At 44.0% G+C, this 474,142-nt stretch overlaps 3 protein-coding genes across 6 annotated transcripts; 2 read left to right on the top strand and 1 right to left on the bottom strand.

The window, feature by feature from the left end:
* The first annotated feature begins 326 nt into the window (after window positions 1–326).
* On the top strand, window positions 327–59,036 carry ITM2B (integral membrane protein 2B). The gene is made up of 6 exons (XM_040425457.1): window positions 327–554; window positions 27,125–27,253; window positions 39,568–39,768; window positions 43,327–43,437; window positions 47,313–47,463; window positions 56,965–59,036. The coding sequence occupies exons 1-6, from the start codon at window positions 462–464 to the stop codon at window positions 57,051–57,053; spliced, it is 774 nt and encodes a 257-aa protein (XP_040281391.1). The 5' UTR covers window positions 327–461; the 3' UTR covers window positions 57,054–59,036.
* A 55,098-nt stretch (window positions 59,037–114,134) lies between these two features.
* Window positions 114,135–465,001, top strand: RB1 (RB transcriptional corepressor 1). Of its 4 annotated transcripts, none has more exons than XM_040425458.1 (27): window positions 114,135–114,370; window positions 132,320–132,434; window positions 147,179–147,291; window positions 151,742–151,876; window positions 175,552–175,590; window positions 179,670–179,737; window positions 192,506–192,616; window positions 199,483–199,631; window positions 235,254–235,331; window positions 263,235–263,344; window positions 265,873–265,947; window positions 271,887–271,974; window positions 277,784–277,900; window positions 293,581–293,637; window positions 294,379–294,410; window positions 309,273–309,349; window positions 315,260–315,459; window positions 439,557–439,672; window positions 442,409–442,545; window positions 442,965–443,110; window positions 450,399–450,503; window positions 451,633–451,746; window positions 451,903–452,069; window positions 453,527–453,557; window positions 455,591–455,724; window positions 456,155–456,204; window positions 462,904–465,001. In XM_040425458.1, the coding sequence occupies exons 1-27, from the start codon at window positions 114,303–114,305 to the stop codon at window positions 462,987–462,989; spliced, it is 2,718 nt and encodes a 905-aa protein (XP_040281392.1). In that variant the 5' UTR covers window positions 114,135–114,302; the 3' UTR covers window positions 462,990–465,001. The 4 variants fall into 4 exon arrangements, with proteins under 4 accessions (XP_040281392.1, XP_040281394.1, XP_040281393.1 ...); XM_040425460.1 differs by having other exon boundaries at window positions 309,276–309,349; XM_040425459.1 differs by having other exon boundaries at window positions 147,182–147,291.
* On the bottom strand, window positions 343,253–345,482 carry LPAR6 (lysophosphatidic acid receptor 6). The gene has a single exon (XM_040425463.1). The coding sequence runs from the start codon at window positions 345,050–345,052 to the stop codon at window positions 344,009–344,011; it is 1,044 nt and encodes a 347-aa protein (XP_040281397.1). The 5' UTR covers window positions 345,053–345,482; the 3' UTR covers window positions 343,253–344,008.
* Window positions 465,002–474,142: the final 9,141 nt, after the last annotated feature.

Genomic DNA, 474,142 nt, shown 5'->3' on the forward strand with positions numbered 1-474,142 from the left:
CCACTGGGGGAATATTTAGGCAGGTTATAGGTGTGCGCTCCTGTGGCACTGGGGGAATATTTAGGCAGGTTATAGGTGTGCGCTCCTGCGGCACTGGGGGTATATTTAGGCAGGTTATAGGTGTGCACTCCTGTGGCACTGGGGGTATATTTAGGCAGGTTATAGGTGTGCACTCCTGTGGCACTGGGGGTATATTTAGGCAGGTTATAGATACTTAGGGTCTTGGGGCACTGGGCACATTAGGCAGGCCGCAGGTTATAGGTGTGCGCGCTCCTGAGGCACTGGCAGGCGCGCTCCCGGTATTATTGTTGTGGTGCGTCACTCCGGCCCGTCCTCCGCCGCTGCCTCCTCCTCCACTTCTCTCCGCGGAGACTCAGTCTTGTGCTCACAACAAAGAGAAAGCCCCGTCTGCCTTACCTGTTCCTGAACACCCGCAGCCGCCACTGCGGCCCTCAGACACCATGGTGAAATTAGCCTTTAATTCATCCCTGGCGCAGAAAGACGCCAAGAAGGAAGATGAGAACAGCGAGGTTCTGATCAACCCGGAGGGCAAGGTGAGCGGCAGCACCGGGACGCGGTCGGGGTAGTGTCCACCTGTCATGGCCGGTCACTGTGGGACACCTATGGCGGCTGCCCCCCGGCTCGTTGTGTACTCCGCTGCGCCGTCTTTCTCGCACCGCCATTGTATAGGTGTCCTCTGCACCTGGGCGCCACGTTTCATTACCTACACGGGGACATGACGCATCTAGACTGATGTGTGTGGAGGGGGCTGTATGTGGAGTCAGCGAGAGGGGAAGAAAATGGAGTCAGCCGCTTGTAACTATGAGCCGTGGGGAGATAAGCTCTGTAAAATGGCTGACAGGGAGCAGCAGCCAGAGCCAGGTCTGCATGTGTAATGCTTCCCTGACCTGCGGTGGTCTCTGGCTGTCCTGTCAGGGCTCCTCACACTGCAGATGACCTCCTTTTTAGGAAAGTGGGCATATGCTGAGTCCTGCATCAATATGGCTGCCTGTGTGGGTGACAGTTGTCAGCCTGTGCTCTGTCCTCTTCTTCAGGAACAACCTATGGCCGCCCGCTCTGTCGCATAATGTATAGCTTTCTGAGTAACCCTGTCCTAGCCTCCGTAGGGGAGAGCCATTCTGAGTGCCAGGCCCATATACATGGAGAGCCAGCTTCCCTGCGCGTGGCAGCTTCAATTCCTGTAGTGAGCTTTGCCCGGATCGCCGGCATTGTAATGATTTCTAAGGCTGTGTGTCTCTGCCTGACCTAATCTGTAATGATTTGTACTCACATAATGCCGTACTTACAGGTGAGATCAGGCAGAGACACACAGCATTATAAATCATTACAATGCCGGTGGTCCGGTCAGAGGAGCACAGTTCACTAGCGGAATTCACGCTCGTCTGAAATTGGCTTTATGCCAACATATTTCTGTCCAGGAAAGGGGTACCTACCAAGTATTACTGTTGAGGCTGCTTCCACAGGGCACTGTTCTATATCCGTATTAGTAAGCCGGGTATGAACAAGGTACAAACCTTTTACTTTTCTCATTTTTGGTTTTCACTTACAATTATGAGGTAAAATACTGACCATGTGATATTGGCCTTAGGGGGAGTTCACATCACACGTTTCTTTTCATTCTTCTGACCCTGTGAAAAATGGATCCTGTGCATCCGTTATACACATTTGGCATACATTTTAGCCATTTCCGTCACAGATCCGTTATTTGAAACGGAAAAAAAAAGTCCTGCAGACAAGACGTTTGTTTCTATTATAAATAATGGATCCGTGACGGAAAGGGCTCTAACGGAAACAAACGGACACTTTTTGGCCACCATTGAAATGAATAGCATTTGAGATTAATCCGTTCTTTTCCATTAACTTAAAAAAAAATATATCCTGAACAGTGTAAAGCAGCGCATGCTGAGAGGCCGCCGGGATAAAAGTATGACATGCCGCCGGGATAAAAGTATGACATGCCGCCGGAACTTCACCCCGCCTCCATTATAGTCAATGGGGCTGGAGCGGTAGTCCAGGGGCACACGTTCACTAGCGGCAGGACGGATCCGACAGGCTGTTCACCCGCCGTAAAATCCTGCTGGAGGTCCGTGCCGCTAGTGTGAAAATAGCCTAACAGAACACAAAACGTTGAAGTGGACTCCCCCCTTATTCAAGTTCCACTGAATATAGTGTATATCCTTGTGGGGAGGACCCAATCGGCGTAAGAAGTCTTATAGGCCATAAATGCTCCTCTGGAATTCTGGGAAGATTCATGCAAATGAGCGAGCCCTTAACATTAACAAGCTCTGCCTCTAATGCCACCAGATGTGAGGCAGCTATCCTATAAGTCAGGGATGCTCAACCTGCGGCCCTCCAGCTGTTGTAAAACAAAAACTCCCATCATACCCTGCTGTGGGCTGATAGCTGTACACTGTCCGGGCATGCTGGGGGTTGTAGTTTTGTAGCTGGAGGACCACAGGTTGGGCATCCCTGCTATAAGTCAATGTTCCACCTTTTGAAAGTCCTTGAGACATGACTTTGATATTAAATAAGCCAGCGTCTCATCTGCAGACAGCTGTTCCGGGGTGATTGCCCCTCATCAGTGCAGAGCAGACAGTACTGGGTGAGGGGCCTGTTCGGCTACTTTCACACTCACGTTTTGGGCGGTTCCGCTTTCTATTGTGCCAGAGAAAACTGGATCCGTCTCCATTGACTTACATTTTGTGCCAGGACGGATCAGTTTGGCTCAGTTTCGTCAAGCGGTCAACAAAACGCTGCAGGCAGTTTCCGCCTCCAGAGCGGAATGGAGATGGATCGGAGGCAAACTGATGCATTCTGAGCGGATTCTTTTCCATTCAGAATGCATTAGGGCAAACTGATCTGTTTTGGACCGCTTGTGAGAGCCCTGAACGGATCTCGCAAACAGAAAGCCAAAACGCGAGTGTAAAAGTAGCCTTAAAAAAAAAAAGTTGAACACTGACTTACTGTCAGTGTGAGGTCCCCTTCTAAACTCTGCTTTTCTGACAGGATCACACAGCATAATAATGCTGTGTGTGCACCTGCGAGACCTGGAATCTGTTGAATTACACTGACATAATTCTGTCAGTGTAAGGCTACATGCACACCACCGTATGTGTTTTGCAGTGTGCAAATTGCGGATCCGCCCCAAAAAAAGTATGACATCCTTTTTTTTTTTTTTTTTTGTGGATCCATTGTAACAATGCCTAAAACGGACTAGAATAGGACATGTTCTATTTTTTTGTTTGTTTGCGGGGCTACGGAACGGACATGCGGATAGCACACTGTGTGCTGTCCACGTTTTTTGCGGACCCATTGAAATGAATGGGTCCGAATCCTATCTGCAAAAAAAAATAAATGGAACGGAAACAAAATATGTTGGTGTGCATGAGGCCTTTTGCGGACCGCAAAACATATACGGTGGTATGCATGTAGCCTTATGCTGTGCAATCCGGTCACCCTTTTGTTCACTGCTATTGGAGTTCGGCTATTTCTGGCGGTCCTATAGTGGTGAATGTACAGGTGGTTGCGCTTGCGTGGTGTGCTCACCATTCACTGTTATGGGACTTCCGAAACAGCTGAGAGCGCTCGCTTGGAAACTTTTGGAACTCGCATAGTGATGAACAGAAAACATGCCGCGCATGCTCTTCTTAACTACGGGGCCTCTTCTGGAGATAGGTCAGGTCCCAGAGGTGGAACCTGCACCTATCTGACATTGATCGCATATCTTAGCGATCAATGTCTCAGATGGGCCACCCCTTTAAAGTCAACTAGTACACCAGAATGACATTTTTCTGTAGCGTGCCCCCATTTATAATCCTGCAGGATGGGTGATAAATGCCTGATCGGGGGTGGGCAGCTGGGGTCCCTCCTCGCTGCTCAACTGAAGTCTGTGATATTGGCTGAGGCATTCTGCAGTAGACGTCATCTTGCCAGCTCTGTATTAATGACCATGATTACCTGGTTTTTTGGGGGGTTAATCCTTAGGTTAGTTGCTTTTTTCCCCCTGAACATTATGTGCTTGTGTCCTGCATGAGATTTCAACCTCATAAATCAAAAAACAAGTAGTGCAAGTGGACACTTCAGAGTTAGTCATCAATTCCGGTGATTCCACTTGCCGTGTCTTGCAGACATACATGTGTGATGTGTCATTTTCGCTGCTGTATAGGCGCACATGTTCCTTGCGTGCTCCTTGATGTATGAGGACACATCGAAGCATTCGAGCGGAGTCTTTCTGGTTCACTTCCTCCATGTCTGGTTGTTGGCACAGGCTGGGATTCTCCATTGAGCCGGTTGTGTTCTGAAATTCCACGGCGTACTGGCATTCTTAAGACTGGCAATATTCCCATGTTGGCATGTTAACTATGTTATTGTTGAAGCCTGTCCCGTGAAGCAGACATGGTTGTAAGGCTTGCCTGAGCTGACAAAGTTAAAGGGAACCTGTCACTGGGATTTTGTGTATAGAGCTGAGGACATGGGTTGCTAGATGGCCGCTAGCACATCCGCAATACCCAGTCCCCATAGCTCTGTGTGCTTTTATTGTGTAAAAAAACAAAAAACTATTTTATGCATATGCAAATTAACCTGAGAGGAGTCCTGTCCCTGACTCATCTCACGTACAGGACTCAGGTTACTTTGCATATGTATCAAATTGGTTTTTTGACAAAAGCACACAGAGCTATGGGGACTGGGTATTGTAGATGTGCTAGCGGCCATCTAGCAACCCATGTCCTCAGCTCTATACCCAAAATCCAGGTGACAGGTTCCCTTTAAGGAAGCACTCAACCATTTGTAGTTGTGCTATGTAAATGTTAGGGTTGGTATTCTGCTTCCTGGTTGCTTTATTCAGGAGAACCTCATGATCGACAGTCAGTCTCAATAAAACGTAAAGGGGGTAATGTACAAATATACAGCCTTCTGCCTTTTTTATTTATTTTTTAGGCCTGCTTGGTTTGAAGCCAGTTTTTTTATTTTTTTTTAAATATGTCACAAAATGCATATGGAGTTTTCAGTCCAAAGTCTAACCCCATTTATTATAGAGGTTTACAACAGTCTGCATAGCACTAGGAGACTGGAGTACACTTGAGACTTTATAGGGTCACTTGCAAGTTTTTTTTTTTTTTTTGTCAGTCTGTGATAAACCTGGCTAAGAATCAAGCCCACACCCACAAAACTGTCTGACCCGTAGGTTCCATTTACAAGACCATAGGGCCACCGTTCCCATGTTGCGGACAGCGGGTCTGTAAAAGTCTGGCACCGGCCGCGTGAGCTGAGCATTGTGGTGCGGACCCATTGACTTGAGTGGGACCATGATCAGCAAGATATAGGACATGTCCAGACTGCTGTGTCATGTCCTATCTTTTGCAGGGAAAAGGCACGGACCTGGAAACACATGGAAGCCCTTCCATGGACTTCCGGGTCCGTGCATCCGCTCCGCAAAAGATAGGACATGACACAGCAGTCCGGACATGTCCTATCTTTTGCCGTATTTTGCTGATTGTGGACCCATTTAAGTCAGTGGGTCCGCACCACAATGCTCAGTTCACACGGCTGGTGCTAGTGTTTTGGGGAACCGTGGTTTGCAGTCCGTAACATGGGCATGGCGGCCCTACGATCGTGTGAGTGGGGCCTTAGTAAATGCCATTTGCCAGGCATGGCACAAATGCTTATTCCACCGATAAAACTGTTGTTTTTTTTTGGGGGGGGGGGGGGGCGTAGCGCACTTTATACATTACCACTGCGCTGTTCTAATGTGTAGGACCAGAATCTGAATCTCATAGAAATCCGTAGAGAGACTGACTTTGGTCAACACAAAACTGCTGTAAGGCCTCATTCACACGTCAGTGATTTTGAGCCCAAACCAGGTGCTCCTCTTAACACAGAACAGGTTTTGGCCCAAAATCACTGATGGGAAAACACTGACCAAACACTGATGTGTAAATGAGGCTTAAGGCCTCATGCACACGAGCGTTGTTTGGGTCCGCATCCGAGCCGCCGTTTTGGCGTCTCGTATGCGGACCCATTCACTTCAATGGGGCCGCAAATGATGCGGACAGCACTCCGTGTGCTGTCCGCATCCGTTGCTCCATTCCGCTGTCCCACTAAAAAAATATAACATGTCCTATTCTTGTCCGCGCTTTGCAGACAAGAATAGGCATTTATATTGCCAGCGCCCGTTCCGTTCCGCAAATTGCGGAAGGCAACACGGGCGGCTTCCGTTTTTTGCGGATCTGAGGTTTGCGTACCGCAAAAAACGGCACGCCCGTGTGCATGAGGCTTAAGAGTCAAAAGTGCCACTCACATGGTTCAGTGGAGGACGGAAACAGGGCTCCCATCTCCAGAATGAAGCGCTTCTTTTAAATTGAATCTGAGGTTATACATGAGTAGTACTGTAGATCAGGAATCCAGAGCACTGCCCTCTATTCCCTGTGAGCATTTAAATCTGCATTGAAATACATTGTCAGGACTGCTGTGCATGCGCGCAGGAGTCTTCTCCATTATGTCGACATGGCACACCAGTCCTAGCTGTGTATTTCAGTGCCCCAACTTTAAATTCCCAATTTTAGTCCTTATCTGGAATAATATTTCAGAATTGTGGTGGCAGATTCCCTTTTTGTGACCGTGTGTTATCCGAGTTTTTTGCTTACAGCAGACACATGGAGACATGTGCACATCCGTGTTTCTTTTGCCTCTCTGTGTAGCCGTTCCTCAAATTTATAGAATAGTTATGTATTGATAGGAGTGAGAATATGATGTACTGGTACTCACAAGGTATCCGCATTTTGCTTAATTTATCGGGTTGTTAGAGTTGTCTAGAGCGAGAGGAGCTATTGGTATCCCATATCCACTCTACATAATACATGAGGGTCCTGAACAGGCAGCTGCCTTCTATTAACATTGAATTTATCAGTAGGGTATTTAAGAACAGGTTTTTCAGACAAACCATTTAAGCTACGACGACATGTGGGTGATGTGCTGCGGATTTTCTAGAAAATCCACATAGTATACCGTAGCAGCAAGCAGTATTTCAGCTATTTACCACCATGTGGATATGCCCTTAGGTTACCTGCGCAGGGGTGTGGCTTTAGGCTACTTTCACACTGCCGTTTGGTGCGGATCCGTCATGGATCTTCACAGACGGATCTGCACCTATAATACAACCGCATGCATCCGTTCAGAACGGATCCATTTGTATTATCTGTAACATAGCCAAGACGGATCAGTCCTGAACACCATTGAAAGTCAATGGGGAAACGAATCCGTTTTCTATTGTCAGAGAAAACGTTTGGCTCAGTTTCGTCATATGGACACCAAAACACTGCAAGCGGAGATGGAGACACGGAACGGAGGCAAATTGATGCATTCTGAGCGGATCCTTGTCCATTCAGAATGCATTAGGGCAAAACTGATCCGTTTTGGACCGCTTGTGAGAGCCCTGAACGGATCTCACAAACGGAAACCAAAACTCCAGTGTGAAAGTAGCCTAGGACGTTCTAAGAAATGTTTAATTAGAAGACCCATTGTTGTTGTTATTATTAGGGATGTCCCGATACTGATACCAGTATCAGTACCGATACCGGACATTTGCACGAGTACTTGTACTCGTGCAAATGTCGCCGATACCTGATGGCCGTGCAGCGGTGGATCCCGTGTCCCAGATGATCATCCCAGATGACATCTTACCATGATTCCGGCTCCCTCACTCACCGCCTTCATTTTGCAGACTGTGCATGCACTGTTCAGTTCCATCGCGCTCGCGCCTGGCCGTCGCTTCTCGTCTTTAGTGTGGGCGTGATAACTGGCTTCAGGAGCTGGAGAACGCAAGCCAGTGATCACCCTCACGTTAAAGACGAGAAGCGATGGCCGGGCACGAGCGCGATGAAAGTGAACGGCGCAAGCGCAGTCTGCAAAATTAAGGCGGTGAGGGATTTGGGATCGCGCTGTAACAGGCAGCGTACGGCGCATGCGCGAGAAGAGCGCGGTCCCGGCATCACTGCAATATGTCCATCACAATGTAGAGAGGAGGGGTGAGGGGCAGGCTTATCGTGCCTTAAAGCAAGGAGGCCGCTGCCCCCTTGACTTCAAGCCTGACTTGGAGAAGGTGCCAACAGACATTAAAATTGCGATTTTAACAAATATGAGGAGACAGAATGAGGAAAGAAAATCATGATTAGCAACACACTGGGGGATACTTTAAGGTATTGCGGTCGGTTTAATATGTGTTTTCCAGGTGACAGGTTCCCTTTAAAGCCACTTCCTCCCAGTATCTGGTGCATCCCCATGGGAAGGATTACAGCTGGCCAGGTGGGTATGGTGCATGAAATGGAGGAGAAATTCAGTTACTTTCTCTACATTTCATGTTCAAACAGTGAATATATAATAAGGTGGGGCGGGGGATGGGCATATAATAGTGATTCCCAACCAGTCTGCCTCCAGCTGTTGCAAAACTACACCTCCCAACTGTCGGGGCATGCTGGGAGTTGTAGCTTTGCAACAGCTGGAGGCACGCTGGCTGGGAAACACTGTATATGCCCATTCCCCTCCATATATGCCAGCGTTTCCCAACCAGCCAAATGCTGTCCGGGCATGCTGGGAGTTGTAGTTTTGCAACAGCTGGAGACACATTGGTTGGTAAACACTGCTATATGCCCATTTATTAATTTATTAACCCTTGTACAAAGGAAAAGTAAAGCAGTTGTCCAGAGCAACCAAATTCCAGCTTTAATTTTTTTCATTGCTATCAGCAACTGCGCCGCTGCTATAATTGGTATCGGTGAGTACTTGAATAAAAGTATCGGTTCTCGTACTCGGGGACATCCCTAATTATTATTATTATTCCAAAAGGCAGTATTCTCTTGGATATTCCTTATGTTAGATCATCAGATCACCGGACCCACAACAATCTACTGTAATCGGTAGAGGAATCCAGTGGTAGCCACCACAGGAGAAATGAAGCATTACATGGTGCCCATTGAATGCAGTAGGCTGTCCGTGTACCACATGATCATGCTGGGTCCTCCAGAATTAAAGCTACCATAAAATAATTTTTTAGCCGAAGCAGACCACCCTTTTAAGAACTCTGATCCCACTGTCCTCTTCCATTTCCATGTGTTTAGGTCTAGAGATTGTGAAGAGATCTGTCCAACTTGCTGCTGGGCTGTTCCTGGCAGTACTTGCTTATCTTCTCATTTGCACTGAACACTTGGCTTCAGAGAAGTTTGGCATGCCTCAGCAGAATCTTAGAAATCTGGCTTCAGTTTCACTTTAGCCCACGCCTTCTACGCTTTCTCTTTAGTTTTAGTACAGAACAGCACTTTATTAGTAAGCTTTTGTCAAAATAATGGCTGTTTTGTTCAGTCCGTTTGTATTGGGCTCCATTCACACGTCCGCAATTCCGTTCCACATTTTGCGGAACGGAATTGTGGACCCATTCACTTCTATGGGGTCGCACGTTGTGCGGCCCAGATCCGGAAATGCAGACGCGCACTTCTGGGTCTGCAATTCCGATCCCGAAAAAAATACAACATGTCCAATTCTTGTCCGCAAGTGCGGACAAGAATAGGCATTTTCTATTAAGTGCCGGCGATGTGCGGTCCGCAAAATGCGAAACGCACATTGCCGTTGTCTGTGTTTTGCGGATCCGTGGATCTTCAAAACACACACGGATGTGTGAATGGACCCTAAAAGTGGTTTTCCAGGAGGACAATAATGATGTCCCATCATTAGAATAGATCATCAAAATCGGTGAGGACCCCCACTGACCAGCTGACTCCTGGCATTGTTCAGTTTGGGCTCTGGCTTTCGTTTTTATTAGGCTACATTTATATGACCATAACCGTTTTAGGGTCCATTCATACATCCGTAGTATATTGCAGATCCGCAATACACCCGGCCGGCACCCCCCTAGAACTACCTATTCTTATCAGTTGCGGACAGGAATAGGACATGTTCTATTTTTTTTCCGGAGCCGCGGACCGGAAGATTGGGGGGGGGGGGGGGGGCAGGATTGCGGAACGGGTGCAGACACATTCACGGACGTGTGAATGGACCCTTACAGTCCGCAAGTCGCTGATCCACAAGGGGTTTGTATGGAGAATTAGACCAAACATTGGTGACAAAGCTCTTCATTAGTAGGCACGTAGATTTTGTAGACCTCAATATCTGTTCTTAGGTTCTCCTCCTGCGTACTCGGCGACATTGAGATCTTAGGGCCCGCATTCCTACATTTTGTAAGTTTCATTTTGGAAGGCCAGGTATGCTACTGCAGGTAGATGTAACAGGCTTTTTGTGGTGATACAACAGTACATAAGCAACATTTTCTTTTAAAGGGGCTGTTCAAGTTATGCAAGAAATCTGACCAGAGGGCAGGACTGTAATTCCAACAAAAACCTAGTATTGACCAGTTTAACTTTCAGCTCTGCCGCTCCTTTTACTCTCTCTGACCTTAATTTACTTTGCTGCAGCAATTATGTGCCTGTACACATGTGACTGCTACAGCCAATTACTGGCCTCAGTGGTCTCGTGCCAGTGATTGGCTGCAGTAGTCATATGTGTATGGACGTGTCGCTTCTGGAGCCAAGTAAACAAATATGGGATGGTGGCAGAGTGGTAGCGGGTGCATAAAACTGGTTAAAAAAATAAAACATTGTTGCGTGCTGTCAGGAATGGTGACCGGTCCTCCATACACACATAGTCAGCCAATCCAGAGTAGAAACATTCCACAGTGTCATCACGTGTTTTTATTTTTTTCTCCTCTTCTTCCAAAAATTCTCTGCTTTTAGGACAGAATAGTCCTGTAATATGGCATTGAATTGTTAGATTTATATGGAAAGGACTTCTGCGTGACTCTGAGATTGGTGGTATAGGGTGACTTTGTGGCAGACCGGTTTTGTTTTAACCTACATTTCTATTTTCTCTTCTTTAATAGTTTATTTTCTCCCATTCTTTTCATCTTTTTCATCTAAGTTTCCAGAGCGTTGAACACAACACTTGTTATAGAAATGTCAGCTTCATTGTCAAGTCATTCAAGCTTGAAGAGCATCTTCTAAGGCTTCTGAAGTCTCGTTCTTTCCCTTTCCCTCTCATCACAATGCACCTTCAGTAACCTTCACAAACCGTATTACTTTCACTTACTGAAACATGTGAATATTTCATTTATTAGATATTCTGTCTGGAGCATTTCTTATGAAACCTTTGTGTATTTTTGCTCTAAAGTACTTTTTAGGTACTGTATTATTTTATCTTGAATCAGATTGACATTTGTAGTATGAGACTTTTACCTTCACCCATGACAGCACCATAGAGAGAGATGGCTCTGCCCCCACAATTGGACAGGAAGCCTCAGAGCAATCAAAAAGGGAACACCCACTTCCTCCCTCAGTGAGGTTTCCTGTCCTCCGGACAGAGGAGCCTGGAGCTTGCAGCCTCCAGGTCTGTGAAACAAGGAACACTTTATGATGGATTGAACTTGGGTTATACAGCTAATATTTGTGTTATGTGGTTGGTATGAATCTGGTTGGCTGCCTCGTGGTTTCGGGGCCTGGATGACTGACTTCAGGCCTTCCTGGCTGCATGCCTTGATTTCCACGGCGTCTCAAGACTCTGTCACGTCTGTCACATGTGCTCAGTGTGAACCTGCTTTCATCTGTGAAGAGCACAGGGCGCCAGTGGCGAATTTGCCAATATTGGTGATCTCTGGAAAATGCCAAACATCCTGCACGGTGTTGGGCTGTAAGCACAACCCCCACCTGTGGACGTCGGGCCCTCATATCACCCTCATGGAGTCTGTTTCTGACCTTTTGAGCAGACACATGCACATTTGTGGCCTGCTGGAGGTCATTTTGCAGGGCTCTGGCAGTGCTCCTCCTGTTCCTCCTTGCACTAAGGCGGAGGTAACGGTCCTGCTGCTGGGTTGTTGCCCTCCTACGGCCTCCTCCACGTCTCCTGATGTACTGGCCTGTCTCCTGGTAGCGCCTCCATGCACTGGACACTACGCTGACAGACACAGCAAACCTTCTTACCACAGCTCGCATTGATGTGCCATCCTGGATAAGCTGCACTACCTGAGCCACTTGTGTGGGTTGTAGACTCCGTCTCATGCTACCACTAGAGTGAAAGCACCGCCAGCATTCAAAAGTGACCAAAACATCAGCCAGGAAGCATAGGAACTGAGAAGTGGTCTGTGGTCACCACCTGCAGAACCACTCCTTTATTGGGGGTGTCTTGCTAATTGCCTATAATTTCCACCTGTTGTCTATCCCATTTGCACAACAGCATGTGAAATTGATGGTCACTCAGTGTTGCTTCCTAAGTGGACAGTTTGATTTCACAGAAGTGTGATTGACTTGGAGTTACATTGTGTTGTTTAAGTGTTCCCTTTATTTTTTTGAGCAGTGTATAATAATCTGTTAAGAATAAGAAGAAATAGAGAAAAAAAGGAAAAGGGGGGAAAAAAATTGAAGAAAGGAATGTCCCATCAGTAGCTTGAAAAAAAGGGGCTCACAGAATGGTTATTATGAAGCGAGAAGCAATTTTTTTGGTGATATAGGACAAGGAGTATAATGAGTATGCTAATAAGAGCCTAGAGTTGGTAACATGAAGAGTAAATAGATAAACATGGAATATTCAAGGTTCTGGAGAGAGCGCTCAGCAATATATAGAATTACCTTAGTGGCAGGGCAGTAGGTCTGACGCTGGATGTGGCGTGCACGTGTGCCAATGCACTATAAATGCTATCGGTGGCTAATGAATCGTCAGGGCGCATGAGGATGACATCAGTGTTTCTGGAGCCACGCGAGCGGTATGCGCATTGGGCTGCAGGGTAGGGTATCGGCGGCTAGTGAAGGTCAGTATGCAAAGTAAAACGTCATTACGTTTAAGGCCGTGCGTGCAGTGTGCGCATGTGTACTTAGTTCTAAGGTAGAGTATGGGCAATAGGCGATCCTCAGAATTAGAAGGAGAAAAGACAGATGAACTAATAAGCGAAGGAACCATATATGTGGTGCATGTGCTGTTCGCAGATTATAGTATTGATAAGGGAGGATGTCAGCCTGCCAGATCAAAGAGTGGAGTTGGCGCATGCGCATAAGTTATGTGTAGATTTGGAGAGATCCAAGTAAAATATCCAAATAGATTATCGACCTAGATGGGTTACTCGACAATACAACACTGTCACACAATGTCATTTGTAAAGGGGCCAAATGACATAATAAAAGGCAACATTATGGTATAATTTAAAGTATCCAGTAGCATAATACGATCTTTAAGGGTGTATATATAAGAAATAAGAAGTTAGACATCAATAATCAATGAACAAGAATCAGGGAAAACTGCTAGCATGAGATGAGAAGGGAAGGAGGGGGGGGGGGGGTAGAGGAAAGAGGTTGGGAGGGGAGAAGGGGGGGGGGGGAATTCTCACCCATGTTCGCCTAGTCCCCATCAACGAGCCTAAGAAAAGAGAGAGGAGGCAAGTTATAATCAAGATAATACACGAAAATCACAATCTCTATTTAAACCTCTTGGTTCCAATGTGTCCGATGTATGGATCCAATGATTCTCGTTGCTGTAATTGGGAAATCCTATTGCCTCCACGTCTTGATTGTAAAACCTGTTCGATAACTTGGAATCGAAGTTGAGAGATTTGATGTCTGCATTTCTCAAAATGTGCTGGTAATGGTAGAAGAAGCCGTTTTGTCCGTATAGTCTATTTTGTGTTTACAGATTAGATCGCGGTTATGTTGTGTCGTTTCGCCGACGTAAGCTAAGCCGCACGGACATTTGAACAAGTAAACGACAAACAGATGAATCACATGTAAAGAAATCCTTAATAGGAAACCGTTTACCCGTATGTGGGTGTGTTTATAAAGTCACCTTTGGTGATGTTGGAGCATTGGGCGCAATGTAGGCATGGAAAGGTTCCATATTTGGGGTTTGTCAGAAAACATTGTTTAGGGACTTTTTGGATCTCTCCAAAGTCCGCACGGATAAGTTTGTCTTTTATATTGGGACCTCGTTTATAACAGGTGCGTGGAGGATTTGCAAATTCCTTCACTGATGGGTAGGCACGTTGTAGGATGGACCAGTTTTGTCACACTAAATTGTGTATTTTGGGCATAAGAGGGTGGTATGTGGTTATGCATGGAATGTGGGGAGCGTCCATCTTAGATCTTATTGGTGTCCCCTTATTTGTATTCTGTCTTGTCAGTTGAGACAGATATCCCCTATTGATGAATTTTACACTCATTTTGGATAATCTCATGGTACGTGTTACAGGGTCTGTGACGATCCGTTCTACCCTAGTAATTTGTGATTGTGAAAGTGCTCTTTTGCCGGTGTTAGGATGACAGCTAGAATAATGCAGTAGGCTATTTCTATCCGTTGGTATGAAGATCGAATTGAAGGAGGCCTTGGGTATCTTCTTGTACTAGCGTTTTAAGAAAGCTGACTTCTTTACTGTCGATATGTATAGTGAAGCCTAATTCGGGATATGTACTGTTGAGATCATTATAGAAGGTTTCTAAGAGCGATTTTGGCCCTTCCCATACAAGGAAAATATCTATAAATCGTAGCCAAGCTTTCGCATGGTGTTGGTATAATGGATGGGTGTATATGTGTTTGATTTCAAAGTCAGTCATATATGAATTGGCGTAGGGCGGTGCCATATTGGCCCCGATCGCGGTCCCGCGTTTCTAAACGTAGTATTGGTCGCCAAATAAGAAATAATTCTCATGGAGAACAAGTGAAAGGAGCTGAATGCAGAATTCCTGCTCCAGTACAGACAGTTTACAATGTGACGCTAAAAGTGTTTTTTGGCTGCTTCAATACCTTTTCATCATGTGAGATTGAGGAATTCTGCATTCAGCTCCTTTCACTTGTTCTCCATGAGAATTATTTCTTATTTGGCGACCAATACTACGTCCAGAAACGTGGGACCGCGATGGGGGCCAATATGGCACCGCCCTACGCTAATTCATATATGACTGACTTTGAAATCAAACACGTATACACCCATCCATTATACCAACACCATGCGAAAACTTGGCTACGATTTACTTGATCAAATGTCCGTGCGGCTTAGCTTACGTCGGCGAAACGACACAACATATCCGGGATCTAATCTGTAAACACAAATCGACTATACGGACAAAACGGCTTCTTCTACCATTACCAGCACATTTTGAGAAATGCAGACATCAAATCTCTCAACTTCGATTCCAAGTTATCGAACAGGTTTTACAATCAAGACGTGGAGGCAATAGGAATTCCCAATTACAGCAACGAGAATCATATTGGATCCATAAATTGGACACATTGGGACCAAGAGGTTTAAATAGAGATTGTGATCTGCTCTCCCTTTCTTTTCTTAGGCTCGTTGATGGGGACTAGGCGAACATGGGTGAGAATTCCCCCCCCCCCCTTCTCCCCTCCCAACCTCTTTCCTCTACCCCCCCCCCCCCCCCCCATCTCCTTCCCTTCTCACCTCATGCTAGCAGTTTTCCCTAATTCTTGTTAATTGATTATTGATGTTTAACTTCTTATTTCTTATATATACACCCTTAAAGATCGTATTATGCTACTGGATACTTTAAATTATACCATAATGTTGCCTTTTATTATGTCATTTTGGCCCCTTTACAAATGACATTGTGTGACAGTGTTGTATTGTCGAGTAACCCATCTATGTCGATAATCTATTTGGATATTTTACTTAGATCTCTCCAAATCTACACATAACTTATGCGCATGTGCCAACTCCACTCTTTTATCTGGCAGGCTGACATCCTCCCTTATCAATACTATCTGCGAACAGCACATGCACCACATATATGGTTCCTTCGCTTATTAGTTCTATCTGTCTTTTCTCCTTCTAATTCTGAGGATCGCCTATTGCCCATACTCTACCTTAGAACTAAGTACGCATGCGCACACTGCACGCATGGCCTTAAACGTAATGACGTTTTACTTTGCATACTGACCTTCACTAGCCGCCGATACCCTACCCTGCAGCCCAATGCGCATGCGCGCGCCGCTCGCGTGGCTGTAGAAACACTGATGTCATCCTCATGCGCCCTGACGATTCATTAGCCACCGATAGCATTTATAGCGCATTGGCACACGTGCACGCCACATCCAGCGTCAGACCTACTGCCCTGCCACTAAGGTAATTCTATATATTGCTGAGCGCTCTCTGCAGAACCTTGAATATTCCATGTTTATCTATTTACTCTTCATGTTACCAACTCTAGGCTCTTATTAGCATACTCATTATACTCCTTGTCCTATATCACCAAAAAAATTGCTTCTCGCTTTGTAAAGGGGGTATATTAATCACCAATATTTATGCAAATATCGATAATTAATATTCATAAATGGGAGGAGCCATCTAGTGATAACTCCGCCCATCTATGCCTTTATATAATAACAACACACAATACTTTCGCTATGCTCTACACTGATCACTTATGCTAACTGCATGCGCCTTACTAACTCGCTACCGCTAACAAGTACACGCTACACAAAAGGGTACAAATATAACAGTATTTATTACACCAAGCAATACACTAACAATACACTACGCACGCAGTACACTACAATACACTACGCACGCAGTACACTACAATACAGCACTAAATATACAATCCTAAACTACACTACACATTCCCAATTCCACCCATAAACTAACTAGACAGTTCACACATACAAGTATATTAATAATCCACCCCACCTGACTATACACTGTCCCTACGGGGTATGACGAAGGGTTATATTTGTTTGCAGAGCAGAAGCATGCTCTACAGAGGAACAAAGGCAGGGAACCAGGGGTTACCAAGGGAGATCAGGGGTCTAAGGAAAGGACACAATGACAGGCAAGGGACCAGGGGTGTCCAGGGGTAATCCACCCCACCTGACTATACACTGTCCCTACGGGGTATGACGAAGGGTTATATTTGTTTGCAGAGCAGAAGCATGCTCTACAGAGGAACAAAGGCAGGGAACCAGGGGTTACCAAGGGAGATCAGGGGATCAGGGGTCTAAGGAAAGGACACAATGACAGGCAAGGGACCAGGGGTGTCCAGGGGTAACAGGAACAAGGGGTGTATCAGGGGGTTAACCAGGATGCAGGGGTTGCAGGCATGGGATTAACCAGGGGTACAACCAGGGGACAGGGTATCACAGTGGGGTTTAGAAATAAGGGGTGATACTTATGCGCTCTCTCCTCATGGTGGCTTTAAGGGCTGCAGGGGTCGGGTCCGGTCCGGTGGAGCGCAGGATGCGCTGCCCTTAGCGATCCGGTCGGTCCTTGAGCCGGAGGGAAGGGGGGGGGGGGGGTCCCGATGTCCTGAGCGCCGATGCGCTCTCCAGTGGGGGCCCCGATCCCAACTTCTGGAGCGCAGGACGCGCTCCTCCTCTTTCAGGGGGGGTCCCGATCCTCACTGCGGCCTCTCCTAAAGGGGAAGGGGGGTCCGGTCAGCTGCCACGTGGGAGGCCGACTCCCGGAGCGCAGGACGCGCTCCTCTTCCAGGTGGGGGCCCAGGTCAAGACTCCGGAGTGCCGGGGCCGCCGGATATTTATCCCCCGGCGGCCCGCACTCCCGCGCCACCAGGGGGCGCGCGCGCGCCCCCATCATCCACGTGGGCCGGCGCAGTGATATGACGTCACTGCGCCGGCCAGCACATCGGGGACGCGCTGCAGACAGGCGGGAGAAGCCTTTGATCTCCCGCCTGCTGCACCTCGCATTCCGGACAGTGCGATAGTAATCGCACTGTCGGAATGCACATAATAGAAGGAGGAGAGGCTTCTCCCCTTCTTCTATCATGTGTAATTATCTCCAGCAGCGCTGAGGATAATTACAACAAAGGGCTCAGATTCTGTTGAATCTGAGCTCTTTGTATCCATCAGGATGACCGGACCCTTGTCTGGTCATTCTGATGTAATTAGCCAGATTGCATCGGTGTGAATGCTTGGGGCACATTCACACCGATGCACCTGGTTTCAGTTGTAGGAGGGGGGGGGATATATATAATATACATGCGTATTGATGCTTGGGGCACATCCATACACATGTATACATTAATCATATCTAAGGGGGATTATATAAGGGGATATATAAGGTGGCACAGATAAGGGGACACAAGCCCCTACATTATCAGGGGACACAAGCCCCTACATTATCAGGGGACACAAGCCCCTACATTATCAGGGGACACAAGCCCCTACATTATCAGGGGACACAAGCCCCTACATTATCAGGGGACACAAGCCCCTACATTATCAGGGGACACAAGCCCCTACATTATCAGGGGACACAAGCCCCTACATTATCAGGGGACACAAGCCCCTACGTTATCAGGGGACACAAGCCCCTACATTATCAGGGGACACAAGCCCCTACATTATCAGGGGACACATATTTCCCACAGGGGCCAGCATGAGCCCCTGGGGATCACCATGGGCAGACGTGCACAGATGCTGGGCACATCTGTGCACATCGTCCCATGATGCTATGTCTCATGTATGCACATATATACCATACATGCCCGCACGTGTTTGCAGGCATGCATGAATATATGCATACATCTCAACCGTTCCTCAACACGCTTCATAATAACCATTCTGTGATACCCCTTTTTTACAAGCTACTGATGGGACATTCCTTTCTTCAATATTTTTTTTCCCCTTTTCCTTTTTTTTCTCTATTTCTTCTTATTCTTAACAGATTAACCACCTCAGCCCCCTAGCTTAAACACCCTTAATGACCAGGCCACTTTTTACACTTCTTACCTACACTACTTTCACTGTTTATTGCTCGGTCATGCAACTTACCACCCAAATGAATTTTACCTCCTTTTCTTCTCACTAATAGAGCTTTCATTTGGTGGTATTTCATTGCTGCTGACATTTTTACTTTTTTTGTTATTAATCGAAATTTAATGATTTTTTTGTAAAAAAAAAATGTAATTTTTCACTTTCAGTTGTAAAATTTTGCAAAAAAAACGAGATCCATATATACATTTTTAAGGTATTCGCTGATGGGCATAGTGAGTTCATAGAAGTTTTTATTTTTTGTCACAAGTTAGCGGAAAATGATTTTATTTATTTTTTATTTTTATTTTTTTCTTACAAAGTCTCATATTCCACTAACTTGTGACAAAAAATAAAAACTTCTATGAACTCACTATGCCCATCAGCGAATACCTTGGGGTGTCTTCTTTCCAAAATGGGGTCACTTGTGGGGTAGTTATACTGCCCTGGCATTCTAGGGGCCCTAATGTGTGGTAAGTAGTTTGAAATCAAAATCTGTAAAAAATGGCCGGTGAAATCCGAAAGGTGCTCTTTGGAATGTGGGCCCCTTTGCCCACCTAGGCTGCAAAAAAGTGTCACACATGTGGTATCTCCGTACTCAGGAGAAGTTGGGCAATGTGTTTTGGGGTGTCATTTTACATATACCCATGCTGGGTGAGAGAAATATCTCGGCAAAAGACAACTTTGTATAAAAAAATGGGAAAAGTTGTTTTTTGCCAAGATATTTCTCTCACCCAGCATGGGTATATGTAAAAAGACACCCCAAAACACATTGCCCAACTTCTCCTGAGTACGGGGATACCAGATGTGTGACACTTTTTTGCAGCCTAGGTGGGCAAAGGGGCCCACATTCCAAAGAGCACCTTTCGGATTTCACCGGCCATTTTTTACAGATTTTGATTTCAAACCACTTCTCACGCATTCGGCCCCTAAAATGCCAGGGCAGTATAACTACCCCACAAGTGACCCCATTTTGGAAAGAAGACACCCCAAGGTATTTTGTGATGGGCATAGTGAGTTCATGGAAGTTTTTATTTTTTGTCACAAGTTAGTGGAATATGAGACTTTGTAAGGAGAAAAAAATAAAATATAAAATCATCATTTTCCGCTAACTTGTGACAAAAAATAAAAAATTCTAGGAACTCGCCATGCCCCTCACGGAATACCTTGGGGTGTCTTCTTTCCAAAATGGGGTCACTTGTGGGGTAGTTATACTGCCCTGGCATTCTAGGGGCCCTAATGTGTGGTAAGTACGTAAATGACCTGTGAAATACTAAAGGTGCTCTTTGGAATGTGGGCCCCTTTGCCCACCTAGGCTGCAAAAAAGTGTCACGTGGTATCGCCGTATTCAGGAGAAGTTGGGCAATGTGTTTTGGGGTGTCTTTTTACATATACTCATGCTGGGTGAGAGAAATATCTCGGCAAAAGACAACTTTTCCCATTTTTTTTATACAAAGTTGGCATTTGACCAAGATATTTATCTCACCAGCATGGGTATATGTAAAATGACACCCCAAAACACATTGCCCAACTTCTCCCGAGTACGGCGATACCAGATGTGTGACACTTTTTTGCAGCCTAGATGCGCAAAGGGGCCCACATTCCTTTTATGAGGGCATTTTTAGACATTTGGATCCCAGACTTCTTCTCACGCTTTAGGGCCCCTAAAAAGCCAGGGCAGTATAAAATACCCCACATGTGACCCCATTTTGGAAAGAAGACACCCCAAGGTATTCAATGAGGGGCATGGCGAGTTCATAGAATTTTTTATTTTTTTTTGGCACAAGTTAGCGGAAATTGATTTTTTATTTTTCTTTTCTCACAAAGTCTCCCTTTCCGCTAACTTGGGACAAAAATTTCAATCTTTCATGGACTCAATATGCCCCTCAGCGAATACCTTGGGGTGTCTTCTTTCCGAAATGGGGTCACATGTGGGGTATTTATACTGCCCTGGCATTCTAGGGGCCCTAAAGCATGAGAAGAGGTCTGGAATATAAATGTCTAAAAAAAATTTACGCATTTGGATTCCGTGAGGGGTATGGTGAGTTCATGTGAGATTTTATTTTTTGACACAAGTTAGTGGAATATGAGACTTTGTAAGAAAAAATATATATATTTCCGCTAACTTGGGCCAAAAAAATGTCTGAATGGAGCCTTACAGGGGGGTGATCACCCCCCTATAAGGCTTCATTCAGACGCCTGTATGTGTTTTGCGGATCCGATCCATGTATCAGTGGATCCGTAAAAATCATACGGACATCTGAATGGAGCCTTACAGGGGAGTGATCAATGACAGGGGGTGATCAGGGAGTCTATATGGGGTGATCAGGGGTTCATAAGGGGTTAATAAGTGACAGGGGGGGGGTGTAGTGTATTGTAGTGGTGTTTGGTGCTACTTTACTGAGCTACCTGTGTCCTCTGGTGGTCGATCCAAACAAAAGGGACCACCAGAGGACCGGGTAGCAGGTATATTAGACGCTGTTATCAAAACAGCGTCTAATATACCTGTTAGGGGTTAAAAAAATCGCATCTCCAGCCTGCCAGTGATCGATCCGATCCTGTGAACACGCACGCCTGTGTGCGCGCGTTCACAGGAAATCTCGCGTCTCGCGAGATGACGCATATATGCGTGACTCTGCGCAGGGCTGCCGCCTCCGGAATGCGATCCTGCGTTAGGCGGTCCGGAGGCGGTTAATATATACCGTATACTCGAATTCTCTATGACCGCATTGTATATTATGTTTCTTTAGACCCTGCTGAGGAAGGTCGTACCAGACCGAAACGTCCGGGAATTATGTTTTATGTGGCTACATACTAATGATTTACTCTGGATGTATATAATGATAATCTGCAAACAAAATAAAATGTCAAAAAAAATTTACATGAAAATTTGGAGTGCCGTGGATTAACCTTTTATACTTGTTCCACTACTCTCGGGGGCACCCATACTGGATTCAAGGTGTATGGAGTACATATTTTTTCAGCTAGTGTGAAAGTAGCCTAAGGCTACTTTCACACTAGCGTTCGGGGCTCCGCTTGTGAGTTCCGTTTGAAGGCTCTCACAAGCGGCCCCGAACTGATCCGTCCAGCCCTAATGCATTCTGAGTGGATGCGGATCCGCTCAGAATGCATCAGTCTGGCTCAGTTTGTCCTCCGCTCCACTCAGCAGGCGGACACCTGAACGCAGCTTGCAGCGTTCGGGTGTCCGCCTGGCCGTGCGGAGGCAAACGGATCCGTCCAGACTTACAATGTAAGTCAATGGGGACGGATCCGTTTGAAGTTGACACAGTATGGCTCAATTTTCAAACGGATCCGTCCCCCATTGACTTTCAATGTAAAGTCAAACGGATCCGTTTGCATTATAATGAAAAAAAAAAAAAAAAAGTGTTTATTTTTTTTTGTTCATGGTAATGCAAACGGATCCGTTCTGAACGGATCTAAGCGTTTGCATTATAGGTGCGGATCCGTCTGTGCAGATACCAGACGGATCCGACCTAAACGCAGGTGTGAAAGTAGCCTAAGATGAGTTGTAAAGGTTGTCCGTTTTTCTGGTGTTTTTTAATACTGAATTAAACACCATATTCTGACCCCCATAATTTTATTTATATTTACATCTACAGAGCTGTGTGAGGGTTTTTTTTTTTTTTTTTGCAAGACGATCTGTTGTTTTTACTGATACCATTTTGAGGTGTTCACAATATTTTTCACAAGTGAAGTGACAAAAAATTGGCAAATCGGTTGTTTTAAATTTTTTCCGCTCTCTGACATTCGCCATATGGAATAAATATGTTTATATTTTAATAGTACAAGCGTTTTTGGATGCAGCGATGCCATGATTTATAAATTTTTGGGAAAAGGGGGAATTTAAATTTTTATTTTCTTTTCTTTATCTTTTTAAAACCTTTTTTTAGGCCCCTAAGGGGACCTTAATATCATCAGATTGCCGTTTCTGTTAATTTAATTCATTACTGAATTGAAAGTTCTTTATATTCCAGAGCAATGCTGCCACCTGCAGGCCTGCATTGGAATATACCATTAAAAGGCATGGGAGCCTTCTACAGGCTCAGGCCTATTACTACTAAGAAATGCCTTAACTGATCTAATCGAGGGGAAGGCGATGCAGTGCCGGGAGTGCGTGCTTCTGGGTTTTTTAGCTCTCCGATGCCTTGGTCACATTTGACCATGGCATTTGAGTGATTAGATGTCTGCGATCGGCGTTATTGCCTATCACAGACATTAGCACTTGGTCTCTGCTGTTTAAAACAGCAGAAGCCTAGTGGCTTTGTCGCCTGCTCGGTGGATGTCGTCAAGAGGATAAAAGTGTGGCTCAGTTTAAAAAAAATTACTGTGACACGCTATTTTCCCTCCTTGGTCTATTCAAAAATTGGGAGGAGTACTATAAAAGTCTATGGGTCCATGAAAATCATGGACAGAACACAGATGACATCTGTGTTGAGTCCATATTTCATGGACTGTAAGGCTCCATTCACACGTCCTCAATTGTGGTCCGCATCGGTTTCGCAATTGTGTGGAATGGGTGCGGACCACTTCATTGTCTATGGGGGCGGAATGGATTCGGACAGCACACAGTGTGCTAGCCGCATTTCCGGAGTGCGCCTCCGATCTTCTGGTCCTCGGCTCTGGAAAAAAATAGAGCTTGTCGGCAATTGCGGACAAGAATAGGTATTTCTATGGGGGTGCAGGCTAGGTGTATTGCGGATCCGCAATGCACTACAGACGTGTGAATGGACCTTTTACTAAGAAAATACTTGAAATCCCCTTTTCAAGCTAGTACTGCTTGTGGAATACAGATGCAACATGGAGGACACAAACAGACACACGGACCCCTCAACCTTCACAAATGGATCACTGAGCGCTTTTTCTTACTGCTGTCAAACAGACACGAAATAGTGCTATTTAGTGCCTGCTTTTTTGGATGTGCAGCAGTCCCCTGCACAGGAGTCTGAAGTACACTCGCTGACAAAAATAATACACCAAGAAGGAGTTATTGGAATCAAATGAGACTTTCTATGTGTGACTGTAATGATCATATATGTAAGTGATTGCAATATTAGAGTGAGGATAATTAAAGATAAGTATATTGGGGGGAAAACTGTACAACTGAAAGGAGGCTGTAGGACCCCTTTCAGTTATACTGGATAGAAGATATGGTGGGGCATGGAGGCATACAGGTTCTGTATGGTATCCTGTGGCACATTTGCCCACAGACGTTGCAACTGGGCCTGTAGATCCTGCACACTCGTAGGTTGCCAAAGCTGGCGTCCCAGCTGGTTCCGTAAGTGCCTGATTGGTGATAAATCTGGTGACCAGCCAGGCCAAGGAAGTGCTGGAATCTGGCGGAGACATTCCTGGGAAACCCTTACAGTGTGTGGGCGAGCATTATACTGCTGAAAAATGCCAGATGGAAGCCCTGCCATGAGAGGCAACACGTGACCGTAGTGTATATACTGCACATAACACTGAGCTGTTAGTGTTCCCCGAATCACTACTAGGGGTGACCGGCTGTGATAGGAAATGGCTCCCCAGATAGTCTTATCAGCAGTCGGGATAGTGTGTCGCTCCAAAAGAAAGGCAGGGTTGATGCATTCACCGCCATTCCATACTCAGACCCCACCGTCATGGTGTCCTAAGCAGAACCTGAATTAGTTGCTAATGACAATACAGTTACAGTCCGGTGCAGTCCAGGTTTCCTGTTCACAACACCACTGCAGACTGGAAATAGTGTGGGTAGAGACAGGGATGGTAATAAAGGTGCCATCTGTGTCCGGATGATGGGCAACAAAACTATGGGATCTGTTTGTTCCTCTCTACTGGTGGTCTGTCTCTGCTGGCCGTGTGTGTGCCCTCCTGTAACCGCTACTCGCAACACCTCCTAACAGCTAGGTCAGAAAGGCCTAGATTTTGGACTGTTCTTTGAAAGTACCATCCTGCTTATCTCAGTCCAATGATGCGCCCCCTCTCAAAGTCTGTCAACCGAGCATCCTGGAGGCATATCTAATAGTGAACGCTCACCATCTGATGCTTGCTTTGCTCATCACTAGCAGTTACACTTATGAGCCCAGATTTACTTTCAGGAGCAATCGTTTTTCAGTCCTGTGCCGCTCCTTACTTTTACTTATTATTGCGGGATCCGTGCGACCTGTGTTGGGACACTCCCTAGTTTAATGACCTCCATAGTTAGATTGTTCCACCCTTATGTGTCATGTACTGTTTGTAAGCACTGCAGCTTTTGCTCTGCCTATGATCAAACCGAGTAGTTGAGGTGAATTCAGGAAGATAAGTGCATACGTTATTCATTGATGTAAGTTCAAGTTTCCAAAACAATTTGTGCAGACTGAAAAAGGAAAACTGTCCAGCAGTCCTTCAAGGGATGTCTACTGAGGCATTTCTGCACCTGCTTTTATATTAAAGTGCTGGTATATCGGTAAGCTATGCCATCCATCTCTATGATCGGTGGGGACCCCGCCGATCCTCAGTGCAGGGACCAGCAGCCGCCCTCATTCTCTGTACTGCAAAGCCAGCTACCTGCCTTCTTATTGTCTAGGAAAAAAACTCCACATGTTCTGGACGGATACAGAATTGGCAGGTTAGGCTTGGGTATAGGAGTATGGAAAACTGCATGTTTGTGCATACAGCTGTGCAGTGGAGTGTCGTACTGTACTCTGCAGAAAGTAAAGAAACGTTGTTTTCCAGCAACAATGCCTCAAAATAGAATACGCATTGTCATGGCTGGAACAATATAAAATAATATAGTTCTTTGTTAACTTCAAATGGGTGGTTCACTTCCAAATACATTATTGGATGTTCCATTATAACCATTATCCCCTATCCACAGGATGAATGACTGACAGGGGTCCCTACCAGTCATGATAATGGGGGCCCATGTTCCCCTGTTAGTGATGCAGTAAATCATGATCCTCTATAACAGAGGGTCCATCTGCCTCATCCAATGTACAGTGGTCCCTCAAGATGCAATATTAATTGGTTCCAGGAGGACCATTGTAACTTGATTGGTTTCAAAGCTCCAAAATGTCATCCAAGATTAGAAAAAATGAAGATTTAAGAAAAATAAGCAGATAACTAAGACAGATAAAGCAAGTCCTTACATAGAACAGTCAGGAATAGCTGCTAACTGTCCTGAGGGATCACTGTATTTAATAAAGGGTATTCCCGTCTCATAAAGGGATGGCACATTGCTCTATGCAAACACCTCCTCACTGGGATGGAGCTGTTTAGAGATTAGCAAATTTCATATTTTGAAATTCGTTTGCGATTGGTTTACTTGTAAAAGCAGAATTGCGTTATGGATTCTGTTACCACGGACCATAACGCAATTCTATAACAGAATGCATAACGGAATGCCTTTAAAAGGCATTTCGTTATTTATTCCGTCATAATAGAAGTTTATGGGCTGCATAACGGTTCCGTCCCGTTTCCGTTATGCAGGGGAGTCCTGTAACGGGACGGATCCGTTATGCAGCCCATAGACTTCTATTATGACGGAATGAATAACGGAATGCCTCTAAAGGCATTCCGTTATGCATTCTGTTATAGAATTGCGTTATGGTCCGTGGTAACAGAATCCATAACGCAATTCTGCTTTTACAAGTAAACCAATCGCAAACGAATTTCAAAATATGAAATTTGCTAATCTCTAGATATGTTAAAGGGGTATTCCTATCTTAGACAATGGGGGCATATCGCTAGGATATGTCCCACCACTAGAACCTGCACCTATATCGAGAACGGAGCGGGGAGTGCTGTGGCTGGAGGACCCCAGATTTCCCGGGGTCCGTCCACCACCAAGAGCTAATCCCCGCCTCCCCCATAGAAGTGAATGGGAGCGTGTGCCGCACATGCGCCCCATGCTCCCATTCATTTCTATGGGCCAGACGGCAATAGCCGAGCCAGTGCTCGGCTATTTTCGGTGGCCCCATAGAAATGAATTGAGGGCGGCTGCGCGTACGCTGTGCGCTCTTCCTTCACTTTCTGGGCTCCGTTCTCGATATAGGTACGGGTCCCAGCGGTGGGACCCGCACCTATAAGACAATTGTCTGAGATGAGAAAACCCCTTTAAGAGGGTTCAGGTCCCCTATACTAGCGACCAGTGGGATTTCCAGCAGTTGGACCCCCACTGATCTTACATTTATCACCTATCTACTATGTTGAAACATCTGGAAAGGTTGATTGTAGCTGAACACCCCAAGTCATGAGGACAAATGTTTGGCAGCTTTCCTATCAATTTAATAGTCTGACAGATGCCATTTGTCTCTTTATATTGCAGGAGGTGGAAGAAGTTGTACCACTTGGACAGAGACGGGCCTGGTGCTGGTGCATGTGCTTTGGATTGGCCTTTATGCTGGCTGGCATCGTGTTAGGTGGAGCTTACCTTTACAGATATTTTGTTTCACAGGTAATTTTTTTTTCTCCTCAAAGAATATTACCCAAAGCTCTTGGATCTATTTCTACAGAGCAGTTATACCTAAAAAAGTGAACTCATTTGCCTCCAGTGTGTTTCAGGACTGAAGCTAAGGTTCATTTACACTGTGCCGATCTTCAGACTATTATCGGGAAGGAAGCATTCCTTCATGACAATTGCCTGTTCGTCAGTGGAGGTGAAGCGATATATTTACATGCAGAGATCTCCTCCAAAGTATGAGGACGAGCCATCGGTACTGCAATTGCTCTTCCTCATACAGCTGCATACTTTCTGGCTAGCAGAGTTCTGTTCAGACCGCACAATCTTCTGCCCATAAAAGATGATTGAGGTGTCTGCGGCACCTTTACACCGGAAGATTATTAGGCCCCAAGTGCGGTCTGCGCATGTGCAACCCTTTAAAGGGAGTCTGTCACCTCCATATGGCCATATACAGTGCTTACATGGCTCTGTAGCACACCTATACAGGATTGTAACAGTACCTTTGTTCTTTTCTTTAGACTTGCACAAGCAGGAAAAGTTTAATTCATATGCAAATGAGCACTCACAAGTGCCCAGGGGCGGCGTTCAGTGTGTAAGTGCCCAGGCTGCTCTGCCTTCTTTTCACTTTACTCCTCCCCAGTCTCTGCCTTTGTCCACCCTCCAAGTCTCTTGCCTCATCGATAGGTCCGGACTTGGAGGGCGGGCAAAGGAAGAGGCTGGGCAGGAGTAAAGTGAAAAGAAGGCAGAGCAGCCTGGGCACCTACACACTGAACACCGCCCCTGGGCACTTGCGAGTGCTCATTTGCTTATGAATTAAACTTCGTTTTTCCTGCTTGTGCAAGTCTAAAGAAAAGAACAAAGGTACCGTTACAATCCTGTATAGGTGTGCTACAGAGCCATGTAAGCACTGTATATGGCCATATAGAGGTGACAGACTCCCTTTAAAAATGCAAAAAAAAAAAATCATACTGAATCATCAGTTTTTCCGGATGACACCGGAGAGACGGATCCGTCATTTCAATGCATTTGTCAGACGGATCCGCATCCGGATCCGTCTGACACATGCCATCAGTTGGCACACGTTTTGTCATTTTGTGACGGAACTGCCTGCTGGAATCCTCTGCCGCAAGTGTGAAGGTACCCTGAAATAGGCCGTAAGGTTTTGTTTTTCTTTATGGCCAGGTTACTGTATGGATATAATAAAGGTCTGCAAGAAAGATTTTAAATAGATTTTTAGTAGAAACTTGTTCAATATCTTATTCTCTAAATAAATAAATAAATGTACCGGTAATCATTAAACCGGAATGCCTCTTTCATACGTGAAAATGAGCTCACAGATTCCCTTTAAATGTCTCACAATCTTGAACAGAAGTGCAGCATTTCTAAAGCCGCCCATGCAGATATGACAATCTGACGAGTGTGGGGACAATCTCCTGTCAGATGAAAGCAGGATCAGGCTTGTTGAGTCTTTGGAAAGTGCTTTTTCTCATTGAAAAAAGCATGCATATTCAGGTGGTTTTTTTTTATTTTTTTTGTTCTTTTCTTGTGGTCTGGGGGATGTATTACGTGTTCCAGGAATCCTTTATTTGAAAGGGCTCACCTTTTTTTATTAATTTTAGAGAAGTCTGTGATTGGTTATTTCCCGACATCATCTGCTTTGATGCTGGCATTAGGGACTCCTATATCCTTATTGAGTGCTGCTACAGGTTAGATAATGAGCTACATGAATGAGATGATGGACCAATATCCTGAACCTACATGCTTTCGAACGTGTCTACCAAGTATGGTGCTTATCACCCGGCTCAGCACAAAGGGTGCAACCTAAAACTGCATAGGGAAGCACAGATTGGTACTAGGTAACATCTAAGCAGTACCCAATCTAAGAGTGCTCATGAAGCTTCAAGATGTGCTTGCTAAGATTTGGTTCCACTGGGGGGCTGTAAAGGTCATTTTTCATGGGCAGATGAATTTACTGTATGAGCTCAGAACATCGGTATAGGAAGTCAGTCAGAGCTCATTCTTCTTTCATTTTGACTGGTTGCACAGAGAAATGTGCTGCCGACAAACTCCTCATCTTGACATCTGCGACCAGAAATCGGAAACTAGCATTCACTCGTGTGTTGGCTGATTACCGGGCATGTTTATACGGGGCAGTGATCGGGAGACATGAGGGTTGGACCTACATTTAAATTGAAATATTCTGAAGGACATGTTCAGTGAGAGTAGATATAGGTCAGGTTAAAAAAGAATGTACCCAAATACAAATAGGAGGGCGGGGGTTGATATTATTCTACAGTCTAAAGTAATGACCAATAATAAGGTCTACCACTTCCAATGAGAGCCCGAGGGGTGTCCGGTGGTAGCCTGGTATTTCACCAAGAGGGCTAGCTGGGCAGAAGAGTATAATTTAGTGACATCTGTGATGCCAAAGCCATCCTTAAAGGGGTTCTGCACTTTGTTTTAACTGATGATCTATCCTCTGGATAGATCATCAGCTTCTGATCGGCGGGGGTCCGACACCCGGGACCCCTGCCGATCAGCTGTTTGAGAAGGCAGCGGCGCTCCAGTAGCGCCGCGGCCTTCTCACTGTTTACCGCCGGCCCACTGACGTCAGGAATAGAATCAACTAGTGTGGGCGGGGCTAAGCTCCATTCAAGTGAACAAAGCTTAGCCCCGCCCATGCTAGTTGATACTAGTCGTGACGTCACTGGGCCGGCGGTAAACAGTGAGAAGGCCGTGGCGCTACTGGAGCGCCGCTGCCTTCTCAAACAGCTGATCGGCGGGTGTCCCGGGTGTCGGACCCCCGCCGATCAGAAGCTTATGATCTATCCAGAGGAGAGATCATCAGTTAAAACAAAGTACAGAACCCCTTTAAACTGGTGCCTACACAAAGTTGTCGTTTAGTGTAGTACTATTCCTTATTTGATTCTCATGTGTTGCACTGTTCACGTAAAATGTCCAGGAACTGGGATGAAAAGTGCTGTAATGTAAGATTAAAGATTTAGAAGGAAGTCCATTATGACTGCAGAGGTAGTTTCTGAAGAGGAGTAAGAACTTAAAGTAAATGATTGTGTAGATTGTGTATTCCTGACCAGAGGAATCGGAAAGCAGATTTAAGAAGATCAACCATTATAACTTGCTAGAGCAGGGATGGCCAAACTTTGGCTCTCCAGCTGTTGCAAAACTACAACTCCCAGCATGCCCAGACTGCCTTCAACTATCAGCCTACAGCATGGCATGGTGGGAGTTGTAGTTTTACAGCAGCTGGAGAGCCGCAGGTTGGCCATCCCTGTGCTAAAGTAAGGGCTCATGCACAATGCCGTAGCCGGTTTTGCAGTCCGCAAGACGGATATCGTCCGCGTGTGTTCCGCATTTTGCAGAATAGAACATCTTGCCATCTATAGAACTGTCCTATCCTTGTCTGTAAAACAGTATAGGACATGTTGTATTTTTAGCGTGTGCCGTGGAATCGGACACATGGATGCACACGGCGTACTGTCTGCGTCTTTTGAGACCCCATTGAAGTGAATAGGTGCACATCCAAGCCGCAAAAAATGATGATCGGATGCGGACAAAAACGGTCGTGTGCATGAGCCCGAAGACTGAAGGCTCAAAATGTAGCTTGGTTAAAGAGAGCTTGTCACCACAAAGTGCAGTGTAATGTGCAGGCAGCATGTCCTAGAGCAGCAGGAGCTGAGCAGATTCATATATAGTTTTGTGGGGAAAAGATTCAGTAAATATTGTAATTTATACATTTAAATCTTTCTTCATTCTATACTTAAGACCGCTCCTTGTACAGCTATGTATACACACTAGGGCTGCAGCTAACTATTTGAATAATCGATTAATCGGGGAAAAACGCCAAAATTACAAAACAAAGAGGTTTAGATGATTTTACTTGAAAAATTATGTTCAAAGGCCATATTAAAACAAATTGTGGATGACACTGTTATGGGGGGGATCTGTGGATGGCACTGTTGTGGGGAGGGGGATCTGTGGATGGCACTGTTGTGGGGAGGGGGATCTGTGGATGGCACTGTTGTGGGGAGGGGGATCTGTGGATGGCACTGTTGTGGGGAGGGGGATCTGTGGATGGCACTGTTGTGGGGAGGGGGATCTGTGGATGGCACTGTTGTGGGGAGGGGGATCTGTGGATGGCACTGTTGTGGGGAGGGGGATCTGTGGATGGCACTGTTGTGGGGAGGGGGATCTGTGGATGGCACTATATAGCATCTTATGCTATATGTGTCATCCACGGATCCCCCTCCCCATAACAGCGCCATACACGGATCCCCCTCCCCATAACAGCGCCATACACGGATCCCCCTCCCCATAACAGCGCCATACACGGATCCCCCTCCCCATAACAGCGCCATACACGGATCCCCCTCCCCATAACAGCCCCGGCCCCGCTGCTCACAGCAGACTATTCCGGCAGTAACTTTTACTCAGCGTCAGCGCATCTTTATTACCTTACAATGAAGCTCCAGTAACAGGCAGAGCGGGCGGCGGCGTAAAACGTCACTCACTCACTTTATGAATGAAGGAGGCTGAGCAGGCGCGTCACGTGAGTAAGTGACGTTACGCCGCCGTCCGCTCTGCCTGTTACTGGAGCTTCATTGTAAGGTAAAATAAAGATGCAGTGATTTAAAGTAAACCGCCCGCCCACATAGCAACGAATCGGCGATTATTCGATAACTGGATTCGAACGACAACGAATCCAGTTATCGAATATTATCGATAGTCGATTAATCGTTGCAGCCTTAATACACACTTACACACCTTCCCTGTGTACAACTGAGATCAGAGAGAGCAGAGTTTTTAAATGTATAAGGCTACATGCACACAACCGTATGTGTTTTGCGGTCCGCAAATTGTGGATCCGCCATCAAAAACGTATGGTATCCGTTTTTTTTGCAGATTCATTGTAACAATGCCTAAAACAGAACGGACATACTGATGCGGACATTGAAATTAATGGGTCCGCATCCTTTCCGCAAAAAAAAACGGAACGGACACTGAAACAAACAACGTTTGTGTAGTCTAAATTACAGGTTTTACTGAATCTATACCCACAAGACTATATATCAGTCTGCTCAGCTCCTCCTGCTCTATAACCTGCTGTCTGTAGATTACACTGCATTTTTTTAGTGACTGCATGAACAGCACCACACCTTTCCATAGGTTGTGTTATTGTGCTCCAGTGATTACAACTTGATTTGCAACACTACACACAACCGGTGGACAGGTGTGATGCTGTATTGGGGAAGAAAGCAGCTGTATTTCTCCTTCCCCCCCCCCCCCCCCTTTTTTTTTTTTTCTTAACCCCTTTACAGAGGACCTGTCACTGGGGATGAGCGAACTTGAGTTTCAAGTTCGGCGTACAAGGTTCGGGTAATCTAACAATTCTGTTATAGATTCCGCTACCACAGACCACAACCTATGGTCCGTGGTAGCGGAATCCATAACTGAATTCCTAGATAACCCGAACCCTGTACGCCGAAGTTGAAACTCCATTTGGTCATCGCTACTTGTAACCTCTCCTGACGTGTCTAAGTAACTACTTGCATCCCCTGTGTAATAATTCTGGAGCATCTATTCTTATGACTATAGTGTACTATTCCTTCTACAAGTTATGAATTCTAGCAATTTGCAGTGGGCGTTACCAGTTGGAGTTGTGTCCCTGCAGTCGGACACTATCCAGTCAGTGCTGCCAGTGTGCAGAGCAATACCTCCAACTGGAAACACGTCACTGGATGGACCTATTGCAGAATTATTCATAACTTTTATCGGGAATGACCCAACATAGAGCCATAAGAACAGATGCTCCAGAATTATTATTACATGAGAGGATGTAAGTAGTTACTAAAACAGACATGTCAGGAGCGGTGATAAATATTGAAGGGGTTTTAGTATTGATGATCTATCCTCAGGATAGGTTGTCAATATTAGATCAACAGGGTTTCGACACCCGACACTAGGACTGCAGTAAACGAATATTTTAGTAATCGAGTATTCTGTCGATTTTTATTTTTTTACAATTAATTGAGTACTCTAATAAGAAAAACCTTCTTAAAATAACGTATTCCTTTATAAAAACTATATTTTTATTTCTTACGGGGTTATAGCTAATAATTGCACACATAAGGCTTCTTTCACAGCAGCAATATACATTCTGTGAGAAGAACAGATGGCCAGAATGTACCGTATCGACTGTAATGGGGTCCGGCCTTGTTACAGCATTCAAAAAAAATAAAAAAGCTTTGGATAATACCCAGCATGTATGCCGGGACATGGCCAGATGGCCCTGGACCACATTATAGTCACTGAGAGCATATAGCTGGTTGTGTCCGGCTATACCCAATAATGTATACTCCAGCAGGCTGCTCTTCTGCCGGAATGTGTATATAAGGCTATGTTGTGGACTCCGTCCGGTGGAGGAACAGACTGCCGGAGTTCACTGGCTGCCATGCTGTCCCCCTTTCCTCAGTGCCTCCATGCCATCCACCATGTCCCCCCTCCCCCAGATCAACCCCTCCATGCCAAATCACAGGTGCCCCCATTCATCCCCCTTGCTGCTGCCGCTAGTGCTGGTAACTTTATACTTGCCTTTCCTGGCAGTGCGGCGTGCCCTGACACATGGAGTCTGCAGGAGACACATCTTCATCCCAGCATGCACTGGGACCTGACGTCACACACAGCGTCAGCCAGAGTGCTGACCATATGCGAACGCAAGGCCCTGCAGCGCGGTGCCGAGTCGGCAGGCCACAGAGCAGTGAGTGAGAAGCTGCATTTCACTCATGCTCTGTGGTGATGTGATGTAAAAGGATTTTTTTGCCTCGATTTAAATCGATGAATGGTTTCATCCCTACCCGGCACCTCAGCTGATCAGCTGCTTGCTGTCGACGTCACAGCGGTGAGCAGGTGTAATTACAAGCTGTACAATTCACTTCAATAGGACGGCTCGTTCCTATATGAATGTATACTACAGAGCCATCCCATAGAAGTGAATGGGACGGCTTCTTGTAATTACACCTGCTCAGCACTGCGCTTCAACTATGAAGGGAAGGCGGCCTTCCTTGTAACCAGCTGATCGACGGGGGTGCCAGGTCCTAAAGGGAGGCAACCCTAGACTGGCCTTCAAGCAGGTTAGGGAGAGAGAAGTGACCGTGAGAATTATGCCATCTTAAATGCAAATAATTAGAGCACTTTGTACTCCACTAATGTTGAGATTCAAATGGAGTTGTATGGAGGCGCAGGGTTCAGCTCATCACATAGAGAGTAGTCCGGAAGCCTCAGCAGTGGAGAGGAAGTGGTGAGTTACCGAAATATCAGCTGCCAAGAAAGAGTAGTGCCTTGCTGAAGAACAATCACTGAGGCGTTATTCTGGACTAACATGCCATTGTACCTGCCGATAACCCACCACCACCTCGCCATGAAAATAATCTGCTTCTGATAGCTTGTACAGCTATATACATAATGGAGAGAATGCAAAGAAAAATCCTAGTCTAAACCTTCAACAGCTGTTGGCCAAACTCTCTCTCCAACTGCCTGATATCAGCCCTTTACTTATGTAACTGCTTTCCTGTAATCCAGGTCCCCACCATCTGCTGGTATTAAGGCCAGTAATCTTAGGATCCTGATTTTAAGAGTAAGTGACACAGGCAGGTGTTTAGAAACCCAGTTATTCCCAAGAGTCTTGTTTGCATAATACCCAGACCTTGAACACGACTAAGAAGTGAGAGAGAGAGAGAGAGTGGGTGAAAGGAATTATTCATTTCTTTGACATGGTGTACATACCTTATACAGAGAGCACTTAGTGGTGGTTGGACAAAGATTTTAGTCACACTTCGTGATACTAGACAGTATGTAGCGGTGCGTTACCCAGCCAGGTGTCTGTCCTAACAGCTTCTACGCAAATGTCTCTCTGGTTACAAACCAATCCTGTGTGTAACCTGAGAATTGTGCTGTGTGCTACCCAGCTCTCCGCCCCGGTGCTTTCTACCCTGCAGGAGAGGGTTAGATGGACGGTGTAAGATCAGACTACACACGCATTGTGTTTGTAGTCTGTAACCACGGAGACACTTAATTGAAAAAGACCCTAGTGAGCTCCATATGTGGTGGTGTATGTTCTGTAATTGTTCGGTCGGAAGCTGCTGGTGAACATTTTCTTCATGTTCGATGTTACCTGCATCTAGAATGATTGTCCATAACATGAAGGGACCCATAGGTGTGCATGGGATGATGGGACACAACAAAAGGTATGTGTAATGTTTGCAAGGGTGCTTCCTTTATACTAACTTATTTTACTTGTATCAATGAATTAAGATCCAACTCTTTGCACGGTGAAACGGGGACATTTTGGAAAAAATGTCTTTGTTGCTCATAGAATTGTGGCACAACTTTTAATTTTTCAGAAGCCTTGTAAGACATGCAAGCTGCACTGTGATTGGATTTTTACATCAGTAGTCCTAAATCTCCTGATTTGAGTCTTATTTATTAGAGTGCAGGGCTGGGCAGCTAATCAAGTTAAATAGATGCTATTTCTATGAAGTTTTGTTCAGAATCTAGAAATCTATATCCGCCCCAGCACAGTGACCTGTCGTCATAGTGGATTCATAGGAGATGGTACTGCTGGAACACAAGGCCTCGTCAAGGAGTGAGAGTGCCGGGAGCACGGAAACAGCCAGCTCGTTTCCGATAATCTGCCAGTCTGAAGGCGCAACAGATCACACGATGAAAGAGCGAAGCATTACCGTAATTTATCTGGTGAAATTATCTGAGGTGCGGACCCCTCAATCTTCATATCTGGGCAGCAGATCATGGTTTCTAAACGGTACTCTGCTGCCCAGGAACATTGCAGCTGTATGAGGACCAGCGCTTGCTCTTCCTTATAATAATCATCTTTTATATAGCGCCAACATATTCTGCAGTGCTTTATAATTCAGGGGTTCATGTGCAGTCATAAATAACATGGCAATAGACATGTCAATAATTACAACAAGAGGAATGTGGGCCCTGCTCGCAAGAGCTTACAATCTGCTGTGGAGGAGACTGCTTCATGTAAATGCACCTCTTCACCTCCACTTATGATCCGCCAGTTGTCAGGAAGGAAGGTTTGCTCATCTGCACAGTGTAAATGTGCCCATACTCATGATGTCACAATGAGGCGGTGAATTCTGCAAGCTCTCCACACTCTTCTATCCTTTAGACTGTCCAGCATTTCACCTTAAAATAGTCGTTAAGAAAACAACAAAAACCTTTTTGAGGCCACATCATCCAGCTGTAGTACAATGTTCTGCTCTAACAATTAGCTTTTACACTTTGTGTCCTGGACTAGCTCGAAATATAGGGGGTCGTTTATTAAACGGTATTGGTGGCGCAGATTGCGGCTCAAAGTTCCTTTGCGCCGCAATCTGTGACTTTTTTCCACTGACGCCAGGGCTGAAAAAGTGGGCGGGGAAGGGGAGGGGCCAGCAGGCCCATCTCATTTACCATTTTCTACACCTGTTTTAGGCTTAGAAAATGGTCTAAATGTAAGACAGCAAGGAAGCAGCAGTGGATCTGCCGATGTTATGTAGAGGCCGGCGCCTCTACATAAGTTCGGCGCATCTAGCGCAGGGCCTTAAGACCGGAGTCTAAAACACCAGTCTTAATAAATGTGTCCCATAGAGTGCTATAACTATTGGTGGTCCATGGGCTGTTTACTGACTAGTAGCCGAATCGACTTTTAATGATGGTCATAGCAAGTTATCCCTTATACAGTGGGTAGGTGGTGGTAACTGCTAGATTGGTGGGACTATTACTGATACCCCTTTATAGTTTATTACACAACAGAAAGAAAATATTGCACTAAAGATAAGGAGAAAATGATGTGCTGCTTTCTGGGAAAGTGTTCCATTGTGTGTACTTCCTAGAAGCGGTCATTGTTCTAGCAGGCTATTATTCCTGTAAAGCTCTAGCGCTTTTACCTGATTAATTCCCCATTTGCTTATTGTCTGCAGCTGTTTCCTACACACATTTCCCTGGTGCTCAGGCAAAGAATAACAGGATACTGTGGAGCAGTAATGAAGCCGGGTGTTTTATCTTTTTCTTTTTATTGGTTTTGTATGTAGCTTAACACCATTTAAATTTGGGGAGAAAGTTGATCACATGCAAAGGTTGACCGACCAATCTTGGCAAGATTGACCAACTATCTAAGGCTACTTTCACACTGGCATTTCTGGGTCCGCCTGGGAGATCCGTTTCAAGGCTCTCGCAAGCGGCCCCAAATGGATAAGTGTAGCCCCAATGCATTCTGAATGGATGCGGATCCGTTCAGAATGCATCAGTTTGGCTCCGTTCCGCCTCCATTCCGCTCTGGAGGCGGACACCAAAATGCTGCTTGCAGCGTTTTGGTGTCCGCTTGGCAGTGCGGAGCCAAACTGATCCGTCCTGACTTACAATGTAAGTCAATGGGGACGGATCCGTTTACATTGACACAAATATGGTGCAATTGTAAACGGATCCGTTCCCCATTGACTTTCAATGTAAAGTCAGGACGGATCCGTTTGACTTACACTTAGACTTAGATTTTTTTTGACGAAGTTATGCAGACGGATCCTTTCTGAACGGATACCAGCATTTGCATTTATAGGTGCGGATCAGTCTGTGCAGATACCAGACGGATCCGCACCTAACGCAGGTGTGAAAGTAGGCTAATGAGTTTATATCCATGGGACTAAACAACATCTGGGTCTTACCAGAAGAGAGTGATATTGTCCAGTCGGTGCAGACAGTTGGCACCCAGTTCATAAATATTCAGGGGGAATAACAGAGGAATAATACAATGCAGAGCGAAGAAGAAATATGTTCCAGAACTGCAGTTTCTTAGGAAATGCAGCATTTACTGAAAGAGATGTGCCCGACCTGACCAGTCCCCTTTAAAGCAGTTTATGGGAATTACAGAAAGCCTTTTTAATGACTACAGTGTAATGGCACATGTATGAGGGACTATCACAGATAACACTAACAAGGTTTTCCTCTACCCAGCAATCACAATAGGACACAGCATACCTCCCATTCAGGTTTCCCTCAGCAGTCATAGCAAGCCCTTCTCTAGGACACTCTCCGTTAAGACATAGTTACATAGATATTAGTGTTGAAAAAAGACATTAACATCAAGCAGAACCAAGGGAATGGACGGGACAACCCCTCCTTGTACCAGTGGCGCAGTTGTCTTCTGTCTTCACCTGGAAGAGTGTCCTGTAACAGGGTCTGGATGTAGAGACAGCCCAGGTCCTGTACATGACCACTGTGCACAGAGAACAAGACCACCAGAGCCAGTATTTTTATATGACCTGATGACGTGTCCGGTGTTCACACTCATTGTGTTGCTGCTTTTATAAAGCTGTAGGGGCACGTTTATTAAGACCGGCGTTTTAGACGTCGGTCTTAATAAAGCCCCACAGCTGGCGTTGGATCCGCCGAAGTTATGAAGAGGTGCTGGTCTCTCCATAACTTTGGTGCATCCAGTGCCAGTTCTAAATGTAAGACCGCTTCTGAGCTGTCTTAGGCTACTTTCACACTGGCGTTTTGGCTTTCCGTTAGTGAAATTCGTTCAGGGCTCTCCCAAGCGGTCCAAAACGGTTCAGTTTTGCCCTAATGCATTCTGAATGGAAAAGGATCCACTCAAAATGCATCAGTTTGCCTCCATTCCGCTTTGGAGGCGGACAACAAAACGCTGCTTGCAGCGTATATGGGGCCGTCTGACGAAACTGAGCCAAACGCATCCGTTCTGACACAATGTCAGTCAATGGGGACGTATCAGTTTTCTTTGACACAATAGAAAACTGATCCTTCCTCCATTGACTTTCAATGGTGTTCAAGACTGATCAGTCTTGGCTATGGTAAAGATAATACAAACGGATCCGTTCTGAACGGATGCAGACGTTTGTATTATCTGAACGGATTAATCTGTGCAGAACCATGACTGATCCGCACCAAACACGAGTGTGAAAGTAGCCTTACATGTAGACCATTTTCTACGCCTAGGCGTAGAAAATGATGAATGAGACTGGTCTGCCGGCCCGTCCCCACCCATGCCACGCCCACAATTTTAGACCTGGCGTGAGTGAGGAAAAGTCGCAGATAGAACAGTTAGTTGCACCATCTGCTCCTGAAATGCACCTAATTTTGGCGTATTTTAGATTAGTAAATGACCCCCCATAATGCTTACTTTTTAAATGTGTTTTTATCACATGGATGGTTACAATGTTCCAGATCTGTATACCTGGTAATATCTTATTTTCTTCCATTTTCTCTTGTAGCGTGGTGTATACTTTTGTGGAATAAGGTACACCGAGGATGACGTGTCACTCACTGAGCCTTATGCAGAATCCCATGTCCGCTACCACTCATTTAAGGAGAGAATTCAGATCCTGGAAGAAGAAGAAGTTGAATTGATCAATGTACCCGTCCCTGAATTTGCTGACAGTGATCCTGCTGACATTGTTCATGACTTTCACAGGGTAAGGTATATTGGATAATCTCTCAGAGGTTTGATGCTTGTAATATTGATGGAGTTGCATATAATTTGGTGATGCTTTAGAACAGAGGTGGGCAAACTTTTTGACTCGTGGGCCACAATGGGTTCATATATTGGACCCAGGGGCCAGACAAAGAGTAGATGGATGGGGCGTTTGTGTGAATTGATATAAATTAAATTTCGTAACATTAAAGGTTTAGTTTAATTCAAGGTAGAAAAGCATAAAAAGATTTATTGTACAAAACTTTTATGCAATGTATTTCTTTCATAACATAGTACCTTTAATTTTAGTGGGAACAGTGTTGTTGGTATCCTTTTTTTGCTAAGGCATCAAAGTTTGGAGTTAGGCCTCTTTCACACTGGCGTTGCAGGTGACGTGCGGGAAGAGATGCGGGTGCATTGTGGGAAAATGCACAGCTAAGCGTTTTAATGCGTTTTGCACGCGCGTGAGAAAAATATGCATGTTTGGTACCCAGACCCGTACCCGGACTTCTTCACAGAAGTTCGGGTTTGGGATCGGTGTGGTGTAAATTTTATTATTTTCCCTTATAACATGGTTATAAGGGAAAATAATAGCATTCTTAATACAGAATGCTAAGTAAATTAGGGATGGAGGGGTTAAAAATTTAACTCACCTCATCCACTTGTTCGTGCAGCTCGTCTCGTCTTTATTCTTCTTCTTCTTTGAGGACCTGGGAGAATAAAGACCTTTGGCGATGTCACTGCGCTCATCACATGGTCCATCACCATGGTGATGGACCATGTGATGAGCGCAGTGACGTCACCAAAGGTCTTTATTCTCCCAGGTCCTCAAAGAAGAAGAATAAAGACGAGACAGGCTGCGCGAACAAGCGGATGAGGTGAGTAAAAAATTGTTGTTTTTTTTTAACTCCTCAATCTATGTTATAAGGGAAAATAATAATGATTGGGTCCCCATCCCGATCGTCACCTAGCAACCATGCGTGAAAATCGCACCGCATCCGCACTTGCTTGCAGATGCTTGCGATTTTCACGCAGCCCCATTCATTTCTAAGGGGCCTGCGTTGCGTGAAAAACATGTACACAGCCCCATAGAAATGAACGGGTCCGGATGCCGTGCGGGTGCAATGCGTTCACCTCACACATTGCAGCCGCACGGAAAACTCGCCCATGTGAAGGGGGCCTTAGCTTTGTTGTTGCAATTTGCAGAATAGATACTGTGCCAGTATATAGGGCCCCTATAGTGCTTCCCCTCTTCTCCATAATGCCCCCGTATATAGGGCCCCCATAGTGCTTCCCCTCTTCTCCATAGTGCTTCCCCTCTTCTCCATAGTACCAATGCATATTGTGCCAGTATATGGGGCCCCCACCCCCCTTCTTGCCACAGTATACTGTAAATAATAAAAACAAACACATATACTTACCTTATGCTGCTGTCAGTGATGTGATGCAGGCCTCTTCCGGCCTGTGTCTCGCTCAGGCGGCGCCATCGACATCATCGCGCCGCCTGCACCGGCTTCTGATAGGCTACAGGCCTAGTTCCATCAGAGGAACGGGTAAGGGAGACGCCTCTCCCCTGCTCCTCCGCACCATTCATCTTTATCGCTGTCCTGAGGACGGCAATACAGATGAATATGGAGATGAGCGCTTCCACAATGGAAGCGCTCATCTCCTCTCCTGCTGCCTCCGGACAGAAAGGGCCGGATTAAAAGGTCCGCCGGACCGTAGTTTGCCCATCACTGCTTTTAGAACAATTGCAAAAGTGATTAAAACCCTGCAGGGGCCGCAAAACGCAGGTGTGAACAGAGCTTTTGTTTCTGTTTATTTCCACTGCTATTATGTGTTTGCTGTTAATAGAATTGAAGATTTTCCTATTTTATCTAAATGAAGCTCAATTACTGTAAAAATTAAACGTACAACTACAATAATCATTGCATAGCTGTGCCTCACCATTTTTAAGATATGTGTTTGCTGTCAATGAATGAGAACATTCTTTTTTACATTCCCAAGCTACAAATCCCGTACATAGCTAGTCCGACTCTTATTTTGGATGTGCATACAACTCTATCCAGTGTAAATGCATCAACAGATGCACAAATCTCATTTGCTACAATCACAGACCATATAACTTGTGTAAGTAAGTAACTGAAATACAAAGTACAATAGAAATCTGTGTATCCTTTAATGCGTATGGTTATTGAGCTTTAATTACGTAAAACATGAAACCCTCTTTCACACAGTAATTGTTCAGCTCTTTGCATCCGTGTTAGGGGCTGTTCGTTTTTGATGTACGTCAAGCAGATACATTTAGACATACAGTAAAAAAAAAAGTACAGAAACATACGCAATTTTGTTTTTTGTTTTTTTTTATCCTTTTTTTTAGCCTTATACGTTTTTGTGATACCTTACTTTTTTTAAAATAAAGATTAAGGGTGCATTCACACGACCGTATAAATGGATCTGCATCCGTTCCGAAAATTTGCTGAACGGGTGCGGACCCATTCATTTCAATGGGGCCGCAAAAGATACAGACAGCACACCGTGTGCTGTCCGCATCCATTGTTCCGTGGCCCCACAAAAAAGATAGAGCATGTCCTATTCTTGTCCGCAACCGCGGACAAGCTTAAGCATTCTTCATATAGCGCTGGCCATGTGCGGTCCACAAGTTGCTGAACGCACACAGCTGGTATCAGTGTTTTGTGGATCTCAAATTTGCGGACCGCAAAACACTTACGGTCGTGTGAATGCACCCTTAAAGTCTATCGAAGGAAATAGGATAAAAACGGATACGTTTAACAGATGATAAACATATTCTCTTATGTGTCCATCTGTCTCCCATTCACTGCAATGTAAAAAAAATATATATATATATATATATATAGAAAAAGAAAAAAAGAAATCCGCAGCACATCCAATTGATCAAGAAGTAAAAAGAAGCTTTATTCACCAAGCATGCGACGTTTCAATCCTCTCAAAGGGATTTTTCTCAAGCAGTGACTGCTTGAGAAAAATCCCATTGAGAGGATTGAAACGTCGCATGCTTGGTGAATAAAGCTTCTTTTTACTTCTTGATCAATTGGATGTGCTGCGGATTTCTTTTTTTCTATATTATTTGGAGGTGGATCGCCTACTCAGCCGCTGGCACTCCGTTTGTACTATTTTGACAGTGGTGCTGCCCACATTTTCTCTATTCCCTATATATATATATATATATATATATATATATATATATATATATATATATACACACATACACACACACACTTCTATACATCTTTATACATCTTTTTGCAGGACAGAAAAGCGTGGTATGCTACATTATTCTGTCTTGCAAAAAAAAAAATTATAAAGGATGATGGTTTTCTGCATTGGTAACTTGCAGAATGCATGACCCTAATTTTACAGACAGGAGCTCTGCAATTCTTTGACCTCGCCATTGGCATACGGCTATGTACTATTATGCTGTACAATGCAATTTACCTTATAAACATTGTAGTAATTGACTGGATTCAGCTGTTTTTCATGAATATCTGTTTCCATCATAACCTCTTGTTCTCATCAGAAACTCACTGCATACCTGGATCTCAGCCTGAACAAATGCTATGTTATTCCACTGAACACGTCGGTGGTTATGCCACCAAAGAACTTCCTGGAGCTTCTTATCAATATTAAGGTACTAATACATCCACATGGAAGGCGATTTCGGCTACTTGGCTCAGTATCTGTTTGTTGGCATCTGTTGACGCTTGCGTTATGGACGCTGTTTTTCCATGACCGATCTGGTTTGTAGTGGATTGACTGCCTTCTTTCCCTGCTGATTATAATGTCCTGCTATTCAAAGCACTACAGAAATTACAAGCCAGTGTACAAATGGCCTAACTCAAGCAGTACTAGCAGGAGAACGTGCATGGATCAGTTTGGCTATGGACATAACGTTTAGCTGCCTGTCCTAGAAATCACTACATTTTCTGCATAAGAAGCACTAATGCACTCTACTGAAGATTAATGAGCAGTATGCCTATTATGTTACTACTTAATATGGTTTTCCTGGATTTTTTAAATGATGATGGATAGGTCATCAATATCTGATCGGTGGGGTCTGACATTCGGGACCCCCACCAATCAACTGTTTTGAGAAGGCAGTGGTGCTCCTATGAGCGCCGCTGTCTTAGCACCGTACATTGTATAACTGCTGTCCTTGGTATCGCCAGCTGCTAGGCCAAGAGATTTATCATAAGGGGAATTTCCAATTTTACATGTGTCTGCGTTGTCAAATGTGTGATTCTTGATAGATTTTATGGCTACACTTCTGCTTGGAGATGTTACTCTTTCTACACCACTGCTTAAGGCTACTTTAACACTCGCGTTTGGTGCGGATCCGTCATGGATCTGCACAAACGCATCCGTTCAGATAATACGACCGTCTGCATCCGTTCAGAACGGATCAGTTTGTATTATCTTTAACATAGCCAAAACGGATCCGTTTTCTGTTGTGCCATATTGTGTCAGTGAAAACAGATCTGTCCCCATTGACTTACATTGTGTGTCAGGACGGAGCAGTGTTTTGGTGTCCGCTTCCAAAGCGGAACTGAGCCAATCTGAGCCAAACTGATGCATTCGGGGTGGATCCTTATCCATTCAGAATGCATTAAGGGCAAAACTGATCCGTTTTGGACCGCTTGTGAGATCCCTGAATGGATCTCGCAAACGGAAACCAAAACGCCAGTCTGAAAGTAGCCTTACTGGAATAGAATTGTGACAATTTTTGCAACTTTTTAAAAAGGGAGGCGTTTCATCAGAAAATGGCCTATTGTTTGAAGTTTTTATGTTAAACATATTTTAAAGACTCTTTGGTATTATTTTTAATTTTGCATGTCACTATATTTATTTAAAATAAATCCTAAAATCCTGCAGTTCTTCTTTGGCACGAAGCCTAATAGGTGCTACATACTTGTCTGTGGAGTTGACATTTCAGCAGTCATCTCATTCTTTTGCGGCCCCATTGAAATGAATTGGTCCGCACCCGTTCCGCAATATCGCTGTCTGAATGAGCCCTAATACCATACGGGGGTCTGTCTCTGTACAGTATTAATCCAAAGTTATGAAAGAAGTGACTTCGGATGTAACATCCGAAGTTCGCTTTGCTCATCTCTAATTACAATGACAGATATCCGCTATATATAGATAACACAAGATCCACCACTCACAGTAGTAACATAGTATGCATGCTGCTCATTAATCTTCAGCAAAGTGCACTAGTGCTTCTTATGCAGAAAATTTAGTGATTTCTATGACAGGCAGCTTATCTACTCCTCCCTGACCACCACACAGGTCACAAAGCTTTCATAGAAAACTCTACCATAGAAGTCAATATGCCAAATTTATCATTAAAATACGCCACTTTTGTGACGTGACAAAGTGCAAGTGCTGTTACTCCGCCGTCACCTTCACATTATCTTCTATGCCAGTTTTCTGGAGTAGGACACTGCAATCTACGCCAGCCATGGGCGCAGCATCCTCCAGACTATGATAAATAGTCTCCTCCTCTCTATTGTGTCAATGGGCCATGGCTGTTGCTGCAGAGTTTTATCAAAAATGGTGTAAAGAAAAGCTGGCTTAGTCTACTTTCACATTAGCGTTTTCAATTCTGCTATTGATATATCCGTCATAGGATCTCAATAGCGGAAGAAAACTCTGCAGTTTTGTCCCTATTCATTGTCAATGGGGACAAAACTGAATGAAACGGAATGCACCAAGATGCATTCCATTCTGTTTGGTTGTGTCCCCATTGCGGACAGAATAACGCTGCAAGCAGCATTTTTCTGTCCGATGTGGTGCGGAGCAAGACAGATCCATCCTGACACACAATGTAAGTCAATGGGGACGGATCCGTTTCCTCTGACACAATAGAAAACTGATTCGTCCCCCATTGACTTTCAATTGGGTTCATGACTGATCCGTCTTGGATATATAGAACATAATACAACCGGATCCGTTCATGACTGATGCATGCAGTTGTATTATTGTAACGGAATCATTTTTGCAAATCCATGGCGGATCCGCAAAAAACCCTAGTGTGAAAGCAGCCTTAGTTGTCCATAGCAACCTAGCAAGTCATCTGTTTTATCAGTAAATCTTGAATTAGAGATTTGATTTAATCTGCATTCCAGTATTCTTATGCATAGCTGCACCTTTGATTAAACAATGTAATTGTAGTGTTAAGAAAAATTTATCTGTTCCAACCAATGTCATTTTAGTACCATAGGCAAGAATCTCTAACAATAGTCTTTCAAAGGTTGAATTACTAACGGTTATTATGAGAGCATCTGGCAGATCTTCCAGAAGAGATGTCCATGAATGCAAAATATGAAAGATTTTTATGCAAACTGTTGTATTTTGGCTTAAAGACCATCTCTCAGCATATTTGTACCTATGAAACTGTCTGACCTGTTGCAATTGGCAGTTGAAGGCATTTGTGTTGGTCCCATGTTCATATGTGCCCGCATTGCTGAGAAAAATGATGTTTTATTATATATGCAAATGAGCCTCTAGGAGCAACAGGGACATTGGCATTACACCTAGAGGCTCTGCTCTCTCTGCAACTGCTGCACCCTCTGCACTTTGACAGGGCCAGGCATGATGATTTCATTGCTTGGCCCTATCAATCAAATGGAGAGGGCACGGCAGTTACAGAGAGAGCAGAGCCTTTAGGACTAAGGGCAACGTCCCTGTTGCATATATTAAAACATCATTTTTCTCAGCAATGCGGGCACATATGAAAATGGGGCCAACACAGATGTCTTCAGCTGCCAAGCGCACATGCAACAGGTGAACCAGTTACATAGGTCCAAATCTGCTGACAGATACCCTTTAAAAAGGCTCTGTCACCAGGATCAACTCTATACAACCAGGCATATAGCCTGGTAGGGTTGATGAAGCCAAGTAAAACCATACCTTTTCTTTGCAGGGTAGATGCCGATGTTCAGGAGAAATGAGCACTTCTAGTTTTATGCAGATGAGCTATTGGAGCACCAGGAGACGGGCTTATGCGGTTTGAGTAGAGAAGATGATTAGTGCGCACATGCTGGTGACGTCACTAAACTCGGTAAGTAGAGGTGACTGCAGATGAAGCAGAAGGCGCCTTCACTTCCGAGTTCAGTGACTTCAACGGCGCATGCGCACTAATCATCACTGCTTGGCATGCTAGAGAACCAGTGTGCAGGTGCTAGAGATCAGCGTTTGAATCACTGTCAATCTTGGGGGATGGGGCATTGTTTATAATAATGGAGGCATCAGTATGGAGCACCAGGAGCGTCGCTGAAGCGGTGCTTAAGCCGCATAAGCCCGCCTCCTGGTGCTCCAAAAATAAAAGTTTAATTTCTCCTGAATGCCAGCACCTACACTGCTAAGAAAGGAATTGTTTTACTCTGCTTCATCGTCCCTACCAGGATATACGCCTGGTTGTATAGGGTTGATCCTGGTGACAGATGCTCTTTAAATTGGCTTAATTTTCCCAAATTTTTTTTTTTTCCCTTTCTTTTTCTACAGGCTGGAACATATCTCCCTCAGTCTTATTTAATTCATGAGCAGATGGTAGTTACTGATCGCATTGAAAATGTGGACCAACTGGGTGTCTTTATCCGCCGCCTTTGTCAGGACAAGGAGACCTACAAACTCCAGCGTAGAAACGTTATTCATGGTACTGACCATATTGAAAATGATAATAGTGGAGGTCTGCAATTCTATATTGTACTTGTCTAATCGGCCTAGACACAGGTTAATTACACTACTCACAAAAAGATAGGGATATTTGGCTTTCGGGGGAAATTTAAAACGTTCACGCTACAGTGATATTATATCAAAGTAGGACATTTTAAGTAGAAGCATGCAATAGTGATTTCCTCATATCAAACAATTTAATGAAACAAAAACGAACACCAGAGGTGGGTATACCAAGCTGTAACAAGACCACATGATAAGTTATTGAGACATTGACAATAACTTGTCATGTGGTCTTACAGCTTGGCTAACGTCTCATGCTGTTCACAAGTTCACTTATTGTCTGCTGAGGCATAGAATCCCGCTCTTCTTGAAGTGCGGTCCGCAGGTCATTGAGGTTCAGGGGTACAGAGTTACAAGCCTCTACACGGCGACTCAGCTGATCCCATAGGTTTTCAATGGGGTTCAGGTCTGGAGAAAGTGCAGGCCACTCCATTTGAGGTACCCCAGTCTCCAGCAGCCGTTCCCTAATGATATGACCTTGATGAGCTGGCGCATTGTTGTCCATGAAGATGAAATTAGTCCTGTGTTCATGCAGAGGCACAATGACACGATTAATGATGTTATTTAAATAGTATGGGCTTGTCACTGTACCATTCACAAAGTGTAGGGCAGTTCTGTATTGACTAGACACACTGTAACACCACCACCATCAAAGTCTTGTCTGATGACAACAGTGGCTGATGCATAGCGCTCTTCTTTACGTCTCCAACATCGTTGGCGGCCATCATTTCTGCTCAGTGTGAATTGAATTTAATCAGTGAACAGCACTGAGGCCCACTGGTCCCTTGTAGAGTTGAGCGAACACCTGGATGTTCGGGTTCGAGAAGTTCGGCCAAACTTCCCGTAAATGTTCAGGTTCGGGATCCGAACCCAAACCCCATTGAAGTCAATGGGGACCCGAACTTTTGGGCACTAAAAAGGCTGTAAAACAGCCCAGGAAAGAGCTAGAGGGCTGCAAAAGGCAGCAACATATAGGTAAATCCCCTGCAAACAAATGTGGATAGGGAAATGAATTAAAATAAAAAAAATAAAAATGAACCAATATCAATTGGACAGTGGTCCCATAGCAGAGAATCTGGCTTCACGTCAGCAGAGAATCAGTCTCTTCATGCCATAGCAGAGAATCTGGCTTCATGTCAGCGCAGAATCAGTCTTCATGTCATAGCAGAGAATCAGGCTTCACGTCACCCACCACTGGAACAGGCCACTGTCACACATTTAGGCCCCGGCACCCAGACAGAGGAGAGAGGTCCCGTAACAGAGAATCTGGCCTTATGTCAGCGCAGAATCTGTCTTCATGTCATAGCAGAGAATCAGGCTTCACGTCACCCACCACTGGAACAGGCCACTGTCACACATTTAGGCCCCGGCACCCAGACAGAGGAGAGAGGTCCCGTAACAGAGAATCTGGCCTTATGTCAGCGCAGAATCTGTCTTCATGTCATAGCAGAGAATCAGGCTTCACGTCAGCCACCACTGGAACAGGCCACTGTCACACATTTAGGCCCAGGCAGAGGAGAGCGGTCCCGTAACAGAGAATCTGGCCTTATGTCAGCGCAGAATCTGTATTCATGTCATAGCAGAGAATCAAGCTTCACGTCACCCACCACTGGAACAGGCCACTGTCACACATTTAGGCCCTGGCACCCAGACAGAGGAGAGGTTCATTCAACTTTGGGTTGCCCCGCAATATAATGGTAAAATGAAATTAAAAATAGTATTGAATGAGGAAGTGCCCTGGAGTAGAATAATATATGGTTAAGGGGAGGTAGTTAATATCTAATCTGCACAAGGGATGGACAGGTCCTGTGGGATCCATGCCTGGTTCATTTTTATGAACGTCAGCTTGTCCACATTGGCTGTAGACAGGCGGCTGCGTTTGTCTGTAATGACGCCCCCTGCCGTGCTGAATACACGTTCAGACAAAACGCTGGCCGCCGGGCAGGCCAGCACCTCCAAGGCATAAAAGGCTAGCTCTGGCCACGTGGACAATTTGGAGACCCAGAAGTTGAATGGGGCCGAACCATCAGTCAGTACGTGGAGGGGTGTGCACAGGTACTGTTCCACCATGTTAGTGAAATGTTGCCTCCTGCTAACACGTTCCGTATCAGGTGGTGGTGCACTTAGCTGTGGCGTGTTGACAAAACTTTTCCACATCTCTGCCATGCTAACCCTGCCCTCAGAGGAGCTGCGTTGGCGACCTCTTGCTCCTCCTCTGCCTTCGCCTTGGGCTTCCACTGGTTCCCCTGTGACATTTGGGAATGCTCTCAGTAGCGCGTCTACCAACGTGCGCTTGTACTCGCGCATCTTCCTATCACGCTCCAGTGTAGGAAGTAAGGTGGGCACATTGTCTTTGTACCGGGGATCCAGCAGGGTGGCAACCCAGTAGTCCGCACACGTTAAAATGTGGGCAACTCTGCTGTCGTTGCGCAGGCACTGCAGCATGTAGTCGCTCATGTGTGTCAGGCTGCCCAGAGGTAAGGACAAGCTGTCCTCTGTGGGAGGCGTATCGTCATCGTCCTGTGTTTCCCCCCAGCCACGCACCAGTGATGGGCCCGAGCTGCTTTGGGTGCCACCCCGCTGTGAACATGCTTCATCCTCGTCCTCCAGTAGTGGGCCCTGTCTGGCCACATTTGTACCTGGCCTCTGGTGTTGCAAAAAACCTCCCTCTGAGTCACTTCGAAGAGACTGGCCTGAAAGTGCTAAAAATGACCCCTCTTCCTCCTGGGCCACCTCCTCTTCCATCATCGCCCTAAGTGTTTTCTCAAGGAGACATAGAAGTGGTATTGTAACGCTGATAACGGCGTCATCGCCACTGGCCATGTTGGTGGAGTACTCGAAACAGCGCAACAGGGCACACAGGTCTCGCATGGAGGCCCAGTCATTGGTGGTGAAGTGGGTCTGATCCGCAGTGCGTCTGACCCGTGCGTGCTGCAGCTGAAACTCCACTATGGCCTGCTGCTGCTCGCACAGTCTGTCCAGCATATGCAAGGTGGAGTTCCACCTGGTGGGCACGTCGCATATGAGGCGGTGAGCGGGAAGGCTGAAGTTACGCTGTAGCGCAGACAGGCGAGCAGCGTCAGGGTGTGAACGCCGGAAGCGCGAACAGACGGCCCGCACTTTATGCAGCAGCTCTGACATGTCGAGGTAGTTGCGAATGAACTTCTGCACCACCAAATTCAGCACATGCGCCAGGCAAGGGATGTGCGTCAAACCGGCTAGTCCCAGAGCTGCAACGAGATTTCGCCCATTATCGCACACCACCAGGCCGGGCTTGAGGCTCACCGGCAGCAACCACTCGTCGGTCTGTTGTTCTATACCCCGCCACAACTCCTGTGCGGTGTGGGGCCTGTCCCCCAAACATATGAGTTTCAGAATGGCCTGCTGACGTTTACCCCGTGCTGTGCTGAAGTTGGTGGTGAAGGTGTGTGGCTGACTGGATGAGCAGGTGGAAGAAGAGGAGGAGGAAGCTGAGTAGGAGGAGGAGGAGACAGGAGGCAAAGAATGTTGCCCTGCGATCCTTGGCGGCGGAAGGACGTGCGCCAAATAGCTCTCCGCCTGGGGCCCAGCCGCCACTACATTTACCCAGTGTGCAGTTAGGGAGATATAGCGTCCCTAGCCGTGCTTACTGGTCCACGTATCTGTGGTTAGGTGGACCTTGCCACAGATGGCGTTGCGCAGTGCACACTTGATTTTATCGGACACTTGTTTGTGCAGGGAAGGCACGGCTCTCTTGGAGAAGTAGTGGCGGCTGGGAGCAACATACTGTGGGACAGCAAGTGACATGAGCTGTTTGAAGCTGTGTGTGTCCACCAGCCTAAATGACAGCATTTCATAGGCCAGTAGTTTAGAAATGCTGGCATTCAGGGCCAGGGATCGAGGGTGGCTAGGTGAGAATTTACGCTTTCTCTCAAATGTTTGTGAGATGGAGAGCTAAACGCTGCCGTGTGACATGGTTGAGATGCTTGGTGACGCAGGTGGTGGTGTTGGTGGTACATCCCATGTTTGCTGGGCGGCAGGTGCCAACGTTCCTCCAGAGGCGGAGGAAGATGCCGAGGCGGCAGCAGCAGCAGAAGAGGCCGAGGCGGCAGCAGCAGAAGAGGTAGCAGGGGGAGCCTGAGTGACTTCCTTGTTTTTAAGGTGTTTACTCCACTGCAGTTCATGCTTTGCATGCAGGTGCCTGGTCATGCAGGTTGTGCTAAGGTTCAGAACGTTAATGCCTCGCTTCAGGCTCTGATGGCACAGCGTGCAAACCACTCTGGTCTTGTCGTCAGCACATTGTTTGAAGAAGTGCCATGCCAGGGAACTCCTTGAAGCTGCCTTTGGGGTGCTCGGTCCCAGATGGCGGCAGTCAGTAGCAGGCGGAGTCTCTTGGCGGCGGGTGTTCTGATTTTGCCCACTGCTCCCTCTTTTGCTACGCTGTTGGCTCGGTCTCACCACTGCCTCTTCCTCCGAACTGTGAAAGTCAGTGGCACGACCTTCATTCCATGTGGGGTCTAGGACCTCATCGTCCCCTGCATCGTCTTCCACCCAGTCTTGATCCCTGACCTCCTGTTCAGTCTGCACACTGCAGAAAGACGCAGCAGTTGGCACCTGTGTTTCGTCATCATCAGAGACGTGCTGAGGTGGTATTACCATGTCCTCATCATCAGGAAACATAAGTGGTTGTGCGTTAGTGCATTCTATCTCTTCCACCCCTGGGGAAGGGCTAGGTGGATGCCCTTGGGAAACCCTGGCAGCAGAGTCTTCAAACAGCATAAGAGACTGCTGCATAACTTGAGGCTCAGACAGTTTCCCTGATATGCATGGGGGTGATGTGACAGACTGATGGGCTTGGTTTTCATGCGCCATCTGTGCGCTTTCTGCAGAAGACTGGGTGGGAGATAATGTGAACGTGCTGGATCCACTGTCGGCCACCCAATTGACTAATGCCTGTACCTGCTCAGGCCTTACCATCCTTAGAACGGCATTGGGCCCCACCAAATATCGCTGTAAATTCTGCTGGCTACTGGGACCTGAGGTAGTTGGTTCACTAGGACGTGTGGCTGTGGCAGAACGGCCACGTCCTCTCCCAGCACCAGAGGGTCCACTAACACCACCACGACCATGTCCACGTCCGCGTCCCTTATTAGATGTTTTCCTCATTGTTCCCGTTCACCACAATTTTGAGAATGGCAAATTTGGGAATGCTTTTTCAACCCAGAACAAAAAGTCTGCTTTTACGGTCACTACAAATAACTTGACCAGCTAAAACTGTGCAGATTTGGTTGAATAGAGATGTGAGACCTGTTTTTTTTTTTTTGCGCTGTGTGACAGTTATAGGTTTAATCACAGAATCACACTTCTATCAGCACGCTAGCGTGTGTCTTAGGTTTTTCTGAATGACACTATCAATACCTTCAATGTAAGATTTTCTTTTTGGGATAGATTTCAAGTAGGCCTCAAATACCACAAACTAGTTATTTTGAGAATGGCAAATTTGGGAATGCTTTTTCAACCCAGAACAAAAAGTCTGCTTTTACGGTCACTACAAATAACTTGACCAGCTAAAACTGTGCAGATTTGGTTGAATAGAAATGTCAGGTCTATTTTTTAGGCGCTGGGTGACAGGCTCAACTTGCCCCTGATGTAATATATGGCCAAAAAATAACCACACTGTTGATAGTTAAATGCACTTGGGTGACACAGGCTCAGCCTGCAGCTGATGTAGGATATAGCACAAAATAACCACACTATCGATGGTTAAATACACTTGGTGATAGCTCGTGCTGGCGCACCACAAGTCACAAAATGGCCGCCGATCACCCCAGAAAAAAGTGATCTAAAAACGCTCTGGGCAGCCTCAAAAAAGTGAGCAAGTCAATAATAGCACTTCAATGATCCACAGCTGCAGATCGATCACAGAATGAAGTCTTTTGGAGGAGTTAATCTGCCTAATCTCGCCCTAACGTCGCAGCTGCAACCTCTCCCTATACTGATCATAGCAGAGTGACGTGCGGCGCTACGTGACTCCAGCTTAAATAGAGGCTGGGTCACATGGTGCACTGGCCAATCACAGCCATGCCAATAGTAGGCATGGCTGTGATGGCCTCTTGAGCCAAGTAGTATGACGCTTACAAAAAGCGCCAAGAAAGCGCCGAACACCGAACTCTAACCCGGACTTCTACGAAAATGTTCGGGTCCGTGTCACGGACACCCCAAAATTCGGTACGAACCCGAACTATACAGTTCGGGTTCGCTCATCCCTAGTCCCTTGTCCAGCATAGATGCTCCCTGGCTCATGCAAGACAATGACATCTGTGCCTGGTGGTGTGGTCAGGTACCCTTGCAGATTGTCTAGCATGCAGACCATGCTGATGTAAACGGTTTTCGAATGGTCTGACGTGACACTTGGGTGCCTCTCATCTCCCTTTAATGTACCTGCAGTTGTGTGGCATTAAGCATCCGGTTCCACAGGGCATTGTTCACAATGAAGCGGTCGTCAGTGTGGGATGTGGCCAAAGGACGTCCACTTCTATGCCTTTCTGTGACACTCTAAGCTCAGTGGCCGCTTCCTTCTTAGAACATCCTGCTTGAAGCCTCGCAATGGCGAAGTACTGTTGATCAATTGTTAGGTGTCATCTTGCTTTCATGAAGTCAAAATGTGAACCGCATGATGAGGAGGACTTTTTTAATACCAATTTTAATTGAAACAGGGAATTTATTGGGCGATTTCATGGATCAAACACCTGTTGTGTATTTTGCCAATAAGCTCCTTGTCAGAGAACAGCAAGTTGTGCAGAAAGTACTGAAACATTGAACAGTTGGACATGTGCATAAGGTCACATTAAGTTCACCTGTAAAGGTTAGAGCGCATTTTAGGCTCATCCTGAAATTTCACCCACAAGCCAAATATCCCTAACTTTTAGTGAGTAGTATATATAGTTATTACCATAAAGCACAGCTAAAGCAGCATGTAACTTAAAACCAAAGATTTTCCTAATTGGTAAGGTCGATGCTCTAGAGCAGGGATCATCAACCTTTCGCACTCCAGCTGCTGTAAAACTACAAATCCCAGCATTCACACTTACTCCATTTTTGTAGCTCTCACAGAAGTAAATGGAGCATTCTAGGAGTTGTCGTTTGAGAACAGCTGGAGTGCCTGAGGTTGCTGATCTCAATTCTAGGGTCATCATTCTTTCACCCTGGTTCATCAAATAATTGTTTCAAAGCTGCTTTACAAACTGTAGGAAATAATTTGATGCATCTTACTGGGCTTCCTGCTCTCTGCACATGTACTGATCCATTTAACCGCTTCACCCTGCTTTTGGACCGTAAAGTAGAGGGAATTATCTGAAATGGAGGTAATTATGTAAAGAGCACATGTAGGTGGCGGGCAGAACAGGAAGTTTGTAAGGTGAAGCTTCAAGCCAATAGCCGAGTGGTGTGAGAAGATATTATTTTGAGAGCTTTTTCTGTACAGATCAGACACATGCAGGAATTTTGTGATTGCCTATGGTCTTAACCTTTAAAGATACACAGCACCTTGGAAACTTGTATTTGAGGGATCAGACTAAATGATTTAAAGTGTAACTGTCATGTTTTCTTAACAAAATCAATTTTTAGCATATGTTACTTATGCAGCAGCATTATGCATAAACCAATTTTTAGTTTCTTCACATACCACTGTTTTCCTTGAGTTTTTCCCTTAGTTACGGCTGGTTAAACATTTACAATATGAGGACTTTTTAAAGATGGCTCCTCTGCCAGTTCTCGGAGGCCAAGACTGCTTTCCCTCACTTCACATACACACTTGCTGTAGCCAGCAGCTCCCTGTCAGCCAATCAGATTGGATTATTGAGACCCGCCTCCTCACTCTGAAGCCTAATGCAGGCATGCAGTGTGAAGGACCGCCCCTTCGTCTTCCTGTCTTCTTAGTGTACTTTCACACTTGCGTTGTGAAGATCCGGCAGGCAGGTCCGTCGCCGAAACTGCCTGCCGGATCCGGAAATCCATGTGCAAACGGATAGCATTTGTAGACGGATCTGGATGCGGATCAGTCTATCAAATGCATTGAAACACCGGATCAGTCTCTCCGGAAAAACGGATGCAGTATTTTTATATATTTTTTTGCATTTTTAAAGGTCTGAGCATGCACAGACCTGAAATCCGGCAAAACTGATCCGGAACACTTGGTGCCGGATCCGGCATTAATGCGTTTCAATGGATGCAGTGTTTTCTCCAGCCAAATACCATAAGAGTGACTGAACTGAAGCGTACTGAACGGATTGCTTTCCGTTCAGAATGCATTAGGATAAAACTGATCAGTTTTTTTCCGGTATTGAGCCGCTAGGACAGAACTGAATACCGGAAAAGAATAATGCTAGTGTGAAAGTACACTAAGTCAGAGACAAGCCATAGCAACTGTCTTTTAAGGGAGCAATGGAAAGGGACAGGGGACATTAATGACAGCTGTTATTAGGTAATTACAGATCTTTTGACAATCATTGACAGACTAACTCAGGTATAATAAACTAGCAAATAAAAAAAAATGAGTTACAATTCAAAGGTATCTACCGGGAGTGCAGTATTGATGAACTATCTTATGGATAGGTCATCAATATTAGATTGGCGAGGGTCCAACTCCTGTTTGGAAAGACTGTAGCACTCATATGAGAGCTGTGGCCTCTCACAGCTTGCCAAACACAGCTCTGGCATCCTCAAACTGCGGCCCTCCAGCTGTTGTAAAACTCCCACAATGCCCTGCTGTAGGCGGATACCTGTAGGCTGTTCGGACATGCTGGGAGTTGTAGTTTTGCAACAGCTGGAGGGCCGCAGTTTGAGGATGCCTGACTTAGGCCATGTGACCGATTCTCATGATGTCGCTGGCTTACGAAGAGGCTGCAGCGATCTATGGAGCACCTTGGCCTCTTCAAACAGCTGATAGGGGTGAAGGTGCTGGGAGTTGGACACTCATCAATCAGATATCCTGAGGTTAGATCATCAGTAGTCCAGAAAACCCCTTTAAAAGGGTTTCCAAGAATAGAAATACAGTACATGGCTGCGTTCTTCCAATAAACAGCTCCATACGTCTCCGACGTATTAACCTTAGTGGATCTGATCTGCAATATCGGGCACAATCCGTAGGCAGGTGTGGAGCTGTTTATTGAAAAGAAAGCAGGCATGTTTTTGTAGTGCTGGACAACCCCTTTAACTGCTGTTGTATATTTGCCAAGCATTTCAGGAGCTGTGGCAAACTATACATTAAAAAAAAAAAAAAAAATACCCTCCGCAGCAGTAATCTGTTGTAGTTTCCCAATAGCTGGACAGCCACATGTTGCAGATCTCTGCTTTATGCTACATACGCTTCTGAAAGTGTAAAATGTTGTATTGGTAAAAAGCCCCTCCGTGGTGTTAACAAGTCTTTATTTTCTTACAGGGAAGCAAAAACGGGAGGCTGAAAAATGCACAAAGATCATTCACTTTGAGAACAGGTTTGCGGTGGAGACATCAATTTGCCACCTTTAAAAGGAGTCTTGTGAAGACCTAGTCAGCCATTTCTCAACAGTATAGCCCTGCCCTTTTGTTGTGTGTAGTCTTTATTTTAAGGAAGGGTTTTGTTCTTAGTGGCCAGACTTTTGCACATCAGATTCACTTTCATCTCGTCTGATCGGTTTTAAATCTCATTTATTTCTGGGTTCTTTCCATATTCCCTCTAAGTGTGGTATTTTATATTCAGATATATAGAATAAGTCATTCAATAAGACCATGTAGACCAACGTTCATTCCTGCTGATTTAGTGGATTACTTTAAGACTTTTAAATGGAAATGTCACAGCATTTATCCGCTGCACTCTTATGCTACTTTAAAAAGCTGCACATATCGTCAGCCTGTTTAATATTGCATGTTCATACACTTAAAATATCTGATTTTCTTCATAAGATATAAGTCAAATGTTTTCAGAAGAGCTCAGGACTCGATATAGAAAGTCTTGCTTCATATAATACGGCTAAGGAATGCGTTTTATTAAAACGATGGCACTAAAGCAGTTGCGGACTCCCAGCTGAAGAGTTTATCGAACTCCCTCTGTGTCGAGTCATAGGGCACCTACTTATGTTCTTTATGAGCATTTTGATTGTTTAGATTAAACTACAGTCAGTAACACTGAATGATTTGTATGTGGAGCTTTAAGAGCTTTTTTACATAGTAATGATATCGGCTATGCAGAAAATGTAAAGGGAGTCTGTCACCTCCCAGATCGGTTTCAAAGTAAGCAGTCCTCCATGTAGGGTAGGTGACCCTAAACACAACTATAACTTTCATTTGAAAATCCAGTCCTCTGATTCTGAGAAATGCTTCTTTTTATGCAAAAGGATTTCTAGGCACTGTGGGTGTGGGCAAGACTCTGTTTAGTGCACATTTGCTCTGCCAGACCTTCCCGGTAGCAATGATGCAGAGAAGTCGGGGTGCACCGAATGCAGCCGCCCCACTCGCGGTGCACTGAAAAACCAAATTTGCATAAAAAGAAGCATTGCTTGGGTTTAGGAGACTGGATCTTCACAAGAAAGGTATGGTAATGTTTTGGGGCACCTACCCTACATGGTGGCCTGCTTCCTTTTATACTGATTTTGGAGGTGACAGACGCCCCTTTAAAATGGCACCCAAAACAAGATAGTAACAAGGCACTTTAGAAGGGATTGCAGCCAGCGTAGTCTCTGTGAATTCTCTGTATACATAGGTTGGTTAGATCCCGTTCCCAATGCCAGGCTACTTGGCACTGACATCTTGTTTTTCCTGCTAAGCTGTGTATTTGTGAAAGAGTCAATATAAACTTTAAGCAAGCTGTCCATGATGCAGGGCAAATACTACAGAATCCAGCCCTGTCGTAGTTGTCTTTTTAAGCTTTTGGTGTGCAGAAGATGCACGTTAGATGGATTGTGGCGGCCATCCTGCTTATCATAAACCAGTGATATAGTTATTCAGCATATTTCACTTATAGTAAGAGAACTTGAAGTGCTTAGTTCAGATATATTCAAGATGGTGGTATGAAATCCATAAATCAGAAATGACTTGTATGTAAATATTCAGGACGCTGTCTGTGCAAATGGGCACAATAAGTACTTATAGAAGCCTCTTTGTACATACATATATTCATGCTTGCATTATGGAGTGTGTTAGGGGTTTGGCATTTACCAATATAAAAAAAAAAAAAAACTATGGAGGAGAGTTGTCATGCTGGTAAGTAACTTGTTTCTGTGAAGACATATATCTACAGCTGTGCATTTCCACCTACTAAACATTCAGTTTTTTGTGTCACTATTCTTTCTTCTTTTTTTTTTTTTTTTTTTTTTTTTAAGCTTTTCTTAAATCTGTTTTTAACTCTAGTTAATGGTTTGGTATGCCCACGTAATATAAAACCAGGAGTGTCAATAAAAGAGTTCGGTGGTAACGTGTTACAAATTTGTATATAATCGTACTTGTAAAAGAATAAAACTTACACCACCTGTTTAATTTTTGCCTGTGCGTTTTTATTTCTGTTTGCTTTGGCGAATGGGGCAATCTGAGCACTGTAGTATGTTAAGCTGCAATATCAGGGTGCCAGTACATGGTGTGGTCCGATCACAGGATCCGCATGCGTATTATAGCTAAATTCCAGAAAAACATAAATGCATTGGGAACACTACACATTCTATTCAAAATCCAAAACATGAAGAAAAATATAAAAAAAAATATTGTTCCTCTAATATAATTCAAGTCAAGAAAAGTGAATATTAGACTGTTTTAAAAAAAAAAAAAAGCAGTGTTTGTATTCTTCTTTACAAACTCAAACATTCACTATATAAACTGAAAAATGTTTGAAGATTTTGCTTTTCTTTGAATCACTTAACTAATATTTAGTTGTATAACCACTGTTTCTGAGAACTGCTGTACATCTGTGTTGCATGGAGTCAACCAACTTCTGGCACCTGTGAACAGGTATTCCAGGCCAGGATGATTGGACTACATTCCACAGTTCTTCTCTATTTCTTGGTTTTGCCTCAAACTGCATTTTTGATGTCGCCCCACAAGTTTTCTATTGGATTAAGATCCGGGGATTGGGCTGGCCACTCCATAACGTCAATCTTGTTGGTCTGGAACAAAGATGTTGCACGTTTACTGGTGTGTTTGGGGTCGCGGTCTTGTTGGAACACCCATTTCAAGGGCATTTCCTCTTCAGCATAAGGCAGCATGACCTCTTCAAGTATTCTGATGTATTTAAACTGATCCATGATCCCTGGTATGCGATAAATAGGCCCAACACCTTAGTATGAGAAACATCCCCATATCATGATGCTTGTGCCACCATGCTTCACTGTCTTCACAGTGCACTGTGGCTTCAATTCAGTGTTTGGGGGTCATCTGACAAACTGTCTCCGGCCACTAGACCCAAAAAGAACAATCTTACTTTCATCAGTCCACAAAATGTTGCACCATATATCTTTAGGCCAGTCAATGTGCTCTTTGACAAATTGTAACCTCTTCAGCACATGTGTTTTTTTTTTATTTTTTTTTTCAACAGTGGGGCTTTGCAGGGGCTTCTTGCAGATAGGTGTCTTCTTTTTTTTAAATCTGATACATTTTTATTATTTTGTAAAAATAAACAATATCATTTTACAAAATTCTTGTGTCCTATATTATGTTCAACACAGTGCAAAAATACTCATTGTACAAAACAGAATAGTCAATAAACAGGATCCTTAACGTAAAGATCCAACAACCAAACTCCCCCACCCACTGTAAGACCTTGTTGTGAGTAGATGAACATAAACATGTGTAAGACCTATTTGCTTTAGTAACAGACCATGACATCACCTATGCACTATAAAACTTCAGCACACTAGGATTAAAGAGGACCTTTCACTAGAATAAAACATCTAAACTAACTATACAGACATGTAGAGCGGCGCCCAGGGATCTCCCTGCACTTACTGTTATACCTGGGTGCCGCTCTGTTCGCCCGGTATAGGCTCCGGTATCTTCATAGTTAGGCTCCACCCAGGGGAACCTGACGGCATCTCATTCTCCCATGCTGTAGCGCTGGCCAATCGCAGCGCTCAGCTCATAGCCTGAGAGGCTTTTTTTTCTCTCAGGCTATGAGCGGAGCGCTGCAATTGGCCAGCACTACAGCATGGGAGAAGGAGACTCCGGCAGGTTCCCCTGGGTGGAGCCTAACTATGAAGATACCGGAGGCTATAACGGGAGAACGGAGCTGCGCCCAGGTATAACAGTAAGTGTAGGGGGATCCCTGGGCGCCGCTCTACACGTCTGTATAGTTAGTTTAGATGTTTTATTCTAGTGAAAGGTCCTCTTTAACCACCTCAGCCCCTATAGCTTAAACACCCTGAAAGACCACGCCACTTTTTACACTTCTGACCTACACTACTTTCACTGTTTATTGCTCGGTCATGCAACTTACCACTCAAATGAATTTTACCTCCTTTTCTTCTCACTAATAGAGCTTTCATTTGGTGGTATTTCATTGCTGCTGACATTTTTACTTTTTTTGTTATTAATCGAAATTTAACGATTTTTTTTGCAAAAAAATGACTTTTCACTTTCAGTTGTCAAATTTTGCAAAAAAAAACGTCATCCATATATAAATTTTGCTCTAAGTTTATTGTTATACATGTCTTTGATTAAAAAAAAAAATGTTTGGGTAAAAAAAAAAATGGTTTGGGTAAAAGTTATAGCGTTTACAAACTATGGTACAAAAATGTGAATTTCCGCTTTTTGAAGCAGCTCTGACTTTCTGAGCACCTGTCATGTTTCCTGAGGTTCTACAATGGCCAGACAGTAGAAACACCCCACAAATGACCCCATTTCGGAAAGTAGACACCCTAAGGTATTCGCTGATGGGCATAGTGAGTTCATAGAACTTTTTATTTTTTGTCACAAGTTAGCGGAAAATTATGATTTTTTTTTTTTTTTTTTCTTACAAAGTCTCATATTCCACTAACTTGTGACAAAAAATAAAAAGTTCTATGAACTCACTATGCCCATCAGCGAATACCTTTGGGTGTCTTCTTTCCAAAATGGGGTGACTTGTGGGGTAGTTATACAGCCCTGGCATTCTAGGGGCCCAAATGTGTGGTAAGGAGTTTGAAATCAAATTCTGTAAAAAATGACCGGTGAAATCTGAAAGGTGCTCTTTGGAATGTGGGCCCCTTTGCCCACCTAGGCTGCAAAAAAGTGTCACACATCTGGTATCCCCGTACTCAGGAGAAGTTGGGCAATGTGTTTTGGGGTGTCATTTTACATATACCCATGCTGGGTGAGATAAATATCTTGGTCAAATGCCAACTTTGTATAAAAAAATGGGAAAAGTTGTCTTTTGCCAAGATATTTCTCTCACCCAGCATGGGTATATGTAAAATGACACCCCAAAACACATTCCCCAACTTCTCCTGAATACGGAGATACCAGATGTGTGACACTTTTTTGCAGCCTAGGTGGGGCAAAGGGGCCCACATTCCAAAGAGCACCTTTTGGATTTCACCGGTCATTTTTTACAGAATTTGATTTCAAACTCCTTACCACACATTTAGGCCCCTAGAATGCCAGGGCAGTATAACTACCCCACAAGTGACCCCATTTTGGAAAGAAGACACCCCAAGATATTCGCTGATGGGCATAGTGAGTTCATGGAAGTTTTTATTTTTTGTCACAAGTTAGTGGAATATGAGACTTTGTAAGGGGGGAAAAAAAAAATCATCATTTTCCACTAACTTGTGACAAAAAATATAAAATTCTAGGAACTCGCCATGCTCCTCACGGAATACCTTGGGGTGTCTTCTTTCCAAAATGGGGTCACTTGTGGGGTAGTTATACTGCCCTGGCATTTTCCAGGGGCCCTAATGTGTGGTAAGTAGGTAAATGACCTGTGAAATACTAAAGGTGCTCTTTGGAATGTGGGCCCCTTTGCCCACCTAGGCTGCAAAAAAGTGTCACACATGTGGTATCGCCATATTCAGGAGAAGTTGGCCAATGTGTTTTGGGGTGTCTTTTTACATATACTCATGCTGGGTGAGAGAAATATCTCGGCAAAAGACAACTTTTCCCATTTTTTTTATACAAAGTTGGCATTTGACCAAGATATTTATCTCACCCAGCATGGGTATATGTAAAATGACACCCCAAAACACATTGCCCAACTTCTTCTGAGTACGGCGATACCAGATGTGTGACACTTTTTTGCAGCCTAGATGCGTAAAGGGGCCCACATTCCTTTTTATGAGGGCATTTTTAGACATTTGGATCCCAGACTTCTTCTCACGCTTTAGGGCCCCTAAAATGCCAGGGCAGTATAAATACCCCACATGTGACCCCATTTTGGAAAGAAGACACCCCAAGGTATTCAATGAGGGGCATGGCGAGTTCATAGAATTTTTTTTTTTTTGGCTCAAGTTAGCGGAAATTGATTTTTATTTATTTTTTTCTCACAAAGTCTCCCTTTCCGCTAACTTGGGACAAAAATTTCAATCTTTCATGGACTCAATATGCCCCTCACGGAATACCTGGGGGTGTCTTCTTTCCGAAATGGGGTCACTTGTGGGGTATTTATACTGCCCTGGCATTCTAGGGGCCCTAAAGCGTGAGAAGAAGTCTGGAATGTAAATGTCTAAAAAAATTTACGCATTTGGATTCAGTGAGGGGTATGGTGAGTTCATGTGAGATTTTATTTTTTGACACAAGTTAGTGGAATATGAGACTTTGTAAGAAAAAAAAAAATAATTTCTGCTAACTTGGGCCAAAAAAATGTCTGAATGGAGCCTTACAGAGGAGTGATCAATGACAGGGGGGTGATCACGGAGTCTATATGGGGTGATCACCCCCCTGTCATTGATCACCCCCCTATAAGGCTCCATTCAGATGTCCGTATGTGTTTTGCGGATCCGATCCGTGGATCCGTAAAAATCATACGTACATCTGAATGCAGCCTGACAGGGGGGTGATCAGGGAGTCTATATGGGGTGATCACCACAGTCATTGATCACGCCCCTGTAAGGCTCCATTCAGACGTCCGTATGCGTTTTGCGGATCCGATCCATCTATCAGTGGATCCGTAAAAATCATGCGGACATCTGAATGGAGCTTTACCCCCCTGTCATTGATCACCCCCCTGTAATCAATGACAGGGGGGTGATCAGGGAGTCTATATGGGGTGATCAGTGGTTGATAAGGGGTTAATAAGTGACGGGGGGGGGGGGTGTAGTGTAGTGGTGTTTGGTGCTACTTTACTGAGCTACCTGTGTCCTCTGGTGGTCGATCCAAACAAAGGGGACCACCAGAGGACCAGGTAGCAGGTATATTAGACGCTGTTATCAAAACAGCGTCTAATATACCTGTTAGGGGTTAAAAAAAATCACATCTCCAGCCTGCCAGCGAACGATCGCCGCTGGCAGGCTGGAGATCCACTCTCTTACCTTCCAATCCTGTGAACGCGCGCGCCTGTGTGCGCGCGCGTTCACAGGAAATCTCGCGTCTTGCGAGAGGACACGCCGGCGCGTCCACCCAGAAGAGCAGGGCCGCTGCAAAGACGCAATCCTGCGTACAGCGGTCCTGAGGAGGTTTAACAAACACAATCGGCCCCATCTCTCCCCTCCCGGGCTAGCCCGAGAAGATCCTCAGAATAGATAGCCAGATCTGTCAATCCAGGGGCCCCAAACAGTATCAAATTTTGACATGCTATTACGCTTCATGTATACTTCTCTTTCCAATCTTATGACTGTATTCATTCTGGTAATGAATTCCGATATGCTTGGGGGAAGCGCCTGTATGCTTTTAGCAGCTAGGGTTTTGCGTGCCTGATATAAGATTCTGTTGATTCCGATTGTAACATTTGGTGACAAGTTATCCGAATCTAACATACCAAGCAAGCAAAACCTAGGATCCAGTTTATAATTAGCGCTATAAATTTTGTTTAATAAATTGATTATATCTGTCCAATAGCCCTGTAGCGCACTGCAATTCTACAGCATATGGAGCAATCCGACCCCTTCTTCCTCACATTTCGGACACTTGGAGTCAGATCTATATCCCACCTTCCATAAGATTGGAGTTCTATATACCCTGTGTATCATATAGAGTTGAGACAGTCTAGCTTCTTCGCTAGGGGTTAGAGTAGGAATCTGTGCAAGGACTTCTTCCCATTGGCTGTCTGAGATGGGGCCCACATCCCTCTCCCACTTCAACTTAACTTTAAGCCGATATTTTTTCAGCTGCACCTATAGCAAAGTATTATAAGCATCTGAAATAGAACCAGGTCCTGTAAAAGGAGCGATCTGTTTTTTAAGTATGAGATGTGATACAAATTGTAGGGGGCGCACTTTATCCTGCGAACTAATAGCGTGCCTTAACTGAAGGTATTTATAGAAATGGGTAGACACTAGGCCATATTCAGTGCAAAGTTGTGCAAATTGTTTTAGGATACCTTATGAATATAGTTGACCTAAATTCCATAGTCCTTTATGTTCCCAATCAGAAAATCCCTGCAGTTTGGACAATTCTATTAAATGAGGGTTATTCCAAACAGGAGACAGGTCCAATAGTTCCCGAACACCTAGAATTTCCCTAACTTTCCCCCAGACCCTCCTCATTAATCCTACTACTGGGAGGGGTTTAAAAGAGTCAGGTAAATCTTTCTCCATAATCGAAATAGGCTGGCAGACCCCAGATGCCCACTTCACCAATTCTCCACATCTTCCCATCTCTCTCAGGGACCCCCAGTCCTTAAAGTGTTGCAACTGAGCTGCTAAGAAATATATAAAGGGGTTAGATAACGCCAGTCCTGTCTTCCCCCCCCCCCCCCCCCCCCCCCCTCCCCCCCCCCCTTTACCACGCTGTAATGTTTCATATTGGATTCTACTATTTTTATTTTTTCCATAACAAGGATCTAAATATTCTCTGTAACTTATAATAATAATGCATGGGAATCCATACTGGTGAGTTATGCAGTATGTAGAGCAATTGCGGCATCCATATCATCTTAAGAAGATTACCTCTACCTATCATTGACAATGGAAGCTTATGCCAGGTGACCGCATTCTGTTTAAATCTGTCCATTAGTGGTACTAGGTTATTCGCTACATAAGATCGGGCTGTACTGAAATAGTGACTCCCAAGATATAAAGGAGGAGACCACTTTCAGGTTAACATGATCTAAGCAAAGAGATTCCGGAAGAGGGGACAGCGGAAGAATGACTGACTTATTCTAATTGATTAATAAACCAGACTGTTTTCCCAAGTCTGAGATTAATGATATAATTGGGATCTATTGATGATGTCAGATCACCAACATATAATAACATATCGTCCGCATATAGCGAGACTCTGTCCCCCTCTCCAGACCTCGAATCAGTGGCATAGAACGCAAAATACAAGCCAGGGGCTCTATAGCAATGGCAAACAGGAGGGGTGACAAAGGGCATCCCTGCCTGGTGCCTCTCTCCAGTGTCATCATTGGGGATAGCTTACTATTTATTCGCAGCCTAGCTCTCTGTTGACTATAGAGCAATTTTACCCAATTAATGTATCCAGGGCCGAATCCTAGTTTTGCCATAACCGCCCATAAGTATTCCCATTCAACACTATCAAAGGCCTTTGCAGCGTCTAAGGAGACCACTGCAGGGCATCTCGCATCCCATTCTGTTCCCCTCATCTGAATATTGAGGAACAGACGCCTAAGATTTAATGACGTGGATTTTCCTGGCATAAACCCGCACTGATCTTCATCTATAATGTGGGAGATAACATTCAGGAGCCTATTAGCAAGTACCTTGGCCAACACTTTTATATCTACTGTTAAGAGTGAGATGGGTCTATATGAATCTACCATATTAGGATCCTTATCTGGTTTAGGGATCACCACCACCAATGCTTCTCTCAGGGAGCTAGGTAAAATACCTGTCCTATAAGATTCATTAAACACCTGTAGGAGATGCGGGAGCAAAACTTCTTTATGTTTTTTGTAGAATTCCCCAGGCAGACCATCTCCCCCAGGTGCTTTTCCGTTAGGAAGCGACTGCTCTGCCAATACCATCTCTTCCAATTGAATGTCCCCATCAAGTAATAACCTCTGATCATCAGACAGGCTGGGCATCTGGATATTATGCAGGTATTGCTCTCAGTCACTACAGTCAATCCCTAGTCTGGACTTAAAGACTTCTGCATAGTGCTCATGGAATATGTTCATTATGTGATAATCTCCCGATACCTGTATGCCCATTTTATTAGTGATTCCCAAATTCCCAATACACAAGATGGGCCCGATTGGGTCTTAATAATAGTAGCTAGTAGGTGGCCCATACATTCCCCTTCCATCAAATAATGTTGAGTCTTAAAAAATTGTTTGTCCCCAGCCCTACTAATCAAATGTTCCTTCAGTAGATCTTGCGCCTCCGTCCAGTGCGAAGAATTTTCTAGGGAGGGGTCAGAGATGTACTTAGCTTCCGTAGTCCGAACTCTATCCAGCAGTTCTGTCTTAAGTGCCCTGCTTTTAGTTTTATGAGAACTAATCCGTTTAATGTATGTCCCTCTAATATAAGCTTTCATTGTATCACAGATAATGGAGTGACTAATATGAGATAGCAAACAAGGGGAACGTTAAATAAAAACTAGCAAGTGGCATACATTCCCGGCTGTGCTAGCATATATCAGATCTCCCCCTTATAGTATAACACGCCTAACTGATGAAAAGGACATAGTGCAAACATTAATAAAGTTCGTCTCCGGTACTGGGCAAGTCATTGACTCAAGCACTCAGTCTGCCCCCCCCACACCATTATGTGCAGGCATCTAACCAACATGACCCCGCATTTATCAACTGTCCATATAGACAAAAGGTAGAAGGTGATAGCATAATAACTTGTGGCAATCGGCAGATTAAGTGCCCTCCCTTAAATCCTTTTCAGTGGAGTCCAACCACTGACATGCCGCATGCGGATCCTCAAATAAGTGTGTTTTATCTTTCGCCACGACTCGCAGTTTCGCAGGATATAGCATAAAATATGGAAGCTGTAATAGTCGCAGTCTGCGTTTAACATCAATAAAACGTGCACGCTTCTTTAGGACGTCAGATGAGAAATCAGGAAACAAAGAGAACCGGTTCCCATCAATAGACAAATCAGTGCAGTCTCTTGCTCCTCTCAAAATGGCATCCCAGTCACGAAAATGGAGGACTCTAAGCAATAATGGGCGCGGTGGTGCACCTGGTGGTGGGGGGGGCGAAACGGCACCCTGTGTGCTCGTTCCACAGCAAACAGAGGAGACTGCTTTTCCTTTCCTATTTTTTCTGTTAGCCACTTTCCACAAATGTAACCGCATCTATTTGTCACGGCTGAGGATGGGGGAAACCCTCAGCCGTGTGCCGAAGGATGATGGTCGCTGCTTGACCAGGACAAACAGGATTAGGGAGCAGGTCACCTCCTACAGCGTCCCTAACCTGACCCTAACTCCTACCTGCATGGGCCGACCTTGAAGGTAGGAGGACCCATGCGCAGGAACCTCAGAGCCCTAACTTACCCTCCGACCGGTCCCTGGGCTAGGAGTCAGAGTAAGATATCCTGTTCCTTCTGGATACGGAGGAACAGGAGTCTCACTGGCCAAGCTGCAAGCAAGGGGAAACAAATGCAACCTATGGCAGTGGCAGGTACTTGCCACAATCATAACAGAGACCTACCACAGACAACAAAGCCTAGAACCCATGTGGATGTACTGCCCACAGACAGCAGGACTCAGCACACAAACACACAACACACGGGAACCCAGGACCACAGGTGCAATAAAGAAACATAAAACCAAACACATCTTCCAGACACCAAAGGACATATATATTTGCTTATGACCAGAAGGTTGACCCCCACTGGCAGTTGGTAAGTAACCAGGAGGATGTCTACAGCCAGCATGGCTGAAACACCCTCCCTGGCTACTGCCTACAACTGAGGCTTTATAGGGCCAAGAGGCCACACCCAACAATCAGACACACCCCGTGACTCACACACACTGAAAGGGAGTTAACCCTTCCAAAACCACAGAAGGGAAAACATAACTTAAAGGTGAAGTGTCCAAACAATAAACACACTGTGGCTGTTGCCGCAGGCAACGACATGGGTGGCAAGCGTGTCCTGGGAGTCAGCCCGAAGGCCGGGACACTGCCACCACATGTACATCATACCACCAAACGTTGCCACGGACAGCCACAGTGCAGGGAAAATGTCAGTGCACACCAAACATAAACAAAGTGCACACAGACATACAAAAGTGCTTACAAACGCGCACACAACTCCGAGGGAACCGCACACATATCTGTTGTCCGCGGCAACCGCACCTGAGGCTAAAAACCTTATGCCTCAAGCTGCGGTTGACACTACAACCCAAAACCGCGGGCAACAGTATGCGGCTCCCAAGGAGTCACGGCCAAAACCGTGGCCGTGACACTATTCCTTCGGTACGTTCTGGCACACCAATCATGCACACATTATTTTGCCGCAGCCTGTTTTCCAGGTCGTCCGTTTTGGAGATAAGCATGGTAACATTGTGAATCACCCGCTGCATGTCCCTTTTAACTGGCGGTATTTGATCTTCCAAATCACTTAAGCGGCCCTCCATTTCACTCACACGCTCTTTGACATGCCTCATGTCTTGCCTTAGTAGCCCTATTTCCTCTTTCAGGCCACCCACATTGGGAGTAAGCGCAGTGATTGCATTATTGCATTGTAGCACTGCTGAAAAGACATCCTTGATAGTAGGCTCAAGCGCTGAGGCGGCCATCCTGCCATTAAGATCACTGACCTCAGAGTCCTCTGAAATGTTGTCATCTTGCGATGGAGGTACTGGAGGATTCCCTCTTAACAGCGGCAGCGTATGCGTTCAGGGCCGGCGCAGGATGAACAGATTCAGTGGTGTGAGCAAACTTTTCCAGTCGCGCTGCCACATCCAGCAGCTTCACTGACTGTCCGGCGCCATCTTGCCTTGCTGGGGTGGCTCTTTCATCGTCCTTTCCCTCCTTCTTTTTGGCCTTTTGACGGCGCATGGCGGAGCGGTACGGTAGCAGGACCCCTGGGGAAGCACTTCGTTGTATCGGTGAGCCGTTACATCCCCAGATGGACGGGGTGAAGAATGGATTACAGGATGTTAAGCCGGGAGCTCAGCTCTGCACGTCCACTCACATCCCCAGTCAGTCCACGCCCCCCCACATAGGTGTCTTCTAATTGTAACAGTACTCACAGGTAACTTTAGACCTTCTTTGAGCTTCCAGGAGATGATTGTTGGCTGAGTCCTTGCCATTTTGGCTATTCTTCTATTCATTTGAATGGTAGTTTTTCGCTTTCTTCCACGTCTTTCAGGTTTTGGTTGCTATTTCAAAGCATTTGCGATCATTTTAGCTGAGCAGCCTATCATTTTCTGTACTTCTTTATATGTTTTCCCCTCTCCAATAAACTTTTTTTTTTAAATATATCTTTGTGTTTCATATCTGATAAGACATTTATAAACCCGTATACATAATAAACATACATTGCGTGTAACAATGAGTAGAGAAATAATGAACAGTGTTGTAGGAAATAAGGTCCGTTCTTACAATGCAAAAGACAAAGATTAAGAGCCAAAGCATAGGGCAAGTATGACTTTGTAATAGACATATATTTTTGTCTGATGGAAAATGCATATATGAGTGGCGTTTTTTAAACATAATATTAAAAGCAAGGAGAAAGGGAAAAGGGGTTTTGTGTTTTCCATTTATAATCACAGTGAAGTTAGAACCCGGGTAACCAGCGAGACTACCAGGGAGGTAAGAGGATCATCGGGAATAAATTGAGTACCTCTTCCTCCATAGTTTCCACAGAGCCAGAAATCTATCGTGCGTTAAGGTTATCCAACTACTGAGTTCCTCCATCCTATAAATGTCTTGTATTTTTTCAACCCAATCACCTAAAGTGGGGGTGTATTCACTAAGCCAGTGCCTGAGTATTAATAGCTTAGCAGCCATTATGAGAATCGTCAGGAGGTGTGCTTTTTTAACTAGGCCGTCTTGTTTGGGCAAGTTAAGCAAAACTAGAGTGGGGGTTAGTGTTATAAAAGAAGAGCATATTTGATTGATGGTTTCATTAACTTTTCTCCAATATGGAGTAAAAGGTGGCCAATCCCACCAAATATGGAGTAGTGAACCTTGTGCTCCATGACATCTCCAACATTCTACAGGGACAGATGGGTTTATTTTGTGTATTATCTCAGGGTTGCGATCCCATCTGGTCACTATTTCGTATGAGTTCTCCTGAATTCTTATACATTTTGATATGCCATGCGAGTTTTGAAGGATTTGTTTGTTTTCTGAGTCTGAAAAGGATATACCCAAATCTTTCTCCCATTGTGAGAGGTAGTTAGGCTTTGTTGTAGCGTTTCCCTCCAAGAGTTTTCTTTATAGTAATGAAATGAGCCTTTTGCATTGTGATGTAGATTCTAACAGTGTTTCATACCACGTGAGGGCCAAAGGTATTTTCTTGGCCTTTAAAAATTGGGAGCATATGTTATAGAAATGTTTATAATGACTAATACACCATATTTTGGTACTATAAACCTAATTTATGGTTTTCAGGGAGGGTATTGCATTATTCGCTGATAAGTCTCTTATTAGTGCGTTGCCTAGTGTGGGCCAGATGCCTAAGTCATCTGTATAATTATGCTTTAATAGGTAGGGAAGCAATTTGGCAGGAGTGAGGGAGGAAGGGGTATCCATTAGTTGCAAAGGAGCAGCCATGTTCTGCCATGTATAAAGCATCCCTTTAAATAGAGGGTGAATTGCCAAACCCGGTTGAGGTTGGCTAGAAGTCTTCCAGAGATTAGACACATCAGAGGGAGAAAATAGCAGCACAGCTATATTCATTCCAAGCTTACCGATGTGTGGATTTAGCAATTCAGTGTGTAGATGTAGTTAAATTGCCCTGTAATAAGTTGTAATATCCGGAAGTCCAAAGCCGCCTAAACTTTTAGGCAAAATTAGGGTTTTGTAAGAAAGATGAGGCCGTGAGTTTTTCCTGACAAATGAAGTAAACCGTCTCTGAGCTGAAGCTGGGAAGTTAGGTGGTACATATATTGGGGCAGATTGCATAGTTTTGGGGCAATAAATGTTTTAAATAAGTTTTTAGGACCCATCCAGGACATATAAGGGATATCTAAGCTAGTTAGTTGTTGTTTAATCTCCTTTAGCAAAGGGGGATAATTTAATTGGAACAAGGATTATGATTTAGTTGCTATATTAATCCCGAAGTAAGACATATGGGAGGGGGGCCACTGAAAGGGGTATGTCTGTGATAGAAAAGTCTTAATGGTATGTGGTATTTTAATCACTAGAGCTGAACACTTTGGAAGATTGATTTTAAAATTTGACAGTGACCCGGTCCTGTCAAATAAGTCCAGCAGGGCTGGAAAAGCTGTAACCGGATCAGTAAGAAATAAAACCATGTCATCCGCAAAGGCAGCCATCGTATGGGTGTGGTTCTTGATAACTAGTCCTTGAATAAAGATGTCTTGTCTAATAGCTTGGATTAGGGTCTCGAGGCATAAAATGAATAAGGAGGGAGATGAGGGACACCCCTGCCTAGTGCCATTTTGGATATCAAAAGCAGGAGACAATATGCCATTTACTCTAACCTTAGCATAAGGGGAAGAATATAAAGACACGACAGCCGTTATGAATGGTGCTGGGAAGCCAAATTTTATTAATGTTAGGTCCATGAATCTCCAATCTACTGTCGAATGCCTTTTCGGCATCTGTACTGAGTAGCGTTAAGCCAGAACCCATACGGTTAGCATATTCTATCCTGTATAACCCTAAAAGTACTATCTCTTCCTTTCCTTCCCTTAACAAAACCTGTTTGTTCGGGGGAAATCATTTTATGAAGTAGTGGTGCTATACGTGAGGCTAATACTTTAGCCCAAAGTTTAGTATCAGCGTTTAAAAGTGAAATAGGCCTATAGCTTGTTGTTAACTCTGGATCCTTACTCTGTTTAGGTAAAACAACTAAATGAGCCTCCAATGATTGTTTGGCTGGAGGAGATCCATCCCACAGAGAGCTAAAATATTGTACAAGGTGCGGTCCCAATATAGGGAAGAATTTTTTATAATATGCGACAGGAAGCCCGTTTGGGCCAGGGCTTTTACCAGAAGGGGTGGAATACAATGCAGATTTTATTTCTCCCAATTGAATCGGGGACATAAGGACTTTAGCGTCTCCATTTCCTAAGGTAGGAAGGTTTAGAGACTTTAGAAACGTTTTAATTTGAGAGGATCTTTCTGACAGATCCGCCTGTGTTTCCTCCTTCCTCAGATTATAAAGAGTGTGGTAGTATGTGGAGAAAGCTGATGCAATATCAGTTGTCTGTTAGTAATCTGTTATTCGACGTTCTCATAGCTTTAATGTGAGTTTGCTCCATTCTTTTCTTTGAGGGCTGACATAATCTTATTTCCCTTCTCGCCATGTGCGTAGTTGTCACGACCATGGTTATGGTCGTGACTCCTTATCCGCATGCAGTTGCCTGCGGTTTTGGTTTGGTTGTCAACCACATGGTGAGGGCTGCTTGTATGTTGCCTCACGTGTGGTTGCCGCTGGCAACATGTTTTTTACTTGGCAGTATAGCAGCCTGAGCTGTTGCTAGGTAGCTTGCTGTCGGGTGCATGCGGGTACACCTGGCAACCTGTCTTTATAGGGTTGCCTTTTGTACGTGTGGTGTGGTACTTTCCCGGTGTTTTGTGCACAAGGTTATGTTTGTATGCACTGTGACACCTCCCTTCACTTGCGGTTGTCCGCGGCAACGTCTGGTGTTGTGTGCATGTGGTGGCAGTGTCTCGGCCTGCCGGCTGTTCCTCAGGACATGGTTGCCACGCCTGCCGTTGCCGGCGGTAACAGGTGAGTGTGTTTATGTGCTTTTCCCTTTAAGTGGCTTCACTACCCTGCCTGGTGTAGGAAGGGTTAACTCCCTTCTTTCTGTGTGAACACTGGGTGTGTCTGAGTGTGGGTGTGGCTACTTTGGACTATAAAGCCTTTCTGGAGACCAGATGCTGAGGGGTACTTCAGCCATGGTTGCTGGAGGCATCCTCCTGGTTATTTACCATCTGCCAGTGTGGGCCACCCTTGTGGTCATAAGTTTACACATGATGTTATGAAGGTGTGTGTTTGGTATGGTTCCGGAGTATGAGCCCTCCCACCATCAGGGTCGGCTCATACGGCTAGGAGACAGGGTCAGAATTAGGGATTGATAGGAGGTGACCTGCTCCCTGATTCCTGTCCTGGCCTTGCATCGACCATCCATCTTCTGGCATCGCACGGCTGAGGGTTTTCCCCATCCTCAGCCGTGACAGTAGTGTTTTTGTGTTTTATACGCATATAGGCTTTGGCTGCTCTAACATTCAGTAGGTCCCTGAGGGAATTGCATAGTTTGACTAATTCTTTGTGATCTCTCACCGCTAGGGATCTTTTTGTGTGCTTTCTCCAAAATGGCTATAAACTTGCCTCGTATTACAGCCTATTGCTATAAACTTGCCTCGTATTACAGCTTTATGAGCTTCCCATATAGATGAATGTTGTATTGAAGGGGATGAATTTTCTGTGAAGTATTTATGCAGTTTCTCAGAAAATGTTTGAACTGTGTCAGTAGATTCTAATGGGGTAGGATTAAGCTTCCATGTCCACGTCCTATTAGGCGAGTCTGGAAATTCCAGAGTAAGCATAATAGGAGCATGATCTGAAATTGTGATGCAGTGTATATCAGCTTTCACCACCTGGGGGAGACATCCACGGCTAGCCAAAAAATAATCCAATCTTTGGTAAGATCTATGGGCATTAGAATAAAAAGCATAGTCTCTGACATTAGCATTGAGAGTCCGCCATATATCACATAAGTGAAGGTCTTGTAATTGGCGATGGAACCCTCTCAGGGCCTTATAAGAGACTGCAGATTTTTGAGAAGAAGAGTCCACAATGGGTTTAGTGTCAGATTGAGATCTCCGCCCCAAATAATAGGACCTGTGGCAAAGAGAGACACAACATGCAATGTCTCCCTTAGCCATTTCACAGTACCTTCATTAGGGGCATATACGTTGCATATAGTGACTTCCTTATTGCCTATTTGACCTTTGAGCTTCAGGGAGTAATTGGTAAGTATGGTGAGCCACATCACCTCAGGTGCGACCGAGGAGAGTCGCATTAAGGTATCGGGACTGTATCCCTTGGTGGGTTTCTTGTGGTTTTCGCCGATTTCAGCTTCTTAGCCATATCCCAGGTACAGGTCGGTGGAAGTTGTGGAAGGGTATGGTCTTCATATAATGGCATCCAAGAGGGGATCTCTATTGGTGATATTTGGAGAGAGTCCCAAGCAGATGGAAGGTCTTCAGGTGACCTGATCCTTATTCTTTTATTGCCCTGAACAATAAGAATTCCAAAAGCAAATGGCCACCTGTACGGAATTTTTGCAATTTTGAGCTTGTCCGTTTCTCCTCTTATGCAATGTAGATGACGCGAGGTCCTGGAAGATTTGTACATTTATTCCATCCAGCTGGATTTCGCCAAGCTCCCTTGCTTTAGCTAGTATATCTGCCGTGTCACAGAAAGATAAAAGGCCACATATTATGTCCCTGGGCTTCTCAGGAGGTGTTGGCTTGGAGCGCAGGGCTCTATGGGCCCTTTCAATAACAATGGCGTCCGCTCTTTCTACTCCCAACATCTCAGCGAACAAGCGCCGTGCTGCTGCCGGGACGTCCTTTTTTATCTGGGGCCTCAGGTAAGCCACGTATACAGACATTTTTCCTGCGGCTTCTGTTTTCCTGATCTTCTAACAGGAGCATAGATTCGTTAATGCGATTTACTTGAGCTGCCAGATTCTTTTTAACAGCAGCGTTAAAATCTACAAGCACATGGTGCGAATTTTCCAGAGTTGCGGACATCTGCTTTTATATCTGCCAAGTCTGAGGCAATCGGGGCTAGTGCACATTTGAGGGCTCTTTGTAGGAATCCCGTAGTGATTATGAGAGACTCACCAGTCTCCGGTAGCTCTGGGACACTGTCCACATCCGAGGTTTTGCTGTGCTGTTCCACCTCATGCTGTGTCGGCACCATCTTGGAAAACTGAGCTGAAGATCTGACCGCTGGCTTCTGGAGGTATTTCTCCATGTCAGATTGCGAGCGCTGCCCCTTTGGAGTGCTGTGTGAGTCCTGATGTCTGTCTCTGCTGTTTGTTCTCACCCTTGTGTGGGAAATCCCTGTTATTTGGGCTTAATGAGAGTCTGTTGGCGGGAGAGCTCTCCCCAAGCAGCCACCATCGAGCTTGGTCAGGCTCCGCCCCCCCTCCAATCAACTTTTTAATCCAGGTACGCTGTTCTTCTGAACAATGTCTGGAACGACCAATATTCCTAAGAATTTCTGAAAGAAATGCACTGTAACCAGCATGTATAGCATTTGCTGCCTTCCTTCCTTTAATAAGGGCAATAATTGCCACCTGTTTTTCAAAGAATGAATGACCTCACTCATTGAACTCCACACTGCTATTATTTTTGAACATGCCCCTTTCAATTACACAGAATCAGCAGCATGCATGTCATGACTGTTATTATTTGCCATGTAGAAATCATTTCTACCAAAAACAGTGATTGATCAGGTTAGTGATGTCTGACTGCTATTATTTTGAACACAGCTGTATATGTGTGTGTATTATATGTATATAATTTTTATTTTTATTTTTTTACAGTGTATCATATCGCATGCTAGGCTCACTTACTGCTGTAAGGCTATATGCATAAGACGATATGTAGTTTGTTGTCTGCAAACCTCGGATCGTTAAACTACGAATCTGCAGATGACATTTGCGGAAAGCAAAACCGATATGATCGTGTGCATGAGGCCTAAGTATAATTCTGGCCATACTAAAGCTTACCCTGATGCTCCGCATAAAGGCTTATGCACGACCATATAGCTCTTTTTTCTACTGTTTAGTAATAGGACGTCCATGCAGGTGCATTAGCCCATACGGATGTTTTTTGTTTTTTTCCTGTGGTGAGCTCTCTGTTCGAGGGGTGTTCAATAAGTTATCTATCTGAATATAAAAACCCAAATTTTCTGAGAACATTGAACTTACTACTTTTCAGTGTAATCCTCCTTGACTTCAACACACTTATTCTACTTTGCCTCCAGTGATCGGATGCCCTCAGAATAGGAGACTTCTTGCTACTGCAGGAACCCTGTTTCCGCCTCTTTGACTGCATTATCATCAAGAAGTCATTGCAGAAATTTCTTCAGGTTCCGAAACGGAAAGTAATCACTGGGAGCCAGGTCTGACCTGTAGAATGGATGGTTAAAGGGAACCTGTCATCAACTTTATTCTGCCATATGGGCAGCATAAAGTAGATACAGGTGACTTGATTTCAGCGGTCATTTAAAAGTTAAAAGTAAGTATGATGTTGGTTCTCGGCAACCAATCATTGCAGACTGGGCCTTGAAAAGAGTCCCGGCCACCTGAGAAGAGTCATGGTTATATATGAATTCTTGCTCTCCCTGCTCACCTGCTGATGACTGACAGTCTTCTACCTAGTTTTCTCCCTTTCTCTCTAGGAGAGAACTTCGTATCATCAGGCCTGGGCTGCAATGATTATGATGCCGATTCTCGGCAACCACTTACTTTTAGCTCATGAGTGACATACTGCTGAAATCAGCATTTCTGTTACTAATTTATGCTGCTCCCAGTGAGGTTAGCATAAAGTTGATGACATGTTTCCCATGAAGCCGCATTCCATGATAGCAGCTTGTGATTTGGGAGACTTAAGAGCTGGTGCATTGTCGTGAAGCAGCAACACACCCACTGACAACTTCCCACAGAGTTTCTCTTTGCCCCATGTAATGCCTTCATTGTTGAAGCGAAGCATAGGTGTCTCCAGTAATTGTTGTCTTGTGTGGCATGAGTTCTAGGAATAAAACACCTTCTGTATCCCAAAAAAACTTTTGTTGTGATCTTTCCATCCGACTGCTGCACATTAAATTTCTTTGGAGTTGGTGATCCCTTGTACTTCCATTGCATGGACTCTTGTTTAGTGTCGGGATCATGGTGGTAATAATTCAAGAATAAAAGTCTCCTGGATTTTCTCTAAGCATGTCTAAATTCATTTTTTGGCGATTTGCTCAGGTGTCAACATTTGTGGCACCCACCGGGAACTGACCTTTGACATCATCAAAACATCATGAAAGATACTGGAAACTGTGCCAACTGAAATGCCTAATTCATGAGCTCTAACACTGACTTTGACCTGAAGATCTTCCAAAATCATGGCCTCCACTTTGTGGCACATTTCCTCTGAAGAAGGAACAATACTGTGGGATAGTGCTCAAGTCCTTGTAATAAACATACATTAAACTTGAAGGAAATGAGACCCTTAAAATATAACTTTTAATGTTGATCAAGCTAAAAATGTGCCCCAAAATATTGGTGACAGATAATAACAACCCATGGGCGAGCGGATGCAGCACAACTATTACTGCATATATAACATCCACCACAAATTGGGTAATGAATGTAAATATAATACATCCAGAGGAGGAAAGAGGATCGTTGACCAGATGTTGAGGTAAAAATGAAATGCTACTAAGGGAATCTTTCCCTAGTCAGATCCTGATCTATCCTCAGCCCACGGACCACCCCTAATGATGGGGTTTCCCTGTCCTCGTACCTCCCTTAGACAGCCCTATACGGCCCTGAAAATGATGAAAAATTGTGAATTAACAATGATAATACCCTAGAATATAAAAGCTGGTGTATTAGGTTGGTGAGAAAGTACCCCAGAAATGGTTGAAACAACTCGTACAATAAGCAACATTGATATTTCCCTAAAAATAGTGACCGAATGTATTTCAAAATAGAGGGAAACCACTCGCACTGTGGAGAGCAGTTTGCTTTACTACGTATGCAGTGACCAAGTGGGTTTCATCCAATACATGACATCGTTATGGATAAGTTTGTATCCGGATAATACTATAAACATCATGTAAAAGACACAATGAGACAGACCTTAAGAAGGGGTATATAAATGCATCACCAGTTCCTGCTGTATGTAAGAGATGCTGCCTGTAACCAAAAATGACAAAAACAGCAGAGGAACAAGACCCTCTCAAGATAACTCATAAATAACAAACGGGGGATACATTGTAGAATAGCAAAAACGTACTAGTGAAAGATCCCCATTTCAATCCAGACTGCCTCCTCCCAGGTGCTCGATGTGGCAGTAGAGCGGCAGGGGGAATTGCGATTTTAAATATGCACGCACCACGGGCACTTCCGGTCCGTGGAATGCACGCCGCATCACCGCTTCTGGTGTGCTGGAACGCACGCGTCACTTCCTGTATTCGTAGCGCTTCCATACTGGCCTGCAGTGATACAGACCGGAGGAGGGAGTAAGTATGCAAAGCTACCTCACACTAGGAAGCCGCCGCGCTTGGAAAGTTAACCCCCTGCATGCCTTGCAACTTAGGAGGGGGTGAAAATATATTTTGCAATAATAGATACCCTGACACATACTAAATAAATGCATAGGGTCAAGGTAAAGAACAGTAAGGTAAGGGTTGCCCAGATGACGTCACCCTGACATTAAATTTGAATGCTCCCTGCATTCATGACCAGTTAGGACTGTACTAGTTGACGGAAAGAGATGCCAAAATTGAAGAGATGCCACAATTCACAAAAGGAGGGGGGGACCCCAGACATATCAATTAATTGAGAAGACAGACCACGTGAATCAACACCATGAACAGGAGAAAAATATTATTTTCCCCAAAAGGCTAGATGAAGCAAGTGAAGGATAATCTCTCGTTTAGGCCGACAGGTGATTGTGACCTACATCTATAAATCCATTTTTTTGTTCCAATCTCCCTTTCTGGGGGACATAGGGACCAATTCTAAGGCAAAAAATTTAAGGACTTTAGAATTCCCTGCATGGTGTTCATTGATGTGACACGCGACTGGCGTGATATTTTTATTCACTACATCATTAAGATGTTCACAAATTATTTTTCTTCGCTCCCTAAAGGTCTTCCCAATGTAGTCTTTGGGGCAGGGGCACTGACAGATGTAAATCACCCCTTTCGTTCTACAATTAATGAAATCGTGAAAGTATAGTGAAAATCCTACCAGTCGCTGAGCACGTGACTGATTTGGATACAGAGATGGACGAGCATGCCTTGCATGCCCCACATCTAAAACACCCAGGGGTCGGCGATCCAGCCAAGTACCAGGTGGTGCCAGGGGTACATAGTGGCTACGTACCAGCCTATCTCTGAGATTCCTACCTCTGCGATAGGTGATGCTTGATGTTGCTAGCTACATTTGGATCCATACAGAGGATGGGTCAGTATCTATTTAGAATTTCTCTCACCTCATCATTAGCAATGTCATAAGTAGAGATGAGACGGATCTGAGCCTGTCCACTTACTAATTGTTGTTTTGGAGTAAGTAAAGTCTCCCTCTTGGTAGCTACAGCATGTTGGAATGCCTTCCTCAGAGTGGCCTTGGGGTATCCTCTATCTAACAGTCTATGGTATAACTTTTTCGATTCCAGATGGCAGGAACTGCCCTCTCAGGATACCCCTCTATTGTGAAGGCGGATGGTGGCTCTCCCATCGCAGAATCGCGTTAGTTGCCGTGGACTTTCTGAAGATATTCGTGGTGAGTCCCCTTGCTTACAAACTTTCACATCCAAGAAGCTAATACACATTGTCTAAATCTCGTAAGTGAATTTAAGGCCTATTTTATTGATGAGCGCACCCAACCCCCCTTTTTTCTAGAACATACTGGTACTGCACTGTACTGAAGAGCCGGGATAAGCAACTTTCAGCACTCCGGTTGTTGTGAAACTACAATTCCCAGCATGCACACTCACTTAGTTGTTCTCTAAAACTACTATAGAAGTGAATGGAGCATCCTGGGAATTGTAGTTTAACAACAGCTGGAGTGCCGAGGTTGCTGATCCATGCTGTAGAGAAACATTACTAGACAGTCAGGTAGGGCACGCACTTCACGTGTTTTACCAGAGAAATGCCAGTGTTGATAATCTGGATATAATAACCAATCGCACGTGTTCAATGTGGTTTGAAGCTACAGTGCCCAAGGAAAGACCAATAAATGTTAAAAATATCGTAACGTGAGGGACAACTGTGTGGAAATTGTCCTCATTTCATGCTGTGTGTGTGTGTGTGTGTGTGTGTGTGTGTATATATATATACAGTTGCAAGAAAAAGTATGTGAACCCTTTGGAATGATAAGGATTTCTGCACAAATTGGTCATAAAATGTGATCTGATCTTCATCTAAGTCACAACAATAGACAATCACAGTCTGCTTAAACTAATAACACACAAAGAATTAAATGTTACCATGTTTTTATTGAACACACCATGTAAACATTCACAGTGCAGGTGGAAAAAGTATGTGAACCCTTGGATTTAATAACTGGTTGAACCTCCTTTGGCAGCAATAACTTCAACCAAACGTTTCCTGTAGTTGCAGATCAGACGTGCACAACGGTCAGGAGTAATTCTTGACCATTTCTCTTTACAGAACCGTTTCAGTTCAGCAATATTCTTGGGATGTCTGGTGTGAATCGCTTTCTTGAGGTCATGCCACAGCATCTCAATCGGGTTGAGGTCAGGACTCTGACTGGGCCACTCCAGAAGGCGTATTTTCTTCTGTTTAAGCCATTCTGTTGTTGATTTACTTCTATACTTTGGGTCGTTGTCCTGTTGCAACACCCATCTTCTGTTGAGCTTCAGCTGGTGGATAGATGGCCTTAAGTTCTCCTGCAAAATGTCTTGATAAACTTGGGAATTCATTTTTCCTTCGATGATAGCAATCTGTCCAGGCCCTGACGCAGCAAAGCAGCCCCAAACCATGATGCCCCCACCACCATACTTCACAGTTGGGATGAGGTTTTGATGTTGGTGTGCTGTGCCTATTTTTCTCCACTATAGTGTTGTGTGTTTCTTCCAAACAACTCAACTTTGGTTTCATCTGTCCACAGAATATTTTGCTAGTACTGCTGTGGAACATCCAGGTGCTCTTGTGCAAACTGTAAACATGCAGCAATGTTTTTTTTGGACAGCAGTGGCTTCCTCTGTGGTATCCTCCCATGAAATCCATTCTTGTTTAGTGTTTTACGTATCGTAGATTCGCTAACAGGGATGTTAGCATATGCCAGAGACTTTTGTAAGTCTTTAGCTGACACTCTAGGATTCTTCTTCACCTCATTGAGCAGTCTGCGCTGTGCTCTTGTAGTCATCTTTACAGGACGGCCACTCCTAGGGAGAGTAGCAGCAGTGCTGAGCTTTCTCCATTTATGGACAATTTGTCTTACCGTGGACTGATGAACAGCAAGGCTTTTGGAGATACTTTTATAACCCTTTCCAGCTTTATGCAAGTCAACAATTCTTAATCGTAGGTCTTCTGAGAGCTCTTTTGTGCGAGGCATCATTCACATCAGGCAATGCTTCTTGTGAAAAGCAAACCCAGAAATGGTGTGTGTTTTTTATAGGGTAGGGCAGCTGTAACCAACACCTCCAATCTCATCTTATTGATTGGACTCCAGTTGGCTGACACCTCACTCCAATTAGCTCTTGGAGATGTCATTAGTGTAGGGGTTCACATACTTTTTCCACCTGCACTGTGAATGTTTACATGGTGTGTTTAATAAAAACATGGTAACATTTAATTCTTTGTGTGTTATTAGTTTAAGCAGACTGTGATTGTCTATTGTTGTGACTTAGATGACCAATTTCTGCAGAAATCCATATCATTCCAAAGGGTTTACATACTTTTTCTTGCAACTGTGTATATATAGCCGCTGTACGTTTTACGTTTTTTTCAATATATATATATATATATTTTTTTTTTTGTAGGGATTCGCTCTGGTAGGCAGGGTAAGCGGACGCAGTACAGAGGCAAAAACCAGTTTGTAAAGCAAAACTTCAGTGTTTATTCACACATAAGGTATAGCACAAAACGCAAGTCACTTTGCAGTCTGGGTGTTTGTTCACACACACAAAAAGTTCATAAAGCAAGAAAGTCACCTTATCTCCTGGGTGTTAGTTCACACCCTGCTGGCAGTTCTGCCTTGTCAAGTCCATAAGCAGGCTTTAGGAGGCCTGTTTCCCCTACACCCGGGTCTCAGCCCTCCAACTTGGCACAAGCCTCAGATCCCAAAACAGAGATCCCCTCTGCTGATCCCAGCTGTCTTTTAAAGGCAGCTAGGTGTTGCCAAAACCCCGAACCGGCTCCTGAGATCCAGTCCGGTGTTTGACCCCACCTGGCCGCCAATCAGTCCAGCAGCACACATGGAGGAAAATACCTGTTTTCCCAGACAATACCTTTCACTGTGTCACTATTATATTGGGAATTAGCTCTGGTAGAGGCAGGTTTGACCAGCTTGCGGACAATCAGAGACAGTGACACACAGGATGAAGTCCAAACAAAGTTCCTCTTTATTGTGGTTTCAACAACAAAAATAAAGGGCCTTTACATTTCAGACAAAACACAAAACAAATCCTGCCCGTCTGAGTACTACCTAAACAGTGTTTCACAACTATCCTATACACGGTACTATCAGCCCTGAAGTTCCTCTCACAGCAAGTTACTCACAAGCACCAGCATATCAGTTCCAGCTCTCAGCCCAGACTCTTTTATGAAAGTACTGCAGGTGCAGCTAATCAGAGACAGCAGGCTAGAACTCTTACCAGAAGTGGACTGCGGATTGGGGAACCCGCCCAACTCTTCCCCAATCCAAAACTCCAGCAGGCCCTATGTTGGTTTTTTACAAAGCCACCTCAGGAAAGCTTGGGCTTTCCACTACTACATACTCCCTGGAGCTTAAGCTGCATATGAAAGAATTCTGGGGGAAAAATACCTGCCATCAATCACTCTACCTGTCACTGTCTCACTAATATATATATATATATATATATATATACAGTACAGTCGTGGTCAAAAGTTTTGAGAATTACATAAATATTGGAAAAGTTGCTGCTTAAGTTTTTATAATAGCAATTTGCATATACTCCAGAATGTTATGAAGAGTGATCAGATGAATTGCATAGTCCTTCTTTGCCATGAAAATTAACTTAATCCCAAAAAAACCTTTCCACTGCATTTCATTGCTGTCATTAAAGGACCTGCTGAGATCATTTCAGTAATCGTCTTGTTAACTCAGGTGAGAATGTTGACGAGCACAAGGCTGGAGATCATTATGTCAGGCTGATTGGGTTAAAATGGCAGACTTGACATGTTAAAAGGAGGGTGATGCTTGAAATCATTGTTCTTCCATTGTTAACCATGGTGACCTGCAAAGAAACGCGTGCAGCCATCATTGCGTTGCATAAAAATGGCTTCACAGGCAAGGATATTGTGACTACTAAGATTGCACCTCAATCAACAATTTATAGGATCATCAAGAACTTCAAGGAAAGAGGTTCAATTCTTGTTAAGAAGGCTTCAGGGCGTCCAAGAAAGTCCAGCAAGCGCCAGGATCATCTCCTAAAGAGGATTGAGCTGCGGGATCGGAGTGCCACCAGTGCAGAGCTTGCTCAGGAATGGCAGCAGGCAGGTGTGAACGCATCTGCACGCACAGTGAGGCGAAGACTTTTGGAAGATGGCCTGGTGTCAAGAAGGGCAGCAAATAAGCCACTTCTCCCCCCAAAAAAAATCAGGGACAGATTTATCTTCTGCAGAAAGTATGGTGAATGGACTGCTGAGGACTGGGGCAAAGTCATATTCTCCGATGAAGCCTCTTTCCGATTGTTTGGGGCATCTGGAAAAAGGCTTGTCTGGAGAAGAAAAGGTGAGCGCTACCATCAGTTCCGTGTCATGCCAACAGTAAAGCATCCTGAGACCATTCATGTGTGGGGTTGCTTCTCATCCAAGAGAGTGGGCTCACTCACAATTTTGCCCAAAAACACAGCCATGAATAAAGAATGGTACCAAAACACCCTCCAACAGCAACTTCTTCCAACAATCCAACAACAGTTTGGTGAAGAACAATGCATTTCCCAGCACGATGGAGCACTGTGCCATAAGGCAAAAGTGATAACTAAGTGGCTCGGGGACCAAAACGTTGACATTTTGGGTCCATGGCCTGGAAACTCCCCAGATCTTAATCCCATTGAGAACTTGTGGTCAATCCTCAAGAGGCTGGTGGACAAACAAAAACCCACTAATTCTGACAAACTCCAAGAAGTGATTATGAAATAATGGATTGCTATCAGTCAGGAATTGGCCCAGAAGTTGATTGAGAGCATGCCCAGTCGAATTGCAGAGGTCCTGAAAAAGAAGGGCCAACACTGCAAATACTGACTCTTTGCATAAATGTCATGTAATTGTCGATAAAAGCCTTTGAAACGTATGAAGTGCGTGTAATTATATTTCACTACATCACAGAAACAACTGAAACAAAGATCTAAAAGTAGTTTAGCAGCAAACTTTGTGAAAACTAATATTTTTGTCATTCTCAAAACTTTTGGCCACGACTGTATATAAAAGTTTGGACACACCTTCTCATTCAAAGAGTTTTCTTTATTTTCATGACTATGAAAATTGTAGATTCACACTGAAGGCATCAAAACTATGAATTAACACATGTGGAATTATATACATAACAAACAAGTGTGAAACAACTGAAAATATGTCATATTCTAGGTTCTTCAAAGTAGCCACCTTTTGCTTTGATTACTGCTTTGCACACTCTTGGCATTCTCTTGATGAGCTTCAAGAGGTAGTCCTCTGAAATGGTTTTCACTTCACAGGTGTGCCCTGTCAGGTTTAATAAGTGGGATTTCTTGCCTTATAAATGGGGTTGGGACCATCAGTGGCGTTGAGGAGAAGTCAGGTGGATACACAGCTGATAGTCCTACTGAATAGACTGTTAGAATTTGTATTATGGCAAGAAAAAAGCAGCTAAGTAAAGAAAAACTAGTGGCCATCATTACTTTAAGAAATGAAGGTCAGTCAGTCAGCCGAAAAATTGGGAAAACTTTGAAAGTAAGGGCTATTTGACCATGAAGGAGAGTGATGGGGTGCTGCGCCAGATGACCTGGCCTCCACAGTCACCGGACCTGAACCCAATCGAGATAGTTTGGGGTGAGCTGGACCGCAGAGTGAAGGCAAAAGGGCCAACAAGTGCTAAGCATCTCTGGGAACTCCTTCAAGACTGTTGGAATACCATTTCAGGGGACTACCTCTTGAAGCTCATCAAGAGAATGCCAAGAGTGTGCAAAGCAGTAATCAAAGCAAAAGGTGGCTACTTTGAAGAACCTAGAATATGACATATTTTCAGTTGTTTCACACTTGTTTGTTATGTATATAATTCCACATGTGTTAATTCATAGTTTTGATGCCTTCATAGTCATGAAAATAAAGAAAACTCTTTGAATGAGAAGGTGTGTCCAAACTTTTGGTCTGTACTGTATATATCCACTACTGAGGAGAATTAGCATTATACAGCACTAGGGAAGAGCTTCCTTTGGCAGAATTACGACTGGCAACGTTCTGGTTAATAAGCGGGAAGTCAAGACCAGCAATTACATAGCACTGATAGTTTAGCAAGGAAACATAGAAGGGGGAGGAAACCCTATGGCTCATCACATCCATGATTCTTCAAGTGGAAATTTGATGTGAACATAACCTAAGAATAGAAATAGCCTAAACTGCTTTCACAATTTTTTTTTTTTGACATTTTTCTGCACATTTGCATATTAAAAAAAAAAAAAAGTTTTTGTGGTATGAACGCTAGCTTTAGATGTTAGCTGAAGGCCTCTGGGAAATATGATGCTTAGGGCACAGAAGTTCCTGGTGTTGTTGTAGATTAGGTGGGATTTTTTGTCTTTCTGCCTTCTTTTCAAAAACTCAGCATGCTGTAGATCTTGCCATTTCTTCAGGTGTTTTGACAGCACCTCTACAGGCAAAAAATGGAAGCAAAAATTTTTGTAAAAATCTCTTAAAGTGCTTATTCTGGTGTTTGTTTGCTTTTTACAGGTAAAAAAAAGCCAGAGCTAAATTCATGTTTAACCAATCACGGAAAAAAATATATAAAACATCCTTCACGATATGATAATGAATGTTGCGGATGTACATGGCTACATTTATACAGTCACAGAAAATAATGCACTATAATAATAGATGCAAGCATAACATATGGACTAAGCCCTCACTCTATTGATAAAAATCTGAGACATTTGGTCAATATATTTTGATCAAAACACATTTAAGCCCACCTACCAAGCGACAAGGTGGTCTCAGTTCAGGCGGGTCCTACGCTAAACCTGCCTTTTTCCGTGATTTGTTTAACTTGTCTGGAAGGAGTGGCACCTTCATTTGTGAATACGCCCCTATCTTGGGAGTAGTGATCATGTGCCCCACCTATCTAATAGGCGACCTTGATTAAGGTAGTACATATAGGTGTGTGTGCGCCTCCTCCCACCGGTTGCTGCTGCTGCACAATGGAGGTAACTAGGAGCAACACACTATATGTGCGGGGTCTGCGCTCCCAAATTCATGTTTACCCTAAAACCTCAATTTTAAAGGGAATCTGTCAGTGATTTTGACCATGTTGACAGGGGCTGTGGAGAGCAGCGGAAACAGCTGGATTAAAGGAAGGGCATTCACCACTACATAGAATGTAGTGGCCTCCACCAGATCTGCAGGTTTAGGGCTCATGCACACATATGATATTATGAGTGCGGGACAATAGCCCCGCGGGTGGCCCGATGCACACAGTATCATAGTAACCTATGATGCTGTGTGCTCCCGTGCGCACGATGTATGCCACTCCGGGACATATGGCCCGCTCACATACCGTATGTCTCGGAGGGCATACGGCCGTGTGCATGAGCCATTAGACTGATGTCTCTGCCAAACCTACTGATATCAGTGGAGGCTAAGCTAAGAATGAAATAGGAGAGGCTGCTGTACATGCCATTTTCTCATTCCTAGAGCTGTACAGGCCCAGAGTGAACAGAGGCAAGCACTGGGCTCTGAACTCTATAATTATCTCTCCTGTTTTAGAGGAGAGATAATTACTGTGGCCAGTAGGTGGCAGCACTATATAACAATGCTGCCTTCTTCTAGTCCTGAAGTATAGCTCTTGCTACTTTCAGGTATGTAGTCAAAAGAAAATGGAAGTCTGGTACCGTGTTAGCCAATAGAAAACTAGTTTAGTGTTCTTATTAAGAGAAACAAAATAACAGTATTGCAAGTTTGATACCTTTTAATGGCTAACAAAAATAAAAGTAGTGATGTTACATAGCGAGCCTTCGAGACATCACCAGTCCCTTCATCAGGCGTATTACAAGAATATATGAAGAAAAAGCAGTATATATACACAATAAGAACAGAGACATGGGGGAATGAATGGACATTTGAAAAATAACAGAACAACATATCAAAGATCTTGAGAATGAGTCCTTAAAGGGAACCTGTCACCTCTACTATGCTACCCTCACTGAGAGTTTCTAAATGTTCATTGTGTTATCCTAAACATATAAATTACACTTTTAATTTAATTTGCAGACGAATTCTATAAGTATTATGCAATTTTGTACTTCCCGACTTTTATGCAAATTAACATAAAAGAGTCATATCTTACTTGTGTGACCAGAGAAGAGTTATATTTTCAAGCTCTGACTCATCTCAGGTTAATTTGCATATGTATCAGATCGTTTTTTTTACACAATAAAAGCACACAGAGCTATGGGGACTGGGTATTGTGGATGTGTTAGCGGCCATCTAGCAACCCATGTCCTCAGTCCTATACCCAAAATCCAGGTGACAGGTTCCCTTTAATTATCTTACAGATAAGGAGTGTGGAAGTTCTATGGTGTCTAAATTGATGTTATCTCAGAGACCTGGTGCCCCGACTATGTCTATAGAAGACTCTTTAGATCTTGTAGTGTGTCATAAATCCCGGGGACAAATTCAGTCCAGTATTCAAAGTGTCAAGCAGTGTTATAAATTTGTATTCCCCAAATTACTCTAGCTCTTTGGGATTTGAAGTTACCTTTTAATATGAGAACTTTCATGTGTTCTTCATTGTGTCCTGGGATACAGAAATGCTTAGCCACAGGAAAGCGTAGCTTCTTCTCTTTAACTGTGTGGCGGTGGGACCTCATCCTTGCATTGAGTTTCTGTCCTGTTTCTCTGTTCAACGTAGAGGCCTCCAACAGGGCATTTAGTGCAGAGAATCAGATGTAGAACATGTGAGTGTCCCAGGGATAATTAAAGAGAAGAAGCTACACTTTCCTGTGGCTAAGCATTTCTGTAGCCCAGGACACAATGAAGAACACATGAAAGTTCTCATATTAAAAGGTAACTTCAAATCCCAAAGAGCTAGAAGAATTTGGGAATACAAATTTATAACAGCGATACAGTTGAAAATGCAGAGATGAGTGCTTCTATTGCCCATGGCCCTTTTGCTGCCCCCCACTTGTCCCTACTTGGCGCTGCCTGAAGCAGTCACCTCACCTCGCCTCATTGGTAGTGCACCCTGCACATGACTGTATGTAGTTTGCGATCCACAAATTGGCACCTGCAATATACAGATGCCGTCCGTGTTGTATCCGCATTTTTTCTGGACCTATTGACTATAATAGGTCCATGGTCCGCATTTTGCGCCCAAGTATAGGACATGTTCAAACCTTTTGGGGAACAGACATGCATATGTGGAAATCATACAGATCATCCATGTGCTTTCCACATCTATATGTCTGTTCCGCAAAAAGATAGAATATGCCTGCAAAATGTAGACCATGGACCCATTGAAGTTAATGGGTCTGCAAAAAATAAACTGGACGGCACACGGACCGCAACTGTATTTTGCGGATCTGTGATTTGCAGACGCCAAAACAGATAGAATTGTGTGCATGAGGCCTAATGCAGCTCTAAAAACAGAACAGGTGCAGATCTTTCTCTTACACCTTATGCCTGTGGAGGCTTCACTCCTGGTTTTGGCTCCCTGATGGAAATCACTGACCTTAAGGCCTCATGCACACGACAGTGTTTTTTCACTGTCAGTGATTTGGCTTCAGTGGTCCGTGTCCGATTTTGCTTCAGTTGTGTTTCCTTGTGTCTTCCTTTTTTTTTGTCTGACGGGGGGGGGGGGGGGGGGGGGAAGGAAGGTTAATAAAAAGTGTAATTTTATTGCACCAAGGTCTTGAAGAAAAAAGCAGACACTGATGACATACCAGTTGTGCATCCGTTTGTTTGGATGGACCCATTGACTTGAATGGGTCTGTCCTCCGTTTTCCACTGACAAGAATAGGACAGGTTATATTTTTTTGACGGACTGGAATTACGGTACAGGGACACGGAGGACTATCAGTTTTTTTTCACAACTCCATAGAAATGAATGGGACCTCCGCTAAACTGTGAAAAATGACGTAACGGACGCGGATGCATACAACGGTCGTTTGCATGAGGCCTAACACTGATAGATCATACGAGTGTATTACTGTACAGCAGTGGCGACACAAAGCGCATGGCGTCATAACAACCAATGACGCCATGCGCTCCTGCTCTCAGCAGGATGCTAGGCCGGGATACCACGGACCGCTCATGTCCGTGTTCCACGGTCGTGTGCATTCGGCCTAAGACTGAAAAAAACTGTTATTTCGTGTTTTTAAAGTTTTTGTAGTAAAATTCTATGGGATATATGAAATGCAGAGCAGACCAAAAAAATTTGCGTAGGGTTTTTTTTCTAATTGGTCGCGTTATTTTGTGTGTTTCTGACAGTTTTTGCTCTATAGAGAAAGAAATGGAAAAACGCCAATATAAAAACTCCATTTGAACACTGGTTTGCAAAAAAAATCACAAAAAAATACCTTAAGAATTACATGTTTTATGGGGGGAAAAAATGCAAGCAGTGACAAAAAAAAGAAGTAAATTCATGTTTTAAGGGGCCTTTTTGTTTACCTTTGCATTTTTAGTGCTGTTTTTTCTACCAAAGCCAAAAGTGAATCCAGCTGGAAGGAAAAGTATATGTCCTTCCTTTATATATATGATTCATACGTTTTTACACTAGGATCCGACAGCCAGTTTCCAGATAAATACCAGTTGTCGGCTGGACAAAAACCTATTTGTGTGGCTGAAACCCGGCATTTATGCTGGGTGAATAATGCCAGGAACCACTGGATCCTATTGACTATAACGCTGGGTTCACACCAGAGCGTACTGAACGTACGCTCTGTATGCGCGATTGTATGGGCGTTTGCAATCGCGCATACAGAGACAAGCGAACGCCCAGTGTCGTGCGTTCCCGGAAGTCTATGTACGGGAACGCGCGACACTACGCCCCAAAGAAGCTCCTGAACTTCTTGGGGCATCGGGCGTTTTACAGCGCGATCGTACGTGCTGTAAAACGCCCAGGTGAGAACCATGCCGATAGGGAAGCATTGGTTTCTCCTTGTTGAGCGTTTTACAGCGCGTAGGAACGCGCTGTAAAACGCTCAGGTCTGAACCGGCTGTAATGGTATCCAGCAACTTATGCCAGATACGGTGAACTCCCACGCTAATTGGGACATACTCTTAGTAGTGTTTTTTGGACTTGCAGTTTTAGCATGATGTGTTTTTCAAAGATACCTGAGCATAGGCGTGCGCAGCCTATTGCATTAGGGTGTGCACCCTAAAGCACAAACACACACACACCACGCTCTTGTGTATATATGTGTATGTATGTGTGTATATATATATATATATATATATATATATATATATATAGCCTTTATGCCATTAGCCCCCATTATCAGCCCTTTTGCCTCATTAGCCCCCATTATGCCTCTTATTAGCCCCCATTATACCTCATTAGCCCCCATTATACCTCATTAGCCCCATATGCCTCATTAGCCCCCATATGCCTCATTAGCCCCCATATGCCTCATTAGCCCCCATATGCCTCTCATTAGCCCCCATATGCCTCTCATAATGCCTATTATTAGCTTCCATTATGCCCCAGCAGCCTAATTTTTTATAAACAAAAAAAACACTTACCTCTCTGCTCCTGGACGCCGCGGCCCGCGATCCTCTTCCTCCTGCTGTCGGCTGTGCTCTGAACGTCACAAAGCGCCTCACGCTGTGCGCAGCCCTGCACAGCCGACAGCCGAGGGCCAGGAAGCAGTAAGTACATAGTGTTCACCGCTTCCTAGTCCTCCGATACTAATGAGCGCTTGCAAAACGGAAGCGCTCATTAGTATTCGCCGGTCAGCAGGCTTGATTAGGATGTGCCCAGGCACACCCTGTGCGCACGCCTATGTACCTGAGACCTAATTAACAAAAATGGCAATAGAAAAAAAAATGCTGCTGTTCCTTATTTCCAATAGATTTTCACCTACCATCTGGAGCCAGTGTTTTTGCAGAAAACACACCAAAAAACACCACTAAAGCTGCAAAAGTGCAGAAATGCCAATAAAACCATATGTGTGAACTCCCTTTTATGCATCATGCACATGACAGTAGATAGCAGATGTGCAAAATATGGATACCGACTCATTGATTTCAGTGGGTCCATGTTCCACATACATACGGATGCGGAAAGCACAAGGATGATCCGTGTGCTTTCCCCATCCGTATGTCCGTTCCATAAAAAGATAGAATATGTCCTATACCTGTCTGCAAAATGCGGACCACAGACCCACTGAAGTCAATGGTTCCGGAAGAAATACAACATGGATCACATCAGTATTTTGCAGATCAGTGTAACGCACCTAGTTGATCAGTTAGGATCTCAACTGCGGAAGCAATGGACATCCACTATTATCCCACCGCCCTTGTTTTTGGCTGTCGGATTCGCGGTTACTCAGTATGTACCCCAGGCGTCTCTCTCAGTCTTGGGCGGAGAGTTTGGGGTAACAAAATCATTTACCGCTATCCATCTAATTAGTTACTGCTGGAAAGGAAGGTCCCCCAGTATTACAGGAGTCACAAGTTAGTATAAGCTTGTGCACAGTTCAGAGTTAGTATATAGTATGCCCTCAGTTTAGTCTATAGTATGCCATAGGTTCAGGGTTAGTATATAGCATGTCCTCAGTTTTAGTATATAATATGCAGTAGGTTCAGAGTTAGTATAGCATGTCCTCAGTTTTAGTATATAATATGCAGTAGGTTCAGAGTTAGTATAGCATGTCCTCAGTTTAGTATATAATATGCAGCAGGTTCAGAGTTAGTATAGCATGTCCTCAGTTTAGTATATAATATGCAGCAGTTTCAGAGTTAGTATAGCATGTCCACAGTTTAGTATATAATATGCAGCAGGTTCAGAGTTAGTATAGCATGTCCACAGTTTAGTATATAATATGCAGCAGGTTCAGAGTTAGTATAGCATGTCCTCAGTTTAGTATATAATATGCAGTAGGTTCAGAGTTTGTATAGCATGTCCTGAGTTCAGAGTTGGTTTGGGAATATCGCCTCACACCAGCAGGAACCACCCCACTCTGAGTTCCAGGACCTTAATCAGAGCAGGTAACAGGCATATACTTGCGGTTACTTGGTCCTGGCTAGGAAGCCAGCAGTGGGGAAGCCAGTGGCAAGAAGGTAGGCAGACCTTCACAATGTTGTTAGGGATCCAGGTCTGGATATGTGGACAGAGTCCTCAGATGCAATGGAGCTAGCAGGGTGCGCACTCCATTAGTGGAACACCCTGCTTAGCACCTGTCTTCTATTTAAGGCCCGGAGGTAAGTGGGCGGAGTCACAGGGAGCCGCTGCGATCCAGGCTGTACTGTTACAATCAGTTGTTGTCACCACCGGTTCTGTGAGAAGATCTGGCAGACGTTCTTCTCTACCTCTTGTATGATGTTCTTTGTTTTGGTTTAACTTTCTCATCTCCTTTCCTTCTGCCAGGTGTCACTTATTTTGACTAATTGTCTTCCTTTAAAATCCCTCCCATACTGCCTCACTTTGCGGTTTATACTACTTCCTGGATGAGGTGTTAACTGCTGGAGGCTGCTTCTGCTGTTTGTTCAGATAAGTCATTTACTTTATTGTGTTTCCTTGCTGGCTTGATTCTAGGTGACCCTGACTCCGTCCGTATCAAGTGCAGTGAGCCGGTGGTCGTGTCCCCTCACTATTATAGGGTTTTCAGGTGTCACACAGTATTAGGTACGCGGGCATGCAATCGTCTACCATACAGACCCTTGCATGTGCATAGCAGTCAGGGAGAGCTCTTAAGGTTTTATAGGGCTCACCTATAAGCTCCTTAGTTTGGGATCAAGCCAGTCGCTCGTTTATTTATATGTTCCAGCTATCTGCTAACTTCATCCGTGTGTCACAGCTGACGGTGGGGGAAACCCTCAGCCGTGCGGTAATAAAGATAAGGGTAGCTGCTAGGCCAGGACGACAGGATCAGGGAGCAGGTCACCTCCTAACGCGTCCCTAATTCTGACCCTGACTCCTAACTGTATGAGCCGACCCTGATGGTAGGAGGGCTCATACTCCGTAACCTAGGGTCCCTACTAGCCCTCAGGATAGCCCTGTGCTAGAAGCAGGGTAAGACAACCTGTTCCTCCTAGGCACAGACGAACAGGAGTCTCACTGGCCAAGCTGCACAGGAAAGGGGAAACATAAACAGCATATGGCAATGGCAGGTAGTCAAACTAGTACCACAGCTACCTGCCACAGACACACAGCCTGGAATCCATGCATAAGTGCTGCAGTGCACAACAACATAAACGGACACAGCACACACCACACATCACACAGGACCATAAGCTGCAATAAACATAAAGACACCACAAGACATAGCATAACATCAGAACATCTATGCCTAGACATACTTATGACCACAAGGGTGGCCCTCACTGGACAGGTGGAATAATACCAGGAGGATGACTCCAGCAAACAGCATGGCTGGAGTACCCCTCAGCTACTGGCATCCAGCAGGAGCTAAATAGCTCCAAGTAGCCACACCCACACACAGACACACCCAGTGTTCACACACAAAGAAGGGAGTTAACCCTTCCTACACCAGGCAAGGAACAGAAAGCACTTAAAGGGAAAAACACCCATAAACCACACAGACAAAAGGCACACCTACATAGACAGGTTGCCAGGAGCAACCGCATGCACTTCACAGCAAACTGCCGAGCAACAGCTCAGGCTGCTATGCTGGGAATAAAATCATGTTGCCAGCGGCAACCACTTGTGAGGCAAGATACTAGCAGCCCTCACCATGTGGTTGACAAGAAAACCAAAACCGCAGGCAAATGCATGCGGGTCCAGGAGTCACGACCATGACCATGGTCGTGACACCGTGACAGTTGTATGCACGGAGCCTTAAGGCCCTATTACACGGAGCGAATATCGTACAGATTCTCATGCATGCGAGGAAAAATTAACGAGAATCATGTGATGTAATAAGTATGAACGATTCAAAGACGAGCGACAAATCGCTTGTTTCTCGTCCATTGTGGACTTTCAGTATGCTAAAAAATTATCTCTCCTTGTTAATAGATCTGTTCGTATATGGAGCCATCTACTCGCTGACACCCTTTTGACTAAGCATCTGTCCCCCACCTTTACATGTTAGGCTACTTTCACACTTGTGTTTTGGGCGGATCTGTCATGGATCTGCAAAAACGGATCCATTACAATAATACAACCGCATGCATCCTTCATGAACGGATCCGTTTGTATTATCTGTAACATAGCCAAGACGGATCTGTCATGAACTCCATTGAACTCCATTGAAAATTGATCTGTCCCCATTGACTTTGACATTTTGACATTTTGTGTCAGGACGGTTCCGTTTGGCTCAGTTTCGTCAAGCGGACAGCAAAACGCTGCAGGCAGTGTTTTGGTGTCCGCCTCCAGAGCGGAATGGAGACTGATCGGAGGCAATCTGATGCATTCTGAGCGGATCATTTTCCATTCAGAATGCATTAAGGCAAAACTGATCCGTTTTGGACCGCTTGTGAGAGCTTTGAAACGGATCTCCGAAACGGAAAGCCAAAACGCAAGTGTGAAAATAGCCTTATAACAAGGAACGATTTAAAAGCGAGCGAGTAATGATTGTGTGTATAAGAGGTGAAATTTTCGTTGTTAACGAGTCGCTACATCTTCGATCATTTATCGTGATCTGTATGACACCTATTGGTGTAATAGTACCTTTAGAATGACTGAACAGGTGAGTCGGGGATACAGTAACAAAGTCCAGTTAATTAGGTAATTATCATGTAACAATGCCCTCTTATTCACCCACTTCCTGCTACTGATGGTATAGTGTTCTTTGCAGCTGTTAAAGCAGTTGCCTGGGATTTTTATATTAATGGTCTAATCCCTAGGGGTCCGACACCCCACACCCTTGCTGATCAGCTGTTCTGAAGTAGCTCGGCACAGTTCTTTCCACTGTGTAGCGGATGTTGCTGGTTACTACAGTGCTGCTCCCATTCACTTCTACATTCTTCTGGAACGGCCATGCGGACAAACGGAAACGGAATGCACACGGAGTAACTTCTGTATTTTCTACAGCCCCATTGAAGTGAATGGTCTGCAAAAAAAACGGAACGGAAGCGGAAAGAAAATACTTTTGTGTGCATGAGCCCTAACTCATAGTATGTGAATGTTTTTGTATTAAAATTATGGTTTAGGACTTAATTACATGCATTTTTCTTACACTGGTCCCATACTGAAGAAGCTGCAGTGAAAACATGCTAGAATCAATCAGCAGTACAGGGACAATTAGCGCTCACACAGCTATGTCTGATGTGGGTTGTACTCCTCCTATGAACAGATGGTGTAAGAGATCAACAGTGTCATTCTGATCAATTAGTGAGAGCAGAGAGCACTGTAAACATCAGAGACTGTACCTTTAAATGTTATTTTTTTTTTATATAGAGGAATCTGTGGCAATAAAATTGAAGCTGGAGGCCTAAAGATAGCGATACCCCAGCCAGATGAGTATCCTGTGTTACTGGCTTTGGATGCAGAAAAAGCCTTTGATAATGTAAAGTAGGGATGGCAGGGGATTGTGTTGGAAAAGATGGGGATAACAGGAAACTTTAGACTGTTACTAGTTAGACTATATATATATAAAGGAGAAAATCCAGCGGGAGCACCAGCCAAGGTGTGGGTGCAACGTCCAGCACGGGGCAGCGGCAATACCCCAAGTATTGTAGAGACGGAAGAAGTCGGACTGCACTCCAAAATGATAGTGAAATAAACAATTTATTCACCCATAATATGGCAAACTTGCGACGTTTCGGCTCACAAGAGCCTTCCTCAAGCATAGAGACAGTGAAAGTGAGAGCATATAAAAGACATTTCTTAAGTGTAGGACCAATCAGATTGAAGTTACAATTAGGATCCAATTACATACATCTGTTACAAAAAACATAAAGTGACATGTGCCATGTAGTCTATATTCTCGGGAATAAATCCCTTTATGTGAAAATAATGCCAATAAAGATCATAATAAAAACAGTGATGTAATAATGAATACGGATCGTAGAAATAGAACCTTAGGAAGTTATAGCGCCCACATAGACCATCGCGTTCGTTGAGCGTCTCTGTCTCTTCAATGCGCATGTCCAGACAAGCGTCATCCTATGAGTCATGGTGCAGAGAATGTGGCGCATGCGTTCTATAATATCAAACAAACATCGCCATCTTGTTTAAGGGCAGATTGCCCTATACGTTTGTATAAACATTAAAGATCATTTAGTGAGGGCAGATGTCGGCCCTAAGAAGGTCAGTATACAGCGGACATTGGCGCCGTTGGGGCTTGGATGTTATCCGTGCCTCAGCTGCGTCAATTGCCTCTATATCTGTAAATCTAGATCCTTCATACATCCATCTACAAATAAAGAATATCCCATTAAATTCCATCTGACCTGCTCTTCATCATACGTAATTTATGTTGGAGAAACATCAACAGAATTAATGTTGAGGTTAAATAACCATAGAAATTCCATTAGGAAAAAACGTACCGATCTACCAGTTGCCAGGCACTTTGGATCCCTACAACACACTGAACGGGATCTAAGATGCTGGATTGTTGATCAGATTGCACTTCCTAGGAGAGGAGGTGATCGTTCAGCAATCCTTAAGAAAAGAGAATTGCGATGGATCTATGATCTGGATAGCTTGTACCCTAGAGGCCTTAACGTTGAGTTTAGGTGAGAGTCTTGAGTTCTGTGGTTCGCTCCCCCTTTCCCCTTTGTGCGGTATACCTTCCTCTTAAAAGTATAATAGTGCAGGAGAATTGTGAAAGATCAATATGTAATTGTAATATTATATATATAAATATTGACATATGTACTTTCTCTTTGCCTTTTAGAACATTTTAATACACATAATATTGGATACGGATCCGTGAACTATATCCTTTTGGAAGCAACGGAGACCTGAGCGGATATCATCGTTCTCTCTTCTGTGCGCAAACCCAGATTTGTAATCCTTTTTATTTGCAGATTTAGATCTTTGATTATTCCTTTGGTGTGATGCTGCTCCATTTTATTAAGGGATGATCTCCCTGCGGCCGCATTATTGTTAGCGGTCAGGCTATTGGTGTCGATATGGTCCATGGAAATGTTCCCCTCCGACACCTACGGCCCTTTGGTTCGGTGTCCCTCTCGGCAGGGTGGGATCCCGATCCATCTGCTGACACATGTAGGAGACCCCTACTATGGCTATTTACCTTATTCTGGTGATATTTGGTACAGCTCACATCGGTGTATTGTACAAACGTATAGGGCAATCTGCCCTTAAACAAGATGTTTGTTTGATATTATAGAACGCATGCGCCACATTCTCTGCACCATGACTCATAGGATGACGCTTGTCTGGACATGCGCATTGAAGAGACAGAGACGTTCAACGAACGCGATGGTCTATGTGGGCGCTATAACTTCCTAAGGTTCTATTTCTACGATCCGTATTCATTATTACATCACTGTTTTTATTATGATCTTTATTGGCATTATTTTCACATAAAGGGATTTATTTCCGAGAATATACACTGCGTGCAGAATTATTAGGCAAATGAGTATTTTGACCACATCATCCTCTTTATGCATGTTGTCTTACTCCAAGCTGTATAGGCTTGAAAGCCTACTACTAATTAAGCATATTAGGTGATGTGCATCTCTGTAATGAGAAGGGGTGTGGTCTAATGACATCAACACCCTATATTAGGTGTGCATAATTATTAGGCAACTTCCTTTCCTTTGGCAAAATGGGTCAAAAGAAGGACTTGACAGGCTCAGAAAAGTCAAAAATAGTGAGATATCTTGCAGAGGGATGCAGCACTCTTAAAATTGCAAAGCTTCTGAAGCGTGATCATCGAACAATCAAGCGTTTCATTCAAAATAGTCAACAGGGTCGCAAGAAGCGTGTGGAAAAACCAAGGCGCAAAATAACTGCCCATGAACTGAGAAAAGTCAAGCGTGCAGCTGCCAAGATGCCACTTGACACCAGTTTGGCCATATTTCAGAGCTGCAACATCACTGGAGTGCCCAAAAGCACAAGGTGTGCAATACTCAGAGACATGGCCAAGGTAAGAAAGGCTGAAAGACGACCACCACTGAACAAGACACACAAGCTGAAACGTCAAGACTGGGCCAAGAAATATCGCAAGACTGATTTTTCTAAGGTTTTATGGACTGATGAAATGAGAGTGAGTCTTGATGGGCCAGATGGATGGGCCCGTGGCTGGATTGGTAAAGGGCAGAGAGCTCCAGTCCGACTCAGACGCCAGCAAGGTGGAGGTGGAGTACTTGTTTGGGCTGGTATCATCAAAGATGAGCTTGTGGGGCCTTTTCGGGTTGAGGATGGAGTCAAGCTCAACTCCCAGTCCTACTGCCAGTTTCTGGAAGACACCTTCTTCAAGCAGTGGTACAGGAAGAAGTCTGCATCCTTCAAGAAAAACATGATTTTCATGCAGGACAATGCTCCATCACACGCGTCCAAGTACTCCACAGCGTGGCTGGCAAGAAAGGGTATAAAAGAAGAAAATCTAATGACATGGCCTCCTTGTTCACCTGATCTGAACCCCATTGAGAACCTGTGGTCCATCATCAAATGTGAGATTTACAAGGAGGGAAAACAGTACACCTCTCTGAACAGTGTCTAGGAGGCTGTGGTTGCTGCTGCACGCAATGTTGATGGTGAACAGATCAAAACACTGACAGAATCCATGGATGGCAGGCTTTTGAGTGTCCTTGCAAAGAAAGGTGGCTATATTGGTCACTGATTTGTTTTTGTTTTGTTTTTGAATGTCAGAAATGTATATTTGTGAATGTTGAGATGTTATATTGGTTTCACTGGTAAAAATAAATAATTGAAATGGGTATATATTTGTTTTTTGTTAAGTTGCCTAATAATTATGCACAGTAATAGTCACCTGCACACACAGATATCCCCCTAAAATATCTAAAACTAAAAACAAACTAAAAACTACTTCCAAAAATATTCAGCTTTGATATTAATGAGTTTTTTGGGTTCATTGAGAACATGGTTGTTGTTCAATAATAAAATTAATCCTCAAAAATACAACTTGCCTAATAATTCTGCACTCCCTGTAGACTACATGGCACATGTCACTTTATGCACATGCACTTTGTGTTTTTTTGTAACAGATGTATGTAATTGGATCCTAATTGTAACTTCAATCTGATTGGTCCTACACTTATGAAATATCTTTTATATGCTCTCACTTTCACTGTCTCTATGCGTGAGGAAGGCTCTTGTGAGCCGAAACGTCGCAAGTTTCCCATATTATGGGTGAATAAATTGTTTATTTCACTATCATTTTGGAGTGCAGTCCGACTTCTTCCGTCTCTCTCTATATATATATATATATATATATATATATATATATATATAAAAAGTCTTCAGTCCGTATCCACACTTAGGCCTCTTTCACACGGGCGTCATGGATTTGGGCCGGATAAGATGCGGGTGCGTCGTGGGAAAATGAGCGATTTTTCTGCGCGAGTGCAAAACATTTTAATGCGTTTTGCACGTGCGTGAGAAAAATCGGCATGTTTGGTACCCGAACCCGAACTTCTTTACAGATGTTCGGGTTTAGGTTAGGTGTTGTGTAGATTGTATTATTTTCCCTTATAACATGGTTATAAGGAAAAATAATAGCATTCTTAATACAGAATGCTTAGTAAGATAGGGCTGGAGGGGTTAGAAAAAAATATAATTTAACTCACCTTAATCCACTTGTTCGCACAGCCCGGCTTCTCTTCTTTCTTCTTTCTTCAGGACCTGGGTAAAGGACCTTTGATGACATCACTGCGCTCATCACACAGTCCATCACCATGGTGGTGGATCATGTGACGGACCATGTGATGCGCACAGTGACGTCACCACAGGTCCCTTTCCTCCTGCACAGCAAAGAAGAAGAAAGAAGAGAAGCGCTGCGCGAACAAGTGGATTAAGGTTAGTTAAATTTTTTTATTTTATTTTTTAACCCCTCCAGCCCTATTTTACTAAGCATTCTGTATTAAGAATGCTATTATTTTCCCGTATAACCATGTTATAAGGGAAAATTCTAATGATCGATTTTCACGCAGCCCCATTCGCTTCTATAGAGACTGCGTTGTGTGAAAAACGCACAATATAGAGCATGCTGCGATTTTCATGCAACGCACAAGTGATGCGTGAAAATCACTGCTCATGTGCACAGCCCAATAGAAATTAATGGGTCCGGATTCAGTGCGGGTGCAGTGCGTTCACCTCACGCATTGCACCCGCATGGAAATCTCGCCCGTGTGAAAGAGGCCTAAGAGTGGCTCTGGAAAAAAGGTAAAAGTGGCCCTATGTTGCAAATGGGTCCAAATTGACAGAAGACAGGGCAACATAAGTAGGCAGCGCCAGCAATACCATAGTACAGAGCAATATACCACCCCAGAAGAACCAAATACCACAGCGCAGCAAAAAAATACTGCCACCTGCGCCACAGTATTCAACTGTATCCCTGTCCTGAGGATTTCAATACAGTTGAATCCAGAAGGACACCTGCGGCAGCTGAGCAGGTGCAAAAGAGAGAATTTGTTCGTTATGAACCGGGCTGGTGGCTGTGAGAAGGGCTTGGGTGGCCCTCCTAGGCATTGGCCCACCGGGAAATTACGCTGTTGGGTCTATGGCCAATCCTCCCCTGCCAACTATGTGCTTTTATTTATTGAGTAATCTACAGGTTCAACTATTCAAGGTTCTCATGGCCATAGACCAATTTGGAGCTTTTGCATCAGATTAAAGTGTCAAAAAGTGAAGTACTGAAAATAGGCTGTCCAAATCCACCCTTTTTATCCTTGCTAGGCAGATGTAATTTGGTCAAAATGGTTGCTTTCCGTAAAATGTTATACCTCTTGCAGCTCTTATCTTTTTTACTTAAACATAAAGACATATGGTTATGGAATGCCATAGTGATTAAATTTAGCCAGAGTACTACATGTAACAAGGGAGCAGCCCATAGTTCTGAGTTCTGTAAATCCTCCGTCTTGATTGAGTGGACTAACAAAAAAATGTATAAAGTGATGTTCCAGAAGAAAGATCCATATGGTATCATTATATCCCAATAACCATCAACCTGTGGGCATTGCCAAATCCCATGCCATAAATCTGTTGTGGGAGTTTTACATTTCTGGCAATAAACCAGAGTTCTTGGAAAGTACACCACCATCCATCTTCTGGGTAGAGAATCTGCAGTGGGGTATGTATCCCCCTGTCCTCCCATTCCCTTAGAAACTCCAGGCCGGAAACTCTAAGGGCCAGATTTATCATTAGCTCAGGTCAGAATAATGGAGTGAAAAAGTCCCAAAAAAAGTCCCAAACGCTAAAACTGCACACAAATTTGCGACTTTTTTCTGCTCTGCACCATGCTCGCCAGTTTCCTGAAAGTGGGCGTGTTTTCTTATGTAAATGAATCTCTAGACAGATTTACTATTGGGACTATTTAAAAAGTCGCAAAAAAGTCCCAAAAAAAGTCCCAAACGCTAAAACTGCGCACAAATTTGCAACTTTTTTCTGCTCTGCACTATGCTCGCCAGTTTCCTGAAAGTGGGCGTGTTTTCTTATGTAAATGAATCTCTAGACAGATTTACTATTGGGACTATTTAAAAAGTCGCAAAAAAGTCGCAAAAAAAGTCGCAAAAAAGTCGCAGTTTCACTCCAGTGAGGACCATGCTTATCTTATGAGACTTTTTAATAGAACATGCGACTTCTTCATAAAAACGTGCGACTTTTTCATAAAGATGTGCGACTTTTGTAAAGCTGCTTACTGACGGATAAACTGCTACCGTCAAACCACATTTATTACAATCTTAAAGGGCCGATCATAAATCTGACTTGGCTAAAACTGACTTTAGCCATATGTTAAAGTGGAGTGAGCTGTCAGAGTAATGATAAATCTGGCCCTATATGTATAAATTATATTGCTGAACCAGAGATTACTGCAGAGAAAGTACTCTGCAGTATATGATCAGTTCTGATACCTCCTCTGCTGAGCCTCACCAACAACTAGTTGTTGCCTTAGAGTGAATGGAGCAACATCACCACTGACGCTCCATTCTTCCAGGGCACTCAGGACCCAGGTTCTCATGTTCAGTGGGGGTCCCAGTGGTTAGACCCCCACTGATTGATCGAATGTTTAGCCCCTATTCTGTGGATACTGTATAAGTTCAAGTTGTGACAGGAGTTACTGCAATGTTGCCCCAAATATAGTTTTTCACAAGGAATAATTGAAGGAATGATTCTGTCTGGGGTTTAAACATTGTGCCCACCCGGAGGCGGAGTGGGTCCCTGTAATGACCGACGACACGCACAGGGAGGAAAACAGGGAAAGCCCTGCCCAAGGGAGAGGGAAAGGTGGTGACCCCTAACTCACCTTGCGGCTGGCACCTGACTGCCCTGACGTCCCTAGACGGGTTCCTCACCCGTGCGGCGATCGCGTGCCTAAACCCTGGCTTTCCCTAATATGAGCCCTGGATAGTGAACAGGCCGGTGGGATCGCTAGTCCACACCACTATCACTAAGAGGGAAACACCAGGGAGAGGACAGACAAAACATACAAACACATACACCCAGGTGGGCGACCACAATAAACCAAAAAGGTCCAACAGGGATCTGGAGGGTAGCGTACTGGACCAACTACCAGCGAACGCAGCAACACAGCTCCAGAAGGTCAGAATAGATGTCCAGGCAGGAAGCTCTATCTCTGGCAACCAGAGAAGTGTGAGAGAGAAATATAAGGAGGTCTGGGAGTGCTGGACAAGGAACAGCTGAGGAGAAGGAGCTACGGATCCCTGAGTGAGCCAAAAGGGTTTGCTAAGCAAACCCAGAAAGCTACCATAAGGAAAACAGCCCTATCTTAAATAGAGCGTGCAGCCAACCGCTGCGACTTCCTGACCCCGGGTATAACGGAGTCAGGCGTGGTCCTCGACACCCTCGTGACAGTACCCCCCTCTCTACGAGGGGCCTCCGGACACTCAGGACCAGGTCTCCCAGGATGAGAGGCATGAAAAACCCGAACTAACCTGTCGGCGTTTACCTCAGACGCAGGAACCCACATTCTTTCCTCGGGACCGTAACCTCTCCAATGCACCAGATATTGAAGAGAGCGGCGGACCCGACGAGAATTAACAATTTTGGATATCTGAAATTCTAGGTTACCATCCACGACAACAGGAGGGGGTGGCAGCGGTGATGGTTCTAGAGGTGGAACATATTTTTTGAGTAACGACTTATGAAAAACATTATGAATTTTAAAAGTCTGAGGTAACTCCAGGCGAAAAGCCACGGGGTTGATGATGGCTACAATTTTGTAAGGGCCAATAAACCTAGGACCCAGTTTCCAAGAGGGAACCTTCAATTTAATATTCCTAGTAGACAACCACACATAGTCATTCACTCCTAGGTCCGGACCTGGCGACCGTCTCTTATCAGCCATGCATTTGTATTTACCTCCCATATTTTTCAAGTTAGCTTGCACCTTCTGCCATACCGATGAAAGAGATGACGAAAACCGTTCCTCTTCGGGAACCCCAGAAGACCCCCCCTCTTTGAAAGTACAGAATTGGGGATGAAAACCATATGCACCAAGAAATGGTGACTTGCCAGTGGATTCCTGACGACGATTATTTATGGCAAACTCAGCTAACGGTAAATATGATGACCACAACTCTTGGTTTTCAGACACAAAACATCTTAGATATGTCTCAAGGTTTTGGTTGGTACGCTCAGTCTGTCCATTCGACTGAGGATGGAAAGCAGAGGAAAAGGACAAGTGTACCCCCAAACGAGAACAAAAAGCTTTCCAAAATTTAGAAATAAACTGGGTACCCCGATCCGAAACAACATCGGAGGGGACCCCGTGAAGCTTCACGATTTCACTGACGAATACCTGAGCAAGAGTCTTAGCATTAGGTAGTGCGGGTAACGCAATGAAGTGTACCATTTTGCTAAACCTGTCCACAACTACCAAAATAACTGTTTTACCCGCAGACAAAGGTAAGTCAGTGATAAAATCCATTGACAGATGTGTCCACGGTCTATTGGGAATGACGAGTGGTAATAGAGACCCTGCAGGACGTGTATGTGAAACTTTTGCGCGCGCACAGGTAGAACAAGAAGACACAAAATCCAATACATCCTGACCCAACCTTGGCCACCAAAAACGACGAGACAATAGTTCCAAGGTTGCTTTACTACCCGGGTGCCCAGCAAGTGCCGAATTATGATGTTCCTTTAATAATTCGAAACGTAAGTTCAACGGTACAAACAATTTCTCTGAGGGGCAAGAGACCGGGGCGTCCCCCTGGGCCTCTAACACCTTCCCCTCCAAAACAGAGTGTACCGCAGAAACAACCACTCCTCTTTGAAGAATGGGTACCAGATCACTCACATTACCCCCTCCAGGGAAACAACGAGATAGTGCATCAGCCTTGGTGTTCTTTGCCCCAGGACGATAGGTAATCACAAAGTTAAACCTGGTAAAAAATAGCGACCACCTAGCCTGTCTAGGGGTGAGACGCTTAGCTGATTCGAGGTACAGAAGATTTTTGTGGTCCGTAATTACAGTGACGGGGTGGACTGCCCCCTCTAAGAAATGACGCCACTCCTCAAACGCAAGTTTAATAGCTAATAGTTCCCTATTGCCAATATCGTAGTTCTTTTCTGCTGCAGATAGTCTTTTAGAAAAGAAAGCACAAGGACGCCATTTGCCAGGAGACGGACCCTGAGACAGCACCGCCCCCACTCCCACCTCTGACGCATCGACTTCAACAATAAAAGGCTGAGAGACATCAGGTTGGACCAGTACAGGTGCTGAGGTAAACCTCTCTTTTAGAGAGGAAAAAGCAACTTTAGCGGCGTCAGACCATTTAGAAAAATCAGTCCCCTTCCTAGTCATGTCAGTAAGCGGTTTTACAATAAGTGAATAATTTTTAATGAATTTCCTATAGAAATTCGCGAAGCCCAAGAACCGTTGTAGTGCTTTGAGGTTCTCAGGAAGATCCCAATCTAAAATTGCCTGGACCTTCCTAGGATCCATACGGAAACCTGACGCAGATAAAAAATAACCCAGGAATTGTATCTCCTGAACGGCGAAGACACATTTTTCAATTTTAGAATATAATTCATTCGTCCGTAGGACCTGCAGTACTTGTCTGACATGCACCTCATGTGTTTTCAGATCGGACGAATAAATTAAAATATCATCTAGGTATATTACCACAAACCTGCCGATTAGATGACTAAAAATGTCATTAACGAAATGTTGAAAGACGGCAGGAGCATTGGTCAGACCGAAAGGCATAACTAGATTTTCATAATGCCCCTCAGGGGTGTTAAACGCTGTCTTCCACTCATCCCCCTCCTTAATACGAATCAGATTGTAGGCACCCCTAAGATCAAGTTTGGAGAACCACCTAGCACCCGCAATCTGATTAAACAGGTCAGGAATGAGAGGAAGAGGGTATGGGTCTCGGATGGTTATCTGATTTAATTCGCGAAAATCTAAGCAAGGACGCAGGCCCCCATCTTTCTTTTTAACGAAGAAAAACCCTGCAGCCACGGGTGAAGAAGAGGGTCTGATGTGTCCCTTAGCCAAGCTCTCGGAGATATAATCTTTCATGGCTTGTCTCTCTGGACCCGAAAGATTATATAACCTGGTCTTGGGTAATTTTGCGCCGGGAATAAGGTTAACCGGGCAATCATAAGGACGATGAGGTGGTAACTTCTGACAACCCTTTTCAGAAAAAACATCCTCAAAGTCTGAAATAAATGTAGGTAGGGTAGTTATGGAGGCGACTAAGCAATTGCTATTTAAGCAATTTTCTCTGCACTGCTCACTCCACTCCAATATCTCCCTGGCCTGCCAATCCACCACTGGATTGTGCGCTACCAACCATGGAAGACCCAGCACTACCGGAGTGGGAAGCCCCTCCAGAACATAACCTGAAAGCATCTCGTTATGTTGTTCCCCTACCCGAAGGTGTAAATTATGAACCATGTGCTTGAGGTTTCTCTGAGACAGGGGAGCAGAATCAATAGCGAATATGGGAATGGGTCTCTGTAAAGTACAGAGAGACAAACCCAAAGTGCGGGCAAAATGGGCATCTATCAAATTTACCCCTGCTCCACTGTCTAGAAAGAAAGAAATAGTCTCCGTCTTATCACCAAAAATAATAACCGCTGGCAACACAAATTGCGATGTACGTATGGAGGAAACGTATACCCCCCGGCTGACATCCTCCACACAGCCTGGGGTTAGTAGTTTTTCCGACGGTCTTTTGTTTCTGAGGAAAGAAGGACAGACATTAATGAAATGACCCCTCTCCCCACAAAAAAAACAAACCCCACGCCTACGGCGAGCCTCAGGAGGACGGACCTGACGAGTAGTTCCTCCTAGCTGCATAGGCTCGTCTAAGTCCGTACAGACTAACTGCTGCTTGGGAGGGGTTACCAATTGCTCCGGTTTTTTCAACCTGACCCTAAGGCGTCTATCTATTCGGATAGAAAGGGACATAACCGCATCAAGGGAAAAGGGGGTCTCATATAATGCAAGCGCATCCTTAACCCTTTCGGATAACCCAGAGCAGAACTGACTCCTGAGAGCCGGGTCGTTCCATTGGGTATCCGTAGCCCACCTACGGAATTCAGAGCAATACTCCTCTACCGGCCGCTCTCCTTGTAAGAGTCTCCGTAATCTTGATTCAGCCAGGGCGACTCGGTCAGGGTCATCATATATGAGACCCAAGGCCCCAAAAAACTCATCCACTGACCGAAGAGCCTGGGAATCAGTAGGTAAAGAGAATGCCCAGGACTGCGGATCCCCCTGCAGCAGGGAAATAACAACCCCCACCCGCTGATCTTCATTACCAGAGGAGTAAGGGCGCAGTTTAAAATATAACTTACAGGCCTCACGGAATGTCAAAAACTTGTCCCTTCCCCCAGAAAATCTGTCAGGGAGAGGGACCTTGGGTTCCGCAACAACCTGGTTACCAGTAGCAACCGCTAGGCTTGCAGTCAGTTGTAATTGCTGCTGTTGCTGGAGGACCGACGCCTTCAATCCTACCACCTCCAAAGACAGGCCATGAAATTTTTTGGACAGAGCAGCAATTTGATCCATACTGGATTCTAAGTAGGTAAAAAAATTTTTTTTTTACCTACACAAAATAATGGCCAGAGATAATGTAATGACCGACGACACGCACAGGGAGGAAAACAGGGAAAGCCCTGCCCAAGGGAGAGGGAAAGGTGGTGACCCCTAACTCACCTTGCGGCTGGCACCTGACTGCCCTGACATCCCTAGACGGGTTCCTCACCCGTGCGGCGATCACGTGCCTAAACCCTGGCTTTCCCTAATATGAGCCCTGGATAGTGAACAGGCCGGTGGGATCGCTAGTCCACACCACTATCACTAAGAGGGAAACACCAGGGAGAGGACAGACAAAACATACAAACACATACACCCAGGTGGGCGACCACAATAAACCAAAAAGGTCCAACAGGGATCTGGAGGGTAGCGTACTGGACCAACTACCAGCGAACGCAGCAACACAGCTCCAGAAGGTCAGAATAGATGTCCAGGCAGGAAGCTCTATCTCTGGCAACCAGAGAAGTGTGAGAGAGAAATATAAGGAGGTCTGGGAGTGCTGGACAAGGAACAGCTGAGGAGAAGGAGCTACGGATCCCTGAGTGAGCCAAAAGGGTTTGCTAAGCAAACCCAGAAAGCTACCATAAGTAAAACAGCCCTATCTTAAATAGAGCGTGCAGCCAACCGCTGCGACTTCCTGACCCCGGGTATAACGGAGTCAGGCGTGGTCCTCGACACCCTCGTGACAGTCCCATAGCCGCCGAGTACCTGCTGTTTTAAGAAGCAGACGCCCGGAGGCAATATCTGTGATTGTCAGTAAAGTTGATCACTGACGTTTAACCCTTCAGATGCAGTGGTCAATTGCGACCTTGGCAGCTGAGTGGTGAAACGCCAGGGGCGCTGTGCTCCTGGGGCCTGACGGCTCCAGGGCTGAGATCGAGAGAGCTGTTCGGTTGCTCTGGCAGCCTCAGGCCCTCTGAAGGATCCAAGGCCTGCAAAGGCAATGTTCCTATGGGAAGGACCCCATAGGAACATGATGAATCTCCCATAGGCTCGGTTAGTTCAAACAGTTCATTGTATTTAACTGACTCCACCATCCACCATCCACTACACCTGCTCTCCTGTCTTGCACCCAAATACCTAACATCAATGGCACCCCAACTCTAGGGAATGCCCTGATGGAAGAAAGGGTGTGCTCTCCTCTACAGCGGATGTTGGGTTGTTAAAGTTGGCACTTGCTCCACAGCGAGCACCATAGCTGCCGGGTGTTTGCTGGTTTACACAGCAGACACTCTGGGCTAATGTTTGCTATCGGTGATAACTCCGATCGCATAACCCCTCAGATGTGACCACGGCATCTGAGAGCTAAAAAACCCAGGCTGGAACATCTATTCCTTGCTGAGATTAGAAGTAATAGGCCTGAATCTGTATAGGGCTTTCAGGCATATTACTTGTATATTCCAATACAGGCCTGCAGCTGACCGCACAGCATTGGAATATACAGAATTTTCTATTTAGACCTTAGGCATTGCCACGTCCAAAACTATCCATGCTAAATATTTATCCCATATGGCGAATTGTGTAATGGAAAAAATGGCTGATTTGCCGGTTTTTCACTTTACAGCCACAAAATAACTGAAAATAAAAAGTCATGCACATTCCAAAATGTTATCAATAAATACTACAGATCGCCCTGCAAAAATTGAGCCCACACACAGTTCCATAGATGTAACAATAAAAAATGTATAGGGGTCAGAATATCGCGATGAAAAGAACAAAATAAATTTTTCCTAAGTTTTAATTTTTTTAAGTATTAAAGGGAATCTGTCACCTATTTTGAGCCTATAAAACTGCTAACATAGCAATGTTCAGTAAAGTTCCTTCATTCCAGTATGTGTCTTCTTTCTTTTATTCAACTTTTCATTTAGATCAAAAAGCGATTTTTCGGATATGCTAATTAAGCTTCAAGGTGCCCAGAGGGGCGTTATTCCTCTTCTCTAGTGCCCAGTAATGCCCCCCTGCAGTGCCCAGCCTGCCTTTCTTCCAAGCCCAGCACGCCTCATCAGAAATAAATTTACTCCCACATCCTTGCCGAACGGCGCCGCCCCCTCCACTAAGTCATGTAAATTATTCACATCCTTGCATCCTCCTTTCTTTCCCCAGAAATCTCACGCAGCCGCAGTATCGCTGACTGCCTGCGCCTGTACGATACTCTGGCTCCTGAGGGCAACAGCCTCAATAGTGTCACTGGGCATGCGCCGAGCCCAGTGACGTAATCAGGGCACTGTTGCCTCAGGAGCCGGAGTATCGTACAGGCGCAGGCACTCAGCGATACTGCGGCTGTGCGAGATTTTGGAGGCCAAGAAAGGAGGACGCAAGGATGGTGGGGTGAATAATTTACATGACTTAGTGGAGGGGGGCGACGCCGTTCGGCAAGGATATGGGAGTACATTTATTTATGAGGAGGCGTGCTGGGCTTGGAAGAAAGGCGGGCTGGGCACTGGAGGGGGGCGTTACCGGGCACTAGAGGAGAGTAATAACGCCCCTCTGGGCACCTTGAAGCTTAATTAGCATATCCAAAAAATTGCTTTTTGATCTAAATGAAAAGTTGAATAAAAGAAAGAAGACACATACTGGAATGAAGGAACTTTACTGAACATTGCTATGTTAGCAGTTTTATATGCTCAAAATAGGTGACAGATTCCCTTTAAAACACAAGAAAAACTATAAAAATGTGGTATTACTGTAATCGTACTAAGGTTACAGGTTTAGTATATACGTGCACTTTTTTTTGTATAATGGGAGTCATTTATGAAGTTTTACGGATCTTTTTTGCACAACCCTTTTTCTGTGACTTTAAATACCCAGGCGACCATATTTGTTGCTCACACATTTTTATGCTGCATTCGACACAAAGGAGTGTAGTGGGAATGGTAGGGGCCCTGGCGTTTTTACATGAGGAAAAAAGCTTAAAAAAATGTTGGCAGACGCAAGGGCTACCAAAGATGGGCCTATTCTATGACATGGTGCACGCTCTGTCATAAATTAGGCGCATCTTCTGGCAGCAACGCCAGTGTAAATGGTACTAAAAAGACCACCAAAAAATGACTGTGTTAATAAATGACCCCCAGTAGCTTTCCTTTTAATGGCGTCCATGTAATAAACAGGCGTAAGTCTTTGTCCCATCAAAAATATATATATTTTTATTTTGCTGCTGGAAAGCCTGGTGCTCCAGGAAGGGACGGACAAAGGACCAAGAGAGGACATAAGTGGCACAGGAATAAGGTACAGTTCACACACAGGATACCCATATCTGCTACAAAAATACAAATGTTGGCGTACGTCCTAGGATTGTCTCCATCATGTGTCCGTGTCTAAGGGCTCAAGCACACCAATGTATTTTTCTTCTGTTTCCGTAACGGAAATTACTTCATGGTCATTTCATGTCCATATAATAGACGGTGGAGGTGCAGTAGACATCGCATATCTAGATTTTAGTAAGGCTTTTGACACTGTCCCACATAGAAGACTTATCAATAAACTGCAGTCATTGAGCATGGACTGCCATATTGTTGAGTGGATTAGGCAGTGGCTGAGTGACAGACAGCAGAGGGTTGTAGTCAATGGAGAACATTCAAAACAAGGTCATGTTACCAGTGGGGTTCCACAGGGATCTGTACTGGGACCAATTTTGTTTAATATCTTCATAAGTGATATTGCAAAAGGCCTCGATGGTAAGGTTTGTCTTTTTGCTGATGACACAAAGATATGTAACAGGGTTGATGTTCCTGGAGGGAAACGCCAAATGGAAAAGGATTTAGGAAAACTAGAAGAATGGTCAGAACTCTGGAAACTGAAATTTAATGTGGATAAGTGCAAGATAATGCACCTGGGGCGTAAAAACCCAAGGGCAGAATATAGAATATTTGACACAGTCCTGACCTCAGTATCTGAGGAAAGGGATTTAGGAGTAATTATTTCAGAAGACTTAAAGGTGGGAAGACAATGTAATAGAGCAGCACGAAATGCCAGCAGAATGCTTGGATGTATAGGGAGAGGTATAAGCAGTAGAAAGAGTGAAGTGCTTATACCGCTGTACAGAACACTGGTGAGACCTCACTTGGAGTATTGTGCGCAGTACTGGAGGCCATATCTCCAGAAGGATATAGATACTCTAGAGAGAGTTCAGAGAAGAGCTACTAAACTAGTACATGGATTGCAGGATAAAACTTACCAGGAAAGGTTAAAGGACCTTAATATGTATAGCTTGGAAGAAAGAAGAGACAGAGGGGATATGATAGAAACTTTTAAATACATAAAGGGAATCAACTCGGTAAAGGAGGAGAGCATATTTAAAAGAAGAAAAACTACCACAAGAGGACACAGTTTTAAATTAGAGGGGCAAAGGTTTAAAAGTAATATAAGGAAGTATTACTTTACTGAGAGAGTAGTGGATGCATGGAATAGCCTTCCTGCAGAAGTGGTAGCTGCAAATACAGTGAAGGGGTTTAAGCATGCATGGGATAGGCATAAGGCTATCCTTCATATAAGATAGGGCCAGGGGCTATCCATAGTATTCAGTATATTGGGCAGACTGGATGGGCCAAATGGTTCTTATCTGCCGACACATTCTATGTTTCTATGTTTCTATATGAACATGTTCTTTTCTAGTCCATTTTGCGGACAAGGACAGACGTTGTTACAATAGATCCACACAAAAAAAAGATGCAACACAGAGGTCACCTGTTTTTTTTTTTTTTTTTTTGCAGATCCGTGTTTTGCGGACCACAAAATGCATACGGTTGTATGCATAAGCCCTAAGACTGGGTTCACACTTCAGTTATTTGATCAGTTATTGTGAGCCAGAACAGGAGGAAATCTTCCATTATATCTTATCTCTGAGTAGTCTTCACTACTGGTTTTGGCTCACAACAAGGCTACATTCACACGACCATATGTGTTGCGGTCCGCAAAACATGGATACCAGCCGCGTGCGTTACGCATTTTGTGGAACGCACATGGCTGGCCCTATAATAGAAATGTCTATTCTTGTCCGGACATGCTGTATCTTTTTTGCAGGGCTCCGTAACGGAGCACTGTGTGCTGGCCGCATCTTTTGTGGCCCCATTGAAATGAATGGGTTCACACGCGTTTGTGGAACAGGTGCCGACCCAGAACTACGGTCGTGTGAATGAACCCTAACTGATGGAAATAACTGACCAAATAACTGAAGTGTGAACTTAGCCTTAGGCCTAGTTCACGCAAACGTTTTTTTTGCGAGTGTACGGGCCGTTTTTTTGGGTTCCGTATACGGAACCATTCATTTCAATGGTTCCGCATTAAAAACAGAATGTGTTCCATAAGCATTCCGTTTTTCCGTTCCGTTGAAAGATAGAACATGTCCTATTATTGCCCGCAAATCACGTTCCGTGGCTCCATTCAAGTCAATGGGTCCACAAAAAACGGAACACATACAGAAATGCATCCGTGTGTCTTCCGTATCCGTTCCGTTTTTGCTGAACCATCTATTGAAAATGTTATGCCCAGCCCATTTTTTTCTATGTAATTACTGTATACTGTACATGGCATACAGAAAAACGGAAAGGAAACGAAAACACAACGGAACTTAAAGACGGAACAACGGATCCGTGAAAAACGGACCGCAAAAAACTATAATAGCCATACGTTCGTGTGAACTAGGACTTAGCCCTGCAGCCTCCAGGCTTAGTGTATGCCTGATACCTCTTCAGATACACTGTTGCAGCCTTGTTCCTATTGAACCAATTAATTCTCGGTAGAATAACGTCTGCGTTTAATTTCCAAGTCACAACATAAGCAATAACTAGTACACAGCGCAACATTGCCCGACTCAAATATGGCCACCGCAGTCCAGTCCTTCCGCTCGCAGCTGTCGAATCGCCGTGGTTGCTTGGTTACAGTGGCCGGAAGTGTTTTTTTTTTATCATTATTCATTTTCCCGCGGTTCCAGTGTAAACTGTGTCTGTGTGAAGGAAGCGGCATAGAGCGGGGTTACTGCGCCGTGTGACTTCACTCCTCCAGGCTGACAGTACCACAGGTGGGCACAGGGCATAGTGTACCCCGCGGTGTGTGCCGTGCTGCCCGCTCCTTCACTCTTCTTCCTCACAGCTGACATGCCACCCAAGAGCCCCCGGAGAGGAGCCCCCAGCCGCCCCCAGGAGCAGCAGCGCAGCAGTGGAGGGTGAGTGCAGACATGTCGTCCGTGCTTCATCTGCAGCACATGAGGCTTGTCCTAATGCCATAGACCAGCCTGTGCCAGTCAGTCCACTGCCTCCAGCACAGGCACCACTCGCTGGTCTTTATTTACTAGCTGCCAGCCATGACCTACCATGGCCAGTAAGTGGCCTCGCCTGTCACATGACAGTCACCAGTGCTCACATGTCAGTGTGGCGCATTGTGCCTGCCAGTGTATGGTGGAGAGATTATTATTATTATTATTATTATGATATTTTATTATATTTGCATTTATTTATTTTTAACACCCAGACAGCCCCTTTAAAGGTGTTTGCTGTATATGGCCATCAATATTACATTAGGGGCACTGACTCTTGCCTTTTTGCTGATCTGTCATCGATTGCCTATCCTTAGGCTAGACCATTGATAAGCTGTACCTAGAACGCCCCCATTAAAGGGATTGTCCGGGTTCAGCTCTTCTTCACCCGGGCAGCTCCGATGTGGGCAAGGGCTGTTTTGTTTACAGCCCTTGCTCGGAGAGACCTCATAAGTGACAGGAGATGTCACGCAACAGCATAAAGTGGCAATAAAAGCTCTGAACCCGGACAATCCCCTTTCCCCCCATTCAGTCTCTCCGAGATGAGGATCAGAGCATTTCATGCTCCAATGCTCTCCCTTGCCATGCGCTGAATCGCGCAGGGCAAAGGCTTTTTTTTCTGCAGATCCAGTGACGTACGGGGTCTCTGCTAGGAGCCCGCCCAATAGTGCTGGTGACATCACCGGGCACACTGCTAGGAGGAAGCAGATCCGTTTGCATTATTCTTTCAAAAAAAAGTCTAAGGCCCCTTTCACACGGGTGAGTATTCCGCGCGGAATAACATGGTTATAAGGGAAAATAATAGCATTCTGAATACAGAATGCATAGTAAAATAGCGCTGGAGGGGTTAAAAAGAAATAATTTAACTCGCCTAATCCACTAGATCGCGGAGTCGGCATCTCCTTCTGTCTTCATCTTAGCTGCGTGGAGCAACAGGACCTGTGGTGACGTCACTCCAGTCATCACATGGTCCATCACCATGGTAAAAGATCATGTGATGACCGGAGTGACGTTACCACAGGTCCTGTTGCTCCACACAGCTAAAATGAAGACAGAAGGAGATGCCGGCTCCGCGATCAAGTGGATTAAGGTGAGTTAAATTATTTTTTATTTTATTTTTAACCCCTCCAGCGCTATTTTACTATGCATTCTGTATTCAGAATGCTATTATTTTTTCTTATAACCATGTTATAAGGGAAAATAATACAATCTACAGAACACCGATTGGGTACCAAACATGCACGATTTTTCTCACGCGAGTGCAAAACGCATTACAATGTTTTGCACTCGCGCAGAAAAATCGCGCGTGTTCCCGCAACGCACCCGCACCTTTTCCTGCAACGCCCGTCTGAAAGAGGCATAAGTCAAAATGGATCTGTCCTGACTTACATTGAAAGTCAATGGGGGACGGATCCGTTTTCAATTGAACCATATTGTGTCAGTGAAAACGGATCCGTCCCCATTGACTTACATTGTGTGTCAGGACGGATCCGTTTGGCTCCGCATCGTCAGCCGGACACCAAATCGCTGCAAGCAGTGTTTTGGTGTCTGCCTCAAAAGCGCAACGGAGACCAAACGCAGCCAAACTGATGCATTCTGAGCAGATCCTTATCCATTCAGAATGCATTGGGGCTGAACTGATCAGTTTTGGGCTGCTTGTGAGATCCGTTTCAGGGCTCAGAAACGCCAGTGTGAAATTAGCCTAACAAATACTGACCATGTGACAGAGGCCATGGGGAGAGTGGGATAATTTGGTGCCCAGCGTCTCTGGTGCTACTTATTTCCTAGAAGTCCAGAGATTGTACAGGTTTGCATCATCATTGCCATTGTCCTGCCTCTGTAGACACTAGATGGCCAGCTATTATATTAGCCGTTATCTTGTATCAGTAGTCTGTGTATTTATTTATTTATTTTTAAGTTGTGCTACTTGATCCTCACAACACAAGGAAAATTAGATTTTTGTTGTTTTTTCCTTTCCTTGAGTTGCAGACTAATAGACGGCAGATTTACTAATCCTATAGTTCAGGGGTCAGCAACCTCCGGCACTCCAGCTGTGGTAAAACTACAACTCCCAGCATGCACACTTGGTTGGTTTTTCTCGGGACTCCCATAGAAGCAAATGGAGCATGCTGGGAGCTGTAGTTTCACCACAGCTGGAGTGCCGGAGGTTGCTGATCCCTGCTATAGGTGGTGTAAGCTTAGACTGGCACCAGATTCATCACAGGGGCTCAGGGTGGATGATGCATCTGGTGCGGGGACAGACACTTTTCTCTGTCGCCATACCAGCTTTTTCCTCGCTAAAAGAGAACCTTTCACCAAAAAACGCAATACAATCTGACAGCACCATTCTATAGTATTGAAGAAGATGGGTCAGCAATGCGATTTGCACGTGGTGCATGCGTCCAGGGAAGGCGTCCCACGAGTGTATAGCAGAGAATGGCCGTCACTCACTTTTTTGACAATACGTAGAGACTTTTATTCAAAGCATAATAGCGTCATCAGTGACTAGTTCCGGACTTCAATACTTCATTAGTGAGCAAGACAGGGTTTAGGCTACTTTAACACTAGCGTTCGGGGCTCCGCTTGTGAGCTCCGTTTGAAGGGGCTCACAAGCGGCCCCGAACGGATCCGTCCAGCCCTAATGCATTCTGAGTGGACACGAATCCGCTCAGAATGCTTCAGTCTGGCACCGTTTGTCCTCCGCTCAGCAGGCGGACACCTGAACGCTGCTTGCAGCGTTCAGGTGTCCGCCTGGCCGTGCGGAGGCAAACGGATCCGTCCAGACTTACAATGTAAGTCAATGGGGACGGATCCATTTGAAGATGACACAGTATGGCTCCATTTTCAAACGGATCCGTCCCCCATTGACTTTCAATGTAAAGTCAAAACGGATCCATTTGCATTATCATGAAAAAAAAAAAAAAAAAATTTTTTTTTTTTTTTTTGTTCATGGTAATGCAAACGGATCCGTTCTGAACGGATCTAAGCGTTTGCATTATAGGTGCGGATCCGCACCTAACGCAAGTGTGAAAGTAGCCTTAAACGCATACACTCCTCCCACATACGTCTCCTCATATCGTCAAGAAAGTGAGTGCCGGTCCTTCTTCGTTATATAGCACCGTTTTATAGAGCAGGAGGAGCAGATTGATATGTAGTTTTGTGGGAAAAGATTCAGATTTGTGAGTCAAAACCACGGAAAAGGTGCAGATCTCTCCATTATACCTTACATCTGGGTAGGCTTCACTTCTGGTTTTGGCTCACAATCACTGATGGAAATCACTGACCAAAGACTGAAGTGTGAATAAGGCCTCATGCACACGACCGTATTTTTTTGCGGTCCGCAAAAACGGGTCCCGTTTTGCCGTGATCCGTGACCGTTTTTTCGTACGTGGGTCTTCCTTGATTTTTGGAGGATCCACGGACATGAAAAAAAAGTCGTTTTTGTGTCCGCCAGGCCGTGCGGAGCCAAACGGATCCGTCCTGAATTACAATGCAAGTCAATGGGGACGGATCCGTTTGACGTTGACACAATATGGTGCAATTTCAAACGGATCCGTCCCCCATTGACTTTCAATGTAAAGTCAGGAGTTAATATACCATCGGATCGGAGTTTTCTCCAATCCGATGGTATATTTTAACTTGAAGCATCCCCATCACCATGGGAACGCCTCTATGTTAGAATATACCGTCGGATTTGAGTTACATCGTGAAACTCAAATCCGACAGTATATTCTAACACAGAGGCGTTCCCATGGTGATGGGGACGCTTCAGGTTAGAATATACTAAAAGAACTGTGTACATGACTGCCCCCTGCTGCCTGGCAGGTGCTGCCAGGCAGCAGGGGGCAGCCCCCCCCCCCTGTAGTTAACTCATTGGTGGCCAGTGCGGCCGGCCCCCCTCCCTCCCCTGTAGTTAACTCGTTGGTGGCCAGTGGCCCCCCCCCCCTCCCTCCCCCCCTGTAGTTAACTCGTTGGTGGCCAGTGGCCCCCCCCCCCTCCCTCCCCCCTGTAGTTAACTCGTTGGTGGCCAGTGGGGCCCCCCCTCCCTCCCCCCCTGTAGTTAACTCGTTGGTGGCCAGTGGGCCCCCCCCTCCCTCCCCCCTGTAGTTAACTCGTTGGTGGCCAGTGGGCCTTCTCCCCTCCCTCCCCCTCCTAATTAAAATCTCCCCCCTATCATTGGTGGCAGCGGAGTGTACCGATCGGAGTCCCAGTTTAATCGCTGGGGCTCCGATCGGTAACCATCGCAACCAGGACGCTACTGCAGTCCCGGTTGCCATGGTTACTTAGCAATTTGTAGAACCATTATACTTACCTGCGAGCTGCGATGGTCTGCGTCTGGTCGGGAGCTCCTCCTACTGGTAAGTGACAGGTCCGGCCGGGAGCTCCTCCTACTGGTAAGTGACAGGTCATGTCACTTACCAGTAGGAGGAGCTCCCGGCCGGACCTGTCACTTACCAGTAGGAGGAGCTCCCGACCGGACGCAGACCATCGCAGCTCGCAGGTAAGTATAATGGTTCTACAAATTGCTAAGTAACCATGGCAACCGGGACAGCAGTAGCGTCCTGGTTGCCATGGTTACCGATCGGAGCCCCAGCGATTAAACTGGGACTCCGATCGGTACACTCCGCTGCCACCAATGATAGGGGGGAGATTTTAATTTGGAGGGGGAGGGAGGGGAGAAGGCCCACTGGCCACCAACGAGTTAACTACAGGGGAGGGAGGGGGGCCGGCCGCACTGGCCACCAATGAGTTAACTACAGGGGGGAGGGAGGGGGGGCCCACTGGCCACCAATGTGTTAACTACAGGGGGGGGGCGGCTGCCCCCTGCTGCCTGGCAGCACTTTCCAGGCAGCAGGGGGCAGTCATGTACACAGTTCTGTTAGTATATTCTAACCTGAAGCGTCCCCATCACCATGGGAACGCCTCTGTGTTAGAATATACTGTCGGTTCTGAGTTTTCACGAAGTGAAAACTCAGCTTTGAAAAAGCTTTTATGCAGACGGATCTTCGGATCCGTCTGTATAAAAACTAACCTACTGCCACGGATCACGGACACGGATGCCAATCTTGTGTGCATCCGTGTTCTTTCACGGACCCATTGACTTGAATGGGTCCGTGAACCGTTGGCCGTGAAAAAAATAGGACAGGTCATATTTTTTTCACGGCCAGGAAACACGGATCACGGATGCGGCTGCAAAACGGTGCATTTTCCGATTTTTCCACGGACACATTGAAAGTCAATGGGTCCGTGAAAAAAAACGGAAAATGGCACAACGGCCACGGGTGCACACAACGGTCGTGTGCATGAGGCCTAAGGGTTTAGTTTGAAGCAGATTTTTATGCCAGAATTGTGGCACTAAACGGTGCATCTTAGACTCGCCCCTTTACGCCAGAAACAACCTTTCTGCTAAGTTCCATCTTCTTGGCAGGTATGTCGGGTAAAACCTAGGTGCGCCAAATTGCACTACTTTGTGAGCGAATGTGTGATTACTTCCTGCAGAGTATGTTCCTGAATGTTGCATTTTGCAGCATTAGGCTACATGCACACGACCGTATGTGTTTTGGGGTCCGCAAATTGCGGATCTGCGAATAAAACGGATAAAGTCCGTATGGCATCCGTTTTTTTATTTTTATTTGATGAACCATTGTAACAATGCCTAAGACGGACAAAAATAGGTCATGTTCTATTTTTTTTGCGTGGCTACGGAACGGACATACACGGATGCAGATAGCACACGGTGTGCTGTCCGCATTTTTTGCGGACTCGTTGAAATGAATGGGTCCGCATCCTATCCGCAAATATAACTGAGTGGACACGGAAACAAAATAAGTTTGTGTGCATGAGGCCTTGGATAAATCTCTCCTTTGGGACTCTTGAAAGGCTGTGCATCTACTGCACCTACAATGATAAAACTATTGGCCAGACTGAATAGACAAGTATTGTACATCATCGACGTCTATGTGGTTGTATTTATAAGACCCATCTGTGATCAGTGTCCTTTGGGCAAACCTGGTTGTTGGAGCCGCTTTGGTCTCGCCGATTTCCTCGTCGGTGTGGTGCTGGACTGGAAATGCTGGTGTCGCATATTACATGCAGTGACTGGCAGTATTCAGACCCCTGCAAGGTCAGCGAGATCCATGTGTTTTCTGCAGCTGGCACCTTTAGTGGCAATGACATAAATTTATCTTGGCTGCTGCTTACAAAGTATGGGCTCCAGACAATTATTAAAGGGGTTATCCTAGAAAATGATAATGACCTATCCTCAACACGGGTCACCATAATCAAATCATGGGGGTCCACTGTAGCTCAGCAGCCTCTTCAAACAACTCATCTTGCTGGAAGTTACACCCCCATGGATCAGATATAGATGACCTATCCTGGGGAAAGAACATCAATATAGAAGACCGGGGCTGCAAAAACTGCAGACAGCACAAAGATGTCCTCCGTGTTCTGTCCGCGTCTGTGCGGCTGTTCTGCAAATTATACAGCGTTTATTTTTGTTTGTTTTGCAGACAAGAATAGGTGTTTCTATAATGGGGACAGGGTGCACATTGCCGGTACCACAAAATACATACGATCATGTGCATGAGGCCTGATGCTAAGGGACCTTTTGCACGGGCTGAGGATTGGGCTGTATTTGTGCTGTAATTTCTCAAAAAATAGCTGTTTTGTTAGCGGCGTCACCTGGTCCTCCTGTCACCTTGTATGCGGTCAATGTGACATTGGGTTCAAGGGAATCTGTCACCTATTTTGAGCCAATAATACTGTTTACATAGCAATGTGCAATAAAGTACCTTCATTCCAGCATGTGTCTTGTTTCTTTTATTAATCTTTTCATTCAGATGAAAAAGCGATTTTTCTGATATGCAAATTAAGTCTCAAGGTGCCCAGAGGGGCGTTATTACTCTGCTCTAGTGCCCAGTAACGCCCCCCTGCAGTGCCCAGCCTGCCTTTCTTCCAAGCCCAGCACGCCTCCTAAGAAATAAATGGCCCCTGAAATCCCGCGCAGGCGCAGTATCGCTGAGTGCCTGCGCCTGTACGATACTCCTGCTCCTGAGGGCAACAGCCTCTATAGTGTCACTGGGCATGCGCCGAGCCCAGTGACGTAATCAGAGCGCTGTTGCCTCAGGAGCCGGAGTATCATACAGGCGCAGGCACTCAGCGATACTGCGCCTGCGCGGGATTTCAGGGGCCAAGAGAGGAGGAAGCAAGTGCAGGGAATAAATTAAATGACGTAGTGGAGGGGGCGGCGCCGTTCGGCAAGGATGTAGGAGTACATTTATTTCTTAGGAGGCGTGCTGGGCTTGGAAGAAAGGCAGGCTGGGCACTGCAGGGGGGCGTTACTGGGCACTAGAGCAGAGTAATAACGCCCCTCTGGGCACCTTGAGACTTAATTTGCATATCAGAAAAATCGCTTTTTCATCTGAATGAAAAGATGAATAAAAGAAAGAAGACACATGCAGGAATCAAGGTACTTTATTGCACATTGCTATGTTAGCAGTATTATAGGCTCAAAATAGGTGACAGATTCCCTTTAAATCCGCCCCAGAGTAACGAGGGCAGTAAAAGGATAAGTGGCATGATAGGTGGATACTTAGACAAGCTGCCTGGCAAACGATGCCTAGAGGATATATATATATATATATATATATATATATATATATATATATATATATATATATCATATTCAGCTGTACACTGCGTGCAGAATTATTAGGCAAATGAGTATTTTGACCACATCATCCTCTTTATGCATGTTGTCTTACTCCAAGCTGTATAGGCTCGAAAGCCTACTACCAATTAAGCATATTAGGTGATGTGCATCTCTGTAATGAGAAGGGGTGTGGTCTAATGACATCAACACCCTATATTAGGTGTGCATAATTATTAGGCAACTTCCTTTCCTTTGGCAAAATGGGTCAAAAGAAGGACTTGACAGGCTCAGAAAAGTCAAAAATAGTGAGATATCTTGCAGAGGGATGCAGCACTCTTAAAATTGCAAAGCTTCTAAAGCGTGACCATCGAACAATCAAGCGTTTCATTCAAAATAGTCAACAGGGTCGCAAGAAGCGTGTGAAAAAACCAAGGCGCAAAATAACTGCCCATGAACTGAGAAAAGTCAAGCGTGCAGCTGCCAAGATGCCACTTGCCACCAGTTTGGCCATATTTCAGAGCTGCAACATCACTGGAGTGCCTAAAAGCACAAGGTGTGCAATACTCAGAGACATGGCCAAGGTAAGAAAGGCTGAAAGACGACCACCACTGAACAAGACACACAAGCTGAAACGTCAAGACTGGGCCAAGAAATATCTCAAGACTGATTTTTCTAAGGTTTTATGGACTGATGAAATGAGAGTGAGTCTTGATGGGCCAGATGGATGGTCCCGTAGCTGGATTGGTAAAGGGCAGAGAGCTCCAGTCCGACTCAGACGCCAGCAAGGTGGAGGTGGAGTACTGGTTTGGGCTGGTATCATCAAAGATGAGCTTGTGGGGCCTTTTCGGGTTGAGGATGGAGTCAAGCTCAACTCCCAGTCCTACTGCCAGTTTCTGGAAGACACCTTCTTCAAGCAGTGGTACAGGAAGAAGTCTGCATCCTTCAAGAAAAACATGATTTTCATGCAGGACAATGCTCCATCACACGCGTCCAAGTACTGCACAGCGTGGCTGGCAAGAAAGGGTATAAAAGAAGAAAATCTAATGACATGGCCTCCTTGTTCACCTGATCTGAACCCCATTGAGAACCTGTGGTCCATCATCAAATGTGAGATTTACAAGGAGGGAAAACAGTACACCTCTCTGAACAGTGTCTGGGAGGCTGTGGTTGCTGCTGCACGCAATGTTGATGGTGAACAGATCAAAACACTGACAGAATCCATGGATGGAAGGCTTTTGAGTGTCCTTGCAAAGAAAGGTGGCTATATTGGTCACTGATTTGTTTTTGTTTTGTTTTTGAATGTCAGAAATGTATATTTGTGAATGTTGAGATGTTATATTGGTTTCACTGGTAAAAATAAATAATTGAAATGGGTATATATTTGTTTTTTGTTAAGTTGCCTAATAATTATGCACAGTAATAGTCACCTGCACACACAGATATCCCCCTAAAATAGCTAAAACTAAAAACAAACTAAAAACTACTTCCAAAAATATTCAGCTTTGATATTAATGAGTTTTTTGGGTTCATTGAGAACATGGTGGTTGTTCAATAATAAAATTAATCCTCAAAAATACAACTTGCCTAATAATTCTGCACTCCCTGTATATGCCACATTTGCATAGTTTGGTGATGCTCTTAAAGCATGCATGAAAACCAGGATATGAACACGGCCTAATATTTGCATAAACTGTAGGGACTGCTTTTCAGAAATGTAAAAAATTATTATTATTATTTTTCTGCAGAAAATCTACAGTGGGAAGGGGTAAAGATCTCCGTTTCTGGTCCATGTACACTTTCAGTGTGGTTGTCTGGGCTGAGACAATGAGACATTTCTTCCTTGTCTGAACTAGGTCTTGGGGGCTTCTGCTTGTGTCATGAAGCAGCTCTTGCCTCCAGCCTTGCAAAATCACAGCTCTGGTCCTTGCGGTAGACATATCTCATTTGCTTCATGTCACTCCCTATTCACAAACTGACATTTGAAGGTCTTCAGGTGCAGGTAGTTAGCAGAGGCTGTGGTATACTATGTTATATATACTATATATTCATCTTGTATTCCAGCACAGGAGCTGCAGCTCTTCAGGGCTGTCTTCTCTGCACAGTATTACTTACTCCTGGTACTGTCCTCACAGCTGTGTCATTGTCACCTGAGTGACAAGTAACAGAAGAATGGTGTACCAGAGACAGCTGTGTGGGGACTGAGCTGAATTTTATTGACCCTTTGACCACCTGGTGCTACATTAAGGTCCTTTTATACTGGCCGATCATCACCACAATTATTATGGATGAGCGTTTGTAGACATGCTAGTCCCTGATAATTGTTCATTGGCAGGGTACTTTTTTTGCAGCAACACATCTGCGTTTATACTGCCACCAGCCACACCAGAAAGGCAGCGGGAGATTAACAAGTGGCTCAAGAAATTGTGTAGGAAAGAGAGGTTTGGGTTCCTGGAGAACTGGGCCGACTTCTCTGTCAGCTATAGGCTCTATCGTAGGAATGGGCTGCACCTCAATGGGGAAGGGGCAGCTGTGTTGGGGGAGAAGATGGCTAGAAGGTTGGAGGAGTGTTTAAACTAGGGACTGGGGGGGAGGTAATTACATTATAAGAGGGGAAGATAGTGCAGATAGAGACCTGAGACTATTACACTACCCAGTGGAGTAGATGATTGTCGGGGAAGAAACGTTCCTTCCCAGCAATCGCCTACTCGTCAGTGGAGGAGACTGCTCCATAGTATAGCGAGAAGTGATCGCTAATGCCCTAGTTCATCCCCATACAGAATCATTGTTTGGGTGGCAGAGTGCTTCCCAAAATGATACTTTAGGTGACCACACCAACAATCTATTACCCGATGAACGAGTGTTTTGACACCTTTTAGGCTACTTTCACACTTGCGCTTGATCGGATCCGTTCTGAACGGATCCGATCATATTAATGCAGACGGAGGCTCCGTTCAGTACGGATCCGTCTGCATTAATAACTTAGAAAAATTTCTAAGTGCGAAAGTAGCCTGAGCGGATCCGTTCAGACTTTCAATGTAAAGTCAATGGGGGACGGATCCGCTTGAAGATTGAGCCATATGGTGTCATCTTCAAGCGGATCCGTTCCCATTGACTTACATTGTAAGTCTGGACGGATCCGCACGCCTCCGCACGGCCAGGCGGACACCCGAACGCTGCAAGCAGCGTTCAGCTGTCCGCCTGGCCGTGCGGAGGCGAGCGGAGCGGAGGCTGAACGCCGCCAGACTGATGCAGTCTGAGCGGATCCGCATCCATTCAGACTGCATCAGGGCTGGACGGAAGCGTTCTGCTCCGCTCGTGAGCCCCTTCAAACGGAGCTCACGAGCGGACAGCAGAACACTAGTGTGAAAGTAGCCTTATAAGGTCTGATTATTGCTAATGAGCATTGGTACAAACGCTCATTGGCGATAATCTGACCGACTATTGGGCAGTGTAAAGGGGCTCAAGGGTTGGAACTGGGGGTTAAATGGTGGGAGTGACTAGAACAGTTGATAAGGAAAGGTGTAAGGTAAAAATACCCAAAAACCTCTGAAGTGTATGTATACTAATGCCAGAAGCCTGACTAATAAAACTGGGGAACTGGAATTAGTTATGTGTGAGGAGGACTATGACATAGTGGGAATAACTGAGACATGGCTGATGATAGCTATGACTGGGCGGTTAATGTACAGTCATGGCCAAAAGTTTTGAGAATTACATAAATATTGGAAAAGTTGCTGCTTAAGTTTTTATAATAGCAATTTGCATATACTCCAGAATGTTATGAAGAGTGATCAGATGAATTGCATAGTCCTTCTTTGCCATGAAAATTAACTTAATCCCAAAAAAACCTTTCCACTGCATTTCATTGCTGTCATTAAAGGACCTGAGATCATTTCAGTAATCGTCTTTTTAACTGAGGTGAGAATGTTGACGAGCACAAGGCTGGAGATCATTATGTCAGGCTGATTGGGTTAAAATGGCAGACTTGACATGTTAAAAGGAGGGTGATGCTTGAAATCATTGTTCTTCCATTGTTAACCATGTGACCTGCAAAGAAACGCGTGCAGCCATCATTGCGTTGCATAAAAATGGCTTCACAGGCAAGGATATTGTGGCTACTAAGATTGCACCTCAATCAACAATTTATAGGATCTTCAAGAACTTCAATTTATAAGATCATCAAGAGGTTCAGTTCTTGTTAAGAAGGCTTCAGGGCGTCCAAGAAAGTCCAGGAAGCGCCAGGATCGTCTCCTAAAAAGGATTCAGCTGCGGGATCGGAGTGCCACCAGTGCAGAGCTTGCTCAGGAATGGCAGCAGGCAGGTGTGAGCGCATCTGCACGCACAGTGAGGCGAAGACTTTTGGAAGATGGCCTGGTGTCAAGAAGAGCAGCAAAGAAGCCACTTCTCTCCAAAAAAAACACCAGGGACAGATTGATCTTCTGCAGAAAGTATGGTGAATGGACTGCTGAGGACTGGGGCAAAGTCATATTCTCCGATGAAGCCTCTTTCCGATTGTTTGGGGCATCTGGAAAAAGGCTTGTCCGGAGAAGAAAAGGTGAGCGCTACCATCAGTCCTGTGTCATGCCAACAGTAAAGCATCCTGAGACCATTCATGTGTGGAGTTGCTTCTCATCCAAGGGAGTGGGCTCACTCACAATTTTGCCCAAAAACACAGCCATGAATAAAGAATGGTACCAAAACACCGTCCAACAGCAACTTCTTCCAACAATCCAACAACAGTTTGGTGAAGAACAATGCATTTTCCAGCACGATGGAGCACGGTGCCATAAGGCAAAAGTGATAACTAAGTGGCTCGGGGACCAAAACGTTGACATTTTGGGTCCATGGCCTGGAAACTCCCCAGATCTTAATCCCATTGAGAACTTGTGGTCAATCCTCAAGAGGCGGGTGGACAAACAAAAACACACTAATTCTGACAAACTCCAAGAAGTGATTATGAAAGAATGGGTTGCTATCAGTCAGGAATTGCCCCAGAAGTTGATTGAGATCATGCCCAGTCGAATTGCAGAGGTCCTGAAAAAGAAGGGCCAACACTGCAAATACTGACTCTTTGCATAAATGTCATGTAATTGTCGATTAAAAGCCTTTGAAACGTATGAAGTGCGTGTAATTATATTTCACTACATCACAGAAACAACTGAAACAAAGATCTAAAAGCAGTTTAGCAGCAAACTTTGTGAAAACTAATATTTGTGTCATTCTCAAAACTTTTGGCCATGACTGTACAGGGTTACAGTCTGTTTAGAAAGGATCGTCAAAACCGGAGAGGGGGAGGGGTCTGCCTTTATGTAAAGTCCTATCTAAAGCCCACAGTCTGAGAAGACATAAGTGAGGGACATTAACACGTGGAGTCACTGTGGGTAGAAATACATGAAGGCAAAAACAATAATAAAATACTGATAGGACTTGTCCTATTTACAGAAAAGGATAGGACTGTTCTATAGAGGGCAGAAAGTTCTGTTCGTCAAAATGTGTAACTCATCCGTAAATCATAATGAGGTCTGTAATTATGGGGGACTTCAACTACCCAGATATAGACTAGGAAACTAATACCTGTGGATCTCATAAAGCAAAGCCTAGGTTTGCGGCCCCCGTCTTGTGCTGGATTACAGCTACTGCTCCTTCAGTTTAGCAGGAGCATCTCTGATCCCCAGCAGTCAGTGAAAAGAAGACAGAAACGGTTTGGACCTGGCAATCACGTAATCATCAGGTCTCTCGTGGGCAGAGGAGTGCAGAGCTGCTGGGTTAGTAGACCCTTATCAGCTCTGCCTTCTACAAGGCCCCAACAAAAGGCTGGTTTCCCCCTGTAACTGGGGCTTCTGTGGATGCCCCAGTTACAGTGGAAATAGCGACAGATGAAAAATAAAGTGTCTCTGTGAAAAAAAAAAAGTGTCAGTGTCCTGTAAAGATATTTTTATGACATCTTGGGGGACATATAATGTAGTAGAAATATATAAAAGACAAGTTTAAAAAACTCCTCCACACCCAAAACCATTGCCATTATCACCCTATTCACGTGAAACTATACACATTGTATAACAAAACAACTGACACAAAATAGGGAACTAATTGCATATTTAAAGAGCCACAGTTTGGAAAAAATAACTTTTAAAAAATTGTTTTCTTCATTTCCCTGCAAATAAAACAAAAAAATATCTTGAAAAGCCCTATGTTTCAGGTAAAAAAAATAAAAAATTATTATGGTAGTCAAACACATAGTTACAACCGATTGAACCACTTGCGCTAAATAAGAAAAAAAGTGCCTGGTCATTAAGGCGTTTTCATTAACGGGTTAACCAGTAAGTGCTTTACACGCTAGTGAGGGAAACTGGTTACTGGCAGGACATAACTCGAGGGGGGGGGCGGGGGGGGCGGCAGAGGGAGCTAGTAACCAGTGAGCGCCGTCCTCTGTAGTGAAGCTCTCATTGATGAATCCGAGGCAGAATGGAAGGAAATGTAAGCAGGTAAGCATGAATCATCTCTTTCAGGGGCCATGCTGCAGGAGCTTGTTAAATTTTTTTTTTTACCGGGAAATCTCTTTAACCCCTTAAAGACACAGCCTTATTTCACCTTAAGGACCAGGCCATTTTTTGCAAATCTGACCACTTTAAGTGGTGATAACTTTAAAACGCTTTGACTTATCCAGGCCATTCTGAGATTGTTTTTTCGTCACATATTGTACTTCATGACACTGGTAAAATGAAGTAAAAAAATTATTTTTTTTTTGCATAAAAAAATACCAAATTTACCAAAAATTTGGAAAAATTAGCAAATTTCAAAGTTTGTTTCTCTACTTCTGTAATACCCCTAAAAATTGTGATGACTTTACATTCCCCATATGTCTACTTCATGTTTGAATTATTTTGGGAAAGATATTATATTTTTTGGGGATGTTACAAGGCTTAGAAGTTTAGAAGCAAATCTTGAAATTTTTCAGAAATTTTCAAAAACCCAATTTTTAGTGACCACTACAGCTCTGAAGTCACTTTGCGAGGCTTACATAATAGAAACCACCCAAAAATGACCCCATTCTATAAACTACACCCCTCAAGGTATTCAAAACAGATTTTACAAACTTTGTTAACCCTTTAGGTATTGCACAAGATTTAATGGAAATAAAGATACAATTTCAAAATTTCACTCTTTTGGCAGATTTTCTATTTTAATATTTTTTTTTTCCAGTTACAAAGCAAGGGTTAACAGCCAAACAAAACTCATTATTTATAGCCCTGATTCTGTAGTTTACAGAAACACCCCATATGTGGTCGTAAACTGCTGTACGGGCACACGGCAGGGCGCAGAAGGAAAGGAATGCCATACGGTTTTTGGAAGGCAGATTTTGCTGGACTGGTTTTTTGACACCATGTCCCATTTGAAGCCCCTCTGATGCACCCCTAGAGTAGAAACTCCAAAAAAGTGACCCCATTTTAGAAACTACGGGGTAGGGTGGCAGTTTTGTTGGTACTAGTTTAGGGTACCTTTGATTATTGGTTGCTCTATATTACAATTTTTGTGCGGCAAGGTAACATAGCTTTTTTGGCACTTTTTTTTTTTGTTATTTTCAACATTCATCTGACAGGTTAGATCATGTGGTAATTTTATAGAGCAGGTTGTCACGGACGCGTCGATACCTAATATGTATACAATTTTTTTTTTATTTATGTAAGTTTTACACAATGATTTAATTTTTAAAACAAAAAAAGTTTGTCTCCAAGAGCCATAGTTTTTTCAGTTTTTGGGCGATTATCTTAAGTAGGGTCTCATTTTTTGCGGGATGAGATGACTGTTTGGCACTATTTTGGGGTGCATATGACTTTTTGATCGCTTGCTATTACATTTTTTGTGACGTAAGATGACAAAAAATTGCTTTTTTTACACAGTTTTTATTTTTATTTTTTTACGGTGGTCATCTGAGGGGTTAGGTCATGTGATATATTTATAGAGCTGGTCGATACGGACGCGGCGATACCTAATATGTTTACTTTTTTTTTATTTATGTAAGTTTTACACAATGATTTCATTTTTGAAACAAAAAAAAATCATGTTTTAGTGTTTCCATAGTCTAAGAGCCATAGTTTTTTTTTCAGTTTTTGGGCGATTATCTTGGGTAGGGTATGATTTTTGCGGGATGAGATGACTGTTACAATTTTGGCGTACAAGCGACTTTTTTGATCACTTTTATTACTTTTTTTGTGATGTAAGGTGGGCAAAATTTCAATTTCATCATAGTTTTTTATTTTTATGGCGTTCACCGTTCGGGTAAAGTAACATGACCGTTTTATAGAGGTCGTTACGGACGCGGCGATACCAAACATGTGTAGGGAATTTTTATTTTTTTCAATTTTAATCAGTGATGAAAGTGTTTTTTGACTTTTCCTTTTTTTTTTTTTTCCTTTTTTTTTACTCAGACACACTTGGTTCTTGAAGATCCAGTGGGTCTGATGTCTGTATAATACAGTACAGTACAATATATAGTGTACTGTATTTTACTTACACTTTGTCTGAACAGATCTATGCCTTTAGCACAGATCTGTTCAGCACCATGGACAGCAGGATGCCTGAGAACTCGTCCTGTTGCCATGGGAACCTTCCCCGTCTGCTCAGTAGTGGCCAGAACTGCGCAGACTGGGGAAGGGTAAGGAGGGGGGCTGTCTGGGGGCTCTCTTCCTCTCCATCAGGGGGCTGCAAAGGCACAGCAGGGAGCTCCCTGAGCTGTTAACCTTTTCCATACAGCGATCCGTACGGACCGCGGTATGGAAAGGGTTAAACGGCTGACATCGCATCACAGATGTCAGCCGTTTATACCAGGGGATCAGCAATGTGCTGTCACCCTGGTATACCCACTGTACACCAACGATTATTCAAGGGGAGGCGGGGGATCACGATCCCGCCTGCCGCACCGCCCGCAACCCTCCCCCTGCACTTCCCGCCGCCATAAAATCATTCGGGGGTGAAGGGGGGGGGGGGGGTTGAATAAAACTATATTTTAGGCATATAAAGTTTCTGATCCCCCGCGATCAGAAACTGCTGAAAGCGCAACAAACTGCAGGTCTGAATTGACCTGCGGTTTGTTGCGATCGCCGACATGGGGGGGGGGGGTGTGTCACGGGACCCCCCCGCGCATTTAGCCGAGGTGCCTGCTCAATGATTTGTGCAGGCACCTTGTTCCGATCACATCCGGCCGGGCGGCAGTGATCGGAACAACACATGACGTACCGGTACGTCATGTGTCCTTAAGTACCAGGACATCATGACGTACCGGTACGTCATGTGTCCTGAAGAGGTTAAGCCCCTATTACATTGCACAACGTTCGGGCCAATTACTGGGAACAGTTCAGCTGTCTCTGGGACTCCCGTATAAATGAATGAAGCGGCTGCGCATATGTGCGACCGGCTGCTCTGCTCATTTCAGGGGAGCTGCAGGGGCCTGTAGTGGGGTACCCCACCCATCTGATAGTTATCCCCACATCCTGTGGATAGGGGATAAATTTTACCTACCAGAATACCCCTTTAATCCTGGAAGTGTTGGCCCTTTTAAAGGAGTTGTCCCATGAAAAATATTCTAGTTTTCATACCAGCACCTGGATCTGAATACTTGTGTAATTGCATGTAATTAAAAATTATAGTATAACCACTGAGTTATTTAATAAAATGTATCTGTATAGTGCCCCCTGCTGTCTGTTATACCTCTTTAAGGTTACGGCCACACACTCAGGTTTTTGCATGCAGTTTTGATAACCAAAATCGGGAGTGGATCATAAAAGGAGAGAACGTATGAAGGACAGATACAACTTCTCTCTTTTTTTTTTTTTTTTATATTCACTACTGGTTTTGGCTTCCAAAACTGCATGAGAAAACCTGAACGTTCGGCCTTACCCTTACTAAGGAGGAGATTGTGGCTGATCTCATACAATGTATAAGTACATTCCGAATTTTGATTGCTAAGTCCTTGATCCCCCAAACCACTATTAACTAGAATGCAGTTTGAATGAGGAGGTGGTCACACATGCTTACTACTATTCCTGACAGTCATTGCCATACACTGTGTGCAGCTAGCCTCACCAGCCCCATAGACCTTGAATGGAGCAGTGGTGAGTGACTACTGATATTTTTCTTTATACCGCTTCCTGCTCATAAAATCCTGGACTTTCCCTTTTAAACATGATTTTTATCTTTTATACTAGGGAAGAAATTGGTGACCAAGATTTTGCTGCGTTATGTGAGAAACTAAAAATATCTTCTCCTGTGAGATTGCGGGCCTGGCAGACATATGAGAAGATGTCTTCAGATAGGGCGCTGGTAAGTCTCAAATAATTTGGTGATTATTTGGTAATTGTTTTAGGACTGTTAGAAGTTTTACACCTGGTTTCACTTGTTGTAAATGTGGTTTACACTGGTAAATATGTTCCACATCCCGGACCAAACTCTCTTTTAAAAGTTTTAAGTTGACTTGTAAATAAGTGTCTTTGTATTGGCCATAACAACAGATCATTGGTTTCATTTTCAAATCTGCTTTGAAAGAATGAAATCTGAATTCTGATTACTTGTTCTGAGTAGTACTGACATTTTTAAAAAATAAAAAATACCCACATATTAACCCCATTTTGCTGGGCAACAAGGTCCTCTTTAAACGGCAGTGTTAGTACTACAGCATACAAGGGCATTTTAGACAATTGTGCATTCCCACCTTTTAGGCTGGATTCACAGCAACGGTTGTAAATGGCAGGTTTAACCGTCAGTATAAATTGACACGCTGCCAATAGAAAATCTGCAGTGGAAGTCGGTTTGTGCAGCTTTTTGAAGTCTCATCCACTTTGCTGGTACTGTAAATGCTTCGTATGTTCCTCTCACAATTCCACTGCAGACAGTCTACTGGCTTTACACCATGTGTATCTGGACCCTAAGGGCTGTTTGACACGAGCGGATGCCGTGCGTGACATCCGCTCCGTGAATGACAGCCAAGACCCGATGCAGACAGCAGAAGCACGGAGCAGTAACATGACTGATAATGCTCCGTGCCTCTCTGTGATCTCTTTACTACGAAATCACAGTGAGATAAAGTTGTCATTGTGATTTCGTAGTAAAGAAATCACAGAGAGGCACGGAGCATTATCAATCATGTTACTGCTCCGTGCTTCTGCAGTCTGCATCGGGTCTTGGCTGTCATTCACGGAGCGGATGTCACGCACGGCATCCGCTCGTGTGAAACAGCCGTAAGGCTGAGTTCACACTGGCGGTGTGGGTGCGTTGCGGGAACATGCACAATTTTTCCGCGCGAGTGCAAAACATTGTAATGCTTTCTGCACTCGCGTGAGAAAAATCACGCATGTTTGGTACCTGAACTTCTTCACAAGTTCTGGCTTGGGATCGGTGTTCTGTAGATTGTATTATTTTCCCTTATAACATGGTTATAAGGGAAAATAATAGCATTCTGAATACAGAATGCATAGTAAAATAGTGCTGGAGGGGTTAAAAAAAATAAAAAATAATTAAACTCTCCTTAATCCACATTATCGCGGAGCCCGGCTTCTATTCTGTCTCCTTCTTTGCTGATTGCAGGAAAAAGACCTGTGGTCATCACATGGTCCATCACATGATCCATCACCATGGTAAAAGATCATGTGATGACCGGAGTGACGTCACCACAGGTCCTGTTCCTACAATCAGCAAAGAAGGAGACAGAAGGAGATGCCGGTCTCCGCGATCAAGTGGACTAAGATGAGTTTAATTTATTTTTAATTTATTTTTTTTAACCCCTCCACTCCTATTTTACTATGCATTCTGTATTCAGAATGCTATTATTTTCCCTTATAACTATGTTATAAGGGAAAATAATAATGATCGGGTCTCCATCCCGATCGTCTCCTAGCAACCGTGCGTGAAAATCGCACCGCATCCGCACTTGCTTGCGGATGCTTGCGATTTTCACGCAGCCCCATTCACTTCTATGGGGCCTGCGTTGCGTGGAAAACGCACAATATAGAGCATTCTGCGATTTTCACGCAACGCATAAGTGATGCGTGAAAATAACAGCTCATGTGCCCAGCCCCATAGAAATGAATGGGTCCAGATTCAGTGCGGGTGCAGTGCGTTCACCTCCCGCACTGCACCCGCGCGGAATACTCGCCCGTGTGAACTCAGCCTAACACTTCTTAAGAACTCTAGTCATGTCCATGTTCTTCTATGGAGATTTTTCATTTATGTGCATTTATTCACTTCTGTTTGTACAGATTTTGTCTTGTTGAGAATACTTTTGCTTCAGATAGATTGAAATAAAATATGAAATCACAAGTGGAAAAACAGCTCAGCACCAGCACTGGGGAAATACTGGGATCGGATCATTCAGTGGATGTCAATAAAATCTTCTGTTTTATTTAAAGGGTTTATTCGATTTATTAAATATTCCCTCCATGTGCCGGGCCCCTCATAGGTAATATACTTGCGCCGCTCCTGGTCCCCTTCACCACCGCTGCTGCTTCTCCCTGCACGAGGGGGGGGGGGGTTCGGGGGAAGCAGCCAATGGCAGGTGGGGACGGGGACGAGCCACCCTAGCATCGCGGGTGCGGATCAGGAGCAGCATCGGGAGCTGGATAAGTATATTACCTCTGAGGGGCCCGGCACAAGGGAGGGATGTTTCAGAAATCGGATAACCCCTTTAATGGCACAGAAGAGTGCCCCTAGTCGTAGCACATAAACCCGAAAGTGGAGTTTTCACTGTATTGCGTTATCCTGTTTGGAGGATTTGATTGCATCCACTGATGCGTTAAAGGAAATCTGTCACCAGGATAATTGATATTGAAGTAAAGCTATGACCTAATAGCACTTAGTACCTTATTTCTAGATGTGCCTTTGTTTCAGCAATAGATATTTTCTATCTTCTGAAAATTCAGTTTATTTGGTATGCAAATGAGCCGGTAAGGTGCCCAGAGGGGCGTCACTCTTGCAGGAAACTTTCAAAGTGACCCACTTAGTAGGTGATGGGCATATCAATTAATAACTTTATTAAGTGTTTTTGCATGGCAAGACCACACTGTTATCTCGCATATATGTTCTTTATTATAGCCAAATTTCCCACCCTAACTCCTCCCACAGTTTTTACACTACATAGACAGTAATATACCGAAACATGCGGATTGTTCCCGATTGGTGTGCTATTACTTTGTGGAACGTTTCGCCGAATGGTTAATGAAATATCAGCGTTTTTGTGGCGAAATTGGTCCCATAGGAATGAATGGCGGAATGTTCAAAACTAGAGTGGGAGCTGACAAATCAGGACATGATTTCTAAACTGCCACCACTCCCTCATTTTCAAGCCCACCTACACAAATCGGCTGCTAATGTTTTTATAAATGTATGTTTTAACGTAACTGTGAAGCACTTTGGGCAACAACATTGCAATTAAATGTTCTATATAAATAAATAAAAGTTGAAATGCATATCTCACTCTATCAAGCTTGCCATGTGCACTTTTTAAATTTGATTCAATCAATTGGTTAGTGTAATGTTTACTATCTTTACTCACTCCAAACACTCCACACAGTTACTCTGCCCACTCCATAAAGTTACTCTGCCCAGTCAGGGCCGGTGCAAGGATTTTTGCCGCCCTAGGCAAGATAAAAATTGCCCCCCCCCCCCCCCCACACGGCTTCACGGAGATCTGTGGATGACGCACTGTTATGGGGCGATCTGTGGATGACGCACTGTTAAGGGGGGGGGGGGGATCTGTGGGTGACGCACCGTTAAGTGGGGGATCTGTGGGTGACGCACTGTTATGGGAGGATCTGTGGATGACGCACTGTTATGGGAGGATCTGTGGATGACGCACTGTTATGGGGGGGATCTGTGGGTGACGCACTGTTATGGGGGGGATCTGTGGGTGACGCACTGTTATGGGGGGGATCTGTGGGTGACGCACTGTTATGGGGGGGATCTGTGGGTGACGCACTGTTATGGGGGGGATCTGTGGGTGACGCACTGTTATGGGGGGGATCTGTGGGTGACGCACTGTTATGGGGGGGATCTGTGGGTGACGCACTGTTATGGGGGGGATCTGTGGGTGACGCACTGTTATGGGGGGGATCTGTGGGTGACGCACTGTTATGGGGGGGATCTGTGGGTGACGCACTGTTATGGGGGGGATCTGTGGGTGACGCACTGTTATGGGGGGGGAATCTGTGGGTGACGCACTGTTTTGGGGGGGATCTGTGGATGATGCACTGTTATGGGGGGGGGATCTGTGGGTGACGCACTGATGTCATCCACAGATCCCCCATCAGATGCATCAGTGTGGAGGGAGGAGGCGGAGACGCTCATGGTGGGGCCCGATGCAGTGTTTCTACTCTAATACACCGGGCCCCACCGCAGCTGTTAAGTACATTCAATCCGAATGGGTCCGCAATTACTGTAGTAACTTATGTATAGCATTAAGACGGCGCAGACCGGCAGCACCCTCAGCTGCGGGGCCCGGTGTATTAGAGTAGAGTCACTGCACCGGGCCCCGCCATAAGTGTCCCCGCCTCCTCCCTCCACACTGATACTTCGCTGGCCGCGCTGTGCAGCATAGCGGCCAGCGAAGTATCCGCAATCCGCTTTATAAGACGCACGGCCATTTTCCCCCCACTTTTTTTGGGGGGGGGGGGGGGGGGGGGGGGAGTGCGACTTATAAGGCAAAAATACTGTAAATAATAAACATATTGCATTGTCTACTGACTACTTACCAGTCCAGGACAATAAGATGAGCTGGTCTCGCCTGCAGTCTGGCTCTGGGGACTGGTCCTCCTGGAGACAAACACACGGTAGGTAGTAATTCACCAATGCCGCCCTGGGGTCCATCCGTCCGTCCTGGGGAAGAAGAAAGCAGCTGCACCTGTCCTGCTGCACTCCAATCCAGGGAGGATGGTCTGGACTGGAGCCCACTTCTGTTCTGTTCTGTCCCAGAAGAACTGTCTAGGACTTTAGGCACCGCCGCTGCTGCCGCACTGGGGGTCGGGGAGGCAAATTGCTGGTGGCTGCTGGGCTGCTGCTCAGTGTGCAGCCTTCTCTCCCTCCTTCGCTCCGCCTCCACCCCTCTCATTCTCTGTGTCACGTGATGTGCTCAAGGGTGGGAGGGGTCAGGGTTGTTCAGACAGTTCAGATCGATTCAAGATCATTCAGGGAGCATGGGAGGGCGGCAGAGTTCCGCCTCCGTTCCACCCTCAGCAGCCAGCCAGAGCCCGGTAAGGTAAGCTAGCACTGTGCACAGCAGGCGCAGCCTCGCAGATGCAGACTGCAGTTAGTCACTGACTCACTAGTAGGAGTCAAACTCAGACGACAGCAGTGACTGTGAGCCGCCCGGCCGGAGATTCTTTAGAGCTGCAAAGCGCTCACCCTCAGGCGGCGCAGCGCAGCATGAGGGGCGCCGCCGGCCGCCCGAACTTAAATTATAACCCCTGCTAAATGGCGCCCTAGGCGACTGCCTAGTTCGCCTTACTGGTAGCGCCGGCCCTGTGCCCAGTCCAACCTTTCCACAGTTACTCCAGCCACTCCAACCACACAACAGTTACCGTATTTTTCGACCCATAAGACGCACTCCCCCCCCCCCCCCCCCCCCCCCAAAAAAAAAGGGGGGGGAAATGCCCCTGCGTCTTATGGGGCGAATGCTGACAGTTTAACATCGCAGTTTGCGATGTACGAGCGAGCGGGGGAGGGACTGGGAGGAGGAGCTGGGGGTCGGCAATTGTGGCGGGGCGGTGCAGTCACTGTACTATAGCCCCGCCCCGCTGCTCCAGTGCTGCACAAATATAAAATGTCTTATTCAATTAAGTTATTAAACATGCCCCCCAACTCCTAATAGTACCGTACATCCTAATAGCTTCTGTACAATGCCGGCAGGCAGGCCGGGCGGCAGCGTAACTCCCTGATGTCACGTGCCTGCGCCACCTACTTTATGAATGAAGCAGGCGGCGCAGGCAAGTGATGTCAGTGAGTGACGCGCCGGCCTGCCTGCCGGCATTGTACAGAAGCTCTTAGGATGTACGGTACTATTAGGAGTGAGGGGGCATGTGTAATCATTTTTAATTTAATAAGACATTTTATATTTGTATACTGGGGGGGGGGGGGGAGGAATCTGTGGATGGCACAGTTAAGGGGTGGTGGTCTGTGGATGGCACTGTTATGGGCTGGGGGGGTTCTGTGGATGGCATTGTGATGGGGTTGGCGGTCTGTGGATGGCACTGTGATGGGGTGGGCGGTCTGTGGATGGCACATATAGAACAGTGCCAGCCACAGATCCCCCCCCCCCTCCCCCGTAACAGTGTCCATCATCCACAGATCCCCCCCCCCGTAACAGTGTCCGTCATCCACAGATCCCCCCCCCCATAACAGTGTCTGTCATCCACAGACCACCATTATTTCCAAACCCACCAAAAGCACACCTTTTGGTTAAAAATATATTTTTTCTTATTTTCCTCCCCAAAAACCTAGGTGCGTCTTATAGGGCGAAAAATACGGTACTGAAGCCACTCTGGTTGTAGACTACTGGTAAAGGCAAGAAGACTTCACACAATTTCCCCAGAAATTGTAGCTTTTCTAGTTTTCATATAGTCATAACCTATCAATTATAAAATGTAACTTTTATTTTATTTATTAACATCCTAATAGAAATATATTGGTAATGTTTAAAACACTACAGTGGGCGGAGCCTAGCGGCGCATGGAGTAGGACGCACGCCGCACTAGCTCCGGCGATTATCCTGTCTTTAATACTGCAAACGGTGGCGAAATACTATTTAAACTTCTGAAGGAGCGGGGGACACAGTTAGGAAGCGGTCCGGTACAAGTGACAACAATATGCCTGTGAAAAGAGGCAAAACGCAGAGCCGGCAGGACAGGGAGGCAAGATCCCAAGATGGCGCTGAGGAGGAAGAGTGGCCTGACCTGAGAGCGGCGGTGAGTCAGGGAGCGGCAGCGCGGCTAGAGAGCTTCGCTCATAAATCGCACCAGTCCCCCAGCCATGTATGGGGAGAAGAAGAGGGCACCCTGGCACAAGTGGAGGAAGGAGTAAGGGAGCAAGACGGCCCCTGTAATGATGACCAGCATTCCCCAGTCCAGCATGAGGGGGGGGGGCGAGTTCTAGCCTGCAAGTGATTAATGCCCCTGAGCCCACCTTGAAAGATGTGATGGCAGCTATTGCCAGCTGTAACGTCACTCTCCAGAATATGAATATTAACATTGGAAGCCTAAAAGCGGACATATCCATTATCCGGCATGACCTGCCTAAGGTGGCTGAGCGCACCTCAGAGGTGGAGAGGAGGGTCTCAGATCTGGAACATGGGGCTGCTACCCTACAGAGAGAGAGCAGGGCTGCGTCAAAGGATATAGCGGCGCTCTATGCGAAAACTGACGACCTTGAAAACCGCTCTCGCCGCAATAATGTTAGGCTGGTGGGCATTCCTGAGAAGTCTGAGGGCCCAGAGGCCACTGATTTTATTGAGAAATGGCTTGCGGAAAAATTCCGTGATAAAGGACTCTCTGCACTGTATGCTGTTGAACGAGCGCATAGGGTCCCCACCAGGCCATTGCCGCCAGGACGTCCGCCACGTCCAATACTGGCTAAAATCCTGCATTATCGAGACAGAGACACTATACTGAGGGCCGCAAGGTCACATCCTGATTTAAAAATCAATGGGGTTCAGGTGTCCCTGTTCCCTGACTATTCGTCAGATGTACAGAAAAAGAGGGCTCGCTTTGTGGAGATTAAACGGAGGCTGAGAGATTTGCAAGTACAGTACTCCATGATGTTCCCGGCCAGGCTCAGGGTGGTGGCGTTTGGATCCGCTGTATTCTTTGAAGACTCGGACTCTGCGGTCAAGTGGCTGGATCAAAATGAGCGTCGCCTTAGGATTCCATCAACAGACACCTGAGACTGATGGACATTCCTGCTCCTGAGTGAAGCTTTGATGTCCCCTGGACTGTCCACCCACCGTTGTGGACATTTTCTTTTGTCTTTAGCTGGTTGCTGGAGACATTTTGTGGGTAGAGCATACGCCCGAGGTTGCTCCCCACCTTCTCAATGTGCCTGCGTATGGTATCTTGTTGGGTGCTGTGCTGCTCCAGGCGCTGTTGGGCCAGGTTCACAATGTTGGCCCCGAGTTCATTACTGAATCTAATTATACTACATATGTTTATTGTCTGGGGGGGGATGGTTGGGTGGGGGGAGGGAGGGGGGAAGGGTTTAGCGGGGGTTAATACTGTCAAAGGTGCTATTGATGGCAATTCTAAAATGCTGAAACGTACAGTCCTTGTATATTTTGTCGTGGGCAATAGAGAAGAGATGGGAGTCTGCAATCTGGTGATTAACATTATTTTTCCTCGCAGCTGTTGGGAGGTGGAGAGGTGTAAATATCAAATGTACTTTTATGTATGTATGCACTCTTATGGGACCTGTCACGAGAATACTTAGCTGAAATGTGAGGGGAATGGCGGATGCTACGAAGAGACACGGTCTGTTCCGTTACCTATCTAGATATCAGCCGGCAATAATATGCTTGCAAGAAACGCATATGACCAAACAATCTATACATGTCATGCAAAAGCCGTGGCTGGGGTATTCGGTGCATTCCGTCTTCTCCTCGCATTCCAGGGGGGTTAGTATCCTAGTTCATAAGAATATCATATTTGAATGTCTCAGGGAATGTGTGGATGAAGAGGGAAGGTTTATAGGAGTGCATTGTGTGGTCCAAGGGATGAGAATGGTGTTGGCGACAATCTATATACCCCCACCATTTTCCTCGGTACCTTTAGGGAGGCTCATAGAGTTTATGGCAGAATTTTCTGAACTTCCAATGTTGATAGTGGGAGATTTCAATAATGTACTTGACAGTTCGCTTGATAGATGCCAGATCACACCTAGCGGTAGCAATACGGGTGAAACCTCGTTTGCAAGAATACTGAGGGAGGTAGGTCTGATGGATGTATGGAGAGAGACCAACCCCCTGGACAGGAAGTACTCGTGTTGCTCCTCGACATATGGCTCCCTGTCGTGTATAGATCTGGGTCTGGTAAATGCTCATATGTTCCCGTTTGTAAAGACCTCAGAATATCTTTCTAGGACCCTATCTGACCAGTCCTTATTTAGCATCGCCCTTGATATCTCTGTGACAGCCAGGCCGGGGGTTAGATACTGGCGACTTAATGCCTTTTGGTTAAAACTGATGGGTGACCCGTCCGATATGCTTCAATCCCTTAGGGAATATTTTTGTATAAACGAAGGGACTGCGTCTCCTTTAGTCGTTTGGGAAGCGATGAAGGCCTTCCTTAGGGGATCCTTTATTAAAACAGTCAGTCGGATTAAATCTAAATCTAGAGAGCTTGATCGGCAGAAACATGATAACATGAAGCTAGCGGAGGAGGCTTTTGTGTTAAATCCTTCTAGCATAACAAGCAATACCTTGAAGACTAGGCAGGAGGAGTTGAGGTGTCACCTCTTGGAGGTAGCAGAGAGGAAACGACTGTTTTATAAGCAGCAATTTTTTACTGAAGGTGAGAGTGTAGGCCATATGCTCTCGGTTATCGCAAAAGCGCAGCAAGGATCACAATGTATATCTGGCCTGTTAGATGCTGGCGGCGTACTCAGGCGCGATACTGATAGCATTTTGAATATACTGAATAATTTTTATTCCTCTCTGTATGCTTCCAAGGTGACATGCTCGGATGAAGAGATTGACGCCTTTTTGGCCACATTAGATCTTCCTAAGCTTTCCAGGGAAGACAGTATGCGGTTAGAGGAGCCGATTGAGCTAGAAGAATTAAGGGCGGCATTGGCTGCTATGGCTAATGACAAGGCTCCGGGTTTGGATGGGCTTCCGGCGGAAGTATATAAGTCCTTCGCGGAAGTGTTGCTCCCGGAACTTCTGAAGGTATTAAATTATTCCAAGGAGAGGGGGGAGCTACCTCCGTCTATGCAGGAGGCGGTAATAGTAGTCATTCCTAAGCCGGACAAGGATCACTCTCTCCCTGACTCATATAGACCGATATCGTTACTCTCCACCGATGTTAAGTTGCTTGCAAAGGTCTTGGCCATGCATCTGTCTAAAGTGATTCTGTCTATCATACACTCTGACCAGACTGGCTTCATGCCTCAGAAATCAACGTCAATTAATATTAGAAGAGTGTTTGCCAGTATTCAACTTCCAGCTGACAATGTTGGAGATAGGGCTATTCTTTCTTTAGACGCGGCCAAGGCCTTTGACAGCATTGAGTGGCGATTCCTGTGGAGAGTTATGAAGTATATGGGATTTGGAGATGAGTATATATCCTGGGTTCGGGTGCTATACTCTAAACCCAAAGCATGTGTCAGGGCGAATGGAGGGGTGTCCCCCAAGTTCTGTCTGGGCCGGGGTACTAGACAGGGGTGCCCGTTGTCGCCTCTGCTATTTGCAGTTGCGATTGAGCCATTAGCTGCAGCGATTCGTAAGTCAACCGACATTAAGGGGTTTCAATACGGGACAGTTAATAATAAAGTGGCGATGTATGCAGATGACACTTTGCTTTTTCTGGGGGATATTGGTCCATCCTTGGAAGCGGCTATGAAAATCATTGATTGCTTCAGGGACCTGTCGGGTCTGACTATTAACTGGAGTAAGTCGGCGATTATGCTGCTTGACGGGCAAGTACAATCACAGACAGTGCGAGACAGAAGTATTCCATGTGTAGCGACCTTTAAGTATTTGGGTATCCATATATCCCCGAGAATCCGAGACTTTGGGCGCCTTAACTTTGACCCGCTGGTTATTAAATTTCGTAATAAAACTAAGGCATGGTGTAAACTATACCTGTCAGTGGCGGGAAGAGCTAACCTCATTAAAATGGTGTTGATGCCTCAGCTACTTTATGTTCTACATAACTCCCCGGTCTGGCTGTCAAAGTCCAAATTTGTTCCAATCAATGCTATCTTCAGGGAGCTCATATGGCGTAAGGGGCAACCGAGAATTAAGCTTGAAACGTTACAATATCCTAAAACAGAAGGGGGCCTTGCAGTGCCAAACCCCTGGGTGTACTTCCTGCCTGCACAATGCCTACATTTTAAGGGGTGGATGGAACTGGAGTCGAGTGAGATGTCGTGTCAGTTGTTTAAACATTGCTTGTCCTCTAATGACTTACTGCTGATCCTTGAGACTAAGGGGGCTGGAAAGAGTGGTCCGATGGGCGATTTGGGACACTTGATGCAGTCCGTATGGAATAAGGTCAAGCTCCTGAGGGGGGTTTTCGGCAATACTGAATACACTCCACTGTGGGACAACCCCGTGCTGCCGGAATTCCTCTCCTTGTCTGAGTTTGGGGCATGGAAAAGAAAGGGTATTCTAAGGTTGAGCCACCTTTTGGAGGAAAGGAAGTTCATGTCATTTATCAGATTTCAGGAGAAGTATGAACTGCCTAGAACTCACTTTTATAAGTACCTTCAGGTGAGACATGCATACAATGCCACATTTAAAGGTACGAATGAGGTGGCAGGGAGAGATGCTGCACTGCACCAGATTTTGTCTAGAGGGGCGAGGAGAGGTATGATATCCTGTATATATAAGCTATTGCTTGATAAGTTCCTAGTGTCCCATCCACTGGTGGCTAAAAGTAAATGGGAAAAAGATGTTGGCAAATTAACTGATGACCAATGGTCTGATATACTGGGGGCGATACCTCTCTCTTCCCTGAGTGAAGGACGTAAACTCTCGCAGCTGTTTATTGTCCATAGAGTCTACAAAACTCCGTTTTTTTTTGTTCCGTATAGGGTTCAGGCCCACGGATGAATGTCCAAGATGCTCTGTGGTTTCTGCAGATTTGTTGCATATGATGTGGACGTGCGAGAGGTTAGGGAGATACTGGGAGTTGGTACGTCAGACAATACAGGACGTTTACAAGGTTCGAGTACCCTCTGACCCTAAAGTGTGTGTGTTGGGATATGTCTCTGAACTGGCTACAGGTCAGGTACATAAAATAGCTATAGGTAGAATGTTATATGTTGCTAGAAAGTTAATCGCTCTGCATTGGATACAGACAGCGCCGCCAATCCTAGGCGAATTCCTAAGCGCGGTTGACACGATGCTGAGTTATGAACGGATGGTATATCAGAAGCGTGGATCCCCAGTGAAATTTGGAAAATTATGGGATTTATGGCGTTTCGACGTCTGAATGGAAATGTTTAAAAATGTGCCTTTGTACTTTGCAGGTTAGGGAGGGAGGGAGGGGGGGGGGGGTCGGTTGGGTACTTAATTACTACACATAGGCTGATATCCTTTTTGTTTTTAGCCTTATGGACAGTATATTTCTATGTCATCCTTGTTTACAATGTGTTAAAATGTGTATTTACACTGTAAAATGTTTAATAAAAAAGATCTGATTAAAAAAATAAAATAAAACACTACAGTGGGGCACACAGTATTATCGGTGCAAATGCAGGAATTGAATATGTCTACTGCTTAGCTTCTCAGCGGTGACACCAGATCTTCCTATTAATGGTTGGGCTGGTGTGTTGCGCGCACACACACCAGCTCTACTCGTCAAAGTTTTGGAAGTACGTACTAGCTATTTTCTACCTAACTGTGTTCCCACTGTTAAACGCTAAAAACTTGCTAAACACTGCCCCCCGACATGTTTCACCGGAAAACCGGCATCCTCAGGTGAACCGGGTTATACACCAGGTTGTGATGTAGGAGGAGTTGGTGGACACATTGTGGCAGGAGGTGTGCCTGGGCGCCTTCTTGCAAGAAGTTACTTTGCCCAAAACCCCTGAGGACGCCAGGTTAGCTGTTGAAACATGTCAGGGGGCAGTGTTTTAAATTTTAGACAGCTAGAGCCTCTGGTTACAAAGTATCAGTTGATATTAGATTCAGCAGAAGCGAAGTGATCCTGCAGCAGTGCGCTAAAATGACTCACTAAATCCCTGTGTTTGCTACACTGTGAACGCAACAGTGTTGGAAACGGATAACTACAAAGTATCCACAGATCCATATCCATCTGATATTTTTAAACAATTTTATTTAGTTAGTAGACATTTAATAGTGAGCAAATAAAGGTTATGTTTTAAGATTGATTAAGTGGCACATGGTATAAGAGAGGCTTTGTTGGTCTTATGAACCATTTGTAAATAAACTAAGCTGAATCAGTGCTATGCCATGTGCTTTGGGGCAGTAATAGATTAACATTCCTGAAAGAATGACGCCCCTCTGGGCACCTTACTGGCTCATTTGCATACCAAATAAACTGGATTTTCGGAGGATAAAAAACATCTATTGCTGGAGCAAAGGCACATCTGGAAATAAGGTACTAAGTGCTATTAGGCTATGGCTTTACTTCAATAGCGATTATCCTGGTGACAGATTCCCTTTAATTTTCTCTTTAGAAACAAAATGTGAGTTTGGCCACTAAGTGGCGCTGTTTTGTTTGTAGATGAGATGGTTGCTTGTAAGAGACGGAATGACCATGAGTCTGCTATTAATTCTAATTTATTTGCAAACTATCATAAATCTAATCCGGTCTTAAAACTAAAATATAAGCAACTATGGTGAGTCCTCTGTCCATTTTTGATTACATTCCTCTGACCATAAATAAGCACATCTTGTAGAAAACCGTGAAAGTCGCACAATTTGTTCATCTTGTTATCCCATCATAGTTGCAGGTTATCATGCATGCGTGCGCCCAAGTATCCGCAGCTCAATGTCGCAGTCAGTAAAACTCCCTCTTCTTACTTATTACAGTTTGAGGTAGTAAGTACCTTTTGTGGGGAATTCATATAAGGTTGCAATATATTGGAGCAGATTTACTGATCCCATAGATGCCGTACACTTAAAGGCAGAATACACTTCTGTATTCGGCGCGGCTTCCTCACTGTGACGTAGTCGGCGCAGACGCAGTGAGGAAGCCGGCACTAGGAGCCCCGGATTTCCTCAACGATGCATGGAACTTGGACATCAATCAAGAGTATTGGGGCGGGTAGAACGGAGGACCTGGGCGGGATAAAGGGTGAGTAGACGGAGCCTCTAGGTGCTGAATCTACGCCCACATAGCACCTAGAGGCTCATTGGCATATTATAAATGTGTATTTTAGCAAAACGGCTGCAGGGAGAAATGCAAAAAACACACTGTTATGTAGTGCTGACATTAGCACATCGCTAATTTCAGTCAGCTACATAACAGTAATTCTGATGGTAGAAACCCTTTAAGCAATTATTCCAGCACTGATGTTTTTTTTTTTTTTTTTTCGATCTCTGTATTGAGAATGGAATCCCTTGTGAATCTGTGATGTCATGCAAAGAAGTTGTTGCACTGCATTTGCCTTGGCTGGTTCATGTGTGATATTGTGCAGAATAAATTCTAGTGGAGTGCTAGCCTAAAGAGAGAGCGTCAAGAATGAGAGAGAACAAAGAGGGAAAAAAATATAATTTCAATATTGGGACTTGCACAGAAAAAAAGCACAATTTATAGGCCAGAGTTATGTCAGTAGGACATTTTATTCTTCTGGGCACAACTCCCAGGCCCTGTAGCAGTTGTCACTCAGAGGTGAGGGGAAGGGTTGTGAATCAGCACTTTAGAGTGTGGGGGATCACGTTTAGGGCCATTGCGGGATCATTGTCCAGGATTAAAGTTCCTATTCACACTGCTGCTCATAATAAGGGCTGATAAAGGTATTTAGCTCTGATCTCCATGGCCCCTAAACTAGTGTCGTCAGCATTTTTTCAGGAAAAAAAAAACTTCTGAAGGATTCCTTTTTAAAGAAAGAAATTAAGAAAAGGTTTCCCTAGCAATCTCCATGAATTCTCATGAGCGATAGTGAATGGAGTAACCAAAATCACTGTGTAGGCCTAGCTCAATATGCTGGTACACATTTGTTCATAGAAGGTATGTAATAGGGGTATTTAGAGGGATCTTTTACATACCAAATGTATGTTTTTGATTAAATAGCCGGGTTTATGCATCCTGTTCAGTTTTAAAGGCTTTGTGTGTGCTTATTGGATGGCTCTTAAATCAAAAAGCTGCCAACCTGTTATAACAAAGCTCATTTGTGCTCATCAGCAGGACACACTACAGAAGACCGAAGCTTTGGGACTTTGCCTGTTTATTGCCTCTGTCAACTCTGATGACATGACCTTCACGTTTACTGAACTTCTAAGGGCTTTAAATATAAGGTAAACATTCATTTTCTTGTTTCTTATATTTATCACATTTCTGTTATTGTAGTATTGATATATATGAGTGCAGTAGACACAAAATAAAATGGGAACCTGCTGGACGTATGTTGGCATTGCAGTATACCTAGTGTCCTGATACTCGGCAGTTCACTCATGAATTAGAGCAACAAATCCACTGTTTCAAATACAGCGGTCCCTCAAGTTACAAACAACCATTGCATGTTGAGTAATTCGTTCCAAAGCCCCAAAATGTCATCAAAGATTAGGAAAAAAATGAGGATTTAAGAAAAATAAGCAGATAACTAAGGCTACTTTCACACTAGCGTTTTTTGCAGATCCGTCATGGATCTGCAAAAACGCTTCTGTTACAACAATACAACCGCATGCATCCGTCATGAACGAATCCGGTTGTATTATGTCTTCTATAGCTATGACTTATCCGTCTTGAACATTATCGAAAGTCAATGGGGGACGGATCCGTTTTTTTGTGTCTGAGAAAACGGATCCGTACCCATTGACTTACATTGTGTGTCAGGACGGATCAGTTTTGCTCAATTTTGTCAAGCGGCAGCAAAACGCTGCAAGCAGCGTTTTGCTGTCCGCCTCCAGAGCGGAATGGAGACTGATCGGAAGCAAACTGATGCATTCTGAGCGGATCCTTTTCCATTCAGAATGCGTTAGGGCAAAACTGATCTGTTTTGGACCGCTTGTGAGAGCCCTGAACGGATCTCGCAAACGGAAAGCCAAAACGCCAGTGTGAAAGTAGACTGAGACAGCTAAGGCTACTTTCACACTAGCGTTCTGCTGTCCGCTCGTGAGCTCCGTTTGAAGGGGCTCACGAGCGGAGCAGAACGCTTCCGTCCAGCCCTGATGCAGTCTGAATGGATGCGGATCCGCTCAGACTGCATCAGTCTGGCGGCGTTCAGCCTCCGCTCCGCTCGCCTCCGCATGGCCAGGCGGACAGCTGAACGCTGCTTGCAGCGTTCGGGTGTCCGCCTGGCCGTGCGGAGGCGAGCGGATCCGTCCACACTTACAATGTAAGTCAATGGGGACGGATCCGCTTGAAGATGACACAATGTGGCTCAATCTTCAAGCGGATCCGTTCCCCATTGACTTTCAATGTAAAGTCTGAACGGATCCGCTCAGGCTACTTTCACACTTAGAAAATTTTCTAAGTTTTAATGCAGACGGATCCGTTCTGAACGGATGCGAACGTCTGCATTATCGGAGCGGATCCGTCTGATGAAACATCAGACGGATCCGCTCCGAACGCTAGTGTGAAAGTAGCCTAAAGCGAGTCCTTTTAAATATAACAGTAACTAGCAACTAAGGGCTCTTTCACACTTGCGTTGTCCGGATCCGGCATGTACTCCACTTGCCGGAATTACACTCCGGATCCGGAAAAACGCAAGTGTACTGAAAGCATTTGAAGACGGAACCGTCTTCCAAATGCTTTCAGTGTTACTATGGCACCCAGGACGCTATTAAAGTCCTGGTTGCCATAGTAGGAGCGGGGAGCGGGGGAGCGGTATACTTACAGTCCGTGCAGCTCCCGGGGCGCTCCAGAATGACGTCAGAGCGCCCCATGCGCATGGATGACGTGTCCATGTGATCACATGATCCATGCGCTTGGGGCGCCCTGACGTCACTCTGGAGCGCCCGGGGAGCCGCACGGACGGTAAGTACACTGCTCCCCCGCTCCCCGCTACACTTACCATGGCTGTCAGGACTTTAGCGTCCCGGCAGCCATGGTAACCACTCTGAAAAAGCTAAATGTCGGCTCCGGCAATGCGCCGAAACGACGTTTAGCTTAAGGCCGGATCCGGATCAATGCCTTCCAATGGGCATTAATTCCGGATCCGGCCTTGCGGCAAGTGTTCCGGATTTTTGGCCGGAGCAAAAAGCGCAGCATGCTGCGGTATTTTCTCCGGCTAACAAACGTTCCGTACCGGAACTGAAGACATCCTGATGCATCCTGAACGGATTACTCTCCATTCAGAATGCATTAGGATAATCCTGATCAGGATTCTTCCGGCATAGAGCCCCGACGACGGAACTCTATGCCGGAAGACAATAACGCAGGTGTGAAAGAGCCCTAATCCAGCTATTTACCAGAGAAGTGGACTTGATTGGGTGGATCTGAGGCATTGTATGTTGAGTCTGGTTTCAGCTTTTGATGGGTCAGAAAAGACCATTGTATGTTGAAAATATTGTATCCTGCGGCCTTTGTATCCTGAGGGATCACTGTACAGGAAACCGGATTGTTAAAATAGTACATATATTGCTGATTTTTGAGTTAACAATGATAAAGTGCTTGGTGTTGGAGTTAACAGCACGGTTAATTTTGTGGAGCGGTTTGTAAGGCAGTATTCCAACTTTAGCAAATGTTATTTAAAGGTTTTACCCCATGAAAAAGTATTGTTATAATATGCATGCGATCATAATATTGTTAGGCTTATGTACATTCCATTTTAATCTTTAGTAGCGCCCCCTGTGGTCCACCTTCTCAGTTCAATAGCTTACCTGCTCACTCCCTCCTCTCAGTGCTAACATAGTGATCTTAGTCAGGGCTGATTCACATGACCGTAAAACACGGATCCACAAAAAAAACTAATGACATCTGTGTTGCATCTGTTTTTTTTCGCATTCATTGTAACAATGCCTGTCCTTGTCTGCAAAATGGACAAGAATAGGACATGTTCTATTTTTTTGCAGAACGGATATGCAAACATACAGACAGTCATTTAGCTTTTTTTTTTTTTTTTTTATAATAATTCCGTATACGGACATGTTAAAAAAAACAAAAAACGGAAGAAAAATAAGTTTGTTTGCATGAGCCCTAAAGCAGGTTTAGTAACCCAGACTTCCTTCTCCTACTGCCTTCTCTCCCTTCAAATGGGGAAGAAAATTTGGAAAGGGTGGAGTGGAGGAGGCATTACTTAATATACTGCTATGGTGAAATCTCTAGTGCAGTGAATGAGGGATCATTTTCTATGAAGGGGTAATTCCTCCAAGTAAAGAGAGAGGGTGAAAATTACACTGGAAAGCAGAACAGATTTGTATGACGGCAAGCAGAGATGTTGAAAAACATTGGAATTGATACAGAAACTAACTGTTTGAAACTTTGTTGAGTGTCTTGCTCTGTAAGTATCCTGTATGGGAGACTTGGGCCTCTTTTTTCCATTTGCGTTCCGTATACGGACCGTATATGAAACCATTCATTTCAATGGATCCGCAAAAAAAAAAAAAAACTGAATCGAATTCGTATGCCTTCCATTTTCGTATTTCCATTTGTCCGTTCCGTTCAAAGATAGAACATGTCCTATTATTGTCCGCTTAACTGACAAGGATAGTACAGTTCTATCAGCGCCCAGCTGTTCCGTTTCGCAAAAAACGGAATGCACACGGACGTCATCCGTATTTTTTGCAGATCCGTTTTTTGTGGACCGCAAAATACTGAAAAAGCCATACGGTCGTGTGCAAGAGGCCTTATTTTCAGCTCCCATTGGTTTTATCTACTAGTTATGTCAGCCCTGTTGTCTGTGTCTTGCAATTATGGTGCCAGGAAGGGAGAACTATGCAGCAATGAACAGTCACACAATTCTCTTTCTGATCAGAGAGCTTGACATTGATGGAATATCTTAGTGATATGTCATCAGTGTCCCAGATGGGAATACTCCTTTAATAGTCAAACCAGAGAGTGTGGATTCTGTGCTTCAACTAAGGGATGGCAGACAACTAACCCCTAGGGTGTTATTCAGCATTCTCACAGGAGACAGGACAGAAGAGACAAGCCAGAGGTCAGAAGCCGGTATCAGATAGTAACGTGCTACAGAGGATCAGACTGGCTCAGGCTCAGACAGGTCCAGTAGTTGATGCAGGTGGCAGGCAAACAGCATGTTCTGTCAGGCTGGGTCAAACACAGAGTATCAGAACAGAACACCTTTGCTATTACTGATGGTAACTATCCGCTCAGGCAACTTCCTGGAAGAGGAAGCTGCTATTTGACCTTATAACCCTGCCCAGGGGCTGTGCTGGGAAGCAGAAAGCGCACGCCCCGGGAAACATAAATGACAGGAAGCGGTGAGTGCGCCCCTATGGAACCCCAGCATGGGATGGAGCTTGGAGGCAGTGTGGTCGGAGGATGCGTTTGGCATACACGCGCCTGCCACATCTGGGGGAGACAGCAGCGAGGCAGGGGATGCTGGAGATGATAGATGAGACAGCGGGAGTTATGGCAGAAGGCCCAGGCCTAACACCAAGTTGTGCTCTAACTATATTTGAGACAACAATTCAGAATCTAGAATAAAATTGGGACATTTGCAGGAGGACTTTTTTCAATATTTATATTTTTTTTTGCTAAAAAGTGTTTTATAATAGCTTTATAACAAAAACAAACGCTGCATTACTTGCAGACATTACTCTGACGTTCAGTTTCTACTTGCAGTGTCAGCAAATGTTTTGGCCTTCTGAATCAAATTGATATGAACATGGATAATCTGAGCACCAAAGTTGACAATGCAGTCTCAAAGCTTAAGAAAAAATTTGAAACAACATGCCACTTGTATCAAAAGTTCCAGAGGTAAATGTTACACTAAATTATGTTAAATTTTACTTAGAAATGGGAAAATATTTTGCCCTAATTTTGTTTCAATGTCTTTAGGTTTCTAAATCACATTTTCTCGTGCATGGCATTGGGGGACACAGCACCATGGGTATATGTCCAACTACCACTAGGAGGCACTAGACACAAAAAGTGTTGGCTCCTCCCCGTTGGGCTATACCCTCTCCACAGGCACAAGGCTATTCAGTTTTTGTCTAGTGTCCGTAGGAGGCAGACCTGTCCTGCTTTTTTGCAGGTCCTGCTGTTTATTTTTTATTTTATTTTTTATTCTTTTTTTCTCTCTTCTGCAGGTCTCTGTGATCTCCACCGTTATACCTGCTGCAGGCTGGGGCTCCATCGTGTTCCACCTTAGTTGCCCCCCCCCTGCGGGCGCGTACTTCTGTACCATCGCCGGTCACCCAGTCCCCACAGACTGCATCCGCAGTGGCTTGCCGGCATTCCCACGGTTCCCGTGTTGAGTCTGCCGAAGGGGTGACCCTGCGGCGCCCGAAGACATCAGATGGTGAGTATAGTGAGTATATTCCCCTGTCCCTGCCCCAGGGTTAGGTTCCCTCCTGTGGCCAGGGGGGTGGGATCCACCTTAGCTGGGGGTCCTGGGAAGCTTCCATATTCCTCCACCTTTCTCTTCCCCCTTGGTTGGTCTTTTCTCTCCTCCCTGGCCACACAGTCCAGGCGTCGCTTCTCCTGGGCCTTCCCCGCTACTTTATCATAGTGTGCACCAAACGGCCATCTTACTCCCTTCATAGGTAGAGTTCCTGCACCGTCTCTGATGCTGCAGCCGTTACACCTGTCTGGCTCTATGGTGTACTATGCGGCCCTGTTTCCCTTTTTTTCAGGCGAAATAGAGGGCCTCCTTCAGTTGCCATTTCACCTACCTGATTGTAGTGTGCACCTGTCTTGTTCTTTGTGGTACCGTGCGGCCCTATTTTCCCCTTCCCGGGCGGAATATAGGTACCATTGCTAACGCGGTAGCTGTTGCACCTCTCTGGTTCTAGGGTGCACCTTGTGGCCACATTGCTCCGATCTTAAAGGTAGCACCTCTACCATCTCCAGATGCTGTACCCATTACACCTTTCTGGTCGTTTTCTGCACTACGCAGCCATATTTCTACTTTACAGGTTGAGTACCTGTACCCTCCAAATGCAGTAGCATTCCCAGATTCTGTGGCTATGTTTCCACTCTCCTTAGACATGCAGCCACTTTCCCTATATTTTAGGCGTGTGGTTGTATTACTCAAGGTGCTGGGCCCTATGGTGCAATCTGTGGCCCATACAGTTTCTGTATTACTGGGTGCTTTCTGCCCCCAGGTTCTAATCTGTGCTGCGGATGTTGGTTTCACCCTTTTGGTTCTTCCATACATCTCCACTCCGTTTCTGTCGTGCTCAATGGTCTCCTTGTACTTCTCAGGGCACTGTCTACAACAGGCCATCCTGGTTCTGCATGTGCATGGTTTCCATATCTGGCAGGGGTGGGCCAGCCCAACCCCCACCTTGTCGGTCTAGTGCTACTTATTGTAGCTCCAGTATATGGCTGATCTGTTCTGATCTGGCGGGTGGTCCACATACAACCATGCTCCCTACACCATGGCCAGGTGGTTGTTGGCCTTTATGCTAGGGTTGCTCTTGCCATCTCTATAAGGTACTACGGTTTGCTGCGCTTCGCGTTACCCCATGTTATAGAGGAGTACTCGCGTTGTTTCCTATTACAGAGTGGCCTATTCCTGGTGGAGTACAGGGATCTCCACTGGATCTTCTACCTTGTTGGGGCACGTAGCTGGTGAGCATCGGCCGCTGCAGCAGTTTTCGGTCATCGCTGGATGTCCTCTGCCACATGGAATCCTTCTGGGGTCATCAGCATTTTTCATCGCTGGACGTCCTCCCTGACGGGTCAGGGACAGGACCACTGAGCGCCACACACCTGCCTGGTAGGTAATTTTTCAGCTGGTTGCTCTGGCATCGGACAGGGTCCCGTAGTTCCTTCTGGGTCCAGGTGTTCTCGGTATTCCCTTATATTCTCTGCTTAGTTGTAATTCATGACAGAGGGGCAGTCCCCTTGGACCTTGCCGTCGTTTGCACCTGTCAGGTACTTTCTCCCCCCTGGGAGTTTTCAGTACGCCGGTCGCGGCTGGTTTCTACATTTCTGTGTAGTCTCACCCGGCTTTTTCATGGCGACTTCTGCATTCCTTATGCATATGGATGTCTGTCAATTTAGTGGTACATCCCGAGCTGCTGTACTTGTCCTCTCTGGGACAATGTATACAGTTTGCTAGTCACTGTTCTTGGAATGGGTAGTTGTCCATGGCCAATGTCCCTTCCCCTATGGTAGTTTCATCTCTCCTTTCCTGGATATTCTGGCTTGCGTTGTCTTCTGGTGGTTCAGCTCCTGGTTCCTTGTGAGCCCATCCCGGGTACTCCTTCTGGAGTCCCTGGTCCCCGTTTATTTGACCACTCAGGTTCTGCATGGCAATCGTTTTTTTGGGGGGATCGGGGCCTGGGTTGATTGTTCCCTTTATGGGTTCCAATAACCTTGTGGTCTTCTTGGGATTCGTGTCTCTTTTCCCATCCTCCCACGTCAAGTACCTGGTATTGAGTGGCTTAGCACAACGGTTTGCAATTCCGCCGTATGGTCTCCTTCGGGAGGGACCTCCTCCTGTTGTAGAACCTTTCCTCCTTAGGCGGTTGGAGTACTCTCCTTCTACTTCCATGTCTTTCAGTCCAGTGTGTCCTGCTGAGATTTCCTGGGCCTGTATCTGGTTCCTTTTTTCCCTGGTGCTTCACATGCCCAGAGTTTCCTCTGGTCTTACGCTTCACAGTGATATCTTGTTTTCCGAGGCTCGGGCCTCATCTCCTGTTTTTGGGACGCAGGTCTTACTCTTTTTTCCTGGCTTTTACCTACAACCCCCTCCTTCTCCAAGGGTTGGCGGTTTCCTCTAGCAGCCTTGGGTTTTCGCCTTTTAAATAGGGCGCATAACTTCATCATCTGCCTTGCGGTGAGGGGAGACCTGCTCCCTTCACATGTGAGCCTTGCTACGGCTTCACTCACTCGTTTGGCTTCCAGTACTTGTTTCCTTTCTCCCCTGGCCTGTCAGGGGTTGGCCACAGGTTTTTTTCGCTCTTTGGGTCTGAGACAATTTAGAGCGTTAGGTAGTCCCAACACGCGGTGCTGTCCTAATTTTTTCTCCAGCCCTTGGCTGAGCTCGGTGTTCCCTTTTGCCGCCTTCTTGCATTTGGGATTTTCTTCCAGGCATTTTTCCTGGGGTGCTGACAGTCTTCTCTGATTCTTCCTTGAGGTTTCTTCCTTGTTATGGAACCTCTTGCCCATTCCGTGTTTTCTACTGTTGGGTCACATGGTTCTCCTGCACCTGTATACCCAACCGGTGGCATGGCTGTTCTTTTCCCACCCTCGGGGACTGCTTTGGGACGTCCCATGGTGCTGTGTCCCCCAATGCCATGCACGAGAAAATTGGATTTTTTGTACTCACCGTAAAATCCTTTTCTCGTAGTAGGCATCGGGGGACACAGATCCCACCCTATGTTTTTACTTCCGATTTTCCGGGCTGGTCTCTTGATCTTTCCCGGTACGGGAGTTGTTGGTTCCTTGCTTTTTTTCTCTCTCCTACTGCTTTTTGTACAAACTGAATAGCCTTGTGCCTGTGGAGAGGGTATAGCCCAACGGGGAGGAGCCAACACTTTTTGTGTCTAGTGCCTCCTAGTGGTAGTTGGACATATACCCATGGTGCTGTGTCCCCCAATGCCTACTACGAGAAAAGGATTTTACGGTGAGTACAAAAAATCCAATTATTGCCTTGTTGCATTTTCTCACTACATGACTACAGTTGATTATTATACTATGCCAAAGATTCAAATGTCTGTATAATGTGTGTGTTGGTTTGTAATTAAATGGATAAGATTGGGGCATAAAAAGAAAATTTTAGCAAAATCATTCTGCCAATAGCTTTGGCAGCATCATTTTGTGAAAGGTAATATTAGGGTACTTTCACACTCGCGTTAAACTTTTCCGGTATTGAGTTCCTTCCTAGGGGCTCAATACTGAAAAAAAACTGATATGTTTTATCCTAATGCATTCTGAATTGAGAGCAGCCATTCAGTATGCATCAGGATAGAAACATAGAATGTGTCGGCAGATAAGAACCATTTGGCCCATCTAGTCTGCCCAATAGGATGTCTTCAGTTCAGTCACTGTACGGTTTTTCGACCGTCCAAAATTACGGAACACTTGCGGAATGCCGGATCCGTCATTATTTTCCATTGAAATGCATTAATGCCGGATCCGGCCCCAGGTGTTCTGGAAAAACGGAGTCGGTTTTGCGGTCTGCGCATGCACAGACCTTTTAAATATGTGAAAAAGATAAATACTGGATCCTTTTTTTCGGATGACAACCGGAAAGACGGATCCGGTATTGCAATGCATTTGTGAGACGGATCCAGATCAGTCTACAAATGGTATCTGCTTGCATACAGATTGCTGGATCCGACAGGCAGTTCCAGCGACGGAAGTGTGAAAGTACCATTAGGCTTCATTCACATGGCAGATTTTGTGCAAAGATTTCTGCATCAAAAACAAGGTAGTATTTCCACACTGTTTTCCGAACCGTGGCAAAAAAGGGTATCTCCTTTCTTAATGCAGTTATTGCTTGCAGATTTCCCCTATTGAATGGGGCCAGATCCATGGGCAGACCTGCTACATTCAAAGTGTTAGGGCTGTTTCACACGAGCGGATGCCGTGCGTGGCATCCGCTCCGTGAAAGAGTGCCAAGACCCGATGCAGACTGCAGAGGCACGGAGCATTAACATGACTGATAATGCTCCGTGCCTCTCTGTGATCTCTTTACTACGAAATCACAGTGACAACTGTGATTTCTTAGTAAAGAGATCACAGAGAGGCACGGAGCATTATCAGTCATGTTAATGCCCCGTGCCTCTGCAGTCTGCATCGGGTCTTGGCACTCTTTCACGGAGCGGATGCCACGCACGGCATCCGCTCGTGTGAAACAGCCCTTAACCACCTCCGGACCGCCTAACGCAGATTCGCGTTCCGGAGGTGGCAGCGCTGCGCACAGTCACGCATATACGCGTCATCTCGCGAGACGCGAGATTTCCTGTGAACGCGCGCACACAGGCGCGCGCGTTCACAGGATCGGAAGGTAAGCGAGTGGATCTCCAGCCTGCCAGCGGCGATCGTTCGCTGGCAGGCTGGAGATGCGATTTTTTTTTAACCCCTAACAGGTATATTAGATGCTGTTTTGATAACAGCGTCTAATATACCTGCTACCTGGTCCTCTGGTGGTCCCCTTTGTTTGGATCGACCACCAGAGGACACAGGTAGCTCAGTAATATGTTGCACCAAGCACCACTACACTACACCCCCCCCCCCCCCGTCACTTATTAACCCCTTATTCACCCTTGATCACCCTTGATCACACCTGATCACCCCATATAGACTCCCTGATCACCCCCCTGTCATTGATTACCCCCCTGTCATTGATTACCCCCCCTGTAAAGCTCTATTCAGACGTCCGCATGATTTTTACGGATCCACTGATAGATGGATCGGATCCGCAAAACGCATACGGACGTCTGAATGGAGCCTTACAGGGGCGTGATCAATGACTGTGGTGATCACCCCATATAGACTCCCTGATCACCCCCCTGTCATTGATTACCCCCCTGTAAAGCTCCATTCAGATGTCCGCATGATTTTTACGGATCCACTGATAGATGGATCGGATCCGCAAAACGCATACGGACGTCTGAATGGAGCCTTACAGGGGCGTGATAAATGACAGGGGGGTGATCACCCCATATAGACTCCCTGATCACCCCCCTGTCATTGATTACCCCCCCCCCCTGTCATTGATTACCCCCCTGTAAAGCTCCATTCAGACGTCCGCATGATTTTTACGGATCCACTGATAGATGGATCGGATCCGCAAAACACATACAGGCGTCTCCCTGGAGCCTTCCAGGGGGGGTGATCACCCCATATAGACTCCCTGATCACCCCCCTGTCATTGATCACCCCCCCTGTCAGGCTGCATTCAGATGTCCGTATGATTTTTACGGATCCACGGATACATGGATCGGATCCGCAAAACACATACGGACATCTGAATGGAGCCTTATAGGGGGGTGATCAATGACAGGGGGGTGATCACCCCATATAGACTCCCTGATCACCCCCCTGTCATTGATCACCCCCCTGTCATTGATCACCCCCCTGTCATTGATCACCCCTCTGTAAGGCTCCATTCAGCCATTTTTTTTGGCCCAAGTTAGCGGAAATTATTATTTTTTTTTCTTACAAAGTCTCATATTCCACTAACTTGTGTCAAAAAATAAAATCTCACATGAACTCACCATACCCCTCACGGAATCCAAATGCGTAAAATTTTTTAGAGATTTATATTCCAGACTTCTTCTCACGCTTTAGGGCCCCTAGAATGCCAGGGCAGTATAAATACCCCACATGTGACCCCATTTCGGAAAGAAGACACCCCAAGGTATTCCGTGAGGGGCATATTGAGTCCATGAAAGATTGAAATTTTTGTCCCATGTTAGCGGAAAGGGAGACTTTGTGAGAAAAAAATAAATAAAATCAATTTCCGCTAACTTGTGCCAAAAAAATAATAATTCTATGAACTCGCCATGCCCCTCATTGAATACCTTGGGGTGTCTTCTTTCCAAAATGGGGTCACATGTGGGGTATTTATACTGCCCTGGCATTCTAGGGGCCCTAAAGCGTGAAAAGAAGTCTGGTATCCAAATGTCTAAAAATGCCCTCCTAAAAGGAATTTGGGCACCTTTGCCCACCTAGGCTGCAAAAAAGTCACACATCTGGTATCTCCGTATTCAGGAGAAGTTGGGGAATGTGTTTTGGGGTGTCATTTTACATATACCCATGCTGGGTGAGATAAATATCTTGGCCAAATGCCAACTTTGTATAAAAAAATGGGAAAAGTTGTCTTTTGCCAAGATATTTCTCTCACCCAGCATGGGTATATGTAAAATGACACCCCAAAACACATTCCCCAACTTCTCCTGAATACGGAGATACCACATGTGTGACACTTTTTTGCAGCCTAGGTGGGCAAAGGGGCCCACATTCCAAAGAGCACCTTTCGGATTTCACAGGTCATTTACCTACTTACCACACATTAGGGCCGCTGGAAAATGCCAGGGCAGTATAACTACCCCACAAGTGACCCCATTTTGGAAAGAAGACACCCCAAGGTATTCCGTGAGGGGCATGGCAAGTTCCTAGAATTTTTTATTTTTTGTCACAAGTTAGTGGAAAATGATGATTTTTTTAAAATTTATTTTTTACATAGAAACATAGAATGTGTCGGCAGATAAGAACCATTTGGCCCATCTAGTCTGCCCAATATACTAAATACTATGGATAGCCCCTGGCTTTATCTTATATGAAGGATGGCCTTATGCCTATCCCATGCATGCTTAAACTCCTCCACTGTATTTGCAGCTGCCACTTCTGCAGGAAGGCTATTCCATGCATCCACTACTCTCTCAGTAAAGTAATACTTCCTGATATTACTTTTAAACCTTTGCCCCTCTAATTTAAAACTATGTCCTCTTGTAGCAGTTTTTCTTCTTTTAAATATTCTTTCCTCTTTTACCTTGTTGATTCCCTTTATGTATTTAAAAGTTTCTATCATATCCCCTCTGTCTCGTCTTTCTTCCAAGCTATACATGTTAAGGTCCTTTTAATCTTTCCTGGTAAGTTTTATCCTGCAATCCATGTACCAGTTTAGTAGCTCTTCTCTGAACTCTCTCCAAAGTATCAATATCCTTCTGGAGATATGGTCTCCAGTACTGAGCACAATACTCCAAATGAGGTCTTACTAGTGCTCTGTAGAGCGGCATGAGCACCTCCCTCTTTCTACTGGTAATTCCTCTTGCTATACACCCAAGCATTCTGCTAGCATTTCCTGCTGCTCTATGACATTGTCTGCCTACCTTTAAGTCTTCTGAAATAATGATCCCTAAATCCCTTTCCTCAGATACTGAGGTTAGGACTGTATCACTGATTTTATATTCTGCTCTTGGGTTTTTACGTCCCAGGTGCATTATCTTGCACTTATCAACATTTAAATTTTAGTTGCCAGATTTTTGACCATTCCTCTAGTTTTCCTAAGTCCTTTTCCATTTGGTGTATTCCTTCAGTAACATCAACCCTGTTACAAATCTTTGTGTCATCAGCAAAAAGACACACCTTACCATTTAGGCCTTCTGCAATTTCGCTGACAAAGATATTAAACAATATGGGTCCCAGAACAGATCCCTGAGGTACTCCACTGGTAACAAGACCTTGGTCTGAATATACTCCATTGACTACAACACTCTGTTGCCTGTCCCTCAGCCACTGCCTAATCCATTCAACAATATGGGAGTCCAAGCCCAATGACTGCACTTTATTGATAAGCCTTCTATGTGGGACAGTATCAAAAGCCTTACTAAAGTCTAGATAAGCGATGTCTACTGCACCTCCTCCATCTATTATTTTAGTCACCCAATCAAAAAAATCAATAAGATTAGTTTGACATGATCTCCCTGAAGTAAACCCATGCTGTTTTTCATCTTTCAATCCATGGGATTTTAGATGTTCCACAATCCTCTCCTTAAGTATGGTTTCCATTAATTTCCCCACTATTGATGTCAGGCTTACTGGCCAATAGTTGCCCGATTCCTCCCTACCACCTTTCTTGTGAATGGGCACAACATTTGCTAATTTCCAATCTTCTGGGACGACTCCTGTTGCCAGTGATTGGTTAAATAAATCTGTTAATGGTTTTGCTAGTTCACCGCTGAGCTCTTTTAATAGCTTTGGGTGTATCCCATCAGGCCCCTGTGACTTATTTGTATTAATTTTAGACAGTTGACTTAGAACCTCTTCCTCTGTAAAGACACATGCGTCAAAAGATTCATTAGTCTTCTTTCCCAACTGAGGTCCTTCTCCTTCATTTTCCTTTGTAAAAACTGAACAGAAGTATTCATTGAGGCAGTCAGCTAGTTCTTTATCATCTTCCATATACCTTCCTTCTTTAGTTTTTTAATTTGGTAATTCCTTGTTTTAGTTTCCTTTTTTCATTTATGTATCTGAAGAATGCCTTATCGCCTTTTTTCCCTGAAGTGACCCCATTTTGGAAAGAAGACACCCCAAGGTATTCCATGAGGGGCATGGCGAGTTCCTAGAATTTTTTATTTTTTGTCACAAGTTAGTGGAAAATTATGATTTTTTTTTTTTTTTTCTTACAAAGTCTCATATTCCACTAACTTGTGACAAAAAATAAAAACTTCCATGAACTCACTATGCCCATCAGCGAATACCTTGGGGTGTCTTCTTTCCAAAATGGGGTCACTTGTGGGGTAGTTATACTGCCCTGGCATTCTAGGGGCCCAAATGTGTGGTAAGGAGTTTGAAATCAAATTCTGTAAAAAATGACCAGTGAAATCCGAAAGGTGCTCTTTGGAATATGGGCCCCTTTGTCCACCTAGGCTGCAAAAAAGTGTCACACATCTGGTATCTCCGTATTCAGGAGAAGTTGGGGAATGTGTTTTGGGTGTCATTTTACATATACCCATGCTGGGTGAGAGAAATATCTTGGTCAAATGCCAACTTTGTATAAAAAAATGGGAAAAGTTGTCTTTTGCCAAGATATTTCTCTCACCCAGCATGGGTATATGTAAAATGACACCCCAAAACACATTCCCCAACTTCTCTTGAATACGGAGATACCACATGTGTGACACTTTTTTGCAGCCTAGGTGGGCAAAGGGGCCCATATTCCAAAGAGCACCTTTCGGATTTCACTGGTCATTTTTTACAGAATTTGATTTCAAACTCCTTACCACACATTTGGGCCCCTAGAATGCCAGGGCAGTATAACTACCCAACAAGTGACCCCATTTTGGAAAGAAGACACCCCAAGGTATTCGCTGATGGGCATAGTGAGTTCATGGAAGTTTTTTATTTTTTGTCACAAGTTAGTGGAATATGAGACTTTGTAAGAAAAAAAAAAAAAAAAAAATCATCATTTTCCGCTAACTTGTGACAAAAAATAAAAAGTTCTATGAACTCACTATGCCCATCAGCGAATACCTTAGGGTGTCTACTTTCCGAAATGGGGTAATTTGTGGGGGGTTTGTACTGTCTGGGCATTGTAGAACCTCAGGAAACATGACAGGTGCTCAGAAAGTCAGAGCTGCTTCAAAATGCGGAAATTCACATTTTTGTACCATAGTTTGTAAACGCTATAACTTTTACCCAAACCATTTTTTTTTTTTTTACCCAAACCTTTTTTTTTTATCAAAGACATGTAGAACAATAAATTTAGAGCAAAATTTATATATGGATGTCGTTTTTTTTGCAAAATTTTACAACTGAAAGTGAAAAATGTCATTTTTTTGCAAAAAAATCGTTAAATTTCAATTAATAACAAAAAAAGTAAAAATGTCAGCAGCAATGAAATGCCACCAAATGAAAGCTCTATTAGTGAGAAGAAAAGGAGGTAAAATCATTTGGGTGGTAAGTTGCATGACCGAGCAATAAACGGTGAAAGTAGTGTAGGTCAGAAGTGTAAAAAGTGGCCTGGTCTTTCAGAGTGTTTAAGCCATGGGGGCTGAGGTGGTTAAAGTACGTTGTATTTTTCCAGGGAAAAATTCTGCCATGTGAAGCTAAACTTATTCTGTTAAAGGGAGTCTGTCGCCTCTTTTTCACCAATATATCTAAGTGCACTGTACCACAGAAGATTGCAGACACATTCCAAGCATACTCCACGTCCAGTAAAAGCACTTTTATTCTTCTGGAAAACAGCTCCCAAATGCCCAGCTCTGCTGTTCCAGGTGCCCAAAGCAAACCAGACTGAAGAAGGGAGGGCTGCTTTAGCTGCTCATATCTTAAGATTGGTGCCAGCTAGAAATATGGGCCTGGAAAGATGGCATTCTAACCTTTCAAACTATACCAGAACCACACCATTATATCCACTATATCAGAAGATATAGCCGTTAGAAATAGTCAGGAGTGAAAGCTGTTTTTACTTTCACTTTCAGCTGGTCACTTGGGAGCTGTTTTTCAGCAGAATAAAAGTGCTTTTCCTGGAACATGGAATACAGACGCCTAGTACACACAGGTATGCTTGGAAAGCGTTTGCAATTTTCTGTGGGGCGTTGTTGTTAGTTATATTGGTGAAAATGAGTTGACAGACTCCCTTTAACCCCTTCCGGACATATGACATATGGCGGCAGGTGCGTTCCCGCATTTTGACGTACTATTACGTCATGATGATCGGGCGGGCACCGAAGCAGTGCGCGCCCGATCACTGCAGGGGCTGCTATCAGCGCTGACCGTGGCATAGAAGGGATTTGCGGCGGGTGAGGGAGCCCATCAGGTCCCCGTGCTGCTGTGGCGGGGACCCGATGGGTGAAAAGGCATCCCGATGCCTTGCACGTCATCGGGACCTGCCTTATAAGGGTGCCCACTAACAGGCAATGCATTACAATACAGTTGTATTGTAATGCATTGCAGAGGGCATCAGACCCCCAAAATTAAAGTCCTAGAGTCGGACAGAAATAAAGTTACAAAAAAAATTATGTTTAAAGTAAAAGAAAAAAAACGCCCCTTTCTTCTGATTTTCTATTTAAAAAAAAAAGAAAACCCACATATAATGGGTATTGCCACGTCCGTAACGACCGGCTCTATAAATATATCACACAATCCACCCGTCCGATAAATACCGAAAAAAAAAAAACTGTTTAAAGAGGACCTTTCACTTGTAAAAACAATGTGAACTAAGTATGCTGACATATAGAGCGGCGCCGGGGGATCTCACTGCACTTACTATTATCCCCGGCCGCCGCTCCGTTCTCTCAGTATGCCCTCCGGTACCTTTGCTCTGTAAGTTATAGTAGGCGGTGTCTTCCCTTGTCCTGTGGGCGTCTCCTTCTCCTAGGCTGCAGCGCTGGCCAATCGCAGCGCACAGCTCACAGCCTGGGAGGTTTTTACAAGTGAAAGGTCCTCTTTAAAAGAAAAAAAAAAAAGCCTTTTTTGTCACCTTACATCACAAAAATTGCAACACTAAGCGATCCCCCCCCCCAAAATGGTACCAATAAAACCGTCACCTCATCCCGCAAAAAAAGTGCCCCTACATAAGACAATCGCCCAAAAAAATAAAAAAAACTATAGCTCTCAGAACATGGAGACACTAAAACATAATTTAGTTTTGTTTCAAAAATGCAATTATTGTGTTAAAGAGAAATAAATAAAAAGTAGATATGTTACATATCGCTGTGTCTGTAACAACCTTCTCTATAAAAATATCACATGACCTAACACTTCAGGTGAACACCGTAAAAAATTAAAATAAAAACTTAAATAAGAAAAAGTACACATATTGGGTATTGCCACGTCCGTAACGACCTGCTCTATAAAAATATCACATGATCTAACCCCTCAATTGAAAAAATAAAATAAAAACTGTGCCAAAACAACCAATTTTTTTTGGTGATCTTGCCTCATAAAGTGTTATGATTTTTTTGACCAATCATTATATGTACCCAAAAATGGTACCAATAAAAAAGTCAACTCTTCCTGAAAAAATGAGCCCCTGCACACAAAAACATATATATATTTTTTTTAAATGCTCTATTATGTAAAACTGAAACAAACAAAGAAAGTAGACATACTTGATATCATTGCGTCCGTAACAACAACCTGCTCTATACAAATAGTGCATGATCTACCCTGTCAGATGAACGTTGTACAGTGCCAAAACAGCATTTTTTGGGTTACCTTCTCTCACAAAAAAACGTAATGTAGAGCGATTAAAAATCATATGTACCCCAAAATAATACCAATAAAACTGTCAACTTATCCCCTAGTTTCCAAAATGGGGTCACTTTTTGGAGTTTCTACTGTAGGGGTGCATCAGGGGTGCTTCAAATGGAACATGGTGTCTAAAAACCAGTCCAGCAAAATCTGCCTTCCAAAAACCATGCGGCAATCCTTTACTTCTGCGCCCTGCCGTGCGCCCTTACATCAGTTTACGACCAAATGTGGGATGTTTCTGTAAACCGCAGAATCAGGGTAATAAATGTTAAGGTTTTTTTGGCTGTTATCCCTCAATGTGTTGAAGAAAAAAATTGATTAAAATGGAAAATCTGCCAAAAAAGTAAAATTTTGAAATTTCATCTCCATTTTCCTTTAATTCTTGTGGAACACCTAATGGGTTAACAAAGTTTGTAAAATCAGTTTTGAGTAACTTGAGGGGTGTTGTTTCTACAATGGGGTCATTTATGGGGGGTTTCCACTATGTAAGCCCCACAAAGTGACTTCAGAACTTAACTGGTCCTTTTAAAAAGTGGGTTTTGCAAATTTTCTTAAACATTTTAAGAATTAATTCTGAAATTCTAAGCCTTCTAACGTCCCCAAAAAATAAAATGACATTTACAAAATTATGCAAACATAAAGTAGACATATGAGGAACGTAAAGTAATAAATATTTTGAGGTATTACTTTGTTTTAACCTCTTAAGGACTCTATTTCACCTTAACCCCTTAAGGACCGGGCTCATTTTCACCTTAAGGACCAGGCTCATTTTCACCTTAAGGACCAGGCCATTTTTTGCAAATCTGACCAGTGTCACTTTAAGTGCTCATAACTTTAAAACGCTTTGACTTACCCAGGCCGTTCTGAGATTGTTTTTTCGTCACATATTGTACTTCATGACACTGCTAAAATTGGGTCAAAAAAGTTAATTTTTTTGCATAAAAAAATAAAATTTTTACCGTAAATTTTGAAAAATTAGCAAATTTCAAATTTTCAGTTTCTCTACCTCTGTAATACATAGTAATACCCCCAAAAATTGTGATGACTTTACATTCCCCATATGTCTACTTCATGCTTGAATTGTTTTGGGAATGATATTTTATTTTTTGGGGATGTTATAAGGCTTAGAAGTTTAGAAGCAAATCTTGAAATTTTTCAGAAATTTACAAAAACTCAATTTTTAGCGACCAGTTCAGGTCTGAAGTCACTTTGCGAGGCTTACATAATAGAAACCACCCAAAAATGACCCCATCTAAGAAACTACACCCCTCAAGGTATTCAAAACTGATTTTGCATACATTGTTAACCCTTTAGGTGTTGCACAAGAGTTATTGGCAAATGGGGAGGAAATTTGAGAATTTCATATTTTTGTCAAATTTTTCATTTTAACCCATTTTTTCCACTAACAAACCAAGGGTTAACAGCCAAACAAGACTGTATCTTTATTGCCCTGACTCTGCCGTTTACAGAAACACCCAATATGTGGCCGTAAACTACTGTACGGCCACACAGCGGGGCGTAGAGTGAAAGGTGCACCATATGGTTTTTGGAAGGCTGATTTTTATGGACTGGTTTTTTGACACCATGTCCCATTTGAAGCCCCCTGATGCACCCCAAGAGGAGAAACTCCCTAAAAGTGACCCCATCTAAGAAACTACACCCCTCAAGGTATTCAAAACTGATTTTACATACGTCGTTAACCCTTTAGGTGTTGCACAAGAGTTATTGGCAAATGGGGATGAAATTTGAGAATTTCATTTTTTTGCCTAATTTTCAATTTTAACCCATTTTTTCCACTAACAAAGCAAGGGTTAACAGCCAAACAAGATTGTATCTTTATTGCCCTGACTCTGCCGTTTACAGAAACACCCCATATGTGGCCGTAAACTACTGTACGGCCACACAGCGGGGCGTAGAGTGAAAGGTGCACCATATGGTTTTTGGAAGGCTGATTTTTATGGACTGGTTTTTTGACACCATGTCCCATTTGAAGCCCCCTGATGCACCCCAAGAGGAGAAACTCCCTAAAAGTGACCCCATCTAAGAAACTACACCCCTCAAGGTATTCAAAACTGATTTTACATACGTCGTTAACCCTTTAGGTGTTGCACAAGAGTTATTGGCAAATGGGGATGAAATTTGAGAATTTCATTTTTTTGCCTAATTTTCAATTTTAACCCATTTTTTCCACTAACAAAGCAAGGGTTAACAGCCAAACAAGATTGTATCTTTATTGCCCTGACTCTGCCGTTTACAGAAACACCCCATATGTGGCCGTAAACTACTGTACGGGCACACAGTAGGGCGTAGAGTGAAAGGTGCGCGGTTTGGTTTTTGGAAGCCAGATTTTGCTGGACTGTTTTTTTGACACCATGTCCCATTTGAAGCCCCCCTGATGCACCCCTAGAGTAGAAACTCCATAAAAGTGACCCCATCTAAGAAACTACACCCCTCAAGCTATTCAAAACTGATTTTACAAACTTTGTTAACCCTTTAGGTGTTGCACAAGATTTAATGGAAAATAGAGACACAATTTCAAAATTTCACATTTTTGGCAGATTTTCCATTTTAATATTTTTTTTCCAGTTACAAAGCAAGGGTTAACAGCCAAACAAAACTCAATATTTATGGCCCTAATTCTGTAGTTTACAGAAACACCCCATATGTGGTCGTAAACCGCTGTACGGGCACACGGCAGGGCGCAGAAGGAAAGGAATTCCATACGGTTTTTGGAAGGCAGGTTTTGCTGGACTGTTTTTTTTGACACCATGTCCCATTTGAAGCCCCCCTGATGCACCCCTAGAGTAGAAACTCCAAAAAAGTGACCCCATTTTAGAAACTACGGGATAGGGTGGCAGTTTTGTTGGTACTAGTTTAGGGTACATATGATTTTTGGTTGCTCTATATTACACTTTTTGTGCAGCAAGGTAACAAGAAATAGCTTTTTTGGCACGTTTTTTTTTTTTGTTATTTACAACATTCATCTGACAGGTTAGATTATGTGGTATTTTTATAGAGCAGGTTGTCGCGGACGCGGCGATACCTAATATGTATACATTTTTTTTTATTTATGTAAGTTTTATACAATAACTTCATTTTTAAAACCAAAAAAATGTTTTAGTGTCTCCATATTCTAAGAGCCATAGTTTTTTCAGTTTTTGGGCGATTATCTTGAGTAGGGTCTCATTTTTTGCGGGATGAGATGACGGTTTGATTGGCACTATTTTGGGGTGCATATGATTTTTTGATCGCTTGCTATTACACTTTTTGTGACGTAAGATGGCAAAAAATGGCTTTTTTTACACTGTTTTTTTTTTTTTTTTTTTACGGTGGTCATCTGAGGGGTTAGGTCATGTGATATTTTTATAGAGCCGGTCGATACGGACGCGGCGATACCTAATATGTATACTTTTTTTTTTATTTATGTAAGTTTTACAGAATGAGTTCATTTTTGAAAAAAAAAAAATCATGTTTTAGTGTCTCCATAGTCTAAGAGCCATAGTTTTTTCAGCTTTTGGGCGATTATCTTGAGTAGGGTCTCATTTTTTGCGGGATGAGATGACGGTTTGATTGGTACTATTTTGGCGTACATGCGACTTTTTTGATCACTTTTATTACTTTTTTTGGGAAGTAAGGTGGGCAAAATTTCAATTTTCTCATAGTTTTTATTTTTTTATTTTTATGGCGTTCACCGTGCGGGGAAAGTAACATGACCATTTTATAGATCAGGTCGTTACGGACGCGGCGATACCTAATATGTGTAGTTTATTTTATTTTTTTAATTTTTATTCAGTGATAAATGTTTTTTTTTTTTATCTTAACTTTTTTCACTTTTTTTTACATTTTTGTGACCCAGACCCACTTGGTTCTGGAAGATCCAGTGGGTCTGGTGTCTGTATAATACAGTACAGAACAATATATATTGTTCTGTACTGTATTTTACTTACACTGAACAGATCTGTGCTTTTAGCACAGATCTGTTCAGCACCATGGACAGCAGGACGCCTGAGCAGGCGTCCTGTTGCCATGGGAACCCTCCCCGTCTGCTCAGAACTTCGCAGACGGGGAAGGGTAAGGACGGGGCTGAGGGGGGCTCTCTGGGGGCTCTCTCCCTCTCCATCGGGGGGCTGCAAAGCCACAGCAGCCCCCCGATGGAGAGGGAGGGAGCTCCCTGACCGATGACAGTTAACTTTTTCCATACAGCGGTCCGTACGGACCGCGGTATGGAAAGGGTTAAACGGCTGACATCTTCACAGATGTCAGCCGTTCATACCAGGGTGCCAGCAATGTGCTGGCACCCTGGTATACCCACTAGAAGCCAACGATCGTTCATGGGGAGGCGGGCGGGGGATCGCGATCCCGCCTGCCGCACCGCCCGCCTCCCGCAACGCCCCCACCGCCTGCGACACCCCCCCCGCACCACCCTCCGGCATAAAATCGTGCAGGGGTGCAGGGGGGGGTGAAAAATAATGATTTTAGCCACTCTAAAGTTTCTGATCCCCGCGGTCAGGGACCGCGGCGATCAGAAACTGCAAAAAGCGCAGCAAACCGCAGGTCTGAATTGACCTGCGGTTTTCTGCGATCGCCGATACGGGGGGGTCAAATGACCCCCCCCTGCATTGTTACGGGATGCCGCCTGAATGATTTCAGCCGAAATCCCGTTCCGATTAACCCCTGCGGCGCCGGAGTTCCGATTTTAAGTCAGGACGTACCGGTACGTCCTCGGTCCTTAAGGACTCGGGAAATAGGGCGTACCGGTACGTCCTAGGTCCTTAAGGACTCGGGGAAATAGGGCGTACCGGTACGTCCTAGGTCCTTAAGGGGTTAAGGACTTGGCCATTTTTTGCAAATCTGACCAGTGTCACTTTAAGTGCTGATAACTTTAAAACTCTTATCCAGGCCATTCTGAGATTTTTTTTGTCACATATTGTACTTCATGACACTGGTAAAATGAAGTAAAAAAATTCATTTTTATTTATAAAAAAAAATACCAAATTTACTAAAAATTTGTAAAAAATTGCTAATTTCCAAGTTTTTCAATTTCTCTACTTCTATAATACATAGTAATACCTCCAAAAATAGTTATTACTTTACATTCCCCATATGTCTACTTCATGTTTGGATCATTTTGGGAATGATATATTTTATTTTTTGGGGATATTACAAGGCTTAGAAGTTTAGAAGCAAATCTTGAAATTTTTCAGAAATTTTCAAAAACCCAATTTTTAGGGACCAGTTCAGGTCTGAAGTCACTTTGCGAGGCTTACATAATAGAAACCACCATTCTATAAACTACACCCCTCAAGGTATTCAAAACTGATTTTACAAACGTCGTTAACCCTTTAGGTGTTTCACAAGAATTAATGGGAAAATAGAGATACAATTTAAAAATTTTCACTTTTTTGGCAGATTTTCCATTTTAATAATTTTTTTTCAGTTACAAAGCAAGGGTTAACAGCCAAACCAAACTCAATATTTATGGCCCTGATTCTGTCGTTTACAGAAATGCCCCATATGTGGACGTAAACCGCTGTACGGGCACATGGCAGGGCGCAGAAGGAAAGGAATGCCATACGGTTTTTGAAAGGCAGGTTTTGCTGGACTAGTTTTTTTTGACACCATGTCCCATTTGAAGCCCCCCTGATGCACCCCTAGAGTAGAAACTCCAAAAAAGTGACTCCATTTTAGAAACTACGTGATAGGGTGGCAGCATTGTTGGTACTAGTTTAGGGTACATATGATTTTTGGTTGCTCTATATTACACTTTTTGTGAGGCAAGGTAACAAGAAATAGCTGTTTTGGCACCGTTTTTATTTTTTGTTATTTACAACATTCATCTGACAGGTTAGATCATGTGATATTTATATAGACCAGGTTGTCACGGATGCGGCGATACCTAATATGTATACTTTTTTTTAATTTAAGTTTTACACAATGATTTCTTTTTTTTAAACAAAAAAAATCATGTTTTAGTGTTTCCATAGTCTGAGAGCCATAATTTTTTCAGTTTTTGGGCGATTACCTTGAGTAGGGTATGATTTTTGCGGGATGAGATGACTGTTTGTTTTATTGGCACTATTTTGGGGTGCGTGTGACTTTCTGATCGCTTGCTATTACACTTTTTGTGATGTAAGGTGACCAAAAATGGCTTTTTTTTTTTACAGTTTTTTATATTTTTACGGTATTAACCTGAGGGGTTAGGTGATGATATTTTTATAGAGCCGGTCGATACGGACGCGGCGATACCTAATATGTATAGTTTTTTTTATTTATATAAGTTTTACACAATAATATCCTTTTTGAAACAAAAAAAAATCATGTTTTAGTGTCTCCATATTCTGAGAGCCATAGTTTTTTCATTTTTTGGGCGATTATATTAGGTAGGGTCTCATTTTTGTTCGGGATGAGATGACTGTTTGGCACTATGTCTCCATATTCTGAGCCATAGTGTTTTTTTTTTTTTTTTTTGGGCGATGGTCTCAGGTAGGGGCTCATTTTTTGCGGGATCAGTACTATTGGTACTATTTTGGTGGGCAAACACCTTTTTGATCGCTTGCTGTTGTACTTTTTGTGATGTAAGGTGACATAAAAATTGTTTATTTAGCACATTTTTTATTTGTAACGGTGTTCATCTGAGGGGTTAGGTCACGTGATATGTTGGGGGTCTAAACCTTTACAATGCATTCCAATACTTCTGTATTGGAATGCATTAGCTGTATGAGTAATACAGTGTGTATTACTCATACAGCTTCCAGCCTGTGAGATCCAGGGGGCTGGATCTCACAGGCTCGTCACCGGAAGGCAGCACAATGCCTTCCATGCCATTGGGTCCTCCCTACAGCCGCATGGGGACCCGATGACACCGCCGCCGCAAACCCCCCTTCCCCCGGCGTTGTGACAGGATGTCCACTGAATGATTTCAGAGGACATCCTGTTCCTATTAACCCCCGCCGCACCGCAATTTAGTTTTAAAGTTATGACGAACCGGTACGTCATGGGTCCTTAAGGACTCGGGAAACATGCTGTACCGGTACGTCATAAGTCCTTAAGGGGTTAAAAGAAATTTAGAAAATTGCTAAATTTTTCAACATTTTTGTTAAATAATCGGGGGATTTTTCATAAATAAAGGTGAAATATATTGACTCAAATTTATGACTGTCATGAAGTACAATGTGTCACGAGAAAACTATCTCAGAATGGCTTGGATAAATAAAAGTGTCCCAAAGTTATTACCACATAAAGTGACACATGTCAGATTTGCAAAAAATGGCCTGGGCAGGAAGGTAAAACTGGCCAGGGGTAGAAGGGGTTAATATTAAAAAGCTGTGGTAAATAGCAGCTGTGGCACCTAGGTGGCTGTGACCCATCAGCACCTTGCAAATGCCATTGCTGGGTGCCAGTGCCTTTACATGGCACCAGTGGGTCTAGTGAAGGCCACGATATCTACAATCTGTAAATGTGTTAAAGATGCTCTTAATCAGAGCTGAAATGTTTTGTTTCTGCTGCTCCACATTAGTAGTTTAATCCTAGGATTTTATGTGCACGGAAGAGGAGACCTGATGCCAGCAGGGTCAATTCAGTTCTCAGCTTTATTACACAGCACATTCCTATACATAGTGAGGAAGGGGGAGGGGGAGGAGTACATTGTGTAATGTCCTCATTGGTCAGTACTGGTACTACGTTTATCACAAATGACCCCTCCAGGAGGGGGGTCTTCCAGGATGGGCTGAGACCCTCGTGCTGTTCTTTCTCATTTTATTTTTTTAAGCAACAGGATATGGGAGCCATATTGATTTCGGAAGAATGATATACATATATGCACATCTCTATCAAATGCATAGCATAATAGATTGCCTGTCAGTTTTCTACAGTGCACTGCACAAGTAGTACAGTGTATTATGTAAGTGGTATATGATCAATTGATCAAAGTCACCTTGTGGGTCTGTTAAGTGATAAACTAACAAAGTTTTATTAAAAAATAATTAACTCCAACTAAACAAGAATAAGTCACATTTTGGACTGAAAAGTTTTAAAGGGAACCTGTCATCAACTTTATGCTGCCCATACTAACGGCAGAATAAAGTAGAGACAGGTGACTTGATTTCAGCGGTCTGTCATTCAAAAGTTAAAAGTAAGTGGTTACCGAGAACCAACTTCACAATCATTGCAGAGTGGGCCTGGAAAAGAGTCCCGGCCACCTGAGAAGAGTCCTGGTTATTCATAAATTCCTGCTCTCACTGCCCACCTGCTGATGACTGACAGTCTTCTACCTAGTTTTCACCCTTTCTTTCTAGGAGAGAACTCCCAATCATCAGCAGCTGGGCAGGGAGAGCAGGAGATATGAATAACCATGACTCTTCAGTAGATTTGACTATTTTTAAGGCCTGGGCTGCAATGAATATGCCTTGTATACTCCAAAATGATAATGGTGAAAACTTTAGGCTGTCCCACAAAGCCCTCACACAGCTCTATCAAAAGTAATAAAACTTTAAAATAAAATACCTGTACTATGTATATTTGGTATCACTTTAATCATACTGACCTAGAGACTAAACTAAAGTTGTCATGCTAACTGAATTGCCAACACAGCAAGATTGCCTTCTCCTCGCCTAGCTCAGCGTGATTGACCAGTTTACTCTATACTAAATAATGAGAGAATTGTTAGCTGTGATTTATTTAAAGTAAGACAAGGCACCGATCACTAAATCATGCTGCGCATGGTTCCCTTCAACAAAGCAACCTAACTGATTTAGCCAATGTTCACGCAGAGGCTTCTTTTGGGCAATGCTATCTGTGGGTGAATGGCATCACAGATTAAATTTGTTCTTTCTTTTAGTACATGCATGGTGTTTTTTGTGACTCTGCGTGTCTCTAAGTCTACTTTCACACTAGCGTTTTGGCTTTCCGTTTGAGATCCGTTCAGGGCTCTCACAAGCGGTCCAAAACTGATCAGTTTTGCCCTAATGCAAATTCTGAATGGAAAAGGATCCGCTCAGAATGCATCAGTTTGCCTCTGTTCAGTCTGCATTCCGCTCTGGAGGCGGACACCAAAACGCTGCCTGCAGCGTTTTGGTGTCCGTTTGATGAAACTGAGCCAAACGGATCCTGACACACAATGTAAGTCAATGGGGACAGATCCGTTTTCTAGGACACAATCTGGCACAATAGAAAACTGATCCGTCCTCCATTGACTTTCAATGGATTTCAAGACTGATCCATCATGGCTATAGAACACATAATACAACCGGATCCGTTCATGATGGATGCATGCGGTTGTTTTATTGTAACGGATCCGTTTTTGCAGATCCATGACGGATCCGCCCAAAACGGGAGTGTATAAGTAGCCTTAATTCAAAGAACAAAACCTCTGAAACACATTTAGAACCTATGTTTTTTTTTTTTTTTTTTTTATTTGTCAACTTTTCTATTAAATGGGACAGGGAGGATAAGTGAAGAGATAGATGTTGTGATGAGATTTGCCAAGATTTTTTTTTTTTCTAAGTAGCATTGTCTGCACATTACAGCGTCATTGAGCAGATAATTACATGGGAAGGGCAGAGGTGTGTAATATTTCTACTAAACGAAGTATTCGTCAAACTGTGTGATATGTTGTAGCATGTAGCAAGTAGAAGTAATAATTTTGCATCATTGTACAAAGAAAGCTAACTACAACCTTACAATTAATCGCCATTATTAAGACTGCATGACTGAGATAAAGGATAATAACATTAAAGGAGTTGTCTCACTTCAGCAAATGGTATTTATCATGTAGAGAAAGTTAATGCAAGCCACTTAGGGCTCTTTCACACTTGCGTTCTTGTCTTCCGGCATAGAGTTCCGTCGTCGGGGCTCTATGCCGGAAGAATCCTGATCAGGATTATCCTAATGCATTCTGAATGGAGAGAAATCCGTTCAGGATGCATCAGGATGCATCAGGATGTCTTCAGTTCCGGAACGGAACGTTTTTTGGCCGGAGAAAATACCGCAGCATGCTGCGCTTTTTGCTCCGGCCAAAAATCCGGAACACTTGCCGCAAGGCCGGATCCGGAATTAATGCCCATTGAAAGGCATTGATCCGGATCCGACCTTAAGCTAAACGTCGTTTCGGCGCATTGCCGGAGCCGACATTTAGCTTTTTCAGAGTGGTTACCATGGCTGCCGGGACGCTAAAGTCCTGGCAGCCATGGTAAAGTGTAGTGGGGAGCAGCATACTTACCGTCTGTGCGGCTCCCGGGGCGCTTCAGAGTGACGTCAGGGCGCCCCAAGCGCATGGATCATGTGATCACATGGATCACGTCATCCATGCGCATGGGGCGCTCTGATGTCACTCTGGAGCGCCCCGGGAGCCGCACGGACTGTAAGTATACCGCTCCCCACTACTACTATGGCAACCAGGACTTTAATAGCGTCCTGGGTGCCATAGTAACACTGAACGCATTTGGAAGACGGTTCCGTCTTCAAATGCTTTCAGTACACTTGCGTTTTTCCGGATCCGGCGTGTAATTCCGGCAAGTGGAGTACACGCCGGATCCGGACAACGCAAGTGTGAAAGAGGCCTTACTAATGTATTATGATTGTCCATATTGCCTCCTTTGCTGGCTGTTGGGCTGGGGCTACATGCCAATCTTGGTCACTATACATGTTGCCTGACCAAAGATTGCTGTGTAGTAGTAGTGCAGAAATTGAACCACACAGGGTTGCAACATGACTAGTAAGTAAAAATGCATTTTTTTTCCGATTAAATAATTGTTTGCTTTTTATTTTGTGTTTAGCACATTTGACAACATTTTTATGGAACAGACAAATAATCAGTAAGTATATTTTCATGTCATGTTCTTCATTATAATCCTGTTGGCTGAAGCCAAGCCGGCTAACACGGCTGACTATAGCTGCTGTATTAAAGTGTAACTGTTGTTTCAGGTAATTTGGTGAGGTGTCAGATAGGTATTACATGAGGACCCTCATTCCTCTTGTTTTAATTGTTGACTTGTTTGCTGCTATTGTTATTTATGACTCTGTGTGTACTTGAACCCCCTGATTGTAAAGCGCTATACAAATAAAGATTATTATAACACTGGAATTAGGGATGTGTGAGGAGGACTATGACATAGTGGGAATAACGGAAACATGGCTGGATGATGGCTATGACTGGGAAAGGAAACGGGTTCTTGGCAATAACCAAAGACCATTACCTCTCCCAACTGGTTCAGGACCCGACTAGAGGGACGGCCATACTGGTCTTAGTATTAACCAATAGACCTGACAGAACAACAGACGTGCAGGTTGGGGGACACCTGGGAAATAGTGACCATAAAGTAATAACCTTCCAATTATCATTCAAAGAGCGTTTCTACAGGGAGGAACAAAAATACCAAACTTCAAAAAAGCAAAATTTTGCCAACTAAGAGGGGCCATAGGCCTAACTAACTGGGACAAAGCCCTCAAAAATAAAAATACAGCCATAAAATGGGATATCTTTAAAAGCATCCTAAAATCTCATTGTGAGAGGTACATACTGTATAGGAATAAAAGATTAAGGAACAAAAAGAAACCAATGTGGATAAATAGAACTGTAAAGAAAGCAATAAATGACAAAAAGCATATAAATCACTAAAACAGGAGGGTAGCACTGAATAACTAAGGAAAAAAATAGAACATGTAAAAAACAAAACGGCCAAACTAAAGACCGAGAGATTAATTGCCAAAGAGAGTAAAACTAACCCTAAAATGATGTTCAATTATATCGGTTAAAAAGTATAAATCTGAAGGTGTCGGCCCTTTACAGAGTAATGAGGGGGGGAGTCGCAGAGAGCGACGAGGAGAAAGCAAAGCTGTTAAATATTTTTTTTCTCCAATGTATTAACTAAAGAAAATAAACTGTCAGATGACATGCAGAATGCAAAAATAAATTCCCCATTAAACGTGTCCTGTCTGACCCAGGAAGAAGTACAACAGCAACTTAAAAAGATTAAAATAGACAAATCGCCAGGACCTGATGGCATACACCCCCGTATCCTAAGGGAATTAAGTAATGTAATGTCCTAGCCAGACCCTTATTTCTGATATTTGCAGACTCCTTACTGACAGGGAATGTCCCACAGGATTGGCACATAGCAAATGTGGTGCCAATATTCAAAAAGGGTCCAAAAACAGAGTCTGGAAACTATAGGCCGGTAAGTTTAACATCTGTTGTGGGTAAACTGTTTGAAGGTTTTCTAAGAGATGCTATCTTAGAGCATCTCAACGGAAATAAGCAAATAACGCCATATCAGCATGGCTTCATGAGGGATCGGTTATGCTAAACTAATTTAATCAGTTTCTATGAGGAGGTAAGTTCTAGACTTGACAGCGGCGAATCAATGGATGTTGTATATCTGGACTTCTCCAAAGCATATTACACTGTACCACATAAAAGGTTAGTATATAAAATGAGAATGCTCGAACTTGGAGAAAATGTCTGTATGTGGGTAAGTAACTGGCTGAGTGATAGAAAACAGAGGGTAGTTATTAACGGTACACACTCAGATTGGGTCACTGTCACTAGTGGGGTACCACAGGGGTCAGTAATGGACCCTATTCTCTTCAATATATTTATTAATGATCTTGTAGAAGGCTTGCATAGTAAAATATCAATTTTTGCAGATGACACTAAACTGTGTAATTTAATTAACACTGAAGAGGACAGTATACTACTACAGAGGGATCTGGATAGATTGGATGCTTGGGCAGATAAGTGGCAGATGAGGTTTAACACTGACAAATGTAAAGTTATGCACATGGGAAGGAATACTGCAAGTCACCCATACATACTAAATCGTAAAACACTCCGTAACACTGACATGGAAAAGGATCTAGAAATTTTAATAAACGGCAAACTAAGCTGCAAAAACCAGTGTCAGGCAGCTGATGCCAAGGCCAATAAGATAATGGGTGGCATCAAAAGGGTCATAGATGCCCGTGATAAGAACATAGTCCTACCACTTTACAAATCACTAGTCAGACCACACATGGAGTACTGTGTACAGTTTTGGGCTCCTGTGAACAAGGCAGACATAGCAGAGCTGGAGAGGGTCCAGAGGAGGGCAACTAAAGTAATAACTGGAATGGAGCAACTACAGTACCCTGAAAGATTATCAAAATTAAGGTTATTCACTTTAGAAAAAAAGACGACTGAGGGGAGATCTAATTACTATGTATAAATATATCGGGGGTCAGTACAGAGATCTCTCCCATCATCTATTTATCCCCAGGACTGTGACGAGGGGACATCCTCTGCGTCTGGAGGAAAGAAGGTTTGTACACAAACATAGAAAAGGATTCTTTACGGTAAGAGCAGTGAGACTATGGAACTCTCTGCCTGAGGAGGTGGTGATGGTAAATGCAATGAAGGAATTCAAGAGGGGCCTGGATGTTTTTCTGGAGTGTAATAATATTACAGGCTATAGCTACGAGAGGGGTCGTTGATCCAGGGAGTTATTCTGATTGCCTGATTGGAGTCGGGAAGGAATTTTTTTATTCCCCTAAAGTGGGGAAAATTGGTTTCTACTTCTGTTTTTTTTTTTTTGCCTACCTCTGGATCAACTTGCAGTATGACAGTCCGAACTGGATGGACAAATGTCTTTTTTCGGCCTTATGTACCATGTTACTATTTCTGGCCATTATGACTTGTGTGACTTGCATTTTTAGAAGTTTTTATTCTCAGTAATCTGTTCAGTTCTTTTTCCTGAGCTACTGGGTGGAGACTAGCTGGAGTCATGTTCCCATAGATTACATATGGAGGAACTTGAGAACCTGCTTCCAATTCACTCTAGCGGAACGTCTTTCTGCCTTTTCCTATTTGCCACAGTTGATGCCTTCTCCTCCAACTCCCCACCCCTTTCCATAGACTTGTATGTAATCTGATCCTGCAGTGAAGAAGACTGATACAGATTTCATCAGTGAATTTTTACAGTTTCCTATATTTGCCTGTACTATTAGGCCTCTTTCACACGGGCGTCACGGATTTGTGCCGGATAAAATGCGGGTGCGTCTTGGGAAAATGGGTGATTTTTCCGTGCAAGTGCGAAACATTTTTATGCGTTTTGCACGCGATTGAGAAAAATCGCCATGTTTGGTACTCAAACCCGAACTTCTCCACAGAAGTTTGGGTTAGGTGTTGTGTAGTTTTATTATTTTTCCCTTATAACATGGTAATAGCCTTCTTAATTCAGAATGCGAAGTAAAATAGTGATGGAGGGATTAAAATTAAAAATTTTACTCGCCTTAATCCACTTGTTCAATTTAAATTATAATTTTTTTTTAACCCCTCCATCACTATTTTACTTAGCATTATGAATTAAGAATGCTATTATTTTCTCTTATAACCATGTTATAAGGGAAAATAATAATGATTGGGTCCCCATCCAGATCGTCTACTAGCAACCACTTGCTTGCAGATGCTTGCGATTTTCACACAGCCCCATTCACTTCTATGGGCCCTGCATTGCGTGAAAAACGAACAAAATAGAGCATGCTGCGATTTTCACGCAACGCACAAGTGATGCGTGAAAATCATCACTCATGTGCACAGCCCCATAGAAATGAATGGGTCTGGATTCAGTGCGGGCGCATTGCACCAGTGCGGAAATCTCGCCCGTGTGAAAGAGGCATTAATTTATGGGAAAAGATGAAAAAGCAGTTACACTCTAACCCCTTGCAAACATAGGTATGCCAAACCCCTGCATGTCTTCTAGTTTACAAAAATTTAGCCCTTTAACTTGTAAATTGTCTCTTCTCTTTTTGGTTTTCAGGTGAATGTAAACTGTAAGCTTTGAGGACTCTGTATAATGTGTATTATTTTAATATAGCCTATGGTTAGTGCAATGTTCAAATATAGTTTTTTGTCATGCAGGACCACTGCAGATTCGAATAACCTTTACATTATGAAAAGCTGTTGGATCACCTTCATTTTAGCTAAAGGTAAGAATTTTTGTAAAGGAAAGTGAAATGTGGAAGAAAATCTGAAAAAAATGTTGAAACAGTACAGGTTAACAATAAAATATGAACATAAATCTAAAGCTAAAAATATTCAAGGTGATCTTATTGACATCAAGTTATGTATGGTTACGGTTTGGATACTCTCTACAGTGTGTGGATATTTTATTTTAATTATATATATATTTTTTAAATCTCATCCACTTCATTGCTATTGTACAATGTGGCAAATCTGCAGCACATCTGTCCCATGTGGACATACCCTTAGGCCTTGTTCACATTTCCGTGTCAGTGTCACGTCCTTGGAAAAAAAGGGTACGTGTTTTATCCGTGAAGGATCCGTGGTTGGTCCGTGTGTCTGTTTTTGCCATCCGTGTGTCATCTGTAATTCACAGAAGTTGCTCAGCTGAAAATTTCCAAAGAATCTCCAATTAGTCTTCAGTGAAAAACTGACACACCACGGGTGTGTGTCAGTGATTTTCACGGACCCATATAATTCAGTGGGCGTGCTTGGTCTGCATCACTGATCAAAATAGTGCATGTCCCCGTGTTTGTTTTTTTAAAAAAATTTTTTTTTTTTTTTTTATTGACCTACAGTCAGTAAATAAATACTGAAATGTGAACAGACCCATTTAAATCAATGGGTATGTGTGTTGTCCTCTGAAAATGTGGACATCACACGTCAATGAAAAACAGAAATGTAAACGAGTCCTCATGCTGTGAGTTCCAGCCAGGTGGCAAGCCTACCGTCCTGTCCTTGTGAATACAAGGCTTTCAACACATGGTTGGACAGGAACTCGCAGTATCCTAGATCACCATGATACAGCGAGTTCTGCTGAGAGAAGCTTCAGTCTGTCTGGGAAATGCAGCTGTCAAATGGACAGTGTTTCAAGGATCACATACAGCTGTGTGAAAGCAACCTTAACACGTGATATTTAACCCCTAGAATGCCGGAGGTTTTTTTCGTTTAAATTTTTCTTCCCTATCTTCCTTGAGCCATAACTTTTTTTTTTTTTATAGTTCCGTTCACATAGCTGTACGAGGGCTTATATTTTCCCCGACACCTCCACAACAGCACTGACAGGAGGGTGTCCCCGCCCCCAGGACAGGAAACAATGCAGGCGCACATGATTTAAAAGACCTCCTCCCCCTTACCTATCCAGTCGTTTCCTGTCCTCGCGATACGTAGGAGCCGTTCCTGCAGTGCCAGGAAGATTCTCATCTCGCTCAACCTGTTGTAGTTCCCCACGCTGTGGGAGGGCTGGTGCAGGGGACGGGTCTCCCGGGGAAGCGCGTGCCTCCCTTTCACGTCCCTCGGATGCGTCAAGGCATCCCCGGACTCGCGATTTTTCCCATGAGAAGAGGGAAATCGCGCGGGATCTATGTCGTCACCAGGCGAGATTCTCCTTGGGCAAGAGAATCTCATGCTCGCTCCAGTAGAGGACGCCGCTTGAAAGCCTGGTGATCCCTCAGCCCTATAAGCCGTCTCCCCTGGGGGATGATTATGCTACCTGCTACTGTACAATCTAACCCTGTTGTTTGAATCACTATTGGGGAAATATTGTTATGGGGAAAAAATTTCACTCTGGTGAGGTGGTAGCTCCAAGTGCATATGTGGGGTTCATGGTCCTACTGCCCTTTTATATTCTCTTTTAGGGCACTGGGACCATGACTCCCAAGCCAGCCAGTGGGGAAACAGGATGCAGAAAATGCGCCATTTGCAAGAAATCCTTTACCTCAAAAAATAGAAAATCCTTGTGACAGAAATGCACAGAAAAGTTGTTTCTGAGGAGTCACCCTTCCTCGTAGAGTCCACGAGAGCGATTATTAAAGAAGACCTTTCACCAGAATAAAACCTCTAAACTGACGATACAGACGTGTAGAGCGGCGCCCAGGGATCCCCCTGCACTTACTGTTATCCCCGGGCGCCGCTCCGTTCACCCGGTATAGTCTCCGGTATCTTCATAGTTAGGCTCTACCCAGGGGAACCTGACAGCGTCTTTCTCCTATGCTGTAGTGCTGACCAATCGCAGCGCTCAGCTTATAGCCAGGCTATGAGCTGAGCGCTGCGATTGGTCAGCGCTTTAGCATAGGAGAAAGAGACGCTGTCAGGTTCCCCTGGGTGGAGCCTAACTATGAAGATACCGGAGGCTATACCGGGAGAACGGAGCGGCGCCCGGGGATAACAGTAAGTGCAGGGGGATCCTCTGGTGAAAGGTTCTCTTTAAGGAGGAGGTTAATACGGCTGTGGACTTAAAATTTGCGTCTCAATCTCTACGACCATCCACATTCCAGAGATCCCATACCTCTGAATTGCCTTTTGATCTTGATGAGGGAGAGTTGGTTTCTGAATCTGATTCGGCCTCTTCTGATGGCCCAGGCAGGTCCTTATTTCTCCCAGAAGAAACTGACTGTCTCCTAAAAACCATCCGTGCTACTATGCACATAGATGTTAACCGCCTCCGGACCGCCTAACACAGGATCGCGTTCCGGAGGCGGTAGTCTCAGGCAGAGTCACGCATCGGCGCGTCATCTCGCGAGACGCGATATTTCGCTCAAAGCCGGCCCGCGCTTGCCCATCGCGGGCCGGCAAAAGTAGGAGGGGTATTACATCACCAGCCTGCCAGCCAATGATTGTCGCTGGCAGGCTGGCGATTTTCAAAAAAACGAATCACAAGCCATATAACACCTTATATTTATAACTATAAGGTGTTAAATGGCTTTTGTACTCCTCTGCTGGTCCTTTTGGTCGGTTGGTTCCAGCAGAGGAGCATACATCAGTGTAAGTACCCACCAACACCACACTTAGCCCCCAGATCACCCCCCCATCACCCCAATTAACCCCTTGATCGCCCCTTGATCGCCCCTGTCAATAACCTAGTGAAAGGGAAAAAAGTGATCAGTGTAAACTGTCACTTTTTTTTCCCCCACTGGTATTGACTGTTAGGTTTTAGGATAGTTGGTTAGGTAGTTAGCGATCGGTTTGCGCCCAGCCCACCGCACCGCAGTCACTGATTCGCTCATTAGCGTATCGCTAATCAGCATTTGTACTTTTATAGTATCTGTAAGTGATCAAAACTGATCACAGTCAGATCTATAATAGTATTAGTGTCACCTTAGTTCGCCCTCCACCCAAAACGCAGTGTTTGCCCGATCAGGCCTGATCGGTCGCCCACACGTGCGTTCACCCACGCCCGCCCCGCCGCATTGACAAAAATATATATATTTTTTTATCACTGCACAATCACTTTACAAGCGCTGCGGCGATAAAAAAATCAGTTTTGATATTTTTTATCAATCGCAGCAGCCTCCGGTACTTCGTAGCCTCCCATTTGTAAGACAGGCTTGCTTTTTTTCTTGGGTAGTCTCGGGGAATACCCCTAAATTTAGTAGTCCAAATGTCAAACAGGGGGTATTCTTCTGAAGAGGCCTACAGGCTTCTGACCCAGTCGGATGAGGAATGGGAACCCTCATCTGACGAATCTAGCGGGTCAGAATATGAACCTGTAGAAAGCAGTGGCAGTCTGGCCCAAAGTTCGGACGAGGAGGTTGAGGTCCCTGATAGCACCAGGCGTACCCGGCCCCTTGTTGCTAGACCACAGGTTGCGCAGGATCCGCTTCAAGGGCAGCAGAGTGGGGCTGGCGCTGTCGGATTAGGTGGTTAGGCATACACCAGCAGCGCAGCCCACCCTGGACCTAGTAACAGCACTGCTGTACAACATAGTGAAGTGGTGAGCACCAGAAGGGCAGTTGAAGCTGGTACGGTGGTACGTGCAATAGTTGCCCCGTTGCAGCCACCGCACAGACACGCCCGTAGAGCCCCTAGAGTCCCTGAGGTGCTGGAAAACCCTGATTGGCAGTCCCCAACTTCAGCCGCACCTGTAGTTCCCCCTTTCACCGCCCAGTCTGGAGTTCGGGTTGAGACAGCTCAGATCAGTTCGGCACTGGGATTTTTTGAGCTGTTCTCGACTACGGAGCTCTTGGACATAGTCGTGGCAGAAACAAATCGGTATGCCACTCAATTTATAGCCGCCAACCCGGGAAGCTATTATGCCCAGCCTTTCCGGTGGAAACCAGTCCAAGTTTCCGAATTTAAAAAAAATTCTGGGCCTTCTCCTCAACATGGGTCTAACCAAAAAGCATGAATTGCGGTCATATTGGTCCACGAACCCAATTCATCACATGCCCATGTTCTCTGCTGCTATGTCCAGGGCACGATTTGAGGCCATCCTGCGTTTCCTGCACTTTAGCGACAACACCACCTCCCGTCCCAGAGGCCACCCAGCTTTTGACCGGCTCCACAAAATTCGGCCCTTCATAGACCACTTCAACAACAAATTTGCAAATTTGTATACCCCTGATCAAAACATTTGCGTAGACGAGTCCCTTATACATTTTACCGGGCACCTTGGCTTCAAACAATACATCCCAAGTAAGCGCGCCCGGTATGGGGTCAAATTGTATAAGCTCTGTGAAAGGGCCACAGGCTATACCCACAAATTTCGGATCTATGAGGGTAAAGATCAGACCCTGGAGCCGGTCGTTTGCCCTGACTACCTGGGGAGCAGTGGGAAGACAGTCTGGGACTTGGTGTCACCCTTATTTGGCAAGGGGTACCATCTTTATGTGGACAATTTTTACACAAGTGTGCCCTTCTTCAGGCATTTGTTCCTAGAACAGATTGGCTGCTGTGGCACCGTGCGACCTGGTCGCCGGGGCTTCCCCCAACGGCCCGTTACCACCCGTCTTGCAAGGGGGGAGAGGGCTGCCTTGTGTAACGAAGAACTGCTCGCGGTGAAATGGAGAGACAAGCGTGACGTTTACATGCTCTCCTCCATTCACGCAGACACGATAATACAAATAGAACGGGCAAACAGTGTCATTGAAAAGCCCCTCTCAGTCCACGACTATAATGCGCTCATGGGAGGGGTGGACTTCAATGACCAGATGTTGGCTCCTTATTTAGTTTCCCGATTGCACCAGACGCTGGTATAAGAGGTGTCTGTATATTTGATTCAATTGGCTGCATATAATAGTTTTGTTCTCTACAGTAAGGCTGGGAGAACAGGATCCTTCCTCAAATTTCAGGAAGAGATCATTGAGAACCTCCTGTATCCGGGCGGTTCCGTGGCCCCATCCACCAGTGTAGTGAGCCGTCTACACGAGCGACATTTCCCCAATGTCGTTGCTGGTACCTCAACCCAACCGTCACCCCGAAAAAGATGTAGTGTCTGTAGAAGGAGTGGAATAAGGCGTGACACCCGCTATTTCTGTCCTGACTGCCCTGACCACCCTGCCCTATGCTTAGGGGAGTGTTTCCGGAAGTACCACACACAGGTACACTTAGCATAGGGATTGCATCTCACAGGACAGGCACACAGGGCTATTAGGGCCCTTTCACTCACAGCTACTGCAAACTTCTCCTTTCACCTGGGACAAAGTGCATAATGTACTTCGCCACATCTTTGGGCGATTTGCGCTTTGCTCATTGTCCCATGGGGAAGGAGAGGTTTGTCCTATAAAAGGTATAAAAAAAAATATTTTTTGCTTACCGGTGTTTTTTTTTTTTTTTTTTTTTTTAACGTTCTGTTCAAAAAGTTAAATAAAGTTTATATGTTCCGTTCAAATGTTATTATAAAGTTAATAAATTTATTGCGTTGTCAGATTACACAAAAGTCGGTGTATGCGGCGTTGCAAGACGAGATTTCTCCTCTGCAGTAAAAAAGATACGTTTGCCGAGGCATATGAGCTGAGGGGGCGGCGGTGTTCATATGCTTTGGCAAACACTTTGTATATATATAAAAAAAAAAAAAAAAAAAAAAAATGTGAATGGAGAAATCGGGTTTGCCAGGGCATACGGGCTAAGTGGGTATGGATGTTGGGCGGAGCTCTTATGTCCTGGCAGACGCCTTTCCCCTCCTTTTTTTTGGCAGAGATTTTTTCATCCACATTGATCGATGCGAATGAAGAAATCTGTACCGTTCATTTTTTTTCTTTCAGCCCAGAGGCTGAACGAAAAAATAAAAATCTCATTACCCGTATGCTCAATATAAGGAGAATAGCAGAAACTCCTAATGCTGGCCATACATGTAATGATTGCGAAGACCCTCAAATTCCAGGGCAGTACAAACACCCCACAAATGACCCCATTTTGGAAAGAAGACAACCCAAGGTATACAAAGTTGGCATTTGACCGAGATATTTCTCTCACCCAGCATGGGTATATGTAAAATGACACCCCAAAACACATTGCCCAACTTCTCCTGAGTACGGCGATACCAGATGTGTGACACTTTTTTGCAGCCTAGGTGGGCAAAGGGGCCCACATTCCAAAGAGCACCTTTCGTATTTCACAGGGCATTTTGTACACATTTTGATTTCAAACTACTTCCCACACACTAGGGCCCCTAAAATGCCAGGGCAGTATAACTACCCCACAAGTGACCCCATTTTGGAAAGACACCCCAAGGTATTTCGTGATGGGCATAGTGAGTTCATGGAAGTTTTTAAATTTTTTGTCACAAGTTAGTGGAATATGAGACTTTGTAAGAAAAAAAAAAAAAATCATCATTTTCCGCTAACTTGTGACAAAAAATAGAAAGTTCTATGAACTCACTATGCCCATCAGCGAATACCTTAGGGTGTCTACTTTCCGAAATGGTTATTTGTGGGGTTTTTCTACTTTCTGGGCATTGTAGAACCTCAGGAAACATGACAGGTGCTGAGACAGTCAGAGCTGCTTCAAAAAGCGGAAATTCACATTTTTGTACCATAGTTTGTAAATGCTATAACTTTTACCCAAACCATTTTTTTTTTTACCCAAATGTTTATTTTTTTATCAAAGACATGTAGAAAAATAAATTTAGAGAATTTATGTATAGATGTCATTTAAAAAAAAATATAAATTACAACTGAAAGTGAAAAATGTCATTTTTTTTTTGCAAAATTTTTGTTAAATTTCGATTAATAACAAAAAAAGTTAAAATGTCAGCAGCAATGAAATACCACCAAATGAAAGCTCTATTATTGAGAAGAAAAGGAGGTAAAATTTATTTGGGTGGTAAGTTGCATGACCGAGCAATAAACGGTGAAAGTAGTGTTGTGCAGAAGTGTAAAAAGTGGTCTGGTCATTAAGGGTATTTCAGCTAGGGGGGCTGAGGTGGTTAAAGAGTCACATTCAAATCAACACCATATGTTTCAGGGTCTGGAAGAAAGGCGTAGAAGGGTATTCCCAATCCAGCATAACATAAAATCTTTAATATCAAATGAGTGGAAAGACCCGGAAAAAATAACAACTGTCACAAACTCTTTTAAAAGGAAATACCCTTTTGAATAGTCCGAAACTAATATTTATGGGACAAAACACCTAAAGTAGATGCATCGGTTGCCCACATCTCCAAAAAATCTTTTCTCCCGTTTGAAGATATGGGCCTTTTACGGGATCCTATGGATAAAAAAAATCAGAGAGTGTACTGAAAAAGGCTTGGGTAACTAACACGGCCATGCTACGCCCTAGCATTGCCTCTTCTTGTACGGCCAGAACTCTATCGATCTGGCTTAATTATCTAGAAGAACACATTGCTGCTGGTACCCCTAGGGAAGAAATCCTTGCATCCCTACCCATGCTTAAAAAAAGCTTCAAACTTTCTAGTGGACGCCTCTGCCGACTTAGTCAAACTTTCCGCTAGATCAGCTGCACTTTCAAACGCGGCCCGAAGAACAATTTGGCTTTGATCCTGGTCAGGGGACGCAGGCTCAAAAAGTCTGTGTTCCATACCCTGTGAGGGGGACAGATTATTTGGTTCTGGGTTAGATGACATCCTTGAAAAGGCATCTGATAAAAAGAATGGATTCCCCCTGGAAAATAGGTTCTTTTATCATCAGAGACGGTCCTTTCAGAACTAAAGAAAGGCCAGAGTGGACCCCAAAAAGAAAGAGGGCTCCAGAAAGTGGCAATCTTGCAAAGGCAGGGGTAAAGGGTTCTTACTTTACCCCGAAAGTTCTTCTCGCCCCACCCAATGGCGTCAGAAGTTGGGTAGGAGGCAGGTTAACGGGCTTCATTCCTGCTTGGGAAAAAATCCATGCCTCCCCGTGGGTAATAAACACCCTAAAGGAAGGATTAAAACTGGAGTTTTTATCCCCTCTATTAAATCAGTTCACAATAAACAAAAAGCTGTCTCCTCTACAAAAACAACTTTGTCTAGAGTCAGAAATCTCCTCCTTAATAGAAAAGAAGGTACTCCTTCCTGTCCCAAAAGATCAATACGGAAGGGGGTTCTATTCTCCAGTCTTTTTAGTACCAAAACCAAACGGGTACTTTCGGTTGATAATAAATCTAAAATCCCTAAACAGGTCGATTTGTATACAAAAAGTTCAAGATGGAAACCATAAAATCTATCGTAAATCTGCTCCCTCAAGATTGTTTTAGGGCAACAATAGATTTACAGGACGCCTACTACCATGTTCCAATATATCCACCCCATTAAAAATATTTACGAATCGCTGTTTTCATGGGAGAAAATGTGTACCACTTCCAATTCAGAGCCCTTCCGTTCGGTCTCTCTTCAGCCCCAAGAGTGTTTTCCAAAATCATGTCTGACGTCATAAAACACCTACATCTCCAAAAAATTCTAATACCATATCTGGACGACTTCTTAATAGCATCTCGCTCAGAAGAACTCCTCAGACTCCATCTCTCCCTGGTTCAGGACTGTTTCACCACCCTAGGGTGAATCATAAACTTCAAGAAATCAGATCTGTCCCCAGACAGAAAAAAAATCTTTCTTGGGGTTCTATTGGACTCTCATCTACTAATGTCCTTTCTACCCACAGAACAGAGGACCAAGTTGTTACTGAAGATCTTTTTCTGTAGTCTAAGGACTGCCTCTCTCAGGAACATTATGACAGTTCTGGGCCTCCTCACTTCCACAATCCCGTCAGTCATATGGGCTCAGAGCCATACTCGAGTGGTGCTTCAGTCCTTCCTTCTTTCTTCGTGGGACGGAACAATCTCTGCCCTAGAAAAGAAGATTTACATCCCCAATTCTGTAAAAAAAAAAAAAAAACTCATGTGGTGGAAAGTAGGAAAAAACCTAAACACAGGGGTTTATTGGAGACAAAAAGATCAAATGATAATCACCACAGATGCCAGCGGATCAGGATGGGGAGGCCATGCAAATTGGAAGATAGTACAGGGCAGATGGGGCCCGGATATGTTTAAAAGCCTCTTCAAATCTAAAAAAGCTTACGGCCATTTACAAAGTCATCACTTCTCTACACACACGCCCTCATCCTCAAAACAAGTAAAAGTGTTATCGGACAACGCCACAGCGGTCGCTTACCTCAACAGGCAGGGCGGAACCAGAAGCCGCTCCCTAGTAGCCGTAGCTCACAACATATTTCTCTGGGCAGAGAGAAATCTTCTGTCCTTATCCGCAGTCTGTCAAGGGAGAACTAAATTTTATAGGTTGTGTGTGTTCGGTGGCTCACCAATTGGGTACAATAAAATGGGTGCACACTTCACTGGACTGGCCCGTCCCAAGAAAAGCTAAATGAAATTGGAATGTGGAAGGGCACTCACTAAATGGGAAAAATTATAAAATTTCATATCCACTTGAACAATAAGATAAAACAATGATGATGATAAAATAATAAAATGTAATGGCGCAGCAATATCAAACACCAGACACGAAGACAAATGTATGCGCAATCTTAAATACGCTGCCTGATGATTGCACAAGCCTAATGATAAACAACCCGCTGAATAGGATCCAGACAAAAGCTGAATTAGAAGTCCACACTTTCCATAGTGTAACTGATAAGTCCACAATTACCGTATATAATTGTCAGATGGTAGGGTATAGTTCAGATTACACCAGACCTGCTGTGTACCATAAATAGAATCCAGATGGTAATATGGACCGCAAAGATGGTGTTAATATAGTGAGTTAGGGATATAGTTCCCCTCAATTCAGGTACACGGTATTAGTAGCGCTAGTGTGGTACATTACCGCTCCTGGGTTCTCCGGCTGTATACTGTAGAGGCTCCTTCTTTCAGCCTGCCCGGCACGGCATTCAGTGCGGCTTTACCTTGCGCGGCGTCCCACGTGGTTTCAGAGTCAGACGTAGCGTCCCACGTGACTCTGCAGCAGCTTCCTGGAGAACTTTCTCAGTATCCTGGGTCCTACTTTCCCTCCACCTCCGCTCTAATTAGCTGTAGAGGTATAGGTATCTACGGGAATACCGGTATTTTTTTAGTATACAGAATTAAACGGAAAGGAGGGTGGCTTAAACTTTTATATATATTTTTATTTTTACTTTTTTGTGAGGATTTTGAAGCTCATATTTGAGTGTACAAAATCAATTTTTTATTTTTTAATTCTGAACAATCATGGATTTTTTTAAAATCCATTTATTACCAACTATTGCTAATTTCTTATGTTGGCCTGTTATTTGGTGGCCAAAATAAGAATTGCAACTTCAATGTCCTCAGCTTCTTCAGCGAGGCTGTGTATTGAAATCAGTTTCCAGCATCCTCACTGGCTGCAGAGGATCATGGCATCTAAAGGCTTTTATTTCTGCGATCGGCATTATTGTCGGTCGCGGTAATTAGCCGTGGGTTTGAAACAGCGGAGACCCGCAGGCCATGATGCCCGCTATATGAGCGAAAGGGTTAAAGAGATCTGGTCACTTTTCCATTCCTGTTTATTCTATATGAGAATAAGAGCCAACAGGGAGGCTCACCATCTGGAAGGCACTTCCAGATGGTCAGAGGTGTACTATGGGTTGTCAGCAGCTGTAAAAACAATCAGGTGACGTATGTTTCACAGCTTCTTTCAAACAGAAGACACGGGGGAAGGGGGATTTTTTTTTATCAGGAGTTTGGGCCAAATGTATTTAATGTCACTCAGTGTTTGATAACTTTAATGTATCTTTTATAAGTCTTCTGTCTTGAAATTTTACTCCATTTTCTATGCCACCCCCTACTGGAGTAAGATTGAGAAAATGTTGGCAACTTAATTTTTAAAAAGCCTCACTTGATTGATGTGGTGTGAAACTAATTACAATGCTAACCACACCCACTTCCCCGCCTATTTTTTTTAAAGTGGAGGGAGTGGTGTAAAAATGCAAGTCACAAAAGTTTCTACACAAATAAGCCCAAAAGGTTGCAAAACCCTATTTTATGGCCTTTTGAAGTCTGAATTCTTTAGTGCAGGGCTTGGTAAATTCTCCCTACATACTGCATCGCTTCTTTTTCAGAGGGATGATACTATAATGGTTGGGACAACATAGATCCATGAAGTGTTTTCTTTTTAGCAACTAGTTAGGTCTCTTTGGATTCTTTAGTGGGTGTAATTGTAGCTGCTAGTGTAAAGGCCCCTTTACATTGCTCAACTGAGCAGACGACTGTCGGGAAGGAAGCGCTTCTGCTCGTCAGTTTAGGAGACTGCTGCCCTCCACAGTATGGGGAGGAGCGATTTCTAATGCCATTGCTCATCCCTGTACAGAATCATTGTTTGCTGCAGCAGAGGATGTTGAGATGGCACGATCTGCTGCTGGCAAACGATCTCTTAGGTGAGCGTTTTGCTCTTTCATTGGGTAATTGGCGGCACTTTTACACCGGCAGATTATTGCTAACGAGAGTTCCTACGCATACTTGTTAGTGATCTACCTGATGTTCAGTCAGTGTAAAGAAGCCTTGTGTCGACACTAATTTATCAAATGTAATGTGTAATTCAAGTCTGTGCTTTATAAGTTATAAAAAAATTGTAAATCTTTGACCATTATAGGGCAACCGTTCACTAGCATAACATGTATAAAACTATCTGTTGCTCTCCTTTTTTTTTTTTTTTTTAATCCTTCTGATCTTAATCTAATGATTCTTGGTCTCCTCTTCTTTCACCTACATTGACTACCAGGTTGTTAGACTAAAATATGCAGACTGTACTTCAGTAATCTAGGACACTGCTCTTAGATATGTGCTCAGATGTTTCCGAATTAAAAGGTTGCAGTTTGAATATGGAATTGTGTTTTTTCTACTGTAAATCAGATTATTAGCAGTCACCAACTAGAAAAAAGATGAAACTGTAGCCTGAATGCAATTTGAGCCAGTCATGGTACTCCAAGGTGACAAATATTCATAATCACGTAGTTGTGCTTGAATTATTTCCTTATAATATCTGAGCTGCTGCTGAACCTCTTTTTGAAGAGAAATATGGAAATTCCTGCCCATGACTAAAAATATGAAATATCCTAAGCCTTTTCCAAAAGAAGGTCTGCAGCACTTGAGATGTTTATAATGTGTTGCAGCAATTTGGCGACCGTATTAAATATGTCTCTGTTCACATCTATATTGTGGTTTTTCATCAATGGAAACCAGCATGAGCTTCCAGATCTGTTGCACAGTGGCTGGCAACCAGCAGGCCCTACTGACTTTATAATGGGGTCTGTGCGGTTACGATGCAGATGTGAAGAGAGCCTGATACATGCTTAAAAAACAAACAAACAACTGTTTAAGAGGGGAGAAAGAGCACTACAGTAGTTGTCAGAGTAGAAAAACTTCCTGGAACATTGATATTGTGTCCTGGGAAAAATGAATACAATTTAGTAATTCGCTCTTTATGATCCAGGTGCACAGGTCCAGTCGTTTATTACTGCCCCTAAATCTCACAGCTGACTTGTCGTCTTAGTGTATAACCTTGTTTTTTTGGAGCTGTGACTTATCCGTTTCTTTCTGTTTTCTTTTTTAATTAGGGAAAGTTTTACAGATGGACGATGACTTGGTGATCTCCTTCCAGTTGCTGCTGTGTGTGCTGGAATTTTTTATCAAGCGGTCACCTTCAGATGTTCTCAAGGAACCATATAGTATGTTCCCTCTAGAAATGCCCCAATAACCATATTGTTCTCAATGTACTTTTTATGCTCAAATTATTCATCTTTATCTCACTGTGGGACTGTTACTGGTTGCAAACTGGAATTATTCTTAGTAAATGTGATAATTGGCTTTATATATGAAGAATACACTGAATAATGGGGTCAGACATTTAAGTTAATAAATATACCTCTGTATAGGTAAGTCGGTCACTGCAGTATTTGCTTACAGCACAGCTCAACTCTGTAGGATGCTGCTGGGTTATCAAGAACTTTAAATGGGTTGTCCTCTTTTCCTTTGATGACCAATCCTCTTGACAGGTCATCAATATCATATCTGTGGCGTTCCTACTCGCGTCAACTAGCTGTGTGAAGAGACCACAGCGCTCCTGAGTGTTGTGTTTTCTTCATTGTGTACGTGTTTGCTGTCTACGTTGCAAGCAGTGTAATTAAAGCTTCTCTGTCCCATTCACTTGAATGGGATGGTGGAGCTGTAATTACACTGATTGCCACTGCAGTGTCGATGGTGAACAAGTAAACCGTGTAGAGAACGCAGTCTCTTCATACAGCTGATCGTGGGGGTGCCCTGAGTCAGAACACTGCTGATTTGATAGGATAGGTCATCAATTTGAGTATAGCAGAAAACACCCTTTTAAAAGTAGTGAACTGCTGACAGAGCTAGTTAGCGACCGTGAAAAGAATTGTCAAACATACCCTTGTGAAGCTTTTATTAGGCGTAGTGTAAATTTTAACTTTTGATCAGACGGGCACTGCTCCTGGAGGTGGGGCTTAACTGTAAAGTGCTCTGCACAGCTTCACAGCCACTCATCTGCTCTGAGAGTCTTCTGTAGTGGTCTCCCTGATTTGATGCTGCAGCTGTTGGAGTGGATGGGTTGTGAAGTAGTTCAATCCAGAGAGCACTTCACAGTGAAGTCTTGCCTCCTGGGCACTCCCAGGAATGGGACCTGGCAGAATAAAAGTACATTTTCATGTTACTCTTGATAATGAAAGCTCCACAACAGGTATGTTTGTAATGCTTTTACTGGTCCCAACCTAACGCTGTCTGCAATTTTGGTCAACACTGCTGACAGACACCTTTTAACTCGTTCGCTACCAGCGCCGTACATGTATGGCGCTGGAGCGATGTGTAAACATGGCGACCGCTCGCACGTGCAGTTGGCACCATGGACGACAGGTCTGAGACTTGCGGCTAATTACTGTGACCAATCGCGGTAATTAAAGGCTTTAGATGCCGTGATCAAGCGAGATCACGGCATCTAAATGCACAAAAACCCAGAAGCTCGCGCATCCGGGCTGATTACCGATGCCCCGTTCGGCCAATGTGGGCATCGGTTGTTTGCACTGAACACTGTAAGCCTCGCTGACGAGGCTGCTGCTATTCTTATTTTGGCCACCAGATGGCAGGCCAGGATAAGAAATTAGCAACTTCTAGTTTACCGTAAATGTCATTTTAAAAATCCCTGATAGAACAAAATAAAAAATTAAAAAACATTATTTATAGGCTCGAAATCATCACAAAAAATTAAAAAAATAAGTTAAATATATAAAAGATATATATGTTTAAATAAACCCCCCCCCCCCAATCCTTTCTGTATAATTAAAAAATAAATACCTAAATAACAATATAAACATCATGGGAATTATCGCGACCGAAAATGCCCATACTATTAAAATATTTTTAAAAATTTCCAATACGGCGAATGGCCATGATAAAAAAGTCACGCACACTCCAAAATTGCATCAATAAAAACTACAGATTGTTCCGCAAAAAATGATCCCTAAACAGCTCAGTAGACATAAGTCTAAAAAAGTTATGGGGGTCAGAATATGGTGATGTAAAAAAAAAATATAGAAAATTTATCAAAGTTAAAGAGGACCTTTCACCTATTATGACATTGTGAACTAAGTATACAGACATGTAGAGCGGCGCCCGGGGATCTCACTGCACTTACTATTATCCCTGGGCGCCGCTCCGTTCTCCCGCTATGCCCTTCGGAATCTTCGGTCACTAAGTTATGGTAGGCGGAGTCTGCCCTTGTTCTGCTGTAGCGCTGGCCAATCGCAGAGCTCACAGCCTGGGAGAAAATAACCTCCCAGGCTGTGAGCTCTGCGCTGCGATTGGCCAGCGCTACAGCAGAACAAGAGCAGACTCCGCCTACCATAACTTAGTGACCGAAGATACCGGAGGGCATAGCCGGAGAACGGAGCGGCGCCCGGGGATAATAGTAAGTGCAGTGAGATCTTCGGGCGCCGCTCTACATGTCTGTATACTTAGTTCACAATGTCATAATGGGTGAACGGTCCTCTTTAAAATTTTATTTTTACACTATTTAGACATTAAAAAAACTATACATTTGGGGTATCATTGTAATCGTACTGACCCAGAGAATGAAGGGAATGGGTCAGTTTTGCCGTAAACGAAACGCTGTGGGAACAAAACCTGTAAAGCGGTGGAGGAATTGCGTTTTTTTTCCCTTCTAATTCCACCCCATTTGGATTTTTTATTTATTTATTTTTTACCGCTTCCCACTACATTTTATGCCATAATTAATGGTGGCATTAGAAAGTACAACCTGTCCCGCAAAAAATAAGCCCTCATACAGCTATGTGACCGGAAATATAAAAAAGTTATGGTTCAAGGAAAATGGGGAAGAAAAATAAAAAACTAAAAAACCTCTGGTAGCCTAAGGGTTAACATTTCTTTGGCTAGGCCTTAAATCACCTGGCCTGTGTTGAAACATGTATCCTGAATGCATAGGATTCTGCAGCATTCAAGGATCTACAGTTGCTACTGCAGTGTGTGTATGTATATGTGTGTGTGTGTGTATATGTGTGTATATATATATATATATATATATATATATATATATATATATATATATATATACACACTGCGTGCAGAATTATTAGGCAAATGAGTATTTTGACCACATCATCCTCTTTATGCATGTTGTCTTACTCCAAGCTGTATAGGCTCGAAAGCCTACTACCAATTAAGCATATTAGGTGATGTGCATCTCTGTAATGAGAAGGGGTGTGGTCTAATGACATCAACACCCTATATTAGGTGTGCATAATTATTAGGCAACTTCCTTTTCTTTGGCTAAATGGGTCAAAAGAAGGACTTGATAGGCTCAGAAAAGTAAAAAATAGTGAGATATCTTGCAGAGGGATGCAGCACTCTTAAAATTGCAAAGCTTCTGAAGCGTGATCATCGAACAATCAAGCGTTTCATTCAAAATAGTCAACAGGGTCGCAAGAAGCGTGTGGAAAAACCAAGGCGCAAAATAACTGCCCATGAACTGAGAAAAGTCAAGCGTGCAGCTGCCAAGATGCCACTTGCCACCAGTTTGGCCATATTTCAGAGCTGCAACATCACTGGAGTGCCCAAAAGCACAAGGTGTGCAATACTCAGAGACATGGCCAAGGTAAGAAAGGCTGAAAGACGACCACCACTGAACAAGACACACAAGCTGAAACGTCAAGACTGGGCCAAGAAATATCTCAAAACTGATTTTTCTAAGGTTTTATGGACTGATGAAATGAGAGTGAGTCTTGATGGGCCAGATGGATGGGCCCGTGGCTGGATTGGTAAAGGGCAGAGAGCTCCAGTCCGACTCAGACGCCAGCAAGGTGGAGGTGGAGTACTGGTTTGGGCTGGTATCATCAAAGATGAGCTTGTGGGGCCTTTTCGGGTTGAGGATGGAGTCAAGCTCAACTCCCAGTCCTACTGCCAGTTTCTGGAAGACACCTTCTTCAAGCAGTGGTACAGGAAGAAGTCTGGATCCTTCAAGAAAAACATGATTTTCATGCAGGACAATGCTCCATCACACGCGTCCAAGTACTCCACAGCGTGGCTGGCAAGAAAGGGTATAAAAGAAGAAAATCTAATGACATGGCCTCCTTGTTCACCTGATCTGAACCCCATTGAGTACCTGTGGTCCATCATCAAATGTGAGATTTACAAGGAGGGAAAACAGTACACCTCTCTGAACAGTGTCTGGGAGGCTGTGGTTGCTGCTGCACGCAATGTTGATGGTGAACAGATCAAAACACTGACAGAATCCATGGATGGCAGGCTTTTGAGTGTCCTTGCAAAGAAAGGTGGCTATATTGGTCACTGATTTGTTTTTGTTTTTGTTTTGTTTTTGAATGTCAGAAATGTATATTTGTGAATGTTGAGATGTTATATTGGTTTCACTGGTAAAAATAAATAATTGAAATGGGTATATATTTGTTTTTTGTTAAGTTGCCTAATAATTATGCACAGTAATAGTCACCTGCACACACAGATATCCCCCTAAAATAGCTAAAACTAAAAACAAACTAAAAACTACTTCCAAAAATATTCAGCTTTGATATTAATGAGTTTTTTGGGTTCATTGAGAACATGGTTGTTGTTCAATAATAAAATTAATCCTCAAAAATACAACTTGCCTAATAATTCTGCACTCCCTGTGTATATGTATATGTGTGTATATATATATATATATATATATATATATATATATATATATATATATACACACTGCTCAAAAAAATAAAGGGAACACTTAAACAACACAATGTAACTCCAAGTCAATCACACTTCTGTGAAATCAAACTGTCCACTTAGGAAGCAACACTGAGTGACAATCAATTTCACATGCTGTTGTGCAAATGGGATAGACAACAGGTGGAAATTATAGGCACCCCCAATAGAGGAGTGGTTCTGCAGGTGGTGACCTGACCACTTCTCAGTTCCTATGCTTCCTGGTTGATGTTTTGGTCACTTTTGAATGCTGCCGGTGCTTTCACTCTAGTGGTAGCATGAGACGGAGTCTACAACCCACACAAGTGGCTCAGGTAGTGCAGCTTATCCAGGATGGCACATCAATGCGAGCTGTGGCAAGAAGGTTTGCTGTGTCTGTCAGCGTAGTGTCCAGAGCATGGCGGCGCTACCAGGAGACAGGCCAGTACATCGGGAGACTAGGAGGAGGCCGTAGGAGGGCAACAACCCAGCAGCAGGACCGCTACCTCCGCCTTTGTGCAAGGAGGAACAGGAGGAGCACTGCCAGAGCCCTGCAAAATGACCGCCAGCAGGCCACAAATGTGCATGTGTCTGCTCAAACGGTCAGAAACAGACTCCATGAGGGTGATATGAGGGCCCGACGTCCACAGGTGGGGGTTGTGCTTACAGCCCAACACCATGCAGGACGTTTGGCATTTGCCAGAAAACACCAAGATTGGCAAATTCGCCACTGGCGCCCTGTGCTCTTCACAGATGAAAGCAGGTTCACACTGAGCACATGTGACAGACTTGACAGAGTCTGGAGACGCCGTGGAGAACGTTCTGCTGCCTGCAACATCCTCCAGCATGACCGGTTTGGCATTAGGTCAGTAATGGTGTGGGGTGGCATTTCTTTGGAGGGCCACACAGCCCTCCATGTGCTCGCCAGAGGTAGCCTGACTGCCATTAGGTACCGAGATGAGATCCTCAGACCCCTTGTGAGACCATATGCTGGTGCGGTTGGCCCTGGGTTCCTCCTAATGCAAGACAATGCTAGACCTCATGTGGCTGGAGTGTGTCAGCAGTTCCTGGAAGACGAAGGCATTGATGCTATGGACTGGCCCGCCCGTTCCCCAGACCTGAATCCAATTGAGCACATCTGGGACATCACGTCTCGCTCTATCCACCAACGTCACGTTGCACCACAGACTGTCCAGGAGTTGGCAGATGCTTTAGTCCAGGTCTGGGAGGAGATCCCTCAGGAGACCGTCCGCCACCTCATCAGGAGCATGCACAGGCGTTGTAGGGAGGTCATACAGGCACGTGGAGGCCACACACACAACTGAGCCTCATTTTGACTTGTTTTAAGGACATTACATCAAAGTTGGATCAGCCTGTAGTGTGTTTTTCCACTTTAATTTTGAGGGTGACTCCAAATCCAGACCTCCATGGGTTAACAAATTTGATTTCCATTTTTTTTTTTTGTGTGATTTTGTTGTCAGCACATTCAACTATGTAAAGAACAAAGTATTTCAGAAGAATATTTAATTAATTCAGATCTAGGATGTGTTATTTTTGTGTTCCCACACTTACATATACACACTCACCTAAAGAATTATTAGGAACACCATATTAGGAACACCTGGCTATGAGCTGTGCGCTGCGATTGGCCAGCGCTGCAGCAAGGGACACGCCTCATACAAGAAATCACTCCAGTACAGCAGAGGGAGCGCAGACACCGGAGCCTATACCGGGCGAACGAAGCGGCGCCCAGACATACTAGTAAGTGCAGGGGGACCCCTGGGCGCCGCTCTGCCCACTGATATAGTTAGTTTTTAGTTTGTAGAGTAGTGAAAGGTCCTCTTTAAACAGCACCGAGCCTAGTGTGAAAAGAAACGCAAAGAACAATAATTGGAAAACAATAATATATGTACCCCCAAATAATGGCAGAAAATATAACTCATCCCAACAAAAGACGACCTCCCCTTTTTCCACTTAAAAAAAATTTAATAAAAAAATTGGCTCTTGAAATACATTGATAATTTTTGACATACCTACTAATTTCTGCTTTCGTCCATGTTTAATGCATTCATCCTTTAGAATCTGAACCAACTCTGTTACAGGTCTCGCAGTGTGTAGTTTGTTAAAGATGCCCTTTATGTTCATTCTGACAATTATTGAAATGCACATGCTGCTTTATTATGTAAGCACGTATGCTGGTTCCTTGTTAATATTTTTAGAGCTGTCACTTATGACTTGGATAAGGTTGACACTTTTTTATTTTGAATCAACCATTTAACATTTTATATAAAAGTCAATATGTACTAATCCTGCTGTCCCTTGACTTTAGAGAGTGCAGTGAATGGGATTTCTGTCAATGGACCAACCCGTGCGTCCCGACGCGGTCAGAACAGGAATACGTGGATGTCACAGCCGTCTGAAACGGACACCAGGGTTATAGAAGCTCTTTGTAAGGCGAACGAATGTCCTGTTGATGAGGTAACAATTTCCCTCTTTTTAGTTTGCTTTTGGTTGAGGAAGCATAAACCTTTTCACCTCAAATATAAATGAGTAGGGATGGACTGAGTATTGCATTACAGTGTTAGAGATTTCTCCCTTAAGGCTCCTGCTTGTCTTCCCCAAAATTGTGCATATCATGGAGATGTTTCATTCTAGGTTGGCTAAAATTGCAATTCATTTTATTTATTTTTTTATGATTTTTATTGACATTTTCTGGCAAACGAACAATTTGCAGGTTATAATTTGGTAGCATAGTTAACTTTAAACATAAAAAATAAAAAATCATATTAAGTAGATCATATGTGGGAGGATGACAAGGGCCTGGGTGTTGTACCATGTGTGAAGAAGCCCTGCCCACCCAATGCATATCGTTGTTGGGCTCCATCAAGCTTTTGTGGTTAGCCTGGGCGGCTTGTCTACTGATTGGCACTTCTCACAGCATACGAGGAGGCTGGAGTTGGCGCTCTGCCCTATTACAAGACGCCTGTCTGCTGCCACAGAGGACTAAGTTCCCCCTTCCTTTTCTGCATCATATTCTCAGAGACTGTGTCACTAAAACTTTTTTCTATTAGGACCCAGTTGTGTGCAGCATTCCCTGAAGCTCCTAGTGTGAGTACCACAGGGGTTAAACATATTGATACTTGGCATCTGTGAAGAATGTCCTTACCTAAGAATCTGCCCATACCCTTTACAGTCTACAGTACTATGAGTGATTGTAGGTTCTAACTATTAATGTAGCAGCAATGTCTGGGAACTGTCAGGCTGAAGTTCCTTGGGCTCACCAGTGGAAATAATTCTCTAGGCACAACCCTTATATCATTAATAAAGTTTAATAGGTTTTGATTCAACAAATTACACCCTACTGGCTCCAAAGGCCGCCATATGTTTTTTCTTCCTTAACCCTGGGGCCCACTATGGTGTCATCAGCCTGTTCCCGCTGGAGGATCCTCTAGTACTCTGGTGGGCCAGTCCAACCCCACCGAAGAGACTATTCATTTTTATTGTACATTATTTTCTGGGCGCAGGAGCTTTGGGCGGGCTTTACAGAGCGAACAAATAGTGTTCATTTGTACCGACTTGTGCTGCAGGAGTGACTGACACATGAGTCCTGCTATCGGACAATCATCAGTATCCACTGCATAGTAATACAACCTAAATACACTTGGCTTAAAGTGAAACACAAAAAGTTGATGCGGGTGCAATTTCTGCTAGACTGAGGGGATGTGAAGAACAACAAAGTGCCTGTAGTGATATCACCCAAGTAGCTCTTCAGTATCATTATATTTGGGGTGGCACATAGTTTCTGCTCCGTGCTCAACCACAGTGAAGAAAGTGTGACAGTGGTCTATAACAATTTAAGAATGGCTAGTTTTATCCAAAGAGTTGCCACCGGTCTCTGCAGGGGATGGGTACTACACTGGAGACTGCCCTTGGTGCCAGTTTAACAGATGCCCATTTTCCAGATGGCATGCAGGAGTTGACTGAACTGTTCCTTGCCATTTCTATGGAGCCAACCTGGATAGTCTTACCCAAAGGATGTAACAGTCTAAGACTTTCACACTCTCATTTTGGGGTGGATCTGTCATGGATCTGCAAAAACGGATCCGTTACAATAATACAACCGCATGCATCCGTCATGAACGAATCCGTTTGTATTATCTGTAACATAGCCAAGACGGATCCGTCATGAACTCCATTGAAAGTCAATGGGAGACGGATCCGTTTGGCTCAGTTAAATCAAGCGGACAGCAAAACGCTGCAGGCAACGTTTGTGTCCGCCTCCAGAGCATTCGGAGGCAAACTGATGCATTCTGAGCGGATCTTTTTCCATTCAGAATGCATTAGGGCAAAACAAATCTGTTTTGGACTGTTTGTGAGAGCCCTGAACGAATCTCACAAACGGAAAGCCACAACGCCAGTGTGAAAGTAGTCTAAACCGTATATAGCGGACATTATTAAGGACATGGAAACTCGTATTGCCTCCACTAAGGTCTCCACTGCTGAATTTGTGTTCATCACTTCGAATTGGAGCAGCCCCACTTGCTATTCCACCTGCAGAATTTCTCCTTAAGCCTAGATGACCTTAAAAATAGCACCTTCTGGGATACCTCTGAGAATGAGGACTTAAAGGGTTTTTGTCACTAAGAAATTCACTGTTAAACCAGGCACAATGTGTTGTAGGGCTAGATGAACCGAATGTAATAACTTTCCCTTAGGGATGTGTTGCCTCCTTCATTACTTAATACATATGCAAGTGAGCATTGTATGTGCTCTGAGGGCAGGCCCAAGCCACTGTGTGCACCTTTGCTCCTCATGCTTCCTCTGCCAGCTGCTCCTTCTCCTTGATGGATAGAGCCAGGTTCCTGTGTAGGCATTTTGCCTGGCCCTTTCGGTAAATAGTTTTTAACCTTGTTGCTGCTTTTAGTGTGTTGTATGTACATTTCTTAATGCCTCAAAAAACTTATTGTTGATTTTATTGACATACGGAGGTGCAGTCTTTATGCATACACACATTTGTTTCTCTTCGGCACGTGGGTTTTTGAACGTTCGTGAGCACTCCTTGAATACATTAAGGAATTGCCCACTACTATTTGCATTGCTAAATTCTAAAACATTATTTTATACACAGTGCTGGTTTATCCGGGAATGTGTCGCATTGATAAATGTTGTTCTTCTGACCTACCTCTTGAAACGCAGTTGGTACTTTTTTTTGGCTCTTTCCCTGTTTTTCCAGTTTGGGGAACTGCACTGGGAAAATGTTACCCTGATACAATGCTTGTGGCCTTGTTTCCAGAAACCTTGATAACTGCAGTTTGAAATTCCAAGAATATTCCCCCTTGCACATCGATGTAGCACATGCATTTTACTGTGTCATCTGTATGATGTGCACAGCCAGTTTCCTGTATCGCACCTTCACTTTCCTCATTGTGTTGTACAGGTTTAGGGCTCATGCACACGACCGTTGTTGTTTTCCGGTCCATTTTTTACGGATCCGTTCCGTATCTGAGTTGTTCTTTTTTTCTTCTCTGATTTAAGTCCTCTTCTGTTCCACAAAATATATCCGTATGGTTTCCGTATGCAATCTGTTTTTTGTGGATTGGAAACAGTAACTTATTAATCACCAAACACATGAGCTATATGGGCTGGGCCTTTCTACAGTATGGATCTGCAAAATCCGGATGAAATACGGATGTGTTCCGTGTGCGTTCCGTATTTTTTTGCAAACCCAGTGACTTGAATAGGGCCTCGGACTGTGATTTGCGGACAATAATAGGAAATGCACTACTTTTTTTGCGGAATGGAAATATGTAAACGGAATGCACACTGAGTACCTTCCGTTTTTGCGGACCCATTGAAGTGAATGGTTCCGCATATGGTCCGGAAAAAAACGGAACGGAAGTGAACAGAAAATACTTTTGTGTGAATGAGCCCTTAGGCAGTGACCGTACAAGTCAGCCACTCCCATGTTCTTATAATCGATGTTGCAGTCTGGTGTGTGAGTCTCTGGATTGGACCAGGGGCGCTGCCATTGGCATTAGTGATGAGCGAGCACCAAAGTATTCGGGTGTTCGGCCCGAACACATTGCTATATTCGTGTGCCCGGCTGATCACCCGAGTATAATGGAAGTCAATGGGAGACAACCAGGCACCCCCTGCTCGGAACAGAAGAGCTGGTTCATAAAAAAAAGGTTAGGAATTGATGGAAACCCCATCAAAATAGTTTGGAAACAGCATTAGGCCTCTTTCAGACGGGCGTTGTAGGAAAATGTGCGGGTGCGTTGCGGGAACATGCACGATTTTTCCGCGCGAGTGCAAAACATTGTAATGCGTTTTGCACTCGCGTGAGGAAAATCGGCATGTTTGGTACCCAAACCCGAACTTCTTCACAGAAGTTCGGGCTTGGGATCGGTGTTCTGTAGATTGTACAGTCGTGGCCAAAAGTTTTGAGAATTACATAAATATTGGAAATTGGAAAAGTTGCTGCTTAAGTTTTTATAATAGCAATTTGCATATACTCCAGAATGTTATGAAGAGTGATCAGATGAATTGCATAGTCCTTCTTTGCCATGAAAATTAACTTAATCCCCAAAAAACCTTTCCACTGCATTTCATTGCTGTCATTAAAGGACCTGCTGAGATCATTTCAGTAATCGTCTTGTTAACTCAGGTGAGAATGTTGACGAGCACAAGGCTGGAGATCATTATGTCAGGCTGATTGGGTTAAAATGGCAGACTTGACATGTTAAAAGGAGGGTGATGCTTGAAATCATTGTTCTTCCATTGTTAACCATGGTGACCTGCAAAGAAACGCGTGCAGCCATCATTGCGTTGCATAAAAATGGCTTCACAGGCAAGGATATTGTGGCTACTAAGATTGCACCTCAATCAACAATTTATAAGATCATCAAGAACTTCAAGGAAAGAGGTTCAATTGTCGTTAAGAAGGCTTCAGGGCATCCAAGAAAGTCCAGCAAGCGCCAGGATCGTCTCCTAAAGAGGATTCAGCTGCGGGATCGCAGTGCCACCAGTGCAGAGCTTGCTCAGGAATGGCAGCAGGCAGGTGTGAGCGCATCTGCACGCACAGTGAGGTGAAGACTTTTGGAAGATGGCCTGGTGTCAAGAAGGGCACCAAAGAAGCCACTCCTCTCCAAAAAAAACCATCAGGGACAGATTGATCTTCTGTAGAAAGTATGGTGAATGGACTGCTGAGGACTGAGGCAAAGTCATATTCTCCGATGAAGCCTCTTTCCGATTGTTTGGGGCATCTGGAAAAAGGCTTGTCCGGAGAAGAAAAGGTGAGCGCTACCATCAGTCCTGTGTCATGCCAACAGTAAAGCATCCGGAGACCATTCATGTGTGGGGTTGCTTCTCATCCAAGGGAGTGGGCTCACTCACAATTTTGCCCAAAAACACAGCCGTGAATAAAGAATGGTACCAAAACACCCTCCAACAGCAACTTCTTCCAACAATCCAGCAACAGTTTGGTGAAGAACAATGCATTTTCTAGCATGATGGAGCACTGTGCCATAAGGCAAAAGTCATAACTAAGTGGCTCGGGGACCAAAACGTTGACATTTTGGGTCCATGGCCTGGAAACTCCCCAGATCTTAATCCCATTGAGAACTTGTGGTCAATCCTCAAGAGGCGGGTGGACAAACAAAAACCCACTAATTCTGACAAACTCCAAGAAGTGATTATGAAAGGAATCAGGAATCAGGAATTGGCCCAGAAGTTGATTGAGAGCATGCCCAGTCGAATTGCAAAGGTCCTGAAAAAGAAGGGCCAACACTGCAAATACTGACTCTTTGCATAAATTAATTTTTTTAACTCCCCTTAATCCACTTGATCACGGAACCCGGCATCTCTTCTGACTTCTTTCTTTGCTGTGTGCAACAACAGGACCTGTGGTGACGTCACTCCGGTCATCACATGGTCCATCACATGATCCATCACCATGGTAAAAGATCATGTGATGGATCATGTGATGACCGGAGTGACGTCAGCACAGGTCCTGTTGCTGCACGCAGCAAAGAAGTCAGAAGAGATTCCGGCTCCGCAATCAAGTGGATTAAGGGGAGTTAAAAAATTTTATTTATTTTTTTAACCCCTCCAGCGCTATTTTACTATGCATTCTGTATTCAGAATGCTATTATTTTCCCTTAAAACCATGTTATAAGGGAAAATAATAATGATCGGGTCTCCATCCCGATCGTCTCCTAGCAACCGTGCATGAAAATCGCACCGCATCCGCACTTGCTTGCGGATGCTTGCGATTTTCACGCAACCCCATTCATTTCTATGGGGCCTGCGTTGCGTGAAAAACGCACAAAATAGAGCATGCTGCGATTTTCACGCAACGCACAAGTGATGCGTGAAAATCACCGCTCATGTGACACAGCCCCATAGAAATGAAGGGGTCGGGATTCAGTGCGGGTGCAATGCGTTCAACTCGCGCATGGCATCCGCGCGGAATACTCGCCCGTGTGAAAGGAGCCTTAAGAGGATAGCTGGATGCGTCTTAGACTCCTATTATGTACGACATACAATAGACAACCACACAAAGGCTATATGCCAAAAGCCCGGTATGTGCAAGCCATCAATCTATCAATGAGACAGATGACAGGCGTAGTCAGCATGACTAAGTTTTTACATGACAAAACAGTATAGAAAGGTTATTGACTATTATGTTAGGACAATCTGAAAACTTGTCGCCCTAGTGATATTGATCTAGGTGTGCAGGTCCACCCAAGCCATCCAACAGATGCAAAATAACTTTGAGGTTTACTGGTTTTCAGTCAGATGAGAGCTGGTTTGGAATATCTCATAGTGCACGAGGCTGCCATTGTAAGGTATTCTGGCTGTTATCCGTCTCATGGATAGATGGATGGCTTTTACATACCTGGCTTTTGGCATATAGCCTTTGTGTGGTTGTCTATTTTATGACGTACATAATAGGAGTCTGACGCATCCAGCTATCCTCTTAATGCTGTTGCCAAACCATTTTGATGGGGTTTCCATCAATTTATAACTTTTTTTTATTTTTTTTATTTTTTTATGAACCAGACACCCTCTTCTCTTCTGAGCAGGGGGTCCCTGGTGTTCTCCTATTGACTTAAATTGTATTAGAGTACCTGAACTATTTGTCCGAGCACTCTGATTTGGCGAGCATAGCGATGCTCGAGCCGAACAGCAGTTCGGCCGAGCATGCTCGCTCATCACTAATTGGCATGCATTGTTTTTTATATAATCGCATCCCTCTAGTACTTTTTTTGAATCAGATAATTTTTATTGAAGTAAAAGTAAATACAAATGTATTCAATAAATACAATAACAAAATCCCCCATAACCCCAACATTATAGGAAAAGAGCAGCAAATCTAACATATTAGTCAGATACATTAGAATATGTGCAAATACACAGATCACAGTAATGAATTCAATAGCGGAGACGCCGGCAGACCCGCAATACCAAGCCCATAGACAGACTAGCCAAAATGATGATAATGGTTCAATAGCGAAGGTAAGAGAAATAACAGTGAACTCCCCCCACATTTTACAATGAGTGACATGTACGGACGATGATCTTGGCCCCTGTATTCAAGAATAAGGAGATATCGGCACACTCCCTGTACACCTTTCTTTGACCGACAATCATACATTATTAGTTGCAAGCACATAAGCGCCACCCCTGCTTTAAGAACGACCTAGAACAATCCAGCTACTACAGTGCAAGGACAGCCATTGACTGCACACCCCTGATTTGTCTATCCATGGTCCCCATACGGAGTCGAATTTCGACAGACAGTTTCTCTTCAAATACGTTCCCCTCTCTAGCCTTATAACCACATTCATCCTAGCCACAAATTCTGCAAAACTAGGAGGAGACGACTGAATCCATTTAGCAGCGATGGTTTTCGCTGCTAAATGGGAGGTTGCAAAGACTCAGAGTCAAATAATCAGAGTATGCACATTCTTGCATTTAGTGTATATCTAGCGCAGTATATTTTGTTAATCAGTTTTATTATCTTAGACCAGTACCTATGCAGAGTGTTGCATTGCCAGATCATGTGGAACAGCCCAGCATCATCCGTCCTGCATTTCGGACATAACGAGTCAGGGCGACACCCTATCATCTTCAAAAAGAGTGGTGACCTGTCTACTCTATGCAAATGAAAAATCTGGGATAATCTAACCGCCTCACTCATAGACAGTGTTGGAGTTAACTCCAATACCTCCACCCACTGAGCATCCGAGATTGGGCCCACATCTTTCTCCCCCATTGCTCTTAATTAGTAGTGGATACTTTTCCAGATTCCTTTCCTGCATTGCCCCGTAGGCTCTAGATATCTCTCCTTTGGAGGTCCCCATCACCATCAGATTGGACAACACCTGATGGGAGGCGAGGACCATCGGTCCAATTTTTACTTGTGAGCTTAAAGGGCTTCTGTCACCCCACTAAAGTTTTTTTTTTTTTTTTTGGTTAGTTATAATCCCTATACTGCGATTTATGCATACATACTGTAATTAATCATTTCGGTTCAGCAGATTATGTTAAAAACGTACTTTTAAAATATGCAAATTACCTTGCTACCAGCAAGTAGGGCGGCTACTTGCTGGTAGCAGCCGCATCCTCCTATCCTAAAGACGGCCCCTCCGCATGTTGATTGACAGGGCCAACGGACGGGATCGATGACGTCATCAAGTACACCCGGAAGAGAAGACGCCGGCATCGCTGGAAGGAGGCGGAGAGTCTGGTGACGTCGCTGGATGCTCGAATCAGGTAAGTATGTACGTAATGAGCATGCTGCCACAAAAACCACCAACGAAATGGGAATAAATAATTTTATAAAAATGACAGTTATTAACACTATACCACCAACAATTATTAATAATAAATCTCTTCTGGGTGTACTTGATGACGTCACCGGCGCAGGCGCATTGAGGATGGAGCGGCCGAGCGAGCGTCCGCCTCTCAGTGCTCCTGCGCCGACTGAGTACCGTTACGGCGCAAGCGCGAGATCTTGATAGCAGACAGGACCAGCCAGAGGACCATCCCGTCCGTTGGCCCTGTCAATCAACATGCGGAGGGGGCGTCTTTAGGATAGGAGGATGCGGCTGCTACCAGCAAGTAGCCGCCCAGAGCAAGTGGAGTGAAAGTGGTGTGATACCCACACCTTACAGATACTGTTAGTTTTTTCCGGTACAAGGTGCGTCTCAGATAAGCATAGGATGGCTGGCTGATGCGATTGTAACGCATAAAAGACAGCGTTTCGCTTAGCAGCCTGTCCTAAACCTCTTACATTCCACGCGACAATTTTAAGAGTACCCATTGTTATGGTTAAACTGTATCTTGCAGGGTCTGCCAATACCTCCGAGTTGCACTTCAATATACATACTAAAGTCTCCAATTATTTTAAGCTCAACATCCCAGTGAACCCGACCCACCCTTCCCATCCATAGAAGAACAAATAAAACCATCTCACACACTAGCGAGAAACTAGGGAAAACTAAATTCCTGAACTGGAGGATAACAAGTAGACTCTTTGCGTCAGGAACACAATAACCTTGTGATGTGGCTCCGGGCTTACTGTCCCGGCTATCTCGCAGATATTAAAGCTACCTAAAAGAACCCTGTACCCGGTGATACTTTAAGCTAGGAAAACGGCCCTAATAACAGTTGTAGTACATATTGCCTTCAACATCAATCATTAAACTGCTTTTACCCATGTTCCTCGTAACAGTATAAGCCCAAGATAGCAATTAGCAGACCACACATGAGTAATACAAAGTATCATACCCCCCCCCCCCCCCTCTCACATACTGGCAGCAAAGAAAAGTCCACATGCGACGATTCAGGAGGTATTGCGGATGTTTTGCTCCATGGTGTCCAACCATTGACACGCCGCTGCCGGATCCTCAAACATATGCGACTTATCTTTGGCTATCACCCGCAGCCACGCAGGGTAGATTATAGCATACGGTAACTGCAGCTGTCGTAATCTCCTCTTGACATCAAAGAACTTTGTTCTTTTCTTCTGGACTTCCGCCGAGAAATCCGGATATAAAGAAACACGACTTCCATTGATGCTTAAATCCATGCAGTCTCTGGCACTCCTCAGGATGGTATCCCGGAAGTGAAGCACTCTCAGCAGCAGTGGTCGCGGCGGCGGAATGGCACCCGATGTGCCCTCTCCACAGCAAATAGTGGTGACAATTTTTCTTTGCCAATTTTTTCCAGCAGCCATTTTTCAACAAACGCAACAGGGTCAGCGCCTTCAGCTCTTTCTGGCACCCCGATCATGCGAACATTATTTCGGCGTAGCCTATTCTCCATATCATCAGTTTTTGCAATGAGCATGGTGACATTATGGATCACTCTTTGTATATCCCTCTGAACCGGCGGCATTTGATCTTCCAGCTCACTAATGCGACTTTCCATCTCCCCATCCTCTCCTTAACTTGTCGCATATCTTGCCGAATGAGGCCAATGTCCTCCTTTAATCCACCGACCGTTGTGGTTAGTGCCGTTAGTGCAGCGTTACATTGCGCCACCGCCATAAACACATCCCTCATGGTGGGTTCTCGCGTTATCTCCGCCATATTTGATGCGCTGCCACTGACCTGTGAGGCATCTGTTGCAGCACCGGAGGGCTCCTCCTGAGCCTGATCAGACGGCCAGTCATGAGGGGAAGGCTTCGCAGCAGAAGTAGTTGGCCCAGCAGTAGGTGTATGCGCATATTTCTCCAGGCGCCCCGCTACATCAGCCCGCCTTGCCACATGCGCGGCGCCATCTTGTATCAGCGGGGTAGCGCTATCTGAGTCTTTTCCGTCTTTTTCCTTCTGTTTTTGCCGCACCATATTGCTGTCTCAGCGCACCGGAGGTTACCGGAGACACTTTGAGCTCAAGGTATGTTGAATAAATCACCGGCAGGCTGGTAGATCAGTTGTGTTCAGGATATTTAGCCGGGAGCTCTGCGCCACATGTCCGCTCACATCCTCAGTCAGGCCACGCCCCTCATCCCTCTTGTACTTAAAGCTGGCAGAGTATACGTTATTGCTGTATACTGCCCAACTCTCACCTCTTCTGAGTGTTTGCCTAAGTAGTGTTTTAGGGACGTCTCAGATTTTTTTCTGATGTGCCACATGCCACTGTACGTCTGGACCACTGGTATAGTGGGGCGTGCATATAAAAAATGATCTAAGAAGCGGGAAGGACACTGGAGGCGGGGAAGACCAGATACCTGGGTAGTGCAACAACGTGGCCAAGATGGCGGATGAGAACTCTGACACTGATTCCCCCAACGTGTTACAGGACTTGGTCAGCTTCCTCACAGGAAGATGTGTTCGCTTCTGGTCCTCTCCCAGTCGCTGACCTCAAACGTTTAGCCATTGAAGTGGCAAATCACTTAGCCCCGGTACTCAAAGCCTCGTTATCGGCGACGTTGCAAACAGCCGTAAACGAGCTACAAGATGCCTTCACACAGCAGGGATATGGCATCGACGAACTCGAGCAAAGAACCTCCTGCGTGGAAGAAGACCTAGGAGGCACCAATACTAAAGTGGAGGTGATGCAGCACGAGATTGGAGAACTCGGAGATGAGATTGATTTGGAAAATCATTCTCGTCTGAGCAATCTGCGTCTGGTAGGACTACCAGAGGAGGTGTGTCGGAGCTGAGGCGCATGTGTGAGTCAGACTTTCCTAGAGCCCTATGTTTATCTATTCCAAGAAAAGTGGAACGTGTTCATAGACTGGGACCAGGTGCAAGTGCGGCTGGGGGTCGGGAGACAAGAAAGAAGTACCTTTTTTAAGACAAGACCCATCATAATGAAGTTCCTGGACTTCACGGACAAAGAAATGATAGGAGCTTACTGAGCCCTCAAGGAGCCACTCAAGTTCTAAGGTCACAAAGTCATGTTATTTAATGACTATTCAGCGGCGGTTACAAAGAGAAGAGCTTTCAGTGGTATTTGTACGTCTCTTTTTAAACGCAACATACGTTTTTAACTACTATACCCAGCACTGTTACGAGCTAGGTGTGCCGATGGGTCCTACAAGACTTTTGCTTCACCTTCAGAGGCCGAGTTTTTTTTTGCGCAAGGATCCTATCTCTTTAGACCAAGAGGTGACTGAAGAACGTAAAGGCAGTGGACCAAGACCTTTGCGCCAAACCCCACCTGGAACATTACAAGGCCTAGAGATACGAGAATAGAGGAACACTTCTCCTATTGCCAAGGAGCAGAGGAGACAGCGACGCTGAGAGACTTTATCTGGGCCTCTTTCACTTTCTGGGGTTAGCCTGATATAAAGGTACTTTTTGACTAGATGTTTTTCCTCCCGAAATATAGCTAAGATGGGAGGGGACAGAGGGATGTGAACTACCAGAAAAAAGAGAAGTCTATGACTGTTCATTCCTTATTTCCCTTACGCCCATGACCGCACCCTTGAGAGACCGCCTCCATCATCAGGACAGGAGACAGGAACTTTCGTGGAGAGCTCATAAGGAGGGGCTCTGCCCCTATAGCTCCAGTTCCTGTTTAATGTTAGAAGGATTGGACATGTGGTGGAGAGCTTAAAGGATTAGGCTGCAGGAGCCCAGCGTAATATTACCAGTGTGGGTTACGTAGTGCGGCGTAAGACTCCACTAGGAGCCGCCTGCCAAGTCTGGGGCAGCGTCCTTCTGGGTCTTGGACTTAGGTTTGTCGAGCTGGCGTTTCGGTGCAGTCCCGGGAGTTACTGTGAGGTGGCCCCGGGATGCTGGATCCTCCTGGCAGTACTGTTCTTCTGGCTTCCGGTAGCCTTACAGAAGCTAGGGGAGGTTTCCTTATTTTCTAAGCACGCTCTGTGTGTGAACCGGAAGTTGCAGGTCGCGACTTCCGGTATTTTGGAACGCAGGTTGGTTCCGGTTAACCAGCGTTCCGGAAGGGAAATTGGTACATCCTACCCATAAAGGCAGCATTTGGTACGCCGGCAGGGACCCAAACTGGGTTGTTTGACCTCCCTCTCAGCGTGCGGTCAAAAGGATCCTAGCCAGCCTGCAAGCATCCCCAGGTGCATATGGACGCTCTATCCGGAAACATGGAAGAAAAGAGCGGTCAGCGCTCTGATGTACAGGATGGTCATGATGGCAGACCGGTATTCCTGGTGGACTAAGGAGGTCAATTCCCACTTTTTGTATTCCTCCCTGTTGTGCCTAATGGGGTTTATTCTCTTATTTTGTTTTAGAATATTACAGAGGCCCCTAGGAAAGCCACTGCTAAAATTAAAGAAAGAGAGTGTGCCGTCTGCAGAAAAAACTCTCTTCTGCCTGGTCTAAAATGTTAGGTCAGCATTGTGCTAATAAGGTGGTAGAGGAGGAATCCCTATTATTACTTCAGAGCATCAAAGAGCGTCAAACCTGAAGTCTCTGATTCTATCAAAATGTTTAAGTAGTGCCTACCTTCCTCCGCTACGGGCAAGTAGGGTCATTCTAATATCATATCTGATAGTGAATCTTCCGAGGAGACTGAGCAAGGAGAGATCCTAGATGGTTCAAGTTCTTCCTCGGATGAAGAATCCTTTATTCTCCCCTGAAGATACAGATTCCCTACTCAAAGCTATTAGAACCACGATGAACAAAAGTCCATTCAAGATATAATGTTTGGGGATCTGGGTCACAAAAGATCTAGAGTGTTTCCGTTAAATGAAAATTTTAAGCATTTAATTCAGAAAGAATGGAAGAAACTGGATAACAAGTTTTTTATTCCCAGAAGTGTAAAGAGAAAATATCCTTGTAATGAAGGCGAGTCATCCTGTTGGGACAGGCCTCCTAAACTAGATACCCCTATTGCGAAAAAATCAGATCTGCTTTGCCTTTTGAGGATTTTGGCGCTTTAAAAGACCCATTGGATAGACGGGCTGAGCTATACCTTAAAGGCCTGAGTAGAGGCCTCCCAAACTTTTTAAGCCTAATATAGCCACTACCTCCACTGCCAGGTCATTGAAATTGTGGCTTCAGGATTTTGAATCCCACATCCAGAATAGGACCTCTAGGGACCAGCTCCTAGGTTATTTTTCCCACTATACTTAAAGTGGTGGACTTTATTTCAGATGCATTGGCCGATGCATTAAGATTAAATGCCAGATCCGAGCGATTTGGCTTAAAGGATGGTCTGGGGACACAAGTTCTAAAAGCAAGTTCTTTGTTCTATCCCATGTCAGGGAGAATTTCTGTTCGGTTCGGTTTAGTTCTGGATGACCTCTTGTAAAAAGCCTCACATGATAAGAAGGGTTTTCCGGTGTCTAATCTCCCTAGGAAGCAGCAGTTTTTTTGGAAAAATAAGAGAAGTTTCGATAAATCAAATTAAAACAGAAACAGGTGAAGAAAAAACAAGGGTAGAAGGGATAGAGGTTTCCTCTTTAAATAATTCCCAGTCCTCTTCAGGCCCAAAGTCTAGTCAACAATGACGGTTACAGGGGCGTGGCTAACTGCCGGCATGAACGGCCGCATCTGATCTGCTCTCCGGCACTCGATTATCATCCTGATCAATCCTGAGTGCTGATACGGCTAATTTGACAAAACGCAAGGTGCACAACATCACGAGATCCCATGGAACCTAATAATGGGACCCAGCAAGGCTCAAGCAGCGGCAGAACGCCTTAAAGAATTTGCGCGCCAAGACCATCATGGTGCCGCGGCGGCCAGTATACCGTGCACTCAGCATTCCCGCGGTCAAGCGGCACAACAAGCAGCTACTGATGAGCCGGAGGCGTCTGAGCTTTCACCGAAAGAGGCAGCTGATGTCAGCGATCCTGGCCTGCCAAACTTCCCTCACTACCAAGATTGACGAGGTACGTGTGGATTTAGGCCTCGTTAGACAAGATGTCCAGCAACTTAGAGAGCGGGTGAGGAGAGCGGAAGAGAGGATCTCTGAGCTAGAGGACCTCACCGTCCCTTACCGGCCAAGATCCATGCCCTGGAAGACTCGGTCTCCTTATGGAAACAGAAATTGCGACGACCTGGAGAACAGGGCCAGGAGGAATAACGTGCGCATCTTAGGCCTACCCGAAAGAACAGAGGGTTCGGATCCCGCAGCCTTCCTGGAGGCCTGGTTCAAGTCTACTTTTCCCGAGGCAGCCTCCTCTTTGGCATATGCAGTAGAGCGAGCCCACAGGGTTCCAGCGCGCCCACCACCACCTGGGGCCCCACCTAGGCCACTTTTAGCTCACATGCTAAACTGGAAAGATCGAGACCTCATTCTTACCCATGCGAGAAGTAAGCTGTCCATCACGTATGAAAACGCCAAGGTATCCTTGTTCCCCGATTTCTCCGCCGAGCTTCAAAAGAGAAGGGCGACTTTTGTTTCTGTTAAGAGAAGGCTCCGCGACATAAACTTACCATTTTCCATGGCTTACCCCGCCAGGTTGCGGGTGGTAGAAGGGGAAAAATCGCATTTCTTCACCGACCCCAAAGAAGCGGATGATTGGATCGTTAGAAAGTCGCGCAGACTGTCGCCATCTTGAGGTGCGGCATGTTACCAACACCTTACTCTTTGCCTGAGGACTCTACTACCAGGGCACAATATCAGCGATGGTGGTGGAGATTTGCCATTTGAATCAGGCACTGTTATACCGCTATGGACTCCGTAATAATTGCGCACAGGTAATCCGGAATGAGTTTCATTGTTTAATATGTACACCATTGGTTAAATGCCAGCACGATGTGTATTTTGTAGAGGGGGCTGGTCAGATACTTTCATAGACTCTCACCACCTTGTGATATGCAGGTCCCTGACTACTCAGCCACAGGGAAGCTACTTTCCTGCATTTGGCATTATATACTTTATTTCAATGTTAATTTATGGCATTTTTTGTTCCACTTTAAGTTTATATACTTTGTTCAGGCACAATGTGGTAGATCATTAACTGTAAGCAGTCTTCTATATGTGATAGGCGATTTGACACGGAAGAAGTATCTGGAGCTACAGCAGAAGGGCAGATTTGTTGTCAGCCATAAGTCACGTACAATATGGCCACCCTAGTGTTAATGTCCTGGAATGTGAGGGGGTTGGGTAATCCAGGTAAAAGAATGTCTGTCTGTTTTTGCACATATACTCAGTTTACAAGAGACCCATTTGACGGCCGAAACGTCCACTAGGCTTCAGAAAGCATGGGTTCAATGGTCATGTCACTCATATGGCTCCTCACACTCTAGGGGAGTGTCTCTTCTAATCAATCGCTCCGTTAGATGGGAACCGCACACGGTTGAGACTGACCCGGATGGGAGGTACATTTTTGTTTTTTGCACACGTGATTTACTGTCCCCCTCCTGCTGATTTGGCGCTACTGCAGACTGCGGCCATCTTTGCGGCTCAGTATCCACACACTAAGCTATTATGTGCAGGGGACCTTAACATGGTCATGAATTCACGGGTGGATCGCTTTCATGCTTGCCCGACTTCCTCGGTCCACAGCCCACCTACTTTGTTGTCAGCCTGGATCGAGGAGATGGGGTGGCTAGATTTGAGGAGAGAGAAACATCTAGGGTCTGTGGAATACTCCTGTTTCACTCCCTCCTGCGGGGCATTGTCTAGGATCGATTACATATTTGGCTCCCCTGAGGTATACTTAGAGCTAACAAATATTTCTCATGGTCCCCAAAGTGTGTCTGATCATGCACCCTTAATAGCACAGTTTAATGTTTTTACAGACATTAAGCCCTCGTTTGAAAACGAGAATACACCCATTTTGGCTTACCCTCCTAAAAGACCAAGACAGGATCCGAGACCAATTGCAAATATTCCTAGAGGTACAAGACGCAGAGACGAATACCTTGCTTCTATGGGATACGTTGAAGGCGTATCTCAGGGTATGCCTTAAATCATCCATCTCTTACATTAAAAAAGACGCCCGAAAAAAAGAGGACTCCCTTAGTGTCTGTGTCAAGGAAGCCGAGACAAGGTTTGTCTTGGAGCCTTCTGAAGCAAATAGATAGGACTGGTTGCAGAAGGGAAGGATGTATCTGGTTAATCTACATGAAAAAAGTAACCGCAAGTTATTTTTTTATAAACAGGCCTTTGAGGTGGGAGATAAGGCAGGAAGAGTACTAGCCCATATAGTCCACAGAAACACATCTGCTCCACCAGTCTTACGTATACAGATCCCAAGTGGTGAGGTCCGAGAATCTGTCCCAGACATTGTATCGGGCTTTGCTGACTTCTATCGTGATCTATACCAATCACGAGTGGCATACTCTGAGTTGGAACTCGGGCACTATTTAGACGAGATAACCTACCCAACACTATCGGTAGAAGACAGCAATTTGTTAGAGGAGGATATAACTCTGAAGGAGGTACAGGAGGCAATTAATGGTCTGGCGAACGGAAAGTCTCCTGGTCCTGATGGGCTGCCTCTGGAGATATACTCCAAATATGTAGATATTCTTGGTCTCCAGCTGAAGGAGATGTTTAAAGAGGCATAACGGCTGGTCAAATTACCGGATTCCTTATATGAAGCATCCATAGTAGTAATTTTAAAACCGGACAAAGCCGCTGGATTGTGCCTCATACAGGCCGATATCCTTACTAAACTTAGATTACAAAATCCTGACAATATACAGGGATCCTAAGGCCAGTATTCTGGTCAATGGCACGGTCTCTTCCTCCTTTACTTTACAGAGGGGCACGAGGCAAGGTTGCCCTCTGTCTCCCCTATTGTTCGCAATCGCCATTGAACACCTGGCTCTACGAATACGCCAGGATTCGACATTTAAGGGAGTAGCGATGGGAGGGAGAGAGGTCAGAGTAGGCCTATATGCAGACGACCTTATATTATTTGAGTGAGATGGATGTCTCTCTGCCACGAGCGATCGCCATCATAGAGCAATTTGGACATTTCTCAGGGTTTACATATTGGACTAAGTCAGCCCTGATGCTGCTGTGGCGATCCGATTGGCCTGGGATCTATCACAATCGGAGAGTGGTGGACCATTTTAAGTATCTAGGGATTTTTCATCACCAGAGAGCTGAAAGACTCATACTCCAAAAACATCGCCTCCTTAGAAACCATCTTTGCTGACAAATTTAAGGTGTGGGAAACCCTTCCTCTGTCCATTATGGGCAGAATCAACCTAATAAAAATGATCCTATTACCCAAAGGGCTATATATGCTGGAACACGCTTGCACCCCAACATCCCAGAGCTTATTTGACCGCCTTCATTCTTTAATGGTTCAATTTATCTGGGGAAAGGCCAGACACAAGCTTGCTCTGAACACACTGCAGAGATCCAAGGCACAGGGTGGTGCAGCGTTACCAAACTTCCATTTGTATTTCCTTGCAGGACAACTGAGGTTCCTAGCTAACTGGGTCAATGGGGAACCCTTACAGAATATGGAGTATTATTTGCAACAGTACCTGGGTCTATCCAACTTATGGCCAATACTAGAAAAGGTCGGATCCCTATCGGGACAAATGCTGCAGATTCACAGGCTGGCGCAGCAGGTCTGGAGAGATGCCAAACTAAGACAATATCAGGATTGGGCCGACACCATACCTCTGTGGGATAACCCATTATTTCCCCACCTACAAGGAATAGAGGGGACACATATCTGGGAAACCTTTTCACAAATACAAGAGCAATTTGGGATAGTATGCACTCAGTTTTTTAGATACTTACAGATCAGACATGCCCTTCAGGAACAATTTAGGGATGGAGACCGGGCCATTTCCTCTTACCCTTTAATTGGGGTTATCAAATCACAGGGACCTAGAGGTATAATATCTGCACTCTACACCTACCTCTTAACCGCCTCACGTCCGCCCATAGGATATAAACGTCCTATGGGTGGACGTCTATTTCTGACAGCACGTTTTAAAACGTCCTGTCAGAAATAGCAGCTGCACGCTAATCGTGCAGCTGCTGATCGGGTTGCCCGCTGTCAGTTACAGCAGGGCAACCCTAAGACAAGGCAGGGACAGTGCCCAGGTGTCCCTGCCTTCACGATCGCTGCAGACACAGCGCTCACCGAGCGCTGTGTCTGCAGAGCAGGAAGCGCTGTGCGCTTCCTGTTCCGGCCCGGCGGTCATGTGACCGCCGTGACCGGAGAGTGCAGGGGCTGTGTGAGGTCTCTCAGAGACCTCGATCAGCCCTGCTGTGAGGCTGTACAGCGCAGGATTGCTGCTGTACAGCCTCTATAGGGGTGCATTTGTCCTGTAACTGGGGCTACTATGTCAGCCCCAGTTACAGGAGAAATCAACTGTGAAAAAAAAAAGAAAAAGTGAAGCAAATGTCCCCCAGAGGTCTTGTATGACCTTATGGGGGACGAAAAGTGTAAAAAAAAATAAAAAAAATAAAGGGTTGAAAAAATAAAATAAAGTTTCACATGTAAAAAAAAAAAAAGTTCCCAAGTTAGGAATAAATAAAAAAAAATTAAAATAGAAAAAATAAAGTAAAATAGACATATTTAGTATTGCCGCGTCCGTAAAAACCAGCTCTATAAAAATATCACATGACCTAACCCCTCAGATGAACACCGTAAAAAATAAATAAAAAAAACTGTGTCAAAACAAGCAATTTTTGTCACCTTGCATCACAAAAGGTGCAACACCAAGTGATCAAAAACGCATATGTCCCACAAAATGGTACCAATAAAACCGTCACCTCATCCCGCAAAAAATTAGCCCCTACATAAGAAAATCTCTCAAAAAATAAAAAAACTATAGCTCTTAGAACATGGAGACACTAAAACATAATTTTTTTGGTTTCAAAAATGCTATTATTGTGTTAAAGTGAAACAAATAAAAAAAAGTATACATATTAGGTATTGCCGCGTCCGTAAAAACCAGCTCTATAAAAATATCACATGACCTAACCCCTCGGGTGAACACCGTAAAAAAAAAAAAAAAAAAAAAAAACTGTGTCAAAACAAGCAATTTTTGTCACCTTGCATCACAAAAGGTGCAACACCAAGTGATCAAAAACGCGTATGTCCCACAAAATGGTACCAATAAAACCATCACCTCATCCCGCAAAAAATGAGCCCCTACATAAGAAAATCTCTCAAAAAATAAAAAAACTATAGCTCTCAGAACATGGACACATTAAAACATAATTTTTTGGTTTCAAAAATGCTATTATTGTGTAAAACTTTAATAAATGAGAAAAAGTATACATATTAGGTATCGCCACGTCCGTAACAATCTGCTCTATAAAAATGTCACTTGACTGAACCCCTAAGGTGAACGCTGTAAAAATAAATAAATAGAAACTGTGCTAAAACAACCAATTTTTTGGTCACCTTGCCCCATAAAGTGTTATATTGAATGATCAAAAAATCATATGTACCCAAAAATAGTACTAATAAAACTGGCACCTTATCCCCTAGTTTCCAAAATGGGGTCACTTCTTGGGAGTTTCTACTGTAAGGGTGCATCAGGGGGCTTCAAATGGGACATGGCATCTAAAAACCATGTGGAGTTCCTTTCCTTCTGCGCCCTGCCGTGTGCCCATACAGCAGTTTACGACCACATGTGGGGTGTTTCTGTAAACCGCAGAATCTGGGTAATAAATATTGAGTTTTGTTTGGCTGTTAACCATCGATGTGTTAGAGAAAAAAATTGATTAAAATGGAAAATCTGCCAAAAAGGTGAAATTTAAAAATTTGATCTCCATTTTCCTTTAATTCTTGTGGAACGCCTAAAGGGTTAACAAAGTTTGTAAAATCGGTTTTGAATACCTTGAGGGGTGTAGTTTCTACAATGGGGTCATTTATGGGGGTATCCACTATGTAGGCCCCACAAAGTGACTTCAGACCTGAACTGGTCCTTTATAAAGTGGGTTTTGGCAATTTTCTTAAAAATTTGAAGAATTGCTTCTAAACTTCTAAGCCTTCTAACGTCCTAAAAAAATAAAATGACATTTCCAAAATGATGCCAACATAAAGTAGACATATGGGGAATGTTAAATAATAAATATTTTATGAGGTATCACTTTCTGTTTTAAAAGCAGAGAAATTGAAATTTAGAAAATTGCGATTTTTTTTAAAATTTTTGGATAAATTTGGGATTTTTTCATAAATAAAGGTGAAATATTTTGACTCAAATTTATGACTATCATGAAGTACAATGTGTCACGAGAAAACAATCTCTGAATGACTTGGATAAATAAAGGCGTTCCAAAGTTATTACCACATAAAGTGAGATGTCCGTTTTGCTAAATTTGGCCTGGTCAGGAAGGGGGCAAAGGGCCCAGATGGGAAGTGGTTAAGTAATCGTATGTCACTACAACCCCTATTGGCCGAGGCAGAGGACAGAGGCGATGGATGCTGTTGCTAGCGTGTCTCCTTCGGTCAATAATAGACTCATCCAGTTATTCATATTGCATCGCAGCTATCTAACCCCCACCAGACTGCACAAGATGGGGAAGATGCCCCAACCCAGTTGCCTAAGATGCTCCCATAATAGTGCCGACTTTTGGCACATGATGTGGGAATGCACGCACATTAGATCTTATTGGCAGGAAGTGCTTGGGGTACTTTCATCATTGGGTATTGGTCCAATTCCATTATGTCCCAAGGTATGCTTACTGGGTATTATGGACAATGATGGTTGGTCTCACTATAATAAAATATTCCTGAGCGAAACTCTGTTTCTAGTCCATAAGGTAATTGCTCTTAAATGGATGGCTGACGATCTGCCTACAGCAGGGATCTGGAAAAGATTATTGAATCAAGTAATACCTTTTGAAAATGTGATTTACATGAATAGGAAATGCCCTGAGAAACTCCAGAAAGTATGGGGTATCTGGTGTGATTAAGATTTAACCACTTCAGCTGGATTGGCGGTCTCCATTAATCCTTAAATGTGCCAGATCAATCAAGCCTCTCACGCTTTCACAGTTTTCGCTCAGTTTATTGTACATGCCAAGAAACCTTTTATTTGCTTTTTGCACCGAATTGCCTAAATACAGACGATACTTCTGTATTGTATGACATTGTATCATGCATACTATGGTTTAATGTTCATCTGAATGTACCACAAACATGCCTTGTTACTCTTTTTCAATAAAACGAGTTTAAAAAAAACAACAATGATGGTTACTGTCCGGTGGGGGTAAGACTATCTCTTGCTTGGGGAAAAATTTCTGCAAGCCCCTGGATAAATGGTATCGTGACAGGTGGTTTTCGTCTAGAGTTTCTCTCTCCCCCACCAGAAAGGCTAAAATTTACAAGTTTGATTTAATATTTAGCAAAAGACCTAGCACTAAAGAAGGAAGTGTTTTAAAGAAAAATTTCCTAGTTCCCATCCCAGACTCAGAAAAAGGAAGAGGGTTTTATTCTTCCCTTTTTCTCGTACCGAAGCCGGACGGTTCCTTCAGAATGATCATAAATCTGAAGGACTTAAATCAATACCTCATCTACAAAAAATTCAGAATTGAGTCTGTACAGTCGGTAATAAAGCATCTTTTCAAGGACTGTGTAATGGCCACCTTAGACATAAAGGACGCTTATTACCATGTCCCTATTCATGCCGATTTCCAAAAATACCCCAGAGTAGCTGTCTATGAAAGGTCAGGTGCATTATCTACAGTACAGAGCTCTTCCATTTGGAATTTCCCAGGCTCCAAGGCTTTTTACAAAGTTAATGGCAGAGGTTATGGCCCACATAAGGGAAAAAGACATTCTCGTAATAGCTTACTTAGACGACCTCCTGATAGTAGCAGAATCTGTGGAACTTCAATCCTCTTGTATACTGGAAATGGTAAACATTTTAATAAATCTCGGATGGCAGATAAACTGGGAAAAATCCAACCTAACCCCTTCCCAACAATGTGTATTTCTAGGTTTTATCCTAGATTCAGTAAATCTACGGTGCATTCTCCCTAAGCACAAAATAGACAGATTAAGAGAAGACGTGCGAGTCTTGATGGCCTCAGGCAGGGGATGGCAGTTCTTGGCAGAATGACCTGTCCTGTTTCGCTCAGTGGCAGATCCTAAAAGAATGGCAAGGATCATTGTCCCTGCTCGATACCCCTTTTCCTCACTCCACAGGTGATACAGTCCTTAAACTGGTGGCTACAGCCTCAGGGCCTCCCCTTGATTCTGCAAGAACAAATGACCATAACCATGGATGCCAGTCCAACCAGATGGGGGGTGTTCTGTCAGTGGGGGGTGTTGCAGGAAGTTTGGAGTCTAACAGAAAGCCAGGATTCCCAAAATGTCAGAGAACTAAGAGGGTTCTGCTAGCCTTAAGAGCTTTTCTGCCCAGATGAAGGGGAGTAGGAGTAAAGATATTATCAGACAATGCTACGGTGGTCTCCTACCTAAACAGACAAGGAGGGACAAGGTCAGAGCATCTTATGTCCTTAACCACAGAAGTTTTCTATTTAATCATTCCTTTCAATCCTTTTATCAAAGCAGCACACCTAAAAGGAGCAGAAAACAGAGTCGCAGATTACCTAAGCAGAAACCATTTGGATCAAGGAGAATGGTGCCTGATTCAGGAGGTCTTCAACCAGATAGTTCATCTTTGGGGTCATCCTCAGATAGACCTTTTTGCAACCAAGCAAAACAGAAAATGCAGTCTCTCCTTTTCTTTGAATCAGGGATAGACTCATTCTCCCTTTCTTGGCCAGATCAACTTCTGTATGCCTTTCCTCTTCTGAGACTTCTTCCAAGGGTATTGCAGAAACTGATGCTGGAACAGACTAGGCTTATTCTAATTGCACTCTTCTGTTCAAGAAAGACCTGGTTCTCTTGGCTAAGAAACCTATCCCTGACAGATCCTTGGATTCTTCTGGACAGGCAGGATCTGTTATTCCAGGTACTTGTATATCATCCATGGCAGCGTGGCATTTGAGGGGGAACTATTAGAATGTAGAGGTCTATCCAAAGAGGTCATTTCCCCCCTTTTATCTTGTTGTAAGGAGGTAACCTCCACTATTTATCTTAAAGTATGGAAGACTTTCTTAAGATCTTCTGGGACTCCCGTTGATCCTTTGAGTCCTCCCTCTATGCCTAAGGTTCTGGAATTTCTTGAAGAAGGCCTCAATAAATACCTTAGGCTTAGCACCCTTAAGGTGCAGGTCTCTGCTTCGAGTGCCTTTTTTGATTGCCCTATTGCCAATCATCCTTGGATAAGGAGATTTTTTCAAAGCAGTTAGTAGGATTAATATTCTAAATGTAGATCGGCACTCATACACTAGGAGTCACGTGGAAGTGTAAAGTCTATAACGACCTTAAATATATTACTAAATAAATACACACATTTTTGAAATACACAGATGATAAAAATAGGAGAAAATTAGGATATAAAATAAGGATAAAAAATTATGAGGGTCGCAACCCATATCAGACATAAATTTGCAAGTAAGAATCAATATAGTACTTCCTCTACATTATAAAGTGTATCATACACCAGTCTCTAACTCTGTTGGCAATCCACTCTCTTACTGATATGGTAATGAAGTCTCTATTAATGTGCAAAGCATTATGTCCTATAAAAAGTTTCCAGGATCCACAGCTCTATTTTGTATCATAGATATAGGGAAATATTTAGACCATCAGAGTAACATTTAATGATTATTGGTCATTAGTACAGTCCATGTCCTGTTGATGTTCCTTAACTGTAGCGGTATAAAAAAAAATAGGCATACGATTGCTGAGTATTTATTGTCCGTACTCAGTTTCGTGGCGTCCCACGTGTAAGCGCTTACCTTTCTTGGTGCGGATGAAGCAGGCAAGTGGAGCCAATAGTCTTCGGCGTTTCGTATATCTCGTTCTGTTTTCTGCAAGATGAGAAGTTACTTTGCTCTGGTACTGGTTCCCGCGAGATGAGAGGTTGTCTTTCCGCTGTTCTATAGAAGTTTTTGTAAGGTCATGGATTTGTATTTATATTTCTCCTATATTGCATGGCCATGCTAATTTCATTCAGGACTTTTGCAAGTAAATTATTTGTTCCAGTGTGGTCTATTCTTCTTTCTCTGTCCTCTTCTTGACTCTGGATTGTGGTCTTGATAGTGTTTTTTCTTGTGTCTGAGCAGGTGTGGTTGAGTGTTGGATAGTGATGTGCATTCCATGAATGTGGCATCAAGTGTGATTGTGTTTCGGCCTCCTGGTCTCGGTATGTGTTTTTCTGTTAGATTGTATGGGTGTATTGGTGAGGCCTTTGCATAACAAACAGGTTTCGATGAATGTGTTGATCTGTGTCTTATTCGCGGTTTGTGGTGTGGCGGAGTCCGATCTAAAAAATTATGATCCGATAAAGTTTCATATCTGTTCTTTACTGGTATATTGTATTTGTTTTGGACATTCATTCCATCTCTTTCTTGTGTTGTTGTTTCAGTTCTCTGTTCATGTGTATATTAATTTTTTATTTTATTTTTTTTTTTAGATGTGGGGATTCGCTCTCTATCTGTTTTTGTTCTTGTGAAAGTCTTTAATTATTTCAATGTTTTTATTTTATTTTTTTGTTGATAATGTCCGATAATGTTTTTTCCAAGCCTCTGCACAGTCTCTTCTGCCAAGCATCAAATTCACAATTTCTTGGCAGTTTGTCCATTGTGTTTTTTATTTGGTTAATTTCCACAATTAAGTCGTCCAATATTTGGGATCTTCTCTTAATTATCAAGTGTATCAATGGAACCGATTGTGTGAATAATAGGGTTTCTTTATTCATTCTTTATTGAAATCATAATTTTTTCCCCCTAATTTTATATCCTATTTTTATCATCTATGTATTTAAAAAATGTCAAAAATGTGTGTATTTAGTAATATATTAAAGGTTGTTATATACGGTACTTTATACTTCCACGTGACTCTTAGTGTATGAGTGCCAGTCTACATTTAGAATACTAGTATACGCTTTATCTTGAAAGGGGTGATTCAAAATAGACGAGCACCATACCACTGTAACAGTGAGTGAGCCGTCTTATATTGAATCTAGAGTTAGTAGGATTAAAGGGAACCTGTCACCGGGATTTTGTGTATAGAGCTGAGGACATGGGCTGCTAGATGGCCGCTAGCACATCCGCAATACCCAGTCCCCATAGCTCTGTGTGCTTTTATTGTGTAAAAAAAAATATTTGATACATATGCAAATGAACCTGAGATGAGTCCTGTCCCTGACTCACCTCACGTACAGGACTCATCTCAGGTTAATTTTCATATGTATCAAATCGTTTTTTTACACAATAAAAGCACACAGAGCTATGGGGACTGGGTATTGCAGATGTGCTAGCGACCATCTAGCAACCCATGTCAGCTCTATACACAAAATCCCGGTGACCGGTTCCCTTTAAGCCTGTAATCAGGTCTTCTGTTCCCCCCATGGGATCTGAATCTAGTCCTGTCTAGGTTGATGGAGCCTCCTTTTGAACCACTACAAGATTTACCCATTAAAATATTATCATTTAAAGCTACCTTCTTGGTTGCCATCACCTCTGCTAGAAGGGTGGGTGAGATTTCTGCCTTTTCAGCTTCCCTTCCCTATACTAACATCTTGGAGGATAGGGTGCTTATTAAACCAGACCCAGCGTTTCTGCCTAAAGTGGTCTCTCTTTCATAGGTCCCAAGATACTGTTCTCTCATCTTTGTGTCGGTCCCCTAAGAATGAGAAAGAAAAACGACTGTCTAGATGTCAAAAGATGCCTTTTACATTATCTGAATGTCACCAGTCAATGGAGGAAATCCTCTAGACTGTTCGCAAAATTTGGGAGGAAAAATAGGGGTATTATGGTTAAATCTAGGATTCTAGCCAAGTGGATAGTACAGTTGTGTTCAAAATTATTCAACCCCCAATGCTGTAAAGGGGTTTAGGGAATTTAGTGTACATTTGTAATTGTTTTCAGAATGAAATCTTACAAGGACTTTTTAAAGAACCAAATGCAACTAAAATGACATCAATTGTTTTTGTAATACAGTATTAAATGTTTTTTTTTTTGTGATTTCTTCATTGACACAATTATTCAACCCCTTAAAGACTGCCACTGTTAAGAACAGAGGTTCATTCAAGTGTTTTCGATCAGGTATTGAAAACACCTGTGGATGTCAAGGAGCAGTAATCCAAGCATAATAAGCACCAATTAGGCAGATTTAAAAGGACTGTGATACTCAGCTCCTTATATACATTTACTGGTGTGTTTACAAACATGGTGAAGTCAAGAGAATGGTCCAGTAAGATAAGAGAAAAGGTGATTTCTCTTCACAAGAAGGGCAGTGGCTATAAGAATATTGCAAAGATGTTAAACATACCAAGAGACACCATAGGAAGCATCATTCGCAAATTCAAGACAAAGGGCACTGTTGAAACGCTACCTGGTCGTAGAAGAAAGAAGATGCTGACTTTGACTGCTGTGTGCTACCTGAAGCGCAAAGTGGAGAAAAGTCCCCGTGTGACTGCTGAGGAACTGAAAAAAGATTTGTCAGATGTGGGTACTGAAGTTTCAGCTCAGACAATAAGGCGCACACTGCGTAATGAAGGCCTCCATGCCAGAACTCCCAGGCGCACCCCCTTGCTGTCTCCAAAGAATAAGAAGAGTCGACTGCAGTATGCCTAAAGTCATGTGGACAAACCACAAAAGTTTTGGGATAGTGTTCTGTGGACTGATGAAACAAAATTAGAACTGTTTGGGCCCATGGATCAACGCTATGTTTGGAGGAGGAAGAACAAGGCCTATGAAGAAAAAATCACCTTGCCTACTGTGAAGCATCGTGGGGGGTCAATCGTGCTTTGGGGCTGTTTTGCTTCTACAGGTACAGGGAAGCTTCAGCGTGTGCAAGGTACCATGAATTCTCTTCAGTACCAGGAGATATTGGATGAAAATGTGATGCAGTCAGTCACAAACCTGAGGCTTGGGAGACGTTGGACCTTTCAACAGGACAATGATCCCAAGCATACCTCCATGTCCACTAGAGCATGGTTGCAGATTAAAGGCTGGAACATTTTGAAGTGGCCATGGCAGTCAACAGACTTAAATCCGATTGAGAACCTCTGGTGGGACTTAAAGAAAGCAGTTGCAGCGCGCAAGCCTAAGAATGTGACAGAACTGGAGGCTTTTGCCCATGAAGAATGGGCGAAGATGCCCGTAGATCGCTGCAAGACACTTGTGTCAAGCTATGCTTCACGTTTAAGGGCTCTTTCACACTTGCGTTGTCCGTATCCAGCGTGTACTCCATTTGCCGGAATCACACGCCGGATCCGGAAAAACGCAAGTGAATTGAAAGCATTTGAAGACTGATCCGTCTTCAAAATGCGTTCAGTGTTACTATGGCACCCAGGACGCTATTAAAGTCCTGGCTGCCATAGTAGTAGTGGGGAGCGGGGGAGCAGTATACTTACAGTCCGTGTGGCTCCCGGGGCGCTCCAGAATGACGTCAGAGCGCCCCATGCGCAGGGATGACGTGATCCATGCGACACGTTATCCATGAGCGTGGGGCGCCCTGACGTCACTCTGGAGCGCCCGGGGAGCCGCACGGACGGTAAGTATACTGCTCCCCACTACACTTTACCATGGCTGCCAGGACTTTAGCGTCCTGGTAGCCATGGTAACCATTCAGAAAAAGCTAAACGTCGGATCCGACAATGCGCCGAAACGACGTTTCGCTTAAGGCCGGATCCGGATTAATGCCTTTCAATGGGCATTAATTCCAAATCCGGCCTTGCGGGAAGTGTTCAGGATTTTTGGCCGGAGCAAAAAGCGCAGCATGCTGCAGTATTTTCTCCGGCCAAAAAACGTTCCGGTCCGGAACTGAAGACATCCTGATGCATCCTGAACGGATTTCTCTCCATTCAGAATGCATTAGGATAAAACTGATCAGGATTCTTCCGGCATAGAGCCCCGACGACGGAACTCTATGCCGGAACAGAACAACGCAAGTGTGAAAGAGCCCTTAAAGCTGTTATAACTGGAAAAGGATGTTGTACTAAGATTGAATGTCACTTGGGGGTTGAATAAAACTGATAATGATGTGAGCACAGAAAAGACATTTGTAGTTATTTCATTATAAATGTTATGTTATATTTGTCTGACTTACAAGTGCTTCTTTGATTTAATTGTAAACAAGATGACTGAAATGATCAAAATCAATGTAAAACTGGCCAAAACACTCAATTTCAGTGGGGGTTAAATAATTTTGAACACAACTGTAGGTGCTATCCTTTTGGCCTATTCCTCAGCAGGGCAGGATTCCCATGTAGGTCTTTTAGTGTTCATTCAACCAGAGCAGTTTCTATTTCATGGGCAGAAAGGGCTAATGCATCTTTAGAACAGATCTGTAGGGCTGCCACATGGAAGTCTCCAAATACCTTTTTCCGTCACTACAAGTTAGATTTAGACTCTAATGATAGTCTTTCCTTCCGAAGGAAAGACTATTACAAGCGGTAGTCCCCCACCTCCCCTAAGCTAGTTCTATTCTAGTCGTCTTTCAAGGGTACTGTCATGGGCGTAGGGCAAATTCAGGATTACTTACCGGTAATCCTTTTTCCATGAGCCCATGACGGCACCCAGGATTTATTCCCGCCCTATATGTTTTGTTTCATAAACTTGAAATACTTAAGTAAATATACAAAAATAAATAAATAAATCCCCCCCCCCCCCCCCCCAAAAAAAAATAGGACAAGTTTTCGCAGATTAATTTATGAGCTCTCCACAAAAGTTCCTGTTTCCTGTCTTGATGATGGAGGCGGGCTCTCAAGGGTACTGTCATGAGCTCATGGAAAAACTATTACTGGTAAGTAATCCTAAATTTTGCATTCATAGCGGGATAACCGTGTGCCGCATGATGCTTAGGTTATTGTTTGTTTCATTATTGTTTTATGCCTGCTGATTACTTTATTTCCTCCTTGAGAAGATGGTGTGAGGGTAACATGTACTACTATATGGTAAAATGGTTAAAATAATCACCTGGAACGTCAAGGGCCTACGTTTCCCGCAGAAGCGTATGATGATGTTATGCCATCTCAAGCGCCTAGGCGCAGATATTGCTCCTCTACAGGAAACACACCTTGAAAAATCTGTTTCAAAGAATGGCTAAACTGATGGTTGGACAGGTGTACGGTTCTCTGGCAATTCAAGTCTAAGACAGTTTTACTTGTAGCTCCCAGAAATGAGGTTTGGGGAGTATTCTAGGGGTGGAAAGTATCACTTCAGGTGTCCTTTTCTTTCACATATCCTAAATGTAATGGTGTTCCTGATGTGCTGTCCACACAGCTTTATACACATTTTCGTGCTAAATCTTTCCCTCTTACTTGGCAGGTATTGTCAGAATTGAAGCCTTCCTTTTAAACGTACCAGGGACTCCTCTATGGAAATATACCTCTTGAGAGTGTGCGCTTGGGCAAACTTGACACTGACATGTCTGAGGAGGCCTAAGTTTAAACAGTTTGTTAAAACCTGGCACATCTAGAGATCTAAGGGTGGTCATTGTTCATTATTGTTATATTGTAGGAAACCGAGGTATTGCCTCTGAAAAAGTCCTAGACATGTCCACACAGTACATTTGGGTGTGGTACAATTTGTCTGTGCTCCAGTAAGTCTTGATGGCTTTTTCAAAAGCCACTTATTCAATAACAGGCCCCAGAATTTGGTTGCTACATCTTTTGGGGGTCCACCTGTTGGGCTATGTGTAAACTGATGTGGGGTGCTGGGCAAAGAAGTTTGTCTGGGACATCATTAGCTAAATAAAATCATGCTCTGCTGCTGGAAAATAATCATTCTGTATGGGGACGAGCGATAGTATTAGTGATCATTGTTCCCTAAACTGTGGAGGAGATCACTGCATGTAATAGCAGCAGTCTCCTTCACTGCGAGCAGGCGATTGTTAGAAACACTATCTTCCCGACAATCCTAATGCTCGTCTGCAGGTCTAATACAGCTCTTACTCATGGTAGACTGTCACTAACTGATCAGTTGGGATACAACAGTCTAATGACAGAACTTCATCCGAACAGCTGATCGATGGGGGTGCGGGCTGTCAGACTGCTGCCAATCAGCTAGTGATGGCCTATTATAACCATAGGCCATCACTTAGTAAAAGCTGAGGCCAGCGATTGGCTGCAGCAGTCACTGGACCAAGCAACTATATGTCTAGCAGGGACCCCAGGTGGCCAGGAATGTTGCCATGGCATAGAAATGTTGGGACTGGACAGATATTGATTGTTTTATTTTATTTATTTAAATTTTCATAGGTTCTAAGAATTGGGTTGGTCTGTTTCCAGGCCGAACAATCCCATTAAAGTCTATCTGACTGAGCCCTACAATGTTAAATTTGATCACTGAGCTGCCTGGGTACTCAGAGATCTGAGGCTCATATTTTTCTGATGGGTAGTCCTTATGCGGTCACTTCGCTAGGGAGTTTCAACTGTGGTCATTCTGGGATGCCTTCTTGGAGGTTCCTCCTCATCACTTGACGACAGTCTTGTCATCACTTACAGAACTCTGTGTCAGAGGCAAGAATGCATATACTACTTCGGCAGTAAGACGTTTGGCACATTTTTATTATGTTGTGTTGTGCTTATATACACTTAAACGTTTAACTAGATACATATAAATGCCGATAATTTATATAGGAGCCAAAAATAACTACTTAAAGTTGGTAACATCCTGACCCACAAAGCACAGAATAAATAAAGCTTAAGTCCTTTTATTTTTTTATTTTTTTAATATATGTATAAACTCTTCTCTCCCGAAAGGGTTATACTGTATGTGCCCTCATGCAGCGGAGTTGATGGGAAAATAAAAAGGTTACGGCCACGTCTTCCCCTCTTTTTGAATCCGCTCCTGTATCAAGAAACCTGAATGAATAGACACCTACTCTATAGTCTAATGCAGTGATGCTCAACCTGCGGCCCTCCAGATAGCTGATAGCTGTAGGCTGTCCGGGAATGATGGGAGTTGTAGTTTTGCAACAGCTGGAGGGCCGCAGGTTGAGAATGCCTGGTCTAATGTTTTGTACATATGTCTGCATCTGACCTGTATTTGACTCGCTCTGAAGGATGAAAAAGGAGTCGTAAACCAAGTACAGCAACCTTTGACAATCTGCTGATTAATATATTTTAATACAGTATTTATTTTCTGTAATTTTTAAATCGAATACCTTAGAACATCTAATCAATGTGTTGCTTGAATTGTTTGTGTAATTGTATCTTCTAAACTGAGGATGAAGTATTATGTGATACATATATTGAACTATAATTTTACTTAATTAGAATTTAGTTAAAACCAGATAGTGGCATGTATTTTGTTTTTATTTTCTGTTTGCAATTTTTTTTTTTTTTTCCAATTCTATTTCCTGAACATGACTATGGCGGCTGCCATCTTGCCTCAGCTGTTCTTAACAGCATTAAGAAAGTTGCTTTACGGCAGGCACATAGTCCATAGACACAATGTTCTGAAGAGGACGTCATTGACTTCTATGGTTGAATTTTCTAGACTCCTGTGACCTGTGCAGAGGTCATTGTACAAAGAAAGAACAGATAAACTTTGGGACTCACCTACAGTGAATGGTGGATCTTTTCTTATCTATGCACAGAGGTGATATCATTACAGGCAGGATTAGAATGACAGAAGCCGATAACTGCAGTAAAATGATCTGTACAAACTAAGAAGTGACACCAATTATTAGACATAGTGGCCAGTGTGAAAACTGCAGGATTTTATGTTTTTGGTTTAAATACAGATATTGACATGGAAAATTAAAAATAACAAAAATAAGAAATTCTTAAAATTTATTTACACTGCGTGCAGAATTATTAGGCAAATGAGTATTTTGACCACATCATCCTCTTTATGCATGTTGTCTTACTCCAAGCTGTATAGGCTCGAAAGCCTACTACCAATTAAGCATATTAGGTGATGTGCATCTCTGTAATGAGAAGGGGTGTGGTCTAATGACAACACCCTATATTAGGTGTGCATAATTATTAGGCAACTTCCTTTCCTTTGGCAAAATGGGTCAAAAGAAGGACTTGACAGGCTCAGAAAAGTCAAAAATAGTGAGATATCTTGCAGAGGGATGCAGCACTCTTAAAATTGCAAAGCTTCTGAAGCGTGATCATCGAAAAATCAAGCGTTTCATTCAAAATAGTCAACAGGGTCGCAAGAAGCGTGTGGAAAAACCAAGGCGCAAAATAACTGCCCTTGAACTGAGAAAAGTCAAGCGTGCAGCTGCCAAGATGCCACTTGCCACCAGTTTGGCCATATTTCAGAGCTGCAACATCACTGGAGTGCCCAAAAGCACAAGGTGTGCAATACTCAGAGACATGGCCAAGGTAAGAAAGGCTGAAAGGCTGAAAGACTACCACCACTGAACAAACCACGTCCCACGGCGCAAATTACCGTCAGCCCCGTGGGCTGACGGTAATTTGCGCCGTGGGACGTGGTTTGTTCTTTTGCATCATCATCTTCTTGGGGGCTCCAGGCTTCTCCTTTTGAAGATCTCTTGTGGTCCCGTGGCTGCAGACCGCCATATCCAGACGTCCAGGCTTGTTTGAAAATACCTGCAATAGTGTTGTGCCTACATTTGCCCAACCACACAAGGTGAGCCTTACCATCTTTCTCCGTATATTACTATACACTCACAGAATTACCCTATGGTGCGCCCATCTGTTTTGTTACAGATTTTAAAAAACTAGCCTGCTATATTACACCACTGAACAAGACACACAAGCTGAAACGTCAAGACTGGGCCAAGAAATATCTCAAGACTGATTTTTCTAAGGTTTTATGGACTGATGAAATGAGAGTGAGTCTTGATGGGCCAGATGGATGGGCCCGTGGCTGGATTGGTAAAGGGCAGAGAGCTCCAGTCCGACTCAGACGCCAGCAAGGTAGAGGTGGAGTACTGGTTTGGGCTGGTATCATCAAAGATGAGCTTGTGGGGCCTTTTCGGGTTGAGGATGGAGTCAAGCTCAACTCTCAGTCCTACCGCCAGTTTCTGGAAGACACCTTCTTCAAGCAGTGGTACAGGAAGAAGTCTGCATCCTTCAAGAAAAACATGATTTTCATGCAGGACAATGCTCCATCACACGCGTCCAAGTACTCCACAGCGTGGCTGGCAAGAAAGGGTATAAAAGAAGAAAATCTAATGACATGGCCTCCTTGTTCACTTGATCTGAACCCCATTGAGAACCTGTGGTCCATCATCAAATGTGAGATTTACAAGGAGGGAAAACAGTACACCTCTCTGAACAGTGTCTGGGAGGCTGTGGTTGCTGCTGCACGCAATGTTGATGGTGAACAGATCAAAACACTGACAGAATCCATGGATGGCAGGCTTTTGAGTGTCCTTGCAAAGAAAGGTGGCTATATTGGTCACTGATTTTGTTTTTGTTTTGTTTTTGAATGTCAGAAATGTATATTTGTGAATGTTGAGATGTTCTATTGGTTTCACTGGTAAAAATAAATAATTGAAATGGGTATATATTTGTTTTTTGTTAAGTTGCCTAATAATTATGCACAGTAATAGTCACCTGCACACACAGATATCCCCCTAAAATATCTAAAACTAAAAACAAACTAAAAACTACTTCCAAAAATATTCAGCTTTGATATTAATGAGTTTTTTGGGTTCATTGAGAACATGGTTGTTGTTCAATAATAAAATTAATCCTCAAAAATACAACTTGCCTAATAATTCTGCACTCCCTGTATATAAAATTGATGAAATGAGGGCAGCACTCCGGTCTTGTGGTGAAAAAGGTGGATTTTATTACACCCAACAGCAATGCCGCATTTCAGCTCGCTCAATGGAGCCTTTGTCAAGCTTGACAAAGGCTCCATTGAGCGAGCTGAAATGCGGCATTGCTGTTGGGTGTAATAAAATCCACCTTTTTCACCACAAGACCGGAGTGCTGCCCTCATTTCATCAATTTTGTTCTACTGTTCCTGGTCCAGGAATTAAAGTGGGATTTGGACCTGGCAACCTAAGAGTGCTGCTGCATGTTTTAATAAATATATATATATATATATATATATATATACAGTACAGACCAAAAGTTTGGACACACCTTCTCATTCAAAGAGTTTTCTTTATTTTCATGACTATGAAGGCATCAAAACTATGAATTAACACATGTGGAATTATATACATAACAAACAAGTGTCAAACAACTGAAAATATGTCATATTCTAGGTTCTTCAAAGTAGCCACCTTTTGCTTGGATTACTGCTTTGCACACTCTTGGCATTCTCTTGATGAGCTTCAAGAGGTAGTCCCCTGAAATGGTCTTCCAACAGTCTTGAAGGAGTTCCCAGAGATGCTTAGCACTTGTTGGCCCTTTTGCCTTCACTCTGCGGTCCAGCTCACCCCAAACCATCTCGATTGGGTTCAGGTCCGGTGACTGTGGAGGCCAGGTCATCTGGCGCAGCACCCCATCACTCTCCTTCATGGTCAAACAGCCCTTACTTTTAAAGTTTTCCCAATTTTTCGGCTGACTGACTGACCTTCATTTCTTAAAATAATGATGGCCACTCGTTTTTTCTTTACTTAACTGCTTTTTTCTTGCCATAATACAAATTCTAACAGTCTATTCAGTAGGACTATCAGCTGTGTATCCACCTGACTTCTTCTCCACAACGCAACTGATGGTCCCAACCCCATTTATAGGGCAAGAAATCCCACTTATTAAACCTGACAGGGCACACCTGTGAAGTGAAAACCATTTCAGGGGACTACCTCTTGAAGCTCATCAAGAGAATGCCAAGAGTGTGCAAAGCAGTAATCAAAGCAAAAGGTGGCTACTTTGAAGAACCTAGAATATGACATATTTTCAGTTGTTTCACACTTGTTTGCTATGTATATAATTCCACATGTGTTAATTCATAGTTTTGATGCCTTCAGTGTGAATCTACAATTTTCATAGTCATGAAAATAAAGAAAACTCTTTGAATGAGAAGGTGTGTCCAAACTTTTGGTCTGTACTGTGTATGTGTATATGTATGTATGTATGTATGTATATGTATGTATATATATATATATATATATATATATATATATATATATATATATATATATATATATATATATATATAATCTCTCTATCTATCCTAAAAATTTGATTTTTCAGTTCTTGTGCTGACTAATAACTCCAGTATGGCATTTATTTTAATCCATTTTAACTCATTCCGTAGGTAAAAAATGTCTTTGTCTCCAGCTTTGTTGACTTTCTGGACTCCGCTGGGATTTCCTGTGTTGATGGCCTCCCAAAGGTATGTTAATGACTGTTTTGTGACTAGTTTTCTTATTTGTTGCTATTTATGATTTTGAACTTGCCAAGACAGTAGTAATTACCTGCCGCCTCATATACCCGAGAGAGGAGCCCATATACCTTTCAATGGCTGTAGACTGAAAGGACACCTCTGGTGGCGTCTTATTTCCCGGGAGAACAATAGGATCAGCTGTTGAAATTCGAATTGCCAGAGTCTTTTCTCTCCTGACATCATCTGTCGTGAGAGAACCTAGAGCTACCCATACATACTAAATTATCATCTGGTCCTGAAAAAAATCTGCAGGTTCGGCTGACGGGCAATTGTATATAAAGACTAGAACAGCTCATTCACTGTGGATATGCTTTTCTGGGTTGTGTCCAGCATGTAGTTGACTGTGCACAGTTTGTTTGTAGGACTACACTTTAAATCAAATCGTTTTTATTGAACCAATAAATACAGAGTATAACATAAAACAATACGTTGTATTTTCCTTTGCTTTATCCACCATGTGGAATCAGTGTACAACAGTAATCATAGAAATACCAACACACAGTTTTATCAAGTATCTATACATTGCGTGTACACATGCTAAAACAAAAATTTGAGACAGAGAGTTACCAATATCTTAACCTCCCCAACATCCCTCCCCCCCCCCACCCTGCCCTAACCCCCCCTCCCTGGCAACTGGTCTTGACCATTACGAGCCTATATAACCACGTGAGTATGAGAGAACCATTCACTCCACATTTTATCAAACTTCTGAGGACACCCTCTCTTCACATACACCCCTTTTTCAAGTATCAGCATGTCATGCACCTTCCGTTCAAACTCACTCAGTGTAGGCGGACTTCCCTGGATCCACCTCATAGCAATCAGTTTCCTGGCCACATACAGCAACCTCCCCACAGCTATCTTGACCGATTCAGTCCCTCCAATCTCAGACACATACCTCAAAATACACACCTTAGGGTCTTTTTGAATTTTCAATGTCATTTTGCTATTAATCATATTTCTAACATCCTCCCAATAATTACCAACTACTGGACAAGACCACAGCATATGTAACAAGTCTGCACCATCTTCATACACTTTGGACGCTTGTCATCACTTCTCACTCCAATCTTTTTTAGGAACACCGGTGTTTTGTACACTCTATGTATAATAAATAATTGGGACAATTTGCCCTGTTCGCTCAGGGACACCTTGGGGACCCGTTCCAATATATCTTCCCACTTATCTTTAGACATATCCCCCACGTCAGCCTCCCATTTTTTCATTCTTGAAAGCGGAAACCCCTCTAAGAATTTTTCCAGTAAAAGAGCATACAACTGTGATATCAGCCCTCTTTTTCCCCCACCTGTCGGGAGAACAAGCTTATGAACCACCTCCATTTGAGCTATCACACATCCTTTCCGCAGTGTGACCTCAAGGGCATGCCTTATTTGAAGATATTTATAGAACCACTCCCTTGGAATATTAAATTCCTGCTGCAGGTTTTGAAATGACTTACATATCTTGTCCTTAATTAATTGGCCAATTCTCGTCACTCCATAAGTTTCCCAGTTCCTAAGTCCTGGTATGGCAAATAATTCGGGCAACAGGTGATTCTTTCCAATAGGGGAAAGTTCACTAATTCCACCCACACCTCTTAGCTGCTTCACCTTTGCCCAAACTCTTTTCATAAGTTCAATAAGAGGGAGTTTTTCCCTCCCAGCATGCATTCCTGAGCCTTCCAGAATACCCATGAGGTCACGACTGCCCAGCCAATGCTGCAATATCTGCCCAGTCATATCCGGTGCTTGTAGATCAATCCATCCCTTAAAATGCTGACATTGGGAAGCCAGAAAATAAATCCATGCGTTAGGGACAGCCAGGCCCCCTTCCGACTTAGGATACTGCAATGTCTCCAGTTTTATCCTAGCCTGCCTATACTTCCAAATAAGATCCCTAAATATAGAGTGAATTTTCTTGAATCTATCCAGAGGGATCCATACGGGAGCATTATTCAGTACATATAGCAACTGGGGCATCATAACCATTTTTAAAAGGTTAACTCTACCTACCACCGAAAGAAAGAGTCTACACCATGACCTCACTTTAAGCCTAAAAGTAGCCAGCAATGGGAACAGATTAAGGTCTTCAAAATCCGATAGTCTCGGTGTTATATGCAATCCCAGGTATTTAAATTTATCCACCCAAGGCACCAGACTATCTACTTGTCTGCCTGACAGGGCCTGCCCATCAATTGGCATCAAAGAGGATTTTTGCCAATTTATCCGAAGTCCAGAGAAGCTACCAAATCTGTCAATCAATACCATGGCCGCATCCAGGGATGCACCAGTATCGCCCATAAAAAGTAGAGTATCATCAGCGTACATAGCCACTTTATTGTGCAGCCCACCGTATCTAAACCCCTCTATATTTGTTGATAAGCGGATATGCGCCGCAAGCGGCTCTATTGCAAGAGCAAACAATAAGGGCGACAATGGGCATCCCTGCCTGGAGCCCCTGGCAAGGGGAAAACAATCTGACAACCCTCCATTCGCTCTAATTCTCGCCTTAGGACTAGAATACAGGACCTGTACCCACTGAATGAACCGCTCTCCAAAGCCCATAGTTCTCAGGACCCCCCACAAGTACCTCCATTCCACACTGTCAAACGCCTTGGCGGCGTCAAGCGCAAGTAAGGCCCTGTCTCCACTGTTATCCGCCGGAATATTTAAACTAGTGTACAGCCTACGAAGATTAATAGCAGTCGATTTCCCTGGCATAAACCCCGTTTGATCCGGGTGTACTATGGTCAGAATCACCTTGGACAGCCTGTTCGCTAACACCTTCGCCAGGAGCTTAACATCAGCCGTGAGAAGTGAAATTGGTCTGTAGGAATCCGGTATTTTAGGATCCTTTCCAGGTTTAGGTATAACCACAATTATAGCTTCCTGCATCGAATGTGGTAACGAACCTGCCTCCAATGAGTGCTCAAACACCTTAAGTAATTCAGGAAGTAATATCCCCTGCAGCTTTTTATACACCTCTACTGGGAGACCATCAGCTCCCGGCGCCTTACCACTTGCCATGTCCCCAAGTGCAGCTTCCAGTTCCTCGAGTGTAATCGGCTCCTCCAGCCTTTCTCTATCCTCCTCTGACAACGCCGATAACTGTGCCTCCTCTAGGAAATCATTCAGAGCCTCATCAGAACTAGATCCAGTGGAAGTATATAGAGATACATAAAAGCTTTTTAGAATATCTAATATTCCTTTCGTGTCCTGGCTACTATTCCCCCTGTCATCTCTCAATTCCTGAATACAAGAGGAGCCTCTCTGGGCCTGTGAGACCACCGACAACAGATGACTCGCCTTCATCAAAGGATCTCTGACGATAAAAGCTTCTCTTTCTTTCTGCGGCCTGGACTAAATGACATCTCAGCTGCTCCTGAGCTACCGCCAGCGCCTCACTACTAACCATGGTGGGGTATCTACTAAACTCTCTCTCGGCCTCAGCCACTAGTACATGCGCCTTAACATCCGCCTCCCTAGATCTGGATTTGTGCTTGCTGATTTCTTTCATCAAGACTCCCCTCAGGAATGCTTTCATGGCGTCCCATACACCTGGTATCGAAGCCGTCCCTGTATTGATATCAAAAAATTCCTTAATTTCCAGAGAGATCCCCGACAGGTCACCCAACACATTCAGCCAATGAGAGTTACACTTCCACAGCCTCGGTCCCTGTCTGAGCACCCCCAGGCACAAGTCAATCTGCTCCAGAGAATGGTCAGACAACGACCGAGGATGATAGACAACATCCTTAACCAGTGGTAGCATTATATCGTTAACAAGGGCCAAATCTATACGCGATAGCGAATGGTGCGTGGCGGATCTACACGAGAATTCACGCTTATCTGGGTTACGCAATCTCCATACATCCTGTACTCCTACCTCACCCAAAATATTCCTGAGAGCCGCACTCCCAGGTAGACCACCTGCTCCCTCCACCCGGCATCTATCTAGGGAGTCATTCAGCGTGCAATTGAAGTCCCCCACCTATAGCCATGGCAACCCAGGGAAGTCCGCCACAAAGTCCATAATCTCTCTTATTAATGGGGAAGCAAACGGCGGAGGCACGTACACAGACACCAGCACCACCTGTATTCCATCCACCTTACACACAACACACACATATCTACCCTCAGCATCCACACAATCCTGCATATGTTCATACCTAATACTACTATGCACAATCATACTTACCCCTCTAGAATGAGAGGAATGAGTTGAATGTAACGCATGGATCACCCAATTTTTACTCATCCAGTGTAAATTTTCTCCAGTCAAATGCGTTTCCTGAAGGCAACATATAGCCGGCTGAAACCGCCCCAAGTATTGAAAAATGCACTGTCTTTTCCGTGCATCCGCCATCCCTCTCACATTCCAACTTAAAACTCTAATCACCTGTGACATGGTAGAACTTCAGACCATACTTGAATCTCACAACTCACTCATACAACATTTGCTCATAGTTCAAGACCTTAACCCTTCCCCCAAACCTTCTCCCTGCCCCCCCACCCCCCTCCCTCCCTCTCATAATCAGGTTACTGTAACTGGGGGATCACTGTCCCCTCTGTATCCACTTCACACATTAAAACAGGGCAATCCGAGAGAAACCTGCCCCCCAACCTACAATAAACATAACAGTTTATAACACATTTCCTCAGGTAGAGAATCCTCCCCACATCTGAGAAATACATTTTACTTTCTCTACCGCCTGCTCCCTCCTCAGGATCTACCATGTGGTAGCATTACATAGTACACTCCTTAACTGGTGCAACATTTAAAGCAACCCTAGAGTGCAAATGCATATATAAAGTGAACAAATGAAACCATATATCTGCCTCCTTCAAGTGTCCAGGGCTCCACTTCTCAATTGTCGCTCGTGGACGTCCAGCCACTGCGCCGCCTCCTCCGGATCTTCAAAAAATCTGGTGGATCCCAATGCCACCACACGCAGTTTAGCAGGAAACAGCATAGCGTACTGGGCTTGTAGAGCTCTCAGCCTTTTCTTTATATCCATAAATCTACTTCTCCTCCGCTGCACTTCGTTGGAATAATCCGGAAATATGGACACTTTAACCCCATTCAGGACCATCTCCTCATTGTCCCTTGATTGCCGCAGGATAGTGTCCCGGTCCTTAAAATGCAGGATCTTCGCCAGTATAGGACGGGGAGGTCTGCCAGGCGGAAGCGGCCGCATGGGGACTCTGTGCGCCCGCTCCACCGCATATAGGGAAGATAGACCTTTCTCATGAAATAGTTGATGCAACCATTTTTCCACAAACTCTGTGGCATTATCCCCCTCCGTCTTCTCTGGCATACCCACAATCCGCAGGTTATTCCTTCTGGACCTGTTCTCCAGATCATCTGTTTTGGCGTATAAAGCAGCAATGTCCTTAGCAGTTGTTTTTGCCGCCATTTGCAAAGGCTGAATAACGTCCTCTATGGTGGACACCCTCTTCTCCAATTCAGAGGTGCGCTCAGAAATTTTGTGTAGGTCATGCCTAATTAAAGACACATCCGACCTCAGGCTACCAACTTGCACTGTAAGCATCTTCAGTGTGCTGTTACAGCTGGCCACAGCGGCCATGATATCTTTTAAAGTAGGCTCTGCATTGACCACAGCTTTAGGGCCTACCGCGTCTTTTGCCGGCCGTGCAGGGGTTAATGGCGGCCAATTCACCGCATCCAGGGCCTCCCCATCGATGGATCCATCCTCCTGTTCAGAGGAGGTATGAGCGTCCGTCTCCTTTCCCTCTGCCCAATCTCCCACATCGCTATCTGTGCGAGCAAACCTGCTCAGCTTTGCGGCCGCACTCTGGCTCAGCTTGGGCTGTAAGGCCGGCCCCTCTTCTTCCTCGGCGCCATGCCGGCTCACCTCTGGCCTGTCGGATCGCGGCCCTTTACCGGACTTCCTCGGCATGTCGGAGCTCAGAAATTTACCACCGCACCCTCCTGTCCCCTCTCAACCACCAGGTAAGGAAGGATCAGCGATTCAGGGGGTTGCTACCACTCGAAAATCAGGATATCTGCAGGAGCTATGTGCGGTGCGACCTACTCCATGCGCTCTCAGGCCACGCCCCCCTTGTAGGACTACACTTGACAGGATTTAATAGTAGCCTATTAGCCAGGTAACCCACATAGTGTGTGTACAGTGTCATGCCTTGCAGCCTTCTTCTGAGGTACATGTCGGAGATCCTCCCAATGTATACCACTGACCTTGGCTCTGAACATGATATGAACAGAGCCTAAAAGAGAAGACACTGCCGTGTAACAGTGCTCAGCGACTTGTGTGTACATAATACAGGAAAAACTCATTATATCAGAGCAGTTAGATTAAGCTAGTTTCACACTAGTGTTCAGAGAGCCGTCACGGAACAGACTGATGGGGCTCCCTGGATTCGGCATTGCCGGACACTGCCTGGATGCCCATTGGCCCTATTATAGTTAATGTAGCCAGCAGTCTTTTCCGTGCCGGGTCTCTGAACGCTAGTGTGAAACTAGCCTTAGGCTTTTTCCTCATGGCTGTACAGGACATGGCAACAGGCACATGCACTAATGGAATTAATTTTTTCCCGGTAACATATATTCATACACAGGCCATCTGATGTTGAATATTTCTCATAATTTAAAAGCTTTTCAGAATTTATAATACAGCTTCTGTTCAAACTGTAGTAGGGTTACAGGGTAAAGAAACTGCCCAGTAATACAGATGCTGCTCTTAAGGGGGTTATCTGGGTTCTGGATATTGACGAGTTATCCTCATGACCAATATTAATTCCAACACCAATTTACCAATCAGCTATTTGCAACAGCAGCTGCCAGAACCAACCTAGAGAACGTAGCTGGAAGCTCAGCTTCAGTCTGTGTATGACTGTGCCGGATTCCTGCAGCTCAGTTTTCACTTCAATGGGAGCAATAACAAAGTGCAGCCACTGGATAGTGGACACAGATTTCTGTTTCCAGCTCCTTCTACTGTATAAATAGCTAGAATGTGGACAACCCCTTTAAAGGAATTGTCTCACTTCAGCAAATGACCTTTATCATGTAGAGAAAGTTAATACAAGGCAATTGCTAATGTATTGTGCTTGTCTGTATTGTCTCCTTTGCTTGCTTGTTTCGTTTTTCCATCACATTATACACTTCTCATTTCCATGGGTTACGGCCACTGCTGCAGTGCTGATACGAGGTGGCCGGGATGGGATCTGCGGCACATGCATGCTTATGCGTGCTCACAGGGTCCCAGCCATCAAAGAGGCCGTCGCTTTTTCCTGTAGTGTGCAAGCATGGCCACCGCTGCTGGATTGGTCAAAACACATGGATAGGAGCAGTGTATAATGTGATGGAAAAATGGGTCAAGCCAGCAAAGGAGGCAATATGGACAATACATTAGCAAGTGCCTTGTAGTATCTTTCTCTACATGATAAATGCCATTTGCTGAAGTGAGCAACCCCTTTAAGGTTTACTTTTTCAATTAACTTTTGGATCTAGTAAATCATAGGCCAGGGCGTTTCTTATTTGAGATCTGTTTTCGGGTCAGGATCAGCTCTGTTACTGTGCCCTGGGATTGTGGAAAGGGAGGAAGCCAGGGTGGGGAAATACATGTTGCTGGTGTGGTTAGAACTTGTTAGAACTGAGTAGACTTGCCTGTACCAGCTGCTGGACTCGCACTAGTCTTCCTTCACATGATTTGGGCTGTTACTTTTGCTGTTTATGAGGCAGACTTGCATGACTCGTTTTCAGCCCATAACAAGCAGATGACAATAAAACAAGTTAATTAGAACTAGTTTAAAAGGCGATGGACAGTGCATGGGAGATGAATGATTGTTAGTCCTCCTGCACGCGACCATATCCATTTTTAGGTCCGCAAAATATGAAGAGACAAAGTGTAAAAAAATAAAAAATAAAATCCCCATTTAAGTAATAAAAATTTTATTTTTTTTAAATAGGAAATAAATAAGACATATTTGGTATTGCCGCGTCCGTGACAGCCGGCTCTATAAATATATCACATGATTCACCCTTTCCGATAAACTCCATAAAAAATAAAAACTGTCAAAATAAGCCATTTTTGTCACCTTACATCACAAAAAGTGCAACATCAAGTGATCAAAAAGGCGTATGTCCCACAAAATGGTACCAATAAATGTCACCTCGTTCCACAAAAAGAGCCCCTACATAAGAAAATCGCTCAAAAAAAAAACAAAAAAAAACTATAGCTCTCAGAACATGGAGACATTAAAACATCATTTTTTGTTTCAAAAATGCTATTGTGTTAAAATGAAATACGGTAAATAAAAAATACATATTCGGTATCAATGCGCCCGTAGTATCCAGCTCTATGAAAATATCACATGACACAACCCCTCAGGTGAACACCGTAAAAAAAGAAAAAGAAACAGTGCCACAAAAAAGCTATTTTTTTTGTCACCTTGCATAACAAAAAGTTGTAATGCCAAGCGATCAAAAAGTCATATGCACCCTAAAATAGTACCAATCAAACCGTCATCGCATACCAAAAAAAGAGCACACTACATAAGACGCCAAAAAAAAAAACCAAAAAAACTATGGCTTTCAGAATGTCAGTCATATTTGGTCAGTCAAAACAAAATGTCAGTCATATTTGGTATTGTCACGTCCGTAATAACCTTCTCTATAAAAATAGCACATAATCTAACCGTCAGATGAACATTGTAAATAACAAAAATAATAAAACTGTGCCAAAACAGCTATTTCTTGTTACCTTGCCTCACAAAAAGTGTAATATAGAGCAACCAAAAATCATATGTACCCTAAAATAGTACCAACAAAACTGCCACCTTATCCCATAGTTTCCAAAATGGGGTCACTTTTTTGGAGTTTCTACTCTAGGGGTGCATCAGGGGGGCTTCAAATGGGACATGGTGTCAAAAAACCAGTCCAGCAAAATCTGCCTTCTAAAAACCACATGGCGCTCCTTTCCTTTTCCGCCCTGCCATGTGGCCATACCAGCAGTTTGCAACCACATATGGGGTGTTTCTGTAAACTACAGAATCGGGGCAATAAATATTGAGTTTTGTTTGGCTGTTAAACCTTGCTTTGTTACTGGAAAAATTGATTAAAATGGAAAATCTGCCAAAAAGGTGAAATTCTGAAATTTTATCTCCATTTTCCATTAATTCTTGTGGAAAACATGAAGGGTTAACAACGTGTGTAAAATCAGTTTTTAACATCTTGAGAGGTGTAGTTTCTAAAATGTGGTTTCTATTATGGAAGGCTACTTTCACACTAGGGCACGGACCCCCGGCAGGCTGTTCCGTCGGGTGAACAGCCTGTCGGATCAGTCCTGCAGCTAGTGAAAGTGTGCCCCTGGACTGCCGCTCCGTCCCCATTGATTGTAATGAAGGCGGAGTTCCAATGGAGGCACGGCAGCACACGGCGAGAGGCTGCCGGAATAAAACTACGACATGTCCGACATTTATTCCAGCAGCCTCTCGCCGTGCGCTGCTGTTACCCCCCCACCCCCGCTAGTGAGAAAGTAGCCTAAACCTCAAAAAAGATGTATGAGTGCTGCCAGCATTGCTGCAGAGGTTAAAGGGGTGGGGGGTCAGCCTGTCAGTGCTCAGACCATACGCCACACACTGCATCAAATTGGTCTGCATGGCTGTCGAACCAGAAGGAAGCCTATTCTAAAGTCCTCAAATTGTTTGCTGAAGGCAAGCAGACTAAGAACTTGGATTACTGGAACAATGTCCCGTTGTTATTGATAAATTTATATGGTTCAGATGGTGTCAAGCGTGTGTGGCGGCAGCCAGATGAGGAGTACAAAGACAAGTGTTCCTTGCCTACAGTTAAGCATAGTGTCATGGTTTGGGGCTGCATAAGGGCTGCTGGCTGTGGGGGGCTACAGTTCATTGAGGGAACCATGAATACCAACATGTACTGTGACATACTGAAGCAGAGCATGATCCCCTCCCATTAGAAACTAGGCCACAGGGCAGTATTCCAACATAACGACCCCAAACACACCTCCAAGACGACCACTGCCTTGCTAAAGAAACTGAGGGTAAAGGTACTGGACTGGCCAATCATGTCTTCAGACCTAAACCCTATTGAGCATCTGTGGGGTATCCTCAAACCGAAGTTAGAGGAGGGAAAGGTCTCTAACATCGCCCAACTTTATGATGTCGTCATGGAGGAATGGAAGAGGATTCCAGTGGCAACCTGTGAAGCTCTAGTGAACTCTATGCCCAAGAAAGTTAAGGCAGTGCTGGGTAATAATGGTGGCCACACAAAATATTAACACTTTGGGCACAATTTGGCCATTTTCACTTAGGGGTGTACTCACTTTTGTTGCCAGCGGTTTAGACATTAGTGGCTGTGTTTTGAGTAATTTTGAGGGCACTCCAAATTTACACTGTTATACAAGCTGTACACTGACTACTTTACATTGTATCAAAGTGTCAGATCTTCAGTGTTGTCCCATGAAAAGATATAATAAAATATTTACAAAAATGTGAGGGGTGTACTCACTTTTGTGAGATACTGTGTCTGTGTGTGTGTGTATATGTGTATATATATATATATATATATATATATATATATATATATATATATATATATGTGTGTGTGTGTATGTGTATGTGTATGTATATATATATATATATATATATATATATATATATATATATATAATTTATTTATTAGTGCTGCCCATAATTATTCATACCCCTGGCAAATTTTGACTTAGTTACTTTTATTCAACCAGCAAGTAATTTTTTTTACGGGAAATGACATAGTTGTCTCCCAAAAGATAAGACTATGTACAAGAGGCATTATTGTGGGAAAAAAACATTTCTCAGCTTTTATTTACATTTGAGCAAAAAGTGTCCAGTCCAAAATTATTCATACCCTTCTCAATAATCAATAGAAAAGCCTTTATTGGCTATTACAGCAATCAAACGCTTCCTATAATTGCAGACCAGCTTTTTGCATGTCTCCACAGGTATTTTTGCCCATTCATCTTTAGCAATGAGCTCCAAATCTTTCAGGTTGGAGGGTCTTCTTGCCATCACCCTGATCTTTTGCTCCCTCCACAGATTCTCAATTGGATTCAAGTCTGGACTCTGGCTGGGCCACTCCAAAACGTTAATGTTGTTGTCTGTTAACCATTTCTTCACCACTTTTGCTGTGTGTTTTGGGTCATTTTGAAATGTCCACTGATGCCCAAGGCCAAGTTTCTCTGCAGACTGCCTGATGTTGTCGTTGAGAATCTTCATGTATTGCTCTTTTTTCATGGTGCCGTTTACTGTGATTAGGTTCCCTGGTCATTGGCTGAAAAACACCCCCAAAGCATTAGGTTCCCACCACCATGTTTGACAGTGGGGATGATGTTCTTTGGGTTGAAGGCTACTCCTTTTTTACGCTAAATGAAGGAAACATCATTGTGACCAAACAATTCAATTTTTGTTTCATCTGACCATAACACAGAAGATCAGAAGTCTTCTTCTTTGTCCAGATGAGCTTTTGCAAAAGCCAAGCGACCTTTTGTGTGCCTTATCTGGAGAAGTGGCATCCTCCTTGCTCTGCATCCGTGGAACCCAGCAGTGTGCAGTGTCCGTTGGATTGTCTGCCTTGAGACATTGCCACCAGCAGAGCCCAGATTCACCAGGATGGCCTTGGTGGTGATCCTTGGATTCTTTTTCACCTCTCTAACTATCCTCCTGGCCAGCACAGATGTCACTTTTGGCTTCCGACCACATCCTCTGAGATTTTCCACAGTGCGGAACATCTTGTATTTTTTGCTCAAATTTAAATAAAAGCTGAGAAATGTTATTTTTCCATAGCATCATCACGACGGCATACAAGGAGATTGACCCCTGACCTCTGTAGGGGCAGGAACAGAGAAAGGTTAAATACCCTCCTCCCACCACCAACACCAGTGTTTCCTGTCCCTACAGAGGACAGGGCAGAGAAAGGTCTCCCTGTATGCAGGGAGATGAAGCTAAGGAAATGGAACCTGTTTATTTTTTATTTTTCCGTTACCTTTGGGAAAACGCCGGCATCCAGCATGGCGTCCCCCTGCCCTCCCGCGGTCCAAGTACTAACGCTGGGCAGGGGGTTCAGGGCCTATCTCGTCCTGGTTATTCCGGGGCCTGTTCCCTGGCGCAGACTCCCTCCTAGCCTACTTGGGCGATAGCTGGGTGCGCGCCGGCGCATGGAGCGCATGGAGCGCATGTTTATGACGTCGCGGCCGGCGACCCGGAAGCGACGTCGCGGCGGCAGCATGGAGCCCAGTTTAAAACCGAGGCATAAACGCTGGTTACCGCCCGTGTCAAAACGCTCCCAGGATCGGTCCCCACTGGTGCGGAACCCTTGCCTGCAGAGAGGACGATGTCGGCATCTGAGCGATCCCCCAGAGCTGAGCCACCGGCGCTGCTACCAACTGTGAGTCCCCTTCGGGGGTATTGTTTGTGCAGGTCAGGGAGTCTGTTGATCCCCCTCTCCTGCTGTAATAGGTGGAAGGGGGAAAAAAGAGAGAGAGGAAGTTATTTCCAGGGGCAGCTAGCTCGCTTCTGCTGACCCCCTCTTGCTCTCTCTCTCTCCCTCTAGTGGTCATACCCTGATGCCCTGCCTTCTCCTCTCTTTTAGGCTAAAGAAGCCCCGAAAAAAATCAAAAAAACACTCAAATGTATCTCCTGCAATAGCAGACTTCCTGACTACTACCCTAAAAAGTTGTGCAAGTCTTGTATTTCTAATATTGTACGGGATGAAGCACCCTCCTTAAAAGAGGAATTGAAAACTATGATTCAGGAAGAGATCCGTTCATCCCTGGCCCACCTGTCCACTAATCCCCTCGACTTGCCGCAACCTAAGAGGAAGCGGGCTAGGTCTCCGTCCCCTCCGGACCTAGAAGTTATGGCGGATGAAAGTGCCCACTCCGTTAAGTCATGGGAAGAGGGGGAGAGAGTCTCTGATACAGACTCAGTGGATGACAGTCGTAGATATTACTTTTCTACAGAAGAAATGTCCGACCTATTAAAGGCAGTAAGGTCGACCATGGGCGTGGATGAAGTGCAACGTACCCATTCAGTACAAGAAGAAATGTTTGGGGGCCTAAGGGTCAAGAAAACTCGTGTGTTCCCCATTAACGAGAGTATTAGGGATATGGTCCTTGATGAGTGGGCAGATCCAGAAAGACGTCTGGGAGTCCCGGCTGCGTTCAAAAATAGGTTGCTTTTTGATCCAGAGGAATCTAAAATTTTCAATGAAATTCCCAAGATCGATGTACAGGTGGCCAAAGTGAACAAGAAAACATCTCTCCCATTTGAAGATACCTCCCAACTTAAAGATTCAATGGATCGTAAAGCGGACAGTCTTCTCAGGAAATCCTGGGAGGCGTCCATGTTCAATATTAAAACCAATATTGCGGCTACCTCAGTCGCCCCCGATCCATGTATCTTTGGTTGGGAGAATTGGAAACTCATATTAAGGATAGAACATCTAGGGAACAAATTCTTAGTTCTCTCCCTCTTTTAAAATCCGCCACGGCCTTCCTGGCGGATGCCTCTGCCGAATCAGTCCGATTCTCCGCCAGAGACGCGGCACTTTCCAATGCAGCCAGAAGAGCCCTCTGGATGAAGTGCTGGTCGGGGGACAAGACGTCTAAATTGAAGCTCTGTTCCATACCCTTTTCTGGAGAATATGTGTTTGGCCCGGTGCTAGATAAGATTCTAGAGAAGGCCGCGGACAGAAAGAAGGGGTTTCCGGAAGATCGCCCCTCCAGACGCCGGTATCCTTTTCGCCCCTCCTCGGGTCAAGAAAAAAACTACAGGGGGAAAGGGAAATCAGGACGTTGGAGCTATCCAAAAGGAGGAAGAGGAAGAGGCCAATCCTTCTCCCACCCAAAATCCTCCGATAAGCAATGACGTCGGGGTGGGGGGAAGACTCTCAAGATTCCTGGGGTCATGGGAATCCATCTCCCAGAACCCCTGGATTTCCAAGGTAGTCGGGGCAGGCTACCAAATAGAGTGGTCTTCAAGACCCCCAAACAAATTTTCACTGACACGGTTCCAAATGAACCTTTGGCAAGGAGTCCAGAAACTTCACTTAATGAATGTAATCTCACCGGTCCCGCCTCCAGAAAGAGGCAGGGGTTTCTATTCTACCCTATTTCTAATCAGGAAGAAACAAGGCACTTTTTGGACTATCATAAACCTGAAACCACTAAACAGATTCATCCGTTATCAAAAATTCAGGATGGAGACCCTAGCATCTACAATCCCTCTGCTAAGCAAAGACGTCTTCATGTGCACAATAGACCTACAAGACGCTTATTACCACATTCCCATTCACACCGACTCACAGAAGTTTCTCCGGTTTGCAATCCAGGATATATCAGGGAACGTCCATCACTACCAGTTCAGGGCCCTTCCCTTCGGGATTTCATCTGCGCCAAGAATATTTACCAAAGTAGTGGTAGAGATGGTCGCCTTTGCCCGAAGACAGGGACTTATGATAATCCCTTATTTGGACGATTTCCTTCTAGTCAGCGAAAGTCTCAGCCAAATCAGTTCGAACCTGAAGCTTTTTCTCTCCATCCTAGACGATCTGGGGTGGATCGTGAACAAAGGAAAGTCCGTCCTCACCCCCTCAAGGGAAGTTCGTTTCTTAGGGATGATCCTAGACTCCCGAAGGCAAGCGGTATTCCTACCTCGAGACAAAATATCAGTTCTCCAACAAAAGATCAGGTCCTTTCAAAAAAGAAGATCCTGCTCTATCAGAGAGGCGATGAGTCTGCTGGGCCTGCTAACATCCTGTATTCAGGCAGTTCCCTGGTGTCAAATACACTTCAGACCCCTACAGTCCTGGATCCTGAGTGTCTGGAACAGGTGCCAATCCTCTCTAGATCATCAAGTAAGTCCACCAACTCAGATTCTGCAGTCCCTAAATTGGTGGAAAGACCACGGAAACTTATCACGGGGAAATCCGTGGCAGAAGACTCCCCAGGTCCAGGTAATAACAGACGCAAGTCTGTCCGGCTGGGGTGCAAAGGTGGGGGATCGTATGTTCCAGGGCACTTGGCCAGATTCGATCAGATCCCAGTCATCGAACTTCAGGGAACTGAGAGCAGTCTGGGAGGTGTTAAAGGTAGCAGAGGAGATGTTGTGTCATCATCACATAAAAGTGCTGTCGGACAACACTACGGCCATTGCCTACCTTTCCCATCAAGGGGGAACGCGGTCCGTAACCCTACAAGCACTGTCAACAAAAATCTTTGCTTGGGCAGAACAGAATGTGGCCTCGATATCGGCAGTTCATCTGAAGGGAATACTAAATCAGGAAGCGGATTTTCTCAGTCGCCACAGAATCGACCATACAGAATGGTCTCTAAGTCCAGAAATATTCGGGCTAGTAGTAAGGAAATGGGGGATGCCCGACATGGATCTATTTGCCACCAGGGCAAACTCAAAGGTGGAAACATTCTGTTCCCTAAACCCCAGGGACAGACCTCATGCCTTAGACGCCTTCGCCATTCGTTGGCATTGGAATCTGTGCTATGCCTTCCCTCCACTTCCTCTAATTCCGAAGGTGGTACAAAAAATTCTTCAAGACAAGGCCACGGTGATTGTGATCGCTCCCCTATGGCCAAAGAGAAGCTGGTTCTCATCCCTCCAAAAATTTTCCCTACAAGATCCATGGCTCCTTCCTGTGCGGGGGGATCTACTCCAGCAGGGTCCAGTTCTACACCCAAACCCGCAGTTTCTGAAATTGGCGGCTTGGATCCTGAGTCCCAAACCCTGAAGCTTCAGGGCCTGTCAGACGAAGTTATTTCTACTTTGAAAGCCTCCAGAAAGAAGGTAACGTCAGCAATTTACCTTAAGATCTGGAAACGTTTTTGTTCCTGGAGTGGGGACGAATCGCCACATTTGCGTAAACCCAACATCCAAAGAATACTGGATTTCCTACAGCAAGGTCTGGACCTGGGACTTAGACCCTCTACCTTAAAGGTCCAAATCTCAGCCCTAGGTTGTTTCTTTGACCAAGATATAGCCGGCCATCGTTGGATCAAAAGATTCATTAAGGCGGCGACGAGGCTCCGCCCAACGATCACCGCCCGTGTCCCTTCCTGGGATCTGAACGTCGTTCTTACAGGCCTTACTTTACCACCCTTTGAACCCATGTCTGACTGTCCAATAAAATTATGGTCCTTGAAAACGGCCTTCTTAATTGCGATAACTTCGGCCCGCAGAGTAGGGGAATTACAAGCCCTATCAATCAGGGAACCCTACCTCCGTATTCTAGATGATAGAATTATTCTCCGTTTGGATCCTGGATTTCGCCCCAAAGTCGTATCCAATTTTCATCGGAGCCAGGAGGTTACCCTACCTTCTTTTTGCCAGCACCCCCCTAATAATAAAGAATCAGCGTTTCACTCTCTGGACGTTAGACGGGCAGTCCTAAACTATATCACGGTGACGGGGAAGTTTAGGAAATCTGACAATCTTCTAGTCCTGTTTGGAGGAAGATTTAAGGGCCAAAAAGCCTCCCGGTCCTCTATAGCTAGATGGCTCAAAGAAGCCATTAGTCTTTGTTACCAAATACAAAACCTTACATGTCCAGTCAACATAAGGGCCCATTCCACTCGGGCCATGTCTTCCTCTCAGGCGGAGAGAGCTGGGGCTTCTCTGGAGGAAATCTGTCGTGCTGCCACTTGGTCCAGCATTCATACATTTATAAAGCACTATCGCCTGGATCTTTCCAGATCTTCTGATCTGTCCTTCGGGCGGAAAGTCCTCCAGGCTGTAGCCCCCCCTTAACTGATATATTTTTTATATCTCCTTGTATGCCGTCATGATGATGCTATGGAAAAACCGGAATTAGTCTTACCGGTAATTCTGTTTCCATGAGATCATCACGACGGCACGTTATTCCCTCCCTATGTTTTAAATCGTTTTTGACCTAGTAGGTCTCTAGAAGGTATGAAGTAATACCTTTGTTTCACTATTTTCCACCACCGGGTTGCTCTGTGTGATTTTGGAAACACTGGTGGTGGTGGTGGGAGGAGGGTATTTAACCTTTCTCTGTTCCTGCCCCTACAGAGGTCAGGGGTCAATCTCCTTGTATGCCGTCGTGATGATCTCATGGAAACAGAATTACCGGTAAGACTAATTCCGGTTTTTTTCCACAATAATGCCTCTTGTACATAGTCTTATTATCTTTTGGGAGACACCTATGTCATTTCCCGTCCAAAAATGACTTGTTGGTTGAATTAAAGTAACTTTAAGTCAAAATTTGCTAGCGGTATGAATAATTATGGGCAGCTGTGTGTGTGTATGTGTGTGTATATATGTGTGTGTGTGTGTGTGTGTGTGTGTGTATATGTATGTATGTGTATATATATATATATATATATATATATGTGTGTGTGTGTGTGTGTGTAGAAAGGCACAAGTGACCATCATAGATGGAAGATATGTGTCACTGAGGTTCCTGGCCTCGGTGAAGTAGGAGCCAGTGGTGCATATGTCCGCAGCAGTTGCTGATGGACACTTTGATAGTTAGCATTGCTGTGAAAAGCTAATCCGGGCCAGCTCTTACTGGGAGAAGCCAATGTGCAGGGTGGGTGGCTGTTCCCCATGGTCCTGGCCTGGTTTTGACGGGCTTACAAAAAGTCAGCCAGCAGGGTCAGGGGTGTGATTACCTGGCTGATGGTGGAGCTCTGTGTAGCTGTGTTTTTGGAGCAGAGTGAAAACCGGAGGGTCTCTGCCGAGACACAAAGGACAAAGCAAGGTCCCCATCCACTCCGTGGGGAGTACGGAACTGTGCCCTAAAACTTCCTATGTGATTGTTCAGATTCACGACTAAATTGTTTTTCTTTAACCCCTTAAGGACACATGACGTATGGGTACGGCATGTTTCCCGAGTCCTTAAGGACACATGACGTACCGGTACGTCATGTGTTGTTCCGATCACTGCCGCCCGGCCGGCTGTGATCGGAACAAGGTGCCTGCTCAAATCATTGAGCAGGCACCTCGGCTAAATGCGCGGGGGGGTCCCGTGACCCCCCCATGTCCGCGATCGCAACAAACCGCAGGTCAATTCAGACCTGCGGTTTGTTGCGCTTTCTGCTGTTTCTGATCGCTGCGGTCCCTGACCGCGGCGATCAGAAACTTTAGTGTGCCGAAAATATATTTTTAGCACCCCCCCCTGCACCTCTGAATGATTTTAGCCCGGTGGGAGGTGCAGGGGGGGTGTTGCGGGCGGTGGGGGCGGTGCGGGAGGCGGGCGGTGCGGCAGGCGGGATCGCGATCCCCCGCCCGCCTCCCATTGAATAATCGTTGGTGTAGAGTGGGTATACCAGGGTGCCAGCACATTGCTGGCACCCTGGTATAAACGGCTGACATCGGTGATGCGATGTCAGCCGTTTAACCCTTTCCATACAGCGGTCCGTACGGACCGCTGTATGGAAAAAGTTAACATTAAGAGGGAGCTCCCTCCCTCTCCGATCGGGGGGCTGCTGTGCCTTTGCAGCCCCCCGATGGAGAGGGAGAGAGCTCCCAGACAGCCCCCCGCCAGATCCCATCCTTACCCTTCCCCGTCTGCGCAGTTCTGAGCAGACGGGGAAGGTTCCCATGGCAACAGGACGCCTTTCAGGCGTCCTGCTGTCCATGGTGCTGAACAGATCTGTGCTGAAAGCATAGATCTGTTCAGTGTAAGTAAAATACAGTACAGAACAATATATATTGTACTGTACTGTATTATACAGACATCAGACCCACTGGATCTTCAAGAACCAAGTGGATCTGGGTAAAAAAAAAAGTGAAAAAAAGTGAAAAAAAAAGTAAAAATAAAAAAACACATTTATCACTGATTAAAAATAAAAAAAATAACATTCCCTACACATGTTTGGTATCGCCGCGTCCGTAACGACCTGATCTATAAAACGGTCATGTTACTTTACCCGAACGGTGAACGCCATAAAAATAAAAAATAAAAAACTATGATGAAATTGAAATTTTGCTCACCTTACTTCCCAAAAAAAGGTAATAAAAGTGATCAAAAAAGTCGCATGTACGCCAAAATTGTAGCAATCAAACCGTCATCTCATCCCGCAAAAAATGAGACCCTACTTAAGATAATCACCCAAAAACTGAAAAAACTATGGCTCTTAGACTATGGAGACACTAAAACATAATTTTTTTTGTTTCAAAAATGAAATCATTGTGTAAAACTTACATAAATAAAAAAAAAGTATACATATTAGGTATTGCCGCGTCTGTATCGACCGACTCTATAAAAATATCACATGACCTAACCCCTCAGGTGACCACCGTAAAAAAAAAAATAAAAAAAAAAACTGTGTAAAAAAAGCAATTTTTTGTCATCTTACATCACAAAAAGTGTAATAGCAAGCGATCAAAAAGTCATATGCACCCCAAAATAGTGCCAATCAAACCGTCATCTCCTCCCGCAAAAAATGAGACCCTACTTAAGATAATCACCCAAAAACTGAAAAAACTATGACTCTTAGACTATGGAGACACTAAAACTTTTTTTTGTTTTAAAAATGAAATCATTGGGTAAAACTTGCATAAATTAAAAAAATGTAATACATATTAGGTATCGCCGCGTCCGTGACAACCTGCTCTATGAAATTACCACATGATCTAACCTGTCAGATGAATGTTGTAAATAACAAAAAAAAAAAAAACGGTGCCAAAAAAGCTAATTCTTGTTACCTTGCCGCACAAAAAGTGTAATATAGAGCAACCAAAAATCATATGTACCCTAAACTAGTACCAACAATACTGCCACCCTATCCCGTAGTTTCTAAAATGGGGTCACTTTTCTGGAGTTTCTACTCTAGGGGTGCATCAGGGGGGCTTCAAATGGGACATGGTGTCAAAAAAACAGTCCAGCAAAACCTGCCTTCCAAAAACCGTATGGCATTCCTTTCCTTCTGCGCCCTGCCGTGTGCCCGTACAGCGGTTTACGACCACATATGGGGTGTTTCTGTAAACTACAGAATCAGGGCCATAAATAATGAGTTTTGTTTGGCTGTTAACCCTTGCTTTGTAACTGGAAAAAAAATATTAAAATGGAAAATCTGCCAAAAATGTGAAATTTTGAAATTGTGTCTCTATTTTCCATTAAATCTTGTGCAACACCTAAAGGGTTAACAAAGTTTGTAAAATCAGTTTTGAATACCTTGAGGGGTGTAGTTTCTTAGATGGGGTCACTTTTATGGAGTTTCTACTCTAGGGGTGCATCAGGGGGGCTTCAAATGGGACATGGTGTCAAAAAAACAGTCGGCGCACCTTTCACTCTACGCCCCGCTGTGTGGCCGTACAGTAGTTTACGGCCACATATGGGGTGTTTCTGTGAACAGCAGAGTCAGGGCAATAAAGATACAGTTTTGTTTGGCTGTTAACCCTTGCTTTGTTAGTGAAAAAAATGGGTTAAAATTGAAAATTAGGCAAAAAAATGAAATTCTCAAATTTCATCTCCATTTGCCAATAACTCTTGTGCAACACCTAAAGTGTTAACGACGTATGTAAAATCAGTTTTGAATACCTTGAGGGGTGTAGTTTCTTAGATGCGGTCACTTTTAGGGAGTTTCTCCTCTAGGGGTGCATCAGGGGGCTTCAAATGGGACATGGTGTAAATAAACCAGTCCATAAAAATCAGCCTTCCAAAAACCAAACGGCGCACCTTTCACTCTACGCCCCGCTGTGAGGCCGTACAGTAGTTTACGGCCACATATTGGGTGTTTCTGTAAACAGCAGAGTCAGGGTAATAAAGATACAGTCTTGTTTGGCTGTTAACCCTTGCTTTGTTAGTGGAAAAAATGGGTTAAAATGAAAAATTAGACAAAAAAATCAAATTCTCAAATTTCCTCCCCATTTGCCAATAACTCTTGTGCAACACCTAAAGGGTTAACAATGTATGCAAAATCAGTTTTGAATACCTTGAGGGGTGTAGTTTCTTAGATGGGGTCATTTTTGGGTGGTTTCTATTATGTAAGCCTCGCAAAGTGACTTCAAACCTGAACCTAGTCCCTAAAAATTGAGTTTTTGTAAATTTCGGAAAAATTTCAAGATTTGCTTCTAAACTTCTAAGCCTTATAACATCCCCAAAAAATAAAATATCATTCCCAAAACAATTCAAGCATGAAGTAGACATATGGGGAATGTAAAGTCATCACAATTTTTTGGGGTATTACTATGTATTACAGAAGTAGAGAAACTGAAACTTTGAAATTTGCAAATTTTTCCAGATTTTTGGTAAATTAGGTATTTTTTTGTGCAAAAAAAATAATTTTTTTGACTTCATTTTACCAGTGTCATGAAGTACAATATGTGACGAAAAAACAATCTCAGAATGGCCTGGATAAGTCAAAGCGTTTTAAAGTTATTAGCACTTAAAGTGACACTGGTCAGATTTCCAAAAAATGGCCTGGTCCTTAAGGTGAAAATGAGCCCGGTCCTTAAGGGGTTAAAGGGAGTCTGTCACCAAAATATGACATTGTACACCACTTACATGGCTCTCTAGCACACCTATCCATGATTCAAATGGTACCTTTGTAATTTTCTTCTGAGTTTCACCAGTAGGAAAAACACACTTTAATCAATATGCAAATGAGGGCTCGTGTGTAGGTGCCCAGGCTGCTCTGCCTTCTTTTTACATTACTCCTCCCCAGCCTCTTACTTGGCCCACCCTGCAAGTCCTTTGCGTCATCCACAAGACTGACGATATACCGCGCGTGCGCCGCCCATTGTGGGCACGGCATCGCTACATGTAGTGCGCATGCGCCGGCCTCCAGTCCTCCCATTTGCTTCTGGTCCGCCTTCTAGTCACAGCGCGCGAGCTCGTGCACTGTGATGCCCATTGTGGGCACGGCATCGCTACATGTAGTGCGCATGCGCTGGCCTCCAGTCCTCCCATTTGCTTCTGGTCCGCCTTCTAGTCGCTGGTTTCATTCCTGTGCTGGCGCATGCGCACTACATGTAGCGATTCCATGCTTACAATTGGCATCACAGTGCGCATGCTCGCGCAGGCGGTGCACTGCGCACGCGCGGGATATCGACTGGTCCTGTGGAAACTCAGAAGAAAATTACAAAGGTACCATTTGAATCATGGATAGGTATGCTAGAGAGTCATGTAAGTGGTGTACAATGTCTTATTTTGGTGACCGACTCCCTTTAAGTGTCGGCTGAAGTAAGCTGATCACTACCGCCTGTTGAATTGTGGTGTGCCAACACTAAAAGACATTTATTACTTTGATTTCCACCACTAAAAGGCCACTGTGTATAGTACAGACCAAAAGTTTGGACACACCTTCTCATTCAAAGAGTTTTCTTTATTTTCATGACTATGAAGGCATCAAAACTATACATAACAAACATGTGTGAAACAACTGAAAATGTCATATTCTAGGTTCTTCAAAGTAGCCACCTTTTGCTTTGATTACTGCTTTGCACACTCTTGGCATTCTCTTGATGAGCTTCAAGAGGTAGTCCCCTGAAATGATCTTCCAACAGTCTTGAAGGAGTTCCCAGAGATGCTTAGCACTTGTTGGCCCTTTTGCCTTCACTCTGCGGTCCAGCTCACCCCAACCCATCTCTATTGGGTTCAGGTCCGGTGACTGTGGAGGCCAGGTCATCTGGCGCAGCACCCCATCACTCTCCTTCATGGTCAAATAGCCCTTACTTTCAAAGTTTTCCCAATTTCTCGGCTGACTGACTGACCTTCATTTCTTAAAGTTATGATGGCCACTCGTTTTTCTTTACTTAGCTGCTTTTTTCTTGTCATAATACAAATTCTAACAGTCTATTCAGTAGGACTATCAGCTGTGTATCCACCTGACTTCTCCTCAACGCAACTGATGATCCCAACCCCATTTATAAGGCAAGAAATCCCACTTATTAAACCTGACAGGGCGCACCTGTGAAGTGAAAACCATTTCCGGGGACTACCTCTTGAAGCTCATCAAGAGAATGCCAAGAGTGTGCAAAGCAATAATCAAAGCAAAAGGTGGCTACTTTGAAGAACCTAGAATATGACATATTTTTAGTTGTTTCACACTTGTTTGTTATGTATATAATTCCACATGTGTTAATTCATAGTTTTGATGCCTTCAGTGTGAATCTACAATTTTCATAGTCATGAAAATAAAGAAAACTCTTTGAATGAGAAGGTGTGTCCAAACTTTTGGTCTGTACTAATATAAAATAGAGATATATATATATATATATATATATATATATATCACTATAAAAAGTCTACACACCCTTCTCCTGACTGATACCTTTTAACAATGAGATCCCTCTGATGCTTTGGAAGCTCTCTGTAGACCATGCCTTTTGCTGTGGGATGCGACTAAGAAAATTTCAGGAAAGACCAACTAGCGCAGCTGAACTTTATTTGGGGTTAATCGGAGGCACTTGAAATGATGGCAGGTGTATGCTGACTCCTATTTAACATTATTTTGAATGTGATTGCTTAATTCTGAACACAGCTACATCCCCAGTTATAAGAGGGTGTGCACACTTGTGCAACCACGTTATTTTATTTTTTATTTTTTTTCTTCCCTCCACCTAAAAGATTTAAAGGGTTTCTATCACTTCGTTTCACCTATTTAGCTTTCAGACACTAGCGATCCGCTAGTGTCTGCTTTATCTAACCATCCTAATATAACTGTTTATTGGGCAGCCGTTTAGCTAAAAAAATAACTTATATAGATATGCAAATGAGCCTCTAGGTGCTATGGGGGCGTGATTAGCACCTAGAGGCTCCGTCTACCTTAACAAACTGCCGCCGCCCAGCGCGTCCCTCCAGCCCGCCCATCTCCTCCGGAATGCGATGCTCCTCGTATTCGGCGCATGCGCAGTGAATGTCTGATCGCTTCCCTGCTCCGACATCTCCACTGCGCCTGTTCCTCGGAGCACTATGACGTCATCGGCGCAGGCGCAGTGGAGATGTCTGAGCAGGGAAGCGATCAGACATTCACTGCGCATGCGCTGAATACGAGGAGCATCGCATTCCGGAGGAGATGGGCGGGCTGGAGGGACGCGCTGGGCGGCGGCAGTTTGTTAAGGTAGACGGAGCCTCTAGGTGCTAATCACGCCCCCATAGCACCTAGAGGCTCATTTGCATATCTATATAAGTTATTTTTTTAGCTAAACGGCAGGACAATAAGCTCTTATATTAGGATGGTTAGATAAAGCAGACACTAGCGGATCGCTAGTGTCTGAAAGCTAAATAGGTGAAACGAAGTGATAGAAACCCTTTAAGTTTGTTTTTCAATTGAGTGGTACAGTTTATAGGTCACATTAAAGGTGGCAAAAGTTCTGAAATGATTTATCTTTGTCTCATTTTTTTACATCACAGAAACCTGACATTTTAACAGGGGTGTGTAGACTTTTTATATCCTTTGTGTGTATGTATATATACTTTAGTAAGGCTTTTGATACTGTCCCACATAGAAGGCTTATCAATAAATTGCAGTCTTTGTGCTTGGACTCCCATATTGTTGAATGGATTAGGCAGTGGCTGAGGGACAGACAACAGAGGGTCCTAGTCAATGGAGTATATTCAGACCATGGTCTTGTTACCAGTGGGGTACCTCAGGGATCTGTTCTGGGACCCATATTGTTTAATATCTTTATCAGCGAAATTGCAGAAGGCCTCGATGGTAAGGTGTGTCTTTTTGCTGATGACACAAAGATTTGTAACAGGTTTGATGTTCCTGGAGGGATACACCAAATGGAAAAGGATTTAGGAAAACTAGTGGAATGGTCAAACATCTGGCAACTAAAATTTAATGTTGATAAGTGAAAGATAATGCACCTGGGGCGTAAAAACCCAAGAGCAGAATATAAAATCAGTGATACAGTCCTAACCTCAGTATCTGAGGAAAGGGATTTAGGGGTCATTATTTCAGAAGACTTAAAGGTAGGCAGACAATGTCATATAGCAGCAGGAAATGCTAGCAGAATGCTTGGGTGTATAGGGAGTGGCATTACCAGTAGAAAGAGGGAGGTGCTCATGCCGCTCTACAAAGCACTAGTGAGACCTTATTTGGAGTATTGTGCGCAGTACTGGAGACCATATCTCCAGAAGGATATTGCTACTTTGGAGAGAGTTCAGAGAAGAGCTACTAAACTAGTACATGGATTGCAGGATAAAACTTACCAGGAAAGATTAAAGGACCTTAACATGTATAGCTTGGAAGAAAGACGAGACAGAGGGGATATAATAGAAACTTTTAAATACATAAAGGGAATCTACAAGGTAAAAGAGGAGAAAATATTTAAAAGAAGAAAAACTGCTGCAAGAGGACATCGTTTTAAATTAGAGGGGCAAAGGTTTAAAAGTAATATCAGGAAGTATTACTTTACTGAGAGAGTAGTGGATGCATTGAATAGCCTTCCTGCGGAAGTGGTAGCTGCAAATACAGTGAAGTAGTTTAAGCATGCATGGGATAGGCATAAGGCCATCCTTCATATAAGATAGGGCCAGGGGCTATCCATAGTACTCAGTATATTGGGCAGACTAGATGGGCCAAATGGTTCTGCCGACACATTCTATGTATGTGTGTGTGTGTGTATGTATGTGTGTGTATGTATGTGTATGTATGTATATGTGTATATATATATATATATATATATATATATATATATATATATATATATATATATATATAATTTCACCTAAAGAATTATTAGGGACACCTGTTCTATTTCTCAATAATGCAATTATCTAGTCAACCAATCACATGGCAGTTGCTTCAATGCATTTAGGGATGTGGTCCTGGTCAAGACAATCTCCTGAACTCCAAACTGAATGTCAGAATGGGAAAGAAAGGTGATTTAAGCCATTTTGAGCGTGGCATGGTTGTTGGTGCCAGACGGGCCGGTCTGAGTATTTCACAATCTGCTCAGTTACTGGGATTTTCATGCACAACCATTTCTAGGGTTTACAAAGAATGGTGTGAAAAGGGAAAAACATCCAGTATGCGGCAGTGCTGTGGGCAAAAATGCCTTGTGGATGCTAGAGGTCAGAGGAGAATGGGCCGACTGATTCAAGCTGATAGAAGAGCAACGTTGACAGAAATAACCACTCGTTACAACCGAGGTATGCAGCAAAGCATTTGTGAAGCCACAACACGCACAACCTTGAGGCAGATGGGCTACAACAGCAGAAGACCCCACCGGGTACCACTCATCTCCACTACAAATAGGAAAAAGAGGCTACAATTTGCACGAGCTCACCAAAATTGGACTGTTGAAGACTGGAAAAATGTTGCCTGGTCTGATGAGTCTCGATTTCTGTTGAGACATTCAAATGGTAGAGTCCGAATTTGGCGTAAACAGAATGAGAACATGTATCCATCCTCTGATGGCTAGTTCCAGCAGGATAATGGACCATGTCACAAAGCTCGAATCATTTCAAATTGGTTTCTTGAACATGACAATGAGTTCACTGTACTAAAATGGCCCCCACAGTCACCAGATCTCAACCCAATAGAGCATCTTTGGGATGTGGTGGAACGGGAGCTTCGTGCCCTGGATGTGCATTCCTCAAATCTCCATCAACTGCAAGATGCTATCCTATCAATATGGGCCAACATTTCTAAAGAATGCTATCAGCACCTTGTTGAATCAATGCCACGTAGAATTAAGGCAGTTCTGAAGGCAAAAGGGGGTCCAACACCGTATTAGTATGGTGTTCCTAATAATTCTTTAGGTGAGAGTGTGTGTGTGTGTGTGTGTGTGTGTGTGTATGTGTGTATATGTATGTGTGTATGTATGTGTATGTATATATATATATATATATATATATATATATATATATATATTACACTTGCCTTCTCCCTGCCACCGCTGTGTCCATGTTTCAGTCTGCAGCCACTAACTGGCTTCCTTGGTGGACTTACCGCTGAAGACAGTCATTGGCTGCAACAAGCATGTGACCATGCCCATGTAGTGCAGGATGTAAAGACTCTGTAAATTAGAACATGGACACAGAGCGGCAGGAACAGGCAAGTATGATTTTTGATTTTCAGGAGGCAGACAGCGGGCATTACATAAAATGTAAATATTAGGCTACATTCACACGTCCGTGGTGTGTTGCGGACCCGCAAATTGCGGGTCCGTAACACACCAGCCTGTCACCCCCATAGAAATGCCTATTCTTGTTTGCAAGCTGCGGACAAGAATAGGACATGCTCTATCTTTTTGCGGAGCTGCAGACCCAAAATCGGGGCCGCGCTCCGCAATTGCGGCTGCAGACAGCACACTGTGTGCTGTCCGCATCCATTCCGTCCCCATAGAGAATAAATGGGTCCGCACCCGTTCCGCGAAATTGCGGAACGGATGCGGACACATTTTGCGGACGTGTGAATGGAGCCTTACTGGAAAACCGCTTTCAGGTTAATGGGGCCATGCTGCAGATTTGTGCACAGCGGGGTGGCAAGGAGCACTGCTGTCCTGGGAAAACTTAGGAGATGCAACGGTATTCCTGCACTGCAGACTCTCTATTCTCGGTGGGGGAGATTCATAAAACTGGTGTAAAGTAGACCTGGCTTAGTTTCCCATAGCAACCTATCAGATTCCACCTTTCATTTTATCACAGCTCCTTTGGAAAATGAAAGGTGGAATCTGATTGGCTGCTATGGGCAACTAAGCCATTCTACAGCAGTCTGATAAATCTCCCCCAGTGTGTGCTGGAGTTCATAAAATGAAAATGACCCTTTAAAGCTAGTAAATACATGTGGCTTATAGCTAAATGTCTAAAATGTTACTTTTGCTGCTCTTGGTTGGTGTGCCCCACAAGTGTGTTGATCAATGTGTATTTGACCTTGTGTTTCAGGTTGATGTAATTTCCGAACAATATGAAGAGCTTTATCAGAAAAACAAAGACATTGATGAAAGGCTGTTTTTGGAAAAAGACAACACTCTGAAGGTTGATTACAGAGAAAGGTAATGGTTAACGGATTTCATTGTTGGTAGGATCCTTGGGCGACTGCAACCTTGTGAACTCCTGTTCAATGGCTCCATAAATTTGAAGGTTGTAGTACTTCGTCCACCCACAAATTTCTTGCGACCATTGGGTACTGTAGATTGTGGTCACTCCATTATGCCTGGACTGTGGAAACCAAGCATTGCGGAATTATTGAAAGTGAAGGCTATATACTGAATTAGATGTGATGTCCAGCATTGGGCCGCAGCCCTCTTACCGCATTTTAGTAATGAGGTTCGCACTCTTAGTATTAATAGTTTGTGCCAGTAGAGGACTTCTCAGTCAATATCTTGAAAAATTCCCTGACACTCGTCCGCAAATCACAAATTCATAAATTATGGATGCGGTTTGGGTGCCGTTCTCATTTTATTTTATTTTTTATGATGACCTATTGACTTAAATGGATCTGTGGTCTGCATTTTGCAGACATGTTTTATCTCTTTGTGGAACGGACATAACAGATGTGGAAAACACACGGATGATCTATGTCAGGGATGACCAACCTGTGGCTCTCCAGCTGTTTCAAAACTACAACTCCCAGCATGCCCAGACAGCCTACTGCTATCAGCCTATAGCAGGGCATGGTGGGAATTGTAGGTTTACAACAGCTGGAGAGCCGCAGGTTGGCCAGCCCTGATCTATGTGCTTTCTAAATCCATATGTCCACTTCACAAAAAGACAGAACATGTTCTATGCTTTGAGGCCTTAGTGACAGAGAGAGAAAAGTATGCCCTGTAGCCTGGATAAGGTGTTTTAAGGTGATCGTCATGCAACATTTTAGTCATCCATAAAGAATAATAAAAAAAGTACTGGAACCTCAAGCTCGGTGGTCGGCAACCTCTGGCACTCCAGCTGTTGTAAAACTGCAATTCCCAGCATGCCCTATTCATGAGTTTTTAGAGCAGCTCTGCAAATGTGCATGATGGGAATGGTAGTCTCACAACAGCTGGAGTGCCAGCTCTAGCGCCTGAGCTTTTAACAGAGGAGCGCAGTTAGTTGTTTCCATAGCACTACTAATGACAGGAGAGCATTTTGGGGTTGCTGGTTTTAACTGTGGTATGGAGGTATTTTATTTTTTTGCACATGCATAAAATATAATAGCTAATATTACATTTTGTCAGGACTTTTTTCTTTGTATCCTGTAACCCCTTAATGGACCAAGCTGTTTATTTACTGGCTTTATCGTTTTCACCTACCATGAGCCATAACATACATTTTTATTTTTTCCCCACATTAAAAGGGTTGTCCCATTTATGACAAAGGGGGCATATCGCATGCGTAGTGCGCCCTCCCACCACTTTCAGGGCTCCAATCTTCATATAGATGCTGGTCCCATCGGTGGGACCTGCACCAATCAGACAATGGGGGCATATCCTAGCTAGGATGAAGGTACATGTAATTTATTGTATTATTTACTGATTATAGGGTTCTGCCCTATCATCTCAGTAGTTTTTATTGTTACCATTTTGATGTACATATGTTTCTTAAATGTGGGCCAAAGCACCATTACTCCAGCATGTGCCCAAAAATGTCTAACACCAAAAAGCAGCCAGAGTCTTGTACACATATATAAATAGATCTTTATTATAACACAATGGTTAAAACATACATAAAATCACAAATAACAAATGGTGGTGGAAAATTGAAAACCAAAGGCTGGATGCCCTAGCAGGTCACGTGGGTCACCTATAGGAATTTATGATACTTTAAAAGGCAGCATGCATGTCTGGATGTCACACACAATAGTATACATTCTGATAAAGTGCTAGTGCATATAAATATCCACAGATAGTATATCATTCCTACAGCAGCCACATCAACCACAGTAACATATTGTCATATCATACCAGCCACGTCTCCTGCGCCTCGACGCGTGTTTCGCTCAGTTCTTTATCAGGAGGTGAATCAATTCACATCCAGACATGCATGCTGCCTTTTAAAGTATCATAAATTCCTATAGGTGACCCAAGTGACCTGCTAGGGCTTCCAGCCTTTGGTTTTCAATTTTCCACCTCCATTTGTTATTTGTGGTTTTATGTATGTTTTAACCATTGTGTTATAATAAAGATCTCTTTATATATGCGTATAAGACTCTGGCTGCTTTTTGGTGTTCTATATTAACCCTGTTGTTCGGGCTTCCATAGCAGGACCGGTAAAATACCATTAGGCAGACACCCAACCCACAGATTTTCAATTTTATTTATCAAACTGACAATGTATGGGTGTGAGGAAAATGGGAATATTCAGGCTTCCTCTTTCAATAATACAATTTGATTTGCTTTACTATGGGATACCCATGGCACATAACAATACTATTATAGTAATATTTATTTACATGTTGTTTGTAATATCTTGTACAGTTTCATTTTTTTGTCCACAAATAGTATTTTTTTTTAAAAATTTCGCTCAATGTATGGCCACTTTTAGTTTGAAAAACCCACCTCATATTGTCAAACATTCAACTCCTTTCTTTTCACATTTTTTGTAGTTTGGAACAGGAGCGAACGCCTCAAAAGAATAATTTAGAAGAAGCTCCTCTTATTCCTCCACAGACACCAGTCAGGTAAGCTTATGCATTGGGACCTAAGGCTCTCTACAGAGAGCATCTGAGCCTTAGCTAGGATTTGCCAATCTCCCATGGAAGATCCTGATGTATACCACTGTAAGCATCTAGTGGCATACCTTGCCCCAAAGGCACCATATACATTAAAGGGGTTGCTACTATCTATTACTAGCTGCACATGTGCTGGGGAGAGCACATGCATACAGCTGGTAATGAGCATTATTTATGGTTATCAGCACCAATGTCTGATTTAAAGAGGTTGGCTCATCTTATACGTTGGGGGTATTTCACTAGGATGTGCCCCCAATGTCTGATAGGTGCGGGTACCACATCTGGGACCCACACCTATCTCTAAAATGGATCTTGCAAAGAGAAGGAGAGCAGACTGTGCATGCGCAGCAGCCCTCCATTATTTTCTATGGGAGTGCTGAAAATACCCCTGCCGCTCAGCTAAGTGCACTGCACAATCGCTGCCACCGCTTCATCACTTCTATGGGGCTGATGGAAATATCCAAGAGATTTTCAGCAGTCCCATAGAAATGAATGGAGTGTGGCTGTGCATACGCGGTCCGCCCTCCTTCTCTTTGTAGGCTCCGTTTTAGAGTTTGGTGCGGGATCCAGAGGTGAGACCTGCTGCTATCAGACGTTGGGGGACATATTCTAGCAATATGCCCCCAATGTGTGAGAAGGGCCAACCGCTTTAATATATGAATAATTCATATTTCTCGTGAATGGCATTGGGGGACACGGCACCATGGGTATATGCCCAGCTGCCACTAGGAGGCTGACACTAGAAAAGTGTTTTGGCTCCACCCAGATGGGCTATACCCTCTGCTCGGACGCTAAACTAACCAGTTTTAGTCTAGTGTCCGTGGGAGGCAGACATGACCTGCTCTGTTTTTTTGCAGGTCTTGCTGCTTTGTTTATTTATTTATTTATTTTTCTCCTGCAGGTCTCTGCCTGCTGCAGGATGGGGCTTCATTGTGGATATCCACTTTAGTTGCATCCCTTGTGGGCGCGTACTCTCAGTACCTCCCCGGTCACCTGGTAATCCCACATATGTGCGAGTTTGCCGAAGGGGTGACCCTGCGGCGCCTGAAGACGTCGGATGGTGTGTATTCTCCCTGTGTACCTGTCCCATGGATATAAGATTAGTTCCCCTCTTTTCCCAGGGGGTGAGAGCACCTCATATCTGGGCTCCTGAGAGGTCCCTCTTTTTCCCCTTGTTTTCCCGCTGCTTCTAGCAGGCCTGTGGCTAAAGTGTTTGCCTGCAATCCAGAAGTTCCTGGATTCTGACCCAGCACTGTTAACTTAACCTGGGAGGGGTCAATTTTTCACCTTGTGGGGGGCCCCCCTCTTTACGGAGACCCCCACACCGGCCCTCTTGGTTAGCTTGGCCTCCAACCACCTATGCTTCCCCTGACCTTCCTTTACTTTAGTCCCCGGCTCTTGCCTGGGACTGGGCCTCATCTTCCCTGCCCTGTCCTCGACCCCTGGTGCTCCGTTTCCCCCGGTTTTTCCCTCCCTCCCGTCACTTCTCCTCAGGAGTCCCCCTCACCTGTTCTTTTCCTTCCGGAGGGCCCCCGGTCTCCCACAGTTCCGGTCTACCAACGGCGCTCCTTTCCTGGCCGCTCCATTAATCGAGGCCCCGGCTTTTACCGAGCCTAGGCCGCATCCTTCTCGTCCCCTCCCCTTACTCTCCACGCTTTTTTTCTTGGCTCCTCCCCGCTTCTCTCGGCTCCTGGAAGGGGTCTCCTTCCCCTCCTATCCCAGTTTAGCACGGGCTTTTGCCTGGGGGCAGAGTTTGCCTTCTGGCTAGTTCTTTCTCTGGGACCTCCATCTTGCTAGCACTCCAGAGGGACACTCTCCAATCTCCTGCAACCTTCCTGACACTCTCCTGCGACTGCTGCAGCACCTCTTTGGGGACACAGCGCTTGGGGTCCTGTAAGACAGCCTCTGGCTGGCTGCTTTTCTTTTTTTCAGGCTCTCTCTCAGCCCTCATGTCCTCTTCCAGAGAAGGCTCCCAGCCCCCCCGCGGGGTCGTCACGTATTATACGTGCCCCCGCTGTAATAAAAAGTTGCCTTTCAGCCAGCCTGAGCCCGTTTGTGCGCAGTGCCTTGCCCCCAGACCCTATCAGGACGCCCTGACCACCCCTTCTGTTTCTGTTCCTTCTGAATGGGCTTCTTCCTTGTCCCAAGCCATAGAGAACCTGGCCAGACTCTCTCAATCCATGGTTGAGTCGATGGACCACTTGCCTGACAAAATTGCAGCCTCCTCTGCCCCACCCAGGGACGACTCCGTGGACGGGGCACGCTCACATTCTGACACCAGGTCCTGCAAAATACTTTGGGTTGCCATAACCATGTCCCGGTCCTCCTCAGCATCCTTGGGTCATTCCCAGGACAGGTCTGAGGCTGGGGACGAATGCTCTTCTGCCGCACCTTCCGCCGCCTCGGGGAACTCCTCTAACTCTGATTCCGGATCAGAGCAGAGCACTGCCCTGTCTGTGGCCATGCAGGATCTCATCAGCGCAGTTATGGACGCTCTCCATGTGCAGGAAGACGACTCCTCCTCGGCTCAGGAATCCATATCATTCCGCCGTTCCAGGCGCCCTACTTTGGTTTTCCCTAACCATGCGGATCTGGATGCACTCCTGGCCAAGGAGTGGCATCACCCGGATAGGCGTCTTCAGCCGGCCAAGAGTTCGAACGTCCTCTTTACCTTTTCCGAGGAGTCCATTACTAGGTGGTCTGTCCTTCCTCAGTTAGATCCACAAGTGGCCCAACTTGCTAAGGCCACCACCCTTCTTTTGGACGACGCGGTGTCCTGTCTGATCCATTGGACAAGAAGATAGACTCCTTGCCCAAGTCTGTATTCGTTGCAGCAGGTTCCGCTATCAGCCCTGCCTTTGCTGCGTCTTGGGTGGCTAAGGCCTGTATGGTCTGGGCCAAACAGCTTGTTCGGTTCTTACCCACGGATTCTGCTCAGGGGGAGCTCCATCTCCTTGCCTTTCATCTTCTCCAGGCCGTCAGGTACTTTTGTGATGCTTCCCTGGAATCGGCATTCCGCTCTGGTAGGGCGGCTACTAAGCCGCTCGGTTTGGCTTTGGGCCTGGGCTGCAGATGCCGCCTCCAAAAAGGTGCTCATATCTCATATGGTAGGCTTTTCAGGAAACGTTTGGAGGAGCTTATTTCTGAGGCCACAGGTGGGAAAAGTTCCCTCCTGCCCCAGAACTGTTCCCGCCGCCGCCCTAGGCCTTCATTGCGGTCTCAGCGTTTTTGCTCCTTTCGTGACTCCTCTTCCCGTCAGGATAAAAAGACTGCTCTTCCTTCCTTCAAGGCCAAGCCCTCCTGACACGCCCGCCCTAAGCATTCCAAACCCAAGTCTGCAAAGCCTGTTATTTGCATTACTGCTTTCCCCCGCTCGAGTTGCCCCCTCGGGTAGGGGGGTCGTTTGCTCTCTTTTCAGGATCAATAGAGCGCAACCGTGGACAACGCCTGCGTTCTGGAGGTAGTTTCCTCCGTGTATAAAATAGAATTCTCTTTCTTCCCACGGGTCTCTTGTTCCGACCTCAGCACATATTCAGGGGTTTTACTCGAACCTCTTCACAGTTACCAAGAAGGATGGTGCTCTTCGCCCCATTTTTGATCTGAAGGCGCTCAATTATTTTGTCCAAGTCCGCCACTTTCGTATGGAGTCCCTCAGGTCTGTGATTGCTTCCCTCGAGGTGGTCGAGTTTCTGTCGTCCATCAACATCCGAGACACCTATCTGCATGTCCCCATAGCTCAGTCTCATCAGAGGTACCTTTTGCTTCGCAGTAGGTTCTTTGGATTTTCAGTTTGTGGCGTTGCCCTTCAGCCTGGCATCTGCCCTGAGGGTCTTTACCAAGGTGTTGGCTCCTCTGGTCGCACTTCTCCATGCCAGGGGAGTTGCCGTAATACCCTACCTGGACGATCTTCTGGTGAAGGCTCCATCCCGGGAGGACAACCTGTCCAGTCTCCACATCAGCCTGTCTGTGTTGTCCCAGTTCGGCTGGCTGGTCAATCACACCAAGTCCTCCCTGGTTCCCAGTCAGAGGATGGAATTCCTAGGCATGGTCCTCGACACTCGCCTTGGCCGAGTGTTCCTCCCTCAGAACAATGTAGTGGCTCTCCAGTCAGGGGTGTCTCGCCTTCGCGAGCAGTCTTCTCTTTCCATCAGGGCGTGATACGCAGATCTCGTCTTCCTGCTCGCCGACACCCAGTGGCTGTTATCTCTGCGTCCTGACCTCCTTTTGCAAGGTCTGCTGTTCCACCCGAGTTTACCTCGGCTTCATTTAACGGAGTGGCTGTTGAAGCCGTGGTCCTAAGTTCCGTGGTCTCTCTGAGTCAGTCATCCAGACTATGCTTCATGCACGTAAACTTCTGTCGGCCAGGATTTACCATCATACCTGGAAGGCTTACTTTGCCTAGTGTGAATCTGGCGAGGTTCACTCTCTCCTTTTTTCCGTCCCTAGGATTCTTGCCTTTCTTCAGGCCGGCCTTAAGAAGGGTCTCCGCCTGACCTCCCTCAAAGGTCAGGTCTCTGGCTTGTCTATGCTTTTCCAAAGGTCCTTGGCTACTCGTTCCCAGGTTAAGACTTTCCTTCAGGGGGTGGCACATCGCGTCCCTCCCTTCTGTTCTCCGGTGGATGCCCTTCAGTCCTCTCCCTTCGAGCCCTTGAAGGAGGATGTCTCCCTTGTGTCTCCTATAAAGTTGCATTTTTAGTTACAATTATTTCCAATCTCAGAGTCTCCGAGCTGGCGGCACTCTCGTGTCTGTCCCTTTTTGTTTTTTCACCAGGACAAGGTTGTCCTGCGCCAAGTTCCCTCCTTTCTTCCCAAGGTGGTTTCTTCCTTCCACATTAATGAGGAGATTGTTCTACCTTCTTTCTGTCCCAACACCTCTCATCCCAGAGAGCGGTCTTTCCACCATCTGGATGTGGTTCGGGTGCTTTGGCTGTATCTCCAGCTCACTCCACTAGTGCGGTCGGGGCATCATGCGCTGTCTGGCATTTAGCCTCTGCTTCCCTGGTCTGCAAGGCCGCCACCTGGGCCTCAGTTCACACCTTCTCCAAATTTTACCATATTCATTCCTTGGCCTCTGCTAATGCCAGTTTGGGTCTCAAGGTTCTGCAACGGCTTTGCGCTAGGTTCTTCGCATGGCTGTTTTCTCCCACCCTCGGGGCCTGCTTTGGGACGTCCCATGGTGCTGTGTCCCCCAATGCCATTCACGAGAAAAATGGATTTTTGTACTGAACATAAAATCTTTTTCTCGTTGGATGCATTGGGGGACACAGATCTTACCCTTGTTGTTTTTTCTTCGTTCAGGTTTTCTGGATTTCCCGGGACCCTTTGATAATGGTCCTCTTTTTGGTTTAGGACATGTTGGTTTCACTGTTTGTCTGGTTTGTTGATGCTCCTACTGCTTTTGGACCAACTGGTTAGTTTAGTGTCTGAGCAGAAGGTATAGCCCATCTGGGTGGAGCCAACACTTTTCTTTTCTAGCCTCAGCCTCCTAGTGGCAGCTATACCCATGGTGCGGTGTCCTCCAATGCATCCAACGAGAAAAGGATTTTACGGTAAGTACAAAAATCTATTTTTACGTGCAGGTCTGCTCACCCTCATGTCAGCGCTATGCTCTGAAAATGGTTGCTGAATCAGCAACTGTTTTCAGAGCATAGCGCTGGCATGAGGGGGAGCGGACCTGCACGTAAAAATAGATTTTTGTACTTACCGTAAAATCCTTTTCTCGTTGGATGCTTTTGATCCCTGCTAATTTTTTTAAAGTATTTTTTTATCTATTTGTACTGTGTGTACCATGGAACATCTGACTTTTTTTTTGTTAGTGGTCAAGTTTCTCAAAATTGTTTATGTATTTTGTATTAATGACATTGTTTCTATTTTGCCTTTTAAAACAGAGCTGCAATGAACACTATTAACCAGTTGATGAATATTTTACATTCGTCCAGTGACGAACCATCAGAAATTCTTAACTTGTACTTTGAGGTAAGACATTTTGGTATTCAATAAATGTAGCGTGAATGTTTTCTACATAATGAGCTCCCTAATAAAGTACGTAAAAATGGTAAAAGAGGTTTTCCAGAATTATAATATGTATGGCTTATCCTTAGGGTGCATTCACACGACCATATAAATGGATCTGCATCCGTTCCGCAAATTTGTGGAACTAGTGCATACCCATTCATTTCAATGGGCCGCAAAAGATGCGGACAGCACACCGTTGCAGAACGCACACGCCCGGTATCCGTGTTTTGCGGATCCGCAATTTGCGGACCGCAAAACACTTACGGCCGTGTGAATGCACACTTAGAATGGGCCATCAATATCAGATTGGTAGAGTCTAGGTCTTGGCATGCCCACTAGATTTTATTAATCAATTAGTCTGTGCAGTCGATAAATATACTGTGGAAGTGATCCTTAACGAGGACTGGTCACCTCTGCTGACATGTATGTCATTCGTTTTCATCTTCATATGTCAATAGGTCCATAGTTCCTCTATATCAGGCATCCTCAAACTGCGGCCCTCCAGCTGTTGCAAAACTACAATTCCAGCATGCCCGAACAACCTACAGGTATCGGCCTACAGCAGGGCATTGTGAGAGTTGGTTTTACAACAGCTGGAGGGCCGCAGTTTGAGGATGCATGCTCTATATATTTATTGCTAAGTATTTTGGCAGATCTTCATAGAGGGAAGTAAGAAAATGTTTACTTTGAAAAAGGTTTAATCTCTAAAAAGAAGATATGAAGAGATTATAAACAGAGTATTTGCGTATTTAAAATACAGCATTTTTCTTATTTGTGTGACCGTGGTCTGCATGATCATTTGTAGTCTATATCTTGTTTTGTCTGCAGCAGAACTATATGCACATTTTCAGCTGTTCATTGCAGGAAGGGTGGATAAAAATCTATGATTTTTTTAAAAAAAATCAAAAAAAATCAGATTTTTTTAATTTTAAATCTGATTTTTTTTTTTTATATAAAATGCTTTTTGAGGAAAATATATTACCATCCAAAGGTTATTCCATCATGAAATAAAGATTCGTTTTTTAATTATGTAGAATAAGGCTGTATATGTTTAATTTTTTTGGTAAATACATTCCATTAATCCATTCACAATGGGAGGGAAGAAATGCAAATGTGCTCTTAACCAGCTTTGCCTCTAATGCCACCAGATGTAAGGCATAGAGGAAAAAGAGACAATGCAGCAGCACTCTGCAAATCAGACAAAGTACAACAATGCTTACAAAAATTATGGTGCTAATACTACGCTTATTTATCAAAGCGAGATGCTTGGACAATGCATTTTGTACAAAACCATCTAAGCCCGTCTGCCGAACGTCAAGGCGATCTCTGTTACACGGGTCCTAACACTAAATACTACCTGTTATGCGCCATAATGACCGCCATAAAATTCACGGAGTGTTGGACCCACATGCATGTTGGATCCACTCTGCCCTTTTCCATTTTTTGTGCCAAAATGGCCTCCATTACAAGAGATTCAGGTACCAACATGCATGCTGAGCCCACTCTATACCCTTCCTGGTGCTAGACAGCTTCCAATGAATGTAGTGAAAGCAGGCTACAGCTTTATACTGAAAATAATTTAAAAAAATCAGCCTATGGGGCAGACAGGCTAATCAGGAGTGCACGACTCGCTTGAGTGCCACATCTCCAGCATGCATGTGGGTCCAACACTCCCTGAATTTTATGGCGGTCATTATGGCGCATAACAGGTAGTATTTAGTGTTAGGACCCGTCTAACAGAGATCGCCTTGACGTTCGGCAGACGGGCTTAGATGGTTTTGTGCAAAATGCATTGTCCAAGGATCTCGCTTTTATAAATAAGCGTAGTATTAGCACCATAATTTTTGTAAGCATTGTTGTACTTTGTCTGATTTGCATAGTGCTGCGGCATTGTCTCTTTTTTTCCTCTAGGTCTTTGCCATGGCAGCGTGCACCTGCGCACTGGGAGGTGCTGACTAACCCCCTTTTTTTTTTACCAGATGTAAGGCAGCTATCCTATAAGTCAATATTCAGCTCTTTAAATAAGCCTTGAGACATGACTTGGATATTAAATAAGCCAGCACCTCATCTGCAGACACCTGTTTCGGGGTGATTGCCCCTCATCAGTGCAGAGCAGAGAGTACTGGCTTAACTGGGTAGGAGGCCTGTGTCTGAAACAGCTGTCTGCAGATGAGGTGCTGGCTTATTTAATATCCAAGTCATGTCTCCAAGGCTTATTTTAAGAGCTGAATATTGACTTATAGGATAGCTGCCTTACATCTGGTGGCATTAGAGGCAAAGCTTGTTAAGAGCTCATTTGCATTTCTTCCCTCCCAGAATTCCAGAGGAGCATGTATGGCCTAAAAGTCTCCTCACACTGATAAAGGTACTCTCTCCCTAAGAAGAGTTAGTTTCCCCCTTTGTCCATTTACAATGTCATGCTCTTAACAGAGGTTTTTGTAAGATTATTGGGCAGTTTTTCTGCCTACAAGATATTATCACAGATGCTTGGTTTACTTTTGCAGTTCTCAAAACTGAATTTGACTCAGCAGAGATCACATGCCTCTTCTTCACAGCAAAAATGTTATGACATGAACACAGTTGAGAAAAAGACCTTAATCCTAACTTCTACAAACCTATGAATACAGAATCAACTTAATCAAACTAATATGAAAAGTTGTTCTAAAAATCTTCATCTACTTGCATATTATAAGTTATACCAGCAAGAATTAGTCTTTATGTAGAAAACTATGATTTAAATCAAGCCTTACTGACTAGTGATTTAAAACGTGATTTAAATCAGTTTGATTTAAATCAAATCCACCCTGATTGCAGGCAAGCAAAAGTGGATGTCCTGAGTGTCAAATATTACAGTAAGGCTACATTTACACAACTGTATGTGTTTTGTGGTCCGCAAATTGCGGATCTGCAAAACACAGATACTGGCCGTGTGTTCCACATTGTGCGGACCGCACACAGCCAGCCCCATGATAGGAATGCCTATTCTTGCATTGGGCATTCCTATCTTTTTTGTGGGGACGCGGAATAGAAGTATGGATGTGGACAGCACACAGTATCCATATCTTTTGTGTCCCCATTGAAATGAATGGGTCCGCACCTGTTCTGCAAAATTGCAGGCACATGAATATGGTTGTGTGAATCTACCCTAATTGAATTGGCTTACATTTACTGTGTTGCCAAAACTGTAGGGGGTGTGGAACCATGTTTATCATATTCCACTGTATCTTTGAGGACCATCTGTCAGCATGATCAACCACAGGAATACTGCCTGTTGGGGTTGATCATGCTGATTGTAATGACCCCTCGCTTATTGAAATCTGTGGCTCTATTTTTGAGAAATCTGCAGTTTGTTTCGTATCCTAATGAGATGTTGATTGCCCCGATGGGCTGGCTTAGGGCTCTTTCACACCTGCGTTCTTGTCTTCCGGCATAGAGTTCCGTCGTCGGGGCTCTATGCCGGAAGAATCCTGATCAGGATTATCGTAATGCATTCTGAATGGAGAGAAATCCGTTCAGGATGCATCAGGATGTCTTCAGTTCCGGAACGGAACGTTTTTTGGCCGGAGAAAACACTGCAGCATGCTGCGCTTTTTGCTCCGGCCAAAAATCCGGAACACTTGCCGCAAGGCCGGATCCGGAATTAATGCCCATTGGAAGGCATTGATCCGGATCCGGCCTTAAGCTAAACGTCGTTTCGGCGCATTGCCGGAGCCGACATTTAGCTTTTTCAGAGTGGTTACCATGGCTGCCGGGACGCTAAAGTCCTGGCAGCCGTGGTAAAGTGTAGCGGGGAGCAGTATACTTACAGTCCGTGCGGCTCCCGGGGCGCTTCAGAGTGACGTCAGGGCGCCCCAAGCGCATGGATCATGTGATCGCATGGATCACGTCATCCATGCGCATGGGGCGCTCTGACGTCATTCTGGAGCGCCCCGGGAGCCGCACGGACTGTAAGTATACTGCTCCCCCGCTCCCCGCTCCTACTATGGCAACCAGGACTTTAATAGCGTCCTGGCTGCCATAGTAACACTGAAAGCATTTGGAAGACGGTTCCGTCTTCAAATGCTTTCAGTACACTTGCGTTTTTCCGGATCCGGCGGGCACCTCCGGCAACGGAAGTGCACGCCGGATCCCAACAACGCAAGTGTGAAAGAGGCCTTAGCGCCTCAAAGCACAGCTTCACCACTGCCTTTATCCCTTAGCCACTCTCCTCCTATCATTGAGTGACAGGGCCAGACATCCTCATTGCCTTCCGCCTGGCACAGTAATCGCACACATGTGCAGTGCATCTCAATCGAGTTTCTCTGATGCTGAGATCTGAACTTTGCATGCACCAATGTTGTGCGGATCTCGGCATCAGCGAAGGCTAACTGCGATGTACTGAACATTCAGTGGCACATGTGTGGGATTACAGCACTAAGCAGGAGGACAGTGAGGATGCCTGACCTTGTCACTCAAAAGGGGAGGGGGGAGTAGCTTAGGGAGAAGGGTGGTGGTGATGAAGCAGTGCTCCGAGGGGCTAGGCCTGCCCCTTGATACACTGAACACCTCATTAGCATATAAAATGAACTGCAAATTTCTTTTTAAAAAAAATTAAATAAAAAAAAAAAAACTAACTCATAAAACAGGGCCATGGATTTCAACAAAAAATTGGTTTTCACTCAGAATGATGAAAAGGGCTTTCCAGGATTTTTTAAATGATAACTTATCCTCAGGTCACCAGTATGTGATCGGTGGGGGTCCGACACCTGGGACCCCTGCCAATCAGCTGTTTGAGAAGGCACCGGTGCTCCTGTAAGTGCCACAGACTTTGCGCAGCTCACTATGCACAACGCTGTACATTGTATAGCGGCTGTGCTTGGTATCGAGCTCAGCCTCATTCACTTGAATAGGGCTGAGCCGCACCTAGGCCACGTGACACACGAACATGTCGTCAATAGCCCAGGAAAAGTTGAGATAAGGCCCTGGTGCTCACAGGAGAGCCGCTGCCTTCTCGAACAGCTGATCGGCGGGGGTCCCCGGCATCGGACCCCCACCGATCAGATACTGATAACCTATCCAGAAGATAAGTCAGTATAAATATCTGCGGAAAACCACCTTAACCCTAACAGGCAATATTCCTGGTTTAGGCTACTTTCACACTGCCGTTTTGGTTTCCGTTTGTGAGATCCGTTCAGGGCTCTCACAAGCGGTCCAAAACTGATCAGTTTTGCCCTAATGCATTCTGAATGGATTAGGATCTGCTCAAAATGCATCAGTTTGGCTCTGTTCCGCCTCCATTCCGCTTTGAAGGCGGGTTTTGGTGTCCGTCTGACGAAACTGAGCCAAACGGATCCGTCCTGACACACAATGAAAGTCAATGGGCATGGATCCGTTTTCACTGACACAGTATGGCACAATAGAAAATGAATCCTTCCCCCATTGACTTTCAATGGTGTTCAAGACAAATCCGTTTTGGCAGTTTTAAAGATAATACAAACAGATCCGTTCTGAACGGATGCATTCGGTTGTGTTATCTGTGCGGATCCGTCTGTGCAGATCCATGACGGATCCGCACCAAACGAGAGTGTGAAAGTAGCCTTAATAGGGTTGATCATACTCGGATGCCCTCCTGTCTAGGAGATTCACTCTCCTGTGGTTTTCACACATATTATACACATACTGGTATATGTTTAACTTTTTTTTTCTCCATTGAAATATAACTGCCACAATGTTAAAGGTCTCATAAAACACAATTCTATCTATACTATAACTCCATTTTCATTCTTTGCAGAACTGCACAGTAAATCCAAAGACCATGATAACCGAGAGAGTGGAACGTTTGGGTCTAGTGTTTAAAAAAAGATTTGCAAATGCATTTGGACAAGCCTTTGCAGAAATCGGATACCAGGTAATATATTTATTTAGAAGCACTTAACATCTTGGGTCAGCTTTAAAAGCAAAATTATCACCACGAAATGCAGTAAAGTCTGCAGGCAGCATGGTATAGATCAGGTGAAGCAGAGCAGATTAACCCCTTCCTGACATGGCAATATGTAGACAACTTTTTTCATTTTTCCGTTCACATAGCCATATAAGGGCTTATTTTTTGCAGCACAAGTTGTACGTTGTAGTGGCACCATTTTATTTTGCATACGATGTAGAGGGCAGCTGGAAAAAATGGGTTGAAATGGGGGAAAAACCCTTAATTCTACCACAGTCCTCTAGGTTTTGTTTTTACGGTGTCACCTTAATTGTCTGGGTCAATATGATTACAGTGATGCCAATTTATATAGCTTTTCTTAGGTTTTAATACGCAAAAAAATTAAAAACTTTGGATAATTATTTTTTTCTTCACATCGCCATATTCTGACCCCTATAACAAAAAATCTGTTTTTAATTATGCCATTTTGGAGTGAGTATGCATTTTTGATCACTTTTTTAATAATTTTTTTCTTGAGCGGTAAAGCAACAAAAAAACATCTGTATCTGCCACTTTGATATTATTTTTTTTTCCCATTACGGTGTTCACCGTATGGGATAAAGACGCTTATATTTTAATAGTAAGGGCATTTTGGAATGCGGTGCAAATTATAATTTTTTTTATTTTAGGCCTCTTTGACACGGGCATTCCGGATTTGCTCCTGGTAGGCATGCAATTGCAGTCAGTTTTGACTGTGATTTGCGTTCCGCGTGAATAAAACCTGAATGTGGTACCCGAACCCGGACTTCTTCACTGAAGTTCAGGTTTGGGTTAGGTGTTCTATTCATTTTATTATTTTCCCTTATAACATGGTTATAAGAGAAAATTATAGCATTCTTAATACAGAATGCTTACTAAAATGTGGATTGAGGGGTTAAAAAAAATATTTATATTAACTCCCCTCATCCAATTGATCGCGCACCTGGCATAGTATTCTTGCTTCTTCTTTCAGGACCTTTTGACGTCATCGCGCTCACCACGTGGTGAGCGCTGTGACGTCAGCGCAGGTCCTGCTGAATGAAGATAGCAATAGTCTATCTTCATTCAGCAGGACCTGTGCTGACGTCACGTGGTGAGCACAATTATGTCATCAAAGGTCCTTTTTCAAAGGTTATTTTTTTTTAACCCCTCAATCCACATTTTAGTATGCATTCTGTATTAGGAATGTTATTTTCCCTTATAAGGCTACTTTCACACTTGCGTTTGGGGTTCCGCTTGTGAGATCCGTTTGAGGCCGTGCGGAGCCAAACGGATCCGTCCTGACTTACAATGCAAGTCAATGGGGACGGATCCGTTTGACGTTGACACAATATGGTGCAATTGCAAACGGATCCGTCCCCCATTGACTTTCAATGTAAAGTCAGGAGTCCCTATTAATATACCATGGGATCGGAGTTTTCTCCAATCCAATTGTCTCCAATCCAATTGTATATTTTAACTTGAAGCGACCCCATCACCATGGGAACGCCTCTATGTTAGAATATACTGTCGGATCTGAGTTTTCACGATCTAACTCAAATTCGATGGTATATTCTAACACAGAGGCGTTCCCATAGTGATGGGGAAGCTTCAAGTTAGAATATACTAAGAACTGTGGACATAACTGCCCCCTGCTGCCTGGCAGCACCTGATCTCTTACAGGGGGCCGTGATCCGCACAATTAACCCCTCAGGTGCCGCACCCCTCATTGAGCATCTTAAAAAATACACCCTTATCAGCTCAGGGTTGGATTGCTTCTGTAGTATATACGAGTAGAGATGTATTGTACAAAATATATAAAAATACATTTTCTAAGACTCTATTTGTTACAATTGTAACCTACTTCTTTCATGCCTGTGGGCTGAGAAATAAATTTTTGCTGAGATTGTCAAGTGACAGTTTTACTTTGTCCCAGCGATAGTTCTGTTATGTTTAGGACTTTTCGTGACATTTTATCCGCTAGATATTTTCTCTGAAAAGAAAAAAACTAAAATATTAAAGTTGTCAAATGTCTGAAGTGTCCATCTGCCTTTCTGTACATGCAAGCACATACATGGCACTGTGCTTTCTGACCCTCAAAGATGTATAATGGGGCCTATTTGTGTTTCCTCAAAGCGTCTGTTATTTTAATGGCAAAAATAAGCTTCCAAAAGATGAATGTCCAGTACTTGGAGAGCTAAAGCCATGACATCTTTATTCTAAATAGATTAAAATCACCCAGTTGCATATTGTAGGGCAGTGAAACAGTCATTGCATTTTGTGTGTCTGGCGATCTTTAATCCTCTGAGTGATGGACGTTCATCTTTTGGAAGTATCTAGCTGCTGCAACTTTGTCCGTGCTCTCTTGTATGACCACTGGCGTAAGTTCACTTTACAAGAATAGCGCTACCTGCTGCAATAACCCACAAAAGAGACTTAAAGATGATGTGGACAAAGCCTTCAAATTTTGTTTGGGCTCATGGGAAAAGTGGCTATATATATATATATATAAGAGTTGTTGCGATACCAAATTTTTGATTCGGTTTCGATACCATGAAAAAGTATTGCGATACTCGATACCATTCGATACCACGCGAAAAAAATAAACAAAAAAAGCCACGTGCATTCCTCATTTTTAAAAATGGCGAATCGCGCAGTTTTTATTTTATTTTTTCTGTTCCGGCATTCACCACCTAGATTTTTTTTTTATATTTTAATAGTTTGGACTTTTCTTACGTGGCGATGTAATATGTTTATTTATATATTTTATATGTGAAATTGGGAAAAGGGGGGTGATTTATACTTCATATTTTAGTGTTTTTTTTTTTTCACTTTTTATTTAATAACTATTTCCCCCCTTAGGGGCTAGAACCTGGGATCTTTCATCCCTTTTCCTATTCACCCTGATAGATCTCTATCAGGGTGAATAGGACTCCACACTGTCCCTGCTGCTCTGTGCTTTGTGCACACAGCATCAGGGATGTTACCATGGCAACCAGGGCTTCTGTAGCGTCCTGGCTGCCATGGTAACCGATCGGAGCCCCAGGCTTACACAGCTGGGGCTCCGATCAGAAGCTGCCACTGCACCACCAATGAGGGGGAGTGGAGAGGTCCCTGTGGCCACTGCCACCAATGATTTTAATACTGGAGGGTTGAGAGGGGCCGGCGCACTGTGCCACCAATGATTTTAATGGGATGGGGGGATTGAGGGGGAGGGGGTGCACTGCACCACCAATGATTTTACCCCTTTATACAGGAGGCGGGTACTAGCAGATCAGCGGCAGTTAACTGCCGCTGATCGCAGCTCCCTGTCAGGGGCAGGGTGCCGGCAATGCGATTCTGCTGCCGGCACCCGCCTCCTGTATGTGTTAAAGACTGACTACTGTATATGAGTCCAGACTTTCACTATTAGGCCACACAGAGCGGCGCCCAGCGATGTCTCAGCACTCACCATTTAGTCCTGGGCGCCGCTCCGTTCGCCCGCAGACTAGTGCCCCATTACTGTCTCCTCTCCTGCTCCACATGCTGCTGATTACTATCGGAGCGATGGGAGGAGACATCAGCTTCACTAGTGGGCGTTCCTTCTCCCTGGCTGTAGCGCTGTCCAATCGCAGCGCAGGGAAAAGGAACGCCCACTAGTGAAGCTGATGTCTCCTCCCATCGCTCCGATAGTAATCCTATCATTGGTGGCGCAGTGCGCCCGCCCCTCCTCCGCCCCTCTCTTCTCATTGCCGCCCCTCCTCCACCCCCTCTCTTCTCATTGCCGCCCCTCCTCCACCCCCTCTCTTCTCATTGCCGCCCCTCCTCCACCCCCTCTCTTCTCATTGCCGCCCCTCCTCCGCCCCTCTCTTCTCATTGCCGCCCCTCCTCCGCCCCTCTCTTCTCATTGCCGCCCCTCCTCCGCCCCTCTCTTCTCATTGGTGGCAGCGGCAGCAGCACAGGGGGAGGGAGGACAGCTTCCTTCTCCCCGTGCTGCTGAGAGAGAACATGAGCGCGCCGATAGCAGCGCGCTCATGTTCAGAGATACTAGACTGCGCAGAAGCGCAGCCCAGTATCGAAAAAACGGAAATCCCGGTATCGTATCGATACCGGGACAAAAGTATCGATTGGGTATCGAAATTTCGATACCCGCAACAACCCTAATATATATATATATATACAGTGATCCCTCAAGATACAATGACATCAGGATACAATATTTTTAACATACAATGGTCTTTTCTGACCTATCGTAAGTTGAAACTAGACTCAACAAACAATATCTCGGACCTGGATCCAACCAATCAAGGCCACTTCTCTGGTAAAATAGTTGTATTAGTTGCTAGTTATCAGCTGTTCCTAATTGGTATATGTAAGGATCCTGCACTGCCTCTATGCTGGATGTTGAATGAGGCATTGGTGTACATTTTGGCCAAAGCGTAATAAGCCACTCACCACGTCAAGGTCGCCTCTGAGTGGTCCCTAACACTAGTACCTACCTGTTATGGGCCATGATAGCCACACAAAGTCCAGGGAGCGCAGGTACAGCATGCACGCCAGGCACACTCTGCTTTTAACCCCGTCCGGTGCCGTGGCAGCTTTCATCGGATACAGGGTTGCAAGTACCAACATGCATGCTGAGCCCACTATATACTTCTCCTGGAGCCAAATGGCTACTGGTAGGCGCTGTAAAAGCAGACTCATGCTGTACCTGCGCTCCCTGGACTTTGTGTGGCTATCATGGCCCATAACCACACAAAGTCCAGATGCGCAGGCACAGCATGAGTCTGCTTTTACAGCGCCTACCAGTAGCCATTTGGCTCCAGGAGAAGTATATAGTGGGCTCGGCATGCATGTTGGTACTTGCATCCCTGTATCCGATGAAAGCTGCCACGGCACCGAACGGGGTTAAAAGCAGAGTGTGCCGGGCGTGCATGCTGTACCTGCGCTCCCTGGACTTTGTGTGGCTATCATGGCCCATAACAGGTAGGTACTAGTGTTAGGGACCACTCATAGAGGCGACCTTGACGTGGTGAGTGGCTTATTACGCTTTGGCCAAAATGTACTCCAATGCCTCATTCAACATCCAGCATAGAGGCAGGGCAGAGTGCTGGTTGCAGAGTGCTATTGCATTTGTGTTTTTGCGTTTGTATGTGTATTTCGCCATAGCGATGTGCACCTGCATTCAGGGTTGTGCTGACTGAATCCCCCACATTTTTTCTTTGTAGTATATATTGGAGGCGTGGCGATCTCCATGCAGTCATGCACACCTGAACAGTTAGTCTGCCCTGGAGGCTGGTTTTAAAGTCAGTATAAAACGGAGTCTGCTTTTACAGCGCCTACCAGTAGCCATTTGGCTCCAGGAGAAGTATATAGTGGGCTCAGCATGCATGTTGGTACTTGCATCCCTGGATCCGATGAAAGCTGTCACGGCACCTGACGGGGTTAAAAGCAGAGTGTGTCTGGCGTGTATGCTGTACCTGAGCTCCCTGGACTTTGTGTGGCTATCATGGCCCATAACAGGTAGGTACTAGTGTTAGGGACCACTCATAGAGGCGACCTTGACGTGGTGAGTGGCTTATTACGCTTTGGCCAAAATGTACACCAATGCCTCATTCAACATCCAGCATAGAGGCAGGGCAGAGTGCTGGTTGCAGAGTGCTATTGCATTTGTGTTTTTGCATTTGTATGTGTATTTCGCCATAGCGATGTGCACCTGCATACAGGGTTGTGCTGACTGAATCCCCCACATTTTTTCTTTATATGTAAGGATCCGCCTTAGTAATCTGCTTATTTTTCCCCTTCACCTATGACAGCACCCCTGGAGAGACCGCATCCCCCTCCTCAGGACAGGAAACGGGAACCAGAACCGCTTTAAAAGAGGGTCCACCACCTCTACCCTCAGTTCTGTTTCCTGTCCTAGGGGACAGATGGGGATCGGAACCGCTGAAGAGGAGCTGCGGGAGCCCGGACTAGTTTAGTTTATAGTATTGAAAGGGTTATCCTGGGTGGTGTAAGCCTCCTTTAAGAGCTGCTGCAAGAGACTGGACCTCTTTCTCTCTCCTACCCCACTCTGTCTCCTACTCGGTCCAGGAGGGTTTCTGCCTTCCAGGGGCGTCTGCGAACCTCTGTGGCTGCCATGCTGGTGTGGAAGAAGCTGTCAGTTCCTCCATTCTGACTGATACTGCTGTTTAAGGAAGGAGGAGATTCAGCGCGCTGAAACCACCAATGATGCACCGCTACCATGGTGGGGTAAAAGGGGTTGTACCCTGATATTTCTGCTGCATGTTCCTCATGGGGGTCATCTTCTATGTTTAGGTATCGAAGGAGTCTTCTAGAAAGGTCTCCAGATCTAAAGAAAAGTCTTGTGCTGTGTGTAAAAGGAAGCTACCTTCTGCTTGGGCTAAACCCCTTTGTCAAGCATGTGTGAGCAAGTTAATGGAGGAGGAAGCTCCGCCTCTTATGGGCAGCATAAGGCAGATGATCCGTGAGGTTAAATTATCCGGTTAGCGGTCTGCTTAAAAACCACCCTAGTACCTCTGCAGCTGTATCTAATCCCTCCTCCAGTGACAGTGATGTATTTTTAGGATTGGAGGAAGAGGGAGAATGGCTATCATCTAATGCAGGGATGGCCAACCTGAGGCTCTCCAGCTGTTTCAAAACTACAACTCCCAGCAAGCCCACACTGCCTATAGCTATCAGCCTACAGCAGGGCATGGTGGGAGTTGTAGTTTTACAGCAGCTGGAGAGCCACAGGTTGGCCATCCCTGATCTAATGAGTCCTCTGACGAATCCGCAGGGAAGCAGCTCTTTCATGCTGAGAACATTAACTCCCTAGTCAAAGCAGTAAGAGCTACCATCGGCTTAGTTGACCAGAAGCCACCACAGTCAGTTCAAGACTCTGTTTGAGGGTCTGGGCCCCAAGAGAAGGAAGGTCTTTGCTAAAGAGTGGAAAAAAACCTGATAGGGAGTTTTTTATTCCTTCCTCTGTAAAACATAAATATCCTTTTGATGAAGAAGTGTCCTGCTTTTGGGATAGGGCCCCAAAACTTGCTGCCCCAGTAGCTAAGATAAATAAAAAAAAGCTGCTCTTCCTTTTGAGGATATGGCGGCCTTTATACTTGCTATTGCCACCACTTCTGTTGCTAGATCCCTAAATGTGTGGATGGGGGAGCTGGAGGCTCACATAAAAAGGGGTACCCCTAGGGAGTAGTTAATATTCTCTTTCCCTACTATATTTAATACTCTGGATTTCCTTGCCGATGCTTCCGCTGACTCATTAAGGTTATCTGCCAGAGCTTCCGCCTTATCTAACTCTGCTCGTAGAGCTATTTGGTTAAAGTGCTGGAATGGGGATGCTAGTTCTAAAGTTAAGCTTTGCACCATTCTGTGTGAAGGTGAATACTTATTTGGGCCCATCATTGACTATTTACTAGAAAAGGCATCTGATAGAAAAAAGGGCTTTCCCTCCACCAGTCAGCAGCTCCCTAGGAGATCCTTCCGTCCCAAGTTTCATAGAGAAGGTTTCAAGGGGAAAGAAAGGGCAAGACCAGTGGTGGGCAAACTTTTTTGTCAACTGAGCCAAATATCGCCAAAACCACGATTGAAATTTCTTTCGAGAGGCACATTTTTAAAACCTAAAATATTGCGTCAACAGTACCAGTGAGGACTATTAGGGCTCATGCACACGACAGTGTGCCCGCCGTTGCCATATTGCAGGCCGCATACGGCGGGTCCGCAATACACGGGCACTAGCCGTGTGCAGCCCGCATCAAGAACCTATTCACTTCAATGGGTCCAGGATCCGGGATATGAGTGCTACAGAGTGCTTCCGTGGTGCTTCTGGCTGTGCCTCCGCACCGCAAAAAAGTAGCGCATGCACTACTTTTTTGCGGTGCGAAGGCACAGCCAGAAGCACCACAGAAGCACACTGTAGCACTCATATCCCGGATCCTGGACCCATTGAAGTGAATGGGTCCATGATGCGGGCTGCACAGCCCGCATCATGGACCCATTTACTTCAGCATGCTCTACTTTTTTGCGGTGCGGGCAGTCGGATGCGGATCGCGAACCCCATTCAAGTGAATGGGTCCGCGATCCTCATGCAGCTGCCCCATGGTATGTGTCCGTGCATTGCGGTCCGCAGCACATACACGACGCCCTTACATTCGTGGGCATGAGCCCAGAGTGTGTTTTTACATACTTTTATATGTACTTTCTTTTATTTGGATCTTGATTATTATTTCATTTTATCTTTATCATTTTTTACTTTTATTAAACTTTGTCTGCAGATGTGGATGTAATGTGGATGACGCAGTTATGGGGGATATCTGTGGATGACGCAGTTATGGGGGATATCTGTGGATGACGCAGTTATGGGGGATATCTGTGGATGACGCAGTTATGGGGGATATCTGTGGATGACGCAGTTATGGGGGATATCTGTGGATGACGCAGTTATGGGGGATATCTGTGGATGACGCAGTTATGGGGGATATCTGTGGATGACGCAGTTATGGGGGATATCTGTGGATGACGCACTTATGGGGGATATCTGTGGATGACGCAGTTATGGGGGATATCTGTGGATGACGCACTTATGGGGGATATCTGTGGATGACGCACTTATGGGGGATATCTGTGGATGACGCACTTATGGGGGACCACTGGGCTAGACAGTTTGCGGGAGCAGCTAAGAAGTCTAAGGGGTTTCTTTTTTCTGGGTCAGATGCCTAAAAAAAGCAAGCCCAATGACGCCAGGCCTCCAGTGGGGGTCGTCTGTCTCTCTTTTCAGGTCAGTGACAGAGGATCTCAAACAGCCCATGGATAAATTCTGTTATAGGAGAGGGCTTAAGGTTAAAATTTGTGATAAATTATCGGTCAGATCCCCCCAAGACAGTCTGCCATCATCTCGGGAGTTTTTTCCATATTAGAGAAAAAGGTGTTGGTGGAAGTTCCAAGGCAGGAGGTGACATGAGGTTTTTACTCAACCCTTTTTCTTGTCAGAAAACCGAAATTGTTCATTTTGAACAATAATAAATTTAAAATCTCTGAACAATTATCTGGTGTAAGAGAAATTTCTGATGGAATCCATCAGGTCGGCGTTGAACAATCTCTTTCCAGACTGTTATATGGCCACGGTAGATCTGAGGGATGCATATTATCATGTCCCTATCCATCCCAGCCACCAGAAATTTTTGAGGGTAGCAGTTCAGCTAGAGAAGGAGATCCTACATGTTCAGTTTCAGGCCCTTCCCTTTGGACTATCTCAGGCCCCGAGGGTTTTCACAAAGATCATTGCAGAGATGATGGCTCACGTGAGGGAGAAGGACATAGTTATCATGCCCTATCTAGACGATTTTCTTCTTGTCGCCCGGTCAAGTCAGATCCTGATGGAACAAATTGCCTGGTTAAGGGAAGTTCTGGACAGACTAGGATGGGATATAAACCTGGACAAGTCCAGTTTGTGTCCAAGTCAGAAGTGCAGCTTCTTATGGATGATCCTAGATTCCAGATCTGAGGTGCCTGTTGCCCCTACAGAAGGCTCTTCTGATCAGGTTGAGGGTTCAGATCCTTTTCTCTCGTCAGTCAGTTTCTTTGAGGGGAGGCCATGTCTGTGCTGGGTCTCATGACTGCCTCTATTCCAGGGGTAGAGTGGGCCCAGTATCATTCAAGGCCCCTCCAGCTTCAAATTCTGGAAGTTTGGGACAGATGTGTCCCCTCTCTGGATTCGGAGATCTCTCTATCACCCCAGGCCCTGAGTTCTTTGGGGTGGTGGATGGATCTGCAGAATCTACAGAGAGGGGTTCCGTGACGCAGGGAAGCAGTCCTTCCCTTGACCACGGATGCCAGCCCATACGGATGGTGAGCCCATGTGGGGTCTCTTCTGTTGCAAGGAAGCTGGGACAACTATTCCCTGTCTCTCACAATTTCAAAGAACTGAATGCAATCCGGTTAGCCTTGACACACAGTCTCTCGATCATCAGAGGCAGAAACGTCAGAATCTACTCAGACAATATGACATCAGTAGCCTATATCAACAGGCAGGGAGGTACAAGATCTCCGGGTCTGATGTCCCTCAGTCACAAAATTTTCAATCTGGCAGAAGCTTTTCTCTTATCTTTCTGCAGTACATCTAAGAGGAGCAGACAATGTAAAAGCAGATTTCCTTAGCAGTCGTCATTTATGCCAGGGGGAATGGTCCCTAGACCAGGGGGTATTCAATCAGATTTCAGCCTAATGGGGTGTCCCGTAGATGGATCTTTTTGCCACCAGGTCAAACAGAAAGGTAAAGGGTTTCTTTTCTCTTTCCCCGAAGGAGCATCCAAAGGCAGTGGACGCATTTGCTCAATCCTGGGAGAGGGGCCTTTACTATGCCTTTCACCCTCTAGTGGTTACCTAGAGTCCTCAGGAAGATCAGGGATGAAAGCACCACGGTCATAGTGATGGCTCCCTTTTGGCCAAGGAGGGTTTGGTTTTCTTGGCTCTACAGCATGTTGATAGCCACCCCTTGGGTTCTACCTGAATTCCTGGGACTTCTGGCTCAGGGTCCAATCTTTCACCCAGAAGTTAAAAAAAAAATCTTCACCTGACTGCCTGGCTGTAGAAAGGGAAATTTTGAGGAAAAGAGGGCTCTCTGAGAAAGTTATCGCCACTCTGTTGGCGAGTCGTAAGAAGTTCACTACAGATATCTATTTGAGAGTTTGGAGGGCTTTTTACAGATTTGCCAATAGACCATTGGATGTGCTAGATATCCCAGACATTACACTTGTATTGGATTTTTTACAAGAGGGATGGAGAAAAAAAGCTTAGACCTAGCATTTTAAAAGTGCAGATTTCAGCATTAAGTGCCTTATTTGAGTTTTAAGTTAGCTGATCATCCTTGGGTTAAGAGGTTTCTGACTGCAGTATCTAAGTTATCCCCAGTCTGTAAAGGTAGGGTTCATCCCTGGGATTTAAACTTGGTGCTTTCAGCTCTCACTTCAGATCCCTTTGAGCCTATCAGTATGATTTCCCCAAAGATGCTCTCCCTTAAACTTGTGTTTCTCATAGCCATTACCTCTGCTAGGAGAGTTAGTGAGACCGCTGCACTTTCCATTGACCAGCCTTACTTGAGGATCTTGGAGGATCAGGTGGTGATTTCTCCTGATCCTTCTTTTTTACCGAGGGTCTCTTCCCATTTTCACCTTTCCCAGGACATAGTTTTACCCTCCTTCGGTGCTTCTCCAAAAAATGAGGGAATCAGAATTTCATTGTTTAGATGTTAGGAGGTGTATAATTCAATATCTACAGGTCACTCAACCTTGGAGGTCCTCCTCCTGTCTGTTGCTTTTATTCCAAGGTGCGAAGAAGGGCTCTGCTGCTTCTCAGACCATTGCTAGGTGGATTAGACAGGCTATTTACTTAGCGTACTCTTCCAAGGGGGTTCTTCGACCCTCGGCGTTCGGGGCTCAATCTACTAGATCAGAGGGCCTCTGCTTCTATAGAGCAGATTTGTAGAGCTGCGACCTGGAGTTCCCCACATAGATTTTTCAGACACTGTATAGACTTCAGCCACCTTCTAATGAGGGCCTTGCTTTTGGCTGTAAGGTGCTCCAAGCTGTTGTCCCGCCCTTGATTATTCTCGCCTAATCTCCTGGGGTGCTGTCATAGGCGAAGGGGAAAAGTTAGATTACACTTACTGGTAATTGGTTTTCTTTGAGTCTGACAGCACCTGGCTAATTCCCTTCACCTAATATTTATAATAAAAAAACAAAACAAAAAACACAAATTAAGTTTTGTCTATGAGGTAATAAAAATAAAAAAAAAGAAAGGGATGTAGAAATGATTAGATTTATTGAAATGTTATGTTCCTTAGTTCTTGGAAAAGGACTGGGGGTAGAGGGGGTGGACCATCTTTTTAAAGCGGTTCTGGTTCCTGTCCTGAGGAGGAGGCGGCGGTCACTCCAGGGGTGCTGTCATAGGTTTAAAGAGGACCTTTCACTAGAATAAAAAATCTAAACTAAGCGTACAGACATGGAGAGCGGCGCCCAGGGATCTCCCTGCACTTACTATTATCCCTGGGCGCCGCTCCATTCTCCCGGTATAGGCTCTGGTAGCTTCCCATTTTCGGCTCAACTGGGTGGAGCCTGCCGGCGTCTTTTTCTCCCAGGCTGTACCGCTGCCCAATCGCAGCGCTCAGCTCATAGCCTGAGAGAGAAAAAAAACCTCTTAGTCTATGAGCTGAGTGCTGCGATTGGCCAGCGCTACAGCCTGGGAGAAGGATTCGCCGGCAGGCTCTACCTAGTTGAGCTGAAAATCTGAAGCTACCGGAGCCTATAACGGGAGAACGGAGCGGCGCCCAGGGATAATAGTAAGTGCAGGGAGATCCCTGGGCGCCGCTCTCCATGTCTGTACACTTAGTTTAGATTTTTTTTATTCTAGTGAAAGGTCCTTTTTAAAGAAAACTGATTACCGGTAAGTATAATCAAATTTTTCTTAAATATATATATTTTCTCTAATCTTGGATGACATTTTGGGGCTTTGGAACCGATTACTCAACTTAAAATGGTTTCAACATACAATTATCGTCCTGCAACCAATTAATGTTGTAACTTGAGGGACCACTGTATATGCAAAGAAAGGCCCATTGCAGGGGGTATATATAATACACTGCTCAAAAAATTAAAGGGAACACTTAAACAACACAATGTAACTCCAAGTCGATCACACTTCTGTGAAATCAAACTGTCCACTTAGGAAGCAACACTGAGTGACAATCAATTTCACATGCTGTTGTGCAAATGGGATAGACAACAGGTGGAAATTTTAGGCAATTAGCAAGACACCCCCAATAAAGGAGTGGTTCTGCAGGTGGTGACCACAGACCACTTCTCAGTTCCTATGCTTCCTGGCTGATGTTTTGGTCACGTTTGAATGCTGGCGGTGCTTTCACTCTAGTGGTAGCATGAGACGGAGTCTACAACCCACACAAGTGGCTCAGGTAGTTTGCAGCTTATCCAGGATGGCACATCAATGCGAGCTGTGGCAAGAAGGTTTGTTGTGTCTGTCAGCGTAGTGTCCAGAGCATGGAGGCGCTACCAGGAGACAGGCCAGTACATCAGGAGACGTGGAGGAGGCCGTAGGAGGGCAACAACCCAGCAGCAGGACCGCTACCTCCGCCTTTGTGCAAGGAGGAACAGGAGGAGCACTGCCAGAGCCCTGCAAAATGACCTCCAGCAGGCCACAACTGTGCATGTGTCTGCTCAAACGGTCAGAAACAGACTCCATGAGGGTGATATAAGGGCCCGACGTCCACAGGTGGGGGTTGTGCTTACAGCCCAACACCGTGCAGGACGTTTGGCATTTGCCAGAGAACACCAAGATTGGCAAATTCGCCACTGGCGCCCTGTGCTCTTCACAGATGAAAGCAGGTTCACACTGAGCACATGTGATAGACGTGACAGAGTCTGGAGACGCCGTGGAGAACGTTCTGCTGCCTGCAACATCCTCCGGCATGACCGGTTTGGTTTGGCATTGGGTCAGTAATGGTGCGGGGTGGCATTTCTTTGGAGGGCTGCACAGCCCTCCATGTGCTCGCCAGAGGTAGCCTGACTGCCATTAGGTACCGAGATGAGATCCTCAGACCCCTTGTGAGACAATATGCTGGTGCGGTTGGCCCTGGGTTCCTCCTAATGCAAGACAATGCTAGACCTCATGTGGCTGGAGTGTGTCAGCAGTTCCTGCAAGACGAAGGCATTGATGCTATGGACTGGCCCGCCCGTTCCCCGGACCTGAATCCAATTGAGCACATCTGGGACATCATGTCTCGCTCTATCCACCAACGTCACGTTGCACAACAGACTGTCCAGGAGTTGGCAGATGCTTTAGTCCAGGTCTGGGAGGAGATCCCCCAGGAGACCGTCCGCCACCTCATCAGGAGCATGCACAGGCGTTGTAGGGAGGTCCTACAGGCACGTAGAGGCCACACACACTACTGAGCCTGATTTTGACTTGTTTTAAGGACATTACATCAAAGTTGGATCAGCCTGTAGTGTGTTTTTCCACTTTAATTTTGAGTGTGACTCCAAATCCAGACCTCCATGGGTTGAAAAATTTGATTTCCATTTTTTTATTTTTGTGTGATTTTGTTGTCAGCACATTCAACTATGTAAAGAACAAAGTATTTCAGAAGAATATTTAATTAATTCAGATCTAGGATGTGTTATTTTTGTATTCCCTTTATTTTTTTGAGCAGTGTATTTATTGCCCTAAATTACAATTATAGGATAAAAAGTGTGCACAAGTCCAGATGTTAGTTAGGCCGGTTTCGCATGAGTGTATTCAGTCCAAGAAATACTGTGTGGGAGCAGTATTTTGCAGACTGAACACTGCTCCTCTGAGGTTAACTTGCATCCTTTTAATGATCTATGATGCGTTCCTTCCTGACTACTGATCTACTGTACTATACTCGCCTAATGCTGTGACTATAATTCAATAGACCCGAGGTGAGACAGGATTTCACAGCATAATAAATCATAATGGTACTGTGAGTTCACTTCAGAGCAGCAGTGTTCAGTCCAGGAATTACATCCCCCCACATGGAGCTTTTTTCCCAGACTGAATACGGTCATGTGAAACTGGTCTTAAGATGATGTTGGTGCAAGTTATTCAGGTCTTTGAATGTAAATTAGGCCATTACATATGATCTTGACTCTAGCAATGGGCTTTGGGATACTTAGGCTACTTTCACACTAGCGTTTTTTTGCGGATCCGTCATGGATCTGCAAAAACGCTTCTGTTACATTAATAGAACCGCATGCATCAGTCATGAACGGATCCAGTTGTATTAGGTATTCTATAGCCATGACTGATCCGTCTTGAACACCATTGAAAGTCAATGGGGGACAGATCTGTTTTCTATTGTGCCAGATTGTCTCAGAGAAAACGGATCCGTCCCCATTGACTTACATTGTCTGCCATGACGGATCCGTTTGGCTTCGCTTCGTCAGGCAGACAGCAAAACGCTGCAGGCATAGTTTTGGTGTCCGCTTCCAGAGCAGAATGGAGACTGATGGATTCTGAGCGGATCCTTTTCCATTCAGAATGCATTAGGGCAAAACTGATCCGTTTTGGACCGCTTGTGAGAGCCCTGAACGGATCTCACAAACGGAAAGCCAAAATGCTAGTGTGAAAGTAGCCTAAATTGGTTAACATTTTGACCCACCAGGACCTGCCGTCTGCCGTAGAGTGGCAGTGCTGGATCACATTACATCTGACATTGGATCATTTTTGTCCCATTTACTATATCTGTGTTTTCTGTTAATTTCTGTGTGTCTGCATTTGTCAATATTGATCAGTTAAAATATTTTATTTTTTTCTGGTAAAGGAAAGAAAAATAAATGCACAGGACACTTCTGTGTCACAATTCATGGGTGATGGAAAAAAATATGCTTTTGTACAATTTTTATAAAAAGAAAAAAAAGAAAAAAAAAGCTGAATTGAGTGTGAAAGACGCTACATCCAAATTGCATTTTTACAGGTTTATCCAGATATTCATCTGTTTGTTCATGGCACAATTATTGGGTAGCAGTCATTTTGCTACTGTTAATTCATCCTGTTCTGTGAGATTGTCAGATCACAAACATTTATGCTAATGTTCTACTTATTTTTTTATACTCTTTTTGTAATAGCGATACAAGCTTGGGGTGCGTTTGCATTACCGGATCATGGAATCTATGTTGAAATCGGTAAGTGTTAAATAAAAACATGTTTATCCATTAAAGTGGTTGTCCCAAGATGTACATTTATTTGCCATGCACAGGATGAGTTCAACCGTCTCTGGCAGTCCCATAGAGAATGTGAATTGCGTGGTAGCGAGCATGCTTGACTGCTTCTCCATTCGTGATCAGAGAGGGTCCTAGCAGTCAGACTTCCAGTGATCTGTACTTATCCTGTGGTGCTTTTTTTGCCCTGGATACTTCATAAAGACTGATATAAAGAATGTCGCCTGATTTAGAGAGCGACCCTTTGTTTCATCCTGTTGGTGGTGAGAAGGTTTGACTACCGTGTACCCATACACATGTATGCCAGCCACCAGCGAGTGTGCTGCCTAATCCCTTCTGTGGGACAATAATCCTGCTTCCTGTAGTCTACAAATGCCCCCCCTGGTTATTGGAGGTTGTGTACTTTGACAAATCTGTCAGATAACCGTAAGCTCCTTCAAAGAATGGAACATGTATGTTTGCATATGATTTTTTTATTTATTTTTTATTAGGGTCACATGTGCTATGTAATGAATGATCTCAAAAGGAAATTCTTTCAAACAAATGATAGTCGACCTTACAGAGCTTGTTTCCTGTTTTCTGCTTAATACTTCTGCAAGTTATGCTTTGTACAGTTTTTTTTTTTTTTTTTTTTTACAATGATCAGAGATTGGCATTTTTGTTTAAAGTTCAAGCTGTTCTCCATATTGTGTCTTTGCTTTTCAGGAACAAGAGCGCTTGTCGGTGCAGAACTTCAGGTTTGTTCTTCAGAGACCCCATTCAAAGTATTTTTAGGTTGCAAGGAAATTGTAGAATTGTCTGTTCAAAATCTTAAGGGAACGTTCAATCATGTTAATAAAGAGCCTTCTGCTTCCTGCCCTCCGTTCTGTCAGCGCTGCTTTCCCTGCTGTTTTCCTGTTGTGTTACAGTACGGTACAAAGTAGTAAAAGGACTGCATTGGGGACATTAATGTTTTGTTTGCCCAGAAATACAGCGGAGGATTAACAATAGCCCTTATGTAGCTGGATTTTACAGCTAGGTATTCGGGTGGAATTCTGTTTTGGGTGTGACACGAGTTTTCCATGAGTTCATCTGCTTTGTGTTTCTGAACGGTGTCAAACCTCAGAAATTGTAATTATTAATTAGTCAAACAAATATGGCCTCCAGCATTTTATATAAAATATTATGTGCGCTCATTCCAAATAAATTGATGTACTGTAGTAGTGAAATTATGTACATTAAAGTGTAACTGTACTTTTGGTATGTCATAATGATATCAAAGGTTCTGAAGGGTGGGGGTTATGAGCGCTGAGACCCTCACTAATGGCAAAAACAAGGAGTAGGAAGCGCTAACATGGACTGAGGACGAGCTAGGCAGGAAAAGAGGATGCTCTGTGTGAGAACCTTTTGTCCTCAGCCTTCTGACCCTCACTGATCATAACCTATTGCGATGTCACTATGACATATCAAAAGTTTTTTTTTAAAGTACAGTTACACTTAATGTCATAAGGAGTCATGTTGTGGTAGCCTGAGTTGAAAAAAATTCTATTGGCCCATAAACCACATTTTACCAGCAGTGTACTCGGTCCCATAGACAGTTAATAGAGCACTGGTAATGCTCCATTCAAACACATTCCAGGACACCTATTCTCATGACCAATGGAGGTCTCAGTGGTCGCACACCCATTGATTGTTTTTCAACTATGTGCACTATAAGGCTAGGGCTACACAACGACATGTGTTGCTTGACACATAGGGCACAACTACACTTTTATAATGATAGTCTATGGTGTCGCACTGCAACATGAGACCGACTGCGACACGACAGTCGCAAGAAAAAATCCATTTTGGATGGATTTTTTGCTACTGTCGTGTCGCAGCATGTGGCAGTGCGACACCATAGACTATCATTGTAAAAATTGTCTTGCAACATTGGTGCGACAAAATGTCGCGTATCACATGACGTCGTGTAGCACTAGCCTAAATCTTGTGTGTGTGTGTGTGGGGGCCAACTCCTTTAATAAAAAAGCTTAATAAAGTGGAGAGGACTTAAACAAGTACAATCCATCAAATTCCTGTGCTCATTAAATGGGTTTATTGAGCTTAGTGCCAATATAATCTACTTGTTGCACTAGTAGAAAGCTATTCTCCACTGCACAAACTTCTGGTACTATAGTTAGGGCTGAATCGTGGCCCTCTGGGATTCCTTTAACTTAAAGGGGTTATCCCATGATTTAATGTAAGAGATGAAAATCGGACATCTTGTAGTACATGACTATCTCTAATAAAACCAGAACCAGCCCTGTACTGTACATAGATGTCCCTGTTCATTGCTCCCATAACTCCACTAGATTTATTTCAAGCTGAGAGCTCGGGGCGTGTCCTTTTGTACTGCATCTCGGGGGGGTGTGCTGCAGCTCTCTTTCTGTTGCTTTTGCTGCTTCTAAAATTAGATGAGGCTGGTTGATTAATTACATACAGTTAAATAATGTATTCAGATTCAGGTGCTAGTTAGGAAACTGTAGAATATTATTTGTGGTACAACCTATTTAGGTTATATCTGTTTAAAAATGATACATTTGCATGCGTTTTTTAAAAAAAAATGCCAGCAGATATACATTATACTACCCCTAGAGTATAAAGACTGCTTTCTGTATTGTTAGTAACAGAGTTTATAAGGCTGGAAAAAGACATCAATCTATCCAGTTCAGACTACTATCCTGCAAAGTTTCCATAGAATTTTTCTTTTCTTTTTTTTATGGGAAACAAATTCTTCCGGACTCCAATCAGGCAATTGGAATAACTCCCTGGATCAACCACCTATAGTGCATGCTGCAATTTTCACGCAACGCACAAGTGATGCGTGACAATCACTGCTCATCTGCACAGCCCCATAGAAATTAATTGGTCCAGATTCAGTGCGGGTGCAATGCGTTCACCTCAAGCATTGCATCCGCATGGAAATCTCGCCCGTGTGAAAGAGGCCTTAAAGGGAAAAAAATTTCTTCCCGACTCCAATCAGGCAATCAGAATAACTCCCTGGATCAACGACCCCTCTCTAGTAGCTATAGCCTGTAATATTATTACACTCCAGAAATACATCCAGGCCCCTCTTGAATTCCTTTATTGTACTCACCATCACCACTTCCTCAGGCAGAGAGTCCCATAGTTTCACTGCTCTTACCGTAAAGAATCCTCTTCTATGTTTGTGTACAAACCTTCTTACCTCCAGATGCAGAGGATGTCCCCTCCTCACAGTCCTGGGGATAAATAGATGATGGGAGAGATCTTTGTACTGACCCCTGATATATTTATACATAGTTATTAGATCCCCCCTTAGTTAATTTTGATAATCTTTCAGGGTCCTGTAGTCCACCTATTCCAGTTATTACTTTAGTTGCCCTCCTCTGAACCCTCTCCAGCTCTGCTATGTCTGCCTTGTTCACAGGAGCCCAGAACTGTACACAGTACTCTGTGTGGTCTGACTAGTGATTTGTAAAGTGGTAGGACTATGTTCTCATCACTGGCATCTATGCCCCTTTTGATGCAGCCCATTATCTTATTGGCCTTGGCAGCAGCTGCCTGACACTGGTTTCTACAGCTTAGTTCGCTGTTAGCTAAAATTCCTAAATCCTTTTTTCATGTCACTGTTGCCCAGTGTTTTACCAACTGGTGACTTGCATTATTCCTTCCCATGTACATAACCTTACATTTCTCAGGGTTAAACCTCATCTGCCCCCTGCCCAAGCCTCCAATCTATCCAGATCCATCTGCAGCAGTATACTGTCCTCTTCCGTGTCAATTGCTTACACAGGTTAGTGTCAGCTGCAAAAATTTATATTTCATTTTGCCACCTGTCTACAAGATCAGTAATAAACATATTGAAGATAATAGGGTCTAATAATGAGCCATGTGATAGCCCACTAGTGACAGTGACCCAATCTGAGTGTGTACCGATAAAGGGGTTGCTAATTTCCTATATTGATGACCTATCCTCTGGATAGGTCATCAATATCAGATCAACAGGGGTTATCCAGTTTCCTTCAATGGGAAGGAGCAGACGGAGTGTTATAAAGTTAGTTTCATTGAGATGCTGCAGGATGGCATCTCCATCTCCAGGATAAACTTACTGGCCTATAGTTTTTGACCCCTTTTTTTAAAATATTGGCACCACGTTTGCTAAGCACCAATCCTGTGGAACCCCTGTCAGTATTTATCAGAAATAAGGGTCTGTCTACGACATTACTTCTCTTAGGATATGGAGGTGTATGCCATCTTGACCCACTGATTTTCTATTTTAATATTGTTCGACACCGCTGCACTTCTTACTGGGTCAGACAGGCCACGTTTTTTGGGGAATTTACTTTGACACTTCCAGTAATCTTTGAATTCGATCTGTGATATATCGAACTCGAACACCAGGAAGACAACACACCATTTGACGATCCCGGTCTTTGAGACAGATCGCCCTATCTCTACCCCTAATAATTGAGTCTCCCACTACCAGCACCTGTCTGGCCTGCCCTGCTCTCCTGGTCCCCTGCTTAGTGGATCTGACATTCCTCTGACTGGCAGAGGAAGTGTCCGGCTGCAGCAGTGCTCTCCTTCAACTGACATCCCCTCATCTGCCAACTTGGCACACTGTTATCCAGCTAGCTACCTCACTTTCCTGTACCTCCATACTGCCACCCACCCTCAAATCTACCTCAGTGAGTGTCTGCTTAGTGAGCAGCAAACCCCTTTCCATATTGTCAAAGTATCTTAGTGTTGCAACTATCTCATTTAGGCCTCATGCACACAACCGTATAAATTTTGCGATCCGCAAATTTCAGATCTGCCAAATACTTTCCCCCAGTCGTCTCCATGACAGCACAAACTGAGATTGCCTTCCTCTAATAGGACAGGAAAAAGCACACAGAGAGGTTAAAAACCCCACCCCCACCCCTCATCGCCAGTGTTTTTTCCTGTCCTGTCAAGGAAGGAATGCCAGAGAGGTGCTGCGAGCCCTTCTGGGTTCCCTAGTTTTTTATTTAGATTTTTTACCCTTTTTCTTCTCACCCTGCTATGGCGGGGTGTCACTTGTTAGACCGGAGGTCGGATCCGGGGTCCGGCTCTCCCTCCTCCAGGCACGGTCTATGCCCGGGTCACCCTCACTCATGGTGATCCCGGCGATATTCCCTCTGTGGCGGCCCAGGCGGGCTTAAAACAGTGAGGTAGGGCGGCTGGAGCGACGCTGTGACGCGCTTCCCTCCAGTCGCCAGGTGATGACGTCAGACGCCGGGAGGCGTGGCCAGCGTCGTGACGTCACGGAGGCCGCGGCTGGCGCCAAATTCAAAAAGGTAAAGCCGATTCAGCCGCTCTGAGGTCTCCACGGTCACCCTACCTGCTGACAGAAGGTGGACGGAAGCTGAGAAGATGAGCGCCCCTACCACCACTGGCTCAGGTCCTGAGCCCCCTACCACTCTGGGTGGTGTGAGTAGCCTGCTGGCACCCTTTCATATTGCTTATTTTTCCCTGCAGTGGTTGACCCTTTCCTCCCTTGTTGTTGCAGGGAGAAAAGGAGTCTTCCTCCTCCGTTAAATCCAGACCCAGGAAGTGCGGCGTCTGTTCTAAGCAAGTTACTATGTAAGGACTGCACCTCTACCGTGGTGAAGGCAGAGTCCTCTAGCTTCATGGAGGAGATCAAGACTCTGGTCAGAACGGAGGTCCAATCAGCGTTGGCCGCTAGGGACCCCCCTGCCTCTCCTATACCCCAGCCTGGTCAGGGCCGCAGACCATCCTCTTCCAGAGGCCTGGACTACTCCGGGAGTGATCTGGACTCGGCCGACTCTGTTTTGTCAGATGCGGGGACTTCGCCTAGATCTCAGGAATTGGAGGAAAGTAGTGAGTACAGGAGATTCCTCTTTAACCCAGAGGATATAGAAGAATTGATCCGAACCATCAGGGCTACTATTAAGATGGAGGTCCCTAAGAGGTCCAAGTCAGTCCAGGAGGAGATTTTCGGGGGTTTAGGGGAGAGGCACAAATCGGTGGTCCCGGACAATATCCAGAAGATGATACGGGCAGAATGGGAGAAGCCAGAGAAGGGTTCCTTTATCCCACGGGGCCTCAAAAGGCGATACCCCTTCGACGAAGCGGACTGTGCCGACTGGGAGGCCATTCCCAGGGTGGATGCTCCCGTTGCGAAGGTAGCGAAACGAACGGTCCTAACGTTTGAGGACGCAGCGCAGCTCAAGGACCCTCTAGATAGGAAAGCCGAGAATCTGCTCAAGAGAACCTGGGAAGCTACAGCAGCTCTCCTAAAACCGGGGGTAGCAGCGACATGTGTGACTCGTACACTCACAGTGCGGCTTGAACAACTAGAGCACCATATAGCGAATAAGGCCCCTCGGGAGGAGATCCTGGATAGTATTCCTCTTCTGAAGAAGCCTACTTTCTTCCTTGCCGATGCCGCTGCAGAATCGGTTAGGCTTTCTGCCCGCACGGCGGTTCTGTCCAATACCACCAGACGGGTACTATGGCTTAAAGCCTGGTCGGGCGACACTGTATCGAAAAACAGGCTGATATCTCTACCCTTTCACGGTCAGTACGTGTTCGGGTCCGACCTGGACAAAATCCTTGAGAATGCCACGGACCGTAAGAAGGGCTTTCCAGAGGACAAATCCAAGTCCAGAAGACAGTTTTTTCGGAGGCCCCAGCAGGATCCCAGGGCCGATAGGAGGAGCCACGAGGGTCGCGGATTTACGAGAGGCGGGAGAGAAAAAGGTTTTTTCCTTAATCCCAACAGGGGAGATCCCTCTCCCTCTTCATCAAAACAATGACATCATCCCGGTCGGAGGAAGGCTCAGCTCCTTTCTGGGGGTTTGGGAACAAACCATCACGGATCCGTATATATTAGGCATCGTAGAACTTGGCTACACTATAGAACTGGATTCCCTTCCTCCGCAGAGGTTCGTCCTGACTAAGCTCACCAAGGGCCTCGAATCTCCCTTATCCGAGGGCGTAAGAAATTTATTACGCCTGGGGGCAGTAGAAAAGGTACCTGCCAGAGATTTGGGGAGGGGTCACTATTCCCCCTTATTCCTGGTCCCGAAATCGAATGGCAATTTTCGGACCATCATAAATTTAAAACCCCTGAACAAACACATCACCTACCACAAGTTCAGGATAGAGACAGTCAAGTCAGCGGTGAACCTCATCAAAAGAGGGTCTATGATGGCTACAATAGACCTCTCCGACGCATACTTCCATATCCCAATACAGGTCCGTTCCAGAAGATATCTGAGGTTCGTGGTGGAGCAAGGCGGGACAGTTTGCCACTATCAGTTCAAGTGCCTCCCGTTCGGCATATCATCGGCACCCCGCATATTCACCAAGGTGATGGCGGAGGTCGTAGCCTCCCTAAGCAAGGAGCGGATAATAATCGTCCCTTACCTAGACGACATGCTAATAGTAGCAGAAACCTCAGATCTCCTTCACAGCCACATCCAAGTGGTTCTCTCGCGCCTCCAGAACTTGGGCTGGTTGATCAACCGGGAGAAGTCCGACATGTTCCCAGACCATCGGAAGGTATTCCTGGGTATTCTCTTGGATTCAGTTCTTCAAAAATCTTTTCTCCCTCCACTAAAGGTACAGAAGCTGAGGTCAAGGGTCCTCCACTTCACCAAGCAGTCCCGTTGCTCAATAAGGCAGGGCATGGAAATGCTGGGCCATCTCACCTCCTGCATCCCCGCGGTAGCCTGGGCCCAATTCCATACGAGACCTTTACAGAAGCTGGTTCTAAAACAATGGAACGGGTATCGATCATCCCTGCACCAGGGGTTGTCAGTGTCCCGGGAGGTAAAGGCTTCACTGGGCTGGTGGCTCAAGACCAAGAACCTGGAATCGGGAGTTCCATGGAGGCAGGAAAGTGTGTTTTCCCTCACGACGGACGCCAGCTCTTGGGGATGGGGGGCCCTCACGGCGTCGGAGACTTTTCAAGGTATTTGGTCCGAGGACCAGAGAAAGAGGTCCTCCAACTACAGAGAACTCTGTGCGGTGTGGGAAGGCCTCAGGTCTATCCAAATACAGGCCAAAAATCGCCACGTCCTGGTCCATTTGGACAATTCCACAGCGGTGGCATTTATCCAGCACCAAGGAGGAACAAGACACGGTCATCTCCAGAGGCTCTCAGACCGAATCTTCCTTTGGGCAGAAAAGAATCTACAATCCCTTGCGGCAGAACATCTAAAGGGATCCCTGAATCTCCAGGCGGATTACCTCAGTCGGCAAAGTCTTTGTCCCAGACCGCTTTCCAACAGATTCGGGACCGTTGGGGAATCCCATCCTAGACCTGTTCGCATCAGCAAAGAATCGCAAGGTTCAGAATTTCTTCTCCCTCAATCAAAGAGACCCATGTGTGGCAATAAACGCTTTTACCCAGAGCTGGACGACGGGCCTAGTCTACGCCTTTCCCCCGATACCAGTAATCCCAAGAGTGCTCCAAAAGTTTCAGTCCGAAAGGTGCAGACTGATTCTGGTGGTCCCATTCTGGCCCAGGAGAAGCTGGTTTGGGCTCCTCAGCCCGGAAGATCCCATTCGTTTCCGGCAGGAGGAGGGTCTTCTAACCCAGGGTCCCATACCGCACCCCAATACCAACCTCCTCAAGCTGTCCGCTTGGATTCTGAGCAATCCCTCTTGATAGGGCTAGGGCTCTCTGAAAGAGTAGTCAAGACCCTCTTACTCAGTAGGAAGTCCAACACCTCCAAAGCGTACCTTAAGGTTTGGAGGAAGATCGCCTCCTGGGGCGGTTTCAGGTTCAACCAGTCCACCCCTAATATCCTGCTTATCCTGGAATTCCTCCAGGATGGGCTGGATTTGGTTCTTGCCCCTAACACATTGCGAGTTCAGGTGTCTGCCTTGGGGGCCCTCTATAATACCACCCTTTGAGGTCCCCTGGGTAGCAAGATTCCTGAAAGCGGCAGATAGACTAAAATTCTGAGTCAGGAATATGGTCGCACCATGGAACCTCAACATTGTCCTTTTTAGGGCTGTCAGATGTTCCGTTTGAGCCTCTGCTCTCCCTATCTATTAAGTGGCTCACTCTGAAAACCATCTTCCTAGTGGCCATATCCTCCGCAAGGAGGGTTTGCGAGCTCCAGGCCCTGTCCATACAGGAACCCTTCCTCAAGGTGCTAGACGACAAGCTCGTTTTCAAATTAGACCCCTTTTTTCTCCCCAAGGTGGTATCCTCCTTTCATAGGTTGCAAGATATAGTTATCCCGTCTTTTTTTCCTAACCCTAAAGACGAGCAGGAATCTAGATTCCACAATTTAGATGTTAGGCGTTCAGTTCTTCATTATTTACACGCCACAGAGGAGTGGCGTATCGACAAGAATTTATTTATCTAGTTTTCAGGTCCAAATAAGTGTAAGAAGGCAGCTAAGAGCTCTATATCCCGCTGGATTAGATGCACCATTTCCGAGGCCTATAAAGCCTCCGGTAGAGAGGCTCCTCCATCCCTTAGAGCCCACACAGTTAGATCGGTCTCCACTTCTTGGGCTGAAAGGGCCTCTGCTTCGTTAGAACAGATCTGCAGGGCAGCTACCTGGAAGAGGGCCCACACCTTCACCAAGCATTATAGGGTGGATGTGTTTGCTGACGAGGACTTGGCCTTTGGACATAAAGTCCTAGGTGCTGTAGTCCCCCCCCCTAAGTTACTTTGTTAGTTCTCAGTTTGTGCTGTCATGGAGACGACTGGGCAAATGAGTATTACACTCACCGGTAATCCGGTTTCCTGGAAGTCTCCATGACAGCACAACTTTGTCCCAATCTTGTTTTTTCTTTGTCAATAGACTATTTGGCTAGTTTTACGTTCTACCCCTTGTCCTAGTCCTGTTATAATACACTGGCGATGAGGGGTGGGGGTGGGGTTTTTAACCTCTGTGTGCTTTTTCCTGTCCTATCAGAGGAAGGCAATCTCAGTTTGTGCTGTCATGGAGACTTCCAGGAAACCGGATTACCGGTGAGTCTAATACTCATATGCGGACCGTGTGTCACGCACATTTTTTTTGCAGACTGGGACTATGTGACCCAAAACAGCAAATTGCCCATTTTTTTTTTTTTTGTTACAGCATTCACTACACACAATAAATATATTTATATTTTATTAGTTTGGACGTTTTCGGACACTGTAATACCAATGATCTTTTTTTGTTTATTTTATATGTGTAAAATTGGGAAAGGGGGGCATTGGAATTTTTTATATTGTCGGTTTTATTCAGAATAGGAGTGAAATGATGAGCACTTGCTTCATATAACTACTCCTCTACATCTAATTAGCTGTTTAAACCTTCAGATTAGGGATGAGCGAATCCGAAGTCGATACTGGAATGTATTGGCTCTGATGAGCTGAAGTTATTACTTCATGAAGTTTGCGAGACTTTGTGTAATAACTTCGGGAATTAAATTTTACTGAAAAAAATTAATAAAAAACTTGATACAGAACTCTGGTTCGGTTTCAGGTGGTACCTTGGAACCGAACCAGAGTTCTGAATCAAGGTTTTATACAGTAAAAATTTATTTTTTTTGGGGAGGTGTGGTCCTAAACTTTTGATCAGCTGAAAAACAGCCTGTTTCAGTTTGTTCCTTGTTTTCATTAAATTAAATGCTCAAAAAATGTTTTGTCTCACTCCCATTTCTTCTTGTTGCATGTTGAAGCTCTACTTGGAACCTTGTTAAGATCCAGCCATGCTAAATATGATTTTTTCAAGTGGTCTTAAACTTTTGATCAGGACTGTATTACACGAAGTCTCGCGAGATTTCGAGAAGTAATAACTTCAGCTCATCAGAGCCAATACATTCTAGAATTAAAGCAAAGTTTTATGCGAATCGACTTGAATGAAGCATCCGAAGTCGATTCGCTCATCCCTACTTAAGATACTTCTGCTAGTGCTGCAAGTGGTTTTACAGAAAAAAAAAAAAAACGATTGGATGTGGATTTCAGTTTCGGGGGGCGGACTGATAGAGGGTGCACCTCATCATAAAGTAGGCGCATCCTCCTGCAGCTCAGGGGCTATCATGGATTGGTGTAAAACAACAGTCTATGATAAATTCCCCATGTATACAATGTGTTATTAAAAATGAAAAGGTATGCCAGATTTTTAACAACCCATACTTTATACATTATTTATCTGTCCCAGAAAGCACAGGAATTTTTTTTTTATTGTGCAAATATAATAAAACTGTATTTAATTGGTCACCAACTTTATTTTTTGAGACTGTTTCAAAATCTACAATTAAAAAGTGACATTTTTGGGAGGGTTTCCCCAATTTTAATGTGACTATAAGCAGCTTAAAACATAGGCTACTTTTACACTGGCGTTTTGGTTTCCGTTTGTGAGATTAGTTTTAGGGCTCTCACAAGCGGTCCAAAACGGATCAGTTTTGCCCTAATCCATTTTGAATGGATAAGGATCTGTTCAGAATGCATCAGTTTGCCTCCATTCCACTCTGACGATGCGGAGGCAAACGGATCCGTCCTGACACACAATGAAAGTCAATGGGGACAGATCAGTTTTCACTGACGCAATATGGCACAATAGAAAACGGATCCGTCTCCCATTGACTTTCAATGGTGTTCAAGATGGGCTATGTTACAGATAATACAACTGGATTCGTTCTGAACGGATGCATGTGGTTGTATTATCTGAACTGAAGCGTTTGGTGCAGATCCATGACGGATCCGCACCAAACGCGAGTGTGAAAGTAGCAATAGTTCTTTGAAATGAGGGAGCCTGTCGATATTTCATGCTGCCTGTGGTTATGGCAGCATGAAATTAAATATTTTTTTCACCACTGTATTCACTGAGGAAAATAAACTGTCAGATTAAAAGTGCCCTGTCTGACCCAGGAAGAAGTACAACCGCGACTTAAAAAGATTAAAATAGACAAATCGCCAGGACCAGATGGCATACACCCCCGTATCCTAAAAGAATTAAGTAATGTCATAACCAGACCCTTATTTCTGATATTTACCGACTCTATACTGACAGGGAGTGTTCTGCACGATTGGCGCATAGCAAATGTGGTGCCAATATAAAAAGGGTGCAAAAACAGACCCCAGAAACTATAGGCCGGTAAGTTTAACATCTGTTGTGGGTAAACTGTTTGAAGGTTTTCTAAGAGATGCTATCTTGGAGGATCTCAATGAAAACAAGCAAATAATATCATATCAGCATGGCTTCATGAGGGATCGGTCATGTCAAACTAATTTAATCAGTTTCTATGAGGAGGTAAGTTCTAGACTTGACAGTGGCGAATCAATGGATGTCGTATATTTGGACTTCTCCAAAGCATTTGACACTGTACCATATAAAATGAGAATGCTCGGACTGGGAGAAAACGTCTGTATGTGGGTAAGTAACTGGCTGAATGATAGAAAACAGAGGGAGGTTATTAACGGTACACACTCAGATTGGTCACTGTCACTAGTGGGATACCTCAGGGGTCAGTATTGGTCCCTATCCCCTTCAATATATTTATTAATGATCTTGTAGAAGGCTTGCACAGTAAAATATCAATTTTTGCAGATAACACTAAACTGTGTAAGGCTACTTTCACACCTGCGTTAGGTGCGGATCCGTCTGGTATCTGCACAGACGGATCCGCACCTATAAATGCAAACAATGGTATCTGTTCAGAACGGATCTGTCTGCATTCTATGTAAAAAAAAAAAGTCTAAGTCAAATTGTTAGTCAGACGGATCCGTCCTGACTTTACATTGAAAATCAATGGAGGACGGATCCGTTTGCAATTGCACCATATTGTGTCAACGTCAAACGGATCAGTCCCCATTGACTTACATTATAAGTCAGGACGGATCCGTTTGGCTCCGCACGGCCAGGCGGACACCAAAACGCTGCAAGCAGCGTTTTGGTGTCTGCCTCCAGAGCGGAACGGAGGCGGAACGGACCCAAACTGATGCATTCTGAACGGATCCGCATCCATTCAGAGTGCATTGGGGCTAAACTGATCCGTTTTAGGCCGCTTGTGAGAGCCTTGAAACGGATCTCACAGGCAGACACCGAAACGCTGGTGTGAAAGTAGCCTAAAGTAATTAACGATAAGTAGGACAATATACAGCTACAGATGGATCTGGATAGATTAGAGGCTTGGGCAGAGAAGTGGCAGATGAGGTTTAAACACTGACAATTGTAAGGTTATGCACATGGGAAGGAATAATGCAAATCACCCGTACATACTAAATGGTAAAACATGGGTTAACACTGACATGGAAAAGGACCTAGGAATTTTTTTGCAGTGAGACTATGGAACGCTCTCCTTGAGGAGGTGCTGATGGTGCGTTCATTAAGAGTTCACGAGGTGGCTGGATGTATTTCTGGCTATAGCTACTAGCGAGGGGTCATTGATCCAGGGAGTTATTCTGATTGCCTGATTGGAGTCGGGAAGGAATTTTTTCCCCCCCTTAAGGCCTCTTTCACACGGGCAAGATTTCCGCGCAGATGCAATGCTTGAGATGAACGCATTGCACCTGCGCTGAATCCGGACCCATTCATTTCTATGGGGCTGTGCACATGAGTGGTGTTTTTCACGCATCACTTGCGCTTTGCGTGAAAATCGCAGTGTGCTCTATATTGTGCGTTTTTCACGCAATTTTTCACGATGGGGACCCGATCATTATTATTTTCCCTTATAACATGGTTATAAGGGAAAATAATAGCATTCTTAATACAGAATGCTTAGTAAAATGGTGATGGAGGGGTTAAAATAAATAAATAAATAATTTAACTCGCCTCATCCACTTGTTCGCACAACCCGGCTTCTCTTCTGTCTTCTTCTTTGATGCCCAGGAGGAAAATGACCTGTGGCGACGTCACTGCACTTATCACATGGTCCGCCACATGATCCATCACCACGATCACTGTGATGAGCGCAGTGACGTCACCACACGTCCTTTTCCTCCTGGGCATCAAAGAAGAAGACAGAAGAGAAGCCGGGCTGCGCGAACAAGTGGGTGAGGTGAGTTAAATTATTATTTTTTTAACCCCTCCATCCCTATTTTACTAATGCATTCTGTAAAATGTATACAACACCTAACCTTCTGTGAAGAAGTTCGGGTTTGGGTACCAAACATGCAGATTTTTCTCACGCGTGTGCAAAACGCATTAAAATGCTTTGCACTCGCATGGAAAAATCGCGTATTTTCCCGCGACGCACCCGCTTCCTATCCGGCCCTCACACGCGACGCCCGTGTGAAAGAGACCTAAGTGGGGAAAATTGGCTTGTACCTCAGTGGTTTTTTTTTTGCCTTCCTCTGGATCATCTTGCAGGATAACAGGCCGAACTGTATGGACAAATGTCTTTTTTCGGCCTTATATACTATGTTACGATGTATTAATCTAGCAACAGCATTAATCTAGTTTTCGTTTACCAAAAAATGTATAAAAAGAATAATAAACCTTGGGTGCGTTGTATTCTGCCTGGTACAGGAAGTTATAAAGCTGGACAGGTCTTTTACTGTTGGTGTTCTTTAAATCCCTGTGTGCACACCTATTCTTAAAATGATCTCAAACTGCCTAAAATAACAGATGATGGTATACTCAATCCTCTTTCCAGCAACATTCTTTGTGGTGCAGATCCTCCTGTCGCTGCTTGTTTACATACTGTTGGTATGCAGTATGTGACTGCTGCAGCTGTTTTCAGATGTAGACCACTAAGGACATTGATTGGCTGCAGCAGTCACATACCATATACAAACGCGTCACCACTGCTACTTGTAAACGAACCGGGGCAGCAAGACTAGACCAGCACTGCAAAGAAAGAGAGATGCTGGAGAAAGAGGGAGATTAAAAAGGGTTGTGCAGCTCTACAGTATTGATGACCTATACTAAGAGCGAAGTCCAGGGAAAATTCTCAGAATATTTTCCCTGAATGGTGGTAAAATAAAAAATAAATAAAAAAAATCATACTTAGCTCATCCATTTGATCACGACAAGCTAGCCGCGCCGCCATCTTGAATGAAAATCTCGCACAAAATCCTGTGACTGGTGACATATCCTGCGCTAGATCTTCAATCAAGATGGCCGTGGAGATCAAGTGGATGAGGTAAGTATGATTTAATAAAAAAAATTATTTTACACTGTTATTACTGTCAGATACCGCTATCAGCTATGAATGTGGGATCTGAGGGGTACAATGACGGGGAGTGGCGCAATCGCTGCTCCCTGTCATTGCACCCACTACTTACAAAGAAATGCTCTTCGTGACAAAGTAATTAGTCGCAAAGCACTTTTTTTTTTTTGTAAAGCTAGGTGAAGCAGCCGAATCGAATTTTTCAGTACTTTGCTCATCACTAGTCATGAATACTAGATCGGCCGGGGTCCAATTCTGACACTTCAAGCCAGTCTGCTATTTAGGATTAGCAGTTGTAATTGTACTGCGCTGCCTCAACAAGCAAGATGATGCTCATGTAATTTTAAAGGAGAAGCAGCGCCATTACTAACAATCTGATGTTGATAACCTATTTTGAGGAAAGGTCATCAGTCTTGTAGCCTGCGCATATTTTGAATTGATTTGTGTCTGTTTGCTTTTCTTACAATTTTTTTTTTCTTTTACTATAGCAGGTTGTTAAATAATGACACTTTTCATACATGTCTGTTGGCTTGTGCTGTTGAAGTGGTCGTGGCTACTTACAGAAGTAAGTAAAAGGATGCATTATGATATTCTGTATTTACATGTTCAAGTCCCCTAAGTGGGCTTAAAATATATTTAAAAAAGGGAAAAATGAAGAAAAAAAAGTTTAAAAAAATGTAGAAATATAAAAATTCTAATCATGCCCCCCTTTTTCCATAATAAAATAAAGATCTTTTGCACTGCACCTAAACTATTTGTTACTTCACCTACAAAAAACAAACAAAAGAATGAATGAAAAGTGATCAAAGTGTCATACACATTCTAAAATGATATCAATAAAAACTGCAGATCGCCCTGAGAAAAATGAGTCCTTACACAGCCCTGTAGATGTAACGATAAAAGTTATGAGGTCAGAATATGGCAATGCAACAAAGAAATACATTTTTTATTAAAGTTTTACATTTTTTATAGAATTAAAATGCAAGAAAAACTAAACAAATGTAGTATTTGTGTAATCGTACTGACCCGTAGAAGATAATAGGTCAATTTTACTATATTGGGAATACTGTAAAAAACTACACCTATAAAACTGTGGCAGAACTGTGTTTTTTTTCCAATTTCGCTCCATTTGGAATTGTATTTTTTCAGCCTCCCGCTACATTGTATGCAATATAAAATAGTGGCATTAGAAAGAAAAACTTGTCCCGCAAAAAAACATGCCCTCATATGTAAACAGTAAAATAAAAAGTTATGGCTTCTAGAAGGCAGGGAGTAAAAAACTAAAATCCAAATATGAAAAATCACCTGTCCTCAAGGGGTTAAAGGAAATGTGTCATGTTTTTATGTTAAACATATTTTTAAAGGGCATCTGTCAGCAAATTTGTACCTATGAAACTGCTGATTTCTGGCATGTGCAGTTGTCAGCTGAAGGCATCTGTGTTGGTCCCATGTTCAGATGTGCCATCATTGCTGAGAAAAATAATGTTTTAATATATGCAAATGAGCCTCTAGGAGCAACGGGGGTATTGCTGTTACACATCGAGGCTCTGCTTTCTCTGCAACAGGACCAGACACATGTGGTGATGTCTACACTTTCTGGCCCCGTCAATGAAAGTGGAGAGGGCACGGCAGTTGCAGAGAGAGCAGAGTCTCTAGGGGTAAAGCCATTGCTTCTAGTGGCTCATTTGCATATATTAAAAGTTCTTTTTTTCTCAGCAATGCGGGCACATATGACCATGGGACCAACATAGATGTCTTCTTTTTGAATCAGATTGTTTTTATTGCAGAAATATGACAAAAAGGATTTACAACCAATATGTAATTTTTGTACATATAGACGACTCTTGGCCCATTTGGTATGTTTTTTACAAGAAGTACTACTTTTAGTTATACAGGAAAAAGCAACAAACCTAAGGTACTGCAATTCCATAACATATGGAGCAAATCCGCCGATTCCTCTCTACATCTCGGACAACAGGCATCAGACCTTACACCAATGCGGTGTAAAAAGACAGGCGTCTTGTACACCCTATGTATAATAAACATAATTTCCCTTGTTCACTGAGAGAATCCAACGGAACCGCCTCCAAAATATCGTTCCACATATCATCTGTAATGGCCCCCAAGTCCGACTCCCACCTTCATTCTCGACAGCGGGTGAAGGGCCAGAAATGTATCCAATAACATAGCATACAATATAGAAATCATTCCCCGACTATCACTGCCCTCAAGAATGTGTGTTTCTGAGCAGCATCTAGTTTAACTACCTGGCCCACCGATTCCCCCTCTCCTCTTCATAGTATCATATGCATGCCGGATCTGCAAGTATTGGTAGAATTGCATCCTAGTCAACGTAAATTCCTTCTGCATGTCCACAAAGGCTTTAAAAACTCCATCAACTAAATCTCCTACCCTCAGGATTCCCCTGTCCCTCCAGGACTGCAATCCCGGGATGGCAAGAAACTGCAGAAGGAGAGAGTTATTCCACAACGGAGCGAGTTCACAGATCCCAGCTATTCCCCTCACCTTTTTTATTTTGGACCACACATTCCTCATTAGTTTGAGCATAGGCAACTCAGCTTCTAGAAACGGAAGGCCTGCCCCCTCCAAGATCCGCAGTAGGTCATCCCTACCCAGCTTATACTGCAGGATCTTCCCAGTTACATCGCCCACCTTAGGGGATTTCCACCTGACTCTGTGCTGCCAGATAGTATAGCCAAGTATTCGGCACCGCCAAACCCCCGCTCGACTTAGGATATTGCAGCGTTTCCAGCTTGATTCTAGGGCTACCCCCTCTCCAGATGAGTTCCCTAAAGATGGAGTTAATTTTATGAAATCTATCCTGGGGGATCCACACTGGGGCATTATGAAGCACATATAGTAATTGCGGCATCAGTACCATCTTAAGCAGATTAACTCTGCCAACTACGGATAAAAAGAGCTTATTCCCCACTATTACTTTCTGTCTAAATCGCACCAGTAACTGGGATAGATTCAAGGTCTCGAAATCCCCCAGTTTGGGAACATAGATGTCTTCAGTTGCCAAGTCTACATGCTACAGGTCAGACAGTTTCATAGGTACAAATCTGCTGACATATGCCCTTTAAAGAATTTTTGATGGTGATTTTTATTTTCCAACATCTATATATAAACAAAAACCATAAAATCATGTAGCATTCACACTCGCCACTAATGACCTAACCTAATAATGAGCTCTACTTCCTCTTCTGCACAGATCACTTTACTGCAGTCATCTGCTTATCACAGGCAGGATTACAATCACAGATATCAGCAATATGTAGATAACACAGGATCCTCCATTCACAATAGGTGATATCACAGCTTAAATCTGCTGCTGTAAAGCATATATCTAAATACTGTTAAGAAAAGCTCCGGTAAGATGTCAGCCCCCATGATCATGTTCCGTAAATAGATAAAAAAATATGAAATCAGAAAATAAAAGCAAGCAAGAAAAAAGGATTTGTGCCACTATCTGGTTTTAAGTGTCAGGAAAAAATTTGGGTGACACATTCCCTTTAAAGAGCATCTATCGGCATGATCAACCTTATTAAACCAGGGATACATATTATGACTCTTATGGCTCCATTACTTAGAACTGCATTTTTTAAAATTTATATGCAAATGACAAAATTGGAGCACCGAGGATTTGGCCAGAACCCTAGGAGCACCTGTTTGTTACACGTCCTTCAGCTTCAGACCCTCCCCTGTATTGACAGGCTAGTCTTCTAGTGCCTGCTTCTCTCGCCTATATTCTCCTGCCTGCTCTGTACCTTCTGGTCTTGACGCTTGCTCAGTGTTTCTCCTGCTGAACTCCAAGCAGCGCTGATTTAAACTGAGCAAGTATTGAGACTTGTCATCTTGTGTCTGCGCTGTTTTGGTCTGCGTTGCTTGGAGCACAGCAGGAGCAGGCACAAGAGGACTAGTTCTGTCAATCCAGGGGAAGGGACTGAAGCTAAAGGGGGTGTAACAAACTGGTGCACCAAGGGTTCTGTCCAGCCCCTTGGTGCTCCAGTTAGGTCATTGGCATATATACACTGCTCAAAAAAATAAAGGGAACACAAAAATAACACATCCTAGATCTGAATTAATTAAATATTCTTCTGAAATACTTTGTTCTTTACATAGTTGAATGTGCTGACAACAAAATCACACAAAAATAAAAAAATGGAAATCAAATTTTTCAACCCATGGAGGTCTGGATTTGGAGTCACACTCAAAATTAAAGTGGAAAAACACACTACAGGCTGATCCAACTTTTATGTAATGTCCTTAAAACAAGTCAAAATGAGGCTCAGTAGTGTGTGTGGCCTCCACGTGCCTGTATGACCTCCCTACAACGCCTGTGCATGCTCCTGATGAGGTGGCGGACGGTCTCCTGAGGGATCTCCTCCCAGACCTGGACTAAAGCATCTGCCAACTCCTGGACAGTCTGTGGTGCAACAGACTGGTGGATAGAGCGGGACATGATGTTGGTGGATAGAGCGGGATAGAGTTGGTGGATAGAGCGGGACATGATGTCCCAGATGTGCTCAATTGGATTCAGGTCTGGGGAACGGGTGGGCCAGTCCATAGCATCAATGCCTTCGTCTTGCAGGAACTGCTGACACACTCCAGCCACATGAGGTCTAGCATTGTCTTGCATTAGGAGGAACCCAGGGCCAACCGCACCAGCATATGGTCTCACAAGGGGTCTGAGGATCTCATCTCGGTACCTAATGGCAGTCAGGCTACCTCTGGCGAGCACATGGAGGGCTGTGCGGCCCTCCAAAGAAATGCCACCCCACACCATTACTGACCCAATGCCAAATCGGTCATGCTGGAGGATGTTGCAGGCAGCAGAACGTTCTCCACGGCGTATCAAGACTCTTTCACGTCTGTCACATGTGCTCAGTGTGAACCTGCTTTCATCTGTGAAGAGCACAGGGCGCCAGTGGCGAATTTGTCAATCTTGGTGTTCTCTGACAAATGCCAAACGTCCTGCATGGTGTTGGGCTGTAAGCACAACCCCCACCGGTCCTGCTGCTGGGTTGTTGCCCTCCTACGGCCTCCTCCACGTCTCCCGATGTACTGGCCTGTCTCCTGGTAGCGCCTCCATGCTCTGGACACCACGCTGACAGACACGGCAAACCTTCTTGCCACAGCTCGCATTGATGTGCCATCCTGGATAAGGTGCACTAACTGAGACACTTGTGTGGGTTGTAGACTCCGTCTCATGCTACCACTAGAGTGAAAGCACCGCCAGCATTCAAACGTGACCAAAACATCAGCCAGGAAGCATAGGAACTGAGAAGTGGTCTGTGGTCACCACCTGCAGAACCACTCCTTTATTGGGGGTGTCTTGCTAATTGCCTATAATTTCCACCTGTTGTCTATCCCATTTTCACAACAGCATGTGAAATTGATTGTCACTCAGTGTTGCTTCCTAAGTGGACAGTTTGATTTCACAGAAGTGTGATTGACTTGGAGTTACATTGTGTTGTTTAAGTGTTCCCTTTATTTTTTTGAGCAGTGTGTGTATAAAATATATATATATATATATATATATATATATATATATATTATGCAGTTTTCTTAGTATGCCTGGCTTAATTGTGTTTTTCATGCTGACAGATGGTTTTTAAACAGTGAGGGGTTTCCTGGGATTTTTATATTGATGGCCTCACTTCAGTGTGAGCAGCGCTGAGGTAACAAACTGCACAGTATATTAATGGCATGTCGTGTGTGTGTATAGGCCATCCATGTAATATCCCAGAAATTACCTCCACTTCGGATGATATGATCTGTATTAGACGACCTCTTTAGTAACTATTGCAAAGTGCTTTCTTGCCAATGTGTCTCCTTTTTGTAAACTACTTTACTCAATTTCATGTACGCTTTTAATGGCAGTGCTCACTCCTACTGCATCTTGTATATTTAAGGCCTCATGCACATGACCATATGTATTTTGAAGTCCGCAAACAGCAGATCCACAAAATACGGATACCAGCCGCTTGCATCCTGCACTTTCCTTTGTCCCTATTATGAAAGTGGCTATTCTTGTCTGCAAAAAGGACAAGAGTAGGACATTTTCTATAACTTGAATAGCTGCACGTATGCGGAAAGCACACTGATGCATAAATCGCTCCCCGTCTGAACAGCAAAAAAAATGTGGATCGGATGCAGACCAAAAATGCGGTTGTGTGCATGAGGCCTTAAGGAGTTGTCTGGCTTGTAAAACTTTGTCAAGAAGAAGTTCTTTAAAGGGTTCTACATGACTGGAAAAATATGGCTGCATTCTTCCAAGAACTGCGCCGCAGCTGCAGTACCAGACACAACCCATAGACAGGCTTAAAACGGTTTTTGGAATAAAGCGGCCATCTTTTTCTAGCCTTTGAGCGAGTTGTTTAGATGACTAATGCTCTCAAACCACTTCTATGATGTCTTATTTTTTTTATTTATTTATTATTTCTAATAGGAAACCTTTTTCAAAGTTTGTCAAATTCAGAAAGTGCCATATCCTTTCCATGGATTCTCAGTGTCTTTCAACAGAAAGCATTTGACTTTTTCAAGGTGATCGAGAGCTTTATTAAAGCCGAACCAAGTCTAACGAAAGACATGATCAAACACCTTGAGCACTGTGAACACATGATCATGGAGTGCTTGGCCTGGCAATCAGTAAGTGACTACACAAAAATGAGCTTGCTTGTTATATTGCCTCTTTAATTGCCATCGTTTTTGTAGTTCTTTTTGATGCCGGCTTTACTGCATAGCTCGTTACTGCGGACAGCCTGTAAGCAAAGACTGGCGAATGAGTACTTTATTTTAGGACATTTGCAGCTTTTTAACCCAGATTTTAAAAAAGTACTACATTAGAAACCTCAGCATTTCCCCACCACTATAACGTAATCCACTTCTTAATCCAGACTGCAAGTAGCTTATCTTTACTATTGCCCAGTTGCGAACCAGCTAGCTATATTCACTCTCATACTTATTTATAAGGAGTATTACTCTTAAAATAGGGTATGTTTGATATTATCAGTAGAGTGTAGCATCCGTTAACACAGGATGGTACCTACAAAAGCAATTGTGCCAGTTCTGGCACAGAGAGAACCCATGTAGGGGATCAAAGTTTGTCTGAACAGATCATTAAAGGGGTCTTCTGAGAGATTTTTACTGATAATGATGATGATGACCTATCCATCTGATCGGTGGGGGTCCGACACTCGGGACTCCTGCCGATCAGCTATTTGAGAATGCACTCACAGTAGTGCCCCAGGCTTCTCCCAGCTTTCCCTAAGCCATGTGACGTCACGTTCATTGATCACATGGCCTAGGCGCAGCTCTGCTCTATTGAAGTGAATGGGGCTGAACTGCAATACCAAGCACAGCTGCTATTAAATGGACGGTGCTGTGCTGTAGCACTACTGTGAGTGCCAGTGCCATCTCAAACAGCTGATCTGCGGAAAACCCTTTTAATGTGGGTGAAGAGTCCTTGTGCACGTTCCTTGCTGCATTTTACCAGTCTACATAGAATGGCCCTGAATTATCCCTTCACTCCAGATTTCTGGCTTCAAAAAGTTCACTCCAGGTTTGAAATTTGAGTGAGAGTTGAAAAGTGGGTGTAATCAGCTATGAAATGAGTTTCACTCCAGATTTACCAATGAGACTTTTTTTTAAAAGGTACCATCTCGAGGTGGAGGGTGGAGTAGAAAAACTGGAGTAGCTTTTCTAGACTAATGTGTTTAAGGATGAGTCAAATTTATTAAACAACATGAGACATTTGATAAATTTGACATAAAGTACGCTGCCAACACAGACTCAAGCAAAACTGACTTCAAAATTCTCCTTATGATAAATTCCCCGCAATTAGTTTGGTCACTTTATCTTTTCACTTTACACCTGCAGACTATGTAAATGCTGTAATTTATGTATGTTTTGAGTCCGGGATTCTTGTGTGTTCTCTTTACAAAGTCATTTTTTATGTTTTATTGTTTGCGTTCTGTGTGCACTGAAATGTGTCATGTATCAGCTGATTTATCTGCTTATTGACGTGACTAAGCTAAACTCCCGGGAAGAAAGCTCCAGGAACCTGTGGCAGGTCTTCTCATTCCTAGTCCTCCCTCGCCTCGTATAACTACGCCACTCTCCAAAAGATTCAATGCAAAATCAAACCAAAGCATTGCACCTTTGGTTCTGTAATTTGGTATTTGAACCCACTGTGAAAATCTGCTACAAATACGCCATAAGTGACCGTTGTGGATTTTGAGCTCTTCCATAGGTATATTAGGTTTTGACATCAGACGTTATTAAACATGATTAATCTCCTCTCACGCCCTTTCCTGGAGCATGGCTATAGACGTGCGTGGGTAAACAGCAATTACATGGGTGTAAATATTTGTCTTGTGCTTGACATTAATGTAGACCTTACTGGAAGACACTGAACGCAGACTAAAGTGCTGTGAATTAGTAAGTACTAGTTATTACGAGGCTGACTTTATTGACTTTCAGGTTTGTAAGTATGTGTGGTGTTCTTGTGGGAATCTTCATGACACTTGTGGTGTGAAGACAATAAACTTGTGGCCAGCATAAGGGTGTGCACACGTGTGCTTCTGCTGATCTTTTTGTTTCCTGATAGACATGGATGACAATGGTGCCTGTTTTCAGACAGCTTTACCTAATTTAGGGTAGGCTCACATTTGCATTTAACGGATCCGGCGGGCTGTTCAAGCAGAGAACAGTCTGGCAGAATTCACCGGATCCTGACGTTCACTGCTGTACACTATAATGGGATCCGGCTGCTTTTTGGCATTAATGCTGGTTTTCGGCTGGACAAAAACTGTCCACCTCCAATACATTTTATGCACATTAATATTTTATCTGCAATTTGCCATTCCTATCCAATTTTTCTATGGGCGACTGTTTAACCTTCTGGACCTTTTATGTGTTAGCGCTTCCTGGTTGGTGTACAAAGCAAAAATTGTCAACAGAGTTTTTATGTCGCGAAACATGTCAGTAACTTACTGTTTTTTGTTTTTTTTTAAGATAAGGGTACACCTAGAAAGTTGACCAAATCAGGAGAGTTCATGAAATGCTAGAGCATGAAGTCCAGTTTGAAATTTCTTATGTTTAGGTATTCCATTTTTCTTAGGGTTATTCCCATTACAGACAGCCACAGAATATGCTATAAAGGTCTGTGTGGGATCTGCACCGATCCAAAATGGGAGTTGCTGACCCTGTCCCACATGGTGAGACAAGTGGTGCCTCCTGGGGGGGGGGGGGGGCGGGGGATGAAAGGAGAGGTTGCTGCAGATATGTGCGCCATTCTCTCCAGTTTATTTTTTATCGGATTTACAAGAGAAGCCAAGGTTTGTGGCACCCACACCTATCAGACGTTTATGGTGTATTCTGTGGTAATGCCATAAATGTCTATAGTTGGATATACCTTTTAAAGAGGTTGTCTTATTACAAATGTTTTCCCCATATCCCAGGGTCCAACAGCTAGTTTCTAACGCTACTCAAAGGATTGGGGGCCTTTTGTCCCATGTTTGAATGAAGCAGGGTTCATGCATGTGAGCTGCAGCTCTTTTCACCTCTATAGGACTCTGACAGATAGCAGAGAACTTGTATTCCACTATCTCCGGCAGTCCCATAGAGTTAAACTCAGTGGATGCTTGGTTGTTTACGCCCCTGGGTTGGACCTTCCCTAATGTTTTAAATTAGAATAAGGGCTGTATAACACCTAGCGATAGTTGGGCAGATTATCGCTAACAAGCATTAGTAGGAATGTTTGTTAGTGATGATCTGCCTGTGTAATACTGCCACAGATTTCCCAATGAACAAGCAAACACTTGTTCATCGAGTAATCGCAGTTTTTAAGCACGTTAAAAAAAAAAAAAGTTGTTTGCCAGCAGCAGCTTGTGCCCTCTAATCATGGTCTGCTGCGGGCAAATAATGATTCTGTATGGGGTCGAGCGATGACATTAGCAATCGCTCCTCCCCATACTGTGGAGGAGATTTCTGTATGTAATTGTGATTGCTGTGAAGGAACGCTTCCTTCCGACAATCGTCAGCCGCATCTGCTCATCTAATACCAGCCTTAGAATTGCCTCTGATTGTCACAGACAAGACAAAAGACTGCGAAACTGTGTGCAAGATTGTGTTGTCTACAATGAAACCCCCCCCCCCCCTTTTTTTATACTATAAATATATGAAAAACAGGTTCTTGTGCAGTTTTAGGGCTGATTTCATGCTACTGTGCTCAATCCAGGTAACATTGTCCGTGTGTCTGCCATATCTCTGACCGCAGCTCCTCTGAACTGACTGTCAGTTCCTATCTAAACTTGGTTCTGGAAATCGTCCACAGCAGTACAAAATTCTTGAAACAAATTCTTCTTGGGAAAGTTCTTACATATTTTTTAGAGAAAGAGAGCAGCAAGGTAGGATACGGAAAATAATATGGGCGGCAGGCAGAACATGGCAATGAGGTAGAGTATGGTCTGAATGTAATGCTGATGGTAGTGAGGATTATGGTGCGCTGTCTCTCCCAACATGAACTTTTATACCACAGAGAACAAAGGAGAGATTTTTAACTTAAAGGGATTGTGTCATCTTAGACAATGGGGGCATATCACTAGAATAAACCCCCATTGTCTGATAGGTGCGGGTCCCACCTCTGGGACCCGCACCTATCTTGTAATCGGAGCCGCTAAAGTCCAGGAGGGCACACCGCAAATGTGAGGTTGTCCTCTATTCTTATCTATGAGGCTGCCGAAAATAACCGAGCCAGTTATGCCTAGCTATTTCCATTGGCCTCATAGAAATGAACAGGAGCGGTGGTAGCTCAAGCTTGGTGCGCTCCCATTAATTTCTATGGGAATCCCAAAAATAGCCAGTAGGAAGGCTTGGTGGTGCCTGGACACCACATTGACGGCCTCTTGTTAGTCTTCGTTTTAGAGATCGATGCAGGTCCCAGAGGTGGTACCCGCATCTATTAGACAATGGGGGCATATCTTACCAACTGTAAGCCCTCGCGGGCAGTGCCCTCTCTCCTTCTGTACCAGTTTGTAACTCATCTTGTTCATGCTTATTGCAATGGTCTGTATTATGTATGTGCACCCCTTTCATATGTACAGCGCCATGGAATGAATGGGGGCTATAATAATAATAATAATAATATGCCCCCCCATTGTCTGAGATGGGACTACCCCTTTAAGTTTGCCCCTGTGTACCTCTGCATAGACATCACTGTGTTTCATACATTACATCATTGATACCTTAATTATTCCCTTGATGGCCTTAGCACATTATTAAACATAAGAAAAGTCACTCCTCCTGTACATTTCGCAATTCTTGATTTGTTAAAAGTTCTTGTTATCCGACAACCTCCAAACATTAAGATGCATTACGCCTCCTTATACTTAATGCTAGTTAATTGGCCAAAAGTTTTCTAGCACATATGAGCAGAAATATGTAATGCATTTTAACCTTTGATCCATCTTCCTATGATCTTAGTGATAATAAATGTGTTCATTTGCTGTAAACTATGAAAGCTAACAAGTATCCAATAATCAAGTCTCTCAAAGAGCCAATAGAGTACATAAATATATCACTAAGACTCCATGGTCTCATGGTTACTTCTATCGATTACCTGAACAATTCTGTTCTCTAAAAGAGCACATCAGAGTTGTTCACTAATAGCCAATCTATTTCTTTACTCTTTGCTAAACTTTGACCGAGACAACATGGCGGACTTGCAGGTAATATCCTACACTCACGTCTTTCGTTTCGTAATCACATGATGCTGTAAGTACAATACAATAGACTCGTGATCAGATATAACTATCATAAATCACCATGATACAGTCAGTTATGGCCAGGAGTTGGGTCCCACACACAGACCCCGTTACCGGACTGAGCATGGTCTTGTAAATCAGCCCTTACTCAGATGTAGTGTTGAGCAAGCATGCTTGGCTGAACACCATTTTGACTCGAGCATCGTGATGCTCGGCACTTTGCAGTGTTCAGCCGAACACCGCATGTGCTCAAGCGCGATGCTAGACTCTTCTCCCCTCACGTGTGGGGAAGTACTGGCACTCACTGTAATGCCATAGCCATGTTGGTTACTGGCATTACAGTGATTGGCTGGCCGGACCACATCATCGGGTGCTATATAGCACCCGATGACACGTTGTTCGGCTCAGTCTTAGGGCGAGCTGCAGCAGAAGGGACAAATAGTGTAGGGACAGGATTTTTTTTATTTTATTTTTTAGGCAGGGTTTAGTGTTGAAAGGTGTTAGAGACCCAAAAATCCTTTTAAGGACTATTGTTTTATCTGGCTGCAATATATATTATTAGCGCAACCTGCGCTAAATTGTGTGCAATTGTTTGGTCGCTGCTGACAGTGACACAACCTCTGCTACATCTGTTGTGTTACATTTGCGCATCCTAAATGTGACATTCAGTGTAATTTTTTTCTTAGCCGCTGGTGACAGTGACATTACCTGCACTACATCTCCTGTATAACGTTTGCGCATCCTAAATATCAGTGACATTCAGTGTAATTTATTTGTGCATACACTTACAAAACCTGCGCTACTGTACATGTGACATACATACAAGCATATATACCATTTAAATATGCAGGAGGCGAGCAGTAAGGGACGGGGAGGTGGCCGTGCTGCTGATGGTGCACGCAGAGGCTGTGGCCCTCGGCGCAGTGAAAATGTGCCTGCTGCCAGAGCACAAGAAACACACTCATCCACGATACCTAGCTTCATGTCCCAGTTTGCAGGGCGGCGCAGGACACCACTCTCGAAGTCACACTAGTCGGTGGTCGGTTGGATTGCAGCAGATAATGCTTCCACAAAGTCCAGTCTCAGTAGCCAAGAGTTTGGTCAACCGAATCCTCACCCTGATCCTCCTTCCTCCCACAATGGAGTCTGGGCAAACAAGTGATCCCACACTCTGATATTCCGAGGAGCTCTTTTCATCGCCATTCCTTGATTTGAGCCTCTCGCCAAGCCCGCTTGAAGAGGGACATGAGGAGATCTTGTGCACTGATTTCCAAACTCTTGATCATCCACAGTCAGAAGATGACGACTCTGGGGAATGGCAATTAGTGTTTCACGAGGTGGATGATGATGATGATGAGACACAGTTGCCAATAAGTCAACTACAATTATTGTCTCAAGAGGTTGATGATGAGGAGAAGACACAGTTGTCAATAAGTGAGGTTCTTGTTGGGTCAACAAGTCAGGAGGATGACCAGAGTGAGGAAGTTGAAGAGGAGGTGGTGGACGATGAAATCACTGACCCAACCTGGGAAGGTGGCAAGCCGAGCGAGGACAGCAGTACAGAGGGGCATGGATCCGCAGCACCGCAACAAGCTGGAAGAGGCAGTGGGGTGACAAAAGGGAGAAGGCGGGCCACACCAAACAGGCCCGCAACTGTTCCCCGGAGCACCCCCTTGCGGCAATCTCCCTTGCCAAGGGGTAGGTGTTCCGCAGTCTGGCGTTTTTTTGAGGAAATTGCGAACGATAAAAAAAATTGTCATTTGCAACCTGTGCCTTGCCAAAATGAGCAGGAGCATGAACACTAGCAACCTCACCACCACCAGCATGATCCACCACATGGCATCAAAGCACCCTAATAGGTGGGCCCAACGCCTGGGTCCACAATCAGTGTCTGCTGGTCACACCACTGCCTCCTCTTCCCCTGTGTTACCTGCTGAACAATCCTCTGTCCAAGACATAGGCCCGGATGCCTTCGCAAGCCCCATCAGCTAGCACATCCACTTCTGTGTCCCAGCGCAGCATACAGATGTCCATATCCCAGGCCTTTGAATGAAAGCGCAAATACCCAGCCACCCACCCACAGCTTTTTGTAACTTTGACACAATGATTATGACCTAAAATCTATATGGTGTAGTATGACACAAGACTGTGTGCTGTCCTGTACCACTACATCCCTCTGATTTCACAAAGAAGTTTTGTTGAAGTTATAATTTTCTGTTCTTTTCAATCAATTTTCCGCCATGCCTTAATAATGTTAGTTGGCGAGAATATCTGTGCATTACAGGGCCATATAGAAGCACCCTGTGGCATACGGATTTCCTATTGCTCCATATGAGCTGCAACGCCACAGTCAATTGATCACCTTGGGTTCAGCTTTTTTCACCCCTTGCGATCAACTATTAACATGGTGAGAAGACACATGAAGGCTATTTAAGTGCATGCATGGACCAGCGGAGTCCACCAGAGCAATAGTCTGTCTTGCAAATGGCTCTCAGTTTTTGCTCATAGAGGGTAATACTAATGGTCTGGGATTGTCTTGATTGGACAGTTTCTTTAAAGGAAACTGAATGGAGCCAAGTGCAGGGCTGAGGGTTTACCTTCCATCAAGACAATGACACTAAGCACACAGCCAAGACAACACAGGGACAACTCTGTGAATGTCCTTGAGTGGCCCCGACAGAGCCTTGACGTGAGCCTAATTGAGAGGCCTGAAAACTACCCAGTCCCCATCCAACCTGACAGAGCTTAAGAGGATCTGTAGAAAATGGCAGAAAATCCCCCAAATCCAGGCGTGCAAACCTTGTGACATCATAACCAAGCAGACTGGAGGCTGTAATTGCTGTAAAAGGTGCTCCAACGAAGTACTGAGTAAATGGTCCGAATACTGACAACTGCTAGATTTTAGCTTCCCCTTTTCAGTAAATTATCTAAGATTTTTAACGTTCTGTTTTCACTGTGTCATTATGGGGTATTGGGTGCAGAATGGTGGCGGGAAACTTGATTATGTTTTATGTCAGCCGCAAAATGCCAAAATGTGAGCGACTTTTCAGGTGCATTGTATTGTACTGAATGCATTGTATAGATGTGAGATGCATGGTTCTTGAGTCTTTATTTGACAGACACATTTAATAATTGTCCAAAAGAAATCAAGTGAATGTGGGGCCTGAGAGTTTTGATACATGATGGCTGCTACTAAGAGTGTTAACCCATTTTAGGACTGAGACTTTGCCGCTCTCTTGTGTAATAATTGTACTTTTTTAATCTATATCATTGCTGTAGAACCGGAGAACAAAGGCCCTAATTTTATTCTTGTCTCTCCTACCATTAGTTGGTATATGGACTCGCTTTGAGTGCCTTGTGATAGAGAGATGACCATTTTAATTCTCTGTCACTTTTGTAGTTTTGTACTGGCAAAATGTCTGGCTGTATGTTATGTACAATGCCATGTACTTTTAAAGTGGTGAATATGTGTGTGCATATCTATATGCCCTAGCTTCATGGTGCATTGACAGTTAGGATGTACATGTGCAAATGGTGGATGCGAAGGGATTAAAGGGATTATTGCATACCCCATGTGATATTTCAAAAGCATCTTTTCATTTGACAGTATTTTGTGCCATTCCTCTATTGGTGCTGCTAGTAGTTATGAATGAACAGCCTGCAGTAAGTCCAGCTGGTTGTTAGCTGTTGGGGGGGTGTCCCTGTACAGTCTGGCACTGGCAGCATTGATTTTAACTGGTACAGTTGGACTTTGCTAGTATAATTCATAAACTTCTGTTAGGAATAATGGTAGAGCGACAGAACATAGTCATATGAAAAGATGCTTATGAATTGCTATTGCATGGGATATGCACATCATTACTAAAGCAGACATTACAGTCAAGCTGACAGAGCCTCTTTAAGCATTTTTGTACCCCATTATTTTTTTTCTGATCCCTGAGTATTTGCAGGAATGGCATGACTCCTGTCTGAGTTTACATCTACAACATGGCATTTTGTCTAGTCCCATGATTGTTTTTAGGTGAGGGACAACCTCTAATTGCATAGCAAGGGTCTCTGACATCCGAGCAATATCCATGGTGTGGTTATTTGGGACTATCGCACGACACGCTCAATCTGTCGAGCCGTGTTTTAGTTGTGGTTAAATGTTCAACTAGGCAAAAAAAAAAAAAAAACTGCCTTGAATTTCTGTAGCATGTGAGTTTTAATAGATTAAAATGTTGCGACAATGAAACTCAATGTAAAACCACAATCTGTTCTGCTAAATAGTGACTCATGCCTATTAGTAATGGGGCATTACATTTTGCATAGACTTATTCTCCTCCCATACATGTATTACATATCTTAGGAGAAGAGTCTTCACCAAAGGGTGGAACCATTCTAAAAAATGTTTTTTTATGGGCTCTACATTTGTAACTTGTAAATATCGAAACATTAAATGTAACCTGTCACCATGAGAATGCAGTATAATCTTCAGGTATCATGTTATAGAGCAGGAGGAGCTGAGCAGATTAGAATATAGTTTTATGGGAAAATACTCAGTATAACCTGTGTTTCACTCATTTATATCTGCTCATTCTGGGCTTTGATGTCAAGGAGTCGTTCCTATCAATGACTGACAGCCTTCCCTTTATGACTGTGTACACAGATAGGACCGCCTCCTCAACTTCAGAGCCCAGAATGAGCAGAGATATAGATGTACAAATTGCAAGTTTTCCTGCATTTTTCCCCCATAAAACTACAAATCAGTCTGCTCAGCTCTGCCTGCTCTATAACATGCTGTCTTCAGCTCAGGCTGAACCAATGAAAATCCAGAGAATGCAGCCAAAAAACAATTACATTATTTACTTAGTGTTAGTGAAGCCAAAATGTTTTTGGAGCTCATGATGTACATGCAGACCCATTTTATTACCTGGTGACACTTTGGAAGCATTATCCCTGTAAAAGTGTAAAGTACAGATATTAATCTTTGGATAAATGGAGATCATTATCACCCACCGTCTATATTTAAAGGGGTTATCCAAGTTCTCAAACAGCCCCCCCATTTGCCAGGCCCCTCACAGGTAATAAACTTACCCCGCTCCTGGTCCCCGTACCGCCGCCGCGGCTTCATCCCTGTACATCCGGGGGGCTGGGGGTTTGGAGCAGCCTATGGCAGGCAGGGACGGGGACGAGCCTCCCTAGCATTGCCCTTCCCCCCCTACACCAGATGTTTTCATCAGTGTACAAGGAGGAGCAGCAGTGGGGGATCAGGAGCGGCACGGGGTAAGTATTTTACCTGTGAGGGGCCCGGCAAATGGGGGGGCTGTTTGAGAACTTGGATAACCCCTTAATGTGGTTTACGGGAAATGATCCCACACATAAAATGTAGCTCCTTGCATCTCCTCCATCTAAAAAGATGGCAAATCTCAGTGAGTGTGCTTGACTGATGTATAAAAATATTGGTGGATGTAAGCAGTACTAACCAGGTACAAACATCCACATGCCATGGGGTGCTTTGTGTGGTTACTGCAGATGATCCATGCGTTTTGACAAATGTTGAAAGTTGACATAATCTGCCATTTGTGAATTAACCCAAGGAGAAATACATCATAGGTTTGGTTGGATACAGCAACAGGATGTCGAATTGTTGAAAAAAAAACAACAACAAAAAAAACATGGTAATCCAGGAAAAACCCTTTTATGGGTGGTTTTTACACTAAGGCTGGATTCTCATATGTGTTAAGATATCCTGGTACTCTGTTCCGGCACAGGGGTTTTCCAGGATTACCATGGCTTTTTACGTATATGCTTTTGTAGTTGCTTACCTCATATACATCTTCCCAATGCTTTAATGTTTTCAGTTTGGGCTCTCCTGACCTGTTTTCACCATGTAAACAATTCACACTTGTTTGTTTCCATCCTGTATGTAGGACCATCCCGGAACAGGGCACTAGAATTCAAAAATGCAGATGTGGATGTAGCTTTTGTTCTTTTTGTTTTGTCAGTTTTTTTTTTTTTTGTTTTTTTTTTGGAGCAAAATATGCAGTGGCCAGACTTTGTACATTGACTAGTATGACATTTTAAAATGCCCCATGGACACAGCTTTTGTTTTAGTGGCTGTTTCCTGGAGTGTTGTTGTCCTTTTGTGGGGGTTTTTTTGTTATTTTTTTTTTTGTGTCTCTCTTAGGATTAAGGTCTTTTTCTCAACTCTGTTCATGTTATAACATTTTTGCTGTGAAGAAGAGGCATGTGATCTCTGCTGAGTCAAATTCACTTTTGAGAACTGCAAAAGTAAACCAAGCATCTGTGATAATATCTTGTAGGCAGAGAAACTGCCCAATAATCTTACAGAAACCTCTGGTTGGATGGATTAATGGAATTTATTTACCAAAAAAATTTAAACCTATACAGCCTTATTTTACAAAATGAAACTAATCTTTATTTCATGATGGAATAACCTTTGGATGGTAATATATTTTCCTCAAAAAGCATTTTATATATATATAAAAAAAAAAAATCCGATTTAAATCAAAAAAATCGTTGTGTTTTTTTTTTTTTTTTTAAATCATTGATTTTTATCCACCCTGGTTAACACCCATATTTTGGACCAGAATAGGACATGTTTTATAATTTGTGGAATGGCCTCACAGATCTACAAATAATGTGTCTATGGCCTCCTAGAAATGAATGGGTCAGTGTGCTATCCCCAAAATATGTAGATAACACAAGGATGAAATGTTGGGTTGCCCAAACCTCTTTCGGGCAGATTGCATACAATATACTCTTGAACTTTACTGGGGGAAGGGCACAGAGAGGGGACTTTGTGGCTGTACATCTTTCTGATCAAGCAGCTATGTTCCTGATGGTGGCTGCTTCTGACAGTGGTTTTTCACTCCACTCTTCGGTTGCTCCTAGAGGTGGATGGCTAACTAAAACTGGGTCATTAGGCAATTGCCCTGATTGCCTCCCTCAGCACTGATACTGTGTGTGTAGATCTAAACTGTATGTACGGTATATTTGGCACCATTCTTGTATCATCATTTGTATCAGCCTTATCATACTGTTCTTTTCAAAGCTCTTGTGTGTGAATTTGTGCTGTTTCTTTTTTTGGTAACCTTTCCTTTTTAAAGAGCATAAGGTTAATTCCGTAGCATATTTGACGTAAACAACAGACATCCTTCTTTATTAATGACCTGTCCCCACCATTGTAATAATTTCCTGCAGGGTCTTGTGATTTTCAAAGGAAAGCTTGCTTAAGATGTTCTGTCTCGCTTCCTGCCTAGTGTTGTTCAGTTGTTTGCTTGTAACATTTCATTTTTGTGTAGTAAAGACAATATTTTTCTTATTTTAACCATTCGACTGTAATTACTTGATAGAAAATATTCCCAGACAGAACAAGCTGGAGTGATTCTAGTTGTGCTCCCCTTCCAAATTGATCATACGTGGCCCCTGCTCCCATTTATTTCTATGAGGCCAACGGAAATAGCCGAGCCAGCCCTTGGCTATTTTCACCGGCCCCATAGAAAATGAATGGAGGGCAGCTGTGCATGCGCAGTGCGCCCTCCTTCACTTTCGGGGCTCCGTTCTCGATATAGGTGCTGGTCCCAGCAGTGGGACCCGCACCTATAAGACAATGGAGGCATATCCTAGGATATGCCCCCATTGTACATGATAAGACACCCCCTTTAAAGCTGAAGATTTTCAGTGGATAAATCTGCTCTGTGTGACCAGAGTCCAAGGTGTTGACTTGGCCTCCAGATCTTTTAGCTTTGAATCTGAAAAATTAAGTCTCATCTGTGGAGACCCCACCTCGCAAATAGCATGTAGATATTTATATTTAAACAAAACCCATAAAGTCCTGCAGTTTTCACACTGACCACTAAGCCTAATAATAGGTGCCACTTCTTGGTCTGTACAGATCACTTTACTGCAGTTACCTGCTTATGTTCTTCTAATCCTGCCTGTAATGAGATCACCTCTGTATGGATAAGCCAGGAGCCTCCATTCACAATGGGTGATTGTCGACGCTTATCTATTCTTTCCTTGTACAATGACCTCTGCACAGATCACAGAGCATGCCTAGCATCCTCTTCAGTCCATTGTGTCTATGCAAAGAAAAGAAAATTGGGGGTCAGTCAGTACATCCCAGTGCGCAGGTGCACATCGCCATGGCTGAAAGCACAAAAGCAAAGAACAAACAATGCAATAGCACTCTGAAAACAAAAATAAAGTAAATGCTATCGTGCCATACTCACTATAGAGAATATAAAATTCTAATGCTGCGTTATAAATGTGAGATTCTTGGCAAATACATTTTGTACAAATTTATTTGTGCCTGTCTGCAGGCGTCAAGGCGATCTTATTAAGACGGGAACCTAACACTAAATACTACATTTACTTGTGCCATACCGGCCTCCATTACATTCAGGGAATGCCAAGAATCTCACATTTAAAACGCAGCATTAGCATTTAACATTTTCTATTGTGAGTATGGCACGATTGTATTTACTTTATTATTTGTGTTTGCAGAGTACTGTTGCATTGTTGGCATTGTGTCTATGGCCCATAGGGCTGCTGTAAAGCAATTTCCTAATGCTTTCTAAATGCAGTTAAGAACAGCTCAGGCAAGATGGCCGCCCCATGATAATGTTCAGGAAATAAAATTAAAAAAAATCTACAATCAGAAAATAAAAGCATATTAGAGAAAAGATGTCGCTATCTGGTTTTACCTAGCAGATCATTTTATTTGTAGTTCAAACCAGATACACGCAGCCTTTTTTTCTAATCTGTTTTTATCTTCTGATTGCAGATTTTTTTTTTTATACTTTTTCCTGAACATGATTGCATGAGCTGTTTGAATATATTGACATGGAAAATTTAAAATAACAATCAAAAATTCTTAAAAGATTATTAAACATAAAAATGTTAAACAATGGGTCATTTTCTGATGACACATTCCCTTTAATCATCTCCTGCTAGTGTCTTGATGCAAGATACCACAGGACACCTTCAGAGGTCTTGTGGGGTTTTTTGGCAGGTGCTTCTATTGTGATGGCTGACTGAGACATTTCTTCTGTGCCTAGTAGTTCTTTCATGATTAGCCTGTCCAGCACTGATTATTTGAATAGTACTGAATCTGCCGAGAATGACGGGTTCGGCCAGCAGCCTAATGTATATAGGGAGTTCCCGACCCTCCCATGGCAGATAAGGATCGGCTGAAGTTTATCTTTACCTGATCCTTTTGTTCTCCCAGGAGATAAGCCACCGGAAGTGTCTGGCAGCGGCTTTCTCCCGTCTTTTCCGTTGAATACACATACAGGTTTGCCCGAGCCGAACATGTATGTCTATGAAGGAGTCGAGAGAGATGGCTGTCAGATGAACGATGGTTCAGCCAACAGATATTGGATGTATATGGCCGCCCTTAGAATGTAATCTTATGCTCTCCAGCTCCATACTTCTGTGACTGATATTTTTGGGTTCCGGAAATGTCTTGTCTCATGCTCTTAAATGACAATTCGTCACCCTTTGTGTTTGTTTCCTGTTGCTGGGCAGCAGGGTGAAGGTTACATGTAATGATCTCGTCGTCCTACTAATATTGTTGCTACTAGTATTCATTTAATAATCAGGGCTGGACAAGTCCCAGGAGCTTAGTCAAAGTCTAGAAATGTGCAAGTGGCGCTTACCTTTGTTTTGTTTTCTGGTGATGCCTGTGGCATTTCTCGCTCCTTGGCCTCTTAAAGAAAAATTAAATTCTGGTCCGTTCACACGGGGCGGATATCCCGGATATTTTTCTTCTGGATTTTGTGGGCAGAACATCAGCAGCGTGTTACAATTGTAACAATGCATGAGATTCCCATCCACATGCTGTGGATAAAATCTGCACAGAATTTTAAATGCACAGAATGGCAATTTATGGCGTGGATTTCACCCTTTGCGACGCATAGTAAAATAGGCGGCAGATCATCAACATTATCTGCATTCAAAACATAAAGATTTTGCTGCAAATTCTGCTCTGAATCCACAACAGATTTTTAAATTAAATATTTTTTTTTTTTGTTATAGCTCTCTGGGCTATACAGGTGAAACTCGAAAAAATTTGAATATTTTGCAAAAGTCCATTTATTTCAGTAATGCAAATGAAAAGGAATTGCATTAATGCAGCTTAAAATTAGAATTTAGTGAAAAGGTTCAATATTCTAGGCTCAAAGTGTCACACTCTAGTCAGCTAATTAATCCATACCCCCTGAGCAAAGGGTACCTCAAAATTGTGAATTTGGGGTTTTCATAAGCTGTAAGCCAAAATCATCCAAATTATAACAAATAAAGGCTTGAAATATCTCGCTTTGCATGTAATGAGTCTCTCATATGTTAGTTTCACCTTTTAAGTTGCATTACTGAAATAAATGAACTTTGCACGATATAAAAAAAAAATCGAGTTTCACCTGTAGCAATGCTACCCCTGAGACTATTGTATGCCTGTGTGATTATGTGAAGATTAACACAAGAGAACAAGCCTTGTACAAGGTATAGTATAATCTCTTCCCACACCCTTTTGGGTGTACAATATTGGTGATTATATGTAGATGCAGATGATGTGTGAACTCTGCACATTGCAGGGCAACGTGTTGGTGCAGCAGGTGACTCATTTATTCTAATAAGGTAATGGGTTAGGTAATCCTCAAGTGTAATATGACGTCTATGGAATCATGTGTGTGTGTGGGGGGGGGGGGTTAAGCAGAGATGCAGAAATGTTGTGTTGGCTTGTGTTATAAAAAAAATTAAAAATTGTTTAAGGGCTCATGCACACACACATTTTTTTTTTTTTTTTTTTTTCTCCCCAATGGATCCGGTTGGCCATTCACTTTAACCACCTCCGGACCGCTGTACGCACAGACGCGTCCTGGAGGTGGTTGATTCATTCCTCCTGGACGCGCCGGCGCGTCCTCTCGCGAGACGCGAGATTTCCTGTGAACGCGCGCACACAGGCGCGCGCGCTCACAGGAACGGAAGGTAAGAGAGTGGATCTCCAGCCTGCCAGCGGCGATCGTTCGCTGGCAGGCTGGAGATGTGTTTTTTTTAACCCCTAACAGGTATATTAGACGCTGTTTTGATAACAGCGTCTAATATACCTGCTACCTGGTCCTCTGGTGGTCCCCTTTGTTTGGATCGACCACCAGAGGACACAGGTAGCTCAGTAAAGTAGCACCAAGCACCACTACACTACACTATACCCCCCCCCCCCGTCACTTATTAACCCCTTATTAGCCCCTGATCACCCCATATAGACTCCCTGATCACCCCCCTGTCATTGATTACCCCCCTGTCATTGATCACCCCCCTGTCATTGATCACCCCCCTGTAAAGCTCCATTCAGACGTCCGCATGATTTTTACGGATCCACTGATAGATGGATCGGATCCGCAAAACGCATCCGGACGTCTGAATGAAGCCTTACAGGGGCATGATCAATGACTGTGGTGATCACCCCATATAGACTCCCTGATCACCCCCCTGTAAAGCTCCATTCAGATGTCCGCATGATTTTTACGGATGCACTGATAGATGGATCGGATCCGCAAAACGCATCCGGACGTCTGAATGAAGCCTTACAGGGGCATGATCAATGACTGTGGTGATCACCCCATATAGACTCCCTGATCACCCCCCTGTCATTGATTACACCCCTGTCATTGATCAACCCCCTGTAAAGCTCCATTCAGATGTCCGCATGATTTTTACGGATGCACTGATAGATGGATCGGATCCGCAAAACGCATCCGGACGTCTGAATGAAGCCTTACAGGGGCGTGATCAATGACTGTGGTAATCACCCCATATAGACTCCCTGATCACCCCCCTGTCATTGATTACCCCCCTGTAAAGCTCCATTCAGACGTCCGCATGATTTTTACGGATCCACTGATAGATGGATCGGATCCGCAAAAGCATCCGGACGTCTGAATGAAGCCTTACACGGGCGTGATCAATGACTGTGGTTATCACCCCATATAGACTCCCTGATCACCCCCCTGTCATTGATTACCCCCCTGTAAAGCTCCATTCAGATGTCCGCATGATTTTTACGGATGCACTGATAGATGGATCGGATCCGCAAAACGCATCCGGACGTCTGAATGAAGCCTTACAGGGGCATGATCAATGACTGTGGTTATCACCCCATATAGACTCCCTGATCACCCCCCTGTCATTGATCACCCCCCTGTCATTGATCACCCCCCTGTCATTGATCACCCCCCCTGTCATTGATCACCCCCCCCCGTCATTGATCACCCCTCTGTAAGGCTCCATTCAGACATTTTTTTGGCCCAAGTTAGCGGAATTATTTTTTTTTTTTTCTTACAAAGTCTCATATTCCACTAACTTGTGTCAAAAAATAAAATCTCACATGAACTCCCCATACCCCTCACGGAATCCAAATGCGTAACATTTTTTAGACATTTATATTCCAGACTTCTTCTCACGCTTTAGGGCCCCTAGAATGCCAGGGCAGTATAAATACCCCACATGTGACCCCATTTCGGAAAGAAGACACCCCCAGGTATTCCGTGAGCGGCATATTGAGTCCATGAAAGATTGAAATTTTTGTCCCTAAGTTAGCGGAACGGGAGACTTTGTGAGAAAAAAATTTAAAATATCAATTTCCGCTAACTTGTGCCAAAAAAAAAAAAATTTCTATGAACTCGCCATGCCCCTCATTGAATACCTTGGGGTGTCTTCTTTCCAAAATGGGGTCACATGTGGGGTATTTATACTGCCCTGGCATTCTAGGGGCCCCAAAGCGTGAGAAGAAGTCTGGTATCCAAATGTCTAAAAATGCCCTCCTAAAAGGAATTTGGGCACCTTTGCGCATCTAGGCTGCAAAAAAGTGTCACACATCTGGTATCGCCGTACTCAGGAGAAGTTGGGGAATGTGTTTTGGGGTGTCATTTTACATATACCCATGCTGGGTGAGAGAAATATCTTGGTCAAATGCCAACTTTGTATAAAAAAATGGGAAAAGTTGTCTTTTGTCAAGATATTTCTCTCACCCAGCAAGGGTATATGTAAAATGACACCCCAAAACACATTCCCCAACTTCTCCTGAATACGGCGATACCACATGTGTGACACTTTTTTGCAGCCTAGGTGGGCAAAGGGGCCCATATTCCAAAGAGCACCTTTAGGATTTCACAGGTCATTTACCTACTTACCACACATTAGGGCCCCTGGAAAATGCCAGGGCAGTATAACTACCCACAAGTGACCCCATTTTGGAAAGAAGACACCCCAAGGTATTCCGTGAGGGGCATGGCGAGTTCCTAGAATTTTTTATTTTTTGTCACAAGTTAGTGGAAAATGCTGTTGTTTTTTTTTTGTTTTTTTTTTCATACAAAGTCTCATATTCCACTAACTTGTGACAAAAAATAAAAACTTCCATAAACTCACTATACCCATCAGCGAATACCTTGGGGTCTCTTCTTTCCAAAATGGGGTCACTTGTGGGGTAGTTATACTGCCCTGGCATTCTAGGGGCCCAAATGTGTGGTAAGGAGTTTGAAATCAAATTCTGTAAAAAATGACCTGTGAAATCCGAAAGGTGCTCTTTGGAATATGGGCCCCTTTGCCCACCTAGGCTGCAAAAAAGTGTCACACATCTGGTATCTCCGTACTCAGGAGAAGTTGGGGAATGTGTTTTGGGGTGTCATTTTACATATACCCATGCTGGGTGAGAGAAATATCTTGGCAAAAGACAACTTTTCCCATTTTTTTATACAAAGTTGGCATTTGACCAAGATATTTCTCTCACCCAGCATGGGTATATATAAAATGACACCCCAAAACACATTCCCCACCTTCTCCTGAGTACGGAGATACCAGATGTGTGACACTTTTTTGCAGCCTAGGTGGGCAAAGGGGCCCATATTCCAAAGAGCACCTTTCGGATTTCACAGGTCATTTTTTACAGAATTTGATTTCAAACTCATTACCACACATTTGGGCCCCTAGAATGCCAGGGCAGTATAACCACCCCACAAGTGACCCCATTTTGGAAAGAAGAGACCCCAAGGTATTTCGTGATGGGCATAGTGAGTTCATAGAAGTTTTTATTTTTTGTCACAAGTTAGTGGAATATGAGACTTTGTAAGAAAAGAAAAAAAAAAAAAAAAATCATAATTTTCCACTAACTTGTGACAAAAAATAAAAAGTTCTATGAACTCACTATGCCCATCAGTGAATACCTTAGGGTGTGTACTTTCCGAAATGGGGTCATTTGTGGGGTGTTTGTACTGTCTGGCCATTGTAGAACCTCAGGAAACATGACAGGTGCTCAGAAAGTCAGATCTGCTTCAAAAAGCGTAAATTCAAATTTTTGTACCATAGTTTGTAAACGCTATAACTTTTACCCAAACATTTTTTTTTTATCAAAGACATGTAGAACAATAAATTTAGAGCAAAATTTATATATGGATCTCGTTTTTTTTTGCAAAATTTTACAACTGAAAGTGAAAAATGTCATTTTTTTGCAAAAAAATCGTTAAATTTCGATTAATAACAAAAAAAGTAAAAATGTCAGCAGCAATGAAATACCACCAAATGAAAGCTCTATTAGTGAGAAGAAAAGGAGGTAAAATTCATTTGGGTGGTAAGTTGCATGACCGAGCAATAAACGGTGAAAGTAGTGTAGGTCAGAAGTGTAAAAAGTGGCCTGGTCTTTCAGGGTGTTTAAGCACTGGGGGCTGAGGTGGTTAAAATGGTGCATGTCTTATTCTGATCTACTTTTCTGGATTTTTGATAATACATTTTTTTGCCCATTGAAGTCTGAAGACGCTGGGGTACCGTTCCTCATTGTGTTAATGTTAAGAAGCTTATGACTTCAGCTGAAGAGAGGCCTGAGTTGTGGGACCTTGACTCACCGTGACCTTGCAGCGCTGGGGTCCTTAGGCTCGAATCTGACCAAGGGCTACATCTGAATGGAGTTTGTATGTTCTACCCTTGTTTGCACAGGTTCTCTGAGGGAACTTAGATCGTGAGCCCCACTGGGCACAGCAAGTGATGATAATGTCTGTAAAGCGCTTAAGAATATGTCAGTGCTATATACATGAGTAAAATAAATAACCTAATGTGCAAAGATACGTCCTGGGAGGAAGTGACCAAGCAACTTTTTGAAGCTGAGTGAGAAGAGGTCGTAAGAAAATTGCTAAGTGGGACAAAACAGACTGTTTCTGTATATGAAACGGAAAAACTGGACAAACAGAATGGAAAAGGACGCAAAACAGATGCAACTGGAAAAGAAACGGACAGTAAAAGAGGCGCTGTCATGTATGAAAAACTGTTTGAAAGCTGACAGAATACACTAAAGTATAGTGCTTACTGATCTGTCAAGTAGAGCAATCTAACAGATTTTTCTATGAAAAGTTTAAATATGGACATTTATAATATAGGGATCATGTCATTTTTGTAGATTTCCTGTCACTAAGCCTATTGAAGAGCACTTCAGTCAGCCTCTCCCTGGTTTGACATAGTTGCTTACACATAGAAGTCTATAAAATTGCCTGATGTTTAGTCTATGGCAGCTGCACTATGAAATCTTTTTCTTGATAGCAGACATGAGGTATCAAGCATATTTGTTTTTTTCATCCGACTATTCGTTGTTCTCATGAAGTTAAGTGGTGCCCTTCTAGCTGTGCTAGTAAACATGCATGCTCTACTGACTTGAGCATGCACATTTGTATAGGGGAAAGCACAATTTGGGCAGCTTACTGGCTGCAGTCTATATGGAAGTGAGTTCCTAGGAACCACAGTTTTTCACAGTATGAGCAGATAATCGTCACAGAGAATTAAGGTGGATTTACACCGGCCGATAAGCCGTAGATTTTTGGGAGGAAGCGTTCGTTCCCGACAGTTGGCTGCTCGTTAAGAGGAGGTGAAGCTCTGCATGTCCTCATACGTCTGCATTGTTTCTGGGCAGCAGATCACTGTTTAGACCTCACAATCTGCTGCCCAGAAATCCTAATTTAATTGCCTGCACTAACTACAGTTTCACCCGATATAAACGGGCATTTCGCTCGTTCAACGGTTGATCGGCTGCACATTTAGACTGGCAAATTTTGTCAAGATCACAGGAACGTTCGTGCCTGCTCAAATATTGACCATGTCAATCCACCTAAAGGCTGCTTACCCACGGGATTTTTAGTGAAGGCGATCAACGGCACAGTTACACGGTCTAATTACTGGTAACAAGAGTTCGCACCCAATAATTGGCACAAATTTCAAAGGGCCCTAAGAGAGGAAAACTATTTATTAAATGATCCCACAATAGATGCAGATGTATGCCTTATGTCTGTGTCCTGGCAGGAGGCCTGAATGATTCTTCATGAATACTTTATTGGTAATATCTTGAAAACCTTTGGAAACATTCACACACCTATGTGTATATGAGATTTGAAGATCCTATAAACCTAATTTGACTCCACTAGTCTAACAAAACCCATAGCTGTTTGCACAGTACCAGCTTTTTTTCTTAGAGAGGTTTCTCATTGCGCTTTGCATTTTGCTCCAGGAAAGATCTTGGCACACACGAGTCACCCAGCAGAGGCTAAAAGAGTGTCCTGTTTTGTTACTCAACATAGGCTTTATTCAGTTCGCTTACATTTCCGAAATCTTGGTGTTTATGTACGTTCTGTTCACTTGGATCTGACCCACCCAGTAAGAAAGCAAGTCAGAACTTTGAAGAGACTCGCATAATATGTTATCCTATATATTCAGTGTATTCATTTATGTGTTTTATTCCAGCACTGAATCATCCAGGCTAAACCCAGCTAGGGGTGTGACCCTCCCAATGTTTTCCTCCACAAGTACAAACAGGCCTATTGTGGCACAACCCCAGACACACCAGCTTAACACCTGCATTATTATTGCAGTAGTAATAGGGAAGGTGTTCGGTTATTTTTGCTTATTGGTATTTGAAGTGCATTTTATTGATAAATTGGTATGTATATTTTGTAATACATAAGCGCAATACTGTTCAATGTAGGAGAATCAGATTCAGTGGTCTGCAACAATTTTGAAGTTGAAGCATTACGGTAGTTTAAAATGTTTGTTGTAATATTATTAGGACATGTTCATGCTGTATTAATCAGCACCGAAATTCTCTTCCCATTGATTTCAGTAGGAATCTGCAGCATGTGAACATGCCCTAGGAGTGCGTTCAGATACAAAATATTCAGTTTTTATTGAGTTTTTTTTTACGGGTGCAGCTTCAGAAAAGGTCATGGAGTAAGCTCTACTTTTACCTTTATCTTTATGTCCAAATGCAGTCCCTGACCACAGTTGGACCCACAGTGTCCGCTGTATACTCTAAGGTCAGTTAAGTTTCAAAGATCGGCCGCATAAGGCCTCATGCACATGATGGTATCCATTTTGCGGTCCTCAAACTGCCAGTCAGACCGGATGCTAGAGAGCGGGGTTAGTTAGTAATGAGTAGATGGAACCGTATTCCTGATGCTATGATGATGTACAGGGGTATACATGGAGGATCGGCCCACTGTATTTATGTCCATCTTTGGGATGTACTGCAGCCATTTTGTTGTGTACCACATTTGTTGCCCACATACAGTATGTTGTCTCCTTGTATCCCCCATACAGTATATTGTCACTTTGTTGCCTGCCGCCCCATAGAGTACAGGTGAAACTTGAAAAATTAGAATATCGTGCAAAGTTCATTTTTTTCAGTAATGCAACTTAAAAGGTGAAACTAACATATGAGATAGACTCATTACATGCAAAGCGAGATATTTCAAGCCTTTATTTGTTATAATTTGGCTGATTTTGGCTTATAGCTTATGAAACCCCAAAGTCACAATTTTGAGGTACTCTTTGCTCAGGGGGTATGGATTAATTAGCTGACTAGAGTGTGACACTTTGAGCCTAGAATATTGAACCTTTTCACAAAATTCTAATTTTAAGCTGCATTAATGCAATTCCTTTTAATTTGCATTACTGAAATAAATGGACTTATGCACGATATTCTAATTTTTAGAGTTTCACCTGTATAATGTCTCCTTGTGGCTCCCATTCAGTATAATGTCTCCTTTTGTGGCTCCCATTCAGATTAATGTCTCCTTGTGGCCCCCATACAGTATAATGCCTCCTTGTGGCTCCAAGTGTTTTTTTTTCTTCGAAATGGGTATTTATCGTAATATATATCGTTATCGCAATAAATTTCCTTCGTATAGTTATCGTGAGAATATTTGATATCGCCCAAACCTGCACAGAGGCCTAATGCAAATCATTTAAAAGATTGAAGATCGGTGACTAAATACAGGAGAACTAAAACTTGTGTGTATAAATATATATAAAATCTTTTTTATGCACATTATGAAGACAGTAGTATCTTTTTTCATCCTGTGCACGTTCATATGTAGCCTGTAAGTCCTCAGTCTCGCTGTCAAGCTAGCTCCTATATTCTCAGTGTCCTTATCTGTAATACTGCTGCACTGACACCACTTAGGGATATCTCTTTAAATTGTGTACTGCATCTGGCGTCATGTTTGGATTAGTGCCCTGTAAATTATGGCTCTGTTTCTTAGTATAGCACGCAATATTTAAGGTTTAAGATATAGTTCAAATCTGTATAAAAATTCAGTAGGGGAACGTAGTCTAAACAAAAAAAAATAATGACGTTGATCCACTCACCAACTTTATGTGCGTCTTTGTTTGGACCGCTTGACACGATCGGGACTTTTCAGAATGAGTTCTGATTAAGGTTCTCAACGTCATGCGGTATATTGTATATAGAAATAGCAGAAGTTCTTCAATCTGTGGGTTAAGTAGTTTGATTTGCAACACATCTTTTTGTGCACATGATATTGCTCAAGCATGTCTACACCATTTTAACAAGTCCAGATTTTTTTTTATTTTATGTAATCACTGTGGGAATATTATTCCACTATCTAATGAATACAGTTGGAAAAGTAATATTTGTTTCTTACAAAAATGTATATTGTGACCATCACCATTTCATTCTTATAAATAATTAGACAAAGTAAAAGTGAAAGAACCTCTCTCTGTAGTTGTGGATTCATGACCTACTTTTATGACCTAATTCTGTTAAATGAAAGGGGTTATTCTACCTCAAACATTTATCCCAAATCACAGGATGGGGGATGTGTCTGATCAGAGCCAGGTCTTACCATTTGGGCCCCAGCGATCACAGAAACTGGGGCGTTGTGTTGCACCGTTTGAATAAAGTGATGCATGCACACTGTTTGTAATGGGACCACCCCTTTTAAAGGGGTTGTCTGAGATAATTAAAAGTCTTAAACAAGACCATGAATGGTATAAGATTGAAAAAAAAAAAAAAAAAAACTATGCTTTTTCTCCAGAGCTGTTCTCTGCGCCTCTGGTCTGGTCCTCCTGCCTCTTCTTTCAAACGGTGACGTGCCAATGTGTACGGTAGGTGACCGCTGCAGTCAATAATTGTCCTCAGCGGTCATGTGTTCTACACCTGCACGTCAACCCTGGCACTGGAGAAAGAGGTAAGCATACTTTTGACCATACGGTGGCTTGTCCAAGATTTTTTTTTTATTATTATCTTGGACAACCCATGTAAATGTATAAAGTCATGTTCAGAAGTAGCAGGTTTTCTATGTATGTGATTTAACTATGAATTAAATATTTTTATGCAATTTAAAAAAATGCTGTGAATTTCAAGACTTCATGGCATTTTTTACAGGGGCTTCTAACAGCTTTTTTGTGTTTTTATAGCGTTTTTAAATTTCTATAGAGAAGCCTTTTGGGGAAAAACGGCAGCCATACCCAAAGCATGCTGCATTTTGAAGTAAATGACTATGTAAACTTGCCATAGACTATAAAGTAACATCTGGCTGCAGCATTTTTGACCGTGAAAATCACTAAGAAAACTGTATCCAGATACATTTTCCTCTCAGAAACCGTGATGGGTAGCCATTGAATAGGGCTAATGCACATTTAAATCCATAGCATATAAACTGCAAAGCCATGGTAGAAATAAGCTTTGCCACAGATTATTTTTGTAGATTAGTGTTTTTAGCTTGAGGTACAGCTGCCAAAGACTGTATTACACAGGCCGATAAAACAATTGATTGTCGGGAGGAAAGCGTTCCCTCCCGGCAATCGCTCGGTTGCTAGCTAGCTGTGGACACCGCCGCTATTACGTGCAGTGATTTCCTCCGTGCATGGAGAGGAGTGATTGCTATGCAGTCGCTTGTCCCCATACTGAATAGTGTCTTTGCAATAAATAGCAGCGTTGAACAGGAAGAGAGAAGGGAGACAGCACATGCGCACTGTGCGTACCCTCTCCTCATACAGCTGATCGGTGGGTGTGCTGGTTGTTGGACCCCCGCCAATCTGATATTGATGACCTATCCTGAGGATAGCAAATCAATGGTAAAAGCCCGGAGAACCCCTTTAATAATCAGATGAACGAGCGTTTGCAGCAGTATTACACTGCAAGATGTTCCCTAACTAACGTTCATCGGCCAGTGTAATACAGCCTTAAGTGTAATATCCAAGGTTTCTGAAAATGCATTAATGCTGATATTCTAACACCCCATTGTATACAGAGAACTTTGTTTGAAAGCCTGAAAATACCAGTCGGAACAAGCCTGTAATCCTCATAGCACAATTGAGCTGTTCATGCATGCAGCCATTTCCTCTGCACCATTGAGTGGCCCAACTGACCATCAACTATTATCAAGTGTTCAGATAATCAGGCGTTATATATTATAAAAGAGCTGTGTATATTCTTTATGGTTCAGCAGTTGGTACCCGATCTGTGCTCTGGTCAGTCATTCATTTTGAGGTTTGCAGCATTTTTGTAACATGCATTTTCTTTGTCATATTCTGAATCCACTTATCTCCATATAGTAGCTATTGAGTCTTCTGCTGCAGTGGACACGTGTGTTATTCAACACTTCCACTCAGGGTCATGTTCTAATTGTGATGGCAAGCACAATTTATGTAGTTCAGGCCTCATGCACACAGCCATGTTTTGGGGTCCACAAATCGTGGAACTTCAAAACACAGATCCCGGCTATGAGAAAACCCCTTCCTCCGTCAAGAGAAAAGTCCTATTCTTGTCCACAAAACAGACAAGAATAGGACCTGTTCAATTTTTTTTTTTTTTTTTGCGGGGCTGTGGAATGAATTTATGGATGCGGACAGCACACAGGTCTGCTGTCTACATCTTTTGCTGGCCCGTTTAAGATGAATGGGTCCACCTCGGCTCCCCCCAGAAAAAAGCTGATTGGATGCTCACCGAAATTACGATCATGTGCATGAGGCCTCAGTGTTGGGTTCAGACACAGGTTTCTGTGTCAGTTTTTGGAGCCAAAGCTAAAAGTGGATCCAGCAGGAAGGAGGAGTATAAGGTTACTTTCACACTCGTGTTTTGGCTTTCCGTTTGTGAGATCCGTTCAGGGCTCTCAGAAGTGGTCAAAAACGGATCAGTTTTGCCCTAATGCATTCTGAATGGAAAAGGATCCGCTCAGAATGCCAGTTTGCCTCCGATCAGTCTCCATTCCGCTCTGGAGGCGGACACTGCCTGCAGTGTTTTGCTGTCCGCTTGACGAAACTTAGCCAAACGGATACGTACTGGCACACAATGCAAGTTAGTAGGGACGTATCCGTTTTCTGTGGCACAATAGAAACCGGATCTGTCTCCCAATGAGTTTCAATGGAGTTAATGACGGATCCGTCTTGGCTATGTTACAGATAATACAAACGGATCCGTTCATGACGGATGCATGTGGTTGTATTATTGTAACGGATCTGTTTTTGCAGATCCATGACGGATCCACCCCAAAACGCAAGTGTGAAAGTAGCTTAAGTCTTACCTTAATATTTTACATTCCCTTCCAACCCACTTCTTGTATTGGCTCAATACAGCTGCCTCAAAAGCCTGTGTGTGGATCTACCCTAATACACCTTGCTAAAGAGTACTAGGCTACTCCTAATTCTGGACATTTTTTATTTATTTTTTTCATATTGGGTCACTTGTACTACTAAAGTCCTTGAAGCACAGTGAGCTTGTGCATGCTTGCATTTAACCCAGTAATCCCTACAGATCTATGATATTACTATGCATTTACAATGTAAATGAAGTAAAGACATTTACTGGTACATTTTCTGTGCAGTCCTAGTAAGGCGAAACCAAATTAACAAGAGCTGGAGATATGCTGAAGGCTTTTATGTTCAGCAGGGCTAACACCCTGGAGCAGAGAGGCTTTTGTTCTATAGCTCCAGAAGACCAGGACATTGAATTGATTAGTGGAAGCATGTGGGTGGATGGTAAGGGAAGGGAATTCAGCTGGAAGAAGAAAAAGATAATGACTTGAACACTGACCTGCATGTGCACATCACCTTTTCCCATTTGCCCTTAGGAAAAGGAGTTGCTTGAACTTAGTAATAATGCATCTTTGGCATGTCTTAACAGAGCAGACCTTTGCTGAGCGAACTCCTTCAAGAAGTGATTAATCATATGCCCAGATTTCACACAGACTGTCTCTTTTTTGGACTCCATGTCATGAATTTATTTAGGTCTAAACCTTATTCTGGGCATCGAATGAACTATTTATTTTTTTTACAAATTAATCTCTCTGCTCTAAGAAACATCCCAGTGTGAAAAAAAATACTCATCTGTCAGAATGTTAGATTTAAGAAAGTTTAATTGAAGTATCAGCCGAGCAATTTGTTCTGGTTAAAGTGCCAGCTTAAAATACATTCACCAGTCACTATTCAGTGCAGTAGATTTGCATATACAGTGTTCATAAAGAGCATGAGCCAAGTCAAATACTATATTTATGTTCAGTAATATACTAAATAGAATTGCCTTCTGTAAGAAGGATAAAGACAACATTTGACCTCTTTACTCAATCAGGGACAAAGACGCTGAGAGTCCATAGACTGTCAGCAAGTAGCCGCCATTTGCACCAATAACTAGACTTTCTTGAAAGAAAATAGTTGTTTCATTTCTCTCAAATACTTTCAGGTAAAGCCAGCACAACCACATATGTACATGATTATACAGTTTTAAAGAAATTTAGACTGCCAGCTGCCACCTCTTTGGATCTAATGAACATGAGGCAGCAGGCAGCTACAGCAGCATGTTGTTTTACATAGCACTTCTGCCTTTTATAGGTTGTATAAGATATCACACCAGATTTCCCCTCCTCCATGCCTTCCGATGTTATCCAGACCCCACTGGATGCTTCTTGATACAACACTACAATACAGAAAATGAGTAGTTGGGTACCATAGATTTTTCCACATTTTAGCAAAAGAGAAAAGCTTTGTTATAGGCAACCAGGTTTAACAGGGTTTGGCTTGTTAGATCCTGCAACCATGTTCTCTGCTGTAGTAATCCAGGTACAAGGATTTTTCTCTTTGTTTCACTCCAAGTCATCTAGACATTATATTGTAGACTCATTTTCAAATATTTTTGCTTTCAGAGTTTGTAAGCCATGCTGAATGAAATTTTCTGTAGCCAAGGTTTCGGAGAAGTGAGAGTCCTTCCTCATAGGTCGGTTCCTCTTTTTGATGGAGTTTTGAATAGTCTCAGACGTGAAGTAGTAGATGATGGGGTCAAAACAGCAGTTTGAGACTGCAATACACAATGTAATGGGGTACATAGTCCTGACTGCAGCCTTCACTGAGCAGTTGCTAAAAACCTGGGTTCTCATCAGAGAATAAAGCACTAAGTTGACATTGTATGGGATGAAGCAGAAGCAGTAGATGGCTAGGTGGACAACTATCATTTTTAGCACCTTAGTTTTGTTGAGCTTGCTTCTGCTTAAAGTAACTGGTTTCTTCAATGTCTTCAAAACCATCGTTGAACAGAAAACATTAAGGATGAGCGGTATGAAGAATCCCACTATTTCAATGAATATCACAATCTTTGACAGATATGTTTTCCAAGTATCCTCTGAGAAGTTCTCGAAGCAAGCCTTTGTAGCATTGTTTTTGTTGTTTGCATTAGTTGACTGGAAAAAGCTGGAAGAGGCACTGCCCATAAGAACAGTAAACCACACGGCCAGGCAGACAATTTTCGCATTCCTTTTTGTCCTGATGGTCTTGGACCGGAAAGGGTATACTATAGCCAGATACCGATCCACACTTATACAGGTGAGGAACAGAATACTGCCATACATATTTGTATAGAACAGCGTGACAGATATTTTGCACAGTATATCGCCAAAAGGCCAGTGGCGGGCTGCAAAGTAGAAAATCCGAAAAGGGAGCGTAAACACAAACAAGAGGTCTGAAATAGCCAGATTGATCATGTATGTCGTGGTCTCATTCCGCACTTTTAAGGAGCAAGTGAAAATGTACAAGGCAACGCAATTTGCGATGACGCCAAGAACAAACACCATGCTAAATACACATCCATACAAGGTGTACTTAAAGTTGTCATCAGCTGTACAGTTTGTGACCGAGATGTTATCGCTTACCATCATAATTGGAAGTCCTAGAATCCCAGGAATATCTTTGGTCTTTCAGGTGAAATTTTCCTTTCCAAAGAAAGCTGTATCAGGCACTTGTATATGTAAAGTCATAACCATCTCCCATATTCCAGTTTATTACTTCCTCAGGATCCTCTCGCCCAGTACAGCTGCTGTCTTTACTGCCTAGCACCTAGCAGTTAAAGGTGAGACTGCCTGCTTCAGAAGCTGTTTCACAGACGATGTTGAGAGAACACAGTACATTTTCAATGTCTTGTCTCTTAAGGAAAATCCAAATATGCCCAGGGAGCTCTTGTGCTGCTTTCTGGAGATGTTTCAAGTGGAAACTTGTTGGCTTTGATGAAGAAGGCACAGTTTTAGGTTGAGACAGAATCCAGCGTGCTCGGATGTGTAATGCCTGTACAAGCGTCTGCTCCTTTGAAACCTTACACACAAAAAGCCTGAATAACACAGGAAGAGGCCGTCCCTAAACAAAGGCTAGACTCTGCCCAGTTTGTTTGCTTGCTCTGCTTTCAGTTTGATAAAGTCTTTAGGGAATATACCTGAGGGGATTGCAATTGACCAGCAAGAGATACTGCTGAGTGATTGGTTAACTCTTAAAGCTCTGTAGTGCATTTAGCCTACTAAAGCATATACTGTATACTTTTATATCATACTACTTTGCACTTTTTGATTGGTATTAGTAATGTACCAGTCTTCAATGCTGTTTTTGGTCATGAAAAGTAGATTTAAAACTTTAGTACTTGGTAACTGTTTGGAGTTTGTCTAAAATATTCAATACTTTTGCCATACCAGGGGAATCTGCCAAGGCCAGATTATAAAATTTTTATGTACCACTTTGTAAAATGTAAATGACAACATCTTCCAAAATGTTCACGTTGGATTCTCCTTTTTGTTTTCTTTAGCAGCTTGTTAACGATATTGGTAAGATTCAAGTTTGCTTTTTCTTTTCCACTGGTTACTTTGTAGCCAGGAAAGATTTCACCTTGACAAGATAAGATCCGTGCTGACCTCCTTGCCCTTCCTGAGCTGCCCTGCCACTTATCACCAGGTCAGAAAGCAGCTGGGGATAGAGAAAAGGATAAACATGTGTTGAGCCATTATTTCGGATTCCAGCCTCATCATTTTACACACTGTGTAAACAGTCCACAAGTCTTTTTATAGAGGTTTCTTTATTCTTTTTGGTTTGCTTGTGTTTTAAAAGCATAAAACTCCTGTCATGGTTGTCACTTGTAAGTATATGGTTAATGACAAATCTGTGCCTTGTTGATACAATGTATTCATTGACATTTTCCTTTGATGCGTGTAATACAAGGAAGAATTAGCATTGTAAAGATGTACGATATTTGCTTGAAATGTTGCTTTCCTAGTATATTACCAGCTGATTAAGAAACAAGCCAGAACCACAGTGCATTCAGAAGGGGGCATCAGTGGATCCTTGTGATGAGCAACTTTCTGGATATACAAGGATCGTTTATGACCAGAACAGTGATTATAGATCTTGTAATACTGTATAATTAACTTTTTTTAAGGCCACTTAAAACTATCTAGGGTGAGTAAAGCAAAAAAATACAGTTGAGATCACTTTACATGTCTCAATGAAGCAAGTGATTGTCAGGAAGGAAGCATTCCTTGCTGACCATCTCTTGCTCATCAGTGGGGGAGAAAGCGGCTTCCTGAGACAGCTGATCAGCGGGGTGCCGGCCTCTCCTCTTTGCCGATGTTAAGATAGGTCATCATTATCTTTTCCAGGATAACCCCTTTAAGTTCATAAAGAATGCTTATAGTGGATATGATGGATGGATGACACGTATTAATTAATTAGGAAATTTCATGAGGAAAGAAGAAGCACGATTATTTTCCCCATGAAATAACCCCTTTAAGCTCTTAGTGCAGGTTACTAAGCATTTAAATTTTAGCTGGTGTTTAGATAGTGAACACCAAGGGTCATAAATGTATGGCACAAGGTTATGTTGAAGCTGACACTCTGCAGCAACCGATGGGTTAACACAGATCCTGGTTGCTTAATCCCGTAGATGCTGCAGCCAGTAATGATTTTGCCATCTAAGGTATTTTGCCATCAGTTACCGCTTATGCCCCTTTGACAAGATCACCAGGTGCCAATAGGTATCTATAGCAGGTGGGGCCTAATGAAGACCCCCAGGTCTTCACTGACATGCATAATACATAGCATTACAGAAGAAGTGCAGTGAAAAGCAATCTCCTCATCAGATCCCCTAGTGACACTGGAAAAAAACTCAAAAATCCTTGTCCCATTACTAAATCTATAAAAAATAAAAAATGCAGTTTTAGTGCACATGATTATCACCGCAACTAACTAGAACTATGAAACTATCATCCTGCATGTTGCTTGCTGTTAAATAATAAAAAGCTACTGTTTTTTTTGTTTGTTTTTTGTGTTCATCCTGCCGTCCCAAAAATAATATAAAATGTTTTCAATAAAAACTACAATTCATCTTGTAAAAAAAAAAGCAAACCTTCACACAGCTCTGTCCAATAAAAATAACATTAGCTATGGGTCTCTGAAAATGACAACACAAAAGCAAATAATTATTTATAAAAGTTTTTATTGTGCAGAAAGTAGAAAAACAAAAAAAATGGTTTTGCCAACAAGCTCTCATGTCAGTGGAACCATCAAGCAGTTATGGCAGGGGAAAAAACAATATTGCTTTGTCCTGAAGGAGTTAATAAATAATACCTTCCTGCTCCTCCATACTGCCTTCTGTTCCAGAGTGGCAGTTGATAGCAGTGGAAAAACATATAGAGCAGAGCACCTGATAAGCACGTTTTATTCTGAATTAATGGTCTCGTCACCGAATAAACATTCAACAAGGTTTAATGGCTTTCATATCTCAAAGAGATGGGAAATATTAACCCACAAATGCATGAATGTGAGGAAGATGGAAGATTTGTACATATGTATGTATAACCGTCCCCCATGAGAAATGTTGGGGATCATATATGTTTGATTTGAACATGCCTCATCATTAGTTCTTCTGGGATAAAAGACTCTGGCAGAAATGGCTGGCAGCAGCTTGGTTCCTTCTCCCCATTCAAATAAACCTGTGTGTTTATGGGTGAACAAGCCTTGTTTGATCAGCTTATCTTAAATGTTTGAATAAAAAAAATAAAAAAATTCGGAATAAGGGCTCATGCACATGACAATGTCCGTATGACGATCCGCAAACCACTGATCCGTAGAATACGGACACCTTCTGTGTACAGTCCACATTTGTCCCATTAAAAGAAATGGCTATTCTTGTCTGAAATAGGACATGTTCTCTAATTTGCGAAACGGACATATGGATGCGCACAGCACCTGGATGACATTTTTTGCATACGCAGTGAATCGGTCTGTGGGAAATCTGTAAAAACAAAAAATGTGCATCAGTCACGGATGCAAAACACGGTCATATGGAAATGAGACGCGTGTCTCCACCTCTGTTTGCATATGGGGCACTTGTTTTCAGCAAATGCTTCTATGACCTGCTAGGGATAGCACCATGCACTTAGTGGGCATACAAACAGATCGCATATAAAGCCCCGTTAACATGGCCGCAGGGCTGCTGTGTCTGTGGTGGGGAAAGCAAACTGCAGTGGTTCCGCAAAAACACGGGCATCGACCGTGTGAACTCCGCATCGCGGACCCATTGTCTTGAATGGGTCGGCGATCAGCAAGATATGGCAAAAGATAGGACATGTCCTATTTCTTGCGGAGTGGAAGCATTGACCCAGTGCTGTGGTGTTTACACGGCCGGTGCCTGTGTTTTGAGGACCTGCGTTTGATTTTGGACTGCAACACAGTGGGAGCACGGTCGTGTGCATGCCCTCTAATAAGGGAAGCCTTTCTTCAAGCCAGTATGTCTTTGTAGTCTGGGAGGAAAGCTGAGTACCCGGAGGAAACCCACACAAATACGGGGAGAACATACAAACTCCATGCAGATGGTGACCTTGGTCAGATTCAAACCTAGGACCCCAGCGCGGCAAGGCACCAGTGCTAACCACCGAGCCACCGTGCTGCCCATTAACTTTGCAAATACTAGTTTTAAGAGACTGGATCCTATTGTTTTGACACTAAATATACAGCTTGTATACCAAGCCATATCATGAAGGTGTGGATACGCTTAAGTATAGGAACTCTGTGGTGTAGTTCAGGCAAAACTTGTTGGGACAAGTGTATTTCAATGAACTTTTTTATTTAATTTTTTTTTATTTTATTTTTAAGCTGGCAGTGTTTTAACTTGTGTTCTCTGAATGTTAATTGGCCAGTGATGTAAGGAATTTGTGACTTTTTCAATGGCTTTTGTTGTGTCAATTTAAGTTTTGCTACAGCATTGTGTTTAAGGCATCGTCAATTAACGTTTGCTACATCTGCAAATATTATGCAATCCTCATAAGAAAGCAGCACCACCAAAATTAGAGACTGCTGATCCTCCCGTACTAATGTTCCCTCCACTATACAATATTCGAAATATGAGGCAGCATTCCAAACTGAAGATGAAAAAAGTGAAGTTCTTTTATTCATTTCCATATGCAAAGTATAAACCCAGCTCTGTGGGCCTTTTTCAAGTCTCTCATGATAAAAAAACAAAATAAAAAAAACAGTAAAGCAGAATGGGAATGTGTCATCAGAAAATGACCTGCTGTTTAAATTACTTTTTTATGTTTAACGTATTTGAAAAAAACAACTTTTTTTTTATATTTAAACTAAAACAAAAAATCCTGCTGTTTTTTGCACTGGCCACTATGTCTAATAATGGGCACCACTTCTTGGTTTGTACAGATCTTGTTACAGCAGTTAACTCATTCTAATCCTGCCTGAAATTATATCACCTCTGTGTATAGATAACGCAGGATCCACCATTCACAATAGGTGATTGTCAGAGCTTATCTACTCTTTCCTTGTGCAGTGACCTATGCACAAGTCACAGAGCATGCCTAGAAAACGTTCTCAAGTAAGTCAATAGGGTCCCCCTTCCCCCGATGCATTGTGTCTATGGCCCATGGGGCTGCCAGATAGCAATTTTTTTATACTGTGTAAATGCTGTTAAGAACAGCTCAGGCAAGATGGCTGCCCTCATAATGTAAAGGAAATAAAAAATTTGAAATCTACAATCTAATATATAAAGCTGAGTGTATGTATGTATGTATGTATGTCCACTAAAGGAATCCGCATCGTCGCTTTTACAATAATGAAATTTGGCACACATGTACATCAGGTGTCCGGGAAGGTTTTAGACCAGGTCTCAGCTCTCTAGGACGTACCGTTCCTGACATAGTCCCCAAAAATGCATTAGCCAATAGAAGCTTGGTCACATGACCCTTATCAGCCAATAGAAGCTCGCAGGTCCTCCAGTCCCCACATACAATTTTACTCCAGGTTTCCATAACAACCCAGCCATTTTTCTTCACTGCTGTAGGAGAGCTTTAAAGGAAATCTGTCACCAGGATAATCGCTATTGAAGTAAAGCCATGGCCTAATAGCACTTAGTACCTTATTTCCAGATGTGCCTTTGTTCCAGCAATAGATGTTTTTATCCTCTGAAAATCCAGTTTATTTGGTATGCAAATGAGCCAGTAAGGTGCCCAGGGGGGCGTCACTTTTGCAGGAAGGAGCCCAGACATGTCCCCTGCCACAATGTGTCCGCCCTCAAAAGATTTAAAACCCCGCACCCAGGTCCCGCTAAGCGAGGCCCCTGATCTGGTTAGACCACGCCCCCTCCCACTCCGGAGCCGACATGGATTGAAAAAATGAAGGTAAAAATCAACTGTCAGCTGCAGGGGTGGGAAGGAGGGTGACTTTCTCCCTGCAGCTTACACTTAGACAACACAGTGCTGCTGTCTTAGAGGTCCCGCTAAGTCATGCCCCGATCTGGTTAGGCCACGCCCCCTCCACTCAGCCGACGGATTAAAAAAATGAAGGTAAAAATAAACTGTCAGCTGCAGAGGTGGGAGGAAGGGTGATTTTCTCCCAACAGAGCACACTCAGACAGTACAGTGCTGCTGTCTTAGGCCTCATGCACACAACCGTTTTTCAGGTCCGCATCCGAGCCGCAGTTTTTGCAGCTCGGGTGCGGGCCCATCACACTCCGTGTGCTGTCCACATCCGTTGGTCCGTTCCGAGCCCCCGCAAAAAAAATATAGCATGTCCTATTCTTGTCCGTTTTGCGGACAAGAATAGGCATGTCTACAATGGGCGGTTTGCGGACTGCAAAAAACGGAACGGTCGTGTGCATGAGGTCTTAGAGTGAGCTGTTCAAAAGGACACGCCCCTGATCCATTAAAGGCCACTGTTAAGGGGGCGGGCCCCTGTGGAAGTCAGTCAAGGGGGTGGTATGCTGTGAAAGTCACTATTTAAGGGGAAGGCTGCTGTAAAGGTCAAAGTTAAGGGGGTGGAGGTCCAATTTTAAGGGACGGGGCACTGTGGGGGGGGGGGGGGGGGGGTGTAAGTCACTGTTTTGGGGGTGGGGTGCTGTAGATGTCACTATAAAGCCTCATGCACACGTCCGTGAAACACGGACCGTGTGATACCGGCCTGGATTTCTTCTGAGTGCAGCAGCGCACGGCGTCATTGGTTGCTATGACGCCGTGCACTTCCTGCTGCCGCCGCAGTACAGTTATACACTGGTATAGATCATACTAGTGTATTACTGTACTGCGGCGGCAGCAGGAAGCGCACAATGTCATAGCAACCAATGACTCGGTGCGCTCCTGCACTCAGAAGAAATCCAGGCTGGTATCTCACGGTCCGTGTTTCACGGACGTGTGCATGAGGCTTTATAGTGGATAGTGTTGAATATCTTTTAACGACACACACAAACATTAAATTAAATACGGTAGAGTACATATACCCGAGCAAAGCCGGGTCCTTGAGCTAGTCAGAGAATAAAAACAGATTAGAAAAAAGGAGATGTGTTACTATCTGTTAGATAAAATTTTTGGTGACACATTTCCTTTAAAACGCTGCATATTAAATAAAGAATACCGTATCTCATATTTAGAATGTACACACATTGACAAAAAAATAACTCTCAGTAATTTTGGATTGCTGCAAAACATTGGCATGCAGTTATGCATCCGGCAGATATGCAAATGATTACAGATGTGGTCTGATAAAACACTGGGTCTCGCCATAAAGTGCTTTCCTAGCTGACCTATAAAAAGACTCCCAGAGGCTACTTTTGGGTAGTGTTCCTCTTAGTGTGAGACCATTGACTGGTAGGCATGTCTCTATGACGGACTTGAAGACATTTTTCCCAGCTCAGACTTTTGAGAGGCCATTCATCATTGGACTGAGAGAAGCTGTTTGGAAGTTTCGACGAATTGTCCTCCATCTAGGCCATTCTGACCTAGTTGTTAGAAGGTGTTGGACTCAATGGTTATGTTAGGACACAAACATGACGAACGGGCTCTGGGTGAGCCACACAAAACTACCAGTAGAGAGGATCATTTAATCCACCAACAAGCACAAGCAGCTCCGACATTTTGGTTGTCCACCATCTAGACACAGATTTATTTTTGCACTTGTATAGCGCTGTTATATTCTGCAGTTCTATAGTCAGACTGTATATACATGCAGACATTAGCATCAAGCTGTCCCCAATGGGGCTCACAATGTAAGTTTCCTATCAGTATGTTTTTGGAAAGTAGGAGGAAACCAGAGTACTCAGAGGAAACCCACGCCGATCATTTCCAGCTGGCTTATTTAATATCCGAGTCCAGGGGCGGACTGACCGGTCGGGCACTTCGGGCATGGTCCAAGGGCCTGGCGGGGATGGGGGCCCGCCGCACTCACTGTATGCTGGCCTGGTAATGGTGGTAATGGCAGCGGGGCCCGGTGCACTCACTGTATTCTATCGTACCGGGCCCCGCTCACTGTAATACTAAGTTTCATATGTGAACAAGAAGAGAAATCCTCTGCGATCCTCTCCCTCTCTGTACTCACGAACTCAGTAGCAGCCTGGCGGCAGCGTAACTCACTGACGTCATGCGCCTGCTTCATTCATCAAGTGGGAGGAGCAGGCGCGTGACGTCAGTGAGTTGCGCTGCCGCCCGGCCTGCCTGCTACTGAGTTTGTGAGTACAGAGAGGGAGAGGATCGCAGAGGATTTATCTACTTGTTCACATATGAAAATTAGTATTACAGTGAGCGGGGCCTGGTGTGATAGAATACAGTGACTGCACCGGGCCCCGCTGCCATTACAACACAGATGCCGGATCCCAGACCCTGTATTGGGGGTCATTCACTCACAGGGACACTGTTATGGGGGGATCTGTGGATGACCCATATATAGCATAAGGTACTATATATGTGTCACCCACAGTGCCATCCACAGAGCCCCCACGACATTGCCATCCACAGAGCCCCCACGACAGTGCCATCCACAGAGCCCCCACGACAGTGCCATCCACAGAGCCCCCACGACAGTGCCATCCACAGAGCCCCCACGACAGTGCCATCCACAGAGCCCCCACGACAGTGCCATCCACAGAGCCCCCACGACAGTGCCATCCACAGAGCCCCCACGACAGTGCCATCCACAGAGCCCCCACGACAGTGCCATCCACAGAGCCCCCACGACAGTGCCATCCACAGAGCCCCCACGACAGTGCCATCCACAGAGCCGCCACGACAGTGCCATCCACAGAGCCCCCACGACAGTGCCATCCACAGAGCCCCCACGACAGTGCCATCCACAGAGCCCCCACGACAGTGCCATCCACAGACCACAATTAGTTCAAAACCCACCAAAAGCACACCTTTTGGTTTAAAATATTTTTTAATTTGGCTATTCCCCACCCCTCTTGTAATTGTTCCGCTACTTGTGGGCTGCGCGGGCATGAGTTCAGTCACTTCGGTGCGCAATCCCGTCCTGCAGCGCGTGATCCCGCGAGACCCGCCGCTGTAGGTCACGGGTCTCGCGGGATCATGCGCCGAAGTGACTGAACTCATGCCCACGTAGCCCGCAAGTAGCAGATCAGTGGAACAAGTACAAGGTGGAGAGGACTGTTTCTAACAGAGGCTCACTAATGGACGCTGAGATTAGATCACCCCATAGGAAAGCATTGAATCAATGCTTTCCTATAGGGAAAAATCTGACCCTGGAGGTCATCATGCAGAGTGTGAGGACGTCCAGCGTCAGATACCGGACCAAAGGTCTGTTTTACTCCAGGAAGCCCTCAGGTGGCTGCCAGCGACTAGAGGCTGTCTTATTGCTGGAACGTAAACAATGCAGTTTCTCTAGAACAGGGGTCTCCAAACCCCGGCCCGCGGGCCAGAACCGGCCCGCTTGTGCGTTCGATTCGGCCCGCCCGCAGCTGGCAGGTTGCAGGAACCAAATCCGCACAACCGCCCATGCTGTCACGCTTGTGTTGTGTGTTCGATTCCGCGCCCGCCCGCAGCTGACAGGTTGCAGGAACGAAAGCCGCACAACCGCCCATGCTGTCACGCTGTGCTTTTTGATTGGCTGCTGGGACCGCCGATGTCCCGGCAACCAGTGACGTCACAGGTGCGGCACCTCCCCTCTTCCCGCCCGCTGTTTGAAATAACAAATCCACGTGTGTAGCAGCGGGCGGGAGTCGGGACTCAGGAGTCCAAGAAGAAAAAAAAAAGAAGAGGAGCAGAAGCCGGCTACAGCGGAGGCAAGTGTTGCACAACGCTGATGGGGACACAATGGGGAACGCTGACATTGCTGTGCTGCGCTGATGGGGACACAAGCTGCTGAGGACACATACTGATGGGGATATTGCTGTGCTGCTGGGGACACTGCTGATGGGGAGTTTGCTGTGCTGATGGGGACATTGCTGTTCTGATGGGGACACCGTTGATGAGGACACGGGTGTCCCCATCAATGGTGTCCCCATCAGCACAGCAATGTCCCCATCAGAGGTGTCCCCATCAGCGATGATGGGCACACTGCTGATGGGGACAATTCTGTTCTGATGGGGACATTGCTGGGGACACCGCTGTTTGGCACACTGCTGATGGGGACATGGGTGTCCACATCAATGGTGTCCCCATCAGGATAGCAATGTCCCCATCAGCGGTAACCCCATAATCGATGTCCCCATCAGCACAGCAATGTCCCCATCAGAGGTGTCCCCATCAGCGGTGATGGGGACACATGCTGCTGGGGACACCGCTGACAGGGACATTGCTGTGCTGATGGGGATGTTGCGGTGGACACTGCTGATGGGGACATTGCTGTTCTGATGGGACATTGCTGGGGACACCGCTGATGGGGACATGGGTATCCCCATCAGCGGTGACCCATCATCGGTTTCCACATCAGCACAGCGGCGTCCCCATCAGCAATGATGGGGACGCTGCTAATGTGGAAACTGCTGATGTGAACATTGCTGTGCTGATGGGGACATTGCTGAGGACACCGCTGATTGGCACACTGCTGATGGGGACAAAGGTGTCCCCATCAATGGTGTCCCCATCAGTACAGCAATGTCCCCATCAGCGTCCCCATTCTGATGGGGACATTGCTGTTCTGATGGGGACACCACTGATAGGGACACGGGTGTCCCCATCAACCGCGTCCCCAAAGGCAGTGTCCCCATCAGTGGTGTCCCCATCAGCTGCTAATGGGGACTCCGCTGATGGGGACATTGCTGTTCTGATGGGGACATCATTAATGGGGACATTGCTGTGCTGATGCTGACATTGCTGTTCTGATGGGGACATTGCTGTGCTGATGGGGACACCGCTGATGGGGACATTGCTGTGCTGATGGGGACACCGCTGATGGGGACATTGCTGTGCTGATGGGGACAACGCTGATAGGGACACGGGTGTCCCCATCAGTGGTGTCCCCATCAGCACAGCAATGTCCCCAACAGCAGCGTCCCCATCAGTGGTGTCCCCATCAGCACAGCAATGTCCCCAACAGCAGCGTCCCCATCAGTGGGTGTCCCCATGATGGGAATATTGTTTTTCTGATGGGAATATTGTTTTTTTGATGGGAATATTTTTTTTTTTATGGGAATATTGCTTTTCTGATGGGGACATTGCTGTTCTGATTTGGCCATTGCTGTTCTGATGGGGACACCGCTGATAGGGACACGGGTGTCCCCATCAATGGTGTCCCCATCAGCCGTGTCCCCAACAGCAGTGTCCCCATCAGTGGTGGCCCCTATCAGCTGCTAATGGGGACTCCGCTGATGGGGACATTGCTGTTCTGATGGGGACATCGTTGATGGGGACATTGCTGTGCTTAAGGGTGACACGGCTGATGGGGACATTGCTGTGCTGATGCTGACATTGCTGTGCTGATGCTGACATTGCTGTGCTGATGCTGACATTGCTGTGCTGATGGGGACATTGCTGTGCTGATGGGGACATTGTTGTGCTGATGCTGACATTGCTGTGCTGATGCTGACATTGCTGTGCTGATGCTGACATTGCTGTGCTGATGGGGACATTGCTGTGCTGATGGGGACATTGCTGTGCTGATGGGGACATTGCTGTGCTGATGGGGACATTGTTGTGCTGATGCTGACATTGCTGTGCTGATGCTGACATTGCTGTGCTGATGGGGACATTGCTGTGCTGATGGGGACATTGTTGTGCTGATGCTGACATTGCTGTGCTGATGGGGACATTGCTGTGCTGATGGGGACATTGCTGTGCTGATGGGGACATTGCTGTGCTGATGGGGACATTGCTGTGCTGATGCTGACATTGCTGTGCTGATGCTGACATTGCTGTGCTGATGCTGACATTGCTGTGCTGATGCTGACATTGCTGTGCTGATGCTGACATTGCTGTGCTGATGCTGACATTGCTGTGCTGATGGGGACATTGCTGTGCTGATGGGGACATTGCTGTGCTGATGGGGACATTGCTGTGCTGATGGGGACATTGCTGTGCTGATGGGGACATTGCTGTGCTGATGGGGACATTGCTGTGCTGATGCTGACATTGCTGTGCTGATGCTGACATTGCTGTGCTGATGCTGACATTGCTGTGCTGATGCTGACATTGCTGTGCTGATGGGGACATTGCTGTGCTGATGGGGACATTGTTGTGCTGATGCTGACATTGCTGTGCTGATGGGGACATTGCTGTGCTGATGGGGACATTGCTGTGCTGATGGGGACATTGCTGTGCTGATGGGGACATTGCTGTGCTGATGCTGACATTGCTGTGCTGATGCTGACATTGCTGTGCTGATGCTGACATTGCTGTGCTGATGCTGACATTGCTGTGCTGATGCTGACATTGCTGTGCTGATGCTGACATTGCTGTGCTGATGCTGACATTGCTGTGCTGATGGGGACATTGCTGTGCTGATGGGGACATTGCTGTGCTGATGGGGACATTGCTGTGCTGATGGGGACATTGCTGTGCTGATGGGGACATTGCTGTGCTGATGGGGACATTGCTGTGCTGATGGGGACATTGCTGTGCTGATGGGGACATTGCTGTGCTGATGGGGACATTGCTGTGCTGATGGGGACATTGCTGTGCTGATGGGGACATTGCTGTGCTGATGGGGACATTGCTGTGCTGATGGGGACATTGCTGTGCTGATGGGGACATTGCTGTGCTGATGGGGACATTGCTGTGCTGATGGGGACATTGCTGTGCTGATGGGGACATTTTTGTGCTGATGGGGACACCGCTGATAGGGACACGGGTGTCTTTGCGTTGTTTTGCTAAAGTTTTTTCTCTTTTGTTCTCAGTCATATCATGCTGATTACAAAAACGATCCATGTAAAATATATACATTTAATTTAATACATAACTGATTTTTTTTTCCGGCCCCCGAATACTTGTAAAATCTTCAATGTGGCCCTCCTGTTGAAAAGTTTGGAGACCCCTGCTCTAGAACATTGCAGCTCGAATTGCAAAAGGGACACTGTACCCAGACCACGTCAATGAGCTGAAGTGGTCTGGGTGCCTTTTGTGTCGCTTTAACTTTGAAATCTTATTAAAAGATTGTGTAGGGTGTGGCTGGAGGCGGGGCAAGGGTGGGGCTTGCAGCAGAACATGGGTGGGGCCTGTAAGGGGGCCCTTGATTTATTTTGCCCGGGGGCCCTGAGGGTTCTCAGTCCGCCCCTGTCCGAGTCATGTCTCAAGGCTTATTTAAAGAGCTGAACATTGACTTAAGGATAGCTGCCTTACATCTGGTGGCATTAGAGGCAGAGCTTGTTAAGAGCTCATTTGCATCCCTTTCTTCGCAGAATTCCAGAAGAGCATGAATGGCCTATAAGTCTCCTCACGCCGATTAAGGCGCTCTCTCCCCAAGGAGAGATAGTACCCCCCAAACCCAGGTGCTTAGCAGAAGCAGATTCAGTGTCATGGTACCCATTACATGTAGGTAACGTTTATCCAGCTAACCTAGTCAGTATATTGTATCCCGTGTGCCCGGAGTCAAGCCAGCAAGTTCCTGGACGTAGGCAAAGTAAATGAAAAAGGACGATTCTGGCACTTATTGTTCTTCCCATTAAAATCTTCCTTTTTATTGAATCACATCATATGCGAAACAGTATCACAAACAAGCTGTTTGTGATACTGTTCCGCATATGATGTGATTCAATAAAGCGGAAGATTTTATGGGAAGAACAATAAGTGCCAGAATCGTCCTTTTTCATTTACTCTACCCATTACATGTTCTGCCATTGACAGGCAGCCACGGTCACCTTTTGTTTGCTGTAGTGTAGTGAACAAGAAACCTGAACTGCTGTAGTTTGGAGCTGTATCCTCTTTAGTGATGAATCCAGGTTCTATTTGTGTTCCCAGATGGTTGGGTTCAAGTATGGAGGCTTGGTGAGTGCTTCAATCCTGCCTTCGCTGTGGAATAACACACCGATCCAATTGTGGGTGTGATGATCTGGGGAGCAATTGCATACAACAGTCGGTCACCCCTAATAGTGAAACGAGGGACACTAACTACTCCTGTTCAGGACACCCAGAGGCCATGTGTTGCTTTCTAGCAGGGATTCCTACTGGCATTTTTTGCAGGAAAATTGTTGCCCACACACAGCATGGGTTTCCCAGGAATATCTCCGCCAGATTGTAGATTGCAACACTTCCTTGGCCTGCCCAGTTTATTGCTAATTCAGCAATTATGGGACCACCTGGAACACCATCTTTGGCAACCTAAGAGTTTGCAGGATCAGCAGCAACATGTGCCACAGGATACCATACAGAACCTGTATGCCTCCATGTCATCTTGTATCCAGACTAGAGACGGCCCAATATAATATAATATTATATATATGTGTGAAACTCGAAAGATTCGAATATCGTGTAAAAGACCATTTATTTCAGTAATGCAAATTAAAAGGAATTGCATTAATGCAGCTTAAAATTAGAATTTTGTGAAAAGGTTCAATATTCTAGGCTCAAAGTGTCACACTCTAGTCAGCTAATTAATCCATTACCCCCCGAGAAAAGGGTACCTCAAAATTGTGACTTTGGGGCTTCATAAGCTGTAAGCCATAATCATCCAAATTATAACAAATCTAGGCTTGAAATATCTATCTTTGCATGTAATAAGTCTATCTCATATATTTCATCTTTTAAGTTGTATTACTGAAATAAATGAACTTTGCATGGTATTCAAATTTTTCGAGTTTCTCGTGTGTGTGTGTATATAATATATATATATATATATATATATATATATATAATGGAAAATGAAGACTCAGCACACTAACAGTCGGGTGCAAAATCAGGCCAATACGAACTGGCACTAAGGTCCCATTCAATGGAGAAAATTCAAAAAGCCAGCAGCACTCCAGTAAAGTAAAAAAAAATAAATCAACGTGGTTTATTCACCCAGTGTCAAATAGCAGCGACGTTTCAACCGCTTGTTGCGGTCTTTCTCAAGCTTGAGAGAGACCGCAACAAGCGGTTGGAACGTCGCTGCTATTTGACACTGGGTGAATAAACCATGTTTATTTTTTGACTTTACTGGAGTGCTGCTGGCTTTTTGAATTCTCTCTCGCTCTCTCATATATATATATCTCGAAAAATTTGAATATCATGCAAAAGTCTATTTATTTCAGTAATGCAAATTAAAAGGAATTGCATTAATGCAGCTTAAAATTAGAATTTTGTGAAAAGGTTCAATATTCTAGTCTCAAAGGGTCACACTCTAGTCAGCTAATTAATCCATACCCCCTGAGCAAAGGGTACAGCAATCTGGCTTACATACCGTATTTTTCACCCTATAAGACGCACCTAGGTTTTTGAGGAGGACAATGAGAAAAAAATATTTTGAACCAAAAGGTGTGCTTTTGGTGGGCTTTGAACTAATGGTAGCCTGTGAATGACACTAATATGGGGGATCTGTGGATTACGCATTATGGGGGATCTGTGGATGGCACTGTTATGGGGGGGGGGGTCTGTGGATGGCACTGTTATGGGGGGGGGGGGTCTGTGGCTGACACTGTTATGGGGGCATCTGTGGATAATGGATAAATAGCATCTTATGCTATTTGACATCCACACATTCCCCCCCCCCCCATAACAGTGTCAGCCACTGTGAATGACCCCCAATACAGGGGGCGGGGCCTGGTGCAGGCATTGTATTCTATTGCATTGGGCCCTGCTCATTCTACTAATCATATCTACTGTAACTGCAGGCAATGTTTAACTATAGAATATGTTTGATCCAGCAGCCTGTACTTACGAGCATAGGAGGCAGGAGGCTGGGCGGGCACTGGCAGCGTAACTCACTACGTCACGTGCCTGCGCCGCCTGCTTCATTCATAAAGTGGGCGGAGCAGGCACGTGACGTAGGAAGTTACGCTGCCAGTGCCCGCCCAGCCTCCTGCCTGCTATGCTCGTAAGTACAGACTGCTGGATCGAACATATTCTATAGTTAAACATTGCCTGTAGTTACAGTAGATCCGATTAGTACAATGAGCGGGGCCCCCGGTGCAATAGAATACAGTGACTGCACCGGGCCCCCGCTGCCATTAAAAAACTAGTGTAGATGTCAGCCCCCACCCCCTGTATTGGGGGTCATTCACAGCCCCTCCTCGCTGATACACATGCCGGTCGCGCTGTGCAGCATGCGGTCGGCGGTGTATCAGTGTAAACAGCAGCATTCGCCCCATAAGACGCATTGCCATTTTTCTCCCACTTTTGGGGGGGGGGGGGGAAAGTGTGTCTTATAGGGCGAAAAATACGATATATCATTATATTCTCACACACACACACACACACACACACACACACAGTTTAGTTCCATTCTAACGACAATTTTTTTATAATCAATGAGTGTATGTGTAATGTCCTTTTGTGTCTAATGTTGCAGAAAGAGACAGAGGCTCATATTATTCAGTTTGCAGCAGGCATGTTCAGTTTTATGGAACAGTAAACTTGACACACAATTGGGCAAACTTTTTTGCAACATGTTCCCTCTCTTGCCAAAATTACGAGGCATAATATTGAACTAAAGTTAGGTGCAAGTATAATACAGCTGTAAAGAGACGCTCAGACAGTTGACATTTTCAACATCCCCACATTTAGGGCTACTTCAGACGGCCGTAGTGTTTTGCGGTCCGCAAATTGCGTATCCGAAAATGCAGATACCGACCCGCGTGCGTTCTGCAATTAGCGCACCACACATGGCCAGCACTATGATAGAAATACCTATAGGACATGTTCTATCTTTTTTGCGGGGTCGCGCAATGGAACTATGGATGCGGACAGCACATGGTTGCTGTCCACATATTTTGCGGACCCATACTGAATGAGGCCTTATTCAAATGTGTGTGCCTTTTAGTCAATTTAACTAATTTGTTTTTAAGCCAAGATCGGGAATGATAATACTTATCAAATACTGATGTGTGGATAAGGCCTAGCTGCACCTAATTTATTCTAATTAAGATTAAGGATTTTCTTTGCTGCTAGGAGAGGGTAATTGGATGGTCACACAGATATAACTAGTTATTCATGTTGTACTGCTTATATATGAACTATAGATTCTATCAACAGAGTCTTATGGCACAGTTTATCTTTTCTGCTAAGATATTTGGCCTCACAAACTATCTTTATTACTGAAAGGATTGTGTTGTAGCTTTATGATTTATGAGTTTGGTATACTAATGCTTTTGTTTTAATGAAAATCAATCAATTAATAAATATATATATATATATACACACACACACACACACACACACACACACACACACACACACACACACACACACACACACAGTGAGGAACAGAAGTATTTGAACACCCTGCTATTTTTCAAGTTCTCCCACTTAGAAATCATGGAGGGGTCTGAAATTCACATTGTAGGTGCATTCCCACTCTGAGAGACCGAATAAAAAATTTTCAAAAAGTTAATCACATTGTATGATTTTTTTTTTTTAACAATTTGTCTTGCACTGCTGAACATAAGTATTTGAACACCTGAGAAAATCAGTGTTTAATATTTGGTACAGAAGCCTTTGTTTGCAATTACAGAGGTCAAACGTTTCCTGTAGTTCTTGACCAGGTTTGCACACACTGCAACAGGGATTTTGGCCCACTACACACAGATCTCCTCTAGATCTGTCAGGTTTCGGGGCTGTTGCTTAGCAACACAGAGTTTCAGCTCCCTCCAAAGATGTTCTATTGGATTTAGGTCTGGAGACTGGCTAGGCCACTCCAGAACCTTGATATGCTTCTTACGGAGCCACTCCTTGGTTATACTGGCTGTGTGCTTCGGGGCGTTGTCATGTTGGAAGACCCAGCCACGACCCATCTTCAATGCTCTGACTGAGGGAAGGAGGTTGTTGCTCAAAATCTCACAATAAATGGCCCCATTCATCCTCTCCTTAATACAGTGCAGTCGTCCTGTCCCCTTTTCAGAAAAGCACCCCCAAAGCATGATGTTACCACCCCCATGCTTCACAGTAGGGATGGTGTTCTTGGGATGCAACTCATCCTCCTTTTTCCTCCAAATGCGACGAGTGAAGTTTAGACCAAAAAGTTCTACTTTGGTCTCATCTGACCACACGACTTTCTCCCATGCCTCCTCTGGATCATCCAGATGGTCATTGGCAAACTTCAGACGGGCCTGGACATGTGATGACTTGAGCAGGGGAACCTTCCATGCAATGCATGATTTGAAACCATGACTGCATAGTGTCCTTTGAAACTGTGGTCCCAGCTCTCTTCATGTCATTGACCAGATCCTCCCTTGTAGTTCTGGGCTGATTCGTCACCTTTCTTATCAGTGATAACCCATGAGGTGAGATCTTGCATGGAGCCCCAGTCCGAGGGAGATTGATAGTCGTCTTTAGCCTCTTTCATTTTCTAACAATCGCTCCACAGTTGATCTATTGCAATTGCCCCGTAGCCCTTTCCAGCCTTGTGGAGGTCCACACTTTTGTCTGTTGTCTTTTGACAGCTCTTTGGTCTTGCCCATGGTAGTAGTTGGTGTCTGTCTGACTGTGGGGTGGACAGGGGTCTTTAAAGAGCTCAGACAGGTGCTACTAAGTTAGATAATTGAGTGGAGTAGAGGTGGACTTTTTAACCCTCCCGACCTCCTAACGCAGGGATGCGTCCTGCGGGCGGCCGGGTTATTCCTCCTGGACGCGAGATTTCCTGTGAACGCCCGTTCACAGGATCGAAAGCTAAACGATCATTCGCTGGCAGGCTGTAGATGCAATTTTTTTAACCCCTGAAAGGTATATCAGATGCTGTTTTGTTAACAGCGTCTGATATACCTGCTTACCTGGTCTTCTGGTGGTCCCTTTTGCTTGGATCGACCACCAGAGGACACAGGCAGCTCTGTAAGTAGCACCACACTACACTACACCCCCACTCGTCACTTATTAACCCCTGATCACCCCATATAGACTCTCTGATCACCCCCCTGTCATTGATCACCCCTCTGTAAGGCTCCATTCAGACGTCAGTATGTGTTTTGTGGATCCGCGGATCCGCAAAACACGGACACTGGCAATGTGCTTTCCGCATTTTGCGGATCTGCACATTGCCAGAACTACTAGAAAATGCCTTTTCTTGTCCGCAATTGCTGACAAGAATAGGACATGTTCTATAGGCTCTACAAAAAACGCAGTGTTCGCCCGATCAGGCCTGATCTTGTGCGCACACTTGCGTTCAGTCCGCCCCACCGCAGTGACAGAAATATTTTTTTTCTGATCACTGCAAAAACACTGTAAAATCGCTGCAGCGCTATAAAGATCACTTTTGAGGGGCATGGCGAGTTCCTAGAATATTTTCTTTTTGCACAAGTTAGCGGAAATTATTTCTTTTTTTTCTTACAAAGTCTCATATTCCACTAAACTTGTGAGAAAAAATAAAATCTCACATGAACTCACCATACCCCTCACAGAATCCAAATGCGTAAAAATTTTTAGACTTTTATATTCCAGACTTCTTCTCACGCTTTAGGGCCCCTAAAATGCCAGGGCAGTATAAATACCCCACATGTGACCCCATTTTAGAAAGACACCCCAAGGTATTTCGTGAGGGGCATGGCGAGTGTCACACGTGGTATCGCACGTGGTGTCACACGTGGCTGCAAAAAAGTGTCACACGTGGTATCGCCGTACTCAGGAGAAGTAGGGCAATGTGTTTTGGGGTGTATTTTTACATATACCCATACTGTGTGTGAGAAATATCTCTGTAAAATGACTACTTTGTATAAAAAAATGGGATAAGTTGTTTTTTACAGAGAAATTTATCTCACCCAGCATGGGTATATGTAAAAATACACCCCAAAACACATTGCCCTACTTCTTCTGAGTACGGCGATACCACATGTGTGACACTTTTTTGCAGCCTAGGTGCGCAAAGGGGCCCAAATTCCAATGAGAATCTTTTAGGAGGGCATTTGGATTCCAGACTTCTTCTCACGCTTTAGGGCCCCTAAAATGCCAGGGCAGTATAAATACCCCACAAGTGACCCCATTTTGGAAAGAAGACACCCCAAGGTATTCCGTTGAGGATTATGGTGAGTTCATGTAAAATTTTATTTTTTGTCACAAGTTAGTGGAATATGAGACTTTGTAAGAAAAAAATATATATCATTTTCCGCTAACTTGTGACAAAAAATAAAAACTTTCATGAACTCACTATGCCCGTCAGCGAATACCTTAGGGTGTCTACTTTCCGAAATGGGGTTATTTGTGGGGTGTTTCTACTGTTTGGGCATTGTAGAACCTCAAGAAACAGGACAGGTGCTCAGAAAGTCAAAGTGCGTAAATTCACATTTTTGCACCTTAGTTTGTAAACGCTATAACTTTTACCCAAACCAATAAATATACACTTATTGCATTTTTTTTTTTATCAAAGACATGTAGAACAATAAATTTTGAGAAAAATGTATATAGAAATGTAGTTTTATTTGAAAAATTTTACAACAGTAACTGAAAAATTTCATTTTTTTGCAAAAATTTCGGTCAATTTTGATTTTCAAAAAAAGTAAAAATGTCAGCAGCAATGAAATACCACCAAATGAAAGCTCTATTAGTGAGAAGAAAAGTAGGTAAAATTAATTTGGGTGGTAAGTTGTATGACCGAGCAATAAATCGTGAAAGTAGTGTAGTGCAGAATTGTAAAAAGTGGTCTGGTCATTAAGGAGGTTTAAGCTAGGGGAGCTGAGGTGGTTAAAGGCACAGTAACAGGTCTTTGAGAGCCAGAATTCTTGCTGTTTCTCAGGTGTTCAAATACTTATGTTCAGCAGTGCAAGACAAATAAATTCTTTAACCACTTCACATCCGGGCCATTTGCCCCCTTCCTGACCAGGCCTAATTTTGCAAATCTGACATGTCACTTTATTTGGTAATGGCTTTGGAACGCTTTTACTTATCCAAGCCATTCAGAGATTGTTTTCTCGTGACACATTGTACTTCATGATGGTCATAAATTTGAGTCCATATATTTCACCTTTATGAAAAAATCCCAAATTTACCAAAAATGTTGAAACATTCACAATTTTCTAAATTTCCATTTCTCTGCTTTTAAAACAAAGTGATACCTCATAAAATATTTATTACTTAACATTCCCCATATGTCTACTTTATGTTTGCATCATTTTGTAAATGTCATTTTATTTTTTTTACTACGTTAGAAGGCTTAGAATTTTAGAAGCAATTCTTAAAATTTTTAAGAAAATTGCCAAAACCCACTTTTTAAGAACCAGTTCAGGTCAGAAGTCACTTTGTGGGGCTTACATAGTGGATACCCCCCATAAATGACCCCATTGTAGAAACTACACCCCTCAAGTTACTTAAAAATGATTTTACAAACTTGAACCCTTTGTGTTCCACAAGAATTAAAGGAGAATGGAGATCAAATTTAAAAATTTTCCATTTTAATCCAATTTTTTTTTTTTAACACATCGATGGTTAACAGCTAAACAAAACGCAATATTTATTGCCCTGACTCTGTAGTTTACAGAAACACCCCACATGTGGTTGTAAACTGATGTAAGGGCACACGGCAGGGCACTGAAGAAAAGGAGCACCATATGGTTTTTGGAAGGCAGATTTTGCTGATCTAGTTTTTAGCCATGTACCATAAGATGCACCCTTACAGTAGAAACTACCAAAAGTGACCCCATTTTGGAAACTAGGGGATAAAGTGCCAGTTTTATTGGTACTATTTTGGGGTACATATGATTTTTAATTGCTTTATATAATGTTTTTTGTGATGCAAGGTAACTGAAAAATGGCTGTTTTGGCGCTGTTTTTATATATATATTTTTTTATAACATTCATCTGACAGGGTAGAACATGTGCTATTTTTATAGAGCAGGTTGCTACAGACACAATGATATCAAATATGTCTACTTTCTTTGTTTCAGTTTAACATAAAGAATTTTTGAAAATAAATAGTTTTTGTGTCTCCATTTTCTGAACACCATATTATTATTAATTTTTAACGCCGATCGTCTTGTGCAGGGGCTCGTTTTTTGCAGGAAGAGTTGACTTTTTTTTAATTAGTACCATTTTTGGGTACATATGATTTTTTGATCATTCATTATAACACTTTACCTCCAACGGGCAGACGGGAGGTGGTTAAAAATCATACAATGTGATTTCCTGAAAACTTTTTTTTTTTATTCTGTCTCTCAAAGTGGGAATGCACCTTCAATGTGAATTTCAGACAACTCCATGATTTCTAAGTGGGAGTACTTGCAAAATCGCATTGTGTTCAAATACTTCTGTTCCTCACTGTATATTTCTTATAAGTTTGCTTTCTCAATGTTCTAGATATTAGTAATTTGATGTGTAAAAGGTTGTCATTGTGGAAGCTAATTCCAGAAACGGGAGTAGTCAGCAGGGAGACAGTGATTCAGCTGTCTACAGGGAATTCCCAGAACTACATGATTTACACAGGGTGTCTCTAGCACTTGTCATTAATCTACACATAACTTTTGCTCTGACATGCCGGTATGATATCACATATGCCACACACGCGTTACTATATTACACAATATGAAAAAAGTCACAATGAAGTCTGCTCTGGAGCCCTGAGCAAGACATTAGCCTGAGGTTACTATGGAAAGTAAAGTCATCACATAGCAATATCATATCTTCTTATTGCCAGTGTGGCTGTGACATGGTCAAACACTGTAACACGTACCCTAATACACCTAGAGGTTGTCTGGCTGCTGCGCCCCCAAGCATTCAGCTGTAATCAGTGAGGGAACCTGTCGGCAAGTATTTAGGTTTTCTACAATAGGGGAAATTAAGCATTGCATAAGAATTATTCTGCTCAGTGTTCACTCTGGTAAATAGATCAGAATCCTGAACCCTCAATTAACTCAGAATGGCCGAGGGCAGGGATCAGCAACCTCCTGCATTCCAGCTGTTCTGAAACCACAACTCCCAGAATCCTCTTTTCTGGGAGTTACAAATACAGCCGAGTAAGTGTGCAAGCTGGGAGTTGTAGTTTCACAGCACCTGGAGTGCTGAAGGTTACTTATCCCTGGCCTAGGGCATAAATGCATTTTCCAAAGTGGACACGCCCTAGTCAGTGTTACCCCAACTCCAGTCCTCAGGGCCCACCTACCGGTCATGATTTGGGAATATCCCACAGAATAAATGACTGAGTTAAGTCCTGATGCACTGACACTAATTATATCACCTGCTCAGTACTAAGAAATTCCTGAAAAACATGGCTGGCAGGTGGGCGGGCCCTGAGGGCCAGAGTTGGGGAACATTGCTGTAAGTGGTAATGTTTTATGTTGAATAAAATTATTTCAAGTACCACATTTGTGTAGGCCCAACAGAAACGATGATAAAAAAAAGTGTGATTTTAGCTTTTATGGTAATGACGTACTTATAGGGGTTCTCCATGATTTTTTTATTTATACCATCCATGGGATAGGTCTTCAATATCACATTAGCGGAGGTCCAACTCCCGGCACCTTCACCGATCGGCTTTTCTCCAATAGCTCCAGTGCCAGAACTACCCTGCTTCGTTGACTATATTGTGCTGCTGAATGAGAACAGCAGTGCAGGTACCAGATCTGTTTACTACTGTGTAGTCCAGATGCCTACTTCTGGCACAATAGCTACTGCAGAACCCTGGACCCCTACCGATTAGATATTGAAGACCTATCCTAAAGATAGGCCGTCAGTATAAAAATCCCAGAGAATCCTTTTAGGCTATAGCCACATGGAGCAGCTATGCTGCAGTGTGGAAGCGGCCGCCTTGCAGCCAAGCATTCACCTAATTAAAACCACATTGTTAATTGCCACATGGTTTTGTAGTTTACTGTGCACCCATTAAAAATGAAGACTGCATAAACAATGTGGTCTGAATTAGTTAATATGTAGTTGCTGTGGCTCGTGCCTGCGTCCCAACCAGACCACAACCACTCCATGTTGCCATCCCCTAAACATTGTTATATTAATTTGATTTAATGTCCCTTATGTGTGTTTCATGTGCTCAATCTCAAATTTTGCTGCATGTGATAAATTATAAATTTTCTTAAATTATGTATAAATCCGTGAAAAAAAAACTAAGCATCTTTATGTGAAGTATAAGGCATTCAGAAGTACATTCTGTATGGTTCCGTACAACCCAGATTTGTTATGGCCATTGGTATGAGCCCTAAAGGAAAGCACTGGATCTAAACTATGCAGCTAGTAAAACGTGTCTAAGAATGGGCAGATGTCTAATACTCGCCTGTCCTCGGAGGACATTCTGCAGCAGTCGCAGTGCAGTGACATCACACCTGCAGCCCGCCTATGTCCAAGCCTGTGCGCTCCTCCTACACAGCCCATCAAGCATGATAATGTCACTGCATTGCTCAGCATTCTCAGGACCACTGGACAGTCATCTTAATCTGAGACTGTCTCGCCAGATCTAAGTCTGTTGGGAGGTATGATGTAGGGCTGTGTATCGCTAGTGATGAGACTTTTTAGAACGATACGGATCTAGTTAGTGTGTGTCTGCATGTATTCCACCTGTGTCCCTTGGAATCTTATGGATTTGTTTAACCTGTTAAAACGTAGCTCCGTGGTTGTAGCCACTACAGGACAAATCCTGACAGCACACGACTACCGTTAGCCCACTGAGAGAACCTCACAGATTATAGGTAGACTGCTGGTTCAAAATCCTGCATACTGGGGAAGCAGAAGAGGTGCGCAGCAAGTGCCGCAGGTGGATTTCGGACGGCTGTGGCGACGTGCTCAGAGGGACTCCCTGAGACCGATCGGAGACGAGCCGCTCAGGTGGGGGTACTGATCGGGGCCCCCACAGGAGAGATAGGAAGCGTTGGCCCTGAGTTTGGAGTCCCCCTTTTCCCACCACGTGGCCAGTCCTCTGAAGTAGCAAGAAGAGGGAAGGATCCAGAGACAGCGCTTCTCCATAACTGCTTCTGCGGCGCGTCCCCTGGCCAACACCACTGCTGCTACAGCTCATTCCCTGGCTTATCCAACTGCTACAGTTTACCTATCTAGTGTCACTGCATGCTCCATATTCACCCTGCCTACAGTTTTAAGCATAGTTTCTTGCTTATATAGGGGCTCCTAGCTGCCCTAGAAAACCTTTTCTGGACTCCTACCAGAGACATACAAGGCGCTGAATAGCATTGACCCACTGTAAGGGACTCCAAGATCTGACAACACCCCTGACAACTGTTCCTATCCTGACATACCAATGGGGCCACAAAGTGCCACTGAAAGATTGAGTGAGTTTGCTAGACATCCAGATGAGAGCGCACGCTTGCCATTACCTCAGCGTACTGTACACACTAGAGCGAGCACTACTGCAGATGCAGCTATGTCGGATATGCTTGCTGAGGAGGGGCCTGAGGAATTGACACTTAAGCAAGTATCTGCTCAAATGCTAGAAGCGATCACTGCGTTCAAAATATCCATTAGGGCTCTTTCACACTTGCGTTGTCCGGATCAGTTGTGTACTCCATTTGCCGGAAGTGCCCGCCGGATCCGTAACACCGCAAGTGAACTGAAAGCATTTGAAGACTGATCCGTCTTCAAAATGCGTTCAGTGTTACTATGGCAGCCAGGACGCTATTAAAGTCCTGGTTGCCATAGTAGTAGTAGGGAGCGGGGGAGCAGTATACTTACCGTCCGTGCGGCTCCCAGGGCGCTCCAGAATGACGTCAGAGCGCCCCATGCGCATGGATGACGTGATCCATGCAATCACGTCATCCATGCGCGTGGGGCGCCCTGACGTCACTCTGAAACGCCCCGGGAGCCACACAGTCTGTAAGTATACTGCTCCCCCGCTCCCCACTACACTTTACCATGGCAAACAGGACTTTAGCGTCCTGGCAGCCATGGTAACCATTCAGAAAAAGCTAAACGTCGAATCCGGTACTGCGCCGAAACGACGTTTAGCTTAAGGCCAGATCCGGATTAATGCCTTTCAATGGACATTAATTCCGGATCCGGCCTTGCGGCAAGTGTTTAGGATTTTTGGCCGGAGCAAAAAGCGCAGCATGCTGCTGTATTTTCTCTGGCCAAAAAACGTTCCGGTCCGGAACTGAAGACATCCTGATGCATCCTGAACGGATTTCTCTCCATTCAGAATACATGGGGATAATCCTGATCAGGATTCTTCCGGCATAGAGCCCCGACGACGGAACTCTATGCCGGAACAGAACAACGCAAGTGTGAAAGAGCCCTTACTGGGAAACTTAATGAAGTCAAAATTGACCTGGGACTTCTGCGCCAGGATCTACAAAACCTGCGGGACAGAGTACAACATACAGAGGAACGCATTACTCGCATAGAGGACGTCACTGCCACTGTTCCCAGAGCTATATCTGACCTAAATGCCAAAGCAGATGTATGGAAAAATAAAGTGGATGACCTCCAAAACCGGCTTTGCAGAAACAACATCAGAATAATAGGCCTTCCAGAGAAAGCGGAGGGTCGCACGCCAGATGAGTTCATTGAAAAATGGATAAAGGAACTTTTCCCAGATGCAGAATTCTCCTAAGCGTACGCTGTGGAACGTGCCAGCGAAACCCCCACCACCTGGGGCCCCTCCTCGGCCCATGTTGGCGAGATTCCTCAACTGCAAAGATAGAAAAAAAATCCTAGCATTTGCCAGACGACAAGAAATTAAGTACGACAATGTCAGAGTCTCTATTTTCCCGGATTTCTCTTCAAAAGCAGCGGGCCACCTTCATGGACGTCAAGAGACATTTGAGAGAGGCCAGCATTCCTTACTCCATGGGATACCCTGCCAAGCTTCGAGTAGCCGATGGAGACAGCAATTTTCTTCACTGCACCAGGAGAAGTCACGGGCTGGCACTGAGGACCCCGGCAACATCAGCGGACTTACCACCAGACGGCGTCATGAGCCTGGTTTGATACTATGCACAACACTTTAGATGTTGATCTTTGTAGCCTCTTGTCTATGTTCTAGTAACCTTTTTCTGTCTACATAATCTTGAATGGTCATTACATGCTGCAGCCGCAACCCACTTGCTTCTGTCACCCAAAATCCCTGGCACGGGCATCCCGGTTTTTCTGGCCGATAGTCTGGATTTGTGTTAGACACCCCAGACCTGAAAGTATACAACTATTGCACCGTTAGAAGTTTAGGGTTAGTTTCTTTAACTGTTCCAGTTATTAGAAGTTCCCAAATGATGAGTATAACCTTTTCAGTTACACTGTTGCACACTTGCATGACATACTTCTACCCCAGACACTATGGCGGAGTTTAAGATTATGTCATGGAATGTCAGGGGCTTGGGCCCGCCCCGTCAAAGGTCCATGGTATTCTCTCATCAAAAACTCTGGCCCGCATATTTTATGCCTCCAAGAAACACACCTTACAAACAACACCTTGCGAGTGTTACAGAAGCCATGGGTTCGATAGGCTGCACACTCCTGCCACTCCTTCTCCTCTAGGGGAGTATCTGTGCTAATACACACAAACCTACGATGGGAGGTGAAGGATCTAGCAGTTGATTTAGAAGGCATTTATTTCTTTGTCCACTCTTTTTGATATTGTACAGTATACTATACTGGGAACCTACAATCCTCCCCCTAGTTCAATGCACGTACTACACCTGGCTGCCGCTTTTGCAGCTACATATCCCCCATGCCAAAACCATTTGTATGGGAGATGTGAACGTGCTATTAGATCTGTCCATTGATCGATTTGTGGATGGGGGGGGGGTGGGGAAGTCCGTCCATAGGTGTCTGGGGCTCCCTTACATTTAAGTAGATTGATCACAGAATTCCGCTGGTCTGATTTATGGAGGGTTACTCACCCCACGACCTGGGAATATGGCTGCCGGAGCGGCGGCCATCACTCACTGACACAAATTGATTACATGCTAGGAAGTGAAAATGTGTTACTAAATCTTCGCTCCATAAGGTACTTACCTAGAGGAGTGTCGGATCACTCACCAAGATCCACTTGAATGTAGCTCATACAGGCCCATTGCACTAAATGTGGACTATAAAATTCTCACAAAAATATTAGCCACCCTACTCAATCAGGTGATTCTGTCATTAGTCCACCAGGACCAGACGGGATTCATGCCGGGGAAGTCAACCACTGAGAATATTAGAAGGTGCAAGCAGTCACCCAGATTGGCTACTCCGTGGACCTAGACTGGGCCTTAGCTTCTCTGGATGCAGCCAAGGCGTTTGACTCTATTGTATGGGCATACCTTTATGGGTGCCTCCGAGACTTTAAGTTTGGTCCTTAATTTCTCAGGTGGATCTCTATTCTATACTCAAGCCTAGTGAGCAGGTTACTAGTGACTGGAGAACTGTGTTAACATAACTAGACAACACTCTCTTGCTTTGTCTCTTAACATTCATCCCCTAATCACACACATACGGGATAAATTCAAAACCTGGAAGTCACTCCCATTGTCAGTGGCAGGACGCATTAACCTAATAAAATTGATCACACTCCCCAAGGCCTTATATGCTCTACAAAACTCGGAGGTACCTATTCCGAAGTCAGTCTCTAAAGAACTGGACTTCATGACCAGAGTCTTTATTTGGGGTAACTCTCGATCCAAATTGAGCCTAGATACATTAAGGCATGGCACTACCGGATTATCGCCTATATTACCTAGCAGGGCAATTACGCCCCATCCATACTGGGTACACCACTGAGGAGTTACCCATCTCAGAGTACTTCCTGAAACACTACCTGGGAGTCCATACCTTGTGGTCGGTCCTGGAGACTTTCCGCAGGGCCCAAAAACCACCGCGACTTTCTATACACAAACTAGCCCAGGGGGTCTGGAGGGAAACAAAACTAACAACTGTTTACCGATGTCATCTCTGAAACACCACTATGGCACAACCTATCCCTATTACACATACAGGCAGTTATAGGAGCGGAAAGATGGAGAGCGGCTGGGTTGCGATGCTTGGAGGATGTATATTATCAGGGAGTACTCCTAGCATTCTCGGACCTGATGCAAAAGTTTGAAATACCCAGATCTATGTATCCAGACCCCAAAACAAATTTTTCCAATACCCACTTATAGGTGTTGTTAGAACCCAAGGGCCCAGAGGTCTAATCTCTGCAATCTACTCACATCTGCTGCGAGCAAAATCGCTTGCTGCTCTCCTGAAGGTGATAGATAAATGGAAAAGACATATGCCCACACTCACAGATGAATCAATAACAGATTTATTAGAGTCACATTTACAGGTATCGCCAGCAATCAACAATAAATTAATTCAGCTCGACATTATTCATCAAACATATCTCACACCTATTAGATTATGTAGAATGGGAAGGTTGTCCTCTACGGCATGCCCAAGATGTGGGGAAATGGAAGCAGATTTTTGGCATATAATGTGGGAATGTAGTCCAAATACTGGTACAGCCCAAATATGCCAACCTTAAAGGGGTATTCCCACTTCATTAAATAGGGTTACATTAAATCATTGCCCCCCACTGAACATTTCTTATTATACATGTAATTTAAAAAAACATACCATTTGGCATAAAAATGCTCCTTTCACTCCCCTGGGTTTATGCTGGTATCCCATGGATACGGCCTCATCTCGCCGGCCGCATCCATGTGCTGCGCCTGCGCACCACATCCTACAATTGAGAATGAAGTAGCAAGATGGGAATACCCCTTTAAGCCTGTGGAAAACCCAAATAAATCAGATCTTGTCCTATATTTCTTTGGTATACAAGTACCGCAACAGACAGGGTTTGGGGCGTATGGTGCAGTTCGCCACACACACTACATTCCGTATCGAGAATGCGCCAGGCCTTGTCAAATGCTATGGATCCATAGAAAGTATATAGAATTTGTACTTCCCATGCTGCAAGAGCAGAGCCAATGCAAGCTGAAGTTGAAGAATGCTCTGGGAAGCACCTCTCCACCTGGTTTAGGTATCCTATAACACTTTTATTAGCCATTTTACTGATTTGCAGACACATGTATTGTTGCTAAACAAATTTGTGAAGATCTTCAATGTGTTCTTGCAATTCTTGTTCTTCCTAATTTATTTTTACTTCCTAAATTGTTTCTTTGAAATGCCTCTAGAATGGCTTCTGTGGGAGATGCAAATGTGAATGTTTTTGCAACTTTAAAGGGGTTCTTCGGGCTTAACCTTTTTTTTTGCTATTACATGCTAACCTGTAGAGGAAAGATTATTGCTCACATACTTACCTTCCAGAGTGCAGCCGTTTTTGAGATCTGCCTCCCGGTCACGTGGTCCCTCCAGATGGCTTTTCTGTGCTTCTGGCCAAAGTCCGTCTTCTTATCTTCCTGTCTTCTCTTCCTTTCTTCTCTTCCTTTCTCCAGCAGAAGACGGATCACGAGTGACGTCACCGCCTCCTGCTGGAGAAAGCTCCGAGCGCCCGTCTTCACAGCGCGCTAGGCTGAATGCGCATGTGCAGGACCGCCGGCTGCTCTCTGTATTGGTAACGTTTTGGCAAAAATGCCTTCGTCAGATACTACAGAGAAAGACAATTTGAAATCAAATTAGACACAAAGGACATAAAATATAAACATGACCAGTGATCATACAAGCAAATTACATCAGGATCATTATGGCATATGCATCACATAAAGCAGAAATATCAAAGACACAAATTGCTAATTTCGGTATAGATGATCCGTAAATTTGTCCAGATGAACTGAATTTTGTCTATTCAATAAGTATTAAGGAATATAGCAAAAAAGAAAAAATGTGCAGCAGCACTACGAAAAATATAGAATGTTCCTTACTGTGGTGGTGCTCGCTGTGTCAGAAGCCAGTCCTTAGCTTCCCCAGATCCAGATGCAATTGTAACAGAAAAACTGCAGCACTCTCCAGCCTTGATCCTTAATGCTTTATTTCACCAACAAATGCGACGTTTCGATCAGTGTGATCTTTCTCAAGCAATCAGTCAACTGATTGCTTGAGAAAGATCACACTGATCGAAACGTCGCATTTGTTGGTGAAATAAAGCATTAAGGATCAAGGCTGGAGAGTGCTGCAGTTTTTCTGTTACAATTGTATTAAGGAATATAGGGGATGTACCAAATCACTAAGGCCATAATAGTACACACATGTTGTTTGAATATTGCTGTTACTTACCTATGCCGCAGTCAGAGACCAGAAAAACAAGGTGAAGGGACGCAGGTGAGATGTGCATGGACTGTGCATGCTAAGCCAGGATTGGCGTCTGATGTGAGTGCTCAATACCTTTTTAAAGGAGCAGTGTGGGACCCTGTTGGCGCAAAAGGTGGAGAAATGACAAGGCTGAGACGTATCCGTACTGGAAATGCGTGCGTTCCACCTTGAGACGCACTCGGCGCATGCGCAGTAGCCGTCAGCGCTCACCAACCGGAAGTGACACGCTCAGGCCTCCGCAACCCGGAAGTTGATGCGTTCCAGCGTGGAACGCATCAACACCGATGCTGTCAAACAGGTCGTGCAAGTGACTGGAGGATCGCAGATGTGTTAGACATTATATTATATCGCTACCAGACAGTGTGATTGGAATAAGGAATGCAATAAAAGGAAAGAAGAAAGAAAAGGGGAAGAGAAAATAAGAGGAAGAACTAAGGGAAGAAGATTAGAATAGGCATAATAGTGAGGTGATACTAAAGATACAATGACATAAAATGAAAGTGAAAATAGGCTACATAAGTAAGGAAGGGAGGAGAGGAACATTATGTGATAGAAAAGATTAAAAAAAGATTAAGAGAAGGGAGGAGAGGGACAGACTAGAGTAAATTTTAAGAAAAAGGATACTCTTCTGCGGCATGGAAGTATTCTAATGGGCCTAGAAAGGAACACAAAGAATTAAAATAATCATACTAACATGATTGTACAGTATTCACATGTATGTCACTTACACAACTGATAATACAGTACTAGAAATTATACAAAGCATTGGATCTCATATTCACGGTTGAGACCATGTGGTGCAAGGCTATCCAGCCGGTGGATCCAGTATGCTTCCCTTATTTTTAGTAATCGAATACAATCGCCACCTCTTTGTGGTAATGGAACGTGTTCTAGTACTTGGAATTTCAACTGTGCAATGTTATGGCGCATTTGGTGGAAGTGGGGGCGGGGACTGGGAGTAGCAAATTGTTATTTTGAATTTTGGATTTGTGTTGACAGATACGCTCTCGTATTTTTTGTGTAGTTTCACCAACGTATATGAGTCCGCACGGGCACTTCAACATGTAGACGACATGATCAGAGTCGCAAGTGAATTTTTTTTCGTATTGGGATAGATTCCCCTGTACGGGGATGCGAAATGTGAGATCCCTTCTGTACGTGCGAACACTGCATGCAACGTTAGCATGGAAAAGTGTCTTGAGAAAGGTTTGTTGGGGGGAGGTCCTGTTAGAGCCTTCATCTGCGTGGACCAAGAGATCCCGTATGTTTTTGGGCCATTTGTTACACGGTAGAATAGGTTGGCTAAATTCTAAGATATCGGGGTATGCTTTGCCTAAGATAGACCAATGGCCTCGAATGGTATTCAGAATTTTTTGGGCGCATGGGTGGTACGTATGGACAAAGAGAATCCTTAGTACCTGTGGCCAAATTTTGATTTTTGGGGTCACATTATGTTGAGTAATGCACCTGGGATAACCCCTCTCGTGAAATCTATCTGCCATCTCTCTTAAGCGTACTTCTCTTGTAGGGATATTCCATCTATCCAGAACTTCAATTCACTATTCATTATGATCAGTGCACCATTAACTTTCTGGACACCAAAATAACACGTGACACATCAGGCAAACTGACAACAGACCTCTATCGAAAACCCACAGATCAGAACAATTTATTACATTTCACCATCTGCCATTCTCCTAACACAATAAAAGCATTACCAGGATCACAATACCAACGTATCAATAGAATTGTGCAGAATATCCCTACAAGAGAGGTACGCTTAAGAGAGATGGCAGATAGATTTCACGAGAGGGGTTATCCCAGGTGCATTACTCAACATAATGTGACCCCAAAAATCTAAATTTGTAAAGTCACAATACACTATATAGTGTACTGTAGTGTATTATATAGGCATCAGACCCACTGGATCTTCAAGAACCAAGTGGGTTTGGGTAAAAAAAAAAAAAAGGAAAAAACCATTACCTCATCCTGCCAAAAAATGAGCCCATACATGAGACAATCGCCCCGATAAAAAAAAAAATATGGCTCTGACTAGGTTTTGTTCTTCTAAAATGCTTTTGTTAAAGTAAAATAAACACAAATATACATATTGGACATTGCAGTGTCCATAAGTACCTGCTCTATTAAAATATTGCATGACCTAATCCCTCAGGTGAACATCGTAAAAAAAGAAATTAAAATAAAAACTGTGTAAAAAAAAGTCATTTTTGTCACCTTACATCACAAAAAGTGTAATACCAATCAATCAAAAAGGCGTATGCCCCCCAAAATAGTACCAATCAAACCACCATCTCATCCGTCCAAAAATTAGACCCTACCTAAGACAGTCGGTAAAAAAAAAAAGAAAGCTATCACTCTCAGACAATGGAGACACTAAAATATGATTTTTTATTTTTGCTTCAAAACTGCTGCTATTGTGCTAAAAAAATTAGACATTAGGTACCGCCACATCCGTAATAACCTGCTGTATAAAAATATCACATGACCTAAGCCCTCAGGTGAACACCAAAAAAAACACAAATAGTACCAATCAAACCACCATCTCATCCGTCCAAAAATTAGACCCTACCTAAGACAGTCGGTAAAAAAAAAAAGAAAGCTATCACTCTCAGACAATGGAGACACTAAAATATGATTTTTTATTTTTGCTTCAAAACTGCTGCTATTGTGCTAAAAAAATTAGACATTAGGTACCGCCACATCCGTAATAACCTGCTGTATAAAAATATCACATGACCTAAGCCCTCAGGTGAACACCAAAAAAAACACAAAAAGTGTAATACCAAGCGATTAAAAAGTCATATGCACCCCAAAATAGTACCAATCAAACCGTAATCTCATACCAAAAAAAGTATTAGGTTAGTACAATAAAAAGGTATCCCTGCATACCGAAATACTCTCGTATTTTGTAATCTTATTTATATATACTTATATTATTATTTTTTGCCAGTAATATGTTTAAGTGGTAAAAAATTATTAGTGCCCCCCCCTATTTTTGACTGTGACATCTTATGTGCCCCCCCATATATTGTTACTAGAGTCGCCACTGCACAGGGGGCAATGGTTGGCACAATAGAGGACCTGGATGGCACTAGGGGCACTGTGTGGATGTCGCTGTTATGGACGCACTGTGGATGTCACTGTTATGGGGGGCACTGTGGATGGCACGGTTATGGGGGGACTGTGGATGTCATTGTTATGGGCGCTGAGTATAAGGGATAGGGCTCGTGCACAGAGCCGTATCTGTTTTGCGGTCTGCAAGTTGCGGATCCACTAAATAAGGTTACTGTCCGTGTGCGATTCACATTTTTTTGCAGTCCCATTGAGTTCTTTGGGTTTTAGATCTGCATTATATGGACCAGAATAGGACATGTTCTATCTTTCGCAGAACTGACATACAGATGTGGAAAGCACATGGACGTCATCGGTGTTTTTTTTTTTTTTTTTTTTGTTTTTTTTTTTTGTTTTTTTTTTTACATCCGTATGTCAGTTCCAGTAAAGACAGAACATGTCCTATTCTGGTCTTCAAAATGAGGACCTCAAATCCATAGAACTCAATGAGGCAAAAAGGCAGATCTCAGAATGGATACGGTTGTGTTCATAAGGGTTTAGATACACAGCCAGTGGCGTGCCTAGGGTGTTTGGCACCCGGGGCGGGTCCTTTCTCTGGCACCCGCCCCCCCCCCCCCCCCCAATACTTGACCACATAACCTCTTACATCCAGGGACATCTCCTGTCATGTAGACCTCCTCTTTCCTCTTCTCCTCCGTTAGACCGCCATGACAAATTCTTTCAGACGCATCTCGTCTCTACAGAGTTTGTAATACAGGCATGTTAGATTTCTCATCCTTGTGTCCCCACAGTGTCATGCTGCTGCCACCCCCAATACTGTGCCCCCCAATGCCCCAGGTACTATACTGCTAAAAAAATAGTAACTCCAGTAGACATAATTGGGGTCATTTATCAAACTGGTGTAAAGTAGAACTGGATTTCCAAAAGAGCTGTCAAGTATGAAAGGTGGAATCTGATTGGCTGTTATGGGCAACTAAGCCAGTTTTAGTTTACACCAGTTTGATAAATTACCCCAAATGTCCACAGCAGCTATAATGTCCCCTAGAGTGCCCCCAGTAATAACCCCACCCTATATTGTGCTCCAGGTAATAATCCCTGTATAGTGTCCCCAGAAATAATAGAATTGCCCCTACAGTGCCTCCCCAATAGCAATGCCCCCATATAGTAATTTCCCCCACACAGTACTCACATAGTAATCCCCCCATAGTAATTTACTCACCACACAGTAATTTCCCCCACACTGCCCCCATATAGTAATAAAATTATAAAATAAAAAACCTAAAAGCTAAATACTCACCTATGTCCAGGCGCTTTCTTGCAGACTAAGGCGCTCACACTTTACTGTGCTGCTGCGTCTTGGCATCTTGGCACAGGCGCACACGATGATGTCATCGTGCACGCCTGTGCCTGCATTTCACTACCGCATAGGCCTCAGGCCTACTAGGCCTGAAGCCTATGGCGGTGATCGGCGGCGGGGCAGAAGTTTCTGTGACCGTCCCATTCAGCTGAATGGGAAATCCAAGCATGTGCTGCAGAAACATCACAATACAAATGTATGGAAGTAGTTTTCAGCTGCAAGAATGTTGGCAACAAATATGATATATACGACTGCAGCCTTAGGGTAGGGCCACATGTGGCAAATCTAGCTTTTATTCTTTATTCCCCCTGAAATCTGCGACAAATATGTGGAAAAACCCACTTGAGTTACATGCGGATTTAGTCTCCGCTTTTATCCTGTGCATTGCAAAGGATGAAAACCACAACATAAATTAACATGCTGTGGAGTTACGATGCCTTGAAAAAGTATTCATACCCCTTGAACTTTTCCGCTTTTTGTTTTTTTTTCACGTTACACCCACAAACATACACTACTCACAAAATGTTAGGGATATTTGGCTTTTGGGTGAAATTGATTGAAAACTTAAAACGTTCACGCTATAATGATATTATAGCCTGAAATTGGGGAATTTAAGTAGAAGCATGCAATGGTGATTTCTTCGTCTCAAACAATTTATTGACACAAAAGCCAACTACAGTGGTGGGTATACCCCCACAAAAAATGTCAGTCTCAATTGCCTTGAGCATCAATTACAGCTTGACAACGACGTCTCATGCTGTTCACAAGTCGACTTATCTGCTGAGGCATGGCGCCCCACTCTTCTTAAAGGGCGGCCCTTAGGTCATTGAGGTTCTGAGGTACAGAATTAAGAGCCTCTACACGGCGACTCAGCTGATCCCATAGGTTTTCAATGGTATTCAGTTATAGGGAAAGTGCAGGCCACTCCATTTGAGGAACCCCAGTCTCCAGCAACCATTCCCAATGAGCTGGCGCATTGTCATCCATGAAGATGAAATTAGCCCTGTATTGTTCATGCAGAGGCACAATGACTGGAATAATGATGTTATTCAAGTAGTATGGGCTTGTCACTGCACCATTCACAAAGTTTAGGGCAGTTTTGTATTGATTAGACACACATGCACACACTGTAACACCACCACCATTAAAGGCTCATCTGGTGAAAACAGTTGGCGATCTCCTTGATGTCTCCAACATCGCTGGTGGACATGATTTTTGCTCAGCCTGAATAGACTTTCATCAGTGAACAGCACTGAGGCCCACTGGTCCCTCATCCAGCGTAGATGCTCCCTGGCCCATGCAAGACTGACGCCTGTGCCTGGTGGTGTGGTCAGGTACCCTTGCAGTTCATCTAGCTTGCAGACCACACTGATGTAAATGGTTTCGAATGATCTGAAGTGAAACTTGGGTGCCTCTCACCTCCCTTAAATGTGTCTGGAGTTGCGTGACATTCATTATATTTTTCCGCAGGGCATTGTTCACAATGAAGCAGTCATCAGTGTGGGATGTGGCCAAAGGACGTCCACTTCTATGCCTTTCTGTGACTCTTCCAGTCTCTTTGTATCTCTGTTGCAACCTGCTGATGACACTCTGTGACACTCTAAGCTCAGTGGCCACTTCCGTCTGACAACATCCTGCTTGAAGCCTCGCAATGGCGAGGTACAGTTGATCAATTGTTAGGTGTTGTCTTGGTCTCATGATGTCAAAATGTGAACAGCATGATTAGGAGGACTGTTTTAAATATCGATTCTAATTGAACCAGGAAATTTGGATCAGATAGATGAACAAAAAAAATATATATGAACAAAAAAAAGTGTTGCTCCTGAGGAAGGGGAACTGAAGACCTCCTGTGGTGCTGCCGTCTGTCACTACCATTCTACATGCGATCCTGGCCGGGGGGGGGGGTTTGGCCGCAGGTGTCATGTGCTTATCCTGATGATCACCCCCCTAGTGAAGTGAGTGAATTATATATGAATTTATTTTTTATTTATTATATATATATATATATATATATATATATATATATATATATATATATATATATAATTTTTTTGTTCATATTTTTTTTTTGTTTATCTAATATTATAATATGACTTATTTTTAATTCATTTTAGATTTTCTAAAAGGTTATTCTGTAACAATAGTGATAACAGTATCTTGCCAGCATCCTTGGATGTTTTAACGTATTACCGTCCTAGTGCACGAAAATGTATTCATTATATAGTAATTACTAACGGAGTGGCGCTCACCATTTCTTCACCCCTTTTTTTTCTTTCCTATTCATCCTTTCATGCAATGGGTGATAGTACGTGGTCAGAATTCTTTCCCATTGACATCATCCCTTGCCTCTACACTTTTGCTATTGCCATTTGAGTGTGTTCTGGGTCTCTCAACACTTTATATAGAGCTGCCTTCCACTACTTCGCTATTCTTTTTATATATTATTTTTATACATTTTAGTCCTTATCCCTGTCGGCGCCTAATTTTATTTCATACTGTGGTGGGATTCATTGATCCCTCCAGGTTTGAAGTAACTTCCAAAAAAAAATTTCTCTCTTTATTGCTATCATTTTGAGATCACTCTGATTTGTCCCATGACGGCCACTCTGTCTCCTTTTTTCAAGATATCGCGCCATCTACTTTGCAGAAAAGGCAGATTCTCAAACCCCTTTGTGAACACCTCTGGTCGCAGAAAAACGCATATCGGTGGTTAATTCCCCTTTGGTCTACAAGCGACTATAGCGGACAAGCGATGTGTCATCAAATCCCCAGCGGACCTCGACGGAGTTTGGTCACTGCTCAACATGGAACCGCTGGACATTCCCTCTTGGCTGCTGCAAACCTTGCAACTAGCTCAACTTCCTCCATTGCCTAAAACACCCGCATGGTCCGAGGTTCGCAGACCCAAACAGGCAGGCATAAGGAAGCCGCTGGGCTGACCGACTGAATTTTCCCGGCAGGGTTGTCTACCTCCTTCCCGCTTGAACGTTTGTTCACATTTTCTACATTTGACCTCCTAGGTTTCGCTAATAAGCCATGGTATTTCTGAGTTACAGTTTGATGCTCCTTGTTTTTGGGATCTTGAGACTGTCAATATCCGCTCCAAGCTAGTTCTCAGTTACAATAGTTGTATCAGACATGGTACAGTTAGTCATGGGGGGTTATCTGGGGCTCTTACGCATTGTTGGGCTCACAACCTATATCCTGTTACCTATGGGGTGCTGGTCTGTGGAACCAGTATAGGAATGACTTATCTAAGTCCTCCTGCTCTCACATTTTGTCTCCTTGACCATAAAAGTCGGGGAGCTTCTTTGTTCATCACAGTCTTATTTTGCATGTTCAATATGTAATTTTATTGGTTTTTGTTGCCGTTTTGGTTCCCATACACACTCGCTCAATTCATATGGGCATAGTTGGATATCAGTGGTCACTAGGCACACTGGGACTGGAAAAACCTTTAGACTATGGCTGACATCACGTTCACTTCGTTCAATGTAAAGGGGTTGAATACTCTCCAGAAAAGGTCCATGTGATGGACCATGTGATGGGAGCATGTGATCTGACGTCACCACAGGTCCTTTAGCCCACAGCTCATCATTAAAGAAGTAAAGAAGAGACCGGTAACTACGCGATCAAGAGGAGAAGGTGAGTTAATTATTTTATTTTTTTTTAACCCTCAATTGATCACCTACTAAGCATTCTGTTTTCAGAATCCTATTATTTTCCCTTATAACCATGTTATAAGTGAAAATAATAACATCTACACAACACCTAACCGAAACCTGAACTTCTGTGAAGAAGTTCGGGTCTGGGTACCACAGTCGGTTTTTTATCACGCGCGTGCAAAACACATTGCACCCGCACGATAAAAACTAAACATCGGAACGCAATCGCAGTGAAAACTGACTGCAATTGCGTTCCTACTCGCGCGGGTTTGCCGCAATACATCGGGACGCATCCGGACCTAATCCGGACACGCTCGTGTGAACCCAGCCTAAGGCCTTCATACGGGGGGAACCTCATAGCCGTTGGAGTTGGGGTTAAAAGAGATCGTCAGAAAACACTAGACTCACTCTTAGCGCAAATCTCCACTATTGAAATGATTCAGAAAAGGTCCAAATTTACCCATGCACATGCAGATCTGGTGTCTCTGCGTCAGCAACTGAAAGACCATCTGAATGTCCAGTACCAAACAGTACCAATATGGCAAGTATAAGTTTTACGCATACGGGGATAGGGGCAACAAAATGATGTCCCAACCTTTTAAAAAACAAAAAGAATCCGGGTACATACACTCTATTAAAACAAGTACTGGACATAAGACTGTAGAAACGAAGGATATTGCACAAGAGTTTGTGGCCTTTTATTGACAACTATATAATTTACCTGGTAACACAGTAGCTGCAGGAGATTTATCTAAGTCGGCTGCAATAGACCGATTCTTGTCTAAGCTCACATTACCTAGTCTCTCTGAAGAAGCAAGGGTCCGACTAATGCAACCAATATCGGGTAAGGAAATTTCAGAAACTCTGAAATCTACGCCTCTAGGGAAGGCCCTGGGCCCTGATGGCCTCCCAGTAGGTTATTACTGAAAGTTCTCCCCAATTATGATCCCCAGATTAACGGCTTGGTGCAATGCACTTCTTTTGGGTGGCATACTTCCTAAACCATTGCTAAATGCCACGATAACCATTTTGCCAAAAGATGGGAAGGACCCTAGTTTATGTGCTTCCTATTGGCCTAATATCCTTAATAAATGTTGACGTTAAGATCTGGGCAAAAGTGTTGGCAAGTAGACTTAGTTCTCCCAGAACAGACGCGGTTTGTTAAAAACAGGGAAGGAAATCATAACTCTGTGCGGCTTATCCATGCCATAAACCATGCAGTCTCGAAAAAGATCCCATTGGTCTTACTCAGCACTGTTGCTGAGAAGGCCTTCGACAGAGTGGACTGGACATATCTACAATCTGTCTTACTCAGTTTCGGAATCCCTATTCAATTTGTGCAAGCAATCATGTCCCTTTACAAACACCCCAGTGCTAGAATTAGGGTTAATGGCACCTTGTCTGCTCCCTTTGAGATTTCAAATGGGACCAGGCAGGGTTGCCCCTTGTCTCTAACTTTTATTTATTTTAGTTATGGAAACATTGCTCCAGGCAATACGAGAGCACAAGCAAATTCAGGGTCTTCAGGTCGGAGGAGTTTGTCACCAAAATGCCGCATTTGCTGATGACCTTTTGATCCTGATCACTAACCCTAGCATGGCTTTCCCACACATAATTAAGTTGTTTGAGGAGTTTGGAGATATCTCCAACTTTAAAGTGAATTATTCTAAGTCATTGGCTTTCAATATATCAGCACCTTCGGGTATAGTTAGTGAATTGAAAAAGACAATGCCCTTCAAGTGGCAGTCGTTCAAACTAAAATACTTGGGCATATGCCTGACCAGAGACATCTGAGATCTGTATGGAGCGAACTACACCCCTCTGATTGGTGATATCAAACGGATGCTGTCCTCTCTCTCCATCCCATATGTCTCCTGGATGGGCAGAAAGAACCTCCTGAGCACTTATGTGATGCCCAAACTACTGTATTTCATGCAAATGGTTCCTATTTTCCTGACCCAAAAGTTCTTTCGCATGGTGAGATCCATTTTTTCCTTTTTTTTATGGCTGACAAAGAAACCTCGGATATCCTATGCAGATCTGATCCTCCCTCGCTCTCTTGGGGGCTTTGGTATGCCAGATGCGCAAATATATTACAAAGCGATTCAATTGAAGAGATGGATCTCGCTGTGCGTGGAAAAACAAGCCCCATTAGGTACTGACATAGAAAGGGCCACATTGAATGACCAGCAGTGGGCTAGCCTGCGGGGTATCTCCACACCACACTCCGCATTTGTTGGCCTTACGAAGCGAATTTATTCTACCTTTTGTTCCTTGCAAGGAAAGACCCAGATTTTGTCGTCCCCTCCAATGTACTTTCCGGTTCACCTAATCCCTTATTACGTCTTGCCATCTAGGGCTAGTGTCCCCAGCTTCTGGACCAGTTTTAGAGGGAAGACACTCAAAGATCTTCTCTTGGAATTGGGTTCGGAAAGCAATATCTCGAGTTATTGCTCTGGGGTATTGCCCACAGGAAATTTCCTGGATGTTCACGAGCTCTCGTGCTCGCTTTAAGTAGATCATACTCCAGAGGAATGAGCTTAGAGACCCCACCTGGCTGGAGAAAGCTCTAAATCCTCATTCCAAGCGTCCTAGGTGGATTTCCTTTCTCTATCACTCAATGATATCTGACTCTCTACTAAAACGACCTCTGTTCCTTAGGAGTTGGGAGAAGGAGCTGAAAAGGTCCTTTACGGATTCGGAATAGGTAACAATTCGCCTCAAGTCACATGGGTTCTCCACATGTGTGCGCATACAGGAGCACTCGTTCAAGGTTTTAACCAGATGGTATAATTATCCGGAAAAAGCTATTCCTATCTGGCCTGTCCCAGAGTGATTGATGCTGGAGGTGCCAGCAAGAGACTGTCTCTCTTCTGCATATCTTCTGGAAGTGCTCACTTATACAAGGGTGCTGGAAAATGGTGGAGGGAAGAGTCAACCAGATTTGTGCTACACTTATAAGGCTGACCCCAGAGGCGGTTCCTTTGTGGCTGCCCAATGAGACATGGTCCCCGGCTATATCCAATTTGCCTACCCTCCTTGTGCAAACAGCTCGTTTGCTAATTACTCTTAATTGGCTTCGTACAGACCCCCCCCCCCCCCTCCATCTAAGGAGCAATGGTTTGATAAAATTAATCAAATATACAGGATGGAGGAGTTGGGTAGTTGAGCAGCTAGGAAGCATGACCGTTTTATCAAGCTGTGGCACCCCTGGAAAAAGCATCTTGAGGCTCTGAGGTCTCGGCATTGAATAATAGCTGACCTGATCTCTGTCTATACCATATTACTTCCACAGACAAATGTGGACTGTGGTTGGGAGGCGTTCCTTGACCTACACCTTCTCATTTTCTCCTTTACCCCCTCATGCATTGAACTACTTTGAGGTCTTGGGTTCTATAGGTTAAAGTATACCTAAGTAGCTTGTTGTGACCCCCAAGATCAGATTCTTGTATCTATGTATGTGATGCAGATCAATTAGTTAAACAACTGATTTACGTGTGCCTGTCTCAGTGTTTAAACCGGTTATTCAGAAGAAGGATTGTCTAACTATGTCATTTATTGATTATTTTGTTAAAACAATAAAAAGATTTACTTAAAAAAATAAAATAAATGAAAGGTGGAATCTGATTGGTTCCTATCGGCAACTAAGCCAATTCTACTTTACACCAGTTTGACCAATCTCCCCCATAATCTTTTATGAATGAATCCACAGCAATCTAAAATTCATAAATCACAGACATCTTAAAATCATATTAAGGGTACATTCGAACGACTGTAGTGTTTTGCGTCCATAAAACATGGATACCGGCCCATGTGCGTTCCATAATTTGCGGATCACACATGGCCGCCCCTATGATAGAAAATGCCTATTCTTGTCCATAATTGCAGACAAGAATAGATGATTTATCTGTTCTGCAAAATTGCGGGACGAATGCAGACCCATTCATACGGTCGTGTGAATGAGCCCTTGTGGAGGAGGAACCATCCAGAATTAGGATATTGATGTAGTATGCAATGTATACTTTACTACCCAGTATTTAAACACAGCATATGCTTAACATGTCGTTGGTGAATGATTTATTAAATGAAGTGCTATTCACACTATTTAAAGGATAACTGTCGTATTTAATATTTTTTTCAAGTATTGGATTGTGGTGATTGATATCATTTTGGTGGCCCTATTTCAACTTTTCACTGTGTATTCAATTACCCCTTAATTCCACATTTTTGTTGCTTGTACTGCCTATTTTTACCTGTGCATAAAATAGGGTTGCTAGGCATGTTCCGTCTATCTGTTGATAGACGGAGCACCGTGCAAGGTCCCATTACTGACAGCCAGGGACTGTAAGTAAATGATTAAAGCCAGGTCCTCCCCAGCAGCTGATAACAATGCCTGGGCTGTGTGCACTTCTCCCTGTCCCTGCGCTTGGCAGACGCTCCCTCACTCAGCAGAGATGGAGAATGCAGAGTTGAATCAGCGCACAACAGGGAAGGGAGATCTGCCCTCTGCTCAGTGTATAAATGACAGCAACATGTGGTAAGAGGACCCCTTTGTGCTGCAGGAGATTAACCCTTTAGGGGGGAGGGCTCTGGTTACTAACACTTTTGGGGGGGTATTGTTACTGGCTAGTGAGGGCAGGCGGGATTAGCCTCAGGGTGAGGGCAGTGGCGGCCATCTTAACTGAATAGTGAAATTGCAGTTTTATGCAGATTGGTTGCTAAGGGCTGAATCTTATTAAATGTGGGGTAAGTCAGTCTAATAGTAACTGATTCTGGAATATCATGTTATTAGTAACTACATATATGAAAATTGAAATTAGGGTCTAAATGTGACAGTTATCCTTTAACATGGTCAATTCGAATGTTGTCGGCAAGATGATGCTGTATGCGCTCCAAAACCCCTCTATATATGACCCGGATTAGTCATGTCTATGTCTGGATGTTCTCACCCTCCAACACGTGTTCTGCTACGTGCTTTTTTCGGGGTGGTGAGGTATGAGGGAACACACACATAGGTAGGGTAGGGGGAGCAAACCAATTGCACTAGTCCTAATAGTCATCCCAGTACTGTTACCAGTAAGATGCCAGATACCTTATTGATTTTATTGGGCACTCAGCTCTAGCAGCCAGTTGCTGTGCCGAGGGGAGGTGCCCACTCCGCCACATCAATGATTGCTGTTAATTTATAACTGATTATATATTTTCATACAATTGTATTATAGGTTTTGCTTGTATAAGATATGTATAGTCTAGGAAATGTTTGAAACACCACTATGATCACAAATAATGAGGCAGTTGCCTAGAGTGTTTGCTTAGAGTTCTGTACAAGGTTATCCAAGTCCGTCAAACAATCAGTGATTTTAAAGTAGTATTACAGGAAGGAAAGAACTGTGTAGCCATCTGAAAGCTTGTGCAAGTGTAACATTTGAGCGTAATCATTTTCATTAATCCTGCCAAACAAGATGATCTTCCACAAACCTGCCTCTTAATGCTAAGGCTAGTTTCACACTAGCGTATGCGACATAGCCAGACACTGCCTGCACCGTAGAGCCCTTTGACTATAATGGGAGACAGCGGCGATCCGGCCTGTTTCCAGCATTAGTGTCGAGAATCAGCCAGACAGAAAAACTGTGCAAGGACTGTTTTTTGTGTGGCTGATTCCTGGCACTAATGCTGGAAATAGAATGGATGCCATTATTAGTCATTGGGTCCTAGCCGTGCCCCAGGACTTTCCTGCTATGCCGGAAGCAGTGAGCTCTGGCATGCTCTTCTGGAACAGCCTGGTGGAATATTTTAACACTAGTGTGAATCTAGCCTAGTGTGAACCTCCTAGCTTCTCAATTTCTCCTCCAAAGGAACGACCTTCTCTTCCAGCAAACTCTCACTTTATGGTCACCCCGTCACAATGTGGGTTGTGGTGTTCCTAATAGATTCTAGGACTGGTCTACACAGCAATATTGGATGTGATACCCGTAGTGCAACGAAAGGTCATTGTGTATAAATGCGGCCTTTGAACTGAATGAGGGCACAGGATGACTTGAGAAGTTCTGACAGTTGCATGCAAATGCAATGGCTGCACTGCTACACAGTGATGTTGGGGCCAAGATTGCCATGTAGCCCCAGCCTAAAGGTGCCCAAACACTTTAAATAATGGGAGACAAACATTTGGCTATTGCTACTAAATCAGCCAAACATGCATTTATGAATAGGAAGATCAGGCAGTGTTGAAATCTTGCATGCCGATCCTTCTCTTCCACTGATATATGCAACTAGGAGAAAGTCGGACATCCCAACCCATTAGATGGTTACCCGACCACACTTAAATCTTTGAATATATTCAGTTTTCATGTAATGTGTATGAGTACCTTAAAGCTTATGTTAACCTTTGCACATGAAGCTGTAGCGGTCAGAGGAGGAAGAGACCGCAGGGCAGGGTTTAAATACAGTACAGCAGACAAGGAGGCTGAAGCAGATACTGGCTTTATTAATGAATAAAATATATAACGGACGGAAAATCTGATCAACAGTATTGTGCCGATACACCAGGGGCGCAATCGACAAATGACAGGAACAGTGATAACAAGTTTACATAAATTTACAGAAAGGATAACTGAACTTTGCATCCAAAAATTGCCTCTCAACCAGCAGGCACATAAAAATACAGGCTACTCTCCTGTACTATTTTTCCTGTCTGAACCCTGCTACTCAGGGCACGTTGCTAAAACGCACTGACTAAAGTATCCTGTTCTATGACCTATCACAGATTAACATCGGTGCACACTCTGTTCTGTGGGCAGCTGCTTGTTTTGGTCTGGTACGTGGAGGCAGGTGTAGTCTGGATCCTGATCCGGTCGCTTGCTTGTCCCAGCGCAGTCTTTGCCTCTCTCTGTCCAGATTGCAGGTACAGGCATCTACATAGTTCGGCTCTGACAGGAGTAACCCGTCCTGTAACTGATCTCTGAATTGAACGATATTACTCCTCTCGGACACACACATCAGCCAGGCTCTCTTCTTACATCAGCAAGGACGCCGCACTCCAGATCTCCAAGCCCGGGAACTTGCACTCCTCCTACATCCTCTGGAACCAACAACTTAATTTCACTCTTACTCAGCGACACAGCGGCCTCTTGTGGCTGGAGGAAGGCATCACAGCCTGTGTGAAACCTAATCACTAGCATTGTAACTTGGTGTTTCTAGGGGCTGACCCTTACAAAACAATAACACATGTCTTACTAAAATGCAGCAGAAAATTAAATTGCGCTTATTTGTTTTTTTGGATTCAGCTTCGCTTTTTATGCACTCAATAATGCTCATACTTTAATGCACTTCTCTGGAGTCCATACTGTTTGTTGAAATGGTGGACTTTGACTATGTCATTGCCTTCAAGAAGTCATATATTTGTGTTAAAACCAAAATAAAGTGTATGCTTATATCTGCTATGACATGCTTTTTATTAGACATGGGACGAATCCAATTTTTTTCGAATCAGAAAAGGTTCTCGAATCTTTTGAATCTCGAATCCTACGAATACTGTACATAAGAATTTTGTGAACGGTGTAAGAAACAGTGATCTATGGATGACACACTATTATGGGGGATCTGTGGATGGCGCTGGTATGGGGGGGGGATATGTCAATGGCATTGTTATGGAGGGGATCTGTGGACGGCACTGTTATGGGAAGGGGGATCTGTGGATGACCATGCTATGGGGGGGAGCTATGGATGACACTATATAACATCTTATGCCAGGGCTTGACAAATTTACTTGGAATCTAGGAGCCAGCTAAAAAAGTTAAGAGCCAGGCGGAGCCGCGTCATAAAGCCCCTAGTAGGTGCCCCCATAGTGCTCCCCCCCCCCACTTCTCCATAGAGCCCCCCCCCAATAATGCTGTATACCATGTTACATATACCGCCGCTCCGTCCCCGGACCCTATTGACTATAATGGGGGTGGAGCTCCGGCGCAGCACGGCAGTTCGCGGTGAGAGGCCGCCGGACTAAAAAGTTGGACATGCAGTACTTTTAGTCCGGTGGCCTTTCACCATGCACTGCCGTGCTGCGCCGGAGCTCCACCCCCATTATAGTCAATGGGGACAGAGCTGCGGTCCGGCGAAACAGCGGAAGGACGGATCCGACAGGGTGAACAGCCTGCCGGATCCGTCCTGCCGCAAGTGTGAAAGTACCCTTAGTTCTATAGCTACTGAATGAGACAGAAGAAGGGATGCCTTTAACATATAGATCTCCTTGAGAAGCCAATTTGATCCTAAAGGGTTAATTCAAACTGTAATCTAAACTGTGTCCTGTCACTTCTCTTATCTCTCTGCTCCTGTCCCTTAATCTGATCACTGCTGCAAAAGCGAGAGCCTCAGTGTAACCTGTTCTAGTGACTGACTGTTCTTTTAACTCAAAGAATCGAATGAGTCACTGACTAAGGCCTCTTTCACACTTGCGTTGTTGGGATCCGGCATGCACTTCCGTTGCCGGAGGTGCCTGCCGGATCCGTAACAACGCAAGTGTACTGAAAGCATTTGAAGACGGAACCGTCTTCCAAATGCTTTCAGTGTTACTATGGCACCCAGGACGCTATTAAAGTCCTGGTTGCCATAGTAGTAGTGGGGAGCGGGGGAGCGGTATACTTACAGTCCGTGCGGCTCCCCGGGCGCTCCAGAATGACGTCAGAGCGCCCCATGCGCATGGATGACGTGTCCATGTGATCACGTGATCCATGCGCTTGGGGCGCCCTGACGTCACTCTGGAGCGCCCGGGGAGCCGCACGGACGGTAAGTATGCTGCTCCCCGCTACACTTACCATGGCTGTCAGGACTTTAGCGTCCCGGTAGCCATGGTAACTATTCAGAAAAAGCTAAACGTCGGGTCCGGCAATGCGCCGAAACGACGTTTAGCTTAAGGCCGGATCCGGATCAATGCCTTTCAATGGGCATTGATCCCGGATCCGGCCTTGCGGCAAGTCTTCAGGATTTTTGGCCGGAGCAAAAAGCGCAGCATGCTGCGGTATTTTCTCCGGCCAAAAAACGTTCCGTACCGGAACTGAAGACATCCTGATGCATCCTGAACGGATTACTCTCCATTCAGAATGCATTAGGATAATCCTGATCAGTATTCTTCCGGCATAGAGTCCCGACGACGGAACTCTATGCCGGAAGACAATAACGCAAGTGTGAAAGAGCCCTAATCGGATCTTTAGATTCTTTTAACCTGAGACTCATTCCATTCTTTCTTAAACTTAGACTCCTAGTGCTTGCCTTCCCTCAGCTCTGATTGGTTGGTGGGCGGGGAGGGGAGGGGCTGGCAGAAGCAGCTTCCACTCTAGGATCAGATTACACTCCTCCCGAGTCCCTCCCCTCCCTGCTGCCAGCGTCTCTGCTATTGTGTGCTATGACGGAGCTCTTTCAAACGGTGCTGCCTCCGGACAGAACAGCAGTTCCGCACCCATCGCCCGGGCACCTTTGAAAACGGGCTGACAAATACCCAAGCGCCAGGACTAAATTCCTGGTCGCCATGGCGACCTGGCGCCTGGGATTTGTCGAGCCCTGTCTTATGCTATATGTGTCATCCACAGATTCCCCCCCCCCCATAACAGCACCATCCACAGATCCCCCCCCCATAACAGCGCCATCCACAGATCCCCCATAACAGTGCAATCCACAGATCCCCCTCTCCATAACCGCGCCATCCACAGATCCCCCCCCCCCCCCCCAATAACAGCGCCATCCACAGATCCTCCATAACAGTGCCAGCCACAGATCCTCCTCCCCATAACAGCCCCGGCCCGGCAGTAACTTTTACTTTAACTTTATTTCAGCGCATCTTTATTACCTTACAATGAAGCTCCAGTAACAGGCAGAGCGGGCGGCAGCGTAACGTCACTCACGTGACGCGCCTGCTCCACCCACTTTATGAATGAAGCAGGCGCGTTACGTGAGTAAGTGACGTTATTGTAAGGTAATAAAGATGCGCTGATTTAAAGTTAAAGGGTTGCTATCACTTCGTATGACATAATTAGCTGTCAGACACTAGCGATCTGCTAGTGTCTGCTCTGGCCAACCATCCTACTATAATCACTTGTGGGGCAGCGGTTTTGCTAAAAAACTAACTTTTATAAATATGCTAATGAGCCTCTAGGTGCTATGTGGGCGTCATTAGCACCTAGAGGCTCCGTCTACCTTCATACACAGCCGCCGCCCAGCGCGTCCCTCCAGCCCGCCCATGTCCTCCTCCGTGTGACGCAGCGGACGAGTTCTCGCGCATGCGCCGTGCGCGGCTGTATTCGGCGCATTTGAGATCTCAGCTCGGAGCGGTCAGACATTCAATGCGCATGCGCCGAATACAGCCGCGCATGCGCATTGAATGTCTGACCGCTCCGAGCTGAGATCTTAAATGCGCCGAATACAGCCGCGCACGGCGCATGCGCGAGAACTCGTCCGCTGCGTCACACGGAGGAGGACATGGGCGGGCTGGAGGGACGCGCTGGGCGGCGGCTGTGTATGAAGGTAGACGGAGCCTCTAGGTGCTAATGACGCCCACATAGCACCTAGAGGCTCATTAGCATATTTATAAAAGTTAGTTTTTTAGCAAAACCGCTGCCCCACAAGTGATTATAGTAGGATGGTTGGCCAGAGCAGACACTAGCATATCGCTAGTGTCTGACAGCTAATTATGTCATACGAAGTGATAGAAACCCTTTAAAGTAAACCGCCTGCTCCCACCCGCATAGCAACGAATCGGCCGATTATTCGATAACTGGATTCGTCAACAACGAATCTCGTTATTGAACGTCGTGATTCGAGTCCATGAATCCAGCAAGATTCGACGGATTCGTCGTCCCACGGATTCGTCGTCCGAACCTAATATCTGTAGTGATGCTTGGCTTGCACCAAGGAGCAGATCACCGATGAACAGGGCAGGCAGAGCAGTGTGCTAGATTTGTCTCGCACATCACATACACAGCCGTGGGGGAAGTGAAAGCTGTGTATGCGTAGTAAACTAGGAAAAACATTTCTTTATACAGCAGAGACTCGGGTGCGCAAGCACAAGGTTCTGATTACCAAGTTTATGTTTTATGATGAAACCCTGTGTTCTGAGCCACAGCGCTTCATAAGCTGAAACTCCACAATCCTAACCTTGCTCAGTGTGTTAAGCCTGTATTAGATAGGCTGATCAGCAAGCGATTGTCGGGAAGGAAGCGTTATGCCATCTCTTGTCCCCATACTGTCTATTGGTCTTCCAGGGGCAGATAGCTATTAGACAGCACAACCTGCTGCTGGCAAGCGCTGATTTTTAAGCATGCAATCGGCTGCAGTATTACACTGCAAGAGGATTGCTAATGAGCATTCATGCGAACGCTTGTTAGCGATTATCGGCCAGTGTAATACAGCCTTTACTGGCACCTCTGGTGGGCCTGCTTTCACTGTCACATCTGCCCTGCATGCTGCCTATTTACAGCGTTGCGAGCGCAGCGCTGCTTACTTATAATGCCTGTCTCTCTGCTCATTGAGAGAGAGCAGAGAGAAGGGAGAAAAGGGACAGAGAGGAGGCAAAGCTATCCTGGGGTACAGCTAAGTATATGCTACATTCCAAATGGTCTCTCCTAGTTTACAGACAACCCATCTGATGGATATTCTGTAAAAGCTGTGCATAGAAAGTATGTGTTAAATATAACCAACTGGGGAAATGATTTTCACCACATAATGAGTAGCAAAAAATGGCAAAGGTGTCCATGGCCTTTAAGAGTAAATGCACACGTTCAGGATTTATGTGCGGACAATCCGCACTGAAATCCGCAGGTGTTTGCAGGGAAATGCGTGCGGTCAATCAGCATCAATTGGTGCGGGTTTTACTCTCCCCATTAAAGTGAATGGAGAAAATGTGGTCAGGAGAAATAAAATAAATGAACATGCTGTGGATTTTAAAATCCGCACTGTAGGTCAAAATCCGCACAGAAAAAAAAAATCTTTGTGTGCATGAGAATTTCCGCACGCAATCCTGATCGTGTGCATTTGCCCCAAATAAACAATGAATGTAAAGTGTGTTCTGCCTGATTCTTCATTGCTCTTATCAGCTTAAGTGGCTGCTGTGAATTGATGAAAGGATACCATAAGAAGACAGCATTGCAAATGCAACTTGCCATGTGTCTTGATTTTCTTTTCTTTTTTTCGTTGAATTTTCTTGTGAAATCTAACAGCACCCAATTATTAGTTTTCTGGCCATGTTTTAAGGTGACCATACCTATTATCTAGAAGTAGGTTGATGATTGAGCATCAGTTGAACAGTCATCTGATGAACGATCATTTCACAGACACAGCCATACACATTTTAGAACATATTGGCTATTATAGTTGTACAAATGGCCCATACGCGCCTGGACGATGGATGAAAATCTTACTGCAAACATTCTTTCAAAGAAAGATCTTTCATCCAACTGTCTGACTTCTTTTCAGACGATGGTGGTCTATCATCGGGTGGCTAAAATAATTGTTACATTTCAACTGATGAACATTCATTTTGATTAAAAATCATCGGTTTTGATGAACTTTGGACTAATGTGTATGTCCACCTTTAGTTCTTGAGTAGTTTTGTACAGAGGACTGTTTTAGTGTCTTGTATTTGGTCAAGTGCCCGTGTTCTCACTAGTTTCATGAATAGTAATCACTGTCAAGAGAACCTTTTCCTCGACCATCTGATGTCCCAAGAGGTTCCTGAAAATCAAGAATATAAGATGTCTTGTGTGCAAATGCCAGGATGTTTGTGTCCAGTTCAGCTTAATGTATGTGAGATTCACACCTTTTCATTGTGTAATCACATGGGCCAAACTAGAGGAAATAGCTGGAAAGATCCATTATCATTAGAATCACAGAAAACAATATGGTAAAATGGTCAGTTGATTGCAGATGCAGTTCTTTATTGAGATGCATGAGAGTTATTCAGTGGACTTTAATTATAGATATATACAGTATATAGACTTGTGTGTTTCTATACCGGTACATAAGTAAATAAATCATCTGGCCCCGTAGTCATAGTTACTGAAATGTATGCTCTGGGCCAAATATGCGTAAAAGCTAAAAATGGATGCATTCAAATTTAGCAAACAAATATCAGTCCTAATTTTAGGGCGTGCTGTGGAAATAGAGATGCCTTATCCATTGCAGAAATTGCATTTTCCTTTTAAATCTGGTGTATTGAAATGTCATTCATGTGGATTTACTTTAGATTTTTCAGGGTTCCACTTGGGTTAGGGTTATGTATGCCAGGAATGCATTGTGAAGGGAAATTATAAAGGGAGGACTTCTGCTTCTGTCATCTCTGGGACCCTGTCTTTCTGAAAAAACATGACCTCATCACTCACTACAGTGAATGGAGAGGTGGCCCCACATGCACGGCTGTCTCCTTTCACTGCTATGGGACTTCCAAAAAAGCTGAGTAATAACAGTGAATGGAGAGCCATGCATGTGCAGCATTCTCTATATTGCAGCATGTTCCGAGGTGCCGTTCTTGATATTGGGGGTACAGAGAGAAGTAAATAAGCCGCCTATCTCCAGAATGGTAAAAATGAGGTATATTGAAATCGAATTCTCCCCTTACACAAGTCATCTGAACTCGCCGTTTACAGTGGGGCTTGCGGCCTAACTGGTGTGTGTGTGGGGGCCTTCTAGCTCTCCCTCGACAGATGATGTTGGGGAAAGGATCGGGCATGTTGATGTTTAACCCCTTAAGGACCCGTGCTGTACATGTACGGCGCAGATGTTCATGACTTAAGGACCAGCGCCGTACATGTACAGCGCAACGTCTGCAGTGTTCTGGGGAAAGATCAGGGGTGAATCGCGGCACCATGCCTGCTCTTACCGGCAGGCAGCCATGGCAGGTAAGGGCAGCATGGTGCTGAACCGCCCCCTGCAGCCCCGATTGCTGTTATTGGCCGGATTACGCAAAGGAGGTGCTGGGGGTGTCATCTTGAGGTGACCCGGTGCTGAACAAGTCAGCACCTGTCTCCTGCTAGGTCAGGCAGGGGACACTAGTGTTTTGGGTCCCCTGCCAGCGCTGCTATTGGCTGCAACAACGCTCCAGCCAATGGCAGCGCTATAGCTGCCCAGGAAGAGGCAGAACTTCCCTGCATGCAGCCATTCTAGCTGGTGACTGCATGCAGAGAGGTTCTGTGCTGCTTGTGACTTGCTGGGTATTGTGGTGCACAACCACAGCATTTTAACTCCTTTCCTGCTGAAAAGAAGAAGAAAGAACAACATCTGGAATAGCTGCAAAGATTTATGAATTTTTTTTTCATCTGCAGCTGTTCTAGATCCCTAAACCACCTTCCGTTCGTCCCCCCCGTCCTTTTTTTACGGACACTATTTGGCCCGTGCACCTTTTTTGGTATCTTTATAAAGAATTTTTTTTTTACCATTTTCCAGCTCTGCACCACTTTTTCTGCGTGTGAGCTGTGACCGCCAAGTGCGGTTCAGTGCGTACCTGCCTGATCAGCCCCTGCGGTTTATTTGTGCTTATTTTTTGGGGCAAATTTTTTATTTTATTTATTTTTTGTTAAAAAAGAAGAAAAAAGTAGTTAGGGCTTTATATAAATATATATGGAGGTATATATATAGTTAAATTTTTAGCCAGTATTCGCTTATACTACAGTTTTTGCATGCACAATCTGTGTGTGTGCATGTGTGCTGCAGAGCACCGAACAGTAGTGTGCTCAGTAGCATCTGAACATTTTTTAGGTTTTTTAAAAAAAAAAAAAAAATTCGGTGAAAAAAGAGCTGCAGTTAGTGATAGTAAGTTAGATATATATATATATATCTTTTTTGCATTAACGCACCATCTGCGTGCGTGCATTCTGCAGAGCACTGTAGTAAAAAAAAAATACTACAGTTTTTGCACACGCACGATCTGTGTGCGTGCTGCAGAGCACTGATCAGTAGTGTACTCAGTAGCATCTACAGATTTAACTTTTTTTTTAGGTTTTTGCACGAACGCACCTGCGCGAGTGCATTTAGCAACCACTGAGTACCGATCAGTAGTGTCCATTACTGATCACGTCTTCTCAGTTTGCACTGCAAGTTTTTTTTGTTTTGTTTTTTTGCAGAAAATACATTTTTTTAACAACTTTTTTCCCCACACTAAATAAAGGTTTACACGTTTCACACGTCACACCCCAAAAAAATAAAAATGGCCCGTCCATCCCAACGAGTGTACTCAGCTGAAGAGGCATACGCCATGCTTGCCTCTGATACGGAGTTTGCCAGTGAGGGAGAAGAGGATGCCACTTTCCTCTACTCCTCTACCCCCTCATCATCATCTGCTGATGAGGGACCCAATTTATATGCCCAACAATTCATTGATCAGAACCCTACATCAGCAAACGCTAGACCCCTAGGTTGGACCCCATTAGATGCAGCAGAGATGATGAAGTTTTGGGGACTTGTGCTGCATAGGAGCGTAGTAAAAAAAATGTTAGGCAATATTGGCGTTCGGACATTTTCTACCAGACTCCGATTTACAGTCTGACTCAAATCGCTTCTGGGTCATGGTCTCTTAGGAAATTCCTACACTACAATGACAATGCACAGTGCCCACCCCAAAATGACCCAACATTTGAACGTCTGTTCAAAGTTAGGCCTGTCATTGACCACTTCAGCACCAAGTTTGCTGAGGTGTACAACCCAGAGAAAAATGTATGTGTAGATGATTCCCTATTACTGTTCAAAGGGAAGATTAGATTCCGCCAGTTCCTGCCTAGCAAACGGGCAAGGTATGGCATCAAAATATACAAACTCTGTGAGAGTTGCTCCGGCTACACCCACAAATTCCGCATTTATGAAGGGAAAGATTCCAGGATAGAACCCCCAGAATGCCCCCCGTCCTAGGAGTTAGTGGGGAGAAATCGTGTGGGACCTACTGCACCCAGTGCTGGATAAGGGTTACCACCTCTGTGGATAACTATTATTCCAGCATACCCCTATTCATGTCCCTAACTGCCAGAGGTACTGTGGCTTGCGGCACAGTGCGCAAAAATCAGAAACGCATCCCTAGATCCCTGGTAGTGCAACCACTGAGAATGGGTAAAAGTAGGGTTCTCCTCCATGAGAACATGCTGATGGTTAAGCACAAGGACAAGAGGGACGTCCTTGTATTTACCACCATTCACACTAATGCCAGCTCCCCTGCTCCTGTACCAGGTACTACAGCCACTAGCTCCAAACTAGTTTGTATCCTGGACTAAAACAGGCACATGGGAGGGGTGGATCTTGCAGATCAACTTATGAAGCCCTACAGTTCCACATGAAAAACAAAAGTGTGGTACAAAAAGCTGTCTGTACACATTGTACAGATGGCAATGTGCCATGTGCAATGCGTACGTGCTATTTAATTCTGCAGGCCAAAGAGAAACTTTCCTTCGGTTCCAAGAGGTGGTTATCAAGGCCATAATTTTTTAAAGCCAGGCCGGGGAGGGTCCCAGTACTTCCTGAAGTTATGGTGCCCGTGTTGTACCAGGGCAACATTTTCCAGACAGCAAGAAAGGGAAGGACCCAAAAAGATGCAGGGTGTGTTCCAAAAGGGGTTCACAATTTATCATTGCGAAACCTGCCCTGAAAAACCTGCCCTGTGCATGCAGGAGTGCTTCAGAATCTACCACTCATCCATGGAGTATTCATTTAATTTCATCCTTTAAGAGTTTGTACTGTGATGCGCAAATTATATTGTATTTCATTGTACTGGGACACTATAGAAGATGTTGTATGCTCTGATTTTCTAATAAAAAATTTGTGAGTAATTTTATTTCATCCATGATGTACCTTGTAGTTTTACCACTTTATATCTCTGATTTAGTCCGCATAGCTTACATATCCTCTCTTCACCAGCCACTACATATTTATTTCTGCGAAACACCGGTTAGGTCAAAAGTGCCCTTTCTACCCCTTAAAATGTTCGTATGTGCTCTTTCCAAAATGGGGTCACTTCTTGAGGTTTTTCATTTCTGGGGACCTCAGGAAATGTATTTAATGTGACATGGCACCTAAAATACATGTCTGTTTATTCAGGCCTGCAAAAAACTGTTTTTGTACTTTGCCTCTAGAGACCTTCTGTGCGCCAATACAGCAGGCTATACGAGCACATATGGGGTGTTTGTAAAAAGGGGAGAAAATGGGGAACATATGCTGGGGTGCATTTTCTCCTTTAACCCCTTGTGAAAGTGAAAAATTGGGGTCTGCTAGTAATTTTTCATTTTTAAAAATGTGTTCTATGAAATCCTTTCTTTAGTATTTCTGCCTTTTGTGAGACACCTGTTTTCTGAAAAGTACCCTTTCTACCACTCGCATTGGGGTGCTCTATCCAAAATGGGGTCACTTGTTGGGGTTTTTCATTTCTGGGGACCTCAGGAATATATTTAATGTGACATGGTACCCAAAATCCATGTCTGCCAATTCAGGCCTGTAGGCAAAATTCATATTTTGCCATTTGCCTGCTGCGCCCATGCAGCAGACCAAAAGCACGTATAGTGAGAAAATGGGGAACACAACCTGGGGTGCATTTTCTCCTTTAACCCTTTGTGAAAAACAAATTGGGGTCTGCTTGTAATTATTTTTTTCCCCACAAATAAGTGCTTTGAAATGCTTCCCAAGTATTTCTGTCTTCTGTAAGACACCTGTTTGCTGAAAAGTACCCTTTCTAACACTTAAAATGTTTGTACGGGGGTGCTCTTTCCGAAATGGGTTTTTTTCATTTCTGGGGGCCTCAGGAATTTATTTAATGTGACATGGCACCTAAAATACATGTCTGCCCATTCAGGTCAGCATAATCCATATTTAGCTATTTTACTCTAAAGCCCTGCCATATGCCCATACATCATTATTTTTTTTTTTAGCACATATGGGATGTAGGCGTATTCAGGGGAAAATGTGGAACAAAACGTGGGGTGCATTTTGTCCTGTTACCCCTTGCGAAAGTGAAAAATGTGGGTGTAAAGCGACTTTTTCTGGAAAAAGTTTTAATTTTTCATTTTCACAGCCAAGCGTTTCCTAATTCTGTGAAACGCCCGATGGGTTAAAGTGCTCACTACACACCTTAAAATATTCCTTGAGGGGTGTAGTTTCCGGAATGGGATCACTTTTTGGGGGTTTCCACTCTAGTGGTACCTCAGCGTGTGTTCCATTGTAAGATGGCACCTGTCAATTATTCCGGTGAAATCTGCCTTCCAGAAGCCATTTGGTGCTCCTTTCCTTTTGACCCCAGTGGTACGCCCATATAGCAGTATACAAGCACATATGGGGAATTTCTATAATCAGGAGAAAATGGGCAATAAATTAGGGGGTACATTTTCTCCAGTTCCCCCTTGTGAAAGTGAATAATTTGGGCCTAAAGTCAATTTTTCTGGGGGGAAAAAAAAAATCTTTTTCACAGCCAATTCCATGAATCACCTTTCTACACATCTTGAAATATTGTATGCGGCGCTGCAAGACGAGATTTCTCCTCTGCAGTAAAAAAAGATACATTTGCCGAGGCATATGAGCTGAGGGGCGGTGTTCATATGCTTTGGCAAACACTTTGTATAAAAAAAAAATCCCCGCAATGATTTATTCATCACCATCGATTGATGTAATGGAGAAATCGGGTTTGCCAGGGCATACGGGCTGAGTGGGTTTGGATGTTGGGCGGAGCTCCTATGTCCTGGCAGACGCCTTTCCCCTCCTTTTTTTTTTTTTTTTTGGCAGAGATTTTTTCATCCACATTGATCGATGCGAATGAAGAAATCTGTGTCGTTAATTTTTTCTTTCAGCCCACAGGCTGAACGAAAAAAAAAAATCTCATTACCCGTATGCTCAATATAAGGAGAATAGCAGAAACTCCTAATGCTGGCCATACATGTAATGATTGCGGAGACCCTCAAATGCCAAGGCAGTACAAACACCCCACAAATGACCCCATTTTGGAAAGAAGACACCCCAAGGTATTTGCTGAGTGGCATATTGAGTCCATGAAAGATTGAACTTTTTGTCCCAAGTTAGCAGAAAGGGAGAGTTTGTGAGAAAAAACTAAAAAAAAATCAATTTCCGCAAACTTGTGCCAAAAAAAAAATCTTCTATGAACTCGCCATGCCCCTCATTGAATTCCTTGGGGTGTCTTCTTTCCAAAATGGGGTCACATGTGGGGTATTTATACTGCCCTGGCATTTTAGGGGCCCTAAAGCGTGAGAAGTCGTCTGGGATCCAAATGTCTAAAAATGCCCTCCTAAAAGGAATTTGGGCCCCTTTGCGCACCTAGGCTGCAAAAAAGTGTCACATGTGGTATTGATGTACTCAGGAGAAGTTGGGCAATCTGTTTTGGGGTGTCTTTTTACATATACCCATGCTGGGTGAGATAAATATCTCTCTAAAATGACAACTTTGTATAAAAAAAATGGGAAAAGTGTACTTTTAGAGAGATATTTCTCTCACCCAGCATGGGTATATGTAAAAAGACACCCCAAAACACATTGCCCAACTTCTCCTGAGTACGGCGATACCACATGTGTGACACTTTTTTGCAGCCTAGGTGCCCAGTGGGGCCCAAATTCGAAAGAGCATTTTTAGGATTTCACAGGGCATTTTTTAGGCATTTGGATTCCAGACTACTTCTCACACTTTAGGTCCCCTAAAATGCCAGGGCAGTATAACTACCCCACAAGTGACCCCATTTTGGAAAGAAGACACCCCAAGGTATTTTATGATGGGCATAGTGAGTTCATGGAAGTTTTAATTTTTTGTCACAAGTTAGTGGAATATGAGACTTTGTAAGAAAAAAAAAAAATCATCATTTTCCGCTAACTTGTGACAAAAAATAAAAACTTCTATGAACTCACTATGCCCATCAGCGAATACCTTAGGGTGTGTACTTTCCGAAATGGGGTCATTTGTGGGGTGTTTGTACTGTCTGGGCATTGTAGAACCTCAGGAAACATGACAGGTGCTCAGAAAGTCAGAGCTGCTTCAAAATGCGGAAATTCACATTTTTGTACCATAGTTTGTAAACGCTATAACTTTTGCGCAAACCAATAAATATACACTTATTGCATTTTTTTTTAATCAAAGACATGTAGAACAATAAATTTAGAGAAAAATTTATATAGAAATGTAGTTTTATTTGAAAAATTTTACAACTGAAAGTGAAAAATTACTTTTTTTTCCAAAAAATTCGGTAAATTTCGATTAATAACATAAAAAGTAAAAATGTCAGCAGCAATGAAATTACACCAAATGAAAGCTCTATTAGTGAGAAGAAAAGGAGGTAAAATTCATTTGGGTGGTAAGTTGTATGACCGAGCAATAAACCGTGAAAGTAGTGTAGTGCAGAATTGTGAAAAGTAGTCTGGTCATTAAGGGGGTTTAAGCTAGGGGAGCTGAGGTGGTTAAACATAGCCCCGAGTTCTACTGTTGTTTTTCTTCGATTTGATTTCACCAAACGTTTAAGTGATCGCTGATCACGATCATTCAGGATTTTTTTTCCCGCCACATTTCTTCCTCGAATACGATGGGTCCCCACTATCCTTCCAGTTTTTAATAATGCGTTGGACAGTGTTAGTAGTTTCTGCAATCTCCTTAGATGTTTTCTCTGCTCGATGCATGCCAATTATTTGACCCTTCTCAAACAGACTAACATCTTTTCCACGACCACGAGATGTGTCTTTCGACATGGTTGTTCAAGAAATGAGAAGCAGCTCATTGCACCAGTTCGGGTTAAATAACTTATTGCCAGCTGAAAGATAATCGCCCATGCCGTAATTATCGAATAGGAGGCTCATAACTATTTGCTTAGTGAAATCCAGGTGGCGACTTTTTTTTTGAACAGGCAGTGTATAAAATCGAAGAATATATAAAAAAGGAGAAAATTATAAAAAAAAAGAGAAAATTATCTCCAGTCTACTTAATGTGTTAGGACAAAGTTCGCATATTCAATGTTCCTTAAAGTCCTCGATTTGACATTTATGTCCAGTAGGGGAAGCTAAAGATGGTTACAGCTGAGGGTAATTGCAGCTGGGAACGATGAATGTGCCGGCTAGGAGAAAAATGTAAGTGCACATGTAGCAGTATCGACAAATGAATAGCCTCTAAATTCGTAACTTTGCATCGATACAGGTTAGGTGTGTCGATAGAATAAAATACGTTACAAATATAAATGTGCGACTAAAAAAAGGGGGAGGAACATAGACAGGTGCTCGATGTAGATGCACCCGATTAGTGTTACGTTAGGCTACTTTCACACTTGCGGCAGAGAGATCCGGCAAGCAGTTCCGTCGCCGGAACTGCCTGCCGGATCAGGTAAAACGTATGCCAACTGATGGCATTAGTAAGACTGATCAGGATCCTGATCAGTCTTAAAAATGCCTGATCAGTCGAAAAAATGCATTGAAATGCCGGATCCGTCTTTCCGGTGTCATCTGGCAAAACGGATCCGGCATTTATTTTTTTCACCTTTTTTTTTTTTTCAGTCTGCGCATGCGCAGACCGGAAGGACTGATCCGGCATTCCGGTATTCTGAATGCCGGATCCGGCACTAATACATTCCTATGGGAAAAAATGCCGCATCCGGGATTCAGGCAAGTCTTCAGTTTTTTTCGCTGGAGATAAAACCGTAGCATTCTGCGGTTTTCTCTTTTGCCTGATCAGTCAAAACGACTGAACTGAAGACATCCTGATGCATCCTGAACGGATTACTGTCCATTCAGAATGCATGGAGATAAAACTGATCAGTTATTTTGCGGTATAGAGCCCCTGTGACGGAACTCTTAGGCCTCTTTCACACTTGCGTTGTCCGGATCCGGCGTGTACTCCACTTGCCGGAATTACACTCCGGATCTGGAAAAACGCAAGTGTACTGAAAGCATTTGAAGACGGAACCGTCTTCCAAATGCTTTCAGTGTTACTATGGCACCCAGGACGCTATTAAAGTCCTGGTTGCCATAGTAGTAGTGGGGAGCGGGGGAGCGGTATACTTACAGTCCCTGCGGCTCCCGGGGCGCTCCAGAATGACGTCAGAGCGCCCCATGCGCATGGATGACGTGATCCATGCGATCACGTGATCCATGCGCTTGGGGCGCCCTGACGTCACTCTGGAGCGCCCGGGGAGCCGCACGGACGGTAAGTACACTGCTCCCCCGCTCCCCGCTACACTTACCATGGCTGTCAGGACTTTAGCGTCCCGGCAGCCATGGTAACCACTCTGAAAAAGCTAAATGTCGGCTCCGGCAATGCGCCGAAACGACGTTTAGCTTAAGGCCGGATCCGGATCAATGCCTTCCAATGGGCATTAATTCCGGATCCGGCCTTGCGGCAAGTGTTCCGGATTTTTGGCCGGAGCAAAAAGCGCAGCATGCTGCGGTATTTTCTCCGGCCAACAAACGTTCCGTACCGGAACTGAAGACATCCTGATGCATCCTGAACGGATTACTCTCCATTCAGAATGCATTAGGATAATCCTGATCAGGATTCTTCCGGCATAGAGCCCCGACGACGGAACTCTATGCCGGAAGACAATAACGCAGGTGTGAAAGAGCCCTAAGCCGGAAAAAAAAAAAACGCAAGTGTGAAAGTACCCTTACCCGTTCTGCTGCTGTGTTATTCGCCTCCTTGCTCTACCTGCCCGTGACGTAGACATATGGGGAATGTAAAGTAATAACTATTTTTGGAGGTATTACTATCTATTATAGAAGTAGAGAAATTGAAATTTGCTAATTTTTCCTTATTATTGGTAAATTGGGTATTTATTTATTTTTATAAATAAAAATTAAATTTTTTAACTCAATTTTACCATTGTCATGAAGTACAATATTTGGCGAAAAAACTGTCTCAGAATGGCCTGGATAAGTAAAAGCGTTTTAAAGTTATTGCCACATAAAGTGACACGTCAGATTTGCTAAAAATGGCCTGGTCCTTAAGGTGAAAAATGGCAGGGTCATTAAGGGGTTAACAGCTGATCCTTTGTTCTCAGAGGACAGGGGCCTAGAGGTGTATGCCAGTGTCTTGCTATTGTCTCCCCATTGGCCATTACATGCACACTCAGGTTTCCTGAGTTTGCATTTGTATGCAAATGGTTAAAAAGGAGTCTGATCTGTTTGGAATATCCTTTATCAGGAATTGTTACATGAAGTCTGCTGTTTGTAGGAAATTACTCATCCACAAGAAGTCTTGTCTCAAATTTCTGATAAGCTCTAGAACGTTTACTTTTATAAATGCATTTGGCATTTTTTATGTAAACCACTCTGCATTTTTGGATTAGTGGTCATGTAACCATTTTTTTTTGGCAGATACCTTACTAATTTTATGGTTCTTTTAAATACTTTCCTGTGTTTTCTCACAAGTTTTTGGCACATGCCCAGCTTGTGCACAATATTGTGACTTTTGGGGTGTTTTGCATCCTGCTTACTATTTTTCCAAAAAGTGGGTCAGGCATTGCCAGCCTGATACATTCATTATAATTAGAGATGAGCTATTTTCATATTTTGAAATTCGTTCACACTTCGTTTGGTGGTAAAATGTGAATTGCTTTATTACCACGGACCATAAGGCAATTCTATGACTGAATGCATAACGGAATGCCTTTAGAGGCATCCAGTTATTAATTCCGTCATAATAGAAGTCTATGGGCCGCATAACGCATCCGTCCCATTTCCGTTATGCTGGAGAGAACTTCCCTGCATAACGGAAACAGGACGGATCAGTTTTGCAGCCCATAGACTTCTATTATGACGGAATGAATTATGCATTCCGTCATAGAATTGCCTTATGATCCGTGGTAACAGAATCCATAACGCAACTCACCTTTTAAGCATCAAACGAAGTGTGAACTAATTTCATAGGCGAAAATTTGCTCATCTCTAATTATGATGTAAACCAAGAATTGACGTAGATTATACATGTCATTTACACCAGCTTCCTTGCCAACGTAGATTTCAGTTCTGACATATGGAACTGCACAGATGTTGGGTGAGAGAAGACTTGGGCATGTTAGATTTTGACATCAGTGGCTTACTCCCCTGGTCCTATTGTTCCACATGCATGCTCAGCCAAGCAAAGCTTTCATTTGTTTAGGGAGATGGGAACGATTACAGCTTAGCCAAGGTTACATAGGTATACCTTTCTTTTTTTCTTTTTTTTTTTTTCTTTTTTTTTTTTTTTACAGTTTTTATTGAAACATAAATTCCATTGTGAAGATGTGACTAGTTTGTATTAGGATGTATTCACATGCAAATGCATAAGTACCCCACAGTAGAGGGAGGCTCTAGGACAAATTCTTTGTGTCTTCTATGTGCCCACCATGACCCCTGTAAGGTACTGCATAAGGGAAGCTGTCTCAGCTCCTCCACCATGTCCATGTTTGTATTCACATGCAGCAGATTTGCTGCACATCTGAAAATCATTTCCATTCATCTCATTGGAGCTGGTTTGGCGGCAAGAGCCCATTCAGATGGATGGTACAGTCAGAGAAATGTCTGTAGCAACTCTGCTTGTGTGACTGTATCCTTGGGGTGTGTCCATGGATAGAACATGGGTTTGCTGCATGCAAATCCAATGTGTTTTACAGTACCAGCAAAGTGGGTGAGATTTGAAGAAATTTCACCCACGTGCCGTTAAAATAAAAATCTGCAGCTCATATTTGTTTGCGGTGTGTATTTTAAAGCCATAACTAGTTGATTTGTGCTTCGGAGATCCACCACGGATTTCACCCTTAGCAAAGCATGCAGCAAAATCGGTAGTAGACGTTCTGTTTTGGAAATTCCATGCCATGTGGCTGTACCCTGTGTACCACACGTGAGGCTGTGATAAAACATTGTGCCCTGGTATACTATGTAATTGGCACTCAGCATTCCCTGCCCTCCCTGTGCAAATCTTGCTGGGTGTAGAAATTGGCTGACTACTATAGGAAGGAGTAGCAATAAATTCTCACCTAACCATATTAATTTGAATTACAGTTAAACAATACTATTATGGGTGTAATGGCATGGATGCCAGTGTACTGCAGACATACCATATTTTTCTCTGTGCAGTGCAGGATTATTGCTGTATGCACTGTAGGTAAATGTATTCACATATCCTCTTGGGAATGTTCGTTCCCAATCGATTATTTAGCAGTTAGGACATATGTGCTGCTAAAGCTAGCAGAAAGCTTTCCTCCAGCTGTGTCATAAAGCTGTGTCAACACAGAAGTTTGCCCCAAACCATCAAAGATCCTGGACTTTGCTTCATGTATAATCTACTGTGCAATATGGATGCGGCCATCATAGAAATATTTTATTTACCCACATTCTGACACGTAGTAACCACTGCTATGCTGTTTTTTCTGTAGATTAGATGTCTTAGGGTAAAGCAGTTTCTTTGCCAATGCAGGGATCAAGTCACTGAATTGGTGAAGGAAAGAATTCCAAAATGGAGCATGTAAGCAAATCCCTAAGGCTAAAGCCAGGTTAAACGAACCATTATGTTTTCTGAAAAAGACACGAGTCAGAGCTTTGTTTTTCTAGGACAACATATTCTTCAAGAAGAAGAACATAATTTTGGTTAAATGGTTAAAACGACACCTTTCTTTTGTCTGTATGGTAAACAGCTGTTTAGCATAAACAGTGTTTTTATTCATTAACTTTCCGAGGACCAGGGGTTGAGCTTGAATCCTTGGAGCACTGCATTTGTAACACTTCCTGTGCTCTGCACACTCCTTGCTCCCCTTGATTGACAGGGCTAGACATCAGCCAAGTCTCCCAAGATTGGAACCTGAGATCTCTACATGCAAGGCTGACCACTTGCCTCCAGGCTACTGCTTAATCCTATTGAGCACTGTGTTTTTTCTATACTTAGAAAGCTAACACATATTACTGTTTTTATTATAAACAGTCAGGTCCATAAATATTGGGACATTGACACAATTCTAACATTTTTGGCTCTATACACCACCACAATGGATTTGAAATGAAACGTACAAGATGTGCTTTAACTGCAGACTGTCAGCTTTAATCAGGTGAACAGTGTAGGAATTACAACAGTTTGCGTATGTGCCTCCCACTTGTTAAGGAACCAAAAGTAATGGGACAGAATAATAATCGTAAATCAAACTTTCACTTTTTAATACTTGGTTGCAAATCCTTTGTAGTCAATTACAGCCTGAAGTCCAGAACGCATAGACATCCCAGATGCTGTTTTTCATCCCTGGTGATGCTCTGCCAGGCCTCTACTGCAACTGTCTTCAGTTCCTGCTTGTTCTTGGAGCATTTTCCCTTCAGTTTTGTCTTCAGCAAGTGAAATGCATGCTCAATCGGATTCAGGTCAGGTGATTGACTTATTTCCATTGCATAACATTCCACTTCTTTCCCTTAAAAAACTCTTTGGTTGCTTTTGCAGTATGCTTTGGGTCATTGTCCATCCGCACTGTTAAGTGCCGTCCAATGAGTTCTGAAGCATTTGGCTGAATATGAGCAGATAATATTGCCCGAAACACTTCAAAATTCATCCTGCTGCTTTTGTCAGCAGTCACATCATCAATAAATACAAGAGAACCAGTTCTATTGGCAGCCATACATGCCCACGCCATGACACTACCACCACCATGCTTCACTGATGAGGTGGTATGCTTAGGATCATGAGCAGTTCCTTTCCTTCTCCATATTCTTCTCTTCCCATCACTGGTACAAGTTGATCTTGGTCTCATCTATCCATAGGATGTTGTTCCAGAACTGTGAAGGCTTTTTTAGATGTCGTTTGGCAAACTCTAATCTGGCCTTCCTGTTTTTGACGCTCACCAATGGTTTACATCTTGTGGTGAACCCTCTGTATTCACTCTGGTGAAGTCTTCTCTTGATTGTTGACTTTGAAACACATACACCTACCTCCTGGAGAGTGTTCTTGATCTGGCCAACTGTTGTGAAGGGTGTTTTCTTCACCAGTTGTTTTCCGTGGTCTTCTGGGTCTTTTGGTGTTGCTGAGCTCACTGGTGCGTTCCTTCTTTTTAAGAATGTTCCAAACAGTTGTTTTGGCCATGCCTAATGTTTTTGCTATCTCTCTGATGGGTTTTTGTTTTTTCAGCCTAATGATGGCTTGCTTCACTGATAGTGACAGCTCTTTGGATCTCATCTTGAGAGTTGACAGCAACAGATTCCAAATGCAAATTTCACACTTGAAATGAACTCTGGACCTTTTATCTGCTCATTCTAATTTTGCTAATGAGGGAATAACACACACCTGGCCATGGAACAGCTGAGAAGCCAATTGTCCCATTACTTTTGGTCCCTTAAGTGGGAGGCACATATGCAAACTGTTGTAATTCCTACACCATTCACCTGATTTGGATGTAAATACCTCAAATTAAAGCTGACAGTCTGCAGTTAAAGCACATCTTGTTCGTTTCATTTCAAATTCATTGTGGTGGTGTATAGAGCCAAAAATGTTAGAATTGTGTCGATGTCCTAATATTTATGGACCTGACTCTTTATTGTGCTTGTAAATAAACCAGAATATGTCTTGGCTTTCTAAGCATAGAAATCCACTAGCCCTGTCAATCAAGTGGACGGGGAGTGTGCCGAGGACAAGGGTGCTCCAAGTATTCAGCCCCACCCCCTGGTGCTCCAGCTTGCTCATTTGCGTATAAATAAAATGCAGACATCTCTGTAGCTATTTAGCATACAGTCGAAAAAAATCGTTTTAATCAGCATTTTGAGCCATACCAGACAATATGTCTCGTTTAATAGTGTTGATCATGTTGACAGAGCCTCTTTAATTTTTTGTTAGTTTTTTTATGTTATATTGGAAAAGAGGGTGATTTGAGTTTAACACATTCTGACCTTTTTAATAGTTCTAAAAACCTTTTTTTTTTTTTATAAACTTCCTTTGAACATGCAATCGTGTGATCGCTTATACCATAGACTGCAATAATATACTATTGTAGTCTATTGGGATTGATTGTGTGGGCTTCCTATTAAAGGGGTTATCCAGGAAATGATAATGATTACCTATTCTCAGCGATAATTAGTTCATTTGTTAGCATCTTTTATGCTGACATAAAAATCATGTCCGTCTGCAGCACATCGACACTTTTAAATGGACCTCTCTTTTATAGTGCAATAGACGCAAACGATTGCAGTGGTGCAAAAACACAAAATTATTGTAACATAAAATGTAGTCTTGCAAGTCTAATCGGCTTGCCAAATTGTCAATCAGTTCTTGTTACGGCCATTTTGTCTGCTAGCCCTTTCCCACTTGCCATTATTTTGTGCAGGTATATGTCCCTCTGTGAAAAGGGGTTTTCTGAGATTTTGATACTGATGACCTATCCTCAGGATAGGTCATCAGTATCTGATCAGTGGGGGTCTGACACCTGGGACCCCTGCTAATTAGTTATTTGAGAAGGCTCCGGAGCTCCTGTGGGCCACGCGGCCTTCTCCATGCTTACCAAGGACAGCCCCTATTCACTTCAATGGGGCTGAGTGCCATACCAAGCACAGCCAATATTCAATGTACGGTGCTGTTCTTGGTAAGCTGTGAGAAGGATGTGGTGTTCACAGGAGCGCTGGTGCCTTCTCAAACAGATGATTGGCGGGGATCCTGGGTGTCGGACCCCCACTGATCAGATACTGATGACCTATCCTGAGGATAGGTCATCAATGTCAAAATCTTGGAAAACCCCTTTAATGGATTCTATAAGTCCTGTGATGGCTAACCTTCGGCACGCCAACTGTGTTAAAACTACGATTCCCAAGATTTACACTTGCTTGGCTGTTCTCAGAACTTCATAGAAATTAATGGAGCATGCTGGGAGTCATAGATTCACAACAGCTAGAGTTCCGGAGGTTAGCCATCACTGCAGTATAGTCCATAAAATTGCACATTAACCTGTTTTTGTCCCTTTCTGGCAATGATCTGGCTGTTCAAAGTGATAGCTTTTGGCCTTGGAGAGTGTTATATTCCTTTTAGTTTGTTTAATCAGAGCTATATCACTTGTAAATGCTTGTTGAGTCTATTTGATATCTGACATTAAATATTTGTTCTCAGCAATGCTCCACCAAAACCTTTTCTGGCTTGCACTTATTTTAGAAATAGTTGATAGACATTTGAATGAGGCCTAATTGTGACACTAACTACTTTCAGATGTACATCCAAACCAGGTTTAGATCACTATAGTGTTCGATTTTGATTAAAGGGGTTGTCTCATCATGGACAATGGGGGCATATAGTTAGGATATGCCCCCATTATCTTATAGGTGTGGGTCCCACCGCACCTATATTGAGAACGGAGCCCCGCAAGGTGGTGGCTGGAGGACTCCGGCCTGGCCACCATTAAGCCGGCTCCCCGTAGAAGTGAATGGGAGCATACCGCGCATGCGCGGCCACCGCTCCCATTAATTTATTTGGGACCAACAAATAGCCGAGCCAGCACTCGGCTGTTTTCGCTGGCCCCATAGAAAATGAATAGAGGGCAGCTGCGCATGTGCAGTACGCCCTCCTTCACTTGAAGAGCCCCGTTTACCATATAGGTGCGGGTCCCAGCAGTAGGACCCGCACCTGTATTACAATTGGGGCATATCCTAGAGATATGCCCCCATTTTCCATGATGAGACAAACCCCTTTAATTTTCAATTAGTAAACTGAGGGAGGTTTGGGTATTGTCGCTGTAATACCAGCCCTAAAATGTTTGCATTATGGCTACCTAAAAACTGCACTAAGGGTTCCCCCACACACAAAGCAAGAATAAGTGCAAGTGGTTTTCTTTCTTTGCCACCTGCAGGTTTTGATTTGACGTGCATTTTGTGGCATTTTTTCTGCTGTGTTTTTTTCTTTATATTATTTTTTTGAAGAAATGCGAAGAGCTCCAGTATTCAGCATTTTTGAAAAGCCAGAAAGAAAAAAAAGCTGTCTAACAAAAACGCCAGTATCAAAAAAGCTGCATTTCATATCTCCCATATACTTTTCAGCTAATATCTGGAGTTGCTATTATTACCACAAAAAAATGCAAAAGTGCATAAAACCATTGCTAAACACCTATGTCTTAAAGCACTCTAAAGCTGTCCATGTATGTTAATTTTTCTGTGACACCACCAGTATATGTTTGTGCTTTTCAAAAGCTGTGGAGGACAGTTGATCTCAATGGATCCAATACTGAAACCCCTGGGGAACAGCTCTTCCCACCAGGGCAAGCTGTAAGGACACAACCATTGAGAAAAAAACAGCTCACCTTATCCCTGGCTGTGACACAGTCCGCTGTGATTGGACAGTTTACAGCCAGGGAGAAGGAGACGCCCCCTGAGAAAAGCTGCCGTCTCCTCCTCCTTGTACTGATGCTACTGATTAGCATACAGGATGCCAAAACAGGACTAGGGGCACAGCAGGGCAACGGAGGAGCCGGTTAGTACAAAAAAATAGCGCAATGTTATTTCCTAATCTTGGCCTACAGCGTGAGGTATTGATTTTATAAAGTACAAACTGATGAAAGGTCCTCTTTAAAGAGCATTACCATATAAATAGCTGGCAGGGTAGGGCATACTGATGGCATGTGATATTGCTTATTTTTTTTCTATGCGCTGCTCCTTTCTCTTGCTGTGACCCCCATTCTGGTTTCCCGCCTGGTATGTACAGTGAGGAACAGAAGTATTTGAACACCCCGCGATTTTGCAAGTTCTCCCATTTAGAAATCATGGAGGAGTCTGAAATTCACATTGTAGATGCATTCCCACTCGGAGAGACAGAATAAAAAATAAAAAAAAAACAGTAAATCACATTGTATGATTTTTAAAGAATTTATTTGTCTTGCACTGCTGAACATAGGTATTTGAACACCTAACAAACAGCAAGAATTCTGGCTCTCAAAGACCTGTTACTGTGCCTTTTAAGAAGTCCCCCTCTACTCCACTCATTAATCTAACTTAGTAGCACCTGTCTGAGGTCTTTAAAGACACCTGTCCACCCCACAGTCAGTCAGACGCCAACTACTACCATGGGCAAGACCAAAGACCTGTCAAAAGACATCGGAGACGGGAGGGGCGGAGCCTGCACGCACATGAAGGAGGAGACATAGTCCGGAGCTCCTCTCCCGCTTGGCGCTTTACCCAGCTTTTCATCACCTTTACAGCGCACAGACATGGGGAAAATCGGCAGAGATAAGAGCAGAGAAACCCCAGGACCTCCCATAGCCGCAAGACAACAATCTGAGATGGGAAAGTACCTGAAAAAGAAAGGCTCTGCTGTGGGCGCAATGGCTCTGGCATCCAAGATGGCGCCGACGCCTGATCCGCTTGACTCTGAAACGGCACAGGATTCTGATGCAGATGGCACAACCGGAGGTAGGAAAGACTCCAAACTAATCACTCGTGCCTTAAGCACACAATTAGGTAGCCATGCTACCTATAATGAAGGAGCTATAAGAGCAGACCTCCGCCATCTTGGAGGCCGCGTGGACACTCTAGAAGATTAACAGACATCTATACTCACCTTTTGATAGTGCGGTGAGATCCAAGTTCCTTGAAAGCCAACGCCAGCTCAATGCAGCATTCAACCTGCGTATTAAGAATATCCCTAAGGGGCACGTGCCTGAATCTCTTGAACACGTAGCCAAAACTATTTTTTTCCTCTATACTGGGCCCAGAGAGGGCCTCCTCCATAACAATTGAACGTATTCACAGGGCCCTTTGTCCCAAACCCGGCCCCACTGAACCCTCGAGGGAAGTTATCTGTAAACTACTGAATTTTGCAGACACTGCGCCCATTCTCCGTAAAGCAAGAGAGAAAGGAGAGGTCTTAATGGAGTAAACTCCGGTGCAGGTATACCAGGACCTCTCACCAACCACCCTGGCCAAAAGACGAATCGTGAAGCCTCTTTTGGAAAACTTGAGAGCACACAACCTGGTGTATCGATGGGTTTATCCTTTTGGGATAGCAATTCTCAAAAATAAGTCAAATTGTGATACGCATGCAAGAAGAGCTGCAAGCTGCATGGCACAAATTAGAAATACCCTCCGCGCAGGTACCCTCCTGGATGCAAGTTCCAATGGAAGACTACTTTCCAGCCCTCCCCTCACGCCGGATCCATGGTATACAGCCGGCGAACAAAAGCACCAACAGAGGGCGAAGAGGAACCTAACAAAGATCCCAGCCACCTGAATATACGGGACTCTCTCAAGTATTTTATCAAGTATTTGAAGGGGGCTGAGCTTTGAAGAGGAACTGGAACTTGTGTGTGCAAGGCCATGTTGTCTTTATTTTATTTTAGTTCATTTTATTATAATCATCATTATAGCGTCTCACTTTATCCCCATAACCCCAGACCCCTACCCCCCCCCCTACATGTCCCTAATGCCTGGAGTAGGCCTTAGTGTTGGTGCCCTCATATGCCCCCCCTTAGGCTACAATGTAGTAGACGAGCTCCATCCGGTCAGGTCGGTAGCTAATCTGGGGCCTCCTGCTGGGATGCTAGAGCTGGCTCAACCTAAGCTCATCTTATCAGTATACTGTATTTTTATATTATTGTTCTTTCTTGATAAGGTTAGTTTTTAGGTTGTATGTTGGAGGAGGGCCACCAGGATGGCGAAAGAACACACCACTTTAGTGTACTTTCTATTATCTTACCCAATGACATGACTAAACATGTGATTTATTCCTTTAATGTAAAAGGATTTAATGTACCTTGTGTTCTTCCCGCTCCGAACTCTGACAGGAATAAGCCGGTTGTAGAGTCAGAGTCGGAGCAGGGAGCGCGCCAGTGGCAGGGGCAGACTGGGCATGCACTGCTCTTATTAGGAAAAGCAGCGCATGTGCAGTTAGAATAAAGCCATGGACGAGCTTTCTCTAAATCTTCTCTGTCGCGTGCAGCCATGGACGAACTGGCTGCACGCAAAGCGGGGCTGAGGGGGCGGGGCTCAATATACGCCCCCTCAGCTTAATTATTAATATACTTAATAAAGTATATTAGAAAACTTTTTTTATCCTACCTCCCACTATATAGTGGAAAGTACTTATATAGTGGCCAACCCTTTTAAAGGTTTATTATACTGCTATTCAATTACAACGATGGTTGGATATGAACAAATATTCGGGTCACTCCCTACCTGCTTTGCCGGAGAGAGATGGAATAACGGAAACATCTTTGCACTTATTATGGACTGACTCACGAAAGCATATACAGCAGGACGTTCTTACCAAAGGCCTTATATTGGCCTGGCGTGGGATACAGAACCATACTGCAATAGCACCATTTCCCTCTCTTCTAACTCCAGCATGCTATCTTCTTTTTGTGTCAGGGACATTATCACCTCCACTGCACAGCAGGGACATGTGGGACCAACTGCGTCAATGCCCAATCTCAGTCCTACTACATGAATGGACAATCCCCTCGTTTACCTCACTCTTACAAAAATTTGCATGAACCACCCTACATTTTTTACATTATTCCCATTTCAGTAAAACATGTCAAAGTTTTTTACCCTAGGGTAAGTCAATAGACCAACTACAGACTTTGAGAAAGCACTGCTCTCTCCTAGGCCCCTCCCAAAAGTAATGTCCAAGATATATAAACAGATGATAATACCAAACGCATCGGAGACACCTGCATTTATATCAGAATGGGAGGAAGAATTACACATCACCTTTACTGATAAAGAAGTACAGCAAATCCTCAGCAGTTCACATGTTTTTTATCGTTGCGTCCGCTTACAAGAGAACTCATATAAAACAACGTCCAGATGGTACAAAACTCCTGAATATTTGTATAGGAGGGGAGTGGTAGACAAAGCTGAGTGTTGGAGATGTGGTGGTCGTGTGAGAGGATTAGACCTTTCTGGGATGGAGTGGAGGAGGTTATTAATGAGATCTGTGCTAATCCCATGAAATTAACGCAAAATTTGGTATTGATGTGGCAAGACACTCCATCCTTCAGACCTGGCAAAGAGAAGCTAGCCACATATCTTATTCTTGCTGCTAAAATGCTGATAATGCATTGGTTGAGCCCCATGCCCCCCTCCCGGAAAGAGTGGTTGAACAGGGTAGAGCAGAGATGTAGGCTCGAAGAGCTTACTACTTGGATTGAACACAAACATGAACAATTCTTGCATATCTGGTCTCCTTGGAAAACTTTCCGAAGTATGTGATCCAATCTGGGGATCTTTTCTTTTCTTCTGAGAAAGGAACTTTGTCCATATACACTCACCTAAAGAATTATTAGGAACACCATACTAATGCGGTGTTGGACCCCCTTTTGCCTTCAGAACTGCCTTAATTCTACGTGGCATTGATTCCCCAAGGTGCTGATAGCATTCTTTAGAAATGCTGGCCCATATTGATAGGATAGCATCTTGCAGTTGATGGAGATTTGAGGGATGCACATCCAGGGCACGAAGCTCCCGTTCCACCACATCCTAAAGATGCTCTATTGGGTTGAGATCTGGTGACTGTGGGGCCATTTTACTACAGTGAACTCATTGTCATGTTCAAGAAACCAATGGGAAATGATTGGAGCTTTGTGACATGGTGCATTATCCTGCTGGAAGTAGCCATCAGAGGATGGATACATGTTCTCATTCTGTTCACGCCAAATTCGGACTCTACCATTTGAATGTCTCAACAGAAATCGAGACTCATCAGACCAGGCAACATTTTTCCTGTTTTCAACAGTCCAATTTTGGTGAGCTCGTGCAAATTGTAGCCTCTTTTTCCTATTTGTAGTGGAGATGAGTGGTACCCGGTGGGGTCTTCTGCTGTTGTAGCCCATCCGCCTCAAGGTTGTGCGTGTTGTGGCTTCAAAAATGCTTTGCTGCATACCTCGGTTGTAACGAGTGGTTATTTCAGTCAACGTTGCTCTTCTATCAGCTTGAATCAGTCGGCCCATTCTCCTCGGACCTCTAGCATCCACAAGGCATTTTTGCCCACAGGACGGCCGCATACTGGATGTTTTTCCCTTTTCACACCATTCTTTGTAAACCCTAGAAATGGTTGTGCGTGAAAATCCCAGTAACTGAGCAGATTGTGAAATACTCAGACCGGCCCGTATGGCACCAACAACCATGCCACGCTCAAAATTGCTTGAATCACCTTTCTTTCCCATTCTGACATTCAGTTTGGAGTTCAGGAGATTGTCTTGACCAGGACCACCCCCCTAAATGCATTGAAGCAACTGCCATGTGATTGGTTGACTAAATAATTGCATTAATGAGAAATAGAACAGGTGTTCCTAATAATTCTTTAGGTGAGTGTATATACTTAGGCTCATATCATAACTATACTTACCTTATGTTTCGCACATGTCATGAATACTATTTTTTCATATATTGAGAATTGTCTCCTCAACCCTACTCTGTCATCCTGGGAGAGCCCTTCCTTTGATAAAGTTATTCTACTCGTTCATTTACCAAAGGTTACAGATTTACCTATGACTCAGTATGTGCACCAGCAGAATTACTGTTCCACACTACCCCTATCTTCCAGATCGAAATTAAACTGAAAGATGGTAGTCCTGTCTTTCCACTATGGTCAGCAAGAAGAAAGGACAAAGTGTCACTCCAAAGGACTTTCAGTATCAGATGGAAGTGGGGTATTATTAATCTGGAAGTGGGGTATAATTAGGTTTATCCAATATAACATGTTCATTTTGAGCCACCTGCAAGCAACTAGTATGTCTGATTCTTACAACATGTACTTTCTTCTTCTTTTTTTTTTTTTGCTGTTGTATCTAATAAAATAAAAATTATGAAAAACAAGAGACCAGTGACAAAATTGTGGACCTCCACAAGGCTGGAAACGGCTACGGGGCAATTTCCAAGCAGCTTGGTGAAAATAGATCAACTGTTGGAGCAATTGTTAGAAGATGGAAGAGGCTAAAGACGACTGTCAGTCTCCCTCGGACTGGGGCTCCATGTAAGATCTCACCTCGTGGGGTATCACTAATAATAAAATAGGTGAGTAATCAGCCCAGAACTACAAGGGAAGAGCTGGTCAATGACCTGAAGACAGCTGGGACCACAGTTTCAAAGGTCACTGTCAGTAGAACACTACGCCGTCATGATTTCAAATCATGCATTGCACAGAAGGTTCCCCTGCTCAAGTCTTCACATGTCCAGGCCCGTCTGAAGTTTGCCAATGACCATCTGGATGATCCAGAGGAGGCATGGGAGTCAGTCGTGTGGTCAGATGAGACCAAAGTAGAACTTGGTGAAAATAAACTGTTGGAGCAATTGTTAGAAAATGGAAGAGGCTAAAGACGACTGTCAGTCTCCCTCGGACTGGGGCTCCATGCAAGATCTCACCTCGTGGGTTATCACTGATGATAAGAAGGGTGAGGAATCAGCCCAGAACTACAAGGGAGGAGCTGGTCAATGACCTGAAGAGAGCTGGGACCACAGCTTCAAAGGACACTATGCAGTCATGGTTTCAAATCATGCATTGCATGGAAGGTTCCCCTGCTCAAGTCATCACATGTCCAGGCCCGTCTGAAGTTTGCCAATGACCATCTGGATGATCCAGAGGAGGCATGGGAGAAAGTCGTGTGGTCAGATGAGACCAAAGTAGAACTTTTTGGTCTAAACTTCACTCGTCGCGTTTGGAGGAAAAAGGAGGATGAGTTGCATCCCCAAGAACACCATCCCTACTGTGAAGCATGGGGTAGTAACATCATGGTTTGGGGGTGCTTTTCTGCGAAGGGGACAGGACGACTGCACCGTTAAGGAGAGGATGAATGGGGCCAATTATTGTGAGATTTTGAGCAACAACCTCCTTCCCTCAGTCAGAGCATTGAAGACGGGTCGTGGCTGGGTCTTCCAACATGACAACGACCCGAAGCACACAGCCAGGATAACCAAGGAGTGGCTCCGTAAGAAGCATATCAAGGTTCTGGAGTGGCCTAGCCAGTCTCCAGACCTAAATCCAATAGAACATCTTTGGAGGGAGCTAAAACTCTGTGTTGCTCAGCGACGGCCCCGAAACCTGACAGATCTAGAGGAGATCTGTGTGGAGGAGTGGGCCAAAATCCCCGTTGCAGTGTGTGCAAACCTGGTCAAGAACTTCAGCAAACGTTTGACCTCTGTAATTGCAAACAAAGGCTTCTGTACCAAATATTAACACTGATTTTCTCAGGTCTTCAAATACTTATGTTCAGCAGTGCAAGACAAATTCTTTAAAAATCATACAAGGGATTTCCGGAATTTAATAAATTTTCTTTTATTCTGTCTCCCCCTCCATGTCAGACCCCTCCATTATTTCTAGGTGGGAGAACTTGCAAAATCACAGGGTGTTAAAATACTTCTGTTCCTCATTGTAAATCCATAACATCGGTACAGGAAGGAGGAGACAGCCATGCTTCTCAAGGGGCGTCTCCTTCTCCCTGGCTGTGATCTGGCCAATTGCAGAAGAGCACGTCACAGCCAGGAAGAAGGTGAGCTTTTCTTTTTCTTTCTGTGACATTCTGCCTCAATTGGCCAGATCACAGCCAGGGAGAAGGAGACGCCCCTTGAGAAACATGGCCTTCTCCTCCTCCTCCCTGTACCGATGATATGGATTTACATACCAGACAGCAAACCAGAACGGGGGAACGGAGCAGAGCATAGAAAAAATAATAAGCGATATCACATGTCATCAGTGTGCCCTACCCTGCCAGCTTATATGGTAATGTCAGGAGCGGTGAAAGGTCCTCTTTAAGTTCCCAGTCTGCCCCTGTGCAGCGATAATCATAAACACTATCATTATGCATTTTACATTTATTTTCCTGCGTGATAACTGATTAAGGCCCCTTTCACACGAGCGAGTTTTCAGTGCGGGTGCAATGCGTGACGTGAACGCATAGCACCCGCACTGAATCTTGACCCATTCATTTCAATGGATCTGTGAATCTTTTCCACGCATCAGTTCTGGCCCCATTCACTATAATAGGGACGGAGTAGACTTCCAGAGGCACACATGTTTTAGCGTTATTACGGATCCGGCAGGCTGTTTCCCTGCTGGACCCTGCTAGCGCAAGTGTGAAAGTAGCCTAAGAGGCACAAATTTAGTCTGTAATGTTTAAGAACCTAAACCAGTTATGATTAATTGAGAAGTTTCTTTTTTTGTCTTTTTTTTTTTGTCTTGAAAACTGCTTGTTAAAAAATAGACTGTAGTTTTAGGACAATTCTGAAATCTATCATTGCAGCAGACCCACCACAAATTTAACCCAAGAATAGATGCATAAATACATTTTAGAAACTCACACCTTTCTCAGTTACCCTGGTTCAGACATTGCTTCAATGGGTATTTTTGACCTATAAGTCCTTCTTTACTAAAATCATACAAAAAAACATTATAAATTCAGTTTGGGGGTTTAGTGGTTGGTTGACTCTGTACCAAGTATAGCCTGGAAATGTGTATCCAAGTTTCCTATGTCCCAAAAATCAAGGAAACACTTTTATGTAAGAGCCTATTCATATAGTCCTAGGAAATAGGGCGGAGTGTTTTTCAATCCAAGGCTTCATTCATACTAGTTTACAGGCTACAGCAAACTTCCTTTCTTGATTTTGGCCTTTTTAATTGCAAAGGCCGACAGTTTCACAAAGTTGTAAAGAAAAACAGCACATGTTCTAACACATTTCCCTGCATTTAATTTCCAATGGATTTGCAAGACCAATGTACATATTCAGAAGAAATTTTCTTCTTGCCTTGCATTACATTCTATATGAAGTGAATGACTTGCATGTAGGTATTTTGAAATAATGAAGTCCTTCATCCTTATTTTTTCTTCTAGAAATATAAGGGGTTTTAGACTCTGATTGCTAGACAGTATAGTACTTAAAGGAGTAATTTGGTTTTACAACTTATCCCTTACCACAGAATAGGGAATAACTGTTACATCGGTGTTGTTCCTACCGCTGGGACCCCGTACCCTTCAGAACCCCCTGAAATGAACGGAGCAGCAGGTCGCACTTCCGCTCCATTCATTTCTGTGGAGTTCTGGAGACAGCTGAGTACCGCTCTTGGCTATTTCACTAACTATCATAGAGATTAATGCAGTGGCAGTTTGCATGCCCGTCCTGCCGCTTTGTTCCTTTCGGGGGCTTCAAGGTGTACATGGTCTCCTCTGTCATGATCGGTGGGGTCTCAGCAGTCCCATTAAATACAATGGGGCATATTTACTAAGACTGGCTTTTTAGGCTGGTCTTTGTTTCTCCCTTGGGCTTCCGAGTGTTTAGTCTAAATTACGATGAGGCGTACGCCTCGTCATAAATTAGGTGCATCTGAGGCAGTCCTTGCGACTGGTGAAAAAACTCTGCCAGCCCTTGGCTGGCGTATTTTTTCACTGACATTTATGACTGTTTTCAGGCATAAATGTTAGTAAATTAGCTGGGCCGGAGTCCTGGCATGGGCCCTCTTCCCTCCCAACTGCCGAACACAGAGTGAAACCGGCTGTGCGAGCAAAAATTGTCACATGGGCAGTTAAGAAGGGACTTCATAAATTACCCCTAATGACTTTCATGGGTAAAGTTGCCTTAAAGTTGCCACTTATCCAGACCTATATTAATCTTATTGTGAGCCATATTGAGACAGTTTGATATGCACATGGACAGACGTCAACATCCGTGCAGATTACACTCTCCTTTTGTTTAAGCAAGATATTTGAAGCTTATTTTAGTCTTATTGTGTAAGACTGCAGATCTGTTTTTTACCGCATGATGAATGAACAAACCTCAAGGACTCTGCTGTTGTGAAATTTCAGGTTGTGGTTAACAGCTGTACGTTTATGACTTGCTATATGGAAAAGTAACTTTTGAGTCACTTGATCTTGTGAAGAAGCAACAAAGCATGATCCCCATTTTGAGTATTTTTGTATATGAAAGATTGTCGAGTTAATATATTTCCTGTTTTCTCTCTCAAATACCAGTCTACACCAATTTAAAACTGTTGATATCAGGAACTCTGATCAGACCCCTACATCAGGAACTCTGGTCAGGACCCGGATCGAGCGCCCCCCACGTCAGGCTTCCACCTGACCTCAGCTCAGAGATAAAATAAATAACTTCACTTACCTCTGCTGCTACTATCCAGGTCTTGCGGTCTCTGCAGCAGTCCCGCCCCCCCCCCTTGTCTTCTACAGCCCACTCTGCAACATCAGGTCATAGTGCACAGATTATGTCCTGACGCTGTATGCGGTCAGGACAGTGCAGCGTGGCCCCAGGGAAGAAGACCAGGGAGGGTGAGTACAGCAGTGCTTGCAGAGCTTCGCACCCCGCACCTAATGCATACTAGTGAGTGCTTCCATAATGGAAGTGCTCACTAGTATTCTCTTTATAAGATACAAATGCCATTTTTCCCCACTTTTGGTTATAAAGCAAAAAGTTTGTTTACATTTTTTTAAATTTAAGTTGTTTTTTTTTTACTTTGAATTGTAAATCCAGCCTGAAACTGGTTGATGGCTTTGGTTTCTATTAACTAGTGATACGTCATTTTGTCTCAAGAAAGTACACAATTTATATTAGTAAAGAGTTTAAACTCAAATCTTTCAATCCAGATCCGATGGGTGATTAAAGTGAAAAGGTTTTTTTTTCTTACATTTTGTTAAATATTTTAACCATATTTCACTTTTTTCGTCTTTTTTTTTTGATTACGGTACTTTAGTGGAGTTGAACCGGTGATCATTTGACTGCATGTGTTGTACATTGCATTACTTCTGTACTTCTATATCACAGTGTATAGTGCTATTTGCCACTAGTCTGTTACATCCTGCATGGTATAGTAGGCTTGGGGGCCTTCAGATAGCTACTGGTTGCTATGACTACTACTTAGTACACCATTATTGCATTTGCGGAGTGCAGATTGTATGAGAGGAGGCTGCCTTTCTCTGACTAACGACTTAGATGCATCAGTCACTATAGTTGTCTCTGAGCCTGGCAGTGAGAGCAGAGCGCCAGCTGTATAATACAGCTGGCACCCGCAAGCGATGGCGCAGGGCTAGCTCTGAAAGACCCCATACCCAGGGCCGGCTCTAGGTTCATGTTGGCCCTTGGGCGATAAAGTCTCAGTCTGCCCCCTTGTGGAATTTTGCACGACGCTTACAGCAATAAAACTGCGTGTATTATAGTTTAAATACCTTACACAAAGCGGATATATGTGAATCAGTCATTATGTGCCTACTTTTATTTTTTACCCAGTGTTTCAGTCCCTCAAGTCCACTCAGATATGTGCCACCTCACAGTAGATATGCCAAGATATGTGCCCCTTCACAGTAGATATGCCAAGATATGCCCCCCTCAGAGTAGATATGCCAAGATATGTGCCCCCTTCACAGTAGATATGCCAAGATATGTGCCCCCTTCACAGTAGATATGCCAAGATATGTGCCCAGTGCCCCCTTCACATTGGTTATGCCCAGATGTGCCCCCTTCACAGGAAGTGAAAAAACGAACCATAAATACTCCTCGCCTCAATCACCTGGCTCCTCCCATGATCTGCATTCCCCATCAGCAGCAGCAGGATACTGTGACACATCGCACTGCTGTGTAGGAGGAGCAGCCTGCCCCACTCCTCCTCCTACACAGATCAGCAGGACGATGTGTGAAGACATTGTGCTGCTGCTGTGGAGAGCTGGCAGCTCCATGGTGGAGCGGGGAGCAAATTGTTCCCTGCTTCAGTGGCGTGCCTACGGTGTTTGGTACCCAGGGCAGGTTCTTTCTCTGCCCCCCCCCCCCCCCCCCCAATACTTTGAAAAATGGTACCCCCTAACAGTATTATTGCCCTCATTGTACAACCTTCACAGTAGTTTTGTGCAGATGTGTGCCCCCTCACAGTAGTTATGCCCTCTGTGCCCCTTTCACAGTTGTAATGCTCTATCTGTGCCCCCTTCACAGTAATAATGCCCACTGTGCCTCCTTCATTGTAGAAATGCCCTCTGGCTCTGTGCTTCCTCCATAGTAGAAATGCCCATTGTGCCCCCTTCACATTAGTAATGCCCTCTGTGACCCCTCTATATTAAAAACAAACACAGTAACCACTCGCCTTGTCCCGTTCCTGAAGCTCACAGTCCTCTCTTCCCTGCAGGCACAGATCGCGCTGCAGTACGGTGTGGGCGGAGCTTATACAGAATACCGGACTGCAGGCTCCACCCACACAGGCCGGCAGCGCGATTCGTGCCTGCAGGCTGAATGGTGGAGCGGGGAGAAGTCTTTCTACTTCACCATTTAGAACGCGGCTGGCCTGAAGAAGGGGAGGAGTGCGGGGAGCTGAGCAGTGAGTGACAGGACCGCAACTCCCAGCGCTCCAGCAATGAGCTCTTCCATCTGTATTAATGGAAGCGCTCATTGCTTCTGGCCTCTGGCAGCTGTGCTGTGGGCCCCGGCACTTGCCCGTGTATGCCGGGTGCTGACGCCGGCCTTGCGCCCGTACCATGACGTGCTGTTACGGCACTGAGCGTCAACTCACTGTGCTCAGTGATGTAATAGTTAATTGGTGAATAGTGAGGCATTGAAATTTGTCATTTAGTAAATGCTTAAATAATTTATTCATGTTTTCTCTTTTTCCTTATGGTTGTTATCATAATAATGCACCTTTCTTCATGTACACCCACAATAAATTGCCTCAATGTTTACGTCAGAAATGGTCTCTTTCGTTTGCAGGCGTGCTTGCGTGCATTAAAAAGGAAAGCAATGTGGTTGAGAACTGTGCCACTATCCAACAGGAAACGGGCCTTGAGATTGTGCAGCTGCATTTTTACATGACCAACTTTATTGTGGTTTTGACGTTGAGTGGGAAGACACGCTGGACTTGTTTCTCTGCTGTAATTTAGACACCTTTGACGCACTTAAAAAAAATATATATATAATAAATTGCCCTTCGAGGTATATGTTGCCTCTGTATAGGTATAATGATACACTTGAGAAAATAGAAAAAAATCACACACACCGCCTAGGCGGCTTTTTGATTTCCATGAAAGGCTTGTCCGCCCCAGCCCTATAAAGCATGTACCTATTGTCACAAATAAAGTGATGATATGTTGAAAACCTGCAACTGGTGAGTGCCGCAGATTTTTTTCTATTTTCTCAAGTGTATCATTATATTCGCTATTACAAGCAGGCACCTCCGCATTGCCGCCTGACACCCGACTTTCACAGAGGACATTTATCTATTATTACCAGCGTGTTATAAGGGGTGTGGTGCCGTCTGGACTATCTTTATTTGTGGTATCTGTATAGGTATAGGTTGGCTGCCAGACTTCTGTGTCCCACGATGCAGGCTGCAGCCTGGCTGCTAGTTATTTCTGTCTGTGTATTAGTGTCTATTCATTGAATCTCTCCCTGTAGCACTGCAAGGATTAATTTCCCTTTTATCTCTGTGTTTCGCTGTTTGACTTAGAAGTAGTGAGTCCTCTCTGCATAACAGCAACCGGACAGATCCCCTATGCTGGCCATAGACTTGTATTATGACGGAAAGCCTCCAATCTATGCCTGAGCATTAGTTTCCTTTTGGATTCACTTGCTTGCTAGCCCCTACAAAAGAGCTATAATCTGTTTGTGCACCGGTCTTGAATCACTGCCGGCTGACCTGACACATGCCTGGTTCACCATACTGACCCGAAACTGCCTGCCCTGACCTGTGGACGGTTTCTCGGATTTGCACATATTCTTTCTACATGGACTTTTGCCTGTTTCCTAAGTGTATTGCATGATTCCTCGATGCTTTGCAGGGGTGTCTCTGACCCCAGTCAATCAGCAGCCAATCACAATGGGACTGTTCCAAGAGGTTGTGGCTTGGTGATTATCCTGCAGGAAAGGTCAGATCCCTGTATAGGGGTTACAGGATGAAAATCAGGATAATGCCCTAAGGACTAGCCCAAACTTGTATAGGTGTTACAGGAGGAAAACCAGGGTACCACCCGGATAATGCCCTCAGGGCTAGCCCATAGTCAAGGTGGTTGGTTGGCACATTGGGTCCACACTCACTGCCTGTAACGACTATTAACTTCAAACAGGAGAGCCAGTATACTTGATGGATGAAGCTACAATTAAAATAAAAAAATCTGTTAACATCTGGAAAATGCAACAAAACAAACATGTTTCCAGTGACTATTTGCTTTACCTCACATTCTGAAGTAAACAGTTTAAACTACAAATGAATTATAATCAGCTTACTTTCATTTGCCACTCAAGTAAATGCTCATGCACACGACCGTATGTATTTTGCGGTACGTAAAATGTGGACCCGCAAAATTACGGATGACATTCGTGTACATTCCGTATTTAGTGAAACGGAACAGGAGTCCCCTAATAGAACAGTCCTATCCTTGTCCACTATGCCTACAATAATAGGATATGTTCTATTTTTTGGCGGAACGGACATACAAAAACGGAATGCACACTGAGTAACTTCCATTTTTTTGCGCACCCTTTGAAATGAATGGTTCCGCTTACGGTCTGCAGAAAAAAAACAGAACGGAGACAGAAAGAAAATGCGTTCATGCGCATTAGCCCTAAAAAAGAGGGCATATGACATCATGTCATTGAAAGTTTAAATGATTACATTTTCCAATCAGCCCTGCTCAGTCACAGACTTTATTTAGTTTTTTGCCTTTTTAAAGCATCTTGTGGTTTTTGTCCCTTTTTTTTATTTAGGCAAAAAAAGCGCTAGCTCCAGACATTGCAGATCCCCCCCCCCCCCTCAGTGTCATCCACAAATCCCCCCTCAGTGTCATCCACAGATTCCCCCCCAGTGTCATCCACAGATTCCCCCCCAGTGTCATCCACAGATTCCCCCCCAGTGTCATCCACAGATTCCCCCCCAGTGTCATCCACAGATTCCCCCCCAGTGTCATCCACAGATCCCCCCCTCCTCAGTGTCATCCACAGATCCCCCACCTCAGTGTCATCCACAGATCCCCCTTCTCAATGTCATCCACAGATCCCCCCCCCCTCAGTGTCATCCACAGATCCCCCCCTCAGTGTCATCCACAGATCCCCCCCCCCCTCAGTGTCATCCACAGATTCCCCCCCCCCTCAGTGTCATCCACAGATTCCCCCCCCCTCAGTGTCATCCACAGATTCCCCCCCCCCCCTCAGTGTCATCCACAGATTCCCCCCCCCCTCAGTGTCATCCACAGATTCCCCCCCCCCCCCCCCTCAGTGTCATCCACAAATATTCCCCTCAGTGTCATCCACAGATCTCCCTACCCATAGCCGCTTCCTAGCTAATTTATTCACTGCACTTGCCTCTGTATAATTGAAGAGAAGCGCCGTAATCTCGCACAGGCGCACTGGCAGAGGCGGTGACGGTGCATGCGCACTTCGATGCCTCTGTGCGAGATTACGGCGCTTCTCTTCAATTTCACAGAGGCAAGTGCAGTGAATAAATTAGCTAGAAGGCGGCGCTGGGTTGGGAGATTGCATCGCTTTGCTGCCTGTGCCGTTCGCAGCGCGCCCTGCGCTGATAAAGTCCTGTTACTGCGCGGTCCGCATGACACTGCTTCGCTGGCAGCATTTGGGCCGCGGGCCGTAGGTTGGGCATCACTGCTTTAGAGCCATTGTTTTTACCCTTGAGATGCATTTTTTGGGATCAGTGGCTCTTTTATAAAAAAAAAATTTTTTTTAAATCATTGCATGCTCTGGGTCTGACCATTTTTCTCTCCGTCTTGTGTTATTATCCTATAGACATCCATTGTTGTTGTTTTGGGTTTTTTTCATTTTTCTTTTGCCCTGCTTGAAAAAACACATGTCGATGTGTGTTGCATTTTTGCACGGCATTTTGTAACTTTCATTTTACCCATATAGTTCTACAGAGAAATTGCCATTACAGGGGAATACGTACTTTCCTATAGAAAAAAAAATCATACAAAAACACCAGGTGGAAACATGTATTTGGGTAAAAAATGGCCAAAAAAAAAAAAAGAAAAGCTGACCAAACAAAAAGGACAGCACACATTTATATGTGGCAGCACCCCTAGCACTGGTATAATGTGAGCAGAGCCTGTTCAGGCAAAGCAAAGTTTGCTGCTGACAGGGCACTGAGGCAGATATGTTGTGACATAAGACAGCTTGCTTCTACCCAGCAGAGACTTGGATCACTTCCTGATGACCTATGGACTTGGTATTTTCTATCCATACACAGTTTCAGATAAGTTATCTGCTGTAACCACTTCACATAAATTGCCTTATTTAGTGTCTGTTGAAATTTGTCAGGAACGTGTTTAGATAAGTTGTGATGTCTCATATAAATATCTCTGCCATGAAATACAATGAACAGCAGTAGCTTTACAGTAGGTATATTGCCTTGCCTTTATTTCTAACAAGCCATTGCTACCCATAGATTTCCATGGTTTACTACACATCGTATACATCATTTTATTGACATTCCACTGCATTCACTTTGTCTGCCACTGTTCTAAATTCCTTTTTGGATATTGGAATGTGTGGCATTTGGGCTTGCTTTAAGGCTACTTTCACACTGGCGTTTTGGTTTCCGTTTGCGAGATCCGTTCAGGGCTCTCACTAGCGGTCCAAAACGGATCAGTTTTGCCCTAATGCATTCTGAATGGAAAAGAATCCGCTCAGAATGCATCAGTTTGCCTCCGTTCAGTCTCCATTCCTCTTTGGAGGCGGACACCAAAACGCTGCCAGCAGCGTTTTGGTGTCCGTCTGACGAAACTGAGCCAAACAGATCCGTCCTGGCACACAATGTAAGTCAATGGGAGCGGATCAGTTTTCTATGACACAATCTGGCACAATATAAAACTGATCCGTCCTCCATTGACTTTCAATAGTGTTGAAGACTGATCCGTCTTGGCTATGTTAAAGATAATACAAATGGACCCGTTCTGAACGGATGCAGACGGCTGTATTATCTGAACGGATCCGTCTGTGCAGATCCATGACGGATCCGCACTAAACGCGAGTGTGAAAGTAGCTTAAGCTGAACTCAGACTAAGACAGTCTTTGTAGTTAAAGGGGTTGTCTCTCTTCATGAAGTGGCATTTATCATGTAGAGAAAGTTGATACAAGGCACTTACTAATGTATTGTGATTGTCCATATTGCTTCCTTTGCTGGCTGGATTACAGGGGTTCTCTGGGCTTTTAATATTGATGACTTATCCTTAGGATAGATCATCAATATCAGATCGACAGGGGTCCAACACCCGACACCCCCGCCGATCAGCTGTATGAGGAGACGGCGGACGCAGTGTGCACGTGCCATCTGCCGTCTTTCTTCTTGCTTTTGCTTTGCCATTAACAACTGCCTCCGTTTACTGTTGTGTCATGAACAAGAAACCCAGACTGCTACAGACTGGAACCGTATCATCTTTAGCGATGAATCCAGGTTCTGTTTGGAATCTGAAGATGGTCTTGTTAGAGTATGGAGACCTGGTGGTGAGCGCTTCAATCCTTCCTCAACTGCTGGTGTGATAATGTGGGAGCTGTGGCATACAATGGTTGGTCACCACTAGTAGTGATATGAGGGACACTAACAGCCCAGCTATATGTGCAGGACGTCTTGTGGCCACGTGTTGCCTCTTATGGCAGGGCTTCCAGCTGGTATTTGTCAGCAGGGTAATTCAGAAAGGGTTTCCTGGAAATGTCAGCACAGATTGCAGCCCTTCCTTGGCTTGCCCAGTCGCCAGATTTATTGCCCAACTTATTGAGCATTTATGAGACCAACTGGGACACCAGCTTTGGGAGCCTACAAGTGTGCAGGATCTACAGGCCCCGGTGCAACATTTGTGGGCATATTTATCTCATCTTGTCCATGCTAGAACCGTTCCAACAGGGTCTTATAAGCCTCCTTTCAATTGTACAATTTTCAACAATAAAGTTATCCTTTGTCTCGTTTCCGTTCTGCTTGCCATACAGTTTTATTATGCGGCATCCCATCATTGAATTACGCGATGGATTCTGTAAAACCCGGAATTCGAACCTGCCACAAGGCAGGTTCACTCAACGCTAATCCTTACATTAATAACAACACACAGCAGATTCCACTAATTACTTATGTATTCAACAAAAAATAAGCCAAAATGGAAAAGGTGTGCAAAAAACAAAATTGTACAATTGAAAGGAGGCTTATAAGACCCTGTTGGAACGGTTCTAGCATGGACAAGATGAGATAAATATGCCCACAAATGTTGCACCGGGGCCTGTAGATCCTGCACACTTGTAGGTTCCCAAAGCTGGTGTCCCAGTTGGTCTCATAAATGCTCAATAAGTTGGGCAATAAATCTGGCGACTGGGCAAGCCAAGGAAGGGCTGCAATCTGTGCTGACATTTCCAGGAAACCCTTTCTGAATTACCCTGCTGACAAATACCAGCTGGAAGCCCTGCCATAAGAGGCAACACGTGGCCACAAGACATCCTGCACATATAGCTGGGCTGTTAGTGTCCCTCATATCACTACTAGTGGTGACCAACCATTGTATGCCACAGCTCCCACATTATCACACCAGCAGTTGAGGAAGGATTGAAGCGCTCACCACCAGGTCTCCATACTCTAACAAGACCATCTTCAGATTCCAAACAGAACCTGGATTCATCGCTAAAGATGATACGGTTCCAGTCTGTAGCATTCTGGGTTTCTTGTTCATGACACAACAGTAAACGGAGGCAGTTGTCAATGGCAAAGCAAAAGCAAGAAGAAAGACGGCAGATGGCACGTGCACACTGCGTCCGCCGTCTCCTCATACAGCTGATCGGCGGGGGTGTCGGGTGTTGGACCCCTGTCGATCTGATATTGATGATCTATCCTAAGGATAAGTCATCAATATTAAAAGCCCAGAGAACCCCTGTAATCCAGCCAGCAAAGGAAGCAATATGGACAATCACAATACATTAGTAAGTGCCTTGTATCAACTTTCTCTACATGATAAATGCCACTTGATGAAGAGAGACAACCCCTTTAACTACAAAGACTGTCTTAGTCTGAGTTCAGCTTAAGCTACTTTCACACTCGCGTTTGGTGCGGATCCGTCATGGATCTGCACAGACGGATCCGTTCAGGTAATACAAACATCTGCATCCGTTCAGAACGGGTCCATTTGTATTATCTTTAACATAGCCAAGACGGATCAGTCTTCAACACTATTGAAAGTCAATGGAGGACGGATCAGATTGGCAAACTGCCAAAACTTCTGGATTAAGCTGCACTGAGGAATGGGCAAGTACAGTACTTGCCTGCAACATCCCTCACCGCTGTTCTAGTTCTTCTGGACGGCCTTTATTTACCTGGCTGCAGCGGAGATGTCATGTCAACGACACATGACCGCTGCAGCCAATGACCGGCCTCAGCAGTGATTCAGAAGATGTCAGTGATTGACTCCACTGGTTACGTGTTGTGACGTCACCACTGAAACCAGGTAAGTAGAGCCTAGCCGGGAGAATTGGAGTGGAGGCACGGGACCTGGCAGATAAGTACTTACCCGTAATTTCATTGCAGCTTGATCCTGAGGGTTGTTCAGTGTCATCCTCAAACCAGACAACCCCTTTAATTTTTCACACGCAACATCTGTATTTTTATATTATGTATATATACAATATAATGTGTAATACAATATAATTTTTGTTAAATAACACATTGTAATTTATCATGTGTTCATAGTTCATCTGAGGTTGTAATTACCTGATTTTAAGACCTTCCAAGGAACCTTATATGTAAAATGTACATATTACACACATACACTGTACATGTACACATATATACCAGATTTTTTTCATTATTTTTGTATAGATATCCTGGTCTAACAGAATCTTTAGTATGGTTAGTTATAAGTTAGTAACCAGTGCAAAAATGAGCAGACTCACTTCCTTTGTGAAGGATCAAAATCTGTGGGACAGAAATTATGACCATCATCATGATATTTTTTTCATTTTCGATTGCAACACTTGAAAACAATGGGGGGTGGTTTCTGCACAGCCTCAGATGGCTTTTGGTATGGAATCTGCGCCAAATTCCACTGACTAAAGTCTCCCCGTGAACAGATCCTTTTAATGGATTCTTCTGGTCCTTTTTACGGTTAAATTCTTCATGTGAACGGGGCCTAAAAAGGGTTTTCTGGTCCTTTTTGAATTAATGGCCTATCCTCCTGAGTATATGTGGCAATATATTGTTACTTTCTGTAAGATGCAATGAACAATTTCTGTGTAAAACCAGGAACCATAAAGTTATGTACTAATATATGTTCCTCATTATTGACATGCAATGTTATCCTTTCACCTTCCTCAAATTAACTCTTGAGAAAGTTCAAGCGTTTCTGCTCACAACATCCATGGCAGGTAAAATGAAGGCAGATTGCAGGAAGTAGGTGTAGATCTATGAAATAGACCTCATGCACACGACCGTGTGCCAGCCTTGCCCCTGGTGCGGACTGCAAATTGTGGTCCACAATGCATGGGCACTGACACTCACTTGAATGGGGTCCGCGATCCGCATTTAACAGTCCGCACCTCAGAAAAGTAATGTACGCACTACTTTTTGTGGTGCTGAGACACGGACTGAAAACCGATCCGTGCCTCTGTTCTGCACCGTATCTTCCATATTGTGGACCCATTCAAGTGTTTGTGGTCCGCAATACAGCCACAGCCGGCACACTGTCATGTGCATGAGATCATAGGTTGACGCTATAGCCTCCAGTCACCTCTCCTAGTGAAAGACACTTCTGTTAATGAATATGTAAGATGGGAACAATTCCAGTATATGTCACAGTTTCTGTAGGGCATCTTTAGCATATGAGAACACTGTATATAAACTGCGTGGGAGTGAAGCCTGTGATCACTTGTATGTGACTGCATTTATTTAGCAATGGCATTGTTCTAGATCAGAACATGGTGCAGGGGCTTAACAAATGGAGATCAGTTTCCTCCTGCTTATTCAGGCTTTTCACCTCAGTGGATAGTAAAGCCAGTTTATGAATACGTAGCCAAATTACCATGTTAATAGTAGTGAAGTGCACTGAGAAACAAAGATGCATTTAGTCATTGCTAAATTCTACCCCTACTGCTTCTGGTAACACACAGGGTATTATAGGATGGTTACCGAAAAGGAACCTGTCATCAACTCTGTGCTACCCTCACTGAGGGCAGCGTAAAGTAGTGACAGACATGCCAATTTCAGCGGTCTGCCACTTATGAGCTAATATTAAGTGGTTGCCAAGAATCAGCAGTATAACCATCGCAGCCCAGGCCTGGAAAAGAGTCACACCGGCCTGCAAAGAGTCATGGTTATTCCTAAGCCCCAGCTCTCCAGGCCTACCTGCTGAACACTGGTAATTCTCTCCTTAGTTTTCTCCCTAGGAGAGCAGTGCAAATCATCAGGTGTGCAAAGAGCAAGAACTCATGAATAACCATGACTCTTCTCCGGTAGCCGTGACTCTTTCCAGGTCCATTCTGCAATGGTTGTACTGCTGGTTCTCATTAACCACCTAATATTAGCAGCATAAAGTTGATGACAGATTCCCTTTAAACTCTCACGAGAGTCAGAATACATGCAGCCAAAGCTCTCTACAAGAGGTGGGACACCATTTTTTGTCTAACATCCTATATAGACCATTGTTATTTATGAACCGACTTAATATATTGAATCTTATTGATAGTCTATGCATTCCCTTTTTTGAGAATTTAACCCACAACTGGATAAATACCTATGAACCAAGAAGCAAATGTACTTAGAACTTTGCTTCCGGCTTTAGATAGTTTTCGATTAATGCCTAAGGAATTTTTTTTATTGCTTGGGGTCCAAAATAGTCAAATGTTACTGTAATTTGTCTGACAAACCTTCCCTGGTCACCATGGGCATTACAAACCTAGGGTATTAGTTGTGGTTTTCCACTTGGACATATCCTTATATTGCTAGGTTGGAATTAACTTCCCTTACCCCGCCTAGCAAAATATGTATTTGAATTGGGGCTTTAGGGTATAAGGGTGCCTTTACACGCGGCAAATTTTGTGGCAGAGAATTCTGCGAGTGAAAATCAGTTCCATTAATTTCAATGGGGTAGCAAGGACATGGATTTCTGCAAGCACCATTCAGGTAAAAGGAACAGATTTTCAGTCGCAGAATTTTCTGCCGCATGTGAAGACACCTTAAAAGAGTTGTCTCACTTCAGCAAGTGGCATTTATCATGTAGAGGAAGTTAAAACAAGGCACTTACTAATGTATTGTGATTGTCCATATTGCTTCCTTTGTTGGCTGGATTCATTTTTCCATCATATTATACACTGCTTGTTTCCATGGTTACAACCACCCTACAATCTAGCAGTGGTGGTCGTGCTTGCGCAGTATAGAAAAAAGCTCTGACCTTTCTGGTGGCTGGTACCATAGGAGCGCACGTAGGCCGGTACTTTTTCCTGTAGTGTTCAAGCACAGCCACAGGTGATGGATGGCAGGGTGGTTGTAAACCATGGAAACGAGCAGTGTATAATGTGATGAAAAAATGAGTCTAGCCAGCAAAGGAGGCAATATGGACAATCACAATACATTAGTAAGTGGTTTATATTCACTTTCTCTACACGATAAATGCCATTTGCTGAAGTGAGACTAGCCCATTAAGGGTAAGGGTGCTGACACATATTTTTGATGCAGTTTTTGGAGCGAAAACCAGGAGTGAATTTTAAAAAGTGGAAAAGTATCTGCCCTTAACACTGTCTCTCCTCCTATGATTCACACCTGATTTTGGCAAAACCAGAAATGAATTAAAAAAAGAGAAGTTGTATCAGGAGTGGATCATAAAAGGAAAATATAAAGGACAGATGCGGCTTCTCTTTTTAGAATTCACTCCTGGTTTTGGCTTCTGGAATTACACCAGGAAACCTGACCGTGTGACCTTACACTAAGACAGGTTATGACTTCGGATCAGTACCAAAGTGTTATTTCTATCGTACCCTTCACAAGATGCAGGTTGTTCATATGGATTGCTTTAAACCATCTATTTAGTATTTTCCGTGGTTCTGCACTTCAGATCTTGTTTAGGATGATACATTTAGCATGAACAGATAAAGCCCTGTACCTAAATGAGGGACATATTAGCATTGATTTCAGCTGCCCTCAGATCTGCTCCTAACATGCTTATTGTGCCTCCTATCACATGTGGACACAGTAGCCATGCAGCGTCTGAATCGTTGTGACTTTCTGTATGTGACTGTTGGAAGTTGAACCATGTGCTGTATGATGAGGGGTCAGTGTAATACGTGGCAGTATAAATTAGTTATGTGGTTAGTCAGTAGATTTTTCCATTTTTAGATGCCTATATAATTTCTCAGTAACCAGTTGACTGTTTAGTTGCTGACCCACCAGTATTTTATAGTGAGCTTCGTTGCACCTAAAGATGCCCATATACATTAATATTGGCAGATCTCATCAACAATCTAATGTGTGTGGTGGCCTCTCTACCCTCCCGAATTTAGAAACTCGAATGGTGCATTTCAGTTTATACATGCCCGTTGTTTTAGTTTAGCCTGGAGCCAATCCGCCACCTTAATGTGTGGTATTAGTATTGTTTCCCTCTCCCCTTTGATGTAAACCTGCACAGTCTGTTCATCTGAGCAGGCTGGTTTATTGGGAGATTAGGGGACGTGACTGTGAGGGCACTGCCACATGCTCATTTTTTTTTGATGCAGAGGTTAAAGCTAAAACCAGGAGTGGATTGAAAAAAAGAAGAGAAGGTATATATTGACCATAATACTTTCTCTCCTGTCACGATCCACACCTGATTTTGGCTTCAAAATCGGCATAAAAAAACCTGAACATGTGGCTGTACCCTAAAGCCTAATTCACACGTCAGTGTTTTCCCATCAGTGATTGTGAGCCATTTTGTATTAGGCTTTATGTATATACCGTAACCTGTCATGTGTACAGTAAAGACCTGAATTTACTTGCAGCGATCACCTCTACTGTATGGGGACAAGCAATGGCTACTGCCATCTCTCGTCCTCATACAGATTTATTGTTTTTGGGCAGCTGATCCCTGTTTACACAGCAAAATCTGCTACCCCAAAACTATGATGTATATGTCCACCTAAATGATCATTTCAACTGATGCTTTGCTCGTTCATTGGGTGATCTGCAGCACCTTTACACAGGTCGTATATCAGAAACAAGCGTTAGCATTATCATTTGTTCATGATAATCGACCTGACAGTCGCCCCTTGTAAACCCGCCATTTACATGCCATTCTAACCATTGACAGCTTAAGGAGAGACGGGCTCCCTCATTACAAAGAACTATGTGTTACTCTGAAATTCTGCAGTTTTTAAGAGGAAAACATTTTTTAAAAAGAGCTGGGCACATGGTGAAGGGTCCTCTGGGCACCTCCTCTCCAGCTTGATGGACAGGACTTTCCCTATTTGTGTATATGGAGAGACCAATCAATCAAGCCAGGCGAGAAGAACCTTAAGGGGAGCCACCCAGTGGACACTTCTCCCTGTGCCCCTCTTTGTAACACTATCGGGGAGATTTATCAAAACTGCTGTAAAGGAAAAGTGGCTTAGTAGCCCATAGCAGCCAATCATATTCCACCTTTCATTTTCCAAGGGAGCTTTGAAAATTGAAAGGTGGCATCTGATTGGTTGCTAAGGCAGTTTCCTTTACTCCAGTTTTGATAAATCTACTCCTAAGTTTTCTAGGACACATTTCAAAATAGAGATCATTTTTTTGTGATGAATAACCTGTGTATTTTTCATGCTGACCTTGTTTAGGGCAGCACGAAGCTCATGACTGGTTCACGTCAAGGAGGCTGCCAAATTTTCTTGTGTGTCTACTCTTAGGGAGAAGTAAATCAGCCAACCATGAATATTTAAATAGGTCCATATCCCACCAAAATTGGCTGGTTCTGCCAACAAATACATCTATGGCCACCAAGCTGACATAAATACAGACCAGAGTGAATAACATCATAAATGACCCAAAGAACCTCTGGATAAATAAAGAAGGGTTCTTCAACAAGTGCCAACATTTTCCCATCTCTCGGCAGGTCAGGCGTAATGAATTTCTTGTTTAAATACGAGATCGTCTGAAGGCCTCATCATAAATTTCTTACACGGTTCCTAGTCTGATCGAGTGAAAATCTGTTCTAGTAAGAGCTGCTCTTATCAGTTTTCTATCATGTACTTTACACCCAGACAAGAACCGGAAATGAGTCAGCCCTATCTTTATTTGATGAGAATATGTTCCTCAAAGAATATCCTGTGATAAAACGAAAGGACTTAATATCATATTTAAAAACGTTACGCTCCATTTGAAAGACTAGTGTCTTGTTGCGTTGTAAATACTTTATTCATGGTTCCCAGTACTCAACTAGTCTGTGCAGTTATACATTATCATTATCAGTTCGTAGCATGTATGGGAATGTTGTTATAGAGAGATAAATGTTTTAGTTTTTTTCTCTTTTTTTACCTTCTAGAATTCTCCTTTGTTTGATCTGATCAGACAAACTAGAGATCGGGAGGGAACAGATCACCCTGAAACACCAAGCACAGTACCACAGCCGTCACAACACAATCCTACTGCAGCCGATCTGTAAGTAGAAAGTGAACATTAAAGGGGTTTTCTGGGAGTTTGTAGGGGTCTGAATTACTTATTGCAACCATTTACTCGAATGGCAGCACTGCAGTAACAAGGCACAGCCACTGTACAGTGCATGGAGCCATGAAGTTACAGCGCCTGATTCTGGGCACAGCAGCTCCTGCTGATTGGCATGGTTGCTGGGATTTGTACCCTCCAGCTATCCTTACATTGTATATCTATCCTTTAAAAGGTTTTTCCAATCACAGACGATGGGGGTATATCGCTAGGATATGCTCCCATTGACTGATAGGTTCAGCTCAAACCTCTGAGACCCGCACCTACACCGAGAACGGAGCGGGAAAAGGTGGTAGAGGGCGCACAGCCGCCCTGCATTAATTTCTATGGGGCCCCGGAAAATAGCCGATCGCTGGCTCAGCTATTTCCGTCGGCCCCATAGAAATGAATGGGAGCGGTGGCCATGCAAGTGCAGTGCGCGCCCATTCACTTGTATGGGGAGAGTGCTCGGTGTTGGCCGGACCCAGGGAAACCCGGGGTCCTCCAGCCATTACTCTCTAGTGACATGCTCCCATTGTCTGTGATGGGAATACCCCTTTAAGGCCCTAATACAGCTTAAGATAATCGTTCAGATTATTGCTAATAAGTGTTCGTGTCAACGCTCGTTAGCGATTATCTGGCAGTGTATTACTGCCACCATTTACCCGATGAAAGAGTGGAATCTTTTAGCAGGTTTAAAAATCCTCATTTGCCCTGTAATCTGCACTATGCTGTTGGTAAACAGTGATTCAGTATGAAGAAGAGCAATGGCATTAGTGATCGTTCCTCTCCATACTGAGGAGGAGATCGCTGTATGTAATAGCAGTGGTCTCCTCCGCTAGCAAACAGGTGATTGCCGGGATGGAACCTGTCCTTCCCCGACAATCGCCTGCAGATTCTGCAGGTGTAATAGAACCTTTACTGTGAAACAAAAGGTTGTTCATTGTCTGCCATATGAATAGAACTGTGCTGTAGTGTTCTTCTTCCATGGGAGTGGAAAAAGTCATTGAAGTGTGTATAATTACAAATAAAAATGAAATGTCCTCATGCTTTTGTCCAAGTAGTCTCCCTAAGTGTAAGGGATCATGCACGCAGTCGCAAGTATTTTACGGTCCGCAAATCATGGATCCCGGCCGAATGTATACCACATTATATTTTTTAACCTCTGTAGAAATGTCCTATTCTTGTCCGCAAAACGGACAAGAATAGGACATGTCCTGTCTTTTTTGTGGTGCCTCGGAAGCTAACTGATGTGGGTGCAGACAGCACAAGCAGGGGTGCACCACCAATGAGGCCAGGTGAGGCACCAGGTAGGGGCGGGGGGGGGGGGGGGGGAGACATCCAAAGGGCCATGGGCTGAAGGGAAGGGGTTAGGTTAAAAAATTGGATTTTGGGGTGGGGAGGTGCCATTTCAGCTTAGCCTCAGGCAGCAGAAAGGCTAGGTGCACCCCTGAGCACAAGGCCCCATTGAAGTGAATGGGTCGGTATCCGATCTGCAAAAAATGCGGATTGGATGCTGAATAAACATATTCTGCCAGGGGAAACCAGGTAGTGATACATAATGTTTTTTTCTAATCTGCTTTTATTTTCTTATGCTAACTTAACTTTTGCGGACAGCATACAGCCGTCTGATCCCCGCCGATCTAATATTGATGACTATACTAAGGATAGGTCATCAATATATATTGCTGCATATCCCTTTAAGAAGGTTATGATTACTTGAGATGACCTACATGTATCTATATATGTATTTTAAATACTATACAGAGGAATTATACATTTTATTTGCATGTAAAAGACTCGGTTATTTTTTAATACAAGTAAGGCGTTTCCTATTGTATTTGAACTGTACACGTTCAAACCTCTAGTGCAGGGGTCGGCAACCTTTTTCGTACAGAGTGGCTGAAGCGGAAAGTGATATAACACAAATATGTGACATAAATCAGGTATTTACTAACTATGTCCCCAAATTCTCAACCAGACTACCTGACCTGGTTTACAACTTTTCAGAAAAATAGATAGTAAAGATTGTCACTGCTCCTCGGAATCCTCCTAAGGCCGAAAATGCACACGGCCGTGAGCGGTCCGTGGTATCCCGGCCTGGCATCCTGCTGAGAGCAGGAGCGCACGGCGTCATTGGTTGCTATGACGCCGTGCGCTTCATGCCACCGCTGCACTACAGTAATTCACTTGTATGATCAACAGAGAAAGGGAACATTAGACAGGTAATATTAATAGATTGGGCAAAAGGGCACCCAGTAGAAAATAAAGGGGCAGCTATTGTTTTTAGTCAATGCAGAAAAGGCATTTGACAACTTTGATTGGCCATGGCTTTTTCAGGCAATGGAGGTGATGGGGTTTAATGGCATTTTTTTAACATGGTGAAAGCAATATATCACCAAAAGCCCAATTGATTACCCAAGGTCAAGTGTCAAGTTTAAATTGGGTAAGGGAACTCGTCAAGAATGCCCCCTGTTTCTACTCCTGTTTAAATTAGCTCTGGAGCCACTATAGCTTTATGTGCAGTCAGTGGTGGAGATGGCGGACATATGTGGGGAAAAAAAGAGTTATAAATCGATCTGTTTGATCCGATTTTGTGTGGCAGTGTCAATTCGTTGGCACTATCCAAAACAATTTACAAAATCGGCTGTCCTATGAATATTCATGTACTAATATTTGCGTCCTCTCTTTCAGCTACCTCTCACCTACAAGAAATGTGCACAAGTGTGCTGCCCCTAGTGTCCACGTAACATCCAGTACAAATGGGCAGAGCGCACCTGCTTCCCAGCCCCAGCAGAGATCTACCTCACTTTCCGTTTTTTATAAAAAAGGTATAAAAGTAACCAGGACTAAACACAGAAATGCCGAGCTATTTTACAACTGCTGAGCGGACAGGCTACCACTTACTGGTCATGTACATGTAGTCTGATAACTGCCGCCACCAGCACAGAAAATATGTCTTTTGTATGAGAAAAGTGAAGGATTGCATTTCTTCAGATTATAAACGGGGTGCATTTATTGGTCTAAATTGTTTAACAATGTATTGCAAGCTTTATAGGAATAGAAGACGTTCTGAGCAAGCTCTGTTTGCTTTTTTTGACCCTTGCAGCGAAGCCTGTTGTTTTATGGTTATGTGACTGATCATGATTTTGTATGTTACATATGATGTCCTATGAATTAATGTCATTTAGGTCTCCAAGTTAAAACAAGATCATTTACATTAATGGTGTTTACTTCTTGTGTTGCTCAGTGTACCGTCTGGCTTACCTCAGGCTGCAGAGCCTATGCAACAGCCTCTTACATGACCATCCAGAATTTGAGCAGATCATCTGGACACTCTTCCAACATACCTTACAACACGAATATGAACTGATGAAGGACAGACACTTAGACCAGGTAATGCTTCCTGTTGCCCTGGTATTGATTTGATACAGAATTGCCATGTAGTACTTATACTTAAAAGGGGTTGTGTCATCTGACACATTGGTGGCATATCGCTAGGGTATTCCAAAGCTGGGCCTGAGTTTCAGAGAACAATCCTCTCTCAGACTATAACTACTCAAGCAAGCTCTTATACTACCAATAGTGGTTCAGGAAAAGGAGACAATAAGGTCAGACAGCAAGGTATTGTGCACATTTATGGCGGAGGGAGATTTTGCTGCTGTGAGCGTGAACACTGCTAATGTACCCTCACAATCTGAGCCATGTCTTTTATCTGTACCCCTCAGCCATAAATGACAGAAACTAAGGTTCTGCAGAGAGACTTTAGAAAGGTAGTGAAGGCATACCACAACCCCATCATTGTTGTTATCCATTCATACATTGCTATTGGGAAAGAATTGCACTGTGGAAATACTGTTGGAATTGGCCTTGATACTACTACTCCTATTCTTAATTTTAGTAAAGAAAGACTTACTTACTTTATTTACACCAACTGGCCTGGTCACTGACTCCATCATCATTCATCGGCCGTTGCATCTGCATCCATACTCCTGCCTTGCTCCCTGCAAAAACACTTAAAGGGGTTTTCCAAGATTTAAATACTGATGACCTATTCTCTGGATAGGTCATCAGTATCTGATCGGTGGGAGTTGGCACCTGGGACCCCTGCCAATCAGCTGTTTGAGAAGCACAGCCTCTATACAATGTCAGACACTGTGCTTGCTAAGCATGAAGAAGGCCATAATGCTCACAGGAGTGCTGCTGCCTTCTCAAAAGGCAGGGCTCCTGGGTTCCGTACCACCACCGATCAGATACTAATGACCTATCCTGAGGATAGGTAATCAGTATTAAAATCTCTGAAAACCCTTTGAACACCAAGGGCACCCCAACTACTATCAGGTAGATGTACCTGCAGCCTACCTCCACTATGGAAAGAATCATATTTGCCTGCTATCTACAGCCCTGGTAATGCATGCTGGCTCCTGTGTGTCCATTTTCCGGGCGGCGGCTTGTTTAATTCGTCCCCAACGTGGGCATGATCATCTGCTCTGCTGCAGCCAATGTCTGGATTCAGCTGCAATGTGTTCACAAGAGACACATCACCACTGAAGCCAGTTACTGGCTGCAGCAGAACAGATGATCATGTCCATGACTGGGACGAGTTAAACAAGCCGCTGCCCAGAAAATGGACACACAGGAGCCAACACACAAGACCAGAGCAGCGGGGAGTAGGTAAGTATGATTCTTTCCATAGCCGAAGCAAGGCACCTGTGAAAAGTTACTTATTCCCGGACAACATCTTTAATGCCCAGCAGTCCCATAACATAAAGGTGTCCGTGCTTGCGTGGGAAACGCACCTATTTGACATGTGTGGCATATAAACAATATGCCGCAAATTTTGACATGGGAAACCCCCTTAACCACTTGCTGCAACTGTAACGCCGAAAGGCGTCATCGCGGCGGCTCCCCCAGGCTACGCTAACGCCGATTGGCGTCATCTCGCGTGAGCCGAGATTTCCTGTGAACGCGCGCACACAGGAACGGAAGGTAAGAGAGTGGATCTCCAGCCTGCCAGCGGCGATCGTTCGCTGGCAGGCTGGAGATGTGTTTTTTTTAACCCCTAACAGGTATATTAGATGCTGTTTTGATAACAGCGTCTAATATACCTGCTACCTGGTCCTCTGGTGGTCCCCTTTGTTTGGATCGACCACCAGAGGACACAGGTAGCTCAGTAATATGTTGCACCAAGCACCACTACACTACACCCCCCCCTGTCACTTATTAACCCCTTATTCACCCCTGATCACCCCATATAGACTCCCTGATCACCCCCCTGTCATTGATTACCCCCCTGTCATTGATCACCCCCCTGTAAAGCTCCATTCAGACGTCCGCATGATTTTTACGGATCCACTGATAGATGGATCGGATCCGCAAAACGCATACGGACGTCTGAATGGAGCCTTACAGGGGCATGATTAATGACTGTGGTGATCACCCCATATAGACTCCCTGATCACCCCCCCTGTCATTGATCACCCCCCTGTAAAGCTCCATTCAGATGTCCGCATGATTTTTACGGATCCACTGATAGATGGATCGGATCCGCAAAACGCATACGGACGTCTGAATGGAGCCTTACAGGGGCGTGATCAATGACTGTGGTGATCACCCCATATAGACTCCCTGATCACCCCCCTTTCATTGATTACCCCCCTGTCATTGATCACCGTAAAGCTCCATTCAGACGTCCGCATGATTTTTACGGATCCACTGATAGATGGATTGGATCCGCAAAACGCATACGGACGTCTGAATGGAGCCTTACAGGGGCGTGATCAATGACTGTGGTGATCACCCCATATAGACTCCCTGATCACCCCCCTGTCATTGATTACCCCCCTGTCATTGATCACCCCCCTGTAAAGCTCCATTCAGACGTCCGCATGATTTTTACGGATCCACTGATAGATGGATCGGATCCGCAAAACACATACAGGCGTCTCCCTGGAGCCTTCCAGGGGGGGTGATCACCCCATATAGACTCCCTGATCACCCCCCTGTCATTGATCACCCCCCCTGTCATTGATCACCCCCCCTGTCAGGCTGCATTCAGATGTCCGTATGATTTTTACGGATCCACGGATACATGGATCGGATCCGCAAAACACATACGGACATCTGAATGGAGCCTTATAGGGGGGGTGATCAATGACAGGGGGGTGATCACCCCATATAGACTCCCTGATCACCCCACTGTCATTGATCACCCCCCTGTCATTGATCACCCCTCTGTCCTTACATTTTCACCCCTCTGTCTGTTCAGACATTTTTTTGGCCCAAGTTAGCGGAAATTATTATTTTTTTTTTTACAAAGTCTCATATTCCACTAACTTGTGTCAAAAAATTAAATCTCACATGAACTCACCATACCCCTCACGGAATCCAAATGCGTAAAATTTTTTAGACATTTATATTCCAGACTTCTTCTCACGCTTTAGGGCCCCTAGAATGCCAGGGCAGTATAAATACCCCACATGTGACCCCATTTCGGAAAGAAGACACCCCCAGGTATTCCGTGAGGGGCATATTGAGTCCATGAAAGACTGAAATTTTTGTCCCAAGTTAGCGGAAAGGGAGACTTTGTGAGAAAAAAATAAATAAAATCAATTTCCGCTAACTTGTGCCAAAAAAAAAAAAAATTTCCATGAACTCGCCATGCCCCTCATTGAATACCTTGGGGTGTCTTCTTTCCAAAATGGGGTCACATGTGGGGTATTTATACTGCCCTGGCATTCTAGGGGCCCTAAAGCGTGAGAAGAAGTCTGGGATCCAAATGTCTAAAAATGCCCTCATAAAAGGAATGTGGGCCCCTTTGCGCATCTAGGCTGCAAAAAAGTGTCACACATCTGGTATCGCCGTACTCAGGAGAAGTTGGGCAATGTGTTTTGGGGTGTCATTTTACATATACCCATGCTGGGTGAGATAAATATCTTGGTCAAATGCCAACTTTGTATAAAAAAATTGGAAAAGTTGTCTTTTGCCGAGATATTTCTCTCACCCAGCATGAGTATATGTAAAAAGACACCCCAAAACACATTGCCCAACTTCTCCTGAATACGGCGATACCACATGTGTGACACTTTTTTGCAGCCTAGGTGGGCAAAGGGGCCCACATTCCAAAGAGCACCTTTAGGATTTCACAGGTAATTTACCTACTTACCACACATTAGGGCCCATGGAAAATGCCAGGGCAGTATAACTACCCCACAAGTGACCCCATTTTGGAAAGAAGACACCCCAAGGTATTCCGTGAGGGGCATGGCGAGTTCCTAGAATTTTATATTTTTTGTCACAAGTTAGCGGAAAATGATGATTTTTTTAATTTTTTTTTTCCCCTTACAAAGTCTTATATTCCACTAACTTGTGACAAAAAATAAAAACTTCCATGAACTCACTATGCCCATCACGAAATACCTGGGGGTGTCTTCTTTCCAAAATGGGGTCACTTGTGGGGTAGTTATACTGCCCTGGCATTCTAGGGGCCCAAATGTGTGGTAAGAAGTTTGAAATCAAAATGTGTAAAAAATGACCAGTGAAATCCGAAAGGTGCTCTTTGGAATATGGGCCCCTTTGCCCACCTAGGCTGCAAAAAAGTGTCACACATGTGGTATCTCCGTACTCAGGAGAAGTTGGGGAATGTGTTTTGGGGTGTCATTTTACATATACCCATGCTGGGTGAGAGAAATATCTTGGCAAATGACAACTTTTCCCATTTTTTTATACAAAGTTGGCATTTGACCAAGATATTTCTCTCACCCAGCATGGGTATATGTAAAATGACACCCCAAAACACATTCCCCAACTTCTCCTGAGTACGGCGATACCACATGTGTGGCACTTTTTTGCAGCCTAGGTGGGCAAAGGGGCCCACATTCCAAAGAGCACCTTTCGGATTTCACAGGTCATTTTTTACACATTTTGATTTCAAACTACTTACCACACATTTGGGCCCCTAGAATGCCAGGGCAGTATAACTACCCCACAAGTGACCCCATTTTGGAAAGAAGACACCCCAAGGTATTCGCTGATGGGCATAGTGAGTTCATAGAAGTTTTTATTTTTTGTCACAAGTTAGTGGAATATGAGACTTTGTAAGAAAAAAATAAAATAAAAATCAAAATCATCATTTTCCACTAACTTGTGACAAAAAATAAAAAGTTCTATGAACTCACTATGCCCATCAGCGAATACCTTAGGGTGTCTACTTTCCGAAATGGGGTCATTTGTGGGGTGTTTGCACTGTCTGGGCATTGCAGAACCTCAGAAAGTCAGAGCTGCTTCAAAAAGCGGAAATTCACATTTTTGTACCATAGTTTGTAAACGCTATAACTTTTACCCAAACCATTTTTTTTTTTACCCAAACCATTTTTTTTTTATCAAAGACATGTAGAACAATAAATTTAGAGAAAAATTTATATATGGATGTCGTTTTTTTTTGCAAAATTTTGCAACTGAAAGTGAAAAATGTCATTTTTTTGCAAAAAAATCGTTAAATTTCGATTAATAACAAAAAAAGTTAAAATGTCAGCAGCAATGAAATACCAATAAATTAATTAGTGAGAAGAAAAGGAGGTAAAATTCATTTGGGTGGTAAGTTGCATGACCGAGCAATAAACCGCTAAAGTTGTGGAGTGCCGATTTGTAAAAAAAGGGCCTGGTCTTTAGGGGGTTATAAACCTGTGGTCCTTAAGTGGTTAAAGGGGTTGTAAAATATTGGGGGGGACCTGTAAAGGAAAGATTAGTTACCAGCTTTCCGCTCATTCTCCTCCAGGCTTGTGATGCTTCCTTGATGTCAACATCCGGTTTGACATTGCCGCTGCCAATCACTGGCCACAGAAGTGACCGGCTCCTCTTATGTCATGACAAATGGTCACGTGACACAAAGGTATCCGGTCTCTGCCAGTGATTGGCAGAGGCAATGTCAAACTGGGTGTTTACATCGAGGGAGCCCAGCAGAGCATCGCAGTCCTGGAGGAGAAGGAGCGGTGAGCCGGCGCCAGGAAGCAGGTCTGGCCAAGTGTACTATATAATACAGAACAGTACTATAGTAAACAGAAACAGTATTTTTATGTCCCATATAAAGAAAATAGGAAAAATAGAGGAACAAAGTTAAGCTCCCTGTCACAGGATAGTTATAGCCCGATCTCTTTAATGACAGTTCACGCAGTATAGTGCTTTTCCAGTAAGGATGACCATGTATATTTAAGTATTGTGTCCTCTAGGGTTAAGCTTATTACTAGGGATGAGCGAAGCGACTTCGGATGAAACATTCTTAGTCGATTCGCATAAATCTTCATTCCAATACTGTACGGAGCATTAAAACCATTTCCCGAACCCGGGTTCGGTTCCAAGCTACCACTTTGAACCGAACCAGAGTTCGGGAAATGTTTTTTTACAGTACAAATTAATTTATCAAGTTATTACTCGAAGTCTTGCGAGACTTCGCGAAGCAATAACTTCGGCTCATCTGAGACAATACATTCTAATACTGTACGGAGCAGGAGCTCCGTACAGTATTGGAACAAAGTTTTATGTGAATCGAGTTCAGATGTTTCATCCAAACTCTATTCGCTCATCCCTACTTATTACCACAGAGACATTTGAATTAACACCAGAGAGAGAATACAGCGTAAGGGCTCATGCACATGGCCGTAAGTGTTTTGTGGTCCGCAAAACACGGATCCTGGCCCAATGATGCGGACAGCACAAGGGTGTGTTGTCTGCTTTTTTTGCAGCCCCGTTGAGATGAATGGGTCCGTATCCGATCCGGCAAAAATGTGCATTGGATGTTGACCGAAACTACGGCTGTGTGCATGAGCCTTAACAAATTTTTATAGGTGTTGGGCAACACGAGTTTTCTCAGTAGTTTGTATCTGCCTGTATCTGTCCACACCAAATGTGCTGGAAGGGATTTATCTTCAATTCATTTGTTTACACTGATCATGTGATCTGATTTAAATGTAAATTGTACCTTTTTTTGCATCTTAACAATTCTGCTGTGAACTTTTCTATAGTGTGCTCTAGATTGAAGAATCCTTCCACTGAGCAGCTTCCATAGTGCCCGCACTGAGGACCTCTGTAGGCCCGCTCACCGCCTTAGTCCACATGCCCGGCCTCAAACTTTAGGTCACAGTGCCTGTTATGAATTATAGCTGTGTGCACTGCCGAGTTGGTTGGTCCCAGGGCTCAGAACAAGCACAAGCCATAGTGCCCACAGTCCTCTTAATGTCCTGACGCTAGCAAGCTTAATGACGTTGTCTGTGAGGATCAAAGCTGGCGCCGCCACAGACTCCTCCCTCTTATCTGTACTCAGAGAGCTATCGCTATGATATCTGTGGTGTTGCATAGGACTGCAGGTAACATCTACTACATTATCTGTACTCAGAGAGCGATCACTGGTTATCTGTGGTTACATAGGACTGCAGGTGTCATCTGCTACATTATCTGTACTCTGAGTTATCAGCATGTGCCAACTATTGTGACTTAAGAACATTGACTTCTTCTGCTTAGGTCATGGAACACGGCAGAAATCGATCAGCACATTGTCAGTGATTTGGGTTATCATACAAAACTTCAACCCTTTCAAATCAACTGTTGTCAACCAGTTGTTCACAATATTATTTATCTAATGTATGGACATTATTTGGTAATAATGAATATCTTAATGTTTGTTTTTTAGATTATGATGTGTTCCATGTATGGCATTTGCAAAGCTAAAAACATTGATCTCAGGTTTAAGACCATTGTGACAGCGTACAAAAAGCTAACGAACACAAACCAAGAGGTAAGTGACATTAATTGCATAGAGCTGTGAAAATATATTTTTTGTTGACTTTGTTTTAGAAATACTATGGCTCTGATTTATTATACCTTCACTTAGGATTTTTGCATTTTTACACCCCCCATCTAGTTTTGTAATGAGGGTGGGAAAGTAGGCGTGATTAGCTATGCTAATTAGTTTTTCTCCAGATTTATCATTTAAACGTTATTTATTTATTTTTATTCGCAATCTCACTCCAGGAGGAGGGTGGAGTACGAAAACTAGAGGAGCTTCTCTAGACAGAAGTGTAGACAAATTTATCAAGTAACACGAGACATTTGATAAATGTGGCATAAAGTACTCCAACGCAGGCTCAAGCAAAACTGACTTCACATTTCCCCCTCATGATAAATTTCCCCCCTGTGTACTTTCAATGCACACCTGGTGGTGATTTGGGCAAACCCACTTTTCTAGACACAAAGGAAATTGTCATTTGTGTTGGAGGCTCGAGAGGTCACATTCGTCACTCAGTGCCCAGTTATCCTTCATTAAAATGTATGGTTCTCTTCCTGATATTCACGGAAACAAAACTAAGGCTGGTCATAAATATTAGCCAGCTATTGGCTGCTTGACATTTCATCTGCTGGGCCTGGTCAAGCATTCATATGTTCTCAATAGGGAGTGGAGTAAGCTGATGCCAGACTCCTGGCAGTGGCTTATCTCCCAAGAACAACTGGATTGGGCATGTTAAAGTCCAACAGCCCAATCTGTTAGGAGGACCTCTTCCCCCATACACATTAAATGGTCGGACAGTTTGGTGGAAATCTGTGGGTTTGACATTTAATGTGTATAACCAGCTTTACTGACTGTTTGTGCTGCAGAAAGGTTTAAATAGTTGTTTTTAGTCTTAAAGGTTTCTTAAGGCCCTTTTATGCAAGGCTAGAATACATAGTACAAGAAAGTATTTAACAATAGTAGATAACATAGAGAATTTAGTTCAGTTACTTTTTATTTTAAAGATCCATTAGTGCGGAGGGAATCCCCACACTTATCTGCTGCTTCCATGTATATTGGTTGTCTTGTAAAATGTATTATTGCCACCTTCTGCTGTATATGTAGAATCTGTTTGATTGACTTTTACTTTGCTTTACAGACGTTCAAGCATGTGTTAATCCGCGAAGGACAGCATGACTCTATCATCGTCTTCTATAACCTGGTCTTCATGCAGAAACTAAAAACTAACATTTTGCAGTATGCATCCCCAAGGGTGAGATCGTTATAATGTTGTGCATACACAGATGTAACTGTCGACAGGATTACAATACTTTTGTCATGTTGGAAACCTGATAGACATTACACATAAGAACGTATATCTTTTTTTTTTTTTCAACCAACTTTGTGTTTGTTCTATTTTGTCTTTCAGCCCCCAACCTTATCCCCAATTCCTCAAATCCCACGAAGTCCCTATAGATTTCCAAATTCTCCTTTAAAGGTTCCTGTGGGAAATAACATCACTGTTTCCCCTTTAAGAAGTCCATACAAATCATCTGATGGACTGCTTTCACCAACAAAGCTCACTCCAAGAACTAGGTATGTTGTGTACTTAGATAAGCTGCCCATAAATATTTGTCAGCAAAGGAATATGAGAGCAAGGGGTAGAGCTGAGGGGATTGTTGGCTTTGTTTTTCCTCTGGGACGAACCATACCTGATGAATCTGTCAGCTACTCGCCCTTCCCCCAATTTGAAATAACATATGTGTCAATAGTCACATTGGAAGTGATAACTGGCCGCTGTTATGTTACACATAGGATTTAACAGAGATTTAAGTTCACACACTCTAAAATGCTTTCAAATTCTTTGGATTTTACATTTCAGATTTTACTTGCTCTGTTGTGTAATCACATTTTTTTCTTTAACCTTGTTCACATACAATGTGATGTGCTAAATTCATCAATACAGCCAATGTGAACATGACTTTTACAATTTGGTTGGTTCCAGGGGTGTTCTTCACTGTGTTCCATGTAAAATACATAGTGACCTCAAGAGCCACAATGGGTCAAAGCTTTCTTTATCCTTTTTCTGTATATATATTTTTTCTTTACTCAAGACACTTCACCTGATGTCAGGTTTAATGTGCGGCACAGGATGCAGATAGATTAGCTTGTAAGGGAGGATTAGTACCGTTTGCATACATCAGTGGCAGCAGAGATCTACCAAAATGTGATTGTATCCAGTTTATCCTAGTTTTCCTCCCCGCTGCCCTTTTTTTTTTTTTACGTTCTCTAGTTGGCATTTTAAAGAACATAATTGCGACTGCATAGCCATGTGCTTTCTTGGTTGGTGTAATTTGCATTCCTGTCTGAATTTAAGGCTGGTTTCACACGAGCGCGTTCAATGCGTTGAACTCGCAGAGTGTGTCTGTGAGAGCTGCCGTCCTGACCTACATAGCACTGATAGGAACACATAGCATTATATTGATTGATGATGCTATGTAATCCTTGGAGTTTGGAATGTATTGAATAACACCGACATAATGCTGTCAGTGTTATCCAATACATTCCAGAACTCTGAGGGTTACATAGCATTATAAATCAATATAATGCGTTGCGATCCTATCAGGGCCAAGTAGGTCAGGATGGGAGCTTTCGCAGACACACGCTGAGAGTTCAACACATTGAACTCTTTCGTAAGAAACCAGCCTAAAGGGGTATTGTCATCTGGACATCTATGATATGTCCTCCTCTGGGACCTGCTCTGATCTTGAGAATGGGGCGCCATATCATGCCTCTGAAAATGAAGAGATGGCTACAGTTCTGTGGCTCTCTGCGTTCACTTTTGTTCATCTTCATAAAACAGCCAAGTAAGCGCACACTGCTATTTGTGGAAGTCCTACAGAAGTAAATGGGCCATCCATGAGGGTAAATAGAATAAAGATCCTGTAAGAGTGGAAGCAATGTCACCAGTGTCTCTTATCCTAGTGTCCTGTAAAAATTGTTTTCCAAAATAACTGCATATGTTAACAGTTTTTTATCATTGTTCTTTGTAGGATCTTGGTGTCCATTGGTGAATCATTTGGGGTAAGTGGTCAGTTTGCTCTACTGCTACCTCTTGGGCTGCAATAACTGCAACCAATTATAAATAATATCAGTATCTTAAGTTCATCATTTAAGGCCTCCTGCACATGACCGTGTGCACCCCATGGCCATGCTGCAGCCCGCAATGCACGAACACCGACCGTGGGGCAGCCGCAGAGGATGGCGGACCCATTCACTTTAATGGGTTTGCAATCCGGCCGTTCTGCAAAAAGATAGGACATGTTTAGTGTTAAGCGAACTTCTGTTTTAAGTTCGGCGTCTAAAGTTCGGCTTCAGGTTAGCGGAGAATCCCAATATGGATTCCGAATTCCGTTGTGGTCCGTGGTAGCGGAATCAATAATCGGCCATTATTGATTCCGCTACCACGGACCGCAACGGAATTCGGAATCCATATCGGGATTCTCCGCTAATCGGAAGCCGAACTTTAGACGCCAAACTTAAAACAGAAGTTCGCTCAACACTAGACATGTTCTATCTTTTTGCGCAATAGAAGTATGGGACGAAACCCCACGGAAGCACTCTTTAGTGCTTCCGTAGAGTTCCGTTCCGGGCTTCCATTCCGCATCTCCGGATTTGCGGACCTTTTTAAAGTGAATGGGTTCGCATCCGTGATGCGGAATGCACACGGAAATGTGTCCGTGTATTGCGGATCCTACGGTTGTGTGCAGGAGGTTTAAAACTGTTAAAAATAGTGACTGAGGAGGGAGCCATTATATAAAAAATAATGATATTTCATTTTATATGAAAACCACAGTACATATAGTATATATTTGCATATCTCACCTACTAGACCTATATGCAAGATGATGTGCATACATTTTATTTAGTTTCAGGGACACAGAATCCTGATCTCCAGCCATGTGGTTACGGCAGATTAACGGATTGTTTGAGAATCACTTGACTGCAATTGAAAGACTTAGCATTTACTGTACTATTAATATTTATGTTGCTGCATGTTTCCCTAATGCAGGACTTTATTGAAATACTTGATGAAATGATAAATGTAGCAGCTTAACAGGGGATGTGATAAAATAACAAAATCCGCGAATTTCGCATTTTTTTTTGTTTTGCCGTGTTGAAGTCTTCACTGGTCACAAAGTCTTCACTGGTGATTAATACTTCTGTTGTTCTGGTGAGTAATACTTCTGTTGTTATTTTATCACATCCCCTACTGTTTGCAACATTTCATTTTAAATAACCCAGAACCCCTTTAACACATTACTCGTGAAGTTACTGTATTTTTCGCCCTATAAGGTGCACTTAGGTTTTAGAGGAGGAAACGAAAAAAATATTTTTATTCAGCACTCCGCTCAGAGCCCTAATAACACCCTCAAAATTAATCAGACCATTTATACCTGCCCCCCGTCCCCCACACATCAGACCTCAGATCAGACCACCATGTTAATCAGACCTCAGATCAAAGGGGAAAAAAATCAACTTGCCTTTCCTTCTGCAGCCGCTACTTCTCCTGGGATCCAGCTTCTGCTCTTCCTGCCGCACTGTGCTGTGACCTGACGTCGCACAGCATGAGGTAATAGAGCAAGCCGACGTCCTCACACTGTGCACAGGTCACTGCGTGCGGCTGACAGAGACCAGGAAGCGGTGAGCACAGAGCCCGCCCAGGGAGCACTGCATTCACCGCTCCCCAGTCTTCCTGTACTAAGCAGCGCTTCCATAATGGAAGCGCTCATTAGTATTCAACCCATAAGACGCACTGCCATTTTTCCCTCACTTTGTAGGGGCGAAGAGTACGGTAATTCAATGTAAATTGTGCTGCGTGTCTTATAGCTTTCTTATAAAGGGATAGTTTATAATTCTTTTCTACTTTGTGTATTATACGTCCTGTATCGTATCAATTTATGATCAGCCTTTTTGTGTATCGTGTATCCACAAACACCATGACTGAGTGTAGATTCTTTGCAAAAGTAGAATACACAGCATGTAGTTTTTTACTTGCTGAAGAGCCAGTTATTGCACTTAATAGTGAATGATCCATATTTTATGTCTTCTTTCAGGCATCTGAGAAGTTTCAGAAAATCAATCAGATGTTGAGCAGCACAGAACGACCCATAAAGAGATATGCAGATGGTACTGCCCCAAAACCACTAAAGAAGCTTCGCTTTGATGGTCATGATGAAGCAGATGGGAGGTACGAGTAATCTTTATATAAGTACATACACATAACGTGAAGGCTATACTTTGCCTCCATTTGACTTATATGCTGAGATGATCAGAAGCATCTGAAGAAATATAATAAAAAAAAAAAAAAAGTGTTAATAGCAAACGGAATGGACAAGGAATAAGACTTGCTGAGTAGAAAATTGCCTCCAAATATCTTTGGAAAGTTTGAAATTCTGAGGAGTTAATAATAAGGCCATTATAACACAGTCTAGTATATCTTCCTATATATTTAAGGAGACATGACTCTTCAAATAAACATCACGTGTCAATGTTGTCATAAATGTCTATACCCCGTGTTAAAACTGGTTTATTTCTTATCCCATTGTTCCCAGTTTCTCTTTTATTTGTTGGTAATTCTTAGATCTCTCTTATGATATCTGTCCCATTCTTTCTTTCAGCAAAACTCTTTCTGCCGAATCAAAATTCCAACAAAAACTTGAAGAAATGAGTAAGTATTTCCATCCGTAAGTACAGTATTCCAAAGAAGCTGGCCTGCTAGGGGTCCATTAAGGGTGGGTTTATGCCCGCACCCCTGCTGTGTTTGGAAAGTGGCATCAGCCACAGCCTACACACTGAGCACTCAAATCACAGGTGTGGCCTGATTAGACACTGGGTCTTGCCTCAAGAGAGCCTTTGATTATCCATGAATTCTGAGATCCGGGAATACGGTAAAGCTTAACACAGTCTAAGGACTGCGGTAAAACGGACCTTTTTGGGAAAAACTAATTTTTCCTTTGCATTGCCATATTCTGACCCCCACAACTTTTTATTTTTTTGTATGGAGTTGTGTGAGGGCAAAATTTTTGCAGGGCAGTCAGTAATTTTCATTGATATCATTCTGGGGTGTGTATGACTTTTTGATCACTTTTTTTTATTCAATTTTTTGCGGGAGGTCAAGTGACAAAAAAACGGCAAATTTTGCTGAATGGGATAAATATTTGTATATTTTAATAGTACAGGTGGCGCAAAAAAATTATGTATTTTAATTTTGGGGAAAGGGGTAGGGGTGATTTTAAATTTTTATATATAGTTTTTATATTTTTAAAAACTTTTAATTTTTATTTTTTTACACTTTTTAATAGGAAACTATAGCATGCAATCATTAGATTACTTTTCTCATTCTAATGCATTGGAGTCTATTAGAATTACGCAAAGTTCCTGATGTGGCCTGGTGGTCATCTGACGCACAACAATAAGACTTTATATGTGCTACCTAGCTAACTAACTCACTACATTAAACAAATAATAATTAAAGGTAATAATTAGGGATGAGCGAATCAACTTCGGATGAAACATCTGAAGTTGATTCGCATAAAACGTCATTTCAATACTGTACAGAGCAGGAGCTCCATACAGTATTAGAATGGATTGTCTCCGATGAGCCGAAGTTATTGCTTCGCAAAGTCTCGTGAGACTTTGTGTGTAATAACTTCATAAATTAATTTGTACTGTAAAAAACCATTTCTCGAACTCTGGTTCCGTTCCAAGGTACCACTTCGGCTCATCGGAGCCAATACATTCCAATACTGTTCGGAGCTCCTGCGAATACTGGAATGAAATTTTATGCGAATCGACTTCGGATGTTTCATCCGAAGTCGATTCGCTCATCCCTAGTAATAATTAAAGACAGAACTAATAAGAATAACTTTAAAATGAACCTTCTAACATAGAGTAAAAGTGCTTCTTCCACTTCCCTATAAAAAGGCTGTCAGAGGCTACTTTTGGGTAGTGTACAACTTGGTGAGAGATCGTTGACTGCTAAACATGGCTCTATGATGCACTCGAAAAAGATTTGCCCAGTAGACAGACTTTGTGAGGGGGCACATAATTGGACTGAAAGAAGCAGAATCCTTGTTTTAACAAATTGCCTGTTATCTAGGACGTCCTGACCTAGATGTTAGGAGGTGTTTGGAGCAGTTGTTACATAAGGGTATGAACACACTGCTCCAGACGACGTAAACAGATCATCAGTAGAGAGAATAGTTTGATCCACCGACAAGTACGAGCAATTCCCACAGTTTCATTGTCCACCATCCAGACACAGGAGACATCTTCATTATACATCCCTGTCTCTGCCCGGACCATTTCCGGGTGCTTAACAGGAGTGACATTTCGTGTTATGGCATCCATTACATGTCCCGTTGAGAGCAGTGTCGGACTGGGGGTGCCAAGGGCCCACCAGTAAAAGTGACTGTTTTTATTTTAACAGCCTCCCTGTAGTTTGGCCTTAAAAATTTGAACTTGGGCACCCCTTTCAAGCTCAGTACTTAGATACCATAACAATACCAAGCTCTGTACTTAGTTAAGGTAACAGAACCAAGCTCTATGCATAGATACAGCAGCAGAACCATGCTACCTGCACAGATATAGTAACAGAACCACGCTACGTGCATAGATACAGTAACAGAACCAAGCTGCGTGCATAGAAACAGTAACAGAACCAAGCTGCGTGCATAGATACAGTAACAGAACCAAGCTGCGTGCATAGATACAGTAACAGAACCAAGCTGCGTGTATAGATACAGTAACAGAACCAAGCTGCGTGCATAGATACAGTAACAGAACCAAGCTGCGTGCATAGATACAGTAACAGAACCAAGCTGTGTGTATAGATACAGTAACAGAACCAAGCTGCGTGCATAGATACAGTAACAGAACCAAGCTGCGTGCATAGATACAGTAACAGAACCAAGCTGTGTGTATAGATACTGTAACAGAACCAAGCTGCGTGCATAGATACAGTAACAGAACCAAGCTGCGTGCATAGATACAGTAACAGAACCAAGCTGTGTGTATAGATACAGTAACAGAACCAAGCTGTGTGTATAGATACATGCACTTCTACACAATCCGGCACTCTCTTACACGCACACTTCCATAAATGCTGGTATTCTTTTATGCCTTCTGCACGTGACTGTATCTGTTTTGTTGTATGCACAATCTTTCACATGCTCTGTGGGTTGTAACTAGGCTAAGATCACATGTACAATGTCCGGCACATGATCCCAGAAGACCAAGGAGCGCTGGCCCAGTAAGCAATATTTAATAAGTGCCAATGAAAAAGTTGTTACTCTAATCAAGGTTGGAATATGACATAAAAAAAAAAATGGATAACTTCTTTAAGGCTGCACCATGATTTTTGCGGCAATGTGCCGTGCAACTAAGGATCACAGCGGCACACTTGTACATTGCAGTGATATGAAAGGTGTCATATAGGTGCGACCTGTACGTTTCTTACAATCACAATCAGAAAGTCGCAAGAAATACAGTAGGTTGGATTTTGTGTGACTGTTCATGACCGCATTTCCTTTTACTAGTTGCGATGAAGTATAGCTTTGCTGCAGTCTTTGACTGCACAAAGTGTGTTGCAGCCACAGCCACCTTGTAGTACCAGCTCAACACATATACTGTTCTTCATGCAGGCACTCTTACATACACACACTTTCATACATGCATGTATTCTTAACTTATACACACTGTCATACATGCAGGCACTCTTACATACACACACTGTCATACATGCAGGCATTCTTACATACACACACTGTCATACATGCATGTACTCTTACATACACACACTGTCATACATGCAGGCACTCTTACATACACACGCTGTCATACATGCAGGCACTCTTACATACACACGCTGTCATACATGCAGGCACTCTTACATACACACGCTGTCATACATGCAGGCACTCTTACATACACACGCTGTCATACATGCAGGCACTCTTACATACACACGCTGTCATACATGCAGGCACTCTTACATACACACGCTGTCATACATGCAGGCACTCTTACATACACACGCTGTCATACATGCAGGCACTCTTACATACACACGCTGTCATACATGCAGGCACTCTTACATACACACGCTGTCATACATGCAGGCACTCTTACATACACACGCTGTCATACATGCAGGCACTCTTACATACACACGCTGTCATACATGCAGGCACTCTTAGGCCTCTTTCACACTTGCGTTGTTGGGATCCGGCATGCACTTCCGTTGCCGGAGGTGCCTGCCGGATCCGGAAAAACGCAAGTGTACTGAAAGCATTTGAAGACCGAACCGTCTTCCAAATGCTTTCAGTGTTACTATGGCACCCAGGACGCTATTAAAGTCCTGGTTGCCATAGTAGGAGCGGGGAGCGGTATACTTACAGTCCGTGCGGCTCCCGGGGCGCTCCAGAATGACGTCAGAGCGCCCCATGCGCATGGATGACGTGATCCATGCGATCACGTGATCCATGCGCTTGGGGCGCCCTGACGTCACTCTGGAGCGCCCGGGGAGCCGCACGGACGGTAAGTATACTGCTCCCCCGCTCCACTTTACCATGGCTGTCAGGACTTTAGCGTCCCGGCAGCCATGGTAACCACTCTGAAAAAGCTAAATGTCGGCTCCGGCAATGCGCCGAAACGACGTTTAGCTTAAGGCCGGATCCGGATCAATGCCTTCCAATGGGCATTAATTCCGGATCCGGCCTTGCGGCAAGTGTTCCGGATTTTTGGCCGGAGCAAAAAGCGCAGCATGCTGCGGTATTTTCTCCGGCCAACAAACGTTCCGTACCGGAACTGAAGACATCCTGATGCATCCTGAACGGATTACTCTCCATTCAGAATGCATTAAGATAATCCTGATCAGGATTCTTCCGGCATAGAGCCCCGACGACGGAACTCTATGCCGGAAGACAATAACGCAGGTGTGAAAGAGCCCTTACATACACACACGGTCATACATGCAGGCACTCTTACATACACACACGGTCATACATGCAGGCACTCTTACATACACACACGGTCATACATGCAGGCACTCTTACATACACACACGGTCATACATGCAGGCACTCTTTTAGACCAATTACAATACATGTAGATTCCTTCCTCACTTCATGGCCCTCTGTATTGCTAGTTGTGTCCCCAGGTCCTGAGCCAGATTCCTCCCCCTCGCAGCGGCAGGGATGGGCTCCAGACTGATCACACAGGCAGCAGTTCTTCTAGCAGTGCTAATGACTGACAAGTTTTAGATTAATCAGCACTCCTGGTCAGAGTAAATTATCTAATTTACATAAAAGTGCGGCAAAATGCTGTATTTTTGGGCGTGATTTTATGAAAATCAGATCATGTGGAAACGTCCTTGGGCTGAATTTACACTTCAGTTATTTGGTCAGTTATTTTCAATCCGTTATTGTGAGCCAAAACCAGTAGTGAAACCTACTCAGATATCAGGTATAATTTCATTTGCACCTATTCTGTGTTTCTGACCCGCACCTGGTTTTGGCTCACATTAACTGATGGAAATAACTGACCAAATAACTGAAATGTGATCACAGCCTTACTGACCAGGAGTGCTGATTACACAAAAACTTGTCAGTTCCCATGAAACAGCGCCGGTATGGAGCCTTTCCTTCTCATTTAGGATGAATCGCAGGCAGCATGCATCTGACTGTGTACAGTGGGCGGAGCTTATCACAGACCGCTTCAAAGCAAGGAAGCTCACTTGCTGGTTTGGGGCCCACTGAGGATTTCCCCGGCTCCCTGATGGGCCAGTCCGAGCCTGATTGACAGCCCCTTTCATTTGCAGTTGTCGTGAATGAGAAAACTGGACTGCTACCGATTGGAACTGTATTGCCTTTAGTGACGAATCTAGGTTCTGTTTGGGATTCTATGGTTGAGTTTAGAGTATGAAGGCACTTGAATTCTGCCTTTGCTGTAAAAACGACACTGCCCTAACCTCTGATATGATGATCAGAGGAGCCATCATATACGACAGCTCACAGATATGTGCAGGACATCCTGCTGCCACGTGTGTCTTCTCATGCCAAAGCTTCCAACTGGCATTTTTTAGCAGGATAATGCTCACCCACACACTGCAAATCTTTCCCAGAAATGGCTCAGCCAGATTGCAGCACTACTTTGGCCTGCCGGTTACGTTGCTGGGACGCCAGCTTCAGCAACTTATGAGCGTTCTGGATCTACAGGGCCAGCTGCAACACCCATGGTCAAATGTGCTACAGGATACCTACCGTACAGAACCTGTATGCCTCCATGCCCAGCCGTATCTCATCTTGCATCCAGGCTAGAGGCGATCCAACAGAGTCCTAGAGCCTGCTTTCAGTTGTACAGTTTCCCCCAATAAACTTATGATTGGGTTCTAATATTGTAATGACTTAAGAGAGAAATGCCACTGGTTTTCACTTATTACACATATTGTAACTAGTTTTCATATTAAATGATTCTTGCAGCAAAACTGTTGTCTTTTGGAAATAATACATTAGATGACTGTATATCATACATTTTGTCACCGGTTTATATTGCCAGGCCTGGTAGTTATACGGTATGTGAATAATGAATGTCTTTTCAATGTATTTATTATTCAGAGTAATATAAGTGTGATAGGAGTATCATAAAATGTGGGTTATATGTAAATTTGGACCTCTAGGCTCCCATGTCTGGCTCATGGCCATGGAACATAACACGTTACTACTACAGGGTGACCAGGGGTTTTACTTTATAGTGTTTGCACTATAAAAGTCATAAAATAGAAACTTTCCTGAGCAGTTCATGAGTCATTGGCCAGGAAGTCGCCTGTAGAGGCATAAAATAATAGAAAACAAGAACTGAAAGGAGACTATAGAAATCTTGAAAGGCAATTTCTCAATCTGAGGTGGTTTTTTTTTTCCGTTTGTTTCCTGCATGACTGTCATAACTACGTGTTAATTGCCCAAGCAGAATATCTCTGCCCGTCATCTTGTCATGCAAGCAAATCTCCCATGTTTAGGCTGTACATAAGTATATTACATTGTTCTCATTTCTGGCGTGGAGTCATAAGCCATATAAACATATGGACATGCTGGGCACAGCCACAGAACTTTTGAAGATTTCTTCACACTATGGACTACTTCCAGTAGGTCTTCATAGAGGACTGCTCTTTTTAAGGAGATTCAGCACCCTGCCTGAGGACACTATTTTTTGGAAACCATTCCTACTTTGCAGCATTTTTTTCCCACACCTGCCTAAAGCTTTTTCAGAATAATGTAGCTTGTATACATTTTAGGTAAATTCCTAAGAATAATGCTGAACTTCCCATCTTCAAATTGCTAATTAGATAAATTTTGTCTTTTTTTAATAGAATCTACAAGGACAAGAATACAGAGGCAAAAGTCAGAGGAGTTCTCAGACTCAACAACAGAAGATTCTATAAAGAAGGAAGACTAGTGGGAAATAATCTTCAAACCCCATTACGCTTACTAATGTACTCCAGCTCATTATTTTCTTTCTGGAAACGTCATTCTACATGTTAATACCTCTTTTTTAAACTATTACTTGACTATTACAGTTTTCAGAAGTAGTTTATAGGATGGTGGTAACCTACATTCCTCTGGACACGTCTACAACCTGCCCCGACACAACCAGAATATTAGAACTCCTTAAAGGGGTTATCCCACAAATCAAAACTAGTTTTTAGGCCTCATGCACAGTCCGCAAAACACGTATTTTATTTCTGTGTTTTGCGGACTGTATGCGAAACCACTCATTTCAATGGGTCCGCAAAAAAAAAAAAAGAAGTAAATTACTCAGTGTGCATTAAGTTTCCATATGTCCGTTCTGCAAAAAAAATAGAACATGTCCTCTTATTGTCCACATTACACACTAGGATGGAACTGTTCTACCAGGGGCCAGCTGTTCCATTCCGCAAAATACGGAATGCACGCGGACGTCATCCGTATTTTTTGCGGACCGCAAAATACATACGGTCATGTGAATGAGCCCTTACTCGCATATCTAGAGGTCTTCCCTTTTTGGGTGGGTAGCAGCTAATCAAGCACCTGTATCAGGATGCATTGCAATTTGCTCATTAACCCCTTCCTCACCTGCAAAGAAAATACTCTCACATATAGCCCCAGAGGTATATATGGTATGTAATCTCCTCCCCCAATTAGCTTCTCCACTGTATAGAGATGGCTATAGCTATATATTTCTGTGAATTTACACGTAGGGACAAATGAAGAAAAGGTGAGAGGAGAAAGAGCGCAGAGAAGCTACGGAGCATGTCAGTCCACCACTGAATACAGGAGAAGGTGGTCCAAAAGAATAAACATTAGGGGGAGCTACCAAAGAGGAAAATGTTCATATAATATACATATATTACAATAATCATTTGCAGTGCCTAATTCATTGCATAGTATTACTTTTCGTGGGATGGCCCCTTTAAGCCTGAAGCCCCACGTATGAATGGTTATACGGAAAGGTGTCCTTACCCCTTCTAAAGTAGGACTGTAGAGTGCACTATTTATTTCAATCGTATCTTACTTGAATTTTATTTAAATGTTGTTCACGTTTTCACTTGAGCCTGATGGTCACTCGCTAATTCCTACTACTGAAGACAACTGGTTACCACTGATATCCTAGGTGAACCCCCTGCACATTCACTGTGTGACTGCAGCTCCATCTTGTGCTCTGCTGTACATTTAGGTGCCAGGTTCTTTATGGAGCATTGCGCTTCACTCTTTATCTACTAATATCTCAAGTTTAAATCTCAGAAATAAGGAAACTGGATTTTCCTATTCATATACATGCAAACGGCACTGATGGAGTTTTTAATTATGACTTCCTTCTCCCTTCCTATTATCTCAGGTAAAGAAGGAAACTATGTTTAAAAAGAACAAAAAATGAAACCGTACGTACTGTTTGAAAATGTGGATGCACGCTTTGATAATACCATTGAGACCATATGGTTTTTTTTTAAATACAAATTTGAAAGAAGCGGCCTTGGACATATGTTTTCCTATTCAAAACAGAAATGCTGTTCATTCTGTATAAGATAACGGTTCCATGTCTGGATGGTGCCATGTAATCAGTCTGTGTATAACCATAAAGATTAGTTTACTTAACAATATGGTTGCAGTCTAAAAGACACTTAAAGGGGTATTCCAGTTGTGACAATTTATCTCCTATACACAGTATAGGAGGATAACTATTAGACCAGTGGAGATCCTACCGCTAAATATCCCCACCAATCACGAGAATGGAGGCACCTCATACCCCTGAAATGAACGGAGCAGCAGGTTGAGAATGCACACTGTCGCTCCATTCATCTCTATGGGAGTTCTGGAAATAACTGAGTGCTGTACTCGGCGGTCTTTGGAACTTCCTTAGAGATGAATGGTGTGGCAGTGTGCATGCTCCACCTGCTGCTCTGTTGATTTTGGGGTGGGGGGGCTTAATGGGTACAGGGTCTCCGTTCTCATTATCATTGTGGGTCCCAGCGCTAGAACCCCCACTGATCTAATAGTTATCCTCCTACACCATGGATAGGGGATAACTTGTCAAAACCGGAATACCCCTTTAATAATTTAGCCACATGACCCCTTGCATTCTTCTGCCCAATTGTGATTTCAGTGCAAGCTCAAACATTTTCCTATATATTGGTCCCCTAAAATGAGTGATAGTTTTCTTCTGAAAGCCTATTGAATTCACGCAAATTAGGCTTTAGTAGCGCTTTCTTTTAACGTGGCCTTAAAGCTGTTTGGATGTAAACAATTTTTTATTTTTTATGAACAACTACCATTGATATCCTAGGTCTGTGATGGCTAACCTCTGGCATTCCAGCTGTGGTAAAACTACGACTCCCAAGATGCACACTTGCTTGGCTGTTCTCAGAACTCCAAATGAATGGAGCATGCTGGGAGTCGTAGTTTCACCACAGCTGGAGTGCCGGAGGTTAGCCATCACTGTCCTAGATAGATTTGTTGCAGAAATTTCTGTGACTGAAAATCTATTCCCTACACCTGAATGGGGTTGTTTCTCCAGTATTTGCATGGATTTCAGGCCACCTGCGCACTCCACACGGCCACCAGCCGGTTACATAACAATCTGATGCTCTCAGCATTAATTACTTCCAGCAGCATCAGTTACTTATGCACCTGGACAGTGGAGGTGCCCTCCTGAATTCAATTGCATCCTCAGGATGGTAATACAGTTGAATATTGAGGCGAGGGCGGCAATGTTATGTTCTGCACTGTGATATTTAATTCTGCTGAGGCACCATTTTATGCTGCACTGTGGTATTTGGTTCTGCAGGGGCGGTATCTTGTGCTGCACTATGGTATTGCTACCCCACCTACTTCTATTGTCCCCACCTACTTGTGTTGGCCCGCCTTCAGTCAATTTAAACCTACCTACAACATGGGGCCACTTCAGCAGAGATAAGGAGCTCGTCAGGTGAGCTGGCTGGCGGAAAAGAGAGAAAATTTAGATTCTGCTACTAGGGGAACGCAAGGCTGTACAGAAAAAGGGCTCCAAATTTTTAATAACGACCAATTTAAAAAATGATTTTTAGCTCAAAATTAGTACAAAGCAAAAATACAAAAAAAGACCCCAAAACTGTACATAGCCTTTAAAGGTGTTTTCTGAGTAAAATCCACATGATGCGGATTGACCACAAGGATTTCCCTGCAAACACAGGCGGATTTCAGTGCGGATTGCCTGCACATAAATCCTGAACGTGTGCATTTAGCCTTAATGATCTGTAATGGCTTGTTTTGTCTAGGTGGCAAGCAATGGTCACTGTCAGATTCCTTAACATTCCTAATGATACAGCAGGACAGCCTGTATCAGAGCACAGAGCAGGAGCCCTGTGTAAGCACAATCAAATCTCTTATTCAAATATACAAAAATCCATAAAAGACAACAATCACCAGAGGTGCCATACCAAGTCCATTTACCATTATTCAAGAATCCGATTTAAGCGGTATTAGCAAGCAGTTATTACGGTAGTCACTGAGGTAGGTGGCATGTGCACCACGCTACCTGTGCCATTTTGGAGGCTCCACCCCTTTTCCCAAGCATGCATGAAAGACCCATCTTAGGGTCCATTCACACATCCGTCCATTCACACATCCGCAAAACACGGACACCGGCAATGTGCGTTCACATTTTGCGGACCTCACATGGCCGGCACTCTAATAGAATATGCCTAATCTTGTCCGCAATATTTTTTTCGGGAACGGAATTGTGGACCCGAAAGTGCGGATCCGCATTTCCAGATCCGGACTGCACATCGTGCGGCCTTATAGAAATAAATGGGTCTGCAATTCCGTTCCGCAAAAAAGCGGAACAGAATTGCGGACGTGTGAATGGACCCTTATATAGCAACACTACTTAACTTTAAGAAATTTTGACTTAAAAAAAATATAAAAATTTCCATATACAAGAGAAAATATAAACTGATGGTAAATAGATACTTTGTATTGCATTTAATTAATAAAACACCCATCATGTATCTGCTCCACAGCTTCGGGAAACCAGAAATCCTGGTCCGGATCTGTTGCACAACACTACAGAAAAAGGACTGAAGTTGCATATTCAATCTATTTGGACATTTAGGGTAGGTTCACACCCCTGTTTTACTTTTCCAGCAGAGGACAGCTTGCCAGAGTTCACCAGATCTGGCTTAGGCCTCTTGCACACGTACGTTGTGCATCCGTTCCGTGCATTGGGGACCGCAATCTGCGGTCCCCAATGCACGGGCAACGTCCGTGCGGCAGCCGGGACAGATCGAGACCCATTGAACTTGAATGGGTCCGTGATCAGTCCGCCCCGCAAAAAAATACTCTGTAGTGCAGGCATGGCCAACCTGCGGCTCTCCAGCTGTTGTAAAACTACAACTCCCACCATGCCCTGCTGTAGGCTTATAGCTATAGGGAGTTGTAGTTTTGCAACAGCTGGAGAGCCTCAGGTTGGCCATCCCTGCTGTAGTGCTTCCGTGGGGTTCCAATCCGTTCTTCCGTTCCGCATCTCCGTGGTTGCGGACCCATTGAAGTGAATGAGTCCGCATCCGTGATGTGAAGTGCACACGGGCCGGTGCCCGTGTATTGTGGACCCGCCGTATGCGGACCGCAGTACAGCCACGGGCACACAACGTTTGTGTGCAAGAGGCCTTAGCCGGATACTGCTGCTGTTCACCGCTGGACCTCATTGACTGTAATAGGATCCTGCTTCTTTCCAGCATAAATGCCAGCTTTTGGCCGGACAAAAAAAAACCAGCCTGCCGGATCAGTTAAACAGGTGTTAACCTACCCTATGTCCTATGATCTTTCTTTGGATAGATTCATTAGAAAACACTTCAGGCCTTGTATACAAGGTGAGCTCCTTCCTGGGGCACACACATACAGCTGAGCGCTTGTACATAATATTCTGCTTCACAGTGCTGACGCAGGCAGAGAACAGAGCTTACATAGGGCTTGTGCTCTGATACCGGCCATCCTACTGTGTGAATAAGACAGATTCTATGTTGAGGAATCAGACAGCAGCCATTTCTATTCCTCAACTGATTGCCACCTAGACAAACTGAGCCTTTTATAAATAATGGCATTTAGGAGATTTATTTAATGTTTTTTTGTTTCCCGGAGAAACCCTCTAAGGGTACAGCTACACGCTTTGTTTTTTGTTTTGTTTTTTTACTCATGGCTTTGGCTTGTAAAACTGCATCAGCAAACCTGACCATGTGGCCGTACCCAATGTCAGATGTGCAAGAACATATCCTATTGAAAGTAGGTTCTCCGTTTATTCATACGTTACCAGGAGGCTTAACATGTGAACAATACAACACAGAGTACTCGGAGTACTCCAGAATAGTTATTTTATGGATAAATACAACATCTACACACAGATATGTTAGGAGAGCTAACAGGCTGATTTACATTTTAAAAAAAAAAACAATTGCGCAATTATTGGATCATTTGTGTCAATGTGGTGGTAGCTTGACGTGCCATGTCTTCCGATGCTTATCTGCTCTTCTGTCAAAGCTTTCTACACACTCAGATGCTTTTACTGCACATTCTCGGTGGGACTTTGCTCTGCAGACTATGGGATTCTAGCTAAGGAGTATTTTAATTATTTTGGTCAGGTATTCTGTTTCATTTTAAAACACACAGAAGCCCTGAGAACCTGACCAATGTATGTCAATTATGTTCATGATTTGTTTTTATTTCTTTTAAAATAAACTTCTAAAGCCCATTGTGTTATCTGATGGTCGCATTTGTGTGTGAGCAACATGAATAAGAAGGGAGGCCAAATTTCAACAATGGTGCATTAGCCTACAGAGAAGGCTCAAGATTTAGGACTTAAAGGGAACCTGTCATAAACTTTATGCTGACCTCACTGAGAGCAGCATAAAATAGTGACAGAAATGCTAATTTCAGCGATGTGTCACTCATGAGCTAAAAGTAAGTGGTTGCTGAGAACCAGCATCATAACCATTGCAGCACAGGTTTTGAAAAGAGTCAAATCTATTTGAGAAGAGTTGGGCTCCATTCACAGGTCCGCAATTTCGTTCCACATTTTGCGGAACGGAATTGCGGACCCCTTCATTTCTATGGACCCGCACTTCCGGGTCCGCCCTTCCGTTCCGCAAAAAAATAGAACATGTCCTATTCTTGTCCGACATATATGTCAATTGCGGACAAGAACAGGCATATTCTATTAGTGCCGGCAATGTGCGGTCCGCAAAATGCGGAACGCACATTGCCGCTGTCCGTGTTTTGCAGATCCGCAAAATACGTTGCGGACGTGTGAATGGAGCCTTATGGTTATTCATAGCTCCTGCTCTCTCGCCCATCTGCTGATGCTTGGCAGGTCTCTCCTAGAAAGAAAGGGAGAAAAGTACGGTACGCAGGGGGAGCGCATCATTATTCAGTTTAGATATGATGATTAACACTACGTATAATACAGTACATACTGAGCTGCGGGGCCAGACTACAGTCCCTCCCTAGGAATCTGTGGATGGGATAATGATTGGGGGGGGGGGGGGGTCTGTGGATGGCATTATGATGGGGGGATCTGTGGATGGGACTGTTATGGAGGGATCTGTGGATGACACATATAGCAGTGCCATCCACAGATCCCCCCCCCACCATCATAATGCCATCCACAGATCCCCCCCCACCATCATAATGCCATCCACAGACCCCCCACACACCATCATAATGCCATCCACAGCTTCCCCCATAACAGTGCCATTCACAGATCCCCACATAACAGTGCCATTCACAGATCCCCACATAACAGTGCCATTCACAGATCCCCACATAACAGTGCCATCCACAAATCCCCCACCCCATAACAGTGTATCATCCACAGATCCCCCATAATAGTGTCATGCACAGACCGCCATTAGTTCAAACCCACCAAAAGCACACCTTTTGGTTAAAAATATATTTTTTTTTTCTTTTTTCCTCCTCAAAAACCTAGGTGCGTCTTATGGGCCGGTGCGTCTTATAGGGCGAAAACTACGGTAGGTATTAGACTGTCAGTCATCAGCAGGTGGGCAGGGAGAGCAGAAATTCATGAATAACCAGGACTCTTCTCAGGTGGCCGTGACTCTTTTCCAGGCCCAGTCTGCAATGATTGTGATGTTGGTTCTCGGCAACCACTTACTTTTAACTTTAAGGCTACGTCTACACGACGACATGTCGCGCGACAGATAGGGCACAACTACACTGCAACATTTGTAGCGCAACATTTTGTTGCACTAATGTCGCGCGACAATTTTTATAATGGCAGTCTATGGTGTTGCAATGCAACATGCTGTGACGCAACAGTCGCAGAAAAATCCATCTCGAATAGATTTTCTGCGACTGTTGCGTCACAGTCGCAGCATGTTGCAGTGCGACACCATAGACTGCCATTATAAAAATTGTCGCGCGACATTAGTGCAACAAAATGTCGCGTGACAAATGTCGTCGTGTAGACGTAGCCTTAAGTGACAGACCGCTGAATTCAAGTCACCTGTCTCTACTTTATGCTGCCGTTAGTATGGGCAGCATAAAGTTGATGACAGGTTCCCTTTAATGTACAGGAAATGCCCACATGCACCCGTACATCAGGGTCTATTCATGCTGTATTGTCTGAAGACGGATTTTATATGTTCACTACATACAACAGATCCAGATAAATTATCTGAAAAAAAAAAAATGGTATCTAGATTCTCACGCCTAGCTTATGCAAACCCTTGTAACTTGCTGCATATTTTATAGTACACTAATAATCACTAATAAAAGGGGTTTCCAGTTTGCATCATCCTTTAAAATAATCATTTATGAAGGCAGCTGTAATTTTGTAATATATGTTTTACCTTTATATCTTCTGTTTTGGGCTTGGATCATATGACCACGTCCATACAACTTTATGTCCATGGATATGTCAAATCAGCAATAACGGCAGTGATAGGGGAGCGCCTATGTAACTAGCTGGGCGGTGCTCGATATGGCAGAGAAAGGAGAAGTGCATCATGGGTTTGGATGGATACAGCAACAGGAAGTGCTACATACAGGGTGGAAACAAACCAGAGGGATTTATTACATGGTACAAATGGGTCAGGAGATGCCCGGATCCGGAACTGCGGATCCGCACTTCCGGGTCCACAATTCTGATCCCGAACAAAATAGAACATGTCCTATTCTTGTCCGCAATTGCGGACAAGAAAAGGCATTTTCTATGATAATGCCGGCTATGTCCGTGTTTTGCGGATCCGTGGATCCGCAAAACACACACGGACGTGTGAATGGACCCTTAATATGTAAGCAATTTTATCTGCGGTCTGTAATGTAACACTCCTGTCAAGCTCTTTATTTTTACTGTGATGAGATAAAGCTGAACATTTCACATTGCCACGATGGGGTGTCACTGTGACAGGCTCATCTGGATAATAATGATAAGGTAAATATGTCTGCTTAAGGGTACTTTCACACTAGCGTTATTCTTTTCCGGCATTGAGTTCCGTCCTAGGGGCTCAATGCCGGAAAAGAACTGATCAGTTTAATCCTAATGCATTCTGAATGGAGAGCAATCCGTTCAGGATGTTTTCAGTTCAGTCTTTTTGACTTTTCAGGACGAAGATAATAACGCAGCATGCTGCGGCTTTATCTCTGTCCGAAATTCCTGAACACATGCCGGATCTGGCATTTTTTCCCATTGAAATGCAATAATACCGGATCCGACCCAGAGTGTTCCGGCAAAACGGATCCGGCATTGCGGTCTGCGCATGCTCAGACCGTAAAAAAAATGTGGGGAGATAAAAGGCGGATGTTTTTCCGGATGACACCGGAGAGACTCATCCGGCATTACAATGCATTTGTAATACAAATCAGGATCCTGATCCGTCTGACAAATGCCATCGGTTTACGTACGGTTTGACGGATCCGGCAGGCAGTTCCAGCGACGGAACTGCCTGCCAGAATCCTCTGCTGCAAGTGTGAAAGTACCCTGACTTAGGGTCCATTCACACGACGTATGCATTTTTTGGTCTGCAAATTGCAGATGTGCAAAACACTGATACCGGCTGTGTGTGTTCCGCATTTTCTGGATTGCTATGTCCTGCACTATGATAGAAATGCCTATTGTCCGCATGACGGTCCTGTTGTATACATTAATCACAATACAACACATTGCAGATTAGGAAATGTGCATCATCGATCCCTTCAATGCAGTGAGTTTAGGTCAGTTGAACCCATGGTTGGGCAGTGACATGTCAGTAACACAGACTGATCATACAATATACTGATTGTGACCTAAAGCCAAAATACACACCGAGATGAGGATTTGTTGTGGATTTTAAGTGTAGATTCTACATTAAAAAAATTAATAAAATCTATATTTCAGACACTACAGAATCAGCATTGTTTTTCATGACAAAGTTTTATTAACATAAAAAAAAACTATTTCCATCTAAAGTAGCCACAATCAAGTCAAGTAGCTTTGCTCAAGTTTCAAAAAGATTTAAAATGTATGTTAACCCTTAACAGTCTCATTAAAATTGGAAAAACCCAGAAAATGTTAATAATTATTTTTTGTAGATTTTTTTTGTAGATTTATGTCTGAAGTAAATATAGGCGGCGCACAACTCTGGACACAAGTGCATTTTAAGGGCTCATGCACATGAATGTATTTTCTTTCCGTGTCCGTTACTTTTTTTTGCGGACAGTATGCGGAACCATTCATTTCAATAGGTCAGCAAAAAACGGAAGGTACTCCGTGTGGATTCCGTTTCCATATGTCTGTATTTCCGTTCTGCAAAAAGTAGAACATGTCCTATTATTGTTCGCATTACAGACAAGGATAGTACTGTTCTATTAGGGGCCAGCTGTTCCGTTCCGCAAAATACATAGTCGTGTGCATGAGCCCCAACGCCTCAGTGACACAAATTTTTGCCTTAAAGGGGTTTTGCCACTTCACCAGAGAGGCTGGCATTTTTTCTTAGTGTGCAAACACGAGCACCACTGCTGGATTATAGGGTGATAGAAAAATGAATCCAGCCAGCAAAGGAAGCAAGCAATATGGACAATCACAATACCTTAGTAAGTGTCTTGTATTAACTTTCTCTACATGATAAAAGTCACTTGCTTAAGTGAGACAGACTTTTAAGACTGCCCCCAGTCAACTATCAGTGACTGAGAGCTTTGTATTTATACTATACTTAGGCCTCATGTAAACAAACGTATTTTCAGTATGCTTTTTTACAAATCAAAAGCAGACCCATTAATTTCTATGGGGCCGCAAAAAAAATGTGGGCAGCACACAAATGTTATATTTGTGCTGTCCGCATCCATTTATCATGTAGAGAAAGTTAATACAAGTCACTTACTAATGTATTGTGATTGTCCATCTTGCCTCCTTTGCTGGCTTGGTTCATTTTTCTGTCATGTTATACACTTCTTGTTTCCATGGTTACAACCACCCTGCAATCCATCAGTGGTGCTCGTGCTTGCACAATATAGGAAAAAATGCCAGCCTCTCTGGTAGCCAGGATCGTGGGAGCTCATGTAGGCTTGTGCTTTTTTCTATAGTGTACAAGCACAGGCATGCTGCTGGACTGTAGGGTGGTCGTAACCATGGAAACTTTGTCTGCATAATAAAGGCTATTTGCTGAAGTGGCAAAACCCTTTTAAGGCTGAAATTAGTGTCACTGAGGCGTTGGGGCTCATGCACATGACCGTATATATTTCGCGGTCCATGTGCATTCTGTATTTTGTGGAACAGAACAGCTGGCCCCTAATAGAACAGTACTATCCTTGTCTATCCGTGTTCCAACATCACAACTTTATTTTTTCTTCCATTTGCCTGTATGAGACCTTGGATTTTGTGGGAGGAGTTGTAGTTTTTCGGAACCTTTTGGGGTTCATATACTGTATCAAATAAAATTTTTGGAGTTAAGATAAAAAACATTAACATTTTGTGGGATTTATTTTTACAGCATTAACTGTGTGGTAAAAATAACATAACGTTATTCTGTGAGACATTATTATTCTGTGTGATTAAGTTGCCAAATTTTCATTTTTTTTATTTTCTCCATGTAGCCTCTCCTTCCCCTA

The sequence above is a fragment of the Bufo bufo genome, chromosome 3 (assembly GCF_905171765.1).
Source record: "Bufo bufo chromosome 3, aBufBuf1.1, whole genome shotgun sequence".
Taxonomy (NCBI): Eukaryota; Metazoa; Chordata; class Amphibia; order Anura; family Bufonidae; genus Bufo; species Bufo bufo.

Bases quoted from the DNA above. Each gene is read 5' to 3' on its own strand.
- ITM2B (XM_040425457.1), top strand. From the start codon at position 462: ATGGTGAAATTAGCCTTTAATTCATCCCTGGCGCAGAAAGACGCCAAG. The intron at 27,254-39,567 runs GTAATTTTTTTT...TTTCTCTTGTAG, and splicing joins ACAGATATTTTGTTTCACAG to CGTGGTGTATACTTTTGTGG. The intron at 43,438-47,312 runs GTACTAATACAT...CTTTTTCTACAG, and splicing joins AGCTTCTTATCAATATTAAG to GCTGGAACATATCTCCCTCA.
- RB1 (XM_040425458.1), top strand. From the start codon at position 114,303: ATGCCACCCAAGAGCCCCCGGAGAGGAGCCCCCAGCCGCCCCCAGGAG. The intron at 277,901-293,580 runs GTAATATATTTA...TTTTTGTAATAG, and splicing joins TTGCAGAAATCGGATACCAG to CGATACAAGCTTGGGGTGCG. The intron at 450,504-451,632 runs GTAAGTGACATT...TTTGCTTTACAG, and splicing joins TAACGAACACAAACCAAGAG to ACGTTCAAGCATGTGTTAAT.
- LPAR6 (XM_040425463.1), bottom strand. From the start codon at position 345,052: ATGATGGTAAGCGATAACATCTCGGTCACAAACTGTACAGCTGATGAC.